The sequence below is a fragment of the Equus przewalskii genome, chromosome 9 (genome assembly GCF_037783145.1).
Source record: "Equus przewalskii isolate Varuska chromosome 9, EquPr2, whole genome shotgun sequence".
Classification (NCBI taxonomy): Eukaryota; Metazoa; Chordata; class Mammalia; order Perissodactyla; family Equidae; genus Equus; species Equus przewalskii.
This window is the reverse complement of record NC_091839.1, coordinates 41795600-42372315: the sequence shown is the minus strand read 5'-3', so window position 1 is coordinate 42372315 and position 576716 is coordinate 41795600. Positions and strand designations below refer to the sequence as shown.

Genomic DNA, 576716 nt, shown 5'->3' with positions numbered 1-576716 from the left:
GAAACAGTTGGCAGTTTTTTAAACAGCTAAACATAAACTTATCATATGATCCAGTAATTCTGCTCCTACGTATGTACCCAAGAGAAATGAAAACACATGTCCACATGAAGACTTGTACATGAATGTTCTTGGCAGCATTATTCATAGTTGCCCTAAACTGGAAACAATGCGAATGTCCATCTACTGATGAATGGATAACAAAACGTGACGTGTCTATACAATGAACTATTACTCAATATTAAAAAAAGAGAACGAGCTACTGACACGTAGTACAACATGACGAACCTCAGAAACATTATGCGAAATGAAATAAGCTGTATGCAAGAGACTACACATCGTGCAATTCCATTTAGATAAAATTTCTAGAAAAGGCAAATCTATAGAGAGAGAGAAGAGATCAGTAGTTGCCTGGGGCCGGGAGCAGGATTGACTATGAACAGGAAAAAGAGAACTTTTTGGCAAGATGGAAATGTTCTAAAATTGGATTGGAGAAATGACTATAGAACTCTGTAAAGTGACTAAAAAAATCATTAAACTACATACTTACAATGGGATGAATTTTAAGGTATATAAATTATACTTTAAAAAAAACACATTTAAACAAATAGGCTCTCAGAATTGGCAATTGAATGGTACATGAGTGAATGAACCAATCAGTTAAACATTTCAAAGTATTTAGGAGATGGTGTTCAAAGAAACATGTGTCTACCTATGATTAAGTGCCTTCTGCACTCCAGCCTCATGTCAGCCTCATTAGTAGGTGGCGTTTCTCTTTTCATCTCGCTCTGAGTCACAGTTTCAGCCCCAGCCTTCAGCAACTTATCCCCAACTTTAGCTGCTCTCAGCTTTTCTCAGCCTTAACCGCCACTAGACTCTGTCCCGTTGAGCTAACTAAATAGGCTGTTCAGGCCTTTAGCTTTCTTAACAGGCAGAAAGGACCATCCACCATTTCCTCTGACTCATCTGCTTCCTTTTCCATGTGGCAGGAAAAGAAAAAAAGAGTTTTCAGTCCCATCGTATGTCTCTGTGTCAGCAATTCAATTGTTCCCTTAGCAACCATCGCTTTTACTGCTGGCTTTCCGATACACACTGCCTTCTCAAAGAGCTTAGAGTCACAAAATATCTTGGCTCATGCCAGGAGCAGTTTTCTAAAAAGGCCAGTATCTCTTCTAGAGCAAAGTATTTTTAAAACAATATTCAAACAAAGCATACCGTTTTTAGACAAAGGTGATAATGGGGACAGCGTTGAGGAGATGATGCCTCTTAGGGTCACTTGTCTGACACTGGGATAAGGAGTGTGTGCAGCCACACACTCACTCCTCCGCTCCCGGCCAGCAGACGTCATGGGTCACAGGGAAATCAAAAGTGGAGAGGAGGATGGGAGCAATCTGGTGACTTTCCTTTCCCGATGGAAAGACGGAGGCATTATTTTTGCATTTGAGGCGTTCCAGATTTACCATTTTTCCAACTGACTCCTAATGGGAGCATACTCCCCTCAATGTATTTCTACATCCAGGTGAAAACTAAGACTAAAGGATAGGTCGACAGTGTGGCTTCCTTTATTATTCCATTCATTATTTATTTTCCAAGAGGATCTGTCAGTTTTTTTCCTTAAAAAAAAGACACATTTCCTATGTCAGCCACTGTGCGAGAAGCAAGAGTGTCTCAGACAATGGAGATCATGTGAATATTCTCTCAAGAACATTTCCCCACCACCCTGAGAAGGATTTGGAGTTTGCGATAATTTCTATTCCACAGGTCAACCTACAGGAATAAAATCACTCCGTGACAACTTGAGTTTCTTCTTTAATTAAGAGTGAAGAGGCATTTCATCGCTATTTGAGAACACAGTGGCGTTTCTGAACACCTGTACTTCAAACAGCTGATACCAAATATCTTGAATGAGCCTCTGCTGAATATCATGTGTATGAGGGGCTGGCTATGTTACTGACAAGATTTTGGGACCTACCTTATTTTAATATATGTACATATTTGGGGTTTGGTTTTTTTAAACTTCTCTCTTTCAACGTTTCCTTTAAATAAGTTCTGTTCCTAATTCAGGGAGGTTTTCCTTGATATTAGCCCAAATTAAAGAGACTTTCCTGTATATAAATAATTTTAAAAAAAACTGTTAACACAGAAACTGTTGACCCAGTGGGCTTGTAAAAAAGGAGGAAATCCTCTGGCGTATTTTACAACCTCTGAGGAGAGAGACTCGTGTCTATAAACATGTGCTCCTGCTGCGGCGGCTGCTGGAAATCTCAGCTGGGTGGCACGGATGTCCCTAAACCGGTCCTTCAAGGTGTTTTGAGAGCTTGTGTTAAAAGCCAGTTCACTCCCTTAGAATTTCCCAAAACAACACTAAATCACCAAGAATGAAGAACTCGAACCAAAAGTGAAGGTTCTGAGTCCACTCGGATAAAATTCGCAGGCAATTTATCACAAGTAGCCTCAGGGTAACCACCACTGACCTCTCCCCACGCACGGAAAGATCCAGATCCATTCCCTTCAGTTCAGAAAGGGTAAAGGGAGTCATAGTAATTTGAGCTTTCCTTGGAGGAACCAATAACATTTTGTTTTATGATGACAAAAGAAGAATAGAGGTCTGCTTACCTCCTCTATTCTTAGAACCATCACTTCGAGACTTACGCAGGCACATGTGTTTGGGTCTGATTAGTTGTCACTGAGCTGCTGCAGAACAGGGTTTTTCTCTTTGACGGCTCAGTTTCCTCACCTGCTAAGAGAGGGGGGCAGGATAAATGGCCTCTGGCCCCTCCATGGCTATAGTCTATGTTTATATCTACTTTCTTCCGGTAGCAGACTGTATAATTCCATGATTTTCAGTGTGTCTGCTCTAGCTGCCCAGACCTTCTCCTGGGCCCTTTTTCTCTGGGTAACGAGCAGCTCTCATGTTCACTGTTCATACACTCCAGTTCACACGAGCCGTTCTTCTCATCACCATCAAAGTCCATGCCAGAGGGCTTAAAGGGAAGAAGGAAAAAGTATACACAGACACATGCATGTAAGTATATGCATATATAAAAATATATGTTCTAGGAAAGAGTCAAAGGATCCAAGTAGCACAGAGCTTAGTACTCTGGGTATCACAAGGTGATTCTCCTCGGCAGGAAGTGACCCTGTCAACATCCTGCTCAGTCTCATGGGGCCCATCATACATCCTGTTCCTGGCTGGTGAGGTTTGTCTGCCACAGACTTGCCTTCTAGGCTGGATGACCAATTGGGGATCTCTTAAGTGCAACTTCTATAACAAGTTACAGGGCAGTTTACCTAGGAATAAGCATGCTCCTGTCCTAACACTGCACATGCAGCCTCCCTAGTCCTTTCCCAAGAACTACGTGTTAACAACCTGTATGTCCAGTGGGAATTTTCCCCGAGTGAAAGTCTGATGGGAGAGTCTAAACTACCCTGCTGTCGAAGCTGGCTAATCATTTTACAACAATCCTGTTAGTCTAAGGTTTTTAATACTCATTCAGGAAACAAACAGAAATCTCCCCATGCTCTTGTCTCTGGTTTTGTCACCCACCCCTTTCCCTAGAGTATCAAAAACAGGTCAGAGCCACTATGATTGCCATGGTAGGTGGAGGCTTCAAGACTGTTTCTTGCAGCCTTTTTTTTTTTTTTTGAGGAAGATTAGCCCTGAGTTAACATCTGCCACCAATCCTCCTCTTTTTGCTGAGGAAGACTGGCCCTGAGCTAACATCCGTGCCCACCTTCCTCTACTTTATACATGGGACGCCTGCCACAGCATGGCTTGATAAGCAGTGCGCAGGTCCACGCCTGGGATCCAAACTGGCAAACCCTGGGCTGTGGAAGCAGAACATCCCAACTTAACTGCTGCACCACTGGGCCGGCCCTTGAAGTCATTTTTTTAAATGAATGAATGGATGATGTTCATTGTAGAAAACAGGTTTCTGGGCCACGGGAAGGGATTTGCCAAGACACAGAGGGTGGCAGAGAGAAAAGGCAGAGGAGGGGGCAATCAAAATAGGAAAAGAGGGTGCTGGCCCCATGGCCAGAGTGGTTGGGTTTACGTGCTCCACATCAGCAGCCTGGTGTTTGCAGGTTCGGATCCTGGACACAGACCTATGCACCGCTTATCAAGCCGTGCTGTGGTGGCGTCCCACATAGAAGAACCAGAGAGACTTACAACTAGGATTTACAACTATGTACTGGGGCTTTGAGGAGAAAAGGAAGAAAAGGAAAAAAAAAGGAAGATTGGAAACAGATGTTAGCTCAGGGCCAATCTTCCTCACCAAAAAGCATTAAAAAAAGGCAAAAATATATAAAGACCACACTTATGAATGTACACAAATTTATGTATATATACATGTATTAAATTATATTAAAAGATTTGGAAAATGTAGAATAGTTCCAGGAAAAAAATAAAACCTACAATGTTACTCCCCAGCAAGAACGCTTCTAACACCCTGGTATATTTCACTCTTTGTGCGTTACATAAATGGAATCTAAGCTTCAGTTTGGGAACCTGTTTTCTTTCCAGTTAGTAACGTATCACAGACCATTTTCTAGTAGCTGAGAGCTAAGGCAGGGCTGAGCTCCTTACTTCCCTCCGGTAACCACTGGACTGATTCATCACTAATTTTATGACTTATGATGGAGAATTTGGTTTTGACCTGGGTTCAGTGATGGACTCACTCGTTCCTCAGATCCGCAGAATTACAGTCTGTTAGAGCTAGAAGGGACCATGAGTGATCCTGGAAGTCAAACCCCTCATTTCACAGATGAGAAAACTGAGGTCTGAGTCAGAGCCAAACACAGGACGACATCTGCATCTCCGGCTCCTGGTCTGTTTCTCCCACGCCACATCCACAAGCGGGAAAAAGCTCCTCTTTTGGCAAACAGCCCACAAGTGGCCTTGAGGTCGGAAAAGTGTGCAGCCTCACCAGGATTTTATTTGGTGGATATGGCTCAGGCTCACCCAGTAGAGGCCATGGCTGGGGGTGCATGAAGGGGGTGCTGGGGGCTTGGCAGGATAGTGGATCAACAGCCCAGCCGCTCTCACACAGCCTAGAGGAGAGCCCCTACTGTTCCAGGAAATAATGGGGCCTCGGGTGCTGGAGGCGCAGCTCTGCCTTCTATGTGCAGAACTGGGCCACTTCTCACCACCTCCTCCACCACCACCCCCTGCAGAGGCGCCTTCTCTCTCCTGCGTTATCGCAGTCGCTCCTTACTAGGATTCCTGCTTCCACCCTCCCCACCACTGCCCCCACACAGATCCCCTACAACAGCCAGTGGGGTCCTTTCAAAATTTAAACCTCTACTCAAAACCTGCAGTGGCTTTCCATCTTACTCTGGGTAAAGGCCAAACTTCTTACAATGTCCACAGGGCCCCTCCCGACCCATCTGCCTCTCTGTCCTACTCTCCTCTCCACTTACCAGACTGCTCCCTCTTCCTAAACTTGTCTCAGAGCCATTGCACTTTCTGTTCCCTCTGCCTGGAATGCTCTTCTTCACATACAGTCCTGGTTTGCATCGTCATCTGCTTTGGGTTTTGGCTCAAATAAGACATTCTTGGGGGTGCATTTCTCGAAAATTTTAAGTTGGGAGTTCTACTTAGAATTTTAAATGCTTTCCTTCTAGAAATCCATGCTCCCTCTTTCCTGATTCAGTTTTCTCTAGTCCTTATCACTATGTGACATAACCATATAGTCCACTTATTTTTCATTGTCAGTCTCCCTCCATTAGAATGCAAGCTCTAGGAAGCCTGGGCTTTTTGTCTGTTCGTGTAATTATCAAGGTCCTTCTGTTGAGAGACATAGAAACCAACTGTAGCTTAAGAGGCAAGGGAGGCAATTGTTTCCAAAGACTCATGAACCCCAACGGGAGGGAATCCTAGACTCAAGAAGGCATTGAGGCCCACAGAGAAAGCTCTAGCTCACCTGTTTACCTCTCCCTGTAAGTCTGCTTCTTTCTTCTCTCTATGCATACTGACTTCTCCTGCTTCTCTAGACCATAGAACAGAATATGACCACTCCACAGCTCCCATTCATTTAATCAACTATTATTTGTTAAATATAGTATGTGCCAGGCACTGGGCCAGGTGCTCAGCTGCATCAGTGAACAAGGCAGAGCCCTGCCTTCAGGGAGTTGACATTCTACTGCAAGAGAGAGACTGCAGACATAATCAATGAGCATATACAATAGCACATTAGATGAGCAAAATGCGGAAAAAGAAAAGCAGAGCAGAGTAAGGAGGTGGGGGGATTAGGAGCAGGATGGGTGGGCAGGCAGGATGCAGTTTTAAATATGGATCAGAGTGGACCCCACTGAAAAAGTAAGATTTGAGGAAAGATTTCCAATTACCACAGAGAGTGGCTCAGAAATATACTTCTAAATCCACAGAAAAGAAGTCTAACTGATCCAGATTAGCCCAGCCATCCACCCTGTTCAAATCAATTATTACTCCTAGGAGAGGCAGCGTCAAAAAAACAAAGCACGGTTTCTGGAGGCCCATTCCTGTGGACAAGATGGGAAGGTGAAGGGCATTCCCAGAGAAAGGAGAAATATCTTGAGCTGAAAAGACGTCTCCAAATGTATCTGCCCCTAAAGGTCTTCAGGGACCTTCTGTTCCTGCCACTGGAGTGCGTATGTTGACTTTATAGTTAAAAAAAAAAAAGTCCCAACCCAATTACGTTGTTCAGATGACCACACCTGTTGGAGGTCTGTGGTAAACCAGTGCCCCCATCCTGCCACATTCATGGGAAGGCGTCATACTGCTAATTTCCTGCTGAATTGCCTTAGACAAGAGGAGAAAGATGGTGATATCACCAAGAAACTTGCTGAATACGAACTGACTCAGAAAGTAAGACACCACATCCCCAACCGTCAGGCTTGTTTCTGCCTCCTGGGGAAGGGCAACCCATTTTTAGGACAAGCAGGTCCATTTCTCATCTCTACTCTAAGGATCTTCTCAAAAGAGCAAAAAGTCAGGAAGAATTAAGAGAGCAAGGGGGAATAAGACATGGACATACTGGATGAAATGATGGCAGAAGCCATGAGATTCAGGTTATTTCCTTCAGAGGGAGACAAAAATAGAAATGGAAAACTTGATAAACCCCAAGTCCTCTGCTGCTTTGCAAGAGAAGCCAAAGAGGATTTCGAGCCTGGAGGATTGGCTCAGAGGACCTCAGATCTTTACAGCCTTATCTGAATTGTTAGCCTTTGAAAAGGAGACAAGTAAGATTTATACATTTTTGAATTTAGAGACCTCAGGGCCCCATTATTAGAACCAAGTGATGTGGGACTCTTTTAGAGTCTAAAAGCAGAATGTGGCTCATCTCCAGCTGTGAAGTCAGGGCAGAACTCCAGACCGACCTTTGCGTGTAGAGATTCTACCAGCACACACCCCACTCTGCCAGCTTTTGTAGGTGGGACTCCTTGCCAGGGAATGAACACGCCACAGGTAAGGTAGAGAAATGGCAGAACCAAAGAATTTTCTTTGTTGGCCACGGCCAAGAGAAGAATATGTGTGCATTTGTGGTCCTTAGTCCCTGAGGGCCTGTTACGGGGGCTGACAGCCTAAGCCATCCAAGCCTCATGAATACGCACCTGGGTTACCTGAAAGAAAGTCCTGATCTGGCTTGCACCAATCCAAAGGAGCCAGGGGCTACTGGGAGCTCCTTAGTTGACAGAAGAGGCATTGTCCCTGGGTCACCTTTGATCATCCGCCTCCTCAGAGTAAGCAATGATTGCACGGTCACAAGCAACACTTACTATTTGCAAGAGTCAAAATCAGGAAAATGTTTCTGAGCTGCCCTGGAGTCTTAAGAGAATTCTAAGCACCGACTAGCCTGCAGATACAGGCTCTTATACTTAGCGGGGCTGCCACGGTTTGAAATAGATCTCTCCCAAAATCCATGCCCCCCACCTCCCCTCTGACTATTCAAGGGACCGCACTGCAAGGACCTCAAGGACCTCAAGGCCATGAGAGGCTGGTCTTTGAAGCTTGAGAATCTTGGCTTTATAAACCCAGTAGAGAATGTCCCCAGGGCTTTTGTGCAGCAGAAGGAAAACCTCGCAAGTCCCGCTGGCTCTTCTTTTTACAGCAAGTTCCATCTAGGAAGCTGCTGGAGGTCGGTTTCTCTGCTGCACCTTGGCACATCCTCTGTGAATCAGACTTGAACAAGAAGGGCCCAGTCTGCCTGAGGGGGGTCCCCTCCCGGAGCCAGCCTCCCATAGGCTTGGATCCGAGGGTTTCCAAATGGCCAGGCGGAGCTCCCTGCTCATTTTCACAGAGCACCATTGCCCAGTCATGGTCTCCCCAGAAATCAAGCCGTGACCTTGTCACTATAAAATCTATTTCTATGCGAGAAGTAATATGACCATAGTGCTTTCTCTCCTGACCCCGCCATCCTCCCTCCCGTATTTCCCGGTGACCTTGCCGAATTCTTGGAAAGATGGCAACAGGAAGCTGCCAAGCAGGGCATCCCACTGAAGGAGCAGGAGACCACAGAGAGAGTGTGCATGCGGGGCCAGGAGGGTCCCAGGACCATCTGCCCACCCCGGCTCAGTTACCGACGTCACTCCGGAGAAGTCTTCAACATGAGGGTGACTTTTTTTTTTTCTTAAATAACTTCAAGGGGTTGTAAGGGGCAGCAAGTGGCTAATAGATGGAGCCTGCTATAAAAATAATGTGTAGTGATTATGAAAAATCTATATTCCTTCATGTGTGTGCCTCACTTAAGTCTGTTTTTGATCCTGGTATAGAGGCAGCGTCTGTGTTGGGATGAGCATAAGCTTTAGAGCCGTTTAGACAAGTTCAAATGCTGACTCCATCACTTCCTAGTATGTGGCCTTGGGCAAACCATTTGCCCTCTTCGAGCCTCAGAAAGGCTGGCTGTTTCCTCTTCTGTGAAATAGGGACAATGATTTTCCCCTTGCAGCGAGGATTATTGTAACTGGATTGGAGGCAAGGTAGAAAAATCAGCGAGCACATGCCTGGCACACAGTAAGTAGTCAATAAATGGTAGTTGCAGCTGCTGTCGCCGTTTTTAATGAAAATAAGGACAGTAAAGGTAATAAGAAAAATCTAATGATTCGGAGAGGTGTGTTAAGACACTTTCCCTGATTCTGGGGAAGTTAATCATTTAGGCATATGGATAATCAAAATATGGCAGTTGGCATTGGCTGGCCATTCCTACCTAACCTTCTTTCCTCCTTGTTCCTTCACTATGAAGGCAAGAAAAGCAATAGTCACTTTTCCAGTCTCCCAGGCAGCAAAAGATTGCCATAAGACACAGTCCTGGCCAAAGAGATGTGAGCAATGATCTTCTTTCCTGATAAAGACATGGCTGGCACCCCTCTTTCTTTCTTTCCTCCCGTCTTGAATGTGGACATGATGCCTGCAGCGGAGGCAGCCATAACGTAGTCATGAAGCAATAAGCTACATGGTTAGAATGTCAGAAGAGAACAAGAAAAAGTCTTAGGGTCTTGTTAACATCATTAAACTGCTGCACCAGCCCTGGGCTATCTACTTTCAGACATCTTAGTTTTGTAAGATAAATACCTTTCCTTTTGTTTAAGTGACTCAGATGGCTTTTCTGCTGCTTACTGCTGAAAACATTCTTATCTGATAAAGAGCTTTTCGATAAGCTTCTGAAATACCTTGCTGACCTAGCAGAAAAATCTACAGACACTTTGACTTCCTAATCAAACTCTCAGGAGCATCAGCTTTGTAGGCATTAAATAATCCCAAATATTTTCATGAAAATGCATATATATCTACGAAGGTATGATACACACACATATGGTAGTTTATGAAACCTGGGAAGTTTGCTGTGGATGCAGTCCTTGACCTTTGGAGTGCGCAAGTACAGCATAATTACAGTGGAACTCAAAACACGCCGATGCCTGGGCTCCGACCCTAAAGATGCTGACTCCATGCGCCTCGGATGGGGGCAGGACATCACTAAGTTTTAAAGCTGCACAGGTACCTGTGAGGCTCAGGGCCGAGGGAGACTACACCAGAAGCTTCCGTAGCTTAGGTCCTAAGCTCAGCAAACCCTGTCCCCTAGGTCCTAATGCCTCCAGGAGTCAGACTGGAAGGGTAAAATAGTCTTACGGGCAGCGTAGCACAGCTCTGCTACTTTAATTCAATAGAATTATTGCGCACAATTACAGAAAAAGTTGTCAGGCTCCATAAAACGCAGGATTCATATGTAATCCTCTACTGTAAGTTATGCAGGCTGCTGCTTTAATTTTGCATAACACTGGGTCTGGATAAACCACCATTCAGCCTGCATAGGGACCAGGAATACCAGAACTGCTGCATTATGACCTTGTTTCAATAACTTGGAGGACCATGATAGAAACTCAATAAGATAGCATGGGGCTCGTCAGCTAAGCCCAGCATATTCACTCTGGACAGACTACAGCTCTTCTGATGAGAAGGCAGCCAGCAAACTCCTTGTGTTTTGAACTGTTGCCATAATGTGATATAAAGTGCTCCCATGGTAAGATCAGAATCACTCACATTGCTGACCCAACGTGTTTACTTTAGATTTGTAGTTTTTCATATTATCTGTAGTTTCTCTGTCAGAGCTACATATTTGCTTATATTTCCTGTATAGATTTTTAAATGAGATTTATATGCATAAATAAATATGCATAAGGTCTCAAAGGTGTTTTTTTTTTAAGCCAGTAGCAAAATGTTTGTTTTATGGGCCAAATTTATTGTCTTGCCAATTAAGCTTCTATTCTCATGTACTTGGTGGCAGTAATGCCAAATAATCTTAGGTTTATCCTTAGAGTACTGTGTTAATTCCTTTATCAGCCCACCTCTGCGAAATAATCGCTGGGGTTCACATTGTCATATCTGTTGATACAGTTTACAGCACCTCATCCTCACAGTGCATTTAGTAATAACAACGGTATGGCGTTAATGAGCGCTAATTGCGTAGGAGATACTCTGCTATACTCTGTATATGAATTATTTTATTTAACCCTTGCTACAACCCAATAAAGGAGGGGACTATTATGACCATCTTACGGATGGGTAAACTGAGTTTGGGAAGTTAAATTACTGGTCTGAAATCACAAAGCCTGTAGCTGGTAGAGCTTTGAACATAGGTAATTTTTATTCCAAAGTCCACCCTCTTAACCACCATGCTATGTCAGCACCGTTTATCATCCACTCTTACCAACCGTATTTTTCTTTGGGGCACATTGTAAGAATCTTTTAACAGTCGGTCTATCACAAATCACCAGTCAACAAACCCTCCAGCCATATTCTGCTACAGCATCGCCTTTATAATCTTTTCACAGCAGATATGGCCACGGGTCTGAGTTATGCTTTGTTTCTGTGATCGCATTTGTGTTGAGTCACTACCATAGATGCTGGTGTGATAGAATGAGCACGGGTTTGGGAGTCAGATGGTTTGCTCGTGGTGGACATTTAATCTCTTGAAGCTACAGTTTGCACAGCTATAAAGGGCAGGTATTCATCTACCTTCTCATGCCCCGGGATTATGTTGATGGCTAAACAAGTCAGTGCATATGAGAAGTGCTTTGAGAACAATGAGGGGATACACACATAGTTTGTAACTTTCTTTTCAGTACGACTTTCTTAACTAGTTTTACTCTAATTCATGGCCACAAATCTCCAACTGGCCCCCAGCACTGCCTGGTCACCCTACCACACTCTCCACGCCTGTTATCTTTTCCATTCTTTAAAGTGACTATTTCATATCTTCTCTCTTCCCATCATCCCACTGTATCTGATGGCCTTGCCTCACACTTCCTCAAGAAAACTGAAATGACCAGAAATGCCTTCCTCATTCCCTCACCACCATGACTACCACCATATGTCCTCAGTGGCTTCCTTCCTATCACCAAGGATCAGGGTTCCCACTCTCCAGAGACCAACCGCCCTCCAGCTTCCACCTCCCCTTGTCCTTCCTGCTCCAACATGCATTCCCCGCCCTCGTCATACTCAGCCTCTCAGCAGAAGGCCGCAGAGTTCACCGCTCCCTCCTTTTACAACTTTCTTCTCCTGACTATTAATATTCTCCCGGTTCTGCTTCCCACTTGCTGGTTGCCTCTTGTCCAGCTCTTTCTCCAAATTTGCTTCATTTTCTGACCTCCAAGTGTCAGAGTGGCCTAGGGTTGGTGCTGTGGCCTAAGGTTGGTTCTATGACCCCTTCTCTTCCACGTCCTCACCCATTCTGTAAGAAGTCTCACCCAGTATATGGCTTTAAATAGCATCTGTAGACCAGTCAATCCCTCTCCCTTGCACCAGCTATTTGGACTATTTGGCATTGCCACATGGATGTTAAGCAAGCATCTCAAACTCACGGCCAATCACTATTCTTGATTTTCCCACTCAAAGTTTCTCCACCAGTCTTCTCTTTCTCAATAAATGGTACCATAATGGTACCACCAATTTGTGCCATTAAATGGTACCACTTGCTCATGATGAAAATCTGGAAATTACCCTTGATAATTTTCTTTGCGTAGCCCCACATCCGAACCATCAGCAAAACCTCTCAAGTTCACCTCTAAAGCATAGCCTGAATTGATCCATTTCTCCCCCATTCCTCTGCTGACACACCTTGGTACAAGCCGTGCTCACCCCTGTGTGGACTAGTGCAACAGCCTCCTAACTGGTCTCCTTGCCTTGCTCTTGCCCCCTACATTCTCTTTTTTAGCACAATAAATGAGAAAAAGGAAAGCTCTTCCCTGCAGTTGAATTCAAAATAATAAATGTAGAAGGAGTGATGGGTTTAGAAATTCATCAATGGAAGCTAAAACTGGTTAAAGTAAATGTTTGATGAGCAAAGAGATATGTACATAGTCTCAAAGAAATGCCCCACAAATTAGTTATTAATTACAAAACGAGAAAGAGTGACTTTACACAGGAGAGGTCTGGGGAACATCACCTTAACCAAGTGATCAAAGTTAACGTCACTAGTTTTGGCACAAACCAGATCATATGCTTCTGGAGATCATGCACTAAGATGGACATAGCAATGCGTCTGTGACATTCCTGCCAAAACACACCAACCTGAATCTAATCATGAGGAAAAATCAGACAAGCCTAAATTAAGGGACATTGTACAAAATAACTGGCCTGTGTTCTTTAAAAATATCAAGACCAAGACAGACAAAGAAATGCTGAGGGCTGTTCCAGACTGAAGGAGACTAGAGACACATGTCAGAGTGCGTACAAAACTGGATCCTGGATTGGCTACGGGACCTGGAAGAAAGTAGCTATGAAGGACATCATTCGGACAGCTGGGAAATTTCAGTATGGACTATAGATTAGAATAATAATAGTGGATAAATGCTAAATTTCTGAATTTTTGATGAGTACTGCAGTTATATAAAAGAATATTTTTGTTATTTAGAAAATATATTTTTGAAGTATTTAGTGTTAAAGGAGTATGATGCCTCTTTATTTTCACTCCACTTTATTTTCACGTGGTTTGGGGAAATATGCATATATACTTGGAAGAATATACATAGATAATGATAAACAAGTGGTACAAAAATGTAAGCAACTGGTAAATCTGGGTGCCAGTTTATAGGAGTTCTTTGTACTATTTTTGCAAGTTTTCTGTAAGTTTGAAATCATATCAAAATAAAAAGTTTTCAAAACACTCTACTCATCGGATCATGTCACTTTCCTGCTTAATGCCCCTCCAGTAGCTTCCCAACATCTTTGTAATAAAATTCAAATCCTTTCTATGGCTCATCTAGCCCTAGCGATCTGGCCCCACCTGTCTCTCAGATCTCACGCCCCGCCAGTCTTTCTCACTCACCCTGCTCCAACCAGGCCAGGCATCTTTCTATCCCTGAAATGCACCAAGCTCACTGTCATCTTAGAGCCTGGAAGCGAGTTCTCTACCTGAGATGCTCTTCCCCTCAACTTTGTATACTTGGCTCTCCCTTGACATTCAGATATTGGCTTCAAGGTCACCTCCTCAAGGAGGCCTTCCCTGACCACCCCCAATCTCCACCCCCACTCATCCCACCCAGTCACTCTCTGCAGAGCTTTTTTCTTATGGTTTTCTTGTTTGTTTATTATCTTATGCCCCCACAGAACTGTAAGCCCATGAGAACAGGTATTTTGTCATATTCACAGCTCTATCCTTCATGCCTGGTATAATACCTGGTCAATAAATATTTGTTGAATGAAGCTGGATGCTTGTTCTGTATTCAATAAGGCTGTATATTGCTTCCATATTGAAATAAGTCTCTTAGTAATAGAATCTCCCTCTCACCAGTCGTGAGTACTCTGTCATATAATTCTAGGATTTTCTGTCCTGGGGATCGTTCTGCTTATATTCGAGACAATAGATATTTTGTTTCAGTTCCTTTTTTCTAGCAGCTCATTAAGCTCCTTCCCCATTAGGACCCTTGGGGACCAGGGCAATTACTAAGAAGACAATGGGCCTTATGCGCTCTATACTTCCCAGAAATGATGCCTGCATCTCATAACCGGCAGGGCCCCAGTATGCAGTGATTATTTTGATCCTCATTGTTTTGACACCACTGATGACTATCTTCGTATGTCAATTCCTAGGAGCCGTACAACAGTAATAGTTGTCATCAGTTGGGGACCAGGAGAGGAGTCTGATCCTGCTATTTTCTGCCAACTCCAAGCGGGGTCTGAGATTGGCCATTTGAGTTCTCCATGGCAGCTCCTTCCCTTTGAATTTAAAGAGTGGCTCTTTCAACTTTGTGAATGAAGCGTGGGGCCTGCAGTCAGAAACCAGGCCTCCTCCTGCCAGTAACCGATCTTCACAGTTTCCTGTATTAGTCACATTTGTGAGCAGCAGTGACATTCTAAGGACAATGTGTTGTAAATGAGACACTTGATCTGATCCATAAAATTCATACCTGCTGTCATCTTTCATCCACGCCAGGAGGCCTGTCAATGGGACTGCCCTTCAAAATTGTCCCCAAATGCTCAGGAATATTGTATCTCCCTGATATCCCACACAAAGGGAGATAGCTAGCCAGGGAGAAGGGGAGAAATGTGTGCTGACATAAAAACAAGTCCCCCAGCGCCCGCGATCCCTTAGAGGTCGGTGTTGCTTGCTGCAGATTCGCAGGAACAGATGTGCGTGGTGAGGGGATGCTGCTCCGAGGCACCGCTGGGCAGATGGGTTCATTACACCACCTAATGAAAGGCAGGGATTCGCTGTGGCCTGAGGGGAGGAAGGTTAGAGCCATAAGGAAGATACCGGCACTTAGACACCTGTGCACGCAGAGATGTGCAGATGGGGAAAATGACAGGATGGTCCAGGTGAGAAGATGCTCGTGCTTCTCTCATGGCTACCAAGAGAGCTCCATCTGCATCGGATTCACATCCACACCCACGGCTGCGTGAGAGCCTGGGTGACAAGCAGCCTCAAGGTACCAGGACCAGCAGTAATCATTGCAAATTAAATAAACCCAAGTGGAAACGATGGAGAGAAATAGGCTGAAGTGGATTTAGAAGGGTATAGTGTGGTGGTATCTTGCTTCCTATTCATTGCCAGATGGTGACTTTGGGCATTTTAATTAACCTCCTTAGCCTCAACTTACTCACCTATAAAATGGAGGTGATACTAGTACCATCTCATATGGTTAATGTGAGGGTTAAATGTTATAATATATAAAACCCCTTAGCAGCATGCCTGGCATAGGCTAAGCCTTCAGTAAATGTTTGGTATCATTGCTATTTTCATGTAATCATTAGGCACCTAAATAATCTCAATTGCATCCCTGCTACTTTAATAAAATTCAGATTTTTTGTGTGGCATTCATAGTCCTGCATGGACTGGCCCCTACCTGTTTCAGATCTCACCCCATATCATCCTTTCTTACCCACCTGACTTGGACCATGCCAGAAATCTTTTTGTCCCTGAAACATACCACACTCACTCTCATCTTAGGGTCTTTCTGTAGATTAGAAAACAGACTCATATGCCATTTTTATTTGCTCAGCAAGGAGTGCGATAGTCGATATAACAAAGCCTGAATTACAAGTACAGGACCCATTGATGAAAGGAAATAAACACACTGAGTGTAACCCAGCTTGGACGTTGGTGCCTGTAAGTGGAAAATCTGCTCTATAAAGTTGATAGACCAAGCATGATGCTTAGGATCTCTTGGACACAAAGAGAACTACATCTGGATGACCAGCTGGTTAGCCCTATTTTGCCAAGGAGGGAACTGAGTTTTAGAGAGAATGACCTTGCCAGAAACAGCTCGTAACTAGCGGAGCTGGGTCTTAAACCCAGATCTGACTTCAAGAGCTCTTCTCTTTATTAACTATTACCCTCTACTGGCACAAGAATTTTCAACATGGGTTCTCTCATTAGTTTTAGGGGGTATTAAATCCTATTTCACCCGATGAAAGAGCTTTCTAACCAGGGGGCCATCAGAAAGATGACATCAAATGGCTGCACTTATCCTGCACACATTGATCTAATACAACTTGCCTGCCCAGAATAATGTCTTAGAAGACCAGCCTGGCCCACTTCTGCCTTTGGCTCGCCTGCCACTGGGTCTGCTTTCCAAAAACCCAACTCCCCTGACCTTCAGCAGCTCGGGGCTGAGGCTCCAAGTTTCCTTCCAGAGTCCCTTCCCCTGTCTTTTCTCTCCACACACCTTGGCACACACTCGCTCTTCCCTTACCAAAGGTAAAGCTCCTATTAGCCACTGTAGCCCTTGCTACTTAAAGTAGAGTTCTTGGCATCACCAGGGAGCTTGTTAGAAATGCAGAATCTCAAGTCCTCTACCTCTGAATCTGAATGTGAATTTTTATAAGATCCTCAGATGATCCATAGCCCATTAAGGCTTGAGAAACACTGATCTTGCCCACTTCTGGACAAAGCCTCTACCAGGTCCAAAGGTAATAAATTAACCCCGTTGTATCTGTCACTCTGATTTCCCAGCCCCTGCAGGATACAAACATCTGCTTCTAAAGGCCCAAATCAGCATTTTCAGCAGTTCCACCCTGCCTCTGCTGTTTTCTCCATAAGCCCAATCTTTCAACCCAGAGGCAATTAATTGGATTTTATGAACAAGAACAAAATGGGAGATGAGAGACCATCCCTTATAACACTGAGGAGTGCTGTCCACATGTCAGTTGCTGTAAGTCTCAGTCACAGCCTGTCATGGTTATTGTTGAGTAATATGTCATCGATAGATGTGAACTCAGTACACTGTCCTAGGAGTGGGGAGAATGGTGAGTTCCATTTAGGAAATAGACACAGCAAGCAGGAGTCAGATCATAAGGTTCTCCCGCCTAGTTCTGATGTTTTCTTGCTAATGATACTTAATTCTGTCCAGCCCTTGAAGTTCAATGGCTGGTAGAATAATATATTTTAAAATAAAGTTAAAATGACTTGTATTTGTTGCATAAAGACAAGTAGTACGAGTAGTAATAATAATAGCAATTATAAGGATTAAAGTCACAATTTCTTTACAAATATTATTGCCAGATATTAAGAGTCAGGGATTATTTTCATTTTTACCTTCCAGAAAACTACGGTCCAGCCAACAATATGGCTGTCGTGAGTGAACTTCAGTAACAGCTCAACGAGTCAAACCACTATCTCCCACACCCAACACACATGCATACAATGATAGTAAATTTGAGTTCGCTACTAATTGGGCTAAAAATAAGAATTACTTCAGTCAAATGCAACCACTTCAGAGAGTTCACACTGAAAAAGTCACTTTCAGAAAAGGAATGTGCGAAAAGGTCAGATGGAAATTTCCCCTTTCCCACCCCCAGTCGCTCAGCGTGAGTAAATACACACCTCTGCTACTGGGGAGGCGCTCTTCAAGAAGGTGCTTGTGGGCAAGAGTGATCACTCCTCTTCTCTGATCTATACAAACTGTTTTAAAAAGAAACATGAAAATAAGTGCAAGGATTTAGGGAGGTGGGAGTTAGGTGATTTTCCACCATCTGAGGTCAAGTGTAGAGGACACAATTTATTTCCTATATAAACCTCAAGTCAACTTTCTAAAATAGGAAAAAACCAAAAAGTTTGCTTGAACTGACTCTCTGGGCTTACATGATTTTTCTGTTCTCTTTATTTGTGTTATCTTTCCAAGTGATCGTCTCATCACTCAGAAAAAGTGATGAGAAAAATTTGACAATATCTTCTCTAACACAGTCACTAATAATCAGAAAGTTGCCATTTTTCTAATGCTTGTTCACTTTTCCTTGGTAATTGGGACTCTGTTAATAAAACTTAGGCAATAAAATTGTACTTTGAGGTAAATACTAAAGTAGATCAGCCTACCAGTGGGCAGCCATTCCTTTCCAAGAAATGAAGTGAATCATTAGAAAAATGGAGAAACATTTTCAATAGCCCTTGCTTCCTGCTTTCCCTTCCTTTTTTCTGTTTAATTTCCTCACACAAACTAATTTTTATGATGCTAGTTCTTAATAGGAAGGCTTATCTCTTGCCCTGAAATAATTGACCAGGTGAAGGGAGTTCTCTGTTTATGCTGCCTCTTGAAACGTTGCTTTTGTCTCTCTCCCTTTTTCTATTCTCTCTTTCAAAGGAGTTGACTGAACATCTCAAATTCATTATGTTAATATACAGCAATAAGAATATGTCTTCAAATTGTTTCATTCTGCCATCTTGAATGAAACCCCTTTCCAATAAATGTTTTCAAATGCCTATTATCTGTAATTTAACATTAAAAGCTTTAAATATAAGATTTACTCAAATGAGTTCTATGAGGAAAAAAGCAGCTTATTCAGAGGAGTTATTCTATTTCTTATTCCAGCTGAACATTCCTTACCTTGCCCAACTTCCCCTTCAATTTTTCCGTCTCCACAGGATGGATATTAACTCTGAATGTTTGAGGAAACAGACTTAGGCATTTTATTTTTGTAACTTTACACTAACCCAACAATGCAATTTATAGCATTTACAAGAAGCCCTCCATGTTCTAATCAATTGGAGCTCTTCCGCTCTGAGTACCAGCACCAGACGTTATATTTCCCATGAGCCTTTGATTAACACAGCAGCAAGGCCCCAAACAGAAACTGAAAAAGCAGCAAAGACATAATGCTTACTTTTTGTTCAGCACTGCCTTCATGCTAGTCCAGCAGTAAAGAACAGATAGAAATTGTGCGGAGAAGTTGGCTATCAACACATGGCTGGTTCTTTGAGACTGATCTGAGTTTTCCACTTGAGGGCTTTTAAGCACTCAGAATGTAATGCAGGACCTCAAAGCATTCTATGCAGTGGCCTGTGTTCTTTAAGAAGACTGGCCTGGACAAGCTTTACCTTCTGAAATAAAGCTGGAGTTCCGTGAGGGTCCATGGCTGTGCTCTGAAAGAAGCTTGTCTGAGGTGTGTCAGGAAAGAAACCTGAAATCGCCTAGAGAACAGCAAGAATCCCTCTTGCTATTTCAGAATAAGGAATTGTTAGAAACCCCGGTGTCACATGATTTGGAGCCTAAGAAGTCCTGACTGTAGACACCAACACATTTACAAAATAATCTGGCCATTCAAACAAGTTTTTGGTGAATTCAGACTTGAACACTGCTTTTTCCATAATTCATCCTGGAATTATTTTTCATTTGATCCCACTTTCCAAAGAAGAAGAGTCTAAGATTTAAAAAATTTACCCTTCAAACTTTACATTAAAACAAAGCCACGTGTTTTACCAAAATACATATAATCGAGACTATTCAAAGCTCAAGGCTCGTACCCAGGTTATGATCTGCTTTTGCTTGTCCTCCTGCTTCTGGCCCAGGCCCCTAGTGGAGCACAGGTGGAGAACGAGTGTGCTTGCCTGTGTCCAGGGAGGGCAGGGACCACAGCCCAAGGCCAGGGAACCATAAGACGTGAAGAAGAGGAAAATCGAGAAAGACAAATGCGCAGTCCTAAAGCACATGGTCATACTCAGGGTATGGCCCTTATTTTTATCACAGGGCTTTAAAATAATAGTTAAACCTTATTCCTGCAGGTCGCTAACAACAACCCCTCTGTCTATGCTAAATCAGATCCGTTGTCTTCATGAACTCCTCACCACTGATTGCTGCTTTTCTCTATCACATGCTCTCCCATCTCCCTCCAAGTCTTTCCACTTCTTCCTTTGCTTCACCCTTTTTTCCTATTCCAAGGCCAACACTATTATTATACCAAACTTGAACTGTTGTGCTATTTCTCTAGTTGGTCTGGCTGCCTCTAGTCTTTTTTCCTTATCCAATCCGTCCTACATCCCAACATTGAGCTATTTTCCTAAAACTCCATTTTTCATCATGTTAATTCCATAGATCAGAACAGCAATGGCTTCCTATTGTTCATTCTCTTCAGTCTAGTGTTCAAGAGCCCTCTTGCTCTGCCCTCACTCCTACAGCATCACCCCCCCGCACACACACACACTCCCACTGAGGGAACAGTCTCCCTCCTGTATCCCATAAGGACTTTCTTCTATTGTAAGTCTGTCATGTTAAGATTCTGAGTGGCCACCTCTGGTGGGAGGGAGGAGAAGAGGACACCCAAATCACCTGAAAGAGGCCGAGCTGGTACCTGGAGCTGGGAAGGAAAAGCCATTCCTTGGACTTAAGACTCATCAGATGTCTTTGCTCTGCAAAGAAGATCAAGAGTAGAGATACCCACCTCTCAGACTGGAGACAGGAATTCCTTGGGGTGTTCTGTGTGGGCAGAGCTTGCAAACTGAGCCTTCTGTTGTCTAGGGCAGGGACTAGGCTTGAGGCACATGGCTCCATGGCCCACGGGCTCCAGGGAAGTCAAGTCTGATGTTAGCTCAGCTGCCAACCCAGAATCATGGGGACAGAAGCTGAGCATCACCATCTTAAACTGTGATTGAATATACTTCGAGTAAACTTCTTCAGAGGCAGTATGGGCGCCATGACCTCTGGGAAGCCCTCTCTGACCTATGTCCTGTCTGTATGACCTCCCTGAGCTCCCTAAGCATCCCACAGGGATCTAAATCACACCTCTTAGCTCATGTAAGGCAGTTTTCTGTCTTCTTGCCTGTCTCCTCCGTGGGAGAGCTCTGTGAGAGCTCATCACACAATGCCTGGTATGTGGAGCAGCTCCACAAATGGAACCAAACAGTTCTGAAAGGAAAAGGCAGGTGAAGAGTGAGGTGGACTGGCAGTGTTCTCGTGAGCAGGTCTTTATCTTACACATCTCTCCCCCATGGAGCCCAACTCTGGACTGCACTTGAAGGGGGCACTTGCAGAGTGAGTCAGTGACTGGTAAACTAATGCCCCTTTTCATATTCTAGTGCCCCTTTCATTTCTTCCTCAGATTAAATGTGAAAGCCCATCACTGTTGCTACTATAACTTTAAGAACTTTATTTTCAAAACTAATGATTAAAATTATGCCAATCAAATTTTCACAGGCGCAGCTTTAGTACGACTATCCTAGTGTGCAGATAGATATATCTTAGCATTCGATATCATGGTGCCCATGACTTTGGAGCGTTTGCAAGGTTGTCTGTGACTTGATTTCCAGGTGGGGTACAGCGATACCACGGCAGCTCCCCTAATTGGATGTATTGCTAGCGAGAATGAGGGGGTTGCTGTTGTCTCCTTTGTGTACACAGTTTCTCTGTGAGGACACATCCGCCAATTTAGGGCACAGCTTAGACTGCTGATTGGGGAGATCTGGCCTGCAGGGTCTGACTTCAAAATGGAGAAAAAGAAAACTCCCAATTCTGGTTTCCACTTTGGCCTTAACTAGCTCCTATTGTGCACCATATGGCAGGACATATGTTTCTCGCTGCACAAATTTAAAACATCTGAAAATAATATTTTCCTGATTGAGCAGCCATTAGGAATGAGGGAGCATTTTCTGAGCAAAAGCTTGAGTCAGCGGTGAACCTAAGAGGCAGCGTCGCAAGGACAACGGCCACCACTCTCAATGGCAAATCTCTCGAAAATCTGAGAACAAACTACACGTCTGTAAGGTGGGAAGCAGAGCCTCGTGAGCTCTCACCCCCAGCCCTCCCTGAAGGCCCCCAGACACATCTACCTGCCTGGAGCATGAGCTTCAAAATGAAAAAGAACAAAGCACACATGTTAGGCAAAAAGCAGTATTGAAATATACATGTTTTAATAGATTATTTTTTTTTTTTGAGGAAGATTAGCCCTGAGCTAACATCTGCCACCAATCCTCCTCTTTTTGCTGAGGAAGACTGACACTGAGCTAACATCCGTGCCCATCTTCCTCTCCTTTATATGTAGGATGCCTGCCACAGCATGGCTTGCCGAGCGATGCCATGTCCGCACCCAGGATCTGAACCGGTGAAGCCCGGGCCACCAAAGCAGAACGTACGAACTTAACCACTGCGCCACCAGGCTGGCCCCTTAATAGATTAATTTTTGTGATCTTATCTGTGTTTTTCTTAAGGTGGTTTTTAGGCCCCGGAGAGTCTCATGCACATTGTGGGGAAAGGCAGAAGACCATGAGGCCCCGCTAGAGCCGGAGGAAACAGCTCAGATGAGGAAATGCTGCCGTTTTGCTGATGGCGTGGTCGTGTAATGCCTTGAGATTCAGGAAGGGGAATTGGTTGGCAAGGAGACTGAAGGCCTCAAGTAGGAGATGTTTGGAGACTTTAGGGTTGTAAAAGGGTAAAATGCAGAGAGAAGGCTGTTAAAGCCCAAGATAGCCAGATTAATAATGGACGCTGAGCCCGCAGCTGAACACAGCATCCCACGACAGGCCTGGTGAGGGGAGCCTTCTCATGGAATTCCTAATTCCGGGAACTCTGCAGAGTCAGCATGCAGCTGCCCTTGAAAAGCAGTTTCAAGTAAGCCAGGAGAGCTGCCCAGGATCCAACCTGGAGGAAAGAAGGAGAGAAGAAAAGAAGGGAGGGAGGGGGGAGGCGGGTGATACCCAGGAAGGCCGGAAGGGAGGTCAACATCCAAACCTGTTCAAGTAGCATAAAAAGGACACTGTGTCTTCTGTCATCTAAAGTGTCACCTGACACCTCAGATCCTCCTCCTCTACTTTAGTTTTCCTACACATCATCTATTTTTCTTACTTCTCTTGTTTTCTTCTTCCCCGACCAGAACATTAACCCCATGAAGATAGGGAATAGTATTTATTTTGTGCAGTGCTCTATGCCCTCTAAAATGAAGTGTCAGAAAAATTGCTCTCAGTCCAGGCTGACTCTCATGCCCTTGAGCTGATGACGAAGATACAGTCAGTCAGCTGCGGGAGAAGTGGCAAAAGAGGAGAGCAAGAAACCCCTGAGACCTCGGACTCCCCCCAGGAGGCCGTGACTACAGCTCCTATAACTGTTCCCCACAGGGCACTCTCGGCCAAGCCCCCACTAAACTGCACCCACACGTGTCATTCAATTCTCACGGCACCTCTATGAGGCAAGCACTGTTTTTAACTCTATATTTTACATAAGATAATTGAGCACAGAGGTAAAGCGTTAGGTGGAGCCATATGAAATGGTCATTTTTATATCTAAAAATTATGAAATATCCATAATATCATATGGTCTAACCTAACTGTATGCCCAAGGTAATACATTTCTTAAGTGGCAGAATGCAGATGCAAATGCACATCATTCTATCTGACTCCAGAGCCCAAGTTCAAGGGCAAAGCCATTCCTGGTGGAAGGACACCATGGGGAAACCATGTCATTAGATCTCATTAGAATATTCATACAATGAGGCCTAGGAGAGAGAAGAGAGGATTGGAAATAATCGCCTGTGTGAGCTATAGCCATATGGTCTTCCCAAAATACCTCAATTTTAAAACGAAGTCTCCTTATTCAGCCTTGAAAAGGAATGAAATTCTGACACATGCTGCAACAGGATGAACCTTGAAGATATTATGCAAAGTGAAACAAGCCAGTCGCAAAAGGACAAACAGTGTGTATGAGTCCACTTAGATGAGTCACCTAGAGTAGTCAACTTCGTACAGACAGAAAGTGGAATGGTGGTTGCCAGGGGCTGGGGGGAGGGGCGGGAGGATGGCAAGTTATTGTTTAGTGGGGACGGAATTTCAGTTTGGGAAGATAAAAATGTTCAGGAGATGGATGGTGGGGATGGTTGCACAACAGCGTGAATGTACTTGACACCAATGAATTGTGCCCTTAAAAATGGTTAAAATGTAAATTTTAGGTTGTGTATATTTCACCACAATGGAAAAAAAGAAAGAAGAAAGCAACTCTTGTTTCAGTTGGGACCTGTCCAGTTACAAGCATGGTGGATACTTTAATGCTAAAAGACAAAGACTATTCTTTCAAGTCTATGCCTTTATGACATGAAGCGTACATTTGGTATATATTTGTGTGAATTACATGGAAATACTCTACTACTAGTAAAGAGAGCTAATGTTTATTGAGTACGCACCTCATGCCAGACTCTGCTTAAATGTGGTACATGTATTATCGCATTCAAAGTTCACAAGAGCCCTGCCAAACAGAGACTGTGGCCATCTCCCTTTGGTTTCCCGCGCACTCCTCTATAACACGCATACACGGTACAGGACGGTCACCTTTTTTCCTCCTATGTGGGGATTTCCTGGAGAGCGCCAAGAACAAAAGACTCTAATGAACACTGATTAGAAGCAGAGGCTTGGAACAACCCCTGATTCAGGTCCTCAATAAATTTTTATTAAGCGAATAAGCACATGACCCAAAAGAGTTGCTCAGGTCTCCTGATTAGATGTCTTAATGTTTGTGTCACCAGGGCTTTCAATAAGGGGAAGTGAAAGAAAAAAGAATCACGGTGAAAATTTCTGCCCAAATACAGTGTGATATTTTTACTAAGTAGAAACGTGACTAAATATAGCCTACAAAAGCTGGCTATATTTAGAAATGGCCTTTTTTTTGCTTGTTTCACCCAAAGTGTAGTATCACACAGAGGTCTCAGCCTTTTCAGCTGAAGGAAATTTCATGCAATGGTTTTGTGTCATCTCGCCGTTGTTTCTGTGGGTAATATTCCCTCCCCCAAGCTCCTCTCGGCCCAGGCTCGGCCCAGGCTCGTTAGAAGCAGGACTCTCTCTAGTTTGACCACGGGGTATTTTTAGTTCCTTCGACACAATTGGAACTGGGTGTAGGGGAGTCAGCTAACAGTTCTTTTTAATTGTCGTGCTACGGCATAGAAACCGGGGGAAATGATTGAAACTCCGGTCACAATCCTCCTGGAAGAGGTGTGATGTCTGTCAGGTCTTCAAGAGTTAAGCAGCATATCTTGCACTTTCAAAGCCTGTTGTTTTGCAAGAAGTCTTAGGTGAAAACAATGAGACAAAAGCATGCTTTGTGAAAGACAATGACATCCATTCAAATGCCTCTCATTATACTCTCCTATTTTGCAGAGCCTTGTATCCAGAATTATCCTGTTCTATTAACTACTAGTCTGGTATAGTCTCAAAAAAAAAAAAAAAAAACATTTTTTTCCTTAAACGTGGAGTTGGGGGTGGAGAAAAAGTTAAAGTGGAAAGGCATCTCTTTCAATTCATTCAGTCCCAGGGTCTGCTGGTTGTGAGATTGTTTCTAGTCACAGTTCCTCTCAGCTCTTTATGGGAAGAGCTCAAAGCTTCCCAGAAGCACAGATTCGCAAGTGCGTGCTTGAGGTTCACAATAACTCACTCCTCTACGATGAAGCAGCCCCCACGAGAGGAGACAAAGGGAATGTCCTTGTTTCTTTTCTTTTTTTTCTTTCATTTTTTTTTTCTTCACTTGTTGCACATGATTTGTTGTAAATATCTTGGAGATTGAGGAGGAAAACAGTTCATTGGGTCTCTCGTCCACTCTGTTTCCATCTCCTTCAACACATTCCTCAGAGATTAATTCCATGAGATCTTAAATATGGAGAAAGAAGTCATGCCCACCACTTCCCAAGGAGCCAAGCCCGCAATTTATGAGATTTTGTGGTAAGGACATTTAGATTTTTGGTCTGTGGTTCAAGCTTATTGTAATTCAAGTTCACAGGGCGCAGAGTGTAAGGGAAATGGATGGCAGGAAGGGGATCTCTTGGCAAAGCTGATGGTGAGAGGAGGGGACGGTGGAGGGGTGGCAAATCACTGAGCTAGGGGCCCTGGGTCAGGGAGAGGGGAATGATGCTCCAAGGCCTCTAGATCATCAAGTGGGAGGTCAAGGCCCTGGCTGCAGCCTTGGGGATGCATCTGCCAGTAGGTGGCCCATCAGACTGAGGAATTCTGAACACAGGCCCTTTACAAACTGCACTGGCGGGAGCAAACACAACCAACCAACCACAAGGAAATAGAATCATATACCACCCAGCTCCACGTGAAAAAGTCCACAGGAATGAACAGACTCTGCTCCTGTCATGTCCTGGGCGATAATTTCCTTCTGTAGTTGCATCATCTTTTCATTTATACAGTTAAAAGCCTGTATTTGGTTATATAATCACTGGGCCCCTGGCTTGACCAACTTGCGAAAACAAGAGAGGTCGTATTTGCAATTAGGCCTAAATTACAAGGACTTCAAATCCGCATTGCTTCTAACAAGAATTCCAGTCTTTTCCAGAGTACCTCTTTCCAAATATTTCAGAACTTCCCCAGAGCTGCTTTCATGTATCTATGAACTAGTCTTCATTATCATTTCCTTGGAGTGGCCCCAGAAATCCAAGCAGAGCCCCGTGCGCCCGACTGCCCCATCACAGGTCCACTCTGGCCGCCCGCTCTGCCAGCATTCCATGGACAGGAGCTCACTGAGCTCCAGGCTGAGCACCCAGCAGTCCAGCCATAGGCTATGTCCAAGCCACTTGTCCACTGACCCTCATGCCTTGCTGTCACTACTGTCACCAACCCTGCTAGCACAGAGCCATTGACCGTCACCAACCTCAGGGCAGACCTTTGCTAATTCTCCTGGACCACTGTAATTCCTGGTGGTAAGAGTGTAGATGCTCCTTCCTGTTATTCTCTCCAGGGATGACCCACAGCAACATTACTGGGCCCCAGATACCACAGCATTTCACCTGCATATCACAGCTCTTTCAATTGCCTTGTTTGTAGCCATTTCCCCCCAAAGCTCTTCCCTGGCAACAGGTAGCTGTCTCCCGTGCTAGTATCTTTCCTCAAATCAGCACTTCCCAGCCAAGATGCAGACCCCGGTACCGAGCCCAGCTCACCTCTTCAGATTCACCCTCCCTACGATGAGCTTCTTACCAGAGGTCCTATTGTCTTCTCCCTCAAACTTTGATCTTGGATCCTACAGGCCATCAGTCATAGTTTTATGTCTTTATTTTTCCTTTTGGGGGCCAGGGGATAGGTCCCTCCATCCCCATGTAAATCTATGAAGGGACAGGGCTACAAAAAGCCTCAAAAACAAATGGCTATGTTGGGGGAGAGAAAATGCTTTCAGCATCTGAGCCCTAGACACTGAGTTAGGCCACATTATCCTGGTGTGAAAACAAACTGAATCAGATTCTCTTTGTGCCCACTCAGACTATAGTTATCAAATGTCTATAACCATTCATTCATCCACTTATTTATCCAACATTTATTGAACACCTGCTATGTGCCTGGCACTGTGCTAGGCTTTGGAAACACAAAGATGAATAAAACAGGGTCCCTTAACTCAAAGTACAGTCTATGGAAAAAGACAGATACATAAGTTACTTACAAAATAATACTGTAATCTTGTCTGTAATAAGGCTATTCCATGCTATGGAGAGCAGAAAAGCAGAAGATTCCTTCTGTTTGGCAGAGTCAGGGATCTCAGAGTCAACTTCTCAGAGTAGAAGATATTTAGGCTGGGTTGAAGGGTGACTAGGAGGTCCTTAGGAAGGGAAGTGTAAGGAACTCCAGAGAGACAGAGTTGATAATGAGCAATGGCATGGAAGTTCATGGTTTACTTAGGGAAGCGTGGCATTAGGTGTGGTTGGTCCCACGGGCAAGGGAGAGACATGAATCTGGTCAGATACATTGGAGCCGCTCACAAAGAGCTTAGTATGCCCTTCTGGGCACCTGTGATTTTGTCCAACTCAGAAAACATTTCTGAAGTACCTACTAGATATCTGGCATTCTGTTGGTCACTGAGAATGGAAAGATGACAAAAGCATGGCCCCTATCCTTTAGGAGGTTCAATCGCTCGGGGAGACAAACTTACAGAGACAACTTCAATATGATGCTAGGACAGAGATAAATACAGGATGCTCTGAGGCACACAGCTGGAGGGAGGAGGGGAGGGGGTGAGTCAGGGCTCAGCTCCCTGGAAGTGTTGCTGCTGAAGTTTAGTCTTGAAGGATGAGTGCATATAATCCAGCAAGGAGAAGGGAGGAAAACCTTTCCAGCCAGATGGAAGAAACACAGTGAGCCAAACCTAGGGACACCAAACAGCATCATTTATCATTTTTATTTATTTTGGAGGAGGAAATGATAAGAAGCAGCTCGGTATTGCTGAAATATGAAGTGAGAGGCTGGGAGGTAGGAGGTAAGGATGTGGAGGTGGGTAAGAGCTAGGATATTGAGGGCCTCATATGCCAGGCTAAGGCCTTTGACTTTGTCCTGGAGGAAATAGGGAGCTACAAAAAAGTCTCGAGCAGGAAAGTGATGTGATCAATTCAGCGTTTCAGCTAGATCAGTCTGGTGGCACCATGGGGCAGGATAAATCTGCAGGCAAGGAGATGAGGCTATTGCAATATCCAGGCAAGAAGTGCTGAAGCCCCGAAAGAAGGGGATGAAAGGGGGATGACTCAATTGTTTATGTGATACCTGCTATTGAGCTAATTTCTAGGAGAAGGAAATTCAGTTTTCCTCCCTTCTCCTAAGGAAATTCTGACACACGCTACAACATGGATGAACCTTGAAGACAGTACGCTAAGTGAAACAAGCCAGACACAAAAGGACAAACAGTGTATGATTCCACTTATATGAGGTACCTAGAGTAATCAAATTTATACAGACAGAAAGAATGGTGGCTGCCAGGGGCTGGGAGGACGGGGGAGAATGGGAGGTCAGTTTTTAATGGGTATGGAGTTTCAGACGAGGAAGATGAAAACGTTCTGAAGATGGATGGAGGAGAAGGTTGCACAACAATGTGAATGTACTTAATGCCTCTGAACTGTACACTTTAAAACGGTTAAAATGGTAAATTTTATATTAGGTGTATTTTACCGTAATTTACAAAAACAATGAAGAAAGATAATGCTGTGTAATATTTACAGTAGGTATTGATGTTTTTCAAAGAAGAGTTAATCGGTAGATCTGTAGGAACTGGTTTCACAGAAATGCAGACGTGTAAGAGATTGAATGTGTGATTGGGTAATCTAGTCCAGTCATCCATGGCAAAACCTTTTCAAAACCAAGAATGATCTCTTTAATAAACCTTGAATTGTGAGATTTTCTAACTCTAAATTATAATCTTCCACCAATTCTTGAAGAAATAAAAAAGAAGAATGAGTCTAAACCAGCTCACCACCTGTTTTTGTAAAGTTTTATTGGGACCCCATCACACCCGCTTGTGTTATTTGTTGTCTGTAGCCGCTTCGGCTCTCACACAGCAGAGTTGAGCAGTTGCCATAGAGACTATCAGACCAGCAATTCCTAAAATATTTACTTTCTGGCCCTCCACGGAAAAAGTTTGCGAACCCTGTTCTACACATTGCATATGGACTGTGCATTAGTTAATAACATTGTATCAATGTTAAACTTGTGGTTATTGGTGAGAATGCTCTTGTTCTGGGGAAAGGAGTGCTGAATTTTTATAGGGGAACAAGCAAATGGTAGATGATAGATAGCTACACAGACAGACAGATAGATACAGATTGATAAAATGTGGTAAAATGGTAACACTTAGTGAATCTTGCTGCAAGGCAGACGGTATTATTCTTGCAACTTTTGTCAAGTTTAAAGTTTGTCAAAATAGGAGGAAAAAAAGAATAAATCTACCTTTAGATCTCAGTTCCTTCTGTCTTCTCTTCAGCTTCTTGGACCCCACTGATTTTATAACTTTGTATGATTGCAGATTAGAATAAAGTGTTCAAATCAGGGATATGCTCACGCCCTCTGCCCTGGAAAGAGTGTCACAACCCATGCCTTCCTGGATTCTTTTTGGTTTTAATTTCTTTTTCTTTTGGGTAATTTTTGGTTTTAATTTCTTTTTCTTTTGGATAATTGTGTTTTGGACTCTCCACATGCTCAATAAGTAATGCCAGCAAGTCCTCTTGTGGATGGCTACAAAAATAGAAATAAGCAGCACAATTTCCCTGCTTGTATTTCTATAGTCACACAGAAACGGAATGATTCTTTTTGTGTTCCACTTGCCGCTTTGAGTCTCTACTTATCCTGGTGTTGGACCTGATCTCTCTTTTGTTATTTTTTGTTTTTAGATCTAAGAGTTGACCCCGTCTAATTATGCTCACAAGCTAATTACAGATATACAACACGGAGCCAGAAAGAGATACTTGAGAACAATTATCAAGGAACATCCAGTTTCATACTCTGTCTCAATGATTCCACACCTTGAAATATACCTTAAAGATATACTCAACAAAAGCTATAAATGACATGTGTAAGGATTTTTTTTGCCGTTGGGGGAAAGGGGAGGGATCAAAGGTCATCTGGGAATCAGTGGGGTAGGGAATAGGTCAAATGTGGTAAATGCCCGCCCTGGAGTGCTTTGCATCCTTAAGAAGCACAGAGCAGAGACGTGCATAACAAAAACCAGTGCTTGATGAAATAAATGTGAGAAACAGAGTGGTAGATCCTGAGACAATAGCATTTATGGGAATTAGAAGTACATGCACACAAGTCACTGTGCACATTTTGTCAGAACACATATACTTAAGTGATACGCATTAAATACTTTACAACGATTGCTAGTGGAAAAAGGACTGGGATAGAAGGGAATGTGATTAAATTAAACCTTTATAAATTCTTAAAAAGCAAGAAGGGCCTTGTAGCACCAATGATGATGTTCAAGGAAAAGAAAAAATAACATATAAGAAGAGCCAAGTAGCAACACAGAATGTATATATGACGAGCGCATGAAGCCAAGAAGCAATCAGAGGGGGTGGTTTATTGGGAAAATCTTCCTGGAAAAGGTGGTTTTTAGGCACATTGCTTCATCCTTCACCCAAAACCATCCCCCACTAACACTTCTATTAATCTTACAAATTCCACCATCACATAAGCTAATAACACTTAATGATAACATATTTTAAACATTCATTCAGTGCCAAAACACAATCCTAAATAATTTACATGCATTATTTAATTTAACCTTCACAAAATTCTTACAAGATAAGGATTATTATCATCCTGTTTCACAGATGAGAAGACTGAGGCTTAGAGAGATTAATTAATTTTGGGGAGGTGACCTAGCTAGAACATGGCAAAACAAGACTGATACCCAGTGCTGTTTGACTCTAAAGACTGTGCTCTTAACATCTTTCCTGGTGATGACACATGGCAGACACACCCCAAAAAATGCTCACTTAATGCCAAACCAAGGAGGGCCATATTGATTTTGGGGGGGGGGGGGCGCAATGGCAATATTGCTTTTTGAGCTTCCTTCCAAAATTTGAAGCTATACAAGTGGCAGCCAATACAAATTCCTGTTAACTAACATGCTTGTTATAACAGGTAGCCCCAGCCTGGATCTGTCTAGGTTTACTCACTCATTGAACAAACTTTGATTTGTTCGAGAATCTACAATGTGTCAGACACTGTTCGACGTGATGAGGATACAGCAATGAACAATTCAGGCCAGGTTCCTGCTTTCGTGGAGTTACATTGTAGCGGAGGGGGACTGAAAATTGACAGAAAAGTGAACAGGAAAAGTTTCTGGAAACTGCTCAGAAATGAACAGTTGGTGATAAAGTCCTACAAAGAGAAGGAAACGACGATGTGATGGAATGTGTCTTGGGGCTGCTTAAATTGGCTGGTCAGGCAGAAATTCTCTGAGGAGGCGATATTTATGCTGAGATTTGAATGACAATAGAGAATCAACCACGAGACAGTGAGGAAAAATAGTATATTGGCTGAGCGATTAGCTGATGCAGAGTCCTAAGGCAGGAACCAACCTGGCATATTCAAAGAACGGAGAAGGCTGATGAGGCTGAGGGGTGATGAGAAGGGGAGTGACAAAGATAAGAATGGAGAGAGAGGCAGAGCTCAGGTCATGGTGGACTCTGAAGGCTAGAGTGAGGAGCTTAGATTTCATTCCAATTGTGGTCAGAGGCTATCAGAGTTTTGCCGAGGGAGAGTTATCATCTGACTCTAATTTTGATAAGACCATCTGGTTCTGGGTGGAGAATAGATTGTAGGGAGAAGGGTGGGAGCAGAAGACCAGTTGGAGGGCTTGTGAAGAAGCCCACCCAGGCTTCTAGTTCTGGCTCTGAAACAGTAGCTGGTATTGTACTTCTCCTCCTACCATAAATGACTATGAACCCCAAACAAATATATGAACAACTCGTTTCAGGTATTGGACAGCAACCAGTGCAGAGAGACACATGAGGTGGGTCTGACATTCACCAGGGCTTTCTCCCTAAGAGCATTTTCCAAATGGGCACATGTTGATAGAGGCCAAGTAGCACACAGAGGTAGAGGAAACAAAGGTGGAAATTTGAGGCTGCTGAAATGTCTGGAATTTTAGGGGTGGGGTACTGGAAAGGACAGGACCTCTCACACAGAAAAAGAGCCTTCAAAATTTGGATAATGATCCCTCATGTTCTTGGTTACCTTTTGTGATGGTTAATTTTATGTGTCAGTTTGGCTAAGATGAGACACACTGGTGTTTAGACTTTGAATAAAGCAGATTACCCTCCACAATGTGGGTGGGCCTCATCCAATCAGTGGAAGGCCTTAAGAGAAAACAGACTGAGGTCCTCTGAGGGAGAGGGCATTCTGCCTCCAGATGACCGTCAGAGATGAGCTGCAGCATCGGCTCTTCCCTGGGTCTCCGGCCTGCTGGCCTTCTCTGTAGATGTTGGACTTGCCAGCCCCTACAATGGCATGAGCCAATCCTTAAAAACCCCTCCCCCCAGCATACACACACACGCCCATCCTATTGTTTCAGTTTCTCTGGAAAACCCCTCTAATCCTATTGTTTCAGTTTCCGTCTAAAACCCCCCTTAAGTCATCCATGCACATATATATACACGCACATGATAGATATGTAATACGTCTAGAGAACAACTGGTCCAGTCAGAGCAGAAAGATAGATAGAACTAGTAAGGATTTTTCAGATAAGGAATGGAAATAAAAGATTATTCAGGGGCCGGCCTGGTGGCGCAGTGGTTAAGCGCGCACGTTCAGCTTCAGTGGCCCAGGGTTCACTGCTTTGGATTCCGGGTGTGGACATGGCACCACTTGGCAAGCCATGCTGTGGTAGGCGTCCCACATATAAAGTGGAAGAAGATGGACACAGATGTTAGCTCAGGGCTAATCTTCCTCAAAAAAAAAAAAAAAGAAAAGATTATTCAAATGGTTGAACCATATGGAAGCTGTAGGGAAACTAATCCATAAAGTTCAAAGAAAAGGAAGCAAATGAAAAATTGAGGCAGTTATTATCTCTAAATAAAAGAATATAACTTTCTGACTCAGCAGGGAACAACAGTCGCATAGTCATAAAATTAAAACACTAAGTATGGATTTAACTAACAACTGTAATTCAAATACCTGGGGGAGAGGTGGGAGGGTAAAGAGGCTAACAGAAAACTAAAATTGTCGTCTACCATAGTAAGTCAGGAGATAATGAAAAGCATCAAGAGTCAACTATACTTCAATTAAAAAAAAAAGAAATATGATCAAATGCATTGTGAACATTTTATATATGTGTGTGTATAATACACATATACATATATACATGTGTGTAAATCATATGTATGTATAAATGTATGTAAAACATATGCCTGTGTATATATATAATAGGCACAAAGCATTCAATCATATTTCTGAAGAATACTACCCACTTTACATATGAAGAAAATTACAAATGTATTGTCAAATGACAAAAATAAAGCAATTTTAGTAACGAAAAAAAAGTAAAAGTATCAAGAGATAGCAAAATACATGTGTTAGTTAAAGGAAATATACACTTAAGTATTAAAAGAAAGAGCTAAAAGTATTTAATATAGTTGCCTCTGTAGAGTTGGATGGGTCTGTGTTGTGTATGTGGCAGTATTTTGTTATAACCTTTCAGTATTATTCGACTTTTTAAATTACACACATGCATTACTTTGTTAAAACAAAACAAAACATACAACAAAGCTACCGTTCACCAAACCAGGAGGACCTTGAAATGTGGAGGAAGACAGGACAAATTAATCACGCCTTCTCAATTTGTTCACAGCCTTGAAGCCATCACAGAAACCTCCCCTTCCTCCAAATTTTATATCCCAAAATTTCAGAGGATTTATTGTTCATTCAATATGTAATAAGAGGGTTGGAGGCCAACAGTCCTAATTTTAGGAGAAGTTGGGAAAATGTGTAAAGTCATAAAACACATTTGCTTGCTATTTGGATATTTACCAAAAAAGAAAGTAGTGTGTTCACAAGAACCCATCCTTAAAGAATTCTTAATTAGTTCAAATCACTAACGACCAGCACAGTTAAATTCAACAATGACAGATAAAGATTAGCAAATGTAGATAAGAAGTCTAAATGATAATGATATACAGAACTGACTGTATATTAAGAACGACTGGTAAAGATCTTGGATTACTCTAAAAATAAAAGACTAAAATCAAAATTCAACTTAACCTTTTCAAAAGAAGCTTGTACAAAGAACATAACATGATGGAGGAAATTGCCCGTGGTTTATGCGACAATTACGTGAAGCCAGATAGGCCTGGTATGTATCAGATTCTGACACTGACGTGTCACCTGCCTAAACCGTTGTTTTAGCCAATACCAGGGGAATAACTATAAATGTCCCTATTTTTATTGCTAGTACTTACTACTATTTTCCTAATTCTTCTGTGTCCAACCTCACTGCCATTACTTTCTACAGTAATATTCAATTACAGCACTTGGATTTAGGGAGAGTCTAGAAAATTTGAAGAAAGATTCCCAGATACTGACAGTCTGGTAAATAATTCCTAAGAGAAGAACTGAAAGAGCTTGATCTATTAAGTCCAAAGATAAGAAAACATAAAGATTATTTCTTCAATTTTCATCCAGACCAACAAAAGAACATAGACACATGATCAGCAACATGAAACTACAGGTCACTAATTTCTAACTAGTTAACTTTTGCTATTTTGTCCACCTACTAATTTCCCAGACTAGGTTCCCAATGGCTTCCTAATAAATTACCCTGGATGAAATCGAACAAATTCTAAAAGGAACCAGTGTTCTCTCTCCTAGGATTACCTCTAGGTCTCTCAAGACAGTCAACAGAGTAATATAATAAGGTTGCTTCCAAGATTGATCTGTAGCAATCAGCTCAAATGCTATTAGTTTCCAACTATACATTTCCCTGCACAAATAGTGTGTACCTTCTTGCCAGTGACCTGGCACTAAACTCCACCTTAGTCACAGGGCAGGCATGACTTTGAACTAGACAGGGGATTCCCAGATTTTCTCCATCTTAATTTTTATAAAATTCCTCGAGTTTCTTCAGAAGTACTTACAAAATCCAGGTTCTGCCTCGAAGAAACGAAAGAGCAGAGTATTTTAGTTTCATAGAAATTTGTATTTAAATTTTCACGTGTTATAGGCATCATTCATAAAACCGTATGTGAAATTTTAGAACTTAAATTAAAATTGATCAAGGAAGGAGGAGGAAAGGGAGGAGCAGGAAGAAGAAACAAATACAGTTAGAGATGCGGTGGCTTGACTTAGGATCTCAGTGGTAAAAATGAAAATTGAAAGCATTCGGTACCTGTTTTGGAACTAGATGAATAATAATGGGGCGGGTAGGCGATGATGGCAAGAGAAGAGGGAAGAATGAGTGCTGTTTTTAGCTCAAGTGACTGGGGAGATGAGGTGTCATTTACTGGGATGTGTAGACCAGGGCACAGGTGTGAGGATGGGGCCATTTTAATTTTCTGAACATTTTAATTGTGAGATGCTGAGTAGACTCCCTAAGAAGATGTCAGGTAAGATGTTGGATACATGACTTGGAAGTTTCTGGGTGAGCTCAGGGCAACAGGGGCAGATCTGGGAATCACAGGCGCATAGACAGAATTTATAGCCACGGGCCCCAGTGGAGTCACCCAGGGACAGAGTGTAAATATAAGAGAACCGGGGCTGAGGACCTAACCCTCAGATATGTCACAGTTTAGAGGTTTTGCAAAGAAGAGGCAGCAAATGAAACTAAAAAGGCGTGAATAGAGGGGAGGAACACCCAGAGTATGAATGATGTCACAGAAACCGAGAAAAGAAACTAACACACTTTGCTCAAAGATGGGGTAAAACGAGAAAAGAAAACGACCTCTTGCTTTGGCTACATGAAAGTCAGCAGGCTGCTGGTGACCCTGACAAGAACCTTGACATAGGTCCATGGAGTGGTGGGGACAAAAACCTGAATGGAAGGTGAAGAGTGAAAATCGTGTCTATAGTCAAATCTTTCAAGTTTTGCTGGGAAAGGAAACCCAGAAATGAAATGGTGGTGAGAGGGGACTATTAGGCCGGGAGGTTTGCTTGGTTATGGATGTTATTTTACTTTTCACTGTGGAAACTTTCATACTTCACATGTACAAAACCAGAGAATAATATTACATACCTTCATGAACTCATTGCTCAACTTCAACGATTATCTTTTTTTTGCTTGTTTCACCTATTGTCCATTTTTAATTTTTTTAAATTAAGATAGAACTTACAGATAGTAAAATTCACTCTTTTTGCTATAAAATCCTGTGTGTATAGATGCGTATAGCCATATAACCACCACCAAAATCAAGATGTAGAACAGTTCTCCCACAGTTCCCAAATTGTGCCTCATGCCCCTTTGTAGTCATCATCTTCTTTTACCCACAGCCCCTGGCAAACACTGGTCTGTTTCCTGTCTCTATAGTTTTGCCTTTCCAGAACGTCATATAAATGGAATTATACAGTATGCAAGCTGTCTGGCTTCTTTCACTAAGCATAATGCATATAAAATTCATCCAAGTTGTTACATGTATTAGCAGATTGTTCTTTTTTTCTGGCTGAATAGTATTCCACTATATAGATATACCACAGTTTGTTTATCCACTCAACCATTGAAGGACATTTGGTTTGTTGCCAGCTTTTGGCCATTATGAACAAACCTTCTGTAAATGTTCATATACAGGTTTTGGTGTGACCATAAGTTTTCATTTCTCTTGGTTAATGTGTAGAAGTAGGTTTTCTCAGTCTTATGGTAGGTATATGTTTAAACATATAAGAACCCATCCAACTACTTTCCAAAGTGGCTTACCATTCTGTAATCCTACCAGCAATGTATGATAGTTCTGGTGCTTGGCAGTCTCACCAGGTGTTGGTAATGTCATTTTTTTTTAACAAAAATTACCCATTTTTACACATGTGCTTGCAGTGGTATCACATTGTGATTTAATTTGCATTTCTCTAATAACTAATGATGCTGAGTATCTTTTGAAGTGCTTCTTTTTTGCCATCGAAGTATCTTCTTTGGTGAAGTATCTGTTCAAATCTTTTATTCACCATTTATTTGGTTGATTGTTTTCTTATTCTCAAGTTCTGAGAGGTTTTTTTCTTTTTCACTATATTCTGGATATAAATCCTTTGACACATATGTGTTTGGCAAATAATTTTTCCTGAAATGTGACTTATCTGTTCATTCTCTTAACAATGTCTTTCGTAGAGAAGTCTTCAATTTTGACAAAATCTAATTTATCAATATTTTCCTTTACAGATCATGCTTTTGGTGTCATATCAAAAAGTAGTTACCCAGCCCAGGATCACAAAGATTTGTTTCTATATTTCTAAACCTATAGTATTAGGTCTTACGTTTAGATCTATGACCCATTTTCAGTTAATTTTTGCATAAGGTGTGCAGTATGGGTCAAGAGTATTATTTTTATTGTTTTTGCATATGACGTTCAATTGTTCCAGCACCATTTGTTGAAAAGACTATCCTTTTTCTATTAAATTGCCTTTGCATCTTTATAAAAAAATCAATTGACCATGTATGTGTGCATCTATTTCTGGTCTTCCTATACTGTTCCATTGATCTATGTATCTATCCTTCCTCCAATTTAACACTCTCTTAATTGCTGCAGCTTTACTGAGTTTTGAAATAAGGAATTATGGATCTTCTTTGTTCTTTTTTTAAAATTTGTTTTAGCAACTCTAGTTCCTTGATCTTTCCATATGGATTTTAGAATCAGCTTGTCAATTAAAAAAAAAAAAAGCCTGCAGGTTTCGATGGAGATTGAACTGAATCTCTAGCAGCCCTATAACCTATACGTGAGAATTTTCCTGAGTGATAAGGCTGGTAATCCAATGAGCCAGAGCTTTTCTGTGACTCTTTGGAGATAGAATCACGTCCTGCACGCTGCCAGGTCACTGGAAGCATAGAGGACTTGGGTTTTTGGTAGCCAAGTTCACATGCAGAAGGCAATGCTCCTGGTGGAAAATTGTACTAAAGCTGCCTTTGTCCTGCCATCTACTGTTACCCTGGATCACCATTTGGAAAATAGAACTATTTAAATCAGTCCTGGATGGAAGCACAATGCTTACTGGGAGGAAACAAAGTAGATGAATTGCCCCAAAAGGAGAGGAAAGAACGAAGCCATGGGGAAACTAGAAATCCAGGAATGTAGTAAATAGAAGTACATAGAACTCAACTAGGAAAAACAACGAATGAGAGAAAATAGACCAAACCACTTTGACCAGAGAAAGTACAGTAAAGAAAGTAGGAAAAGAAAAAAATACAGACAATGTGCTGTCTGGTTTTTATTGCTCTGCTTTATATGAAGATTTCTTGCCAAAACATTAAACACATGCAATTGTGAATTACGTGCTGTATATAAAGCTAAATAAAATATACACAGCCTTCAAATAAATAGTCATTGTATTTTACTTATAATCAATAACGCTCCATGATAGAGGCATTTGGAGTATCATATTTAAAGACTTTTTGAAAGCAAGAAACAACAAATGCTTTTTGCCATATGCAGCGCAGATATTAGTGTGTTATTCATATAAGCATATGACTTTAACTCTCCCTTTTATTTTATTTTTGGGGTTTTTTCAAGTACTGTCCTTAATGTACCTCTTACATGATGGTAGGGAAATACAATCTGTTTGAGAATTAATTATAAGAAATTAAAGGGAGTGGGTTATATGGAGCGGTGCCTATTTTTAGCTTCTCAACCCTAAAACTACACATCTGATATTTAAAAATGAGAATCAAATACAATTCTCTTGGATGCCTGCCTCAGCTCCTGCCTCACATGTGAGCATTTTGGCCACAGCTCTGCTCTCAGCATGTCTGTACATGACAGTTTTTTCCTCCTGTTTTCAAGCATCACCTACTTCCCCAGTATCTCTGGACCCCTCCAGGCATATTGTGGTCCAGCCCTTACCTCATGGCCCTATAATTATGTGGTGTGCGGGAAGCAGGATGGAAAGGATGGCAACTGTAGACATATCTGCCAGCAGATGAGTGAAAATCTGCCTTCACTTGCCTTCTGCACTGGGAATATCTCTGACGGGAAAGACAAAAGTATATACACATATATATGTGACCTCTGTCATGCTGTCAAGGCAGCCAAACCCATTGTGATCTGCTACATAGGTGTCAGCTCCCCCACCTCCTAGTGCCTGGAGGCAGATTTAAGCTCAGTACTTCAATGCAACCAGAAGTCATCTCTCTGAAATCTAAGTGAAGTGCACCTCTTTTCCTGCTTTCTCCATTTATCAAGATTATCTGGAAATTTTCAGTAGTTTCTATGTATACATCCTCATTCTGTATTTTATCATTTTGAAATTTCCCCTAATCACCAGGCAACAGCTCAACAATAACATTGCTGTAGCTTGCACAGTCACTTCCAGCAAGATGATGTAGTCACGTTAATGATCCTGTGACCTTTAGGAATAAGGAATATATAAACACCAACTGTTTCCATCAGAAACAGTGTTTCCTTCCACCATAAAGAAAAATATAATGTTCGCATATTGAGTGAAAGTAATGGAAACCTCATTCTAAGCTTCAAGATAAACTGCCCTGCATTTAGGGTTATAATGTCTGAAGTTATCCATTGAATTTATCCATAAAATTCTGGACTAACCAGCATGCTTTCTGAAAATAAATTGGTATAATTTCCAGGACATATGGTAGATTTAGCTGACAAGTTCAGACCACCTTCCTGCTGAAAACACCTAAAAGTGCTGGATGAAATAAAGAAAAACGATTTCTTTAATGCATAGCTGAGTTCAAATCAAAGAAAGGAGAATTTCCAGGGGCTGAGAGAGAAGCAGGCCTCAAAACCTACAGAAGCAGGATTTGAAGTGCAGGGGACCACAGAGCCGAGAGACCCAGGCACGGGCCTTAGCGGTTCGAAGCTAACGTTTTAACGCCTTTATAGGAACAGCGGAGTCAAGGCCTTAGACTACTGAGAGGCAAGGTGGGGGAAAGGAGCACCATGTTCTATAAGTCACCTGTCAAGTAGGACGCTGGCCAGTTCCACCCACAAACTGAAGAAGCATCTCCTAGGTGCCAGGTGAACAGAACCACCTGTGAATAATCAGAAACCTAAGCCACTGGCTGTAGTATCCGAATCTGTAATACCAGCGCGGTATGGGAATTGACAAAACTGATCTGGAACAGACAAGAATCCTGGCGTCTCTGCAGAGGAAGACACAAAGACCACCGGCTTAAATGAGACTTCCACAGAAAACAACCTGACAGCAGCTTAGTTCACACTAAAATATTACACTCACAGAAGAAAACAAAGTGTCATAGGGAGAGCCAGGGCATGCAGAAGCAGGAATGTAAGGCAATAAGAGTAATGTGAAAAGGCCTATAGAATAAATGTGATTAAAATATGTAAGCAGAGTTTGAGGGTGATAGAGACAGCAATCAGCTAAGACTTTCACCTGTGATGAACTAAGATGGGATGGATATAGATGGAAAGGAGGCACTAACTGGTGCAATGTCCCAGGCATTTCAGAGATATGGAGGACATAGTAATTATAAGGACTTTGGAATTAGGTGGCTGTTGCTAAGTGCCATTGACTCATTGAAGAGAAAAACTGACATGCTCAGATTTGTTAATCAGTAACTTAAAGTGAAGTGTGAGAGTTAGGGGGACTCTTTGCAGCCTTTAAAGAGACTCTCATCTCATTCAGCCAAAGGGCACATGCAACAAAAAGCCAGGCATGGGATTTAATCATAAGAGTGACAGAACTTTGGAGAAGGCTGAATTCTCAGCATGGGCCAGTCCCCTATGCCAAAGACGGATCCCTAATGGGGACTGAGAGGGACCCTGAGAGCGGGGATGAGATATCCTCATAGATTCAGTTGACAACCTTGAATCTCCAAATTCTCCTGAAATCTCTGGAACCATAGAAGGATAGATGCCCCTCTCCTGCTTTCTTAAAAACTTTGCAGAGGCCTCAAATGAAGCAGGAACATTACAAGACAATGCTGGTTCTCCAAGATCTGCTCCCACCTCTTCTCTTGGCCACTGGATCCACAGATAGGGTCAAATCTCAGCACAACCAAACTGAGGAGGAGGGCCTGCCAAGGGAAGAGAGAGATGATAAGCCAAAGCTGCTGCAGGTCCTGGCTAAAAAGAATGGCAGGAATTGGGGGAGTATGCAAGGAGAGGATCCTCAGGGCGCAGGATCAAGGCCGACGAAACATACGTATAAGGGAGAGTTTATTGATATGGGGACACTCTGCCATGATGCATAAGTTAACACTCTGCTGAGGGCCCCAGGTGACAGTTTTAGTACTCTGCTTAGATGCCTCTTAAAATCTTAGAAAAAGTGATGACACACCTTCAGTAAAGTGGAGATGTTAGTACTGCAATGGTAAACTGTGGAGAAAGGGATTAAAAGGCTGTGACAAGTAGGCATGGGAGAACAGGTCTAACCCCACCAGCTGACCATGGTGTGGTCAGTCCTACCTGGGGAACAGTCCATTTACTAAGGTGAAAAAGAACACACTGGTGAGGGGACACCAGCATCACTGAGAAACTAAGATGACTGTCCTCTGTAGGCAGAATGGACCATAGCAGATGCCATTTCACATCTTGGCGCCCTGGTAGCAATGGAAATAACAGGAGCCCAGAATAGCAGAGGCCAAATGGCAACATCTAACCGTCAAAAGCAAGATGAGTATAATTTCCGTAACAGGCAGCAAGGATGGAACGGCAGCCAGGGGAGCCTGATATATGGGGATCTATGAAGATGGCTCCTAGAACATGGTGTTCCCAGGGGCAATATAGAAGGACAACCAATAAGGGCATATTCAAAAGAGATGAACAGAAGGCTAGGGTCAGCCAGCCCAGGGGAGAAACACGATCCTCTGCTGAGTGCCAAGACCACAACCAGTTCTATGAGCCAGAGCCCACTGACGACAGGAGAGCTGGGTCTCTGTAAGGAAGGACCCTGCACCACCATGGCAAGTATATCTTGTAATGATTCCCACGATCCTCCCCCAAAATACCTATGTTTACCTGAGAGGGTAAACATGTATTAGAGAAGGAGGAATACTCAGGGCCCTCCCATCAGAGTAGCGGCAGATGGGAGTCAGGTAACCAATGGAGTCCCAGCCCAGTGCCATCTTGCAGCAGGCTTGACAGGTGCACGAACACATCTAGTACTCATTTCCTTGGCTCCCAATTGTACATTTAGAATGGACCTACTTAGGAGTTGGCAGAAACCTCACATTTGATTTTTGACCTATAGAATAAGAGCTATTGGAGTAGGAGAAGCCCAGTAGAAGCCTTTGAAACTTTCTGCTGGCCGAGATAGTAAATCAAGACAACTCAGCACTGGAGGGGATGGCAGACACTACTGTCACCCTCAAAGACTTAGAGGATTCAAGGATGGTGATCATTGTTATATATCCCCATCTAATTCACCAGTCTGGCCCTGCAAAAACTGGATGGTTGAAAGCACCTGATGGTCAACTACTACAACTTAAACAAGCTTGCAGCTTCTGTACCAAATGTGATATCCTTACTATAGCAGATGGGCACAGCCTCAGGTACATGGTATGAGGTCATTGGTTTGGAATGAAGGAGGATCAGAAGCAGTTTGCACTTACATGGGACAGACAACAGTTTAGCCTATGCGAACTCTCCTGATCTCTGTTATAATATAGTTTGAAGGTACCAAGTTAGGTGATGGGAAGGCTGACAGCTTTGAGAGCAAGAAAGGGCTCTGCAACAGGTCCAGGCTGCAGTACAAGCAGCCTTGTGACCTAAAAGATTGCTGATTACTTAGAGGTATCAGAATGGTAGTGGCAGAGGAAGACAACGTGTGGAGCCTCTGGCAAGTGCTAACAGGACACACTTAGAGTCCTGAAGCAAGACCATGTAGTCCACAGCAGAGAACCACAGACCATTTAAAAGATCTGACATCCTTCTGGGCCCTGGTGGAAACTGGTGTCTGATCATGCAGTGGAAACTGGGTAATATCAGACTCAAAAAGGCCTAACAATCTATTTTTAAGCAGAAGTGGTGTATCTGGGATGGAATTTATGAGAGTCCGAAGGGCACAAGTACATTGCATGAGTAGGTGACCCAGTCCCCTATGACACCTTCCTCTGCCACAGTCCTGCGTCTCCCCTCATTCACATCTGTGGCATCCTTTGGGGGAGGGGTCCCCTATGAGCTGTTTATAGAGAAGAAATACCCTGAGCTTGGTTCATAGTGGATTGGTTGGCATGTTGGTACCAGTTGAAAATGGAATGCTTCTGCACTACAATCCTACTTGGGGTGTCTCAGGACAGTGGTGAGGGGGAATCCCTCTGATGAAGAGATTCAAACGATGCACTTCACCATGCACTTTGTATGGAAAGAGAAGTAACCTAAGATAAAGGTATACATGGATTCCCGGGCAGTGACAGATGGCTGAGCTGACTTGTCAGGGTCCTGGAAGGAGTAAGATTAAAATATTGACCTAAGGAAGACTGAGGAAGAGACATATGGATGGACCTATTTGAATTATGTGAGTAGGTACAAAGTGTGAGATCATCCACTTTTGCGCAAAAAAGGACATCAAAAACAAGAATCAATCAACAAGCTGGAGGAGACATTTGCAAGTGAGTATGCCAAAAACCCTTGGAAAGCCCTGCCTTGTATGTCAAGTCTGTCAGACATTTGTCATCTTACAATTCTCCCTTCCTCTGGGAGGACATAAGACATTGGCACTAGCATTTCTAGAAGCACCACACACAAAGCCCTCACCATTTCATCCCAGGAGACAATCCATACAAAATGCAAGCAGAGAAAGCCTAGGGGCATGTCCTTCTCTCATCTCACTCTTTATTCAGAAAAACAGTGTATGATTGTTTCTTTATAACGTTTCTATTAAGAAAAGCCCAGTTCTCAGAGCCTCTAATAAGAAAAGAACAGTTGCAATTGGATTTCATCCCTGTCAATCATTCTAACTTATAAAAAGGGCATCTGGACTTCTTCCCTGACTAGGAAACAGCTGCAAGCTCATGGCCACAGAATGCCAGCCTTCCCCTTAGTCCATCTCTTTTAAGGTGGGGTGAGGTGGAGGGGCTGGCTCTCAACTATGCAGACTTGAAATACAAGAAGGAACTTTAGCAGCAGAAGCTGAGAAAATAGTGTAGTTAATAGCTATTATGATCTCATATTACCTTGGGTAGAAAACAAAAGAGATTTGCTTGAAAACCTCTGGGTTGACTTTTGTCCCCAAAATTACATTAATTTATATCTTGCTGCTTTATAAAAGAACCCACTAACTAATCTATATCTGATACAGAGAAGGACATCATCCCTGCTCTTGCCAATGAATCCTAAAATATCCACATAACCAACAAAGTGTCAGCGCCCAGAGGACTTGCAGACCCCTTACAAATAAACAGGAAAAGAAAACCCAGAAGAGAAAATGGGAAGACAATTCACAGAAGAGGCAAACTGTTAGTCATACATTACTGAGTATTGGCAAGGATGTGGAAGATGAGAACTCTCATACAGTTCTGATAGGTGTGTAACCACTTTGGAGAGCAATTTACTAATAGCCGGAAAGTTGAAGCTTTGCATACCATACATAAGCCAGAAATACTATGACATAAATACACAAGAAGACGTACACAATAATATTTTTAGTCATATTGTCCATATTGTTGTCATAGAAAAGAAATTGGAGGCAACCTAAATGTCCATCAGTTGGGGAATAGAGACATAATTATAATACATTCCTAGGTGGAAAACCATATAGTGATTTAAAATATGAATAAACTAGTTCTACAATCATCAAAATAGGTAAATCTTCAAAACACAATGCTGAGCGGAAACAGCACAAGACTATTTCTGTAAACATTTTAAATACCCCCAACAACACTATAAGCTGTGCCATTTGTGAATTCATACATATGCCATGGATAGGATAGCAGGGACAAGAAAGAAGAACCAACTTTAAGAGAGCAGTTAGCTCTGAGGAGGGAGAAAGAGATTTTACTTCTATCTGTAACTTTTTTATATCTTTAAAAAAAAAAAAAAAGATCTGAAGCCAATAGAGCAAGATACTGACTGCCGTTAAGGCTGGGTGATGGATACTTTTATGATTGTTTGAAATGTTTTCTCATTTAAAAAATAAAAAGAATTCAGTCGATTAATCAGGTTAAAATATAAGTTGGAATAAAGCAGAGGAGACTCCAGGCAGCAGGGGGACTGTGTAGTTCTGGGCTCGAGGAGGGGAGGGAGCTCAGGAGAGCCAGCAGCCCCCCTGCTCAGTATGGGTTGAAGGGCAGCAGCTGTGGACACAAGACAGCCACAGAGAGCAGGCGCACTGGTGAGGAGTAAGGCACTCGGCCTGGTTAGACAGGATTCGGATGGAGAGGAAGGAGCTGGGCTCCCGTTTTGGGCTCCCTGGGTCCAGCTGAGTCAGGGCTGGTGAAAAGAATGCCATCTGGGGGCCAGCCCGGTGGCACAGTGGTTAAGTGCTCATGTTCCGCTTCAGCAGCCCGGGGTTCGCCAGTTCGGATCCCGGGTGCGGACATGGCACTGCTTGGCAAGCCATGCTGTGGTAGATGTCCCACATATAAAGTAGAGGAAGATGGGCACGGATGTTAGCTCAGGGCCAGTCTTCCTCAGAAAAAGAAGAAGATTGGCAGAAGTTAGCTCAGGGCTAATCTTCCTGGGGCAGGGGAGTGGGGGGGGGTGCGGGAAGAATGGCATCTGGGCTGAGCGTCAAAACTCTGCCAGGGGAAAGTGTTGGGCTGACTCAGGGGGCCCTTCCCTTCCCTTCCCCCCTCTCCTCTCCTGCGTCCCTCTCCTGCCTCCTTGCCTTCAGGTCCCCCTTCCTCTCCCAGGAATCCTCCTTGCCTTTCTCCAGCTCTCTCCATCGTGGGCACCTCTACCGTCTACGTTACGGTATTGATGTCTATATTAATTTATTTGTCTATCTATGGAGTAAGAGGCTGAGGTTCCTCACAGTAACTTAAAATAAAAGTAGTTTATTCTTATATTACTAGAAATTAAAATAGTTTTTAAAAATATTGTGGCTTCCAGTACAAATTCCCTCACTAGCCCTGTTCAACAGCCTTAAGGAGAAAAAACGGCTTCCCTTTTGATAGATACTGTATTTCAACTCTTTTCTAATAATTGCAATCCATTAAATATCTACTGTGTGCCAACCATCGTGTGGACTCAGGGCTTTACGTGAATCATTTCATTTCATTCTTGTCCCAAAATACCCCCATACAATCCTATGAGGTAGCTTATCCCCAGGTTACAGGTTATTCCCATCTCATAAATGTGAAAACTCAGGTTTAAAGGGTTTAAGTAACTTAGGTAAATTTTAGAAAATGGCCCAGGAGAAATTCTTTCGACTCCAGTCAGCTTCTAGAGCTCAGGCTATGAGGGAAGGATTGTCCCTGACAAGAATTTTGGGCAGGACTCTTGAGCACATTATTTCAGTCAGTACAGTATTATGAGTTTCAGGAATTCCTGTTTTCTGGTAAATTTAAGACTTTGTGCCTTCTCAGTATAAGTGCTCAGATGATTAAATTTTCAGCAACAAAACAGAATTTTATTTTGAAAGTGTCACATCACCCTCAAATATGGAAAGCTGTGTTATGAAATAAACATCAAACATCTAATAAAAACCCATTTCCTCCTCTCTCTCTCTCTCTCTCTCACGCGCGCGCGCACACACACTCACAGAGGCACCCACACTTCCGGATTTACTAACCTAAATCCGCAGGCTAAAGGGTTTCTCAGAGACTCCCCTCAGCATTAAGGATGCTAATTGCTACTCTAGCAGTTACTGGAAGATCAAAGAACCGCCCACAGAGCAGAGCAGCGTTTCATCTTCCACAGACCAAACACTAATACTGCCCATCCCCCATCCATCGCCCCCTCTCAAGCTGCCACATTGGACCAATTCCCTTTCCTCTTCCCCACATGCTCTCCCCCGCCCCTAAAATAGCTCTGTGCCAAAAATAAACGCTCAGAAAAATGCCTGTGGAATGAATGGAGGAAGGTAACTTCACTATCATTATGTTTCCCTTCTAATTACCACAGTTTGTCTAAGGATGAGCTTGTTTGTCGCAGCGATTCAGACACCCATCACAGAGCAAACCCTAGTCTGTCTCCCAGGAATCCTATGGCTTTGTCACCCCACCACCCCTACTGGCAACAACGGCCCTGGGCACAAACCACTGGTCACCACCCCATTACCCTGTCCCCAATCCTTGTGCACTGCATGAAGTCAGTGGGCTTCCACTGGGGGGAGTTCCGCGTTTTGCTGGAGGGCAGGGCTATGAAAAATGATCCCCCTTTCCTGGGGTAAGACACCGTCCTTCTGGGCTGGCACAGTAACAAAAGGGCCTCAGTCAAGCATTGCAAAGTGGAGTCGGCAGGACCAGAGGGATTGGATCCCCTCATGGTGTAAAATGTCTGAGCTCCAGTGGATGCATGAGTGAGGCTCACTCCACACTCTATGGGGCTCCAGCGAAGCTGTCCTAAGTTCCAGAAAGGGAAAAATCAGATGAGACGAGACTAAGTGGCAGACCAAGGAGGCCCCTCAGAGTGGAAGAAAGAGATGGGGAATCTCAGAGGAGAGGCTCCCTGGAGAGCACAGGTCCAGGTGACCGTGAATGAGGCATCTCTAGAGCATCAGGGCCCCCCTACCAAAGAGGGACGCCCCTGCACTGCACTAGGCAGCCTGAGTCCTTCAGTAAGACAGCGTGCAAACCAAACTGGGTCCTACTCTCAGGCAGGGGTCTGCTTCCTCCCTGCCCCGTGGATGAGGAACTTTTTTCCACTGCCATCTCAGGCATCAGCCATAGCCCTTCCAGCCCAGTCACAAATGGGGAGCAGGGGTCTGGCCCCACATTCACACTTGGATCCCTGCCCCAGGCTCCTGGAGTCAGCTGAGCCCTGTTCTCAGCCTAGCCGCCCCCACCGCCTCCACCCCACCCCCCACCCCCACCAGTGAGGGTTCTCCATGTCCTCGGGCCACATGCTTTAAGGCCCTGCTCACTATGCTGAGTCTCCTCACTCCATCCTGGCCAACAGAGATTTCAATACTATTCCTTCTTTCTTTCTAAAGTGTGGTTTTCCCCCAAAGAAGTGTTCCTCACATCCCCACCTTTTCACATCTGCCTCGATGCCTCTGGTTCAGGGTTTGTCTCCTCGGACCCATCAGTCCCCTAACAGTTCATGTCTCCCACCTCTGCTTTCTCAAATCTACCTGGAAACCACTGTCAAGGGCCATCTTTTCCAAGGATGCTCTGTGCGTCACACTTCCCTGCTCAGATGAGCTCGGTGACCCCCATTAAAGAGTTTATTATTTATGCTATGTCAAGGATCCCAGAGTGCAAGTATCTAAGGGAAATATCAACCCTGACTTCTAATTTGTGTTGTCTTCCTGTCTGGGCAAGTGGACTTGGCCCACCGGGTCCAAGTTGCAGAAAGGTCCTAAGAGCCTGGGACCAAGATACAGACTACATGAACAGGTGCTGGCTTTTGGCCACCAAGACCGAGACTCCTGAGCTGTTAGCAAACAATAACCATTTCTAGGTGGGGTGCTGAGCGGGAGAAGAACGTACCCTCCGGAGCTAGAGATTCAGGATGCACAAGCTTGTTCTGAGAGCAACGGTTCAAGGATATTTGAACATATACAGAGCAGAGTCACCTAAATTGTCGTCCATCCAGAATTTCTCATCTCTACCCTCTGTTCTGGTAGCTTCCTGGGATAAAAAGTGAAAGGACGATGAGATAAGAGGTGAGCCAAGTGAAAGATGAGGAACACCTGAGCAGCTGTCGCAGAGCCCATCATCCGACCCAGGGCATCCTCTATTACAGCCAGCAAGAAGGCTGAGCCGCCACGTCCTCACCACGGAGGTGGCAATCTGAGTGGCAGAGGCAGCCACGAACGGTGACAACAGCACTGCAAGCCCAGGCCACTCAGAGAGTCCTAGGAAAGACCAAGGCTCAAAGGGAAAGGAGAGGAAAGAGATTGCTGTTGAGTTCACATGGGGGCCGCCACAGGGACCCCTGAGAAGGAAAGGTGAGGTTATTGGAGGCGCTTTTCCGGGTGGGGTTGGAGTCAGTTCCATGTAGTGACATATTCAGGCCAAGAACCTGAGGGAATGCTGGTTATAGCTGAATAACTTGTAAATGGAACAAAGAGAGTTCCTTTTCCTTAGCTAGCATTCACTTTTGGCCCCTAGCCCAAGACCAAATATAAACTGTTCACCTCTCAGCGAACACAGCCCGAATGTCACTGCCATCGTGCTCTTGCTCATGCTGTGTTTGGCTGGGGTGCCCTTCCTTCCTCCACTTCTCTGGCTTTAGTTTCTAACATACGACCCAACCTTCAGGGCCCAACTGAAATGCCACTTCTTACATGAAACCTTCCTTGACTGCCTCAGTTCTAAGTGATTTTCCCCTCCCGAGTTCACATGGCCATTTCTACTTGCATTGTGATTCCTACCACATCTTACTTTGTTTTGTTTTGTTTATTGAGGAAGATTAGCCCGGAGCTAACTACTGCCAGTCCTCCTCTTTTTGCTGAGGAAGCCTGGCCCTGAGCTAACATCGTGCCCGTCTTCCTCTACTTTATATGTGGGGCGCCTACCACAGCCATGTCCGCACCCGGGATCCGAACCAGCGAACCCCGGGCCGCCAAGAAGCGGAACGTGCGAACTTAACTGCTGCACCACCAGGCCAGCCCCCTACGTCTTACTTTGTGATGGAGCTATTTGTGTGGTCTCTTGTCACAGTGACCTCCAGGTGGCTAAATCCCATGGGCATTTTTAGTTGTCATCTTACTTGATCTGTTAATAGTATTTAATGCTCTTGAATATACTCTCCCTCTTGGAATAGTCATCCCTTTGGCATCTGTATAGACATCTGGGTTTTGCCCACCTGGCTTCTTCTCTGCCTTCTTCGGGTAACAGTACCCTGATTTTCTTTTGAGGAACTGTCTGTCCATGAGGTGTGGGTAGAACTGATGCCAACCCCCAACTCAGAGACAAACATATAACCCACGCCACGCCAACAATAGCGATACCTGGTATTCTTGCTGGAACCCATAGAAGAGAGATATTTCCTTTACCTTGGGTAGGACGTAAACCAAAGCTTCTGCTGGTGACATGAGCAGGGCACCATGTGGAATGACCCACTTAGCCAAGAAGCTCACTCAGAAGAAGGCAGAACTAAGAGATGGAGAGAGAGGCAGGTTCCCAAGGACGTGTTTGAGCACCGGATCCAGGCACGTCTGAGTAGGCATGAGTTTAGGTAATAAGAGCCAAGAAATTAGTCTTTTTTTAGCTGAAATCAATTGAAGATGGATTTCAGTAACACGCATTTGAAAGCATCCCGGTTCAGCCTCTAGAACACTACACTCGCCTGGCTTTCCTCCTAGCTGTTCTTCCTTCTCAATCTCCCTTACTGACTAATCCACTCTGCTCAGACTTTACGTGTCCTAATCCATCAAAGGCTGGTCCTAGTTCCCCTTCTCGCTCTCTCTTTCTGTCTCCCTTGGCAATCTCAGCCGCACCCGGGGCTGATCCAGTCACTGTCTCAGATTTACAGCTTTAGCCCAGGCCTCTCTTAGAAACCCAAATATCTCTATATCTTCATCTGCCTCCTCGGTGTGTCTACTTGAATCCTCAGAGCCATCTGAGACTGGTCACATCCATCCTCCCCAATAGCTCCTCCCAAATAGCTCTCCTTCTCTGTTCCTAGCGCAGCAAACAGCGCCAGACAAAAACCGAGGGTCATTTAACCCATTCTCCACACTTGAGCCAAAGTGACCTTTTTAACACAAATTAGATCATGTCTCTTCTGCCTAAAACGCTTCCAAATCCCTCCCATTGCTCACAGGATATGTCCAGAATCAGGAACACGGGCCCCACGGCCCTGCCCAGTGTGGTTCCTGCCCCCTTCACCTCTCAGTGCTCTCCTCCTTGCTCCCTGAGCCCCCCTCTCTGCCTCGAAAGTGGATGCTCCCTCTCACCTCAGGGTCTTGACATTCGCTCGTCCCTTTGCCTGGAGCCCCTCCCCACACACTCACCTCGTTCATTGAGAATGTTCCTCAGATCTCAGCTAGAAGGCCCCAGGAGCCCTGCTTTACTCTTCCAGACTGCAACAGGCCACCCCAAGACACTCTCACAGCACCAGTAACTTTCCTTCAGCATGCTCACGATATCAGTTCCGTTCTTTGATTAATATCCACATCCCCTACGAGCCGAAGCTTCAAGGGGCAAAGACCATGTTTGTCCTTCTCACTCACGTTTCCTTCGCCCTTAGGTCTGCTGTCTCACGGGCAGTGGGCATCCATCAGTATCTGTAGGCTAAAGCGATGAGTGCTTGATGCCTCCTACTAAGTGAATAAGCTCTTGCAGACGGGCGGAAGCAGGTGCGCGTGCGGGAAGGCAACATCAGAGCAGGGGGACTGCCAGTAATGAGGAAAGAGGATGGAACGGGGAACTTCCAAGGGAAATAGCACCCCAATGTGTAGAGAGAAGCTTGGAGAGCAGCAGGGTGACACCAGGACTATATGAAAGTCACACTGATAAGGGGAAGTCGGATGAGGCGCGATCACAGGGCATGAGTTTGTAGATAGCTATTTGCTTAGCTGGGCTGTTTGGTTGAGAATGGACTGGAAAGTCCCGGGTGATATTTTCTAATACAGGTGAATTTCGAGGATAAGCCTTTAGAACCTAATCAAAGAGCTTCTAACCTGTGTGTGATGTGTATCACGTATAAAATTAATGAGTAAGATGTGGTGTGGGCTTGTTGTGGATAATTCTGTTATGTTATCTTGAGATACGTAAAGTTCATGCTATCATTGTCTGCTAACACTTAAGAGGGAAATGGGACCTAGCACTGTTGGAAAGTTACTAAGGCAGAGGCAGAGAAGCATCGCTTTCTGTAAACTGTGCCAGGAGATTTTTATGTGTTACCGAATAGTACGCACTGCCTGGACAGGGAAGTCAGGAAGGAAAAAATCAAGTTTATTTTTTTTCCATTTAATAAATATTTACTGAGCACTTAATTTATCACTGCTGCCACTTCCTGATTCTATGATCTCATTTAACTTCTTCGTGTCTCGGTAAAATTGTGATAATAAAGTTGGTTAGAAGATTAAATGAGATGATAGTACACTGAGTGTTTAAAAACGGTGCCTGATCCAATATAAACAATCAAAAAGTCATCTGTTATTATTTTTTAGTATTTTATAATGACTACATCCTGGGCCCTTTCTCAGAGTTGAGGTGACAGTTGTGAAGCAGACAGACAAGATAGGGCCCTCAGGAAGCTCCTCTTCCAGTTAAGAGGGAGACAAGTTAGTAAGTAAACTAGTAAACAAGATCATTTCAGAGGGATAGATGCAAAGAAGGGTGAAGGCTGGGGTGTTGCTGGGGGCAGAGGCCACTTCCAAACGGACAGTCAGAAAAGGCCTCTCTGAAGAGAGCTGAGACCTGAGTGATGGGAGCCACATAAAAAATCCTAGCAAGGGGGGCTGGCCCCATGGCCGAGTGGTTAAGTTCGCACGCTCCGCTGCAGGTGGCCCAGTGTTTCGTTGGTTCAAATCCTGGGCGCGGACATGGCACTGCTCATCAAAACCACGCTGAGGCAGTGTCCCACATGCCACAACTAGAAGGACCCACAATGAAGAATATACAACTATGTACTGGGGGGCTTTGGGGAGAATAAGGAAAAAAATAAAATCTTAAAAAAAAAAAAAATCCTAGGAAGAACATTCCAGACCTGACGTACAGCAAGTGCAAAGCCCCTGCGGCAGAATGGAGTTGAAGTGTTAGAAGCAGGAAAATGCAGTGTGGTTGGAGTGTGGTGAGAGAAGAAGAAAGTTCTATGAGATGAGATCCGATGTGATGAGATGGAGAAAACCATCAGCACCAGGCTGGGTTGACCACAGGGCAAACAGTCAGAATCCTGATGGGACGTTCCTGCTAGCAGGAGACTACAATTCAGCAGAGTGTGACCCTGAGGTAACCAGGGATCAGGGCCCTAAACTTTAAGAAAAGAACAAAAGTGCCAAGGCAGAGCGTTACCATGGGGCCTGGGCTCAGAAGAACCATGGCCTCTAGAAGGCAGGACCTCTCTGTAGGCCGTCTCTCTCTCCCTATGCCCTATGGCAAACACCACTAGTTGCCCAACCAATGCCCATTCCCTCTTTCTTCCTTGTTAGCAGAAGCTTCATTTTGTTCATGGCAGCAATAGGCTGTCCCCAAAGGAAACAGGGTTAGTCTGACCCAATCAAATGCAGCCAGCAACTTGAAGCCTGTGGTAAAAGAGGTGCTAGGCCCCCAGCCCCCGAGAAGCTTCTCTCTGAGGTATGAGAACCAAGAGCATCTACCCCACACCCAGCCTGGACACCGAAAACTGAAACCACGCCTTAACCCTCCACGCACGACTTTGCAATCTGTGCCCCCGCCCGCCCCGTCTTCATCAGTGTGAGTGTACTTTTCCAGGACTGTCCCACCTGAACTTCACAAAAGACTCGTCAGCTCTTCAATGGAAAGCATCAACAGACAGTTTTCACCCCAAGATTGTTTGCATCCCTCCTCTCAGAATCCCTACCTTGCTGTTTCCTCCCATCTTACCTTGACCCAACTTCCGATTCTCAATAGATTCTGACGTCACCTTCCCTGCCCTGAGACACTCCCAAGCTCCATGCAGGTGGCGTTCTCCCCAACCTCGGGGAGCAGCCACTCTGCTTTGTCTTGTCGAAAGGCACTGTGGGTAACGTTTAGGGAGCCAGCCTTTGACAGATCTGTCTGTTGATGGAAGCTTTGCCTAATGTTACCTATAAGCAAGCACATGCAAGTTAAATATATTTCCAAAGCTAAAGATTTTGAAGGGGATAAAGGAGCCTTGATTTAAAGGAGTACAGAAAAATATGCATCAACTTTTGGATAGTCCTCCGAAATTTGTTCAAAGGCCTTTTACCAGAGAAATCAGGTTATAAATCTAGTGCACTTTCCAGAAGTTCTCAGTTAGACACTAGACGCCACAAGTCCTTTTTAAAAACTCTTTGTCTTAAAGTTTAAAATCATCAATAATGTAGGCTCCTCTCTTTTCCAAATCAGGACAAAGAACAACTACTAACAGATAAAGGATACTACAAAATTAATTGATCTTTATTATTTTTTACGCTATTAGAATCAGTAAAACATTAAAAATCTAACATTTTAAAATTATTTCTACATTTGGAGTTCTGGACAATGGTGTATTATTATTATTACTTATACATAATTATTCTTTGGTTGATAACTAATTTATCAAATCAGTTGATTTTGTCAATAGACAGGCTTCCACATTCTTGTGGGTTTTTCTTTGTGAAATGAAGCAAATGCCACCTAACATCACGTGAAAACAAAAAAACTCAAGAAAGAAGTCTTGACAACTGCTTTTATAATGTGCAACCAACTCACATGGCTGAGTGTCTTACTCTGTGAGGCAGACTCGGGAATGAGGGCCTGGGTGGGGAGAAAGCATGGGACACGGGACCAAGGGGTAGCCTGGGTCTGCTGCTGACCAGCCACCAGGGCCCAGGCATGGGGATAAGTACTTTATGAGGATTTTTTATCATCCACACCTCGGGAACTAGATACTACTGAATGTGCATTTTACTGAAGAAAAATTCAGGCACAGAGAAGTTAAATAATACACTGAAGATCACACAGCTATTAAGTGCTGGAATCAGAATTCAAGCCAAGGCCATCTGTCGTAGCCTCTACGAAGTCACACCTGTTAGGGGTAGTGACCTGGCAGTGGCAGAGGAAAATGAAAGAAAGCCAAGTGGGCAAGGTCGAGGTGGCCTCTGGGGAGCCGGTGGATAGGCTGGGAGGCTCATGTTCCACATTGCATCGAACTCGAGGCCAAATCAGAGGAGCAGAGATAAGATCCTCCCTTGTTTCCAGCTGTGAGACGTGGGCCGGACCCAGACACTGCCGCTCTCTCCTGCAGCGGTCTCATCTGGAACATCCAATGTCAAGGAGCTTTTGTTAATAATGCAGGCTGGTAACACAAGCAGCACGTCAGTTTTGAAGAGACACCTACCACCACCCCGCTCCCCTGGCTGAACGCAGGCAGAGGGAGAACAACAGCAAGATATCCAGGATGCTAGGTGAGCTGAAGGCGGCTGCTGCCAAGAGAGTGGGCATCCGATAGGAGGCAGTGAGTGAGGTCCGAGGAGCTGTGAAGCTGAGAACACGAGAACGTGGCAGGAGCCAAGAGGCTGTGGGGAAATGTCAGTCAGAAGTGGGCCACCTACTGAAATGAACCAAAAGAAAAAGGCAGAATGGTAAGGAGCAGTAGGTGAGTACTACGGAAGGGCCATGAAGGAGCAGTGTGAAAACAGCAGAGCAGGGTCACAAGAGGTGATTCCCTGCAAGGGGAAAAATCACCTGGAGATGGAGAGTCATTAGGACGGGGGGCTGCTTGTGTGTGACATGATGTATTCACCTGATTTTTGGGGACCACTCCTTAGCCCATCCCGGAAATGTGATTGGGTGCCTCAGCTCCCAACACATTCTCGTATCTGCGAGAATGTAAGCTACACGATGGTCAAGACCATGATGGTTTCACCCACCACTGTATCTCCAGGACCCAGCACAATGCCTGGGATGTGGCACATGCTCAATTAATATTTCTTAAATTAAGAAAGGAAGGAAGGGAAGGAAGGAGGGAAGCTTTGAACCAGGGACAGCAAGCCCTGACTCGTTAGCCAAATTGACCATCTTTAGGAAGGCTACATAACACATGGCCTCCTACCTCTTCTTGCCTCTCCACCTTCTCTCCCAATAGCCCCACAGCAATCCCACGTCACCTGCTCAAACACGAAAGAGGACCAAACAACCCAGGGTGTGCATAGCACAGCACTAAGGAAGCTTTGGGGAGCCTGTACCCCCACTCCCAGCACCTCCTGACCCCCAGCAGTGCACTAGGTCAGGGTCTGCAGTCTCTATGGCTGCCCTGGAGTTGACCTCTGGTCCTTGGGTGTCTTCAAAGTCCAACCCAACCAGTGAGCTGGTTTAACACACACTCAAGTTCTCCATAGCTCAGGGAACCCAGGCCACCCCAGGAGCCTGATGGGGCCTCCCTCTCTTCAGACACTTACTGTCCCTGCCCCCCACATTGGGACACCCCTGGTATTAGAGTTGAGGGGAAGACGATGATGGGGAGAGGGTTGTACCTTCTGTTTCAGTCAGGATAGGCTACTTTATGCTGCAGTAACAACCCCAAAAGCTCAGTCACTGAAAAACAAGGTATATTTCTCACTTACACTACCTATCCATCACCAAGTGGCTGAGGGCTCGAGGCTACATTGTCCTTCCTCTGGGATCCAGGCTAACAGAGCAACCACATGTACCTAGGTTAGAGAGACAGACAACAGTGGCGGTTCTTACACTGGCATTTAAATACGCCAATCAGGAAGTCACATACATCACTTTCATGTATAGTCATTGGTTAGCACAGTCAGTTGGCCCCACACAGCCACAGGGGGTCTCGGAACACAATCCTATCACAGGTCGGGAAGACAGAGAGCTGGAAATAGTGACCCAAGTCTGGAACTGAGCCTTAGAGGTATGACTCAATTAATCCTAAACCTCTGCTCCTTAGCAAAGTGCTAAAGACTGGACGCCCTCCATTGGGGAAGTGTCCAGTGACCTTCCTCACTGGAGTGAAGGTGATTTCTAGGCAAGTCTGATGTTCATGGGATCCCGGGTCCGTACTTTCATATCCAGGACATTTTACCTGTCCTGCAGGTTCAGCTCTCCTGATACAGGGACAGCCCTAAGGAGGACAGTGTCAAGGCAGTCCTGCTGTCCTCCCAAGACCCCAGCCAGGGGAGGATGGTCTTCACAGCGGACTTTCATGAAAGGTCCAGTGCGGGTAGCACTGAAGTAAACAACTACAACAAAATGGCTGGTTTGAGATTTATTTTCTTTTTAAAAAAAATAAGACAGAGGGGCCGGCCATGTGGCATAGCGGTCAAGTTTGTGTGCTCCACTTTGCTGGCCCAGGGTTTGCTGGTTCGGATCCCAGGTGCAGACCTACACACTGCTCATCAAGCCATGCTGTGGCAGCATCCCACATACAAAATGGAGGAAGACTGGCACAGATGTTAGCTCAGGGCCAATCTTCCTCACCAAAAAATAATAGTAATAATAATAATAATAATATAGAAGTTTTCCCTTACTTCACTTTAGGAATCAAGCAACATTGTACAGAACTAAACAGTCCACATGTCAAAATTGACATTTGTATTACTTGCTAAGACGGGTTCAAGAGGAAGCAGGATGAACAGGGGAAGGGGAGGCCGAAAGGAAGGGGAGGTGTTGAGGAGAGAAAGACAGTCAGCCGAGGAAAAGGCTGTGGAGAGCAGACAGGCTCAGCCGTGGAGAGCACGCGATAGGGGGAAGGAGAGGGTGCGATGAAGAGAGACAATCTGAGGGGAGGAGGTCAGAGATAAACTGCTGTCAGCACATCTTTTTTCAAAGTCATCCCAGCTCTTTGAAAGGCTAATTTGCTATTTAACAACTGTTAAGAAACATGTTTGGTTTTCTTTTTAAATTCTGTCCTGTTTTATGAAAAGCTGTGCGTGCCTACCTCCACAGGTCCTGGAACCTTCTGGAACCTGCATAACCAATATGGGCCGCTAAGGTGAGCCGAGAAAGCAGAAATCTTAAAATATCTTAAAAACAAAACAAAAACAAAAACACCATCGCTTTCACTTGTCTTCACTGCCCACACAAAAGCCGGTGCTCGCCGCCGCTGCTCCCCCCGCTGACGAGCTGCCCGCTCGCTAATGAGGCCACATCTTGCCTGACTTACGCTGAGCTCTAGGCCCAGTGATAGCAATCAGAAATAATCGGGCTCCATCAAGCCCCATGCTGCTCTGGAAAAGGGTAATATTTCCGCTGGGGGCCTCCCCAGTGGCTTTCCCTCTCTGAGCAGGGGGGACATGGAGCAGCTGTTGAAACACCAAGGGAGGCACAGGAAAGATGCTCGACTCTCCGGAGAGGACGCCGGCGGGTGGTTAGCCAGGAAGGGGACGATAGCTCAGCGCGGCTGCAAGGCTGAGGCCTCGGCGGGGTGGCAGGGGAATGCCCGGCTGGCGGGCTGAGAAATCTTCCGTGCCCGTGGAAATCTTGATAAGGTGGCGAGCGCGCCCTGCAGCGGCGTCTCGAGGGCTGCCCGCCCGCCCACGCGCACACGTGGGCAGGTGAGTCGCACGAAGTCACCGCCCGAGTCTGCAGGCGTCGCGTACACTTAATTACCGGGGAAACAGAATCAGATCACACTTTCTATGCCTACTCCTGATTTCGTTTGTGTTGTCACTTTTTTTTCTCCTTTTTCATAACTCAGTTGAAGGGACGTGAAAGATGCTCAGAACTGGGTTTTCACCCGCAGGGCTCCAAAACCGATACAGAGAGGAGGAATTTCATTCATTCATCCTTTCATGGACTGAACAAATATTTATTGAATGCCTACTGTATGCCTGGCATTATGCTTGGTGGTAGGGGGATTCTCCCATTTGTTTTCCAAGGTGCAGCATACTTTTCCGTATTCATCACAGGCGGGAAGCTGGCATATTTGGACGTCACGATGGGGCTAACCCAGAGGTGGTTCCTGCCCAGAGCTGCCTGCCTGGCTCCTGGCAGCTGAAGGGATTAGTTCACAGGTGGGACCCCACCTGACAGCTGGGCTCGGCCTTATTTCTACTAATGGGATATAAAGTGGTGGTTCCAGTCTGGGCCTGGCCATCTCCTCAAGCGCCCTCAGGGAAATCTTCCCTCCCGTGACCGTTGCTCTTTCTCTTTTGTTTTGAGCGCTGTCAGAAGGGAGTTCGTCCAAAGTGCTGGCCCTTGGGTTAACCACCTCCTGAAGGTGAATGATTTAGGATAATCTTCTCTGCAATTGGGAATCACAAGTCGAGTCTGGAGGAGTCCTTTAAAGAATAGAGACTCGGACTCAAGTTTCTCATGGTGATTAATACAGGATTCTTTAGAAAACTGGCTGGAACGAATGTTCCCAAACTCTTGGTCTTCCTGGCCAGAAAAGTCTCCCTCTCCTCTGACTGGTACGACTGGGAAAGCAGCTCTCTGCGAGGGTTTGCACATCCTAAATTCCCACAGCGAGAGAGGTTTTCCAGTTGGGGTCCCTGAGACATGCCCCAGGGGCTGCTGAGAATGGGCACCTCTGACCCCTCTCCAGCTTCACTCAACCAGAGAAGCCCATATTCTTTATATGTATTCGTTTTCCGTTTTCTTTTTCCTGAGGAAGATCAGCCCTGAGCTAACATCTGCTGCCAATCCTCCTCTTTTTGCTGAGGAAGACTGGCCCTGAGCTAGCATCCGTGCCCATCTCCCTCTACTTTACATGTGGGACTCCTGCCACAGCATGGCATGCCAAGCGGTGTGAGGGCCCGCACCTGGCATCCAAACCAGCAAACCCCGAGCCACCAAAGCAGAGCATGCGAGCTTAACCTCTGCACCACTAGGCTGACCCCTAGTTTTCCTTTCTTAAGAGATCTCATTTGAAGAAAGTTTCCTATATTAAGAAAAAGAAAGAGAGAGAAGGAGAGGAAGGAAGGAACGAATGAATGAAGGACCAAGGGAGAAGGGAGAGAAGGAAAGAAGGAGGGAGGAAATAAAGAAACAAATCCAGAAGGGAAGGAAAGAAAGAGAAGAGAGAGAGAAAGTCCAAACCACATACTCACCAGAGGAGGAGACCAAGGCCCAAGAAGGCCACAAGCCTGGCCAGGCTCACACAGCGTCACAGAGCTAGCGCTGGAGTGCAGGTGGACTTCCCATTGCACAGTGAAGTTAGCTTCTGTGTTTGGCCAAAGATGCCAAGGCCTTTGATTTGCTCGCATGTTTTTAGGGGGCACGTAACAAAGTGATTTTTGCTGACCTTTTGGACCTCTACTGCTTTTTCTTTATTTAACAGAGAGAAAGCTCTAGCTAAATATTTCTAGCTGGCTGAACATAAAGATTTTTTTTTTTTTTGAGGAAGATTAGCCCTGAGCTAACATCTGCTGCCAATCCTCCTCTTTTTGCTGAGGAAGACTGGCCCTGAGCTAACATCCGTGCCCATCTTCCTCTACTTTATATGTGGGATGCCTACCACAGCATGGCTTGCCAAGCAGTGCCATGTCCGCACCCGGGATCCGAACCGGCAAACCCAGGGCCACCGAAGCAGAACATGCGCATTTAACCACTGTACCACCGGGCCAGCCCCCATAAGGACAATTTTATGTTCAGACAATTTTATGTGATGAACCCCATTTGTCATAGCCCTGTTGTCTCCCTGGGGTCGGGGGGAGGGAGGCAGCTTGTATGGATGCAACTCCCACCCGTCTCCACAATATATTAGAAGAAGATAACCTTTGTGGGTGGGGAGACGGGGCACATGCTTGGGCTAAACCAACATGTATCATGACAATGTCTCATCAAAACAAATTATTTCCTTTTCCACATCACCTTAGTAGTCAACTTTTCCACTAGTGCCCAGCTTTATCTTTCTATCATCATAAAAAATACCATCATGAGGTAAAATGTGCATGACATCCACATAAATGCATACCGTCAGGAGGTTTCACTGCCATAAACTTGCCTTCACATTCTCCCCATTTCCTCCTGTTTGGGGGTTAGATTCCGGGGCTTGGCAACCCTGTGCATGATGCGGTAGCGTTCACGGGGCAGGCAAGAGGTGATAGCTCCGGGGGAATCCCCCAGCAAAGGGCAGATCTGCCAGGGACTGTTATCTGATGAGGTGGAGGGGTGTGAGGTGACTCAGACACTCTGAAAAGGCATTGTTCGTTTATAACCGTACTTCCCTTTATCAGCAAGCCTGCCCTTGAAATGCTGTGTGTAAACAAACTCTGCAAATCAAGTCCTGTGTTAAAATGGTTGGAGAAGCTGGCTGTTCAAACAGTTCCTCTAAAGCATCCTTTCTATCAAAGACTTCATTCATTCATTCATGCAACAAATATATATTTATTCAGGACTTTGAGAGGGCACCGGGTCAGGCACTGGGGAGATGGGTAGAAATAAGACATTTTCCTGTGGTTATGAGCTTCAGATCATTACACAACCGCTACAGGAGAAATATAGGGGTGCTGACTGATCATTTGCAAAACTGGGTTTCCAGCGATAAGTGCTTACAGCAGACTAGTGACTAAACAGAATTAGGTTCCGCAGGCAGCTGCCCCTCCTTGCTGACCCACACCCCTGCCATCCATGCCAGTCTGTTCTCCCAGGGCAGGATCTCTCACGTCTTCCCCCCAAAATTTTAGTTTTGTTTGGTCCACATTTTTGCTTGTAGTCTATTTGAAGTAAAACGTGATCCATTCATCTAGGATCCCAAGCATATCTGGGAAAATTACCCTTTGAAGAGAGAGCAGGAGATGAGAGCACATAGTTTGTGGAAAAGGATCATTAGAGACATCTCATGAACACGTTTGTCTCGGCCTGTTTAGGGTCAGGTACCTGAAAGAGTGAAGAGAGAGCAAGCAGCAGAAGGTTGAAGGGTCAAGCCCCGAGGTTGGTCTAGCTCCTGCTGCTTCAGTGTCTGATCTGTCGGCCGCAGAAACCAACAGTGAGGACCTGAAATGATACCGTCCCTTGAGGAGATCAAGTTGATTATTTCAGATCCCTTTTCTGTTGGGGTAGGGGTAGGGCAGTAAATTCTCCTTCCTGAGATAACAAGCATTCTAGGTCCTGGTATACCTTCCCTGCCCACAATGCCTTGGCCAGCGCCATCATCTGAGAGTTGCCAGAGTGATTTGTTGACATGAGATCACACATCACATTGCTCCAGCTTAGGGACTACCTTTATGGCAAGGGAGGTGCCATGATGGCCTATGACCTCAGGGTCCATTATACTTTTCATCCAGTGCACAATCTGGAGGCTGTCAGCTTGGGAGTGTCAGAAAGGCCTCTGAAGGGTCTAGCTAAGGCGCTAGGTTTGGGGTAAAGTCATCATTCAAGATGCACAGTATACTTTGGATACTTTGAATACAAGGCTGCAGTGGCCCCTCTTATCACTTAGCTAAGAGATCTAAGTCGCTTAACTAAGTGACCCGATTAGGCAATTTGTGCTTCCTATCCCTTAAAGGCACAGACATCAGAAGCAATCAGAGCCTCACAAAAGCATGGTAACCAGAGGCTCAGGTCCTTAGGCCGGAATTTCAGGGTCACCCCACTGGGCAAGCAACTTGGACCAGCAAAACTGCAACCCCATAAGATGAATATGAGTCATGCCTCAGGGCAGCATCAGGGACTGCGCGTGTCCAGCCAACCCTCCTGGTGTGAATCTTTTTTTTTTAAGGAATTGAGAGGAAAACTGAGTCTGGGGTGAACCACCACCTTGAAGACTCAAGGACAGGCCAGAGTGAATTTAATATGGAGCATGAGTGGATTTGAGCAATGTAAGAGGTGGACTGTAGCAGAGGCCATCAGTGCCTGGTCCATAGGCCCTCAGCACCCACTTCCCCAGGCACACCCATCCCCTCTTATTGTAGGCACCTGCTGCTGAGAGCTTTGTCTGGACTTAGGGAGTGCTTGACCTGTGCACAGGGCAGGCCAGAGGTGTTAGGGAATGGATGCACCTGGGGACAGGCCTCAATAAAGTGTAGCAAGTGGTATGACTGGCAAAGGGGCTTGGAGAACCTATAACAGAGAAACTGAAGCTTGCCTACTGACCAGGAAACGCCTCTCTGGGACCTGAAGGAGGCATCGGAGTCAGCCAGACACATAGGTGGAAGAGGGTGTTGATAGGCACATAGTTAAGAGGAAAGCCATGGTACATACAAGGAGATGGCAGGAGCACAGAATGGGAGACAGAGAGCAGCAAGAGCAGCAGGCAGCGGTCATACCATGAAGGTCCTGGGAGCCTTGTTTTGGAATCTCCATAATTTCCTAAGAGCAATGGAAATCCACTGAAGGATTTTTTGCAGAAGATGACATGATCCAGCTTACGTGTTGGGAGATCACTCTGGCTATAGGATGGGGAACGGTTTCTAGGGAACTAGTCTAGAGACAAGGAGACAGGATGTTCATTTGGCATTTGGATATACGAGGCTGGTGTGCAGGCGTATGATGCGATCGGTGATACAGTGATTAAAGCCCACGGTGGAAGGAATGAGATGTTCCAAAGGGAATGTGAAAAATGAGAAGAGTGGACAGTCCAGGCCTGAGCCCCACGGACACAGACATCGAAGGAATAGGGAGAGGCAGAGGAGACTACAAAGAGCAAGGAAAGTAGATGAAGACCTGGAACAGGAGGGCACCGGGGGAAGAGAGTATTACTCCACAGTCGAATGCTGTTAAGAGGGTAGGTAAGAGCAGTCCCAGCCCCTGCTCCTGGCAGAATAAAATAATTCAAACCTTTAGGAAAATAACTGTGATGACATTATTTATATTGGTAAAAAAAATAGTAAAAAATCTTTAATGCCTCTGAGAATTGACAGTAAATCATAAGACATAAACTTAATGAAATATTTTGCAACCATTAAATATTATAATTATGACTGCCAAGAAGCAACCTTAAAACCTGTGTAAAATAACATCAAATGAAAAAGCAAAATGCAAGATTCTATATAAAAAGTAAATATGCATATGGATAAAGATCGGAGGAGCATGGAAAATGTAAATACCTCAGATGTTAAAGAATGGGATTGTGAATTTTTTTACTATTCCCAGTATTACTGTTATACTCTTTACAGACAATAAACTGCAATCGGAAGAAAAAAACATACTATGTAGTAACTTTATAATAGGTAGGAAAACCTACTACAATGCCAGACAGCTTGCTGTCCGAGTGAGGATGAGAGAACAAAACATAAATTTTGCCACCTATAACAGGCTTTTGTGGAGGTATTTGTTGCTTCTGGACCAAAGAGGGCCAGACAACTCAATATATATTCAATATTCATCTAAAGAGAGTAAATGTCCAAACTGTCCTTAGCATGAAAACTCTTACCCTTGGAAGCTAAGAAAATAAAAGGAAATTAGGTTAAATACAGCATAATATTCACAATAGATTCTGCATCCTCTCCCACTTCTGGGGAAAAGAGAGAGGGAATTAACATTTTTTGAGTGTCAACGTGTGCTTGCTAATCACTCACACGCAATAGCTCATGCCAGTCTGGGAGGTGTGAAGACCCTTGCATCATCAATTACATTCTCCAGTCAACAAACATCAGATTCCACAGACTCTGCTTCTGCTTTGTTCTCCCCTTCTTAGCCCCCAGTCAGGGAATTAAGCGAATGTCAGGGACCATCTGCACAACTGGACAAGGCTGCCTAACCTAATGGAGACATGGCTTCGTTTCCCCAACTTACCTAATTTTCAAAGTCAGGTTTGTATTGCCACCTCTTCCCTTTGTATTAAACTCCTCCTTTCTCTCATCTTAGTGCTGCCATCATAGTTCTGAAATTCATTCATTTGTGAGCCTACAGCTGTATCTCTGTTGTGTAATGTTCCTTTAGTCTAGTCCTTAATCTTCTTTTCATCTCCCCCACAAGCAGCATTTGAGCTCCATGCCTGCTACAACGTTGTGGAACATCAGGGCTCTCCCTTCTGGTTGACTACAAAGGAGGATTTCATTTCATCCCTTGATAATCACTTCCTCGGTTTATTCACTCTTCTGATAACTCTGTTAGAATGTTTATAAGATGACGTGCTTTTAATTGTTTCCCTCACCCCAAAGATGCAGAGAGTAAGTTTCTCTAATGGGCTTTGTAACTTCCATCTTTTATTTTTACTGCTAATGGACTCTCCAGTGATATAAAATGACTGATGAGTGCAGTCAGAGCAAAGCAGAAAAATCAATACCTGTCCAGACTCCATATTAGTTAAAAGCAGGTGAGGAGCTGAGGCTGGCAGACAATAGAATCTCCTCTGGCTCCCAAATATCTGAGAGGAGGGAAAATTGCCTCGGATGGGCTGTGAAGCTCTCTACAAAGGAGATTTTTCTTTATAAACACAGGGCGTCGGGACAAGAGATTACTGCAAGAGTGTGGGTATTTCTTAGAAATCTGGGAGAACTGTCTCCAGTAGAGGGCAGTGGTACTCACACACACTGACCCCAGGCACTACCAAACTCTGTCGCCTCTCCAGGGCTTCTCTCCGCACCTTCCAATAGACTACGTACGCTGCAGTGACTGGCAAAATCCAAAGCATGTCCTTCGTCAGACGTGGCCATTGTTAGCAGACTCACAGCTGCTACAGGTTCACATTTGCTAAGCTAGGTTCTCATAGCAGACATCCTAGCATCGTGCATGTGTCGTCTCTTTCAGACTTCAGAACACCCTAGGATATGGGCACTATTATTATCATCATCATCTGCATTGACAGTCAAGGAAAATGAGGGTAGCTGGCCCAAGGGCATCCAGCCAGTGATTAGAACTGATGCTGGATTGTTTCTACTCTACAACTCAAGAGTTTAGCCACCAGGCTATCAGTGGCAGGCCTCACTACCTGTTTCCTTCACGTGTGCCATTCATTATCTTACCCTAGGAAATCTCTTGACGGCAGGAACCGTAAGTTACCCATCCTTCCGTCCATCCACAGCAGCAGAGGGCTTTGCGTATGCTGGATGCTCAGTAAATAAATTTGACTGATTTGTTGTTCAAAAGTGTTTTAGTGTGTCTTTTTATGGTATTGTGATTTCTGAGGTGGGTTCAACATACTCCCTAGTTTGTCTTCATTTATAATCTAGACGAGCAAACAGCATTGACACAGATCAACCTGTTGAAGACATGGACACGTGAGAAATAAACCTGAATTAAAGCCTAACTGGCTGCAGTATTTAGGTTCTATATATAAGCCTAAGGCAAAAGATTAAGATGATTTTCTCTGCCTGCTTCCTTTACCTTCCCACTCTGCTACTCCCAGATTTCTTGAAACTTTTCATTCAAGTCCAGATAAGTTACAGCTTCTGACTGTTGTCTCCTGAATTTTCTGCCAGCTGCCACCCAGGGCAGGAGAGGTTGGGGTGGGTTTCTGCAGCCAGCCTTCCCTTTCAAGAGTTCAGCCAACCACCCCCTCCTAGTATCTCTCAGTTTAATGCCCCTCACTCACCCTCATTAGCATTCCTGTCAAAGACAATAGACTGAATCCATGCCTATCTGTAATTTCTCTTAAGACTATATAGATCTGTACATTTTAACGTGTCTACGTGTCATCTCTTTTATCATCTCTATTACTAGCAGGGCTTTTATACCAACTAACTAATACAGTGCTATAGCCTTAAAAAATACCTGATGGTTAACCAAGGGAATGATGTATAGAATCAAGACGTATTTTTATACTTTAAAGAATTAAAGAACATTTTATTGTAACGATGTCTTGAAACTGCAAAGAGTTTAAGAGTGGAGAATTAAATGATTGTTTCTCAAACTGGAGCTCACAGAGGATTTCTCAGAGGTCCTAGAGTTCTCTAGGAGAAACTTTAATTTTGTATTTTTATTACATTTCATGAAAAATTACTATAAGTATATTCTGGATTATGGTTGCCTCTAAGAGACTACAGAGCATAGTGGTTAAGAGCCTGGTTTTGGAACAGACTGCTTGTGTTTACGTCCTGGTTTTGTTTCTCAGTAGCTGTGTAACCTTGGAAATTCTCAGTACCTCAGTTTCCTCACCTGTACAATGGGGCCAGTTTATAGGATGATAGTGAGGGCTATCATGGATTAAAACACGTAAAGGACTTAGAGCAGTGTCTGGCCCACAGTAAGCACTTTATAAATGTTAGTCGTTATTTTAATTATTACCAAGAAATACCATATGATTTCAAGGTTTGTGTTTGCTTCTATATTTATAATCACATAGTCATCAAGTAATACTACTTGAACTTCAGAGCTGAGAGAGAAAAGAAAGTCCTGGATACATAAATGATGTGTTCACACTAAATAAAGTCCAAATGTTATCACAATATGCTCTATCTATATGATGGATTTTTAGGAGTTTGAATAGAGAAAAGGAGTGGGAGAATTGAGTCACTCCCCAAAGAAAACTGAACTCAAAAGAATGTGTATCATAGTGGACACCACCATTTTCCTGTGGCAAGAAATTATTCTCAACAAAACCTCCTCTGTCAATATGAAATTAACACTGTTGATTAAATTTTCTTTATCTTTAGTTCTGTTTGTATTTAAGTTGTAAATTTCTTTTTGGAATTGTATAAGAGCTTTAAGCATGAGGAGTTTATATCTCATTTTTGTTTTACATACTTAAGCAACATTGGTTTAGATTAATACTGGCACTCCAAAAAAGTTTTTTCCTTGAAAAGCTTTCTTTGAAAGGATCCCTAAATCACTCAAGTTTAAAAGCACTGCACTAATTGTTACAGCCCTGCCCGTTGGTTGGGTTGATAGACCGTCAACGAACCACGTTTATTTAGGTCCAAGTTTTGCTCTGCCTGTAATGTTACCCCCCCCCCCCCCGGCCTGTTCATGTGAAACTTGAAGGATGCATATTTCCACTAATATACCATGACCGCTCCCTTATTGTCACTATTTACTTATTTAACTTCAAAGTCAATTAACTTGTAATATTTGAAAATGTTCTCATTGCTTAGATTAGCTTGTGTCACACACCATACATTCCTTCAAATGTGCAAATTTACACAAACAAAACGTCAAACAGCAGCATTGTAGAGCATGGTCCTGAAGAAGTAAAAAATGTTCTATACACCCAGCAGCCCCTCTGCTTTTCATGAGGAGAATTCAGCTAGGAAGGCCCCTGAACAAACTTGACCTCCAGCTCCAAGGGATTCCAGAGTTTGGCTGAGGTAGCAAGTCCAACGTCATGGCCCATCTGGGTCCTTCCTCGTGCCTCACAATTAGGCTCCACTTGGAAGGCCCTGAAAATATAAAGGAATGGGGCCAACTCTGTTTTTTAGTCTACTTTTGTGCTTTTACTAATTCTCGTACCATGCACGCACACCAAGTGTTCTGGTGTTGCAGACAAAGAATTGTATTTACAGAGGCCTTGAAGTTTTAATTAACTGGTCTAAACTGTTGAATAAATGCCTGTGTCCCTAGGGATCAAACCCCAGTTGAACAAGAGGAAAGAAGCTGAGCTCATCGACTGAGACAAATTCCTAGGAGTAAAGTCTAATTAGTGGCTCTTTCTTCGCCCAAGTAGCAAAGGCCTACAGATGTCACCATAAAATTTAGAGGTTTTTCACGAAATAGTGAGGAAAGTAACTGTGTGATCAGTCATTTTCTACATGAAGAATGCAAGCCAGGGGTGATACTCAAATTAGTTAACAACCAAGAGGAAAAGGGGTCCAACAGTCAAGCGATTTCCCTGAAGGCCCAGCTATGCCAGGTGTTAACCCTTCAGTTGCTACCTCATGGCGGTTGACCAGGGGGTCCCAAAGGAGGGTGAGCGAGAGGTACCCAAGGGGCTCGGAGCACAGTTATTTACCAGCCAATGGGAAAATATTATATTTTACAATAGCTATGACTATACTAGTGTGCGCCAGCTAATTATCGGCCTCAGTTTACCACTCCTTGTGCCTCAAGCTGTGACTTGGTGAAACAAAAAGGCTGGTAGTAGACTTTGGCTCAGGTCAGGAGTTTGGAAATTTGCTAATTTTCCATTAGGACATGAGGACAGGAGCATCTTTCAACACTAGGCAGTTTTAACTAATTGACCAAGAGTTAAAGAAGAAGGCAACCTCAACACAAGGGGGTGGTCGGAATCTACCTCACTTTGAGGACAAGATCTTAGATTTCTGCTGAAGTGTCATCACTCCTGGGCCGATGGTGGGTGTTAAACCACATTTGAAAGGTAGAGCTACTCTTTCAGTGAAGGGTCCTCTCATATACGAATCAAATTCCAAAGCATTTGCTTTGTGGATTTTTTTATGCATGCTTGCTAGCCGATATCAAGCCAGTCACAAAAACAAATGCTCATTGACCAACAGAGGATGAAAACCAGTGTTCTTCTGGGGTAGTTTGAATTTGCTGTGGGCCTAGAAACACGCTGTTCTTTTAGCTCTCTGGCCTGCAGCAGCCATTTTAGGAAGGGGTGTCAAGGGAGAAGTAAGTATGCCTGTGAAATCGAGAAGCCAAGGTGAGCGTCTGTGTGAAAGAGAAGTCGGTGCTTTTATGAATGGGAAGGTAGGTGTTCCAAAGATAATTACTTTTTCATCTGAATGATTGAAGGAAATGACTTTTCTAAATCAGCCTTGCAAATAATTAAATCAGTCAGGGCACAGTTCCTTTCACATGCCACGGTTCACCCCAGCTCCCACCCCCAGCTCCCACCCTCAGCTCCCACCCTTCCCGCATGAACTCCGCATCCCGCACAAAGCAGCCGGTGCCCCCTCCATAGCAGTATCAAATAACAACAAAGGAGAACAAAGGCGCTCTCACCAGATCTGAAGTCATAGACTAAAGTGATCATTGTTCCAAATCCCTTGTCACCTGAAGAGTTTTCAGGCCAAGCAAAGTTTTCGTGCTTTTTTCAAAGTTCTTCAAGTCGTGTTTTTGAAGCCATCCTCCAAGCCTGTCATTTCACAGAAACTGTGTGTAGGAAATTGCCAACATGGAGATCTTCGAATCAAGCAGCCTTTAACCACAGGAAGGGAAGCGAAGCACGTTGTCCACATCTCCAACTTGTGAGATCTTTGGGAGAGGGTTTATTAAAAATCCTTCCCCCACCCTCCCAGGGGATGAGGGGATGGGGAATAATGGCTTTGGTCTGGAAAATCGCCCCCCCCAATCAAATTCGCAGTTTGTGAGAGCTACATATCACACACCGCTACCCTACTCCCACTCCACAGAAAGAGGGAGCGGGAAGAACACAGCTTAAAAAGAGCGCTTTAACCCAGGTCTAAGCATAGCCTGGACCAGATATTCCTGGTGCCTGTAAGTGTTGATGTTTACGATCCCAGAAACAAGTTTAATTGTCTTCTGGAAAATGGGTGGTCTTGTGTTGAAAAACAGGACAAAATTATGGCTGTCTCAAGCTTTTATCTGGGCTTAGCTTTGCCAAACAGTGTGTGTGCACTAATTAGCAGGTCCTCACAACCCCCTCGGTGAAGGTGAGTGAGGAGGCCCACCGGAATGGCCCTGGGAGGTGGGAGTGAAAAGCTGGTGCTATCGCTGCCTCCACCCCTCCCTTCCTGGCAGCCAAGGTGCTCCCCTGAGCACGAAGCCCCAGCAGAGGAATTGTGTGTTTTGACATCCTCTGCTAATGACCCCAGGCAGCATGCCAGTAAAAAATCCCTGTAGGTTTTTCCTCTGATGGCGGTTTTGAAAGGAGAGAAAGAGGAATGGATGTTGAGTGAATGCCTTTTTTATACCAGGCAGTGGTTTATTTAATCTTCCCCAAAGCTGTTATATTATTTTCCAGATGAGGAAACTGAGGCTCACAGAGAAATATGATCAATTGGGAAAAATGACTAAGGATATAGAGGAGAAAAGAAAGCACGTTCTCCCCCCAGAAAAGCAAACGCAAAAACAAAAAACCAAGTCTGAGGTCCAGGCAACTCACACCAGACCAAAAGTACTGTGTTTTCCTAGGAGCACCAACCAAGTGTGACGGCTGCAAGCAGAAGCCCATGGCAGCATCCCAAGATCTCCACCTTGTCCTTTCTGATCCTAAACAGAAGCTGTGACTGTCAGAGTCACCAATCTTGCTTCTTCCTTTCACCTCTCCAGGTGATCTCTGTCTTGTCTTTTTTCCCTTCTTAATCACAGGGTCCCTTATCCAGTGAAATCTAATCTCCAGGAGGCTTCCTTGCCCAGCGTACAACTTTTAAGGACTCTGCACGGCAGTCTATAAAGCCAGGACAGTCACCCTGACCTCATACCTGGAGAATTTGCATGTTAACTTGTTAATGGTTTGACAGACATTAACCCCTCCATAAAGGCTGAGGTAAAACTCTTCCCTCTCTCTCTCTTTTAAACTCAAGCAAAAACGTTCCTGCCTTCTAGAAAGCTGATATTTTCTTTCCAATGACTAAAAAAATTAACAACTTGGAGAAAAAAATTAAACCACTTATGTCCCTGCCTCTCTTGGGACATGGACGCCTGCTCTGTATCAGCGATCGCCATATAGAGTTTGGCATCCCTCATCTGTCACACCGCCCTCTATGCATTTACAGGGCTTTGAATAATCAGATTTCGGGGGCTGTATACGTTCTTGTTGTCCAAGTTCATTTCACAACACATTGGTTAAAACGGATTTTTAATATGTCATCCAGCTTGATGTGAGTGAGTGAGTCTGAGGGCCTAATGAAGGTGTTTTCGCCGACGGAAGGCTGGCAAAGTCAGTGCCATGTTCCCCTGGGGCTCTCTCCCTGAGCAATTCTACCCCAACCTTACAAACACACTTTTCCATCCAAACCTCCTGTGAGTCAAGGCTGTCAGTCATCCCCAACCCAGCAGTGGTTTTATCAAATGCACAATGGGTAATTACAGAAAGCCCCCCACGAATTTTCCTATGTAATTTTACCCTAGGACTGGAGCCCACTTCAACTGTTTCCTGCGAACCTTAAATCCGGCAAACACAATAGAACAAGGCTGCTTGGAGGGAGAGAAGGAAGCAGGCAGCGGAGGTGGAAAAGGGGAAGTTCAGAGGAGTAGAGCCCCGATCTTAAAGATTATTATAAATCCTTTAGCACTGTTGAAACAATTAGATCACTTGATTGGCCTTAACATTCCAAATCCCATAAATTAGCATGGTGGGTGCCTCATACCGTTAAAGCAATGCGTTATATTGTTCCAACACCAACATCTGGCTAAGGAGAACAGACCAATTTTAATTTTATGTCCAAGAAAATATACCTGGTCCAGTCCTTGTGACAACCCCTATAATGGATATGTAGTGATGTGGATTTTTGTCACTAACATTTTATTTTTAAAAATCACTTTTGCTTTAGGGATAACATGAATAACATCTTTAAATTGTGCTCAGTTTCAAAAGTGGTTTTCTTCCTCAAAATTTGGAAGTAGATATTTTCAAATGGTAAATTTCATTCAAAATAGTTTTTTTCAAACACCATCTTTTACAAGTTGCAAATCCTAATTCTTCTGAGATGCAAATATTCACACAGCATGAAGCACTGTGCTATCTACCACAATCACACTAGAACAAATAGAACATATGGTCCCTGATTCTTTGTAATTCTCTTGAATTATAAAACCAAATAGACAAATAAGCACATATATCAATCATTGAACCCATAAAACTAAAAAGAAGTATGTCAAGTTCATCATGAATTCTCACCTATGTCCCGAGAGAGATGCTTGAGACAGACGAAGAGACAGATTTACAGAAGAGAGGAGAGGAGAGGGAGGAAGGGAAGGCAAGGAGGGAGAAAAAAGAAAGTACAGAGTCAGTCACTGGGGTGCCAGAGTGGAGCCACCACTGGGGAAAGCCAGTCCTCACCAAGGAGGGGGCACCTGCCTCCATCAGGTCCCCAGGTGAGCAGAGGCAGCTATGGACTCTCACAAGACGGGACCAAAGATGGTTGATTATGTAATAATAATCAACCCTAAAATAATGTTCACTATGTGCCAGGCACTCTAAATGTATTAACTGCTTTAATCCTCATAACCACTTTATGAGGTTTAAACTCATTTTCAGAGGAAGAAATTGAGATACAAAGAAATTAACTAACTTGCCCCAGGTTGTACAGGCAGTAAATGGCAGAGCCAGGGTTAGAGCTCGGCAGACAGGCTCCAAGAATCCGGGCACTTAGCAGCCTGCTGTGGTCCACCGCAGACACATGAGAACTTACCCAGCCAAGTCAGTGTCCCTCCATTAAACCAGGGGCCCGAGAGGCCCTGCTTTTATCCTCAGCCTTTGAGCCACCCCCATACCTGTGGTACAGGTCCGCCCTCACACCTGTGCCACCTTCCTTTGACTCTTCGGTGGTGGGAAATTTTTAACTTCTTGAGAGTGGATTTGAATTTTTGGAACTGCCAAAAATCAGAGCCATGCCTGGTGAACAGGTGAACTCTGGAAAATAATTTTTTGGATGAAAAACGACAGATGCTGGTGCAGTAACGCAGCTAGTTTCCTTGTGTGGCCCAGGAACTGCTTTGGTAGCACCTAAAAAGGAGCTCCCTGTGTCATAACTCACAATTGCACATTCCTAAAATTTGTGTGCGAGGACCATTTGGATTTTCTGAGAAATGTGCTTGTTTCAGTCACCATCCAGTGAATTCCAAACTCTGCCACTTCTCACCATGTCTGAGGAGCCTTTCCACATGACCGTAATGTTTCTCTTCAGCATAGTCTTTTGTAACCTCGGCTTTCCCACAAAGGCATCTAGAGCATTCTTGTCTTTCCTCATAATCAGAAAAAGTAATAGGTAAAATGACTTTGGTAGGGCTGAAATAGGAATCCCAATCTTTTAAACTCTGATGTTTAATGAGAGATACACCAGAAAGAGGTAAAATGACCTTGGTGACCAGACTCCACAGGCTGTAGAGCTCTGAGAATTCCCAAAATCCAGGGGGAGTATTGTTGGCTCCATGACTTGAACTTATTGGTTCATGCAGAATTAATTAATCCGGATGAGGAGAACTGACTCACACCGACTGTACACATTAGAGCCTGATGCATAAACCAGAGTGGACATTTATTTATATGCCATGGGGCAGTTGTCTTTCCCATAACTATACAACCTGTTCTGACCAAAGCCAGTGTAGTTTTCCAGCGTGTTAAAACTGATTTCTCTCTTTCTGGATTTCAAGAAGGCCCTTCAGCATTTGTCACCATACCATCACTTCAGACAGTGCACATTACAATAAATTAGGTTACTAATCCTATCTTAGGTTTGCATTTTCCATTTCTTTGCATTGTCTTCTATGTTTGGTCATCTTAAATGGACTGGCTTTCCCAGCTTCTCTACAACTCACGTCTTGTTTTGGGCAACCAGGTAGAGTTTCTTAGTTGAGGATCTATGTTTCTTACTTGATGTATTAGAATTTAATTATATAATGTAGATGGTCTCCAACTTGCAATGGCTTGACTTTATGATGGTGTGAAAGTGATACACATTCAGTAGAAACCATACTTCGAATTTTGAATTTTGGTCTTTTCCCGGGCCAGCGGTATTCAGTAGGCTCCTCTCTCGTGATGCTGGGCAGGGTAGAGAGCCCCAGCTCCCGGTCAGCTACACCAGCATGAGGATAAACAACTGAGACACTTTCACCCATTCTGTGCCCAGACAACCATTCTGTTTTTCACTTTCAGTACAATATTCAATTTTTTAAAAGTGAGATATTCAACACTTTATTATAAAACAGGCTGTTTTTGTTCGATGACTTTGCCCATCTTAGGCTAATGTAAGTGTTCCGAGCATGTTTAAGGTCGAGTGGGCTGAGCCGTGGTGTTCGGTAGGTTAGGCGCACTAAATGCATTTTCCACTTAAGATATTTTCCGCTTACGATGGGTTTATCAGGACGTGACCCCATTGTAAGTTGAGGAAGATCTGCACTAGGTTTAAGTTAAATAAAAGCAAAATGTTTAACTCTTTCCTCCTAATAACAATAGGAATAATGGCTGACATGTGTGAGTTCCTCCCATTCCCCAGGCTCTGTTGTAAGCACTTTGCAGGTATTAACTCATTTAACCTGACAACCACCCTGGGAGGGAGCGTCCATTATTGTCCACATCTCACAGATGAGGAAACTGACCTGAGAAATAAGTTTCTCAGGGTCAAAGGGTTAGCAAGAGGCAGAGCTAAGACGCAAACGCAGCTTGATGCCCACACTCTTAACCACAACACTAAATTACCCTCTTACCTCTTTGCTACTTGGGTGTTATGACTATTAAAAATGAAAAAAAAAAAAGGAAGCAGCTGTTTTTCTCACTTGCTCTGACTCTAGCTAACTGTTCTTGACTTTTTTGCATTTTGTCCATGCAGAACAAAGCTATATTTGTAATTAAACTCCAGATAAATAAGTACCTGTTTTTAGCAGGGTCAAAAATTTGAGGTTGGGTTGGTAAAATATTCAAACCCAATGATGTCCTGAACGGAATGTAAAGATCCTTTCCTGTGTTATCAAATCCTAAGGATCTCCATAGGGTCATTCCATTCTGCACGTTCCTGGTTGTTTCCTTACTGAGCCCACCCTCTCTCAAGCCCCCACCCCACCCCGCCCCACCCAGTGTCTGGGGCCAGCTGGGGACAGCTACACCTGCATCAGAACAGGGAGCATGATGGCTGCGGGCAGGACAGGCAGCTAGATGAGAAAAAAGATAGCGGAAATGTTGGGCAGCTGCAATTATTGACCACTTCTGACTAAGAAATCTTAGGCAGCTCATTGAATTGTTCTGCCTCTGTTTTTCTCTCTTTGAAATAGCAAACAGAATTTGTCTCTGTCCACCTTACGAGGGGGGTTTTGAGACTAAAGAGGCAATGTTTAGAAAAATACTTTGCCCTCTTCAGAATGTATAATCCTAATGGAATCCAAATGCATTGGCTGTTTTCTGTCGCTGTACACCTGCATGAGACTATATTTAAGCTGGCTTCTTTTAGCCTACTTACAGCAGCAGATAGATTTGGACTGTTTCACCTTTGCACAGCCTTTAAAAATATTATTAAACAAAGAAATGTCCTGAGTTGGTGATAGCTGAGGTGTCGTGGAAAGGACTCAAGGGTGAAGTCAGGACGCTTGGGTTTGAGTCTTGAGTTCACACCCTGCCATCTGATTGGGTGAAACTGAGGAAGTCACTTACCTTCTCTGGATCTGAGTTTCTTTGTCTGTGGAAGAGGAGCTCCATTTTGGAGTTGTCGTGGTTCCACAAGGGAATGAATACGAAAGGGGTGTCATGGCTGCAAAAATCCAACTCCTAGTCTACTTTCCCTTGGTTTAGAGTTGGAAGAGACCTCAAATGTCATCTGGTCCAACCCTTCCATTTTCCAGGTGAGAAAACTAAGGCTTAGGGAGGTCGGACCCCTTCTCCAGGGTCTTGTCTCCTGACTCCTGTTCTCACACCCTCTCTACTTTCCCCAGTCTGAGTGGCTTCTTACAACAGAGGGTGCAGGCCACCTCTGTGGACAAGCAGGTCCTCAAAAGATAGAGGGAGAGCGGGCACCACTTCAGGACGCTAGCCAGCTTGCCCCTCAGGCGTGGTCTCTGTGTAAAGGAGAAAAGTCTATGCTCAGACGTCAGCCAGAACTTGGGAGAAATAGATTCAGCCATTAAAGTAATCCATGCACACCTCAGTGAGTAAATACAGTCATCCATATAGGAACCAGGTAGGAACAGAACAACAGGTCCTTTGAAAGGATTACAAAATGTATTTGTACCAGCGCCGTGCAAAAGCCATTTCCAAGCCAACAGGAAGGGCATTTATTATTTTCATTTAATATGTATTAAATAAAGAGTGTTGCAGAGCAGGCTCTCATAATCTGAGCCCCTTTTGGCTGTGTGCATAAGCTTTTCAGATACCTGCAATTTCTTCCTCTTACCTACAAAGATGCTTATTGAGCTACAAGAGGTAAGTAAACGTCAGGAGAAATCTCGGAGGAAAACTGTTGAATGGTTCAAGGCTCTCCCGGTAGAAGAGATCAGGCACCTGACCTTGGGTGCATCCCAAAATATTCCAGCAGAAGGAATTAAACTCTTAAATGTTCATTCTTACAGGTAAGCAGAGAGAATCAGAAAAGCTTCAAGGTTGAAAGAATCATTATGATATGATCTAGATGCCTGGGGATCTTGTTAAAATGCACATTCTGGTTCAGTCAGGGCTGCAGGTGGATAGAGGATTTTTTATTTATAACAAGCTCCCACGTAAGGCTAATGCTGGTCTGGGGCCACACTTTGAGTAGCAAATGCATTCTCTGTGCACCCATCCTTAGTTATTATTGGATAAAACAAATAAAGCTTTGCAAAGCTTTTTTGGCGGGGGCTAACATTAAGCCAAAAATTTAAGTTGATAAAGGTTGTCCCTCAATAGATGCATAACAAGTGCTACCTCTATCATCAAAAGGAGATATCTGAAAATCCCAATTAACATTAAAGAAGTTGCAGTTGAATATGTTACTTTCTTCATAAGGGCTGCCGGGAAAAGAGAATGCTTACCATAATATTCCTCTAATGGTGCCATTTCAGGCAGAAGGGCTGGTTGGAGGGAGACCTATCTGGGGAGCTGCGCCTCTTCTAGATCCCGCAGTCACTTTTAAATATTCTGACGTCAGAATATATGTCTTTTGAGTCCTATATGTGAACTAGCCAAAACCCAATATTTATATGTAATTTTTTTATAGGCATTTCAGCCAATTTCCAAGAGTAGAATTTTAACTAAATAGGACTGTGATCATCATAGCTTAACTTTGCATTTTCCATAGTACTTAATACAATGTATTGCTCAAAGTAAACACTGAATAAATATATTTTGACTGAAGGAGAGGGTAAGTAGATATTTATTCATATCTCTGAAGAGCATGCTGATTGGCAAAACTATCATTTTTATTAGTTCTCATAGGCAAAATTACAAAATAAACTGGACAATTCATTATTTTGCCCTCAAACATTCAATTGGTTTTTTTGTAATTAAAGTCAGCCTTAAACTTTACCCAGTAGGTCTTCAGACTCAGCCTCTGTTCTACATGGAGAATTTCTGCTGTTAGGGGGCTCATATGGCAATCAATGTGTCACCTGGGACCATACAAATTCCAATACTCTAAATAAGGTCTTCACAGGATAGTTGACCCAGTGTGACAGGAGATCAACAAATATGAAGAGGTATTGACCCTTAGAGGACTGTACAATCACTGAATAAATGATATGGAGTTATTTTGATTATGAATACATTTATTTCACGTTTCCTTTTTCACCAAATATTTGTTACGCATTAAATTCAAAACACCATTCTTTTTCCAACTGGAGAAATAATTTCAATTTTAAGATGACAGATAAAAACGTTTTAAACCACAAACGTTTTCATTAAACATTGGGTGAAACGAGTTAGGTTGAACTTCAGAGAAGCTAACCCTAGAGTTTTAAAAATGTGATTGTCTCAGATACAGTTCAGTCACAAAGATCTGTACGTATTTGTTTTCTAATCAGCTTTACTGAGTTGTGACTTAAAATGTGCAGCTTGATGAGTTTTCACAGACGTACGAGTTTCAACCAACATGATTGCCACTACAACCAAGACTTAGAACATTTGTGTCATTCGCAAAAGTTTCCACATTCCCTTTTTTGGTCAATGCCCACCCAACTCCCAAGCCCACCCCCCTGACAAGTAGAGATCTGCTTTATGTCACCAGGGGTTTGCCTTTTTAGATTTTTGTATAAATGGGAACGTAGTACATAATCCAGTTTCTTGTCCAGTTTCCTTCACTCAGTGTGTTGCTTTTGAGATCCATCCATGTTGTTGTTTCTATCAGTGGTTCATTCCTTTTTATTGCTAAGTAATATTCCATTGTACGGATATATCACAATTAGTTCATCCATTTAGCAGCTGATGGACATCTGAGTTCTTTCTAGTTTAGGACTATTGTGGACAAAACTTCTATGAACACCCATGTACAGGTCTTCACGTTGGACAGAGCTTTCATTTCTCATAGGTAAATACCTAGAAGTAGGACTGGTAAATCATGTAGTAAGTATATATTTAACTTTATAAGAAGTTGCCAAACTGTTTTTCTGAAAGTGGCTGTGTCATTTTGTGTTTCCACCAGCAGTTTATGAGAGTTCCAGTTGCTTTACATTTTCACCAACACTTGGTATCTTTTCATTTTTCATTTTTGCAATTCGTGTGTGTGTGTGTGTGTGTGTGTGTGTGTGTAGGTGGTCTAGTGGTGAAGATTCAGTGCTGTCACCGCCACAATCCAGGTTCCTTTCACAGTCAGGGACCCACACCATCTGTCTGTTGGCTGTCATATTGTGGCAATTGTGTGTTGCTGTGATGCTGAAAGTTGTGCTGCCAGTATTTCAAATACCAGCAGGGTCCCCCATGGTGGACAGGTTTGAGCACACTTCCAGACTAAGACAGACTAAAAAAGAGGGGCCTGACCACCCAATTCCAAAAAAATTGGCCATGAAACCCCTATGAACAGCAGCAGAGCATTGTTTGATAAGGCGCCAGGAGGTGAGAGGATGTTGCAGGAAGACAGGGCAGGGGGCCGGCCCCGTGGCCGAGTGGTTAAAGGTCCGTACGCTCCACTTTGGCAGCAAGGGTACACTGGTTTGGATCCCAGGTGCAGACCTACTCCACTCATCCGCCATGCTGTGGAGGCATCCCACATACAAAGTAGAGGAAAGATTGGCACAGATATTAGCTCAGGGCTAATCTTCCTGAAGCCAAAAAAAAAAAACGAAAAAAGAGGAAGATTGGCAACGGATGTTAGCTCAGGGTGAATGTTCCTCACCAAAACAAAAGAAAAAGAAGACAGGGCAGGGTTCCACTCTGCTGTCCACAGGGTCGCAAGGAGTCAAAATCAACTCAGCAGCACTAACAAAGTTTGTGAGTAGCAGTATCTCTTTATTTTAATTTGTATTTCCCTAATGACTAATGATGTTGAACATTGGCTGTTCGTATGTCTTCTTTAATTCGCAATTGTTTACAATGGTTTTAGAGTAAAGGTGGCCCCACTTTAAAGATTGATGAACTAAGGCCAACAAAAGAAAATGTAAATGCCCACATTTATGGCACAGAGCCCCAGAGACAGCGTCCTCAAGGGAGAAATGACAGATTTTATTAAACAGAGTTAGGAAAACTGGTGCGTGTGAATTTCCACAAGTTTTTATATTTGATAGTCTAACTAGATAGAGAGATTTTTTAACATAGTAGGATAATTTTCAAATGAGAAGGGAAAATTAAATCCTAAATTAAATGAGGGGAAAGATAATCCCTTAAAGTGCTAATTCATAATAAAATAAAAATCCCAGCTTTGGGTCAGACTTTTGACATAAAGTGAATGGAGGTGTAGAGTGTTGGCTCAAAAGTCAGACAGTCTGGATTCAAATCCTGGCTCTGCCACGTATGTGCTAGTAAGCCAGGTTATCGAGCTCTCTGGGTCTAATGTCTTTATGTATAAAATAGAAATAATAATAGCTACCACAAAAATTTGTTGAGAAAGTATATGCAAAGCATTTAGAATGGTATCTGACATGTATTAAATGCTTAATAAATATTAGTGATTGTTAATATTATATAGACACTTGAAAGCATGAGATTGCAATACATACACATAAAAGCCTCTGAGATTTAAAAAACATGCAATTTGCTCTATAAATAGGCCCTTTACAAGATTAACACTTGGGATCAATCCAGGTCACCACTGGTTGGAACGAGGTCTATCTTTCACCTCAAAACACATTAAATGAGGACTTGTTTCTGCAAAATCATGTAATATGCTTGGTGAATTGTCCTTCTTTCTAAAAGGAAGACTTCACTCCTTCCAGCACCAAGAAGGAAGGGTTGAGGGTATGGTTTCCCAGGAACAAACCCATAACTTGATCCTCTTCAACCCAAATAATTGGGCAGTGGTTCCTAAGGAGTTTCTTTGTAAGACATTCTGGATATGGGGCCAATCACTTGCTAGAACAGCAGCTTCTAAGCTGTAGCTATAAGGTCAAAATTAATTAATTAATTAATTAATTAATCATGATTTTTTTAAAGCACTAACAATCTGATATTGTATTTAAATTAATATTTTAGTAGTCATTTTCAGTATCTACCTACTTGTGAAAAATAGTACACATATATGTAGGACAGTTATTCATTAAATCAACTAAAAATGCTTGGTGAGGACCCTTGCAATCACTGCAGATTTTCTCAAACTTGGCTCTGCAGGGTAGATTGTCCCCTGCTGTGTTCAATGACATCCTCTTGCACTAAGATCATAACAATTTCCCCAAGTTACATTTATCCTATAGAATGTGTGTAACAACCCAGACACCAGTGTAAAGCACCCCAAGCCCAGGAGAGACTGTCCAATTTCTTCAAATACATAAATGTCATCTGTGTTCCTGACGGTGGTTTTGGCATCTTCCTTCTGATTCTATCAGGATCCCGTCTGTAACTGGTGCTGCTTTCCACTGGATCAAACTGGAGACACAGTTCCCCCTTACTCAGTGAAGGCACTCCAAGTCCTGGGCTTTTTTCCTCTGCATGACAAAAATGAGCCTTCTTTTCTGCAGAGATCACAGGTGCATCTGTATAGATTTGAGTCCCTTCGGAACCCCTAGGAGCAGCTATGACCCGTGGGATGAGGTCCCACCGTTCCTCTACTCTTTACACAACAGTGGAAAGCCAATAACATGGACACAGGCAGAGAGGTGAGTCAGCAATGAATTATTCTTAAGTGGCAAAGACCAACTGGTGGTTTGCCTTTTTAGTGAATTCCATAAACCTGGAGTCATTTGAGTCCAAAGGGGAAACTTGTGAGAGTCGGGGGTGGGGAGGTAGTGAGAAAATAGAAGTAACAAAAATATGCCTTCAGTGTTCTCACTGCTCATTAGACCAGCACTGAGCCAGGACTCAGAGGCCTGAATAACTGCTGCTTTTTATAAGTAACTGAAGAGCTATAAAAAGCTTAACATTTAAGAAAACAACAAACAGCTGTGGCAAATAAGCAAGAAAAACCTAAAGAAAGAGCCTGTCTGGGTGGCAGGAGGTCACGCTGCTTCATGAGGAAGTGCTAAAACATCACTGACATTTGCTACATCACAGTGTTTTCCTGGCTGGTCATACTTCTCTTCCTTTCACCTCAGCCCCACTCCCCTACTAAAATAGAAGAACAAATGCATGTCACGAGAATGCTCAGCAATATTTCCTGAAAACAGCATTTCTCTTCAAAGCATCTAACCATGTGTTAGGCAGTGGTACACATGAGGGGTTCCTGGTCAACAGAGTGAACAAACACCCTATGCGTTCAGGCTGAGCCTCACTGCCCTGGGACCCCAGGGTTTAGTCCACGTGTGCCTTGAGGTGCCCCACAGCTGCCCTTCCCTTTAACGGAAAATGCCATCTGTAGGTACCACAGCCAGCAAAAGGCAGCAATAGCCCCTCCCCTTACTTCCTCTGGTAATTGTCCGTAAACTCAATAATGAGGCAATTATCAGTGGGAGGCGATACAGTGAAGTGATGAGATATATGGGCTTAGGGCTCTGAATTCTGATATCCTAATTCCACACCTACTCGTGAGTGACCTTGAGCAAGTTAACTATCCTCTCTGCACCCTAGTTTCCTTAAAAGTAAACAGCAGGTCAAACAAAGTTATCTTCCTCTGGTCTGCAGCTGAGCCTTAGGTGGGCTTGTTAGACAATAGTCTAGGATGACTTTGAGAGGGCACACAGCCATCTTCCCTAATTTCCAAGCTTTAGGTAACCTTTCTTAATGGTACATAATAATGTTAGTGGAGACAAACAGAAAGTTAATAGGAAAATGATAGACCTAGATCCAACCATATCAACAATTACATTAAGTGTAAATGAATTAAATGCTTTTAATTAAAAGGCAGAGGAGGTCAGAATGGATAAAAGTAAAACTCAAGTATATATTGCCTATGAGAGAAACATTTTCAGTACAAAGATTCAGATGGGTTGAAATGAATTGGATGGGAAAAGGTATGTCATACAAATAGTAAGCATAAGAAGACCAAAGTGGCTATAATAATATCAGACAAAGCAGATTTCATTACAAAGAGTTTTCCAGAGGAAAAGAGGGATTTTACATTAGTCAACAAAAAGACATAATAATCATAAAGGTATACGCACCTAGTAACAGAGCTTAAAATACATGAAATAAAATAGACAATTCCATAATCATAGTTGGAGATTTCAAACCCTTCCATAGCAACTGATAGAATAACTAGACAAAAAAAAAAAAAAAACATAAAAATGTAGAGGATTTCAACAATACTATTAATAAATATCAGCCATCATTTTCTCTTCCTTTGATTCACATTTTCATACACTTGCAAAGCCGCCAGTTCTGGCCCCCCACTCCTAGCAATGAAGTTACTCAGGCCATTGACCCTTCAGGAGGCACAGACATGTGGATGGTATCATACTGGAGGAATGTTTCAAAGCTTAGTCTATGGAGAAGCTTCTGAATGCTGAAACATGGCTACATATATTTTTTCCCCGTTAGCCTACTTTATATGAACCAACTCTAGAATTACCAGTCTGTTCCCACAGCCATCTTGCCATCTGCTAGGCTTGCTAGCCACTGTCGAGCTCTCAGAATCCTTCCCTAAGATATCTGGAGTGTTGCCACAACAGATGTTTAACCATCACATTTCATACGTGCTGCCTAGGGCAGACCTCCACATGAGGAACGTGCTGGAGGTCACGTAGAATATTAAAATCCTTTGAAAGTGTCCATAGCAAAAGAATTTATACTTTGGCTCTGCCCCTAAACAAATACAGTCCTTATTTATCTTCATATCTCTTAGCAATTGCTCAGGTACAATTGAAGATTGTATTTGAAGGAAAAAGTAAATGACAAAAAAAATTGCCCTTTTGAAAAATGTGAAAGATCAGGTTGCCCCTTAGAAACATTTTCTGCCCAAGGCTGTGTAGCTACATTGCAGCATTCCATTCCATGGAGTGTCTGCAGAATGAGAGATGTGTGATGCAAGGACCTTCTTATCCTACATGAATTGGGCAAAGGCTTCCCCAAATAAGCAACTTCTTTTCCATTCACCTGAGGACGTGGACCTCAAGTAGTTTCAGTTTAAAACTCTTCATGCAGAAAATTAGACATTTCCAAGGTCTGTGGATTCCATATATTAGCATCTCTTACCACCATAAATCTCCTTACCAGTATTCCATTTATCCCACAGCCCTTGCCATGCCAAAGCCATGATGGAGGGCAGACAAAGTCTAGGGGGTATGGATGTGGGACAGGAGGGGACCTTTGCAAAGGTTTTCTTTAAGATCCATGATTTAAATGGTCCATTCGGGCATAGGCTAGGGCAACAAAAGATCATGGCATTAATGGAGGCAGAGAAGCCATTTCTGAACAGCGAGGGTTTCTCATTTCAGGATGCCCTCCCAACACAGTGGCAGCTCTCAGAGGAAAGAGTCTACTACTTTTCAAGCCCCTCTACCCTTAATCCCATTGGCAGCTTCGATGTTCTATCCTTAAAGAACATTCCTAGCACTTCGCCTCCCAAATGGCAGTACCGCAGCCCAGTCAGCCGCAGAAGACTTGGCCATTGATAACAAGATCTTTTCCCCCTTCAGGATCTCGTTCGCTTGGACTCCTCTGCCATGATATGCCCTGTTAAAAAAGGAACAAAAAAATAAACTTCCACCTTCTTCAACAGAATATTATTCTTTGCTAACCAGAAAGAGAATCTGGTTCATCCCATGATTAATCTTTTCAATGCTCTGGAAGGGCAAATAGGTGACAGGCACGAGGGGAAAGCACTTCCATGAACACATTTTTTACTGGAACTTGTCCCGTTGCAAAGCTCTTCTGCCAGATTCCATTAGGAAATTGCAAACAGATTCATATATCCAAGTGCTCCTCTCTCTCCTACTCATAAATATATAGACATCACATGGTAGGGCGGGGGAAGAGGCTGCCTCTCTCGCATGGCATACCCTTGCACAGCAGACGTGGAGGCAAATGCAAATACTGAACACGGTAGGTCGTGCATATGTGCCTATGAATATATATCATGTTATTACTCCTCAGCAATGAGATTCCAAGTAGCTATCAGAGAGGGGAGGGAAAAGTCATAATCAATACAGCTGCACTTCAGAATGTCAACTGAAGGCAGACAATGATAAGAAGATGGGCAGGCTGTCCCTAGCAGCATGAAAATAAGAGGCAGGACCACCTAAGGATTGATTAGGGACTGGGCCAAATTCCAGCCCTAAACTCATCACAAATTGTGCTTAGAGCTCCTGAGGGAAGGCTCCAACCGGCATTTTTGAGCCTCACATCCCATTCTTTCGATACAGACATCAAGATTGCCTGGGAACCGCTTGGAGAATAAAAAGCCCAAGCAAAAAAATGAATTCGGGAAGGGCTGCTCTCCCATCCAAATGCTTTCAACTTTCCTGAGAAATCCTTCAGCCTCTTTAAAACAAGCCAATACCCATTATTCCACTTTGCCACTCAGGTCCCTAAGGAAGGGCAAAGCAAGTGTGCAGAAAACTAGAGAATAGATGAAAATGTCCATGGACAGGTAGGAAGGCTGCAGCACGGCAGAGCCTCCCAGATGGAATTGGGGAAGAAAACCGAAAAAATCTATTTTTAATGGAATCCTCTAAGATTTTGTTTTCTGATTCTTCCAGAAACATTTAGGTCTTGTCTTTTTGAAGATAGAGACATACACTTAATCACAAGCATATTGTATGAAAGAAAAATGTATAGACCTCTAGACCCCAAAATATATAGCAACGGTTCCAATTTTCATTACCAGAAATAACTAGAGGAAATGAGAAGCAGGTGGGGGAAGGCTTTCCTGAGCGATGCCAGGGCTTCGTTTTAATTCAGTCATGTATGGCCTGCCGCTGCCTCCTGGCCTTGCCGCTCACACACTCAGAATTCAGGCTGTTAAAATCAGCCAAATACACTCAAATTAATTTCTTATAGACCCCAGCCCTATGTTGCTTGCCAACAGAACTCTTCACCAACTCCTGGCAGAAGCAGCACTAAATCTCATCAGTAAAAAATATAGTTTCTTCTAGATGACCCGAAATGTTTGGAGCACAAGCTTTGGGGATCTCAGAATTAATCAGAGAACTGCTCATATACAAAACACGAAACTACCTTTGGGTGTGTGGTGGAAACCTAAAATAAGTTCCATATTTCTTCTATTAGCAAGCTAAGTCTTAGTGGAGTATGAAATCCATGGCTTGTTGATATTGGGAACTGTTCATATTATGTAAATATCTGATAACGTCCTTTGAGGACTTCCCCTGGAGAAAAGGAAGGGCGAGGTAGATCTGAAGGTAAATAACCCACATTTGCTTCTTTTTTGGCCTTTAGGCAGCCCTTTTATTAACTCTTTGAAAATTTAGAAAATTAGAAAATGAAAAAAGGTCATTAGTATCCGCTTTGAATATATCTACCAGAGACCAATGCCCACAGAGAAAGAATAACAAATAGCTAATTCATTGGACAGGGTTCTATTTGAAGTGCCTGATGTACGATCGTTCTTTGTTGGTTTGCAACCCACCTCTGGGACTGTCATATACAGTCGTGTCAGTAGAGAAAGGAGGGTCAGGAAATGAGCTGGAGCCCTGGTTCTGCCACTTCCTGGTTGCTGACCTTTGACAAGTCACTTAACCTCTATAGAACTTAATTTCCTTGTCTGCAAAATGAGGGGTTGAACTAGATGATTTCCAAGGTCACCTTCTGCTATAAAATTTTATGATTCTAAGTCTCTAGCCCTCTTGCAAAAAGCATATCTGGCTGTGCTTGTATGAATTTGTTATGCTTAGCACTATAATGAGCTAAAAAGACCTTACAGTGACAAACTATTATAACTGACAATAAGAGGATAGCCATGATCCTAATGAATTTGCTCGTAATTCATCTCCATGTCAGGAATGGAGACACAGTATCCATCTGTAGCTATGGTAGACTGTTTGGGACCAGGCCCCAGCAAAAGAAGCTCTCACAAAGAAAGGTCAGAGCACCAACTTTCGTGCTTGAACCCACTTCCCCAGTGATTTCACCCACGGATGTCCCAAGAATGCCTACTCTCCCTCACTAAGCCTCTAATCCAACCAGGAGACAGGCTGTGACTTCACATATAGATGTGCAGAGTTCCTGGATGGAGAAATGAGTCCCTACTGAAAGGATGGGTTATCGCATTGGCTAGTCAGGTACTTTCAAGGCCAATAGGCTCTTCTTTTGTGCTTGGAGTTAGAGATAAAGGGCCTCACTCTGAAAGCCTGACACCTTCCTAGGACCTAGAATTCACTCAGAACTCCATTTATTCTTGGGTTTATGTTTTTTCTTATCTTGCTCTTTAGCTATGGTGACCTAAGTGTCCCTCTCTCTCCACTGCCTACGTCCACCCTGATGTACATGATGGATTTTTAAGTGTTGGAAACAACATTGGCATAAATATGCACACTGCCTTCACAGGGCTGTGAGTGTACATGGATGTGCTCACATAGGCACACACTTCCTTTTCAAGGATTGTTGTTAAAAAAAATAAGCTCCTCAGGCAACCTCAAAGCTAACGTCTTGAAGTCTTGACGTTTTAGGTACTAAATTTGTCTTCTATTACAACAATTCTGTTAAATTAAAATTTCATGTTTGGCACTGTTGTTTATGGGGGGATGTTTGTCTGATATTTGCATTTACAAATACAAATGTATTTACAGGGCATTGTACTCAGATGATTAAAAAAGATGGTTGTTGGGCCAACCCTGTGGAGTAGTGGTTAAGTTTGCGTGCTCTGCTTTGGTGGCTTGGGGTTCGTGAGTTCAGATGCCGGTGTGGACCTACACACTGCTCATCAAGCCATGCTGTGGCAGCGGCCCACATACAAAATAGAGGAAGATTGGCACAGATGTTAGCTCAGGGCCAATCTTCCTCACACACAAAAAGGATAGTTGTTTAGTTGAATTACTCTGTTTGGGGTTAGAGAATCTCTCTCATTTTTAAATAATTACTCTTTATATATGAGAAACACATTCAAACGTTTTTAAAACTCTGAACATTTCCTCTGGACTTAATAGAGACTAACGTTGACTACCACAAAATTTTAAATGAATCCATTACTTTCATAATAGATGATCTCTGGCTGACAGATAGGCAACTGTTATGGGTTGAATTTTGTCCCTTACCCCCAAATTCATCTGTTGCAGTCCTAACCCCAGCACCTCAGAATGTGATCCTATTTGGAGATAAGGTCATTGCAGATGTAATCAGTTGAGATGAGGTCACACTGGAGCAGGGTGGGTCCCTAATCCAATATGACCGGTGTCCTTATAAAAAAGGGTAATTTGGACACAGAGACACGCAACGAGAACACCAGGTGAAGGTGGAGGCAGGGATCAGGGGGATGCCTCTATGAGCCAAGGAACACGACAGTTTGCCAGCAAACCACCGGAAGCCGGAGAGAGGAATGAAACAGATTCTCCTTCGCAGCCCTCGGAAGGAACCAACTCTGCCAACACCTCGATCTTGGACTTCTAGACTCCAGAACTGTGACACAATAAATTGCCTGCTGTTTAAGCCACTTCATTTGTAGGACTTTGTTCTGTCAGCCCTACAAAACTAAGACAACTAAATTTGGAAATTTTCTCCTCTAAGCTTTTCTTTAAATTATCAAGACCAAATGCCTGTAACAATTTGTATAAGTCTGACTTGCTCTTTCTACTAACTACAAATGCGCACGCGCGCGCACGCACACACACACACACACACACACACACACACATAGACACACACACACACAAACACACACACACACGCACACAGAGTTACGTAACCACGCCCAAACACGGAGCTGTGTGTCTGGACTCGGCCCCACAGAGAGCGGTTGCTGGGAATGCCCCAGAGACCACGCTGTAACAGTAGACGTCAACAGGCATGGTGTTTTCTTACTCTCGGTCTTGAATCAGTAAAAGACGAAGAAAAAAAGCACACTTGCGTATTCACTGGTTTAGGCCCAGTCATGATTCCTTTAAAGAAGCTGCCAATAGATTTTAGTCATTCTCTGGCAAAGGTTTCTCCTCAACCGCAAACACTACATAGTTGCTGAATGAGTCACCACCTTGAGTAATCTAATTCCTTGACCAGTACACGCCTGCTGCCTACAGCACAGTGTCTTCGTTGTGTATTTCGTTTTGCTCTATTCTCTGGGGCTTCTTTAATACCGTCTGAAGGGTAAGGTTAAGGACTCACCAGGAATCCTTAGAGAGGACGAATCTTGCTTACTCAGCAGCATGTGAACTGGCTGGTCATCAAGAACCAAAACGTTGTTTTACCAAGCTTTCTCATACCTTGAGCTACGCTGGATGTGGCATTATTATTGCAAAAAAGTAATAAAATTGGGCTAAAAGTCTCTTTTTTTCACAAGCTGGGAGCCTTTTGCTAAAGAATGGGGGAAAACAAAAGGAAAGACGCAGAATGATGCTCCAGGAAGGAGGAGAGTGGAACAGAGTGCACCCCATGTCCCCAGCCAGGCTCCCCCAGAGACTCCACTTGCATTGTCAGACATTTTGAATGTCTTCAGGAAGAATATAATAAAACTACCACCAAAGAGTCATTTCTATCAATAAAGTTTAAAGTAAATAAACCTCTGAGCTTATTTTTTCATGACTTTTTAGGTAGTATGCCTTAAAGATACTTTTCCTCTCAACATATTAAAACCACGAAATGTTTTGTTCTTTAACCAGGAGATGTTTTTCCTCCAAGGCTGGTAGATTGAAACATGTTGAATATTTGTAACATTTCCTTCTACGGACAATTTTTTCTCTTAGTATCTGGCCAGCTCTTCTTGAGTTCCTTTCCCTCTTCTGTCTTTAATCACTTACCTAATTTTTATTCTTCCAGAAGTGGGTACCAATATTATGGAAGTAGAAATTAGAGAAAGGAAATCATCAACAAAATGAAAAGGCATCTTACCGAATGGGAGAAAATATTTACAAATCATATATCTATAAGTGGTTAATATCCAAAAATTCATAATAAATAAATACTCATAATAAAGAACTCATACAACTCAATAGCAAAAAAAAAAAGAAATCCAATTTTAAAATGGGCAAAGGATCTGAGTGGACTTTTTTCTAAAGAAGACATACAGATGGCCAACAGGTACATGAAAAAATGCTCAGCACCACAAATCATCAAGAAAATGCAAATCAAAACTACAGTGAGATATCACCTCACACCTATTAGAATGGCTATTATCAAAAAGACAAGAAATAACAAGTGTTGGTGAGGATGTGGAGAAAAGGGAACCCTGGTGCGCTGTTGGTAGGAATGTAAATTAGTGCAGCCTCTACGGAAAACAGTATGGAGATTCCTCAAAAAATTAAAAGTGGAACTATAATATGATCCAGCAATTCCACTTCTAGGTATTTATCCAAAGAAAACAAAAACACTAACTCAAAAAGATATATGCACCCCCATGTTCATTGCAGCGTTATTTACAATAGCTAAGATACGGACACAAATGGATAGAGAAAATGTGATATATTTATATATCTCCACACATAAAGGAATATTATTTTGCCACAAAAAAGATAAAATCCTGCCATCTGTGACAACATGGATGGATCTTGAGGGCATTATGCTAAGTGAAATGTCAGACAGAAAAAGACAAATACGATCTCACTTATATGTGGAATCCAAAAAAAACCCCCAAGCTCCTGGATACAGAGAACAATTCGTGTTTGCCAGAGGAGTTTGGGGGTGGACAAAATGGGCGAAGGGAGTCAAACGATACAAACTTCCAGTTATAAAATAAATAAGTCATGGATGTAATGTACAGCATGGTGACTGTAGTTAATACTGTATTGCATATTTGAAAGTTGCTAATAGAGTGGATCTTAAAAGTTCTTATCACAAGAAAAAAAATTCTGTAATTATGTATGATGACAATGTTAACCAGATTTATTGTATTAATAATTTCACAATATATACAAATGTCAAATCATTATGTTGTACACCTGAAACTAATATAATGTTGTATATTAATTATACCTCAATTAAAAAAAAAAACAAATTGGAGGGGCCAGCCCACTGGTGTGTTGGTTAAATTTGCACGCTCCACTTCGGTGGCCCAGGGTTTGCTGGTTTGGATCCTGGGCTTATCAAGCCATGCTGTGGCAGGTGTCCCACATATAAAGTAGAGGAAGATGGTCACGGATGTCAGCTCAGGAACAATCTTTCTCAGCAAAAAGAGGAGGATTGGCAGCAGATGTTAGCAGAGGGCTAATCTTCATCAAAAAAAAAAGAAAAGAAAAGAAAGAGAAAGAAATTGGAGAAATGGAAGAAAAATCCTTTAAACTCATTTCAACTATGCTGCCCTATTCCATAACCTTAGCAACCGCAGGAGCAAGAAAGACATATCTGAAGTTTATGCCCTAAATGGGGATGCTTTCAGAACAAGCTAAGGAGTGGCAGTTTAATAGTATTGTTCATAACTTCAATCGCATGGTAATACACAACTCTCACAAAACTCGCTTTGCCCTCAAAACAACCCTGAGAACCAGATGTATTACCACGGAGGAAACAGAAGCCCTCTGGTTACACGGAAGGTGATGGAACCAGGGACACTTGGCTGCTCAGACAACTTGCTCTGGACAGGAGGCTCAGCCATCTGCCACAGTGAATCTCTAGTTAACTTACCCTCAGACTCCTTTCTGCCTAGGGACAGCAAAGTGAGCCACAAAACTTCTCTGAGCTTCTATTTTCTCATCTGCAAAATGAGGATAATGCCACCAATCCCCACAGGATAAGGTAAGAGTAAAATTAAATGATGCCAGCGAAAGAAGGGTAATAAATCATAAAGTGTCATACACGTGTTATACAAATCCCTTCTTCAGGAACTGTATTGCAGAGTGTAAGAACACTTATTTGTGGTGCCAGCCTGGTGACAGTGGTTACGTTTGCACACTCCACTTCAGTGACCTCGGGTTCGGGGCTTCAGATCCTGGGTGCAGACCTACACACCTCTCATCAAGCCATGCTGTGGTGGTGTCCCACATATAACATAGAGGAAGATTAGCACTGATGTTAGCCCTGTGACTATCTTCCTCAAGCAAAAAGAGGAAAATTAGCAACAGATGTTAGGTCAGGGTCAATCTCCCTCACCAAAAAAAAGAAGGATCACTTGTTTGTTGTTTGACTTTAGACAAGTTTCTTAATATTTCTTAGGCTCAGCTTCCTTGTCGGTAAAATGAGAATACTACTAGCACCTTGCCCATAAGACTATTGTTGAAGAGTAAAGGACGTCATCTATGCCAAGCACCTAGCGCTGGTCAGTGCATAGACACAGCGGGTCCTCCATAAATGTTGGCTATTGTTAGTAAAGCCACTCACATTGGATCCCAGCTCTTTACGAGCACAAGAATAAGCAGATGAGCAAAGTCCAAGGACTCCATATTATAATCCTGTCTGTGCAGGCTCTTTGCTCCCATGGCAGTTTCAACTCTATACTCTCAAAAGACATTTTGGAAGAGCTCCATTTACCATTGATTTTGCTCAATTAACATCCCTGGTCCCCAGCAAACATTCAGCCATTGGACATGGTTTGCCCTCCTTTTACTTCCACTGCTCTAGAGTGCAGTATTTGGTTGGAGAATATTTATGCCCATCCTGATCTCCAAAAGAGGGGCAGCGTGACAACACCACTTCAAAAGATATTTGGCAGTTATGGAACCTATAAATCATTTTATGTACTAACTAGGAAAAGTCAACCCTAGTTGTCAGTGAGTAAAGGAATGTAAAACCCAGCAAAGTGGCCAACATACGACTGGCACTTAAGACAGGCTGGGGTAGAAGAGAAAAGTAACAAGGTATGTTTCAGATTGGATTGGTGTCTGATCATAGCTTGGAAGAATGTTACAACAGGAAAAGAATAAACACTAGCACAAACTAATCTTAAAATCTCATCAGTCTCTGGTTATGAATACTAGTTCTTAATTTAATCAGGTAACTACATTTTTCTGTAACTTAGATCATCTGAATATATGTATCTTTACGTATTGCCTGAGGGTCATATCAATTACACAAACCAACACTCACAAGAGTGGAAGTTGTTTAGCTGTGTTTGGGTGCCCTTGTGGCATCTGGGCCAGTTCCTCAGACTTATTTTCAGGGAACACTGGAACCCTGAGAAGTCTCAGTGACCTTCAGAGGACAGCAACTTAAAGTCGGGAAGGTGGATGCAGATGGAGCATCCTGAAGTGCTCAGCCGTGTCTTGTTCCTTAACATTTCAGAAGTAAATTTGTTCATGCTTCACAAACATTTGATTTTCCTCTTAATTCTTTCCCTGGGAGGTCTTATAGGGTCCATGATTCAGATCTTAGACTTCCTATCCTGTTTGCTTTGTTTTTTCAGAACTTAAACATTGAACGTGTTACTTGCTATTGTACGGGAAGCTTACTCAATCAGAGAACGTTTAAGAAGCGCCTGCTACCTAAAAGGCATTACAAAGGGCAGTGTGGTTGATTCTGTAAACCCTAGTGACCTGCAGGCAAGACGGAGGCCCAACTCTACACCAGGAGCTGAAGATGTAAATTTGAATGAAGGACAGCTCGTGTGCTCTAATTTATAGACAAACGAAGGACGCAGGCATATGAAGAATCACAACACAACATGAAAAGTGCAGGACAACCAGCAGATCTGTGTGTTTCCCCCCTTTTCTGACCCCTCCTGCTGAAATGTGTGAAGGAACGTAGTGGCGGTATCTCAGCACCTCTGGAGAAGCTGAACACAGGACTGGATTGAAAGACAACCCAACAGCTAGGTACTCCCGTCTGCTCGTACTCCCACGGAGCCCTTTTTTTTTTTTCTTTCTCATAAGAGCCGTAGAATTTTCCTGTGACTCTGGAAAAAAAGCCTTTCACTGGGGCCTCTCACTCTTGCCCCAGTTCTCTCTCTAGTGTTGTTTTTCTTTCTTTCCCTGCTCCCTTCCCATGTCTGCTGGTGTCTTTGACTTCCTTCCCCTTCCATTGTTCCAGTGTTGTCATCCCCTCATCATGCTGGGCGAGCCCAAATGACACCTCGTAAACGACCACCTCCCTGGAATAGACAAGAGTATTTCTTGTGCCATGTGGGTAACTCTGCTGTATTTTTTTTTTTTAAGATTTTTTATTTTTTCCTTTTTCTCCCCAAAGTCCCCCGGTACATAGTTGTGTATTCTTCGTTGTGGGTTCTTCTAGTTGTGGCATGTGGGACGCTGCCTCAGCGTGGTCTGATGAGCAGTGCCATGTCCGCGCCCAGGATTCGAACTAACGAAACACTGGGCCACCTGCAGCGGAGTGCGCGAACTTAACCACTCGGCCACGGGGCCAGCCCACTCTGCTGTATTTTATAACATTTAAAGAGTTTGACACTATCGCATTTACAGTCTGTATTTTTAACTTTTTAATTTGAAGAAAACCCGTAAAAACCTTTACCTTTTTACGCCTATGAACCTGACCCAAATGAAAGCACGAGGAAAAGAAAATTATATAATTATGAGAACTTCCTCCCTGTTTCAGGATGTACACATTTCTGGAAGAATCAAGAAACACAGAGTTATGTTGGAGCTGAGCTAAGCCAGGGGTATGCATTGCTTTTTGTGGCATCCCCCTCGGGGGCTGTGGCTTCGGGTGCTTTTTGTCTAACTGGGTGGGACAAGAATGTCATTGTTGCTGTCTTCACCACAGTTCTGGGAATGAAGAATAGCAACGTTCTTTATTTTTACATCCCAGTGTAATCTCTTTATTCAAGGCCTACACTTCAGAAGGTCTCAATTTGAAATGTGGATCTTGGAAAACCCAGTCTAGTGATCAGGAAGAAAGCTGGGGGAGCATAGGAGACTGACACATGCTCCCCAGCTGTGTCGCTCTGACCTGCGGGTGCACTGACCTGTGGCACGAGGCTGGCCAGTTGGAGGTCCTCCTCTGCTTGAGGCCAGCTAGGAGGCGGTGCTGTGGCTCCAGGGTGGTGAGGATGAGCACAGACTCTAGCACCTCACTAACGGCAGGCGGACCCCGGCTCCATCACTTACTAATGTGACTTTCAGCCAGTGACTTAACATCTCTGTGCCTCAGTTGCCTGCCTGTGAAATGAGGAAAGAAATAGAACCTACCTCAGGGGGTCCTCGTGGGGGTTAAGTGACTTAGTATTTATAGCGATCTTAGAGCTGTGTGTTGGGCATGTTGTAAGTACTATGTGCATGTTTAGTATTAGGATTCCCAAAATTCCCAGGGAAATCCAGTTAATGGCATAACAGTCTCCTTTATCTGGACATAAACCACGAAATACCAGCATTCGATATACTTAAGTTTCAAATCACATAATCCCGGATCCTGAAGACGAATTTTTAAAAAGGCACAATTCCTGGTAATATTGTAACCAACAAACAAAAAAGAGGTAACAACACAGGATTCCACTGAGCCATTTCAAGGCCAAAAGGGAATTGACCCAACAGGCTTAGAGTTGTGCCATGGCCCTCGCACGCACAAGCCTTTCAGGACTCAGGTGTGTATGTGCTTCAAAACACAACTCTGTTGAGATGGACAGACTTTCTCCCCAGATCCCTGGGTTCGGAGAAACCCACAGTTCACCACGGCATTTTGCTCAGCTCTAATTAGGAATCTGATTGCTGGTTGGCCTTGCACAAAGGACTTTTTTAATTAGAGCTGAGAACGCTTAGAAAAATCCACTTGGCAAGTCAACTCCCTCCCTCTATCTCTTTTTTAACATCTTGCCAAGATCATAAGGAAAGGGGGAGCTTAATTACAGTTGGTGTATATATCTTTAAGAAAAAAAATACATTAAGTGCTTTAAAATAGGCTCTCTTGGCTCTGTGATCACAAGGATTTTACTCACTTCTTATCCATGATTGGTCTCATTCTCAGTTACAGATGAATCAGACACATTTTGAGCAGCTTTAAGATTTGCTTTTCATCCAAAGCCAAGTAGGCAAATGGCAGTGAATTCACAAGCTTTTCCAAATGATCTCATAGGTTCCTCTGGCTCCACTGTGGGGGCCGTTTGCACTGTGCAATGCTGTTATCTTAAACACCCTGGGCCTGCTATGTCCAAGGAGAGGCCAGAGCGTAGGGCCGGCAAGGCACTCCACTTTCCAGAAGGCAAGTTTGAGCCCCTTAATATGTGCATGTGGCAGCCGTGAATTGAAAAAGGAGAATAAAATAAGCACAGGAAAGATCCTGAGCCAGAAAGATGGGCTTGGAAGAGGGTGGGGTAGACACAGAGACTTAGCGATGGATACTGTCCTTAAACCCTTCACGAGAGCATCGTCATCTCTCAACGCATCAGCAGAGCCACCCTCTCATTACATCTCCCAGCTTGAAAACAGGTGCCTCACTGTCCCCTTCAATCCATTTGAACCTGGCTCTGGTAGCCAGTGACTTTTTGATGATTTATATGAAATATCTGACAGTACACGGAGTAGCTGAACCCAGGGTAATATATGCTCAGGGCGACTCTGTGAAGCTCAAATCAGCCACTCGGATGCACGAGATTTTCCAACTGAAGTTTGCTTTTTATGGCTCCTTTAGTCTCTGCCTTTTTTTTCAAGTCTTTGTGCCCCAGTGCTAAGGGTCCCTTTCATCTAATCTCAGGAACCTGAAGCTCTGCAATGGAATTACATTTCTTCACTTACTATTTATGCTTGATGCAAAAATAAGAAACCGGGTAGAAGCAGAAGATGCTGTCACCTACTGTCTGAAAGGGATATGTCGATCATTCTTGAGCCCCATCCAGCTCTTTCACACTTTTTCAATGTGATGCTTCTGTGCAGACTCTTGAGTTTGGCTCTGCGGAATTATCTTAACATTCAGGCACATCCCTCTCTTTTGAGCCTGTGCGGTTCGTGGTCAATAGGGATTTCAAAGTCTTCTGCCTTTTGACTTAGACAATTGGTGAGGGGTAGAGGAGCCCAGCGGTTCTGAAATTGTTCCCATCACCTGGGAAAATAAGATGGCTACCCCACTGCTTTCCGACGCAAGCATCTTTCTACGGTCACTCGGGTTACTAGTAGCAGCCACAACAAATACATTCAACGATTTGATGGTGAAATGTTATTGGACTAAAAAATTCTTAATATCAGAGAAAACGTTGGAGAGAGAACAGCTTTCTAATTCAAGCCAGGTGAATTTCCAAGATATTCTGCTGATTTATCACACCATATGTATGCCTCTCCTTTACATTATTTTTACCTCATCTTAAGAAAGATCAGACATCTATTTATCACCGTTATGTTCTTCATACTATTAAAAATAATCAGGTTTTTGCGTTACTTTCTTCCCCAACCGCCAAGAAGGCTCTCCATAACTCAGCATCAGTTCTTCTACTGAGCTGGAGAGGGAAACATCATTATCCTTGTTTTACAGATGGAGAAATCTGAAGGGCGGGGAGGCTGTTTTGCCTAAGGTGAAAGCGTTGTTTTAATCCTCGACTTTTATTTTTATCTCTTCGGATGTCTTCCTGAGGGTGGTAATGAGCTTGGAGGATTCGTCAGGACTGAACCTTGTCTGAAGACTTGTTTATAAAATTATTTCAATAAAATTCGCAATCAGATTGGCTGGGGCGGGTCTTCAAACCCAGTGGCTTCCCTAATGAGCGCGCTCATCAGGGCGGCACAGTCTCGTTACCGGCGGCTTCTCCCACACTTTGTCAAGGCGGGTGATGAGGGCTGATGGAAGTTTATTAGTAATAAAGACCAAAGCCCCAGGAGCTTTTATACGAGAACCTGGTTTCTTTTTCATTTGTTTAATTATTTAAAAAGTTAGGTTGGAAAATGTTTGTGGAGCAGCTAATAACGTGACTTCAGAGGGATGGCTTGGCACATCCCACTCATTAGCTCCGAGGCTGCTTCGCGTTGGACTTTCCTCAGTTAGTTGCTGTCTGCTTATTTCCCTTCCTTGCGGTTGTGCTATTTGCCGCTCTGATTCCTATCTGCCTCCCTGACGCAACTCACACGTTCAAGTTATTTACGCAAACGACTGAATTCTCAAAGTAAAAAGGGATCCAGAAGGAGGATTTTTACGTTTCAGAGCCCAGGGGGTCTATGTACTCATGGGCCTGGGGGCCACCAGGGATGGCTGTTGGGTGGTGGAGTTCGTCTTCCACGTATGTAGCGTTTTGAAACATAGGTCCTTTGGTTATTTACAACAGAACAGCACCGCTGAAGACAGGAGGCCAAACTGCAGCCATTGCGGGGCCAGGTTGTCAAAAGACCCCTCACTCAAAAATGGAAAGTGCTTCTCAGTCCTAAAGATCCACCATTGCTCGAAATAGCTCCCCTCAACACACACCAAGTTGACTCAATTGTCCCTAAGCCTCCCTCGAAACGGGAAAAAGGCAAAGTAGGGGCGGGTTCACCATTGCCTCCTCGCTTAACGGAAGCTCCACTGGTGAGGACTGCACATGGGCCTTCGTCTTCCCGTCTGAAAGCTGCATTTGGAGCGGGTAGAGAGAGAGAGGTCATTTCCATTCTATTCATTTTTATTGTTTCTTTTTGAGGAAGAGTAGCCCTGAGCTAACTGCTTCCAATCCTCCTCTTTTCGCTGAGGAAGACTGGCCCTGAGCTAACATCCGTGCCCATCTTCCTCTACTTTATATGTGGGATGCCTACCACAGCATGGCGTGCCAAGCGGTGCCATGTCTGCACCCGGGATCCGAACTGGCAAACCCCGGGCCACAGAAGCTGAACGCGCGCACTTAACCACTGGGCCACGGGGCCGGCCCCCATTTTTGTTGGTTTTTAATAACATTTACAGTTTGCCAATACAATTTCTTATTTGCAAATGACAAAGCAATACATGCTCATTGTCAAGAATTTAGATAAAACAAAAAGTATTGGGAAGAAAATAACATTATCCTTGATTACATCACCCAAAGAATAAATGTTAACCCTTGGCCTAGGCCCTAGCAATCATAAACAGACACTTAGTTTTTCATTTAGGATTAGTGTGTATACAGAGTTTAGATCCTCCTTTTCTTTTCCATGTGATGCTAGTTCTTGAGTATTCCGTTATGTTCTTAAGTAGTCTTTGAAAATATGACTTTTGTCAACCACATAAATTGCATTATTTGATATACTATGACTTACGTACCCATCTCTCTAATGTTGGACACTTAGACTGTTCTAATTTGTAGTTTGCCAGCCCTGGCGGTTAAGATTCAGTGCTCTCACCGCTGTGGCCCAGGGTTCCTTTCCCAGTCAGGGACCACACCACTTATCTATCTGTTGTCATACTGTGGGGGCTGCATGTTGCTGTGATGCTGAAAGCTCTGCCACCCGTATTTCAAAGACCAGCAGGGTCACCCATGGTGGACAGGTTCCAGCAGAGCCTCCAGACTAAGACAGACTAGGAAGAAGGGCCTGGCCACCCAATTCCAAAAAAATTAGGCATGAAAACCCCATCAACAACAGCGGAGCATTGTCTGATGTAGCGTCAGAAGGTGAGAGGATGGCACAAAAAAAGATCGGGGTGGGGTGTTTCGCTCTGCTGTGCACAGAGTAACTAGGAGGTGGAATCAACTCAACGGCACTAACAAAAAGATTTGTAGTTATCATAAATTCTGTAACGCACATCCCTTTACAGCACACCTCGTTATTTCTGGAGGGATAGATTTCTCAAACGAAACTAATGAGTCAAAGTCTATTAACATTTTGAAAATTCTCAGCCTCTGTTTTCAATAAGCATTGTACCAATTTATATCCCAATTGCTGTATGTGATGGTGTCCTTCAAATTGAATCTTTACCACACTAATTTTTTTTTAAATCTTACCAATTAGATAGATGCCTCCATCTGTTAATGGCATCTTATTGATATTAATTTGTATTTGTTTAATAACTAGCTATTTTTAGTAGCTTTATGGAGGTATAATTCACATACCATAAAATCTCATTGCAAGTGTACAATGCCGAGACTTTTAGTAAATTTATAGAGTTTTGTAACTATGACCAATTTTAAGACAATTTTAAGACATTCCAATTTTAGACAGTTGCCATAACCCCTTAAAATTCCCTGGAGCCCATTTGTAGGCAATCCCCACTCCCACTCCTGTCCTCAGGCAGCTATTGATATGCTTTCTGTCTCTATAAATGAGTCTTTTCTGGACAGTTCATAGAAATGGAATTACATGTAATGTTTTGTGCCCGACTCCGAGTAATGTTTTTGAGGTTTATCCATGTTGTAATAGCATATATTTAATTCATTTTTAATTCAATATCTAATTCCTTTCTGATGAATTCTTTAGTGTGGACGTATCATATTTTGTTTATCTCTCCAACAGTTGATGGACATTTGGGTTGTTTCCACTTTGGGGCTATTAGCAATAATGCTGCTATGAACATTTGCATATAAGTCTTTAGGTGGATACGTTTCATTTCTCTTGGTAGATTCTAGGAGTGAAATTGCTGGGTCCACTAGTTTTTTAATGACCATCAACTGGTGAACAGATAAACAAAACTTGGTAGATTTCAAACTTTACTTATGTTCCTGAGTGGTTTGCATAACATAGAAATCATACATTTTCTGAAACCTTGAAAGAATTCTTTGGTAAGCCATCTGGACTAGGAGAGTTTGGGGAAGGAACTTTTTTTTATAACTTTGTCAATTCCTTTTCAAAGTTATTGGTTTTTCATATGGATAATTTACTTAATCAATTTTAGCAATTTCCCTCAGAAAATCATCCCTTTATCAATATTTTCACATGCATTAACATACAATATTATCTTATTCCATTTGAATCTCCTCTGCAATATGTTCATATCCCTTTTCCATTTCTAATATTATTTGTTTGTATTTCCTCTTTCCCTGGATTTGAATGGTGACAAATATTTTCATTTGTTAGCCTTTAAAAATATTGAAAACACTTGGATTAATCAATTATACTTTATTTTCTAATTCATAAATTGTGTTTATCTTTCTTATCTATTTCTGCTTATTTGAATTTGTTTTATTCTTCTATAGCTAATTTTTTTTAGTCATATGCTTAGTTTGTTTATTTTCATTATTTCCAGTTTAATAATGAGAGTGTTTGAGGCCCTCAACATACTCCTTTGTACTGATCTGGCCACATTCCGTGAATGCTTATATATAATATTCTGATTTTCATTACTTTCTAAATAGCTTGCAATTATTGTTTGAATTTCTTTTTTTATGAAATCCTTATAAAGAATTTTTTAAATTTCTAAGTAGTTGAGAGTTTAGACGTTTTTATTCTTATTTAAACTTGTGTAATTTTCTTCTGGTTTTGTCGCATTCTGCATAAAAGTTTTCAGATGGAAACTAGACTTTTGGTGGTGAACAGGATGCAGTCCATACAGAAGCCAAAATATAATGATGTACGCTGAAATTTACACAATGTTATAAACCAATGTGATCTCAATAAAAACATTTAAAAGAATGTTTTCTTTGTGGCCTTATACACTTTGGTTTTGCTCAGGGTTTCAAATAATACTTTTTAAAAAGGCTTATTCTTTGCTGTTAGAAAATAAAATTCAATATTTGCCTGTAAATCAACTTTAATAACTATAGTATTTCGAACTTTGCTGTCCTTTTTTTCTCTTTTTGTTGTCAAAGTCTGGGGTATAGGTCTCCTACTGACAATTTGTTTTTCTGTCAATTTCTCCTTCCGTCAAATTTTGTTTATATTTAATGCCGTGCTTTCATCACATGACTTTTATCACTGTAATGTTTTCACTCTGCATTGTACCTTTTATCAACATAAAATGCCAAAACGGATCCTTTATCCTAAGGATTGCTTTATTATGAATTCTACTTTGTCTAATTATGACTGCCACTCATGTTTTCTTTTTATTTGTATCTGCTTGATAAAGATTTGGCCATCATTTTATTTTTTAACCACTTAGAATTAATTTTAACATTTATTGATTTTTTTCTGATTTCCAAATGAATTCACGTTTATTGCAGAAATTCTGTCAACTATAGAAAAGCACACACACACAAAATCATCCATTACCCGGTATCCAGAGTTTTTTCTTCCTCTTCTTTTTAAGTTTTCTGTGATATGTTCGAAGAAAGCCAGAAATGCTTGCGTCCATGCCTACAGGTCACAGGCCAATTAAACCAGAAACCGGATCATTCCACAGTCCAGAACGTGGAGAGACAAAGGTATCAAGGAACCAGCTCTAGTTTCTGTTTCACTTCTTGACATTCGAAAACAGTTAATCACATTCCTCTCTTGTCTACTGTGGGAGCGAAGAAATAAAGCGATTAGATTGCCAGGTATTCAAAGCAAGAATGACGTGAATCTGCAAGAGTCAGGAGGAAGCCAAGGCAGCTCCCTTGCGTCAGTTCAGAGAAGGTGATTCCAGTGGCTGCTACTGAGAAGCAAAACCTTGCCTTCAGCACAGGCCTGGGGTGTGTGTATTGGCAGTGATGTGTGTATATTGTTTGCGGTGTGTGTGTGTTTTGTGTGCATGCTGTTGGTGTGGGTGTGTTTTTTGTGTGTTGTCTCCTTGAGAGTGTATGTTGTGTGTGCGTTGTTGGTGTGGGTGTGTGTTGTTTTTTTGTGTATGCTGTTGGGGTGGGCATGTGTTTTTCTGTGTGTTTCTTCTTGTTTGTGTGTGTTGTCATTGGAGGTATGTGTTGTTGTGTGTTTTTATGTGTGTTGCTTGTGGGTAGTGATGGTGGCATTGTGTGTGTATATGTGGGAGGTCACAGCAGTAGAGAGGGTTTGGCAGCACCCAGAGGTCCCACTGGGGGAAAGCAGATAGTCAACACAGCTGAGTCTGTTTTCTTCTAGAGGTCAGGGAAACTGGATCCAAGAGCTGCCTCAAGTCATATTCTGGCTGAAAAGCAAGGTCCAGAGCTTAGGCAAAAATGTGTCCTGTGTCAAAGGATCAGAAAACAGGCTCTCTAAGGAAAGGTTAAAGCGATTGAGCCCTTTAACATAAAAGTAGAAAAGATTAAGTGGCTACTTAATTACTACCATCAAATCCATGAAGATCTTCTTGCAGATAGTGCTCAGTGACTTTCCACTTTCTATAGAAGACAGAAGGGGTGGAACGCAATCCACTTAAACAATGGAAAGATCAAGGAGTTTCTTAACCTCAGATTTACACAACATGGAACAGTCTGCAGGGAAAGATTATAGAATTTCCATCCCCAGTGATCTTCGAAGAGAGATAAATAGCTGTCCAGAATGCAGGGGCCATGAACGACTGGAGAAGAGCACAGGCTTTTGGGTGAGGCAGACCTGGGCTGGAATTCTAGCTCTGCACAACCCCGGAAAGATCACTTAACCTCTTCACTCTTAGTTTCCTCATCTTTAAAATGGGCATAATGACAATTGTATCACAGATTTGTGTTGGATTAAATCAAATGACAACTTACATGAATCTCCTTGCCCAGTACCTGGTACCTGGTCAATGCTCAACAAATGTTACATAGAGGAGAGCAGAGCTGAGTTTAGAAACAGGGAAAAGCCCTGGACTTCTCAATTATGTGACCCAATAAATTCCACTTTTTGTCTAAGCCATTGAGTTGGGTTTTATGTTGCCAAATGAATACAAACTGCTATAGGCTGTGTAGGACATACAAAAAAAGAACAAGACCGAAAAGCTTCTAAATTGTAAATGAGATGTTTACAAAAATAATAATAGTACGGGGCAAAGTATTTGTTATAAACTGTTTATCTAGGGCTTACTATGTGCTAGGCACTGTGCTAAACCATTTGCATACCTTGTTTTATTTAATCCTTGCAACAGCTATTTTTATGGAACTAGCAGCATTTGACCTCGAGCTTCAGAGATGGGTAGAAATTGGAAGATTTGAGAGGAGAGTAAAGAAGGTAAGTGGAAAAAGGAAAAAACGAGACAGAAAAAAGCAGGACAGTTTCAGAAGTAGCTGCAAGTCCTATTAATCAGGGCCTGGAGGGCACAAGGGATGGTAGTGGGGAATAGGAATGGAAAGGCAGATTGAGATCAACCCATTGGGAATGTGGGGGAATGCAGAATGCTAAGGAAAGGAATTTGTGTTATTAACAATGAGATTTTTTAAGCAAAGAAGTAAGAGACTCCTAAATCTCCTCTCATGTAGCTTAGATTTTTATCTGGGGATAATATTCTTACAATGCAGGAAAGTGAAGATCGTTTCCAAGGTGAGTATAGAAGAGGGGGAAATCATTAATGTATGAGTATTCGCATTTTTCCCCTCTCCCTAACTTTATAGAGAGTGACTCTTCTTTCTGGGTCAACAGTGAGATGCTGTCAATTGTGCAGGGTCCAGGTAATGAGGAAAACACGGCAAAAAGTTAAAACCTGAGAGGGTAAATTGGTCTGTAGAAAGAAGGGTGTATGTGGTGGGCAAGGGAGAAGGACAGAAGCCTGAGTGTTGGAGCTTGAGGGGTTGGAGTTTGAGGAGGAAAGAGGGAGAGACTCTTAGGGAGCCATTGCCATCCAGGTGAAGGAAACTGAGAGTGACAGGTAAAGAGGGTTTTTAGAATGTGGTGGTGTGTGCTTTCTTGAGAGAAAAAGCAAAGACTTAATGCTTGTCTTATAATTACTTTTTCCCTTGTAGATTGCAGATGCTGGGACTTCTTATCATTAGGAGGAAGAGCTTGAGTTAATACTTATTGAGGAGCATGACCACCTGACGGTAGTGAAGAGGAGAAGCATTTTGCGTTCTTTGAGTGAAGTCACAGGATGCATCTGCCCAGGGAATGTGCTGGGAACCAGCCTACCTTGAGAAGAGGTGCCAAAAGGAAAAATGAGAATAAAAGGTGTGGGCATGTCAAGACCATGTGATGGGTTTCTCCAAAAGGTAAACATAGAATTGCCATATGATCCAGCAATTCCAGTTCTGGGTATAGACTCCAAAGAATTGAAGGCAGAGACTCAAACACATCCCTGCGCACCAGTGTTCCTAGCAGCATTATTCACTAAAGGCAAAAAGTGGAAACAACTCAAATGTCCATAAAGGGAAGAGTGCATAAACAAAATGTGGTTATACATACAGTGGAATACTATCCAGCCTTAACAAAGAAGGAAATTCGGATATATGCTACAACATGGATGGAGCTTAAAAACATTATGCTAAGTGAAATAAACCAGACACAAAAGAAAAATAGTGTATGATTCCACTTATATGAGGTACCTAGAATAGGCGAATTCGTAGAGGCAGAAAGTAGAATAGAGGTTAGCAGGGCCTGGGGGAGGGGAAGATGAAGAGTTATGGTTTGATGGGTAGGGAATTTCTGTTTGGGAAGATGAAAAAATTCTGAAAATGGATAGTGGTGATGGTTGTACAATATTGTGAATATACTTAATGCCACTGAGTCGTACACTTAAAAATTGTTGAAATGGTAAATTTTGCGTTATGTATGTTTTACCACAATTTTGTAAAAGTTACATGTGATGGAGGGTTATTGATGCTAGACTAGGGAGTCGGGGTTTGCCTACTATCCCAAGACACAAGTCCTGATGAGAAGGGAGGGCCATCAAAATGCTGTTCCAAGAAGACTGATCAATAGCAATGAAGTAGAGAAGCTTGGACCAATGCCAAGCACCGCCCCAGGGTGTGAACTTCAAACCAGTGAGGATGTGGAAATTCTAAGAGCCAGACAAAGGAAGAATTCAGGGAAACTGTGATTATTGGAGGGAGAGAGAGAGAGGCATTGGGAGAGCCAGACAATTTTCGTGATTTCAGCTTTTTTGCTCCTTACAAAATATTTGCTACAGTGGTTGATTTCTATTTTTTAACAAGCCAAGTATTTCCTTCCTAATATTGCCTAAATTTACCTTTCCAATTGCTGCCATAAATAGAGCTCATCAACCACAAAGTCTTCAGAAAATCGTCAACCTCAGCCAACAAATAGTACTCAACCCTATGGAAAAAAGTGGGCAGTCATGACTCAGGCAAAGCGACTCTGTTTTTCTGAATGGAAAAAACATTCCACGTTTTGATCTTGACCAAGAACATTACTGAATGCAACTCTGAGGTCTGTAAATAAACTTCTTTTTTTTTTTTTTGGTGCTGCAATGTTTCCTATTACATAACCACATGCTTTGACAAAGAGACAAATGTCAAACTTTCAGCTGACCAACGTGAAAGCCATTTCACAACCTGTTTTTCAGGATCTCCTAAGTTTCACTTTTTAGGTTTCCATAACCCTGCTATTCCAATAGTATTTTTTAATTCCAATTTATTTAATCCTTACACAAAATTCATAACAAAGTACACACTTATGTAAACACCTGAATTTGTACAGGTTCAAAAAGGGTTTGTTGCTCCTATTTATATCCCTTAGATACAGCTTGGTTTTATTATCACAGGGGTCCTGGTACCTTTTAACCACAAACAAAGTTAAAGCAGTTAATCTGTTTACCCACTGACTACCCATCAGCACCCAGCAGCAGAGCAGAGTCTTCAGAGGCTGGGCAAAGAGGGAAGTACGTGTTGATAATGAGGAGAAAGTTCTGCTGCTGGACTGGGTCAGTGCTGAAGCCATCAGCTTGACCGGGTGCTGCAGCAAGAGGCTCTGAGCAGCTTGTAGAAGCCGAAAGACAGAGAGAAGAGAGGATGAGGGTGGTTGGAGCTAATATGAGGAATGAAGTTTATTTTAAAACCACCTTTTACAGGGGCTGGCCCCGTGGCCGAGTGGTTAAGTTCCCGCGCTCCGCTGCAGGTGGCCCAGTGTTTCGTTGGTTCGAATCCTGGGCGTGGACATGGCACTGCTCGTCAAACCACGCTGAGGCAGCATCCCACATACCACAACTAGAAGGACCCACAACGAAGAATATACAACCATGTACGGGGGGGCTTTGGGGAGAAAAAGGAAAAAAAAATAAAATCTTTAAAAAAAAAAAAACCACCTTTTACATCTTGGTGGAGGAGATCACAATAAATAGAATAATAAATAAACAAGATAATTAATGACTGTGGTAACTACAATGAAGGGAAAGAACAAGAGTGAGGAAGTCAATAGAAACTGCAGAAGGCCACTTCAGATAGGGTGTTCAAGGATGTCCTTAGAAAGGGGTAACATCTGAGCCTAATCGTCCAGGATGAGAAAGAGCCAACCAGCTTTCCCTTGGGGTGAGGGGGAGCATCCTGGAGGAATTCAAGTGCAAGGCCTGGGAGCACGTGTTCAAGATAGAGAACAGAAGCTGGAGTGGCTGAAGTGGTGACTATGATATTGGATAGGTTTGCAGAGGCTGGCTCCATGGCCTAGTGGTTAAGTTTGGTGTACTCCATTTCTGCAACCCAGGTTCAAGGGTTTAGATTCCAGGTGCAGACCTACACCACTCGTCAGCCTTGCTGTGGTGGTGACCCACATATAAAGTAGAGTAAGACTGGCACAGATGTTAGCTCAGGGCTAATCTTCCTCAAGCCAAAAAAAGAGGAAGATTGGCAACAGATGTTAGCTCAGGGCTAATCTTCCTCACACATACAAAAAAAGTTTGCAGAGCTGGCAGAAGCTATATCTTGCAGGACCTTGTAGACCATGTAGAGGTGGTCAGAAGCCATTGAAGAGTTTTAAGCAGGAGAATATGATTTTATTTACATTTTTGAACAATCACTCTGGCTGCTGTGAGGAGAATGGAGGTAGAAGTGGAAGCAGATTAGTGAGGAAGCTGCAATGATAATCCAGATAAGTGATGACGGGCAGTTTAGACCAAGGAAGTGGTTCTCAAAGTGGGGGTGCTGAGCCAGCAGCAGCAGCATCACCTGGCACCTTTTCAGAAATGCAAATTCTCAGGCCCTATCCCAGCGCCACTGAATCAGAAACTGCGGGTGGGACCAGCAATACGTGTATTAACAACTCCTCAAGGTGATTCTAATGCACCCTGAAACCTGAGAACCTCTAGATTAGGGGTATGGAAATAGAGAAGGTGTTATGGACCAAGTATTTGTGTCTTCCCAAAATTCCTATATTGAAGGCCTAAGCCCCAGTGTAGACTGTATTTGGAGATGCAGCCTCCAAGGAAGTAATTAAGGTTATGTAAGGTTATAAGGGTGGGGCCCTGATCCGATAGGATTAATGGCATTATAAGAAGAGACCTTTCTTTTTCTCTCTTTCTCCATGCATGCACGAAGAAGAGGTGATGAGAGCACAGAGAGAGATGGCAGCTGCCTACAAGCACAGAGAAGACACTTCAGAATGAAACCTATTTTGCTTGCAACTTGATCTTAGAGTTCTCAGCTCTAGAACAGTGAGAAAATAAATTTCTTGTTGTCTAAGCCACCCAGGCTGTGGTATGTTCTTATGGCAGCCAGAGCAGACTAATACAAAAGGTAAGAAGTGAACTGCAGTGGGAATAAATTTTGAAGGCAGAATTTGGTAATGCATTGAATATAAAGGGTGAGCTCCCAGGGTCACCATGAAAGCCACAGAGGGGGCCTCCTTCTTAACCAGCTATGAGAGGAAGGAGATAACTCAGAGTAACAATGAGTACCCTCCCATCTTGGGACTCTTTGAAATATGAGGAAGAAGCATGATTTGGCAGCCCAGCATCTGAACCTCCTTCCCAATTCAGAGTATCACCTAGTACGTGGGTCTTAGTGGGAGACATAGCCCCATATCCCTCTGCAGAAGTTAAAGGGGAACTGGTGTCCCTCTTATAACTCATAGTAATCCAGGGCTTGAGATCGTGACCTAGGTTCAGACAATCACATGCCCTCCAGGGACTTGCCTGGGGAAGGAGTTTATTCATGGCCTTGGCAGTGGAGTCAAGGGTTCATTGGGAAGGGTGATGAGGCTCCAATGGCAGCATCCCAATGCATGAACTGACCTTGGCTGAATTATTTTCCCAACCTTCCCATCCATTTATGAGCAACAAGACATGCTTCCAATAAACTCCTCTTCTGCCTAAGTTAACTAGAGTTTTCATCCAAGCTTCCTGACTGATCAAGAGAGGAACTCTATAAGGACTGGACTTCCTATGTGTACAGGGGGCTCAGAGCTCTTAATATCCGGGTAGTAATTTTAATGTGGTGGCATCTGTACTCACAGGCTACAGCCAGGAGCATTTGGGCTGCAGGTAGCTAAAGGCAACAGCTTCAGCCAGTTGCATCCCTGAGCTTGCATCTCTTCATATAAGTGCACTATAAACAGGCAACTGAGATTTTAAATAACAGAGCTTCCATTTTCTTTCTAATATCTTTGACTCCATCTCCTTATCTTCAAGCCTACTGCCCCATCTTACTGGCAACGTCGTAAGGGCCTCTCGACCATCTCTGGCCTCTGGCATACTTCACTTCAGTGGGTTGTCCTAGAGCACTGCCCTGACCATGCCAAGCCCTGCTCAAACCTCATTAATAAAATGTTCAAAATCAAATCCAAAATATTTAGTTTGGTATTCAAGGTCATACACAATTTTGTTTCTCCCTTCTTTTCCTGTCTTAGCTTCTAGTACTTTTCAACACACATCTTGCGCCCAGAACACGTTGGCCTATTCATTGTGCCCTGAACATGCATCATGCATTCCCACTCTCCCCTCCTCCACTCCAATCTAGAAAGCCTCTCCTCTCCCCTTTCTCTCCGAATCCTTCCCATCCCTCAAGACCCACTTCTGTCCCCACCTCTCTTGGGAAATCCTCCTTGAACTTTCTTACCCACAATGATCTCTCCCTTCTCTAACTCTTTAAAAACCCCTAGTGTCTGTGCTAGTCATCTGATGCTCATCAGGCACTGCCTGGTATGACTCGTTTCCTTTTCTTGGGCTGTGTCTTATCTCATCAACCAGATTATAAACCCATTTAGAGCAGACACCACACTCTACACAGTGATTCACTGCTATGATTACCCGCCCTCTTGTGTATCCTAGACTAGATCATAGAGCATGATACAGATTGTGATGGAAACATAGATAAGCGAGGATATAATAAATAGGTCTCATTGTCTGCCCCATCCATGGCCCCTTCTAAAGGATCTATTCTGCACTCCTCTATACCCCATGACCCTTCTCCAACCCAAAGCTGCTGCTCCATTGTGAGAAAAGCATGATATGGTCTGAAAAGTCTCTTCCATGTGAGAGTTTGCCAGAAGAGATATGGAGACTGTTGTCAGTTGGTGGCAGTTACTGGAGCTTGGAGATCATGATGTAGAGCTGGACTGGCACTGTGCTAGGTGAAGTAAGCAAGATGACTAAGCAGAGGAAGTTGGCTTCGATGAGAGGTCAACAGAGGAGATTTTCAGAGACAGAGATCACACAGCTCCTGGAAATAGAGAGAGAGGCTTAGCTCCTGGTGGCCTTCTGGTTCTCAGGTCCACTCTTTCACGAAGCAGGGTCTGGTTGTGTTTCCTGTCCATGAGATCCCCCTTTAACATTTCAGTAAATTGGAGCTAGCTTGAATGGCTTTCTGGTTTTTTCCTTCAAAGGAACTTTGACTAGAAAAGAGGCACACAGACTAATAACAATTCTCACTCTCCATTCTTTATACTACTTCCAGGCAGGCCTCTTACAGGGTCTTGCCCCCTCCCTGCTCCTAGGGCTGTCACAGCAAAGCGTGACTACTGAATTCCTAGCATGGAAAACCAAGAATCAATTGCTCAAATACTGTCAAAAAGTGACATTCAAATTTGAGTGACAATGATGTCTTTGGTCCTGTCCCCATCCACTTTTCTATTTTTAGTTCTGCTCCTGCTCTCTGCAATTACAATGCTTAGTGCTTAAGCTGTTGCCAGGAGTTATTTAACAGTACCTCACCTTCTTTGAAGATGATACTTTGATCCTGCGCTTACATCCTTCTCTCAGTGACAGAGACTTCGGAATACGCCATTTCACAGAACACCTAGTCTCTTCCGGTGTTTTCTTTGAATGATGGGCTTGAGCCTATTGATTGATCGTAGAAATTGGAGCTTATCAGAAAGAAATTTCCCAAAACTCCAGTGTCTTCAGCAAGTTACTCTCCATCTATAAAATGGGGCTAACACGGTTAAGCTTTCTCAAGGATGCTGGAAAATAAATCAGTATAATGGACAGAAAGTGTCCTGTAAATAAATTCCAAATAGTATTATTATTCTGTGTCAATGCCCATTCATCTTCAGATATATTATTCAAAGTGTAAATGTCATGTACAAAAAAGAGCTACCCAACACTCAGAGCTGAGCAGGGAAGCAGGGGGCTACTTTGGGTCTTCTACCAAATAGTGGCTAACTATCCAGTGGGCATGCTGTAGTGGCCCCTCATGCATGTATACCTATTTCTCTAATATTTGGATTTTTTACATCAAACACAAATTATATCTCTATCAGAAAACCCTGTGTGTGAATTAGGGATCAGTCAAAGGTAGGAAATTTGGGAAAGGAAGGGATAGAGAAAGAGTTTAAGCAAATGAGAAAAATGTCACTCTTATCCAAAGAGTTTATGAAAGTTTGTATGAATCTTGCTCCCAAGTGGATCTCCATCCTTCCACACCCAGAGCATATTGCCAGGACTTGCAGATCAGTTCTCCCAGAAACAGATTGGGGTGCAGGAAGTTTACTGGGGAGTACTTTTGAGAACCACTCCTTTTGGGCAGGAGAAGTTAGACTGTGTTCTGTCACAACAAAAGCCTCCACTGATCTCACAAGGGCCCTTTTAGGCTGGATGAGCCTGCAGAGTTGTCTAAGCGAAGCCAAGATGCAGGGCCTTGTATCCCCACCTCAGTCATCGGGTGCAGGCTGCCCGCATGAAGGGGTAAAATAGCTCTCTTCAACAGAGGGCAATTTCTGGGAGGGGTTACTTAGCCACAAGCTGTCAACCACCACTCCCAGCAGCTAGGGGAAGGCACGCCTCAGTCCTGAAGCAGAGCCTGCTAAGATCTGGGCACAAGGCTGCAGAGCTACCATGGTGTTTTTTCATGTCAGCGAAATAAGTGACTAATAGGGAACTCCATGAAGAAAAGTGGTCTTCACAACAGTATTTTCTTATTCCAGTGCACACTATAGGGGCAGAAACATATCCCAAAGTAACTGACATCTAACAGCACTAACAGGAGAATCTGTGGCCAGGCGCAGAAAAGCTCCATACACCACCCTCCACCTGTACCCCAAGCCCAACAACACAGGGCACCATCGGCTCCTTCAGCCGCAGATGTGCATCCTTTGTCACAGTTACTTAACTTCGAGAGGGAGGCATGGGCCTCAGCCCAGCGGAAAGGATTATTTCTGTTTTTCAAGCTTGGCATCTCCTTTAGCACATACATCTGAGAGCTGACAGTATTATTATTTCAAAAAGGCTTATGGTTATTAAAGTGAAATTAAAAGGTATTATCAGAAACAACTTGGAGAATTAAAAGATCAAAAGTAACATCTGGAATACTTGTAATTCCCCCGCTAAATGGTAGGACATGCTAAAATTCGTCTACATACAATTTTGCAGGATAAAATCCTTCCAGGTTTTGTTGAAACTTTTATAGATATTCACTCCTTGTAACATTTTTATAAAACTTACTGAAATACATTGCAAAAAACCTTGATTTTAATCAAAACTATATTTTCCTTCTAAGTTCTAAGGAAAGGCATTCTCTCTCAACTAATGAAATTCTAAAGTGGCAGCTCTAATGGTTTCTTTGTCCCATCTTTCTGATTACCTTAGCCCAGAGATTTATCAGTTCAAGAAGATGTATTAACTTCCTGGTTAATTCAAAGATCGCATCCTATGATTTTAGTTCACCTATAATGGACAATGCGTCCTGGTTATTATCTCCTAAGAGGATCACCATCTCAGCTTTTCCTGGATGCTCAATTCTTCTTTGTCCATTTGTTAAGATTTTTATCTTCGACCGGGAAAAAAATGTACATCGTCCTACATTAATGGTTTGGCATATTATAAACAACCATTGTTTCCTTCTCTTTTTGATGTTCTTCAGAGTTTTTAAAAATGATTTTAACAAGTACTTTGGGTGTCCCTGGTCCTTTCCAACTTACCACTGTCATAGTGTTGATGTACCTAATTGATAGACGAATAACCATTTATTTTATGCCTGAGTAAGAAACCATGCCCTATCTGACCTCGTTGGGATGAACAGATTCTTACCAGAGTGTGAGGTTACAAATTACTGGCTAATAGCATGGATTCTTGAACCAGATTGCCTGCCTTCAAATCCCATCTCTGCCGCTAAGCTCTGGAAAAATCACAACTTCTCTCTGTGCCTCAGCTTCCCCATTTATAAAATGAGAATATCTACTCATAGGGTTACCATTAGAATTAATTCAGTTAAAAGCAGTGCCTAATGCATAAGTAATATATCTATGCTAGTACTATTATTGCTGTCCCATTTTTACAAAAAAACCTAACAACACAAATTTAAAATTGGTACCACTTACACAGCTAAATTAGGGCATTTTAAAATAACAGCACAGAATTCATTGTGGCTTAATCATTCTCTTCTGTTATAAATGAGATCATGTTCTATATCACACTCATAGGCACCAAAAAGATGATATCCAAGCTAATTAAAATATCCCTCATTTACTCCATAAACCTCTGAGCGCCCACCCTGACAGGGCCCTGGGCTGGGTGCCAGTGCTCCAGGTATGACTAGCACACAGGTCCTGTACTCAGAGCATCATTCCTCCCAAAGGAAGGTCCACAAAACTAGCCCTTCAAGGAGGTGGAGAGTGGACCGCCTGGCACATTTTCTTATCTCATATTTATTCTCAAGCAATCATTCTTAGCAAATGCCTTTATACCCTGGGCATGAAGCTTCCTTTCGGGTAATTGAAAGCTTAAGAGAGATACACATATTGCACATTAGAGAGTGAGAGGAGGTTCCAAAGAAAGGATTTAGCAGATGCACTGGTATTTTTCTACAAAATCTTTGTGATAGCCTTACGAATATCTATTTCCAGGCAAGTGCTATATTAACACACCACTTTCTACACATCTGCGACTAAAGAGAACTGATCGAGCTAGTCTTTCCCTTTCTCTGTCATTCCTTGGATAACATGGTTTGCTTTGCAAAATTACTTTTCAGTCTGCTGGCTCACTAGCATCATCAATAGTCTTTATTGGGTATATCGCTAATGAAGCCATGTGCGCTAATTGCATGATAAACAACATACTATACAACAAATCAAAAATATCAAGAAAGGTATTAACCAAATTTTAAAGTTAAAAAGCAATATAATAGTCATCAGAACATGTTGGAATTAATCAGGGAAAGCTTTAGGGAGGTGAATTTTAAGCCAGAAAAAAATACATATATGCATTGATGATGGCACAAACGGAGATTCTGGTACCCAACAAGGTACAGCAGAAGGAATTAGAAAATCTGTGCAGTGGGCCTTCCTGTGGTAACACTACACACACACATACACACACACACATCTCTGTCCTTCCCAAACTCGTGCTCGTATGAGGGCAAAGACAACCAGCCAATGAACTTGATAGATGTTTGTGGAGTGTCTGCCACGTGGCTGAACAGGAACTGCCAATTCTGTGATCCCAGCTGAGGTTCCCTAGGTGACTGGGGTTGGACATCACAGGGATCCCTGTGAACCCCAGGGGAGCTCTCATCCATCAGAGGAGAGCATCGGGTCCCGAAAGTCATCTGTCATTGGCCACTGAGTGGTAAATGGTAATTCCCTAAATTTCTGTTGCCTGGGGACTGTTTCCTAACACGATACTGAAAGTATTTCAGGGCTGCCCGATCCAGAAATCTGATCCAAAGAGCTCCTAAGGGGCATTAAAACTGCCCTCCTCTGGCCATAGCATGGGAAAGAATAAAGATGCCAGAGAAACCACACACTAAGAGAGCTCAGGTTAGGGATTCAGGGAGCCAAAGCACCCTGTTCCAGTGCTCACCATTAGCAACTGAGACCAAGAACTCTCTGGCAGTAATGAGGGGGCGAAGAAGCAAATGTCCACAAAAACATGCAGACAGGCCTGGGACAAGAACAACATGGACACATCTGAGTATGGAGAGGATCAACGAGGCTTCTAGCAATCCCTTCGTGAGGAGAGACTGTGGCCTGAACTCAAAATCCACCCGTTGTACAATCTTAGGACAGAGAGCAATTCAAGATTTTCCAACAAATTCTTTGGTCTTCATAAAATTTTACTTTAAACACCCCTTCGAGGAATCGTTATCTACACATACCTGGACCCAGTGGTTACTACCTTTAGAGTTAAGTTTCCAGGGCCTGGAGCAAAGCAAACATACCCATCTCCCTACTCCCTCAACCCTTAAGGAATTGCCGTAAGAGAATTATCTGTGTGTTGGTGTGCTAGGCCGCACAGAGGCACATACCTGGAGATGAATCATGTCCCTACATCAGGCGGGTCAGGGCCAGCCTTTCACGGACATTCCGAGCATCTGAACCTTCTGTATTCCTGAACTGCAACTCCAGGGCTGCCCCAGTCCATCTAGTATGAGAAGAAGGAGAAATCCACTCACCCTGGGATTTCTCCAGCTTTCTTAACTTGAGTTTGTTCCTTGTTGTTGTTAGTGCCTTGAGTTGATTTCAACTCCTAGTGACCCTGTGTACAGCAGAGTGGAACCTGGCCCCACCTTTTGCACCCACCTCTCTCCTGGTGCTGTATCAGACAATGCTCTGCTGCTATTCACAGGGTTTTTGTGGCCAATTTTTTCACAAGTGGGTGGCCAGGTCCTTCTTCCTAGTCTGTCTTAATCTGGAAGCTCCGTTGAAAGCTGTCCACCATGGGTGACCCTGCTGGTATTTGAAATACTGGTGACATAGCTTTGAGCATCATAGCAATGTCACACAGCCGCCACAGTGTGACAACTAATAGACAGGTGGTTGTGGTTCCCTGACTGGGAAACAAACCTGGGCCCTAGCAGTGAGAGCACCGAATCTTAACCACTAGACCACTAGGGCTGGCTCGAACTTGTTCCACATTTATTTATTTATATTCATTTATATAACAGCTTCATATATAACACTCACTATGGGCTGAGCACTCTGCTCTAAGCACTTTATGGATTAACCCATTTAATCCCCACTGTACCCTATCAACTGTGTGGCTTCTGCACCACACACACACACAACATCCCTTGCCTCTCATGTGTGTCCACTTCTTTATTTGTCTATGCCTGTTATGTAGTCATGTGTTATGTCCTTATTTACATGTTTGTGTCACCCCAAGATGGCTTATTGGCTCTTAAGAGTCAAGAACTCTATGCTAACACTTATCCAAATGCTATGACTTGCAGGGACTTTGACATTTGTTCCTACCCTGGCAAACTGTTGAAGAGGGTGTCACTTGCTGCTGTAGCTTCCTCTCAGCAGCATACCCTTCAGGCTTCCTGAGAATAAAATAGCTTGCTCCCCCTTCCCTTTTTCTGGGGGTGTGTGTCTACACCATCACCACCGCTGCGTGTACCGCTGCTTCCATGCCTCAGCCCCACACAGGTATCTCAGCACCGCCAGGGATACCTGGAAAGACATCATTTTTTTGTGTGTCAAATTGCAGGACTCTGTGGACAAGACCTATGGCCATAGCAATTCCCTCCTACGCTCAGGCCTGGCTCTGTCACACTTGGCCCTACTGTGGCAGTGAAACTCCATGGAATGCTTCCTGTAGCACTCTGGCAATTAGGCGCTTGATAAATGCTGTTTCATGACGCTGAGGCTGAGGCTCAGAGGAACAAAATATTCCTTGGGACAAAGGGGCACAATGTGAGTGAATTCAGCTTCTATTATGGGCTATCTGGCCACCAGATCCCTCTGTGCAACACCACGAACGTGAACACAGGACTGGGCACACAGAGCCTGGGGCTACAGCACCCAGCTCTTCAGCACCAAAATGTCTCTGCTGCACAAACAGGGAGACAATAAGATCCTAAATTTAATAAGCAAGTTGGAGAAATACCACCTGACACAGAGGACTAGCAACTCACAAACTGGCATGAGCAAAAACCCCCACAGATTCCGACCTCGATAGCAAGTGTTTATTCAAAAACACTAATTAGCAGGCAAAATGCAGGTTCATGAACAGAGCTCTTAAGAAAGTGAAGAAGGATGGAGAGGGTAGTGGGGAGAAAGCCAGATGATTTCCCTGGTGAGAATGATGAGAGAACTGCTTGCTCAAGGGCAAATCTTATGGAAAATCATGATCCAGTGCTAACAGAGGGAGAAACCTTTCCGAAGAGTTAATGGAGCAGTTAGAGAAATTCAGGTTCAGTAAATCATGAGGACTGGGAGTATTGATCTGAACATTCTGGTGGGTGAAAATATGGAGCTGAGCTGCTGACCAAACTATATAACAGAACAGCTCTTCAAAAGTGGCTGGGGATTTTAGTTGCTGAGTTGATGCTGGAGCCTTGCCCACCGAGCTTCCCCTCCCAAGCTGGTTCTCTCAAGAAATTCTGCCCACTGTGTCCTGAAGGTTAGTCGACTCTCCCACTCATATAACTGCACCTCTCATCTCTGATGATTCCCAGTCCATAACCTCCCGCCTATCTGCTCATCTGATCCCCACGGGTATATTTCCAAGTCTCTACAGACATTTGTACTCGACAACTCACTATTAGCTAATTACATGCCATCCCCTATGCCCTTACCACCATAACCAACGAGAAAACATAACAAAGCAAGCAAACAAGCCACAAAACCATCCAAATTGTGCTCCCTCTCTTCCAGCCTTGAAAACATGGAGATACCTTCCATTCCTGCCACTTCCATCCCTCCCCTCAATTTGCCAATAATATCATCACTGAACATTGGCCAGTTATTCAACCTTTCTCTAAGTCTGTTTTCTCATCTGGAGAATGTGAATAATAAAGAATTGATGTGTAAAGTACTCAGAACGATACCTGGCACATACCTACAGACACGAGCCATCAATTTGTACCAGCACTGGCATTACATTAAAATATTCCTTCTCTTCTTGCCTCTATAGACTCCACCGGCATTGCATCAAGGCCTTCATCACTTCAGCCCTATATTAGAGTCTCAAACCCTTAGAGCTAGGAGACTGTTTAGAGGAATGAAGACCAGTCCTTGCTGCATGCCAAAATTTGCTGGGAGCTTTTGAAAAATACAGATCCCCAAATCCCTCCCCCAGACTTCCTAAATCTGAAACTTGGGGGAAGGTGAGCCTAGAAGTAAATGTGTCTTCTGATGCAAAGTCAGGTTTGGGAACCACTGTCTCCGATAGTCCTATTGAATGTCCACATTTTATAGATGAAGAAAGAGATTAAGAGACTGGATCAAGGACATAGAGCTGGGAAATGGCAGAGTCAGGACGAGAACCCAGATCCCGTGATTCCCAGGCTAGAGTGCTCTCACTTCACCTCATTGGGTCCTCTCAGCCTTGCAATTGCTGTATCTCTCTCCCTGCTCTTCTCCACCTCCAGCGGCTCCCCTTCTAAATAGTTGGTCTATATCAGCCTCTGTTCAGTGATTCCCCAGGGCAGGGTGATCCCTGGGGGCGGGGGGGGGGGGGGGGTGTGAGCTCTAGGCAAATGTGTTTTGCAGGGCCATGTACGTATACATGATTTTATTTGAAAATGGACCCATGTGAGGTATAGTGATTTACTGAAGAAGATTTAGAATAATGGGTATTTATCTATTGCCCAATGTGAAAACTCTTGTCTTCTTCATCCCTCGTGAATGAATTATCCTAGATCAGCACGTCAGCACCATGCTAGAGGTCCAATGTTGTGCAGTCTTACAAAAGAAATAACTTGCTGGGGGCTGGCCCCGTGGCCAAGCGGTTGGGTTTGCGTCCTCCACTTTGGTGGCCCAGGGTTTCATTGGTTTGGATCCTGGGTGCAGACATGGCACTGCTCGTCAGACTATGTTGAGGTGACGTCCCACATAGCACAACCAGAGGCACTCACAACTAGAGTATACAACTATGTACTGGGGGGCTTTGGGGAAGAGAAGAAGGAAAACAAAAACGATTGGCAACAGTTGTTAGCTCAGGTGCCAATCTTTAAAAAAAGAGAAAGAAAGAAAGAACTTGCTGGTCATTGTTGATGGGAATATATGCTGACCAGGCTGCTCTCCTGGCTTAAAGCCCAACCTTGGCTGTAGAACCATCCTCCAATTATGAGTGCTGGAGCTTCTCTGGATATCTGGTCAACCCTACAGGCTGAAAGGGAGAGATGGGATCTGATTTGGACACCCTACCCAAATAGCATTGCAGGCTGGGGACTTCCTTCAAAGAAAGCCATACAAATCATGGGGACCCCTGAGGTAAGGGGAGCCAAGGCAGTGGTCCCACCCACGGCTAAGAGCAGTACTGTCTCATCAGCTGGTTAATAGATTGGAGTGCTATGGAACAGTACTTTAGAGCCACTTTTCATAGCTTTATGAAGATGTCTGGCCAATTGCATTATAAGTTAAATAAGTAGGAACTTGGATGCATTAAAAATTAAAGGAAAATTGTATGCATAATGAATCTGTGGCAGTGTATAAAATGATCGTACATTACCTCCAGGTTAGACAATGACTCCTTGAAATGGTATAAGCTATATGACCTTACAGTCTTTTCACTGGTGGCCTGAGGAGAAAAGAAACAAAGGAGAAAGTAAATAAAATCTGAGGTGGGTGAAGAACATTCAGGCGCCTAAGTTACTTATGCTTATAAAGCAAATTAGCTAAGGGTCGACCCCCACACCTTCCTTCTTGGAGACATGTCATACAGCCCTGAGCCCCTGAGGCTAAGCTACAGATGATGAGATTGATCCCAGCCTCCTAGGATTGAGAGACCCCTTAGGATAGAAGTGAAGTAGGTTCTGTCAGCGATCTTGGAGCCATACCGGCCAGGGATGTGGCTGCAGGCATTGCATTGATCCGGTCTGGCCCCCAGAGGGTCAGGCAGCAAGAGAGCCAAAATAAGGCAGCGTTTACCACTCCATCCTCACCAAGCCTGCTTTAGGACTTCCAAAGAAAAATACTGTAATCCACGTCCATCTCCAGCCTCATGGGGTCATTTTCCAAAGGTTTCGTAGTTTCCCATGTTTTCTTCTCATCCCACCAATATCCAATTACTTGGTTATCTCACACACACACACACACACAGTACTGGCACATTTTGGCTTGCAGAATCTTAGATAATATGTTGGCTCAACAAAAGAAACAAAACAAAACAACAAACCCAAAATGAGCATTTCCTGGCCAATTAAAGACAGGCAGAGCCTGGTAACACAGGTGATGGGGCGAACAGTTACAAAGTCTGCCTCTCCACGCTGCTTCTTTGATGCAATTCTTTTTTGCCCTAAAGGAATTTCATGGTAATGAAATCTGTACTCAAAAATCAAGGCTTCCTAACTAGAGATACCTTGGGACTGTTTGTTCTCGGCAGCGTAGCTGTGTGTGGCATGACCCTGTTTCTGAGTGTGCCTGTGAGAGCGTGTGTGTTGGGGGGGAGGGGGATGTTGCTATCAATGTATAATCTGGGTCTGCTTTGAAAGCTGAGCCCAAGGGGTAAAATGAGATATGGATCTAATTTGATGAGACATTACAATCTTCTGACCTGTCTTATCTAACAGAATTCTGGTGCTTCTTTTTCATTATAAAGAGCTGGGGTAATAACTTTATTTAGGGCTTGCATTTTCCCCCCTGGATTTCTAGTGGAAAGTCAAAGACACTGATTTACAAACAGAGGTTTCTTAAGTACTATTTTTAGAACAATGCTGTACCAGCTTTATAAGGGGGTTGGGGGGGGGGGAGAAACTACAGTCACTTTTGAGCAAAGTAGCATTTCACTGCATAATAATGAAGTACTAATTGCTCTTTGTCATCACTTTTTATGCAAATTGCCCTGGAGCATTTGCCCAATATGCATTTTACATTTTAACAAAGAAAGTGGAGTCTTTGACAAACAAGAATCGTATACCCAAGCAGAAATAAAAATATCAGCTACAAAATGAAACTGCTTAAGGTGCATTCTCTAAGGATGTAAATGTTTCTATTATATCATTTCCATTATTAGATCTATTTGACCAATGAGATTCCTTTGAATCTAAAATAATGATTTATGTGTCAGGCAAAAAATAAATTTGTGTGCAAAACCTGCAGATTTTACTCATCTTACAATTTACAATGGAAGTTTGATGTGAAAATTATGTTCCCAGCAGAATTTAAATAGACCAGGTCAAAATCTAGATTGTCAAAGGAATCAAGTTGTGTCAAAGCATTTATCACAGGCACAAATCTCACTATTTCAGAGGTTTCAGTTATTCTAATGGATTCCCATTTTCATAGACACAGTCATCAGCATTATCAAAAAAGAAACATGATTTGCATATCATAAATAGATACAGAGTTTGAAACATACCTCAAGGATGTGCATGTTCAAATTCTGGTCTAGAGATCATTACTGGTCACTCTTGTACTGAAACCAAGCAATAGGGAAAAAAAAAGAGAGAAATATGATTTATAAGTCTTCTGGGACCTTCAGAGAAATCTAAAATTCAAACCTGGACTTCCAGGTCATTGTGAAGATATATTTGTCAAGGTAAGAGGATAGAACATACTTTATTTAACAGTCTGTTAGCTTGATCTATACCATTTAAATATTTAAACATACAGTATGTGGGCCTCCATTTGTACTCCTGCTCCAGGCCCCACAAATATTAGAGGAAAGTCTGCTTCTTAGAACCACTCCCCTACTTCCAACTCACAAGCTTTGATCAAATCTGTATGTGCTTATTCTAAACATGGAATGCAATTGGCTTTAAAAGCAGCTGACTTCGAGGGCCATCGTCTACGCTGTTCAGTAAATCCATACTTTGCAAATAGAAAAATACAGTATATGACAAAGTGCTGTTTATGAAGCGGTAGAGGATTTCTTCCCAAACGCACAGAAATGAACTATTGCTTTATTAAATGACCACTGCAGAGTGATATTTCCAAAGTAGGATAATTCCCGGAATAATAATAATTATACTGTTGAAGCCTGTTTAATTCCAGACTTCAAAGCCGTTTACAGTCCTAAAGTAATTAGTCTGCTGTCCCTTCTTCTGAACTGGATCCATAATGTGTGATCCATTCACTTTTACAAGCAGCCAACCCCAGACGCAGAAGAGTACTGTCTAAGGTCACTGAGTGAGTCAGGGGGCTAGTGGAGGGCAGAATCCTCATCATGGTCCGGGACTCCGTCCACGAGACAACCTGACTATGAGATGAAGTGCTGGTAACCATGAGCTCTGTACCCAGGAAATGCACTGTGAAGGGCATAATGAATTACTTATGCTGTGTAGTGTATGTATAAATCATATTAAAGCATGCTGAATAGTACATTATCATGCTTCTATTTTGCATTACAAAAGTAACTAATGTAAGCTGCAAAGTGTACTTTTAATCCATTATTCATTTTTAAAAGTAGTCAGACCACTATTCAAGAGCCATAAAAGGCTACCAGTATAAGCAAACCTGCTTTTCAATTTATGAAGATGAAACAGCAAGATTTTTAAATCACTTTTAAATTAGTCAAGTTGTATTTATCAAAATTTATGTCAAATATATGCACTCCTAGTTCAGACAGAGGAATTACGACAAGCCATAATTTTTCCCCCCAAAGAGATCATATTTCTCAAGTCTAAAACCAATATAATTACTTTCATTACCTGTGATGCTCTGATATTATTTGGTTTACCTCACTTTTCATGTTTACATTGGGTCAAAACCTATTTTAGTTTACTTTCTCGTGTGGGTGCAGCTCTGCACATTCTGGTTTTCCACAGGGGCTACCTCAAGGAGTCAGCACCTCTTCCACAAATGTTTCCCCAGCACACAAGCAAGCAGTTGGGGTGTCCCTATCAACCCTGAGCGCCCCAGCTAAAGCACCCCTCAAAGGCCTTCCTAGTCAGGGTTCAAAATCCAGAAGCCATAAGAGAAAAGATTGCTACAAAAGCAACATGAGCACAAATACAACTGACAAACTAAGAAAACATTTGCAACCTAAATCACAAAGAGCCAAGCCCCTTAGTGTAGAAATTGAGAAAAGTCGAACAATTCAATAGAAACTGAATAAAGAACATGCACAGAAAATTCACAGAGAAAGAAAGAAAATGGTCCTTGAAAGTATGAGAGGATGTGCAACCTCTCTCATGCAAAGAGCAATTCAAATTAAAGCTACAGGAGGACACCATTCGAACTGGCAAAAAATTCCCAAAGTTTGAAAATGTAATTGTTGATGGGGCCGTGGGGAAACAATCACTTACATGTACTGGGGGGACTGCAAATTAGAATAAACCTCGTGGACAGCAATACAGCAATCCCTGTCAACGTGACGTGCTTTGACCCAGTAATCCCACTTCTGGGAATTTATCCTACAGACAGATACACCTGCACCCTTATGAAATGATATATGTAGAAGGCTACTCATTGCAGTGCTATTGTAATAGCAGAAATTTGGAAACAACCCAAATGCCCATTAATGGATGCGATGACTAATTTTATGCATCACAGGGTGCCCAGATATTTGCTCAAACGTTATCCTGGGTGTTCTCGTGAGGGTGTTTTTGGATGAGATTAACATTTAAATTGGTAGACTGAGTAAAGCAGATTGCCTTCCCTAATGTGGGTGAGCCTTGTCTAGTAAATTGAAGGCCTGAATAGAATAAAAGAGCTGACTCTCCCATCCCTTCCTCCTCTGCACAGTAAGAGAGAAGCAGCTCTTTCCTGCCTTCGGATTGAAATATCTGCTCTTCCTGGGTCTCAAGGCTGCCAGACTTCAGATTAGAACTACACTATCAGTCTCTGGGTCTCCAGCTTGCCAGCTCACTCTGCAAATCTTGGGACATGTCAGCCTCCATAATTACGTGATCCAGTTCCTTATAATAAATTTGTTCCTGTATGTACATACACACATCCTATCTATACATATATACATCCTTTTGGCTTTGTTTCTCCAGAGAACCCTGACTAATACAATAGGAAATTGATCAAATAAACTATCATATACATATTAGGAATAATACTCAGCTATAGAAAAATAAATGGGGATGATCTCCAGGACATATCGAGTCCGGAAAAGACCTCCAGGACGTGTCAAGTGAATAACAGTAAGGTGCAGAACAAGACACATTGTATGCTAACCTTTGCATAAAACGGAGGCGGATAAGGATATATATTTGTAATTGCTTGTATTTGCATTAAGAAACACTAAAAAGAAACAGAAAAGTAGTAAATAAAATTATTCTATCGGGGGTCAAAGTGAACCAGGACATATACTTGTAAACGAATACATTTTCAATCCTTTTGGGTTTTGAACCATGTGAATATATTACTTATACAAAAAAACCTAATTTAAACTTTAAAATAAACAATAATGGTTTTTTTATCATATCACTCTAATTTATCCCTTCTATGGCGCTATCACTATGTAAGTTTCCTGGTTTAGTTATTGATTTCCTTGTTTCATGCCCTTTTTAAGAGGCGTCAGCAAATTATAGCCCATGGGCCAAACCCCACTCACCTCTTATTTTGTAGATAAAGTTTCAGTGATAAACAGCATGCCCACCTGTTTATATATTTCTAAGGCTGTTTTACGCTACAGTGTCAGAGCTGAGTGGTGGTGACTGACATCACATGGCCCACAAAGCCTAAAATATTTACTGTCTGGCCCTTCACAGAAAAAGTTTGCTGACCCTTGCTCTAAAATGTGAATTCCTTCCTAATAAAATGTAAGGCAGAAAGCTTATTTGATCTCCACTGTATCCCTCACTCCTTAGAAGAGTGTCTAGCACATAGTAGGTCATTATCGGTACTGTCACCGGTTGGGTCCCAGGGAAACAAGCTCTGAGATGGGGATTAGTGTGCATGAGGTTTCTTAGGGAGTCCTCCTGGGATCTCGGTGCAGTCTCAGTGGAATGCCTCATGGGACCAGGGGGGCGGGGTCTGAAGATGGGATGACCCTTCAGAGCTCTCCAAATGAGTTGAGAGGACTGGGTTTTTATAGTCCCACTTAGATCTGTGGTTGGAGGGGGGTCACCCTGAGAAGGAGGTGTGACCTTGAAGGAAGCAGCTGTCTTCAGCCAAAGCTAATTCTAAAGCTGTGCCATCAGCGAGGGCTGTCTGCCAGATGTCTACCCCAAAAGCTGGGATAATGAGTCTTTAATTAGCGGGGGGCGGTGGGCAGGGAGGGTACAACATAGCATCCATACCAAGTATGAAATGAACAACTATGTGAGTGTGTTTGTATGCATCTGCTCCCGTGATGATACCAACTCTTTTGGAAGTACCATTCAGTAGATGTCATTCTCATACTCTTTCTTTGGGCTTTTCATTACCTGTCTCAGTTTGTATACTCTCAGAAGCAGACTCTGAGACAACGATTCGAGTTCAAGTAGTTTCTTGTGAGACACAAGGAACACCAGTAGAGGAATGGAGAACTCTGATGGGGAAGGTAAGGCAGTCAATCCACTACCTGTGATAATACAGACGAGTGTGGCCCAAAGAGGGGTTCAGGGAATAGTGCCTATCCAGGAACTGTTTGTCACTGAGTTTACAACCGACAATTGTTATCAATTCCACTTCATTCTGATCTTGGTTTCTGAGCAGAATTGGGTAGAATTTTTTTTTCACTCACTCAAAATCATTAACTTAAAGAAAAGAGCCACTGCCTGGTTGGAAAATTTGTGCTGGCACCTAAATGCTGCAGAGCAGCATGGTATAAAGATCCCTCCCCTTTGTTCCCTTCCCTAATAAGGGAACCTAACCACCAACTTAGATATTATCAAGTGAAAGGTGCGGGTTGGCCTTTCCTAACTTCTCTGCTCCAGGAGTGGCCAACCAAGAGTTAGTTTCATTTCCCTCACTCTCCTCTCAGGATCACCACGCATCACCATCAACACCAGGGAAGCTGAAAGAGAAATCCAACAGCTGCCTGGAACATTCTCACCCATTCGGGAGGTTGCAACCACATGACCATGCTTTTTAATCAGCGGAGAGTAGTTTTCACACTTTCCCAAGAAAGGTAAAATACTTCCCATCCCAAACTTGAGTTTGTACCCTTTGAATCTAGAGATTCTATATTTTAAAACAACAGTTCCTATGGGAACAAAGTATGTTTCTCTTAGCAATGACAGCAGCTTTTATAACATTGACAAACTCGGTTTCAGCATGAAACTACTTTCACTAAGAGATTATTGTTACTGTAAAACCAAGCTTATCACAGTATAACCAAAAAAAAAAAAAAACTCTAAGCAGGATACAAAATTACATATAAATTGTGATAAGTATGTACAAAATAACATGCACAAAACACAAAAAGACTTCAAAGAAATAAACCAAAATATTAACTCTTTCTTTGTGTCGATATTTTCTAAATTTTTGTTTGGTGCACAAAATAATTATAATGCAAAAAAAAAAGATAACTCAAAACACAATATAATTAGATTTTAAACTGAGATGGAAGATGGAAGTATTATATAAACTCCAAGCTTGGTGTAAGAGCCCTCTCTTCTCGCTCTGGCTTCATGACCATATCACCAGATGGCAGGGCCCAAAGCATTTAACCACCGGCCTGCAGACCTTTCCCATGAAACGTGATGTCTAAGTTTCTTTTGAACCCTAAAATTCAATGATTTTACAACTTTACTTCCCCACAATAATAACATATGCTGACCCAATATTGGAGAAGTTTGCAGACTTTGGAGAGCATGAAATCACCAGGAGAATAAGAAATAACAAGTGTTGACGAGGATGTGGAGAAAAGGAAACCCTTGTGCACTGTTGATGGGAATGTAAATTGGTGCAGCCACAATGGAAAACAACGTGGAGGTTCCTCAAAAACTTAAAAATAGAACTACCATATAATCCAGCAATTATACTACTGGGTATATATCTGAAGGAAACACAATCCCTATCTGGAGGAGATATTTGCAGCCCCATGTTCATTGCAGCATTATTTACAATAGCCAAGCTATGGAAACAACCTAAGTGTCCACGCAACTTAAGTGTCAAATGATAGACACAACCTATGTGTCTATTGACAAAGGAATGGATAAAGAATGGATGAAGAAGATGGAATACCATTCAGCCAGAAAAAAGAAGGAAATCCTGCCATTTGCAACAACATGGACGGACCTTGAGGGTATTATGTTAAGTGAAATAAGTCAGACAGAGAAAGACAAACACATATGATCTCACTGATATGTGGAATCTAAGAAAACTGAACTCATAGAAAGAACAGATTGGTGGTTGCCAGAGGTGGGAGGTAGGGGGTAGGCAAAATGAATAAAGGTGGTTAAAAGGTACAAACTTTCAGTTACAAGATAAATTCTGGGGATGTAATGTACAGCATGGTGACTATAGTTAACAATATTGTATATTTGAATTGTATATTTGAAAGTTGCTCAGAGAGGAGATCTTATTAAAATTTAGAAGTCAATAGAGAAAATTCACAGCAAAGAAGATACAGTCAAAGATAGAATTTGTGAATTGAAAGTTACAGAAGATGCAACAGAGATAGCAGAAAAAAGTTCTCATCACAAGAAAAAAATTGTAATTACGTGAGGTGACATTGTAGTAACCATTTCTCAATACATACACATTTCATATTATTATGTTTTACACTTTGGACTAATACAATTTATATGTCAATTATATCTCAATAAAATTGGAAAAATAATAAAATAAAATTTTAAAAAATTAGGGGGGTTGGCCTGGTAGCATAGTGGTTAAGTTTGTGCATTCCACTTCGGCAGCCCAGGGTTTGCTGGTTCAGATCCCAGGAGCAGACCTACACATTGCGCATCAAGCCATGCTGTGGCAGCATCCCACATACAAAACAGAGGAAGACTGGCAACAGATGTTAGCTCAGGGCCAATCATCCTCACCAAAAAAATAAATAAAATTAGGTTCTGCTCAGTGGTGTAGTAGTTAAGTTTGTGTGCTCCATTTCAGCAGCCTGGGGTTTGTGGGTTCAGATCCCAAGCACAGACTTACACACAGCTCATCAAGCCATACGGTGGTGTTATCCCACATACAAAATAGAGGAAGATTAGCACAGATGTTAGCTCAGTGACAATCTTCCTCAAGAAAAAAAAATTAAATTAAAATTAAAAAAAAGAAAATCACCAGCAGAGCTTCTTAAAAACAGATATCTGGGCCGCAACCTTATAGATTCTCCATCAGTAGGTTAGATTGGGGTCCAGGCATCTGCCTTTTTTTTTTTTCCTTGAGGAAGATTAGCCCTGAGCTAACTGCTGCCAATCCTCCTCTTTTCACTGAGGAAGCCTGGCCCTGAGCTAACATCCATGCCCATCTTCCTCCACTTTATATGTGGGGTGCCTACCACAGCATGGCATGCTAAGTGGTGCCATGTCCGCACCCGGGATCTGAACCAGTGAACCCCGGGCCGCCAAAGTGGAACATGGGAACTTAAGCGCTGCGCCACTGGGCTGGCCCCAGCATCTGCATTTTTATTATGGCTTCTAAGAGATTCTAAAATAGACCATACTTGGGAGCTACTGCAATGCCATATTTTTTTTTTTATATAAGTCTTGAAAATTGTCTATTATAAGAAAACATTTGGTACAAGACAATGAGTCCTCTTCGAGACCATCCAACACTTACTGGTACAATCAGAACTTAGGGTAGTTTTTGTCCTAAAATATTTAATATTTTTGCCCTTAAATATTTATCAGCCTCATCCATTCATCCCCACCTTGCTATATTAATCTTTGATCTTGGCTCCATCAGTGTTTTTTGACATCTTGAAGCATCATTCTGCACGATCTGTAACATCCTATGCGACTCATCACTGAAACCTAACAGACTCCCTTCACATGTGGGGCCTGGCACTTGGACCTGGCACGCTCTTCCATCGGCAAGCAGGTCTGCCTCAAATTCTCTGATAGAAACCACACTTGCTTTGTAGATGCAACAGCAGCGGATCTGTCACAGGTGATATGAAACCTAAGAATAAAGGACAGGGATGGAAGTAGAACAGTCTGTGTGTTATGTTCAATACTTCATGTTTAGAAGCTGTGGACAAATCAGAGCATAAGACCATCAGGCTTTGACTGGAAGCTTCTCCGTGAATAGGAAACTAGGACCCACTGGTAAGCAAGAATGAAAAGTCCTCATAGAGAAGTTGTTTCTTGACGATAAGCAAATTTTAAAAATTCAAAACAGAAATGTCCTTACCAGATGTTTTTTTAAAAAGATAGTTTTTAATTTAATAACCAGGAGGAAGCAGTCCAAGTTTTGTATGATGCTGAGTTTTGGTGTGGGGTTGGGATGGGAGAGGCGTTCAAATCTCAGTGCTTATGTTGTTCAGAGCGGGTTCTCGTTAAAGGCATCATGGGTTTAAGAAAACACAAGGTATGAAAATCAGAATGTATAAAACATAAAGTAAGGCATAATGAAGCACATTTCAAATGCATTCTTACCTTTACAAAAAGATTATTTACATAAACTTTGAAATAAGAATATTCCCTTCAACATTTAAAATATCATTAATTTGACTGGTAATATTCTATTTCTTGATCTGGGTGCTGGTTATATGGGTGTGTCCACTTTGTGAAAATTCATTGAGGTGTAAACTTATGCTTTGTGCCCTTTACAATAAGTATGCTGTATTTTAGTAAAAAGTTTACCTAAAAATTCAGATTTATAATCCAAAGTGCATATAACTTTCCATGGATGTAAGTCAGCTGTACCTTTTGTAGACAGCATGATAGAAAACTCAATGAGGGAGGGAAAACGGAGCAGGAGAGAACAAGTTTCTATGAGTTCAAATGAGGCCTCAGGAGGTAAGAAGGAGGACCCAAGTCAAGATAAAGTGTAACCCAAAGTCAACGAGATGGCAGAGCCATCTAATATGGCCATTTTTAGGGTAAAGTAAAATGTCAGAGCTGGCCATTTTTATTAGTCTCCCTTTTTAAAGAAAACTAATAGATAAAGATAACAGATTTGGGCCATGAAGGTAAAAATACAAGCAATGTGACTTCTTTTCCCACATGACTGGAACTCTATTCCAAGAGCTGTAGTGTGAAATCATCAAAGTCTGGCTTTGAATACGATGTTGGGCATATTTAACCCCTCGGAGCCTTAGTTTATTCATCTGAAAAAGGGAGGTAATAAAACCTACTTTGCGGAGTTGTTGTGAACATTAAGGGACTAATACATACAAAGTACTGGTCCAGTGTTTACCTCAGATGACAGTAATTATTTATTGTTCCTGTCCCAAGATGTGAAAGTTTTAAGAAAAAATTGTGTTTTCACTTGGAATTACTTAAATTTGTTTAAAGGTAAAATGGAAAGTTTTGGTCAAAAACCATTTTATTTTCCCCTGGTAGCACTAAAAACATTTTCAGGACCAATATATGATTTCCACATGCTGAAAGAGTGTGATTTGGCGTTTTCCCTTCTAGTTTTTGAGAATGATGTGGAAGGCTTCTAAGTGGGTACTGACTGTTGGTGCTTAAGCTCTTAGCGGTTAATATAAACCCGAGTTTACACGGCCTTCAATTTCCTTTACAACATCGCCTGAGGAGGGTTTATCATCCTTGTCCTGGTGTACTCAGGAGGGCAGACAAGGTGAAAAGAACAATCGAGCTGGTTAAACTGTCTTAATGTGAAAATGCTTCTGAGCAAGCACTAGCTTTAATTTTTCCATCCAAGTCAAAATACGACGACACTGTGTTTAGAAGAGATTTGGTTCTAGATCTCAATTTTACTTGTGTTTACTTCTATAAATAAATACCGCAGGATTCAGGCTTTTGTTTTTTTCCTATAAATTGCCTCTATGGTAATCATGCTGTTTGGTTAGCATCAGTAGATCTATATCTACATAAAGCTTTGTTAACATAAGCAGAAATCTGTGAGCATAAAAACCCTTTAAAATAACGTTGGAGCCCAGATTAAACCCACAAATGCAAGGAGGTTCGGGGGTTGAGTGACACTGCCTCCTTCACTGGCCCGGCCGCTGTGTTGGTTGAGATTTGGTGAACCGGAACGAAATTGACAAGGGGCAAGCTTGCCATTTCAAGTCTCCCAGATTAAATTGAAGTCTTGTTTTTAATTTCATTTCCTTTTTTATTTAAAAAAAGAACTTGTTATTCACATTTTGAAATTATTCTAAAGTGTAAGTTAACTGTCCCAGTGCGGCTGCTCTGCCTGGTTGCTCTCTGGATAAAACACAAATATACTGTTAAAAATAGCCTCAGTGCAGGCAGCCCAACACAACCAGAAGTGTTGGCTGAGGAGGGCTCTAAGGAACGAAATAACCAATATCTGGGAATCTCCTACCCAGAGCTATACTAAAATCACCAAGATTTTTATACACAAGTCTACTGAAGGTATTGGAAAACAATGGCAGGAGTTTAGTCTATATTTTAAGAGGAAATTATTGAAGAAATGGAATTAGCCTTTGATTTGAGCAAAGATTCAATGCTAACAGTTCTCTGGTTGCTAACCTTGACTCTATTATTGAATCTGTCATTCTCAGCAAGCCTTTCTGACTCAATTTCACCATCTACGACACAGGAGCGATATGAGTGGGCTTTATCTCTGGCAGCTGCTGTACCCTTGAAAACTTGTGTGAAACTGTGTGAGTGGTGGGAAATAAAATTACGAGGTTTGAATATACTAGAAAAAAATCAATATTTTAAGAGATCTCAAGATGAATCCTTTTGTCAAGTCTTTTATACCCCTTTTTTAAAAAACAAATTCAATTTTCAGAATTAATATTCTTTAAAACCAGAACACATTCAAAAAGAGAAAGTATGGTGATTTTCACAGGCATTATGTAATGGGTCGGGCCCAAGGGTCCCCTCCCCCTTGGCCTCTAGGGAGGTTTCTGAATATCCGTCTTGTTCCTGCTCAGCTCCTACTGCAGTGCTGGGGTTGGAGAATGGGAGTGGCCACGGAGGGTCTGTTATTGCAAGATGATTCTATAGGCAATAAAAAACTCTGTGTTCTTGGGAAGATTAAGGGAATGAGAAGCAGAAATGGGAGGTAAGGAGAAGAGGTAGGGCTGCGGCTGGCGAAGGAGTCTAGAGCAGAATTGGTAGAGAGCTTGACATGTTTGAGAAACTAAAAGAGGAGGGCGAGTGAAGGGTGGTTACTGAAAGGGAGAATGACATAAAGTTAGAGAGAGGGGCAAGGGCTCGGTTATGCAAGGCTTTATAGACCATGATCTGATGCTTGAATTTTATTCTAACCCCAATGGGAAGTCAATAAGAGCTTTTGAACAGACGGGTGACAAGACACAATTCACATTTCAAGAAAATCCTTTCCCCGTCATGTGAGGATAGATTGGAGGTAGGCACGAGCGGAAGGGAGGAGGCTGTTTGCGAGCCGCTGGACTTGCAGTGGTCCAGGCAGGAGAGTTCATAACCTGGACTAAGGTGAAGAGAGTGGAAACGGATAGAAGTGGACAGATCAAAATAAATTTTGAAGATAGAATTATCAGGTGTGACTAAAAGATTGGATATAGAGAAGTGAGGGGGAGGGAGGAATCAGGGATGACTCCGCAGTTTCTGGAATGAGTGACTGAATGTCATTTGCTGTCCCCTTCTTTCTCCACATTCTTTTGGATATAATTTCGTTATTCTTATCGCTTCAGCCATAACTGTAGTCATGATTCTATCTCCAGCTCTAACCTCTCTCCTGAATTCCAGATCCCTACTTCCACCTGCATGCTGTACATCAAATGCAAATCTCCTTGCTCTTCTTCCTCAATTCCAAAATTTGAGAACTTAAGTTGTTTTTAAAATGACTTCCCTCTCTGTTACTCCCCAACATCAAATCAGTTTCCAAGAACCGAGAGACTTTGCCTCCAAAACAGCCATCAGTTCTATCCTCTCCTCCTTTCCCTCCGCCCCTTCTTCGTTCAGGCCCCTCCCCTCCCGCCTGGATGACTGTTAGTCTCCCCCTTCCTACCTCGCCACCTGTCTGCTCTCTCAACCCTCCTTCAGGCTGCTTCCAGATTGACTTCCCCAAAGCGAAAAACCCAGTCATCTCATCCCCATGCTCAAAAAGTATCAATGTTTCCCTAGTGATGAAGACGTTAAGTGCAAACATCTATTTCCAGCAGTCAAGACCCTCTGCCACATAAACACCAGTACATTTTAAGAGTACTGTCCGCAGAGGTGGCATGACTTTGTGAACACTGGGAAAGAACAAGCAAGAACGTTATCTCAGCGTGTCTGTGAGGATGTTTCTGGACAAGGTTAGCACTGGAGCCAGTAAACTGAGTAAAGAAGATCCACCCTCACCAAGGTGGGTGGGCACCATCCAATCGGTTGAATAGAACAAAAAGGGGGAATTTTCTCTTCTTGAGCTGGGACACTCATCTTCTCCTGCCCTCAGAGATCAGAGCTCCTGGTTCTTTCGTCTTCAGACTCCAAGTGAATTATACCACCAGCTTTCGTGGTTTTCCAGCTTGCAGACGGCAGATTGTGGGACTTCTCGGCTTCTATAACCACGTGAGCCAATTCCTATAAAAAATATCCTCTTATATGTATCTATATATATATCCTGTTGGTTCTGTTTCTCTGGAAAACTCTGACTAATACAGAAGCTAAATGAGCCACCTCCCCACACACACCCTGAGAAGGGGCAGAATTGAGGTTTTGCCAATTGGCAAGTGGTGACAATTAATACAATGGATCCAGGGGCAAATTACTCATGGAGACTTATCCAGGTACTCTGGCTGGTGGGGTGGACGAGACATAAGGATTCCCTGCATTAGCCAAGAAAGCTGGTCAGTAGGGAGGAGAATGGAGCAGAGACTCTCAGAGAAAAGGCAAAGACCTTGAGAGACTGACCCTAAAACTACTGACAGCTTTGAAATTCCAGTCTCAAATTGATTCCACATGCTTTTTACAATGACTTTCCCCACCCTTTTCTTGAAGTGCCTTCAATAGGTCTCTACTTCTTGCAATTGAAAAAATCTAATTAAACAACAAAATTAAAAGATCCAAGATAGAAATAGCTCCACGATTTCTTTGACCTCTAGCAAATCACCAAGTTGTTGGCGTTTGCACCTGTGACTGGCACTCTTGTCTTTTTCCTGTCCTGCGTCTTCTCCCTCCCTCATTTTGAGCCTGTCACACTCTTCTCCAGCTGGCATATGCCAGGCTGCTCACCACTGGTCTGAATCAAGTTCCAGATGGCTCCCAGAGCTGAGGAAAGTATATATAATTAAGCACCTAAGATGCTAAAGACACTTTGCTGGTTGCTGTCACACTTGTCGTCTCCTTGAATCTTTTATGACTATCCACGTGGAGTTATAATAGCAGTTTTATCAATGAGGAAACTGAGTTCATCCAAGTTAAATGACATATACAAGAAGTCGCAGAGCAGAGATGAGAACACAGGTCTTTATGATGCCACCACATGTGCTGGCTGTACCAGGCCACCCCCAACTTCAGGAGCGAAGCGATCTAAGTTGATCATTGAGTACTTATCCCTACTTGCCGTGGATTTTGAGTTACACTACCAAGGCAGGGCTCCTGGGAGTGGGAGAGAGGAGGAGAAAAAGAGGAGAAAACGCACTCGAGAAGAACTGCACAGGAAATGGAAGAAAAGAAGGAAAAGCAAAGAAGCAAGAGAAGACTAGCAGATAAGGTGGCAGCCGACTGGGCCAAGTTCATAGGGATGACAGCGGAAGTCGAGGATACGGGAGCCCCTCAAAGAGAACCAGAATCTCACCTTGCACCTCTCCACCTTAAAGCTACCCATCAACAATGCCACTCAGGTCCCTATTTTCCACTTTCATCAAAATAAAAGTCAAAAGAAAAATTAGAATAAAGCGAGGCACCCAATGGAGGGGCCAGTTGAGCCTAGAAAGCAATCTTTGGCATTTTGTCAGCAATAAAGTATGAGCTTCCATTTTTAATTTTGGGAGATTTCATATTGCACAATTTACTATTTCCCCCCTATCACCAGCTTTATTTGTCATCCATTCGGTATCTGAACAAAACCCAAGCAATTTCTGGCAGAGGCTGCTTTTACTGGTTTGGGCAGCATTGCACATTGGTTAGGAGAACAGGCCTGGAGCCTGACTTCATGAGTTCAAATCCTGCCTCTGATACTTGATGGGGGTGCAAATTTAGGAAAGCACGCCACTCCTCTGTGCCAAGATTTCTACTTCCCAAGGTGGTCGTGGATATAAAACAGAGTGACCACCCTTCCTGGTTTGCCCGGGACTGAAGGTCTACCTGAGATGCTGGACTGTCAGTGCTAAAACTGGGAAAGTCTTGGGAGAATGGGGATATGTTGGTCACCCAAGGATAAAATAGGATATTGCAGGTAAAGCACTAAGAACAGTGAATGCTCAACAAACGTTAGCCATTGATATTATGTGAACCCACTGTGAATGTGACTATTGTGATGGTCGTTGTTTCCCCTGAACTTGGAGGTCTGGCTCTAGGGTCCTGGTCTTTTCTGAAGGGCAAGACCACTGCCATTTCTCCAAAGCCCTGGCCTCACTGGAAACAGGGCAAAGATGAGGTGCGGTGCCGTGCTGATGGTGCCCTGAAGTCTGTGCATATAGGGAGGCGGAGCCAGCCTCCAGCCTCTGCTTCTGGCCTAGAATAATGCAAGTCCGCCTCGCTCTCCTCTAATGCCCTCCCCTCTCTGTGCTGGGTCACCTGACCATGCCAGCTGTCTAACGAGTCTGTCATGGAGATCTATAGACAGAGCTTGATCTACTGAGTGAAGGCTTCTAGTCTTTGGTGTCAGATTTCCCCTCGGGACGCCCTGAGATTCCCCCAGAGTTTCAAGTGAATTTCTGAAGAGTGAAAGAGTCATCTCTGCGCACTCTGATCTGGCATCCTGGGGGGTTCCATTTCTTGCAAACTCTTCAAACATTTTATCCTCGAGCGGCTTGTGAGTTTCCTCACTGCATGGTCTCAGATATAGGGGAGAATGGTATACACAGGAGGCACTTCGGTGCAGGCTTAAGTACTTAGGGATTCTGGACTGCCTAGGTGTGATCATGGGCCACTTATCCTCTTTAAACCTCGGCTCCCACATTTGCAAAATTGAGATAATAATTGCCAGGATTTACTAAGCACTTACTATGTGCTAAGCAATTGACCTACAATATCTTCATCCATCCTCAGGACAAACCAAAGGAGTATGCATTATAGGAACCCCATGTTATAGGAATCTGAGGCAAAGAGAGGAGAAGTAACTTGTCTGAGGTCACACAGCTTGCAAGTGTGAACCAGATTCAAACTCAGCAAGTCTGGCCCCAGAACTCAAACTGTCAACAAAGTATATACTGATTCTATGCCCAGCTCACTGGGTTGTTGTGAGAAATAGAGTAATTCATCCAAAGACACTTAGCATATAGTAAGCACTAAATAAATATTAGGTGTTATTTTTTTAAAGGAGGAAGGCTGAAAAGATAGTCAAGGTAAATGGTTCAGCATCAGTCTAATCTTTGTTCACACACAAGAATGGAAAGCGAGTCTACTAAACCAGCCTGACCTTATTAGAAAAATTTAGCAAGTATTTACTGAGCAGGTATTCAGTGGCTACCACTACACAAAGAACTTGGGGTGTAGCTGTGAGCAAAACTAGACACTGTTTCTACACTCCTGAGCCTTAGAGCCCAGAGAAAGAGATAAAAATTGAACAAACTAGTCCACTCAAAAATGGAGAAATAACTAAACAATCTAAAAAGGAAATTAAGAAAATAATTCCATTTACAACAGCATAAAAAGAATAAAATATTTAGGAATAAACTTAACCAAGGAGGCAAAGACTTATACACTTGAAAACTACAAAATATTGCCGAAAGAAATTAAAGAAGACACAAATAAATGAAAAGGCACCCTGTGTTCATGGATAGGAAGACTTAATATTGTTAAGACGTCAAGACTACCCAAAGAGATGTACAGATTTAATGCAGTCCCTATCAAAATCACAATGGCATTTTTGGCACAAATAGAAAAATCCATCCTAAAGTTGATATGGAATCTCAAGGGACCTTGAAGAGCCAAACAATCTTGAAAAAGAAGAACAAAGTTGGAGGTCTCACACTTCCTGATTTCAAAACATTACAAAGCTACAGTGATCAAAACAATGTTGTACTGTCTTTAAGACAGACATATAGACCAACGGAATAAAATAGCCCAGAAATAAACCCTTGCATGTATGATCAAATTATTTTTGACAAGGGGACCAATACAATTCAATGGGGAAAAGACAGTCTTTTTAATAGTGTTGAGAAAACTGGATATTCACACGTAAAAGAATGAAGTTGAATCCTTATCTTACACCATATACCAAAATTAATTCAAAATGGATCAAAGACCTAAAGGTTAGAGTCAAAACTACAAAACTCTTAGAAGAAAACACAGGGGGAAAGTTCTTGATATTGGATTTGGCAATGATTTCTTGGATATGACATCAAAAGCATAGACAACAAAAATAAAAATGGATAAATTGGACTACATCAAAATTAAAAGCTTCTGTTCATCAAAGGACACAATCAACAGAGAGAAAAAGTAACTTATAGAATTGGAGAAAATATTTGCAAATCATATTTCTGATAAGGGGTTCATATTCAGAATATATAAAGAACACCTACAACTCAACAACTGAAAAACAAATAACATGATCAAAAAATGGGCAAGGAACTGGAATAGATATTTCTCCACAGAAGATATACAAATGGCCAACAAGCACATGAAAAAGTACTCAACGTCACTAATCATGAGGGAAATGCAAATTGAAACCACAGTGAGATACCACCTCACACTCATCAGGATGGCTACTATCAAAAAACAAAAATAACAAGTGTTGACGAGGATGTAGAAAAACTGCTACGGGGAGTAGTCAAATTCATAGAGAAGGAAAACAGAAGAGTAGTTGCCAGGGGCTGAGAGGCGGGCAGAAAGGGGAGCTGCTGTTTAATGGGTATAGTTTCCATTTTGCAAGATGAAAGGAGTTCTGGAGATGGATGGTGGTGACAGTCGCACAACAATGTGAACACTTAACATCACTAAACTGCATACTTAAACATGGTTAAGATGGTAAACTTTAGGGTATGTGTATTTTACCACAGTTTAAAGAATAAATTTTAAAAGGAGAGTGGGATATGCTTGTAATGAAAGCTGCAAAGGATTTAGGTCCAAGGCACATATAAAGCAGATCTGACCTGGGGAGGGGTGAGGGAAGCTTTGCTAAGGAGAGAGCAGGATGAGGTGGCGTTTGCTGGGGAGGAAAAGAGGCAAATAGAACAGAATATGGAAAGTTCTTGTGAGGCCAGGGATCTTCATTCACTTGGGATGCTTTACTAAGAATCAAGTAAGTCCAAAAACTTGTTTTAACCTAGTTATTTCTGCCTTTTTGTTTTTATTGAGACATAACTTACAAAGATTGTACGAATCGTAAATGAACAGCTCAACAAATTTAGTACCAACACTTTGACTCAAGCAACAATCAAAAGAGGTATTATCATTCTCCCTTTCTCCCTTCCTTCCCCTTCCCCTGGAGGCAGCAGCAGGCGGGCTGAGGAGCTGGTCCAGACGGAAGGAGACGAAAGAGATATGACAACTGAATGTAACCCACGATCCTGAGTTGGATCTTGGACCAGAAAGGAAAAAGAGATATTGGGACAGTTGGTGAAATTTGAATAGGGTTTCTGGATTGGATGGCAGTGTTATATCCATGCTAACTTCCTGATTTGGATGTTGCATTGTGATTATGTAGGACAGCGTCATTCCTTTTGAAAATACGCTCTGATGTATTTAGAGGTTGATGGGCATCATGTTGAAAACTTGCTTTCAAATATTCAGAAAAAGAATGATAATAACGTTTGTGTTTGTGGATATATGTACAGAGAGAGAGAGAAAGAGAGAGGGAAAGAAGGAGAGAGAGCGAATGGGAGGGTGGGAAAGAGAGAGAGGACACAAATGTGTTAAAATATTAACAATTGGGATATCTGGGAGAAGATGACATGGGAGTTCTGTGTATTACTCTTGCAACTTTTCCAAAAGTTTGAAATTATTTCAAGATAAATCATTTTTCAAAGATATTGTCTATGATTGAAATGAACCCACAGGTGAGCCAGTAGGTAATAGACGGTAGAACAGAAATGATGATAACCATTTTGTTTATCACTGAATTTGAAAAAGGAAAGTTTGAGAGAAAAGAATTTTTAGTGTTCATTTAGCTCTCTCCGGAGTGAAATAGGTTATCCTACAAATAACCTACTTGTGCTCATAAAATTAATAAATAAGCATTCTGATTCAGCATCTGCTTTGGTTAGCATGGACTGGTCATCAGATCTGGGGAATACAGGTCCCTCCTCTGGATCATGGGCCAGCACCAATCCTGAGATACATCAGACACCAAGCCACCTCCCTGACACCGACCTCTCCAGCTTCAGAAAATTAAGGATGGAGAAAACCTACCAACAGGATCTTGCCTGCCATGATGACAAACCTGGGCAAAGCTGTAAATCCAGAGGGTGCGGAAGAGAAACCGGAACAAACACAGCGCGTCTCCATGTTTACACCCATCTGCCAAATCAGCAAAGGCCTCATTCAAGTCTGGGCCTGAGTCACTGGGTTTCCACACACCTACCACTTGCAAAGCAGTGAGGTGAGCTCCTCAGCCTGTGGCACTGTGAGAGATCAACGTAGGAAGCATCCTGGGAGACGGAGAGGCAGATGAGGCCGGAATCTCTGTCATTCACACAGGCACTGTGCCTGATGCACACACGTGGGGACAGGACAGCTGTGCTGACCAACACATGGCTGTTACCCACGTTCAGGTTGGATGCCCTCCTGTAATTATATCACATAAACAGGTTTGTTGTTGTTTTTTTTTAATAGGTTAGAAACTGTAAGTAAAGTCTTACACATTCTTTGGGGAAACTGCTATAGGATTAGTGAACTCAAGTGTATGCCCCTCAAAAAGTCATAAGCAGGGTTGAGGAAAATAGTTCAATTTCAAGTACATGTTTACTAAGATAAAATCATCAAGACTTCCTTTTCACAATAATTTGAAAATTGTCATATTACTTCTTTTGACAGCCATATTTTTTAAAGTTTCTTTGAGCAAAGATGTAATGATAGCTGAAAATAATCAATTTACTGACCAAAAACATCTTTTTGAGGTGGGTAGAATGAAGAGACAGACATTTAAATTTTATTTATTTATTTATGAAAAAGCTAGGCGTCACAACAAGTTCTGAGGGGAAAAAAGGGAAATGTTAGAGCTATTTTTTTAAAAAAAGAAAAAAGGAAAGCAATATTATTATTGTTATGATAATAATATTACTACGATTTTGCTTGCTTGAGCTTTGAACTCATCACCTCCTTCCCCATTTCCCAGGGGAGAAAAAAAAAATCCAGCTCTCAAACCCAAATTCCTTACCTCTTATCCTGAAGCTTCAAAATCTTAGTATGATCCTTTCTTTGATTTTCCTATAATCCGGTCAGTTTTCAAGTCCCACTTCTCAGAGTAAAGATCTGGATGATCCTCCCGTCTCCCCCAGGTTGTTTAACTCTCAAATCTGAGCACAAAATACCTGCCTTTCTCCCACTCAATCATGGCTCAACCCCCTGCCCCCCAGAGTTCTGGATCCCCCCACCCCGGCCCCCCTCCAGGGCTCCTGTGTTGTCTGCTCCGTTCCCTCATCTCCAGCCTCTTCCTCCGATTGGGTTCCTACCTCACTGCCTCTCTCAGTCCCTCCAGGGCTCCACTTCTCTCATTCATTCCCCTCCCCCTGCAGTGGGCCTGGAACATCCCTGCTGATCCCAGACCTTTCCCTGTCGTGGATGGTACTCCCAGGTTCTTTACTGAAAAGCCCTCTTCCTTGCTTTTGCTTGACTTGCCAGTCTCCGGGCCTTCTCCCCTCCTGATTGCTCCATTCCCATCTTCTTCATGAACGCCTCTTCCTTTGCCCATACTCACCCCCGAGACAGCTGTTCCTCAGAGTTCCAGCCCTGGCCCTCCTTCCTTTTCACTCCACCCCCTTTCAGAGCAATTTTACCCTCCTCTTACGTCCCAGGATCTGTTCCTCCCTCCAATCGTTCCTCTCTCTCCCTCACCTCCCACATGCAAAAGACCCCTACACCTTGAACCTCTCTCAATCCACCCTCCTCCTCTCCATCCCAGCCCTTCTCACTGCCTTGGTTTAGGCTCCCATCACCTTTCCCTGGATTTCTGCTTTTGTCTCCAGCCTCTCCAAACTCCTTCACACCACCAATGCTGTTTTCTTTCTAAAACCAAATCTGATTATGCCTCTTTGACAACTGGAAATCGGTCATTGAAAGCCAGCCAGCCAGGCTTTCCAGTATCTCTGGGGAACTCTAAAGACACAACATAAACTTAGAGCATTTTCCTGCAGTGCATCAATTTCAATCAAAGTTTTCGAATGTGGGAGAGGAATTTTTAGCCCTAATGGTCACAAATTGTTTAAAAAGATTTTATAACAACATCAACCCATATACATCATAGAGGACAACAGAAGTTCAGTTGAATTTTTAACATTTAACAGGAAACTTCAAAGACATTTTGCACTTAGAGAAGGCCATTTGGGGCCATGTTCCGGGATCCCTAGTTGGTTAGAATTCTATCTCCTCTGTCATTATGAGTACTCCCCTGGAAGAGCTGAAAGGGCATTACATTATGCTCCTATGGATAAAATTCAACCTTCATGCTTCTGCTCCATATCTACCTTTCTAGCCCCATATTCTCTACCGGCTGTTACTTCTAACCATCTACAATTCCTGCACATTCACTATTCCAATTTTCCTTCCTGGAATGACCTTCCAACCTCTACTTTTGACAAGATCTCCTCATCCTTCAGAATCCAGCTCAGCTGTCATCTCCTCTGGGAAGCCATCCAAACTCTCCTGGGCTGACTAGTTGCCGGACGCCCTTTGTCCTTCTACTTGGACCGCGAGCATGGTGTGCGTGATGACTTGTTCACCTGTCCATCTTCCACACTTGGCTCCTGGAGTGCGGAGGCCCAGACTTATGCATTGTTGTATCGCCAGAGGTTTGAAGAGTGCTTGTACATAGTCTGCGTGTGCCCAAGGAATGTCTGAAAAAAGTGAAGACAGGCAGGTAAGTGATTGCTTTCTAACAGGCACAAGGTCTTGGCCAATAAGAAGGGAAAGGCGGGAAAAAACCTATATCTTGAAAAAATGAGTCACTATGACAATGGCCCTTCCATACTGAAGTACTTCAGTGCTCCTTGCTAGCCATCACGGCAGGCAGCGTCTCCCATACCTTCGACTTCTGACCTACCCTTCTTGACGTAGTAACATTTTACTTTTTCCCAACACTCCAGCACTTGGATGCTTTGGTCAGAATAAAGTCCAGCCTCTGGAGATCCTTTTGCGTTGAATGTCCAGGAACCTCTCCTCCTCTCTGAATCCTGCCCAGTCTTGAAGTTCAACTCAAATTCCACCTTCTCAGTGAAACCTTTCCTGGCTGTTCCAGTCCTCATAAATTTTTTTTCCCCTCTTAACACCTACAACACTTAAATTCTTATTAGAATTTAATTACACATGTCTTGAATTTTATAACTTTTATTGGCTTTCTTTATTACAGAAGTAACATATTTATATTAGAGAAAAAATTTTAAAACCAGTTAATCAAAAAGAAAAACCACTCATAAGCTCTTCATCTTGGGAGAACCACTTTAAGACTGTGTATATATCCTTCCAGACGTTTTCCTATGCATGCCTAGACAATTTTTCCACTTTTGGGATCATACTGTTGGGCAAATTGTTTTTTAAAATGTACTAATAAAACATTAAAATGCCAATCTACATACTTCTTCAACATCATTTTTGATGAATCCATGCTATTCAGTTTTACATACGAACCACAATTTATTTAGGAAAGCCTCTGCTGTAAGTCATTTAGATTTTCCATTTTCTTTTTGTTATTACAAAAAAATCTTTCTGTATCTTCTTAATTTTTCACTAAATTTCTTAATTTTCATTCACAATTTTTTCATTTCCTAATTTTTCATAAATTCCAATAAACACAATTTCTATGTAAATAATTTTAAATATTATTAATTATGAATAGATTAAATAATTAATAAAAAGTAATTAGATATAAAATCACTGTATTTGTCAATTGTTTCATTTATATCAGTTTTGACTACCCACCTAGATTTTTTTAAGTTCCTTGGGAATAGGTTCCACTGTTTTCTAAGTTTTCATCTCTCATCAACACAATAGATATTCAATTGTGCATGTTGAAGAATTAGTTTATTTCACTTAAATTTTAGATAATAGTGGCATCAATTCTTTACTGTAGAAGCAGATCTTGGGCTATGTCACTATAGATAGCGATGTAAGAACATCGTTTCCTTTTAAGGACTGTTTCCAAAGTCCTTCTTAGGAACTGTGGTGATCTCTGGAGGAGATAAAAATGGGACAAATAGGAGGCATGGGTAGTTAAAAGAAAAAAAGACTGCCAGTCAAATTTAAAAATAGCCCGAAGTAAAATTTTTGCACAATCCTAGTTACTCTGGAAAATTACAATGCTCTCTAGTTTGGAATATGCTGATTATTTTTTAAAACTTGTGAGTGAGATTCTGTACAATGAGAAATAACTCTTCTTGGCAGTGGGCTGCCCATAGACTCTAGTAATGACCCCAGAATTTCCTCTGTGCTGCCCAGCAGTCCTGCTACACCGCCCTGCACTAGTCCACACCTTTTCCCCCTTTCCCAACTCCTACACCCTTTCCTCCTCCACCATCAGCTGATGATCTCAATTCTGAGTCCCATAAGAAAACAGAATCATTCAGGCAAGGACTCCTTGTATTTCCCACCACCAAGTCCAGCCTCCTTGCACATCTCCACCTGAGCTGACTTTCTTCCTATGGTTAGGAATGAACTGGCCCTACCTCACTCAAGAATTTCACTCCAGAAGTTATCCCTTCTCTCTTTGCATCAACAGCTTCCCCTCTTGACGGGATTATTTCCACCAACAGCTCTAATTTCCCCCATCGCCCTGTATCCATTTTCCCATTTTCTCTTCCACGGCACAGCTCCTCTAAAGACTGGTCTACATCCATTTCCTCTACTGCCTCTCCTTCCACTCTCTCTCAAATCCACTCCAGCCAGGGTTAGTCCCTACTACTCCTCTTTGTCAAAGACACCAATGCCCTTCAGGTCACCAAATTTAAGAGTCAATGATCTGTTCTCATCTTATTCGACCCATCAGTGGCATTGACACAGCTGATTACTCTCTGCTTCTCAAAACATTCTCCTTCACTTGGCTTCCAGCATGTTACACTCCCTCTCCCCTTCTCTCTCACTGGCTGCTGTTTCTCAGCCGCCTTGGCCAGATCTTCTTCATTTTCTGCATCTTCTGACCTCTAAATGTTGGAGTGCCCCAGGTTTCAATCCTCAGACCTCTTCTCATCTCCTCTCCAACCATGTCCCCAGACTCTCTATGCTGATGACACACAGATTTCTATCTCTAGTCTGGACCTCTCTCCTGAAGTCTAGATTCTCATGTCTAATTGGCTACTCAACTTTTCCACTTAGATGTTGAATAGGCATCCAAAATTTACTATATTCAACCCCAGACACTTGAGATTTCCTCCCATACCTGCTTCACCTCTAGCCTTCCCCCTTTCACTAAATGCAGTCTCCATTAATCAGCTGTTTAGGCTAAAATCAAGAACTGCCTTTGACTCCTCTTTCTCTCACATCCCATGATTGAATCAATAGGTCCTATCTGGTTTACCTTGAATATAAATCTAGATATGTCTAGATTTTTTTTTTAAGATTTTATTTTTCCTTTTTCTCCCCAAAGCCCCCCCGGTACATAGTTGTGTATTTTTAGTTGTGGGTCCTTCCAGCTGTGGCATGTGGGATGCCGCCCCAGCATGGCCTGACGAGCAGTGCCATGTCCGCACTCAGGATTCGAACCAGCGAAACCCTGGGCCACCGAAGCAGAGCGTGCAAACTTAACCACTTGGCCATGGGGCAGGCCCCTAGATATATCTAGATTTATAGCTATCGTTGTAGTCCAAATTACTATGACATTTCTCTTACCCTATCTCAATAGCCTCCTACATAGTCTCTGTGCTTCCGCTCTTGTCCTCTCCTCCACTTAGCAAACAGAATGATCTTTTAGGAGTCGAGGCCAGGTCATGTCCTTTCTCTGCAGAAACCCCTATAAACGTCTCCCCATTTCACCTAAATTGTCAGTCTGCTGGCTATCCCTCTGTCATAATCTCTTGCTACTCTCCTTCATGCCCTTCTGCAGCAGGCACAGTGGCCTCTTTGCTGTCTCTGGAGCATACTATGTCCACTCTACCTCAGGACCTTTGCACTTGCTCTTTTCCATATCTGAAAATGTTTTCCCCCCAAGATAACTGCAGAGCGTGCCCCCTCACTTCATTTATATATCTGCTCAAATGCCCCACCATCAGGGACACTATCCCCGACCCAACTACTCTAAGAATGGCCCCACCCTATCACTCCTGAACTCCTATACCTACTTTATTTGCTTTCATAGCACTCTTTACCTTCAGATATCATAACATACAACTTGACATTTTATATATATAAAGGCTCATTATTTGTCTCCCTGCCCATCCCAGTCTCATCACCAGAATGAGAATTCTGCATCTCAGCTTGCAGAACAGTGCCTGCCACATAACAGGTGGCTCGACAATTGTTGTATACTCAAAGCTAGTCAAATTTCATCAGTTCTCCTAAGTGTCACCTGTGCAGTCCTGAGCTGAGGTTTTATAGTTTAGATACACTTCAAAACATCTGGTTTTGAAATAATAAACCCTAGTCATAATTCTCAAGAATTTGCCCAATGAGTAGAACTCAGTTCCTTAACAGAATCTCCTTCAGCACTGGCTTTGACGTTCTCCCTCTAAGTGTCTCACTTCGTTCTCTCTCATTGGATGTTAACTTTGCCCTGCTATGTTTTATTTCAAGGTACCACATTGAAAATTCTGCCTACTGATGCCTAAGAAAAACGATTATATCTTCTCAGCATCATCCGATCCTATAAGATTCTGGGTGCTGGAGAGTTAGAACATCGGAGACTTGAGAACTGCTCACTTCTTTCTTCTGCCTTCCATTGCTCATCTCTTTGTTTCCCAGATATTTTAATTTTCTTATTTTATTTTATAAAATCAAAGAGATTTATAGAAATAAACTGTACTGACTTCAGTGCTATGGTACAATTATTGTCCGTGGAAATCATATCCTGCTTAAAAATGTCTCCCAGATGAAGCCCATATTCTGGATCAGTGCACATGTAATTATGTAGGGAAAAAAAAAGTCTATCAGAAAAGGTTGAACGGTGCAGGCATGGGAAATAAATTGACCTCTACTCAAGTTACTGCCACGAATATACAGAGGGAAGGACCTGCATCTGTTTCATATCGTCACTGCCTGAAGTGCCCAGAGCAGCACCACAAACCCAGGGAATGGGCAGCAAACACTCACGACTAGCGTGCTGAGGCCGTCCACAGCCTCGCCTCTGCGGTAGTACTGTTAAAAGACTGTCCAGTACCTGACTTGTCGTGCTAATGCACATAATTCTGAACATGTTTCACAGGCTTTAATTCAAAAACTCACTTCTAACTATTGAAAATGAAATAACTAACTGCCTCTTAGACTTTAAGCTCCTTGAAGGCAAAGATTTGGTTTTATTCACAGCCATAAAGGCACATGATTGCATAGACGTGACCTTAGAGGGCCACTCATTCTAATTCAACCTCCTTGAACAACTAGATAATATAACTGATCACAGCTGCATTAGTTTTTTTTTCATCTTTAATTGCTGTTCCACCTCATACTTGAGAATTTCAAACTAAAAAAGCTCCAGTCGGAGTCTTTGAAATGACCTACCAGCCTTCGTCACATCCATCTGCGACCAGAAGTAAGGTGGCGAGATCAGCTTGCAGCAGCACCTTCCTCTTCCCCCTCTTTGCTGTGCCCAACGCCATCTGCGCTGGGCGGCCATGGCCGGCTTGAAAAGAAATGAATTAACATCACCCCCACAGGGATCTCCTCAAGCCTGGCTCTTGTGAGAAAAACATTTATTGGTGCTATTAAAACACATAAAGTCATCGCGTTGACACTCACATACTTCCAAGACTGAGGAATGCAGACACGTGGCCATCCATAAGGCTATAGAAATGGCCCTGCCAGAGCAGACTAGGGATCAGTATTCCCCTTCCTTGCCAGGGGGTGAGGCAGGGACCTCAGAAGCAGGGTGTTTTGTCCAAAGGGGCACCAGACCCAAAGTCAGGAGAGCGAGGACTGCTCCCAACTTTGAGACTTCTCTGAAAATGAGGGCGGGCAGCAGAGAAAAACTCCCAGTGCCGTTCTAGACCTACACACAGAGGCTCTGCAATGCTGTTAGAAAAATTAACTTGGCCCCTTCAGCTTCCTTTCGGCCATCTCTCAGCTTTCCACGCAGATATTCAAAATGCGGCCTTTTAAAACTCTGCCCTCAAACGAAGGTGGTTCAGAGCAACACTTTGGCTGATATTATAAGACTCCCACGGTAGCGCTTCGCTGCTTCCTCAGCATATGCCAGTGCCCATTTTACTGGGGGGGATTTATGATCCTTCTCTCAGTAGAGTGAGCCAAAGTTTTATAATATTCATTAAAAATCAGCACCACATGTAATAATATGGAATACTGCCTGTACACAAGGGGGCCAAGTTATAGGTGTTTAGGGAGACGTGGCAGAATTTCCTGGCCTTGGCAGGGGTAAAGTTGCAGGCACCAGCACTACACGAACACAACCTTCTTTTATTGCAAATGTTCGTTCAGTCTAAGTCCTAATTACTTTCTCTAAACTCCTAACCACCATCGAGCTCTCTTCTGACAGGGCAGCCACACGACGGCTTTAAAGCGCAGCAGCAACACCCTGGCAGCCTCCAGAGGGAGAGGCAGGGGAGAGGCTGGAACCCAGTAGGAGCGGGGCTGAAGATGGTAGGCAGGCTTTTCATTTACGTTTCCCAATTGCTCGCGCCCCTTCTAAAACGCTGGCGTGAGGGCTCAAAGGCTCGCTCAGTGGGACAGGCAGAGGGCCCTCCTGGAAAGGATTCAAACATCAACATCGCTGTTGGGTCGGGAGCTACTCTTCCTCGCCCCACCCCCACCCAAGAGAGGGCTGGGTCAGGTAGGGGGCCCCAAGGAGCATCTTTTCCTGCCCCTCCGGGGAAACGCCAGACAACTCAGGAATCCCAGGCTTCGAGGTCCTGCTTTCTTTTCTGGGTGTAGCGCCCCGGACTCTGCCCCCTTGCCCACGTGCCAGCAGCCCTCGCCACTCCTCCCGCCCCACTCGCCCCCAGCCCTTGTCCTTCAAGGCCCCTGCGAGACCCGGACACGGCCCGACCGAGGCAGCCTGTGAGCCCGGCCCGGAGCAGGAGGCTCTCCCGGCCGCGCGGCCGCACAAAGCAGGGAGAGCGGCGGCGGCGGCGGCGGCGTGAGGCGCGCCCCCTCCCGCGAGCCGGCGGAGCGCGCGCCCGCCCCCCGCCCCAGCCCCCGGAGCGCCATTCGCGGAGCGGCTTACGCCAGTCGCCGGGCGTACGGCGCCCCAGCGGCCGGGGAGGTGCGCTGCCCGGCTCCCGTAAAGTTATTGTGAATGGGGAGTGGGTGACGTCAGCGCCGAATGTCAACAATGTAGCGATTGAGAGTGTGGGCGTTCCGGGGAGAGCGCGAGCCGCGCGGCGAGGAGCAAACAGCGCCGAGCCGCCGCCGCCTCAGCAGCAGCAGCAGCAGCAGCAGCGACCGTGCGCGCCCGGGCTGCGGCCGCAGCAGCGCTAACGTGAGCGCCCGCCGCCGCCCTCACCACCCCGCCTGCCTACTCCCGCTGCCGCCGGGCCCTCGCTTTCTCCCCGGCCTCCCCTCGACCCTTCCCCTCCCCCTCCTCGGCACACTCGGGGGGCTGGGAACGAGCTGCCATGTGATGCGCGTCCTCTCCGCGAGCTTTCGGTGACCCCCGAACCGCCCACCGCGCCGGCTGCCGGGAGGGGGCTGCGGGCTGGGAGGACGCGGGGAAGAGGAGGCGGAAAAGGACGCAAAGTTCTCTGGCGAGGTGAGTCCCCAGCCCCGGGCCCGGCACTGGGCGGGGCGGCGGGGCAAGTTTGCGGGGGGCGCGGGGCAGGCGGGGAGGCGTGGGGAAGCGGCGCCGGCGGGGAGCCGCGGCTGCGGGGCGCGCAGCCGTCCGCCGAGCGCCCTGGCTGCTTTTATGGCATTTTCTAGGAACGGGAAGCGGGTGGGAGCCGAGCCGGCGGACGCGCCGCGGCGAATGTGCGCTCCCTCGCCTGGCTGTTTACGGCGGGCGAGGCGGTATTGTATTTTGCTCGCGTCGACGGGTGTTTTGGAACAGCAGGAGGAGGAGGAGCAGAGGGTAATAAGTCAGGCGTGGGGAGGGCGGGCTGGAGGGAGGCGCGTGTCCGCGCGAACCGGAGCAGCTGTCAGACCCACGGCCCTGCTCCCGGACCCGTCGGACCCGCCAGACCCGGGCGCCCGGAGCCCCCAGCACGCGATCCCCGCGCCAGGCCAGGCGGCCTCCTCCCTGCCCGCGGCGTCCGCACCCGGGGCTGCTCCTCTCGGACCGCGGCCGCCGGCCGCCGCGCCTTTGCACTCAGCTGTCAGTCGCCGCCGGGTAGCAGGGACCGCCGTTACTGGCGGGGCATCCGAGCCCAAGTTTAGGGTCCCGGGAAGAGGCAGGGTGGGGGCCTCGCAGCGCGGACGTCGTGCTGCGCGCTGGGTGGAATCCCCACTAGTCAATGACCGGATTATCGGAATGCGTCCCTGAGAGCTGAAACCGAGGGGCTCGTGCATTCAGAGAGGGAAACCTTGCACTTTTCTCCTCCCAGGATTCTGCATGAAATCAAAGTGCAGCATGCACACCCTCTTCCCCCTCCCCACACTTCAGTCTCCAAGCCCCAGAAGCTCCACCTCGGAGAGGAGTTTATCCAGGGGACACCTCTCCACCTCCCCATGCCGAGGCGCCCTGTGAGCCTCCCAATTCTTCTCTTCCCGGGTGGGTGCTCGTGAGCCGAGCGCCGATAGAGAGGGCGGCGGGCGGCGCTCATGGACTACCCCAGCTGCCCGCGAGAGGGGACTCGAGTGAGCATCTCGGCGACCTCCGTCTGGCCGAGGATTCGCAGGAACTCGGACCGTGGGGGGAATGGGCACGGCCGGGTGTATGTGTGTGAAAGGAACCGCGCACCCCTAGCTTCGGGGGTCGTGGGCGCGGAGGTATCCCCGGCACCCTCTCGAGTGTAGGCGAGTTTGACAACTTGGGGGAAGTTCCGGCGCAGCCGCTGTCCTGATGGTTTTGTCTGTGGCCGGAGAAGGCGCGTCTCACAGCTCGCCCGCCGGGTCACCACGGTCGCCGCGATCCGTGGCCCCTGGGAAACGAGAGGGATGAGGAGGCCCCACCCCCGCCTGAGCCGCAGACTCCCGGCGCGGGTAGCGAGACGCGGCGTTCCTCGGTTTTCACCTTCGCTGCAGTCTCTCACTCTGTGTAAATTTCATCTGTTGAGTGTGTTTAACTAAAAAGGGTAATTACTTTAGATAAAAATCCTTTCCTGCCTAGTGGGAACCTTGGCGGAGATGATGCCTAATGAGATATTTTGCTTTTGTCTGTTTAGAGTAAAATTAGAGATGTTAACTCTGATAACGGTTTTCTCAGATCATTAAAATGTAACATGCAGGAAAGGCATGTCGAGCTGCGAAGGCTCTGGCTGACATGAAAGAAGCTGAGCGTGAAAGGCTGCCACTCCTTCGGTGGAGAGGGCTATTTTGGTAAGGCAGCAGGCGTCTTGCTTAAAATGTGCGATTGCCCCACCCTGGTTCTCCGGCAGCTCTCGAGTAAATGGCATTTTTCATTCTTGCAGGTAATAATAAACGTGAGTCAAAATGACATCTTGTTAGAATTAGTCTTTAGTCTGTAAGAGAGATTGCAAAATTACAATGTTGTATTCAAACTGCTCCAGTGAAAGGTCTGTCAGCATTTCCATTATAAAATCAGTTTTTCAGGAGTTTATAATTTCACCACAAAACTTCAAGTGGCTGAAATGTTTTTCCCTTCTAGTGTTGTGGTTGAGAAAACTTCACTGATTGCCCACTTCCATCCTGTTTGCTGTTCCTGAAACTTGAACATCATTCAAATGGGGAACCCAGAAATGGATACACAGCCATGGAATAAAGTACTTTTGTTAGAACATACTTTATTTGTGCAGAGCAATATTTTCATTTTGGATTTTGAAAGGCTTTAGGTTTGCCATTTGGTAATCATAAATGTGTTGAATTAATTCTTGTGGGATATGTCGATTCTGCAGGTGGATTGAAATGTCAGTTCGTATTGTGTATGCCAGGATTATATGTATGGAAAAACATTCTTCTCATATAAAGTGTATGTCTGAACTGTAGCTAACTTATGAACACTCATGTTAGTTACTTGTCCGTTCTTTGTGTGTTGCATTTGAGGAGCTGCCATAGAGAAGAAGGAATAAGGCAGAAAGAGAAGGAGGGAATCAGGACCCCCCTAATTCACTTTTCAGTATTACTAGTGCCTAGGAGGAAGCCGTTTATTCTCTTTCTATTGAATTATGCCTTCGACTCAGTGTCTTGAGGCAAGTCCCTTCCAGTCACTCACCTTTGGCTGCTGTGCGAGGGGCTTAATTATTTGCAAACTGCCTTGAAATCCCTGGATGAAAGGCACTGCATAAGTGCAAAGTATTGTTATTCAGATATGGAATTTAATGATCCATTACAGTTCATCAGGAAAATGCACTTTGCAGTGATGGTAGGAAACGTTTCCACCTGATAGAGGGTAATAATAACTGCTTAAAAGTAGGTTCAGATTACAGATGAGACAATTAACTCTAGCCATGTGCTCTTCAATTTGTTGCAATTCATTTTGTGATCAAAGTGAGTCGCAGAGAGCCAGATGGTCAGGTTCATGTTCAGCTCTCTCCTAGGCCAGCCCTTCACTTCTGGGCCCACTGTCTGCACAGCCGATGGGACTTATTCATTAGCGCTTGTGAGCTGTTACTCAGAATTGTGATCCAGGCTCCTGCCATGCCAACAAAAGGGCTCAGGCCAATCTGTATTGTTGGGAGCAGTTTAATTTTACTCGGATTAACTCACGCTTAGTGTCTCTGGTATGGATCCAGCCTTAACAAGGGAGGAGAGAAATCCTGGTGGCTCTCCGCTCAACTGTGCCGGGCTCCACTGCCCTGGTTTTCATACCTCCGATTTCAGAGGGTATGGTGTCTGGCTTGTTGTGAATGCTGGCTTGACTGCTGAATGAATAGCGGAATAGTTAGATAAATAAATATCCTTCCTGTTTGCCTGAGGGGGTAGAGAGCAGGACCAGCCTCATGGGCATGTGACCTGCACCATTGCACAGGGTCCCCCTCCCCTGCTCAGAAGGACCTCACACTTGGTTTAATGTTTTGCTGTTGTCTTCTTAAAATCCGTAATAATGCTTGAACACAGGGCCCTTCGTGCTCATTTTTCACTGGTTCTGGTGAGGAGGGTCCTGGCCGGGGAGTGGCAGGCGACCACTACTTTGTCTCAGCTCCTTGTTGTCAACTGTTGCCAGGCAGGAATGGGTGGGAATATTGGCTTTGTGTTGCCATATCGTCTGATTTTTCCAAGGGAAGCTGGCTGTCTGGGTTTTTATGTGGAATCCCCTAATTTTTAAACATTAGCTCAACATTTTTTAAAATATTGGATGAGAACATATGTAAGAACTAGAGCTGGCCTGCAGGCTACCTGTCTTCCACCGCTGAATGGGCTAAACCCTCTTATTGTTTAATATTTCTGGACTCGGCAATTTTCTAAAGGCCTGGCACATAGTAAGCAATTTGTGAGTCCCCACCAAATGAGTGGTCACTTGGGAAAATTGAAAGATGCAAGAAAAACAAAATTCGAAATCAACACTGAGTCCCACTTGGGGATTGATCACTTTCTTTTTAACAGAGAGTACAACAAGAAATTACCTATTTCAGTGACTCCTCAGAGCCACCCTGTGAAGTAGGCATTGTGCCCATTTTGCAGAAAAGAAAGGTTCTCATTTTATGTTGGAAAGAATTTCATCTGAATGCGCTGTGTATTTTCTTGACTGTCTAAAGGTTATTTCCCCATCCTATACACACAGTCCAGCCCTGAGTCAGTGACTGGGTATGGGATAGGGACCCTAGCATACAGAGAACACAGTCCCTACCTTCACATCCAAGAACAGTGAACAAAGTATTTCTCAAAATCTGCGATTCAGACAGCAGACACTGCATATGCCTCCCTGTTCCTCTCCTTTCCCTATCTGGATGTTGAAGAAGCTTCAGTGACATATGACCCTATCAGAGGTGCTGGCAGTTCAGAAGTCAGGGCTGGTTGCAAAACTTGGCATTTCTTTGGGAAAGAAGATAAGAAGCTTTCGGCAGAGCTGGAGCCACGTTAGAAAAAGCAGCTCCAAGACCTCAGGAATGACAGAAAGGCACTCCTGTATTGTCAGCAACAGTGTATAACCTATTCCTGTCCCATCTTTAGATTTTAGGTAAATGTTTACAAATTTTAAGTCCAAACTGAAACCTGCTAGGAACTAAACATTTTGTAAACTTGGTAAGATTGCCCAGAATATTACTCGTTTCTTTTTGTCTAGGACATTTAGTAGAAAAGCAGTTTTTTTTCCTTGTCAATTCCAGGTTTTACCTTTTCCTTTTATTCCCTTTTCTTTTTTGTTGATTTTGAATGTCATCCTGGCTAGAACTGAATCTTAATCTTACTATCAGCATTCTACTCAGCTTCCCTGGAGCTGGAAGTGTCCTCAGAATCACCACTATGTCCTTTGCAAGGTCCATTTCTTTTCTAAAGAATATGGAAATTGAACTTTGTCCTACTAGTGGCACTACTGCAAAAATCAGGCGGGAATTTTGCCTTTGTTTTTCCTTGAGCTGTTTTTGCCAAAATAATAAATCTCCCCAATCTGAAAGCATTTCACGTACTGTTTCGTTCTAGTCATTGGAATTACAGCCAAAATGTCTCTTAGTCTTCCCCAGTGACTTCATAATCACCATTTCTCCAGCATATTCCTGCGGTTAACTTTTCTTTTGTTCTTTAGCCTGATGATAAATCGTCCTTTGGTTCTGAGATGTGTCACTTTCCTCCTTGACCTTTTTTGTTTCTCTCCCGAAGGCTGTAGGATGCCCTGCTGATGCCCCTGAGACCTGGCGCTCGGCTGCCAGCTCTCTCCCATCCTTGTGTCCTCGTGTCCACTCTCATCTTCTCCTTTCCCAAGCATTTACATTTTCCACTTTCCAGTCCTCTCCTACTCCTTGTAATTGTCTTCAGTTGTTCCTGAGCCTCCAGCTGGCTTGTGGACAGACTCCAGGTTAGTTTCAGAAGAAAGCTTTTTGAGTTTCCAGGTCCTCCATCAGCTCCAGTCTTGCGCCATCCTTCTCTTCTCTCTCCCCTGTCACATTCTGCAGATGCTTCAGGAGTTTCCTTGGGACTCTCCACGAGCCTACACCATAGAAGCCTTAGACGTTCCCTCTGGAGATTCAGGTTGGGAGAACCCAGTGTGATTATTCCCATTCTTAAGTAGGAACACAAAGTGAAGGCTCATACTCGGCAAGTTTCCTTAGGATCCATAGATCCTAAGGCAATGTTTCTTTTCTTCCCATCCTGTATTCTCAGCAGCAGAAGCTCAGGGATGCTGCAGAATGGGCCAAGTGTCCAGAAATGCCATTCTTTAGAGACAACGTGCCTCACTCATTTACTAGACAAACATTGAGTATCTCTTAGGTGTCAGGCATGGTGTTAGGAGATGATGGGGCTAGTGGGGAGCAAACCCAGTCCTGGTCTCGTCCCTCGTGAAGCAAACGATCTAGTAGGAGGGGTGATGTTAATCAGATAATAACAGATAACCCATTGCCAGTTCTGTGAAGGAAAGATAGTCTCTGCACCAGAGGGTGTAATGGGGGGCCCTTGATCAGGCTGGGAGGTTGGGGCAGCCCTCCCTGAGGAAATGTGGAGTGAGCTGCCATCAGGGCCTGTCTGAAACTTGGGGCCAGCTCTTTCCCCCTGGCCTCCTAATTCTATGAATTCAGTACTGTCTTTGGCCCTTTAGAGTATTGCATAAACCATGATATAACCCCTGGGCCATTTTGGCAAATAATGGTTCCTGTATACAGAGTCCAGAATTGATTTATTTACCTGTGTCTTTAGAACCTGATAAAAAACAGAATTAATTGCCAAGAATACTGTTCATTTCCGTCCTTGGAAAAAATGCAAGTTAGCATTCTTATTTGAAACATAATTAGGGTCATTTGAACAACATTTGAATGACTAGAGCTACACAGATATTCCCTCCTGGGTGGCTGACGTGTATGGCATCTAGGCAAGGATCTTTAGGGAAAATGTGAGTCTAGCTTCTGTCTGAAGCCGCCGCCTACTCAGAACAAGAGAGTCTCCAGCCTCTGCAGACCAATGATGATTATTTAGACCGTTCTTAGCATAATTTAGGAGTGTTGACAGTGTCTGTTGACTTTACTGTATGCTAAAACCCCTGTATTTTCTTTTTCTTTGATAATAGCTAACCTGTGTTGGAACTTCCTATGTGTTACTTATATTGGCTCATTTAATCCTCATGACAACCCAGAGCTAGGTGTGATTGTTAGAAGCTGAGACACAGATGTCACCCAGCTAAAGAGTGGTGGAGATGGGATTGGAAACTAGGTGTCTGACGCGAGGGCCTGTTTTCTTAACCACCATGCTATTCCACCTCCCCCCCCCCCGCCTTCCTTTTCTTCTTCATTTGAGGTCAGAACACTCTCTAGCAGTTCTCGGAAGTGGAAATATAGGCCAACTCACTCCGAAATATTGAGTATTTTGTTGACATCTCTCTGAGAGAGAAAATTGAAAAGTAATTTGTCAGTGAACCTGAGTGGCTATATCTCTTGTCTTTCACATGACTCACTTTCTAATAATTGCATTCTCCAGGTCCGAGGGTCCATTGGGAGTTCAGAGAGTGGGACGGATGACACAGAAAGGCAACTGAAGAATTAGGCATAGAATGTGAATCTCATGGCTCTGTCCCCATGGTTTTCCTGTAGCTCAGGCTCCTATACTCTTGTAATGGGAAAAATTTGTTTCTTGTTTTTTTTTATTGGATGAGGTAGGAAAAGGTGAAAGAAAACATTGCTAGAATAGGTAGGTTATTCTACTGAAGAGGAAGAATTTCATTCAAAACCAATTCCATCAGAGCTCCTAATTAGAAATATTAGCTACGAGTAACAGATAAAAGCAGGTAACCTTTGCTCTCGTTCTGGTTAATTTCAGGAAGAGATTATCTTGCCAGATTAGCGTGTTGCAACTCTCCACCGGAGATCTGAATAGTTTGAAAGGACTCGGCTAGGCAGTTGGCTTGGCAGTGACCTGGCTTGCCTCGGGTTTCGGGGTCACTGTTTAGAATGCTGACTCAGCTCTGCCCAGGGCCGGACACCCAGACTGTCTTCTTTAGTCAAGAGGCATTGTTCTTGGGAGCTGCTGGAACGTGAAGCATACGTTTGAAGCTCAATTTGGAAAATGATCAAGTGTATGAATGCACTGTGCTTATTTTTCAGCATTTAGTTCAAATTTTGGAGGTGGCTAAATGGGGAGACGCTTAGTGTGTCACTGTTGGAGGTTTTAAGTGATTAAAAAAATCAAGCAGATGAGTGCATAAAGATTTCTATGCAAACAATGATGAGCTTAAATTAAAGCTGCTGATTTAGTATGAGAATTACTTGCATTGATTTGTAGAATATCTATATGGGTTCAAGATTCCATATTATGCAAATGAATGAGCCCTGAAGAGTCAAACTGTGAAAAAAAAATGAAATTAACTATAAAAGATATTATTACCCATTCAGCAAGAGGAAAGTGTAGACATGCTTGGAGTTAACCCTTCCTTTTCCTGTATCTCCTTGGGAAGATCAGTATCCGGGATGATTATCTGTGCTGCAGTTGTAAAGAAGCTAGGCAGGGTCTGCTGTCGCTTCTCCCAGCGTCCTCTTTCTGTCCTTCACTCCGCGCTCTGCTGCCTTTGGGCCACCCAGTGCCCTTAACTAGTCCCCTCCTTCCTTTCAAAACCAATCTCAGAAAAGAATTTCATGAGCACAGTTTACTAAGGTATAAATAACTGAGTATACCTAGCATATTGCTTCTTTCTGAGGCATCAGCACATTCATAGGAGACAAAAGCAAAGAAGTAAAACCCTGAAGATGGGAATAGTGGAATTTCACACACTGGTAACCTGGGGATGGGAAGAAATTTCTGCGTGAAGAGAGGGCTGTTTATAAACCCAACCGTGGACGAAAAATATAGACAAGCAGATTAGAGGGTGTAAACCACTGTAATATTGAAAATATAAAGGGCAGATGATTTTTAATGTGATACCACATTTGTCAGTGACACACCGGATCTGAACACGTAAACCTGTTGCAGCAAGATGGCACGTTACTTGACATTTGAACTGTGCTTCAGGGGAAAGCCACTTGGTCTATAATTAGGAATTTTTGTCAGTCAGTAGCAGTGAATTCTGAAATACTCTACTATCCTTAAATGTTGAATTTTAAAAGAGAAAAAAAAGCAGTGGATCCCACTCATCTGCCTCCTCACCCCCACAGTTTTATTAATAAAAATTGAGTTGATCAGTTTACTTCAGAATTGGTATGCCCCATACTGTTAGCATCATGGTGACCTCTGGAGTTTGGAGAGGTTGATTGATTAATGAAGCTGTGCATATTTGAGATGGAGGTGTTGCGTGCTGAAATTCACCCCGTTGTGAAGTGTCTGAAGTGCCTTCTGTACGACCCCTGCCCCGCCGCGAACTCCTACAGCAACCATGCGATGTTGAGTTGATGGCGCCATCTAGTGCCAGTCTGTGGAACTGTCCTGCTGGACTCCCTGTCTCCTTCTGCCTTTGCCGTGGGTCAGCTCACTTAGCGGGGTGTGGACAAGAGTCCCCCCGGTCTGGGAGTGCACTGTCTGTTGGGGGACCGCTCTCTAATTCCTCCTTTCCTCTTTCATAATTTAGTTATGCCTCCGTGGCTTCCTTTCTCCCTGACTCCATTTCTTTCTGTTTCTCTCTTTCTAGTATCTCCTCTTTGTAGCCTTTCTTCCTTCCTATTTTCTCTTTCAAATCTTGGTCGATTTTTTTTTTCAGCAAAAAACTCCCACAAAACCCATACTCACAACTGATAAATATAAAGATTTTTCTAATGATACGTTGTGTCAAAGTAAGAGACCAAACACCATGCCTTGTAAAGTGAAATTAACCATTTAAACCGTGCTAAAGAACCAGAGTGAAACTAAAAAGTCCAGAAGTCTCATTTAGGAAACTGTCCCCATCTTCCTCTATTTAGACGTTTCCTCAAACACAATCGAGGGTGTTTTCTTTAGTTTTTAATTGGTTTTTGAACTTCGTGTTGTTAGAGTATTATTTTCTCTTTTTAAATTGCAAATTTAATCTCTCATTCATATTTTAAATTTGAGACACTGTCATGGAATATCCTGGAATGCCATCTCCCTGGGATGGCATTGTTTCTGTGGGAAAATGTGTTCTGAGTTCCAGACAACCTCTCTTGTCGATTTCTGGCTCTTGTGTTAAATGAGAGAACAGAGATGAAAGACACGGAGGACACAGCCTGAGATGTGATTATTCCATAACGTTTGTGGGATCTGAATTAGTGTACAGGTTTAAGTGTCCCACATCAAACAGTAAATTTTAAATTTCCACTTGTGTTAAGCATCTCGATATTGTGGGTTTGAAAGTCAGTCCCCTCTGAAAAACAGGAACTGTGCTTGCCTGTTACCAGTTCTTGTGGTCGATATGGCAACTATTTTGATTTTTCAGAAAAGCAGTTAAATCCAGTTAAAATTAAAACCAGTTAAAATTAACTGGCTCATGAGATTTGAATGCAGCTGTTCCACACGTCACAACACTGAGAGCGAGTTGTTTATTTATGACCACTGTTAATTATTATTAGTTGTTACTACTGCTTTTTGAGCAGTGGCATAGATTATTTATATTTTTTATCTAACCTTGGAAAATAGGAACTGCAAGAGTCGAGAGGTTCCTGTTTGCTAATTTGCATGTACCTTGTTTTTGTTTTTGCTGGGTAGGTGTGTGCACCTTATGTATGCAAGAGTAATTTAGCATGTCAGCAGTTTCCTACCAGAAGCGCTTGCTGACTCATGCAGCTGTTGCAGCCTCAGCTGGCCTCACTGTAAACTGCCCACAGTACCCGCGTCGCCGGTGGAGAGCCCTGGGGCCGCTTAGCTCCTGCTCCTCGCAGGCTTTTTTCAGGTCTGTGGTCGCTGCTGAGCTGGGTCCCTTTCTCCTTCCAGCAGCCAAACACAGCCTTTTGGTTACGAGGTAGAAAATTGGGCATATTTCTGCCTTTGTAGAGACTGCCTGAGAATCACAGCAGTTCTGAGAATCCCTCAGGAAAACTGATTTTTGCTTCATTTTCATTTTCTGGGAATCTAAGGGGAGAAGGGGGGGAGGGGATGATCATAAATTAAAGGGAACGTGCAGTCATTTCTTCCTTAGCACCAGAAGGAACTCGCATGAACCTTCAACTTAGGCTTTCTTGGTGTGACTGAAACCTGACCTGCTTCTCCCTGCATGACCCGTGTGCCCGGAGGAGGGAGGCAGGGGGCAGGGTGCTGAGCCGCCAGCCCCACATTGTTTTGTGGGGCTCAAGTCCTTAAGTAACGACAGATTTTGTTTATATCCGTTGCACGTTATTAAGTTAAAAAAAAAAAAACAGCCTGACCTCAGGTCACTATAAAGCTGGCATGTGTTTTCAGAGATAGTTTCACTGTTTGTTTTTGGAGTTTAGTTCTGCTTATTTTCATCTGAAAGTGCGAAATGTTACTTTTCTTGAGGTTTCTAAGTAAACTTCCTTTTGTAGATACAAGTTGATCAAACCATCTTAAAGTGTCTTGAGAAGGATGATTAAAGTGAGATCAGCTGGGGAAAAGGAAAGCTTTGCACACCCTTGAGGATTTCTCCTCCTTTTTTTTTCTTTTTTTAGCTTCAATAAGCGTTCTGAAGCAGCTTTGACCAGTAATAAAGAAAACGCCAAGCCACAGTGACTGTGTGACATGGTGTTGATGGAAGTGCTGGGTTTCCGCCGATACAAATGACTCATCAGTATCAATAGAATTGTGACTTCTAATAATAACACAGTGCAAGACCTTCAAAACATGTGGTTTTTAGCCCTAGCTGTTAGTGAAAGGTTGGAAAATATTAGTTTGAGCTTTTTTTTTTCTGATCTCTTGATTTCACCCAAGTATAAAGTTGTTTTTTGTAGGTGTGCTGATCGTACTGTTGTTTTTTCATCTTACTGTTTTTAGTTTTGTTATGACCAAGTAGCCAGACCATTTCATCGTTTAGAAATCTGTGCAGTAAGCAGCTCCTGTCAGGGCTGTGTTTTGAGGGAAATGTGGCTGAAAAGCAAATCCTCCCTGAACAGAGAAAGGAAAAAACTGGTACAGATGACAGTCCACCGAGCTGCCTGCCTCCTACACAGCGTCTATTGTGGAGGGCTGCGGTATTGCTGACTAGCCCTATTGCCATGTGAGTCATTGTCAAAGGATTCCAAGAGGAAGGTTAACAGAAAATGCGAGTCAGAGGAAACAGCAGAGTGGAGAAGGAGCCGTTGTCACAGGAAGAAGGGTGCTGCCCGGCTTCCACGGCCGAGGGGCTGCCTCGGACCCCGAGCGTCAAGGGAGTTTTGGTGTGTGGTCAGACTCTGCAGCCTGTTTACTTGTGTCTATATATGGGAGCACTCTTGTTTTTTGTTTAGTTTTGGTTTGTCTTTCCTGCACCTTGGCAGACCATCAGAGATCACTAATCTTAGCTCTGTACCACAGCGGTCTTCAAGAGCCTTTCCTTTTTTGCAGTTAGTAGTGAAAGCAACCGAATTTCTAGAATCTAAGAGCACTGTCTCCATTTACATTCATATAGTTTTTTCTTTCTAAACACTTCGTATTAGAAACGATGTCCCTCGTTTGTTTCCTAGCTACTAGAGCCAGAGGCCTTTGCGCCTTGCTGGCTACATGAGCCTTGATCTGGGAAATAAATGCTTTCAAGGGGAGGCACAAAATTAGAATTTTGTTAGTTGAAATTTTGTGTCAGTCTTGCCTCTTTCACATTTTGTTTTAGATGGTTTTTTTTTTGGGGGGGTCTCCTACCATTGTCTCTGCATTTGGGGTTTTTAATCCAGTACCTCCCTGGTACTCTTCTTACCCTTGTGTCTTGCTCCTTTTGGGCCTCATTTTCTTTCCCTCTCTTGGCTAGTGTTTGCGTTTCCTTCGCCATGTGAGCACTCACCGCTCCTCGTTGGTTCTGCTACGTTCTGTTCTCTCGGCCCGCGTGCCCTCCCTCCCTTTTCACGCTGGTCTTGGACAGACCTGATCATGTGCACACGCATGCACACACTGTACGTGCATACACATACACCCACGGGCACACATGTGCACCTCCACGACGCCCTCCCTGACCCTTGTCCTACTCAGGGAGACCCTCACGGTGGCCTCAGGTGCTGCTGTTGCCATCCCTGCCGGCAGTGGGTTTCTGGGAGGGGTCGTGCGGGTGGGAAGGAGGTGGGAAGGGGGGCCAGAGCTGGCTTCCCGCATGTGGCGGGGCAGTGCGTCCTGGGCTGGGGGCTGGGTTCTGAGGAACCAGAAGGCCGGAAGGAGGCCCCGCTTCAAAAGCCAGGGAGGGGATGGGGCTGGGCTCGGGGAGATGGGTAAAGGAAGACAAGACCTTGCGATGGCTCTGCCACCCAGCCTTGAGTTAGAGAATCCACCTGGGGTCAGAAATGCATCTGCGTGGGGGACGGTGGCTGAGGAGAATTAATGGGGGAGCAGGCCTGGAACCCAGGGTGTGAAGGAGGGCCAGGGTCTTCCAGTTCCCTTCTGGCTGTGAAAATGTTCACACAGCCTGGTCAGTCCATGAGAATGGGCCGGGGGACACACGGTGAGGAGTAGTGACCTAGGCTCTCTCCTGCCTCCTCAGGGAGGCCTTCCCTGACTGCCCTGTGGCTTCAGGGACGGCCCCCCTTCCTGGGCACCCCAACCCCCTTCCACTCCTTCCTTTTCTGCTCAGCTCTTATCACCCTCAGACGTCCTGTGTGTGTTGCTTGCGTGTTTATTCTCATCCCCCTCAGTATGACATAAGCTCCAGGAGCTCAGGGGTCCTGCCTCCCTGTGGTTGTCCTGGTGCCTGGACAAGTGTCTGCCACTAAGGGGGTACTCAGTAAATATGTATTTGTTGAGTGAACGAATGAATGGACTCATTGACTCTTCCCCCTTAAAATTCACCTGTGGCTTCTTGCTGTCAGCAGAAAAAGCCCAGATTCCTCAGCAGAGCCTTTAAAGTTCCTTAGAACCTATTCCCACCCTCCTGTTTCAGGTACATTTTTCACTAACGTTTTCTTCTTGTTGAACTTTAGTTAAATATCTCTTGAACTAATTTATGTTTTATTTTCTGCCGTTTCCTAATGTATGAGTTCTATGTATTGACTCTGAAGTTCTTTTAATTTCTCCTAAATTCCTTCTTGGAGAAATCAATAATTACTTATTGAAGGCTTGGTATTCTTTGCAGAGAACTCTCTTAGGCACAGGATACAGTGTGTGGAATATAATTCCAGTATAAAGTATGTGATCAAGGGCCAGGATGAATAGTAGAGGTAAGTGTGGTAGGAGTTGGGAGAAAAGAGAGTCAGCAAAGATTGGAGGACTGAGAAGCCTTAAAAAGAGGAGTTGGATCTGTATATGTCCTCAGAATATTGTAAGATTTGCAGAAATGGTCCTTAATTCCCTGGTTGATGCCCTTCATGATTTTATAGATGTCAGGTTCATCAGCTTTATTGTTCCATATCGATCATTTTTAGCATAATGTCCCTTTGACAATTCATAAATTAGACTTTCTTAAGATGTAATGAGTGGAGGGATGAAGCATTCTTAAGTGCAGACCTATGAAATTCTTATATAATATTACAAAAAGTTTAAAATGTATGAGGAGTCCACTTTTATTCTTTGGAAAAATGTGAATAGAACTTCTGTTCACTAAAATATGAAGAGTGAGAAAATAAGCTCAAATTAGAGATATTTGTGGCACATCTATAGGACTGATCCAGCACATGTAAAGAACACATATGAATCAAAAGAAAAAGCTAGACAATGCAATAGAGAAATGACACTGTGCATTCATGTACTTAAACAAGCACTTCACAAAAGAAACCCAAATGGCCAGTTTAATAATCAAACACATGCAAGTTAAATCGTAACAACATACCAGACACACTCTCTCGAATGGCAGAAATTTAAAAGTCTGACAATACCATATGTTTATGAGGATGTGGATGAATGAGAGTTCTTGTATCTAACTGGTGGGAGTATAACTTGATACAATTACATTGGAAAACAGTTTGTTATTACCTAACCAAGTTCAATCTGCTAATAATTTACAATCCAGAAATCTTATCCTAGATATGCATCTAGAAAAAACTCTTACTCACGTGCTTTAAGAAACACAGACAAGGGCTGGCCCCGTGGCCGAGTGGTCAAGTTCACATGCTCCGCTTCGGCGGTGCAGGGTTTCACTGGTTTGGATCCCGGGTGTGGACATGGCACTGTTCATCAGGCCATGCTGAGGTAGCATCCCACATAGCACAACCAGGAGGACCCACAACTAAAACAAATACAACTATGTACTGGGGGATTTTTGGGAGAAAAAGAAGGAAAGAAAAAAGATTGGCAACAGTTGTTAGTTCAGTTGCCACTCTTTAAAAAAAAAAAAAAGAAACAGACAAGAATGTTCAAAGAAGCCTTGTTTATAAGAGCAAAAACTGGAAACAACCCAAATACCCATCAGTGTTGTATCAAATCAGCACATTTTGCTCTGCTGATGTCCGGGGGTACTATTTGGTAGTGAAAAATGAGCTAATAACACCACATGGAGGAGGGTGTGTCGGGGTATCATGCTTGGTGGTTAAGAGCAAGGATCTGCCTGGGTTCAAACTCCGGTTCTGCCACTTATTTTGTGATCTTGGGCAAGTTTCTTAATCTCATTATACCTCAGTTTTCTCATCTGTACTTTGGGGAAAATGATAGTGTCTACCTGATAAAGTTGTTAGGAGAATTACATGAGTTAATATTTGTGATATACTTAGGAGAGTGACTGGCATGTAGTAACTCCTATGTGTTAGTTAAACAAATAAAAATGTATGCATCGATATGGATGAGTCTTACAAACATAATGTTGAATGAAGCAAGACAGAAGGATAGGTGCAGTATGATTCCATTTATGTAAAGTTCAAAAGCATGCAAAACTCAATATATTGTTTAGGGATGCATATATAGATGGTGAAACTATAAAGAAAATTAAGGGGATGATTGTCACAAAAAAATCAGTGTGGTGGTTACCTCTGGAGGTGATGGAGCGGGATGTGAGGGAGAAGGGACTCGTTGGGGGCTCCGAAGTCCTGGCAGTGTTTTATTTTCCAACCTGAATGGTGATCTCAAGGATGCTCTTTTTTATAATTAGTTTTTAAAATGTATGTGTTTTTTTGCCTATATGGATATATATGACATAGTAGATAATAAATTTTTCAAAGGATTTGTGAGTTATTTTCTGAAACTATTTCTGATTTGATCTGTTATTTTAAAATTACCTCAGAGAATGCCAAGCCGAAAGCAGCAAGATGACATTTAACAGGCATAAATGCAAATTCCTACATTTGGGTTAAAAAAAAATAACTTGTTCAAGTGCAGAATTCGTACACCTGCTTGGGACCAGTTCCTCCACGAGATTGCGAGCCGCCAGTGCAGCGTGGTTCTTGCAGAAGGTGACACCTCCTTAGAGCCGCATTAAGAGAGCTGTCCCGTTTAGATGGGGCACTGCAGCAGCCTCGCTCAGCTGTTCTCAGGCCTGGATGTCCCATGTCTGGAATCCTGTGCCCCATCCCAAGGGAGTATTTTTTAAATTTTTGTTTAGTTATTTTTAAAGATTGGCACCTGAACTAACAACTATGGCCAGTCTTCTTCATTTTTTCTTCTTCTTCTTCTCCCCAAATCCCCCTGGTACATAGTTGTGTATTCTAGCTGTAGGTTCCTCTGGTTGTGCTATGTGGAATGCCACCCCAGCATGGCCTGATGAGCGGTGCCATGTCCATGCCAAGGATCCAAACCAGCAAAACCCTGCGCCGCCGAAGCAGAGTGCATGAACTTAACCACTCGGCCATGGGGCCAGCCCCCTACGGGAGCATTTTAAGGAAGATCCTGACCACCGAGGGAGTGTCCTCTGTGATCAAGATGTTTAGGAATCTAGAAATTGGCCAGTTCTAAGGGCAGCCAAGGAAGTGGGTATATTTAACATGGAGAAGAGGAAATGTAGGGGGAGAAAGGGAGTTTTCCATCATTAGAAGAGGAAGCTGACTTTGTTATCCCACAAGTCAGATCCCTGCCATGTGGCGGAGGCAGGTTTGAGCTCCTGGTTGCTGGAGATGCCCAAGCAGAGGCTGTGGGAGCTCCCTCAGGCTTGACTATAGCCTGGCTCCCTGACCCATGGTCCTTGGACCAGCAGCATCAGCATCACCTGGAGCTTGTTAGAATGCAGAGTCCCAGGCCCATCCCACACCTACTGAATCACAATCATCATTTTGTCAGGATTCCTCTTGGGGGACACAGTAAAGTTTGAGAGGCACTGGGCTAAATGTTTCTAGGATCCCTCTTCATAATTCTTAAGATTCAAGGATTTTGTTTAGTAAACCACATACTCAACTGAAAATTGTCAGTTCATATGTGACATTATCAATTTAAAACGCCTGATTATAGTTAACAATACTGTATTGTACATTTGAAAGTTGCTAAGAGAGTAGATCTTAAAAGTTCTCATCATGAGAAAAAATAAATTTGTAACTCTGTGGTGATGGACATTAACTAGACTTATTGTGGCGATCATTTCACAATATATTCAAATATCAACTCACTATGTTGTGTACCTGGAACTAATATAATGTTGTATGTCAATTATATCTCAATTAAAAATAATTTTTAAAAAATCTGTTATATGCACATAAAGCCAAACACATATTTGTTGCTGAATTAGTTTGAAATCGATTTGTCTATTTTCCCTCTAAAGTAAAAGTTAGGTTGCTTATGTATTCAGGCAGCTTACAGCAATTACAATATAAGATATCAGTGTTTTTTCTTTTTAATATATAGGACGAGATTCTTGCTTAAAATTCTGTTAATTTCTTTGAATTTTTTCTTCTATATTCTTTAAAATTTCCAGAGTAGATTAAAGTTCTGAATACCTGTTAAGAATACTTAAAAGAAACATTTAAATAATAAAATACCTCATAATACACTGATTTTATGTTTAGCCTGTTTGTTTGCTTGTGCATATAACACATTTTGACCTTATGGGAACCTTTGAAAGCTGGATATTTTGTAGTAATTCTCCATGGTGCTTCTTATCTTTCAGATTCTAGATCTGAGATCAGGCAAGTAAAAGTTTTACCTTTTTCCCCTCAAAAGACCATGACTAACTTAAAGCTTATCTCTTTTTTTCCTTAAATATTTTGCTGCTTACCCTTTTAACTGAGGAAGTTCAGGCGGAATCCGTGATTCATTTCATCTTCTCCTCTTCATGTAATTAGTCATTTAGTCTTTGATGTCCATAGTCTAAGTAATACTTAACATGATAGTCATAAAATTCCAAAATAAAGAAGTTCTGAAATGACTTACAATGAGCTATAAAATATGCTTCACTGTGCGGCAAAACTGAATGGGGAAAACTTCTCATGAATAAAAGATTTTCTTTAAGGCCATGTAACCATGAGTTATTTGGTTTTTAGCACATATTTCCAGATCTATTTTCTTTTGGCATATGGGAGAAAGAAACTATACTCTGACAGTTGGCTTGGATCATATTTGGTGTGTGTATGTCATCTAGATGAGATCATGGATGACAAATGGCTTTATAAAATGGTAAAGGACTATAAACATTTTAATAATTTTTGTGCATTATAGTTATGTTTTAATTTTAATTTAGCAGGGTCTCCCCTCCTTTTATAGGACTGACTTAAAAAAAAATCAAATTCTGCCTTAGTGAGATTCTTTATCTTTTAATTTCTTAGTCCATAAATGATTGTGAACAAGTGTCACCACACTCTCTTATGTTAGTAACTGGCTGTGAGGTGAAAGGCTAGACTTTTTCTACCTGCTTGCTCACCAATGCTTATTTTGTTCATTCGTTTCTTTATTCATCCACTGTGAGTATATGCTGAGCACGAGCTGTATGCAGAGCTCTGGGCTGGCTGCTCTGGGAAGGACATAGAGTGAACGACAATGCCAGCATCCAAAGCATTTGATAATTTATAAGTTTACTTTAATCATCATAGCACCTGACCAAATTTTAGATTACTAGATCACCATTTTAAATATTCAGTAGATATGAGAGTGATGTTGAACTTAATAGCTGTTAAAAATACAATTTCTTGAAGCATATTCTTTAATTTTTAAGAGCAAGGTTTGGGAAGATTGTTAGGTATCCCTAAAGGGTTTACCTGATCTTAGGTTTTCTCAGAATGGCTTGAAGCACATATTCCAGTCTAGATTCTAGTCTGTGCTGTGGAGTATGGGAGCCACTAGCTACACGTGAGTTTTGAACACTTGAAATGTGGCTAGTCCAAATTGAGATGTGCTGTGAGTGTAAAGTATACATTGGGCTTCAAAGATTTGGTATACAAAAACGAAAAAATAGCTTTTTAGTAGTTTTTTATTTGGTTGCATGTTGGAATAATATTTTACATATATAAGGTTAAGTAAAAAATATTTTACCTCTTCTTTTTACTTTTTTTTTCAATGTGGCTCCTAGAAAATTTGAAATTCCAGGTATGGCTCCCATATTTCTATTTGAAAGTGGTGATCTAGAGTTCAGAGTGATTGAGGGCTCTCAGGGAAAAGAAGATCAGAGCTTAACAGAGAGTTTTAGAGATGAGACACCCCCGACAGAAGGCGCTTGCTCAGAGAAGAAACCCCGTCTGCACCTTTGCCCTGCTTTCAGAGATGCCTGCTTTCCTGGACCCACGAAAAGAGCATTGGTGTAGCAAGTATTTATTTAATGTCTACAATGTACAGAGCATTGAAGGGGATTAAAATAAATATCACACAGGTCCCTGCCTTTAGGAAAAAATCACCTGCTTGTTAAATCATGGTATGAGAGAGAAATAGCTATTCAGCACTGTCATCCAAGAACTGTGGCACACATGGTGGAGGCAATCCATGGAAAAGGAAAAAGAGGTCACCATGGCCTGCAGGGGTGTCCCACAGCGGGAGAGGCCAGGCGAGGAGTGAGTAGGATTCCAATGGGCAGAGGGAAAGGAGCATTGGCCGGTCAGGAAGGGGTGTGGAGTGGGAACAAGAGACAAGAGATGGGAAAGCGCAAGACAGTGAGAGGCCAGTGAGAAGAGAGAAATCATTTCGTGGATGTAGGAGTGTCAGGTGTAAGTAGAATAAATCTTGCATATCTTTAGTTGTTAGGAAGTTCTTTAAATAGCAGAATTGGTAATACCGTATTGTCAGTTACATTTATACTTACATTTTATATAAGCTTGTAACTTAAGAATTCTTGGAGAAGTACGATATCATTTAATATTTCAGGCAACAGTGATAAGCATTTGTATATCCTTTTTGCTTAAAATGTGCTGTGTTATGTCATTTGATCTTTGCTGTTTGTTCCATTTTAGAGAAATGGAAGCCAGAGAAGCCGAGATTGCATAATTACTGGTAAAATCTTGAATTTGAATCCAGCTCTTTAGCTCCATTTTACTATGTTGAGCCAGTCTGATTTTCACACCCGTAAATCTGTTTCTTGAGAGAAGAAGCTAATTTTATTATATTTAACTTTTTAATTCAGTTACATTGTACATTGAGGAAAGTACACATATCACATATTCATCATACTGATGAATTTTCACAAAATGAACAGTGATAGAACCAGCTCCCGGATTAAGACAGAACATTACCAGTAGTGCCCTAGAAATCTCTCATGCTCCCTGCCAGTAGCTACCCCGCCCATGCTGACCATTATTTTGACTTTTAACAGCATAGACTTGCTCTTTATATAAAGAACTTTATATAAATGGAATCAGATAGCATATGATATAGTACTATTTTGAGTCTGGCTTCTCTCGTTCAATAATATGTTCATGAAATTCATCATATTGTTAGATGTAGTGGTCGATTTTTGATTCTCAATGCTATACAGTCCCTTGTATGACTATACCACTATTTATTCATTTGTGTAGTTTTCAGTTTTGGGGCCCTTATGGAAGAGCATTGCTGTTGAAGTTTCCAGAACATATCCTTGGGTGAACACACATACGCATTTCTCTTGGGCATAGATGTAGGAGTAGAATTACAAAGGCAGCTTAATTATTGAATTGTTTTGTGGATGAGGCTGAAATTTGGCTTTGTGATACTCCTTGGAAGAAAAGAAAGAAAAGCTTCAAACTTTTGATGCCTCAGATAATGTATCAAAATAATATTAAGGCAACCATTACAAGAGGATCCAAGCTCAAGGAATTTCACTGCCTTATCACATTTTTGGAGGGGAGAATGAAGAGGAAAGAGCAGCCTTTCATCTAGGTAGAGTTTGAAAGGGTTAAGATATCGAAATACAGAATTCGTCTCTCTCAGGTTTCTCTTAACGGTTGTACTTTTTTTTCTCCAAGAGAAATTCTGGCAGATGATAGTGGAAAATTGAGGTTGTTACCAGAATGACTATTATACCAGGATGTAATAAGCAGTGAGTAACTGGGGTTGTATGTACTGGGGGCTGAGGAAATAGAGCTGGGGGTAAGTGATAGGAAATTATATGAGAAAATCTATGATGAAAGCTACAGTTCTCAAAATTTTAGTGAACTTTCCTCCATTCCTCCCTCTTTTGTTGAGGATAATTTGCAGGCAGTTGAATTTGCATTCTTGCAAAGAAAGCAATTACAGATTCCCTATCCCGTTTTTAGAAAAAAATGTTAAGGCACACATTTATCCAGAGGCATCCTGGCTGAAGGAGTGCAGTTCTAGGATTTGCCAACACAGAAGACTTCAGTGGCTCCCTTTGCAGCTTTTTAGCATTAATGATGATCATTTAAAGATGTGTATTTTATGTTTAGACTTCCAAGAGTTGTCGAACTTCAGCAGACTGGGCAGAGGAAGAAATCCTCCCTTTTTTCTGTGCTCTGACTCAGAATGGCCCTGGGCAGGTTACGTGGGAAATGGAAACCTGGATAAATACTCTGATAGTTTCTTTGGCCTCCATGGACAAAGAACGTTGTTGCTCTTTCTTATTAATGGTAAATGAAAATTCTTTTAGAGTGGACACTCTGATATTAACTTAGGACAAAGCTCTTATAGACTAAAAGTTTTTATATGCATTGCTGTGGTAGACATCCCGTGTATTCGTAGGAAGCCCCTGCTTGTTACTGTCATGTCAGTGAAGTGTGATTACTCCAACCTCTAAATACTGGGTGCATTTTGGATTCTGAGTATGTGTTTAAGTCACATTTTTCTTTAATGCCCATCGATGATTTCTTGAGGATTGTAAGCTGTGGGTCAGAATTTGAACTTATTCAATTTTTCTTCTCGTTTTCCATATTAAGTATAAAATGAGAGCATGGGGGATCAAATTATTTTCAAGTTTATTTGGAGAGCAGGTGTGTTCTTTCATGGTTTACAGTGCAGGTGCATTTTAATTTAAAATGCTTAAATTGGCGATTAGAAAATTATTCAAGTGGAACAGAGTTTTAAAAATGGCTTGTAAACAGTTGCTCTTATTTTTTTCCTGTTTTCTCTCCACTTGACTTAAATAATGTGAATTTCTGAAGCAGCCCTCCTCAAAGAACACTGCTCCAGACGTGTGAGTTACATTCATTCAGTAAGATTCAGGCTTTTCATTGTAGGACAATGTGGGGTCATGGGGGCCGTGGGTCTTTTCTTTGTCCAGCCTGATTCTAAGGCAGGGAACAGTTGTCCCTGCTTTTGGACCCTGTGACATATTTCCATTTGTCATTGAACACTAGGGGGAGGAGAATCACAGCCCCCAGAGTGCCCCCACTGGGCCCCCACCCTCTACCAGAGGATTTGCTGCTTCAGCCTTGGAGTGCCCCACATAGTAGATGTTAAGATCGTGCACTTCTGTAGCCACTTATCAGGGTTGTGTGGGTGTGTTTAGAGGGGTCTCCCCTCGGCTTAGCCTCAGGTCTGGGTGACAGAATCTAAATAACACAGGTTACTCATCACGAGTTGAAGATTTTCCCCTTTGCACATTGATGCTTCTGATATAATTTTATACGTTGGCTGATGATGTGTGCGTACTTTGTGGCTGCCAAGATGCAGCTGGAAAGTGTGTGGGGGCTGTCTGCTTCCTCTGAGGCTGCTCCAGGTGGTCAGGTGGGGGCGGCTGCGATGGAGGTACAGCGCCCACTTCCGTCAGCTTGTCTTGTGAGGGCTGTAACCCACTGCCTACCTTGAACTGTACTTCAGCCGCATGCTCTCCTTGGTACTTTATCTTTTGCTGCTTCTGATTTGCTTGTTGGAAGTTTATGACTAAAGTTGTAGAATTAAAAATTCCCTTTTTAGCTATGAAAAATCTTTCAAATGACTTTGTGTTGTAATTTCTTTTGCCGTGGACTTTCTGGATTTTGTAAAAATGAGTCCTAAAAAAAAATCTTAATATCGTGTAAGAGTTAGATAAAGTTTAGGAGGATAATATATCCCCCCGTTAGAGCAAAAATAAAATCAGTTCTGTTCTTGGCAGATTGAATACGTTAAAATGCATTTGATGATAGAAGCACTGCCAGTTATTTAGAACAGACATGGAAAGGCCCATTTCAGAATATTGTCATAGAATCGTTAGACTTGGAAGGGGTTCATTTATTCGGCCCGACATTTGCCTCCATGTCTTTTTAATTTCTGCATAGTACTGTCCTTGGAGCTGGGAGAAATGTGAGCTGCCCTTGGGGGGTTTACGGTCTCACTGGAAGGAAACCAACATTTATTAATATGCCTGATGAAGTGATAGGAGCTTTACATGATCTTATTCAATCTTTAAGAAAATCTTATAAATGAAATAATGGTATAACTTTCCTGGAGAAGGAAGCTGAAGTTCAGTGACATTAAGCACTCACTTAGGGGAACCCACAGTAAAGAGGCCGGGCTCCGGCTCCAACAGCAATCCTCTCTCCAGTGTGTGGGCTGCTTCTCGTGCTTGGTGATTTAAAGAACAACTTGATTGCGGGACATCCAGTAAGGACTATAGAAGTTTGGAGACAGGGGTAATGGGGTGCAGCTGGAGTAATCAGAGAAGACCCACTGGCTGGGGGGAATTAGACCTGAGCCTTGACACTGGGTAGAATTTGTACAGGAGCAGCCAGGAGGAGAAAGAGTCTTCCGCACAGTATAAGCTGAATAAGGGCAGGTATGATAAGAAGGGAGAATGGACACACACCATAGGCCAGTCTACCTGGGAGCCATCGAAATTCGACACTAAATGAGTCTTTTGTGCTAAGCACTAGTCCAAGTTCTTACATCTTTGAAGTAATCCTGTCATCACAGCAACCCTCTGAGGGAGATAGTATTATCATCTCTTATTTTAGGGAGAGACTGAGGTGAACAGCCAATAAGCGGTGGCCCTGGGATTCAGAGCCTTCGGGCTCCACAGCCTGAGCTCTTGGCCACTCTGCTCTCCTTCCCCCTCGTTACTAGGACATGCAGGTGGCTTTACGGGGTGGTAGTTGGCACAGTGATGGAAAGATCAAGATGGAAGGGGTGGTGATTGAAAGATCAAAATGGCAGCAGTAAGTTGGCCAATTTGGAAAAAGGAAACATTAGGAAAGAAGAGAAGCAGTTACTCTGAGCTAAACAGGCTCTGGTCAGGGCGAGTGGGTAGCAAGAGACAGAGGCAAGATTTAAACAATCAACAGGCCTTGAATGATAGGAATTGAAGTTAAAGGCGGCAGCTCTAAGATTTGGTGGCTGGAAGGACAATTCTGCTATTAAAGAAATGAATGAGGTCAAGGGAGAAGCTCTTTGTACAGGGCAATAAGTAGTACAGGGGTGAGAAATGCAGGCTTTGAGTGGGTTAAATATGCAGTAGAGGCACCACATACTAGAAAAATGGTTCATTGGGGAGTTGAAAATAAGGGAGAGAGTCCAAGGGAGCGGGTAGGGATGATTTGGAGTTCTCTGCAAGGAGAGAGTTGATACCTTAGGAATGGATGATTTCTCAGAGAGAGACAGAAACCCAGAGCCTGGGGAAGTGCTCTTGGTCAAGCAGAGGAAGGAGAAAGAGGAGCAGGGAACCATGAAGGAAACAGGAGAGGCAGCTAACCGGAGGAGAGAAGATAATTAAAAGAGAAAATAAAAAGCTGCTGAACAGTGTCAGATGCTGCAAAGAGGGGCAGGGGAACAAAGAGCAAGAAGGGGCATAAGATCTGGCAAAGAAGGCCACTGCAGCCTGCACGGTAGGCTCGGTGGAATGGGGAGGTAAAAGTCCAGTGGGATGGAGGATTTTGGTGTTGCTGAGTTCTTCCTCAGTGGACCTTTTATAAATGCTAGATTTATAGGTAGTTCAGTGTCAAGCAGGATAGGAGCTTAGTAAATACCACTTGGGTGGGTGCCTGACAGTGCATTTTGTTATACTGATCTGTCTCATCTAACACGTTTGTCTTTGAGTGCATTCATTCATGTAGCGCCCAGTATCTGACTGTTGAGGTGTTTGATTGATGAGTACCTACTGAAGACATCATTTTGAGGCCATGTTGTTGAGCCCTTGAAGCAGAGCAGATGAGGCAGATGACCAGCTTGGAACGATGCTTTAGAAGTTCACATAGCTGCCTACTGCATGCCCCACCCCCCAGGGCCATCCCCTCATTTATTTCTAAGCCTCTTTTGAACACACTGATTGTTACGAGGAATCCAAACGTTGTTATAGCACCGCCATACACAGAGTTCCTTTTCCTTTTAGGGCTCCTTTGTCATGTAAAGTCCAACTGATATGAAAATAACCTAAATTTTGTTTCTAACTTCTCAGAAATCCTCAAAATACCAAAATGTGTCCTAGATTTTCCAATGCCTGCTTTACCCTTTGGTGAGAATCCAGGGTTTCCTTATTTTGGGACCACAGCTGTGAATTGTAAAGCATTTCATCCACCACAGTGGCATTCACAGTTATTTTTATTTAAGCTGCCAGATTTGGAAATGCACCTCACTTTAGCATTAGTTTAAAAATTTTAGGGAGGAGAGAATAAATTTGCATTTACAAATGATCGTATTTTTTATTTTAGCTTTTGACTAGAATCTATTTGGTTCTTTATTCTTACAGCCAGTTTTTCTTGGTAGCTATAACTTGGTGCATTCTGATTTTGGAAAATATGCATCCATCTAGAAAACTTAGAAGACAGGAGAATGTAAGCTCCTCCCTGCCCCCTAGTATAGAATACTGGTAAGTAAAACTTAAAACAGAGTCAACTCAGGAAAGTTAGACCCCACTTCCCACCCCATTAGGCCCCTGGCTTCTCTTTCTTACTGCCTCTCATTATTAGCATCTTGACTCAGAAGTATGAAGGGGGAAAAAAATGAAAGTGAAGTTAACTTTGTTTCTCTTCTATAGTTTTGGCAAAGTTAACCTGTCTTTGGTTGAACTCTCGGTACCCGATTTTGGAGTTGTTTGGGGTTTCATTTATTCTCTGGTTCTCTTTGTCTTTACTTGTAGATATGATCCAGAGTTCATTGTTCTAACAAGAGAACCAGCTTAATGATTTACTTAGCGTAGTTAGAAATCTGATTACCAGAAAGTTTTCTTTTCTTTCTTTGGTCCTGGTATCTTTTTATAAGAGTTTGATTATGTTAACATAGTCCAAATATGTTTAATGAAATTTAATCTTTCATTGTTAAAGTTCCTAAATATCTTATATTACTATGTTTTATCATTATGACCATTGACTGTCATTGTTTAAAATTGGACTTCTCTGTTTTGTTAGAGACACGGACTGGTAATTTTATGAAATACAATACAAATGAATTACTAAGCAAATGAAATTAAAAAGACATAAAAACATAAGCCTGATTAAAATTTTTTAAGATTGCTATATTCAGTAGACGTAAAATTACTCTGGCGAGCTGCTACAGAAGTCTCTAAACATCTGCTCCCAGTTTCTGGACGGGGAGCGGGGCTGGACTGCGGGTCCCACTTGAGTGGCGCTGTCTGGATAGAGTGTAACGTTTTATGAGGCTGAAGATGAATCTCTGCTGACTTCAGGCCATTCCCTCAAAGTAGGTTTTTGGAGGACTGTCACCTTCATATTTCTCGCATTTGTGTTTATCACTCAAAAAACTCAAGTGCAGAAAAAATCCTGCCTATTTAAACTTTTTCTACTTAAAAAAAATCACAGGACAGTGTATGATTGTTATAATGTTTCAAACAACATGAAGGTAAATATAGAAAAAATTCATTGTCTTTTTCCCCACTTTTCAGATTGTTTCTTTTCCTTTCTCCATATACAGTATATACACAAACATATGTATACATATATATTAATTTTTTTCTCCTATAAAAATGGAATCATAAACGGTACTCTGCAATTTATTTTTTTAGTTAATATTTTGTCACATTTTTCCTTATCAACAAATATAAATCTAGTGCTTCTTTTTAATATAAATCTAATGCTTCTTTTTAATATAAATCTAATGCCTCTTATGGTTACAGTTATACCATAGTTTATTTACTTATTCCTCAGTTGATGGGCATGCAAGAGCATTCTAGGTTTTCACCTTTCCTGACCACACTGCAGTTAAAAATCTTGTACACATATTCTTACATATCTACTGTGATATTTGAAAGATAGAGTCCTAAAAGCTGAGTCAAAGATAATGCCAGATGACATTCCAAAAAAGTTGCGTTGATGGAGAGTCCCACCAGCAAAATACGAAATACCTGGGTGTTAGGAATCTTAAAATTTTCCCACTCTGATTGATGAAATGTGATCCCTAGTTGTTTTCGTTTGGATATCCCTGATTGCTAGCGAGATTGTGCCTCTTTTCGTATGTTTAAGGGTCTGTTGGATCTTTCTGTTTGATTCTAGGGTAACAAACCACAGCAGATTTCATTTTGTTAGGTCTTTTAAGTACCAGTTTTTCTGTATGTAGGGTAATCACTCGGTGAAGGGGTTTGTGTTTGTTTTTTTAGTGGGATGGAGGCGATTGGACAATGACAAAGATATAGGGTTGAGTTTTGTTTTGTTTGAGATGGCTTAGTTCTCATTTTCTTTCTCTAACATTTTTTTCTTCAAGATCAGCTTACTTACAGGAAATCCGCCTCTATTTGCGTGTAATGTAAAAAGAGCCCAGGGTGGGGCACCTTTATAGCTTGGCAATACTGTATATCATTATTCAAGACTGCCGAAGGAGTGTGCATTCACACGTGTATGTTTTTTTGTTGAAATAAATTCACATAACATAAAATTAACCCTCTTAAAGTATACATTTAGTGTGTAACCATCACCTTGGTCTAGTTCCAGAACATCATCACCCGAAAGAAACCCCGTACCATTAAGCAGTCACTCCCATTTCTCCTCATTTTTCATCCCCTGGAAACCACTAATCTGCTTTCTGCTTCTATGGATTTACCTTTTCTGGATAATTCACATAAATGGAATCATATAATATGTGGCTTTTGTGTCTGGCTTCTTTCGTATAGCATTAAGGTTTTTCGAGGTTCATCCACCCCGTAGCCTGTGTCAGTACTTCAGTCCTTCTTATGACTGGATAACATTCCACTGTGTGCCACAGACATACCACAATTTGTTTATCCAGTCATCAGTTCATAGACGTTTGGGTAGTTTCCACCTTTTGGCTATTGGGAAGAATCACGCGTGTAAACTTAGACCCCAGTTAGTCACACAGAGGGAGGCACAAGGGACCAAAGGAGGGCAGCTGAGGAGAGTCTTCCAGTGGGTCTTCCAGAGCTTTCCTCTCATGGAGGTTGGTCATTTATAGGATCTTTAGAAGGCTCAGTCAGTCTTGGTGTCAGATTGGGGACTTGTGTTCATTTGGCTTTAAGATTTGGGTTAAACAGGAACACACAGCCTCCCAATTGATTAAGTCTTTTGGATTTAAAAAAGAACTTACTTTTCACCCCAGGGCATGCCTGCTTATATGCCCCCTTGGGGCTCTGGGTCCCTCTAGCCTAAGTGGGTGCCGTGGCCAGGAGGCAGTATTCACGGCTCTTCTCTTGATAGTGGTTACCTGCTTCTCCAGCATCTGGCTTGGAGCTTGTGGAATGTGGTGACCAGAGGGAGGAGTCGTGCCCATGTGGTACTTGGCATAAGTGAGTTCAATTCCCAGCTTGGCAATCTTGGTCCAGTTGTGTACCTCCCAGTTTTCTCCTCTGTAAAATGGGTTACTGATACCTGCGTCTTAGAGTTGTAGAGTTAGTGGGATGACGTATGGAGAGCACTGTTAGAGTGCCACATGGTGGTGCTTGATAAACATTCATTTCCCCTTCTCAGAGCTTCCTTGTCCTCTCCTGTCCAAAATCTATAAGATTACGTACCTCACAGTGTTGTAGTAAGAATAAAATGAGCTAATGTGCATGTCATGGTTCCTAGTACCGTGCCTGCCACATGAATAAACAGTCAGTATGGATAGATAGAAAGATACCTTGCAACTGGTATTTCTCATCTAGTTGATTACAAGCCATCTAAACTGCTTTAGGTGGTAAAGACTTCAGCTGGGTATATTGAGTTGTTCTGTGTCTTTCTGTTTATTACTGTAGACACATCGGGCTAATTAAAAGACAGCCATGTTCAGGATAGATAGGCTGTACCGTAGACCCTTCTTATCCGCGGTTTCACTTTCCGTGCTTTCAGTTACCGGTGGTCAACTGTGGTCCGAATATATGAAATGGAAAATTCCAGAAATAGACAATTTATAAGTTTTAAATTCTGTGCCATTCTGAGTATCATGATGAAATCTCTTGCCATCCTGCTGTGTCCTGCCCAGGATGTGAATCATCCCTTTGTCCAGTGTATACAAGCTGTATTTACTACCCGCTCGTTAGTCACTTCGTAGGCATCTCAGTTGTCAGATCAACTGTCGTGGTATGGCATACTTGTGTTCAGGTAACCCTTGTTTTAATTAGTAATGGCCCCAAAGCCAAAAAACAGTGATGCTGGCAATTCAGATATGCCAAAGAAAAGCCATAAAATGCTTTGTTTAAGTGAAAAGGTCAAAGTTGACTTAATAAGGGAAAAAAATTGTATGCTGAGATTGCTAAGATCGACAGTAACTTTTATTACAATATATTATTATAATTGTTCTATTTTTAGTTATTGTTAATTTCTTACTGTACCTAATTTATACATTAAACTTTATCATAGGTCTGTATGTACAGGAAAAACATAGTATATGCAGGGTTCATTACGATCCATGATTTCAAGCATCAAAGCCCCAAGTCCCTCCAGTTTTCGACATGTGATGCTCAAGAAATGCAGTCGTAGTTTGAAAAGCTGGTATTCATTAGGTAAAGTCATTCTTGTAAACTTTTTTTATTTTTCTTTTGAAAAATTCAAACCTGGAAGGAAGTTGAAAGAATAATATTAGGAACGCTTCTATACCCTAAGTTTACATTCACCAATTATTAACGTTTGTTATTTTCTCTCTATAGATAGTTTTGTATATGTGTGTTGGGGAAAGGGGTCCACTTTTTTTTAGAACCGTTTGAAAGTAGTTGCAGACCTCATGACATCTTACCCTTAAATGCTTTAGCTTCATCTCGGGAGAATCAGGACATTTTCCTACATAACCACAATATTATTATAAAGTAACTCTTAATTGAGAACTTCAGACAAAGGGCAAAGAATAAAAAGGGCAGAGATTGAACAATGATGAGATTGATCTTGAAAAATGTAACGAGGAGAAATATAGGGAGATAATCAAAATTATTTGATTTGTTAAAGGGTGAATTTTGTACATACCGCTGAACTACCCAATCAATGCAGATTTTCCCCAAATATTTATTTAGTTCAGGGAATTTCTCCTGGTGCTCCAATGCCGTTTAGTGTTTTGGCCAGGGTTGTAAGCTTTTCTGCTTACAAATGCATTTCTTTAGCAGCATCAGACTAAAACCTGAGAGGCCACATCTGCTTAGACTTGTGGTTATGAGCAAATTTTCAAGGGAGTTTGCTGGTGCCCTGGCAGTGAGAGCACGAGACCTTCAGTTATTACAGTCAAAAATGTTTATTAATGGGTAGTTGGAGTAAACATGGAAGTCCTTTCCTGACATTTCGTTTAGGTTTGAGTAAAAGCTGATGTATTAGCACACTATTTTGAGAAATAATTTTACCAGCCTGGCAAAATGTTAAGCTTGCTGTCATCGCGGACTTTTTGCAGATTTAGGCCTCAGGAGTCAGCTCCAGGAAAAATGCTACTCTTATAAAGCTAACAGCAAGGACTAAGTCAAGTGGATGGCGTATATATAAGCATCACTGATTCGTATATTTCAAAACAAAGATATACATTTTCTTGATACCATTAGCTCCTAGAACATTAAATTAAAAGCTCTCTTTGGATGGTTTCCCTTAAAAATCCATGTTTGGCAGGATTTAATATTTTACAAGAACTATATTTGGGGATTGATTTTTCAAATTTTAAAAAAACTATTTTCACCAAGCTTTGAGATGGGAACCATATTAAGCTGTCTCTCTGAATAAGTATGTCATGCATCATCGTGTCAAGAATGAGAAAAAGTGTGTTTCCTTTAACAGCTGTATATGTCATAGACATGTCTGACCCATGATTTTTCATGAAAAGGTCCATCCTCCGTAAACTCTTGTGCTTAGCCAGTGCAGTGGATGTGATAACTGGCCTCCCACGGAGGGAGATGCATCCCAGAGAGTTTGAAACTGTGTATTTTATCTTTCATTTCCTTTTTCTTGTTACGCTTTTAGTATTCAGCGACCATGGAGATTTCTAACTTTAAATTCCTATTTACATATCAAATTTACAAGCTATGACTTTTAGAATAATTTTTGTACTGCATTCTGTGAGCAAATTACAACAGCCTTTAATGTAAAATGCATGTGTAGTTTCTTGTGTAGCAAAGCCATGCTTTTCCCTTCTCCTAGCTTAACCATATCCTGTTTCCAATTTGTGTTAGAAAGTTCTGTGTGAAATGTGAACTCTGGTTTATACAATTACTAAGAATGAATGCGTGTCCCTTGGGATCTTAGCCCTAGAGCTGTCTTTTCGGCAATCTTATGTAGAATATTTGAATCTTTCTCCTCTAATGCCAGGTGCTCACTTTTTGCATGTAAATTGGAAGACGTCACTACCTGAACTTGGCCACCAGTGCAAGCATGTAATGTTGATCAACATCATAATGGTTTTTGGCCACTCAGTAATTTGTTTTTAAGAGGCAGATTTTATCAGGCCATACTCAAGATGGAAGATTTAATTTGTTCATCATTCATTCTTTCAGTCAGTGAGCATTCATTAAAATGTGCCTACTTTGTATCAATGCTGTTCAAAAAGGTACAGGATAAAGCTACTCTCCTGGAATCATGTAGCAGGTGCCATGAACAGGTATTAACCATACAGGAGCCACTTGAGTGGTCTGGATCGGGGTACGGGGTCGGGCAGGGGCCCCACAGAAAGGTAAGTTAGTCAGTAGAGACGTCACTGAACCACTGAGTCCCACACTGAATACTGAAAGAATGTTTGGTAGACTCTCCCAGTAGGACAAGTGTAGAGGAAGGAGTGGCCAAGGTAAAAGGTGTGCTCAAGGTACAGAGCCATAGAACTTCAAAACACTTATCACATTGTGTGAATTTCAGATAGTTCAGTATGACTAGAGGTTGGGGACGTGGAGAATGTAGTAGACGAAGATCAGGCTAAAACATGGATGGGAGCCTGATTATGAGGGACCTTCCATACCGTTCTAAGGAGATTGCCGTTTATCCTCTAGGCAGTGGGGAGCCACTTCTGGAATATTCATGAAGTTTCGCAATCAAATTTGTGCTTTAGAAATAGTGTCTACAGCTATGTAGAGATGTGACTAAAGGGGAATGAAATTAGAGGTCAGGATTGGTGACTCTGCTCCCACAGCAGTCCATGAGAAAAGTGATGGGGCAGTGGCAATAGGGATAGACATTAGGAGAGGATGGTGATGAGAGCCAGTCAAGAAGTAGAATCCTCTGAACTTAGTGACTGATCGGATATAGATGTTGAAAGAGAGGAAACAACTGAGGACAACTCCCAGGTTTCATGTTTGGATGGCTACATCAGTGATGTCATCAGGGTGTGGGTGCTCAATTAAGTTATGATACTGAGGGGTGAGATTAATTTGGGAGACAGAGAACAGAGAGAACCAATGGTAGAAGCCCTAGGAAATGGGCGTTTAAGGAGGAGGCAAATAAAAACAAGCCTTAGGAGGAATGATCTGCAGAGAGGAGGAAAACCTAAGGATAGGGTATCCCAAGACCCAAAGCAGGAGTTTCCAGAAGGAAGGAGTGGTCAAGAATGTAAAACACTTTAAAGAGGTCACAGAGGATTCCAGGATATGTCAACTTGTAGGTTCATGTAATCCTAGTGAGAGCATTGGTGAGCAATGAAAAATAAGATGTGACACAGTCCATTTATACCGCTCTTCCAAGAAACTTAGAGGTGATGGGAAGGAGAGCAAGAGGGTCAAGGAACATTTTTTTGTCTTAGTTTTTTAGGTTGAAAATCTTGAGCATGTTTACATACTAGAGTGTAGACAGAATCCAGAAGAGAGGAAAAGGAAGGAGATAATTAATGGAATAATGTCTCTCAGAAGATCTGAGGACATATTGACTGGAACACATGGAGAGATTAGCTTGGACTAAAGAAAGAACAACTCTTCCTAACAGACAGGAGCAGAGGAGGAAAGGCTAGGTGTGGATATGGATAAATAGAAGGAGGAAAAGGAATGTAGGGCTTGAAAGTTGAATTTGAGGAGTATGGTGTCCATGAATATGAGCTGCTCAGATCTGCAACTGGGAGCATAGTTGACTGATGGCTCAGCTGCTGCCCCTCTGGAGCCACCTCTGCCTCAGTACCAAGGCCACCCTTAGCCCTCAGGCTCCTCCCATTCAATGACTGAACACAACAGGAGCTCCTATTGCAACTGCATTCCGGTGAGATGCAGGATTTTTCTAGTGGGCCACGTTGGTTTGAGAACTCCCACTGGCTTGACCAGACCTTTCTTGGAACTGTGTTGCCGTCTGAGACTTTGCTTCCATTCCTCCTTCCTTCCCTCTCTCTGTCCAAAGGTATGTTCTGAAGGACCTCCTACCTTGTCTTGCTCCCTCTGCCAATAAATCTTCTGTTATTTCTAATCCTATCTTGGTGCCTACTTCTTGGTAGACCCAAATTAACAGAAAGAACATGGTCAGGATTTGTGTATTATTAAGGTAATGCTAGCTGCTGTAAAGATAACCCCTCAAATCTCACTGATTTAAAACAAGAGAAGTTGTTTTTCTATTTGCATGAAGTCCAATATGGTTGTTAATGAACAATACGTGGCATTTCTCCCAGTGGTCCTTCAGGAATCCAGATTACTTGCATTTGGTACTCTCCTCTGTTTTCAACGCGTGGCTTCCCCAGTTACTGTGCTTGTTTGCATCACACCAAGAGAGGAGGAAAGAATGTGGCAGATCGCACATGGAAGGTTTTTATGGACCAGGCCTGGAAATCAGCATAATCACTTTTGCTCACATTTCATTGGTAGAACTCAGTCACATTTCCCCAACTGCAAGGGAGGGTGGGAAATGTGCCATGACCTGGCTGTGTGCCAGGAAGACTAGGATATGAGTTTGGTAAAATAGCCCCTGTAGGAAAGGAGAGGACCAGCTGAGTAGGGAGACCTAATGCTGTGAGGCCTAAGATGTACCAAATCCTGCGTTATGTAATTTTTTTTTTCCCTTGCAGATGCAACATTCAGTGACCTGTGAAGGAGCAGAGAGAGCAGGTGGTTGGGTTAATTCAGAGTGTTGAGGTTCTGCTGTTAGTTCAAAACCAAACAGTTCTAAAAAGAAGGATCGAGCAAGTTTCCATTGGTAAATGTCTTTTCAAAGTTTCTGTGCATTTTGGATTGACGTGAGAAAGGCCTAGTCACGACATATGTCACTTTGTGGGTTGCTGGTTTTAGGTCCTGCACCTGGACAGCCGGCCAGGAGTTTGCCTCTTCCTTCTTCCTCCGTTTGGACCCTTCTGAAACTAAGCACTCAGTCAGAGAGTATGACTTACAGAGAGGAAGGTTATTTTTTAGATCAGGTGAAACCACCAATCCTTCAGATGAACCGTTTATCTCGTACCTTTCTCCAACGTGAATGAATGAACCCTGCTTCTAGCTGGTAACCTTACTTACCTGCTCTTCTGGTAGTATGTAGTACTCAGTGCAGTTTTTGCTTTTACAGATTTTGCTCATTGTGTTTCATCTGCTTAAAGTTGGCTTTCTTCTCCATCCCTCTTTTCTTCCCTTTAATCTTTGCCAATCAAAATCTTAGACACCCTGTCCTCTCAGGCCCAATTCAGATGACACCTCCTCCATTATTTCTCTCCATTGACCACAGCTAAGCGCCCCTTCTCTCCTTGGTTCCTCTTAGGTCTTGGTTTTGCCATTCAGGTGCTGCTTGGATGCCTTGTAGGCATGATACTTGTGTGCGATTTAAAGCTAGATTTCACCCACTAGATTTAAAACTCATTGGTGATGGGACTGTGGATTCCTAGTACCACCTGCCCCTAGCCCAGTGTCTTGCGCAGAGTAAAATTTTAATACAGAATTGTTGAATGAAAATGTGTAGATCTTGCTAATTGTGGAGAGGAAGTAGTAGACAGATTATGAGATTCAGTTTGGAAAATCAGTCTTGTGTGGCCACAGATCACATGAGGAATATAAAAGTTTTGTTTTTTTTTTTAAAGAAAAAAATCCTCAGATAATGTGTCAGAAGGGAGGGAATGGTCTGTAGTTATTTCTTGCATCTCTAATGGTCATAGGGATATAGTTTGTATTGTTTATGGGAGCTAGACAAGGGGTATATTAGGGCTCTGAAGACTGTGGCGGCTATACCCACCCATCTGATATTGAAAAAGTCAATCACTTGGAAACCCACTATAAATTTTTACAATCTTGGCTTATTTTGGAGTGTTAATGGAGGCAAATTGAGATTTTGGTTGACTGTAGAGAGTATGTGGTATATTAACACTCAGGAGAATAGTTTTGAATTTGAAACATTACAATACCTCCTTCAGGCCTTTTAAATGCATGTAAAATACTTCTAAGTGCAAGATAATGAATTGACAGGAGACCTCTTTATACAGCTAGAATATATCAAGTTGTTACTCTTCTATAAATCCTCTAATAGATTGGTTTTTGTTGGTGCTATTTTTTATTCTTTTTGCTATTGTAGTTTATTGTAGGATGAAAGTCCAAGAGGAAATAGTTCTTAAATATAAGGTATATACTCTAAATATAGAAACACACACTCAGTATAAGATAATACCCTTTTTCTGCTTTAGGTCCTTTTATTTTCTTAAAACCAAACGTCTTGTCAGTTCACAGAGGTACAGAGCAATTAATTAAAAACTGGCCTGATATCACCCTGCAAATTAAGTTTGCAGAGTGTTACCCCATGAGGTGGTCCAGGGCTTACACACAGCAGATTATTTTGTCACTGCTTCGTTAGAGCAACAGGTCAATCTGTTTCACTTTATTAGCCTGATTTGTTTTTGTTTGTTTTTTTGGTGAGGATGATTGGCCCTGAGCTAACATCTATTGCCAATCTTCCTCATTTTGCTTGAGAAAGATTGTCCCTGAGCTAACATCTGTGCCAGTCTTCCTCTATTTTGTATGTGGGATGCTGCCACAGCATGGCTTGATGAGGACACGGTGTGTATGTCCACACCACAAACCCTGGACTACAGAAGTGGAGAGTGCAAACTTAACCACTATGCCACCGGGCTGGCCCCTGTTAGCATGTTTTAATGCATCAGTTTTCTTTATGTTCAGTGAGTATTTTCAGGTAGTTTTGAAAACATCTAGGGAGACTCGTACACTGTTACTTTTTCATGAATGAATTATGCTCTATATATAATTGAGTCTATCTGTAGGGAGCGTTTATTTCTCTTCCCCAGCTGTTTGCTGAGCTCTGTGCTAGATACTGCAATTGTGGTCTATTGATTTGTTTCTCTGTTCTTCTAATATGTCTTATATTTTTGTTTTATTTCTGGCCCTGGAGTTCTTTTACATAAGCTCCTTTAGCTGGTTGTGATTTGTTGCTAAATTACCTGCATTTAAATTTTTATAAATGGATGTAGATATTTTGAAAACTGTTTTTTTTTTAGGATGCTAAACAGTAAGACAAAAATAAAGATACATTGCATGACTGTGTACAAAAGGTCTTTTGGAGTAAGAATTCTTTTTATATTAAAAGCAACTCGTGCAATGATAGCTTTAAAAAATGGTCTGGCAGTGATGTTATTTATTTATTTCTATGTACATATTGTGTTTGACCACAGAGAAGTCCTTTCTGATGACTAGGGCTTCTGCATGGCCAATTTCAGGTAAAATATGAAATATATGCTGTAGCTGCTGCTGTGTTTTCTCTTTCCAACACATGTGGACTCATCCATGAGATGTATTAAAAATGCTTTGACATCTGTATTTCAGCTTGAGTTGTTCTTTCTTTTATTAGCTTGGCTAGAAAAGAACTCTTCAATACATGAAGAAAACCTGTTGTTGCAGCCCCGGGCCAGTTCTTAGCGTTAGATTTCATGAAGAGTGTGGCACTTTCCTACATGTAATTACAGATTGTTAGAGTGGGCAGGAGCTTAAACATCTTCAAGTTCAACACCATCAAATGCAGACACCTCCTCTCAGGGCTCCTAATTTCTGTATAGCAAACAAGTCCAATTATCAATTCACACAACAAAGATTCAGTTATTTAAATAAAGCAAGCCCCGTGACTTGTGTAAGTCTTTTTTTTCCAAGCTGGTTATACTCAGTTCCAGTCAGTATTGTTCTTTCATGCTTCTGGTCTCCCTCCTTTTCACACTCTCCAGTTTATGAGAAGGTGCCTTAAAATGTAGTGGGCAAAATTTAAAGCTATTCTCTGTGAGTAGTTGGAGCCGAGTATGGTGGGACTTCAGCTTCTCTGGCCTTGACAACAGTGCCATTATTAACGCAACCCGAGAGGTCCCTTTGGCAGCCCTTTCGCACTCCCTATATTGAGTCAGAAAGCCTCTGGGCCCCACTATGTACTCAGTGTGCAGAACCTTCCCACTGAAATCTAATAAACTTGACCGTTTTCATTTTGGCCCAATTCTAACCTTGCAAGAACTTTTGGAATCCTGTTTCTGGCATCCCTGGAATTGCGTTTTCATACCAGTATGTCGTCTGGATCTTTGTTTCTGTCATTCATGAAAATGAGCCAACTACAGACCTCAGTCCAGGATGATATCCACTTACGTTTGCTTTGAGAGAGTCCTACTGCTGATCATCTGTGCCTGGGGAAGTTGAATGATAAAGCCAGAAGAAGGCATGCTTTCTGATCATTCCAAATTTTACTCTTAAGGAAAGAGATTTTTAAAAATTAAGCTAAGTAGGAAATTTAGATTTTACTAGCATTGTCTCATACATCTTAGGAGACCTAAAACTGACAAAGGAAACAAAATAGTTTCCCCTGGAACCTGGTTATACCCTTTCCTTTGGGGGCTCATTGCTGTGGGATGTGGATGACAGATGGGGACTGTGAGTCTTGGTTGGCCCAGGACTGTCCAGTTTACTCCTCTGTCCTGGATTGATTGATGACATCCACGTTCGCTCATGGAAGTGTCCCACTTAGACAGTACGGTGTATTCACCCCACAGCTCTGCTTAGCTGCGTCTTTTTAACACGTGATGTTTTCTACTTCTCCTTGGTTTGGATCAGAGACCTCCTCATGTTCCAGGGAATTTCGGTTATGGCAGGTGATGTTATAAAGTTGTCTTCAAATTTGGCTGGAGGGAAAAAGCTGTCTGGCACCAAGTTGTGTTAATCTTTTTATTGTTAAATAAGGATACCTGGGCGGTCTTAAAACCAGTGCTTCTCGGTATTTGGACTTTAAATACTGTCGTGTTTATGTTTGTCCAGGCTGGCTGCTTCCGTTTCGTGACTGCACAGTGCTGCTCACACCATAGACGAAAATTTGATACAAAGCACAAAGTATTTGAACGTAGTAGATTCTAAACAAATTATTTTCTTTCTTCCCTCCTTCCCCCTTTCTTCCCTCTTTCTGTCCTTCTGAAATCTATGGATTGTCCTTTCCCACCCCTGGTAAAACAGCTCAGAGGGTGTGTCCTCTCTCACCACTGTCACCTTCCTATATCAGTACACATTTATACCATGTGTCCTCATATCAACCTGAATAACTTCTATAAACTGTAGAACAAAATGAACTTTCTGTTAAAATCCTAACCATTGTTCTAAGGGCTCCCATCTGGGGAGGTTTTTCTCACATGCAAGGGGTAGGTGTGTGATGCTGAGGGGAAAGTTGCATCCTCACCAGTTACCCGTGACTTAGGCCAGGTGTCACCTTCTAAATTAGGAGAGAGAGGGCAACCTTGTACAGAATGCCCTGGGGATTCATTTGGTTTTTAAGGGAGAAAAATTCTGAAACCAAAAAGGTTTTCTTTTTTTGTATGACTAGCAAAATAGTGTTGATTAAGGCGAATCAAGCAGGTGCTGGGTATGTGCTCAGCTATTTAATGGTTTTCAGAGTACCGAAGGGCTATTTTTAAATGTTTCTATACTATTCTCAGCCAACCTGCTGGATGAAAAGTACAAAGGGCTAAAAATATTTACAGTTTCAGTAATGTCTGTTTTAAAAGAAACCATCCTGTGTGATATTTTTTTTCCACTTGTAGGAAAAGAATATCATGGCTTAGAGAGATGTGGTCAAAAGCAATTTGTTCAGTTCTTAGGGTTTTAGGAAAAATAACCATCAAAAGGACAGTAAGTTGGGCTACAAATCATCAAGATTTTAAAAAACAAATTGAAGAATGAAAACTGAGGTGATTACAATTACTTTTTATTGTTCTTTTTATGCTATTAACTATAGTTCCTATTGAAAATAGTATTGATTTTCAGAACTTTTTGTATGGATTTAGGAGACAGGATGCTAGTGTCACATTACTTAGGCTTGTATCTCAGCTCCATACCTTAGATATATGATCTTTGAAAAGTTTCTTAACCTCTGTGTGCCTCAGTGTACCCATCTGTAAAATAATGATTATAATAGTGCCTGCCTCCTAAGGTTGTCATGAGGAATGAATGAGATGGTTCTCTTCTTGGAGTAGAACCTAGTACATGAGAAGTACTCGGTTAATATTGGCTGTGTTTATTTTTGACATTTTTAGAATGTATTTTATTTTAGTTTTTTAATTGTGGTAAAAAAAAAAAACCACAATGTAAAACTTACCCTCTTAACCATTTTTAACTGTACGATTCAGTGGTGTTAACAATATTTACATTGTTTTGTAACAGGTCTCTGGAACTTTTTCATCTTGAAAAACTGAAATGTTTATTATTTTTTAAAAGCTCATTTTCCTTCACAGTCGGTTCCACAGCTCAGTGGGAATAACATGAGAATGCAGGCTCCATCAGGGTAGGGAGTTTCCAAGGTCCTGTTCACTGCTGTATGGCGAGGGCCGAGAGCAGTGCCTGGCTTACAGCAGGACTCAGTCAATGTCTGTTGAATAAATGAATGGATGGATGGATGGATGAGTGAATGGATGGATGAGTGAATGGATGGATGAATGGATGGATGGATGGAGAGCAATGAGGCTTATTTGACATAGTAGATGTATTTTTGAAAAAATGTTTCTGAAACAGTAAATCCATTTTTATAAGTGATCTCAAATATACGTGGAAAACTGACTCTTTTCATAAGGTGAAGTGATTTTTAAAACAAGTAACTATTTCTTATTTATTTTTAAATTCTGATTTTGGTAGGTCAATTTTTCTTAAACTGGTAAAAAATGGTACACTTAGTGTAGAGATAACGAAAGGAGAGAGGATATGTTAAATGAGTTGTCTAAAATTTGGACAGGATTTGCTTTAAATTCAGTTCTTTCAGATTGGCCTCCAGACCTACTTTTTCCTTAGGCATATGTGAATCATCTTGTTCTTTCTTTCAGAAATCAAAAGTTCAGGTCTAAATCAGTATTTACCAAGATTGGTGGAACACTACCTTTCCACTGAGAGTGTGCATCACCTCTTTTTGGGTCTTTTGAAAGAATGTCCTCTGAACATCATCTAGAAATGGCCCAAATTCTGTAGGTGGGGAGAAAGGGAGGAAGAACACTTCTCTCACTTAAAAACCTATGACCTGTGAAATAAATTTTAGTCTTGTTCTGTGGAGTTTTCATTTAAATTGTCTGTTCTTTGGAAAAATGTAAATTTTGATAGGGTTTATTTGCTTCTGGATAAAACACTTGGTGTTACTTTTTATCGCTCAACCTTAGATTTTCTTTCTGTGACATACTAAAATGTTCCAATGAACATTTTATTTTGTATTTAAGTATTACTGTTAGGTAGTAGGCACAAAATGTGGCTTACACAGAGGTTCACTTCCTTCTCCCAGGGAACGGGGCCCCTACATTGCCATGGACTTCACAGTCCTGGGAGGAAGTGGTAGGAACCCATGTTGCCCACCCACATTTTTGTTGGTTCTTATCCCAACTCAGCCTGGCTGTAACCAAGAGCAAGAGTGCATCTCTCCTTTCAGCTGATATTTGGCAAACCCTCACTCTGTTCCCATGGTAGAGATGGTTGCCCATCTCCCAAAAGGTCTTGAGTCATTTCCATTATGATTCTGAGCTGTCTTCTGAAAAGTGATAAAGGAAAATGATCTTACCTAGTCACTCTTTCCCGTGCCACAAGACAGAGTTTGCCTGTGGATCAGAGACCGTAAATCTTCTGATAGGTCTCTGTTGTTTCTCTGAGTTATTAGTGTTATGTATTTGAATTCTCTGATAGCAGGAAAGTGTGTAAAATCTTCCCAATTTTTTCAGCTCCCTTTGATTTCATACCTAAAGAGGAACAGAAACCAAATAAAAGGCAGTTCCATGGTCTGGACCCTGAGGACAGGATAATAGTGAAGCCATCAGCTCATCCTACTCCTCATCAACCTCCTCATCAACCCCCCCATGGCTTCCTGCTCTACAAAGAATCCAGCCTCCTCCTTGGAGCCAACAAAATTCTGTTGACCTGGCCCCAGCCAAGCTCTCCAGTCTCATCAGGCCGTTTTCCCATCATGACCTCGCACTGGCCACTCTGACTGGGGCTAGGCTCTTCCTGGAGGCTGCTCCTTCTACCTGAAATGCCCACCCCATCCCCACTTTTCATTTTTCTAACTCTTGTTCATCCTTCAGTTTCATCTTAAATCACTTCCTTTGAGAAGCCTTCCTTGATCCTTTCCCTTAATGAGCACTCCCTAGTTGCTCATACTTTCCCTTCTTCTATCTTTCTTAGCCCTTATTAGAATTTTAGTACATATTTACCTCTAGGGTTGTTTATTTAATGATTTTCTGTCCCTTTTGACAATAGGCCCCATCAGGGATCGTGGCTATTCTGTCTGTTCTCTGTAATCCCCAGTTAGCCCCCTCTGACTGAAGCAGAAGGTAGGTGATGGTGGGTAGGAAGATATTGAACAGAAAAAGTAGGTAGAGTTGATAGTTTAGAGGAATGAAAAAGTTCCTCCAAGTTCAGAAAAGGACGATTTTAATTACCTTAAATAATACAGTAATGAGGGGCTGGCCCGGCGGCGCAGCAGTTAAGTTCACACGTTGTGCTTCAGCAGCCCCAGGATTCACCGGTTCGGATCCCGGGTGCAGACATGGCACTGCTTGGCACGCCATGCTGCGGCAGGCATCCCACATATAAAGTAGAGGAAGATGGGCACGGATGTTAGCTCAGGGCCAGTCTTCCTCAGCAAAAAGAGGAGGATTGGAGATGGATGTTAGCTCAGGGCTAATCTTCCTCCAGGAAAAAGAAAACCTTAAAAAAACACAATAATGATATTAATATTGCTGTCCCATAGCCCTTAATAAATTAGCACTTGCCTAAATACATTGCAAGCCTGATGTGCTGTAAGAGTCCTCTCCAAATGAGAATACAAAGTCTCTTCCTTTTAAACTGTGCCCTGTTATAATTCCTGTTATAGTAGTCATTTGCAGGTCGATAGTTTATTCAAGGTCTTTATCAAAAAGGAAAAACAGTAAAAACATTTTTATATTAACCTGACATTTGAAGCCATTGTAATATTGAAAACTTGATTCTTAGTGGGTATCTTAAATTGACAAGTACGCTTTTTATGTGTATTTAAAGGAAACTTTTATAGGGACTTTAATCTTAGGTTTCTTTTACATACTTCCACATGCCATACCTAACAATTTCAGTGTAAATTTTCATTTTCCTGATCAAATTATTTTTATTTTATTTTTTTCTTTTCATTTATTTGTTTATTTTTGGATGTACATCATTCCTGATCAAATTCTATTTCACTGCCACATGGGCGTTCAAGCAGAGGTACCTTGCTTTATGGAGTATGTGTGTTCCTAGAATGTTTTGATGAAATACGGTTTTGTAAATCAGATTGTATTAGAATATACTGGATCATCTTTTACCTAAAATAATCCTTCAGTAAATCCATTTATATCATCTAGTTTATCTTTTGTAACTCTGAATTTTAATAAGTACCCATTTTTCTTCAAGTCGGGGTAACCTTGAAAACTGTAAAGTAAGTGAATGATTTTTTTTCAATCTATATTTTTTCAGAGGATGTGTTTCATTTCAGGTGAACACGTTAGTTAACACACTGTGCTGTATCAGACAGCTGCTAGGGAGGGACTCGGGGAGGCAGAGGGAGCCTGGACACCAACATGACTGATTTCTTCTGTATGGAAACTTGTTGAAACCAGTCTTAAAGAATTCTGAGCAGAAATTGAAGGAGGAACCTGGGGTTTTCAGGTGAGTTGGAGGAAATTGTTTTCAGTGGGTGACAGTAATAATAAAAGTGGGACAGTTATAATTAAAGTAGGTATTTTATTATTACTTTTAGAAATTGATCATCTTCATTGTATATATTACACTTATAAAAGTACAGTAGCCTACTCTGCTTGATACCTATTGTGTGCTAATTATTTAAAGGGCCAGGGAGTATTGTGGAGGCACAGAAAAACAGAATAAAATTAGAACCCTAGGGTTTATATACATTTACGATTGATTTTAACTTAATGGTTCCTGGCTCTCTCCATTCTGGGTTGAGTAAAGGACCCTCTGTTCATTCTGTTCCATTAATAATCACTCAGACTCAGCCTATCAATTTATTGCTCCAATTTAACTTCTGTCACTTCCTTCCCACTTCTCTTCCCTTGATAGCTTCTTTAGCTGTCATGCATCCCCCCTTTTAGTGCCTTGTTATTCTGTCGCTGCCAGCCTGCTGTCATGGAATGAGGATCTAGGCCTGGAGACCTTTGAAGCAGATTCCTGGAGAGCAAGCCTTCATAGATTTTTGTCAACTCTCTTTCCACCTCCTTTAAAAAAATTTTTAATCTAAATACTGAAGATTTTTAAAATTCAGACTTCTCATTTCAAATTCAAATTATTTCTAGTCAACTCATAGCTAGGTCTGAAGTTCACCTGTGCAGGAATGGCGCTAACTAAGCTAGTGAATCATGTAAGTGAGTGTATAAAAGATACGTCTCCCTACTTAAGAGAAAAACTTACTTTCAGCCAGTTTAGAAATGTCCACTTATTTTAAAAAATGAGTTTTAAGGAGGAATTCCCAATGATTAAACAACCATTTTTAGCAGTTTATTAAAAAAATCACTAAAATCTATTTTTAAAGCAAAACTTATATTCGGCATAGTTTATCCTTCATGGTTCTTGCTGGATTAATTTGAGTAGGTTAAGGAAGATTACCTGGAGTTAGAAGGACCTGTGAGAGTAGATGGGGGCTCAGGGGAGATGGGACCAGCTTCTCTAGAGGAGTCAAGTGAACCCAGCAGATGAACATGGGATGTGCCAAATATGGTACCAGACAGTGGTCCCTGTAGCAGAGGCAGCGTCTGTGAGGCACAGCCCAGAGCACACACATGGGCATGTTTATGCATATGCACATGCATGTGTGAAGGAGGATGGGGTCCTGACAGGTGGGCAGTATACACACTTGGAGACCCCAGAATCCATGAATGCTGACCTATCCAAGTAGGCAGCCATGTCTGTCCATGAGAATTTTGGACCCAGCCGTTGTCCAGGGCCTCTGGGTCAGGGCTTCAGTTCCTGAGAGAGAGGTTGGAGAGATCACAGCAGAGCCCCAGGGGCTTGACTTGCCTGAGCTTCAGTTTCCTGATTCTGTAAAATGGAAGCAATAATAGTAATTACCTTGTGGCGTTATTCTGAAGGCTAATTGAAAGAATATATTGGAAGACCTTAGAATAGCATCTGGTGCATAGTAAGTATTTAGCAAATGTTAACTATTACTATATTTACATGAAAGTCATAAAACAGTATTTCTTTTTAAATGTCCTAGAACTGAGTTTTATTATTCCTCAATACAGTTATTTCAATCGATGAAATTTTGCTACATTGTAGGCAGATGACTTTTAGAGGTGTGTTTTTAGTAGGGGAGCTGTTTCAGTAGTAAGTCTGTTCATGACAAAACTGTTTAAATGCTGAGAAAAGAAATTTACTGTTTTTTGGACCAATCCTTATTTTTGCAAAATTTGTAGAATTCTTCCCCAGTGGTGCCAAACTCTAAAGTTCATGAGAAAGAAGATGCAATGATTACTCTGTAATGTTAGGGTAGGTGTAGAAATAGTGATAAACATTATGTAAAGACCATCATCTTAGTCAGAAAATGTCTCCAGTGAAAAGATAATGTTTTCTTCTGTTAGCAGAAGAAAACTTTTATATGTTTTATATTCTAAAACCAAACAGTAACAAAAACAACAGCTCAACAGTCCAAGTGGTTTTTACTCTCCTGATCATTAAACATTTTCTCCAAAGTCTGAACTACAGTTCAGGAGTTCACTGAAAACGATACCAAAACAAATTAGTTTAAAAGTGAAATGGAATTATTGACATCAGAAAAATCGTAATTGTCTTCCTAAGAATTGCATAAAATTTAATAACTATAAGGGATTTAAAAAATGATCTTCACGACTAGTTACATTTTTTGAGTCAGGTAATTTGCCCAAAGTCACCAGCTAGGACTCCTAAATGTTTCAGTCAAGTTGTCTTATAAGTGTGGTCATATCCTGAGAGTTAACTTTCCTTCTCTTAGATCACAGATAATGTACTAGGAGTGTTTTCTGGCCACATTGTATAGAGAGAATAAGATGCGCTTTGGTTAATGGAATTTTAAATATCACAGAAGATAGATTGGTACCGCCATTTTGAAAGACAATTTGACAGTTTCTTAACAAAGCTTAGCATAGGCTTACCATACAATTCAGCAGTTGCGATTCTTGGTTTTTACCCAAATGAGTGGAAAACTTAGGTCTACACAAAAACCTGCATGTGAATGTTTATAGCAACTTTATTCATATTGCCAAAAACTAGAAGCAATCAAAGTGTCCTTCAGTAGATGAATGGACAAACTGTGGTACATGCATATAATGGAATATTTTTCAGTATTAAAAAGAAATGAGCTATCAAGACATGGAAGGACCTTACATGCATGTTGTTAATGAAAGAAGCCAGTATGAAAAGGTTACGTGCTATATGGTTCCAAGGACAGCAAAGGCAAAACTATGGCGACAGTAAAAAGAGCAGTGGCAACTAGAGTCTTGGGAGGAGTAGAGGCAGGTCAGATAGGTGCCGCACGGTGGATTTTTAGGGCAGTGACGCTATTCTGTATGATATTGAGGTGGTGGATGGATGGCATTATGCATTTGTGAAACCTGTACAACTATATAATACAAAGAGTGAACCCACATTTAAAGTATGAATTTTAGTAATAATGTATCAATAGTGACTCGTTAGTTGGAACAAGTGTACCATACTAATGCAAGATGCTAATAACAGGAGAAACTGGGAGAAGGGGGACCTTTCTGCTCAGTTTTGATGTAAGCCTAAAACTGCTCTAAAAGATAAAGTCTAAAAGTAAATTTACCTTAAAAGTAAATTTAAAGAACAGATTGTAGTCAGCTACAACAGAATAATATCCCAAAACAAAAGAACCCTGGGTATAACTTCTATTGTATAATCTGTCCCTACCTTGTATCTCTAGTTGTTTTTTAATTTTTTCTTTTTCATTTATCTTACATTTTCTCTCATCAACCTTTAGCTAGTAATGGGTGGTTAAAAAAAAGAAAAGCAAGTTTGGCAATTCTCTGTGGCAAACAGTTCATGTTGTGAGGGGCAGGTGGGGAGCAGGAGAGCTGCCCACTATGTGACCGACAGGTTCCCTTCTTCCTGCCCACATCCCACCCCTCTCACCCCGGCGTTAGCGGGGTCCCACCTGGCTTTTGACGGCAGACAGGAACTGAGGGTGAAAATGCGGCTGGTAGTATTGTGCTTTTAGCTAAATGTTTCATTTTTATATATCTTAAACGTCACAGCACGTTCCGTCTTGTAGATGAGGAAATGAGACCACTGGAGGAGAGAAGAGTCATACCCACACAGTCCAACTGCACTTGACACTAGGGGAACATGACTGTGTATGACTCTCCGTCCCAGCCTGCCCCCCAGCCGCCTGTGGGAGTAGGTGAGAAGTGTTTGAAGAAGTTGGTTCCAGCCCACATGCCATTTAAAGTGATCAGATAGCAGGACTTGGTTGATTTTAGCTGTGATAGATAAACCACCCCTAGGCCAGCAGCTGCCGTTGAGAAGTGTCATCCCAGCACTTTTAATGCATTGTTAAATGATACAGTATAATCACTTACACATGTATAGTATTATATTATATATTGTATGGAAACCATATATACATTTAGTCAACTCAGTCCTGTACAGAAGAATGATAGAGTTCAAATGTGATGATCTATTTGGCTTTAGAGATAGCATCATATTATTTTAGTGGGAGTTAGCAGATGTTGCTTCTTAATTATGTTTGGCTGGAGGCAACATTAGCATTTGGTTGTCTTCTGTAGCCTACAGATGTTTGCCATGCGGGAGATGGGGACTGGGTGGCTGGCAGAGTGAAGCTAATGTGGTCCTCAGTGTTCACGCCGGCTGATCCACCAGGCAGGTGATCCACATGCCGAGGATTAACAGTTGATTTTATGTAGACTATGGTTTTGAAAGTCAGTTTGCTTCTTTATTTTGTTAATCAATATTTAAGAGTTTTGAACTGTATGTCCTCTTACTTAATTTGTGATTCTTGTAAGTTTCCCTTGTAGTGGAGGATGAGGAACAATTACTTTTCCTTATGTTCTTTGTCTTAAGATAAGAATTTTATAAAGCAGAGAGTAGCAGAGTATTTAAGAAATCTTGACTAAATATTATGGATTTAATCCTAGACCAAAGTAAGGTATTTTCAAAATGTTTCAAAAATTCGTTGGTCACATAAATTATTATATTTAATAATGCACATCATTTAAGTTAAAATTTTTGAATGCAGTTAGTTTACCTCCTGGAAGTATAAAACATTCGTCATTGATTTTATTTTATTTCATCTTTTTATTATTATTATTTTTTGAGGAAGATTAGCCCTGAGCTAACATCTGCCGCCAATCCTCCTCTTTTTTGCTGAGGAAGACTAGCTCTGAGCTAACATCTGTGCTCATCTTCCTCTACTTTATATGTGGGACACCTGCCACAGCATGACTTGACAAGTGGTGCGTAGGTCCACACCCAGGGTCCGAACCAGCGAACCCCATGCCACCGAAGTGAAACATGTGAACTTAACTGCTGCACCCCCGGGCCAGCCCCCCTCATTGATTTTAAATTACTTTACAACCACTTTACATTTTTTATAAGGCAAAATAAAGTTTCAAAAGGATTGGCATGTGTTAAACTTTTTAATATTTAATAAAAATTATAGTATTGAAAAAAATATTTTTCGTTTCCTCCAAAATGTTTTGAAATAAACTTGGTTTTGACCTAGTACATAACTAGTACAGATAGAACATTTTAAAGTTAGGACATACCTGTGACCTATAAGATTAATTTTTATGTCTTTATTTTATTTAGTGAGTCTGAAATAGTGTAGCACTTTGCTCGAGGGGTGATTCACATATTTGTTTTTTTAGTCATCCCACTACTTCACTAATCTTTATATGGTGTTTTTCAAAAAATTTTTTAAAATAGTCAGAATATCTATATATGTATACATATATGTAGATACATACAGATATGTGTGTACTTGTATGTATGTATTTATATATTTATAATAGAAAAACAAACATGACCTTTGATTTCACCGAAGATAACCATCCTGTCTTAGTCATATAAAGTCCATCTCTTAGTCATATAGGTAAGATTGATAACTTAGTCATTTATAACTATAGATATAAATATGTGCTTATTGCCAGAGATTATCGCATTATGTACATCCTTACGTATATGGTTTTTAAAGCACAAAGAGAATCCTAATACTTTGTAGAGTGGCCATGTTCCTTTAATGTCTCGTTGAGACCTTGCAGTAATTCTAGAGCCAGGACCTGGCTCAGGTTCACCCATGACATTTTCAGTTGATCTTTCTCTTGTTTTCTTTCCTGGTTGACCTTCAAACAGAAAGTTCATAGCCTCTTCTCAGCTGTTAATGTGATTTACTTCTTAGGTCTGGAAATCAGGATTGTTGTTGAATTCATTGTTTTAAGGGGATTGAGGTGCTTGGTTTAATGCAGGATGTTCCCTGCTAACAGAAAACTAAGTCCACCAACCTCAGTTTCAAAGATCACCAGGTGAATGGCTCATGGACATCTCAGACCCCAGGTCAAGCAATTGTTAGGCTGTTCCCGGTACACCCTGTGCATAGTGGGTTGTGTATTGATTGTGATCCAAGTATCTTTATAGCATTGATCAGCAAGCACCCCAGTGGCTTTCAGTCAGAAAATTTTGGTGCAGCAACTAAGCTACTGTTCCTTGTGCTTTAAAGACAGTAACTGAGTTAGTGGTTGTTTAACTTTACAATCCTGATCCTCTATTGAAATGTATAATTTTTCTTAATTTTCAAAATAGGAAGTCCAGTGTGTACCTTTTAGGGTTCTAAGGCTCACAGCAAGTGTATTATTAAATATAAATGAAAAGGAGACGCCCAGTGAGCTCCGTATATGGCAATGTTACAACTGTTACTCTCTCAAGGAGGAAATATGTCATCATTTCTTACATTGTAAGAAAGAACCATCTTGTCATAGAAAAATGAAATGTATTAGTTTAATTAAAAGCAATTTACCAGAGTTGTCCACGTAGTTGGCTTGGAGAACATTAGCACCAGTGGTTTGAAAGCCATTATGAGCCTCTCTCAAGCGAGACCAAGCTGGTTCCTTAGATTCCTGTCTTTGTGCCGTTCCTACCCTCACTTCAGCTTCTTCCCAGTATGAAACAGTGGGAAGGCAGAGAAAGACCTGTAAAAATCAGCTTATGAGAATGAACTTTTTCTTTATAGATATAATAACCTAAAAGTAGAACAAGTTTAAATAATTTTTTAAACATATAATTTCAGGTGGACATAGGCGATTGTGCTGTTGTCTGTGTATGCAGATACTTTAAGAAATTTAATATTTTATCAAAAGGCACAACTCCAAAAATGAAATCTAGCAACTTGTTTCTATAGTAACCACCATTGAAATGTGTCCAGCCAGTGTGTGTCTTCCCAGAATTTTTCTCTGAGAGTTTCAGGGAGTTCGTTAAATTTACTTTCCTGACAGATAGATAGATAGATAGATAAATAGATAGATGGAGTTATGTATATCTTTTTCAGTGGGGATGTGAGATGTAAAATTTCCTTAGATTCTTGTAGAATATGACTTTTTTCTTCTGCATGAATATATTTGGCTAAGGGACAAGTCCACTGTTTTATAAATTTAGTTTAAACTAATAATGGAACCAGGTTAAGTACTGATACGTAAGGAAGAGATTGATCTTGCTTCCTAAATGTTTCCTAGTGTTTGTATAGAGAACTGTGGGATTCAGTACATGGTGATTTCTAGAATGACCAGAGTCCCTTTAAAATTACAATTCATTTGGCTGTCTCTCTAGGACCTGCATGAGAGCTTCGATGTTCTCCTTAATCCCTGTTCCGCCATTGTCTTTGTTATCCACCAGGCCATGAGTCTCCATCGTGAAGGAGTTCTGATCTGGATTTACTTAACCCTCCAGTGGCCCTTCTTCCTGGTCAGAGGTTGTATGTGGTGGGAAATAGAATGGAAGTCACACCGTATCTATTTAGAGATCTCGGTATTTCCTAACAGGTTCATTCAGAAAAACTGACTGTGGTGTAATTAATGTTACAGAAGGGATTCCATTGCATTTTATATTTAAGATAAAATAAATTATTGGTTTGTTGTGAGAATTTTCCCACCTCTCTCAAGGCCTAAATGTCACAAAACAAACAGATGTGATCAGATGTTCTTGTGATAGAAGATACATGCTCAGTGAGAGTTAACAATAAGGCAGGGCTCGTGGCATTTATCTAGCTAAATTCAAAGGGAAAACATTTTGGAAGGTAAAGTGGCAGGAAGTAGATACTGAGGAAATAAAGCTACACTGGGAATTTCATTTAGCCCTCAAGGATAACGGAGAAGCCAGGATGTCTCTAAGCCTGTTAGACATGGTTGGTCATAATAACCTTTAATTGCTTGCTGAGGAGGAATGAATATTTAACCTACGAGTGCTTTCTCTGTATTTTCAAGTTCCTCCTAGGCTCCTAAAATAAGGGTGTTGGCATTTCTGGGTCATGGAGAATGGCTTTGCACAGTCTCACAAATCCCGTTGACGTCATGTAAGCACGTGCAGTCTTCAACTTTAATCTCTAGCCTCAGCTCCTTCAGGAAGTAGTTGAATAGTGACAGATCTACTGTTCTGTCCAGTGAGCTGAGGTAGGATAGCTTCATGGAATCCAGGTCCTCCCATTTTCTGGAATCCCAGAGTTTCCCGTTTTTGCTCCCTCCTTTATTCCCCCTATATTCAGGCTTTACCATTTCTCTTCCTGGTAAGCACAATAACCTCTTTACTGGCCTCCCAGTTTCCACATGAGCCCTTGTTCATCTTCCGTACTGCCAACCAGAATGATCTTTTTAAACGCAAAACTGGGTTTTATCGTGGTTTTGCTTAAAATCTTTCAAAGACTTCTCTTCCTTGGCAGAACACATTCCTTTACAAGGCACCTAATATCCCAGAGTATCTCGGACCTATGTATCTTTCTAGTCTTTGCCCCTCTTTCCTCCTCCACTCCGCCTGTGCTCTAGATAAGCTTTTGATTTCCCACATACTTTGTGCTGAACGTATGCATTTTTTCTGGGTCCCACCCTGCAGGCCTAGCTCTTCCTGTGCCTCAGGTACATCTCTGACTCTGTATTCTGTTTTCTAGTGTTAGTTGACTTACCTTGCTCGCTAGACTAAGCATCTTGAGGACTATTTCTTGCATGTGTTTATCCAGCCCCTGACACATAGTGAGTGCTCAGTACATGTTTATTATGTGAGTGGATGAACGAGTTAGTTGTTATATTGCACACAAAGCAGAAGTGAAGGAGAAGCTGCATTTGATCAGTGCATAAAATAGGCTTGAGTAGCAGTTAATTTAGATTTCAACAAGAGTGAGGCTGGCTGGTTGTTCAGGGTTGTCCTCATGGGGACATAGCCCTGGGGGATAGCCATTGGAACAAAAAAAGTTTTATTCATTTTTCTTGAGAGACGTGACTTGCAAGATTTGACTTATAATTAAATTTATGACCAATTAATTAATAAGTGAAATGCTCTTGTATTCCTTGACAATGAGAAGGAGGGAGAGCAGGGAGCACAACTGATGTGGGTCATTTGCTCAGACCACATCTTCTTGATCAGTAAGTTCCCTCAGGAGGCCAAATAGTAGCGTTCGCTAAGTTCTAATATGAGTAATTGAATTCTTTCTAATTGTCCTTAAGGGATTTTCCATCAAGCTGGGTTATCTAGAAGAACGATTCTTTTTCTTATTGAAGCGTGTTTCTTTCTAGATCAGTGACTTTCACACAGTTTTTAATAGCATTCAGAACAGCTCTCCCTTCGCAATCATAATAGCTAACATTTATTGAATGTTTACTGTATGTCAGGCACTTTTCTAAATGCTTTCCTACATTGACTCAATCCTCACAACCCTATGATGTAGTTACTATTATTAGCGCCATTTTTACGGACTAGGAAACTGAGAACAAAGCTGTTACGCAATTTACCTAGAAGTACCTTGTGGGGGGAGCTGGGATTTGAACCTGTGTAGTCAGACTCCAGCACCTACGCTGACCTACCTTTCTAGGAACACAATCAGCATTTTTTGTGTTTGCTTTACATTGCTTCATTTAATTTTCATAGCAACTCTTGCAAATGAGTTGTCTGCTGTAACTGAGCTGTCTTGGTGTTGTGTGACTGGCTGTGATGATGGGCGCCCCAGTGGTTGGAGAGGGGCAGCTCTTCACATAGGAAGGGGAGCCAGTGATGGACAAACAAAAATTACAGGAGGAAGCGGAAGTTTAGAGAAGTTAAGTAACTTGCCCAGGGTCACTGAGCTAGTGAAAGGCAAAGGTGGAATTGGGAACTAGGCTGTCTGCCTCCAAAACCATTCCTTGTCCGCTCTGATTTGTAAGAACCCTGTGTGGACGGCACATCCTTTTTCTACCACTCCTTCAGCAGGTTATGGTATCGTTGACCAAGATATCTTTTTCTTTGCTTCGTTGTGGTTCTAAGGACACCCTGTGGTAACCTTCCATGAACCTGGCCGTATCCCAGATGTAGCGTGCATGACTTTATTTAATCCTAAACTATCTTTCAGGATAGTTATGTAGACAGTTAAGTTCATCTAATAATTTTACTACTTTCCACTTGAGAGGGTAAACTTTTTCTGCCCAGGCCCCAAATTCTAGAGAAATCTTTACTGAAGCCCTGTGACCCGACCAGAGCTTTTTCAGGCTAAGGTTTATGCAAAACATTGGCCTTCATGGAAAATTTGGTTCTCGCTCACTTGGGTCTCAGTTCATGGAAATGTTCGTCAACTCAAGCAGCAAGTCACAGACATACGTACCGGCAGAGAAGGTGAGCTTGTGCTCTCCCTGTCACCACACAACCCTACTGTATAGATTCTGAGTGGGGAGAATGCCCTTTGGAAGATGGCCTATACTTTGCACTTCTGAATCTGTTTATGAGGAAATGACAGTATTTTTCAGCATTTGCACCACCACTGACTGAAGCTCTGATCCTTGATGTGTTTACTTTTTACGTGTGCTCATCTCTACATCAAAAACAGAGGAAGCCACAGGAAATTGCTGCCTGTATTTCCAGGAAACGTAACTACCTCACCGGCTCCCCAGTCCGCACAGCCTAGAAGACGCTGGTGTGGGCTTGGCATCGATGATGCAGGTGGTGATAAGGAGCCAGGGAGTGTTCTCATCCTGCCACTCTGCCAGCAAAAGCCCGAAGAAGACGGGCTCTTCAGACTAACAGGAAAACGAAATCTGAGTCTTTAAACACTGCGTCTCTGAACATGTCAATGCTATGCGTGAAGTGGGGTATGTATAATTCCAAACCGAAGAGCTGGCTGGCCTCACGCTTTCTGCTCAGGTGAGGCGCCTCTGCCTGGTCCATAGGGCTGTGACTGACATTCTCTCTGATCACACAGAAATGAGATGATCCTGGGAGAGTTCTCACATTAGCCTGTTGATGGCCTTGGGAGATATAAACACCATGAGGTTACACTGACCACCGACTATTCTTTAGAGAATGATTATAATAATGATAATGATAATAATAAATATTTATTGAGTGTTGACAGTAATGCCAGACATTTTGCTTAGGATCCTATGTTTATTATTTGATTTAATCACTGCATAAACCCCAAGAGAGACTTTATTATCCCAATTTTGATAAGGCACCTGAGACTCAGAGAAGGTTTAATATCTTGTCCAGGGTCACACAGTCAGTAAAGGATGCAAAATTCAAACCCACATCTATGTAATACCAAGCCACCACTATAAGTAGCCAAGTGAATTTTACTCCAGGTAGAGCAGGGCTGGCAGCCTGTGTGCACAGGCAGATGGAAGCAGACAAGATCCATCCAAACAGGCTGAAGACTTGTACCTGGGGCAGGCTTGGTGTAGCTCTGTTGTAGCAACACTCACATGGAAGAAAGGATTGGGTGGTAGTACAATAAATACTTTGCCACAGGGAATCTGTGTGTCTTCTGGGTGCTGGCCGACATCATGAATGCAAGCCTCCAAACGCTCAAGGGTGGCTTCTCTCTTCATCATGGTCCCAGCTTCCTAGCATAGCTCTCTTCTCTCTTTCAGCTTATAATTCAAATTATGATTAAAACAGGTATGAGAAATTGATGTTGTTTTAGCTTGTCCATGAACTAAAACCGATTTTCATCTAAGCATGAAATCTCCCATCTCACGGATCAAAGAGATGCTCTGGAAGAGAAGCACCCATAAATATTTGAGGCTTTCGGAAGGCTATCTTTTTAATGATACCCCACATTGTTGCGAAAGGATATAATTTGTCTCCAAAGAGACACCCTATTAAAGCCGATAACAAAAGGTAAGAAAATGAGGCTAGGAATTAATAAAAGATACCAGGAAGACCATCTATGGACTTGCTGGAGTCAAACCATAAATGTGGTTTTGAACTTTGTGGCAGCTATTGTAAAGATAGAAAGAGAGTTTAGTGGAAATTAATTTTCAAAACCCAAAAGGAGAATAGTTCTCTTAGAATTTTAGCAGAAAAATAGTTTGCAGCTCTGTACAGGTATTGGTTAGTGTTGCTTTAAAGCCGTGGGCTTACAGCCCTGCTGTTGTGTACCTCTCTACAGTCTGCTTATTTTTAGGATTAAAAAAACCCACATAGTGTGATTTATCATATGGCTACTTCTGGATTATTTCAGGACTGATAATCTGATTTGTGTATTATCCATGTCTTCATTTCTTTTTCCTTCTGGGCCTGTTGTTCGTCTCCTGGACATTTCTTTTCTCTTTAGCATTTCTGCTAAATGATAAGCAGGGAGAATAAAAATAAACACACAACTTTGCCATCAATTTTACTATTTATAGAGGTGATTTTAGTGCTTTTTTAGCTAATGGGAATTTCAAGAGCGTTCTCTTGGCGTCAACCAACTCATAGAGCTCCTGACTGTCTTAGAGTTCAGCCTGGCTCTGTGTGTGCTTAGTGAAGCCACCTGGGCCACAGGCGAAGGCAGGCAGGGAGAGAGACCTGCAGAGGTAAGTTTGGCCCCATTATACCCAAGAAAAAGGCCACTTCTGGTGAACTGACACAGAGTGTGAAAAGGGCAGAAACTTGTATTCGTTAGCTGGAGCTGCCATAGCAAAATAGCATAGATAGGGTGTCTTAAACAACAGAAATGTACTGTATCACAGTTCTGGAGGCTGGAAGTCAAGATCAAGATTTCAACATGGTTGGTTTCTTCTGCGTTCTCTCTTTTTGTCTCGTAGATTTCCAGAGTTCACGTGATCTTCCCTCTGTGTCTGTGTCCTGATCTCTTATAAGAACACCCATCATACTGGGTTAGGGCCCACACTAGTGACCTCCTTTAACCGTTACCTCTTTGTTTTTTTGGTTTTTGTTTTAACCTGTACCTCTTTAAAGGCTCTGTCTCCAAATTCAGTCAGGTGCTGGGGGTTAGAATTTTAACACATGAATTTTGGGGGACAAATTCAGCCCATAACAAAACTGATTAAAACAAGATGTTTGGATTACCTGGAATTCAATAATACATATTTCTCTCTTCTCCAGTTATAAAGAATTGAAAGTCTTGCAAGGCACCCTTGTTGTATATTTATGCCCTCAAAAGGCTTGGATCACAGTCAGGGTGTGTGTCTGTGTGTATTTTCTCTTTTGGATCAAATATACTGTGTCTATTGAAAGTTTGAAGATCAGTGCATTTCCTCCTGTTGAGAAAATAATAATGCCTAGCTTTCACTAGAGTTCTTTTCATCTCCAAGGCTCTCTTAAATATTGACTAATTAAAAATGGAGGAAGTCTGGCTAAATAGCCTCTCTTTGAGGACCAGCCCAATGGACTTAGAATACACAGTGATTTGCTGTGTCTTTGAAAACAGAAGCAACTAGAAATCTTTTATGATTTGCTATAATAGCGAGTGGCATCTTTTATTATGTTTGGCAGCTGACATATCAAATTGCATTTTAGTTGGTTGTTATACATGAAATAGTAAGATATGAGTAGGCTAAAAATGAGAATTTACAGCCCTGGGACATGGGATATCTGACATCTAGTGGTTGCCATGACAACTCATCAGGCTGTTGCTTTGTAATCTTTTGGATTAGGTTCTAGCCCAGGGTCACTGTCTTGGAATTGGAGGGGGATTGGTAACAGGATGTGAATGTTGTACCTTTACTAAATGGTGTTTGAATTTGCAGTTTGGTCATTTTGCTAAAGTCAAGTACAAATGACATTGAGGGAATATTTAAATTTTTCAGAACCTGGACAAGGTCTCATTTGTCAGAGAGAATATTCAGATAGCATGGGCTGAGACTCAGCAGCTGAAAGACAGGATTTCCTGTCTTCGGTCAGTGGATTAAAAAATATGCAAGTATCCTTTAATATATGTACATCCCTGAACATTTAAGTGAAAATTTGGGAAATTAAACCCTTTTTATAATTGTTTTAGGTTATAAAATTGGAATTGAACATTCCCAAGTAAACAGTTTGGCTGCAAAGCAAACCACAGCTGCTTTCTAGTGTTCTGTATCCTCCATCTCAGATGGAAATGGCCTGTGTGGGGTGTGGAATTTGGACCAGGGAAGGGAATTGGTCAGAGTGAGGAAGGAAGTGGTTGGAAACAGGGTCCCACATTCCTCACCTCACGTTAGCCTTGGCCCCAAGTACCATGTCTTCCATAGGATACTGTGCCTCTCAGAAGTGTTCCTCACTGGGGATGACCAATAGAAGCAACCTAGAAACTAAAGAGCTCTGTTCTGAAGTCTGATGCCAGTTCTGCCACTAACAGTGTGATCTTGGGAGAAAACATTTCAGCTCTGGGTTCCCCTGGGAAATGAGGGGGTTGGGTTTCCTCTAGCTGTCAGGTTCTGCTGTTTATCGTCATGTGGGGCAGGGCCGGGTCCACATGTGTCTTCTTTGCCATTAATCCCACATTTCCATGGTTACTTTGCAGTAGAACTACCCCTCCATGGTCAGTGGGACCGGGTCGCCTAATAACTAGGAGAGAGCAAAAGAATTCCTCCCCATCCCCATAATTTTTAGGTCTTATGATTATGGTTTTCTGAAACAAAGGCTGCTGGGCAATGAAATTCCAGACAGAAGACAGCCAGTTCCAGTAAGTTTTCCTACTACCACTGTCATCAGTATCAGCTTAACTAATATCTACTGAGCATTTCTATATGGAGACAGTGCTAAGCACTTTATATACGTCATGCCCTTTAATCCTTACAACAGATACACACACATATATGAATGTATGTGATAGGTATAAAATTGAGCATTTGCTGTGTATCAGGTGTTAGGCCGAATCCTCACTGTAATCCAATAAGGTAGATAACTGGATTGTCAGTTAAGCCTCCCAACAAAGGAGGTGTTATCCATTAGCTCCATTTTTACAAATAAGGAAACTGAGCCATAGCTAGTAACTAGTGGAACAGGGATTGGAACCCAAGTGGTATGGCCTCAAAGCCCTTTCTCAGAATCTCTCTGCTGGTGGTTCTCCACACTTATATGGCGTAACAGTCACCTGGTGAGCTTTTAAAATATATGAATCCCAGGGCCGCATTGCAGACTAGTCAGAATCTCTGGGGTTGCAGCCTGCACCTGAGTGTGCCAATAAGTAGCCAGTGTTGGGAACCACTGTTCCAGATGGAACACTAGGATTATGTGGTTCGGTCATTGCCTGTGGCCCCTAGCCAGCAGATGACCGACCTGGGCCTTGTATCCAGGCTGCTTCCTGTAAAGCTGAGTAACTTGACAGTACAATGGGTTACATTCCAGTTATTATTGTTGTTATCAGGGCTTGTACCTACCATCGTGCCTAGTTTCCCTTTCCTAATCTAAATCCCAAAACCACAAGTTCATTTAGAGCCTTTTAAAGACTGTGCAACAGATCACATTATGATGATCAAAGGAGAGACTTTTTATTCCCACTTCAGAGTGTCACAGTTAACTTTGACTCATCACTGTTACCATCTTTAATATAAGTTATTGTGCTCTTTCCTCATTGAGCGAAAACTTCCACCAGCAGAGTCTAAGACAGTGGTTCCAAAACCTTGATGCACATTGGAATCACCTGGGGATCTTTAGAAACTATGGATGCCTGACTTGGAATTCTACCTCAGTGTCAAATGATGATTTCTCCCCAAAGGTTGTTCTTAGGCTTAGGCTCTTGGTGATGCTGGAGTGATACTATACGGCCTCTTTGGACTCTCCTATTTTCACTATGTGATGTATTTCTTTTTAAATTGTTTTACCTTTTAAAACATTTTTATGATTTTAATACATTGCTTTTTTATTCCAAGGGCAAAATAAACCTCTTCCGCGTAATGCTTTCTAATAGTAAACCACTTAGAGTTCTTTTCCCAGAATGGTTGACCGTCAGGTTCACTATTGGGAGACAACAGCTGACGTGCCTGTAGTGCTTAACAGTTGATAAGATCTTACAGATAGCAATATGATGGAAAGTTGGAGATCACATAGGGAAGAACTGACTCTGGCTTTATCCTCAGGGAGTTACGAAAAGTTAGATTAACTTAACTGGAAAACGTAGTTGGATTATAAAAGCATATTAAAGCAGAAGGATAAATTTGTTGGCGTTTTGCAAATAAATGTACTTGATTAATCTAGAAATTCATTGTACAGCAGGTACTAGGTCTTAAACTGAGGTTTTTAAGGCAAAAGAGATGTTGTTTGGTAGGTAGGACGAGGCAGGTAATTTGCAAGTGGAACAGCTTTTGGCAGAGGCTGGGAGATAGAGAATGGAGGGTTGCAGGCTGCTAGGCCAGCTAGCTAGGCTCATGTGAAAGGTATAAACTGGGATGGCAGGTAATGAGGAAGGATTGTGGAGGTGGAGTTAGTTGTGTGAAATTTAATAGCAAGAATACTTTGAAAGAACTAAAAAAATATGGTATATTAGAAGGAGTTTCTGTTTTGCTTTTTGCGGTTGTTAAAGTCCAGTTGGTCTGTAATTGTGTTGGTATTAGGGATCACTGAACAAGCCTGGTAGTTTGAGTTGGTTATTAGGTTTTTCTTGAAGGAAAAGCTTTTGAAATTAACTCTGCTCCTTTAGGTTTAAAAATGTCTCATTCTGATGTCTTGTCTAGGTCTTGCTGCTGTTAATCCTCAAGAAAAGAAAAGGGGCTTAGGATGCCTCTCTTTTGAAATGGAAGGGTCAGAGCAGGCAGGGGGCTGGCCCGGTGGTTTCTCTTTGTTCAAGAATTAGAACATGCGAGCCAGTGGTTCCACCCCTCATTTTGTGAGCTGTTTTCCTCTGATATTTCCTAATTTTTCCCATGACGTTTCAGCTTGTTTCTTCACAAGATCGTGAGGCCTGAAAGACCCCATTGTTTTACAGGAGTGCGAGCTGGTGCACACTTGCTGATCCGGCCGGCTGGGGTCTGAGTGTGGGTGGGACACGGCTGAGGGATAGTGCAGACTGGAGAATGTGTGGCGTGTATTCCTGACAGTAGCAAACACTTCCTGTTTATCAGGAGTTTATAGAGTGTCTTTTTCTTCATAGAAGGTGCTGTGTTTAAAAAATATTTTTCACACACTACAGTCTGCCCTGATTGACAGAAATAGGGTCATTCCGTGAGGCTAAGGAAAGTTTCTTAATGGCAAATCAAATGGATGCAGGCTTTATCCAGACGTCACTTCATCTTCAGATAAATGCAAACTTTTGTTCTTGTAACACACACACACTCACACACTCCTTGATGCCCTGCCCAGGATTCATGTGAGCTCTTGGAGTGGCAGCCCAGCATAGTCTGCATGGCAAATCCTAATTAGTGCTGAGTGTCCAAGATATTAATTCTAGTTGGAGGAAAAATGCAATAGCAAAGGAACCCCAGCAAAAAGCTAAATAGATTTTTTGACTAAAGGAAATTGAAGTTTAATGCTCATGAGGTTTTCTTTAAATGAAGTTAATATATTGTCTCTACGTTAACTTCTAAGGAATTGGGATCTGTATGTGATTAACAGTAATATGGCAGGAGAATGCACTACGTTTATATAGACTTCTGAAATAACATTAACATTTTCAGTCAGATTTACAAAATTTCCTGTCATTTTTAAATGTCCTCAATGGTATGAGTGACATTGGGACCAGAAGTCAGTGTTGTGCGTGGATTGCACACATCTCTTCACAACTCCGTGTTCAGTGAGTCACGTTGGCAGCTTGAAATCAGCCAGGGTGGGAGTATTTACACCATGGAAATTGGCAAATGCTACAAATCTGATCTCTTCACTGTCAGAGCCAGCTTTTCAAGATTTAGCAGCACACCACCGCCCAAAGTGGAATTTAGAAGTTAAGGACTCTTCTCCTGAGGCAGATAATGTAGTGCTTCCACTCAGTACAACAGCCAGCTTGAACTTTTAAAATATAAGTCAGGCCATGTGGCACCTCTGCCCAAAACCCTTCTGTGGCTTCCCATTTCACTTGGAGTAGGTCTCAGTGTGAAGCTGTGCATGCTCTGGGTGCCCTTGGCCCTTCTTTCCTTATCCTCACCACTCTCCTCATGGTTTCACCCCTATTTCTCGCCTCCGAGCCCAGTTTCACCCCTGTTTCTGTAGAACATTCTAGCCTGCTCTGACTCTAGGGCCTTTCCTCCAGGGCAGTGGTTCTCAAATTTTAGTGTGCGTCAGAATCACCTGGCGGCCTTGTTAAAACAGAATAATGGGGCCCCCTCTAGTGTTTCTAAGCCAGTAACAAGTTTCCAGGTGATGCTGAGGCCCTGGGACCCCACTTTGAGACCCCCTGCTCTAATTCATCTCCTCTTGGTTTACCTCTCACCTCCTTTAAGTCATTGATCCACTTTGAGCTTCTCACCCATGCTGACCATCCTGTTTAAAATTGCAGCCTTCCTTCTCTACCCCATTTCCAATTCCTCTGATGCCAGTCAGTTTTTTTCAGCGCACCTATCACCTTATAACAACCATAACTTTATGTTTCTTATTTTTTTATTGTCTGTTTCCCCCACTAGACTGTAAATTCCGCAAACGTTGGGGATTTTATCTGTTTTCTTCACTGATGTATCCCAAATCTTAAGAGGACAGTGCCCAGCACTTAGCAGGTGATCAGTAAATATTGTTGAGTGAGTTAGTGAGTGAACAACATTGATAAATGAATAATCTGTCTCAGGTTTGGGTCCTAACCTCTTTAATTCTAATTTACTAGAGAATCTTAAAACGCCTTCTGCAGTTTTGTTTCTCAGCTTCACTTCTTTAGGATAATGAGGGATGGTATCTGTCCTTAGGCTAAAGTTTGGGAATGACTTAATGATCCTTAAATAGTGGGTGCACCAAAGTATTGCTCTTAGATTTACATTTTAACCTCAAAGGCCCTAAGCCAGTGGTCTTCAAACTGGTCTGCAGAAGTTCCCTGGAGATGCTTGAGGGGCTCTGCAAATGTTTAGCTTGCGTTTCATTTTTAATATATTTTAAGCAATGTTTATAACCATGGTAAAAAAAAAAATGCATGCTTAAAAGTGTTATGTACCAAATTTTAACACATTGGGACCACCAGTGTGTTGAATTGGACTGTCAAGTTAACCTTGAAATTGAGGGTTTTCCAATGTTTTGGCTTATGTATTTGATTTTCTTATAAATGAGCCGTTGGTCAGGAAGTTCTATACCAGTGTTTCTCAGATTCCACCCTGATGGTAAATTGAAGAAGAGAATTCCTCCTTTTATTCAGCACACTTGATTACGTGCCAGGGAGGGATTGGGAGCCTCCAACGAGTGTGGGCTTCTGCGTGGATTAATGGCCAGTTGTACAATACGTGAACACAACACACATCGCTTAGTGACCTCTATTCTGTTATAAGGTCCTGTGTACCCACTCTACTTTTGGATGCTCTTTGACTGGGTTTTAAAGACATCAAGTAGTTGGCAGATTATCATTAGTGATTAAAATTTTAAATTAAAAAAATATTAACTACTGCATTTTTACCAAAATTTTTGGTTAGTTTGAGGCATAGCATAACATTACTAAAGAACTGTTATCAGTAACTATCCCTTGCCGTTCCAATCCACTCATTTCCAGAATTTGGATATGGAAATTTCCCACACTGAGTTCCAAAAGCAAAGGATAGTGTTAGTCATGTCAGTCTCGTTTCTGAGTTTCAGATAGTAAGTAATAAGAGCAGCAGTTAACAAGAGATTCATCTGAAAACTTGTCTCAGTCAGTTTGGTGCCTGAGTTGGAGAGCAGCGATTCGGATAGCAAGTGGTGTCTGTGTACCTGTGAAATATCAGCATGTTTTCTCAATACACAGCAACCAAATACAAACACAGCATAAATTGTATGCTGGATCACTTTTAAAAGTCAGTTAATAAGCCTACTTCTATCTGAAAGCCCCGCACCCTGCTATCTCAAAAGTGCCACTGAATATATTATAGGAAATAGAAGTTATACTTTATGGAACATTTTGTATACCTTGCAGTCCTTCTGTTAATGCACTTAACGCTTTGTTTCAATTTGTTGTTCTGGCTCCCACACCATGTTTGAGCCCCTTGAAAGGAAGGATTGTGTCTCATTCAGCTTTGCTTCCCCGATGCCTGGCGTTGCCTAGCATATGGTGGGTCCTCAGCGCGTGTTTATTAAACATTGCCTTGCGCAGCGGAGGGAAGCAAGCTTGAAGAAAACTATGCAACCTTGGATTAAACACACAGTAACTTTTCACAGTAAGCACAAATTTTAGCATTAAAAAACCTTATTTTGGAACCAGTGGCCTAGTGGTTAAGTTCAGCGTGCTCCACGTCAGCAATCCCAGTTCATGGGTTCGGATCCCAGGTGTGGACCTACACTACTTGTCAGCCGTTTTATGGTGGTGACGCACATAAAATAGAGGAAGATTGGCACAGATGTTAGCTCAGGGCTACTCTTCCTCAAGCAAAAAAAGAGGAAGGTTGGCAACAGATGTCTGCTCAGGGCAAATCTTCCTCAGCAGAAAAAAACAAATTATAAAAAAAACACCAAAACTTATTTGATGGTTCCATGATTCCTTCTCCTTCATCCCTCATGTACAGTCATTTAAAGTTTCCTGAATTCTTTGACTCCGACTCTTCCATGCCATCCTACTGCCATACCAGGCCTGCCGCTCTGGTTTCAAACCTCATCCTTCTCTTCATCCCTGGCCTAAATTCTGGAAACAGCCTCATAAGCCTGTCCCAGACTCAGTCCTCCCTCTGCGACTCTGCGTTGTTGCTGTATTTGTCTCCTTGTAAAACAAAGCCCAGCGACTCCTTTGGCCTACCTTGCATCAGGATAATGTGTAAATCTGGGCTATCCAATACAGTCTCACTAGGCACACGTGGCTATTGAGTTCTTGAAATGTGGCTAGTCCATATTAGGATGTGTTGTAGGTGTAAAATCCACACCCTCTATCAAAGACTTAGGGAAAAAATGTAAAATAGCTCATTGGTAATTTTTATATTGATTACATGTTGAAATTACAGTATTTTAGATAGATTGAGTTAAATAACATATCGTAAAAGTTCATTTCTCCTATTTCTTTTTACTTTTTTAGGATAGCTACTAGAAAATTGAAATTACAGGTATGGTTCACCTTATGTTTCTGTTGGTTAGTGCTGGTCTAAGCTGTATCATGACATTTAAAGTTTCTTGTAGCCTGGCCTCAGCTGCCTCTTTAGCCTCGAATCCCAGCCCTTCCTGCCCACCTGTAAATTTCTCATAATCCCCCAAACTCACCAGGCTTATTTATATTATGGGGTTTTATTTTATTTTTTATATTCTGTTTCTTCTTTCTGAAATGTCCTCCCCTTTCTTTCTTAGCCATAAAAGTCCTACTCAGACTTTTAGGACCTAACTGAATTGTCCCATGCTGGTGAGGTTATGCCCTGTTTCCACAGACAGAATTAGCATCTCCTCCCTGGGTGGCAAGTTCTTGGTGCCTCCATTATCGTGCTTGTCTTGCTCTTCTGCCATTAGCTGTCCTCTTAACTAGGCTTCTCAAGGGAAAAGGCTGCAACTTATTCCTCTCGTGACCCCTGAGGGCAGTACCTGGTGCGAACTGGACATTTAATTGACATTTATTAAATTAATGTGTGCATTAATTTCATTGTTCTGCACACACTGCTATTTTTACCTGCATCCGGCCTTGATTATCTGAACCCATTGGCCGTGGAGAAAATTGGATGCTGAGGTGGACAGCACTGGACCTTTCAGCCAGAACTCCAGTTTCACATTTTTCTGTTTAGTAAAATGACCACTTTGTTCTCCCTGGTCAACTTATACTGATTAAAAATTCTGTATTTGGATTTATGAAATCCATGGATGTCATACAGACCAAAAGTGTAAAATGGTGGTATAAATTATTGTTTTTACTCTTTTGTTTACAGGGATTCCAAATAAGATTTTGTTTGATTGAAGATTCCACTTCTAAACAAGTTTGGAAGCCACTGTTTTAATCCTAAATTTCATTTACGTTTCCATTCCAAAGGTTTCATTTTGGTTTTGATGAGGAGGTTTCTAGTATCATTCGAGTTCACATAGAACAAGACTTCTCAAGTCTGGCTTCGCAATAGCTACCTCTGGGAAGCTTTCAAAATTACTGATGGCCAGGCCCACCCCCAGGGATCTTGGTATTATAGAGCTCGACGAGGAGGGCCTGGACACCAGTATTTATGAAAAGCATAAATACCTTATAATAAATTGATTCCGCTTAAGGAACTAGGTAGTTAACTATGAAAATGTTGAGGTTTTGAATTGATGATTTTTCTTTCCTTTTATTAATGATATTGTGAGTAAAGGCAATGTAGTCTTAAGTTTGTACTATGATTTTGGGATCAAAAACAGCATTTAATTGAACTCATTTTCTGAGGACAATTTCCTAAGTCTTGGGAAATTAAAAGTTACATTTTCTGTCATTCTCTAAAACCTACATGCAGCAGAATTTTAATGTCTCTTATTGGTGGAAATAGCTAACAAAAGACCTATTTCAGATCATGGAAATGAGGACTGACAAGGGCAGGGGGTAGAAGTCCGCGCAGGTAGTGGCCTCCTTGGCATCCTTGTTAGCTTGAATAAACAGTAGTCCCCCGACAGGGCCTCCATAGCTCCGCCAGGATAAAAGCTGACATTCTGCTTAATCACTTTGTAATGATATTCTTCCTTTTGTTCTTGGTATGTGAGAAACCAATTTTTCTTTTAAAGGTTTGGGAAAGAATTAACTTTAATTTCCTAATGCGGTACGATGGGTGGGTAATGCATACGTTATTCTTGTGGGGACTCCTGGGGGGGGTTTGGGAATGACCTCGTTTCTGTTTATCAAATATCTCATCATAAATCTTTAAAAACTTATAAAGTATCTTAAATCCTGTAAAGGAAAAAATCTGGGATAAATCCTTTGGCCACGTTGTAAGAAAATCCTATGAATTCTGATAGCATGTTCCATGTCATTATACTATTAAAATGCAGATGTAAATAAAACTGGCAAATTATCAATTTGTTGAAAGTGATTGTATGCTCTTAATTCTTCTGAAGTGTCCTCTCTTTCAGTTTGGGCTCTTTTGGAAAAAAAGAAGGAAAAATACACACTTGGGATGGAATCCTTTAGGGCAGAAAAAGCAATAGAATCCGTTAGTTAACTTGGTTATTTGTAGTCGGTATGTCATCTGTGAGAGACTGATGTCATGCAGATTGAATGCGGAGGCAAACTTAGGGGGCGTGTGTGTGTGTGTGTGTGTGTGTGTGTGTGCGTGCGCGTGTGCGCGTGTGTGTTTTAAAGCCCCACTCCCAGAATATGAAGTGAGTGTGAAGGGCACCACAACAACCCCTGGATCTGTCAAGAATGTACCTATTTTTAACATACTGGATCAAGTGTCAGCACTCACTAGGAGATGAGGAAGCGGGTAGAGACCGTGCTGTATGGATTCGGCGGATGGTAAACGGCTCTCTGGCGTGTTTACTGTACAGCTGTGCATGCTTAATGGCTCTGCCGCTGCCATGTCAGGTAAAGTTTTCTTTGCACGTGATGAATGGCAGAAAATTCTTTAGCAGAGGAAACCCAAGGAGGTGGGAGGAGGAAAGGGGAAGGGAAGAGCGGAGAAGAGAGAAAAAGAAACACGCTGCTCCAGAGGGAGACAGTCTGTGCTTTGCAGTTGCTTGTGTGGATAGAAACCAGATGGTACGCTGGAACACCCGCTTGGCTATCCGAGGAGCCAAACATATGGTTAATGGTCGGAGAAAGAGCTTTCAGAGCCAGGGCTTTGCTGACTGCTTCATATTACAGATTGTTACAGTGTGTCATTACATTGCCAACCTAAGTGCTTAATACCCACTGCGGGCGCTGGGCATACACTTACAAGAAGGACTTTTAGCTCTTTGCTGGCTCTGAATGCAGAAGTGACATCATCGGGAGGCTTAAAATGTCTGGTGTTGGGAGGTAGGGAGAAGGGTAATTTTGTAGTGGAAACAACATTTTTTTTCTTTTTTTACAAGCCAAGCCTTCACTCCACTGAACTCTACTGTTTTTCTGAGAACCTTTTTATACAAGAGCCTCCGTCTCTCTCTCTCTCTCTCTCTCTCTCTCTCTCTCTCTCTCTCTCTCTCTCTCTTTCTCATACACACACACACACACACACACACACCCACAAAGTTCTGAAACAGAAATCTAAACCACAGGCCATGTTCCCCGCCTCCCGCGACTTGACAGCCCCCTTTCACCTGGAAGCCACCTCCGGCACTCACAGGCCCGCATTTGAAGTTTCTGTTTGGGGAGCTTTGGGCAACAGCAGGCCTGTGTTATCTAAGGAACTGCTGAGCCCATTCATCTGCTTTTCACGGCCCGCTTCCTTTTATTTTTAGCCAAATCCGTCAGGCCTGACAGGCGGGTAATTCGAGCCAGAGAAAGGGCAGAGCTCCAGGTCCTTTCCACAAAGCAATTCTTTTCCTCCCTCCTGGGAGGGCTCCAGACTTGGCCTGCTTCAGGCAGATGGATTTGTTGAGTCATGTGAGATCATTTACACAAAAACACAGTGAGGCAGTGGAAATTAAAAAAAAGGAGGGTGGGGGAAGAGGAGGGGCAGCCAGGGGGAGTGTGTGCTGCTGTGGCTGCTGGGGAGCGTAGGAATTTGCAGCGAGGCAGCTAGACTGAGGAATGCCGTAGATTCATTTGTGTATAAGGTAATGTCTAGTTTACACAGCAGGGTGGAGCCAGGCTGGAAGGGCGCCGCACACTGCTGCCTGTCTTTAAAAGAGGAACGGGGTGTGGGGAAACTTTAAAAAAATTCTTTTTAAACAACACCCACCACACAAAGACCACACTGTTGACAGTGTTGAGTTCCAGTAGCGGTAAACTACCAACAGGACGGTTTCTAGAAAATGAGTTTGCTCTGTGATGTAAGACAAGTTTGCTTTGTCCTGACTCCAGCATGACTGAGGCAGCAGGGGAGGGCGGAGAGGAAAATTGAAACAGGACTCTTGGTTAATGGTTTCCAGAGATTATTGAGCAGGACTTGAGTGGAAGGAGGAAAGTGGGATATTGTGGAGAATTACTTCGAGGTGTACCATAATTGCGGTAGGTAAAATAAAGTCATTACTATGGCTTCCTCGCTCGAGGGGAATTGAGCAATGATTTTGAAATGCCAAGGAAGGTATCATTTTCCCTACCACAGTATTCATTTTCCTCTAGTTTTTGGAACATTAAAAAAAGCCTAACTGTTACATCATGGTAAACAGTATTAACATTTAGTGAATCAGTTTTGTTTACTGTTTATACCACAAGCCTTTAAAACATTCCATTAAAAAGTTGACTCCTGCTCATTCATGAAATTCATTTTCTTCTCCTCCTTCAAACTTACTTACATGCACTAACTGTACTTGGAGGGGATTTTTCCTTCTTTTGCTAGAATAAGAGAGTTCATGAGAGAGTAATGACTGGGTTATCTAAGTGTATATTCTTACATCAGATGTAATGAAAGTATGCTATGTAGAGAAAAGGGAGTATTTTGAAACAGGTACAGAAAATTAGAAATGGGAGAATTTCAAAATATGCACCATCATTATTTTCATTATGATACACTTCTGCAGTTGTGCATTTGTTTAGGGCCCTACTGTGCAGCTATTTTTTCTTTTTTAGCTTCCCTAGAATGTAGGTCAACGCCACCAACGGTTCTTCATATTTTGTTGGTATTTTAAAAGTTGAAATATTTTGCCATTTTTTTCCAGACCTGGATATACTCAGGTTACATGTACGGTTTTAGTAATCAGGGAACTTATAAATTCCTTCTGTTGGTACTTACCACTGAATTATGATATGATAGTAAGCACCAGATCACACCTTGACCTGGAATAAACAGCGCTCAGAGTGCTGCTGATAATAGAGTCTAATATTGAAGCTGCTCCACTGTTGTCCAGGCCAATCTAATGATCTTCCTCTGTGTAGTTAAAAGGCAGTTTTCATTTATTTTAGTTGAAGAGAGAACTGGTAAATTTTTGTGGTGGTTAATTGTGAATATTTTGACTGCATGATATCAACATTATTGTAATGTGATTAAGAGTTGTCATTATTAAAAACCTACTCACAGCCTTGAGTGTTCCCTCTGCATCAGAGTTCCTTAATCTCAGCACTGCTGACACTTTAGACCACGTAATTCTATTACAGGAGCTGTGATGGGCGTGGTAGGATGTTTAGCAGCATCCCTGGCCTCTACACACTAGATGCCAGTAGCACCCTCCCCGAGTCTTGACAGCAGTTGTGTCTCCATGCATTGCAGATGTCCCCCGGGGGGCAAAATCGCCAGCTCAGAACCACTGCTCTGTTCTTATTTTGGATTGGAAGTCCACTCTCTGCTTCATGAGCTGGGGCCTTAGTTACTTCTGAGATTGAATTAAAGGGTATAAAATAACGTTTTCCCTCTTGCCACTTACGCTGAAAGTGGGAACCCCAAGTTAAGTAAAGTTTTCCAGGGCTCAAGCCAAGGGTCTTTTAGGGGAAAGTTTTTCCCACCAGAAGACCTAAAGTTTTGTTACACAGAGCCGTCTCTTTCTTGGAATTCTGGCCTTAGCAGGTGGAACCCTTCAATGCTGCGTTGTAGTGACTTTCCCAGAGCTGTTCAAGAGGAAATGGCCCCACTGACTGAGTTTAGGGATGTTGACATAAGAAGAAAGGGAACTTCTCTTCAGGGACCAGAGCGGAGAGCCCAGGCCACAAGGTCAGTGGCTCTCTCCAGGTCACTGCCCTTGTATCAGCCCCAGAAAGAGGGCAAGGCAGTGACGACAGTTCTTTCTTTGGAGCAAAGTAGACATCCTCCCCATCCCGGTGGCTGTGGTCTCAGAAGCTGGAACTCTCGTTAAACAAGGAATGTGGAGTTCTCCACAGGCATAAATTTCCTCTGTTTGTTTTGTGAGGACTAGTGTCGACTGCTGTAATGAGATCAGAGGATACCCCAGGGACAAGGCCTCCAGGTCGGCTGCTGGAGCTGTTTTCTGTGGCTGTTCTCTTGGCTGCTGTTAGAGAACTCAGTGACTCTCCTGACCACAGTTGTGATGTGGTGAGGTGGTTGTGCCCTTGTTTTATTTCTTGCCATCTTTGCCTCTCTGATGCTGCCAGAACATCAGCGTGCACTCATCCAGTTCTAAATCATGGAAAAGTTCACATAAGGCAGATTCTTTTCCCCAGAATTGGGGACAAACTTAGTTGTTTGCAGAAAGTGCAGCCTTGGGCAGGAAGGTGACTGTTTCCTTGGGGTAACTGCGTGCTTTGCTGATGCTGGCTGAGGGCACGTTTCTCAATGCCTCCATTACCCTTCCGCTCTTCCTCACTCAGTGTCTCTCTGTTTGAGACAGTGTTAGGGTATGAGTTACAACATTATTGCATATACTGCAAAGAATGTATTTCTGGCTCTAGCCTGAATTATAGCTAAAGGGCCACACAGGGGACCCTAAATATGGCAGAATTGAGTTTAGGGAACCAAAAACTAGACGTTTCTGGCAGAACAGTATACTGAGCTGGTGCATTCTGACCCTCTACACCCACTTCATCACCCAGAAAAATCGTTAGGTGTGTGGGATGAAATAGGAAGTAGTTAAGTGCATAGTGAGCTTGAAAGCAGGAAAGGAAAATTCCCAGGTACCAGAAGACATTGACGCCACTAGGCCATGGGTGGTTCAGACCTGGCACTAGGCTCTAGGCGCTGTGGTATTTATAGTCACACAAGAACTGTTTGCCAAAAGGGGACAAGAAGAATTCTCCCCAGAGTCTGTGTGGGGCTTTGAGTGTGTGTGTTTGGGGCACGGGGGTGGGGAGATGGAAATCCAAGGTGACGTTGATAGAATAGCTGTGGGGTCCGTAGTTATGCTACCTGCGTGGTATGCAGACTCCAGTTATTTTGACGTAGAACTAAAATGGTGCAAGAGCATTAAAAGCCTAGGGCTCTGGAGGAAGCAAACACTAGATCCCTTTGGGGAGGTTAACAACTCAGGGTGTGGCACACCCGCACAAAGAACAAGCCACACTAAAGAGAAGCTTGTATTGGAAAGCACAGAATTTGAGCCTCGGAAAGCAGAGATTAACAGAGAATCCCTGAGACTGCTTTTGACAAGGGCCCATCATGTCAAATTGAGCTTTCTTCTGAGGATTAATGAAAGTTTCTTCCCAGAGGAACAAGGCATTACATCCACTCTGGCTTACTAAGCAGAGGAGTTGCTGTTGTAAGCTCTAGCCCCCAGGAAGGCGATTGCCCCTCATTACAGCTTACTTATCCTCAAGGTATTCTTGAGAATACTTAAGTCCCTTAATTGGAAACCTTTTATTGGAGAGATAGGTGGTCCCCTTGAGCTTCTGTAAAGAGATATCTTCTTATTGATTTCCCTTGTCATTGCTTCCTTTTCAGGGTATTGTTCTGAAGTATCCCACCAACTAGGCCTTCTCTTGAGTTATTTTAGCTTCTCACCAAATCACAGGAAATGTGTTTGCCTGAATTGTTCAGCAAACCCCCCAAGGGAGAGGGAAGCTGAGATTGTTTGAAGGTATCTGGGATTCTTTCAGCATAAAATCAAAGAAACCGGGTGAGTCAGGCTTGGGGGGTAAATCTTTGTCCTAGATGAATACAACTCAGCTTTCTCAATCCAGAGTGGACAAATGGATTGGGGATTGCCTGGAATTCTGGACAGCCACCAAGTACACCTCATGCAATGACATGCAGTTGGCAAACATGAGTTGAGGATGCTAAAATTAAATTAGGATTAAAATTAAAGTATGATTCTTTATTAATAGGGTGATGAAATCTCTTATGTTTAATTTTTTTCTTCTGAGGTATGCAGAGTACCCAAAGAGTACCCCATTGACCTAAAAGTGATGTCATACTTCTCAAGAGAAAATTCTTCAGTATTTTATTCTTAATTTGGACCTGTTTTTTTTCATTTAGTCTCAAAATATTCTAGCCAAATAAGGAATAGATATAGATCTTGGTATTAAAGCATTAGAAGAGGATAGACTAAGGGGAAATAGGCTCAGTTGGTTCTAGATTTAAGGAAGACCTTCCTAAACGTTTGTCTCAATCACTCCAGGCTACTATAACAGAATGACATAGACTGGGCGGCTTAAATGATAGTTTATTTCTCACAGTTCTGGGGGCTGGGAAGTCCAAGATCAAGGTGCTGGTTCCTTTGGTTCCTAGTGAGAGCTGTCTTGCAGACAGCTGACTTCCCCACATGGAGGGTGTTGGGGGAGGCGGCAGAGGGAACACATGTGCAAGCTCTCTGGTATCTCTTCTGTAAGGGGGCTAATCCCATCATGGGGGCTCCACCCTCATGACCTCATCTAAACCTAATTACCTGCTAAAGGCCCTGCCTCCAAATACCATCACATTGGGGATTAGGCAACATATAAATTTGCGGGGGGGACATAGACATTCAGTCCGTAGCAACATTATAATTAAATTTTGTATATGTTGAGTGCCTCCTCTGTGTAAGGCAGTGGGATAGGTGCTGGCTATTTGGGCATAAAACAGACAAGATCTCTTCCCTTGAAATACTTAGAATCCACTAGAGTGATTGAGAGGTAACACCTACATGCCATTACAAGCAGAATAAGGTGGTGCTGAATGGTGATGGGAGAACAGGAAGAGAAGGGCTTTATCTTTTTTTTTAATACCATACATCAAGTACTTTCTTCATGTTACTCCATTTAATCCTCAAAACAATCTTAGGAGGTACGAAGAATTTTCCCCAATTTTATGGATGAAGGAATAGAGACTCAGAGAGGGTTTGTAACTTGCCAAAATCACATACAGAGAGGCAGAGTTGATATTCAGACTGTCTGACGTGACTCTGAGCCCTGCTTGCCCACTCTTGCTGCTGGGCTTGCTACAATGGTACAACCCTAGAAGGATCAGGAGACAGGTTCGGAGCCTCCGGTCCTGGAGATTTAAAGGAACAAAGAATCCCCTGACAGACAGGAAAAGTGCACAGCAGAAGATGCAAACTGGCTGACCAAATCCAACCCCATGGGATTTCCGAAGTATTCATATAAATTGCCAGCATTAAAAAAATCACGTGATTTTACATAGTTGCCCAATTTCCTGGCCTTCTTGAATGTCAGAAGTTCTGGGAACATGTGCCTTGTTCCTACTTTCCTGGATCTACAGTTGAGTGGCAGACTCTCCAGCACGTCTCCCCCACATTGTCTTTGCTGGCCTGACCATTCCGTCATCTCATTCTTTCTTGACCCCTGTAGTCATCTGAATTTGCATCCTCTGGTTTAGGTAGTCACCCAGGCAAGAGAAGAGGGCTGAGCCAGGTAACCTCTTGGGAAGGGTTCTGTATTATACCTTTAATGAAGGTATTAGTAAATCACTGGGAGACTGAAATTGACCTTTTATAGAGTGATAGCCCTGATTCTGAACATTAGCTATCCTCACTTAGGATTCGCCTAAGCATGGGAGCCCCGCAGCACGTATGCCAGTAGTCATGTGAAAGCAGTGGACGCTCTCCCACTTGGCACTCTGCTACTCCCCATCTGGCTCTCAGGGCAATTTTTTTGTGTTACCAACAGTGTCTCTCTCCTTTATAATTTATAATCCTCTCATTTCCCCTTCCTTATCATAATTTCATATTGAACCATAGCTCACATACTAGTTAAAATTTCAGAATATTAGTTTTCAAATTGCCTAACCTGTCCTTGGGGAAGAAGGCATCTGATGATGCTTGATGTGTGTTTTCCATGGCATGCTACGAAGTGGGGGCACAGGGAACAAGGCAGAAGGGCAGACACTGTCCAGTCTCTTGGGGCAGAACCACGTCGTGGTATGCTTGCTGCCTTAATGTGGGGCTAGCAAGGACATGCAGGTCCTGAAGAACCAGAGCCACATGCCTGCTGTAACTTTGAAGATGGAGCAAGACCTGCAAGAAGCTCCTCAGGGAGCTTTGCTCTGGTCCCTCTGCCTCTTTGTTCAGAAGAAGGGAAGGAGCCAGTCACTTGGGAGGTGTGCGTGCATTTGGGGGAGGAGCAGCCATCTGTTGGTTGCTTTACCTTTGGATCTTTTAATCCCAGCACCACACTCCTTATTGTGGAAGGGAGGGATTGGACTGTCTGTAATAAAATGGTCTTACATTTATCCAGTCTTGCACGAGGATTCCAGCTGAAGGTTGTCAGGAGACATCTGCTTCAGAGACATGTGGATTACTCAAACCCATCAAAACAGGGTGGAGGATCTTAGGGATATTTCTCTCATCTCTTCATCTGATTTCCCAACCTCTTAAGTCCTAGATTTAGAGAATTTCCTCTAGACTCTTGTCATCTTGCCTTCTCTCTCTTTCTCACCAAAGCCTGTTCGTCTTCTTATTACTTCCCAGAAGCTCTTTTGTCCTCATGCCCTGGCTCTCTACTTAGGCTGCTGGATTCAGTGGCACGGAGGGGAGGGACAAGAGACCATGCCACAGACTTACCTCAGAGTGTGTTATATCTAAAAGCCAGTGAGACTCTTAACACTGTGAGGAGTGGCCTGCTTGTTCCTGTGGGCCTGTTTCCCAGAGGAGTGCCTGAGCTACCCAGCTTTGAGTTATGTTACAAAAGCCTTCTAGAATGAACGTCTAGGAAGGGGGTGGGGAAGTTGGAGTGAGGAGATGAGCCCGACTCATCATATCCCATTCTACATTGGCAATAAATATTAGTTGCATTTTCAAGGGCCAAGAAATAGCCCAGTACACAAAAACCCAGCCCTTTGACACATTTAAGCTTTTCTATAGAGTGAGGAGAAGAGAATAAAGTCAACTTAGGCTGTTGTCACCAACCCTGTATACTGTAGTCTCAGTCATCCAGGTAAAATAGATTCTTCTCTGTGGTAGGTGGAGCTTGATGGGAAATAAATAGTGGTGAAACAGGGAGGCCCGGTCTTCCCTTTACTCCAGCTCCCACTTGCTGACACCCGGCTCTACACGTGAGAGTGTGTAATCCTCCAGAAGCATAGGATGTGGCCTTGTCACCAGGAGCCCGAATCTCTCAGTCCCTTCCGTAGTGAGGACTTGGCTGGTGAGGGGCATTGGGCCACATCACTGAACCTGTGTCTAGCTGTCTGTCTGTCCCTCTGCCCTTTGAGTTTTCTCCTCTCTTCGCAGCCTTCACCTTTTCTCTTCCTTCTCTTTGATCTCTTCTTCTTACACTTACCCTGTCTCCACCTTCCTGCTTGCATACGCTTCTCCTATCCACCTGGGAAGATGAAGGGTATTCCATTACCCTTTTAGAAGCCTAGGGTTGACCACAGGCTTCGCTGCCCATTGAACCACCTCTATTAGGATCAACTGAGTAGATGTCACACATTAGCTTCTGGGATCAACTTAAAGGCAGCTGTACTTTCCTTTTGTTAAGTATCAGAAGAATCCCACTTCTTGAACAATTAAAAAGAAACATTGAAGAATAGAATAAAAAGGAAACTCCCTTAATTCCACCATGGTGACTCAGGTATCTTTTTCCCTAATGCTTTATACTTAAGAGGCAGTCCCTCCTGTTTTAAGCTATAGATTTCTCTAACCTTCTTCATAAACTGAATTGGCTACAAAACAACAGGTACACTCTATTTCAAAGGAGATTGAAAGTACTTCATATAACGAGGCCACTCTCTTTGGTTGCTGTCCAGAAGCGAGCTGACCCAGTTTCTAAAACTGTCTGTGTTCATTGAGGTGTTTTCTGTTAATGGTGGTCTTTGTGTGTGTGTGTGTGTGTGTGTGTGTGTATTTTATTAGAGGAGGTTTTTCATTTGTGGTCTTTGTACATATTTTAATTCAGTGAAGTCACTTCTAGCCCAGGGTCCTCTGCCTATTACAGCATGACTAAGAAGAATTCTTTTTCCTCTCTGCCTTTGGTTTCCTAATTAGGAAAACTACCACTCCGTATTGTTATCAGTACTAATTGAGAGTATTAATATAAAAGTGCATTGTACAGTTTTGAGCACTATCAAGCTGTAAAATATTCTTAAGGATATTTTTTAAAAGATTTACAATCCTGGACATGAAAAGATTTTCCTTTTTAAAAAATCCAGAAGGCAACCTGCAACAATTATCAACATTGTTTTTAAGATCCTATGTTAATAGTCTACATCATCCTAGGTTCTGCAAATGAAAGCAAAAAGAAAAGTCTATTCATAATATTTATTAAGAACTTTCTGTGTGACTAGTATTTCCTTTGAAGAGTTTTTATTCTGACTTTGTTGTAAAACCAACGTGCATGGCATGGGGGGGCCACAAGGGAGGATCTGTAATTAGTTTATTGCAGACTCTGTACCCAAGTTCTGAGGCAATGGGGATCGTGGCATGGTTGGAGCTGGGTGGAATTTCCTTGGGGAAATTATGTTCAAGAATCCTTGTCTGTTTATTATTATCTTCTTGTGCCCGCCTTTCCTGTGTTGATACCAATGTGTACATTGAATGGAATTGTGACCGCGGATATCTACAAGGCATTTGGACAAACATCCCAGTTAAGTGCTGGGCTGTAGTTTTTACATGGATCGAATACATATGTTAAAAAGGCAACAATGTATATAGAGTTCTACTTTAAAACTCAGAAATTCATTAGCATCTGCTTCTGGAAATTCAAAGAGTAGAAGTTGTAAGCCTAATTTTCTTTCAATCACTTTAAGGTTGGTTAGAATTAGATACTGAATTTTCCTGATTTTGAAGCAGTGGTTACCCTGGCGTCCTGTATATATGGGGGTGTTTGGATATATTTAGGCTCCAGAGTTGGAGGATCCAGGGTCTCTCCATGTTGTACATCATTGTTAAAATATGTTATTGCTGTGACTGAATGTGATATTTTCTTTGGAATCTCTCTCAAATAACCAGGGAGTGATCTGCAATTTCCTCTTCCTATCTTCTGATTTATAAAAGAAATTTAATAATATTATGTTCACAGAATAGTAATGTGTGTGGAGTAGGAGTTAATCTTTTTAAAATATAAATTGCAAAATCATTTTCTTAATAGTGAAAGACGTTATTAATATGAGGAATACAGCCTTGGACTTGTCTGTGTTCTCACTCAGTTAGCAGACGTGCCAGGGTTTTGTGTCATTTTCCAGTAGACAAAAGCTAATTGCTAGGAACTAAAGGTGATTGTGGTAGGCTAGTGGGATTATGAGTACTTTTTCCTTTTCCTATTGAACGTTTTCATTATTGTTGTTATTATTATAATTAAAAAAAATATTTTAAGGCACTGTAGTTCCATTTAAACCTCCAGTTCTAATCTTTATGGAAAGGTTCAGATATATAAATTCTTCCTAGATGCAACCTGAAAAAATAACGCAGAAATAAGATGGTTACAAAGATCCTTACAATGTTTTCTTCTCCTCTCAAGTCCACCCATAAACATCTTTCAAACAAAAAGGCTACAGATTTTAATTAAGTGGTCAAAGATATTTTCTTTGTTTTTCCTTAATATTTCCTCAAAATAAAGGACCCTGGAACTGTACAATAACTGTTTTACTCTAAAATGTGTTCAAGGGAATAAAAAACCGACCTAAAGAACCAATAACATCGATAAAAACATGGACTCTTATTTTATCTGAGGAGGTGTTGGATCGTGTGGTTCATTTGGCCCATGGGGGACTGACCTCCTGGTTTCCCTCTGGGATACCACCTCCCAGGGAGCTCTGGAAGGTTTTAGCATTAAGCCCTGGCAATGGTATAGTCAGGCTCCAGCAAATGCCTGTCTATTCTTTGTGGGCCGCGGGGAAGGCACTGAGGTCTGGCGCACAATAGGTGCTCACATGCTAGATCCTTTCCCTTCCTAAGGAGGCCAAAGCCTGATCTAGAAAGTCTTCAGTCACTGACCTCTCTGGCTTATTGATCACTGTGTCCTCAGTACCCAGCACCTAGTAAGTACTCAAAAAATAGTTATTGAATGAATGGGTATTCTTGTCCCCATGTATCTGTAGTCACTCTGAGCATATAATATCCAGATATTCCTCGGGCACTGCATGCCCAGTGTCTGTGGCCTCAAGACTCTTGGTTTGACCCTCTAGATCTGCAGTGTCCAGTACGGTAGCCACTAACCACACGTGGCTGTCTACATTTATATTTTAATTAAAATTACATAAAATTTAGCCCTCAGTTACATTAGCCACATTTCAAGTGCTCGGTCACCACACGTGGCTGGTGGTTACCATACTGGATGGCACAGACATGGAGCATTGCCATCATGGGAGAAAGTTCCAATGGACACAGGATTGCTCTGTGCCTTCCCGAGCACCAGCTAATGGATTTCCTCTTCGTGTTTGCAGTGCAGCTGTCTGCTTTGGGAAGTGAGGTGTACAGGAACGAGGAGAATCTTCAAGAGCTGCCTCGCGTTGTGACATGTCTGATCCCTCGCTCCAGTCCCTGCAGCATGAACAAGGTAAGAGGTACTTTAGGGAATCAGCCTTTTCGTCTTCTTTATGGTAATATGATTTTTCGTCGGTACGTAGTATCTTTCCATGGTGTGAGGAGGTTCCTTGTCCTGTCAGAAGCGTTCCAGAGGTTGGAGAGTTGTGTGACTGCAGTGAGCAGTGTTTACAGGCACGTTCACAGGAGCTGATGGCTACTCTACGGTTGTATAGTCTTCCAGAGATGTCACTTGTGTTTGTCAGAGGCCTCTGAGCAGCTGACATACTGGTTGTTAGTATAACTGCGTTGGCACGAATGTTAGATGATTGAGGCTCTGGAGCCAGACTGCCTGGGTTTAAATATCAGCTCTTCCATATGCTTGCTTTGATGGCCTTGGGCAAGTGGCTTAACTTTTCTGTAAGATGCTGGTTATAATGGTACCTCGACACTTCATAGGGTTGTTGTAAGGATAAGTGAGTTGATATGTGCACCAGTACTTAACATAGTGCCTGTCCACATTATAAGCATTTGTTAATATTTGCTATTTTTGTTTTTGATGTTGGGGACACAGTTGTCCCTTAGACATTGTTGCAAGAGAGTCTTAGGTGCGTCTGCAACATTTCTGTTTGTTCCCTCATTGATTTAGCAGGCAGCAGTTGGCTACAAGATGGACGCTCTGGAGCCTTCATGTACATCTGGAGATGTACAATGAATGAGGCTTGGGTCTTGCCTTCAGCAGGTAACAGACAATTCTGGGGCCACATGGCTAGTGTTCTAACAAAGTGTGCTAAGTTTGGCACACTCTGCTTTGGCAGACCAGGTTTGGTTCCTGGGCGCTGACCTACACCACTTGTCAGTAGCCATGCTATGGTGGCAGCTCACATACAAAAAAAAGACGAAGCTTGGCAACAGATATTAGCTCAGGGAGAATCTTCCTCAACAAAATGAGGAAGATTGGCAACAGATGTTAGCTCAGGGCAAATCTTCCTCAGCAAAAAAAAAAAGGGGGGGGGAAGAAGGAGGAGGAGAAGGAACATCCAATTCTAGGGGATCTGGAAACAACAATATAGAGGAGGCAACATTTTGAGTTGTATCCTGGATGATAAATGGTAATTTCTTGGATGCAGAAGTAGGGCAAGGCATTCCAGGTAAAGGACACAGCCTATGTTTAGACACAAAAGCATGTGAGAAAGTCTGGCATGTTTAGAGAACAACAAAGAGTTTGATACGGCTGGAGCAAGATTTCTCAACCTCGACACTATTGGTGTTTGGATTGGTAATTCTTTGTAGTGAGAGACTGTCTTCTATGTTGCATCCCCCTTCTATCACTTCATTAGTGACAACCAAACCCCTTCCCTGTGGCATTTTTTCTCATGGCCGTTCGTTGGGCCTTCTCAGGGGTGGCTGCTTTCTCTCATCAGAAGAGACCAGGAAAAAATAAGCAGTTGTTTTTTGAGAGATTTTCATTTGGCTGAGCCAGGCTCAAGAAAAGGAAATCTTGTGCTGACTTCTTTTTCCCCCTCTGGCTTAAACACTTAGCTTCAGGCAGTCTTTGAGAAGTGAGCTTTTGGAATATGGGAAGGTGGGCAGGTATTCTGCCCCAAAATCATGATTGGAGGGTGGGGAGCAGGGAGGAGAGCCATCATTGTGGTCATTGGAAAGCTTGGCTTCTATTATTTAGAGTTTGGAGTCCTGAAAAGCTAAGACAGCTCTTGGGAAATCTGATTGGCAAGCATGGTTTACTATGACAGCCCTGCCCTGAGCTTCTCCAGGGCGGTTCCAGACCTGATGTCATGGATTGACTCTTGATACCCAGCTGGGAACCAGACTCTTTAGAAATTTCAAGTGTCTCAGTAGGTGTGTCTGTTTCTTGGGAAGTTATGTTCTGCCTGAGTGACTCAATGAATGCTTTATTTTATATTATTTTAATTTAAAGTAGTGATTAAGCATGATGTGTAATGCTCATAGGTCAGCATTTTTCTTACGGTTTTCTTGGTGTAAGACAAAGAATAGGTCACTCTCTGGGAAACAGCTCTTCTCTGCACAAATAGAACCGGCGAATCGTCTTGCTGATTAGGATATGTGAGTTAGAATGCTGGAAATACTTTTGTGGGTGTGATTGATTTTTTAAGTGGATTTGTTCCTAGTAAATTGAAGGATTATGCATTTGAATTGATGCTCTCCTCTACCTTGGATATACATGAAATATTCTCCTTCCTTCCCAAGCCCCAGCTAATTAATGGGACACTTTTATGAGGGAAGTGTCAGGATAGAGGATGGCCACAGCATTCTTGGGTCCAGTGTTACTCCTGCGAAGCACCAGGACGATTCTGATCACAGTTAGGCCTTGACAGCTCTCTTTTGGGTCAATTAGAGACCATACCTCTAGAAAATACAGGAATGGCCCCCATGGCAAAAGTGATTGGCAGTTTGTCTGAGTAATTTAACACGGCTAATCTGGTGATCAGTGAACTGCCATCCACCTGGTAGCGACTTTATTCTTCACATTCTTGAACTTCTATCTGTGTCAGAGACTGAGGGAGCACCAGGAAGGGGTGCAGTTCTGGCCCTCAGATAGTTAGCATGCTGGTGTATTAGTGCTGGCAGAAGACAAAAAGAGGGCTTTCCCAAGCACAATGCTTGTCATGAACCTGGTGCCATTTCCTGAGTCTAGTGTTCATGGAATATGTCAGTTTGATATCCACCTCACAAAGTTTATACAGAATAGATACCCTCATGTTTATTCACGTTTTTGATATATTATAAACAGGCTTTACTGGTTGTACATTCTAGGCTTTATGTTCCCAGCCTTACGTGTTGAAGAAATTGTGGGTGCACAGATTTCCCCTGGGTACTCCTTCTCCCTGGCCTTTATGCAGACTTGAAGACCTCCTTTCCAGCTTTCATATTCTCCTTAGATCTCTCTGCAAGAGCTGACTTTCTGATCTTTATATCGATCAAAAACTTTATAATTAGAATTTAACTTTTAAATTTTGTCAAAAGTCTTCATCCTTTCTACTTTTTTGGTCATTCTCTTGTTAATATGTATAAATATATGTATATAATACACAGTCATGTGCCCCATAACAACATTTTGGTCAACAATGGACCACGTATACAATGGTAGTCCCATAAGATTAGTACCATGTAGTCTAGGTGTGTAGTAGGCCGTACCATCTAGGTTTGTGTAAGAACACTCTGTGATGTTCACACAACAGTGAAATCAATCCATGAAGCATTTCTCAGAACATATCCCCGCCGATAAGGGTTGCAAGACTGTGTTAGAAATTTTTGCTAGTAAGAAGGATTAATGTTATGAGTTTTTCTGTGTTGTCTCTGTGTTATCTGTGTAAAGAGAGGATTTTAGTGTGTTACTTAAAAAAAAAACAACCAGCCAAATGGGAGGCAGGTTGGACAGGATGGGTTTTGTAGAGGCAAATTGGGCAGAGTGATGTTTGTTCAGTAAATACCACTATTTAAATTCACGAAAACTACACTCACAGACAGTTTCTGTTCTGAAAGGACCTCTCCTTCCTAGCAGCAACCTTTGGGTTATGATCCTAAACTCTTTCCCTCATGGTCATTGTTTTCATGGAGGCATATTCCATGCTGTTCTCTGTCTTGAATTTATGAGGACACTCCATCTGATTGAAAAATAATTGATTTTTCCATTATTACACAGAATGCTCCCCTCCTTCCCCCCTACAGTGAAAAAGAATCTCCTTGAGAACTGTTTCTCCCTTGTTATGTTCAGCCAGATCTGACTGTTATTGCTTTGGACAAATGCCATAGTATCGAATGAAGTAGTGTCTCTTATCTCTCTTGGTGGGTGGACGCCACTGTTTTGCTTAATATGTGCCCAATAGAACTCCTTCTGTGAATATTTTCCAGTATTCAGCACTGTATCCTACTGTGCCAGGTTTGAGGCAGTTTCACCTTCACACTCACGTTAATATCTCTACAGTTAACTGAAAAGTAAAACTAAAATTTAGTTTCTGCCTTCATTGAGAGTTTTTACTTTCTCCTCCTTAATACGGAGCAGTGAAGTCCAGAGTTACCCCCGGCTCTCCCACCCAACACCTGGCATACACATTACTTCATTAGACATCGGCTCCTCCAACATGTGTCTATCAAGGGCATACTGTCTGCCGTGCACTGTGCATGCAGTACATCAGTGAGCAAAACGATGGTATGTGCCGTGAGAAGCTTTTGTTCTGACCAAGTTGAAGAGAGTCATCACATCCCAGAGGTTTAAACATAAACCTAATGTTAAAACTTTTTCCATTTTAAACTTCTTTCACTCGAAGAGCAAGTTAACAGAGCTACTGGATGCAGTATAAGGAATTGGTGAACAGTGAACATATGCGGTCTCTCTCTTCCCCTTTCTAGGACACTCTTGGTGGTTTCACCAGATGACCAGTCTGTATTTAATGAGTTTCCACTGTTGTTTTTGTGAAAGCAGTGACCAACTTCCCCCTCATGGCAGACTTTGAAGAAATACTGCATACTTCAAAAACTAGTGACGTGCAAGAAAATACAAATAAAAATTAAATGATCTTGGAGTAAGGAAGGCCTTATTAATTTCTAGCAGCAGAAATTGCAAAGGAAGAGAATGTATTTGATATGTAAAATCTCAAAATTTCTTTCCATCAAAAGACATTCTGAACTACCCTAAAACACAAAAGACAAGCCAGGATAATATTTACAACATGTAGCACAGAGACTTAACTTAGCTAATTTATTAAGAGCTGTTACAAATTAATCAGATAAGGATGATTGCTCTAATAGAAAATGGGCAAAGAACAGAAATATCAAACCAATAAAGGAAGAAGTATGATCAATAAATAACATAGAAGAAAATGTTTAACCTCCACAGTTATCAAAGAAATGCAAATTAAAATAATGAGATGGCATTTTCCACCTATGCTGTTGATGAAGATTTATAAACTTTACTCAGCGAAGGTAGGATTGGTACTGTCAGGCTCTCATACACAGTTAGTGAAAGAACACATTTCTCAAGGGGACTTAAACAATGTATATCAAAACCTCAAAAGTATGTATGTCTTTTTTTTTTTTGAGGAAGATTAGCCCTGAGCTGACATTTGCCTCCAATCTTCCTCTTTTTTGCTGAGGAAGACTGGCCCTGAGCTAACATCCATGCCTATCTTCCTCTACTTTATATGTGGGACGCCTGCCACAGTGTGGCTTGATAAGTAGTGCGTAGGTCTGCACCCGGGATCTGAAATAGTGAACCCTGGGCCGCTGAAGCGGAACGTGCGAACTTAACCGCTGCGCCACCAGGCCAGCCCCAGTACATATATCTTTTGACTCAAAAGTTTCATTTCTAGAACAGTTACTCAAAGAAAATTGCCATGAATGTATATAAAAATTTAGCAAAGACGATTATCACATATTATTACAACAGTAATTTTTTACAGATGGTAACCATGGTACAGCCATACAATAAAAGTACCAAGGAGGAATGGAAGAATATTTAATGACATAAAAAGATGTTCTAAATAAATTGTGAAGAAGGTGAATTACATAACAATATGTGCAGTTTGATCATTATTTCATTTTTTGAATAAAAGGTACAAGTCTGCTGACAGGAAAAAAGATTGCAGATGCACATCAAAATATTAAGAGCACTATCTTTGGGGCTGGCCCTGTGGCCTAGTGGTTAAGTTTGGCGGCCTGGGTTCACAGGTTTGGATCCCAGGCATGGACCTACACCACTCATCAGCCATGCTGTGGCTGCGTCCCACATATAAAGTGGAGGAAGATTGGCACAGATGTTAGCTCAGGGCTAATCTTCATCAAGTGAAAAAAGAGGAAGATTGGCAACAGGTGTTAGCTCAGGGAGAATCTTCCTCAGCAAGAAAGGAGAGAAAAAAAAGAAAATATTAAGAGCACTATCTTTTTGCATCTATGTTCTAAATTTTCTTTAGCAATGTGCATTCTTCCATACTAAAAATCATATTTTAAAATAAGGTATGAACTTCACTGTATTTTTTAAATATGCATGATAAAAAGACTGGAAGGATACTGCCCAGAATGTTGGCAATGGTTTTCTCAGAGGGTGGGTACATGGTATGCATTTGTTTCTTATTTTAAAACATATTTTTCAGTATTTTCAACTTTCCTACAATAAGTATTTGTGTATATGATTAACAATCAGAGAAAAGCAAGCATTTTAAAATAAATACTATTTTAGCTGTTTTGCATTTGAGGTACAACTGGTTGAAGCTATTTAGCGCGCAGATAGAAAAAAGAGAGAGAGCCATTGGTCAAAACAGAGGCTGGGACCTGGGAGTCGTTCTATTTGACATGTTACCAGGAAGGGGTATTTTAATGTACTAATGGTTTTGGGGCGGTAGTAAGTAGAGAAATGTTCTAGAAAGAGATACTGCCCTTTGATTCAGTGGCTCAAGTTTTTTTTTTTTTAAAGAGCGGGTTAATTTTATTTATTTTTTCTTCTTCTCCCCAAAGCCCCCCAGTACACAGTTGTATATTCTAGTTCTGCTAATTCAACATGGCCTGATGAGCGGTGCCATGTCTGCGCCCAGGATCCTAACGGGCGAAACCCTGGGCCGCTGAAGCGGAGCGCATGAACTTAACCACTCGGGCACGGGGCCAGCCCCTCAAAAAATTTTAAATGGACACTACATCCTCTTGCTCTCAGGTTGTGTCATTTCTTCATTCAGCTGTTCAGACGTTGCTGATGTGTGCAAGTTTAGACTTGTGGTTCTCGTAATAATACTAAGATATTTTTTGCCTTTTCCACTGTCTCTCTTTGTGTCCCCAGAATGTCTCAGTTTTCTCTTTTAATATGGTAAACCTTGATAGAAATAACTGACATAAACAAAAACTGCTTAAAGTCTGCAGTGCTTTTGAAGCACGTCCTGTGACAGGAGTTTGAGGAGCGCTGAGCTAGACCGTGCCTGCGTCCTAGACTTGGCAGTCCTTACTCGAAGAAGCAGCTGGGCCCTGGGCCCTGAGCAGTGAGTGCTCTGGACATTGTAGCACATCTCTTCTCACCTTCTACATCTCGAGGGCAAAACCGCCCTTAGTTTATTTTAAAAACTTCATTTTTATGGGGTTTGTGACGCTAAATGGGACGTTGTTAGCACAAACCCAGTGTAGCACCTGTGTTACCGTGTAAGTCAAATTCTGCTGATTGTGGGATGTATGGAAATGGCAAAGTTAGACCTCCAGTCTCTTCCATATGCATCGCACTGGGAAATTTAGTGAATTTTTAGGAAGGAAACAGGAAGATAATTCCCTTGTGAAAGCTATGGGAGAGCAAATTTAAAGTACAGTAAATGTAATCCAGTAGATGGTCACTTTGGCATGAAGTAGGAGGAAGACAAATTTAAAAGAATTAACTGAATTTGTTTATGCTTGTTCATCTTTAAAATGTGTCCATGTATATAACTTGTGTGCATAACTATATACAAAACGTATACACGCTATTTGAGAATTGCTCCCTAAGTTATGTAGAATTATCTCTTTATATAGTCATTTCTACCATGGAAGCAACAGCAGTGCTTGTTTCAGTCCCAAGGCTTCTCCTCATTTCTGCTTAACCAGAAACAGGTGAAGTAGGTTAAGTCAAGCAGGGCATAAGTTGAAACTCAGAACCTTTCTGTACAGAGAACTTGAGCGTCAGATGAATAATTCTGCTGGTGCCCCTGGAAGCCAGCTCCAGCCTGAGAAGGTGTGCACGCCCTGCAGTGTTCATGTGGACATGGCGATGCCTGGACTTCAGGGTGAAGGTGTCAGTGGCCCGACTTGACTTCAATCACGTCGGAAAAGATGAAGGACGGTCCGAACAGGTAGAAAGGCTGGACTTTAGGGTTAAGACCATAACGGCCGCAGAGCAGGAGAAGGGATATGTTTGGACATGACTGTAATATAATTTCAAGTGTGAGAGGCCTGGTTGTGAATCATGATAAGCTCTTTGACCACAGCTACTGGCCATAAAACAGGTTTCACTTGAAGGAAGGAGGATTCTCGGTCCCACTTTGTTCTTTTTAGGGGCACTTCACGCATTGCGATTGTTGGATTTGGAATCTTGTTCATCCTTATTTCTTGAGGATTTAAAGAGGAGTGCCTAGGATTTTCTTGATTAAAATAAGTATTGCTTTTTTTTTTTCATTGACGGACTGCTCCGTGCCAGCCTTCATGTGGAGCTTTAATTGAATGTTGACTGAACTGGTGGGTTCTCCTTCTATATCACCTTATTGAGCTCAGCCCACACGAGCCCGCAGCATAATTAGACAGGCCCTTTGGATGCGTGATGTGTGCTGCAACCTCTTTCTTTGATGCTGGTGGTGGCCGGGTCCCTGTAACAAAGAGACCAGTGGATTCTGGCCTTTGTGCGTCATGTGGAGGAATGCCTCTGTCTTCCAAGCCCTCAGGTCTTTCTCTCAATTAGTAGACCTTAATGGGTACAATTAAGTGACATCCTAGTTAGTTAATTGGTGATTGGAAACGTGACTATTTAGTTAGTTAATCTGTGACTTGCCCTTCTTTAGAATATTAACAATCAACTCGATTTGCCTGATTTTGTGATCATCTCAAACAGTGGGGTTGCTGTTTAAAGGGGAAATATGTAACTAAGAGATTATTTCCAACCCAGCTTATTAATTGGAGTACCTAATACTTTTAAGTTGCCTTTTTCCCCTTCGTTTTTGTGATATAGAGGCCATGTATCGTGTAGCTGTTTGCCGGTATTCTTTCCAGCTTCCTGTTATCTTTTGTCTCTGTAAAATAAGTCTAACATTATTGTTCTCCATAGGATGTTTGTGGAGAACATTGTGCTTTGGATGAATGCACATTATTGGCTTCATTTTTAAAAACCTCATACTGTGTCGTAAAATTAATAAATACTAGTTAGAGAAGGAGAGTTGCCTATTTAGAATATTAAAAGTACATAATTTGCAGAAATTCCTCAGTTAATGTTCAGAAGACATTTCTAGTCTCAAATGACAGTGTTTAGGTTTAAATGAAAACATTTAGATTTGATTAATCACAGCTTATATGTACTTCTGGTTTGTTTGTTTATTTTTTTTTGGAATAGTTTTATAACTTCTTACCACCCTCAGACTTTAATAAAGTGGCATTATTTTGAGACACTAGTCTCAGTGAGATATAAATCTAAGTGATTAATTAAGATAACCAACCCTAGCCAGAGAGGTAAAGTGTCATCACATGTCATAGTGATCAAGGAGCACCTGTTAATTAGAACAGAAGGAAAACTATAATGAGTTATGGGGAAAAATAAAACCATTGGGTGAAATTAGCAATATCTGCATCTCTTGTTCTTTCTTAAATCCAACCCATAAACAATTTGTTGTGACAGCTCTAGGCTGGGTTTATGGCATTTCGGATGAGATCTGACTGTAGCTAAAAATAGACACATGTATTGAAGATCAGAAGAGGAATATTAAACAATTGAAATTTTGTGAAAGACTGATGCTGTTTCATTGTAATAATTTCCCCAAAGGCACATTAGTAATGCTGCTAAATACAGACTTTAATAGACTTTAATAATGTGTACTTTAGAGGCCTGATACACAAAGGAATAATGTATAAAACATTCATTATGGAAAATTGCTACCTTTTTTATTTAATAAGAATCTGTTGAAACAAAACCATTGCGCTGCCTATGGCATTATATTCCTGGGTGTTAGCGGGCTGAAGAATAATTGCCACCTTCCCTTACATTTTTTTCACCTATTCTAGTCAAGTTACAGTCATATTTACTTATTTGTTCCACGAATGAAAATGGGGACTAAAAAAAGTACTTGCGTTGGTTGGACCCTTGTTCAGATTGTGGCCCAGCCTCTCATTACCTGCAAGTACCTTAACTTCAAACTTCCTTTCTTCATTTGCTGGCTGGGGATTGTTCTGCATACCCGGAAAAGTCGTGGTAGAAGGTAAATGTTGACACCATGGAGGCGCCCCAAAATAGGCACTCAATACACACTTGCTATTGCGATTACTTTCTGCATCCGTTTCTCTTTATATTGCTTGTCTCTATGGAGGACTGTTGGGGGGGAGCAGCAAGGGGGTTGAGAGTAGGAAAAAGCAATTAAAAAGAAGTGTCGGTAAGCAGCTCTGTGGCCAAGCCTTGCATTGGATTTCAATTTGATTTTAATGTGCTGCTGCTGAGAGCCATGCTGTTGAAAAAGAGCGAAGAGTAAGAAGCAGATGCTCTTGGAAGAACAGTGGGGCATTTATCTCTTTTAATGAGATAACATCATTAGAGTGACAAAGTGGCGAATCGATACTCGAAATGGACTGGTGCTCTCTTCCCCAAGTGCGCCGACTGTTACACTTCACAGCCTGAGAATCTGCGGAGTCACGGATTCTGTCTTATCTGTTATTGGAGCCACTGACTTTGATCTCGCAGAATAGATCTGCACCTTAGGGATCTCCACAGGAGTAGGAAAACGGACTAATTGGATAAATGAGAAAAATCTGGGGTGATTGATACGTTGCCCTGTAATCAAGGAACCTCAGAGAAAGGAGGCTGGGCTTCTTTTTTTTCCTTTGACTTCTTTAAATGGCTGTGCGTCCTGACTCCCGGCCCCTCCACCGGCTCTCCCTGCGCTCTGTGTGCTTCTTGGTGTAATGTCAGAAACACTAATCATGTCAGACTGTGACACGGACAGCCCTGACATTCACAACAAAGAGACAAGAAGGAGCGGGAGGAAGAGAGACTGCGGAGAAGGAAGGTGAGGAAAAACAGCAGAGGAAGTATTTCTTCTTGCACATAAAATTCATAGCTGCAAAATCACCAACCTTCTGGATATATCACATTCAAAGAAAATTAAGGAAGGAGCAGGGTGAATTCTGATGGAGATAAAACTGGGCTGGGAAGATTTTGTGCTACTTTTCCCCTCTTGTAGATTTCAGCGTGTAACCTATATTATAGTTGAGGTGGCTGTGATTTCTTCTCGCCAAGATAAAAAGTGTCATTAGAAATTGTTTCCCCTTCCATTACTCCAGTTTTTCTCTTTGAAACAAAGCAAAGTTAAGCATGGATCTTAGCAGGAAGCGTGTGCTCTCTAAGGTTTTCCATTTCCCAGATTCCCATAGTTTAATCTGAACAATAGCTGCTTCAGGAAAGAAGTCGTTGGTGAGGGATGTTTGCTGACCGTGACAAAGCTGCCTAAGGGGCCGTTCAGTGTCATCCTCCGGCTGCTTTCCCCTTGGCCTCTGCAGCACCTGCCAGCTGCCGGAAATGCTGATGTTACTGGCCCTTTGGAAAGGGCTGACTGTGGCCTGGTCTTCCAAACACCTTTGAGGTTTCCCTCTCCCTCAGGCACTTTCTCCATTTGGAATCGTTCTGGGGAGTGGTCTCTGGTCTCCGTCTTGGATCAGTGTGACCTGGAAACCTGCTGCCACATCTCACATGTGTTTTGAATCCAGCTGCTCTGATCTAAATTGAGCTCTGAGCTCAGGCTGAATCATCCTAGCTTTTCTATAAACACGAGAGCCCAGCTGCCAACTCAGCTTTTGAGGTACTTTGAGTTACAACTCTATGTCTTAGCTAGGATATCTGTCCTTCCACTTTTTCATCAAGCACCAAAAAGAAAAAAAAAGAAAATCAGAAAATGGAAAATGGTGTATTGATTCCATGTTAGTTACCCTATCATAAAGGAAGTGTATATTTTGTCTGTATTTGAGAGCAGAAGGTGTTACATAGTGACTTCTCTACAGATTGATTAAAAATAATATTGAGAATTTTAGGAAAAGCTGAGACCTCATTTTACAGTATTGTTGTCCTTGGTACCAAAGTAAAAATTTACACACTTGGGCCACTTGGGGGAAATGCTTCTCTGAATTTTCAAAAAAATATGTAAGTGAATTATAGCATAACTTAAACCATGTATAGCAACCTTGACATTGTGGCTTATTTAAAATTCTTGAGGAAATTCTATTTCTACTGGCAGAGGGGAGTAAATTTGTACCCTGGGGAGGATTTGGGGGAATTACCCCCAAATATCTTCCTCTAAACTCAAATTTTCTTTCAAGTTCCTTTTTATCCTAAAAATTTACATGGATGTTACATCGTTCTCTGTGACGTGTCTGTGGTTTTTTATGTAAGATAACTTTAAAATGTACTTGCCAGTTAAATTACTTAATCAAATCTTATATTCAGTAATTTAGCTGTTAGAACAAATAAGCCCTCAAAATTCAGTGGTTTGACACAATGAAAGTTTCCTTTCTTGCTAAAGTCTCAATCCAGTGTAAATCTTTCTGCTCAGTTAAGTGCTTTTATTCAGCAGTTGTTCAAGAATCCTGAACTCAGCCCCCTTCCATCTTCTGGCCTTACCATCTGTATTAGATTCTAGACTGCTGTAACAGAGGACCACAGACTGGTACCTTAAATAACAGAAATTTGTTGTCTCAAAGTTCTGGAGGCTAGAAATGCAAGATCAAAGTTGGGCAGGCTTGGTTCCTTCTGAGAGCTGTGAGGGAAGGATCTCATCCAGCCCATTCTCCTTGGCCTGCAGGTGGCCATCTTCTCCCTGTGTCTCTTCACATCATCTTCCCTCTATTCTTGTCTCTGTCCAGATTTCGCCTTTTTATAAGGACACCAGTCATATTGGAATAGGGCTCATCCTGTTCCAGTATGACCTCATCGTAACTAATTACATCTGTAATAATCCTGTTTCTAAATAAGGTCACTTTCTGAGGTACTGAGAGTGAGGACTTCAACATATGAATTTGGGAGGGGGGTACAGTTCCACCTTATACCATCTTTTGAGGGTTGTGATTGTCCACATCTGGCTGGTGAAAGGGAAAGAGAGCATGAAGAAGGAATACTCACTCCTTAACCACCATAGCCCTGATTCGACCTCTTTGCTCTCTGTATTCCATTGGTGAGAACGAGTCACATGGCTCCACCTGAATGCAGGGAGCCTGGGAAATGTAGTCCCTGGCTGAGTAGTGACTGTGCTAGATGGCTCTAGACACATGAGCCATCCCATCTTTCTAGGAAAAGATGTCATGTGTAGCCCGTAACTTACAGTGCTCCTGAGCGTGTCCGTCATAGTGTGCTAAGAGAAGTTTTCAGAGTATCCGAATTTGAAAATCCCATTCTAGCTGGGCTTGGAATGCTTTTCAATTAACACTCCAAGTATTTGTATGTAAATGAGTGCCTAAGGCTTACTGTTTCGTTTTCTTTAGAATCAATTATCTTCTCAAGGGTATTTTATTTACAGTATTAATGGGCGTTTTTTCTCCTTATGAAATGAGTGAAATCCAAATTAATGAGGTTTTACTCTCAGGTAAAAATTTAGTTTGTGGTTAGAATGGTTTCCTACAATACAGTAAGTTTTCTTGTTACATGTTCTATTATTAACTGAAAAATGATATGCATCCAAGAGGGGGAAAAGGGTATTTTGAGTGCAGGGGACAATTATATAACCTGCTGTGCTTATCTCAAATGGCTAGACTTTGGTATTTAATTATAAAAGTCTTGTCTCTCCTATCAGGTTAGTCATTATTTCAAAAGTTGAACGTGGGTTTTTATAAGTGACTAAGTAATTGCTTTGTATGCTCCTTTTCAATTGCAGTAAGAAGTTGTGAATTCTCTACATTTAGAACTACTAAAAATTATTTAGATTTGCCTGTTGAATAGGTTTATTCTAAAAAAGGACTTGGGAAGAAATTTCCACTGTAAATTTTTGGCTTCTCAAAGTAATTTGTAAATTTCCCATGAAAAAGATAGTGATAGCAATTTGAAAAGAATAAGTAGGTACAGTCTGAAAACTGGGTAGGTAGTGTGAAAACACATTAATACTGAACCATAGTATTTAATTTAAGTTTTTAGTCATGAAGTTCCATGTGAAGAAACCATTCTCTTGCTGTTTTATTGTTCTGTTACTTTAAAGCAGTGTTATCTAATGACTTCAAACCATCAATGGTACTATAGATTTCCTTTTGGTCAAAAAACCTGACTGTAGTACTTTAGTAAAGATGGTCATTTGAACAGGGGCCTTTTAATTTTTAGTGGTTATAGTTTTTAATACGTCAGAATAAATTAAAGCAAGAATTTGAGTCACTTTAAGAATGACTTAAATTCTCACTCATTTACATGTTATGAATTCAGGTTTTGGAGAAGGATCTCAGATGAAGTTTATCCTTATAGATATTTCATAAATAATCATTATTTTAACTGTTACCATTTTATTGAGTGCCTACATTTACCAGTATTGCACTAGCTTGTTTTATGAAAGACTATATTACTGCTAATTTTCACAGCCAACTTGCAGAGTAGGTAGTATTATTCCCACTTTACAGGACTCAGAGATGCTGAACCTCACGGGGAGGAACTCAGAGATGCTTAAGTAATGAGCCGAATATCACGTCTAGATATAGAAGATCCAGTATTTGAATTCTGATCTTACTGACTCCAAAACGCATGCACATTTTCATTCCATCACATTGTCTTGTAGGAGAGTATTTGTTGAACTGAATTTGAAATACAGTAAATGAATTTGCTAAGCTAAAAGTAAATGCTACATGCCAGGATGAATGTTTTAGTTCTTGAAAGAACAAGCCATTTGCAAATGAACAAATTAATGTAGTAGTTGGAAATTAGTTCTATCTAATCATTAAAGCAGCTCTCTAGAACTTGCTCACACTTTAGTAGACAACTACTTCCTAAATAAATGAGCAGTCCCTAATTCAGAATACTTCTTAAACATCCATTATGTGGCTAACTTAGAGTTCTTTAGAACTCCAGTAAGGTTCCTGAAAACTGATTTCTAACTCATACTCTCACATTTGGCCCCGTTCTGCATGTGCTCAGGTTGTGTGGGTTTTATTGATTCGCAGAGGCAAACACAGAAAAAGGCAAGCTTGAACCGTGGGTGGGCCTGGCCTGAGCGCAAGATAAAGAGGACCTGCCTGTTTTCCAGTGAGAAGCTCAGCTAGAACCCTAAGATAAAAGGAAGGTATCTTCCTCTCAAAACATTTCACCTTTTCACCTTTCCTGGCAACATGATAAGCCTGACTTCTGATGAAAAGGATGATTTGGAGTTTTGAGGGGCATCTACGTCATTTTCAGTTTCATCCCATTTACTCTGTTGATGGTTTCTGCCCTATGACTGTGGCCACGTCACGTCACCTGTTGGAAACTTGGTGTCTCCATATGTGTGATGAAGCAGTGGCAGTAGCTTGGAAGTTGTGAGCCTGGTGTCTTTGCCTAGGTTGGCTTCAGGGGGTATCTGTAAAATGCTAGGAGTTGAGTCTGATATTTGATGCACATATGCATTTTTCTGGAGAAAATGGTCCATAGCGTATTACGTCAGATTCTCCAGGGCTTCAGCACACAAAGAATAATCTGGCCTATTGATGATCTCTGAAGTTTGTAGGGACTCTAGCATTCTAGTTTTCTATAAATTTTATTATGCACAGGGTATCCTGGGCAGGATAGATGAGAAGATGAAAGGATTCTGCCTCCTTTCTGCAGGATGACATGTCAGGGAAACTCGGAGTGTTTTTATTGGAGACAACTTCTGTTCTCTTCCGTAAGACGAGTGTTCTGTGTATAGTAAATGTTCAATAAATGTTTGTGGATGATGACAAAATTCTGTTACTAGCAGCAGAGCAGAAATAGTCAATTAATTAGAAGTGAGTCAATTTTGGTGATGAATGAACATTTTTTTCAGGCCTGAACATTTCTTGTAGTTCTCTACAATGATAGTTTAAAGAATCATTTAAAATAGCACTTTCTTATGCGAAATCTCAAACACTTGGACTATTAGTCCCTAAAGGATGTTCAGAGTTAACAGATAGAGTCCCACGGTGGGGAAGCAGAGGCCCAGAGGTAAGGAGATGTACAGAGTTGCTCTGCTCAATTCTTTTGCTGTCCTACCTTCTGTGTGGGAAGCATATTGTCCTGCCAGAGAGCCTTCTCGTATGTGTCATGGCTCAGCAGATTAACCAGCTTGAAGCAAGAGTCCTGTTGCTCAGCAAATAAACGGATGGGAGAATAAGACAAGCACCCTAGCACCTCCTCCTGATAGGGAAGAAAGGAATTAAGTAGCATCCTGTGTCCAGCTGTTCAGTTTGAATCTAATGGAAGTCCACTCTTGAATGTGACTCGTGCATTGAACCATCCACTACTCTCCAGAAAATCCCAGTTCAATTAAAACAAACAGAAACACTATTTCTTGGATGCTTAGATATGCCTTTCAAAAAATAAGTGATGCTTACCTACGTTATTACTTCTCTCCAAAAATTATAGTTCTTTTTTTCTGTTGGTGGGTTTTAAAAATTTGCTTTTGACTCAATATAAATGTCTATGTGTGTGTGTTGCAACTATTTACTCTCTCAGCTTCAGTTAAAATTTAAGCATCTTGGCTCTGCTTTCTTTGGAAACTTTGTAAAAGGAGAGTAATCGTGGTAGGGCACAATAATATTTTAATTTGCCTTCAAAGTTGCTATGAACAATCACTGTTAAGATTTATTCTCTAAGCCAAGCCAGCAATTCAAGGTCAAGAGCAGGTAAAATGTTCAGAGCTAGCCTTTGGAAATTGATTTTATTTTGTTTATTTGTTAATTAATGCTAAAAACATAGAGAGCCTCCTTTTGTTGTATTTTTCTTTTTTTCATTTTAGGACTACCAGTCCTTATGGCACTTTGATGATTATAAATTACTTTTTAGAACTGTCTGGGCTGGATTGGTCGTATGAATTAATTATATCAAATTTTTCAGTATGAACACACAAAAAAGTATAAAATATTATTAACTATATTCTTTGACTTAGTTTCCTAGGATAGTTTTACAAATTAATGTCTCTTAGTCATGAATGAGTATACAGAATAGCACATGGTTTTCCACTATATGTAGTTATGTATATATTTTTAATAGATATAAATAAAGTAGTACCCATGTACCATAATGAACACCCTCAAAATTTGAATTTCAAGGAACAGTGGCAGAAAATATCACTTGAAACCGAAACTCTCAGACAACAACATAAAAATGGCTGAGATTATCTATGTGTAAAATTCCCAGAGGGTAATCCACACTTAGACAGATCCGTGGTTTGTCTACCCACTTTTTGATATCCTATCAACAAAAATCAAAATAAATGTGGATAATGCTAACTAAACTTAACGTTTCAGAAATTACAGTGTGTTAATATCGGAAGCAAACAGCTGGCTACTGGTCTGTGTGGCAGCCACCAGAAGTAGTTGAGCAGCCTGAAACCTGTAGAGATGGTCCTGATTATTGCAGACCAGTTGCCAGCTATATGTTGCCAATACATTGTAAGTCTGTAGGTTTAATGACACCAACCTGGGATTACTTACTCCCTTGCCAGCAGTTCTGAACTTAACATTTTCCCAATAGTGAGACCCCTGGCCCCAGCAGTGGGGATGGGGTTCCGTCAGAAGCTCTACTTCTCTTGACTGTGTAACCTCAGCCAGGTCCCTCAGCATCCCCAGGCGGCAGGTTCCTCAGCTCTAACATGTACACAAAAGGTACTTACTTCGAAGGTTTGTTGTGTGAGTTACGTGAAATCACTAATGTGAAAGTGCCTAGGACAGATCCTGACTCATGGTAGGCTCTCAGTAAATGTTTTAATTAAAAAATAATAATAATCTGCCCCCAGTGGTATGCTCTTCCGGGAAATTATATTTTTTAGCGTAGATTCATAAGTAAGCATTCCAAGTTATCTGTCCAGTCTGGCTTTTATGAAAGACTTTGGGTGGAATGAACTCTGTGTGACCAGATACACACGATCTCTCTTTCGTGCAAAGCTGCGTCCTCAGTGGGCCTGGCCTCCTAGTGACCCGTGAGTTGGCAGGAGTGAACCCCTTAGAAGAGACTCTGAAGTACTCAGCTGGCCTCCTCGGCTTCGTTCCTACAAAATGGGTGTTAGTCCCTGTCAGAGTTTTGTAGATTGGGTTTTAAGTGTTTCTTTCTTTTGTTTTTAAGAGGACCAAAAAATTAACTATATGCATGTACCATAGCAATTGAGAGAAATACGAATCCCAGTCGCAATGTATTTTTCAGATGCTGTTAACTGGGTTTATTTTTACTTTGACAGATACTTCCGTTTAGGGGGTGCTTTCCACAGACAGATTCTATTGTGCAATAGAAAATTCGGTAAATTTTGCCTCTAGGTTTCCTCCAGATCTCTCAGGTGACCACACCCAAGCCTCTGTATTGCTGTGTTCTCAATAAGAGACTTGAGTTACTTTAATCAATGATCTTAGTTTCCCTCAGGAGGTTTTTGTTGGCAGAATTTGTAATCTGTTTTAATAGGACATCATGCTTAATATAGGGGAGGACCAACTAGGAATGTGCAACAGACTCAAATTAAAAGTGGCATAAATGTGTTTATCCATTGCTTTTGATTTCACCCTTCATTAGCCTCCCTGAAGTCAACATGTGTCTTAATGGTTAAGAGTTTGCACCTTGGACATCATCAGACCTGGGTTCAAATCCCAGCTCTGCCACAGAGGAGCCCTGAGACCTTGGACAAGCTCCCTGACCTCTTGCTAAGCCTATCATCTCTAAAATACTGTTGGAAACACTCACCTCCCAGGGCTCCTTGGAGGATTAAGTTAGATCATGCCCATATACTCTTAACAGCATCTGGTAAACACTTAGTAAATGTTAGCCATTGTGATGGGGTGGGGGAGGGCTGATGACAGAGTTCTCAAAAGTGACTTCTCTGTTTCAATTTAATAAGCACCTCGGATTTCACATTTGCCTGCCTGCCTATTTCATGATAACTTTGAAAGGAACTGACTCATTTGGGCCAAATTTGATACTTGTATTTTAAATTTCTATTAAGAATATCAACTACTTGGGGCTGGCCCCGAGACCGAATGGTTAAGTTCACGTGCTCCGCTTCAGCGGTCCAGGGTTTCACTGGTTCGGATCCTGGGCGCGGACATGGCACCACTCATCAGGCCATGCTGAGGCGGCATCCCACATGCCACAACTAGAAGGACCCACAACTAAAATACACAACTATGTACCAGGGAGCTTTGGGGAGAAAAAGAAAGAAAAAAAATCTAAGAAAATAAAGAATATTAACTCCAAATACTGACAACCATTTGTATCTTCTGGTAGTAAAAAAAATTAAAAGCTACTTTAATCTTGAGAGTGACTTCAAATGTTATAGTAACCTTGCTTATGAAGCACTCGGAGGGGTCTAGAAAATACTGTAAATGGAAGCTGCTCCATTGGTTATGCCTCCAATGTTATATGAGTGGTTTGACTTAGGGCTGTTTGTTTATTAAGTAGAAAAACTCTTTTGTGTCTCTCTATTAATTCCAGAGGCTGAGTCAGTGGTGATTCCAGTCGTTGAATTAATGTGGAAATCAAACTCTAAACTAATCCTATGCACATCCATTATGTACCACTGAAGTGGGCTAGAACAGAGAAAATTACAGTACTGTTTCTCTCTCCACTTTAAATATGGTAGAGGGCCAGTCTTCTCTATGAATGTGCGTGCTATGTAAAAAGTAATTTTTAAAAGGGGAGAAAGGATACATGTTCTTAGTCTGTGTCCCTATCCAGGCATCAGTGACACTAAGGGATTTTCCAAGCTAACTACTAGAGTGAACAAGAACCAGGTGCATTTGCATAATCATCATAAAAATTATGTTCTCCCTGCGTTTTTAATGGAACCAAACATTGCACAGAATTAGACACAACGTTTGCTCTCTGGGAGTTTAAGTGTAAGACAGAAGATACTAATGTATGTAGACGTGAAGACACATTCATGTTAACATTTTAGAAGCATTATGGATGGTCCTATTTTGTGTCTTTGCAGCCCTGCTCAATCCAGGTAACCCATCCGGGGGTTCTCCATGTCAATTCATCCATGGGATAATTTCTTTTTAATTAAATAACATGTTTTTCTTGACTATGAAACTAATACAAGTTCATTTTAGAAAAACTGGAAAGTAAAGTATACAGAAAAAACAAAAATCACATATAATTCCATTACCCAGAGAAAACTAATCCAGTGTTATATTTTAGTGGCATTTTTAATGTTTCTGTATATTTTAAATAATTGAGATCTATTTATACAGTTGTTTTGTGCTATTTTCACTTCACATATCTGCGTGTTTTCATATTAAATATTTTTTAAAACCTAATTTTAGTAGTGTTATGATATTAGGATAATTTGAAAGTTGAGAATCCAGCTTCTGGTCCCCTGAAACAGTCATTTAGTGTGTAAAATGTCAAGTGATCATTCTAACTGTTAACCAGCCCATCCAGACCTGTTTCCGAAACAGAACTATTGTTCACCTAAAGTGGAAACTCACCCAGCTCTGCATATTTCCTCATGCTGGGTTGCTGTTCTGTGTCTATCTTTCCTCATTGACTTATCAGGCTCCATGCACACATGCACATTTGTTTATGGCAGTCTTCCTGATATGCAGCCACGGCATGGGTTTTGGAAAACTGCCCAGCTACATACCATACATACCGGCTGACATTCAGCTTCTGGTAGCTAATTGGGTACTCTTAACTCCTTCCATCTCTGAAGAGCCCACCCTATAGTGCCACCGAGCACACAGCTAACACACTCACTGATTCTCTGGGTGTTTATAGTCATGCACACAAATGAAAAGAGGTGTATTGGGCCAAGCATTGTAAAAGGTTTGGGGTCACTTGTAAAAATCACCAGCTGTCTGTTTGCCACCTACTTACCCATACCATAAACAAGTGCTTGAGTTCGTACTCCTTCAAGCTTAAGATGATGTTTCTTGAAGCATCTTGGAAGCAAGTGGAGTCTGAAGGGATTTCCAAGGAGCGACAGAGACTGGTCGGTAGATGATCCCCCTGGGCTGGAGCTCACCCCTTATGTTAGAAAGAGTCACCTCATCATCCCTGAAGACATCCCTTTTCAGAAAACTTCTTCTGGTCCTCCCACTTTCCCCCAGGAGCCTGGCTCTTGCTCATACCTGTTATGTTTCTGGTGGCCAGTGAGCATCAGGATGGAAAGTCCAGTCTGGCTAAGTGGTAGGGAAGGAATGCAAAGGGGCAGATGGAGGGAGGTTATGCAGAGTAGTAAGATTGCATATGAATATTGGATGAGATTCAGAATCTTTCCATTATCTCTACGAACACTTACATTTTTTCTCCAAAAAAGATGCTTACTCCCTTACATCAAACCTTTTGTATATGCAGGAATCCAAAGAAGAAATATTCACAATAACAGCATACCAGGAAAAGGGAGCCTAGATAAACAAGAGATGTTAAAGGGACATTCATTCTATTTACAAATATCTCCAGTGAGCATGTGTCAGTGATTAATCAGAGCTTTCTTGCCTGGCACTTTCTAAAATGATATCATTATCTTGCTTGCTATTTCAGGAGTTCCAGGAATACCTTGCCTGTGGGTCAGGGTCCTTGGTTTCATATAAACAACTCAGAAGAGCCCTTTATAATTTCAGAAAAAGAGGCAAAAAGAGAAGAAATTGCTATACAAGTTACGTGGACAAAAAATAAATTGGCAACATTCCTCTCCTAACACACAGACACTGGGAGAAGTCGAAGTCATCCTCTGCCACCTCTCGTGGTTAAATGTTGTTTATTTGTTTCCCCTCAAACCACACTGAATTGAATCTCTTAGTAGACTAAGGCACCTTGGAGACTCCTGTGGGAGACCGGAGTACATGCTTAATTGCTTCATGGATGATGTGAAGTCTTGGAATGAAATCTAGCCATCGCTCATTAAGGAGCTTGGCTTATTAAACCTTGACAGCTAACAGAACTCAGCCAAACATCTCTGATTACAGGCAGCTCCCAGAGCCCCAGGAGTTGGTCAGGATGAACTGGAAAGTAGAACGAGTTACTACAGTACATCAGTTTCATCTGTTTGAACTTTTCCTAAAATCTAAGAATGACAGAAGAGGGATTTGCCAAATGCTTTTCCCACTTTCCTTCATTGATGGCATTAGGAACAAATAAATGACCACTTTCTTAATCGGGATGCTGTTCACTTTTATTGGCAAGAATTATGAGTTTTTAAAAAAACTTTTTGGCTTGCTTCAGTCTATTTATGCTAGATAATAAGCAATATGCATGTTATTAGGTATGTTCAAATTTCACAGATCTTGCTTCTCACAGCAGGGACCTGCAGTCAGCATTTTCAGGTATGAACATGTAATCAAGACACAAACTCCACAAATCAGCATCTACTTCAAAACTGGTGTCGACATAAACATATGTCAGGTTGATTGATTTGCTGTTTGCTCCATTCCACAGATCAGATAATGTCTCTGAAAGTGAGTACATTCAAAGTGTTATATAAACATCAGCCATTATTATTTCTGTAAATAATCTCACACTTAGGAGGTAAAGGTTGGTCTGAATTAGAGAAGAGGCATTCCGTATGTGTATGCACACAATGCATACACACACTTCACACTCTAGGTGTGCTTTGACGCCTAAAGCCAACATTTGAAAGGGTTTTCAGAACTTCAGAAATTTGTCCTGCTGTTGCTGAGTTGGGAAAGGGCAAGAATGAAGATAGACCTGTATGAGTCGTATCATCTTTCCTGGTAGAGAGTTAGTTAGATGTTATTTAAAGGCAAGGGAGTCTTGGCCCTGGGCATGGAAGATTGCATGTTGATTGGCCTGCGTGTTGAGCCTATTACTTACTCACCTCGTGAATTAAGAAGCTCTCAATCTCACAGTACTGTGGAACCCATATTTTATTGAAGGCCTGTGATGTGCCAAGCACCACACTAGCCACTGGGGCAAGGTGAGGGTGAGAAATGGTGTAGAGATAAAATAAAAAGACACCGCGCTCCTGGGTTTCCAGTGGGAAGATAGCACCTAAACCTATAATCAAAGCCAAGATAAGAACTACGGAGCGATGCCCATCCTAACTGGCATGGGCATGCAGAGGGTGAAGCAGTTCTGCCTGGGAGAGGAAGGAAAACCTTGATGGAGAAGGAGGCATTTGAGCTCATCTTGAAGAATGTGGAGGATTTCCGAGGCAGAGAAGAAGAGGAAGGGCATTCCAGATAGAGGGAACAGTGTGTGACGAGCCTGGAGGAAGGAAGCACATTGCTTGTTTAGAGATTGTCAAGATGTTTCCACTTTTAATTTACTTTAGAGAGGAAAAAAGGTGTCTTTGATTCAGAGATGAACAGAGCAATAACAATTTCATAGCAGTGGTGATTGAAATTATATGTCTATGGAGCAGCAGCAACCAAAAGGCTCGTGACTAAGCTGTGTCTACAGCATCATCCATGCTGTCCTGTGCCAGCCTGAAATTGAGAGGTTTGAAGGACAATTAATAGGTTCTTTTGAAAAGAGCCTCAGAGGTCCACGAGTCATGGTGTGGAGCCCCAGCTTGAAGCTGCCAGTTGCAGGGCGGGTGGTCTTGCCAACATGACCCACAGCCACGACAGATCAGAGTGTAATTGCCCTGCTAACTGAGCGGGTCACAGAATGGTTCAAAGCCCAGGCGTTATGAGCGGAGAGACTTACCTGCAAGTTTTGGCACTTCTGCTGATTCCTTACTGTAGGACCTGGGGCAAGTTTCTTTCCTGTCTTTAAAAAAAATTAAATATGTAATTTTATTTATCTCTAGAAGTGGTTTTCCATAAGTGCGTAAATGTGATAGTAGCATACACACTTTTTAGTTCCTTTTTGTTTTTTTTAACTTTTCCTTTTTTGCCTGGATCGATCTCCTCCTTTTATCCCGCTTCTCCCATTTTAACTGCCCAGGTATCCTTCCATATTTTCCCCATTTTATATAATCAGTTATATAAATGTACAGTCGTAGAATCACACACACACCCCAGCACACAGAATGAGAGCACGAGGGGATTATCATTTTGTTTTACAAAAATGAAAACATGGTGTATGGGGTATCCTCAAAGCATCAGTATAGTTTTAAGTTAATAACTTCAGAAGTATAATTGCTATCCACTGACAAAAGAAACATTTGAACATTTAGTTGTTTATATTTATTTTATACTTATTTAGTTTTGTAAGTTTGGAATAATACGTTTTACTCAATTTTTTGTGTATAACGGTTTCTGTTATGTTGAGTTTTAATAAGAAACGTCAGTATTTAAGATGTTAAATGATTAACCTTTTACATGTTTTTGTAAGCATGTAGCTTTTATTAAAGTTCAGAAGGCCACTGACTTTCGGGACTCCCTGTTACATTTCTTTTTATATCTGCTTTTCTCCAAAAACCATGTTGAAATTTCTTCATTCAACTGATAAAGTTCTAGTTCATTCTTTTTAGTGGCTGCATAATATTCTATAGTGTAATTATTATAATTTATTCTACAATTTATTGATGAATGTTTACCTTAGTCCCATTTTTTGTTGTTGCCATTATCAGCACTGTAGTCATAACTGTCTTTGTATGAGTCCTTGCAAACAAGTACTGGTATTTCTGTGGGATTGGTTCCCAGGGACTGTAGGATTTTTAATTTTAACAGATGTTGCTGTAAATGGCTTTAGTTAATAATAACAATGCCATAGGTTTTAGAGTATTTGAAAAGATCGTTCACATGCATTATCTTATTTGACGCTCACAATGACCTTCGAGGTAGGTAGAGTACATATTATTATTCCCATTTTACTGATAAGAAAATGGAGACAAGAGAAGCTGAATGGTTCCTCATAGTTAGCCAGGTAGAAGGTACTTGACTCCTGTCTAGAAGTACGTCTCATCCTGAAGAAGCCCTTTACAGTCTTTCTTTACCTACCTTTTCGGTTTTGATAGATCACTTAGATAAAAATCTAAACTGATTGAATTAATAAAAGGGCCACCTTCCTTTGGTTATGCTACCAGGAGAGGGCAGTAGTTGAAATACATTTATTTCCCTAAATATTTGCACCCCCAGCCTCTTTTAAGGGCCGTACTTTTATTTTTTTGACCTTCGTAATGTCTTAATTTTAGTTTGGGGTTACTTCTTTGATCACTGAAATCTGTATTAAGATTTGATGGTTACATTTCATCAATGATCAATTTCTTCTCAAAAAAAAAAACCCCAAAACAAATAATAGAATGTATTCTGGGGACCGGCCCCGTGGCCGAGTGGTTAAGTTCACGGGCTCCGCTTCGGCGGCCCAGGGTTTCGTTGGTTCGGATCCTGGGCGCCGACATGGCACCGCTCGTCAGGCCACGTTGAGGCGGCGTCCCATGTCCCACAACTAGAAGGACCCACAACTAAAATATATACAGCTATGCACTGACAGGATTTGGGGAGAAAAAAGAAAAAGCAGAAGGAAAAAAAAATAAGATTGGCAACAGTTGTTAGCTCAGGTGCCAATCTTAAAAAAAAAAAAAAAAAAGAATGTATTCCAAGGGTTGTTACATATTCTGAGTCTGATTGTTCAAATTCCAGTTTTGCAAACTTGTTGACTTTGTGATTTGGGGCAGTTCACATAGCATTCAGTTTCCTTCTCTGTAAAATGAAGGAGAATATGCCTACCTCCTAAGGCTATTTTAGGGGGTCATACATGTCAACCATTTAGTACAGCATGTAGCTCACAGCAAGGGCTGGGTGCCTGCGTGTGCATGTGTGGTCCGGCCCCCCCATGGAGCCCGGCTGACCTCGCTGATAGAAAGGTGTTTGAGTGTAGCAGTGTCTCCCAGGAACACAAGAGTGGGATTTTTGTTTTAATAGTTTTCCTCTATACCATTGTCAAAGTGCCATTCAGCTGCTCCACGTTTTGCGCCCAAAGTGAGTATTGATACAGGACAGCCCCTTAAGTAGAAGTGAAATTATAGGAAGGCTCATGGCATGTCTAGGTACCATTTTTGAGTCACAAGTGTGTAAACCACAGTGAAAACTTTTGTTCCTTGCAGGGGTTTGATTGGGAGGAACAGCAGAGAGAATTTTAGTTTCTGTTCCTCCAAGTAAACATTGTTTTCTTAGCTGTCTTTTTTGGGAGATGGGAAGGAGTGGTTACTTAAAACCAATAGTGTGTGTAAACAGGAGCGGCAAGTATAGTTAGCATTTACTCACTAAAGCTAATAGACAAGCCCCGTAAACGGGGCTCGGGAGACATCTGTGAACAAACAGGTTTTTTCCCTTCAAAAATGTTAAGAATCGTTTTGTTTCTAGCAGGAACAGCTGTAGAATTCAGCTGTTTGTTTGTACCGTGATGTCTGAGTGAGGGATGATGTTTAGCTGTAGTATGTGGATATCCAAAATGTCATTTTAGATAATAGTAAGGTGGTGAGGTAAGTGGAATGAAGCCAGGAAATTTCAGTTACAGCTGACATTTCATCCTCTCCGAGGTTGGTGAAAAGGCCACAGCTAACTTTGCATTTCCCCAGGAAGGAGGGTGGAGGTTCAGTTATTATCACACCCTGCACATTATTTAAACACAAGGTTGGGCATTTTCTCTTCTGTGAAGAGTAGTTCCAGAAAGCGTGTCTGTGCCCGCCTTCTTGCTGGTGTGCTGCTATTCTGGTCCACGGCCCTTGGGGAAAGGCTGCGGGGGGCGGGGGGGGTCCAGGTGCCTGCTCTGGGCCGAGAACAAAAGTGGACATTTTCCTGACCCTTCCCCGAAATGGCTTCTGGCATCCTTTCTTCAGTAACAAGTTTTTCAATAAAGAAAAAGAGATTTCAAGGCCAATAACTAGAAAGAGAACCTAGATTTATGATCCCCAGGACTTTCTTAGCAGCTTTAGAGTGTCAAAGGAATGTGTCTGTGACGTGGAATCTGTTAGTTAAGGAATCCTCCCTAGTGAGGAGAGTTAGGCCCAGAGAAAGCTCAGGACAGTCCTCAGGCACAATCAGTGGCAGAACCGGAGCGCCCAGGGGTCCTACTCTATATAAACCTCACAGCCTTCAGCCCAGGGCATAAGTTGGTGAGATTTCATATGACCTGTTTCACATTTTGTGTGTTACACTTCACCAGAGATGCAAGACGTTAACATAAGTAGTAGAATCCAAGACCCCCGATTCTCATCAGAATTCCACCACTTACTCTCTGGAGGCTCCTGGGGCGTTAACCTCTGTATCTCACTTTCCTTGTTTGTAAAAAGGGAAGAGAGTAGATCGTTCATTGAGTTGTTGTGGGAATTCAATGTGATAACGTGAAAAGCTTGGGACAAGGCCCAGTATACAGTGGGTGCTCAATAGAGGATAGCTTTTTGTGGGCCAGGTACCGCGCTGCACACTGGAGATATCACGAAAGGTCAGGTATCATCCCTGCACTCAGGTAGTTTGCAGTGTGGTTGGAAGACAGACATACAGATAAATGAAGCATCAGCTGTTTAGTGTGATGAGAGCAGCGAGGTACGTGAGTGCGGACTGGAGTGGTGTGGGAAGCCTTCAGGATGGAGATGTTTCACAGACTTGTGAAGATGAATACTGTAATGATCTTGAGACAGGCAAGGGTTTTTCAAGAAGAGAAAAGAGCATATAGTATGCTAATGTATGTACCCATGAAATAATATTTTAATATTAACATATTAATGTTAGCACAGAGCTGCAAATGGTTTACAGTGCTGTAATCCAGAGTATACACATAGAGAAGCCAAAAAAGGACAGTACAAAGGGGGCCGTATTCTAATTGGCGTGGAGGCTGTTCTGTGTTCTGTGGGTCAATACTGAAAGACTCGTAAGCTGGGAAGTAATGTGGTAATATTCGTGTTCTGTAAAGATTGCTCTGTGGCCAGGTGGAGGGAGGAATTGCAGGAGGGGAAGCATGAGAGCTGGTGGGAGATAATGAGGTGATTGAGTCTGGCTTGGCTGACTGGACCCTGTCACCCAAGACTGATCTGGAAGGGTAGGCGATGTGTGCCATTTGGGATATTTTGTGTGGCGTATCCAGATGGCTGGATCATCAGTAACATTTTAATTATATTAACGATTTAAAAACATTTTATGAGAAGGGAAAATATTTTCAACTCTTTCTGATGTTGATCAGCTCATTATTTTTGCCTGAGAAAAATTTCTCTTTACAAGAATTATCCTTTAAAATAAGGATTAGGTCTTTTCCACTGAGAAATTGTTTTTAATACAACTCAAGTGTGAACTCAAGGTGGCCAACCCTAGGGTGTAGTGGTTAAGTTCTGCACACTCCACATCGGTAGCCCGGGTTCATGGGTTTGGATCCCAGGCTTGGCCCTACACCACTTGTCAGCCATGCTGTGGCGGTGACCCACATACAAAGTAGAGGAATATTGGCACAAATGTTAGTTCAGGGCTAATTTTAAGCAAAAAAAGAGGAATATTGGCAACAGGTGTTAGCTCAGCGTGAATCTTACTTAGCAAAAAAAAAAAAAAAAAATTCAAACCTTTTTGGCATTTCTTCTTAGTGAATGTTCTTTCCTTATCATTTTATTCATTTACTGTCTTTCTTATGTCCTTTGCAGGCAGTTATGAAAACACAGTGATTTTGCTATATACCTTTAAAACTTATCAAGAGAGTGGTCAACATTTCCAAATATAAACAAATATCAAATCATTATGTTAAACACCTGAAGCTAGTATAATGTTGTATGTCAGTTATACCTCAATAAAAAATTAAAATAAAATAGCCAATCCAAAAAAAAAAGAACCTTATCAAGAGTTTCTTATGATTTCAGTGTATTAGGGAAATCATTGTTTGAATGAAGACTCTCAACTTTCCTATAACAAGTGAGAAAAAGTAATAAATACTAATTCTAAGACTTAGATATAGAAAAATAACTCTCGAAATGCCTTTGTTTTCTAGCTTGAAATAATATTACAAAACTTTAAAATGCACATCTGACAAAGTTCACTCAGGTTCATTTACGTCTTTAAAAATTAGGAAGTATACCATACGTATTTTAGAAGGGATATCTAGCATACTGGTACATTTTAAAGAATACAATAAAGGAGACATCCACATTTCTACCACTCATCTCAAGAACATTATCACTAGTATCAAAATCCGCATGTACCTCTCTCCTATCACATTCTCCTCTCCCCAACTACTTTCTAGGATTTTGAGTTAATCACTCTGTTGCTTTTCTTTGGTTTTACCACATATGGATATATCCTAAACAATATACTATATGATTTTAACCTTTATATAAATGGAATCATACTGATTATTTTGTGACTTGCTCCTTCCAAAACGTTATGTTCTGAGATTCATCTGTATTGTCGTAACTTTAGTTACCTCATTTTTCATTGCTGTATCATATTTTATTTATTATACTATAATTTAGCCATTTCACTGTTGATGGGCCCTACATTTGATCACGTATATGATAACCTTATTAGCCTCCTTATTAATACAAATAATTTGTAGGTTCTTTAGGGTTTTCTGTTTAGATTATTATATCATCTGTAAGAAATGATAGCTTTGGTTTTTTCCTTTCCAGTTTATATAATGTTAATTCTCTTTTCTTGTTTTATTGAGTTGGCTAGAATCTCCAAGTGGTGAATAGCAGTGGTGTAATAGCAAACTTTATCTTTTCACTGACTTCATAGGCAATGGCTTAAAATTTCAGCCATGAATATGATGTTTGTTATAGGATTGTTTTGTGATACCCTTTACCCAGTTGAGGAAGTTTCCTTCTATTCCTTGTTTACTAAGAGTTTTAACCATAAATGGTTGTTATATTTTATTGAATGCTTTTCCAGCATCCTTTGAGATGATCGTATGTTTTCTTCTTTAATCTGCTAATATGATGAATAACGTTGATATTGAAGCAACCTTGTACTCTGGGGAATAACTCAAACTTAGGCATGTTGTTTTTCTTTATAAGTTACTAGATTTGAATTGCTAATATTTTGTTCAAGATTTTTGCATTTATGTTCACAAATAAGATTGTCCTATGGTCGGTTTCTCTTTGAGGTTCTGTGAATTTTGGTTTCATATGTTTTGAAGATGTTAAGCATATAGTATTATATCTTATTGGTGAATTAAATGTTTTTATTGTGTCATGACCCTTTTAATCTCTTTGGCTAAAATTAATTTTGTATGGGTTTGATTTAGCTAAATCAGATTTCTGGGTTAGTATTTGCCTGCAAATATTTTTCTCCAACTTCCTTTTTTTTAAAAAACAAAAGGTTTTGGATTTATCTTTGGTGAATTGCATAACTGGATTTTGTCTTTCTTATTAGCTTTATTAAGGTATAATTTATAAACAGTAAAGCTCACACATTTTAAGTGTACAGTTTGATGAATTTTGATGTGTGTACAGTCATGTAACCACCACCACAGTAAGATATAGATCATTTCCATCACACTAGAAAGTTCCTGATGCCCTTTTACAGTCAGTTTCTTTCCCTCACCTCTGGCCCCCAGAAACCACTGATCTGCTTTTCATCACTATAGTGTTGTCTTGTCTAGAATGTCAGATAAATGGGATCATACAGTATGTAGTCTTTGGTGCCTGACTTTTGTTTAGCATAATGTTCTTGAGATTCGTTCATGTTGTAATATGTATCAATATTTCATCCCTTTTTATTTTTGAGTGTCATTCTATTGGATGGATATACCACAAAATGTTTAGCCATTCGCCAGTTGATGGACATTTGGATTGTTTCCAGTTTTTGGCTATTATGAATAAAGTTGCTATGAACAGTCACATTCAAGTGTTTGTGTGGACGTGTTTTCTACTTTTTAATTCAATCTGACAGTCTTTGTCTTTTAACCAGAAAATGTAGTCAATTTCTATTGTTTAGTAGGTTGCATTGATTACATTTGCATTTTCAGTCAAACGAAAAATAATAATGCATTTGCATTCATTTTGACCATCTTAGTTTTTGCTTTCTGTTTGTCCTACTTCTTCTGTGTTTTATTTTTTTTTTAATTGCCTTCATTTGGGTTGAATGAGTTTTGCTTTGTTTTTGTTTTTATAATTCCATGTTTTTTCTTCTACTAGTTTGGCAGTTGTACACACTGTTCTCTTTCTATGTTTACCCTAGAGATGTTAGCATCTGATGTAACTTAATGAGGTCTTTACACAGTGTATTCTCTCTTCTCCCAAACAGTTCAGGAAATTTAGAATTCTTTAATTTGATTATTCTTTTTCAACATAATGTGCCATTGTTACCAAGTTTTCAATTTTATCTTCTTTTTTATGTAAGACTATTATAATTTGCATATGATCAGCATTTGTTTTATACAGTCCATTTTATTTAAATTTAGTCATACATTTACTATTTTCTTTGCTCACCATTCTCTTTTTCATCTCAAATCACTTCTTTTCTGAAGTATGTCCTTTAGAAGTTCCTTTAATGAATGTTTTTGGAAATAAACTTTCTTATTTTTTGTCTGACTGAAAATGCCTTTATTTGCCCTTGTTTGTGAAAGGTAATTTTGCTGAGTATACAGTTCCATGTTTAGTGTTATTTTCTCTCAGTGTTTTAAATACATCTTCCCCAAATTGCTCTTCTTCTATAGAGAGATCAACTGTCAATCTAGTTATCACTCACTTGTCGGTACTCTACTTTTTTCCTCTGGCTATCCTGAAGGTCTTTTTTGATGACAGTGTTCTACAGTTTTACCAGGCTTTATCTGGGTGAGGATTTCTTTTTATTTAGCATCCTTGGGATTCATTTGGCTTTCTGAATTTTATGATTGATAGTTCTGGAAAATCTCAAATATAATGACTTCTAATGTTGCTTTTCCCTCATTTTCTATATTTTCCTTTATAGTCCACCCTCGATAACTTTTAATCTGTCTTTCATATTTTCATCTTTTTTCCATCTTTGTACCAGATTATGTGTAATTTCTTTGTAGCTATTTACCAAATCACTAATTCCCTTTTCAGCTGTATCTGATTTGGTATTGGGCTCATCCATTGAATCTCTAATTATAATTATTTTATTTTCATTTGTAGAAGTTATTTTTGGTTCTTTCTCAAATCTTCCTAGTCATTTTTGATACCTTATTCTTTTTACATATTTTAAGATCCTGTTTCTTTTTTTAAACACATTATTAAACGTATCTGTTTTATATTCTGTATCTGATACTTCCAGTATCTGCAGCCTTTGAGGGTTTGATTCTGCAGTTTGTTTTTTCTTCTTCTTGTTCGTGGCAGCTTGCTTCTTTGTGTGTTTTGTGATTTCTGATTGTGAACTCAATTACTTGGAACTCTATGTATGAAAATCCTTTGAAACTTGGATTTAAAGTCTTTGTTCAAGAGAGGCTTTGCATTTGCTTCTGCCATGCATTTGGGGGGCGCTGCCACCACAGAGGTTTTTTCCCCAAATGTTTGTGTTTGGGGGAGAATATATCATTTCTGATCCCAAAATAGTGCAAGAGTTGTATTGGAATTTTCTGAGGAAACTTTTTTCTCCTCTTCCATTGCTAAGGCTTATCCTTTCTTTCTTCTATTCCTGGGGAGATATTTTTTAAATCTGTACACTGAGGATTTCGCCTTTCAGGGGTATTGGCTTCAAGTCTCACATGCTGTGTGGGCATTACGCATGTCTCTTGTCCTGTAGACTCCTTGTCTCTTAAAACTCCACCAGGGATTGCTTATGTCTCCAGGGTGCATACCAGCCTCAGGGGTTCCTTGCTTACCTCCCTGGCTCGTAGTCTTCTTGTCATTTCCAACCTTTAATAATTGTTGTTATTTTCTTGCACTTTAGCCATATTTTTAAAAATGAATGCTCACCTCAGCATTGTTAGATGTTCCACATGGCTTTTCCACACTTTGACAATCAGAAGTCCTCTTTACTTGAAAGTTGAAATGTTTCCCAGAAGGGGAACAATAATAAATTAGTTAGATCCTTGTAATTTGTGGATTTTACTGAAATCAAAGGTTGACCTTGATACTCACCTACAAAAAAGTAATGGTTGGTTTACATAAACAGTAATGTTTAAAAATTTAAAGAGATTTTCTCTTCGTTGAGCCTCTAAAATGGGATTCTAAAAGGTCTTTAAGAATCAGTTACTCGTTCACTTACTTTTCAGCAAGGACTTGAGCCCCTACATTTTGCCAGGCTGTTCTGGGTTCTGAGGACATATTAGTGATTAAAATAGACAGAAAGTCCTGCCTCTATTGAGCTTTATTTCCAACGTTTATTTTAGTCGGAGGAGATAGACGATTAAGAAGGTAAATAGGTAGAGTATGTAGTCTGTTAAAAGGTGAGGCGTGGCATAGGGAACAGTTAAGCAGAGAAAGGAGGATTGGGAGAGCTGATTATTCTTCCTTTTTTTGAGAATATATTTAAGACTGTTAGGGGCCATTCCAGTTAAAGCTCATACAAAAAGTTACTTTAAACATGCTGCTGTTCCAGCATCGTTAACTCGAACTTAAATTTGTAAAGGTTAAGTTGAGATTGCCGTATACATTTGTTGACATTCCTGGATTGGAAAAATAAGTTGTTCCTTAGGCACTTCTTTAGTAAGAAAGTAAATGATTAGAAAATATTGACCACAATAAAACTTCAAGCCCTACATTTTAAAAATCATCAGGTTTTAAAAATAGCTTTAAACTGGAAAATGCTCCATTCTACCCATCAGCCCCCACCAGGGATAAAACAAAATACTCACCAACAACCAAATGCCAAAGGGGTCGAAATATCTGTTATACTTAACTCCCTCGGTTGGTTCTGAAAGTCCCAATTGGTGAAGTGATAAAAGGGCCATTCATTTCTTTAGTGCGAAAACTGACAAACAGGGCAGAAGTAACCAGAAGGGAACAAAGAGAGCCGTGGAGACCTTTAAAGATAGCGGCAGTGGACACCAGGGTGAAAAGCAGCAGGCACTGTTTTAAAAGGAGCGCCGTGAATCCAGAGACTGAAGCTCTGCAGACCAAGAGTAAAGGGCCATTTGCAGCTCAGTTCCCGCAAGGGCATGACCATGCTCTGTTACAAGCACATCAGCTGAGGGACAGAGAGTCTATTGTTAAACAATTGTAGTGGCTACCCGCAGGAAGTAGGGAGAATGTCTGGGTTAGTGTCCTGACACTGGTGACTTCATCGATCCTGTCTGTACAAGTATCAGGGAAGAGTTCAGAACAGTGAGAGTTACTGCAGGAGGTTATTCAGTAGTGACTTTGCTATCATTAAAGCATCATCTGGGACTTTCAATTTTTAATGTTGTTTATGCTTAGACTTTTCTAAAGGTGAAACATTGAGGAGAGCAGAATGTCCATCTTCTTTTAAGGACAAAAAAAACTTTTCACAGCAACAAGATAGCCATCTGTGAACCAGGAAGGGGTCCTTACCAGATACCTAATTGGCTGGGGCCTTGATCTTGGACTTCTTAGCCTCCAGAACAGTGAGAAATAAATGTTTGTTGTTTAAGTAAGCTAAAGAAAAACAAAAACTTTTGAAAATATATAAGTCAATTGAATGTTTTTTCCTCATTGTAAAAAGTAACAGATGTTTATTGGGAAAAAGGTTCAGAAAGTCTCTTTTTAAAAATGTCATCCACAGAGCCAGCCCTGATGGCCTAGCAGTTAAAGTTCGACGTGCTGTGCTCCAACGGCCCAGGTTCAGTTCCTGGGCGCAGAACGACACCACTTGTCTGTCAGTAGCCATGCTGTGGCAGCGGCTCACATGGAAGAACTAGGACTTAGAACCAAAATATACAACCATGGACTGGGGCTTTGGGGAGGGAAAAAAAATAATAAAAGGAAGTTTGGCAACAGATGTTAGCTTAAGGTGAATCTTTCCCAGCAAAAAAAAAAATCACCCATAACCTGAGAGCATGCAGCTGTTAATGTTGTTGTGTATCTGCAGTTCCTATGCTGTGTGCCATGGTGCTCTGGGTCACCCCAGCAAAAGGTCGCCTCAGGATATTTTTTATCCTTAAAGGGAACACATCTATCCAATGCCATGTTGGAGGTAGTTCACAGTTTCAACATTGGATCATACTACATTCCTTTTGATGACTTTATGTCTTTGCAAAAGTAGGTTTTCAGTGATTGCTGAGCTTTTAGTGGTAAAAAGTGAGTACCATGTAAAAACCAATGTGCAACAGGAAATGAGGGTAATGGTGTCCAGTGTGATTCCAAGATCTGAAGTTATGCATTGCCCAACAGGTGGACACATTCTATTACTAAGTTATTAGGAGGTTATTTAAGAAGGATAAAATGATGCTTTTATTTGTTCTTATTTTCAAATAGGCACTAAGTCATTAGGACATAAATACTTGGTGTTTGGACCTAACTACTTAACAAACAGCACTGTTAGATATTTGTTTTGGCCTGGAGGCACTGTCAGCAAATTACTGAGACTCTAAGAACTTCCAGAATCATTTGGGACCCTCTGATATATATCCTTCCAGACATTTTCCTATGTATGTGACACATATTTTTGAAATCTTTTTTTCACTTAACAATATATAGTGGAAATCTTTGTGTTTCAATTAATATAGAACTACATCATTTTAAAATTTTAGCAGCAGAATAGTTTTCCATTGTTTGCCTCCGTTATTTTATTAATCAATCCCCAAATGTTAGAAGTTTAGCAACATTTTACCTTTATAATCAGTGGTGTGGTCAGCCTCTTTGCACATCCTCTTTGTTTGCATATCCAATAATTTCCTTAGGCTAGATTCCTAGAAAGCAAGTTGCTGGATCAAAGAATATGTACTTTCTTATGCTTTGATATCCATAGAGAGAGAGAGCACCAAATTGCCCTTTCAAAGAGATTGTGCCAATTTATTTCCATCAGCAGTTTGTAAGAATACCTCAGCGAAAAGAAGTGAAGCAATAGAGAACTCCCAACCTGTGGAACTCAGATTTGTGCACTGGTCGAGGGTGGTTCTCTTCCCCCACCGTTGAATAAACTTAGTGCTGGTAAGAACGCTGGGTAAGTGCATACTGGCCCGGAGCTCTTGGAAGCTTCCACAGGCTGAAGCTCCAGCTGAAGTCAGAGGGAACTGCTGGCAACATCCAAGCAGATACTACTTAGAGAACAGAGAAACTGCTTTCCAGGAAACTTCTTTAGCCTTTGTTTCACTAACTGGTTTTTCAAAATGACATTGTACTCCACGGAAAGTCATACTACCCTTCTTAGCTTTCACCCTGCCTCCATGAGGAAGGGGTAAATGACCAGAAGAGAAGTTGACCTTAGAAGCTTTTCTTGAGAGGACAGATTTCAGAGTATCGTGAGGCTCAAATGGGATCCTTCCTGTCCCATGGTCCACAGCACCTATATTTTCATCTAAGACCAAAAGTGTTTTACATTTTGAACTACATTCAACTTATATATATGAGCTAGTGTTTTCAATTATATATTATCAAGGAAAAAAGTAGATTATGATCATGGAGGCACAAAGATCTGTGGTACGTTTTGGAAATATTTCTATTTTTAGAAAACTCTGGAGCCCTTCACCTTTCTGGGAAACTAAGCTGTATAGGAAGACTCATTCCAAAAGTATCATGAAGGCTAAGATTTTTTGTAATTTCATATCATGGTAATGCATATTACTGTTTTAAAGATGAAGACATTATTTGATCTTGATTTATAACATTTTTAAACAATTCGATTTCATAATTTTATAAACAATCCTATTAAAATAGCACCCTAGATGAAAGCTATTTGAAAAGTTAATGCTTAGATAGCTGATTCTGAAAAGATGAATGGAGTCTTTTAGGCATTCGCATTTACTCTTTTCAAATTGAAGTAAAAATTAGCGGGAGAAGATGTTAAGCAGGATGATCCTGCTTAAAGCAGAATACCTCCTCAGAAATTTTGGTGTAGAAAAATTAAATCTGTATATTTCATTTGCCTCTACCTGATGCCTTGAATACATAGCACGAAGAAGCTATTTTCACTTATTATCAGAAGAGAAGTAAACAGTGGCCGCATGGAGGACCTTTCCCTCTTTGAGTAGATGGAGAATATCTGAGCTGTTGGAAGTCTCCATGTGACTCTCCGCCACCAAGAGATAGTTCCTTTTAAATCCCCACTAGAGAATTCTCCCAGAGTCTGCTGTGTGTGTATGAGTCCTCTTTAGAGAAGTCGATTGTATGAAGAGAGATGTGAGTTTCTGCCTGTATGTGTGACTGGTAGGCTTAGGAAAAATAAGCTTTTCAGGAATTTAGGAGAATTTGAAGGCCATATCAGTTATTTTTATTTGACCAACATGGTTCTTTTTTGTTATTTTTTAAAAACAACTATAGATCTGCTTTCAGAGCACTGGACGTGTTTACAGATTTAAGAAACACACAGAGTGTCCTGTAGCCCTCATCTGTCATGCCCAGAGCAGTGTTCCTTCCAGATAAAAGAATGTGCAGCATCAGTGATGTGTGGATAATTCCTTAACCCTCCAGGTTTTAAGTGCAGAATATCATGATCATTCTTTGCTCTCTTATCCTTCAGAAATGAAAATCCAAATTAATAGATAGATCTCCGGTCTTTGAATTTCTTGAGATAACCAGGAACATTATTTCTTTTAACGCACTCTATTTTTATCAGGTATTCACCAAATTAATAAATTATATGATAGATAAGAGCATTAGTAGCTTAAATAAATCCAGTTCTTATACCCATTCGTTCATCCAGCAAACATTTTATTGAGCTCCACCAATTCTGGGCTCCAGAGATGAGCAAGACACATATGGTCGCTACCCTTATGAGGTCTGTGATTGAATCAGGAAGGTTTTGAGAAAGCCAGTGTCTGAAAATCAATGAAGAAGTGCTTTAGTGGGGATTCAGGAAGTCTTTTGGAGCAGAGTCCCTGAGCTCAGGCTTGGGCTCAGAGAGACTTCCCTAAGGAGCTCCTGGTTGGTCTGAATCTTAAAGGGTGAGTAGGTCAGAGTACTCCTACCATGAAATCCAGGTAGAGTAAATTCATCTGGCCAGATGCCCCACGTCTTCCAGTACACGTTTTCAAATCTCTAATTACCACCCAGGTGCTAGTTGGGAGCGTTGCCTAGTTGCCAATGCCTTCCAGTGGTTCCAGAGTGATCCATCATGTCTGTGGTTGGCATGTGGTCCTTAACCACTGTTGGATTTTCATCTGTTACATTTGGCAATGGAAAGGTGAGATTTTAAGCATTCCGATGATTTTTTTTTTTTTTAGAATAATGCCAATTGGTGATACTAGTAGGCACATGTTACCTAGATTTGACTTGATTGGTTTTTGAGTCAGCCCTTGAATGACTTTTTCATCAGTTGCATGACTATGCCTAGTCACAATACTTCGTATATTCACATATACAAATAAGCACATGTATACTTTATTGTTTATGTTTACTTAAATTCAGAAGTTAGTCATCTGGGATTTGGGGCAAATCATGAGTGGTGGTATCAGTCTTGCCATTTGTGAGATTTGGTTAACAGTAGCTGTAATTTACCTAACAGGGATTATATATTTAATGTTTATGAAATGTTTGTGTTTCATTAGAGAAAATATTTTGTGGTCGTTAGTATGATTTGCAAATCATTATTACTGATCAGATAAATACAACTGTAGAAAAGATCACATTTTCCTACAAGTCATGACGTAGATGGCTTTAGCTTTTTTCTCTTCTTCTCCCCAAAGCCCCGCAGTACATAGTTGTATGTCCTAGTTGTAGGTTCTTCTAGTTCCTCTGTGTGGCACACCGCCTCAGCATGGCTTGAGGTCTGTGCCCAGGATCCGAACCGGTGAAGCCCTGGACCGCCAAAGTGGGGGTGCAGACTTAACTACTTGGCCACGGGGCTGGCCCCAGCCTTAACTTTTTTGAATCCCAGACTTGCCCTGCAGGGTTTTTGGGGAGCAGAGTCCCTCAGAAATACCTATTGTGTTTCCTCCCAGTTAGGACCATCCCATTGTCAAAGAGCTGTGTGATAATTTGGCCTCTTCTGGGGAAAGCCCAAGAACGGAAATCCTTCCCTAAGGACCAGATAAGTGGTTTGATTCGAGACTCCACCTTAGATATTATCTTCATGGGGTTCCTTTGTCTCAAGAGAGACCAAGTCCGAAGAACTGTAGTCTGGCTGAAAATTAGGTGGGCTTTTTGGGATGCTGCACAGAAGTTTCTAATAAAAAGGTGGTGTTCATCATAGGTATACTGAAAGTATGGTTTTCAAAGTCTGCAGTACAAAATTCCTATTTTAGTTTATTTTTAGCTTCCATCTACCGTGCTAGTAAAAATCTGTTTTTGTAAGTGCTGCTTCTAGTACTTACATCCACATTTTGAAAGAATTCACAGAAAACAGTCCATAGTGATAACTGGGTGCCATGCCCAGATTGTTGCAGAATTGTGTTTTAAATAAATCTTTTTATGATGGCTGCATTTCAGCTGTACCACAGGGTTCACTCACATGATTCGTCCCCTACCCCCCCACACACGTACACAAAGGAGCTCATCTCCCCTTACTTAAAGCACTTGACTGATCTAATTTGTGTGTTTGTCCAGTGTGTGTGCTGACTGTCCTCTATGCGTTGTCTCTGGTCTCACACTCACACACAGACACTGAATAAATATCTGTGATGACGGGTCCCCTTAAGAGACGATGGATTGCTCTTTTAGAGAGTTGTGTGTTTCCATGGCAACTCCCTTTCTAAAACTTTGAATTTTATCCACATATATTTTTCAGATACAAAAACAAGCTTATGTTTAATTTAGAGAAGCTTCGAGTTTTAGAGAAGAGGAAACTGTCGCTCATCAGCAGATGTCAAGAGCGCGCACACTTTGTTTGAAAGCTCGTTGAAAAAAAATGATGATTCTTTTTGTGCTTGACACTTAACCAAAGACCAGCCTTCCATTTGGATAATCTTTTACTGTCAATTTTTCCTGTTTCTTAGAGTAAAAGTCACAAATATATATGCAATTTGATAAAACTAAAAAGGAACAAAGTAGGCACCATGTGTGTTTTTTTGGCCTGTCTCTGCCTGTCTCCCCTTCCCCGTTTTATCCGTTACAAAGTCACTAGCTCATTGAATTAAATTTGCTTTCATCATCCGTTTCCTTTTCTCCGTGTTTCTACAATATCTATGGGCTCTCCGTTACCAGCTACATCTGATCTAGAGAAAATAGAGAAAATAGGTTATATCCCTATTTTGAAAGGATTGTCTCCATGGCTCAGTGCTTTGTGTGTGGTCGGGCTTCCGGAAGAGACGGGGGCTCTATTCCTGAGTGATAAAATACGTGTATGAGGACCATTTCCTAATTTTGTAGGGTAATTCAGACAAAGGAATTTGTGGCGTCTATGAAGTCTGTGTAGATGAGTTTTACTTTGTTTTAGCTGTCTTTTCTTTTAGGGCTTTTTGTTTCTTATACTTTTGTGTATTTTCACTCTTTTTCTGAAATACAGATTCACTTTTCTTAAAATCAAATCAGCTGTGCATCTGGTGCTGGTTGGCTTTTTCCACGTGTTAATTGTTGTGTGGCTTGTTGTGTTTACTGCTTTCGCAGACCTGATTGGCCACAGTCCACACCCTTCATTCTGCGCCACCACGTAGTTGATTTCCCAGTGGGGAAAAGACTGGCTTTGCACTGGGTAATTAGTTATCTCATTTCAAAAGGGCCAAGTTTCTCTGGGATGACTTTGTCACACTTTAAATGTCTGCTTTGGGGGATCAGAGCCCATTCAGTTACGTGCTCATCCGTGTGGTAGAAGAAATGCATGGTTAAGTCACCATGGAAATTCATAACTATTTGAAGGGCAGAAGATGGTTAATTAGACCATTTATTCTCAGCTATCGAGAGATTATGAGTTAGTTTATAGTGATAAGAAACCAGAGTAAGAGAGAATATTTTTCAGCCGCATGAGGAAGTGGTGGTGGTGTTTATTCCTAAAGCATATTTTCATTTGCTGAGAGAGGACTCTGCGGCATTTTAACTCGAATAATTTTTGCGTAATCTCTTGATAAGTAAGCGGGCACACCCCAAAAAGCACAGAGGGAGACTGAGTTCTGCAGTCTCACTGTTGTTGCCTCCCCAGAATACAGGAAGAGAGTAAATGCTAGACGGTTCCATGAAGGTGTGGGGTGGAAGTAAGAGGGTCCCTCCATTAACTGTGCTTCTGGGTCTTCCCCCATCCTCCAGCTCAACCTCCCGTATCTGTTACTACACACCGTGAACACCCTCTCCAGGCCCCTGATCCCATTCGGCTCCATCTCAAAGCCACGGTCTTCATCTACATCCTTTTCCTGTCTTGGCCTCTTTAGTTATTGCTTTCCTTTCCCAATCAGTTACAACTGTGTGGCTTCATCTTTCAACCCAGGCTCCAGGTCTGCCCATGCCTTGCCTCCTCACCCCCGACCCCGGCCTTTCTTCCTGTGAGTACTCTAACTGAAGCAACTAGAAGTATTCACTTTGAGAGGACAGGGAATGGCTATTTAATATTCTCAGAGCATCTATGCACCAAGACATTTTAGAGCCCTCCTTTTTGTCAAACTCTATGTGAACAAAAGGTCTCAGATTTTAAAAGTTTAAAAAAAGGGATTTGTTACTATTTTCTTCCATTGTATACAACTCATATGGTCTGGCTCCTGTGTACCTCTTCAGCTTCATCTTGTTCCAAACTCAACCTCTCTGTCTGTTCTCTATCTGGGGACAGTTTTTGAACGGGCCATACTCCATCTTTCCACTTGGCCGCTCCATATGCTCCCTCAGTCTGAAATGTTTCTCCATTCCCTGTCACAATAGCTCCCGTGCCTCTTCCTCAGGAGGCCTCTCCTCCCGCTCATCCAACCTAGGGCCCCCTGTTATACTCTCACGGCACCACGTACCTTTTCAACATAGCACTTATTACAGTTGCACTTTTATCTTTATTTGCGTGCTTATGTCATTAACATCTGTCTCCCCCATTAATATCTCTAAGCTCCTCTGGTCAGGCAGTTCCTTGTCTCCGTGTTTCCAGTGAGCAGCACAGGAATGGGCACACAGCAGGTGCTCAGTGACCATTATTGAGTGACCATCTACAGATATCTCTGGGGCCCACCCAATGGCCATTAGCCCCTTGCTTGCTAGCACAACCCTGATCTGTTTGAAGTATTAACTCCGTTCCAGCTGCTCTAGGGCAGCTGGCCCCGGCCCCAGCCCCAATCCCTGATCCAGGGGATGAATTTTTGGTTAGTCTCAGCAAGTCAAAATAGACAGAAAGATGGAAAGAACCTGGATTCTTAATGATGTTGAGCTGCTAAATAAACCAGCCCTGGGACAGCACTACCTCCACGCAACTCTGTTGTGTGAGATAATAAATCCTCTCGTTTGTTTAGGTCAATTCAGAGTTTTCTGTTTCTGAAAATATCCTGATACAGAATGTCCTAAGTAAATGAACACATGAATAAATGAACAACTTAATCTCACGTCTTCACAAGTCCCTTTGTAGTTCAGTTTTCTCTCTCTCCATTTCTATGAAGTGTTGGGCTGTTCGCAAAGATGTTGACCAGTATTGAGCCCAGTGCTGAAAATCCCAAATAACTTCTGTATGTTTTGAAAATTGTTTCCTTCCATTAAATGCCCCATACCCTGAACTTGAACTCATATTCTTCTTCACCTCTCACCCTTTGGCTCTGCACTTTGTTCATAACTTTTTGGGGCAAACTCTTCTCTAAGGAGGTTGAGAGTCAGGTTAAGTCATACCCAGCAATTTCCTGTTTGTGAGCCTTGAAGCGCTTGAAGAGTGCGGGCAGGTTTGACAGAACCTGTAGGTGTTTTCAGACGCTGAGCTGATTCATCCCCTTTGATTGTTCGTCTCCTCAGCTACCATACCTTCTCTTCTCTCTGGATCCTGCACAATTTCTCTTTGTGTGAGGATGAGATTCTCAAGACCTGCCCACTCCGTGCATCCCATGTCTTTTCTGGGTTTTGGTGAGTTGCATTTTAGGCCCCTCCTTCTCCATTGTTATGGGACAGTTTCTACACAGGAGAGGAGTTTTGTTTGTTTCTTAGCATTTTTTGGTTCAGGCAGAGCTTTGAATGAGCCCTGTAACTCTAGGCCGCACCTCTGCTGCCTGTCTTTTTTCACAGACCTCCACTACAACCTAAGAAATGCAGTCTTAAATAGGTACCACCTGAAATGCCTGCTTGTTTGGGAGTTCTCGCATTCCTTAATTGATCTCCCAGCACCTTGGTGACAAAGAGTGGGCAATCACCCATTCTTGTAAAATGCTCCCCTGGTAATAAACCACAGGAGCTGAGCAGCTAGCTAACTGATCTTTTAAAGCATTACTCTTGGCCTACCATGTGAAAAAAGTACTGGATTTGTACTTGCTTCCTTAAACCAGGATAGGAATGATCCCCTTTGGCCCACCACCCTGGGCAAGTAACACGCTTGCCAAGATTCAGAAAATAATCCTAACTGCCTCATAGAGTAAGATGCTGTGAAAGCGGATAAGTGCTATACAAAAGTACTCATATTATAAGGCTGCAAAGACAAACCCTTGCAAAGTATCTTTTCACACTGCTCAGTACATGCCTCAGTTTCCCTCTCTACCCTCAGAGATACACAGAAGCAGGTCATCCCCTTGGCCCCACATACACTGGGGTCCCATCCCTTGAAACCTTTAGAATGAGTCACCTGCTTCTTCTGATGGCAGAACTCCCCCACTGACCTCTGAATTCAGTTTTTCTTTTTAAGTTTGGTGATTTCTATTGAAAGAAAAGTATTCCCTGTAGTTAGTGATGAGACAAGTTCATTGTTATCTGACAAGGGCTTTATACAGTATTGACAGCTCATCCATGTCTTTTGATTTGGTCAGCCAGCCTTTTTGCACACCCGCTGTGTGCCAGGCATTGTTCTAGGTGCACAGGATAAAAAAAAAAAAAAAAATTCTGTGAAAAAAAGACAAAATTCCTGCCCTCTTGGAGCTTATATTCTATTGGGGGAACCAGAAAATAAGCAATAAACAAATAAGCAAATTTAGTATCTTATAAGATGATAATTGCTATGAAAAAAAGAAAAGAGTAGAGCAGGGTAAGAGGTGTGTCAGTTTGGGGATGGGGAAAGGTTGCAGTTTTAAATTAGGTGGCCAAAGTAGGCCTGCTGTATTTCCAGTCTTTTGTTGTCGTTGGTTTTACAGAGTGTTGTAATGATTTAATACTGCATGTGAATCGTCCACATAAATTAAATATTGCCTGAGATGACAGCAGTTCAGCCGAAGGCTACATCTGATTGCTAAATGCTCGAGAAAGCATGAGAAGGTGCACCAACCCTTGTCTGGCACTCTCAGGTTATCTAGTCTTAGTTTAGTTTCCTTTTCCAAAAATAGTATTTACTTTATATAGTCTTTGTATGGAGCATATCTCTGACACCTACTGCCATGTGTTTATAGTTAAATATAACTAGCCCTCTTTCTTATTAGACCAGGAGGTTCATCCAAAATGTTTCCCTTTAAAAGTTTCAAGAAGGTTCCCCTGGTTGGCTTTCCAGCCCTTAACAGTGATGGATTTTGCAACCGTCCTGGTCCAGCCATGTGGAAAAATCTAATGTTGTGGGTAATTCTCCCCTTTAAACACGTGTTTTGTGTTTTAGTGGTAGTGGTTTGGGGCTGTTGTGTCTTAGGCATGGAGCTTATTAGATCCGTATGAATTATAGATCACAGACAACCTGCCCGAGTAGCCTTGGGTGTATGACCTCCTTCTCCCTGTGTCTGCGGTGGGATCTGAAGTGTAGATGAGCCTTCTTCAAGGTCTGGAGTTTTGTGTATATGTACCCTCTCCCTGACCGGCTTGCCCGCCCTCCCCTTTTCTGCATGCTGCCTTTATTTTCTCCGTGAAGGAGCTGAGCCTTGGGAGGGGCCGGCGTGTGGCTCCTCCCATTGTCTGAGCCTGTAGACAAGAGGCTCTCAGCGGATCTCTCTCCATGGGCAGGACCGTGTCAAGATAACACTTGTTTTGCCTCCTATCCAGAACTGACTAGTACAGTGCTATTCAAAAGGTAGACTGGAGCTAGGGCCCTCAGAATGAATACGTTTTGAGCATTGGCAGATGTCCGTCTGTTCCTCACCTAGAGTGCCTGTCACACACCATCAGATGGTGTGGTGATTCATGGGAACAAAGCTGGAGCAGTTCTAGAGAAGGTCCTCCAGAGGGAGTGGACAGCCACCCTGGCTCATTCAAGGTCTTCAGGCTCTGGACCTGCCACTCATTATTCTGAATTGTGCAGTGCACTTCTGTCACCTCCTAGGATAGAGTAACCTTGACAAAGTCACATCCTCTCTCTAGTCCTGATTCCTCATCTGTAACAGGAGAAGATTGGTCTCCGATGACCTTTAAGATTGCTTCCACTTCTGATGTTCTTAAGACGCTATACATCTCCTGAAAGTTGACCTTTTGATATGGTTGGGCTCTTCCACTTCTGTACCCTTGATTCTTATCTCGTTCTCCCCATGAGTTCATTTTATTCATCGCATTGTCACTCTTCCTCTGTGTGCTTTGTAACCCACATTCTCCTGAATTCTGGCACGTTTCTGCCACTGGGACCTGTGACTCTACTCTGCAAATAGCTCTGGTTGTTTCTTCCTGCACTCCCGCCCAAAATACTGCTTCCGTATTGGTATCTCTGAGTAAGGACTTGGGCTGTTGAGAAAAACATGTTGTAGTCCAAAGTCTCTATTTTAAAAGAGACAGAGAATGGAATCATATGTTCTTTTTAAGCTCTGCAGGCTCCGATGACCACAATCAAAATAGATCCGTATCCATGCAGTGAAAGGTAATATATGTGAGTTTTCTCATAATGTGAGTCCTGACACAAAAGCAGTTACTACACTTTAAATGTAAATCGCATAGGCTGCACCATGATTTTTTCAAAATTTGTCATAAGAACCTTGAGGAAGAAAACATACTCCAGTGGTTAAGAAAGTAGTATTTTCTCTAAATTCCATGGTATAGAGAGAGTGTGTTTCATTTTCTCAATGCCTGTGCCTGGGAATTTTGAAATGATAGATTCAGCTGTGGTATAATAATGAAGTTCCAAAGTAAGAATATCAACATGGGGAGAGATTGCTATAAATACATTAAATGCCTGGATTTTAGAGATAAGTCATGTGTCAGATTGCTATTCACTTAATTGCCGTAGTCTAAAATTTATATGTTAGTATTTGTTTTCTAATTGTTACCAGTGTGATAAACACTCATATATGTATATGTGTGTGTGTATGTGTATAGTATAATTTACTTCAGGACAATAAATAAGGATGTAGTATTGAAACAACATTAAATTATGGGAATCAGATATTCCTACTGCTTATTTATTCAGAATATAACTTACCCAACAAGATCTTGTATAATTTATTTTGAAGAGTAGGTACTTAGAAATAGGATTATTCCTACTTAATTGGAAAATAATCTTTATTTTAAAGGTAAAATGGCTTGCCCGAAGTCACATAACAAATGAGAAACTAGAACTAGAAGTCACTTCTTTGGTATATGATTCATGTCCTTGATTATGAATTGATACTAATGTTTCTGTGAAATGCCCATACTCCAGAAAATTATATTATTTAGATATAACTTTAATAAATATACCTGTCTTTCAAAGAATATTAGGACCAATTCCTTCATCTTTATATGGGGGCATACTTAATAATGTATGTATTGAAGAGATTCCATCTTATTTTTAAAGACTTCTGAGAAGATTTCTTAACTTCCCTCATTAATCCACTCTAGTGTTTAATTAGATTTGATGTCAGAACACTCTTGTCTACCTTCAATCTCTCATGCTGTAGCTTAAGTCTATTTTCTCTCACTCTGCCTAGGATATTAAAAGCAACTAATCACCCTTACCGTAATAGTATTCATAAAGTCCTCCATATTTTTGAAATGTTAGCACTATAACTGACAGTTAGCATAACTCCCAAATATCATTAAATTTAGAATAGAGAACAAGGACCAGGTTGTAATAAATGTAGATGACATAGTAATATTTAGTTTTGATGAATGAATAATACTGTTAACTAATGTGACTTAGGCAGACTAAATGAAAAGCATTCATCTATTAACTCATCCACTTAAATATTTATTAGGCACCTTTTGTGATATTGTACTATGTTCAGAAGTACAAAAATGGATAAATCATAGAGTCGAGACAATTTCAATGCAAGGGATTAAAATAAAAAGTAGAAGTTATTAGGTATATTTCTCAGAAGTATGAAGCATAGAATTCTATGTCCTATTTAATGACCCTGTGGTATTTACAACCATATCTGTAGGTGGGGCTAAAAAAATTGTCTAATTATGAGAACATTTCTGTTTATTTTTACAGCTGCCCCATTACTAAAATTTGTAATAGGCATCAAAGCTCTACTATATGTGGACCCTGAGCCCTTTAGCTGGAAGCCCCTTCATTTCAGCCTTAATGTTGAAGAGGCACTTGTGTCTTCCTCTGTGTATTTGGGCATGTGTGAGCATCAGTCAGTGCTGGACTACAAGAGGTTTATCATTGGAAATAAATTACAGAGCCGTGCAGCATGAAAATGATGTACGCAGGAATGCAGAACACAGGGTTGCTGTCTGCCTCCTTTCTTTATCATAGATAGCAGAGGCAGAAAGGAGAAAAAGATTTGTTCTGAATCCATTTGACACTGACCAAGTAATTTATAATAGCTGAAATACTGATTTCTTGCTGCAAAGAAAATAATGGGTGTTCTTGCTAAAATGCCATTAATGGCTTTATTGTTTAAAGTGCAGATTATATTCAGCAGTTTGTTAGTCCCTTTTTGAGGCAAAGCTGAAGTAATTCAGTGTAGGCTTCCAGCAGAAAAAGGACAAAGTAATTAGCAAATCGTAAAAGAATTCATTCACCAAGGTTGGCTGATATTTGGATTCTCTGTCTGAACTGTAAAGACATAGAAAAAAATTGCATTTAAGAAGTACAAGATAACACAAGTACTTGTTTAAAACAGAAAAGCAGTAAGAAAGTTGACGTTAGAGCACTCTGTAGGTTAAGAGTACGCCTTCTGTTGGTGTTACTGCACGTGCAAGGCGTTGTGCTAGTCATCAAAGAGAAAACAAACCTGAAAAAAACATCGTCCCTGCCCTTGGGGATCTTACTGTCTGATGGCAGGAAGAAGATAATTCAAAGTTAATTAAAATATGTAACTGGAATAGAATCAGAATTTCAAGAAAGATACACATGAAGTGGTCCAAGGAGGAAAAGATGACATTCAGAAGGTGACATTTGAGGTCAGTTTTAAAGGATGCCTAAGATTTCTGTAAGCCACAGTTTGATTATTAAGCAGTTCCAGACTGAAAGAGTGCCAAAAAGTGGAAAGATCTGGGGGCTGGCCCCGTGGCCGAGTGGTTAAGTTTGCGCACTCTGCTGCAGGCGGCCCAGTGTTTCGTTAGTTCGAATCCTGGGCGCGGACATGGCACTGCTCATCAGACCACGCTGAGGCGGCGTCCCACATGCCACAGCTAGAAGGACCCACAACGAAGAAGATACAACTATGTACCGGGGGGCTTTGGGGAGAAAAAGGAAAAAATAAAATCTTTAAAAAAAAAAAAAAAGTGGAAAGATCTGTGCTGATGCACATTCGATGCTTACGTTGTTATAGGGTGACCATAAATTCCAGTTTGCCTAGGGTGGTCCCTGGTTCCACCTGTTGTCCTAGTGTAATTCTTTTTTTTTTTTTTTTTTTAGTATTGGCACTTGAGCTAACTTCTTTTGCCAATTCTTTTTTTCTTCTCCTCCCCCTCCCCCGCTCCTCCTCCCCTTTTCCTCCTCCTCCTCTTCCTCGTCCTCCCCCTCCTCCTGCCCCCCTCCCCCTCCTCTTCTTCTTCTTCTTTTTTCCCCCAAAGCCCCCCAGTACATAGCTGTATATTCTGGTTGTGGGTCCTTCTAGTTGTGGCATGTGGGACGCCAGCTCAGCATGGCCTGATGAGCGGTGCCATGTCTGCGCCCAGGATCCGAACCAGCAAAACTCTGGGCCATGGAGGCCAAGTACTCGAACCCAACCACTCAGCCACGGGGCTGGCCCCCCCAGTGTAATTCTTAATAGCACCCACTTCTACTCCTAAAAGAGTCCCAGTTAAATGGTAAATTATACAGTGACTGTGGTGGCCACGAAAATGCAGCACGCAGTTCTCTTGCTTTAGGAAGCACAGTGTTCTGGCTCCTCTGGACCCCATGCTTTGGCACCGTGGCCATGCTTCCCATGGGCTACTTCCAGTCAGTGATTGTGCTCAGTGGGAGTGCTAGGCCATGCCCATTCCAGCAAGATAGGGGGTCCTCCACCGAGCAACTTTGCCCCAAGGACACCCCATTGGCCTGGCTAAACCTTTCTTGGATCTGCGCTGCGCTCTAAGACACTCCCACCGTATTCCCCGTCCCTCCTCCTTCACAGGGCCAGACCTACATCTTGGTCTGCAGGCTTCCCTGCCTGTTCCTGCTGCCTTCCCAGGAAGCCTCTGGTGTGTTTAATCCCATGTTAGTGTCTGCTGCTCAGCAGACCTGAACGAATGCAGTGGCCCTAGGTATTAATGTGTTAGATATTAGGTGAGGATAAGACCAGAAAGAAAAATTGGGACCATATTATAGGCAACTTTGAAACCTGCTTTGAAGAATTTCACCTTAATTCAGTAGACGATGAGGCTTCATCGAGGGTTTATCTGTTATAAAATAATTGTTAATTATTTGGTCCTGCTGATGATAGAGAATGATAGTTGAAACAAGGAGACCAGTTAGAGGGTACAGCAATTGTCTGATAAAAGTCTAAATGGGAAGTAGGTGCTCAAACACTCGCATGGGTGTGAGAGACATTGCAGAGGGAAGGTCTGTGAGTTTGGATGTGATGAGAGAGAGAGGAATCAGATGAGACAGGAGCAGTAACAAGCCCTACGTCACTCATGGAGTCACAGCGAGGATTAAGTGAGTTAATACTCACTCAATTCAAAAAGTTTAGCACAGTGCCTGGCACATAAGAACTCAGTAAGTGTTTCTGAATATATTTGCCCTTTGCTTGGTGACAGCATTGTCCAGTAAAACTTTCTGCACTTGTGGAAATGTTTTGTATCCGCGCTGTCCAGTACAATAGCCACCAACCACATGTGGCCACTGAGCACTGAAATGTGGCTAGTTTGACTGAGGAACTGAATTTTTAACTTAATTCAACTTAAATTTGAGTAGTCACCTGTGGCTAGCAGCTACTGTTTAAAAGTAGCACCTAAATCTGAAAGTACTAAGTAACTAATATGAAGGGGATTGCAAAATTGTAGTCTATTCTTTTATTTTAAAAAGCCTTTTGTAGTTAGTCACTAATATGACTTCCTTTTAAGCCCATAGGCTTGGTTGCTAATCACTATAGTCAGGGATAACCACAGAGGAGGCTGTGGTCCTGATCAGACTGCTCTGAGATAATCAGCAATAAGTAAGGGACAAGGAGAAGACCTAATGTTTTCACTAACCCTGCAATGAGAAAAATGCTTTAGGGCTTGAAGGAGAGTGATCACGTCTTGGTTTCTGCAAATAGCTAATAGGTGGTTCAGACCTCCCGTTTAATGGGATCTGGACTGTCTGCTGTCCGTTTCCCAGGCCAAAAGAGAGGGGGTGTTGCATTGTCTGCTGTAATGCTCCCCGCCAAGTAATAGCCAGGAGAGCGCTGCTATTAGGCAAGGTCACTGCTAATGCTGCAGCTGAGGGATCCTGGTAGTTCAAGGATACCACTAATTGGAACGCTGAGGGATGTAGTAGGAGGAAAGGAGAACGTGTTTCTTCATATCTGTAAGGGCAGGATAAAAAGACTTTCATGTGCCTATATATCCAGAAATAGGGTCTTTGAAATACCACTGTTTCCCTTCTCTCCATCCCCTTGTCATGCTCAGGGGGAGCTGGCCTTTCCAGGTCCATGAGTATATCACTTTGAATGGTTAGTTTATACTGGGTTTTACTGTGGGCATCCCCCATATTATTGACTCACCAAGTGAGATTTTTGATGCAATTGAAACCCCAGATGCCTCAGTTGCTAAGTAACCTATAGAATTGAGGGATTTCTCACAGGGGATGAAAGAAAGGAGACAACATGCAGCATGGTAGAAAGAGGAAGGGCTTTGGAGCCCGTCCTGAGAGCCAGTCGTAGCTCTGTTACTTGCTAGATCTGTGACCAGTGCTAGTTATTTTAACTTCGGGGTCCTTATCTGTAAAATGGGAGTGCTCGTATTTTCTGAATTAGAGGATTGCGTGAGTTGACAGGAGCCTTTTACATAGAGGTGCTGGAAAAATGTTAGTTCCCTGCCCCCTACCGTATCTCTAGTCTCTTAATTTTCTTAAGTTCCTGCTCATTATTGTTCCAAAACCTAACATCACCAGGGACTCTCAACTCTGTTGAACCCCACTCCCACATCATACATGCTCCTCGCTTCCATCGTGTTTACCTCCTCAGTCTGCTGGAGCGACCCGTAGCAGCCCTTACCCTCTCTTGCCGTGACTGCCACAGTTCCTTTCCTGAGCCTTTCTGAGGTCAGAACCTTCCTGTTCTGTAAGCATTAGGTTCCTCTTCTGTCAAATGAGGGAGGTGACTTAGGGAGCTCAAGGCCCTTCCAGCCCTGGCGTTAGATAGGTTTCTACACACAGGACCGCCACCTGATTTTGTTTCTTTTTAAAAACTTTTATTGGTTTTTCTCTTTTTCAAAAGCACTACATTTTTGTTAAAGATATTTTCAAAAAGAAGCAGGTAAAGCACTCATAACATTACCATCCCTAGAAACTCTTGTGTGCGTCCTGAATGTATCTTACAATCTTTAGGAGTGAGTATGTGTGTAAAGCAAAAACTTAATCATTACATTCCCACTTCTTGATAACATCCTTTTTTTTTTTTTTGAGGAAGATTAGCCCTAAGCTAACATCTGCTGCCAATCCTAAACCCCCCCCCCTTTTTTTTTTTGCTGAGGAAGACTGGCCCTGAGCTAATCTCCATGCCCGTATTCCTCTATTTTATGTGTGGGATGCCTGCCACAGCATGGCTTGCCAAGCAGTGCCTAAGTCCACACCTGGGATCTGAACCCTCGAACCTCAGGTTACCAAAGCGGAATGTGTGAATTTAACCACTGCATGACTGGGCTGGCCCCATGTAACATCCTTCTCAAATGTTGTAATTTCTTGAATATTTTTTCATGTCACTAGATATTCCTCTACAGCATCATTTCAAATGTCTATTGAGAATGCCATATATGAATGTATTCTGGTTTCTTCTTGGACATCGAGGTGGTTTCTGCTTTTTTCCCACTATTATAGAGAGGGAAGAACTTTATAAAAATATGAGCAGCAGACAGTATCCTCATGCATACATCTTTTCACACATCCTTGAAGTGAAATTGCCAGATCAAAAGGCATGCACATTTTTAAGGTTTTTGGTACCATATTGTGAAATTATCCTGTTGAAAGGATGGATCTGTTTAACTACTCCCCTCAGGGCACATGAGTCTTCGACCACCTGGTTCCTGATGGGACCAGTAGTCTTACTTGGAAAAAAAAAAGAGAGAGGGAGAGAGAGAGAGAAAATTTCGCTTTTCCCTACTCATGTGGATCTGGTTCTGAGTCTGCTATGTTTTTAATCTCTCCTTGAATAGGGTGTCTCCCTGGCTCATGCGAGATTCTTTTTATTTATCGGCATCTAGCTTCCTCTGCTTCCCTGAATTGCGCCTTTAAATCAATGCGCTGTTCCTTTGAAGCGTGACCCTCTGGGAAGAGCCTTTCTGCCCCTCTGTCTCAGCAAACTGGAGAATCTCATCTGTGTGTCTTTCTTTAATCTCATCTCATTTTGCACAATATTTTCTCTTTTCTCTCTTATTGGCCTTTTGATTTAATGCTTTAATTTGGCACATAGGTTCTTTGTATCATTGTTCTAGATAATTCATGCCATTCCAGATTGAATATTCTGTAAAAATCTTTTAAATGGTTAACCCAAAGGATTAACCATTATGTTTGTTTTTCAGAAATGAAAAGATAAAAAACAGAGCACTTGTGGTAATGACACAACTTGAATCTTTTAATTCCGAGTGCTCAGGAGAAAATTGCCTATTCTCTTATCCAACAGGATGAAGACACACACAATTTTATTTTTTCTAATCAACTATCTGGGATATAGGTTCTTGCTTCACTAGGTTGATCATACCACATTTCATAATTCTTTAAGGACGTGAAAACATACGCATTAGAAGAAGAGCGTTATGGGTTGACTTTGCAGGTATGCGCATGCTCCCTTCAGACAAGGACGCAGCAGTTAGAGACCCCATCTGCCTTGCTGCCTGGTCTGGGATCGGGGCATCAGTGAGCAGCTGAAAGGGGAAACACATGGCTTTCCTAGTGTACTGTTTCAGCAGCTTGTGGGAAGGCTTATGGTGTAGTGATGTGACAAGCCGTGAACAAGCAGATCAGAGAAAAACGTGAGATAATTTAATTGAGGAGCTTGGTAAGAGGACAGCAGAAGAGTAGAGAGCAAGGACGTGGCAGAAAAAGGGCATCTGAGGAAGGGATAAATTATGAAATAGCATTCTGAGGACAGTGTGAGAAGCGTGCTTCCTCATTTCTCTGGCAGTTTAGGTCAATTTCCTACCGTCACATGCTTTGCAAAAAGGGAAATAATTTATTTTTATTACTGCCCCATTCTTGTTATGGCAATTTTTAATATCACATATAGCAAGTCACTCATTTCTATGTAAGGGACTAACTTCCTCTTTTCTCTGGGTTTGGTATTTACTATTTCTACCATATTCTGCTCTTTCGGGAAAAATTCTTTTTTTTTAAGTATCAGTAGAAACGTAAGACTGGGAACAAGCTGTGGCGTGTTCTCTTTGACTTATCTCATATTTTTTGGAGGCTGTTGTAGATCTTTTTATTTCTTCTACTCTCATTGGCCCTGAATTTGGAAATGAATAGTTTTTTAATCTTCATCCCAAATCTCTTTTTTGAGTTAGTTTTATACATTACTCCTTATTGTTCACTCTCAGATTATCTTTATAAGACAATCAGTGAATTTAACACTATTCCGTCTTTTAGTAAATCTCAACCCTAATATCCATCCTGGGCCCTTGAAAAACAATAAACAGAACTCAAAAATGATTTGCCTGGAAATATTAAGGTATTTGATTAGTCAAATTGAAATAGTTCATCTACTAATTTTTCAGTTTTCCGTTTCTTTATGTGTTGAGAACAGTTTTCTCTTTAAGTATGTGTGGCCGTCTAGTTGAGAGCAAGGTCTTGAAAGTGTTGACCATTAGCTTTGGATTAGGGGTAATTAGGACCATTTTGGACCCTTCTGTCTTTATATTTTATTCTGGAAAATTGTGTCAGTGACAAAATCAGTGCCTCTGTATAAAGCGATCAGCTTTAGTCCTTGATACCACTGGAAAACAAGGATCATCACACACACGCACAGTCGCTCACATACACAGTCATGACCTGGATTAGTACACTATGACTTAAGTTGAACAGCAGTATCAATTCTATATTTTTGTGGGTCTTCTTTGGTCATACATGATGATAGGAGAACATTGATTTCAGCATAATAAAATTTAGCCTCAAATTCACTGTCCTTAAATTTAATCTTTTAAGAAAATCCTATATCTTTCAACTCTTTGGAATTATCCTTCTATGCTCACAAGTCTATACATAGAATTTAATGTAAAAATTTTAAAGCAAAAGTTCTAACTTCAAACTCTTATTCCAGTTTAATTTGTTCCTGATTCCATGTTTGAGATTCCGCAGTTGAAAATTTGTTGGAAGTCAAAGAGAAAAGGTCACAAAATGGCTTAGCTAGTCATTCAAGGACGTTGTCATTTTCCACGAATTTCTCCCTGACTGCCTTCCACACCCCTTCTTTTCTTCTTGCTTAAACCCAGGTGTTTTCCCTCTCTATGCAAATCCATTCATGTCCTTTTGGAAGGTGACATCCTTCTTTCTTGGGGTTACCATTCCTTATAGCTGAGTGAGTCAAAAGGTCCAGATTAGTCAGAGGGAGTCATAATGATGAATTCGTATATTTTAATACGAATGACTTGTTTTAAAGGCCTGGCACATCAGTCATATTTAGGAGAATGTCACTCCCTGCAGTTTTTAAAGGATAGACCTGCAGAAAAAGATCCACTAGGGACCTCCAGGGAATCTCGTCAAGCATTTTTCCGTCATTTTGAAGGAGCTTGGATCATGTTTTAAGTGTTTTGCTCTTAAAAAGCTTTTTGTATGAACTAGTTCTGGAAAAAGCTGACTGCATGCTGGTTTTGTAAACACATTTTCTCCCCACTCCCCACATCTTCCTAAATTTATCTCCAAATACTTTGTATCGCCCAAGCTCTTAAACAAGATTGCAGACATTTTCATCTAAGCTAGTAGCAGTTAATTACCTATCTTTGTCTGTGTTTCAGCACTTAATACTATTTTGACAGGGGTTGCATACTCTCTGTCTTTCTGGAATTTTTTAAGTGCTCTTATGAGTAATTTGAGAAATTCCAAGTATAGATGAGATGAGTTGTTTTTTCCTTTGGTGCCTTTTCTTATTTTATTTTAAAAACACTAGGAGGACCCACTGTGTGTCAGGCGACATGCTCTCGTCACTCCCACATACATTGTCTAATTTAATCTCCTCTTCCCCTGAACCTGCACCTTGAACCACCATAATCTCAGCGTGTGTGTTGGGGGTGCTGGGGCCATTGCAGGAGTGGGGTAGAGAGGTCATGATCTCTGGGTGGTACATCCATTGTTTTTGGTGATTCAGTCTATAAGGGCACTGTTACTTCCATCTTTATTTGTCTGGTTGGTTCTTGGCAGAAGTGCTTTACGATCAGGAATGTTCACTCTCTGGGAAGTTTCAACATGAGTTTGTTTCTGTGTCTTTTCAAAAACCTGTGTTTGCTCACCTGCATCGTAGGTGAATAGGAGACTCAACTCACCAAATGGAGTGTGTCGGGAAGAATTACTGATTTATTTATGCTTGCTTCTAGAGTATTTGTAAGAAATTGGTTTTATTCCTTTTCTCAATGAGCTTACTCACCCAGTCAGTGTTTAAATATCTCAGGCCTATCATTTGGGAATAGTGGTGTTCTCAGAGATGCTTTCCCTAACTTGAGGAGCAATAGCTGCCCCAGTTGCAGCAGGCCCATCCAGGATCTCCCTTTCCTGGCCCGACACCACTTTCTTACTTTGGGGCCAGACCCACGTTTGCCCGCAGCTACCGGTGCCTCACTTACCTCAGGATAATGGCCTTTACGTCCAGCTCTTCTCTTGGCACCCAAACTTTCATTTTTCTCTCCTTCCTTCCTTTCTTCCTCTCTTCGTTCCTTGTTTTCTTCCTTCCCTCCTTCCTTGTTCCTTCCACTGCTTCAGCAAACATTTATTGAGTGCCTGTTGGATACTCAGCACTGTGTGAAGAGTCCCAGGGACCCAGAGCTGAATAAATAGACCTTTCTTGGTGTTGTACACAAGTGATAAAAGGAGTTTTTCCAAAAGGCAAGCCATAAGTATGAATTTTTTTAAATGAAGGGGAAAATATTATCTTTAATATTTCTAGGTAGGGTTGCCCACAAAACAGTTTTAGGTATTTTCTAGCGTGAAGATTTTTCAGGACAACACTCATCCATCAAATATTTATTAAGTGGTTAGTGTGCCAAGCTCTGCACCAGACACAAAATGTACAAAGCTAGTAAGACATGGTCAGTTTCTGCAAAGACTCACATTGTGGCAGAGGGAAGAGGTCTGTAAAGTCTGTTAATGCCGTAGCAGATCGCCAGGGGCGCGCTGAGGAGTAAGAGATTGATGAGCACTCAGCAGGGTGGGGACAAGGTTTATTCACTGCTGTTTGCAGAGTGCTTCAGACAGTGTCTGACACATAGTAGGCTCTTAGTATTTCTTGACCAGCCAATGGTGTTGGCCCTCAGTCAGGGCCTGTTCAAGGGAGTGACATTTCAGCTGTTCCATAGAGGATCGAGAAAACCTTGTCCAGGAGGAGAAACACATTCTAGACAGAGTGCGAGCAAAGGTGGAGGACATGGAGGTGCCTGAGGGGCTTGTGGGAACAGGGTGAGGATATCTCTGGCAGAGACAGGATTCCAGAAAGGGCGAGTGGGGTCAGGCTGTGAAAGGTTTGAAGGCTTTGGCTTTTTTCCTGTTGGTCAACAGGGCCGGGAGCCTTCAGTCATCTTTGAGCAGAACTGGGTTTAGAATGGCCCTCTGGCCGCCCTGCCCTGTATAAGCTGTTCTCTGGAGTAGGGAGAAACCAGGGAGAAGAAGCTGCGGGGAGGGCGGAGGAGGGGGGAGAGGAAACTGGGGGAGGGCTGAGGAGGGGCCCAGCCACAGAGTCAGTGTGGGAAGGAGGGAAGCAAAATGAAGATGAATCAGAAGCATCTTCCATGTCAAAGGTGAGGCCAGGAGGAGGCAAGGTTGACTGCAAGTTTTAAAGGGCTCACCCTCCCCCATTTACTAGCTGTGCAGACGTCTGCAAGTTGCTTTGTCTCCCAGTGCCTCAGTTTCTGTATTTGTGAAACAGGTACCGTTGTACTTACCTGGTAGAATTGTTGTGAGAATTAACTGCGATAACAGTTGTCTAAGCACTTAGTGTGGTCCCTGACATGTAGGAACCAGCATTTATTGAGCTTGTACAGTGACTAGCTGCTTCATGTGTACTTACTTACCTAGACCTCACAGTAACCTCATGAAATAGAAATGGTTATCATCCTTAGCCCACAGAGGAGGAAACTGAGGCACAGAGAGGGTAAAGAGAGGGTCACTTCCCCAAGGTAGCACAGCTGATATCAGGCAGAGGTGGGATTTGAACCAGGCAGCTAGGCCCCAGAGGCTGCATGATTCATGGGGGCTACGCTGCCACTAGTTGTTACTGGTTATTAGCATCCTTTCTCGTACCGTCTCAGTCCTGTTCCCTGGCTGCCAAGACTTTGTGGGGAGTAGGAGAGAAGGCGTGTCCTTTCTGGTCATCTTTCTTCACGTACAACTGACCTGTCCCTGTCACTCACTCATTCCCTCAGGACTGTCCAGGCACAGAAACAAATGTGACAAATGGGTCTGCTGTGAATGCTGGGGCGGGGGGGGTGGTGGGGTTGGGAGTAGGGGGTTAGCAGATGACTGAGTTACCCTTCTAGGAAACACATCTACGTTTTAACTAACTTGCAACTAGCCATCACCTGAAGGAGTGACAAATTTCAGGCCGACGGAGATTTATTTTTGAGCCAGAATACCTGAAATCATGCCCCATGGCTGGCTCATTCCCCGTGTATTATTTATAGAATGTCTTTTTCCTTTGCTTCTTTTTTATTCTTAATACTGGTTTTCTAATTATGACAGTCATTCTTGTTCATTGAAGAAACTTGGGAAAATAAAGAGAAGCAATGAGAAGAAAATTTAAATCTCTCAGAATAATCTCCCTACCTAACAAAAACCACCATAGACTTTATAGAGTTTGTCATTCTGGTCTTTTTTCTCTGTGTATACATGAAATACATCTGGGGCCGGCCCAGTGGCATAGCGGTTAAGTTTGCATGTTCTGCTTCCTTGGCCCGGGGTTCACAGATTCAGATCCTGGGTGCGGACATGGCATTGCTTGGCACGCCATGCTGTGGCAGGTGTCCCACATATAAAAAAGTAGAGGAAGATGGGCACGGATGTGAGCTCAGGGCCAGTCTTCCTCAGCAAAAAGAGGAGGATTGGCAGCAGTTAGCTCAGGGCTAATCTTCCTCAAAAAAAAAAAATTTAAAAAAACAAAGAAAAAGAAATACATCTGAATATAAGGCAAGAAGTGAGTTTGTTTGGCCAAACATTATCCTTCATAAAATGGGTGTCATCTTCTGATCAGGTCCATACAAAGCCTCTCAGATGATGAGCATCCTCTCTATTATTTTATTTTGAACCACAAAGTACTATTTGGGCAAAGACTCATCCTGAAATCACCTCAGTCAGTGCAAGTTTTAGGTGTTTGTAGAGGTCACCTGATGGGACTGTTCTGAAAGTGGGTGATGAAATTCAACAGCAATGTAGCCATTCCACCTGAAAACATGACCTCACAACCTGGCTTGAATGGCGTCATGAACAAGTCTTGTTAAAGAGTATTTTTAAGAGCAATACCATAAGTGGTTACATAATGGAGATCACATACAGATCAAATGATAACACCAGGTTTCTGAATATGATGCAAATAGGTATTTCTCACTTGGGATCAAATTTCCAGTGACAGCATCACACACTAAGTCAAAGATTCTATCTCTGACAGTAAGAGGTGTTAGATGACTCAAAAGGGATTCTAATGATGATGAAGACATTGAAGATGAGTGTGAAACATTTGAATAAAATTTTTTCACAAAATCTGATTCCAAAAAAATTTACGAATCACTCTATTTTGCATAAATGTAATTTGAAGTATGAATATGAATTAAATATCATAAAAAGATAATTATTTCATCACAGTCCTAAAAGTTCATAAACTCAAGTTGGAAAAACTGTTTTGTTTTTTGTTTTTGTATTCTCATTGGCAAAGTGGGAGATCTTTTATTTGAGGCTATCTTATATTTAGGTGTGTATGGTAACTTATGTACTTTGGTTTATTAAACAAAAACCAGGATTACACTCTATGTTTTGTTTTGTAACCTGTTTTTTATGTTTTTTTTCCTTCTCCCTAAAGGACCCCCGGGACATAGTTGTATGTTTTTAGTTGTGGGTCCTTCGAGTTGTGGCATGTGGGATGTGCCTCAGCATGGCCTGATGAGCAGTGCTGTGTCTGCGCCCAGGATCCGAACCGGCGAAACCCTGGGCCGCTGAAGCGAAGCGTGTGAGCTTAACCATTCGGCCACAGGGCTGGCTCCCGTAACCTATTTTTTATATTGTGTATAATTATGACTATTTTCCATGACTTAATTTTCTTAAGCAATCATTTGTAATGGCTGCATTAGAGTAGATGGAGCAGCATTTATTTCACCAGTCCTCTCTTGTTAGATGTTGAAGGGTTCTTTTTCTGCTTATTTAGGGTTATAAATAACCTTGATGAATATCTGCCTAGATAAGTCTCGAAATATAGCCATGGCTATTTTTCTTCAGTTAAATTTCTAGAAATAGAATTGCTGGGTCAGGGCCTTGCAGAATTTTAAGGTATTTAATATAAATTGCCAGGTTGCACCCACCGGTAATACTTTCATTACATCTTAGGGAATTATTCAATTATTGTCCCCTTGTGACAGAGTCTTAATTAATTCTGAGTAACTCTTTAGCAAGATCATTTTATTGCTGTCCAAGGTGTTTGTTCTGTCTCCCTCCTGCCTCATGCCACTAGATTCACGTTAAATACAGGTTAGACAATTTCATGTCTGTTTCATTGCCTAAGCCTATTGGTAGACAATATTTGCTGCTGCTGGGCTCAGTGACATGTCTCTGCAGCACCTTGTGATGTATTACCCCTTTCCTGTGAATGGCATTAAATCATTAAAAACATCCATGAGTCCTATGAGTTAGAGAAGCCATATGATTTTTCTTAAATTCCATAGAATACTATTACAATGTTATAATAGTGCTCTTTTTGTTTCTATTTGTTGCGTGTGTTGCTAGTCTTCATCTTACACAGGCTCAGAAAATAAGGAAACTTTTGCAAAGCCTTCCTTCTGTCAGAGGCTGCTAGTTGGCCACCAAAGAGCCTTTTCCCCTTTGCCCACCAGTTAACAGAATCCCTTTTATAGCTGAGCTGTTGCCAGGAAGCCACATTGCTGCTAGCTAAAAGGCATGTTTCCCAGCCCCCCTGACCATGTGTCTAGGTTATAGCCAATGAGATATAAGGAGTAATGTGTGTGTGTGTGTATGTGTGTGAGTTCTAGGAAGTCTTAAAAGGATGGGCCACCCTGTTCTTCACCCCTTCCTCCATCTTGTTCCTTGGAACATAAGTGTGATAGCTGGAGCACCAGCACCGTTTTGGACTTAAAGGAGGAAGACCACATCGTAGGACTGGTGGAAAAGAAAGCTGGAAAAAGCTTGTCTCCTGATGAATGAGGAACCTCCATACAATCCTGGACTGCCTACTCCTGACTTCTTTTATATGAGAGAGAAGTAAACTTCTTTGTTATTTAAGCCCCTATTTGGGGATCTCTGTTACTTGCAGTCTAGCTTAATCCCTGTCCAAAACAATGGTCTTACCAATTTTATGGCCTTCTATCTTCCTATTCTCTTTCTTACATTCTTTTGTCTTTGCTTATCTAATTAACTAAAAGAGATTATTTAGCAGACTTAGAAGATCCTACCGGTGTGGGAGTAAAATGGGTGATGTTTATACGGAAGACAGGACATCATCTGAACACTGCTTACACAATCACATGTCCCATGTTCATTTACAAATACTATTTGAGGCCTGTTGGTTTTTTGAACATCCGCTCCCTATCCTTCTTCCCAGAAAAAGAAGGGAAGGAGGTTTATATGCACAACTGACAAACAAATTCTGCTCTCTCAGAAATCAGGTCGGGCAGTGGCCTCCTGGAGTACGAGGCAGCCGCTCGCCTGTAACTGACAGCTCCACGGGCCCTGTCACTTGAGGACGTGGAGACAATGCAGGCTGCCCTGCTCCACCTTCTCCCTTGCTTTTCTAACTAGGGTTAGTTGTGCATATTTGTTAGGTTTACTTAGCTTTTTCACCAAACAACTCAAGGCACACAGCATTTTACGTGGAACATTAAATATTATAAAACTGAATCATGAGAAACATGGCAAAGAATGAAAAAAGAGGATAGAGAGAAAGAAGAGAAAGATTGGAGAAAGGAGAGAAGATCAGAAAATTCCAGGTTTCAGCCATAGACATACAGAATCACTGTAAACGGGCTTTTTTTAATCTGGTGACGTAGTGATAAAAGCCTTTGATGCCTCTTTTTCAGTAAAGTCACCTTGAGAGCAAACAAGGAAGTGGAGTAGGCATATCCTGTTTATTCATCTTGTTTAAGTGTGTGTGTCGGGGGGAAGCTGATGGAGCGGAAAGGGTATTCCTTCAAAAACGTGAACCCGGCTCCCATTCTGGCTCGTCCTCCCTGAAGTCAGCAGGATTCACTTCACCCGCCCATTCTTCCCACCCTTGCTTTCTCATTACTAAAACGCATGTGTGAATTAATACAGACACTGAAGTGGGTCACGGGTCTTGTGTTTACTACGTCCTACTTCGGTGTGTGTGTCTCATTTCCTGAGGGAGCTGTTGAGGGTTATTATTTAGTGGCCAGGAGCTGGTGGAGCTGGAAGGGTGAGCCTAGAAAATGCTTCCTCAATTTCATATGTTCTAGTTCTTACGAAGTGTCCTCTAGCGTAGTTAATGAATTCCCCTCAATTATTCATATTGGCACGTAGTCTCCAAGCTACGATAGTGATTTTTTAAGAAAGAGACTTAAGTAGATCCTTTTACTCTGCCCATTATTATATTTGTCTGTATGTCCCTGCTGATTTAAACTGACTCTCACTGCCCAGTTCATGTCTGTGTTTCTCCTACTTGTCTCTGTTTAAATCTCAAAGACCTTTGGTTATGAGAAAGCATATCCTGGGTCTCATTGCATAAGTGTATGTGCAGTATGAGTAGAAGTCATAGCATCATTTAGTATTAGAACTAGGAGAATCTAAGAAGGCAGCATCAACTCTTACACTTTCTAGTCACCTCCCAGAGAGGCGAAATCATTTGCCCTGGTCATGCAGAGTAGATTGAAGCCTAGCCCCACTCGCCCTTCCCACTGTCCCACACTGCCTGGCTTTTGCAAGACAGCAGCCGAAGGTGATTAGAAGTCTGGGCATCATGTCCTTCCTGGTTTACAATTGTCTTGGAGTAAATCATCCTGATTGGGAAGAGCACCAGAGAATTATAGAATCCCACAGGCTTCTCAAAGATAATTCACTTTAAACTGTTCTCAGTAAAAGCCACATAAAAATGTCCAACAAATCATAGAAAAATGAGCTCATGGAGGAGTATGTAACCACAAACTTGAATAGGAATCTGTTTGTCCAGAGATAGAACTCTGTAGAAGATATTTTCAAGTGTGGCAAGTAGTAAAAATTGGGAGAAGAAAGAGACTGGAGCCTGGTTTGGTTCCCATTGTTTTTCTGGGAAGGAGCAGAGAAATGGTTTACATCCCGTTCTCCTTGCCCCACCCTAATTTTCAGTTTTCTCAGAATTTGTTTCTTTGAAGTTCAAGCTAATAGATTTATGGCATCTTTAAACAGTTGAAAACCATCACATTTCACTCAAACACACATGCTTTCCCTCATCCAGCAGAAACATCTGAACGTTCCGCTTGGGATTTTGCAAGGAGCTAGTTTACCTCGCAGACAGCGTGTAGTGTGGAGAGAACTGTGCTTGTGTAATTTACTTCCCTGGCCTTGCAGTGGGAGAGGAGTTGAATAATATGTCAGTGCAAGTATTCCTTAGGTGATATTGTGTCTGGGGTTTAAAAACAGCAAGTGGAGGCCAGATAAACCTGGTCCCCTTTCTGTCTGCGGCACATTGTTCTCTTCGTGGCTTCATCCAAGTGGACGTTTTGTGTGTGTGCACAGTGCTGGGGTCAGGGATGACTTGGCATACGAGAGCTGCCTCACTTTCTGGATGGGGCCAGTCAGTCTACAAGTTCCTTTTTAAAATGGGAATCTGGTCTAGGTTTTTCATATTTTTCAGCTCCACGCAGAAGGCCAAGACTTTCTCACACACTAAGTTTCCTTATGTCCTGTTTCTTTATAGGACACTTTAAAAAAATAATAATAACATGGCTTAGTACTCATTTTGTTGTAGGGTTTGCCTGTTGGATTCACATTTGGCAACCTCTGTCTTCTGCTTTTTGCTGCTCCTTTTTTTTTTTTTAACATTTTAATCTCTTGGTTTTTATAATAGACCAAACCTGGTGATATTAAGGGTCATTTGCAGTTAATCTGTTAATTATTATCAACTTTGCTTAATTTTGCCAGCAATGTCCCCTCTCCCTCCTCTCCGTTTACTGTTGTGATCTTCTGTATATCTGCATGGGGGGAAGGTAAGAGTGGATGAGGAAAGGGACAGTTTTAGATGCCCTCTATGTGTAATGCATTTTATATATTGACTCCTTATCAAAGCAAACATTTGAGGTAAGAATTGCTATCCCATTTTGCAGGTGTGGAAATTGAGGCAGAGAAAGTTAAATGACTTCTCAAAGGTACTTATTGCCATGGATCAGGATTTGAAACCAGGTCTCTGAGTCCAAAGCTAGGCTCTTTCCACATTCACGTAACAGTTGCCTACTTCAACAGTTCTATTTATCTATAATAAAAAAATAAGTTAAAAAAAAATAAGAAAGTAGGGGACAGCCCAGTGGCGCAGCAGTTAAGTTCACACATTTCACTTTGGCAGCCCGGGGTTCGCCGGTTCGAATCCCGGGTGCAGGCCTACAAACTGCTTGTCAAGCCATGCTGTGGCAGGCATCCCACATAAACTAGAGGAAGATGGGCATGGATGTCAGCTCAGGGCCAGTCTTCCTTAGCAGAAAGAAGAGGATTGGTGGCAGATATTAGCTCAGGGCTAATCTTCCTCAAAAAAAGAAAAAAATAATAAGAAACTGGGATAGGTGAAGAAACACAGGCTTAGCAATAGTAACAGCAAAAAGCAGGTGTAGAGTTACAGCCTGGGATCAATGCTTGCAGGACTGACTGATCACAGGAAAGGAGGGCCCCTGTTGATGGATGATATCTGTAGAAGGGCAACTAGCCTTGGAGAAATTCAGGAAGCTTGGGCGAAGTGATGAGACGGAGGAGAGAAGGGGCAGAGCCATGGAAAGCAAAGAGCAGCCAAGAAGCAAAGTAGGGATGAACTGCTGGCAGTAGCAAAGATGAGAAGGCCCGGGGGAGGGGGCTGCAGACCCAGTGGCAGTGGGAAGTGTGGGAGCCCGTCATGGAGACTGTGCATCGTCAACACTCCACCTGCCGTGAGACCTGAGTCAGTACGTAGATGCTTGGGGAGTGAGGGAATAAATGAGAGGAGGGTTAATCTGAAAGAATACCGGGCTTCTAATAATCTTGATCATAGCATTTAATCCTCTATCTTAAAGGTTGTTTGTGACCAGAATTCTGATCAACACCAAACATTGTAAAACTTGAGAGGAGCTTGTAGCCTGGGGTCGTTGCTGCTGGAGCAATCATCATTTTCTGAACTGCTGGTGCAGATTCTCAGGATCTGATGTGTGAGACAGAGAGGGGTGGGTGGAGGTGACAGGAGGGAGCAGGGCCTCACTGTCTTTATGATGAAGAAGCCAGAGATACTGTTTTAGTTGGCGACGTTGGGTTGGAGGACAATGACGGCAACAGTAAAGCAAATTTTTGTGGGATGAGAAAACTACTTTGAAGGAAGGCGGGGCTGCTTTGGCAGCCTTCATGCCTTAATTTCATTCGCATTTTTGCAAAAAAGTGGCCACAGCATGCTGCCTGAGAGATGAGTGTTGCAAGGGCATTGCTCCATGTGGGAAGAAGGGGAGACAAATGGTTCAAAAGTAAGGGTGCTGTAGAAATGATTCTAGAAGTATAAATTTCAGGACCACTGCTAAGGTCTGGATCCCTTTAGTCCATATTTCATACCGTCTGCTCTGCGTCTGCATCTACCGTGTATCCCAATAACTGATTCTTGGAAACCCTGGGCCCCAGATCTCCACATGGCCCTCCTAACTAAGTTGATGGGAAGGGATTGGCTCAGCCCTCTCAGACCTTCTTCCTCAAAGCTCTTGACCAAAGCAAATATCAGTTCTTTGCTCAAGGCTTCAATGCAACTAGAGCGTACAACTCTCAATTTAGATATAAACACCAACTCATTTAGCAAATCACACCCCCCCCCCCCCCCCGCAGTCAAGAAGAGCTGGGCACAGAGCTGGTACAGTAATGTAAAAAAACCTCACTCTGGAGGCCACTCTCTGGAGATGGTTGCCGTTCAGATTATTCTCGTGTGCACTGCCTATCCTGCTGCATTATTCTTGCTATCCCAGTGAAACATCACCTCGGAGCTCTGACCACCTGAACTGTATATCCTGTGGCCCCAGCCCCACTAGTTGTTCATTTTGCTCCTGTCTCATTGAACTCCCATGGGCCAGGAAAGACTCCTATCCATCCGTCCTTTTATAAAGCAACTGCCCTCAGCTCTCTCTGTGCCCAGATGGCTACTAACCCCGAGCAGGACAGTGATGTGCATCAGCAGAAAAAAATTTTGTATAATATGAAATATTTATAAGTAAAAATTGTTTCAAAAGTGAAGGCATGTGTTTAAAGCATTTGGGAGAAAATGCGTTTCCACAGAGAAATCATTTTATTTCCTCCTCTCTCTCCCTTACATACTGAATTATATCTCAACCCTGGAGTCATTATCAGCTTTCACCTAGGTGAGGGTGCTTGACAGTGTTGCAGATTTGCTGACAGCAGATGTATTTAATTCTGGGTTTATTCAGTTCTGTTGTATCTTCTACCCAGAGGGGGCCAGTTACATCTCTGCTAAGTTTACTCTTGCATTTCATTTAGGTTCCCTTCCTCATTTCTCCTCAGGACATGGAGAGAAAGAAGCTGTACTTTATTGCAGGTGCTACATGGGTTGTGGAGAAAGACAAAGGAAGGGGTGGGCAGAGATGATACAAAGAAATAGAAAATATAGTCTTCTGGGAGCTGTCATAAGTCTAGCTGAAGAGATAAGAAATTAACTGATTTACATATGAATAGCAGTAAATAGTATAAAGAGGTCATAAGGAGATATGTTGCTTATCACCAAGTGAGTGATCTGGATCAGGGCTGCATATTCTCCTGGAGTGGCCAGAGCTGTCTTCCTGGAGAAAACGTGCCTTACCTGGACCTTGGCGAGTAACCAGATAGAAGGAAGAAGGCGGCATTTCGGGTGGGAAAAGGTTATGTGCCAAGGCATGGATGTGGGTGAGGGAGAGAGGTAGTATGGGTAGTACAGGGCAGAAGTGGAAAATAGGACTGAAGAGGCAGGTTGGTATCAAGTGGTTGAGGGTCATGAATACAAGCTGAGTTTGAGTTACGCCCATAAGCCTTGGAAGGCGATTACAGTGACTTGGTGGTGGTGTCTCTGACAGATTGGTGGGGGCAGAAACCAAAGGCGTAAGACCTATCAGGAAATTCTTATGATGGTGTAGCTCACTGGTGGAGGGGTTGGGGGAAGACCCTGAACAAAAATGGTGACGGTAGGAGTAGAGAGATGGAGATAAATCTGGGCACATATCAAAGGAGTAATCAGTGGACCTTTGGTGAATACTGAACATGAGTATTGATGGAGTCAGGAAGGAACAACAGAGAGCTAAATCGAGAAGCCCAAGGGGCTTGAAGTCTGGACACCTGAAAGAATGATTGGTGAACATCAGAAGGTGGAAACTGTGGCTGGTATATAATCTGGGCTTGTTGTAGTACTTCCATTAGACTTGCTAAAAGCTGTGTAGGGGCTGTGACCAGCTTTATTGCATGCGGGGAGAATAATGTTCTGCCTTAGGAAAAAGTAGACAAAGACCAAGTCAGATTGACCTGTGTAACAGTGTACATGGCTATTCATCCATTGCTTGCAATTGGAAGTCATAGCCACTTGGCAGAAGAGTATTGTTTACCCTCTTTGACTAGGTGAGCTGTCTAAGATTTAGATAACTTCTCTTCTTACCAGCTACCACTCTGTTGCATCCATTCTTGCTGCTAAGTCACAGTAGCCTATTTTCATTTACTTTGCATTAGCAGCAGTGTGCCCAGATGTCATCTAAATGAAACAAGCCTGGATGTGGTCATGTCCATCATCAGCAGGCGGAACGGCCCTCTTGACCTTCTGGCGTGAATGGGTAATGCCGAGGAGAAGCAGTCGCTGAAGCTCTGTTTCCATTTAATTTAGGAAAGCAGTCACTTTCGTTGGCTTCCATAACAATAATGAGCTTAATTTTTTAGTTGTGAGCGGAGGCAGCTTGCTCTTTGTACGTGGACTTGGCACTCTCTTTTGTGTGGCAGCTGGCCCACTGACCTCATCATTTGGGTTCCCATTCTTGTAGTGGAACCAACACCACAAAAGTGAAATGCTGTATTTTCCACAGAGTCACGCTACATGTGATTGTTTGTTTACAATGACATAATGCTTTAAACTTTAGTTCAACCCTCCCAAAAATGGCCACAAATGTGGTGGTGTGAAGGGTGAGCTCATGTGCAGAAAAAGGATTGAGACTCTCCATAATACAGGGTTAGATTAATAACCACAGGCTGTCCTTCTGGACCTCACCTCTCTATTTGCAAGTATTCGCTGAGATTCCAGCCGTTAGAAGCGGGAAGTTTAGTACCCTGATGGCTGCCCCTGGGTCTCAGCAGGTTGGTGTCTTTGAACTGCTTTGGGAGAAGCTCCTGCATTTTGGAATTGTTGCAAAATGAGGAGTCAACTGCACAAAGGTGACCCTTTGTTTTGAACCCAGTCTGCAGTGTACAAAGACATAAATGTGATCACCAACAAGAAAATGATGCCTCCGACTCTAGTGCAGCAGCTGACACACAGGTCTCGAAGCAGGCTGTGAGTGTGCAAAGGATCACCTGCTCTGAATTCATTGAAGGTTAACGTTTGTCATCCACCTGTTACAGAATCCATCTTCATGTGCTGTATTTTAGGCTTAAACTTCGTTATTACTGGGAAATGCCTCTAATAACCTGCTTCTACTCTCTTTTCCCCTGTGGTCATCTTGAGAACCCGCGCCTGGGTTTTCCAGGTCAGGCTAGTCGGTACTCACATGAAGGTCAGTCTTCTGCTCTCAGGAAGCGCTCTTCCCATTAAAAGACCATATTCACAGTTGACATCTGACAGTTATGTGTCCAAAAATATTTTTCATGCGTATCACCTTATTCAATACTTACAAACAACTCTGTGAACCAGGGAGTATCAGATTAATCTTATAGATGAGAAAACGAAAGTTCAGAAATTTCCCCAGGTCATAAAGCTGGCACACGTCAGGGCCAGGATTCTAACCAGATCTGAGCGCGTTCCAATTCTGTGTTCTCCTTACTCTGCTGCAGGCACTTGAGAAAAGCCCTTGGCATCTGCAGCATGGTGTGTATTTCTCTTCGCATTCCACGTGGTAAATGGGGAGGCTGGTCTGCACTGGCTGTTCACAGTAGACGCTTTATATTGGGGGGAAACCGCTGGAGGCAGATTGAGGAGCACTGGTTCCAGACTCAGTTGGCTTTCAACTCCAGTTCTGCCATTTTTGTTAGCTGTTGTCGCCTTAAACAAGTTCCCTAACCTCTTTAAGCCTCAGTTTCCACCCTGGCAAATGGGAATGACACAAGTATCGCTCTCAGGGTTGCTGAGTATTGGATGAGACCACATGGTACGGTGCCCGGCACAGAGGAAATGCTCCAGCAGTGTTGGTGCTGTGTCTGTTGGCGTCACCATCACTGGTAGGACCAGTGCTTGCTGACACATGGCTTTTGGTCAGGCTGACTCTCCCCCTGGCTGCAGATTAACACCTGATTACTGGGCTGGGCTCTACAGGTAAAGCAGACCTCCTTTATCCTAGACTTAAAGGCACCCACAGTCCCTCTTTCCACAGTGTTATGACTTCTCAGGGTATCTCCGCACATGAGCAGGACGTCCACCAACTCAAGGTGCGCTCTAAGAAGCACCTGAAGCCTTGTGGAGATGACTATCGTGTACCACCAGTCCTTCCTATCTTGATATGAATTCTTTCCTCTGCTTCTTCAAATGAAAGGGGAGTTTGGTGACTGAAGAAGGAGAGGGAGGGAGAAGTATGGGCCAGGGACGGGGTGAGGAGCAAAGCCAGGAAAGCTCTTTGGGTGCCTGTGGACTGAGGCTAGGGGGAGCAGAGATGGGAGCTGGTGTGAAGAAGTTCGTGAGAAGTTGGTGAATTTGCCTGATCCGCAGTTGTCCTCCAGGTCAGCTCTAAGCAAACTTTGTTTTCCATGGTTAAATATAGCCTACCTAAAGAAAGCTCCAGCACTGCCCAGTTTTGATATGAATGGCAACTTCTGATCCTGGGAAGCACAGTTACAGTGTTAAACAGAGATCTTCATTTTCCAAGGCGTTGGCTCCCCCCGGAGAGGACACACTGCTCGACAGGAAATCTTCAAACACAACACCTTCTCTACGCAGCACAGGGCTGAGCTGAGCCAGAGCCTGAAAAACATCTTCGAGAGAAAGCCAAATATTTGATATCCCACCTGGCTTCTTTTTTCACTCTAATTATCTCAAGTGACTTGAGATAATTAAATAACACAGCATTCTTTCTGATGTTTTAATGTAAATCATCTCTGAGTAAGCCAGCCATGTCTTCCCAGCTTCCCCAAAGCGTGTAGGGAAAGGAGTAGGGAGAGGAATGGTTTGTGTCTCGTGAACGCTGCTCTACTGGAAGCCCTTTTGCCGCTGAGGAGGTAAACAAACAGGCTACCCTACTTCCCACGCTGGGGCCTGAAGCTTGCGCTAGAGGGAAGTCCTCTTGAAGGGAAAACCACCTCTGTGACGGGCTGTAACTGAGGCTGGCTGAGAGGCTCACCACCTTGCTTGCCCTCAAAACCGTGGTCCACATTCTTCTCACGCCCAAAGCCCTCGACCCCAGAGTGATGATGGCATTCACATTTCAGACACCTTTCAAGCTCTCTCTTCGGAGCAACTTTGGTGTGTACGGGCTGGAAAAGAGGGAAAGTGTGTTGCTTTTTTTATCTAACAACTTATAACTGTGTCAACACATGAGACAGTCTGTCAAAGCTTTTTGCTGGTGTTGCTGCTGTGAATTAATTTTGAGTGTCACTTGTGAGCAGTAAACACTTTTGCAGTGTGAACAACTCTTTGTACAGTAGGAGTTGTCAACCGCTTGCTGTCCTCTCTGTAAGGGAACAGGATGGAAGATGCCTCCTCCCCAACAAGTCAAGTTGGCTGGGGTATGAGGAGCAGAAATTTGCTGCCACACCCGTTTTTGTGGTTTTTGTCTATTCTTTTGACCACTCAGCTGTTAGATTTTCAGATTGGAGGATAGCCTTAATGGGAGAATTGAGAATCTGCCTAAACCACCAGGCATTTGGCCACTTCTTACTATTTTATAAGTGGTTCTAGAATTTATGGTCCACGTCACTTTTGTCCTTAAATTGTTAAAGAAGATACCATTAAGAGCAAGACACGAAGACACGCAACACATGTGCCAAACACACTGACTTGAGAGAGACGCTTCTCAGATTTCCACATTTTATGACTGTGATATTAGATATTCAGTTGAACTTTATTCACACAGTTGCAACAGTCACTCACTTCACTCAGGTTGACACACACATATATTCATTTTAACTCTTTTGTTTCTTTTTGTTTAAGGGTCTCCATTCTTTCTCCTGTCTGCATCCCCTATCCAAATACTAAAGTCAACAACTCTCCAGACCGAAGGCCACCCCCTCTGCTGCTCTGTGTCTGACAGTAGGCCTGAGGAGTGCCTTACGACACCATGGCAACGAGCCTCCTTGGCTCTGGTGTGGCAGAGTTCCCCATCCCTTTAAAACCTGTAAGAATCTGTTGTGTGTAAAATTCCCATTCCAGCAGCTTCTGAAATCTGTTTTAGCCTGCACTGTTCCCGAGGTTTGTGTGCTTCCTATGTTTACAGAGGACATGCTGTATAAGGTCATGCTTGTCTTTTTATCCTGAAATTCCTTTCTTCAGGCTTTTTAATGAGACCTGCTTGTTCTAACATCCGGAAATATGTTGAATAAGACCTTTCCAGCCCATCCACATCCCGCTGATTGCAAAGTGGAGCCAGGAGACTTTCTCTCCCCCTTGTCTCCTCCATTCCTCGGCAGCCCCCCCTCCTCAGCACCTGGCTCAGTATTCTTGCTCTATGCAGAAACTGTTCGGTTAATGAAGGTGACTGATTCATGTCCCTTCACAGATAAAGCTGTAACCAGCAGAGGATGGCAGGAGTGGAGGAGGTGGGTTTTGCCCATTTGGCATCATCTTCGGGTTGAAAGAGATTTCCAGGAGCCCTGTGAGAAGACCTCTGCCACTTATTAGGTAGAGCGGGTCTGTGTGTAAGATGTGGAGCCTGTGGAGGGTCCCTCTGTGACAGAGCAGGGCTGAGGTCATCCAGGACTGTAAGGGCAGTGCGTGGCCTGCGGAATGAGGCATGGTCTGTATGTACCACTGATGTCCAGCCAGTACACGGCGTCTGACCCCCATTTCCTTCAATTGGTTCTGAGCAGGGAACCAGTTTTACATTCAGTGAAATGGATACAGCTGTTCGCTTTCCTAAAAAGTGAACGTTTTGCGAGGGTTGTTCTTTTTCAGAGGCAAGCGTCCTGTTTCTCCCGGAGAGAGATTAGCTCTCCCCTTCCCGACTATAAAAGAGAGACTTGAAAGGAATCCATACCATGCCAGCCTCCAAAGAGTTAACTAGTGATGTTTTTAAAATGGGAATCATCATGAGATGTATGTAACATGAAAGGCAAATGCAAACTACTTAAATGACAGGTGGCATCATTTGAAAAGGATGTGGGGGCTGATCCCAGAGCCACGATCATACACAGCTGCATTAATTTGCCTAATCACTGGATTGCTGTAACCAGTGTCTATAAATAAACACACAAACTAATCTTTTGATTATCCTTTTTTATGGCACGTTTTCTTCTCCCTGCCTTCTTTTTTTCTTCTTCCTGTCTTTTCATTGTGATTAAACCATATTTCTAATGTCTGTAATTCTGTAGATTCTTCTGTAACTGTTGTTTTAAACGACCACAATTACTCTGGACAGTTCACAAAGGGAGAAATACAGATGGCCAATAAATGTATGAAAAGATATTCAGCTTTTTGATCATTTTTAGAAAGTGCAGGGAAAAAATATCAATGAACTGTCATATTTAAGTATCAGATAGGCCAAGGTTAAAATTATTGGGACATTCCTGTGTTGGCAAGGCTATGAGGAAGCCAGCGTTGGTGTGCAAAGTCCGTGAGCACATGTGCTAGGGCCCTATTTTGGGAAGGCCTCCTGGCATTATGTCTCAAAATTGTAAGTATGCCTGTCATTCAACTTATCGAATGCGCTTCTAGAGATTAACCTGAAAATAAAAATGACAAAACGGAAAGATGTGTCCTCAAGGATTCTTATGTCAGTGTTGTTTGCAATAGTAAAAAAAAAAGTGGGAAAATAGAAAAGATCATTAAAAGAGCACTGATTAAATAAGTTCTGGTACATAAAGGAAAATACCATGTATCCATTAAGAAAGATCACATAGGTCTATATTTATTGTCAAGTACAGATATTAATAATACCGTGATGTGTGAAAAAAGCAAGTTACAGAACAAGGAGCGTAGTATGTTTTCAGTTATATTAAACCAATGCTTCTCAAATGCTTTTGTGCAAATGTGGATTCCTACTGAGAAAGACGAGATGGGACCTAAGATTCTGAGCTGTTAACACTTTCCTTGGTGTCACCAGTGCTGCTGGTCTGTGGACCACACTTTGAGTCACAAGGTTAGACTATACACACACATCTACATGTGAACAATTATGCTTCGAATAAACACGTGGCAGCTTCCACAAGATGGTGAATCCAAGTGATTTTTACTTTTGTCTCTGTTCTTTTCTGTGTTGTTTAATACTTTATAATGCGTCTCTGTCAGCTTTACATAAACAATAGAACTGGTTTTTAAATAATAACTAGCCTGTTAAAAACATGTCTTTTTAAAAGAAGTTGACTTCAGATTTACTTCTCAAACATTTAAGGGAGGGGCAGACCACCCAGGCCAGTCGTTTTTAAGGAGGATGGATCCTCAGAACCATAGGGGAAACCTCTGAAAAACACAAATTCTTGAGCCTAACTCCTGGAAATTCTGATTCAACCATCCTCCAGTGGAGAAATTAGCATTTTTTAAAGCTACCCACGTGATTCGGACACAGACTGGGTTTGGCCACCGATCTAGCCTTCAGATTCTTAGACATCAGATTTGGGGCCCAAGCATGCCTTTAGAGGGGTTTTCTACCCTCTGCCCTGCTGCCTTCTCCGTTCAGAATCATTGTGCTTTGGGGGCTAGGAGGATGATACTGGTATCCACACATAAGACTTCTATTTCCAGTAGATGTTTCTGGAAGTTTTTCCACCAGTCTCCTGATAACGCTATCCTACCTAGCCGGTGTTAGTTTCCGAGGGCACTGTAACAAATTACCACAAACTGAGTGGCTTACAACAACAGAAATTTATTGTCTCCAGTTTTGGAGGCCAGAAGTTCGAAATCAAGATGTCCCACTTTCTCCTAAGGCTTTTGGGGAGATTCCTTCCTTGCCTCTTCCAGCTTCTAGGGAGGCTCCAGGGGTTGCATGGCATGTGGCCACATACCTCCAATATCCACCTCCATGTTCACGTGGCTTTCTCCTCTGTGTCTTCTCTTTTGTCTTGTAAGGACACTTGTTATTGGATTTAGGACCCACTCGATTAATCCAGGATGATTTCTTCTGAAGATACTCAATTTAATTATATCTGCAAAGACCTTTTTTTCCAAATAAGGTCGCATTTACACATTCCAGGAGTTGGGATTTAGACCTAACTTCTTGGGGGGGGGCGGCCACAGATCAACCCACTATACCTTCTAAGCAATTCAACAACAGTTTTGAAATTAAGCAAAACATTCTATATTTGCCATTTAATCTCTGAGGTTGAGTTTTTAGCTTTATTTCCCTTTTTAAGGTATAGCTATAGGAAGTTCTTCCATGAAAAAAAACTGAACGGTTGCTATGGGCAGTCACTGTCTACATTAGCAATGCAGCTGCCCTATGGAGCTCAGGGTTCCCTCCTGGGGGGTCCCCTTTCTATCCAGCCATCTTCCAGCCCTCAGAGGGCCTGGGGGAGCCAGGCACACCCAACAGTCTCTGATCGCACCCACACTTCTTGTCTGCACTCTGATGTGATCTAACATCCATTCTTCGCCCAGGCTCTCCCAGGATGCGTAAATTAGAGACATGTTAAGTCAGGAATAAAACTAATGTCTCAATAGAAATTTTAGATAAACATCACCATACATCTGTTAGCTGTGTTTAAGTGGACTTTGAACAGCTTCAGGGCCAGTTTTCCCCACTCCAGCCCACAGGGAGAATGACCAAAGTAAAGGCTAAAATGAGTGTAGCCGTGGACCCCTTACTGCTCTCAAGCAGACCTTTCCTGTAAACCTTTTTTTGGTTGTAGCTATTGTTCTGGTAAGGGAGGACAAACTGTGTTTGATACTGAGACTGACACGAAACCTGTCTCTTTTGGTGTTTTACTGACTTGATTCTTGTTTGGTACATGCTACAGGTTTCTCACAGTGGGTTTTTCATTTGAGGAGGAGGTTTCTCAAAAATGCTTTGCTGGTGTCTGGTCATGCACAACCCCTGGGTATCCCCAGTGAAGTGGTTTGAGTCACAGTCCCTTAAAGGCCCCGGCAGAGAGTGCATTTGGCCCATAATGTGCTTCATTTCCCAAAATATGCAGAAGGAGAACCAGATTAGTAAAAGAAAACCTTGTTCACACATGGTAGGGTTCTGCTGCCCCAGAATCAACCTTTTCAATGAAATGTCCAGCTTTTGTGAGCTGGGAGGTTCGTGTTCCTTGAACCCCAATTAAACTAATCTTACAAATAAGCAGGTATCCTCACACCAGAAATAGAGGTGCAAAAGGCAAAACTACTAACTATGTAAGCAACCCGTGAGCGGAAATATTTGGGCTGCTTTTCTGTTTGCTCCAGGATCCCTGAAATTTGTATACATATTTTTTAAATTAAATATAATGTTTTTAATTAAATAAGCAATTAACGACCATTGGGAAAAGTTAGACAATAAGAAAACAAAAAGAGCAAAAAGAAGAAACTCCGTATTCCTAGGGATTCTCAGGGTTCGTGCCTGGTTTTACAGTCACAACCCTCTTAGCTAACCTGACTAGGACCAGATGTTTTCTGGTTAGTTGAAAAATCAGCTAAAGGGTGAATCATTAAAAAAAATAATACTACATAGCCTAAATAATGTATTTAACTTAAAGATGCAAATGAACAGTTATTTGCCAGTCTTTTGATGTGAGCTCAAGGCCTTTGGAGTTTGGGTCTGTTGGTTGGAATTCTGTGTCATCTTTCATTCACATTATTGCATGATTTCCATTTTCAGTCTCGTTAAAGTGGAAGCATTTTTTAAGACACTTGCAACAAAATCTGAATGTAAAACCATTTTAATTTTTTATTATTTCCCCAATCCTTCTCAGTTATCTTATTCCTATCTAATTCAATAGCAAATTTCCTTCAGCAGACGTGCTTCTTTCGTGTCTTTTATTTTACTAAATTTTCAGAAAAATAACTTTATTTTTACACTCGTATTTCCTTGGCCAAAGTGATATTTAATTAAATTCTTTAATTACAATGACAACTAAAGCTAGCATTAATAGTTTAAGCATGCAGTTCCCCACTCAGTGCTCCAGAGGACCAGAGAGCAGCCTCCAGCATTCCCTGACCACAGGGCTGGTCCGTATGTCTAACAGAGGAGATGGAAAAGGCTGATTAATCCATCCAGGTGTTTAAGGTCCATGAGTTAAGAGACTTTCTACTGGATATATTCTAACCCCTCCAAAAAACTCATTGGTAAAAACCAGTTGTAAAAGCAAGTAGTCTTACAATGGTTTGAAAGCTTCTGACAAATGTAGGGACCCACTTAGGGATATTAAGATCTGCACCAAGATTTAAGATATTTGAAGGAAGTTTGTAGTTATGCAAATATTTGGCTCCTTCTGAAGGGCCAAGAAATACATCACTGAAGATATTGTGAAATAGGCAAGCCTTGCTCTGAGAACCTTGAACTTAAGAGAATTGTTTTTTTTCTAATAGTTTATTCTGATAAGGTAGTGTTTTTTTCTTTTAATTTCAGATTTGTACAACATAAGGAGTGCTCATAGAGTTTGATGCTTACTGAGGTAGAGAAAGCAGGTGTTTCTATTCCTCTTCTATGGATAAAGAAACAGACCCAAAGACTGTCTGCTCCCTGAGAATGGTGACCATCATGGACTTGCTATTGTGATGTTTGGTTTAAATTCTTTGCCATCTTTGTGGCCCTCCCCACACTTTTAGAGTGCTCATAAGGCCTTATGGAGTGAGCTCTGTGAGGGGCATGTCTGTCTTGTTCATTGATATCCCTGATACCTGAAACAGATGAATGAATGAATGAGAGAGACAGGCCACACAGCTAGCAAAAGGTAGAGTAGTGATTAGAGTCAGGTCTTCTGACTCTTCATCCTGTGTCTTTCTATTACATCAGGATCTCCTAGTGTTTTGCTGGTTCTTCTGGGTTCTTAATGTTCCCCAGAACTGAGCAACACCCATTTTTCTAGTCACAGACAGATTGGGACAAATAATATAAACCAAGATGTCCCTGGTTTTGACAGAGTAGTGTTTCAATAATAGGCAAATAATATTTGTTTTCACACATGTGTCTGGGAGTTTTTAACTTGGGCTTCAAATGTATCTGGAAATATCCAAGTTAGTAGTTTTCTTTTCAAGGTGAATGAACATTACATTTTAAGAGATTGTTTTTGCCAATAACTAAGAACTACTAAATATTTGTTTTATTTAAAACATTTTTACCAACTATGAGTCTTCAGTAAATGTTAATTATATCTTTCTAGGAAATTTTGCTGTTATTGGGTAATACCAAAGTCTGAATATTTTCAATAAATAATTGCTTTTCCAGCTGCTAGATAATATTATATATTTTTAGAAGGTTGTTTCTGCAGCTGCTCATCTATTCTGTTTATTCAAATTTCAGGCTCTTTAGGTTAAATTGATGACTCAGTAAACCTACATCACAAATCAAGTGGTAGCTTGAACTGTCATTAAGCATTTCTCTGTAATATGTACTTATATTTTAAATAATGCATTTTGGACATTAATATGTTTAAGTTGAGTTTTGGTACTTGTGAATTATTCTTATTTATGTTCTTCATTAAATCTTCACATTTTAGTTATTGATTGAAACTAAGATAATTTAGTAAAGGCAGTAAGGGCTGGGCCCACAGGAGACCCTGGAAGGATCGTGACTTAACCACCATCATTAGATTTAGCAACATGTGCATGACAGATACAAATTCAAATAGTTCCTACAGCATGTGGATAAAAGTTCCCAAATGTCTTATGCATGTGCAAGCTTACAAGTGTCACATAAAATCTTACATGTCTATAAAGTTTTACATTATATGTGATGTCATGTCACATGTTTATACAAAAGAGGATGAAAGATAAAAAGTAATATTGAACTTAGGTAACATGTTCTCAACATTTGTTGTATACCTGGGTCTGGGCTCAAATTTTACCTTATATGTATTATCTTCTTTAATCGTCACAAAAACCTTATGTGGTAGGTACTGTTATCAATATTTTATAATACTGATTTTATAATACTGAATTTAGAGGAGTTAAGACACCTTTTTCTAGATATGTCACAGGCAGTAGATGACAGAGCTTGAAACCAAACCTGGGTCTGGATATGCCCGAGAGCCCACACTCAGTGACTATGCTACGCTGCTGCCTGTTTGGATCCCTGCAAAGAAGAACAAATGATCTTTTTTTTTTTAAAGATTGGCACCTGAGCTAACAACTGTTTCCAATCTTCTTTTTTTTTTCCTGCTTTTTCTCCCCAAATCCCCCCAGTACATAGTTGTGTATTTTAGTTGTGGGTCCTTCTAGTTGTGGCATGTGGGAGGCCGCCTCAGTGTGGCTTGATGAGCAGTGCCATGTCCACGCCCAGGATCCGAACCCTGGGCCACCAAAGCGGAGTGCACGAACTTAACCACTCGGCCACAGGGCCAGCCCCACAAATGATCTTTTGTTTGTTCCACTTTTACTGTAGGTACTCATAGTGACCCTGTTGGCTTCATGTTGTCAGCTTTTCTTAAGAGTGCCTATTGGTCTTTTCCATTCATCAAATGCGTATCTCTTGAATTAATGAGAAGTTATGAACATTAACAGGTTAATTATAGCTCATGTACTGGGTATTGATATGCTTGTATTAAGAGTAGGTAAATACAGATACAATGAAATTATTCATCAAAACTCTTACAAGCTGTGGGGCTAGATCTTTCAAAAGAAGAAACTCCCCCATTTGGATGCAGTAACATGGGCTTCTAGAAGCTGTTTTAATCACTAGAGAGTAATTTTTCATCACTTGCAATCTAGTTGCTTAAAAGAGTTATTTACTCATGGAATATCATGGTCCTTTCATGTTGTCTGTATTATCCACAGAGCAGAAAAAGCTAGTCAGTAGCAAAGAAGAGTCAGCTATGTGAAGCCACTGTCCCTATTTCCTTAGTATAAATAATAGATGGTTCTCCTTCAGGTTTCTTGGTTAGCATTACACTCCTGGAATATGTCCATAGGAGATGGCTTTGCTTGAAAGCTTATTAGCTTGAATTTTAATTGCTCTAAGGAACTTTACATTGTCTATTAGACTTAACTGTCCTTAAACATAGCCTTATAGTAAAGGAAGCTATAATGATTCATAAAATAAAATTATTATAGACAATAATAAACACTGCAGAGTCCACTAATTTGTAACTTTAGATGCTTGTAAACATGTGATGGAGTAGAAGAAAGTGAAGGTGAAAAAGACTTAGAAAAATTAAGAACAATTGTTTATTCTTGCTTGATGTGAAAAACACAAAATAACAGAGAGATATATGTTGATCCAAAATACAGGTAGAGACTAGAAAGCTAAATCAAGAATGCTGAAAATAAAGTTCAGGAATTAGGATCAAAGACATTAAAGAAAAGAGAAAAATCAAAGCTAGCCACATATACACCTTCTAGAATTATCTCTTTTGTCTTTGATGGGATTCATGCATTAGTTCATTTGTTCGTTAATTCCATAATTGTCATCAAGCACCTGTGGTGTCTTGGGTGGCATGTTAGGTACCAGGGCACAGTGATGGACAGAAGTGCATAGTCCTTGCCCTCAGGGATCTTACAGGTGAGTTGAGGAGATAGATAAATGAGTAATCATCACAGAAATGACAAAGGCTGTGACTGCTGAAATGTAGCATGCTGTAGCCTTACAAAAGAAGTAAACCTAACCGACACAGGGAGGGTCAGAAGAGGTTCCCAGAGGAAGTGCTGTCTAATCATACACCAGAAGGATGAGTTAGCCAGGTGAAGGGACAGAAAGAGGAGGGAATGACTGCGTGAATCCTGAGGTGACAGTGCCTGGTACTTTCAAAGAATGGGTTCAGCCGTTCTGAAGTTCAGGATGGCTGGGGCACAGACCAGGATGGGAGGAGTGGCGAAAGATGAGGCTGGAGAGGGAGCAGCGTCCTGATCCGTGAACAGCCTTGGAAACCATATTCAGTCTTCTTCTTACAATTAGTGGGAAGCAGGGAAGTGATATGATCGGGTTTCTGCACTGAAAGGTTACCTGCATTGTAGAGGATGGCCTGGAGAAGAAAAAGACTGACAGCAGGGAGACCAGTTTGGGGACTGGTAAGAGACGATGAGAACTTGGACTGTTACCTTATTTCATCTGCAGAAATGGAATCAAGATGGCAAACATTCATAGAGTGATAACGTCATCAATGACTTGTTTGAGAAGTCAGAGTATGTACTAGTTGTAGCATGTTCTTTCTGTTATGTGTATATGATATTTTGCAACACACAGAGGGCTTCCTGGCATAGTATACCAGCTATTGTTACTCATGCATGCTTGCATCCATTCAGCAAATATTAATTAATCACCTGCTATATTCCAAGTACTGTCTTAGATGGTAGGAAAATAGTGTAGCCCAGGAAACAAGATTTCTGCTCTTGTGCAAATTCACGTTCTGTTTCAGGAATACAGACTATGAACCAGCAATCATGTTAATAAACAAGATAATTTCAGAGAGTGAGGAATGCTATGAAAGTAATAAAATGGAGCAATGTGGTTAGGAGGAGGGTGAGTTATAGGGAGGCCTTAAGGGTCAGGTAATTCCTGACATGGAGCTAAGACCTGAAAGGAGAAAGGACCTTAGCCATGCTAAGATCTGAGAGAAGAGCCTTCCAGTCTGGGGCAAAAGAGAATGCAAAAGCACCGAAGCAGACGAGATGTGGACTGAGGAATGGCCCACAGGCTAAAGTGCCTGGAGAAGAGGGAAGAAAAGGAGGATGGGTACAGATGAGGAGAGGGGGCTTGGCCAGGGCCTCACAAGCCTGAGTAAAGACCTCGTATTCTATGCTAAGAGCAGTGTGAAGTCTAAAGGAAAGGTTTCAAGCAAGAGAGTGATGGTGGGGAGGGGGTACCAAGCATTCTATTTCAGCCATGTTATATTTGAGACACGTGTTGGATATACAGTTCAGATGCTGGGTGGATAACTGGATATGGAAAGCAGGGAAGAGGTGAGGACAAGATAAAATAAATTTGGGAACCCACAGAATACAGGCAACAAAAGCCATAGGCCTGGGAATGAGTATGGTTATAGAAGAGAAAAGGTCCAAGGTTGGAGCCCTGGAACACACTGACATTCAGAGGGGGAGCCGGCCAAGGAGACTGGGAAGGAGTCACAGGTGAGGCAGATGAGAAGCCAGGACAGTGAAGCCACTGAAGCCGCGGGAAGATGTTTCATGGAGGGAAGCAAACAGCTTGAGTCAATGATGCCAAGAACTCATGTAAGATGAGAAGGGAGAATTGAGCATGGAATTGGGAAAATTGAATCATTGGTGACCTTGATAAAAGCAATTTCTCTGAAATAACGTGAAACCTATTTACAACAGGTTAAGGAGAGGGTGAGAAATATGAAAATAGTGGCAGCAAGTCTAGACAATCCTTTTCAGGGTCTTCCTTCGTAACAGGGCACAGAAAGAGGGTGGTACCTGGAGAAGTTATGGTTGGGATTTTAAGCTGGGAGATAGTAACGTGCTTGTATGCCAGTGGTCCTGGGGGGAGAGAGAAATTGATGTCACAAGAAGAGTGAGGATAAATGCAGGAACAAATTCCTTAAGTGAGGGAGAGGGGATAGAACCCAGAGCTCAAGAATACTGATTGATTCCTGATAGGAAGAGGAAGAGCAAACAGGAAGCCCAAGAATGGGGAAGATCATCCCTATGTGCTCATTAAAAAAGTTGACAGTAGAAAACAGCCAAAACTGAAGACATTTCTTTGGGGGTTCTGAGACAAGAAGGGTCTAGGTTACATTTGCATTTTTGATTTTTTTTTTCATTTGTTTGGCTTTTGTTCTGTTTTGTCTCCTACTTATCTGGAGAGATGGCAGATGCTCTCCACTGCCCCAGCCTTCAGTTCTCTTCCTCCAGGCTGCGGGAAGGAGAGAGCCCACCTGATAACCAGCTAGTATATTGGATTGGCTTCCTACCTCCAATCTCCAGTAGTCAGGCTGTCTCCCAAAACCGGGGGGCAGGGGGCATTGGACAAAGAGTACTTTGTGATTTCTTGGTTGTTCACTTTTAGTAATAAGCCATGGAAGTGTAGCTCAGCGTCCATTCATCTGACTGGACACTTCTTGACTTTTCCTTCTTATGTCACTTATAACAGAAAATGGCTGTGGAGTTGAAATGTCTCCTTTCTCGTTTTGAGAATGTAGGGAGCAGTAGCTGGAGCAGGTAAGCTTAAATCAAGGCTATATTCCATCCCAAGCAAATGCTGTCCATCTTCCCAGAAGGATGTTTTAAATATTATTGTTGTTAATGAGTACCAACTATTCCTTTCAGTATCTCAGGTTAGTAATACATGACTAACTCTGTGTCATCTCAAGACATCCCCCAGGTGAGGGGGTGGTTTCAGAAAAAAAGGAAGTGAATTGTGTCTGGTTTCATTATGAGGCTGGGAGTTGTATTAGTCCTCACGCCCCATGGGCAGGACACTGCGCAGAGCAGAAATTCTGAAATCTGTTTCATCATTAAACATCCTCTTCTCTTAGATAGTTCTCATTAAGAGAAATAAATAAATATGGTAAATATTTATCTGAAGTTTCCTCTCGTAATTGACTGAGCAGAGTTCAACACAGTGTACACACTGAGCCAATGCCTAAAGGGTATTGTTTAGTAAGTTTGTTTCACACTGACTGCCTACTGCTTTGTAAGCCAAGCACAATTTCATGATAAAAAAATCTCTTTTAAAAAAAGCACTTTAACACAGTTTTCTTTCATGTGTTCCTTTGCCACAGAGTGGATAGACAGAAGAAAGAAGAAAAATACAAGGCACTTGACCTGAGAGAGTTGACGTTTAATAATAGAAATAAGGGTCAAGACCTACAGTTGTATTAAAAAAAGAATCAACTTCACAAATAGAGAATGTGGGAAATAAAAGACAATAGCAATATATGAAAAGTTCTTTTAGGGCTTAATTCCGACAAGTCCAGTCCTGGCCAGTGATGTGAGAGAGCTACACCAAACGTTAATGGAATTGTGCTGTGCGTTGTAGGACTAAAAAGGTGACAGTTCTGTCTGCTCCTCACTGTTAAAATTATGCTGTATTTGAGATCACATTTGATGGATGTATTGGCAAGTGTATTGTTGCCTATTGTGTGGTATTAAATTTAAATGGTTATTCTTCAATTTAGATCTTAATTTTTCTAAGAACAATTGCCCAAGACAATGATAGTGAGAGAAGTTGAAACCATGCCCCAAGTGACATTTGAAGGAACTGGATACAGTTACCCAGAGGAAAGACTTGGGGTAAAAAGAGATGGAGCTATGATTGCTCCCAACACACGTGTGGGTGTTATCTTTGCTCTGGTTGTCCTGGAGGGCAGACCGGTGTTTGTAGGCTATAGAGAGCCAGATTTGCCTCGGAGAGAATTCTCTAATGAAACATTGCAATGATATTGTGTACACAGTTCTCCAGAATGGGCTTAACTGCTTAGAAGGTAGTACCTTTCTTCTCATTGGAGATGTTTAATCAGAATCAGCCACTCAGTGGTCAAGCCTTTGATGTGGGTTGTACTAGCCAACCACAAAAATGCCGCTCACCTTACTATGGTATTTATTTCGTGGAGAGTATAGGTTTGCTTTCCATTAACCATCTACTTGATTACAATAATGAGCTAAAAGGCCAAATGAGAAGAAATGACCACTTCTCCAGAGCTGCTGTTGGTATAATTTTATGGACTAGATACCTTTGAAATATTCTAGTGTTTCTGAAACTTCGGCTTCAAAAGATGAAAAGGTTTTTTTCTGGACAGGCTTTATCTCAAGGAACAAAAGGGAAATATACTAACTACAAACCAAGGCCAGTGAGCCTCTGCCCTGTTTTCTTCTCCCTCTCCTGAAGGTCAGATGCCTTAGTAGGGAGCTTTGAAAGAAAGAGGAAGCCCAAAGCTGATGCAAGAAGTTCATTAACTCCAAGAGAAAATGGTGGTGCAATCTATGGTTATAAAGCGGGATAAATCTTAATTACCTTGAAGCTTAGAGCCCCCAGTTTTGGAATTTAAAATCTAAAAATAAAGCCTTTCAAAGCAGATTTTGATGACTAAAACCAGGAAATTTGCCCCATCCATCACTTTTCTTCTTGTTCAGTTGGTAACAGTAGAATTGCCTCCCCCATCAACAGATGAAAGGACTGAAAAACAGGAAGCAACATCAAATGGCTTTAAATTACTTTGGGAAACTCCTAAAAGTGGGTGTAATATGTGTGGGCCTTTAAAAATGAATCATATTTATGCATTTGATGTACTTCTCCTTAATTATTTCTTAGAGTTCAGCCTAACGTTCATTGGTGTTTTTCTTTTCCTGGCAACATTTGGTCCTTCCTTGATGTGTCTAACTGCTATTGGTTTGGTTCCCACTGGTACCATCAGGTTGTTAAACTAGCTACTGATAAGTGTGTTACAAAGTATGTATGGAAAAAAGAAGCCACAAGAGATGAAAGACTTAGGTGATATATATATATATATATATACACACACACACACACACACACACACACATACGTCTATATACGTATACACACACACACACACACACACACACGATTTGCTTAGCCCATAGCAAGACCCTGATGTATTGGGCTGCACAGCAGCTAGATGGAAAGGATCTGGCTAACAACCTCTTTCAGCATAGTCTCCCCAAAACAACAGTGAAGGAAACCTTTGTTGTGTAAGCACTTTGATATTCTGAAAGCCCCTTGCAGTCAACTCCTCTTCCTCACCCAGAGGGTCAGGATCTGCAACAGTGGGGTATGTGATCCATGTGTGCCCATCTGCAGTCTGCAGGCTGTACAGCCCTGATCTCAATGGCCCCTAGGAAGGCCTGGCCCTAACGTTTGTGTGGCTTGGAGCAAGGGCTCAAGTACAGCTCATGTGCCATCTGTTTAAATATTACAGTGCTATAAATTAGGCTAACAAACTGGTGACATGAACTGTGTTCTCTCCTTCTCCTTTGACATGACACCTTTGAGAAGGCCAGCTTTGAATTTAGAATTCGCAGGCTCCTTGGAGTTCCGGGCTGGAACATAATGGCAGAGAGAGCTGGTGTGGGCCCTACCCCTGCTTTCCTGTCCCTTCTCCTCCCATTCCCCCACTCCATCCCACACTACAGGGGCCTTGATGCATGCATGTGGACACCCCGGCCCTACATGGCCAAGGACAGCCACATCTCCTTAAACATCTGCCCTTTGGCTATTTGGGCAATCTTTAGGTGGTATAGCCCACCCAAAGGAGGAAGGACCCAGGGAAAAATCCTCCACTGACCCTGGAAGCTCACTTGGGTACAAAATTCTGAGGCATTGACGGGGGGTGGGTCATGAGTTCGAGGCAGGTTCGGGGACAAGGATTTCTTGGCCTGGTTAATAGGGCTGTGCTGCCTGTGGGGCAGCTCTGTGGAATCTGCTGCATCTCTTGTTCCCCCATGATGGCAGTTTTTCCCTCCACACAGGGACAGCTCCTGCCTAGACTCTAAGAGCCAGAGCGAGTTGCTGTGCTCTCTCAGAGGAGCATCCTGCTTCTGGGCATGGCAGGCGCAGGTGCAGGCTCAGGACTGAGGGTTCAGTAGAGCATTTTGCCTGATTTTACCTGAAGTCTTCTTGTTCATTCAGCCTCTCCTTCAAGCTTTGTTCCTGTTCCCTCCTGCATGCCCCTTGCTCTCCACACACACCTGGGTCTCTAACTCAGGACCCGGATTTAAAAACTGCTGTTTTTTAGAGTCCACCACTTAGCCCCTCCTTTTGCCCTTTCCAGAATAAGTGACCTTGTTAATAAAATAGCAAGGAATTGTAACACATTTTGGAAATAAAATCACAGGACCCTTATACCTGAAGATGGTAAATCAAAAGACCTGTGGGGTGTGTGGTCCCTTCTTTTGTCACTTTCTCAATCACTGACCAAGCCACTTAACCCCTCCATACCTTGTTGTCCTCATCTACAAAAATGGAGAGTAATTTGTGAGGGTTTCTAACTATTTCAAGTGGATGTTTCCGGGACAGATTTTTAAGTCCGTCTACAAAGAGCAATGCAAATATCCCAGCAGGTCCCCTCCCAGTAGAACTTCATTTAACTCTCCAAGAGCTTTTTTATATTACCAAGAAATATGATTCAGATTTCCCTAAGTTGACAGAGAAGCGTGAAATCTGTTTCTAACAGATGTTCCCCATGCTCCCCCAAATGTAAACATGTTTGCAAGACGGTAGTGAGACAACCTGTTTACACAAGGAAGTACTTAAAAAAGCAAACAAGAAAGCATCACCCAGAGCAGTCATTGTGATCAAAGTGCCGTCAATTATTAGGGTGTAAAGGGAACTGATGACTCAACTTAGCACCACCGCGGTCTCCAGATTTCAGTTTCGTAACAGAGTTTCTTTTCAGGAATATTCTTCATGTACACACAAATCCGATTTTCTTTCTAAAATGTTTCTCGATTTTTGTCAAACCGAAATACCAGGATCCCTTCAAAAGATGACTCTGATACCCAGATTATGCTCAGTCGAGTGTCATGCGGCCAGGCTTTGCCATGGAGAGCTGGGGTTTCTGCTCCCTGGGATCTTGGTACCTGAGAGCAGGGACGAGGTCTTCCCCACAGTGACTCCTGGCTCCCTGTCCCTCCACCTCCCCAGTTAGTCAGATGCAGCATAGAAACTCTCAGACTGCGCCGTGGTAGAAAATGACTTTCTGAATCAATCAAAGTGTGATATTTTGATCCTTTCACATGCTTGGGTATTCTGGGCAAATGCATGCTTAAATCAGTGACTCATGGATCAAGATGCAAAGTAGGTCTCTGAATGCCGGCTGGCTGGAAATCAGTTTTTAAACCTGAAGCAAAATATAGTCTAGTAAAAAAAAATTACAATTTGCATGAAGTTTAGTTTTTGTGAAAATAACCACTACTGGTCCTCAGAGTAATGTACATTGGGAGTCTGTCCCGAAGTGGAAAGATTTAGGTAAGAAGAAGTGTATATGAAAACCCGTAAGAAGTCTCTGTTGATAGGAAGGTTCTTTTGTAAATGTTCATTCACAATTCCTTTCAGATGTGGTTTCCCATTGAAAGGAAATTTTAGATTCTGTTCCTTTGAGAATGGTGAGGCCAGACCCTGAGGGATCCTTACCTAATGATGCCCACTTAAATAGACCTGAGTAGGGATACTGGCATGTCCTTAGGATACCACTTCTGTGGAAAATAGATTCGTGTTTCAAAGTGTACCCTGCAGCCCCAGGAACTTCTCTCTCCAAACCGTTGTATGGGCTGTCAGTGAGAGTGGGAAAGCCTCTAAGACTATGGCCCAGGAGCATCCCGCAGTGCCGAGGGAGGAAGGACTAGTAATGTGGACTCTTGGTGTTTGCAGTGCAATTTAAGTGCTGGGTTAAGGTGCTGGAATCTGCCTGTGCTTCAGAATACTTAAAAATGCTTAAGATTCCAATCCACAAACAAAAATAAAAAATATTGGAACTAACAAAAAAGTTCAGGAAGGTTGAAGGATCAATATACAAAAGGTCAATATACAAAAATCAATTTTATTTTTATATACTAGCTATGAAACACTGAAAATGAAATTAGGAAAACAACTCCATTTACAGTAGCATCAAAAAGAATGAAATACTCAGGAATAAATTTAACAGAAGTGTAAGAGTTATACATTGAAAACTATAGAACACTATGGAAAGAAATTAAGAAGACCAAAATAAATGGAAGGATTCAGTGTTAATAGATCAGAAGACTTAATATGATTAAGATGGCCATGCTACCCAAATTGATCAACATTCATATGCTTCACAATCTCTATCAAAATCCCAGCTAGCTTTTTTGCAGAATTGGAGAGGCTAATTTTAAAATTCATATGGAACTACAAGAGATCCAGAATAGCTACAACAATCTTGAAAAAGAACAAAGTTGAAGAACTTACACTTTCTGATTTCAAAACATACTACAAAGCTACAGTAATCAAGACAGTGTAGTCCTAGGATAGATAGTGGAATAGAACTGAGAGTCCAGAAATAAACCCTTATGTTTGTCATCTAAGTTTTTTGACAAGGGTGCCACAACTATTTGATGGGGAAAGAATAGTCTCTTCAACAAATGGTGCTGAGACAACTGGATATTCACATGGGAAAAATGAAATTGGACTCGATTTACACCATATACAAAAATTTACTCAAAATCAATCATAAAATAAATGTAAGAGCTAAAGCTATAAAACTTTTAGAAGGAAACAGGAATAAATCTTTGTGACCTTGGATTAGGCAGTGGTTTCTTAGATATGACAACAAAAGCACAAGAGAAAAGAAAAAATAGATCAGTGGAACTTCATAAAATTAAAACCTGCTGTGCTTCCAAGGAAACCATTAAGAAAGAAAAAAACCGACAGAGTGGGAGAAGATATTTGCAAATCATGTATCGGAATCAAGGATTTGTATGCAGAATATATAAAGAATTCTGACAATTCAGCAGGCAAAAGACAACCCAATTAATGCAGAAAAGATTAAAATAGGCATTTCTCAAAAAAAGACATACAAATGGCCAATAAGTCATGAAAAGTGCTCAATATCATTAGTCATTAGGAAAATGCAAATCAAAACCACAATGAGATACCACTTTACCCCTGCTAGGATGGCTAAAGACAGAAAGATAGCAATAAGTGTTGGTGAGAATGTGGAGAAATCGGAACCCTTATGCATTGCTGTGGGATTGTAACAGGGCACAGCCATTTTAGAAAAGAGTTTGGCGATTCCTCAAAATGTTAAATATAGAGTTACAACATGACCCAGTGTATTCGTTCAGGGTTCTCCAGAGAAACAGAACCAACAGGATGTAATGTATGCAAAAAGAGAGATCTGTTTTAAGGAATTGTCTCTCACAGTTGTGGAGACTGGCAAGTCCAAGATCTGCAGGGTGGGCCAGCAGGCTGAAGACCCAAGGAAGAACTGATGCTGCTGTTCCCATCCAAAGGCAGTCAGCTGTCAGAATTTCCTCTTGCTTGGGAGAAGTCAGTCTTTTCCTCAAGGCCTTCGACTAATTGGATGAGGCCCACTCATGTTATGGACAGTAATCTGCTTTACTCAAATCTGCTGATGTAAATGTTAATCTTGGGGCTGGCCCCGAGGCCGAGTGGTTAAGTTCGCGAGTTCCGCTGCGGCAGCCCAGGGTTTCACCGGTTTGGATCCTGGGCGCGGACATGGCACCGCTCGTCAAACCATGCTGAGACAGCATCCCACATGCCACAACTAGCAGGACCCACAACTAAAAATACACAACTATGTACCGGGGGGCTTTGGGGAGAAAAAGGAAAGCAATAAAATCTTTAAAAAAAATGTTAATCTCATCTAAAAGATACCTCCTTAGCAGCCCTCAGACACATTTGACCAAATATCTGGATACCATGGCCTAGCCAAGTTGATACATAAAATTGGTCATCACATCCAGAAATTCCACTTCCAGGTATATATCCAAGAGGATTGAAAACATATGTCCACATATATCCAACTGTGCTTAAGCGCTCATAGCAGCATTATTCATAATAACCAAAAAGTGGAAACAACCCAAATGTCCATCAACTGATAAACAGAATGTGATATATACATACAATAGGTTATTATTCAGCCATGAAAAGGAATAAAGAATTGATACACAGTACAACATGGATGAAACTTGAAAACATTATGCTAAGTGAAAGAAGCCAGATAGAAAAGGCCACATAGTGAATGATTCCATTTATATGAAGTGTGCAGAATAGGCAAATTCATGGAGACAGAAAGTAGATAAGTGGTTGCCAAGGACTACAGGCAGGGGGAAATGAAAAATAACTGCTAATGGGTATGGGATTTCTTTTGGGGGTGATGAAAATGTTCTGAAATTAGATAGTGGTGATGGTTGCACATCTCTGTGAGTATACTAAAAACCATTGAAGTGTACACTTTAAAAGTATGAGTTTTATGGGAGGTAAATTATATCTCAATAAACCTGTTGAGAAAGATACTTAAGACTCCAAACATAAGTGGTCCTGGCTCCCTAATAGACAGCAGCAGGGGTTGCTTCTAAAATGCAGAATATATGCTGAATTGCATAAGTGAAGAGTGAGAGGAGGGGAAAATGGGAACCACCATTTGCTAGGCTCCTTCCGTGTCTCAGGGACTGTGTGTATATCAGCTCATTCAATCATCTGTTAAAAACAAAAACAAAAAAACTTGAAGTTTGGTATTATCCCTATTTTTTCGTATTAGGAAACTGAGCCTTCATTTGAATTAGTTGGCCTAAATCAGTCAGCTGGTTAGTTGGGATTGGACCCGGGTCTGTCTGACTTCAGGCTTATTCTCTTCCCACGGCTGCACACTGCTCCTACAGAAGAAACCCTGTCCCTGGCTGGACAGAGACCACAGGGCCTGCTGCTCAGAGTGGTGGCAGATTGTTCCCAAGGGCCAAAGGTATGAAAGGTTGAAGGGTGCTTTTGGAGAAAAAGCAAAGGAATTAAATACCAAGTAGAGATTGTTACTTTTATGGTAAAGAAAAAAAAATCAAGTGTAATTTTTTAAATTCTAAGAGTGCCATAAAGGGCCAAAAAGGAGGGTGACGGGAGAGAGAGGGGACAGCAGGAGCTATGACAGCAAATTAAAGAGCAGAACCCAAGAATGTCGGAATAGGGCAAGCATATTATACACTGGCAAGAGAAGGGAGTGCTCCCAGAGGGGCTGGCTGACTTGGTGAGAGGCACAGCGTGTTGACAGTGAGTCTGACCAAGTGAGAATGTTCCTGAAGCCAAAACAAAAAAAGTCATGTCTCATCCATGTCACCCTGGGATGCTCCAGGGACTAGGATCCAGTACAGGGGCCCGTGGACAAACCCTTATTGAAGTTCACTTACAGCAGGGGATTTTAACCTGGGGTCTGTGGATTCTTAGAGGATCCCTGGATAAGCTTCTAAGGGTCCTTGAACCCCTCCCACTATGTAGAAAGGTTTTATGCATACGTATCTTTTTCTGGGGAGAGAGTCATCAGGTTGTTAAAAGACCTATGACAGGAGAAAGGTTTAAAAAAAATTAGTTCAGATATTTCTCTTAAAGCGCCAGGCTAATTTTCTGGCTCTGTGATAGATTGTGTTAAATGGTCTGGCACTCCTAATTTTTGGAATAGAAATGAATTCTTAGCGAATGATCTCACTGCCTGCAGTGCTGTCTGATTCTGTCCTGGCATTTGATAGAACTTGTTAGGGGATTAGGTAAGACAGGATGTTGGTACATTTGAGGTCATTAAACCAAGAAGGGAAGGGAAAAAAAAGAAATCTTGCTAAATATATTGTGGAGTTGAACTAAGTGCTGAATAGCTAAGGGACATTCTTTGTGCTCTGTGCCAACACTTTTAAACCCTGCTTAGAAACAGACCGGAGTTTTGGGGACAGCTCCATCTAGATGCAGTGCATTGATTGGTAAATGCCTGTCTTTCCAAGAAATACTGTTTCACTTGTCCTTTTATGGAGCAGGCGTGGAAGGTTGTGATGTCCTGGGTTGCATAACATTTTTGTAAGCGGATGCAACTAATATAAATGCTGGAGACACATTAAAGGCTGCCTTTTCACCTGGTGACCAGCATTCTCACAGTTCTGGTTTCAAGAGTAAGAGAATAATGGAGAATATGTTAGAGAGAACCCAATGTGCAGGGAAGATTTTGTTAGACAAAATGTAACCCTAAAAGTTTATTTTCTACCTGTCTTTTCTTTTGATCTCTCTCTCTTTTTTTGGCATCCTTCAATCTTATTTTGAATTTACTATTCAGAAGATACTCACCTAAATAGATATTGGATGGGTAGTCGTGATGGTTATGGAACAGAGTGAATGTACTTAATTCCACTAACTGTCCACTTAAAGATGGTTAAAATGGTAAATTTTATGTATTGCATATTTTACCACAATGAAGAAATGTATTGGCTAATACAGAGGGAAGAATCATTTGCCTTTTGAGACGAGAATTACAAATATCTTTATATGTTCAAAGTCAAGTCCTTTCATACGTGTGATAGGACTATGTAAGTAATAGGCAAAAGCTTGTGTGGGACGAAAATGCTCATTTAAGCACTGGGTAGTCCCAACTCTGCCGCTCGCTGGCTGTGGGACCTGGAACATGTATCCGAAGCAGATACTAAGCCCTCAGTAAATGCTGCTTTCTCCTTTCCATCCTCTGCTCACACCTTGTTTCCTCATCAGTAAAATGAAGAGGTTGGACTCAGTGGTCTCCAAGGTCCTTTTCAGCTCTGCTTATCTGTGGTTTATACAAAAAAAAAAAGGTCTGCAGAACGGTTTTAAAATCCATGTGGACAAACGCAGTCCCCCTGTGTACACAGCAGCTCCTGCCGCTTCTGACTTTCACTCTCCTCTGCTCCCTGTCTTTTCTCTTCCTCAACCTGCCAAAAATCAGCCGTGAGCTTGAAAGTGGGAAGGGGAAAGAGAAAGGATTGAGGTGGCCTGAGACAGAGAGCTGGGACAAGGACCCTGGCCGTGGATGTCAGGCTGGGAGGGACTGTTGCAAGACTGGAGTTGGCCCTGATAGTGCCACGTGGTTATGGGTACAGCAGGATTCAGGGCCACGGCCCCAGATTCTCCGAAGGGTATGTGACAACAGCAAGATTAAGCACGACTGACTTTTATACGAGGCAGATGGTGGCAGGAACATGGAGACTGTAAATCCAGAGAGAGAAGCTGAGTTTGTCATGTGGGGAAGAAGCAGCAGGAAGCAGAGCCGGTGTGGGGGAAGAAGAGGCTTACGGGGGTGGCAGCTAGAGGGGAGCGTGAGGGTAGGTGTGTGGCTGGAGTCTCTATTCAGGGTTCAAGCTGGGAACGGATGAGATCTGGCTGTTATAAACCATCGATGTGAGTACAAATAAACGCTGAGTCCTCCTGGAGAATCACCCAACCTGGGTGGTCTTGGGGACCCTCAATGCCAAGAGAGAATTGAAAACAGAGAGGCCAGTTACCGTGATGGCAGCAGTGGGCCAGGAGAGAAACGATGGTGATGGCAGTCGGGATGGAGAGGAGTGGACAGATTTGAGATGTAAGTTGAAGGTTAGAATCAACAGCACTTGCGGGTGGATTAGATGTTAGACATGACGGGGAGAGAGGAAAATCAAAGATAACTCGTGGCTTTTTGGCTGGAACAATTGGGTCAATGGTAATGCCTTTTCCTGAAATGATGCATCACACTGCCCTTGGACACCATGTGCCTCAGCTGTCTTCAAGGTCCATGGTCAGACTTGTTGCAGCCCTCACCTCTGCTACAGCAATCTGTTCTCTGCGGACCCTGCCAGCCTCCGGTGGAGACAGCCCCCGGCACCTTGCCTTGGTGAGCCCCACTTGGCAGCTACACCTGTGCAGCCTGAATGTCAAGGGGCACCTGTCCTTGGCAGATGAGGCTGGCAAGGATGTGCAGCTCCCCAGAACGGGGAAGGACTTTGCAGGGTTTTCTGTCTGACAGGTGGAGCACAGGCAGAGGCGAAGTTCTCAGATAGAGGGAAGGAGGCAGACAGCCCTCAAGAGCCCAGACCAAGTGTTGAACCTGGGAGAGGTCAGGGTGCTATTGATGCCTGTCCAAGTTCTCTAGAAACTGCCCTTCACTACGTTGACAGTCCCAACATGCACACCCATCTGTACTCTTTCAGGTGGACTTGGTCCCTGCCTGCCTGATTTCATGATGAGCTTTGAAGTTTGGATGGAAAATACGGTACTTGAGCCCTAAATGCCATGTCAGTACCTGCTTTTGTCATTTATCTGCTTGGGCATTACCAGGGGTGGTGATGCTCTCCAGAGACTGGGACCCAGAATGAGATTTCTAATAGTGTTCTCACTGCTATGTCCCATGACTGCGGACAGGCATCCTATGCTTATAATTCACCTTTAGAGAATGATCTGAGTTATTTTTTAATAAGATACCTGGTAGTACTTTTTTTTTAAAGAAACTGCAATAGAAAGTAATTTTTTAAATTCTTTATACGTCATGAAATATAACCATTTTAATACCAAAAACTAATCAACTCTTTTTATACAAATAATTAAGTTGCTGTAGGACCTACAACTTTGTCACTTTACTTTGACATTTTCCTGGTAGCATGTGGAAAAGCGGTCATGTTTTTCGGGGGGAGAGGGATGTAGTCTCCGCAAATGGTAGTGGATGGCAGTGCGACATAGGAAGGAGGAGCCTTTAGAGTCAGGCGGGCATGGATTCAGACTACATGGCATCCCTGTCTCCCTGTGTGACCTTACGCAAGTCTCTGCCTCTCTGAGCCATGGTTCTCTCATCCACCAGATGAGCTAGAAATACCAGTAAAATTCCTAGCATCGTTCCTGGTACATAGACGTTTTCGGTAAGTGGAAATTATTATTATTATTATTGTGATGATGATGATGATGATGATGCATAAGTACAGGGCAGTATTCCATTTTTTATAATATAAAGTCTACAGAAACCCTAAAAATATTTCAGATCATGTGTTTCAACACTTGTTTCTTTCTAGATTTTTCTTTTCTCAGTTGTCAATGGCTGGTAGTTCTGATGACACTATCTTCTTATGATAGAGATGAAAATCTGAACAAGCTCTCTGTTATATTTTAGGAACTTAATCACCTTGAATATCAAAGAAGTGAATTTTCTCCCTGTGGTTCCTCAGCTAGAATAACTTGGTCCCAATACCTGAAATGTGTAAGTGGAAACTTTCAGAGATGTTTTATCTTAATTAATTTTCCCCATCCTGTCTGAAAGGGTTGCATCTCCTCCCCAGTTCTTTCACTGTTGCAGCCAAAAAAAAAGCCCCTTTCCTTGCATCACCTTCCCATGCCTATAGAACAAAACGCAAAAGCCACAAGATCTATGATTCAAAGGTCTTCTGTCTTATACAAGTGACTGTTTAAATGTAGATTTTTTTAAAAATTCATCTCTGTAGTTTCCAAAAAATTTACATCAGTTGACCCCTTTCTTTTTAAAGCCCTTCTGGCCATAAAATGGTGTGCAACTCTTCCATTTAGTGTTTCTGACTATAAATAAGGACTCCAGGGCCATGCACAGTTAGTATGTTTATTGCTAAAGCTGCCGCCAAATTTTCAGTAATATTTTTATGCAGCATGGGACCAGCAGAACATTTGAGATTTGACCTTTTCTAGCAGATGAAAGTCTCTAAATGCAATTTGTATTTTTGGAACTGAGTTTTGAACTCTCGTTTTCTGACCACTGTAATTTATCTTTATTCTCAATCCAGAGAGAAAAAGTGATGGTGTGCATGTGTGCGTGTGTGTGTAGATGTGAAAGACTTATTTATTAGTTGTAAAAATCAATAGTCCAAGTTTGGGCAGGGAGACTAGACTGATGTTTTAAAGCTGGGATGTCAGATTGGCCCAATGGTGTCATCCATGTACGCTCCTTTGGGATGCGGAGCAAAACCAGGTTGTTTTGCTTGGTGAATCTTTCACTTCATGTGATGATATAAAAACAGGGGAGAGAATTAGCTTAAAAATGCCGCACCCCAGAGCATGCTGTCCCTGTCCTTTTAAATTTAGGCAAACCTGGATTCAGGTTCAAACAAGAGCATAAACCAGTTCTGAATATTTTGTTTTGTTTTCTTAGGATCACTCTAAATCCGCAGGAAGGTAGGAAGAGGTGATTAGGATAGGAGAGAATTGATAGGAGGACACAGGAAGCAATATTGGAAATCAAAAAAAGCATTAAACCAAACCACTTTTATGTTTCTTAGATATTATGTTGTTGGTATTAGATTTGTGATGTAGATTAAAAAAAAATCCACCTGTAGTTTCCTGGGGAAAAGCAAATAGGGCTTTGCTCTTCAAATCCCATTAAAGCCACTAAGAAAATCTTAGCTTAAGAGTTGAGTTGTAGGGATAAAGAATGTAATCAGCCTTACTTACACAAGAAGTGCCTTCTAGAAAACCTGATCATTTCACTGCTAATTGGTATAAACGTTCCCTTGCCCACTTGCTTGCAGCTGGAGACCCACTTGTACTTTTTATGACTGTTGATGTAATTAAATACCATTTACTCTTTCTTAGTTTAAGAATGCAGGTCCCACTGAGTTTTTAAGTAAATTTAAGTTTCTGCAAGAAGGAATTACTTACAGATAATTTCCCATATCTGGGATACGTTGCTTTACTTGTAAGTGAATGAATAGTGACCATTCAGAGACCTCTTTCGTAAACTTTCCCCCGGCTTTTCTAACAGTAAATATGAAGAAATGAAAAAGCATGCTTTCACGCTTAGTGTAGCATTACCATATCTCCTCGCCCACCTTTTCCTAAGAGCAGTCTCATGAACCACTTCAAGGTTTTGTGAGGTCTTTGGAAATCAGCCTCGCTGAGAAACACCGTGAGGGCAGGAAGTGCCGATGGCCATCTTATTCACCATTGTTTTGAGACATCTAAATGGTGCCCAGCACCCAGGAGGAGGTCAGTAAATGCTAGTTGAAGGAATGATTGGGTATTGTCCTCTGAGCTTCTGGGATCTGAAGTACATCCAAGAAAACTAATATGTGAGACAGCCTAGAGCTGTACTGTCCAATAAGGTAACCACTAACCATAGTGGCTATTTAAATTTAAATTGATAAAAATTAAAAGTTCAGTTCCTCAGTCTCACTAGGCACATTTGAAGTGCTCCATAGCCACGTGTGCCTGGTGGCTTCCATGTTGGACAGAACAGATATTGAACGTTTCCCTCATCACAGAAAGTGGTATTAGACAGCGCTGGTAGAATACCATCAGTACGAGGTTAGTGGCCCCAGTCTTTTTGAAGTAAAATTCCCATGTGATCATGATATGTGCTCATACTACAAAAAGTATCCCTTTTACATCTGTCCCCCGCACTGTAGCAACTCAGTCAAGAAAGGTGGGTGGCCCACAGATATGGCTATCTCTTTGATAGCCAAACGGCAGTGGGACTTTTAGCCAGGACTGACGTTCTGATGTTCTACACTTAGTTGGCAACACCAGTCGTTAGAGTTATGGAATATCTGTACCAGTTAATAAAGAGCTGCTGTTTCAGGCTCCTCTCATACCTCCTTCCACTGCCCGAGCAACCCTGACCGTTTGCCTGGGATGCTCCCAACATCGCACTTATCCATCAATATGAGTTAGCTAATGACTGTCCCACTGTCAGGGGTTGGAGGCTGCTCCAGGCCCCTGTCCCCCCTCAGATTGGTAGGTGCTAGGAGGGGCTGCTTCCTAAGAGTCTTTTTTAAGGCTGCCTCATTGCTACCATGGCCAAGTCCCAGTTCATAGAGCCGTGGGCCTCAAGAAGACCTTAAAATCATCACCAACCCCGGATTTTACTGAAGAAATCAAGTCACTCAGCTAGTTTGTGGCCAAGAGAAAACTCAGATCTCCTAACTCGGTACTTTTTTTGCTACATCTTCCTGTGGTCAGTTTCCTTAACTGTGAAATGGAGATTAATATCTGTATGCCTTACAAAGTTGTTGGTAAAAAGAATAATGATACCCAACATTTTATGTGTATTTTACAGTTCAGAAAAACTCTCTTGTACGCATGCTCATTTAATCCTCACAAGAACCTGTGAAAGGTGTCAGGCTCAGAGGCAGTGATAGCAAAGCTACCATGAGTGGCAGAGGTCTCAATCTATTAGGGCTTGGAAACTATAAACCCTTTTGTAAATGTAAGATAACATAACCACATGGCATTACTAGTTTTTAGCTTGTGGTATTTTTGCAGTTCAAGATTTAGTGACATTGAAAGTGGTAACTTTGAGTGACGCCTTTTTTTTTTCTTTTACTTTGATAATGTGCCAATTGCACAGACTTTGGTTCAGCATTAAAACAGAAGTGGGCTGCTTCGAAGTATATTTTTAAATGAGAGAATCCAAATTTGTAATTAGCTTTAGAAATGTTAGTTGCGCAGTATGAGGATCTAAAGAACTTCTGGTAATCATTTTCTGTTATTAGTGGTAGTTTATTTTTTTGTATTTTCCCCCCAAGTAATTAGGCCCTTTGGAAAAAAACAAAGTACGTTCTTTGAGGGGTCATTTCCCCTATTGCACGCTGTATTTTTCACATCCTATTGTCCTGGTGTACTTAGGAAATTAACCATAGATCTGATTGTGGCAAAGAAAAATCATTTATAGACATTCTACCAACTTGACACATAATTATCAGCAGAATGCTATTTAAATGATAAAGAGAAGCCATAATGAAGGAAATGGGTCCCTTCTTGATACATCTTTTGTCTTTTGGTCTTGATAATTTTGATGGAATCATCCCTTACTTTTAGATAAGATTGTTGGGAAGATCAATTTAACTCACTCTCAAAATAAAATTGAATTTTTTTCTCACCTCTCTCTCTGAACTGCAGCCATTTTATGGTATATACTATACCTTGCAGAGATTGAGTTTATAGATAAGGCAAAGAGTGAGGTTATTTCATTCCATATAACAAAGAAATCTCTCTTCTATTTTCTTTTATTAGTGTATTAAAATTGTGGCATTCTCTACACCAATTATCCTGTAAGGTTAAATACATATTAAGGGAAAAGAGAAAGAAAAATTATTAGAAAAAGCTATCAACGGAAAGAAACTTGAGGTTGTGAGCCCTGATTTAGTATTACTAATTTGGAGTCACATTTGGGAAGAATGTGTTTGTATGTTTGGTTGTTTTAAAGCATATGTTATGTGTGTGTCCATGTCCTCTCTGTGTACACCCTGTTTCGTGTTATATGACAGACTCTCAACTCTCTATTGCCCTCTGAGAGATCGAGCCTCCCTCCTCTCAATATAGGACCTTCAAAGTGTTTACCGTCATCTAGAGTTTTCTTGTATTTTCTCTATACCATTTTCCCTGCTTCATATTGATGCTATAGAGGGCGCTGACAAAAAGCAGAAAGGTAAAGTTTGTGATTTATAGCCAGACTTGGAGTCATCATTGATGTGGATTAAGGCTGCCCCAGCTAGAGAAGCCCAAGGTGACCTGGCCTACATGCCAAACCATACGACCCAGTGGACTTTTTTTATGGTATGAATTAGGACCGCCCCAGGGAGAGAAGCCCAGGGCATCCTCACCTGCATGCCGATCTATATGGCCAGATTCGTATCTAAAGTTATATGACCGCACAATAACCAGACCCCATCTGCACTGAAATCATTTAATGACTTTTTACATCATCTTTTCTTTTCTCCAGTAAAAATAAGTCACATACCCATGCTTTATAAAATTAGCCCTAACCCTCAACTCGGGGCAGCAGCAGGAGCTCTGACTGCCCGTGGGTCCTGTCCCCACGCACCAGTTCTGCCTGCCCATGGGTCCTGTCCCCATGCCAGCGGGGGCAGCAGCAGCTGCTCTGCCTGCCCATGGGCCCTGTCCCCATGCCAGCGGCGGCAGCAGAAGCAGCGGCAGCAGAAGCTTTGACTGCCCATGGGTCCTTCCTGTCCCCATGCTATTCCACACTATTCTCTAAATAAAAGAGCACTACTGCCAGATCTGGAGAGTCTAAGAAATCTTTCTTTTGACTCCTCGGCTCACCGACCCCGCATCAATCATGGTATAAGATCCTAGGCTTGAATAGATCTTTGAAATTCCAAACCTCTAGCTCCTCCAGACTTCTTAGGGTGGAAGGGGAATTGATGAGCGAGCACACTTTCAAACTTCGCAGCTACCAGTTTTCATACCAGTGTTAAATGAGATAATGCATGCAAGGCACCTGGCACCAGAGTTGACACATCATAAGCACTCAGGAGGCTTAGTCATTATTACCTTGTCTGATTTGATTTTTGCCTTCATATCTTTCTGCTCCCTGATGGCCATGCTAAGGAGCTGCAAAATGTCCAAGAAATAAGAAAACAACAAAAGGAAGGGAAACACAAGCCCTCAGTAGTCCAGAAGCAGAATTATCAGCCCACAAATAATCAGCAGCCAATTGTTTTTCTTCTCATGGTGATGTGAATTATTTCTGGAATCCTCAGTACCCTTTTCCAAGTAAAGATCCCAAGGACAAGTGGCAGCTCCTCCATTGCCCAGATCTGACTCACTCTGCTCTAATGAGGTTTAATTTGATGGTAAACTTAGGTTAATCTCATTTCTCTCTTGTTATGGGTAAAACCCAGTGAACTGTTCACTGTCTTCTGCATAAGAAAAACAAAAATAAAATCTCCTAAATAGAGTTGTCACTGATTAGAACTTTGTTAAGATGTATGAGGTGCAAGTGTGTTTTTTCTGTGCTTATGATAAAGTGGGTAATTGAACAAATTAACCAAACGCTCATGGTGTGGCAGGAGTGTAAATTCATATAGCTTTTCTGGAAAATCTTCAAGACCCTTAAAGTTCACACCGTTTGACCTAATAATTCCTTTTTTAGGAATATACCTAAGAAAATATTCAGAAATTCAGACAATCTGATATTCAGACATGTCCCTCAAAGTGTTATTTGCAATAACAAAAAAAAGCAATATGTAATTCCAAAAATGAGAAAAATAGTTTAATAAATAAAGCCCTTTTCTATGGGGTGTAATATTACGTAGACATTGAAAAGCGTGTTTTTAAAGAATTGTTAATAACTTGGGAAATGCTCACGTTCGTATAACATTGAATAACAAAGTAGAAACAAAACTCCAACTATTTTTGTGTATCTGAAAAGAGCACTGGTCTACGATCTCTTATCCCTAATTCTGAATCCCAAAGCATTAAAAGTCAAAAGGGTTTTTGGTAACTTGTGTGGTCAAAAAGCCTGGCCTGAACTAGTATGAGACTTTTTTGTCCAACTTAATGTGCATCTATTTTCCTGCAGAAATATTTAAGATGTTTGATTATGGTGTGCTGTTCCAGCCTCTGATGGAGTGCTATCTGATAAATGTTGGTCATATTGTAATACTCTCTAAAATCCAAGCAATTCTCAATTCTGAAACTTATTCGGAAGCCCAGGAGTTTCCATTAAGGGGTTGTGGACCTATGCAACAAAATAGCGTCAGTGATTTATCAGTGTCAAGGTTACAGTTGATCTTTATTTTTTCTTTATGCTTTTCTATATTTTAAAAATGTTTGACAATAAGCATGTATTAATTTGTCATCAGAAAAAATAAGCATTATTAATTTAAAAATAAACATATTTAAAGCATCAGAGAATCATCTCATTTCAGTCAGAATTCTCAAATTTATCATTTGCTTCCTGTATCGTCTTGTTACTACAGCCACGTCTTTTAAATCAAAGTCTTCTGATTTATTGAAAGCAAATATTCATGAGATAGAATAGAGAGAGAACGGATTAGACGTTGACCTATCTCCCAGCTGCTTTTGGGGTTCAGGAGAGCACCCAGTGAGGGATGCTCACCTAAAGGAAATATCTCATGGAATAGAGCTTCCAGCTATTTTCTGATGGTCTCTGCATGTGGACCAGTCACTAGGCACACAGCCAGGGACAGAGTAAGTTAGTTTGGAGGTGATAAAAGCAGGGGGTGGGGTGTAGCAGGATAGCAGGAGGGAGGGGAAATGTTAACATGGCAGGTTTACTCTGTTAATGGACAATTCTTCCTCCCCAATCAGGTGGACACTCACTGACCTGTCATAAGGTTGCCCCACAAAGCTTTGGGGTCCATGTCTGAATGGATTGCTGTAGCCTTCTCATCTCTCCCTTCGCCCAGTTCCCTGCATCCTAAGACTCGAAGCCAGCACAGGACCTGGAAAAATTACATGTAAGTTTTGACTAAGGTTTCTTTCCTCAAACCAAATAATGGTAAGAATTTTCTTAAATGATAATAACAAATAGCCTAAACGCACGAGTTACTTTTCTTTTAACAAAGTACCTTGAGAATTATAACTGAGGACGAAAACTGGAGTTAAGATCTACATATTGGTGGTTCTTTAACTTAGTGGCTCTTAAACTTTAGCTTGCATCAGAATCACCTAGGAACTTGTTAAAGTACAGTTTGCTGGGTCTCATGCCCAGAATTTCTTTCTTTTTTAATTTAATTTAATTTTTTATTGAGGTCACATTGGTTTATAACATTATATAAATTTCGGATGTACATCATTATATCTTCAACTTCTGTATAAAACGTATCATGTTCACTACCAAAAGTCTAGTTGCCATCCATCACTATACAAATGTGCCCCTTTACCCCCTTTGCCCTCCACCTGCCCCATTCCCTTCTGGTGACCACCAATCTGGTCTCTATATCTATGTGTTTGTTTATCTTCCATATATGAGTGAAATCATACGGTATTTGGCTTTCTCTGATTCATCTCACTTAGCATAATACAGTCAGGGTCCATCCATGTTGTTGCAAATGGCAAGATTTCATCCTTTTTTATAGGTGAGTAGTATTTCATTGTGTGTGTGTGTGTGTGTGTGTGTGTGTGTGTATACACACACACCACATCTTCTTTATCCATTCATCTATCGATGGGCACTTAGGTTGTCTCCAAATCTTAGCTATTGTGAATAATGCTGCGATGAACACAGGGGCACTTATGTCTTTTATAACTAGTGTCTTCATGTTCTTTGGATAAATACCCAGAAGTAGAACAGCTGGATCATATGGTATTTCTATTTTTAACTTTTTGAGGCATTGCCATACTGTTTTCCATAGTCTCTGCACCAGTTTACATTCCCACCAGCAGTGTATGAGGGTTCCCTTTTCTCCACATCCTCTCCAACTCTTGTTATTTCTTGTCTTTTTAATGATAGCCATTCTGACTGGTGTGAGGTGATATCTCATTGTAGTTTTGATTTACATTTCCCTAAGAATTAGTGATGTTGAACATCTTTTTATGTGCCTGTTGGCCATCTGTATATCTTCTTTGGAAAGAAGTCTGTTCAGATCCTCTGCCCAGTTTTTAATTGGGTGGTTTGTTTTTTTGTGTTTAGTTGTATGAGTTCTTTATATATTTTGGATATTAATTCCTCATCAGATATGTGATTTGCAAATATTTTCTCCCAGTTGGTAGGTTGCCTTTTGTTGATGGTCTCCTTTGCCGTGCAGAAGCTTCCTAGTCAGAATTTCTGATTAAGTAGATCTGGGATGGGCTGGGAATCTGATTTTCTAACAAGTTTCCAGGTGACGTTGGTGCAGCTGGTCCAGGGACTCCACTTTGAGAATCACTGCTTTAACCTCAAGTATGACTGAAAGGATGAGTGATAAAGGCAGAAAAGTGTATTAAAGATTCAGTATTAAATATCACTAGATTAAGATATTTACTGCTTTACCTAATACATTGACTCATCTCTCAGAAAAGAGAATTTTAAGGTCCTCGGGGCACCATCACATTTGAAAGTCCAGCCTAGTAGATGTCATTCTTCTGTGCCAGCTTTACCCCAGAGTCAACAGTACCTGTCATTCTTTGTCCTTGGTTTTCAGCAGGGGTGACTAACGTGCCCTTATTAGGCTGAAATGACAGCTACAGTCCTTGCACAGATGTGCTCGTCAAGCTTTTAGATACACTCAAAAGGGAAAATCTTTTTTCCCTCCTGGGTTGGGAAATATACTATTCCCTTTCAAAGTGATCATCATAGTATTATCCCTCCCCTCATACACTTACATGTGACTTGATTTCCAAAACACATGTGGGAAGGGAGGCGCACCTCTAATAAATAGTCCAAGACAGCAAGTCCAGGGTTTTGTAGGGTTTTAAGTTCTCAGGACTGAAATATTTTGACATGTTATTGTGTTAGCTTTGGAACAAGCCAATCTCCTTTCTGCTGAGGACAAGAACAATTTATTCCATGTTCATAGAAAAAAGTAGAAGAGTTTGGCTCAAGGGATGCACACTTGGATATATGTGAGCATACATGCAAATGTACATATGTGTTGGTGAATATATATGTGTTTTGTATACTTCTAAGCTTTCATTGTAGAAATTTTAAACAACATTTTTCCTTTTGTTTCACTGAGTTGATGCGAGTTTAAAGATAGTATGAGTGAGGCTGTCCAGGAAATGTTTGAGAAATTTCTAGGCATTTTAAGTCTGTGGATAAGCGTTGTGATTTTACCATTTCACTTGTATATGGTGAATGTTATCATTCAAAGTAACACTTAGGACTTACAGTTCTTTTATTATAACTCTGGAATTGAGAGTAAATGCTGTTAGTGAAGCAATTCCCAGATATGTAATGAAGGTGCATTTCTATTGCTTAGACATTAACAGAGCCAGAAATCCTGGCAATAAATTTAAGTGCACGTGCTTAAAATAAAACCCACAAAATCAGAAAAATAAGACAAAAAAGTGATAGGTGATGAAAGAGTTCTATAAGGAATTAATCCAGAACTGTCTTCTGCCCAAAGGGTAACAGGGCTGGTATTAGAGCTGACAGAGTTGTGAGTGATGTAATTATCTAGTATTCCTCCACCCTCACAGACTGTAACATCTCTGTCAAGCACTAATTGGTTATTCTGCACAGCATTCTCAGAAGGAAGCTTTCCAATTTATGAAGCATCCTCACCGTGAAGTGAAAGAAGTGCATTGGATCAAATGCTCTTTATGTCCCTCCTGCTTTGGCATCTGTGAGTGTCCACATTTACACATCAGGTTTTCCTGTAGGGATGACCTTTGATGTCAGTCAGTGTCATAACTTCAAGCCTGGGAGGGAAGAAGGCTACTGTGACACCTCAGGTGACTCAGGGCTGGGACCTGGCATGGCCTGTCTCTATCACTCCCTGTGGCCTTGGTGGAAGCACTCAAGTCACTGAGTGCCTGCAGTGTCTCTGTAGAATTACCGTGCCTGTGTGGGGATGAGGGGGATAGGGGAACCCTCTGTGATTTCCCATCACTTTTGCTATGAACCTAAAACAGCACTGAAACATAAAGGTTATTACTTTTTTAAAAACTTAATGCCAAACAGTATGACGATTCCTCAAATATTAAGCATAGAACTACCATATGATCCAGCAGTTCGACTCGTGGGTATACACCTAAAAGAAGTGAAAGCAGGGGTTTGAACAGATATTTGTACACCCATGTTCATAGCAGCATTATTCACAATAGCCAGAAGGTGGAAGCAACCCAGATGTCTATCAGCAGATGAATGGGTAAAGAAAACATGCCATAGACATACAATGGATTATTATTCAGCCTTAAAAATATGAAATTCTCACACGTGCTACAACATGGATGAACCTAGAAGATACTGTGCGAAATAAGCCAGACACAAAAGGACAAATTTTGTGTGATCCCATTTGTAGGAGGTACCTAGAATAGTCAAATTCCTAGTCAGAAAGCAGAATGGTGGTTGCCAGGGGCTGGGAATGGAAGGGAAGGGGAAGGTAATGTTTAATGGGTCCAGAGTTTCGCTTTGGGAAGATGAAAAAGTTCTGGAGATGGATGGTGGTGATGGTTGCACAACAATGTGAATATGCTTAATGCCACTGTACTCTTAAAAATGATTAAAATGGTAAATGTTATCTTATACATATTTTACCACAATTAAAAAAATGAATACCAGAGTTCACTTTCCTTCCAAGAATACTGGGCATGATAACTAAGTAACTAAGTAACTAAGTAGTGCTTGACAGGGATGTTACAGTTTGTGAGAGTGGAGTAAGAATAGACAGCCGCGTCCCTCACAGCCCTCTCAGCCCTGGTACTGCCCCTAGCAGCTTTTGGGCAAGGGTGAAGGATCTGCGGAACGTTATACTTCAGTCTTAGGCATGGGTTTCCTATCAGGGCAAGGACACGTTTGTCAGAAACTACCAGGGAAATTTGCCATCTCTACTAAAATGCCATTTACACATGTGGGAAAGCTGCTTCACTGTGATGGAGGGAACGTGGACCCACCTGTACTCCTGTAGGGACGCTGCTGCACTTCCTCTGAGCTGTGTGTTCACAGAGGAGTCCGTGTACAGTGCACTGGGATGCATGGGGTTACGGAGCCGTGTGCACAGCTGTGGCGTGTCACAGGTCTTGATCAGTGGAGGTGGATGTTGAGGCAAGAACTAGGGAACATAAGCTTGCCACAGATTGAAGCCTAGGAGAAAAAAAGGAAAGCTTTGAAAGAAAAGTAATAGCAAAGAGTTCTCCTGCAACAGGGCCTCAAATTATTATAATGCCTGTTTTACATACTGCAAATGAAGTATAATTTATCCCCTCATCACCAAATCCCTGTAGTATTGGGTGTTACTGTACCCATAAATCACAGAACCATTTAGTGAGTGACCTGCAGTCTTGTAGGAATATACAGGATTGAACCCACTAAGTTAGTACATTTGGGCCCTATTTTTTGGGGTTTTGCTTTTTATTCTGTGTTTCTAGAAAGCTGACCTTGGAGAGCGATCAGCGAATTCTCTAGAATGGTCTAGAAGCCATGTTTTCTTCAAGTCTCCTTCACTACCTTCAGGCCCTGTCCCTGGGTCTGACCAGTGGCTGTAATTCCTGAAGGACAGGGCATAAGGATCCATAGTTTCAAAGAGCTCAGAAACCTCTGTCCTAAATTATCCCACTTCCTCCTTAAGACGTCAAGATGGTTTATGTATGTGTGTGTGTATGTTGTAGACATATGTATGTATGCATATATGTATTTGGCTTAGGGGAAAGGTATAACCAAAAAGATAAAATAAAGTCACCAAAATTAAAGTACAATATATGTAAATCAGTCCCCTCATTCGCACCCCAGACTTTCCAAACCTGCTTAGAAAGAAACTCTCCGTGCTTTTCATTTAGGTGACAGAGAACAGGGCAAAGCAACCAAGGTTTCTGAGTCAGTTGCCATAGGGAGCTGCTAAGATGTCAAAAAAAAACTAGAATAAAAGGTTTTTAATCTAGAAAAGAAAATCCAAATCAGCAAGTCTAAGAGAAAAGCGTTTATTCGTCCCTGACATCCACGTGTAGCTACCGGCACCCTAAGCTTGAGTTGAAACAACGTGGACGTAGAATCTAATAAAAATAAATTCAGCCCCATGAGTTCAGAGACCATAATTTTTGAATGGACACACTGACACAGGTTTTCCCCAGACAAGACCAACAAACCAAGAGGTACCCAGACAGAATGATCTAATTCCAACCAAGACAGACCCTTAGGGGCTCTCCTTGTCGGCGCTCATGTTTCCTAGGAATCAAGTTTGCCTGGTTCCGGACACTGAATTCATGTTTAGTGATGGCTTAGCTCCCTGGAACCCAACTACCCAGAACCCTGAATTAACTAACCTTCATACTTCCCCACGCCCACCCCCACCCCACCCCCTCCCACACCCCACCCTACCGCACATATCCCACTTCCCTTTTTCAAAAATAAAGGTTCAGAAAACAAGATAGCTTTGGTTTAGTAAAGGTAGAAAATATACCCTGGAGGATATTTGTAGCTGACGACATTGACCTGCTGAATCATTGAGAATGGTTAAATGTTTTATAATTAGGAAAAGAAACTGCTTTGGAAAGATCTTCAACAAAAAGCATTTTCTGGCTCTCTGTCAATTAACTAGAAAATTGAAACAAAAAAACTTCTTGTCTTCAAATAATATAGTTAACTGAGGTTTTATTGTACCTATTTTCATGCCTAAATAATCATCTAAAATTATTGACTTAGGATAGAAAAATATACCATTCATTTTTATTCTTCTTGAGAAACTGCAAGTTTTGACTTTTACCACTTTTCCAATGCCAGAGTTTAAAGTTTCAGATATTCCTTTTAGATTTATTCTGTTTGGAAGCATGCTAAAAGTTGTAATATTAGTGATATTAAGAGTAATATATAATTTCATGAACATATATATTTAACTCCTATAGTCATTGGGGAACCATTGGCATAGTTTTGAAGCCAATTCTGATGTGTGTTTTTTTTAAGAATGTAGGATATGATTATTTATGTCATATTCAGTTTCACAGTTATATCTGCTCAAGGCATCATCAAGGTTAATTTTCATGCTCTGTGTATGCATTAATGGTAGATATAGAGGTGATGCCACCAGCATGGTAATATACATTAATATATAAATCAAAATCTTCAGATCATGTTCCCTGTGAGTCTCCACAGAAACTCAGCCATGCATATCATAAAGCGGTTTATTTACCAAGTGAGATGGGTTGTAGCACAAAGAGTTTATCAACTTATTCTAATAATTTTCAGTTGGTTGCTGTTTAGAAATTATTTGTGTGCTCTTTTTTGGATGCACCTGTCACTAGCAAAATGACACTTTTCTCTGAGCTGTGATTTAAGCCAGCGGATGGCACACGCCCTTCCGAGGACACCCCCATTAAAGTGGTGGTTTTGGGGGCCCTGGCGCCTGGAGCCTTATTTATTGCAGCTGGAGAGTACACAGACTGTGGGTCAGGATCAGGAAGAGGGTTTCTGCTCTTCTGACCCAAATAGTGTTTGCAGAGCTCTCCAGTATTGCAGGATTTTTAAAGTCCTTGTAGTGTTTAACTAGAAGCTATAATCTATTGTTGCTAGCAGATTTTTCCAGTATTTTGTGTCTGATTTGTCACCAGGCCAGATTATTATTCTGAGTCCCATGCATTAAGTGTTCTTAGTTGTCAGAGAGAGCAGAATCAGAGAATAATTAATTATTTTTATCAAAACAGAAATACGTTTATTTTCCTGATTGTAAAATACGTGTTTATTGCACATAATTTATAAAATAACAGAATAGACTAAAGAAGAAAATAAGTTACCTATAATCCAGCAGCGCAGGTACAACCTACCTGTTAACTCATATGTTTGTGTATTTTTCCAGGCTTTTTTCAGTTAATCAACTAATTCCAAATTTACAAGCAATACTCTGAACTGAATACACCCCACAAACTGGTGGAGCTTAGGAATGATGACTTTACATATCATTTTCTAGGACAGTGATCACATTGCCTATTTTTCTCCCTTCAGATTACATTGATCAGGGGTAAAAGGGCACATGTGTACGGTGATGGATGGCAAATAGACTTTGGATGGTAAACATGATGTAGTCTACACAGAAATCAAAATATAATGATGTACACCTGAAATGTACATAATGTTGTAAACCAATGTTGCCTCAATAAAAAAATAGATATTAATCAACTCTTGTAAGAACAGATACCTGTTAGATTTACCAGTATCTTTATCAAATGGAAATCGCTATTAACTGGTTTTTTTCATTTCTATATTCTGTCAATAGAAGTAATTATTGAATGGTTCTGCAAGATCCTGGTGAGCCCCTGGAATCATAAAAGAAAGATTCAATTATATACGAGATAGTTTTAGTGGTAGGTCAACTGGTTGTGTTATAGTTATTTAAAATTTTGCAGTCAATTTACCATAAGGCAATTTTTCAGAAATGGGGAAGGTTGATTAATCAGATCTCCACATTCTCCATTTATAACCCGAACAGTATGGACTCTGGTAAAATTCTAATTTTATACCTGATGGTAACAAAATGTGATTCAAAAATATCCCTTCTTGTTCTATGAACCAAAGAGTTTTCCTTCAACTTTGCATCCTTTATCCCCCTTCACAGAAGCTTCTCTTCAAAGTCTTCTGGTGGTGGTGTGGCTCCTGGGATTGTGCTCGTAGCTCTCTGCTTCTCCTTGGAGAGTGCTAGGACTTTGGATCTGGGTGAATCCTAACACATAGCCAAAGTCAGGAAGGGTTTTGAGCACTGATAGAAAACTCAGAGAAAAGTTAAGGGGATTGCTAAAGGGTTCATCTGAGAAGTGTTGCAGGAACGTTATCTACAAACCTTCTGTCAGTAGAGTAGGAAGTATACAGTAAGCAGCTGCTGACAAGATTTTGTTTTCTAAAATGATCTGTATTAGGCATCGAGTATGACTAGGTCTTACTTATCATCCCCTGTGTAAGACTTAGGTTCTTTGAAAGCAGGTTCTTCTCTCTGCCTCCCTTCACATCCTTTGTGTCCTTGTGTATAACAGGGAATCAGTACGTGTTGACTTGAATTAATATTTCTGTGACTCGAGTGACAGATGAGTGAACGTGCTCACTTCAGGTACTACACTTTGCCTTCTTCCTACAGCAGTCGAAGGCTGCTTTGATAAATATCTGTGACTGTGTTGAATGCCTGGCTTGGGTACAGGTGTGGGGAAGTGGTCTACAGTACTTTGATCCTCCCTTGGACAAGGAGATGCTAGTGTGGATAAAGAACTTGGTTCTTCGTCTTAGTTTCGGTTTGACCGCCTTGCCTCACTGAGTGACGGTGTTCAGTCTTCGGCGATGGGCATGTCGTTTAAGCCTGAGACTGTCCCTCGGACTGTTTATGACATTGTATCTGAATTTCCCATTACATTAACAGCCAGCGTTTATCACAAAATTTCAAGAACGTGCTAAAAGTTAGATGGTTTGCAGTTGACGTTGAGATTAACTTTCTCTAACCTAAACCAGTGAAAACTAAAATGCTCCGGGAACCACATAAAAGTTTTGCTTTCGCTGTGTTCAGACCCCTCCCACCTTGTCACAGCACAGTCATTTGGAGTTGGTTTGGGGGTGGTGTGGTTGTATCTCAGTGGTGTATGACCCACTTTTTCGTAACACTTAATTACCCGTGTTTTTACAACACTAGTCAGAAGTTCTGACGATAGTGGACTCTACCCCAAAAACGATTTTCTGATACATCTCATCAGCACGGCTCTAGTACTTTGCGTTATCGGAAGAAGCCTTAGCTCTGCAGGGTGTGTTTTAACTACCAGAGGATGACAGAACATTTCCTCTAGTTTCTGGATAATGAGCAAGCACACAGGTAAAGACGCCTTTCTTAGAGTTGACTCCTTTCGTGCCTTAATTATTTTGTTGAACTGACTTTTAAATATTAATCACTGCCTGCTTATGTTTGCTGTTGTGGTTTGCGGAGGGTTCAGAGGAACAAGCATTTTCATTGGTACCCTGGGACCTTAATAACTTAACTTTTCATTAAAAATCTGAAGAGATAGTGATCAAAAATAGACTCTCTTACCTCTCCTCTCTATGCCCCTAGAAGACATCCTCTTCATCAGTTTTTTTTTCTCCTTTGCTCTCAAGGTGGTTGTCTCTCGATAACAGCTATGTCACTTGGCAGTGATGGTTATGTGTGAGTTAATGCTTGGTGAGCTGCAGGCTGTGGCGTGGTGACTGGAAAAGAGCAGACGAGAGAAAAATTCACAGAAGGGAAGGGAGATGGCAAGGGGATACTGCGCCTTGGTGAGCATTGCACAGTGAACTAACAGCAGATTTAGGTCAAGCGATCTCGACCTGACTTTGGCAAAATCATTCTTGACAGCCTGCTCTGTTTTTGAAATGTTTATGTTTCTGATACGACTTTTGTTCATTTGAAGAATTTTTAAAACACAGTCATTGTCTCAAAACAAAATGTTGTGGGTATCATCTTCCTGACTTTACAGAAACGTTTTGGGTGCATTTCTTTGCTGAAAGTTGGTTGACGTGCATCTCACGGCAGGGTGGTGCCAGCGCCTCGCGGATTGTGCTTGCCTGTGCGCCGCATGACATACCAACGTGGAGTCTTTGAAAATGCCCATACATAAATCAATGTTGTTTTCCCTGAAAGTCCTGATATAGAAAAAGAATGAAAGTACAAACAGTAACTGGAAAAAATGTCACACATTTTAGCCACTTTGCATCCCTTGTTAGGACGAAGCCTGGGTTGGGTTTTTTATATTTGTGAAGTTGTGCGGTAGGTGGAGCAGTGTGGGTGGCCCAGAAAAAGTAGCGGTTAGAATAAGATTTTCCATTTATTGCCCTTTGTGCATGGTTAAAAATAAGATTCATACAAATCAGAATATGTAGTGCAAGCACAATCACTCTGTTAATTCTGATGACTGGCTTGCCCACATCTTTGCATCTGTCTGGTAAGTGGTGCGTTGGGAAATAAATGTGCCTCTGTTTGAGTAGCAAAAGGCAGCCAGGTTTTTGCGCTGTTTGTCTACATGTGATAGTTTATCAGCATTTTCCCATTTTGAAGGAAGAAAGACACAACTCATATATAAACAAATTGTGTCTATGGGAGGTTGAAAGAAGAAGTGATAAAAATCCTTGAATCTTTTTTTGAAAAAGTAATTGTCTTGTTTGAAATGCTGTTTTTACAACATCCATCTTCTTGGCTCATTGTTAGAAAGTTGTTTCTTATAGATTCATAGAACAGCAAGGAAAGGATTTCTTAGTGGTGTTTCTGAAAGATAGAAAACTCTTGTTTGTGTGCCGACCAGGTGGTAAGGAAGGGGAGACAGGGCTGAGCACATGTGTGTCCTGGAATACCCTCCACGGACCCAGATGCTGGAGGGGCAGTTACCCAAGTAAAAACTCCCCTTCATTTCATTGCTGAGTCTACTGCAACCACAGTCAGTGATAATGTCTCGGTTTGTGGCTAGAAGAAACACCAAAGAGAGGTGGCGTCAGCGTTCACAGGGAAATTTGTACCTTCGTGATCCTGGTGATGGTGCTGTCCCCGTTCCTCTGGCTAAGTGGCTGTGGCATTTCCAAAGAATGAGGATGTCTACAAGTGTTCAGAGCTTTTCAGTTTGATGTAATTTGTGAAATAAGTTGAGTCAAGAGGACAGTCATTCCAGAAGCCTCTGGAAATTGAAGACTGCAAATCACGTTCCTATTTGACGTCTCCAGCTGCATCAAGGCATGGTGGTTAAAGTGAGACGAGAGCTTTGGAAGAAAGAGGACTCAGCATCAACTCTTAGCTTAGCTACCTGTTGACCTTAATCTGTTTATTTAACCTTTCCTGGGCTTGCATGTCTTTATTTGAAGACTGGAACAGGCATAGTACCTATCTCATAGTGTGGTTGTAAGGATTAAATGAGATAACATATATGAAGCTCAAAGCCAGCCCTCAGTAAAATGATGGTGTTGTTTTTCTTATTCGTGCCATTGCATCATAAGAATGTGTTGGAGAATTTCAGGGCATTTTGGGGCTTCCCCTCTATAATTGGAGTACAAATTTTGGAACTACATGGACACAAGATCAGCCTCTTGTTCTGTGTCTCAATCTGAAGGCCACAGGTGATTTACAGAGTAGTTTGTGTCTTCATAGGTTACTGATGCCATCTGGGAGATCATTTTTTTTAATTTTGCAATTAAATTAGCACAAGGTAAGCCTCTCTTTCCTATTAAGATTAGCACTGTGTTGAGCATATTCAGTTGTTTTTGCCTTCTCACTATCTTTTTTATTTAAACATGAATATTTCAGTTCTAACATCTGTGCATGTTAATTGTAGTACCTGCTGATGTGCATTATGAAAGAGAGCACTAATGTTGCATCAAGTAAGGTTTTAAATGTTTCAGGTGGGAATGCACAGAACTTTAGGAGCAGTTAGCTTCCGTGGTGGCATAATTCCCTACAGAAAATATTTCATCTGTTATCATTCTGGTTACTGATCAGTCCTATAGATGACCAGGTGCTGGTAGGCAGAAAACAATTGTCGTTGCTTCTTTTACATTTTATTATATTTTGCAAATTATTTTCTGTTTAATGTAATGGATACCTGCCTATCTAGGAGTCTTTTTCTGCCCACCGAAGTTCTCCATTAAAAAAAAAAAATGTATGTTTCATAATAAGGTCATATTTGTAGGCATCACTTAACTTTTTTGGTTAACCTTTAGAATTAGATGCCAAGAGTTCACTTCAGACTCTTCCTTCAGCCTCCTCCATGACCTCCCTGGGATGCAGTTTCTTCATTTATCAAATTAAAAAAGAAATTATGCCTGCACCGTAACTTTGCCTCACCTGGGACCTGACAAGAAGTGATAGATGAGACCAGTAAGCTGGGGAATTAAAACATGGTGCAGGTATAAAACAGTGATGGCTTGGTTTTATCCATTGATGTATTTTGCTAGTTTTTAAAACTCTCTCCAAATTTTCCTTTGCATGGTCTGTCCTACTGTCTCAGTCACAGATACAACTTCTGACTTGTCATTTGTACGTTAACATCAGCAGCAGCTTTTTTGGGTTTTTAGTGTTAGGACCCATCACTCTGGGGTGGAGACGTGTCTCACATCAGCTCTGCCAGTAAGCTCTGTCTTTTATTAGAAGGGTACCCAGGTTCTTTCAGTGTATCCAGACAGTGCTGCTTTTTCCATTTTTTTCTGTTGAGCAAAATGGAAGAATGCTTTTCAGGCAGAGCAAATCCTTGGAGCTGACTAACAAAGTTCCTGGCATTGCAGATGCAGCTTCAGTGCCCCCCCATGAAAACAGACACTCCCTATTATCTTTGCCTGCCTTATTGCGCTTTGCCGCAAACCCAAGTCTCTGTAACAGTCATAGGCAAAAGAAGGTGATAAATTAGGTCTAGCTGTGACTCCCTCCCACACCTTCATCAGTTATGACAGAGATTCTGAAATCCATCCCGTTGAAATACCATGTGCTTCTTCCTACATAACAGCCAGTTTTAACCTATCCTTCATGTGCAATTTGAGGGTACTGGCTGGGCTGTCTCATTAGTCCTTTGGTTGAATGATATAAAGCATTTGCAATGGAGATTTACTCTAATGATGTATTTTAAGTGCACATCCGCATTGCTGGTTTAATGCACTCAGTCATAGAATGCTTTAGAGTTTATTGCTAATGGATGAATCCTCAGGAAAATCGGAATTTTCGATACGATTGACATTTGGAGTGAGCAATATAAATCTAATGAGAGCATTTCAAGCAAGGTTTGTAATTAGGACTGAATGGAGTAAATTTGTACACGCACACCACAGAAGGGCAGAGCGGAAGGTGAAATTGCACGCTCTGCTCTGAATGAGGGATGAAGGCCGATGTATCAGTGTCAGGCCACGACACTGTGGAGTATAAATGATACTGTCACCAAGTGCTGCACAGGGTACCGAGGGAATTCCACTCCAGTAAATTACATTACTTAGACAGACCCGAAGGCATTGTGTCGGAATGAGAGGAGGGAAGAGAATGCTGTCAGCACCAAGCAGAAGATATTACAGTACAACTGGCTGCAGGGATGGAAGGCACTGGTTTCCATTATACCTGGCTATTTTGTATTCTCCTTTGTTAATTAGTTTACAGAAGTTACAAATGTGTACATGTTGAGAGCACATTGTGTCTGCTTGGGGTATAGGTTACAATTGACCACAAAGGAATAAATGTAAGTTGATTTGTATAAACTAGTTATTGTTGGATTCTCTTTCTTGTTATTTGTAGCTGGGTGATATTAGATGTTCAATATAAGCTTGCCTTTATTTTATTATCATTTTGTGAGGATCCAACATAATTATTAGGATGTAATCATCATTCTCTCAGTAACATTGTTTCTCTTCAAACCCACCTTAATAAGAACATAGGTTTCTTTAATCCTCTCCTAATACTTGTTTCCTCTCATCACCTTCCATCCCGAAGGGAAACAAATTGTACTGGTGCAAAGCATTTCATTCTGTGAAAGAACTCAGCATGAAGAATGGTTGATTCCTAGAGTGCAAGTTGTAGAGAAAACTATTTTTTCACTTGCAGTGAAGGGAGGCCACCCATTTTTGGTTGATCTCTCATTCCATCTCTGGGAAGGTATTAGGAGAAGAAAATAAGAGCATCCATTGTGCTGCCTTGTCCAGTTTGACTTACAGTGTCCTCTCCTGAATGGACAGAGATTTGAAACAACATCCATTCTGACTTTCTTAAATATGTGTTGTACTCTGTCCTTAGTGAAATAAACCTCATCAGCATCTCTGATCATCTGTTAACACGTGCTTAGAACACATAGTATTCTGTGGAATGTCTCCATAAGGCTTCCTAATGGCAGATCTTAAGCAACCTTTCTGAAACAGAGGACACAAATAGATGGCAGTGAGAATAATATCTTGGATTTGATTTGTATTCTTTCCAAGATAATGCTGTATCCACATAGTCTTTATTTTGTAGCCATAGTTACAGTCTTTTTTTTTTTTAAAGATTGGCACCTGAGCTAACAACTGTTGCCAATCTTCTTCTTTTGTTTTTTTCTGCTTTATCTCCCCAAATCCCCCCCCCCCCCGCCCCCGTACATAGTTGTATATCTTAGTTGCAGGTCCTACCAGTTGTGGCATGTGGGACGCTGCCTCACTGTGGCCTGATGAGCGGCGCCGTGTCCTCACCCAGGATCCGAACCAGTGAAACCATGAGCTGCCGCAGCTGAGTGCGAGAACTTAACCACTCGGCCACGGGGCCGGCCCTACAGTCTTATTTTATTCATCAAACATGAACCTTAATAAAATCAAGATACTTGGAAAACTAGTTTTGAGGGTGGATGGGAGAAACCTTGGTTAACAATAAGATGGTTGATATTTTTGTTTTATATAAGGTACCATCACCTTAAAAGTGTTAGTTGATGATTCTAAAATAATAACTAAGTGTAAAAGTCATGATTGTAAAACGTCTTAGTGTCACGTGCCGTCCTCAGCATACTGAGGCTGTGCTTATACTTTGCTTTATTTACTAAAACTGTACAAAAAGTCAGGGATTCTTAGCTGTATGGGAAATGAGAGTCTCTCCTTAAATAAACTCACTGAAGTTGTTTCCTTTCTCATTATGTTCATTTTGATGGTAGTATGTATCTTATATCTTTTTTTTTTTTTTTTGAGGAAGATCAGCCCTGAGCTAACTGCTGCCAATCCTCCTCCTTTTGCTGAGGAAGCCTGGCCCTGAGCTAAGATCTGTGCCCATCTTCCTCTACTTTACATGTGGGGTGGCTACCACAGCATGGCGTGTCAAGCAGTGCCATGTAACCACTGCGCCACTGGGCCAGCCCCTGTGCCTTATATCTGATATTTTCTTTCCATCTATGACATCGATTAGGAAATCAAACGTGCTTTGTTGTTTGCCACAATGGTACACATGTGACACATTTCCTTGTCTTGGCCTTTCGATGCATCATGCTATCAGTTTTTGTGAATTGAATCCTGATGGAAGGAATTTAACAGCACCTTAAATGGAGCTGGTTTAGATTCTCTATTCTGTAGAGGTTCCTTTGTTCCTGCCTACCTCCCCATGTCTGACTATAATCTCTTCTTTTTCTTACATTAAAATTGGAAAGGGAGAAAGGGGGAGCTCCTTTGGAGAAATAGGTCTGTGGAGAATTGTGAGTACTCATTCAGAAGCTATTCTTAGTTCTGAGAAATATAATGAACTTGAGCTTTGAGTCCTGCTGAATCTCCCATTAATGATCCCGCCATCACCATCACCTCTCCACCTGATTATGTTTTCCCCAAAGACTACTGGTATTTTTCCCCCTAATATTCTGAATGGAGCATCGTCAAAGTAAAAAACATCCTGGAAGGAATTGGGTCCTGCTGCCCATGAGGTCCCCCTCTTTAATAGTTTACTGGATGAGTCTTAATTGTCCCATTAAGCGCTCTATTCTACATTAGCTTAAAGTCTGCTGTGTAGAAGAAACTTTGCTATAGACCTTGATTTACTTGTCAGAAGTCAACCCATTAATATTAGCACTTCACTTACATTATCATTATGGTGTTTCCAACTGACAACTGCTGCCACACACTGCCATGTTCCCCTGAGTCCCAGTGCTGCAGAAAAAGAGACTTTTGTTCTGACTTGATGAAGGAAAAAATGCAAATAACAACACCAGCTCTACCACCAGAGATCCTATAAAAGACATGTTCAAATGAACAATAAGGTCGTTTGTTCACATATGACATAAGGATATAAGAATTTAAACAATAAGGCCTCTTGTGAAATGTGGCAAAATAAGCACCACAAACGTTGTGAAGTTCTCTGTCTCATGGAAGGCAGTTTTTACATGGGCTTCAAAAAGCCCATTAACATAGAAACCACCCTTTAAAAAAAAAGAAAAGAAAATCACTTGTCTTGCTATAACATTAAAGCAATTTCTGTCTAAAGAAAGCTAAAATGCATTCATTTATACATGCACTATAATTTACAAAAAATACAGGACTCTATTAGAAAATGCAGTACCTCTTCCCTCCTTTGCCTGAAAAGGGAAATCCATCATTTTCTCAAGACCCTTCTTCCTTTGAATAATATTTATTTCTTTAAAATGAAAAAAAAAATCCTTTAAATCACTTAGATTCAAGATGAGATTTTAAGGTTCGATAATCATTCTCTAAATCCTCTGACATTGGTGAAGCATAGGGAAGGAATAATCCTGCTTTAAAGGAAAATTTTAATTGAATTTACTTTTATTTGAACCTTACCCTTTTTTGCTTTGAGCCTTTAAGGAAGGTGTGGTATATTTGCAAACCCCAGCAGGGCTATGGCAGAAAAATGCAGAAATTTCCTTGTCAGCTTGGATCAGGATCTCTGACACTGCCCCCAAGTTCTTCCTATTTTGGTGATTCTAATGTTTAAAATGTGACCTTCTGGGAAAAGTAAGGGGACAAACAGGATTTAACTGGCCAAAGGTGCTCCAATTGAGCTGACTTAGTATTAAACTCTAAAGATTTCCAAGTATTTGCAAATGGATATATATACAGCATCCTCGCAGGATCCTCTTAATTGAAGAAATGTTTCATCTTTATCTCTGTTGACAGAAAAGATTGCCTACTGATAATTGCTTTGCTTAAGTGTCTGATAATATGCCAGGAATGAGAGCATTCTGTGTTAGGTCATCTTTAATTATGCATGTACCACCTGTCAGCTCTAAATCAAGACCAGATTAGATCCTCGTGGAGTCAGTTTGGGGAGGGTTGAAGGGACGCTGAGGTGATCTCTTTTAGAAACAAAAATAGATAGTACTAAACATGCCTTATAACCTGCCGCTTTTTTAAGAAGCCTCATCTTCATTGTTCTTGAGCAGGAACAAGCTCTTGGTACATCTGAAAAATGTTTGAAATTTGGCCCAAGCCCCCTCAAGTGAAGATAAATTACCGCGATAGAGGATGCTACTCCCATCTGTTGCATTTCCTTTTTGCTCCTTCTCGTCATTGTAAATGAGCCAGGGAAAAGCTAAGAAACATTTTTTATAAGCTATGTGAGGACAGGAAATATGTTAACGATGTTAGATTTCATACATTTCAGGGGTTTTTTCAGTAGTTGGTTGGCTTTTTTTAGAAGGACAAATGTGGGTTGGAAATATGCTTGTTACCCTCTGTCAGCTTTTGGTAGTTTTATTCTCACTTTTCAGGGTTGTTTGGGACTTTCTGGTGGGATGTTTAGGGTTCTTTACTGAAGGTTCTGTTCTCTCTTCTATCCTTTGATAGCAGGAGTCTTGAAAGGGGTTTCTCTGGGCTCACCTGTCAAGAGATTGAAGGGAGGCCTTGAGTCATTACACCTCTTAGAGGAGGGGGTGGGCTGACCGAGAGGCTGAAGGCAGAGGAGGACCAGTGAAAGTAAGTAACAGGTGTGTGAGCCACCACGTGGTGAGTCCCGCTGACTCCCCTGCACAGGTGAGGCTCCCTGAGAGCCTGTCTGCTCTCCAGCTGAGGAAACAGCCTCAGTAAGAGTTTGTGAATAATAACCTGAGAAACAAGAATTTGCAGATCCTGAAATGCCTAATTTCAAACACTACTGGCTAGAGGCATTGGAAGAAACACAGGTCAGTTGATAAAGGGGTGAAGACCTCTGACCCTACTGCAGTTCTGCCCAAGCACCGTGGTCCAGCTCCTGGCTCTGAAGGACCCTTGACTGCCTTCTTATACTTGGGGTGCCATTTGCTTTTCTACCTTAATCAAACAGTCCGCTGAGGTGGAGGTACGGTCTCTGAAAAGAAGAGTGGGCTCAAATACTTAGAACAGGAGCACTGCTGGTGCTTTGGCTATTTAATACTCAGTACTTGCAGGAAACAGATGTTCTGTGAAGAACTTTCAACTCCATACAATGGATACTTCTTAAAACAGGAGAACGTTGGGTGGTGAACATGATGTAATCTACACAGAATTTGAAATATATTACAATGTACATTTGAAAGCTATATGTTATAATACAATGTTACTGCAATAAAAACAAAAAAGGAGAACATAGTATATCCCAGGCCTTGACAGAAAAGGACATCAGAAAGGGGAGCAAAGCCAGAGAAAAACTGAAGAAAGGAATTGAAGAGGAAAAATGGGCGGGGGCACGGACAGGGTGCTGCCTTCTTCTCTCACACCAGCTCCTCTTTGCCATCTGCCTGGAAAGCTCTTCCACTCTCTCCACTTGATTAACTCTTACGTTGAGTTGTTCAAGCATCATCTCTTCCAAGAAGCTTTCTTTGCTGCTTTCAGGCTGAATTGGCTGCCCCTCCTCTGTGATCCCATAGCACAGTGCTCTCCTCCTCCATAGCCCTTATCATGCTGGCCTGCAAGAGCTGGTGGATCTCTCTTCCTCCGCCACAAAGTAGTTGCTGAAAAACTACGTTATCCTAATTGTGACAATAGAGGTCTCATGCCCAGAGAGAGTAGTAGTGATTTCATTGGACTCCTCACTACTTAGCACATTAAGAGTAGTATAATCATGTTTTGACAGTGCATTTGACAATAGGAATAGACAAACTTGAGTCCTTCATGAACAGAGATCAGGAATGGAGATCAAAGCGTGCATCTTATACCCAGTTGTTGGAGGAACTGAGGAAGGTTAACCTGGAGAAGAGAAAAAGAAGGGGAGGTACAATAGAGGTATTTAGATTTATCGAAGTCTTTGATATTCTAGAAAAAGCAGAACCAAAATGTACAAGTTATAGACAAAGAGATTTGGGCTCAGAACAAAGATTTTCTTACAGCTGGAGCTAGCCCACAGTGGAACCAGTGGCCCCATTTGGTAACAAGCAACCCCCCATTACTAGAGTGATTATCTTTTAGGGCCATCTTTGGGAGTTGTTATAGACAAGATCGCCACATTGTGTGGGAGCACAAACCAGATAACCCTACCATTGTTTTTAAGGCTCAGAGTCCCCATTCAGTGCAGAGTCACAGTCAAGATGACCATGGGACATCAGCCCCAACCTCTGTGCCGTACCTGGTTGGTCTGGTACTCAGCCCTCATCTGCCCACAAGTTATAGGCTGACATTGGGGGGAAGGGAGCTGGCTACTTCCTTAAGGAGTCTGTACAGTGAACAGAAAGAGCCCTGGAGCGTGTCCCGGTTCACATCCATTCTAGCCTCTTGGTAGCTGTGTGACTGTGAGTGGCTCCCTTGAAGTCTTGAAGCCTACATTTCTTGCCATACAAAACGGAAGTAAGATTATTCACTTCAGAGAGTTGCCTTGAGGCTTACGCAAGGTAAAGGAGTTTTTTTATGGACAGCAATGCGCTGCCCGTAAGTGGGTACTTGTCCAGAGCCCCAGTTCTACCACTGTTGACCTCTGAACTCACTGTTGTCACCAGGACAATGGACATAATTGCCTTCCTTGCAAGGTTGCTATGAGCTTGATAACTAACTAAAGTATCACATGTAAAAACACCCAGCACAGTGCCTGCCCCAGAGTATGTGTTCGTGATTGACAGCTTCATTTCACCCTCTAGGGCTGGGGAGACACATAGAAGGGCATCCTCTCTCACCTGCCTCTGCTGGTCAGGTGCTTGAAAGGCCCTCTTTTACCTGCCCCCAGACATGACCTCATACTCATGCCCCTCTTTTGTCTCCCTGTCGTCTCAGCAGGGTACCGCCTTCCCTGCCTTTTCTTTTTTCTTCTTCCTTCCTCTTCCTTCCTCCTGTGCTTCCTTCTCTTCTTAATACTCTTTTCTTCTTTTTCACCAGCTTATTTCCCTCTTCCACCTTCTTTTCTGCATTCTGGATAGAATTGTACTCATGAGCACAAAGTTTAAAATATTATTTTCAGTAATTTTTTTGCTCAAAACGAGGTTTTATGTAGCTTTTGGGGAGGAGGCCTTTTTTTATTTCTTGTGAATCTGCTTCAAGTTCTTTTTCTTTTAATATTCACGTTTTCCCTTTCTCCCATCCCTTGGGCTTGTAGTCATTAATTTGCCAGACACACAGCAGCTGAGTGTCTTTATGACGTTGCTGGAGTTTGGAGAGTGTCGTTCACAGGGAACCTAACCCATATATTAACTCAGACAGAGCAAATTGCTAAATAAAGAGCCCCAGAATGCCAGTTTTATCCTCTTGCTCCCATCCTCTCCCAGGAAAAGGGGGTTGCTGAAACAGAACGGCAATGGGCAGGGGAGGAGATGTTTCAGCCATTTTCCTGAGTCAGAAATTGGAACACTGCCATCCAGATTTATACATCTCATCCACCTGTCCATCCATCCATCCATCCATCCACTAAATATTCAGGAACAAGTACTTGTCTAAGACCCAGTGTAAGGCTCTGGGCAGACACTAGGTGTGTGATAGGATCCCTGCCCTCAGCCTTTCTCCTGTCTGCTCTGCTATTTGAGCAGCTGGAACAGTGGCTCGTTTCATCTGTATTTCTGTATTCCCCGCAGTCCTCACAGAGTCTAATTCAGTAAATGCAGGAGTGGCAGTAAAAGCTGCGAGACAGAAGGAGGGAGAGAAGGAAGGAAGAAAAATAGTAAAAGAAGAAAGGAAATTGTATTCCATATAGTGCCAAAGGTGTAAATTGGTCCATGCCCTCAATGCAATGTAATGATTGCAATGAGAATCCAGGGAAGCATCGCTACATATGGAAATTTAAATAGTTTACAGGGAAGTGATGCTAATTATCCTCGTCTGTGTTGAAGTCACATGGAGGCCACACATTCTTCGGGTGCATCTCCTAGAATACACATTTCTCCTGATTTTCCTCCCACAAAGATGTGTTGCTTTTCATTTAGCAGAAGAATGCAACTTTACCCCTCAAGTCATTTCTGATTTTTAAGTCAGAAGACTAAATTCTTTCCCTTCCAAGGAAAGTAAGAGAACAATCTATTTCTCCCTGTCTCTTGCTGATCATTGTGTTTCTTTGGGGCCGTTGACCTAGTGGGAAGAGCATTGCTCTCAATTGTTGGGTCAGCCTGTGACTCAGCAGCAGCCAATTGATTCACTCGTCTCCCTGGACCTCAGGTCTTCATGGCACTGGTGGGAGGAGAAGTGCCTGCCTTGTGTATGCACCCCTGGGTCATCCTGACAATCCAGTGAGAAGAGATTTATACAAAAGCACTTTGGAAACGAAGGTGCTAAGTATGTGAGGAATTTTATTATGAAATATAAAGATGTCAGCTTCATTTTTCACAGTACATTTATGTGTTTCTAAAATCTTAGCATAACACTTGAGGTCATTTGCTGTCTGTGATTTAGTCAACTGCTAAGTTCCATTTAAAAGAAACTTGCAACCTCCTAAAAGAGAAATAATCTCCTTTTTTCTGGAAAATTCTCTGGACCTTTGTCTTGTTCACAGATATACATGTGATATTTTTTCATAAGCCAATGCAAAGATATTTGAGCTTTAAACTGCCACTCCTGTGGGTTTCCACTTCACTTTGTGCCCACCACCCTGCCCGTGTGGGGTTATGTAAAGCTCAGGCCCCTCCTTCAGAGTTCGCAGCCTAGCAGAGGTTGTAAGACATACACAAATAGCCAACTTAGGTAGGAAGTGACAGGTGCCAACTTATGTGATAGGTAGAGCTGGGAGTGAGGGCATATCTGGTGGAAGTAACTAACCTTTTAAGTAAGGTAAGGAGAAAAGACAAAGCAAGACACCCTTGAGAATCCTAGTATCATCTTACCATATATCTTATATTGTTTTTATCCCTTTTATCATATCACAGGATCCTTGAGGACAAGGACCTTCTGGTTAACACTACTATATTTGGTGATGCCTGACGTGAGCTTACAAATAGTAGCTCTTAGTGAATGGTTGCTTGAGTGAGTATGTTCTATACCATGTCATGCTCAATTTCAGTCTCAAAATTAATACCCTCATTTTTTTAAAACTCATCAACCTGATTCTATACATAAATGGTATTTGGGACTCTTTCAGACTAAGTATTTTTTTTTTTAACTCTGGGGAAGAAAACAAATAAGTGCTGACTTCAGGAAGAGTTCTAGAACATAGAATAAGGAAAGTGATTTTCTTTACGCTTGAAGTACAAACCGAATGCAGGGAGATTTCAAGAAACTCTCCCTGCACCAGGAAAAGTGGCTGGAGTGCCCATGTCTGTGTGTAGCTGGGTTCCCTTTTGTCGGGCTTAATTAGGTGACAGAACCCCTTTTACCCAGGAACCTATTTGGTACAGTGATTTAGCCACTAACATTATACTTACTGCGAGATTTGCTAGATTCCCACCTTCTTTAATAGAATTTATAATCTCCATTAGCTCCAGAAATCTTGTTAAATTCTCTGTTGTATCCCGAGGGCCTAAAGATATTCTTGCCATGTAGTAGGTGCTTAATAAATACTTGTTGAATGAATGAAAGTATTGAGTCCTATTGTGGATTCTGGGGTCTAGAATGATGAGTACAGGATAGTCTTTGCCCCAGCAACCCCATAGTCTAATGAGAAAGACAAACGCATGAAGCCGACAATTATTATAGAGTGTGGAAAAGCAATGATAAAGATGTGCAACGAATTTTTCTTTTATTTAAGCGTTCTTATCACCTTGAATCAAGAAGTGTCAATGAACAATCAGTTTTTGTCACTTTGTCCTATCCTTTTGTTTTACTAACCTTCATCCCAACTTGCCAGGTTTCCTGGGTGATAGAGGCTCATGATAAACTCCAAGATACAATCCATGCTAATGGTTGCATAGAGGAGAAAAGTACGCATCGTGTTTCCAGGTCAAAGCCAGTTGCCACGTAAGGTCAGATATTGCCGGCCTGAGATTGTTTCTTCCTGGTTGCGTTCTTCCTGGTCCACTTCTTTTGCAGTTCGTCTTCCTCTCTCTTCCCTCTTAAAGGTTGGTGTTCCATGGCTACCTGGATTTCAGCTACCACATAAGTGCTGAGGACTTGACTGTATTCTACCTCCAGGCCCGAATTCTTGCCAGTGATTTATACCAAACTGCCTACTGGATGTTCCTTGGGGATTTCATATTCAGTCTATCCAGATTGGAACTCATGATTTCACCCTCCCCTCCCCTCTCTCGAGAATAATCCCTCCATATCCACCCATCAGAGAAGCCCATGAGTCATCCTTCCCGTGACATGCTCTACATCCAAGGAGTCTTCAGACCTGTCAGTGCTACTTTAAACCTCTCTGGTCCACGTTCCTCTGCAGTCCGCTGCTTCAGTCCTGCACCAGCTGACCATCTTGTCTCCAGCGTTTTCCTCCGCCTTCATCTATTGTCCACAAAGAGGCCACAGTGATCTTTCTAAAACATAAATATCAACCGATACATTCTAAACTCTTTAACTCAGCCTATAACCTCTTATAACCTCCACGTGTCTGGGCCCTGCATTTCTCTAGTTTCATCTCCTGCCACTCCATCTTCAGGTCTACGTTCCCTGGGCTTAGCACATTGCTGGGTTCAGTGCATGTTTACTGAATGAACAAATAAAACCAGAGCTGAGAGGAAGAAGGGCCTTCACATGGAGAACCTAATAAGTGAAGGCAGAGGTGGGAACCTGTGTCATGTGTTCGAGAGAGGAGACCAGTGGTTCTGAGAGATTTATGCTGGGGAGGAGGAGACATGGCCAGACACACACACACACGACACACACACGCACACGCACATACATACACCCCCTGCCCTTTGGCCACACCAAACTGTTTGAGGTTTCTTTATGTGCCCTGTGGTTTCACAGCTTCGTGCTCTTGCTGCTCTCTGGGACCCTCTCCATCTCATCCACCTGGCACACCTGGCTGGCCACCTCCCCTTTGAGGTCGCCCCTGACCTAACCTCCCTCCAGACACTCTTTCAAGCCTGAAACTATAGTGATTTAACCACTAACCTTATAGTTATCTAGGTTTGGCAGGTCTCTTCAATCTTCACTGGAATGTGGAAGCTCCATTAATGCAGAAATATTTGTGTTCTTCTCTGATGAAGCCCCCATGTGCCAGCACTGTGCCCATACCTCCTGCACACCTCCTGTCATGCTCCATTGGAATGATTGGTGTATGTCTGTTGCCCCCACTGCCCTTGGACTCTAGAGAAGGGGCCATGCATCTGTGCACACCCACCATTTGAAGTGGGGTCTGGCACACAGCAAACAACGCGCAGAGGAGGTTCGCCTCAGTGAACGAGCGAGTCACCCTCTCAGGCCACATCCAAGTTTCGTGGTGAACCTCAGCCCTGCCTTCTCCCTGCCTACCACACTCCTTACCAGAGGGTCAGTTCTTCCTCTGCAGCCTCTCACACACGCACCCCCTCACCATGGCTCTTGTCCCCCCTGGCACGGGCATGCATTACCTCCTGCCTGCCTTCGCATTTATCTCTTTTGCTTCCACGCCACCCTGCGTGCCGCCTTTGGTTTAATCTGTCCAAAGTCACATCATTTGTCTTCTCAGGATCCTTCAGCCAGCACCTCATTACTCACTGAATGACGTCCAAGCTCCTCACCCTGCCATTCAGGCCCCTCCACCGTCCACACACCTCTAAGCAGCCAAGCTACATTCCTTCGCATCTGCGGATGGGCTTCGCCTGCATCTCTGTTCCTTCCACATGTCACTCTTTTCCTGGAGCAACATCCCCCTCCCCTTACTTGTCACAATCATACTCTTTTTTTTTTTTTTTTTTTTTTACGAAAATGCTCTTCTCACTCTCAAATCCCAAGTGACTGTCCCAACCAAGAGGGATTTTCCTTTCTCTGCACTATTACAGCACTCGGTTTATACCACTCACGTGCTCCCGATTACTTGTTGCTTTTATTGTGCTTGTGGATCATACGAGTGCCCATTCCATGCAGACCGTGGTGCTATCCACGACACTGCCTTTCCTATAATTCTTACCCCAGCCTGCAAGGTAAATATCATTATCCGCAATGTTCGTGATTCATCCAAGGTCACACAGCTAGTAAGCTGGAGCCAGGCTGATAGTCTCAGTCTGTGTCACTGCAAAGCCTGGGCACCACCCATTCCGGCAGCCAACTCGCTCATAATTCCTGGTTGCCTTATGCCTCCCTCAAGTAGGGTGTGGTCCCAGGCCTAGCGTAGATTGCTTCCAGTGTAACACAGATCTGTGGATTATCCCCACGTGCTCATGATACATAACTTAATACCTTGTACACAGTAAATATGGCCTGAGATGTCCCCTTTTTCTTTTGCTGTTTATGCTGAGGCACATACTCCCTTCAGCAGATATTCATCAGCCTTAGTGTTACACAGCCTTATTGTTCCCACTGGCTCCTTCCCCAGTTGTTTTCTCACTCCCGGATTAGCGAATTGTCCTAACTATCCTCCTTGCCTGGAATCCGCCCTCCCTCTGCCACCGCACTAATCTTCATAAATGTCAATATAGTCACTTTGCTCCGGTAACATTTGGTTTAAACTCCCCCTGCCTGACTTTCAGGTTTCTTCACTTTGCCTTGTCACCTCCGCCCCATATCCAGCATCATGTATCCGGCTGTGTCTTCTGCTTCTCCCCAGTCTCGATCCTCTGGCCGAGTCACTGGTTGCCTCTCTTGAACAGAGCATGCAGAATCCTCTCTCTCCCTTTAGTTGTGAGGTTTGCTTTTTCCACATAAATGCCTTCCTACTCTCTGGCTCTGGGTTTATTGGTTTGTTCAGTAAGTGCACACTGGGCCTGGCTGTGAACCAAACACTGCACTAGGCTCTGGGAACATAGAAAATGGAAGATAAGGCATGCTCTGCCCTCAGGGGGCTCTCAGTCTGTTTAGTGTATAGACACAGAAACAAACAGCACAAAAAATCCAGTGAAAGAGAAACAGAATTGTCTGGGTAGCTGTCACTTTCCACCCATCCATTAAGATCTGCCCAAGTCCATTTTTTGTCCAAATTAATTTTTCTCTTTGTAATATGAATTACCCTGTACCATGCACTTTGACATTTAGTCACATACTGCCTTCTATTGTTAGTTAAGTGTGTCGTGCACGTGTCCTACTTTCACAGGTGGATTTTAAGTGCCTTGAAACGAGGCCTGTGCCTTATATGTTTTATACCAGCTTTATCAGTTTGCACTTGCTGTGTAACAAAATACTCCCCAAACATAGTGGCTTATCAGACATTTATTATTTCTCACAATTTTGTGAGTCAGCTGAGCAGTTCTGGTTTGGACTGGCTTGATTGGGGCTGAAAGATCCAGGTTAGAGGTAGGCAAACTACAGCCCACATGCCTGCCACCTGTTTTTAAAAATAAGGTTTTAGGGGACAGCATGGTGATATAGTGGTTAAGTTCGTGCACTCTGGTTTGGCAGTTTGGGGTTCACAGGTTTGGATCTGGGGTATGGACCTAGCACTGCTCGTCAAGCCATGCTGTGGCAGTGTCCCACATAAATTAGAAGAAGATTGGCACAGATGTTAGCTCAGGGCCAATCTTCCTCACCAAAAAAAAAAAAAAAAGAATTAGAAATAAAAATAAGGTTTTATTCGAACACAGCCACACCCATTGTGTTTATGGCTGCTTTCACACTACAGTGGCGGAGTTGAGTAGTTGTGACAGAGATCGTATGATCCACGAGCCTAAAATATTTACTTTTCGGTCCTTTGAGAAAGTTTGCTGACCCCAGCTCTCGGGTGACCTCACATGTGTATCCAGCAGTTGGTAAGCTGGTTTGTCTGGAGAGGACTCACCTGGGATGACTCATCTCTCTTCCCTGTGGTCACTCGTTTTCCAGGAGGTTAGCCTGGAATTCTTTGTATGGTGGCATCAGGAGTCCAAAAAGGGACAAGAGAGGTCAAGCCCCAATATGCAAGCGTTTTTCAAGTCTCTGCTTGCATCACGTTTTTCTGTTGTCCCTTTGGTGAAAGTAAGTCCCACGGCCATGCCCAGAGTCTATTGCGGGGACTCCCCTAGAGCCTATATTAAAGAAGAGGATTACTGCAGCCCATTTGGAAAGCAGTCCACACCAGCCCTTTCTTCCCCAACCGCCATTCCCCTCACTCTGTCTCCAGAGCTCAGCATTGAGCACGTGGTTGGGTACTCAATACATGCTTGCGAATTGAATTAACAGCATAAATTGAATCTTTGGAGGAAGGGAGTACAGCAAATAGTTATTGTGTAATGATGGTGTGCCAGGCACTGCCATAGGCCCTGGGGTACAACGATGAACAGAACATGCAGTTCATGTCCTCAGGGAACATGCAGGGAAACATCAATTCTCTGTCCTTCCTGTCCTGTTGTGAAATGGACTTTTCTCTCTAGGATTCCTATTAAGAATCTTGAGTATTTAACTATGACTCTTCTATTAGTTTATCATCTCCATCCTACCCCTACTTCCCACTTCTCAAGCCTGCATCTGGCCTGCTTTAGGATGCCCCTGCTCCCAGCCTCTCCCTCCCCCTTCCCTCTGAACACCACCAAGCAGCTGATCCTCCTAATGCCTCGATTTCATCAGTCTGCTCCTTACTCGAAAGGCTTATCTAGCCACCAAATAGAACTCAGACTCTTTAATAACCTAAGCAAGTACCTCAACACAGTCCCTAAACTGATCCTTTTCTAGAGTCCTTCCTATTCTCTGAATATACACTGTGCATCCTTATGTCCATTCCCAAATGTGCCTTTTGACATACTACCCATCCGTCAAGGCCAGACCTAGGGGCCAACCCCTGCTCCCTGCCTCCCTGATTGTCCCTACTGAAAGTTATTTCCTGTTCTGCACTCACAGGGTGCTGAGCTTGGAATGCAACTCAAATGGCACATAGCATATACTGTTGGGCATTTGAATTCTGCTGACTCATCCACATCATGCATTGTATCCTCCTTGAGATTAGGGATTGGGTCTCATTTATTTTCATTTCCTTCTGAATGCCTTGTAGAAGGGAGACTTAAGCTTCTTTTATGCATAAATGAATAACTGACGTTTGCATAGCATTTTTACCATTTCCAAACACTTTTATCTACCATGTATTTCTAAGAGGCCATTGATTTAAATGTAGTATTTTATGTACCACTAAGAAAGAAAAAGAACACCAATCAAACATAAAAAGCTATTAATTTTAAGATATGTTTTAATTTCAGAAATGCTATTAGGTGGCAAAATGTACATCCTAGAATCAGTGAAATACAGAATATTAAATCTAATGCAGTTAGATACAGGTACCCAATTAGATATTTATAAAACATCTAAATGTGCCAGGCATTAGAATCTTACGCCAGCTGTTGTAAGAGAGGTTTGGTGGGTCGTAGTAGTCCCATTTTACAGAGGAAAAAAGTTCAAGTTCTAAGAGGCTGCAGTACTTATTCAGAGTGAAACAAATATAAAGAAGAGAGCCAAATCTCATGGTTGAGACGTAGCTGCCTTCCAAAAACCACCTGTGGATATTAAAACCCTTAAGTCAGCTCTAGGTATAATTATCAACATGTACCTTTTTCTTTCTTTTCAGATTATATGCACGTCAGTTGCCCTTTCAATTTGTTTTTCCCAACTGTATTGTTTTGTCATGTTACCCCAGGAAAAGCCTGTTCCTTGACATAACATAATATAATGTGATGTGATATTTCATGCTGCTTAGCAAAATTTAGAATGATTTTGGATGCTTAAATTTTCTTGGGTAGTAATTAGTAGGCAGAATCTCTCTCACACACACCCATAGGAGTTTCTCAACCATCCATTAGCCTCAAAATAGTAGAAGGCTTTCCAAACCCAATACTTCACGTAATTAATTACTTCATCTGAATGCTTCCTGCTGGATTTTAAGAAGCCCTCTCTGGACTATACAGTTGAGACAGAGCTTTTTTCATTAGTAAGTTTAGATGTTTGTTACACTTTGGAAGGAACTGATATGTGCAGATTTTGACTTATGTAGATATCAAGCTGATTTTCAAGAACAGGTACACTGAAAATTCTTTCCTATATGTGTCTGGTTGTATTTTCATTTTATTCAGATTGCTAGGAAAAAGAAGAAAAACACAAGCGGAAGAGTCCCCGTAGATCAGCAGGAACTGGAATGTGTTCAAGTCTTGGCAGAGTCAGTTCAGCTTTTCTCTGTCCAAGGGAGATGTGTTGAAATCCCCCCACTGTTCTCAGGATTACTCAGACTTTATTTGAGTAGCTGTCGATTTCTTGTCACTGCGCTTTAGAAAAAGCAGTTGGAGAGAGGGAAAAAAGTCGGGAAGGCTAGCCAAATGATACAAAATAAGATCTGTGGAGGAAAATTAAGAGAAAGAGGTTGTTTAGCCTGGAGAAGAAAAAGTGAAGTTAATTTCTGTCTTTAAACGCATAAGGAAAGGCTTTTGAGGAAGAAAATAACAGTTCAGCTGTACTCTGTGACCACTAAGCACAAAACAAGAGGAAATTGACTTCTCTTTGTGTTGACATGTTACATGGTGACAGAGTTCTAGAAGTGGTTCCCAGGGGATACCACAGGGAGGTGTCCATTCTAAGACATTTAGGATTTGCTTGCCTAAAGTGGATGGGAGACCAAATTAGAAGATCTCTAAGGCCTCTTTAGTGGAATGATCCAGGTCGTCTCCTGCTTTGATAACTATCCCAAACATTTTTGGATCATGATTATCAGATACGTCCTATAACTTCTACCACTGACTGCTGTGACATGGGTAAATTTGAAGCTAGGATGCAGTAATACCCCTCATGAAACTTAAGATTACACAGTCCGCAAGTCCTTATAGAATATGTATAAGGACTAGCCTGCTATACTGTAGGTGTGTGTATGTCTCATACCACACACATGTTCCATGTCACCTCTTAAAAGACTTTTGAGTACTTGGCTCTTTCAAGATTGTTGCTCCTGAAAATATCCCCTCTCTCTGGCATATGATTAATTTCTCTCGTTGTACTCAGGCTTTCCCATTGGCTTATAATTTCTCTCATTGTACTCAGGCTTTCCCATTGGCTTATAAAATCTTTAATATCACCCAATGAAAAAACTTTCTCATGCCACGCCATCCTCTAGCTTCTACCCCACTTTACAGCTTTCTCTCACACAAAATGTCTTGAACCTCTTGTCTATAGGTGTTATTTCTGCTTCTTCATCTGAGCCTTACTATGCCACAAAAACTGTCCGTATCAAAGCCACCAATGACCCCATTGTTACCTCAGCTTCTCATCAGCGTCCAACACAGTCAGCCACTCCCTTCTTCCTAAAACCCACTATTCTCTAGGCCTGCAGGACAGCACCTTCCCCCAGATTTTGGTCCTTCTCAGTCACCATGGCTGTTGTCTCCTCTGCTCAGTGTCTGAATTGGTGTGCCCTGGGACACCTGAACCTCATCTTTCCTCTCTCTGCACTTTCGCTTGGTTTCTCATCTGCTCCCAAAGCTTCATGGTACTAATTCGCCAATTTACGTCCCCAGCACTGATCTCCCACCTAAATATCAGGCTCACATGTCCAGTGGTATACTGGACAGATCCACTTGGATGTTTGGTAATCATTTCACACTTAACATATCCCAAACAGAACTCAGGCCTCCAGTTTTTTTCACATATTAAGATCGTATGCTCTCCCAAACAAGGAAACAAACCACCATGAGCGAAAATCATTGATTACTCCTTTCCCACAAAGGACTTTAGATGTTTGAATTATCAGATTTTAAAAAAAGGCTACCTCTCTATATAAAAAATTTTAAGTTAAAGATAGAATACGAAAATTAGCCAGCAACAGTGAGCTATCAAAATCGCCAGACACTTCTGAAAAACAACCAAAGATAACTTTTAGAAATGAAAAACACTAACTGCCTAACAAAAAAATTAGTGGATATGCTCAGTTGCAATGCTCAGTTGTCATGGATAAATTCATGAGTTGGAAAATAGAACTGAAGTCATCTTATACAATAGAGCACAAATAGACCATGAGATTAAATATAAGGAAGAGAGGTTGATAATATGGAGGGCAGAATAAGAAGGCCTAAAATAAGCCAATTCAGAGTCACAAAGGGAAAGAATATGCAGGATGGGGACCAGACAATGAGGAATTTATGGCTGAGAATCTCCCCAGTAAGATGAGAAATGAATCCACAGATACAGTAAGCAGTGTATACTAAGCAGACAAATAAAAAAGGCGTACATAGCCTTTTCTAGCGTGACAAGGCTGCGGACCACTGAAGATGAAGTTCTCTTAAAAGAAGCCATAGAGAAAATGCAGTTCATTCCTGCTGAGGAACAGTAATTAGAGTGACAGCTGACTTCTCAACAGCAACAACTGAAGCCAGGAAACAGTGATCGAATATTTTGAAGGTTCCAAGAGAAAATAATTTTCAACCTAAAATTGTGTACTTGGGAAAAATAGCTTTAAAAAATGAGAGTGAAATATTATTTTTATAAGAGGAAAACCTAAGAGAGTTTACCACCAGCAGACTTAGACCCAAGGAACTCCAAAGGATATACTTCAGAAAGAAGGACAGGGATAGCAAAAGAAAGGTCTGCGATACAGGAAGAAATAAGCAAAGAAAGTGATAAACATGTAGGTAAATCTAATCAGATATTGTTGGTTTAAAATGATGTCTAATACTTTCTTGTTGTTAGTGCCATCAAGTCAATTCTGACTCCTGGTGACAGTGTGTACAGCAGAGCAGAACCCTGCCTGGTCTTTTTGTACCATCCTCTCTCTTCCGGCACTGTATCAGACAGTGCTCTGCTATTCATAGCGTTTTCATGGCCAGTTTTTTTAGAAGTGGGTGACCACGTCCTTCTTCCCAGTGTGCCTAGTCTGGAAGCTCCACTGAAAGCTGTCCACCATGGGTGACCCTGCTGGTATTTGAAATATTGGTGGCATAGCTCTCAGCATCACAGCAACACACAGATGCCACAGTAAAACAACCGAAAGATGGATAGTGTCTCGGTGCCCTGACCAGGAAACAAACCTGGGCTGCAGTGGTGAGAGCTCCAAATCCCAGTCATTAGACCACCAACATCTAGTATAGAGTAAAAGATAAACTAAAATGCTGAGTAAAGCTCCATGTATGCAAGGAAGGGGATATTAGTCCTTCTCTTGTTCTGAAGGAGATTACAATGCAAACTTTAGATTTCAAAGTTAACTACTAAAAGAATAGAAATAGTATGTAACTTCCAAGCCAGTTTTTTGAAAGTCGAGCAAGGATAAAGACAAAAATAAAGCATAGCAAAAGCAGGACAAATAGAAACCAAAAGTAGGATTATAGAAACAAATGCAAATATATTAGGAGTCACAATATATGTAAACTTTCCAGCTAAAAGACAGGTGTGGTAAGATTAAGATATTTTAAAATAATAATTCAGCTATACAGTGTTAGAAAAGGCACCCCTAACCTGGATGGACAAATTAAAGAGATAGAAAAATATATTCCAGCAAATGCTAATCAAAAGGAAGCTAGAGTAGTTTATCGATATCCATCAAAATAGACTTTAAGACAAAAAAACATAATTAAGGGTAGAGAGAGCACTACATATTGATAAAAGTTTTAATTCATTGGAAAGGTATAACATTTCTAAAATAGCCTCAAAATATGAAAGACAAAATTTGATAAATCTATAGGGGAATTTCACATTTATCCAAGTTATCGCTTGGTCTAGCAGACAATAAATAATTAGTAAAGATATATAAAATTTAGGCAGCACAATTAAATAGCTTGATTCATGGACATAAGGCAACTTGTACCAAACAATTAGAATACGTGAATTCTTCACAAAGAAGAGTTATAAAAATTTACCTCTACTCAGCCACAAAACAAGTCTCACCAGATTTCCAAGAATCTCTATAATAATGACCACATTCTCTGATCATAATACAATTAAATTATCAGTCAGTAACTGAAAACTAAACCCCCCAAAATTCCCCATATATTTGGAAATTTAAAAACAATTCTAAATAACTCATTAATCAAAGATATCATAATGGAAATTTTAAAATACTTAGAATTGAATGATAATGAAAATATAACATATCACAACTTGTGGGATTCAATGAAGGTTGTACTCATAGGAAAATTTATAGCCTCAAGTGCTTTTACCAGAAATGAAAAAGGTGAAAATTAATAAGCTAACATTAAGAAGGTAGAAAAAGACAAAGGAAGGAGAAAGGGAGGGAGGATGAATAAAGATGGGAAGAGAAAGTAATTAAATTGAAAATAAAAATAACATATAGGAAATCAACAGAGCCAAACTTGGTTCTTTGAATGGAGTTCATAATACAGTTTTGTAAAAAGGCAGATAGTAAATATTTTGGGCTCTGGGGGCGGTACAGCCTGTCACTCAGCTCTGCCATTGTAGTGTGAAAGCAGCTATAGACAATATATAAATGAGTAGGTGTGGCTCTGTTCCAATAAAATTTTATTTACAAGAACTAATGGCACAGTTTTGGCCCATGGATCATGATTTGCTGACCACTGGAACAAAGGTAAGATGCATGTACAAATAATGAGAAAGTTTAGCAGAGTGGCTGGATATAAGATCAATATACAAAGCGTGGTTGCCTTTTTATATATCAGTAACACAGAAGAGTAACTTTTTAAAAGTTTATCATTTATAGTAACAAAAAAAATTCTAAGTACCTAAGAATAAATCTAATAAAATTTGTACAAGGCCTAAAGAAACTAAAAATTTATTGTTTAATCTGCTTCATTTTCAAACCAATGGCTTTTAAAATTTTGGTCTCAGGACCCTTTTATAATCTAAAAATTACTGAGAACCCCAAAGAGCTTTTGTTTATTTGGTTTTATCTATCTGTATTTACCTTATTAAAAATTAAAACTGAACATTTAAAGTATTTATTAATTAGTTTTAAAATAACGATAATAAATCAGATACTTGTTAACATAAAATATCTTTTTGAGAAAACTACATCTTTCAAGACAAAAAAATTAGTGGGAAGCTGGCATTGTTTTATATTTTTCCAAATCTCTTTATTGTCTGGCATAATAGAAGACACTTGGATTCTAATAGCTGTTTCAGGATTCAGTCTGTTGTGATACGTTCTTTTGGTTAAATTAGATGAAGAAAATTCAGCCTCACAGAGATATGTAGTTGGGAAAGGATAGAGTATTTTAAAAGCCTTTTCAAATAATTATGGATACTCTTCTTTGATACTACAACAAAATTTGACAAATGGTAACTTTCTAAAAGTTAGTTGCAATGCAATCTAAATCTGTGTCAGTGAACTTTTCATACTCTATTACATTAAAATTCGTTGGTCTGCCTTGCATTGAATGGATCTATTACCAAAGCATGATTTTTTAAAGCCATGATTGGTATTTGGAAGCTGTTGGTTTACTGAGTTATACACATCTTCAGAATGGTGGCACATTTCATTTTACAATGTCCCAAAAAATCAGTGTTAATATTACCACCAATCTCATTGGAAAAGTTTTAAGTTTTGGGAAGCTATCAAGCTCATAGTAGCAGATACACATTTTCAAAAAAACTCATTTTTAGAAGCTTGAATTTTATCATTGGCAACAAACTCTGCCAGTTGTTTTCCTTGAAGTGACAGCTTACCTTTTTCATTTTCAAGAAAATATTTGCCAGATTCCTAAATCTGAATAACCATAATTTGTCAGGCATTCTTTCAAGTAAAAATGGTGCTCTATGAAAATGGCTTGTTCAACTTGTAACTCAGACAGTCCCACAAATGTTTTTCCTTGAGACAACAATCATACCTTAGTATGCAACAAAAGTGCTTTACGCATATTTGTCACACAGAATGTTAAAATGATGTTATACTCAAATGTTGAGATTTACTATAAATTTAATACAAATAATAGTTCTTACTGCTTGATAAAGTATATTTTCAAGGGCAACTAGCATTTTGTTTTACTGTGAGTGTGTGGTAGTGAAGAACCAGTACAGTTGGTGCCACTGCCTTGTTTCATGCTGAGGCATCAGCAGTTTTACCCACCATTATACCTGCACCATCAACACAAATGTCAACCTTTAAAAAAGATAAATAACAGTATTATTATGAAAGTAGTATTGACTTCATTGACTTTCTGAAAGGGTCTTGGGATCCCCAGGGGTTCCACAGACCACACTGAGCTCGGTTGCTATAGGCCTTCATGTCATTCAGATTTCAGTTTAAATGTCGCGACCTCAGAGAGAACTATCTTACGTAGCCCCCGGTGACTCCCTAATGTTATCACTCTATTTGGATTTTATCATAGCACTTATCACTACTTAATAATTTATGGTTTATATATTTATGTGTTTATTATCTATCTCCCTCAACTGGAATATAAGACGTGAAAACGTAGGGACCTTGTTGGTCATGTTCAATACAATAACTGTGTCTCCAGAACCTAAACTAGTACTTGACACCTAAGCACTCAATAAATGTTTGAGGAATGATTGAATCAGGTTGAAGTGGTGCACAAGGAGTTGGGATTCTCATCATTTCTCAGTTAGATGGCCTCATAGCCATAAATAGCTATTTGCGTTCACTCTAGATTCTGTGGATAATACCAGAAGGAACTTTTGGGTTCTGCGTTTTCCATGTATTAACTCACTCCTCAGAAGAACCCTGAAAGCTAAGCATTATTTACCCCTTTTTACAGAAAAAGCGTCTGAAGGTCAAGAAGAACTATTCCAAATTTAAAGATCTGATAAATATTAGAGCCAAAATTGAATTCATAGCAGTAACTCAATGGATACACTTTAAGACATACTCATAAGTATTGCTCAGAGTGCCTAGGTTTCAAGAATTGGCTGCCAAATGATGAGACAGTAGTCATTCAGAAAGTGTGTTTGCTGGAGGGAATTTTTTAAATAATTAAAATTGAAACTCTGAAGTTATAACAAATGAGCAGCAGATTTTCAAAATTAACTTCTTGCACATTTTAGAAATGTTTACCTCAACCTTCAATTCCCAAGAAACCGTTGTATTTCTTCAGTCTTTGCCCCAAGGTTCTTAGGATCTTTCATAGGAACTGTAGCAATGGCAAATGAGCATCAAGTTCTCGTGTTGCATTCACCCCAAAGACCTCTCCTTGGCCCTGGTTCCTGGCTGGAACAAGTGTACGATAACATGTGATAACATGCATGTCAGCATGAAGACTCAGACCTGGACCTAGTCTCAGCTATTGTATCTTTATTTCATAGATTATGCCACAGAGAAGCTATGACTGAATTTCTAGGGGTCACACAGAAGTCAGCAATAGAACATGGAATTTGAATCAAGCCTCTTTTTGTCTAGACAGATGTCTGTTTGCTTCAGGTTTTATGTGAAATCTTTAATACCAGAAAGATTTACCAGGAGACTTTCAAGGGAGCTCGTAGACTAGCCCATTTGACACCAAGAGATACGGGACTTTTGACGATCAATTTTCTAGGATTGTGTTTGCTAGTCCTGAGATCTGTAACTTTTAAAAAATAAAATGGAGTGCCAGAGTTCTATCCAAGTTCTGTTTTTTTTTAAAGCATGCTAGTGAGAACTCAGGGCCACCTTACCTGTGGGGGTCAGAGGTATGACTACAGTAGGCCCTGACAGAGGGCTTGTCTACCCATCCAAAAGTCCACAATTATCTTTTGCTTCACCCTCAATTAGAATATAAATACTCCTAGGAATATCAAGAAAGTTATAAGTCAGTCACAACTTTCTGAAAAGTGATTTGAACTCTAAACACACACAGGTGCTCAGCTTCATGGAAGAAACTGTATGTTGAGAAGAATAGGGGGAAGGGAGAAGTGATTTTGGAAATTGGGGTGAAAAGTAGGGAGTTCTGACATCCAGGAGACAGAGGGAGGGAAGGGGATGTCTGTGGAAAAGGCGTTAGCGGCCTCAGTCTTTCCTAGGTTAAACCATGGATGTGCCAATGTAGTTTTAGCGGACGCTGGATTCCCAGCAGCCAAGGGAAAGGAGCCTGCCTGTACAGCACAAAACGGCTACACTGCAGGCCCTTCCCACTGCGCTGACCCCAGTAACTGCCTCACAACACCTAGAGGATAATGATTAGTAGAAACAACGTGGCCACTTGGTCTAGGCCTGGGCTTGGCCTCTGCTAATGACGTGCCTGGTCTTCAGGATATGGTTTAGCCTCACCCTTCCCGTCATTCTTGTAATTATGGTGTAAAAACCAGTCACATAATCACCCTTTAAGCACAATAGATGAAATATTCACAAAGTATACAAAGCGATATTCTAATACATTGTCTTCTTGAGTTTTTTTTAACCTGTATTCCCTAGAGGGCTTTCTCTCTCACTCTTCTTGTGCACTTCTCCACCACCAACACAAAGTCTGTAGTTTGTGGTATAAAATTAACAGGTGTGTCAGGAAACCTTTCTCAGGATACATCTGTCTCTCACTCCCATCGCACGCCCACCATGGAGAGTCGCTGCTCTAGGGCTTATCCTATAAATGCCTTCTCTCCACAATATCATAGTATCTACTTCTCTTGGGAGTTTGTTTGATCCATTGTAGAGTTCTTGTTATTCCTTTTTTTTTTTTTTTAATCTTTAATATCTGTTGAGATACCTGCCAGGGTTTAAGGAGTCTCTAGCTTCTGAAGGGGAAGCACCAAGTCATAAAATGCGAGGCTGTCCCCAGCCTGGCAGCGTACAGCTGATGGCACACACCGTCTTTGCCTGGAGATGCTAATGGTCAGGGTCATATTTTCATGTTCATATTAAAAGGCTTAGTTACCTGATACCCAAATTGTCTTGATCTCCATTAATAATCAGGCCTAAGCTAAATTGTAGACCTAATTGGGAAGATTCTAATACCTCTAGTCAGTCCATTTCTGAATGCACATAAAGTTGATCTTTTTAACAAAGGCATATTTGTAGATCAGTGGAGAAAACATCCAAAAGAGCCTGTTGAATCTACTCTCCAGCATCCACAGTACTTTCTCTGTTGATATCACCAGAAAAGTCTGATGCTTTTTCTACATAACTCTTTAGAAATTTGAAAATAGCTACTATGTCTTCTTCTTGGGAGGAGGTGTACCATATTCATCTTGGTATACCTAGCTCCAAGCTTAGGAGGGAAAATATAGTTAGGGATCCACGAATATTAGTTGACTCTTCCTTTAACTCCCACTTTGTCATTTAGAACTCAGCTCAGGCATTGTCATTGCTGGGAAGGGTCCTATCTGTGCTTGATGGCATGCTGAAATAGCCCTGCAGCAACCCTTATGGCATGGTACTATTTGCCTGGTCAGCTACTACATTCTATGCTCCTGAGGCTTATGTGTGTTTGTGACTCAGCACCTAGCGAACTCGCTGACATGTGGTAAATACTCACTAACCGTTTCCTGGATGCATAAATGACTGAATCTTTCCAGAGTTCCATACAACTTTGCTTTTCTTTGAGTATTTTAATTTGCCTATTTCAAGGCACCCAGAAATCAACACAGTGATTTATGTAGTTTGAGCAGCTAAGAGTAGAGCACATTAGTTCTCGCTGGCAGTTAACAGTCATTCTAGAACAAAGCTTTATATCCTTGGGATGTGTGCATAGGACACTTGAGAAGGCAAAGATAGTGAAAAATTACTTGGGGTCTTTATTTTCTCTTTGAGGATTGCAAAGAGATGAGAGAAATATCTGTGATCACAGTGGAGCAGATATGAGCAAAGTGCTGAAGATTTTTAAGTGAGAAAAGCCTGAAACACATGGGAATAAATGGAGATGAAAAAGTCAAAAGAAGCTGGAGGCTTTAAATGCCAATTTTTAATGCCTTATGATTAAAAAGAAAAAAAAAACCCAAAAGAGAGAGAAAACTCTGTGTACTTGGAAAGAAATATTAATTTTAGAAGGTATGCAAAAGACAATTTTCACAGTAGATATCTCTTACATCATTCTTGTAGTGTTTCTTAATGTGCTTATATTCCTATGGGCCTGAGAAGCTATTGGTATTGGGTTATATAATATTTGAAGTAACCAAAAGAACTTGGTGGACCCATTGACCTGCTTTTGACTCCTGAGAAGTACAGCTTAACTATCTCAAATTCTACCAAACTTGTCCTGGGCTTATGGCAAATATTATTTTATCTTAGTCGTGAAAGGTCGCCTGCCTGTTACTTCGGTAGAGACAACCTGTTGCCTATAAAGGGTGTCTACCCTTTGGATTTGTTGGATTTGTGATCTTTTCTCCCTCTTTCTAATTTGAAACATATCGTGTACCTCTATTAATCACTTTTCTTTCCAGAAAAACTCACACTCATGGATTCCAGCCTGCTCCACATGCTGTGATAGGGAATTCTCCCAGAGAGGTGCTTAGTTCCCAAGCAACACCTTGTCCACATGCTGAGCAATGGAAACTTGCTCCAGAGAGTCCTATGGTCCTCTTTGTCCCCAAATAATTTGGGATACAGGCTCTCCTGAGAGTCCAAGGAAAAAAATCCAAATTGGCTGCCTAGATAGAAGGAAAAATTCATTCTGTGTACTCTCGTCCCTCTGTGTATTATTTCTCTGTCTAATCTAGAATAGTCAGATTATATGAACCTGTTAACATCTTCCTTCCTGCACATGAACTTGCTTATTCATTCTTTCAGCCCACGTGAGCTTACTCCCTGGGTGATCTCATTTAGTTCTGTGCCTTTTAAGTACCATTTCCACACTAATGACTCCCAAATTTTTGTCTCTAGAATCAACCCCACCCTGCATCTCAAGTTATGTGTTCAGCTACTTATATAATACCTCCATGGGGCTGTCTAATAGGCTTCTCAAACTTAGCACATCCAAAAGCAACCTTGTTCTCCCTTCACCCCCAGACTCATCCTCCCCTGGGATCCCCATTTCAGTAAATGGCACCCCCTATTCATCTGATCACTTAAACTGAAGGCCTTGAAACCATCCTTAATTCACTCTCTCATATCCCATGTCCAATCCATTAGCAAATCCCATTAGCTCTACCTTCCAAGTATTTGCCAAATCCAGCCACTGGTCATCACTTCTACTCCTACCATGGTCTAATCCATCATCCTTGTTCATCAAGACTGCCACGAGAGCCTCGCAACCTGCTTCTGGTCTGACCCCACAACAACCCATTTCCCACAAGCCAAAGTAATCTTTTAAAAATATGAATCAGATCCTATCACTTACCTGCTATGGCTTCCCATAGCATTTTGAATAAAACGGACCCCTGCCCTGAATGCATGCCCTTCACTGTCCAGCTGTCTCTGCCACCTTCTCTGGCCCTCTAGGCTCTGGCTTTTTGGCCAGCTAAACTCTGCTGGGAAGGCTCTTCTCCCAGATGTCTGCATAGTTTACTCCCTCACTTTGTCTAGAATCTGGGTAAGTGAGACTTTCTGTGCCACACTGTCTAAACCAGAACCTCTTCTCAGTTCTCATCCTTTGGGTCTCTTGCCCTGCCTTGTTTTTTCCTCTACAGCACATTTGATTATAGAACTGTTTGCTTGTATATTGCCATCTCCCCCAATAGAACGTAAGCTCCTTGACAGCACGACTTTGCTGTGTTCATTGCTGTATCCTGAGGCACCCAGAACAGTGCATGACATCACGTACTGTACATAGTAGACAGTCAATATTGATTGAGCGAATGAAAACAGTCATTGAGTAGCCGTTTTTGTTTCAGGCATTATGCTTCAGGGGAAAAAATAGCGTGGTTTCTTTCCTTGGGGGACTTTCCCTGGGTGGCAGAGACAGACACATAAGCAATTTTATGATAGTGTTACGGCTGGGATGCTGGGGATACTCCAGTGAGAATCTTCCAACTGTGAATGCAGGAGTCGGGAAGGTAACCAGAGGAACTGACACTTGAGATTATTCTTGAAGGATGAGCCAGCATCTGCCAGACAGAGAAGTGTGGGAAGGGCATTTCAGGTGTGGAAACAGCACATACAACAGCTTGGAGCTCTGCTAGGACAAAGATCTTGAATATGAGCAACTTATGAGAGAATTGTATGAGATGGGTTTAGATAGATGAGCTGCCAGGAAGCAATAATTTATTTCAATCCTAGCCCCCAAACGTTATCCTCCTCTGGAGCTTTCCCTTTCAGTATATTATACCTCCATTCATGTAATTGCTCACAATGAAATTCTCAAAGTCATCCTTAACTCTTTTCATTCTCTCACATCCAATATCCAATCCAGTAGCAAATCTTGTCAGCTCCACCTTCCAAATATATGCCAGATCCACCTTCTGGTCACCACTTCTTCTGCTCCCTCCCTCCTCCCAGCCATGATCGTTGCTCACCTGGACTCCTGCTCCTAACAAGCCTTCCTGCTTCTCTTCTGACCCCATATGGCCCATGTTCCACACAAAAACGAACATTCTCATAGCGAACTGCTTTTAAATTAAAACAGGAAGAGCAACTTAGGTCAGTATCAACTAAATGGATGCCTATTAAAGATTATCAATATGTATACATTTTGAGTGGAAGGAAGGAAATATTTTTATGTCACAATTTGTATCCTCTTTATACTTGTATGCCTTGTCCTTATGGTTCTGTGGTATTATGGTATGTGATTTTGTGTTCATGTGTGGGGTTTTTCCCTTAACAATGGAAAGACAGAGACCATTTCTGTTCGTCTTTGTTCTCACAGTATTCAGCACTGTGCCTGGCACATGGTCAATACATCGTGAATGTCTAGAAAAGAATTATTCTTCACATTACAACAGACTCACTCCTGAGTTCCTTTAATGATCTTCCCTACCACCTTTTAAAGTGATCAGTTTCCTAAAGTTTATTTTATATTCAATGGTTAGGTAAACATCTGTTGCCTAAAACCAACTAGATCTGTCTAAGTGTCTTCTTACCAGTATCCAGGACATGCAGCTAAAGCAGCAGTCAGAAAAAAAAAGTCATGGGCTGAAATACTTATTGTGGTAAAAGAGAAATAAAAGAATTTCTAAGTGAATTTCTAATAAACATCTAACTCAAAAAGATAGAAAAAGAACGATAAAATAAAACTGAGAAAAACAGCAGGAAGGAAATAATAAATTTAAAGCAGAAAACCATGAATTCAAAAACTGAAAAATTGATTAACAAATGCAAAAAGCAATTTTTTTAATTTTTATTTTTTAATGAGTTCAAAATAGTTTACATCAATGAGAGATTTCAGTTGTACATTATTTCTTGACTGTCACCACACAAGTGCTCCCCTTCACCCCCTGTGCCCACCCTCCCACCCCCCTTCCCCTGGTAACCACTAAACTGAAAAAGCAATTATTTGAAAACAACAAAATAAAGAAACTTTAGCTAACTTGATCAATAAAACTAGGGGAAATAATAAAAATAAAGTAAACATAAGGTATGTTAAAAAGAAATCATGAAGTGATGTGAGCAACATGGTGAAGTGAGCTTCCCTGTATCAATCCCCTTTTGAACTACGACTAAATGGACGTTCATTAGCCAATGGAGGATACCCACACAGCCCAACAGGACACCTAAGAGACCCATGCAGCTATACGTCTGAAGGTGGATGGCCTCACTCCCTGGGAAGTGGTGGAGATAGGTGAGCACTTCCCTCCCTTCCCCAGCAACCCTGTGTGCGTGCCTGAACACTTTCCCGGCCAGTGCGAGTGCCCATAGTACTGCTGCAGCCTGAAAGTGGGAAAGTGCAACTGTGGGAAGGGGCAGCAGCAGCCCAGGGCCCAGATGCAAATGCTTTCCCAGCTGGTGGGAGAGTCCATTCTGCCTCTGTGGTCCCAACCAGTGACCTAGGGTCAGACCCCACGAAGAAGCCCTGCCCACCAAGCACAATGGCCAGTGCAACTGTAAGAAGAAGTCATGGCAGATATATGCACACACAAATGCTTTCTTGGCCAGCGCAAGCGCCCATAGTACCACTGCAGCCCTGCAAGTGGGAATGCACCTCAGTGTGGTGGCAGTCCTGAACCCACATGAGAATGCTTTCCCAGCCAGTGGGACTCTCCACCATACCCATGTAACTTCCAGCAGACAGGGTGGGGTCAGAAACAGTGTGTGCTTCCCCCCAGCAGTTGTAGGTAGAATCTGTGAGCTGATACTAACACAAATGTGCCACCAAAAGATTAGTTCATCAAACACCATGAGAAACTACAGCATCAATTCAGAGCACAATGAGAATGACAGATCTCCAGAAACCAATCATGAAGTCACAGAAATTTACAATCTAAATGACAGAGAATTTAAAAAGCTGTCATAAAGAAACTCAACGAGTTACGAGAAGACTCAGGAAGACAGTTCAATGAGCTCAGGAATAAAATCAATGAGAATAAGGAATACTTCACCAAAGTTATTGAAACTAAAAAAAACAAGCAGAAATTCTGGATACGAAGGACACAATGAGATAAAAAATAATCTAGAATCCTTAAATAATAGAGCATTATGGAGGAAAGAATTAGTGAGTTAGAGGATAGAGATATAGAAATGCTTCAGGTGGACGAGGAGAGAGACCTAAGATTTTTAAAAATGAAAGAATCTTTGGAAAAATATCAAACTCAATTAGGAAAAGCAGCCATAAGGATTATTGGTATTCCAGAGGGAGAAAGGAGCAGAAAGCTGCTTCAGAAAAATGATAGCTGAAAACTTCCCAAACCTGGGGAAAGAACTGGACTTACAAATACATGAAGCCAAATAGCACTCCTAATTCCATCAATGCCAAAGACCTTCTCCAAGGCATATGACAGTAAAACTGCCAAAAGTAAATGACAGAGAAAAAATATTAAGGGCAGCAAGGCAGAAGAAGATAGCCTACAAAGGAAGGTTTTCAGCAGATTTCTCGACAGAAACCTTACAGTCTAGGAGAGAATGGAATGATATATTCAAAATACTGAAAGACAGAAGCTTTCAGCAAGAATACTTTATCTGCCAAAACTATCTTTCAGAAATCATGGAGAAATAAAAGCTTTCCTGGATAAGCAAAAGCTGAGAGTTCATCAACACTAGACCTCCCCTACAAGAAATGATTAAGGATGTCCTCATACCTGAAAAAAAACCACAAAGGTCTACAAAGCTTTGAGCAAGGAGATAAATAAACAGACAAAAAAAGAAAACTGCAGCTCTCTTTCAGAACCAGGTAGCAAATACTTATATAACCTAAAAGATAAAGGGAAGGAAAAGCATCAAAAGTAACTATAAACACTTCAACTTAGTCACAAACTCACAACACAAAACAAAATAATTTGTGACAACAACAACTCAGAAGGGGAAGAGAAAAGGGATGGAATCTGCTTAGGCTACTGGAGATAAAAAGCTGTCAGAAAATGGACCATCTCATCTACAAGATCTCTTATACAAATCTCATGGTAACCACTGAACAAAAAAATCAGAGCAGAGCCACATTGATAAAAATAGAGAAAACCTCCGCAGAAAACCACCAAAATGAAATGTCAGTCAGAAAACAAAGGAAGAGAAACAATGGAAATATAGAACGACTGGGAAACGAGATAAAATGGTGGTATTAACTCCTCATATATCAATAATCGCTCTAAATGTAAGGATTGAATTCTCCAATCAAAAGAGAGTGGCTGGATGGGTTAAAAAACAAGACCCAGCAATATTCTGCCTCCAGGAAACATATCTCAGCTCTAAAAACAAACATAGGCTCAGAGGGAAGGGATGAAAGACAATACTCCAAGCAAATGGAAAATGAAAGAAAGCAGCTGTTGCCAAACTTATACAAAGCAGACTTTAAGATAAAAAAGACAACAAGAGGCAAAGAGGGACAGTATATAATGATAAAAAGGGAATTTCCACAAAGAGGACATAACACTTAGATACACACCTAACATAGAAGCACCAAAGTATATAAAGCAACTATTAACAGACCTAAAGGGAGAAATTAATAGCAACGCAATAATAGTAGGGGACCTCAACACCCCACTTACATCAATGGATAGATCATCCAGACAGAAAGTCAACAAGGAAATAATGGACTTAAATGAAACACTTGATCAGATTGACTTAACAGATATGTAGAGACCATTCCATCCAAAAACAGCAAAATACACATTCTTCTCAAGTGCACATGGAACATTCTCAAAAATAGACCTTGGGAAACAAGGCAACCCTCAATAAACTTAAGAAGATTGAAATCATATCTAGCATCTTTTCTGACCTCAATGCTATGAAACTAGTAATCAACTACAAGAAAAAAGCTGGGAAAGTCACAAATATGTGGAGACTAAACAACATGCTACTGAAGAACCATTGGATCGATGAAGAAACCAAAAAATACCTGGAGACAAATGAAAATGAAAAGACAAGATACTAACTCTTATGGGATGCAGGAAAAGTGGTCCTAAGAGGGAAATTCATAGCAATACAAGCCTAGCTCAACAAACAAGAAAAATGTCAAATAAGTAATCTTAAAATATACCTAGCAGATCTGGAAAAAGAAGAACAAATGAAGCCCAAAGTCAGCAGAAAGAAGGAAATAATGCAAATTAGAGCAGACATAAATGGAACTGAAACAAAAAAGAAACAATGGAAAGGATTAATGTAACTAAGAGCTGGTTCTTTGAGAAAATAAACAAAATTGACAAACCCTTAGCCAGACTCACTAAGAAAAAAAGAAGGCTTAAATAAATAAAATTAGAAAGAAAAGAAAAGAAATTACAATGGATACTGCAGAAATACAAAGGATTATAAGAGAATACTATGAAAAACTATATGCCAACAAATTGGATAATCTAGGAGAAATGGATAAATTCTTAGACTCATACAACCTCCCAAAACCTCCCAAAACTGAATGAAGAAGAAATAGAGAATCTGAATAGACCAATAATAAGTAAAGAGATTGAAACAGCAATCAAAAACCTCCCAAGAAACAAAAGTCCAGGAGTTGACAGCTTCTCTGGAGAATTCTACCAAACATTCAAAGAAAATTTAATACCTATCCTTCTCCAACTATTCAAAAAAATTGAAGAAGGCAGAATACTTCCTAACTCATTCTATGAGGCCAGCATTACCCTGATTCCAAAACCAGACTAGGATAGCACAAAGAAGGAAAATTATACGCCAGTATCGCTGATGAACGTAGATGCAAAATCCTCAACAAAATATTAGCAAATTGAATACAGCAATACATTAAAAGAATCATACATCATGATCAAGTGGGATTTATACCAGGGATGCAGGGACGGTTCAACATCTGCAAATCAATCTATGTGATACACCACATTAACAAAATGAGGAATAAAGATCACATGATCATCTCAATAGGTGCAGAGAAAGCATTTAACAGTATCCAATATCCATTTATGATAAAAACTCTCAATAAAATAGGCATAGAAGGAAAATACCTCAACATAATATAGGCCATATATGACAAGCCCACAGCCAACGTTATGCTTGATGGGGAAAAACTAAAAGCCATCCCTCTGAGAACAGGAACTAGACAACTAGGGTGCCTACACTTCTATTCAACATAGTACTGGAGGTTTTAGCCAGAGCAGTTAGGCAAGAAAAAGAAATAAAAGGAATCTAAATTGGAAAGGAAGAAATGAAACTCCTGCTGTTTGCAGATGACATGATTCTATATACAGAAAACCCTAAAGAATCCATCAGAAAAATATTAGAAATGATCGACAACTACAACAAAGTTGCAGGGTACAAAATCAACTTACAAAAATCGGTTGCATTTCTGTACACTAATGACGACCTAGCAGAAAGAGAATTCAAGAATACAATCTCATTTACAATCACAACAAAAAGAATAAAATATCTAGGAATAAATTTAACCAAAGATGTGAAACTATACAATGAAAACTATAAGACATTATTGAAAGAAATCAAAGAAGATTTAAAGAAATGGAAAGACATTCCATGCTCATGGACTGGAAGAATTAACATAGTTAAAATGTCCATAATACCTAGAACAGTCTACAGATTCAGTGCAATCCCAATCAGAACTCCAATGACATTCTTCACAGAAATAGATCAAAGAATCCTAAAATTCATATGGGACAACAAAAGACCCAAGATATCTAAGGCAACCCTGAGAAAAAAGAACAAAGCTGGAGGCATCACAGTCCCTGACTTCAAAATATACTGCAAAGCTCTAGTAACCAAAACAGCATGGTACTGGTACAAAAACAGACACACAGATCAATAGAACAGAATTGAAAACCTAGAAATAAAACCACATATGTATGGTCAGTTTATCTTTGACAAAGGAACCAAGAACATACAATGGAGAAAGAAAAGTCTCTTCAATAAATGGTGTTGGGAAAACTGGACAGCTTCACACAAAGAATGAAAGTAGACCATTATCTTGCACCACACACAAAAATTAACTCAAAATGGATTAAAGAGTTAAATGTAAGACCTGAAACCATAAAACTCCTAGAAGAAAATATAGGCATTACATTGTTTGACATTGTTCTTAGCAGCATCTTTCACATACCATGTCTTCTCAGGTAAGGGAAACAAAAGAAAAAATAAACAAATGGCCCTACATCAGACTAAAAAGCTTCTGCAAGGCAAAGGAAACCACGAACAAAACAAAAAGACAACCCACCAACTGGGAGAAAATATTTGCAAATCATATATCCGACCAGGAGTTAATCTCCAAAATATATAAAGAACTCACACAACTGAACAATGAAAAAACAAACAGAGGATATTAACAGACATTTCTCCAAGGCAGATATCACAGATGGCCAACAGACACATGAAAAGATGTTAAGTATCACTAATTATTAGGGAAAGACAAATCAAAACTACAATGAGATATCACCTTAAACCTGTCAGAATGGCTATAATTACCAAAATGAAAAATAACAAATGTTGGAGAGAATGTGGAGAAAAGGGAACCCTCATGTACTGTTGTGGGAACGCATTGGTACAGCCACTATGGAAAACAGTATGGCGATTTCTCAAAAAATTAAAAATAGAAATACCATACGATCCAGCAATCCCACTACTGGGTGTTTATCCAAAGATCTTGAAATCAACAATCCAAAGAGATTTATGCACCCCCATGTTCATTGCAGCATTATTGACAATAACCAAGACATGGAAACAACCCAAGTGCCTTGCTACAGATTAATGGATAAAGAAGGTGTGGTATATATATACAATGGAATACTACCTAGCCACAAAAAAGACAAAACTGTCCCATTGCAACAACATGGATGGACCTTGAGGGTATTATGTTAAGCAAAATAAGTGAGACAGAGAAAGACAAACATCATGTAAGTTCACTCATATGTGGAAGACAAACACATACATGGATAAAAAGAAGAAATTAGTGATTACCAGAAGAGAAGGGGGTGGGAGGGTGGGTGAAAGGGTAAAGGGGCATATACCTATGGTGATGGATAAAAACTAGACTACTGGTAGTGAGCACAATGAAGTCTGCACAGAAACTGATAAATAATAGCGTACACCCAAAATTACACAATATTATAAACCTTTATGATTTCAGTAAAATATTTGGGGAAAAAAATCATGAAGTCTATTTTACTCAGCCTTTTACAAATAAATTTGAAAACCCAGATGAAATGTATAATTGTCTAAGAAAATATAGTTTGCCTGCTCTGACTTCCAGAGAGAAAGAAAATCTATCAGAACAGCTGCCATAGAAAAACACTGATTTTCCATTCTAAATAAAATAAATCCTAAATAAAATATTAGCAGAGTCTAGTGGCAATTTGAAAGAACAATATATCCTGACCAAATGAGGTTCATTCCAGGGGTGTGAGGATGATACAATATTGTTGAATCTGTTAATGTAGTTTACCATATTAGTAGATCTTTATAGAAAACTTACTTGATCATCTTTATAGATGCTGCAAAGGTATTGCTGTAATTCAACATCCATTTTTTATTGAAAACACTTTATAAAATAGGAAGTGATGGATACCTCCTTAACATGTTAAAATAGATTATATCTCACCCAAAATTGAATGTCATGCTTGATAGGGAAACACTGAAGGCATGTTATGTCAGAAAGAATGAAGACAAGGGTGCCCATTGTTGTAACTGTTCTTTAGCATCCTTCTGAACGTACTAGCCAATGCAATTCTTGTTATTTAGTGCTTAGTGCTGTCAAGTTGATTCCGACTCAGGCAGAGCCGAACCCTGCCTGGTCTTTTTGTGCCATCCTCTCATCTTCTGGCTCTATATCAGACAATGCTTGGCTGCTATTCTTTCATGGCCAATTTTTTGGAAGTGGGTGGCCAGGTCCTTCTTCCTAGTCTGTCTTAATCTGGAAGCTCCACTGAAACCTGTCCACCTTGGTTAACCCTGCTGGTATTTAAAATATTGATAGTGTAGCTTTCAGCATCACAGCAGCATGCAGCCACCACAATATGACAACTGAAAGATGGGTGGTGTGGTTCCCTGACTGAAAAGAAACCCAGGCCACAGTGGTGAAAGCGCCGAATCTTCACCACTCCACTACCAGGGCTGGCTAATGTGGTGCTAGAGAAAGAAATTGGGGGTAAAAAATGTCAAAAGGAAGAGGTTGGACTAATGTTTGTAATTTGCTGGGTGTATACTTGTATGATTGTATACTTGGATATGAATCAACTAGAATATTGTTATAAACAATAACAAAGTCAGTAAGGTGGCTGAGTACCAATTTATTATGTAAAAATGAACGTTCTTGACATATACTATCAACAGCTAGGTAGAAGATATAATGGAAGAAAAGATCCTATTTACAACAGCAAAAAATATATAAATATATATGTAAATACGTTATGTATATAAACATAGGTATTGACTTAACAAAATCTGTAAGATATAAATATTCATATAAATGAATGAAACTTTTTAAATTCCCTTGTGATACAGAGGAAAAAAAAGAAAACAATGTGAATAAATGGAAAGGCAGTTCATATTCTTGGCTAGAAAATCTCAACATCACAAGTTTAACATGATCCCGGTAAAAATAACAACAGAATTGTTTGTAACCAAACAAGCTGATGCTGAAGTTCATGTGAAAAAAATTTTTTATCAAGAATTAAAAAAACAGTAAAAGAAAATTGCTCTTTGGATACTAAAATACTTTACAAATATATTTATGTTTGAATTAGGACATTAATTGGACAGGTCAATGGCATAGTATGGAGTCTAGGAATAATCTCAAATACATTTGGAAATTTAGTTTACGTTAAAGAAGCCTTCTCAGGTATGTGCATTAAAACTGGATTGTTCCGTAAATGGTGCTGGGATGACTAACAGCTGTCAAGACACTAAGAAAAAAGACCAACAATGCAATAGGAAAAAACAGGTTATTAACAGAGAATTTACAAAAGAGGAAATATAAATAGCTGCTCCTAAACATATGAAATATATCCAGCTTCATTTATAAAAAATGAATGCAAATTAAAACTATAATGAGATGCTCTTTTCTCCTACCAAACAGGCAGATTTTTTTTAAGTTTGATAACACAGTGTATTAGCAAGACTGTCGATAAAGAGGTACTCTTGTCCATGCTGGTAGTTTAAACTGTACAGTCTAAATGGACAACAATTTAGCAATATCAAAAATATGAAAGTTTATATCCTTTGATGGAGCGATTCCACTTTGGGGAAAACGTGTGGATATGCTAAATTCCCTGTGCTTATTTACAAGGTTACACACTGCAGCCTTGTTTATAACAACACAAGATTGACAACCCAAATGCCTATGAATAGAGAATTGGTTATATACATTATGCTGTGTTCTCCTAGTTGAATACTGTGTAACCGTAAAACAAGGATCAGGAAGCTTTTGTGTTTTGCTATGGGATGATACCCGAGATATATTTTTAAGTAAAAGAGCAAGGGCATAATAGTGGTATAGTATGTTAAGTTTTGTGTAAAACAAAAGAGAAAGATTTATCTATAAATGTATGTATCTTTGCTTAAATAGTCATAAAATCCCTCTAGATGCACAAGAAATGTTAGTTGCCTCTAGGAAATGGAACTGTGTGACTGGGAAGTGGGGGTGGGGAGATTTTTGGAGACTTCACTATATACTATTTGAGCCTTTTGAAATTTGAACTAACCAAAACAAATGAAAAAAATCCAGTGCTATTTTTAAAATCATCTTCAGAAGAAATCACTGTTACACACAACACAGGTGACTCTCTCAAACCTAACAAGCAAAAGAAGTCAGACACACCTAAAAAATATATAGTATGTTTTTCCATATATTTAATAAAAGTTCAAAAGCAGACAGAACTAATCTATGGTGAAGGGAGTTAGAATGACAGTTATCTTGGTGGGGATAATGCCTAGGACAGGGCAGGAAGGAGTCTTCTGGATTGCTGGCAATAGCTTGATCTGGGTGGTGGTTACGTGTGTGTGTTCACTTAGAAAAATTCACTGGTCTGTACCTTTATGGTGATAGAATTTGCTGCAGGTAAATTATGTTTCAGTTTTTAAAAAGTTATCAAAAAGGAAAAAAAAAAGGTCTTCTTTAGGGTTGTATTAGTTTCCGAGGGCTACTGTAACCACAAAAACTAGGTGGGTGAAAACAACAAAAATTTGTCATCTCACAGTTCCAGTTGCCAGAAGTCCAAAATCAAGGTATCTGTGGGGCCATGCTCCCTCTGAAACCCGTAGGGAGGAATCCTTCCTTGCCTCTTCCTGCCTTCTGGTGGTGGCCATCAATCCTTGGCATTCCTTAGCTTGTAGATGCATCAGTCTTTTCTCTGCCTCCATCATCACACAGCATCTCTTCTGTCTTCCAAGGAGTTCCTTTTATAAAAACACCAGTCATGTTGGATTAGGAGCCCACCCTACTCCGGTATGACCTCATCTTCACTGGTTATATCTGCAGCAACCCTATTGCCAAATAAGGTCACATTCTGAGGTACTGGTGGTTAGGGCTTCAACATATCTTTTCTGCGGGGGACACAATCAATCCGTGACAAGGGTTAATGGAGAATTTTTAAAGAGTACTGGAGTTGCTATAGAAGAACGTTGTAATCCCATTTTAATGCCCGATTTGTGAAATGTGCCACTGTTGAGCTCATACAGAGAGAAGTAACCCAATGCTGTGTCCACCAAGGGTGTCATCTCCTTGGCAGTCATTTAGTGCTGGAAAATAAGGGCCTGTTTCACTGACTACCCTTAGTTAGATTAGTTGGCTTTTGGGGGAGCCTCCTTCATGATTTTACAGTTCTTTAAAACAAGGCGCTGTGTTTTTACAGAACATGGCTTGGCATACTGTGACCATTCTCTTCATCATAGAGCAATAATGTTGGTCTAAAGATGGGAGTTTTAAAAAGCCTCTTCATTTTTCAGATTTCCTCCATGGATCCTGCAAATCCCTCATCTTTCACTGGGCATGGGTATGAGCTTTGTTTTTCAGTCAAGGAGTCAGAAAGTTTCCAAATGAGTAACAGACGCAGGGTGTGGTGTGTGGCTTCCCTTTTGGTATATCCAGATCGCCCTTGAGGTGTAATTAATCCCACAGTTCTCACCACCATTGAAGTGATTTTCCTAATTTAATGAAACAATTATTTTGTTGTCACTGGCTTCCAGTGTGTGTGACTTGTTGTCGGTGCTCAGTAAGTGTTTGTTGACTGAAGGAAGAAAAACAGAACACCTTTTAGCCCTGAACTATGAAATGAGGCCTTTAATAGTTTCAGAATTCAAACGTTCTAGGCCAGGCCAATGAGTCTGTTAGAAAAACCGTAGAGCAATCCCTCTGACAGAAGGGCTTATCGCTTCTCGGCCTTTTGGCTAAGATCAAGTGTAGGAGGGCTTGACTGGGATGGAGAATCTTCCTGGGATGATGGTTATATTCTAGAGCTTGATAAGGTTCAGATTACACAGGTATATACATTTATCAAAACTCAGTGAGTGTGCACTTAAGATTTTTACATTTTATTGTATGTCAATTTTTCCTCAAGAGAAAAAAACTGTAAAACAAATCTTGAACTCTAGCAAATGATAGGCTTGTGAAAGTGTTTAGGGGGAAGTGTGCTGATGTATGCAATTTACCTTGGTATGCACTGAAAAAAATGAGAAAGGGATGGATAGAGATGGATAGATGTGTAATGCAATAAGCATAGTAAAGTGTTAATTATAGAATTAGATGTGGGTATATAGGTGTTCATTGTAAAATTCTTTAAACTTTTCTGTAAGTTTGAAATTTTTCATTATAAAATGTTAGAAAAATTCAAAGTACAAAACCATTCTGGGCCTTGCAAATGTGGGACCAAAGTCTACCTGCTATTTGTATTCCCGGTCACAAGCTTAAATGTCCACTCCTTAAAACAGGGAAGAGCATTGCCTGCCAGGGGTCTCCTGATGAAGCCAATGACAGATTTATAGGATTATACAGGGTGCCTGTTTTATTGCCCTCCTAGGAGTAAGGCTTAGAAAAGGAAGTCGTTTAAAAAGGGTGAGGAACATTTACATTTCATTGTGGCGTCATGCAATGCGATCTTATGCCAGCCGCCTACATGTGGCTCGGGAAGAAAGCTGATTAGGCCCCATTAAAAACAATGCCTTGTTTTATAATTGTGCTCATGATGCAAGGGAAACCCATTTTATTTTTACTTGAAGAAAGACATGAAGAGCTACAATTCTATGATGTTCTCTTAGAGTTACTCTTCCTCTCCCCACCCCCAATCTTATACTTATCACCCTTGTGGAAAGTAAATTAAAATAAAAGGGCTTAATTTTGGAACAAAAACTATCTCCATACACTTACCTATGCCCCTCCTTCTCCTGTATTTTCTCTAATATAATATAGTAGAAACCTAGGGGGTCATAAACATTTGAGTTCTCCTGTTTCTGTTACTAAATGGTTCTGTGATGTTGAGTAAATTGCTTAATCTCTTTAGGTCTAAATTTCCACAGTTGTAAAAGGAGCAGATTCCATCAGATGACCTACAGGTCCCTTCTAGTGCTGGAATGAAACCTCGCCTTTTTTACCATCTTCCTATATCATCTTTTGGGGGGTTAGCTATAATGAAATCTTGAATCCAGACCCTGGCATACTCTAGAAGGAGAACCCGTGGTCCCAACAAGACACACGAAAGACTCTGCTAGACGTTCATTTAAATAATGCTTAGGGCTCAGTGACTTTTCCATCTGTTTCTCCATATTAGTTGGACATGAAGTTAGTTAGTCGAATATTTTAGGCATTCAAGAGAGGAAAGCCATGATGTCTTACAGAGCGTGTCTTCCAAAAATATCAAGAAAAGCAGAGAAGAAAGTGATTTTTCTGTTTGTGGAACTGTACGTTCCACAACTGTACGTTTTGTTTACTTGGGCCTATCCCCAGATGAAAATTTCATTTAAATACTGATTATGGGAAGAGGCTATCAATTGCTAGCCAGGTATTTTTCCCAAGGAATGAAAGCAGAACAGAGTAAGTATTCCTAGTAGGATGAGTCTGTTTTCATTCTCAGGATGTAAGAGAACTCAAAGGCAAGAGTATATTTTGTATATAAACAACTCAGAGAGGGTAATTGGGTAAACTTTGTGTTTGTTCATGTGCTGTTTACTCAACTGTATTGCCAAAGACACAGACTCAACTTCCATTATGTGGGTCCCTTGGCAGGTCTAATTACCTGAGAGGTGATTATACAGATTTATATATATGTGTGTGTGTGTGTGTATTCATAGTCATGCTAGATATGTTATATACCAAATGTAGTTGTATCCATGTTGTATCTTTTCTACAGATGATGTTTCTATGTTATGTTCCTGTGTTTGCATATTTTAGCATGGATATCTACATATTTTCTCCCTTCGATGGGTTGTAAACCCACTGTGAGTAGTGGGGCTACTTAAATAATGAAAGAGGCTAATTATCAAGGGCTTGACTTTACTAATGTACTCAAGTTAGAGATGTTTGAGGTGAGGAGAGCATGGGCAAGCCATCTGATGTGGTCCATTATTATATTTTCATTTACCTTTGGTGCTCAGAGAGAGACACTAATATAGCTGAGGATGACATAGCAAATTACCACAACTCTCTAACCTTTTAAATTGCTAACACTGTTGTAATCTGTAATTATAGAAATCAGTGTGAGAATTGTGGCACTGCATAATTATCTTTCCTGATACTTTATTGCTGAATGAATTATTAATCAGAATCAGTCTTGTATAGTATTTGCAACAACTCAGAAAAATAATGTATAATTAAATTTCGTTATTCCTATTTTTGTGCTAATGTTTTATGATGTTGTAATTGATAATTAATTGGCCAAAAACTCACACAATACTTGGGAGTTTCAGGTGGCTGGAAAATGTTCAGTGTGCTGAGTTCATTAACTGAGTAATGATCATTCTGTAAAGACCATGGAGTCTGGTCCAATCTGTATGAGAAAGCTTTTGAAATTGGTATATTAATCATTAAACCTTTCGTGTTTTCTTAAAAGAAAGCAATAACTGTGAGCACGTATGAATAATTAAGAGATCTTAATAGATTTCAAATCTGGTCAATTTTAAGTAATCAGATGTTGGTTATGAATATCAGGCTAATACACTAAACAGAGCTTATGTGGTTCTGTGTGTATCAATTTCCATCCTAATTAAACAATCGGCAGTCACCATATAACCACAATTTCAAAGTTAGGATAACAGTCTGTAGCCTGAAAAGACATTTCTCTCTGCCTTTGATGAGTGTAACCCATGGTGGAGCACATCTTTATAGACAGAGTTTCGTCTAATCTTCTTTTCCAATTGTCCAAAATACTAAATGGTTTTCCTCCTCACAGACACACAGAATTTAAAATCTGAAAGGATTATGAACTTTTCCTTGACTGGCATTCTAACTAAAAATTCCTGGTGTGAGTCTCTTTTGGTATCCTTTGCAACCTAGGTAACCAGCCAAAGCTCAGAATCCAAGAATGTCTTTCACTCAGCCTGAGTTCTATTGAAAAGAAACATTGTCGAGCATTTTATGTGAACTTCTGCTGTGCCACTTATGTGATTTTTTTAAAAGAAGGTGATGCTTTTTTCTGATTTTCAAGTGTCTCCTTTAGAAACATACAAGATTTTTTTTTTAAAACAGGTGAACATCTTTTTTCTTTCTAAAGAATTTTGAAGGCATTGTGACAGGAAGCTTTACAATGCATATGCTGTTTTTTAATCAGTCCTTTTCTAAGCTGATCAGAAAACCATCCGCAGGGTTTTGTTCCTGAGGAATGCCATGCAAACGCACCTCCACTTTCCCAGGAAGATCATGAGTGGTTTAATTTACATTGGTTGTGTTGTCTCCAATGTCTTACAATTCCAAATTATAAATTATTAAAGAGGAATTTGTTATCAGCCCACTATGAGTAGAGCCGAAGCACATTCCTGTCGCATCTGAGGAGAGTTTTTCAGTGGCCTTGGTGCTTGTTTGATGTTGGAATGTACATCAGAAAACAACTTCTTACCATCTTCTCTCCGTCCCACGCCCTCCAGAGCTGTGTGGCCCAGGCAATGGTCCCACGAAGCTCAGTCACACTCCGAAACCCTAGTCCTGAGGATGCAGTTGAGGGTCCTGTGTGCTCATCATCTCCTGAGGGCTGGGAGGCCGAGGTGCTGCTGAAAGGGAAGGAGGCCATAACTTAGGGGGAGGGAATCAGAGCCATCTCTCAGAAGTGGGAGCAAGGAGGCTAAATTATACTCTGTAAGGACCCCACACTGTACAGAACCAGTGGATAAAGAATATGTTTCACTGTTCTGAATAGTTGGGCTCAGAAAGCTTTGGAAATAAAGCGCACTTAAGACCCTTCTGCTGAGAAACTCTACAAATGTTAGCTTTCCCTTCGCTGTGTCAGTCTACGCTTTTCTTATAGCTTTTGCACCTTCCCATTCTCTTGGATGCGTATCTTGGAGGTTATATCATTAGCTTCCTCTAACGTTCGCGGTGCTCAGAATGGACTGAGTAGGAAGGCAAGGCGACCCGAAGCTCAGAAAAGACAGGCTGCTGCAGAGAGCACAGGCAGATGTGTGAAGAAGCAGGTTTGAAGGAGACCCCAGCAGAGACAAAAGTGACTTAAGGCGGGGAGGGAGTACAGGGAGTGCAGACAGGAGGCTGGGGTTGGGGTTTACATAGGGTGGTCAAGGAGGCCTTCCTGAGAAGGTGACATCTGCACCGAGACCCAAAGGGGGTCAGGGAGTGCGCTATCACATTTAAATCTCGAAAAAATCTCCTAGGAGGCAGGTTTTCCCTTCCTGTCATGTAGAAGGAGACAGAGAATTTGAGTAAGCTGCCCATGTCCTCTAGCTCTAGAACTGGCAGGGCAGACTTGCCTGGTTTCCTGGTGGCTGCTTGGGATCAGCTGCCGTGGGGGTAACGTGCAGATTCCCAGCCCCACTCCAGTTGCCCTGTCTCCGTGCGATTTGGGAACTGTTGTAACTCTAGGAGATGAGAAGGTGGCTGGGAGAGCCTGAGTTATGTAGGCAGGGCTGAAAGCAGAGACGCTGATGTGAAAAAAGGACAGGCCACTGTCAGCCTGGGAATGAGACGTGAATGGAAACAGTTGGCATGGTGGAGAAAGAAGAGCTAATTTTATTGAACACTTAACTACATGTTGAATGAGTGAGTTAATGAATTCGTGGACAAACAAACATGGAGCGTTTTAATCCTCACAACCGTACAAGATGCTCTTTATCATACCCTTTTTGTACAAATCAGGAAACTGAGGCACAGAAAAGTTAAGTGTCTTGCTGGAGGTTTTGTCAGAGGTAAGTGGCAGAGTCAGGATTGAGAGCTGGGCAGCCTGGCCTCGGAGCCTGCCTTCTCACTGTTACGCTAAACTCTGCACGCTCTGTAGACCACAATGCACACAGTGTTCAGTGAGGGCTTACTACACTCCATGAATTGTTCTGAGTGCTGTGCGTGTTTGTACTTTAAGTCACTTACTTCTCATGACACCTGGATTACAGATGAGTAATCCTAACAGAGAGTCCATGCGGTTTGTCTGAGGGTGTATAGCGGTCAGTGTTCAAATGCCGTTAGGCTCCAGAGCCTGGCTTGTCACCACTGCACCATACTGCCTCTCATGATGAAAGAGGATTTTGATTTGTATGAAACATACGGTAGTCCCCCCTTAGTCAACGGGGGATATGTTCCAAGACCCCCAGTGGATGCCTGAAACCGTGGATAGTACTGGGCCCTATATCACTATGTTTTTTTACTATACATACATACCTATGATGAAGTTTAATTTATAAATTATACCCGGGAAGAGAGTAATGGCACTTTGGGGCCATTATTAAGTAAAATAAGGGTTACTTGAACACAAGCACTGTGATACCACGACAGTCGATCTGATAACTAAGACGGCTACTAAGTGACTAATGGGTGCGTAGTGTATAGAGCGTGGATACACTGGACAAAGGGATGATTCATGCCTTGGGTGGGATGGAGTGGGACAGAGTGAGATTTCATCACGCTACTCAGAACAGCACGCAATTTAAAACTTGTGAATGTTTATTTCTGGAATTTTCCATTTAGTATTTTTAGACCACAGTTGACCATGGGTAACTTAAACTACAGAAAGTGAAACTGTGGATAAGGGGGGACTTCTGTATGCACAAGGTAACAGAGAGAGAAAACAGGGAAAGTCTGTAATAGAAAGGTGGACTACTCAAAGCGTGCACTTCTAGCGAGTGTAACGGGAAAGAATCTTTTAGAAATGTTATTAGATGAGAATGAGTGCAAGTCCTCCATCTGCCAGGTGCCTTCTCTTGGCATGAAAGAGAACTATATGAGGGTTAAGTGCCCAGAAGAGCAGACATTCTTGATATAATTATGTGTAGAATTAGTCAGATGGTGGTGAGGATCATTCCTGATGCAAGCAGAGTACTTGATACTTCTCAGAGAGCTCTCAGATCTATCTCCTTATTTGACCGTCACCGTCGTTGTGGGATGTTACAGAGGGAAAGCTGCAGTGGTGTGATGGCTGAAGTTGCCAGAAAGCATCAGATCCCACACATTGTCCCATCATCTTTTCACAGGCCATGGGTGGAAATCAAACACATTGGCCTTTTCTCAAGTTTAAGTAGAAGAATCAGGCAAATGAAGACATGCATCATTCTTCATGTGGTCCAAGTTTGCCTCAAAGTTAGAAACTCAATCTGTGCAGAATTACAAATTTATGTAATGTACCAAGAAATTAATTTTCCTCTCATAATAATATCTTTTATTCGTGGAGTATTTACTGTAAAACAAAGACCATCCTAACTACCTTATTGCTTCATCTCATTTAATCTTCACATGGCCGTTTTGCAGATGGAAAAACCAAGGGTTACAGAGTCTAGTTAGTGGACCTAAAGCCCTACAGCTAGGAAGTGGGAGAGCAGGGACTCAAACGAGGCCCCTCTATCTAGGGACAGAAGGAGAAGTGGGAAGCAAGGGACATCACAGAATCAAGAAAATGCTGACAAATCTCTTCGTGGCTGGTGCTTCTGGGTGCCTCTCTGTGCTTCTCCAGCACCACCTGGCCAAAGGGCTGGCCCCTTCCTGACTATCTGGAGAGAGGGTGTTTTTTTCCCTGTGGTGGAGCAGTTTTGATTTTTTATAACGAGTGAGTTAGAAAATAATCTCTTCTTCAAAATACTTTGCTTTATCTGAAGCATATCCTTTGGGATACAAATGGTGTGTGTGAGTGGTGGTGGCATAGGCATATAATAGGATTTCTGTTTTAAACAGCATACTCAGGGTCGTGAAGCATTTGTGTCCCTGCCTTTTGGGAACAATAATCATCACTCTGAGAAGCTGCCAAGGACAGGACAGGGACTTGGAAGGCTCCAAGCACATCCTTTCCCCCAGTCTCTCTTCACTGACCTCCTGCCTTTTCCCCATACTCCCAGGAGAGCATTTACCTGTGTGTTAATATTCCAGCTCCATTCGATCTCCTTGTGGTGACAGATGGTCCAAGTGCTTTTATTACCTGATGCGGGATTTAACAAACTGCCGACCAATGGTCTTAACCTCATGGTTTTAATCATTTTAAAATGGAAGAACGGGAGTGAGTGTGCCCAGTCTTCAGTGGACATCCACAAACCTTTCCCAAAGCACTTTCCAAGATGACCCTTGAGCCAGATGACTGCTCTCTCCGATTAAATGCTGCCTGCCTTAGATGCTGAATTTCGACAGTTTTAGTTACCGGGTAAACCATCTTGCAGTCTAGACTTCACGCGTCCCAGCTCGCATCCCTGTAGCGAAGACAATATTTCAGAACAGAATCGTGTTGTCCAAAAGACCCCAATGCGTGAAAGAAGCAAGCTTCCTATTATTAAGAACCTTTTCTGTGAAGGCTATATTTCTGCCAAGCCTCAGAAACTCACTTCTGTTTTCTTTCCCACCTGTAGGCAGCATGCCCTCTCGTGCCCTCTCAGGAAGTGGGACAGGCATTGAGACAGATCAGAAGGATGAACAGCCTCATGGCTATAGATACTCTTTATGTACAGGCGGACCTTTCTGTCAAAAGTGTGTCTGGAGGTGACCCCACTGAGAAGGAGTTAGGTTTGATAATCCAATCTCTAGCATAGTAATTCCTGGTCAGATAAATCAACCTTTGGCAAGTTACACATATTAGCACCCACAAGCATTAACTAGCCCAGAAAACATGCTAGGAACAATGGCATTGCTAATATGGTTTCCTGACTTCACATGGATGCCCAAGCCCAGCATTTTCACTGACCTGGCAGGTAAACTTCTGACAGCAATTACATGGTATCTTTTGAAGCTAATTCAAGGAGCAAATTTTTTTAATTATAACGTTCAGTTGTTCTCTTCTTTCTTCTCTCTCTCTCCTCCCTCCTTTCTATCCTCCTTCCTTCTTTCTCTCCTTCTTCCCCCACCCCAATCAGATTTGAAGTCCACTAATTACTGAGTTCAGTTTTTGACCGTGTCAGGTTTAACAGTAATGCTAAAGTTGGAATTAGACAGACTCGCAGTCTCCCCTTTTTTCCGCATTTGACTATCTGTTGTCTTTTCTTAGTCTTTGATTCTCTGTTGTGAGTTTTGACTTGGTTCTTTTGTAAGACAGAATAGTTTCTGTCGGGTTCTGGGAACTCCCCTCCCACCCGATGGCAAAGTTTTGGGAGGGGCTGTGCGCCCTGTGCTGAACTGTGCACTGGGTACAAATCGGCAGTGCCTTCTATTAACATGTAAAACGATCCGTTGAGTCATCCTCCCTCTGGTTTGACTCAGATGCTTTATGGCGCACTTTGCATGTCATTTCTCTGTAATGATTTCCCCATGGAGAAGGGTGTCTGATAGAATCCAGGCAGACTGAAGATTGCTCTGAGTCAAATGGCTTTTATTCTTTTAGTGTTAACCCTTATCTCTCAGTTTCCCGTCCTTGCGTTTTCCCTGAAGGAAGCTTAATGAAGTAAATAGGTTCCACCACCCTCATTTGGCCTTCTAATCACGGTGCATAATTTCTTCTCACATTAGTAGCACGAAGCTCTAGGGTAATATTTCTCTGGCTAGAAGAGGAGGGAAGGGGACACGGGAGAGAATATTTCACACAGATGCCCTGATAAAGAAAAATGTAGGAAAGAAATGACTTCTCTCTGTCCTCTAACTCCTAATAGCCGAGAAGCAAATGCTAATAGGAAGCAGAGATGGATGTATGAGAAATGAATATAAATGGAGAACATAGACACGAAGAAGTAGGACCGGAGACAAACTGGAAGTGACAAGACAGAAAAGAAAACTCGCCAAGGGTAGAAAAGGACCTGCCACAGCAGAATAAATGGGAGCCTTGGCTGCATCCTCACCTGGGGGCTTACCACAAAAGGAGCAAAAGCACGCATCAAATACAGGAAAGAAGGGCAGGGTAGATGATCGCAGAGCTGCATATCCAAATCTGCCAATAATCCCTAATGCCACACTCTCTCTGTTCCCACCCTCCTCCCTTGCCCGCACCCACACCTGTACCCTCACCCAACCTCCGCTAACAATAATCGTGCATTTTGGACAGCCTGGTGTGGAGTCCCTTTCACCCACTGATTTCAAAGCATGTAATTCTTTCATCTGCTTTTTGAGATGACAGTGTGTGCACTATGTCATTCTTAAACCCAAGCCATACCCTTTCTCCAAGCCCCTAAACAGTGTTGTCTCACATGACATCACCAGGTGGAGACTCAGACAGGAGGAAATGATGGACACTTGCTTGATTCCATAGCCACACAGGTAAGACAGCGTCTGAGAACCTGTCCTGCACTGCAGAGCACTGTTATTTTTGAGGGGGTGGAAAGAGACCAGAGTCTTGAACTGTTGGGTCAGTACTGATGGGTACTGTGTTCCATTAATATGAGGATATCGGCCCTTGATTCATCCTTCCTTTGGGTTGACTTGTTTATTGGGGAGAAAAGTTCAAGCTGTTATTGGGCAAATCTTCCTCCCAAAAGTTGTGTGATGGCATTTCTCCTTTCCAGCCAGTTGTATTATTGTGAGCATCTCTAACTTCCAAAAAAAAGCCTCAGGAACTATAATTAGAGAAGCTCGTGTTTCAAGATTTTCCTAAAGTTTCTATGCTGTCATAGAACCATAGAAATTAGAACTAGAAATACCTTGCAGGTCACCTCGTCCATTTCCTCATTTTATAGATAAGGAAGTGGAAGTGCAGTGAAGTGATTTGGTTTTCACAAGAGAGAAGATGAAACATGAGATCTCTGAAAAGAGTTTCCTTAGAAGCAAAAGCCTAGGCTCAGATTTCTCACCACCTCCCGAAAGGCCTCATGCCCGTATTCTGCCCATTTTTGCAGATTCTTATTTAAAATGTACCACTTGGAATTGGTTAGATTTGATTACCTTGAAGGACCCTTTTGACCTTAAATTGCAGGCTATAAGATGTGGGTGTGTATTTTCATTTGAAACCCGAAGTCCACCCTAGGACCTTCATGATTAAGTCATTGAACCTGAGGCAAGTAACTTGACTAGTTAACCCTTTCCTACAATCTTTAATTTGGGAGGAGCTGGGTTTTTTTTTAATTTATGAAAAAGATAACATAGATATAGAAAAAAAGTACATAAGACAAATGTGTAATTTAACATAAAGTGAACACACATCTACTTATCACTGATGTCAAGAAATGGAACACTGTGGGACCAGCCCGGTGGCGTAGTGGTTAATTTCTCATGCTCTACTTCAACAGCCCGGGGTTTGTGGGTTCAGATCCCGGGAGCAGACCTAGCACCGCTCACCAAGCCATGCTGTGGCAGCATCCCACGTTAAATAGAGGAAGATTGGCACAGATGTTAGTTCAGTGACAGTCTTCCTCAAGCAAAAAAGAGGAAGCTTGGCAACAGATGTTAGCTCGGGGCCAATCTTCCTCACACACACAAAAAATAAATAGAACATTGTGATAGCACCCCTGAGACATGCCCCCCCATGACACTTTCCAATTACAACTCTCCCCACAAGCAGAACCTCCGTTCTGAGTCTTTTCTTTACAGTTTTACCACTATGTATGTATCCCTAGATATTTAAGTTTTGCCCATTTTTGAACTTGATATAAAAGGAATTCAGTTGTATGTTATTTTTTTTGCATTTTGCTTCTCCAGCTCAGTATTCAACATTAGGTTTGTGAGATTCATCCATGTTGTTGCATGTGGCTCTAACTTGCTTTGTGTTCTTCTATTATATGAATATGGAATATACCTCAGCATGTTTATACATTCTGCTACTGACGGACTTCATGATGTTTCCGGTAGGAGTTACACTAACAGTGCTGTTATGAACACTCTTGTACAGAGTTCCCATTACAGACATGCAGGAGCATCTCTTCGGTGTAACCTAGGAATGGAGTCATTGGGTCATAGGCTGTGCATATCTTCAACTTTACTAGATGAAACTGCCAAGCTGTTTCCTAAGAGAGTGAACCAGCCATCAGTATATATGAGAGTCTCTCTCGCTTTACCTCTTCACAAACACTTGATACTGTCAAGCTCTCCACTTCGTTCCAGTTTGGTGGAAGTGTAATATATCTTTAATTCTTTATTCCCTTTAGATCAATTCATATAGTCTGCGACCAACATCTAATTTTTCTTCTGGCTCAGCCTCTGTATCGTACCCTGCCTCTCCGGAGAGTTTACATTTAAAGATAGAACTAGTGCTAGTAGTTATTACTGGGTATTTTTTATTTGGGTCTGTTTAAAAGAATAAGCAAAACAATAACATCAAAAACAAAAATTACCCAAAAAATTGGGGCTTCTTATGATGGCACTAAATTTATTTTTTCATATTTTTCAACTGTATGGAAAAACCATTGTCACAAAGTCTGTCAGTAAATTGAACTTCCTCCTGAAAGGTCAAGGAAAATAGAAGTTTATATTGAAGTACAAGAACCATTCAGAGCTATTAAGGATTTGATGATACAATTGCAAGTGCTTCCTCCTAACAGCAGCCTTAAATTTCAGTTCCCCTGGCACTAACTAGTACGCACACAGATGGAATGTTTGAGTAAATGAAGAACACCCAACGTTTTAGCTGTTCCATGTCAGGCCCTTGCTTTTAGCTACCTAAGGCATTAGAGACATTAAATGACAGCACTGTAGTTTTCCATTAGAAAATACTGAAATTGGATTGCTTTCCACTTTAAGTAAGAAGTTTGAGTTTTGATGCGATTGAAAAGTGTTTCCAACCCAAAAGTAATAACTTAGTATTTTTAATGGCACTGTGCACTCTAAAATTTCTATAGACTAGATAACTTTCTTTTATAAAAACTAAGCCTCACAGTTTCATGGTAAATAACTTTTTTTAAAAAAGGCGTTAAGAGCAGAAATTTACTCAGCAATTACTAAATAATTTAGTCTTTGATTCACAGAAGTATTTACTTAATGCTCTGTTTCTAGGGGAAATGTGGTTGGAATTTCAAGTGAAATGGTTTATAATTTAGTCTTTTTCATTACCTGCAAGGCGTATTCATTTCTTTTCATCTGAAACATTCTAGACATGACAGGTTGTCTGAAAAACTTAACATTCTACTTTTTTGTGAATTGCAGCTTTTCAGATTTCACACTGTAGATTTTTTTTGGTTTTTTGATTTAGACTTTTACCTTCAGAACTAAGTGTTAGACATTTTAATTTCTGAATGTGACCCAATGATGAATGAAGAGTGAATGAGTTAGTTCATAAGGGAGTCTGTTTTCATGAATACTGTATCTGTGACTGATAAGAGTTGTGGTCTATGTAGCTTTTTGAGAGGATGAGCACACTATGATAAAATAATAGTAATTAACTTTTACTCCTGAACCATATGATAAGATGATTGGGGTATATGTGTATGTACATGTGCAGCTGGGTTTTTTGGCCTACAAAAAGAAGAATGAGATCCAGCCAAAACCCAAATCAGAACCTTTGGAAAGCTTCCTTACGATCTGATTTCAGCTAATGTTTACACACTTTAACACATTGTCTAATGCTCAGTGTAGAGACTGGCTGTCAAACTCCTACATGCTATTCTGGGCTCTGTACTCACTACAAAGTATTTCATTCTTAGATCCCATGGGTCCTGCTACAGATTTCTGGATTTACCACATTAGGGGGTAAAATGTTTTTAAGTTAACATTAGTAAGGCAAGTGGAAAAAAAAAGAAAACTTAATGGGACATAATGCAGGGATAGGAGAAACAGAATTCAGGTTGGCATTGATCAGACAGATTAGAGGGAGCTCCCAGAAGAGCACTTATGTTGCTTGGAGGATGGGGAGGGCTGATGATTTCTAAAAGAAGAAGAAATAGAATGTTCCATTATGCTTGAAGAGGGGCCAACAGGGAGGAGTGTGATAAGAGCCAATAGGAATGAAAGGGCTAAGAAGAAGAGAGTGGTGCTGGCATAGCATGAGGAAGGATTATCCGGGAATAAGGTAATAAAGTCAGGAAAATCCTTAGACAGGTGAAAGTCTAAGAACAGATTCCTGGGAATGATAGATTTTAGAGAATACCATTTGATGAACAGATAATATGTTTTAAATGTCTTCTAAAACTTTCTGGAAGGTTTAGCCCGAAAAGCAGACGTCGATGTTCTTATGACTGTCATAGCCAGGTTCATCAACTCAGGGTGCATGTGTTGCCACATCTCCTTTGTTTTCCCAAACCTGCCCTATTAGCAAGATATGGAGTCTTTCCTTGAGGGCCCCCAGACATCTTAGAGCCAGAAAGAGACCATCTTCCTGTGAGCTGGACTCTGAGCCTGTCCACTCCTTGGCTTCCGTGCTGTTGATGACTGCTCCTTCCTCATGGGGTAGACCCTGGTCCAGTGCTGCTGTATAGCAGTCAGGCCCCGACTCGGACCTCAGTGGACTCCATACAGGATTCCCAGGTGACGTAGTCTTTTAGTTTATACTCCCTTGCTCAGCCTCTGGACAAAGATATCCAGGACTGGAGGAGTTAATAGTATCAGCTCCACATATTGTGCCAGAATGGCCTCCTAGTTTTGGATTTCCCATTTCCTAAAAGTAATTTCACGTCAAGAGACCTGTTCCCCTCCATTTTCTCAGGGTTACCATGGTCTATCCAGACAGATCTTCTTCACTTGGAACCTACAGGAGCAGGGGTTGGGGTCCTAGTTCCTTCTTTCCCAGAAGGCTTTGGTTTCTTCCTATATATTGTCCACCCCATTCCCTGTAACCAGCTCTGCAGAGACAGTTTTATTAAGCCATGCAACATCAACAACATTAAAAGAGGGTACGTAAATGCTCTTTCAAGGGGCAAAGAAAGCTAGCATCCCTCAGCTAAAATGACAGTATCCCGCTCCCTGTGATAAGTTAGGTATTTCTGTTAGAACAGAACAGAAATGACTCTTCTGTGACTCTTAGACTCAAAGAATTGTAGATCTGTAAGAACTTTGCTGGTCTTCTAGTCCAGACTTTTCATTTTATAAACTTGGAAGCACGTCCAGGCAAAGTTAGATGATTTATCCAAAATTCAAAAAGCTGGTCAGTGCCAGGGCTAGACCAAAAGCCCTAGACCCCTGGTCCACTCCTCTTTCCACTGCACCTCACTTTTGTTTCTTTTTTGATTTTCTTTCAATTAATGTTTCACTGAAGACCTTACAGCTTTGTAACCTTTATAGCAAGCTTCTCTGTTCTTGGTGTAGGTGCATTAATATGAATTACCTATAAATGGATTGGAAAAATGAGATGTCTCTTGTCAATCTCCTGCTTCTTATGAATTAAGCACACCATTTACATCCTAGAACATTATTCCACCCAGTTTGAGTGCTTCCTGCTACATGCAAGCTATTGTGATCTGTAAAAAATAAATAATACGTAAATTTCTACAGACTAATTGAGAAAACTGAATGTGATAGGAGAGAGTAATAATTTGAGAACTAAGAATGGAGAAAATAAACAGACTTGAGACCCTGTATGAGAGATAAGAAATTTTGAAAATACTCTATGGAAAAGAAGCCAGAATAGGAAGTATTTGTCTTCTTACTAGATGATAAAGAATTTAGTGGCACTTAACTAGTCACAGACAGAAGCCGTGTAAACTCAATATTACCCCACGGGTTATGGTCACTATAACTGAATGGTGTCATTTAGAATGCTATTCTTACTGCATAAAAAAGTGATTCCAGGTAGTAAAGCTCACAGATACTTTATCTTTTATTGGAATACCAAAGAACTAAAAGTTCTTCTTTGCAGAAACATTTTTGTAATTATGTATTACAAACCATCATTCATGTAGAGCAAAGTTTATACTATATGGTTAGCAATGTGCTAAATTATTGTTTGTAAAGTGTTTAGGGTGACTATAATATAAAGAATAAATCCAGGATTTTTGCTTTAAACCAAGATGGACTAACAGGTACTAGATTTATCTTCCCACCTGAAACAATTATAAAAACAGATAAAACATATGAAACAATGGTTTTCAAGACACCAAGCAACAAAGGACATTGATCCCCAAGAGAAAGAAAACAAGTTGAGCCCAGCTTACTGTTTTGAGAGAGTTTCCAGGTCATGGAACAGGAAGGAGGAACCAAAGAAGAGCCTGGCTGACTCCTGAGTTGAGGAGATGGAGCTAATAGTCTGAAGAGACTATGGTGGCTAGAATTAGAAAGCAGAGTAGCAGAGAAGAGAGAGCTGCACAGAGAGAAAACGCCAGAGATTTGCAGAGGGTTCCCTCAAGTATTTTGCAGAGTACTCATTAGCACATGCATATGGAGAAACTACAGAAAAATGGGGAAAGAACCACTCAAAACAATTAGAAGCAACAGTACTCAGAGCTCACAGAGGACCAGGAATAACACCTGTTCCTACCAGCCAGACTAGAAAACTCATAATTCAAGGAGCATTGGATAAAGTGCTCAGAAGCATCTTGAATCAGTAGTGGGGAATAAGGAGGCCTAGATTAAATGCTGTTGTTCCCACCTAACAGATCTCAGAAGTAAAACCTATAGGATCAGACTGTTTCCATGTAACTCAACTGAGTCCTAGAACAAAGCTTAAGAATATTCATAGGAACACAAAAATACCAAGCATTCAACAAGGTAAAAGTCACAATGTCTGGCATCCAATCAAAAATTCCCAGGCATGCACCGAAGCAGGAAAGTATGTCTCATAATGAAGAGAAATATCAATCAATTGAAACTGAACCAGAACTGACACAGATGTTAGAATTAACAGACAGAAATAGTTATTATAACTGTATTCCAAATGTTCAAGAAGTTGGAGGAATGATTGAAAGTCTTAAGTAGAGTCATGGAAGATATAAAAAAAAGACTCAAATTGAACTTTTAGGAATGAGAACCACAATTTCTGAGGTGAAAATTACTGTGAAATGAATTAATGGGAGGTTGGATATTGCAGAAGAGGTTAGTGAACTTAAAGGCCAAGCTATAGAACTTGTCCAAAATGAAACAGAGAGAAAAAAAGACTACCAGAAAAAAAGTGTGCAGAGCATCTGTGAGCTGTGGGACAGTTTCAAGTAGTCTAATATACATGTAACTGAGCTTCCCTAAAGAGAAGAGGAGAGGTGACAGAAAAAATAGTTGGCAAAAATATTTGAAGAAATGATGGCTGAAATATTTCCAAATGTTATGAAAATTATAAACTCACCCATCCAAGAAGATCAAGAACCATGAAAAGAACTATAGCATGGCACATCATAATCAAATTGCTCAAAACAAATTCTTAAAAAGAAAATCTTGAAAGTAACTAGAAGGAAAAAAAGATATGACATATAGAGGAACAAAGATAAGGATGAAGGCAGATTTTTCATTAGAAAGCATGCAAGTGAAAAGAAGGGCGATGATATCTTTCAAAGTACTGAAAGGAAAAAAACTGTCAAACTAGAATCTATATCACACAAAAATAACTTTGATAAATGAAGGCAACAGACTTCTTAAGAGAAAACAAGCACCGAAAGAATCCATTGCCAGCTGTTATGGGCTGAATGTTTATGGCCCCCCAAAGGTCATACGTTGAAACCGTAACTCCCAATGTGATGGTATTTGGAGGAGGGCCTTTGAGAGGTAATTAGGTTTAGAGGAAGTTATGAAGATGGAGCCCCTGCAAGGGGATTAGTGTCCTCGTAAGAAGAGGAAGAGAGACCAGAGACCATGTGTTCCCCATGCAAGGACTCAGTGAGAAGATAACCATCTGCAAGCCAGAAAAAGAGCCCTCACCAGGGAACCAAATTAGCTGGCACCTTGATCTTGGACTTCTCAGCCTCCAAAACTGTGAGAAATAAATTCGTTTGTTTAAGCCACCCCAGACTCTAGTATTTTGTTATGGCAGCCCAAGCGACTAAGACACCAGCATATCCACACTGCAAGTCATGTTAAAGGAAGTCCTTCCGGCAGAAGGGAAATGTATATGTGTGTGCGTGTGTATATATATAACTTTTTCTCTTGTTATTTAAATCTCTTTAAAGATAATTGACTGTTTAAACAAAAATAATAATAGTATAGTGTGGGAGTAAAGAAGTAAAGTGCACGACAACAATAGTGCAAAGGCCAGGAAGGGAGAAATGGAAACATACTATTGTAAGGTTCTTATACTCTACATGGAGTGGTGTAATATCACTTGAAGGTAGATTGTGATAACTTGAAGCTTATTATAAACCCTAAGGTAACCCATAAAATAACAAAACAACATTCCAATAAAGGACATAAGATTGAATTATAAAAAATACTCAGTTAATGCGAAAGGAGTCAGAGAATGAGGGGAAAGGGATCAAAGAACAGATGGGACAAATAGGAAACAAGTAGCAAAATGGCATATTTATACCCAGCCAAATCATTAATCACATTAAATGTGAAGTGGATAAGTACCAGAATTAACAGTCAAAGATTATCAGATTGGAGTAAAAAAAAAAAAACTTGATTATGAGCTGTGTACGAGGAAGACCACTTTAAATATAAAGACACAAATAGGTTAAAAGGATAAGAAGGAAAAAAGGTACACTATGCTAACACTAATCAAAAAAAACTGGAGTGGCTATATTAATATCAGACAAAATAGACTTTAAAGCAAAGAATTATTTCCAGGAATTAAAAGTTCATTTCATAATGAGAGAAGAATAAAACATCAAGAGAAATAAAAATTCTAACCATGTATGCATCTAATAACAGGATTTCAAGTTGCATGAAGCAAAGACTGGTAGACAAATCTACAATTATAGTCAAAGGTTCCAGTGCCCCTTCTCGATACTGGTTAGAACCTGTAGACAGAAAATTCGTAAAGATATAGAAGATTTGAACAACATTTATCATACAACTTAACTGACATTTACAGAACACTTCAGCCAACAGAAACACCTTCCTTTCAAGTGGGTATGGAATATTTACCAAAATAGACCGTATTCTGAGATATAAGACAAGTCTTCATAAATTAAAAGCATTGAAGTCGTAGAAAATTTGTTATCTGACCCTAATGGAATTAAATCAGAAAACAATAACAGCTATCTGGAAGCTCATTCAAATATTTGGAAACTAAATAACATATTTCCAAATAATTTATGTATCAAGGAAGAAGTCAAAAGGGAAATTAGAGGTGGCGCAGCAGTTAAGTATACATGTTCTGCTTTGGCGGCCCGGGGTTCACCAGTTCAGATCCCAGGTGCAGACATGTCACCGCTTGGCAAGCCATGCTGTGGTAGGCATCCCACATATAAAGTGGAGGAAGATGGGCACGGATGTTAGCTCAGAGCCAGTCTTCCTCAGCAAAAAGAGGAGGATTGGCAGTGGATGTTAGCTCAGGGCTGGTATTCCTCAAAAAAAAAGGAGGGGGGGATTACAAAGTGTTTTGAACTGAATGAAAATAAAACTCAACATTTCAAAGCGTGTGAGATGCTGCTAAAGCAGTACTTAGAGTGAAATGTATAGCTTTAAAGCCTTTATCAGAAAAGGTGAAAGAGCTTAGATCAATGAACTCAACTTCTACCTTAGGAAACTGGAAAAAAGAAGAACAAATTAAACCCTAAGTAAGCAGAAGAAAGAACAAAGAGAGCAGAAATCAGTGTAATAGAAAGCAGAACAATAAAGAAAATCAATTTAATCAAAAGGGAGCTTTTTGAGAGTATGAACAAAACTGATAAACCTCTATCCAAACTGATCAGGAAAGAAAGAAAGATGACACAAATTCCCTATATCAGAAATGTGACAGGTGACATCTGTACAGATTCTACTTATATTAAAAAGAAAATAGGGAAATATCGTGCACAACTTTATGCCGGTAACTTTTATAATTTTTAAATTGAATGTGTTAAAACTCCAGGCCCAGAAGATTTCACAGGTAAATTCTATCACATATTTACAGAAGAATGATACCAATTCTAGACAAACTCTTCTAGAAAATTGAAGAGGAAGAAATGCTTCCCAACTTACTTTGTGAGACCAGCATTACGCTGATACTAAAGCTAGATTTTAAAATATGTAGGAAAAGAAAACTACAGACTAATATCCTTCATGAACATAAATGTAGAAATTCTTAACAAAATGTTAGCAAATTGAATCCAGTAATGTATTACAAGACAAATACATCACGATCAAGTGGAGTTGATCCTAGAAAGGCAAGGTTCGTTTAACATTCAAAAATCAACGTTATTTTCATACTAAAAAAGAAAAACTGTGTTATTCTCTTGATAGAGGAAGAGGAAGCATTCAGCTAAATCCAGCATCCATTCTTGATTTAAAAAAAAAAAATCCCAGGAAGCTAGGAATAGAAAGAAACTTCCTCAACTCGATAGGAGCATCTGTGAAACACCTATCAACCATTATAAATAACAGTGCAAGGCTGAACGCGTGCCCCCAACATCAGGAACCAGGCAAGGTTGGTTGTTTTTACCACTTCTGTTTAAAATTGTATGGAGGTTCTACCCAACGAAGTAAGGCAAAAAAAAATACATCGAAGTCATTCAGATTGGAAAGGAAGTAAAATGTCTTCATTTACAGACAACATAGTCTTCTATGTAGAAAATCTATAGAATCTACCCCAAAAAAAGGGCTGTGAGGGGGCCAGCCCTGCGGCCGAGTGGTTAAGTTCGTGCACTCTGCTTTGGCGGTGCAGCGTTTCACCAGTTCAAATCCTGGTCGTGGACATGGCACTGCTCGTTGGGCAATGCTGAGGCGGCATCCCACATGCCACAACTAGAAGGACCCACAACTGAAAATACATAACTATGTACCTGGGGGGCTTTGGGAGAAAAAGGAAAAATAAAGTCTTAAAAAAAAAAAAATGCTGTGAGAACTAACAAGCAAGTTAGGCAAAGCTTCAGAATACAAGATCAAAACACAAAAATCGTTTCTATTTCTATATGCTAGCAATGAAAAATCAGAACTTTAAATAAAAAAACAAAACCATTTATAATTGCATTAAAAATATTAGTATCTAGGTATAAATCTGACAAAAGATGTGACCTTGGTTTAGGCAAAGATTTTTTAAACCCCAAAAGCATGATCCATAAAGGAAAAAATTACTCAGTTGGACTTCATCAAATGAAGACTTTCTGCTCTTTGAAAAACACCAAAAGAATTAAAGACAAGCTAGAGACTTGGAGACAATATTTGCAAATTACACATCTGATAAAAAACTTTTATTCAGAATATGTGAAGAATTCAGAATATATGAAGAACTCTCAAAACTCAATAATAAGGAAACAACCCAATAAAAAATGGGCAAAGAATCTGAATAGACATTTCTCCAAAGAAGATAAATAGATGACAAATAAGCACATAAAATGCTCAACTTCTTTAGTCATTAGAGAAAAGCAAATTAAACCACAAAGAGATAGCACAGCATACCTATTAGAATGGCCAAAATTAGAAAGACTGACTATACCAAGTGGTGGCAAGGATGTGAAAGAACTGGAACTCTCATACAGTGCTGTTGAAAATGTGATATGATACAACCACTTTCACAAACGGGCAGTTTCTTAAAAAATTAGACTTACACATCCATCTGTGTGATCCATCCAATTGATGCATCCATTCTACCCCTAGGTATTTACACAAGAGAAACGAAAGCATATGTTCATACAAAGATTTATACACTAATCTATACCAGCTTTATTTGTAATAGCCAAATATTGGAAACACCCAAATATCCATCAGTAGATGAATGGATAAAAAATTGTGCTGTATCCGTACATTAGACTACTACTCAGCAATAACGGAAGAAACATTTGATGCATGCAACAACATGGATGAATTGCAAAATAATTGTGGTAAGTAAAAGAAGCCAGACATAAAAGAATAAAATTTGTATGATTTCATTTATATAAAAAATAGAATATGCAAACAAATATGTAGTGTCAGAAAGCAGACCCCTGGTTTCATGGGCTGGGGCACAGAGAGGTGCAAAGAAGGGACTATTAAGGGGCATAAAGAGACGTTTGGTGGCAAAGGATATGTTCACTGTATTGATTGTGGTGATGGTTTCACAGTAGCATACATCTGCCAAAACATATCAAATTGCACACTATAAATATATGCAGTGTGTTGTACGTTAAAGCTGTTAAAAAATTAATAAGAGTAAACCCAAAAAGAAAGTAAGACTCACTATTGGAGTTCAAACTAGTAGCAAACAGTACTGAAAAACTGTGTTATGTAAATTAATTGCAGATTTTTTAAAAAATGCATCAGTGGACACTTTTTAAAGCAAAGAACCCTTTTGTAAAAGTAACCCTTGCTGTTGAATGCGTCTTTTTTATGACTGCTAATGTGATATATTGTGTTTCCGTAGAGAGAATGCCCATCAAGTCTACTGGGATAATGGTAGCACAATTCCACTCCTTTTTGAGAGCTTTTCAAGAGCAACAGTAGCATGTGTTGGTTGTGTTTGGCAGTTATGTGAGGGCAGTTGTAGTAGCTGAGCTGCATTTACTCTTTAGAACACGTAACAGTGTAGTTCACTTGTTAAATTATGTGTTGTGGTATTTACTCTGCTTGGCATCTTAGCCACATTTCAACCTAGAAACTTACATGTACTTCATCAAGAGAGCCTTACAAATTCTTCAAAATGATTCATTTCCTCTTAACACAAAGCCCAATGAATACTTGAATTGGGACTACATATACGTGAAAGTTCCTTTTCAGTCGGCTAACAAAATCAAAACTACCGAGTTTTAAAGTACCTATGTGTTTTAAATGTCGTGGGTGCTTCATTCATTCATAACCTTTGTTTCCATGGGGGGAAAGGACCCCGAAAGTGGAAAGGATCAAAGTCAGCCATAGAACACGACTTTCCACATAGGTTTTCTGAGCTCATTGTGCTAACTGGGCGTGAATGTGCTAATGGGCGATTCTGCTGCTTTCTGCCTGCTCACGGCAGTGGGACACAGGAACTGTGTCGTTCTTTCTCACCTTCTCTCTGACTCAGATAGCTGTGGTGACCCAGCCTTTCTTTCTTTCAGGGTGTGAACGGCATGTCTGTGGATGAGAAGCCTGACTCCCCCATGTATGTGTATGAGTCCACAGTCCACTGCACCAACATCCTCCTGGGCCTCAATGACCAGCGGAAAAAGGATCTTCTCTGTGATGTGACTCTGATCGTGGAGAGGAAGGAGTTCCGGGCCCACCGGGCTGTGCTGGCGGCGTGCAGTGAATACTTCTGGCAGGCGCTGGTCGGACAGACAAAAAATGACTTGGTCGTCAGCTTGCCTGAGGAGGTACAGTAGTTTGATTTGTTTGTGTGGTTGCTACGGGAGGCCTATTGACTTGTAGGCAGTTGGCTGAGTAGGAACTAGAAGGTGGACCCTGTGCCACATCCCCCCTCTGAGGCTGATGTTCAGGTCACCCACGCGTTAGGTTTGTGCGTAGCCAGTTTCTATTTGAAGCACTCGAAGACTTCTACTTGAAGTCTCGAAGGTGTGATTCTGAACAGAGCATCTTTCTTTAAGGGAACTGAAGCTCACCTGCGGCTGGCAGTCACTCGTAGTTTCTAGTTCACGTACTCTTCCGGTTTTGAGTAGTTCACCCAAAGTTTGGTGCGGTCCTAGATGTGGGATCTGAATCACTGGGACAGTTGCTGTGATTTTCTCTTTCAAATGGCTGAAGGGGCGCTTGATTTCCCTTGAGAGTAAAAGAATGAAAGTGTTCACAGGACCCTCCTTGCTCAGGGGAAAAGTAAAAGCAAGCAGTAATTTTCACAGCTAATAGAGTAAGATTCTAAGAAGTGTAAACTTGATTTTCTCACCATTGTTGAAATTCCCTTCTTGAGTTTCTTAATTATTTCAGTAAATCCAGTCATTTCTGTACTTTGAGGACACTGGTAGCTGGACCTGTTCTGTCCAGAGATGACATTCAATCGGATAGTTTGAGCTGCAGGAACTCAAAGGATGGGCTTCACAATGACAAACCATTAAATTGGCCACCCTCTGATCTGTGTTTGTAGTTCCTCTTCTTCCGTCTGCCTGGAACTAGGGGTAATACTGAGCAGCCTTAGGCTTTGTGTTCAGGGCCAGGATCATTCCCTGTACACAAGCACGGTGTGCATTGCCAGGGCCACCACCAAGAGTTGTGTAGGGTGTGCGCTGCACAACTCTCAGGAGTACAACTCACACCCACAGTCTATGTGATAGAGCCCCAGAGTTGTGCAGTGATCCTCACAGCAACCCTCGGAGAAACCAAAGACCCCGTGACCCTGAAGTGAGGCGTTAGTGAGTCCAGCTAGCATTAAATCCCAGGGGTCACAAACCGGAATGCCTCCAGAGGCCTGGCAGATAGTATAAATGAGTAAAGCAGGTTGTGCATAAGACAGTAGGAAATGGAGGGGCGAGCACCTGCTCCATGGAAAGGCATCCGACTTCAACATAAAAAACAAATAGGCAGGCAAACGAGACATGGGGGTCGGAAGAGGTCACCAGAACCAGTCCCTTTTTAAGCATCGTCTGCTGTCACCCCTGCAGAGCAGGAGAGTGACCAGCTGATAAAGTGAGAGCTGCATAAGCACTCAGCGTTTTCACATTAATATTCTTTGTTAGTACCCACATAAAAGGCTCCATTACCACTCCCCCCACCACCAGCAAGTAGATAAGTAGAAAGATCCTAATGCCGGAAGCAAAAGGACAAATCAGTTGGAGATAATGTAATTGGGGCTGGGGTAGGGAGGGAAGCTTATGTACCAAGTAATGTGGGAAGGCCAAGGAATGGCACCTGTGGTGTGACCCAGTGATCCTGGGCTGGATTTCCTCATCTGCGTTAGTAGGTGAGTACTTAACCCGTCATTAGGTGAGAAGATAAATATGAAAGTTTTTGGAGATGGGCAGCAAAAATGCCTTTTGAGTTTACTCCAACTCTAGAATTCCCTGGAAATATTTGGAAAACTTCCAGTCATCCAGAATGGTCTTGGGAGGGTGTGAGGCTTACAGTTAATTTATTATTTGTATCTGTTTGAGAATCACCTTATTTTTGTCTTTTTACTGATTTTCAAAAAAATTAGATTATATTAAAATAAACATACAAATGAAAGCCATATTTGATGTAATTTCATCTCTCTTCAGTGACTGTTGGCTCCTTCTTGAGACACCCTGGACCGTATGTCCTAAGCCCTGGCCTGCTCCTACTGACCTCTGGGACCCAGATCTAGTCAGTTAACCTCTCTGAGCCCCAGTTCTTACCTGTAAAAACCCCTAAAATTCTGAAGTCCTTGAAATATTTATCATAATACAATAATCCCAAGGCAGTAAAATTTAAAGGAAATTGGGATATTGATGTATATGGCATAACCTAAAAGTTTCTTTTTGACCAAATCCCTGATAATCTCTTATTTCCTTGGCCCTGGGCACTCTATAAAGTAAGAGGCACACTGTACAATATCACACACAAATCTGTTCTGTGACCTTTTTGATCTTTTGTGTTCCACTTGAGGGAGAATTTGCTGTGTGTTGAATTTCTTTCTGCCTAGCCATGTAGAATGATTGTTGCCCCATGTCATCTGCATTTTCCAAACCATCAGGTACATGGTTGCCATATACTGGAAACTTTCAGATATAACTAGATACCTTTTTGTATTCCTATGAAACATGAAATCATGTTGTCAATAACCCAGCTCTAAGTACCTTGCCGATGGGACATGCATGCCAGCCCCAGTGGCATCTTCCTTTGTGGGTCTGTCATTGTTTCTGAGGCTTTCTTCTAAGAGTCCTCTCTGTCTGCTCGGAGCACCTGCCTGTCTCCTAAGCGCTGGGCATTGTTTTCCTCTCCTTGCTATGTGCACATGGAAATGCCCTTGCAGGCCCCATGGTCATTGTCCCACTTAGCTCAGTGAATGACTTCATAGAATTTGAATGAAGTGGTGAATAAGCAAACATCCCGAACACTACCTTGGAAGTAGCTGCCTGGAACTAACTGGCATTGGATTCATATGATGTAAGAAAAAGCATTTGATTAACTCCTTGGAAATCCTTAAACCTCATAATTCTATCACCAAATTCAAATCCACTTCTGGCCCCGTCCCAGCCCTGTTCATACTGCGCCCCTCCCCCCCACCCGCCATCGTGCTCCCTGGCCAGCCACCGCAGTGGTTCCCAGGGGGCCAGCTTGGTGAGTCTTAGAGCGCCTCCTTGGACTATGAAACTTCCAGATACAAACTGCGGCCCCACCCGCTCCCCTGCTCCATTACTTTAAGCCAAACCCGTCTCTGGGCTCCAGCTGCTGTCCACTTGTGCAGTTCTACCCCCAAAATCCTGACTCCTGGCAAGGTAATCACTAGCAAATTAGAGCCACTCCCGGTGCCCACTGCAGCCTCTGAACTGAAAGAGGGGGAGACAAAAATAGAGGCCTGCTTCTGGAAGTCAAGGAGTAATTGAATTGTCTTGCCTTTTTAATTTTTATAAAATGGAATGCAGTCCCTAGAATTTATATGACTTGATTGTTGGCTCCCCATTGAAAAACACACCCAGGAATGTGTGTCAGCAAATAGTAGAAGATAAGGCATTGTACTTAGTACTTTCGTTAAATAATGAAACAGATCATTTAATTTATACTTAGTAAGTGTATTTTGTGCTGAGGGATGAAGAGAAAGTAGTTTATGTGCCAGGCATTGCAAGGCTGTTCTACTGCTCGTTAGGATTAAAGTTGGCACAACAAACTCCTCCCTAGCTGTAGTCATGGAGACCATTTCAGACGAGACGCTAACCATACCGGAAGTAGCATCACAAGCGTGAGGTTCAGTCTTACGGTGTGTCAAATACAGAGGGCAGGAACGGGATATGCTTCCTTATGGATATGATAGGGATAAGATATGGAGCCCACAATGCATTTGCACATCAGCTCCATTCTTATGGGGCTGCTTGGGTCCCTCCCAGAATGCTAGGGGAAGAGCAGCTGTTAAGAGGTTATTGCCAAGGTCTGTTATCAAAAGTCAAGATATAACAAGTGTTGGCAAGGATGTGGACAAAAGGGAACCCTTGTGCACTATTGGTGGGAATGTAAATTGGTACAGCCATTGTGGAAAACAGTATGGCGTTTCCTCAAAAAAAGTTAAAAATAGAACCACGATGTAATCCAGCAATCCCACTTCTGGGTATATATCTGAAAAGAAGAGAATCAGTATCTCAAAGAGCTGTCTGCGCTCCCATGTTTATTGCAGCATTTTTCACAACAGCCAAGATAGGAAAACAACTTGAGTGTCTATTGACAGATGATTGGATAAAGATGATTGGCTTAGGAGCCAAGGGTAGTTAGGGCAAAAGGGGAGCTATTGATCCAAGGATACAAACTTTCAGTTATAAGATGAATAAGTTCTAGAAACCTAATGTACAGCATGGTAACTGTAGTTAATAATAATGTATTATGTACTTGAAATTTGCTAAGGGAGTAGATCTCAATTGTTCCCACGACACACACACACACAAAAAGATAACTATGGGAGGGGATTGATATGTTAATTAGTTTGTGGTAATTATTTCACACTGTATACATATATCAAAATATCATGTTGTATACCTTACATATATACAATTTTTGTCAAAAATAAATATTTAAAACAAGAGGGGAAAAAACAGGTTATTGCCAAGGCTCCACAACCTTTCTTTGGGCTTGTTTCCCATGTCCCTTCACCCTTGGGAGAAGGGGCAGGGTTCATGCGGGGAATAGCTGTGGGGCAGAGGTAAGCATGGCCCCTTCGGGTGGACCTTGTGCTTTCTTAGGTGGAAATGTATTTCAGACTTGTGCTCACTCTCTCTCTCTCTGTCTTTTGCTTTCTTTCACTCTCTTTCTCTCTCTCCCTCTCAACATTTTAAGGTAGATCTCATTTTTTCAGTGCTAAACAAAAAGGAAAACTGACCCAGAAGGATTCTGAAGGAGAGGCATTTGTTGTTAAGTCTTGACCACAGGGTGCAATAAAGAAAGTTGCTGCAGTAGGACTGCCAAACACAGAGACCAACAAGGAAATTATGGAATCTTGTCTGAAAGTTTTTAAAGCATATGAAAGGGGTTAATGTTTCTGCGATGGCTTAGGTCCAGTCTTTTAAAGAAGTAATAAGACAGTCATGATTATCTTTGGACAGTCTTTTCAGTATGTCATACAATAGAAAGTACTACAGCACAGGATGCCAACAGCATTCTGAGCCTGAGTGTAACTAGAGGGGGAGGTGAGGTTTAGTGGGAAACAGCAGGGTGAGGTCTTTGGGAAGTGTTACGACCAGGATAAACAGAATAAAACCCTCACCCACCTCAGAGCATGCAGCCAGCCGTTTGGCCTCACCCCATTCACCACCACGACAAAACTCGGAAGAAGAGTAATAAGCAAATTTTAAGATCCAGAGAGCATCAGCCACAAGGGGCTGGGAAAACCACAATCTGGACCTTCTCAGTAACTGTATGTAAGGTCTTAACCAAGTCAGTCAACCTCTTTGGGCTTCTGTTTCCTCATTTATTCATTCATTCAATAAATATTTATCATGGTCCCACTATATACCAGGAAGCACTGTTCTCAGTGCTAGGTGAGCCTACTAAACAAAACAGAGCTTATATTCCAGTCGGGGGGAAGGAGGAGAGACAGAAAATAAATATAATATGTACGTGGTTAGATGCCATTGAGGAGAATAACACAGGAGGGGGTTAAGGAACCTCAGGGTACGAGTATTGCAATCTTAAATAGAGTGGTCAAGAAATACCTATTTGAGGGGATGACTTTTGAGTAGAGCCTTGAAGGAGGTGAGGGAACCAGCCATGCTGACACCGGGGGGAAGAGTGATCTAGGCAGAAGGAATAGCAAAGAAAAGCCCCTGAAGCCAGAGTGGGCTTGGCATGTTTGACACACAGTAACAGAACACACAAGGGGTGGTGTGGGAGGAGGCGTGTCAGAGATGTAACAGAGCCAGGCTGTGCACTTTTTGGACACATTGCCTTTTCGTGGAATGAGCTGGGAGGCCTTTGGAGGATTTCACAGGAGAAGATCCTTTCGACTGCTATATGAAAAATAGGCTGAAACAGGACAAAGACAGAAGCAGGGAAAACACTTAAGATGCTAAGGCAACAACCTAGGCGTGATGTGATGGGCTAGAGCAGGGTGATAGCAGTGAAGTGGTGATCAGTGTCAGATTCTGGTGATATTCTGAAGGTGATGCTTACGGGATTTTTCTTATGGATTGGATGTAGGATGGAAGAGAAAGAGAGGAGTTAAGGATAACTCCAAGGTTGGCAGCCTGAGCTGTTGGGAGAATGGAGTTGCCATTGGTGAAGACGGAGAGAAATAAGTTTCAGGTGGTGAGGGTGGGATTAGAAGTTCTATTTTGTGTGTATAACATTTGAGATGTCTGTTAACATCTAAGTAGAGATGTCTAGTACACAGTAGGATATTTATGGCTGGAATTCATAAGACAAGTCCACCCTGGAGATAGAAGTTTCAATACCAGAGTACTGTGGATACTGAAAGCCACAAAACAGAATACAGTCACTAAGGGAATGAGTGTACATAGGGGGGAAAAACAAAAAGAGGTCCTGGGATTGAGCCTTGGGGCTTTCCAGAATTAAGAAGTCAGGGAGATAAAGAGGAGCCAGCAGGGTAGACCAAGAAGGAGCAACCATTGAGGTAGAAGGAAAAGCAGAAACGTACAGTGTTCTGGAAGCCAGGTAAAGGAAGAATTTCAAGGAGGAGAGAGGAATCGACTATGTCAAATGATGCCAGCAGTCAGCTAAGATGAAGACTGAAAGTTGACCATCCAGCAGTTTGGAAGCCATTTGTGCTTTCACTGAGCACTTTTGGGGGAGCAGTAGGAACAAAAACCAATTCAATTATGTTCTAGAGAGAATGAGAAGAGAGAAATTTGAAAAAAGCTAATGTAGGCTACATTTTTTTAGGCCTTTCAAGTTAAAGGGAGCAGATAAATTGGTCAGTAGCTGGAGGGAAATGGTTTCAAAAGAGGTTTCTTTTGTTTTGTTTTAAGTAGGAAGAAATTCCAGGATGTTTGCACTCTATGGTAAAGATGAACAATATTCACCTATATCCAGCTTTCCTCTCTTTCATGTACGCAAGGAAGACCAAATTTACAATCAGGTGTGCTATGTGACTGTCCAGTCCAGCCAATGGAATGTGACTAGAATGTGTCACTTCTGATCTGAGACAGTTAAAAGTAGGTATGAGTTCTTCATCTTCTTTCCCGTTCATTAAACTGGAGCAAAGAACATCAAGATGATGGAACTGAAGCCCAGATGCCTGAGTCACTGTTGGAGGAGAGCCATCTGACTCAAATCAGACTCTGACATGAACGCGAAGTAAACTTTCATGTTAAGCCATTAAGATTTGGTGTCTATTTGTTTCCATGGCAGAGCCTAGCCCGTCCTGACTAATACTTGGGCTGATGGTAAAAATCCAAAAGAGAAAGAAAACTTGATACAGGAGACAGAAGACCAATTGCTAAAGAAATGCCCTTGAGTATTTGACAGAGGATGGATCTCCTGACCAAGTGGGCAGATTCAACTTAGCAAGGCACATCCTTATCTGAAAATGATGGAGTTGGATTGGATGATCTCTGCAGTCCTTTCTTATGCTAGAGATTTACGGTCCTTGAACTTTTCTAGGTTCCTGACAGAGGGAGAAAAGAAATCCTGCTGATCAGAAAGCGAGGAGAGATGTTTGGATTGAGAGATAGGAAAGGCTGTGGAGATGGGAGGCAAACTGGTCAGGAAAGGAGAGAATTTTAGGATTTCAGAAGAGGCGTGAGCTCACTTCTGTTACTTATCTTTGTGCATACTTCCTGACTTTTTAGAAACGATCTTACAAGAGTTCACAGGAGATGACAGTTAAAGAGCTGTAAAACCACTGGGCTATTTGATAACCTAGAACATGGGCATATTGTAGGAAATTCAAAACATTGCTCTCTAACCATTTCAGAAGTTTTTAGGATTTTGAAAAAATTATTTACATTTAATGACCTCAATTTCAGTATGAGTGTGTAGGGAATAGTAATACTGGTTACCAGCTTGACGTGCAGGGCTGCTGTTCAGATTAATGAAATGTGATATGTTAAACTTCTTGGAAAGATGGTGCTATATAAACAGTAGGTGTTATTATTCCCGTAAAAGGAAAGCACAGTCGTCTCTGATGAAATGGTTCTTACCTCAGAACCCTCATTAAAAGCTGTGGTGCAATTTTCCAAGTTGCGTTAGTGAGACTTGGCAGCAGATGAAAAAAAGCAAATAAATAATAAGTCAAAATACTCCAGGTAATACTTGCTGGCAAGTAAGAAGTTTTCAAGTCCTAGAATCGTGCTGATAATTTTGAAATGCCTAATGGCAGAACTTATTTATAGTCACGCAAAGGTGACTTCCAGCCCTGAAATCTGGGCCTCAGTCTCCAATGTGGGTGTGACAAAGCAAAGCTGTGAAAGGGGAGCTAACACTATTGTGATTCCATCTCCGAAGGCTGCTCAGTGGTGCTGAGACAGAGGGAGGGAAATCTGGTGTGAAAATAGCCACAGCAATAGCTAATTTTAAAACTGAAATGCATAAGCTGCTTCCAAACCTCTTACATTTTTTAAATCCTGAGGCCAAGTAAGTCCTATTTAAAGAAACTTATGCAGAAATGCATTCCTCTTTTGGCACAGAAGGAGTTGAGTAGACAAAAACTAAGACATATCTAAAAATTATTTTTAAGTGACCTGATTTCAAAGCCAGTTTTAAGGATTCCTTTTGCTGTACCTATTTATCCCCATATAACACAAGATGACCACAATAGTCAACATTTTAAATGGATTCATAACAAAACCTTTGGCAAAGTTGTTTGCACTAAATTTTCTTTCCCCTGTTATGGAGTCTCTTAGCTGTTTCAATTAAAATTAATAATAGCTTTCAAGACAAAATTCAGAGCTGCAAAGTTCCTCACTTGATCAGTAATCGTAACTATTATTTTGTCATATTTAATCATAGAACCCAGGCCTTTAACAGGGCCCTTAATTAAACGTTTAATTCATGATAAGAAGTTAAATAGTGCTTGGGAGGGTTTTTAAAAATTATTTTCACTTTCCATCCAGATTAACCAAAAAAAGAAAAAAAAGGTGTGATAGACATAATGGCTGTCAGCCAAGGATATTGTAGGTCATGCCAACATGAGCTGGCAGCAAGCCATTGTCCAATTAGCATGGCTTCATCATTGCAGAGAAATCACTCTTGAGTAGATGGTTGAGTCACTCGTGATGTAGTGGTACTTCACTTGAGCCAGCACTTCTTAGAATAGGTTTCTTGTTCGCTATTATTACCTGCCCTACTTTGCCAATAAAAGCGCAGGACCATTTAGGCTGAAAGCTGAACGGAAGAGAAACATCGATTATGTATCTCATTTCTCTTTGCTTCCGGAAAACTGAGATTGCAATTAAACAGTGAAAGCATGATGTGTTTTTAAATGAGTTACAAGAAAATACAGTTTCCACACCAAAGTACTCACAGTTGGAATCCAAGAGTCAGTTTTTTTCTGTCTTTTCTTTGGCAGCTTTAACATTGGCACAAATTTGAGGATATCGGTAAAGTTACCTAATAATCTTAATAGATTCACATTCCATTCAAAAACTTGGAATGTCCCCAAATTGCTTCAGGTTTCAGCTCTATTGTTGGGGTGTCCATGACATTTCTGGTGGGGGTGCAGTTATACAAGCAGACGGCTTTTGAAAGAGACCCTTCTTATGGTGAGAACACCTGGAATCTTGGTTGGACAAGCTGTAAACCAGGAAATTGATTCAGGAATTTCTTAATAAAATGGATCATATCCAGGCATTGGAGTGGTATGTGGTTGTCAGTAAAAAACGCTGTTCTCAGAAGCACAAAGAAAGTAAAATAAAATTGTTGGCACTAATTGGTTAGTACCTTTATGTTAATATTCTTGTTTGTTTTGGTTCTTAACCAAATCACAGGCTAGATAAAGGGTTGGGTTGTTTTTGCTTTTGGGAGTGGAGCAATTAAATAATGGCACTTTTGGTTTCCTGATATTTCAGAAGTATTCTTTTTCCTTATTAACTTGGTGCGCATAGTAAAATTTATCACTTTGCCATAGACTCCTAAAATATGTTGACAGTCCCTCTAACTGACATTGGCACCAACTGCAAGCTAGCTGGTGATGCAGTGAGCTTTCCTGTCTGAGATGGACTTCTATGTGCAGGCTGGCAGAGGCTGTGTGTGAAAAAGTTAATGCATTCAGCACCCCGGGTGGGATGCAGCCAGGCCTCCAACGTGAGCACATTTTTTGACTGACTGGCAGCAAAGAGAAATACTGGCAGCTGTTCCCAAGCAGCAAAAAAGTTAGCCCTGGGGGTGAAAAAAAAAAATGCTGGGATTTAGCCAACAAGAGATTCCTGCATTTAGAAGAAAATCAAAAGGATACAGAAGGTCACAATTACAGTTGAAGTAACAACTATTTCACTTTATCTTCTGCTTTGTAGAGGATAGTATTGAATGTCATTGCTGCTCATTTTTTCTGATTCTATATTTCTGAGTCTTCATTTTTGTTCTGTTGATTTCTCTATTTTTTTAATTCTTTATATGTAAAACCAAGTGACATGTTATTCTTCCTAAAAATGGTATATAGATGATATCATTTGTGGAGGCGCTATCAGCAACCAGAACTGAGTGGAGCAGAGCAGGGCTCTGAGAGCAGTGGCCACACACACTGTGTGTGCTGATCCATGTTGAATAACGTGGGTTGGAACAGAATTGCGTATGCAAATCACTTCAAAGATCTGTCCAGAGAGGCCTTCTGACGCCTCACAACTTATCTATTATTCTTGTTTTATTAGTTATAAAAAGACAAGAGTGGAGAAAACAGGAAAATTACTAAAAGGCCAGGAAAATATCTGCTAAAAGACAGGACTCTCAAAGGTCTTACCATGTGAAGATGAACACTCTAGCACCAAGAGAAAGGTTTTTGTCTTCGCCCTGTCATTCTTCCCTCCCAATGAACACCTTAGACTCTGTGGGAATATTCTTTTTGCCACGTGAAGCTGTAATAACCCAGCAGTTGAATTGTGCCCTACAAATAGGAAGGTAGACGGATTAAAAATGTGGAACACCAAGATTCAGGGTAAGAACTTCACAGTTTGGGGAAATCAGGATACTGAAAGATACTTGAAGCACACCTTTTGTAACTCTGGGGATTTTTCTGAGTGACTTTAATCCATCAGCTTTACAAGATGTTCATGGAGAGAAATGCGATGACCTTTCAAAGTTCTGTTTCACTGAGTATTACCATGGCTGCTAGTTGACGCTGTTACAGTACATGTTGACCAGATGTTCTCACTCACAGAACAGAAGAAATAATCTCCCTGCTATGTGAGGGATTTTAGCTATATTAAAGGAGAATTTTATAACAATGCGAGATGCTAGACACTGAAGTAAAGTACAAAAACATACAGAATTACACTCAGAGGAGTTGGGTTGTGTGTGCGTGTGCGTGTGTGCGTGTGTCTGTATTGAAAGCAGATACTCAAAAGGACCAGGTGGCTCAAGTACCGCACTTCAGAGAAGTAGAGGAAGGCAACACGTGACTCTTTTGTTGGCCACTTCTTTGGGGAATTAACTTAGAAATATAAAGCAAGGCCATTTCCTTCAGAGAGCTTACAATATAGTTGAAGAATCAAGACAACAGCATAGAAACCAAAGATGAACAGTTCAGGAGCTTTCCTGTGGATGCCAGGCTGCATTGGCATTGTTTGTGCTGCAGAGGTCCAGACGGAGGAGGACAGGATTTTCCTTCCATCTCCTCCATGAGGTTTAAACCACCTAAAACCAGCTCTCACCGACTGATAGGATTTTTTTAGGGAATGAGTGAGGAGAGATCCTCCAGGAGGAGAGGGCACTAGCACGGCAAAGGCCCAGAAGGAAGCATTCACAGGGCATTGAGGAGCCAGCTTTGACTGGCACAATAGATTTGGGGAAATACATCAAACTATGGTCAGATGACATGAAGCCTTACTATGAAAGAATAAAATTTAAACAAAAGAATTTAGTCTTGATTGGGTAAGCAGTAGGAATTCACTGAAATGTTGTAGCCAAGAAGTGACATGATGAAAAAAGTTTAAGGAAAATCTGTCTAGCAATGGAATGCTTGATGGATGGAACAACAAACTGCTCCAGGCAGAGGGCATAGCCGGGAGACTCATCCTGATCCTAGCGTGAGCTGAGAATGGTCTGTGCCAGGGTGAGGAATGGGAGAAGGACGGTGCCCCCAGAGATCCCAGGAAATTGGATGTGGGAACACGGAAGTGGGGAAAGAGGCCATGGAGGCTTGGTAGATATCTGTAGTGCTTTTTTATGTACCCAAGGCACTGGGAGTGCAGAACTGAAGGGACGAGAGATAAGGACCACTGGCATGGAGGTGATGGCTGAAACCACTAGGAATTGCCGATCCCTCTGAGAAAAGAGAAGGGAAAAAAGGAACAGGGAGGGGCTGCAACTGGGCTCTAGCACTGACTCCCACTGCTGGTTCCCCTACTAAGAGCAAAGTTCACTCTGGATCGCTGGTTTTAACTTTATCTTCGTGTATTTCGGAAATATTTAAGCCCCAACAGTTTAAGAGACTGAGTATACATAGAGAGGCGCTCCCTAACTTACCTTTTAAGGAGTATGCCTCCCAAGTGATGTGAGCATGAATCCTTACCTAGCACAGCTGGATACAAGGACCTGAAAAGAGATAGTAAATTTCTAGAGGACAAAGCCCTTGCCGCAAGGTTATTTGTAATCCAATGTCACGTACTTTAAAATGTCGGGAACAGATTCAGGCAAAGATGATCCCTTAGAGTTAAAACCATTATGATGAATGTTTGGTGGACATTCGTATAGTACCAAAGCAACACACCCAGACACAAAGTAACACCACACACAGTCATCACACTAACCCAGGCAGGGGTCAATCTGAGTATCGCTGCTGGTGGTCAACTAGGTGTTAGATGCCTTCTAATACAAATATTCGTGAACTACACACCATCCCCAGTGATGTATTCAGTGTCCAACTTGACCTCATAAAGCCTTTAGATATAACTTCCAGTTAGAGGAAAATCAAGGATTAGAGAAATGAGCTTAACAACACCATGAGGAAGCAACAGAACAAATCCAGAGGGTAGGGCATTCTGTAGGACAAATGGCCTGATTTCTTCAATAAGTCAATGTTGTAAAAATGGGACTATGCTAAATTAAACAAGATTTAAGGGATTTAAAATCCCTTGCAATGTCTGGAGTGGTTACTGGTTTGGACAAACCAGTTATAAAGGACTTTTGAGGGGAAATTGGAGAAATTCAAATGCAGTCTGGGTATGAGATGAAATTTTCTTGAAATGGAATGGCGGTGGTAATTGGAAAAGGCAGACTAGGGAATAATATGCGTGGTGTGATCTCAGTTTGGTTAAAAAATACAAATGTAAGTGTGTGTGTGTAAAGAAAGAGCCATAAGGACATATGCTAAAGTGTTAACAGTGGTAACCTGTGAATGGTAGGAATGTAGTGGATTTTGTTTTGCTTGTCTACATTTTCTACTTTCCTATGGTATATATTGTTACATTTCTATAGTAATAAAGGGGTTGTTTGAACAGTTCAGTGGATAGAAGGGAGGGGGGGAAGGAAGATCAGGTGAAGTATGGAGCACAATATTGGAAAAATAAAACTCCACAGTATGGCTGTAGGTGTGATTTCAAAGGTTCTCGTCGGTTCTCTGTCTAAAAACCCTAGTGCTGCCCCCGTGCTTTCTGGTCCCTTCCATCCAGCTCAGGGCACTCCAGTCTCCTCACTAAGAAACTGAAGTTCTTAACTTGGGCTGAACAAACTTGCACTCACAGTCTCATTGGTTAAATGAAAATCAACCCAAAAAGCAATAATGGGAATAGATTTCTTCCAGTTCCTTCTTATTAAAAGTTTAAGACCTTTTTTCATATTTAAATTTACCTTGATCATTGAAACCTACAGATGCTCTTGCCTTCCCATGTGTTTTCTAGAGTTTTATCTCTAGAAATTACTCGTGTTATTTTCAGTGGAAATAGCTCAGATGTTTTCCATGTCTCTGACCCTCTGCATCCCCAGATAGAGAAGGAAATTCTCACCATCTGGCAAATCTTGTGCAACCATGAAGGAAGTAGAGGGTATGGAATGTCTCATCCTTCCTGTCAGCCTTGTATACAAGTACCGAAATTGAAGAAAAGGAGAGTCCTTTCATGGGTGTTTTCACACATATATAAATATCTATAAAAGTGTGCTTTGGGAAGTCACTCGATAAGCTTAGTATTTACTTCAGGCTCTAGTTGTATACAGATTATCTCCAAGTAGCTGCTTCTTCAAGGATCTGTCAGAATGGTCAGTAATAAGGACATGTGTTTATATTAATCAGATGGATGATGCCATTTTAAAAAACTAACAGCTGGAGCCAGCCCTGTGGCTTAGTGGTTAAGTTTGGCATGCTCTACTTCAGGAGCCTGGGTTCACGGGTTTGGATACTGGGCACGGACCTACACCACCCATCAGCCATGGTGTGACTGCAACCCATATACAAAATAGAGGAAGATTGGCAACAGATGTTAGCTCAGGGTGAATCTTCCTCAGGAAAAAAAAAATAAACAGTAAAAAGACTGCTCCCATCCTCAACTGGGCTGTGTTAAAAGAGGACACCATAACGTCACCCCCAGATCCTGGAAAGCCTAGCCCCATGGCGGTCCCTAGAACTTAGACTGCTTTCTTTCCTGTCCACATTTCCCCTGCATCAGAGGGTCTATTCACTGGGGGCCCTGCAGTAATGAGGTGGTCTCCCTTTATCATGCCCAAAGTCTGGGATAAGATAACTGACACGTGTGTGTTGAGGTTTCAGAAGAATAAGTCAAAAGAGAAAGTGATGTCCAGTGGATCTGCACCTGTAAGGCTTACACTGGTGTTTAAAACAACTTATTGCAAACCGTTTCCTACTCTGGTCAACAGAATGCTGGTTCTTCCCTACTTCCTCCTCAGGAGCCTCCAGAAATGTCTTTTTTTTTTTAAGTTTTTTTAAAGTGGTTTTCTCTTAAATCAATCTTTAGCTTATTTTCATGGGAAGTCTATAGTATTTAAGACTTCTAATACCCGTGCGTTAGTCTGCTCAGGCTGCCGTCACAGAATACCACAGACTGGGGCGCTTAAACAACAGAAATTTATTTTCTCACAGTTCTGGAGGCTCGAAGTCCAAGGTAAAGGTGCCGTCAAAGTTGGTTTCTAATGAGAGCTCTCTTCCCGGCTCGTGGCGGCTACCTGCTCACTGTAACCTCCCGTGTGCACAGGGAGTAAGCAAGCGAGCACTGGTGTCTCTTCCTCTTCTTGTAAGGACACCGGTTCTGTCGGATCAAGGTCTCACCCTACAACATCATTTAACCTTAATTACCTCCTTAAAGGCCCGGTCTCCAAATACAGTCACATTGGGCATTAGGGCTTCAACACATGAATTTGGGGGGCCACAATTCAGTCTATAATAACCCACTAAAAAATAATGGATTTGTACAAATACAAAACAACATACGTGCAAGATTATCCACATATGTAACAACCACACAACCACATCCTGTGCAGCCATAAGAAAGAAAAAAAGATTTCCATGAACTGATGTAGAGTAATTTCCAGGATATATTTTAGAAGGCAAAAATAAGATGTATATACTATACATGGTATGCTTCCTTTTGTACAAGAAACAAGGGAAAATAAGAATAACTGTTTATAACATATAAATGTATAACGTAAGTATACACACACATTTGCATAGTTTGTATGAAGAAACACGTGATAAACAAAAAATTATAAAAAAGGTCACCTATAGAAAGCGAGTGAAAACAGAGTGAAAGGGTTTGGGATGGGACTGACTCTCTGAATGTGACTTTTTATTTGATATTGACTTTTGAACCCTTTAAATGTTTTACATAGTCAAGAAATTAAAATTTAATCAAAAAAAGATGAAAAGCAAGAAATCTTAAAATTTAAAACAATAGAATAAAATGAACTCACTGTGTATTAAATTGGTTAATTAACCACACAGAATAAAAGAATAAATTAGATTAACTTTTGAATGCAGTACTATGGCTAGATGTCCTCTGTAGGACATTCTTCAAAACAGCTGAACTGAACTTTTCAAAAATGTCACGATCATGAAAGACAAAATGATGAGGGACTGTCCTAAATTAAAGGAAACTAAATGAGACCAAATGCAATACACGATCCTTGATTGGCTTCCAGATTGAAAAAAAATCTGTAGAGGACATCCTTGGAGCAATTTAGAGAATCTGAATGTAGACTGTATATTAGTTTATAATATTGTGTAAACATTACTTTTCTTGGGTAGGAAAATGGTATTTTGGTTACGTAGAATGTTCTTGTTCTCAAGAGATACATGCTGAAGTATTTAGGGGTGAAATGTCATGATTTACTTTCAAATGGTTCTGGAAAGAAATGCATACATGTGTGTATGTGTGTGTGTGTCTGTGTACTTGTGTGTAGACAGAAAGATGTAGAGAAGAGAGCACACAAATTTAGCAACTTCAACAGATGGTGAATCCACATTAAAGGTATATGGATGCACATTTCTTTCATCTTTTCTATGGGTTGAAATTTTCAATATAAAAATGTTGGGAAAAACAAGTAATGGATTTGGATTGATTTTATCATCAAAATACTCCATTCGTTCAAGAACCATTTACTGAGCACCTGCCCTGTGCCCAGCCCTGTTCTAAGTTCTGAGGACATAGCAGTGGGTAGGACAGAGTAAGTTGGAGTTCTCATGGGCCTACGTTTTAGTACGGAGGACAAATAAGAAAACAAGATGACTTCAGGTTGTGATAAGTGCTAGAAGCAAAATAAAACAGAATTATATGACAGACAGTCATGGAGGAAGAAGCAGTCTTAGCTAGGGTGGCCAGGGAAGGCTTCCCCAAGGAGGAGACCTCTGAGCTGAGACCTGAATGAGGAGAAGGAGCCGTTCATTCATTCAGCAGGCTTGCGTTGAGCACTGACCCTGTGCAGGTAAACCGTCTGCCTTCACAGAGCTTAGACTCCTGTTAAGATTCACATACAGTAAACAAGAATATGTAAGTTGGTGATCAATGTTACAGGGGAAAATAAAGCAGGGAGGGGAGTAGTTAGTGAGGACGGGAGTTGAAACTTTAGGTATGGTAGTTCAGAAAGGGCTCCCCAAGCAGGTGACGTACAGAGACCGGAGGTGGAGTGTTGGGAGGAGACAGATCATGTAGGGCCTGATGCCGTTGTAGTGACTTTGGCTTTTAGTGAAATGGGAATCGTTTGGAGGGTTCTGGATAGAACAATGACATGATGCAACTTATGTTTCTAAAGGATGGCTCTGGACGCTGGGTTGAGAACAGGCTGCGAAGGGGCAGGAGCAGAAGCAGGGATACCAGTAAAGCGTCTCCTGCAATAATCCAAACGAGAGGTAGTTTGTACAAGGGTGGTAGCAGGGAAAGAATGTGAAGGTTTGGATTCTGGCTCTATTTTGAAGGCAAAGCTGCCAGGATTTTCCACTAACTGATTGGAAGTGGCATATGAGAGGAGAGAATCCAAGATGACTCAAGTTTTTGGCCTAAAGAACCAGAAGGATGGGAGTTGCCATGAGCTGAGGTGGGAAAGAAAGACTGCCCGAGGAGCAGGTTTGAGAGAGGAAACTAGGGGTTGGGTTGGTGGATAGCAAGATCATGGGGTGATCAGCACTCAGGTGGAGGAAAAAGGCAAAAGCTGAAAAGATCTACTGAGAATTTCATGGCAGCCTTGTGCAAGTATAATTAGGATTGTCTTGTCTAAATCTTTTCATTCACAAATTCACCTGTTGGTGAGTTGAGCTCTGTCAGCTCAGATGAAAAGCTTGTTCCCAGTTTGTACTGTCTTCTGCCTCTAAGAATCTAGTTCCCACGTGGAGCTGCTATAGGAGGCCTTCCTTGTTCTGGGTGCTGGATGGAAAAGGGGGAATTTGTGCTGAAGATGTGGCCCTATTCACAGTGACATATGAGGCGGTGTTGGGGGGAGTGGCCCTGCAAAGTTCAGCTGGAGTGTAACAGTGGTTCCCAGACATTTTTTGCCAATGATCCCTTTGATATGTGACTAAATTTCATAGACTGCCTTTCAGTTTTGAACCCAGATTTCCCTTCCTTCTATGCCCCACGCCTGAGTCCTTGAGGGACACACATTCTAAGCATATTTTGTTCCTCAAGAGCAGGCTCTGGCAGCTTTGAGACTATTCATTCGCATTCCATTGCCTCTTCAGCTCTCCCTCCAAGATTCCTACAGAGGCTGCTCTTAAAATAATGAGGCCTTATTTATTCAGATTCTTCCTCCCCCAGGAAGATACTGAGAGCTTTCCATGAGAATTCTTCAAGAATTGCTGAGGTTCTGTGGACTTCAGAGAGTGTACTTGAAATGGGAACTCCAACAACGAGGGCCCTCAGTAGACACTTATTGATGGAGATGATGGGCCCTGAACCCACTCTGCCTGGAGGACCTTCTCTCTGCAGCTGTCATACATCCTGCCAACTGTGGTCCAGCCCAAGAGAACACTCCAGGAGACCTCCCTTTCTGGCCGACACCAGAAACAGAAAGGGTGTGCATTGGCCCTCTCTCTCTCATTCTTCATATATAGCCTCTCTTGCCACCTCCCTGGGTTTATTTTAAAAGCCGTATTAATGAAATAAGCCAGTCACAAAAAGACAAATACTATATGAGCTATCTAAAGTAGTCAGATTCGTAGAAACAAATAGAATGGTGGTTACCAGGGGCTGGGGAAAAGGGAGAAGGAAGAGTTGTTTAATGGTTATAAAGTTTCAGATTTTCAAGATGAAAAAGTTCTGGAGATCTGTTTCACAATGATGTGAATATACTTAACACTGCTGAACTGTACCCTAAAAAATGGCTGAGATGGTAAATTTTATGTTTTTTACCACATTATTTTTAAAGCTACATTAACAGCATTACCTCCATGAAAGGAAAAATACATATTTTAAATACACACTTAAAATACATTCTAAAATGTGGAATGCCTTAGGACATAGTAAACAAGCAGAGTCCATGGGTAAGGTTTTCATGTTGTAACTGTAGATCTTTCTCTTACCTATCTCCCCATGATTTTGCAGGATACACATATGAATGGTGTATATGTGTGTGTATGTGTGTGTGTGTGAGAGAGAGAGAGAGAGAGCACCCCATCGTTTTGTAGACATTTATTAGTTATTGTGAGGGGCTTATATACACAAAGGACCTGATACTGTTTTGTCTTTTGAAGAAACACGAAGAAGCAGTATGAAATACTCAGGGTCACATGCCAAATTACTGGAAAATCCAGGATGCCTAGGTCTAATCCCGGAATCTTCTTTCTCTTTGTCTCAGTCAGCCCTTTCTCTCTGGCCAGAAGTTCTTATTAAAGAGCATGGATTTCTCTAAGCAGGAGGTAGCAAGATGGGTTGAGAGAGCGGCTTCTTGAAAGCAACAGTTATAGTTCTAATCCCAGCCCCCACACCAACTGGCTTACCCCTGGGCAAGTCCCTCAACCACTTAACCCCACCTCCTGGAGATCGTATTAGTGCTCTGCAGGATTGGAGTGGGTACCTGGCACGTGGAACATGGGTCTTCCCTTTGTGGTTGTTATCATCATTCATGACAGGAGAAAGGCTTCACAATCACCCTTGAGTCACCCGGTGGGCCCGCTGGGCAGAGCTCTGCTAGGTTGGATATCAAGCACTGTCTAGGTCGGCTCTACTTGGTGCAGTTTTCTATTCCAGCTCCTCTGTTATTTACTTAAAATGCAATTGCCTTTTGGTCCAAAAGTTCCTGAAATTCAGCCTCTTTTGTGCTGGGGCTTTTTTCTAACCAGTTACTGAATTGTATAATTCCCTGGGTCCTATGGAGTCTGGCCGCCGTGGGTTCCTCAGTCTGTATTAGAAGGTTATTTTTGGATCTTAGGATTCACTTCAATCCTTTTTGGAAATAAAATATATGTTATTATTTGAAATCGTAACTTGCTTTGAGTTAAAGAAGGTTTCTGAAAGAGCGTGATCATCTTACCATTCAAGGCTTTCTTCCTCTTCCGTCTTACAGAACTGGAGGGGCAGCCTCTGCACCACATGGCCATCTGTGATCAAAGTCTAGTGTCAAGAGAAGGTCCCTCCACTGCCGACTCCACAACATGAGGCCCTGGTTCGATTGTTCACTTCAATTTTCTGTCTAAAGTTTGAGTTAGAATCGCTAATTAGATAACATGGCCACAGCCCAGGGAGAAGTACAAAAAATTCCAACCCAGAGTCAGATCCTCACCATTGGCACAGGAAACACATGGCTCGACAGGGACTGGAACACGTGACCTTCAGGAATCTAAGTGGTCCCATCATTGCATGAGCATCTCTTTTGCCTCTGCCTCAGGTTGCTGGTGCAGAACTATATTTTCTCAAAAGTTCTGACCGTTCTTGATAAATTATAGATATTACCATTAGCGTCACTTAACAACCCGGATACTTTCTAAGAAATGCGTCGTTACGCAATTTCGTCACTTTGCGAACATCATAGGGTGTACTTACACAAACCTAGATGATAGAGCCTACTACACCCCTAGACTATATGGCACTAATCTTATGGGACCACCATTGTGTATGCAGTCCAAAACATCGTTATATGGCACATGACTGTAATTAAATAACCATGAGTAAATCACAGCACTTGTTGTTCTGTTTCAGAGTATATCCTTTACCCTCATCTCGCTTATTTCCTTGCCTTGTGTCTTCCATCTCCTACTTGTAGTCATATCTTCTCATTTCTTTTCCACTCATTAGCAAAGATTTCAAGATTACCTGGTTCAGTCCTAAAACCTGTCCAAGAGATTATGAAGGAGGAAAGGCTTTGGGCTATTTTCTCCTGACATTTTAGGGTGGATAGAATGGCAGGGTGTGTATAACTTTTATGGTATTTTTAAATGACTGTTATTATGTCAAGCCCAGGAAAATACAAGATGGGGCATGCTGCTATCCATTCAAGCAAAACTGTGGGTCCATGTGACTGACTACACTTGCACCTCTGACAGGTCTAAATAGAAAAGGCTTACTTGTTTCACCGAGGGAAAATCATGCCTGGAAATAATGCCTGGATCAGTGTCTTGAAACTCAGACTGCTAAGTCTGTGTTTGTTTAATTTCAAGGTTCTGCAATCAAACAGTTGAATTTTTGTTGAATAGGTATGATAGCCTTCGAAAATTTACATACTTAGGAAATCACTGACTTCTTTATTTTTTTAATACTGCCTTCCATTACATTCCGTCAAGGCTCCCTGTGTTCCCTGCAAATTGTTTATGATCTCAGCAGACTGGTTGGACTAGGCCAGCATTCCAAACTAAAGTAGCTTAAAGGATGTGTCATTCATAGACTTATAGGAGACTTGAGGAAGTTCGAGAAAGCTGTTTGTTTTGCCAACTCACAAGTCCATATATTTTGCCAGTGTTATCCAAAGTAAATGAAAGTACTGTCAACCTTGTCTTTCTGCCTTGTCAATTTTTGTATAAAGTGTTTAAGGAATACTAAAAACCGTAATTCCTCTCGATTACTATGGGAGGAAGTGAGGAGTGTCAAGGATTGAGGTTAAAAAATAAGGCATGTTAGAAGTCATCTAGTCCAATCTCTCACCCAATTTGGAATCTTTTTATGATAATGACACAGGTAGCTCTGTAGCCTCTGCTGGAATACTTTTTTTTTTTTTTGAGGAAGGTTAATCCTGAGCTCACTGCTGCCAATCCTCCTCTTTTTCCTGAGAAAGCCTGGCCCTGAGCTAACATCTGTGCCCATGTTCCTCTACTTTATATGTGGGACGCCTACCACAGCATGGCATGCCAAGCGGTGCCATGTCCACACCCGGGATCCGAACCGGCGAACCCCAGACCGCCGAACTGCTGGAACACTTTTAGCAGTGGGGAAGCTAACCACCCCTCAAGAGCCCCTTCCATTTTGTACATCTGTGATTACTATAAAATTCTTCCTCATTTTTCGCAGAACTCTACCTCCGTTAAATTTTCCTTTGCGATCTTGTTTATGCCCTCTGGAATGGGAGAGAGCAAATCTCATCCCATGTTTTTGTGACAGTCCATTTGCTCTCTGAAGAGAACTCTCGTATGGGCCGGGTTAACTCTCCCTTTGTCAGGGTTTAACAACCTCGGTTCCACACGTCACCTGGAATGTGAATTCGGTGCTCATCACGATCCCTGCTGGTTAGGCCTGCTGTTAATGTACAGCACTGGAATGAAATACAAGAGTCTCGATGTGATCTGATCAGCGAAGAGCAGAATGAAGCTGTGACCCTGTCTCTGCATTGTATGTCTCTCGATGTAGCCCAGGATTGTGTTAAATTTCCTGGCCACTGCATCACCGTACTGACCCCCCTTGTTAAGCCTGCACTTTCCCATCCTGTCCTTTCAAAGTTGACCTTTTTAATCCCAGTACAGGGTTTGATGTCTGTTTTTTGTTAAATTGAATCTTTATACATTTACCTCATAATATCAGCCTGTGGCTGTTGTTTGGGATCTTGATTCTGTCTCCTAAAGTCTTACCAGCTTGGCACCCCGATCTTTTCCAAGTCAGAGATAAAACTTAAGCATGACAGAGTAGATGACAAAAGGCTGGGTCACATCACCAAACACCTTCCCTCAGGTTGACGTTGACGTTGATTCATCACCCAGCTACTGGTCACTTAATTTTACTACCTTCTAGACCCCATTTTTTCATACTATTCAAAGAGTGACCTGTGAGATGTCGGCTGCCTTGCTGAAATCCTGGGATGCTATTTCTCCTGCATTCTCTGAGCAGTAATCCCATCAAAACCAGAAATGAAGTTATTTTTGCATGACTTGTTCTTAATGAAGCTTGAATCATCTGCCACTTTCCTGTCTAGGTTCTGAGTGGGTGATCGTTTGTTTGCCAAACCCAGAAATATCAAGTATACAATTCAGATGGAAGTACTGTTCAAAGACTTAGTTTTACTCACTAAGAGCATCAAGACTTTCAGAGAGTGGGTGAAAGATTTAAAAGTGTCACATGCACAGCTGGATTGAGTGACAGGGAAAAGAATCCTCCGTTATGTGTATACATTTTAAAAATGAAAAAAACAAACAAAAAAATAAGTTACTACAATTCTTGGGAAAATGGCTGATAAGATTGGAATATGATTAAAAAACAGAAATGGAGGTGGAATGTTAGGAAAAAACAAAAACGAAAACTCTGAGTCCCCGAAGCCCACAGTGCTACAGATCTCCATCAGAGAGAAAGCCAGTTGAGCAGAAGGACAGTAGGAGGCAACCTCATCCAGGCGAGGTTAGGAGTCGAGAAAGTCTGAGGAGAAATAGGCCTAAAGTGGTTCCTTGACCATGGAATGAGTTTGTAAATCCCATAGAATGAAATACAGATTAAAAACACACACCACGGGGGCTGGCCTGGTGGTGCAGCGGTTAAGTGCACATGTTCCACTTCAGTGACCAGGGGTTCACCGGTTCGGATCCCGGGTGTGGACATGGCCCCGCTTGGCAAGCCATGCTGTGGTAGGCGTCCCACGTATAAAATAGAGAAAGATGGGCATGGATGTTAGCTCAGGGCCAGTCTTCCTCAGCAAAAAGAGGAAGATTGGCAGCAGATGTTAGCTCAGGGCTAATCTTCCTCAAAAAATAAAATAAATAAAAACACACACCAAAAAGAGCCATCCTTACAAAGCTTCCCCAGTGTACAGCCCGGGCACGGCCAGCCCGTCCCTCTACACGCAGGGGGCTGAGTTCAGCTCAGCTCCAACATCAATCTCCCTTACCTTGTCTTTCCATTTTCCTGTTTTAGTCTGTCTGAGATACCAGGTTTCTGAGAAAGGCCTTACAAGTCCTGCTGTAACAGGGCAGGGGCCATGCGGACGGCAGCCCATGACCCTCATCCCTCCAGCCTCTCCACTGTTCTCATAGAGCAGTCCTTCGGTTTCTCCAGCTTCTTCTTTCCAGCATCAGAAATGATTGAATCCTGAAAGATGCTGCTGTGCAGTTATTTTTGGCTCCCTTCCTTCCAGCCCTGATGTCTGCCTGCTCATCGACAACCATTAACAGCTGCTAGAAGGGGCTTTCAATTGCCTGGCTTCTTGCTGAAGTGCCTTAACACCGGTTTTCTAAGAGCTCAGCTACACTGAAGAGGTGAGAGAAAAATGGCAGAAGAGTTACATAAAATCCCCTTCATTTGGGGAGTCAGGTTTTTCTCCCCTTTTCAGAAAAACTAAGCCTTGGAAGGAAGCTGTAGAAGCATTGTCCAGCTCAGTCACTGTAGAGGCTGACTAATTCAGATGATCTCCCGTGGCAGCCCCAGAGGTGGCCCTGTGTCATTTCCAGGGACACAATCAAGGAGTCCTGGACCCCCGTGCATCCTTGACGTGAGAATTTTAGCATCCCACCCTCACTGAGTTGCTGCCACCTCGCCACAGCATCTGGGGCTCTGGACTAGACAGAGAGGAGAAGGCCTGTCACCACAGAGAGCCCCAGAAGCCGACCATCAGCCTCTCCAGGAGCCCATTGCTGCCAAGCAGGCTCCCAGGTAGCCTCCTTAGTTGTTTACCTCCCTACAAAGGACTGAGAACTGCAGTAGACATTCAGAAAGTTCTCTGCTCCTTGTAAACGTTAATTCATCAGTTCTCACTGGCCCCAGAAAGGATAATGACGTTCTTGCGGATCAGCGATTAATGCTTCATGTATAGCAGCGCGTTGCCACCTTTTACCACTTCACTCTCTCGAGCACCCACCTCCCACCACAGGGCAGTAACACCCAGACGCGCCCCCAAGTTTCAGACTGGAAAATCTGAGAGGCCGCGTCCAAGTGTCTTCTCTTACCTCAGCCCTTAGCCAGAATAATTGTTCAGGCTCCCAATCCCAGTATTTCCCAAAATATGAATATGCGTGTCACAACTTGGAAGTGAAGTGATTTCAGCTGGTATTATGAAGATCGTTTTTTTTTTCAAAATCATTGTGTTTAACATCTATTAGAAAAAGTGTAACTCATGTTAAATGTGAAATTTCACAAATAGCGTTGCTTAGGACAAGTTTCTTTTTAAGCTAAATTTATTTTAAAAAGAAAGTGAGTTGCATTAGAGAAAATTTTTTAAATTGTAACGAGTCGTGTCTATAGTTAAGGAAACACTCCATAATTCAGTACTTTTCCTGTCCACTAGCCCTGTTTGTCTTGTACAATCTCTACCCAAAGAAAGCCACAAAGACATCTTATTAGGAACACAGAGGCATGCTTATTTTCATGTCTTGTATGAAATACAGGACCAAGCCTTTCACATTAAGTACATTTAGATGAAAACACTTCTTGTGTGTGTTTCTTTCCATCAACCATTCTTGATTATCTGATTTGTGTATTTCTTACAAAATAGCCCAGCTCTCCTGCCTGAGTCCCTAAGCATCTCCACTGCCTCCTCACTTGTTTCTGTAGCCCTCCTTATGCTGGGGATGGAGAATGACGCTGTATGTGACTGCTGCTTTGTGTTGCTGCCGTTCTTCAGGACTAGAGTAGATGATTTACACTTGTCCTGTCTCAGTTCTCTGTTCCCACACCTCTGCCTCCCTCCTCTTCTCATGTTTCAACTCAGTGAAGTTCCAAAGAAGGCCTATTTATTTGGTTCTTGTGGACATCCGTGTAATTTAGATGGAGGGTAATGGGTTTAATCTCAGTAACAGCATTTTCTGTTGCTAAAGGGTAGTGCCAAGGAGACATGGCAGGAGATAGGCAGGACAAGCCAGTTTAGCTTAGTTGTAGTCTTGAATGCCATGCGGAGAGGGGCTTGGGTTTTATTCTGCAGGAAGCAGGGAGATAAAATGATTGTCATTAGGAGGACTAATCAGGCAGCAGTACACAGGAAGGATCGGGAAGAAAGAGACAGTAGCCAGGTTGTTGCAGAGGTCTGAACAGGAAATAATAAGGCCATGAAATAAGATATGTTTGGAAAAGAAAGAGATAGATGACCTTTAAAGACTGAAGAAAAACAGAAAAGACCTAAAATTGTATCATAATTTTCAATCGTACCTTCATTGACTTATTTGTTATCTATTTCTTCCTCTGGATCAGTGTTATCCAATAGTGTTTTCTATGATGATGGAAATGTTCTCTGCATTGTCCAACATGGTAGCCACTAGCCACTAGCCACATGTGACTATTGAGCACTTGAAATGTGGCTAGAGTGACTAACTGAATTTTTTGTTTTATTTAATTTTAATTAATTTAAGTTTGAATACTTACATGTAGCTAGTGGCCACCATATTGGACAGGGCAGGACTAGAATACAAGTTCCAAGCATCATACCTGTCTTGTTCTCATTCTGTCCCTAGAGCCCAGCACTGTCTGGTACTTAGGCCAGTGCTCAATAAATATTTGTTGAACAATGAATAAAAAGAAACCGTATAAAATATATTTCTATAGGGTCGTGTCCTATTCAAACCAATGTAGTTCTTTATGGAGAATTTTGGCCCCCACTTAAAGAAGAAGGGGGAGAAGGAAGATTTCCCATAAACATTTAGGATATTTCCCAAATGTTTAAACTGGAGCTGTCAGCATGTGCAGGTGGAACAAAATCAAGTCAAAGGGGATGGATGAACGTCAGCCATGTGGAAAATCCAAGGCCAGGGTCTGTTCTGTGGTCCCTGCCTTCTCGGTCTTCATTTCTGACTCTTACGATGCGCAACACCCACGCTTTTTCGTGAAATATGTAAGGGTAATAATCAAAATGGAAAAACATATTTTCGGAGGAATGAGGAAAAGAAAATGTGTTAGAATTGCTTTGCTAGGATGGCTGTAGAGATATGGGGGAGATGACACGTGATCTGGAGTGAGGGGCCCAGGACTCAAGCCCTGTGACCTTGGGCAAGTTGCTTAAGCTCTCCGCACCACAGTTTCATAGAAAATGAGAATAAGAATCATAACACTTCACTTAGCAAGTTCTTGGGAGGAAGAAATGACATAGTAATAGGAAAATTCATGTTTTATAATCCATAAAGTTCCATTCAGATGTTTATCATAATTCACACCCACTAGAGTTATATCTGAAAGTATGTCTGAAAGGCACAGTGATATTAAAATACAATTCTGATGTGTGCCTTTCAGAAAAAGAAAAATGATGTCATCAAATTCTAGAAACCTACATCCAAAACAGAACCTAAACGTCCAAAAAAGACTTCTCTCTTCTTTTTTCTTTTCCTGAGGAAGAGTCACCCTGAGCTAACATTTGTTGTCAATCTTCCTCTTTATTTTATTTATTTATTTTTTTTTGAGGAAGATTAGCCCTGAGCTAACATCCATGCCCATCTTCCTCTATTTTATATGTGGGACTCCTGCCACAACATGGCTTGATAACCAGTGCATAGGTCTGCACCTGGGATCCAAACCAGCCAACCCTGGGCCACGGAAGGAGAGAGCATGAACTTAACCACTGTGCCACTGGGCCAGCCCCCCAAGCTTCCTCTTTTTGCTTGAGGAAGATTTGCCCTGAGCTAACATCTGTGCCAATCTTCCTCTATTTTATATGTGGGTCGCCACCACAGCATAGCCACTAACAAGTGGTGTAGGCCCAGGACCAGCCCTCTCTCTCTTAATATTTAAAAAAAACAAAAAAAAAAACTCTGGGAAAGCCAATACCACAACCTCCTTCTAGTAGTTTGTTATGATTCAGTAGTGCTTGCTTCCAGGAAGTTCTTTCCATCTTTGCATCCTCTCTCTGAACTTTTAGATTCAGTGGCTGCCTCCCTCTCCCATTTGCCCAGGACCACCTCCCACTTGCCATCAGCTCTTCATACCCTCCCCTCATCTTCCTGCTCTGTACTTTCATCACCTGCCTCTGGCTCTTGTCTTAGCAATAAATTTAGACTCTTTTCTCCATGAACTGACCTCCCCAAACTCACAACTTCTGCAGTCCCTTGCAGCCTTCTGTTAAGAAACATCTCCAGCAAGCTGATCCCACAGAACTACCACCTTGCCTCCTACCCCCGTCCCCCATTTGCCTTTCTTCACTCTCCGTGACTCTAGCAAAGAGCTGGTTATCAGTCCACGTGTACTAACCATCCAGAGACTTAGAGCTCTGTATAACCCTGTCAAATAATGTCACATCGACTTAGGTGTATCAAATCACACGCTTCCTGTAGGTAACAACTTCTTACAGGAAAGGTTCAAAATGTGGCCCTGGTGTCAGGTTCTCCTGCTGTGCCCCAGATCCAGGATTTTTAAAGGATTCCTGCTAAAAATAGTTATTAAGTTGCCACTAGAATTATTTTCTCATAGTAGGTAACTCCATTTATTCAGGACTTTTGTAAATATGACCTCTTCTGATCTTTTTGTCATTTTATTTCTCAGAGTTTAATATAATTGTTAAAGAAGGGGCCATAACTATAACAATTCAAATAAATGCTCATCGATTCAGGGAACCTGAACATTGATTTTCAGGTTTCACTATCATATTCCCCAACATTCTCCCTCACTGAGAACATGTTTTCTTTATAACCGTATTTAAAGAGAAGGAATCACTGTAAAACTTATTAGGTTTCATCATATATAAGCTTAAGTAATTGTTTTCTATCTTGCATTTGGGTTGTATCTTTTTTTCTTCCCCAAATATTAACATCTAATAAAGCCTAATCAGAATTTATACCATTTTTCATCTTCAAACTTTAATTCCAATTCACACATCTCTTTATGACTAATACATAAAGAATAAGGCCCCTCTAACTCCAGTCATTGGTACAAATACTGAAAATTAATGAGCCTACAGCCAGTCAATAGTATGATATCAGATTTTATTGGTGACAAAAGGGTAAAATGGTAATTCTGCTAAAATTATACAAAAGATAAACAGCATGCAAGTAATATATTTTAAAATCCTATGATATTAAGAAATAAATGTCATACAGACTTTACAAAAAACAAAATCAGCAGTAGCAGTCCAGGACTCAGCACCTTCCAGTGGAGGCCAGTAGGGTTCTGCAGATGCACTGGCTGGGGATTAACACACCCAAGGTCTGGGTTCCCAGGTGAGTGTCCTCAGCACTGAAAAGCAGGAAAGAAAAACCACCCCTGGCCCTTCTCCTCTCTCTGGAGGGTGGCCACTCAATCTTGGTACCTGGTGGTAAGGGTAGCCCCAGTGGTCTAGCCGTGTTCCTGGATCTGCCACTGTAAACAGTTTAACCTGATGATTATAATCATAATAGTAGATCAACCCAGGGTGCTTATAAAGCACTTTTATATACAGTATGGCATGTGGTCAAACATAGTCCAGTGTTCATATGTAAAATCAAGTGTGCTTTTCATTTTTCATTTTACCAACACTGCTGGGGTGGGAGTCCGCCCCTAAAACAGATATTCTTTAATATGCAAGTTACGTGACTGTAAAAAGACTCTTCACTTCACATTTGCACTACCTGAAACGTTTCCATCATTTCATGCGTTGGTCCATGGAAATGCATGTTATATTTTTGATGACCCAGTGTCTAAGGCGCAAAGGCTAGGAGAGGCAGTTTGGAGAAATTGCATTCCAAAAGTTTGTGAAGAGATTAATTGTTTGAACCTACAGTGTATTTTTTCCGGAAACAGGTTATGAATAGTGGTTAGTTTCCTAAATCAGCTCCCAAATCTCATATCTGTATCACCTTTTTTTTTTTTTTCTTTTTGCTGAGGAAGATTCACCCTAAGCTAACATCTGTTGCCAACCTTCCTCTATTTTGTATGTGAGCCGCTGTCACAGCGTGGCCACTGATAGACAAGTGGTTTAGGTCTGCGCTCAGGAACCAAACCCGGGCCACTGAAGTGGAGAGTGCTAAACTCAACCACCAGGCCACTGGGGCTGGCCTTCACCTTTCATTTTTTAAAATTTATTCAGTGAACAGATATTTATCATCATGGAAAGAGAGAAGAAAATTAATTCTGTAGTCTAGGAAGAAGTGAAGGCCTCTGAAAGTACAAAGAAGGAGTAGATAATTCTAATGAGAGAGTGAGCAAAGCCCTCATGAAGGAGAGGAGGTGTGGGTAGGACTTCTGTACATTGGAAAAGCCCATCTTGAGCTGTGTCCCTCCATTATATGTGTGCAACACCTTCTCTATATTTCTGTCATAGAAGCTTTGTATTGTACTGTAATTGAAGTATTGCTTGCCTGTCTCTTCTGGACGGTAAGGTCCTTGTGCAAGGTTTCTGAGTGGTGGTGGTGGCAATGTTGTTTTCAATCTGCAAATCAACCATCTAGACCAATGTGAACATAGTAGCCATTTGGTTAACGTTTGTCAAATAAATGAAGGGCATCCTTTGGAAAAGTTGTAGAGGCAGGAAAACATGTAGTATATGTTAGATGAAAATGAGAAGGAAGGATTGGAACCAAATCATTGAGGGCCAGAGACCTGAATGCCAGCAAAGATGATATCGTTGGATTCTAGTTATGATGCACTTTTTTCAGCCACACCTAACTTCAATTCATATTATATGTTTTGTGGGAAAATATCTTTGGAGTTCTAGATCAGGAGCCCATCTTCTCCCTGTATCAACGATGCACAAGCTTCCTCCGGGGAGGCAGAGAGATCTTAGACCAGAAGTCATTTATCTTTATAGATTGGTGTAAATGAGCCGGTGGCCCTGTCTCCACCACCCGCCCCAGGTGTTCACAACTGGAGAAGAAAGAGCAGTTGCTCCCATGAGCCTTCAGGAGGACTTTCCTGCCATTCACTTTTAAGTCCAGCTTATTCATAAAGTGAGAGCTGTTTATAAGTCAGGAACAGCATGTGTTTTATAAAAATACCTTCAGTGTCAGATTCTCTTTCTTGCCACCACTTGCACAAACACACATGAAAGTTTTTGCCTATTTTTTCTTTGCATTATCAATTTATTTCTCTCCCTCCCCCCTCCCTTATAATGTCTTAAGTTAACGTTTTTATGTTTATTTTGCAGTTTAAGTTAACACGACCTGGCCGGTAAATTTAGGTTAGAGTGGCACTCTCCCCAGCTGGTAGCAAACAGCCTTGAATGAGGGCCTGGGCAGCCTCTCTGGCTGGCTGCAGAGTTCGCGCTCTAGGCTTCAGTGTCGCCACCATAATTATGAGCAAGACGCCTATAGTTAATTACGATGCATGAATGGGAGATATTCCTGGACTTATTTGCATTCATTACTTGCTGGTAGTCTCTCTGTTGAGGTCTCCATCCTTGTTTCTACAGAGCTTTTGGCAGTGTTTCTGCAGTTGGTGTGTGAATTTTTATGATCTGTTGCATGTTATTCATGCAATTTCCTGCTCTGTAATGGTATCAGTTTTCCAGACACAGAGGAATACAGACGAAAACCCAGGAGCCTGCATTAGCATAAAATGTCCCAGTTCTGTCAGTTTGATTAATTTGTCTCTTTGTCTCCACTCTATATGATAAGTGCTATTAATGGTTGCAACACTTCATATGTCAAAGTCTTTCTTCCTAATGACTTGAAAATGCGGTTTATTTCCCCCCTTTTTGTATTATTTTTCTCATTTAGCATTCCACTCAAGTATAGATTTATGCCATGCTCTTTCATTATCTTACTGGTTGCAGCACTGGAGTGATTACATATGGTGTAGAGTATGCGTAAAGATGTGATCCCAGGGGCAGCAGCTGCTGATGCAAGCTGAAAATAGATCCAGCGTACGCTCAGCACTTTTCCCAGAGGCCTTTTATTTATTAGTAACAGTCTTGGTACAGGACAGCTTGGATCCTCATTTAGCAAGATGACTTTTTGCCTTTCTGAACACTGCAATGACTTTGCTCTATTTACTGACACTGCTGTGTAATTTTTTTTCAACTGCCTGGTATCTCAGCAATGACTTAACCTAACATAAATTATAATATAATCTCGATATATAATGAACTCAAGAAGCGACAGACTCTATTTGAAGTAATGGAGCTTGACAGATCTAAGGTTTAAATTAAATAATCCTATTTGTAAGACAGCATTTGTACATGGTACACTGCTTTAAAATGAATTTCTTTTCTTCTCTAGTGCTTATTACACCGTTTTTAGTATTCTCCCTTTCAAAAGGACTTTTTCCCAGAAAGAAATGCATTGCAAAGCCAAATAAAATGAAATTTTTTTTACCCTTTTCAATCACTGAACTGGAACCAGCATCATTAATGATTCAAGATGGGTAGTTATTAATCCAAGCTGGCAAATCCAAATAGCTCAGACTTTTCTATCAGCACAGAACATCTGTGATGTAAATATAATAGCGGAATTTAGGATTAAGAGAATGGCTAACCTTCTGCACATGTTTTAGGTTCAAATAGGTATTTTTTTCATAAATTTGTCCTAATAATGAATGTATGTATTTATTTTCTGAGTAAACCCAAGAAGGGCCCTTATTTTGTAATGTCATTCTTCTCTTTGAGAGGTGTCCTTTCAACAGGATAAGGAGGAAGTTCACTGTACATATTAGCAGAGGCATCAAGGTAGTAATTCCGCACTGCATAGTAAAATTTTCCAAATTGCAAAAATGAAAAAATAGTAACATTAAAAGTTTATAGACAAATGACAACTTGAGAAAATTTCTTATTGGCAGGACCTAGTCATACGATGTGGAATCCTTGAAGAAAAAGGCATTTACAAATAGAGAACAGACCTCTTTCTAGTGAAGTAGTAAATAAGGGAGGCAAGGCAGTAAATTTGCTTTTTGCCCTTTCGTCTGTGACTTTACCTGCTCCAGAACCAAGCAGGCGTAAGAAGAGGGAGGTGATTCCCTCCTTAAATTTGTGAAAGTCACATGGGATTAAAGACATGACTTCCTACTGGATTAGGTTAAACATGAAAACAGTGATTCATGAGAAAGAAAGAAAGTGTGATTGTTTCATTTCAGTGGGTATATGATCCAAAACGCTGTTGATTGAGCAGTAATTAAAACCATCCCTAAAATAAGCAAACCAGGGGGTGCTTCAGCTGAGCAGAAGAGAAGCCCCCTTGTCCTGCCCACGTGTACAACTGCGTGAGAACGTGTAAGACCATAGCATCTGATCAGCTGTGATCTTTGTGATCTTTGATTCTTTCAAGTTTGTTGAGGAGTCGAGACTGCTAACAGCCTAGGCTACTGGAAGGAGAGCAGCAGCCGGTGCCCTCCTTAAAGACGCCCTCGGTAGGCATGGGATGGGAGGCAGGCAGGAGCTTGCCTGCGGCTGCTGTGCCTGCATTCTTACTCTTTTTAGTTTGTCTTCCTTTCTTTCCCTCCTGTCCTGCTTCCCACTCTCACACACAAAGAGCCCCCAAGCTTGTTCTCCGGGCTTTCGCTAATTCCCTCCGTTGTGACACAGTAATGTTATAGCCAATTTCATCCTCCGTCTAGTGGCCTCAGAACAGTGGGTGATCTTGCTTGCTGTAGGAGAAGTGATACTCAGGCATGACAGGATGAATTAAGGATGAGATTTAAGTATTAACTCTTAATTTCCTAGCTCTTGTGGGTCTAAATTAGATTCAGCCTTGTTATCACTGGGAGAGTGTGAGCATTGATGTGTATATATGTCTGTGGTTGAAACTGTGTTTGATCCGTTGAATTGACCTTGTTTCGTTCGTGAAACACATCGACCATATTATGAAACAAGCAGCCGAAATCAAGAAAAGCATTTCACCAATCTTGTCAAACATTTCACTGGGACCTCTGAAAGCCGATATTTCCCTTCTGCCACGAGATCTGAAATGAGAACAAAAGCACTTCATTTTTGATAAGTGGGACTTTGTTTTTCTCTGAAACTTTTTCATTTCCAAAATATCTTACTAGAGCGATCTCAGTTTGGGCTGTGCTTCCCAATAAATGAAGCAGAGTCTGGAGATGGCTCTCAGAGCCAATTATTTAGCAAGTGATTTGTCAACCAAAGACTAAAGGAAGAAATGCATTACCAGATAGGGGCCAAGCAGAGAAAGAAGGAAGAAGTCCACTTTATTGAGCACCTATTGTGTGCTAGGTGAATATGAAAATAATTTGAGCAAAATAACAAAGATTTTAGTATTGGAGGAACAAAAGAAGATGGATGGACTTAGAGAGTTGGGTTTTTTTAATGGAATATTGTGTTTTATAGAGGTGTTTGAACAGAAGAGAAAAAAGGGGGAAGAATGAAGTTGCTGAAGTCTATGTAAAGAGGTAAAAATAAGGTGGAAGAATTTCAGCCAACAGGACAGAACGAAATCAGTCAAGTTTAATACCAAGATAGTTGCTAGCAAGTAGAAATGTAACATTCATTTTTGTTCCTATAGTCTATTAGCAATTTCTTCCTCTTCAGGCTCTTTTGAAAGTAGAGAAATCTGCATCTGAAGCTTTGCTTGGCTGTCAGTCTAGGGTCTACCTCACCCAGAAAACATCATCAGGAAGACCAAAATCAATGGAATTTTTTTCAATGGATAACACAGGCCGATTTTGAGTCTGATTTAAAATTCACTGTATGAACTCCTCCTGGCTCGCGACAGCTGGGAGTGTACTCTATTTCCTCTTGCTGACTCTTTCAGTAAAACATACATCCACTCCACTTTGCACACTCCAGATTTCAAGTGGAAAAGAGCTATTTGAAGGCCTACTCTCAAAACTGACTTGTTGGACCTTGTAGAAACTGCTTTAAAAGCTCCCACGAGTACAGAAGTATATGTGCTTACTTTTTGAAAATGCTCTTTGATCCAGGAAGATTATAGCATCTGTATTTATGGGCATGCAGTTATGCGGTGAGCCTTCTTCAGGTGCTGTTGTCAACAAGCTGGAGCCCACAAGCCTCTAGTTTGGGTTGTTCCCGTTCTACTAAAAAGATACATATGCTTCATTAAGCTAAGATTGATTAGCAGGGCCAGCAGGTGATAATGGGACAGTAATTTTTACATATCAGCTTTGACTTAGTGCCCTTAATTGGCAGCAAGGAGAAATATTATAAGATCTTGCTAACGCAGCACGATGCATGGGAAGGGAGAATATCAGGGGAGTTTTTTCTTCTGTGATATATTGGAAATCATAAAACCTTGGGCTTAAAAATCATCTGACCCAGCACTAAGGAAAAGGGCTATATTTTATCTTTTGTATAGCCCTTGTGTCTCATACAGTGATGATGAGGATAAAAAATAAGCTGTATTGAGCATTCACTGTGTGCCAGGCAGTGCTGCAAGCGCTTTACATGTTTAACTGATTGATGCTATCGGATTGCTACTCTTCTCATTTCCATAGGCCAAATGAGGAAACTGAGGCAGAAGGGGTTAATCAACTTGCCCAAAGGTCAGCTCCTAATTAGAGGAGCCAGGATCTAAGTCCGGGCAGCCTGACTCCAGAGCCCATGTTCTTCGCCCCTTGCTTCAGAGATGACAATAGTGACACTCATTAAAGATGCACATGTCTGTGTTTTAACAGATGGGAAAATGAGGCCCAGGGTCACAAACCAGTCAGCTGTAGATTTGGAGACAGCAAACATCTCCAGCTCTTGTTCAAAGTCATGAACAAAGACAGAAGTCACATAAACCCAGCACTAGAAATTTGCCTTTACACAAGAAATAATGAAAAAGAGGCTGAAGAAATTGAAATGTAAAATGATTGCAAAGAGAAAATACCTGAAATCTTAAAATAAATTTTCATCCTTTTTTTTCACTTCACCCATTGATGACTTCTCAATTCATGCCACTTGATCACATAAAGGCCTTAATATCTAGGTCAGCTTGACTTACATAAGGACTTGCCTTTGTCTGGAACCTTAATTTTGAGGCACTGAAGGTATAGGACGTGTCTAAGAAGCCAGCTGTTTAGATTTTATAATAACCCAGTGTGGTAGGCAGAATAATGGGCCCCCAAAGCTGTCCACATCCTCATCCCCCAAAACCTGTGAATATGTGACCCTACATGGCACAAGGGACTTTGCAGATGTGATTAAGTAAGGATCTTGAGATGGGGAGATTATCCTGGATTATCCAGTTGGGTCTGGTGTAATCATAAGAGTTTTTATAAGAGGGAGGCAGAGGGGCCTGGGAGGTGGGCGAAAGGGATAAAGGGGCACATATATATGGTGACGGATAAAAATTAGACTATTGGTGATGAGCACAATGCAGTCTATACAGAAACTGATAAATAATAATGTATACCTGAAATTACACAGTTATAAACCATTATGACTTCAATAAAATAATTGAAAAAAATTATATGAAAAAAAAAAGGGGCCAGCCCGGTGGCGCAACAGTTAAGTTCGCACCTTCTGCTTTGGTGACCCAGGGTTCACCAGTTCAGATTCCAGGTGCGGACATGGCACTGCTTGGCAAGCCATGCTGTGGTAGGCGCCCCACATATAAAGTAGAGGAAGATGGGCACGGATGTTAGCTCAGGGCCAGGCTTCCTCAGCAAAAAGAGGAGGAATGGCAGGAGTTAGCTCAGGGCTAATCTTCCTCAAAAAAAAAGAAAGAGGGGCCAGCCCCGTGGTCAAGTCGTTAAGTTCGCACGCTCCGCTGCAGGCGGCCCAGTATTTCGTCAGTTCGAATCCTGGGCGCGGACATGGCACTGCTCATCAAGCCACACTGAAGCAGCATCCCATGTGCCACAACTAGAAGGACCCACAACGAAGAATATACAACTATGTACCGGCGGTCTTTGGGGAGAAAAAGGAAAAAAATAAAATCTAAAAAAAAAAGAAAGAAAGAAGAGGCCCGAGCTCTTTAGAAGGGCTTACTAGGCCCTTTACAATCTATCCTCCAACTGACGTGTCCAGGCCCTGTGTTTCCTGGACAAGGCCTGAACTGCTGCTGTGTCACCAAGCCTTCAAGTCTGTGCTTAAGTTTCTTCAGCCTGGAAAATGCCCTTCTCCATCTGAGCAGCCCCATGTGTCAGGACCATGGCCTCTATATCTCTATATTCCTGGGACATGGTAGGAGTGAGAGATTATTTCATGAATGAAATGGCAAATCCAAGACTGCACAGCAAATGAGAGGCAAGGTTGGAACAACCACCTAGACTCATGACTCTCCCCTCAGTGCTCTCTGCACCCGGGGGCTGGCTCACGTGAGCACAGCGCCAGGATCTCTACCTCCTGCACCTTCATTCTCTACAAGTCCACGTCTGAGCATGGTGCCCCCAGCACACAGGGCCTTAAGCCAGCCTTGGAGTTGGGACCTGGAGCTCATGGAGTCCTTCCTGACGATAAAGCCAATGAATCCCTCCAAAAAAAAGAGGGAGGCAGGAGAGTCACAGTCAGAAAGTCCATTTTGAAGTTTAAAGTCCACTCAAGTAGTGATGGAAGAAACTTCTAGAGGCCTAAGTAGAGACCCTGGCCACAGAACTGGTCAGTTGCTCCACAATTATCATCAAAATCCAAGAACAGGGCCTGGGCGGAAGGTTGTCTTTCCCCTGTCTTTTCCCCATGTCTGTCCATAGCTATTTTCAACAAGTCATCTCATATTATACTAGTTTATCTTTATTCCATTCATCTTTACTTAAAAAAAAAGAAAAAAAGAACTCCTCACATTCTGTAAGGACTTTCACCTCTTTCTCACTGCCAGACCAGAATGACTTATTGGTCAAATTTACTGTATTTAAAAATCCTACATCATGCAGTAGCTAAAACAACGGACTACTGTCAATGGTTGTCTTCCCTGAAAGAAAGCTCTAGGCTACAGAATTCTGAGCCATATCCTCCTCAGTAATTTATGACTGAATTCTAAACTACCCTGGTTACTCCTGTGCACCTTTCCATGATTCCTATTGTAACAATCACGGGCTAAAGTGTCTCACATGGCTTCCAATTGGAATCTTATTTTCCCCAATGTGGTATCCGAGTGATGGCTTTGATTAGTTAGTTAGGAACAGCATGACGCTTTTTAAATTGTTCTCGGTCTTGAATTGACCTGTGCTCTCACTCATCACCAGCTCTTCCTCCTAACAGTCTATCTAATCTGTCTTCATCTCCCTTCCACTGCCACTGCCTGCATTCAGGCCACAGTTGGCGCTTGCCTGGACTTCTGTGACCAGCGTGCCCCCTGCCCAGGGTGTTCCCCGAATGTGGCTAGAGCAATCTCCCCGGTACTCTCCTGCCTGACAGACTCCAGTGGCTCTCCATTGCCGGCCAGCCTCCTCAGTGTGACATAGAACACTGCCTGCCCCCCTGCTCACCTCTCTAGTGTCCCCTGAGGCCACCCAATGCCCCACCACAGCTCTACTCCTGCCACCCCACACTGCTTGGTTCTCTCATGTGTCTTTGCACACATTCCTTTACTCAGTTCCCACCCAGTGCCTGGCAAATCCTCACTCAGGCTTCAGCTTATCTGTCGCTTCCTCATTGTTAGATGCCCTTCTGCCAGCACTGTACTGCTCCCACTACAGTGCTCACCATGCTGTGTTGTAATTACGTGTTGACTTGTCTCTGTCCCATCTGCCTAGAACCTCTCAGACCAGGCACCTTTTCTTCCTTATGCATTGTTTTATCCCCTCAGCACCTAAGACTCTATGGAACCATGGGAGGTGGTCAGTATGCATTTGTAAGGAATAGAGTGATCTGTACCCTATGTTGCAAAGGTGGTCACCAGCAACATCCCATATAGTGAATCCCTATGGGGGAGAAGGCCTGGTCTCATGGCCTCGTACTGGGTGACACTGACTCCTCAGCCTACAGACCTAACCCAGCTAAGTACTGTATTGTAAGTCAGATCCACTGGTCTCTACGTGAGGCTGCACAGTTGCCATTTTGACGTAAATGCTCCCGTATCACTGTGTGACAAAGGGGAACTGAAATGACTAAGGGAGGATGATTAGCTATCAAGGGCTAGTAATCACTAGCAGATTTAGCAGTTTGTAAAGTAACGTGATCATCCAGGACAAACTAGTAACAAATAAAATAGCCTTTTAGGTCTGCATTCAATATAATCAGCTAAAAATTTCTTCAATCTGATAAACAAACAATAGGTTCCAAATTGCCTTTTTTCCTCCTAAAAAGCACACCATTCAGATTCCATGTGTATTTTCTGAGGCGGTTTGCTTCTCCTTGCCTTGCTCTCTTTCTGTGACTTGCCCTGCAACCCAAATACAGAAGTATCTTGTGTTCTTGTGCTCCCTCTCCTGGTCTTCTCTGGCCTTCAGCGAGACCGTGGTCTAAGAATTGTGTGCCCCCAGGTAGGGGCCTGGCGTGGAACAAAGAAGCCAGCCAGCACTACAGGGCTGGTTGGGAGATCCCGGGGGACCAGAAACAGGCTCTCCTTCATTGTTTACAGTCCAGCTTGACTGAGCGGCAAAGGGCCATACTGGCGCAGAAAAGAAACGTGCCTGGCATCCTTTGGCAGAAATGAAATGCTCTCCAGAAAAAACTTTATAATAAAAAGCAATGATAGTACTTTTTTGAAAATATGCCTCCCTGGAGATGTACAGATGCACATAGGATGTGCCCTATCTGTTAACAGTTCTAATTACCTAGTTATCTGGTCAGGTGCAATAAAAACCCCTCTGACATTCTCTGCCTTCCATATGCCAGATAGAGTGTTCTGGTATCTTGCTCTGTGGCTGTGGTGAGGAGCACACCATGTTCTCTTCCCACCAAGAGTAAGGATGTAGAATGGTCTTCGCAGATGGCTGGGGTGGTGCTTCGCTTCAGGGGCGCAAGGCTGGGAACAGGGCAGTGCACAGCCCCCCACAGGGCTGGCAGGACGACACTCCCTCAAGAGGGAGATGGGACTTCTCATGGCCTCCTTGGCTCCCAGCGTCCCCTGGAGCTGTCTTTGGTCCTGCACACTTTCTTTCTCTGGTTGTAGTTGCTTCTTGGATATTTCATGATTTTACATGTTTACCTTATATTCTTTTTTTCCCATATGACTTTCTGAAATATCTTCCCTGCTAAGTATGTCATTTTTTCCTACTTTAGTGTAAAAGAGGATTTCTTTTTGGCTGGGAAAGATTCACTGTGAGCTAACATCTGTTGCCAATCTTTGTCTTTTTTTCCTTCCCCAAAGCCCCACTATATAGTTGTATATGCTAATTTAAGTCCTTCTAGTTCTTCTGTGTGAGCCGCTGCCACAGCATGGCTACTGACAGACGAGTGGTGTGATTCTGTGCCCAGGAAGTGAATCTGGGCCCCCAAAGCAGAGCACACCAAACTTTAACTGCTAGGCCATCAGGGCTGGCTCAAGAGGATTTGGATTTTGCTTTTTCTCAAGCTGATCTAGAAGAGCCCCCCACACCCCGGATCTAAAACTCTGTTATTCTCCCTTAGCAGGCTAACAAGGAACCAGTTTTGCTCACCCACTGAGCTCCACCAGCCTTCAGTTTCAAACCAGCTTACAGTCTTGTCTCAGTGCTGCAGCTCCTGCAGCAATGGCGTCTGTGTCCTCCCCTGAAGCCCCATCTGTTTGGCTCTATGGCTTGCTTTCCCTGCACTGTCAGCCTCTTCCCAATGAGTTGTTTCTTTTTCTATCATAGTGTTCCCTTTTATGAGGTACATTTGACATTTCATTTAGGTGGGCAGAGGGTACTGGTTTCTCTCAGGTAGAGAAGGGTGTTAAATTCTAGGTGGGTGCTTATGGAAGATCCTTTCCTACAAAGCCATGAGGCTGTTTTGGACAGGATCACATATTTGGAGGGCAAAGGTTGACTTGCATGGGTTTTGTGCTCTCCTGTCTTCCAGTGCCTCCCGTTCAAGCTTGGTGCTGTTAGACAGCCCACGCTCATCCCTCATTGCTCATCTTACGTGGCACCAGGAGTCTCAATGATGTATAGTTTACATGTAATTACTCTCCAACAGTGGATAATACGTTGTGAGTTCCTCCAGGGTAAAGCTCTATTTTCTGTTTCTTTCAAGTTCACCTCAGCACCCAACACAGAAAATTCTCAAGTAAATATTTTTGGATTGGATTCTGTTATTTCGTAGCATCTTGTTCATGCAAGATACCTAGGACGTACACACAAATACTCATGGCCCCAGTACTCCTCTATGACCTAATAAGTTCCTATCATTTAACCTTTTTTGAATACTATATCATCTGGTTGACATGAAAATGTGACCTTTTGTTAATTCTTTTTAAATGTATCACGTTATCACCTTCTCAAAGCAAAAACAAATTCCTCTTCACAATGCAGGTGTTTAGCAAATTTTATTAGAATATAAGTAGATGACACATGAAAAGGGTAAGACTTGGTCCCTGACTTTCAGGAATTTCTGATCAAGACAGGCACAATGGAACACTCATATAACAATGCAGAACAGCACTCCCATGATTAAATGTCAGGACTGGTTGTTTATAAGCAGCAGCTATTGTCCAGGCTAGGGGTGTGGTCCAGTTTAATTGCCACCTCTTTTGCAAGAGTTTCCCCTGGCCCTTGCCTTCCATATTGATGGACAGCCCATCCCCTGTCTCCACAGCTGTCACAGGTACAGCTGGAATTGGTGAAGCAAAGTGAAGAATGTATCCAGGCAGTGAGCACAGCTTGAACAAGTGCTGGAAGACAAGGGAAAGGCTGGAAGTCTGGCTCAAGAGGGTAACTGGAGATGAGACTGAGAAGGGAGTTGATCTGGGGGAAATCTGGAAGGTCAGACAGAAGAGAATTCAGTTTGTTCTCTAAAGCTCCTTGAAATATAGTCCATGTCAGGATCATTCCCCCAGAGACTCTCCAGCCTCCCGCCCTGTGATCAACGATCTGGAGAGATCATGCAGGTTCAGGGAGTGGAGAGATGGGATCAACAGAGAGGAGAGGTCACGAGCAGAGAAGTGGGGTGTAAAAGTAGTATTAGTTTTCTCTTTTGCTTTGAATCTCAGTATTTTTACACGACGATGACTCTACCTAGAGATTCGCAAGCCCTGGCCTCCAACACTTGTTAAAGAAAGAGATGATGATGATGTCCAGACACCTGCTAGTTTAGTTGAGGTTTTCAAAGCTACGCTCTGGGAAGCTGCTGGTAATCTGCTGTGGATGGGCTCTACAGACTTTCCCTCCCATGAGCCAGATATTTCCTGCTAGGATAGTGCATGGAAACTGGAGGGCTTGTTTTCCATTATGGTTTGTTAGGTTTCTGATTTCCAGCTTCAGTGACTAAAATTCCACCAAAGTACTGGAACACCCCTGGGTATTGTAGATGCCTTAACTTTCATCCTTAAAGGTATGCTCAGAAATAGTTTGATTCAGCCAGAACAAGAACACCTGGTGTTCTTGAGATGTGGTATTTGTCAAAAACCAAAAGTTCTTTTCGGGATGTTTGGATATCTTTCTTTATAGTAGAAAGGTGTTTTCCTCATTAGGAGCTGTAAGTAAAGAGGTCTTTCGTAACAGTTCCAAGCCTCATTCAAAATAGATGGCCCCAAACAGCCCCCAAGGTACATTCTGCATGCATCTGTGACTTATTTCCTTTTCTCACCATCCCCTGAGTTAGCATGAAAAGTGTGTTTCAGCCCACCAGAAACTGGACACAGCAACCAGCCATTGTTGGAAATTTCTGCCTCACCTGCTTCAGCAGCAATGCTGCCAGAGGTGACACCACTGTCAAAAACAGGACCCTGCTTCCATGCCCCAGCAGTCTAAAGTCCTGGACACACTGCTCTTCTCAGCAAAGGCTTTCTCCCAGTCCCTGTTGATGTCATTTGCAAGCCTGGAGCCCTGGTGTCCCAGGAAAGGCTGTGGAAGACTGCTGGGCAAGAGCCCAACAGATCCAGGCCAAAATGGCAGCCGTGGCCATGCTGATGGATGGCTCAGCTCCCTCTTCATTGCCTCCCTTGATGACAGGAATCACATATAGAAAAGATTCTAACTTGGGGGAGGGGAGGGAAAGTGGCTGAGTGACAAACCTGACTTGACGCTCCAGTCCAGGAGCATGGGTATTGTGTCGTAATGATTTCTGCAGCCCTGATTGCTACAGAGCTGTACATTCTGTCTGCTAGTCCTGTGGCTCCAAGGCAGCCATTGCCCAATTCACATATGTGGGTTTTGTGCTGATGGCCACCGTTTAAATCATCACAGAGCACAGATGGTGCCTGCATTGCATCAGCATTAACTCTTCCCCATTGGCAGAGCCCATTGTGGAAACAGGAGAAATCAGAAGTGTACAATCCCTTTGGCAAAAATCTGGTTTCCATATATGCATTTATCCCAACTTACTGTACAGCCTTGGGTAACCAGTCAGCATGTCTCGGCTTCGGTTATATAGTGGTTAGTAAAGGACTTAGATGAAGGAAACTAAAGACTGTAGAAATACTATTATTACTCTTGTATAAACCATGCCCAGAAGGCAAAATCTGTAGCCTTGTTCCTTCTGTAAGCCACAGTAACACCCACTTCCATCGCAAAGGAAAGGGCTCTGCTTGAGAAGACGTTGCACATCTTTTTAGAATTTTTAGTGTTTGTGTTTCAAAAGCCCTTGAAGTGTATTATCTATTTCTTTAGCATGTCCCTATTTATTCCAGTTTTGCTACTAAAAGGAAAAATGGCAGCAGAGTTGCTCAAGTTGTCAGGGTCAGATTACCTCCCTTGGTGGCACTGGGTCGTCACGGTTACTGCAGTATTAGTGAAGTGTAAACCCACTTGCTTCCAGAGGTCAAGAAGAAAACAACATTTTTCATAAGAGACGTGTGATCTGTCAGTTCTTCAGTTTTGATTTCAGATGGAAAATATGACTTCAGTTCTTGTAGAAAAAAAATTCCCTAACTGGGTGCGACAGGTGTCTTTAGATATGTGATTGATTGTCATGTGAAACAATTCAAATTGTCTGCTTGCCTTGGCGGGCATTACTAGGGTTAGCTCGATTCACTTCAACTAATAGTGATTGAGAACCTACAGTCCACAAAGCTCATACTTTAAGCTGAAAGTGGTAGGACCAGGAGGGAGATAAATATCCTGCTAAACTCATGATACCAATTATTGCAGAAGCAAGGAGGTTTGACGCTGACATGAAAGTGTAAAGTATGTGGTGAATTGTTGGATAAACCAAAGAGAAGGGGAAGACGGAAGCAATACTTAGAGTCTTCAATGGCGATCCATCAATGACTGAAGCAGGAATAATTGAAAAATTGAATTGGAGATTATTGCCAGGGTGATAAATAGAATTTCTTAGGTAACTCAAGTAATCTAATGAGCAAAAGGACATCATATTGAAATATGACTATAAAAAAGAATTCTGCATTCAAATAAAAAATGTAACCACTGGGAAGAAAAGTGAGCAGCACAATTTATCCAGAAGTTCTGTAAGCAAGTGCAGAAGTATGAGGGCAGGGGTCCTCTGAAGAGTACTAGGAGGAGTTTAGGAGAGAGAAGAACTAAAGTGACATTGTTGTAGAAGCTCATTATGGGTTATATAGTCGGCCTGTTCCTATTCTCATTTACGCAATTAGAGTAAAGGAGAGGCATGATGCAGAACTTGACTTGTATGAATAGCTACCAGAATTCTCTTCAACTAAGAGAGGAATACCTGAGCGGTTATTGATTTGCCTTATTGGCAGTTTCACCTTCAAGAGGATAAACAGTTCGAGAGAATTGCTATTTTGGTTCTGATACTGATTAATTAAAGGGATTTGATAAGACTACGCATGAGAGAATCCTTAGAAGAAAGAGATACCGTCTTAGAGAACATGATAGTCAAAGAGGAGATTTTTCACAGTCTGAAATATTTCATGACCTTTTTTATTGTGATGAAAAAAAAACCAACGTGAAAAAGTGTACTATACTAATGTCCATCAAACATTCATCTTACTTTTAAAATATTCACATTGTTATGAAACAGATCTCCATCTTCCAAATCTGAAACTCTATATCCATTGAATAAAACTCTCCTTTTACCCCTGCCCCCAAACCCTGGAAACCAACATTCTACTTTCTGTATCTATGAATTTGGCTACTTTAAATACTTCATCTAAGTGGAATCATACAGTATTTGTCTTTTTTGTGACTGGCTTATTTCACTTAGCATAATGACCTCGAGGTTTGTCCATATTGTAGCACGTGACAAGATTTCTGTCCTTTTTAGGGCTTCACAGTATTCCATTGTATGTATATATCATATTTTGTTTATCCATTCATCCATCGATGGACACCTGGGTTGCTTCTACCTCTTGGCTATTGTGAATAGTGCTGCTATGAACATGGTGTGCAAATATCTCTTCCAGATCTTGCTTTGATTCTTTCAAATCTATACCCAGAAGTGGGATTGCTGGATCATATGGTAGTTCTATTTTTAATTTTTGAGGAATGTGCATACTCTTTTTCCATAACAGTTACCCCATTTTACAATCACACCAACAGTGCATAAGGCTTCCAATTTTTCCACATGCTTGTCAACATATGTTATTTTCTGGGTGTTTTGATAGTAGCCATCCTAGTGGGTTTGAGGTGATTTCTCATTGTGGTTTTGCTTTGCATTTCTCTGATGGTTAGTGATGTTGAGCATCTTTTCATGTGCTTGTTGGTTATTGTATATCTCCTTCGGAGAAATATCTATTCAAGCCCTTTTCCTATTTTTTAATTGGGTTATTTGACTTTTTTTATTATTGAGTTGTAGGAGTTCTTTATATATTCTGGATGTTAACCCCTTATCAGATACATGATTTGCAAATATTTTCTCTCATTCCATAAGTTACCTTTTCACTCTGTTGTGTCCTTTGATACTCAAAAGTTTTTAAGTTTGATGCTGTCCCGTTTGTCTATTTTTGCTTTTGTTGCCACATCCAAGAAATCATTGCCAAGTCTGGTATTGTGGAGCTTTTCTCCTGTTTTCTTCTAGGAGTTTTATAGTTTGGGGTTCAAGACCTATTGAAAGTAGTTTTGGGGGCTTTTGATAAGAAAAAGATCGAAATTATGCATATGCAGGGACAGGTGGCTCAGGAGAGCTAGGAATGGCCAAAACAAAGTTTAGATAAGGACTTTTTTCAACAAAGGAGGATATTTGTGCCAGCAAGTCGCTGTTTAGTTCAGGTTTTCTTTTTTTTTTTTTTTTAGTGGTAGAAAAACATGAATAACCATGAAAAGGTGTATGGAACTGCAAAAACTGTATTAAGAAAACTCAAGCCCAAAATGAGTGGAAAGCATTCAAAGAGGGCACAGGCAAGGAAAACAAATTTATGGTTCCATTTAGAGCAAGAAGATGAAGAAATTGACAGCTGCTCCTTGGGGCTGACCATTTAGTGTTGAGGATGGCGCATAGCCTAGTTACCTTCATACTGTGTAAAGGAGAATGTCCGTTAGATGGAAAAGTGAGAAAAACTTGGAGAAGGGAATGGAAACCCCATATAGAAGCCCACAAACTACAGGAAAAAAATTAGCCATGATATGCTACAACTCTTTACGGTCAAAATCGTTGAGGAATTGTGCAGCCCAGGAAAACATCAGAAGTCATCAGAATGCCATCAGATGCCATCAGAAAATGGCAACATAGTTTTCAAAAAAAAAGGAAGAAAGTGGATCTTAAACGATTTGACTGAAGAGCGGTTTGTATAATAGGAGCGATTTCTGAATATCTATACAAGTATCTACTCTTGGGTCAAAAAATCAATTCTAGAAGATTAAGATGGACACATGGCTTTTCAGGAGCACATGCTGAAAAAAGTCTCAGAGATATTCATTGACAGCACCATAAGTAATAAGTGACAATGAAATAAATCTTAATCAACATTCCTAGAAAATAGGACCTAAACTGAGGGAAGTGGTAGTTCTGTCCTCCATACCAATGACTGGAACGTTTACTCAGGGGATGTAGTCAAACTCAGGATGCTTCACGGGAGGGCACTGAGGAGGGTAGAGAGCTCGTAGCTGGTTAGGTTTCAGAGATGAGAATTTTGGCTTGATATGAAGAACCAAGGGCTGTGATGAGAGACTGAACTTCTCATCACTGGAAGCCTTAAAAACTGTTTTGTGTTTTCTACTTGAAGATCAAGTGGTTGGTGGTTGGTTTGAAATGACTGGAGGGGCTGAGGACGTAAAACCAAACCTTGACTCAAGAAAATTCTGGTCTAGGAAGATCATTGGTTTCCTGAATGGGGAGAGGGTCATTTAAAATGGAAATTAGGTAATTTTTTTAAAATCTTCTCTTTAAAAATAATTTTCTGTTGGAGGTGGTTTTTCAAATGAAACTATAAACCTAGATGCAGATTTTACTACTTCATTACCCATGAGTGGGATGCTTTTCACTTTCATTTTACACTGAAAAATGTAAAAAGTTACTACTATTTTATAGCTATTTTAGGATCTACACTTATACTGAAATTGGATTTTTAAAAAATATCCCAAGAACTTCATTATATAATCTTTCAGAAGGGAGATTTTCTGTTTTCATTGTATGCTTTTAGAGTAAATATGAATACAGTACCTTATTTTAGTGTCATATATAACTTTTGCCTGTCACTCACCTGGGAAATGAAGTGGGTGAGATGAGAGGGTAAAACCACCTCATTGAAATCAAGGTTCCACAGGAGCAAGGTGTTGCCGTTTCCCAGAAAAGACGATAGTGAATGTTCTCTTCTCTTCTCTCTTCTCATCAACCCTGAGACAACCAGAGAAATGTCTAAGAGACCATGTTAGTTGTTTAGCCCCTTGATAATTCTGAACCAATTGACACAGACGGGGGACACATTCCCTCTAAACATCAACTTTATCAGGCTACCTTTCTAATTTGGAACAAAGCTTTGGTGCCACAGGGCTCCCCACAAGAAAGGCATTTCTGCTTTGATGTCTTCCAGATTCTAAGGATTGATGCTGAGCTGAGCCTGCTAATTTATCAAATTCCTATGTGATAAAAGGGCTTCCTAGGATTTACCAAGTTTTACTGGGCAAGAGAGGGACTTAGCAATTATCTTCATTCTTCAAGAGAAACCTAGGCACTGAATCTGAATAATGTAAATAACGATCGAACCAGCTGCGAGATTCACCCTTCATCCACAGTGAAGTACCACCTCCAGTTGGCCAGACTCCTTTGGATAGAGCTATATAAAACTGAATATTTTAGAAAGTGTGGTAAAACTTAACAATAATTTGTTTCCATATGAAATGCCATTTTTCTTCTGGTTCACTCCAGAGAGACAGCAACAGGTAGGAAAGGAGCATGAGAGTTGAACTCTGCAGTCAGACGATTTGAATGAAGCCCTGGCTGACCAGCCATGTGGCTTTGGGAAAATCCCTTCACCTTTGTGGGCTTCACCTTTTTGACTTCCTTGTCTGTAAAATGGATGAGGATTGAGTCAGGGAAACAGAAACCATGCCAGGTGTTTCAAACAGAGGGAATAGAAAACAGGGAGTTGGTTACACAGGTGTTGGAAAACTGGAGGAACAGAAAGGGGAAGAATTAACCCAGTGATTAATGACTTCAGGAGGCTGCTACCACTCCTAGGACTGGAGGGGATTAAAGGGACCTGTGAGCATGGAGGAGGGGCTGAGGCCTCAGGAGCTGCACCTGTGGAGGAGATTGCCCCTTACAGACCCGTACTTGGTTTAATATTCTGTTGTCATTGTCTGGAAATTCTTCATCTCTGAACAAGAGGCCCACGTTGTCACTTTGCACTGAGCTCTGCAAATCATGTAGCCAGTGCTGGTGTTGAGGCGGAGGAGGGCAGTTGTGAACAGAGGCCCAGGAAAGGCCTCACTGAGAATCTTGGGCTGGGCCTTGGAGGAAAAGCCTGAAGGACCTCAGGAGCCCTGTGTGCTCGCCCCATTCACATCCCTCTCCCTCATCCCTAGAGGCAATCGCCATCCTGAATTTTGTAATTGTCACCTTTTTGTAGTTTTTGTCATCTATGTATGTATTCCTAAGTGACATAATTGTTCATAGATGCCTGTTTATAGCCTTTATATAAATGGAAATAGACTGTAAAAAAAAAAAAAAAAAAAGCCTGAAGGAGCTGAGGGAGCAAGCCATGCCCTTCTTTGACTTATTCTGATGAACTTCAGCTCCGCCTTCAACACGCAAGGCAAAGGTCCCCTCCTCTAGGAACGCTTACCCTGATGCCCTTAGCAGTTACTGCCCCCAGCTTGGTCTTCCCTTAGTACCCTGCAAATTAATACCTGTTACATGCTTAGATTACGTTGTCGATATTTGTGTTGAACATCTGTCTCACTGGTCACCCACTTAGCTCCTTGGAGAAGGAGACTATATATTATTCATTTTTGTAATAAGAGGAATACTAATAGTTGTTACTCAATGCCAGACCCTGTTCCAAAGGTTTTACTACAAGGCAAGCACTGGCGGTATCCCTGTCTTACAGCTGGAGAAACTGAAGCATGGAAAGATTAAATAACAGCCCAGTTCCCCAGTTGGCACATAGGAGAGCTGGGACTTGAATCCAAGAGAGGTGGTACCCAGATCTCTCCCAGTGCACAGTGATTGCCAGTACATGGTTGGTGAATGAATGAATGAATGATTAAATGAAAAATCCTAAGTGACTAAAGGACCAGATAGAGAATCTTTAGGGCAGATTTACAAATAGGAGAGGGACTTTATTTTGTGGCTGCAGACCCCAATTCAAGCCTGCCCAGGTGAGAAAAGACAACTTTGTGCTTTTAAGCCACATTCACTAGCACAGATACGATTTTGTTTAGCAAAAAAAAAACCCCACCATATGAAATTACATACTTACATGTATAAACCAGTTGAATCTTGATTTAGTTTTTGTACTGCTACTTTAGGAATAGAAACAAGATTGGTTTCTCTGGCTCTGTCTTTAACTAAAATTAATACTAAAATGACCAGAAGCTTTGTTGAAACAGTGAAGTTAATTAATTAGCAAACACATCCTGAATGTAGTTTGTTTGTTTGGCATGCTGCTTTGGAGAGAAAAGTGTGATACAGTGGATATTAACTATAGAAATGAAGATGAGAAGTGATGCCTCATAGGTAAATCAGCCTTCATTCTCCGGAATGGGACACAGTGCCACTTGGGCGTGGGAAGACAAGCGAGTTGTCACCATTGCTGTTTTCTTTATTTGACAAGTGCCTTGCTGTGCAGATACCACCCAGAGGGAGGTTCAGTGGCCTCAGTGTTTTAAAAAGCCCATCAGCATAGCTGTGTTACCTTCATCTTCCCAGCTCCAGCAGTGGATAAGAGACCCAGCTTCATCAGGGACGCATGCAGGGTATTGCTGAAGGTAAAAGGTTCCATGTTTGGTAAGGCCATCATTAAGGGACCTTAAAGAAGTCTGCCACCCCTCTCCTGGGGAGTAGTCACCATATCTCCCAATTCATCTAATCAGCCTTCTACAGAAGTGCCCAGTGCTCCAGCTTTGTGCGTATGCTGCCAGGACCAACTGAGGAGGCCTTAATCACGTGGCTTAAGTAGAGAATGCTGCTCCACGTCTCAGAACATTCCCAAACCCTGAAGGCCAGCTGCCTGATCCCTGTAACAGTCCAGAGTAGTGAAACTGTTAGAACTTTCCTACCAAAAGCTCTGTCCAGCAGCAAACTGTGCATGTCCCAAGAGAGTAAGCTCCCAGCTCTGCGAACAGCACGCAAACATGCCCTCTGCACATTGAGTTTTCATCAGTTCATCTTCCCTTCGTCAACAGCATGGAGATAATACATCAGAACGCAAGGGAACAAAGGGTTAAGGGTCACAGTTTCAGTAGGTCAAATTTTCAACACGTTATTAGCATGTGGACTTACACCATGGCACACGAGTTTGGTAGTCTGACCTGATTTCTTGTAGACGTGAAACCTAAAGGTCAGGGCCACTTTTCTTGTGTGTATCAATGGCTGAATGAGGTCATTGCCTCCTTTGGAGCAACCAGAGAGCAAGAGGGAGTACTTTTGACCTCTCCCAGGTCTTAGCCCCACTGGCACCCTCCATTCTGCCCCCAGTGTGTGATCGAGTCTCATCAATAGCACAGTGTGTGTTGCACTTTATGGAACCAGGTCATTACATATGTAAGCATGATGAAACAGTGCTCTTCAGAATGATCCATCCCAAATATTTCATTCAAAATGCAAGACTGTTATCCCAGGCGTCCCCAATGTTATATTTTGCATTTGTTTGTCATACCTTTAGGCCATTCTTGACCAGTGGGTTTTAGCCTACATATGTCTGCTTCCCTTAGAGCAGTGAAACGCAGCTCCATGAACATCAGAGAGCTGGGACTGGTTTGCTATTTCTAGTCACTTCATTCCGCTTTAACTTTATGATCATTACCTTTTTAAATAACATTTTTATGGGTCATTAGTTTTGTGGGAGATTCTCCACCTCCCATCCCCTCTTATTTTTTCCCATTATCAGAGCGTTACTTGTTAAAAACAAAAAGTAAATAACGGTGCAGACTTTGGTCACAGTTTCGTAAACATACAGCTTCATGTTAGTACCTAGATATTTGCTTTCTGAGCATAATGAGTAAGTTTAAATGACTCCTAAAAATGGAAAGACAGTGCAAGCTACTCCAGATAGGGGCTAAACCAGTATTTAGGAAGCGTCTGCCTGTTTGAACACTGGCCTGCGGTGTCATGGGCACTTGCTTCCTGTTTGGTGTATTTGGGGCTATTAGAACACGCCTGAAGTGCACCAGAGATGGGGTCCTGGGAGGGACACCTGCAGCAGCTCAGGAGGTAGCCACTGTACAGAGCAACCTTTGACCCAGAGCAGACCTAGACAGGGGAATTCATTGCACTCCAGGTGCTTCCAAGTGTTCAAGGGGTCCCCACAGACCCCAGCAGTCTCCTCTCCTGAACTTGCCTGGAGTTCTCAGTTGACACTAACCATGCACTCTTGTAACAGCTCTTCCGTCATTGACCTGCACTGTCGCTTAATAATTACCTTTTCATTGTTTATACCTCTTCTACAAGGTTAAATTGTAGGTTTCTTGAGGACAGAGCTGTCTTGTACTTATCCATTCTTCACAGCCCTTGGATTGGAATCCCAGCTCTATGACCTTAGACGAATTTCTTCACTTCCCTGCTTCTCAGTTTCCTTGTCTCCCAGTAGAGGCAGTCGTGCCTGCCTTGCAGGGCATTATGAGAGCCAGCTAGCACAGTGCTGGGCACTAGGAGGTGCTTGGTGAGTGGTAATAACTCTGACTCACTAGACAAAGCCCTGCACACAGAAGCTGAGGAAATGAGCAGAGTTGAATATGCCAAAGCAGGGTTTAAACACATGTGGAGGAAGAGCTAGTTATGGACTCGTGAAAGTTCATGATGAGGACGCCGTTTCCTCTGACCTTGGGCTTGAATGACAATTTACAACCCTATTTTTATTTACGACTCTTTCATGACCATTTGACAGTCATTTCAAGTTCATCATGTCTCCTAAGCCCAAAAGGATGGGTGATCTGATTTGGGATGTGGAGACTTTGTTGGTATCCTCAGTGCAACTCTTACATTTACACGTCAGCTCCTGCCTGAGTGGGGACGCTTTTTCCAGCTGCTTCCAGCCATGTGGCAAGTGGCAACACCCAGGACTGATTTAATGGGTAATCTAATGACTGATCCCTGGAGGTTTCTGGCTTCCTTAGGAATTTTCTTTAAAAGCAGCCATAGCAGAGCCAGCCCTGATGGCCTAGTGGTTAAAGTTTGGTGCGCTCCCCTTTGGCAGCCCAGGTTTGGTTCCAGAGCACAGAACCACACCACTCATCTGTCAGTAGCCATGCTGTGGTGGTGGCTCACATAGAAGAACTGGAAGGACCTACAACTGGAATATACAACTATGTACTGAGGCTTTGGGGAGGAAACAAAAAAAGAGAGAGGAAGATTGGCAACAGATGTTAGCTCAGGAAGAATGTTTTCTAGCAAAAAAAAAAAAAAAAACAAGCAGCCAGAATAGGGAGTGATTGAGACCAACAGCATCAAAATTAAAAAGAAATGGTGATAAGGATGAGGAAGAATGTATAAAAGACATAAATAACATTGCGTGAGTTTCCCCCATTTCCCGTATGGTGAGCACATCTGCCAAAATTCAAGATGTGTATCATCCACTCAGCAACTGGCAGATTGCCTAGGAGCGGAGTGGAAGATGCTTACTTATGGAGGGGTCGGGTCTGCCTTGATTCTGCCATTTCTCTCTTTGTAATGGAGCCATGTTACAATGAAGAAGTGGGTTGTGTGACATTCTCATCACCTTCTTTGGTTTCTTATAAATACACACTTCCTTGCCTTACACTCCCTTTTAAAGGTTCCTGGGAGGAAAGTACATAAAACAAATATAGTAGATACTGCCTTTGCTGCATCTATTACCGTCTCAGCTTAGTAGAACACAAAAGTGTAGGTCAGATGAGCTCCTTTTCAGTACTGGTACTAGGGGACAGGACAAATAAGGACTCTTGCCTACCTTTGATTGGTTGATTGATTTGGTTTGTTGGCTTACACAATGCCTTGCTCCAAAAATAATCTGAGACAACACTCACCAAACAGACTGTGTTGTCACCTTCTGTACACTGTAGTTGTATGTTAGAGGCACAGTTAGATTTATGATAATATACAAGCTTTTATCAGGTGTTAGAGACACTAAGTTAGATGCAGGGTTACAAAGAGAAATGAAGCCATCCCTGATCTGAAGGAGCTTGCTATCTTATGGTGGAAACAGACATAATGAAGTATAATAAAAGTGAAATGGCAATGATTGCCCTTCTAGAACTGTAAAGTGGGTCTAACAGTCACGTTTTTTGTTGTGGGTGGGTTTTTTTTAACTGAATATCTCGAGACTCATTATCTGACAGGGAATTTTTTTTCGTTTGGAATTTTATTTAAAGTACTTCAAAAATTTTAACAATAAAAATCCCATTCAGTGGGCCGACCAAGTGGAACAGCGGTTAAGTGCGCACGTTCCGCTCCGGTGGCCCAGGGTTCGCAGGTTCAGATCCCAGGTACGGACATGGCACCACTTGTCAAGCCATGCTGTGGTAGGTGTCCCACATATAAAGTGGAGGAAGATGGGCACGGATGTTAGCTCAGGGCCAGTCTTCCTCAGCAAAAAGAGGAGGATTGGCAGCGGATGTTAGCTCAAGGCTAATCTTCCTCAAAAAAGAAATAATAATCCCATTCAGTTATGTATCTAAGAAATTTCCCTTCATGGAAAGAATGCAGCAATATAAAATGAGTGCTGCCCTGGATAATCCAGGACATTTCCTCACTGTGGCTATGGGGGCTGAGAGGATGGTGTCACTCATCTCTCTAAGAGGTTTGCAGAGGGCTCCCAGAGGAGTTGATGTCCAAGTTGAATCTTGAACAACGGATATAAGTCCTCATGAGAGTTCTGGCTCTGTGAGCTGCAGTGAGTGTAAAACATGTGGAAGTCAGCTACAAAGCTTGCCGTGTTGTCTTGCTCTGTGCTTTCTCCTCTAGCAGATATTTTTTTTTTATCACTGCTACTATAGCTTCCAGCAAGGACCCCAGGATTGAGGCTTTCATTTGATTTGTATCCATGATTCATAGACCCGCCTCCCCTTCCTATGGGGTCAACAGTGCTTGCAAGAACCTAGAGGATGAGTGATTTTGCGTATAAGATAAGGAAGCCTGCCCTGAACACCAGCAAGTTTAACCCAGTTCCATCTAAAAAAAACAATTGGCCTTGGGCAACTTATTTCTAATTGTCTAAGTCATTCTGTGTGTGTGCATGTGTGTGCATGCGCATGTACACACAAGCTGTGCATAAATAGCACATTTCCAGTCTGTGTAAAATGTAATGATGAGCAGCACATGACAGTAGGCTTAGCCGCCTGAAGATTACCCAGGAAAGAAGGCAGTTACCTCGCAGAGCTGCTGCTAATAATTAGGGAAGAAAGAGCCCATGTCCTGTGCCACTCAGCAGCCTCAACCATTTAAATGACAGCTGGTTTGTTTAGCTCTGTAGAACCCCCATTCTTCATGGGCCGGGAGTTAATTTCTGGTCAAGAGCACTGCTTTGGATTGTCATCGTCTCTGTTAGCACTGTAAGATCAGGTATGACATGATGACTGAAAAGTCCCAACTAGAAACCATGATGAATGAGCAAAACAGGAATTGCCTTTAATGTCTCTTTTTTAATTTGTAAGTGAAGAAAAACTATTTTTGAAACCCTGTGGACTTTCAGTTTTTAACAGGGCCACATTGCCAGTTTTTCGGTTGACAAGAAAACCATAATGCTTTCTTTGGCTCGAGTGAGCGATGAGAAGTGTCACAGCACTCCTTATGTAAGAATGGCTCTCAACAGGACTGATTGTGAGGAAAATTAATAGGCTTCCCATTGTTACTGTGCTTTTTTGCCAGGATATTTCATTAGTGTAAACACTGAACCCGTTGTCATCTTGTTTAGCCACTTGACCCTGGTGATTTTCAATTCTGTGTACCGTGATGAGGTACAGCAGTGGCATGCAGGAGACAGGCACTAATTATGGGAAGCGGGATCATTGCTGACCCAGGACAAGATTAACTGCTCCTTTGCAGTCTTTATTCTGGGACATTAGCACTGTCTGGTTATCTTGCTTCAGTTGAGGGATTCAGGACAATAGCGGCGCTGATGGTAACGTCGGCAATTTCCCTGTTTGTTTTGCAGGTCACAGCCAGGGGCTTTGGGCCGCTGTTACAGTTTGCCTACACCGCCAAGCTGTTACTCAGCAGAGAAAACATCCGCGAGGTCATCCGCTGTGCCGAGTTCCTGCGCATGCACAACCTGGAGGACTCCTGCTTCAGCTTCCTGCAGACCCAGCTCCTGAACAGCGAGGATGGCCTGTTTGTGTGCCGCAAGGACACTGCGTGCCAGCGCCCACACGAGGACCATGAGAACTCCGCGGGAGAGGAAGAGGAGGAAGAGGAGGAGAGGATGGATTCAGAGACTGCCAAGATGGCTTGCCCCAGGGACCAGATGCTTCCAGACCCCATCAGCTTTGAGGCTGCTGCCATCCCAGTAGCGGAAAAGGAAGAAGTTTTGCTGCCCGAGTCCGACGTGCCGACGGACACCAAGGAGAGCTCCGAAAAGAACGCGTTAACGCAGTACCCCAGATACAAGAAATACCAGCTTGCATGTACCAAGAATGTCTACAATGCATCATCACACAGTACCTCAGGTTTTGCAAGCACATTCAGTGAAGATAACTCTGGCAGCAGCCTCAAGCCGGGGCTTGCCATGGGGCAGATTAAAAGTGAGCCACCCAGTGAAGAGAACGAGGAAGAGAGCATCACGCTCTGCCTGTCCGGAGATGAGCCTGACGTCAAGGACAGACCGGGGGATGTCGAAATGGACCGGAAACAGCCCAGCCCCGCCCCTGACCCCGCCCCGCCTGCCGGGCCCGCCTGCCTGGAGAGAGCCCGGAGCGTGTCCTCTCCCTCCTGTCTAAGGTCTCTGTTCAGCATAACAAAAAGTGTGGAGTTGTCTGGCCTGCCCGGTACATCTCAGCAGCACTTTGCCAGGAGTTCAGCGTGCCCTTTTGACAAGGGCATCACTCAGGGTGACCTTAAAAGTGACTACGCCCCTTTTCCGGGGAATTATGGACAGCCCCACATGGGCCAGAAGGACTCGTCCAACTTCACCATGGGGTCGCCCCTCAAGGGGCCTGGGTTGGAGGCTCTCTGTAAACAGGAAGGAGAGCTGGACCGGAGAAGTGTGATCTTCTCCTCGAGTACTTGTGACCAAGTGAGCACTTCAGTGCATTCGTATTCTGGGGTAAGCAGTTTGGACAAAGACCTCTCTGAGCCGGTGCCAAAGGGTCTGTGGGTGGGGGCTGGCCAGACCCTCCCCAGCTCACAGGCCTACCCCCACGGTGGGCTGATGGCTGACCACTTGCCAGGAAGGATGCGGCCCAACACTAGCTGCCCGGTGCCAATCAAAGTCTGCCCTCGCTCGCCCCCCTTGGAGACCAGGACCAGGACTTCCAGCTCCTGCTCCTCCTATTCTTACGCAGAGGACGGCAGCGGGGGCTCGCCCTGCAGCCTCCCTCTCTGTGAGTTCTCCTCCTCGCCCTGCTCCCAGGGAGCCAGATTCCTTGCCACAGAACATCAGGAACCAGGCCTGATGGCAGATGGAATGTACAACCAAGTTCGACCCCAAATTAAATGTGAGCAGTCTTACGGAACCAACTCCAGCGACGAATCCGGATCGTTCTCGGAAGCAGACAGTGAGTCGTGTCCTGTGCAGGACAGGGGCCAGGAGGTAGGGAACCCACATAAATTCAAGCATGTGACCCACTCTCTCAGTCCTTTATCTGGACTCTCCCTTCCCCCCACCACTCCTAATCTGTTCTCATTTGCCAAGATTAAAGGTTACAGGAACAGACTGCCTCCCCCAGCCATGGAGGCAGGATGCTTCAAGGTGATTCCAAATTAACCACTTTCGTCCTAGAAGGCACATGATATTTGATCTAGATTTCGATGCTCAACAAGCAGAGGGAAGCTGCTTAGTGAAAAAAGTAAGTCTAATGCATGAAATGCTCAGGTACCTCAGATCCGCCCCCAACCCCGTCCTCTTTCTCCTCCATCCGCTTTGAAAGGAGTCATCACCCTCATCCTTGCTCCTCGCCCCTTCAGCGTGAAGGAAAATGTAGAATCAATTCAAAATTGATTGATTGACAGTAGATAGCCCCAGACTAAACAGGTGCTCTCCCAGCACCCTCTAAGTTTTCCTTGTCAACAGGAGACCCTGGGGCCATCCCTTGTCCAGTGCGATGCAGATGATGGACAGCTCACCATCCATCCTGGTCCCAGGGTCACTGCAGAGGCACCTTAGTCAGTCACACGTAACTGCATGATGTATCATTTCCCAAGCTCCCCACAAACAGTGCAAATTCATTTTGAGGAGTAGTGGGTTTGCATAGCGGTTTCTGTCCACCCTGACAGTAAAGTGCTTTATAGATAAAAATTCCCAAAGGCTCCATCCGTGTCTTACCAATGCTGGGAGAGGGGGCAGGAGCAACACCAGCCACATTGTGAGCAAGACTCACATGGCTAAGGAGAGAAAAGAATGGATGCCCCGTGTGTTCCACCCTCCCCCTGTGACATGAGAGGCACCTGGAAAGGTCTGAGGGAGTCTGTGTCGTGATCTGGCACCGTCTTGCTGATTGATGAGGAACCAACTTGAGACTGTCACCTGTGTCTCAGACCTGCGTCAGGAGCAGGAGTGAGCAAACCCATGGTGAGGTCCCTCCTCAGAGGTGCTTACCCAAAAAACACAGGAGGAACTGAAGCGTGGTCTGCATTAAGCCAGTCCCTCAGTGCATCTGAGCTCCCTGAATGTTAGCCTCCAGTAAAGCAGGGATGTTAACCCAACCAGACAGCAGAAATGCCACGTGGGGTGAGGTGGCTTTGCACAGAGCCACGTGCGGTTTATTCATCCTCTGCAAGACTGGCAAGAAGCACATGAGGTTTTAGTTTGGGCATGTTTTGAAAATAGATTCCAAAGCTCCCTGTGCCAGCTGCAGAAATGCCCCATGGTCACTTCCTCCTCCTTGCTAGCTAGCTCTTCTGTACTGCCTGGCAAAAATGGAGAAATACAGAAACATACTGAAAGGATTTAATTTAGCCAAAAGACATTATAAAGGAAATTTGAATGGGAACTATTGAATACACCATATCCCCTCTGGTTTGGGGTGGAGGGTTGTGCCCAATGCCACAAGCCAGAGTCACATCTGTGTCCCTGCCCTGAGAGGATTGAGGTTTTGTGAAAACAGTAAAAGGTTGTGCTCTCTCCTTCCTTACTCTTTTCTTTCGCTCTGATCACAACTATTGTGAGGTTTTCTTTTTTTGCCTGAACGTGTTCATGAGCATCCCTGATGGAGAAGCCTAGTCACTGGTCCAGTTCATCTGCATAATGGTGTGTCTTGCCAAGGATTGGTGTCTCAAGAAAAGGACAAATGTCTCCGAGTCTTTGTTTTTCTGTCTCTCCCTTAAGAGGAGCCCCACAATTTCGCTAAAGGGGTTGTGTTTTTATGACATTTGCGTATGTTCAAGGAACATACGTTCAAGGAACTGTCAGTTTCAGATAATTCTCCTTTTGTTTCTCTAACATCCCAAAAGAGAGCTTAAAGTCACTTCTTGGAACTAAATGCCACCAACAAGAGCGCATGTGTTTTTCCTGCGTTCAGGCTATGTCACTTGTCTACCTTAGAACTTTTTCTAAGTGAAACAGTTAAAAGGAGGACTCATTCAACCCGTAAAATAGTCATGAACAGAACTCATTCCCCTCAAAAAATACCACTGCTTTAAAAAATATTTTTATTTTTACTTTTCAAAAAGAAAAGTCTTCTTTTCATTTCTAAAAAGTGAAAGAAGAGACATTTAGCAAAGCTCTCCACCTTTTCAGGAATCACACTTAGCCCCTCTTGGTAGTACATTTTGGGCAAGATTGTTGTAATAAACCTAAGGTTGTTCCCAATTTGACATTTTAGTGTTCCTAGTAGAAGAGATTAGGTTTTCCAAGAATTGTCTCAGGGGCTGGCGCCATGGCCTAGTGGTTAAGTTTGGCGTGCTCCACTTCAGTGGCCTGGGTTCCACTCCTGGGTGCAGACCTACACCACTTGTCAGTGGCCATGTTGTGGTGACGACCCACATACAAAATAGAGGAAGACTGGCACAGATGTTAGCTCAGGGCTAATCATCCTCAGCAAAACAATAAATAAATAAAATTTTTAAAAAGAACTGTCTCAGGGACTCGACCTGACTGCTCCTCTTTGAGTTAATAACTTGCTTTCAAGAGTTACTTTGACCCTGGTGGAAGGGTTGTCCTCAGTTATAACCTTGAAGGCAAATCCTTCACAAGATGAATCATAACTTGTTTTCCTGAACTGATCCAGAAGAAGCAACATCTATGGGGCTCATTCTGCCCCAGTCTGCTCTGGTATAAGGTCCAGGTGACTTCTCTTCCAAGCAAACCCCAAGGAGACACCAGAGTCAGAAACCAAAGAAAGAGTTCTCACCCCTGGCAAGCCACCAGCCCATCACTTCCGACTGACGAGCCCACGCTCCTTCCCACTGCGTCTTCCTCCACCTCTGTAGGGAGCCAAAATGTTAGGTCAGGAGCAAAGTGTTAGTGTATAAGATGTTCTAGTTATCTGTAAGATGTTCTCGTTATACCCCGTTAACTCTCCCATCTCAACATTGACTTCTCTCATCCTTTTTAACTATTCCCCAGCTTTGAAGAAAGCTTCAAGGAGCACAGTATTGTCCTTTATCAACCATCAGCTTTCTAAAATTACTTTCTTTTTTTAAGTAATCAAACACAGCATACCTATCCCCTGACATACCAAATGTAACAGGCTTTCTCTGTGCCTACAACAGTATGCAAACATCTATTCACATCTCTGGGGGTTTGGGTTTTATTGTGAAGGCATTTACTGTATAATTACTCAGCAACTAGCTTTTTTCCCCGTAGCTATCTGCTGTGCCCATGCCTCTAAGTCAATCACGTAGGGCTCACGGCTGCTTCTTTAATATCCACGGGTCCCGTGTCACAGTTTGTTCAGCTATCAACTATCAACAGCCATTCCAGTTGCTTCCATTTCTTCCTGCTAATAAACATGGCTGCAGTAATCATTCTTGGGAACACATTTAGCAGTGGTGCTTTTATTTTTGTGGGCCAGAGCCCCCTAAATGGGTTCAAGATTATGCTAACGTGTTAAATAACTGCCTTACTACTTTCAAAAAGGTTGTAGCAATTCACATATCCTCAACAATTTATGAGAGTCCATTTCCCCCTGTTCCTACTAGTTAGTACCAGTTGTTCCCAGTCCTTTTGATTTTTGCCCATCTGATGGGCCAAAAATGATGACTACTAATGAGGTTGACATCTTTTCTTCTGTATATTTGCCATTTATATTTCCTTTCCTGTAACTAGCCAGTTTACATCTTTGCCCATTTTTCTTTTGTGTTGTTTGACTTTAATCAATTTATAGGAAACTTAATCTTAAATATAGGACTGTTAACCCTTTCTTGTAAACATTGACCATATTTTCTCCTAGTCTGTTTTTTTATTTATAGTATCTCTTTCCGTATAGAAAAATTTAAGTTTTATGTAATCAAGTTATCAGTCTTTTTCATTATGACTTCTGGGTTTGCTGTGTTACTTAAAAAGTCAACTTGGGGAATTTCTTCTTACCTCCAATGATGAAAAAATGAACGTGTCCTATTAAGTGAAAAAAGTAACAAAAACAGTATGCATAACAAAGTCCTAGTTTACTTCATAAATAAAGATATTATAAATAATAAAGCCAGTAAAGAAAATGAGATAAAAATAGGAGGCAAAGTTAGAGAGAGAGAATATTGAGAAAGTTTCATTTCTATGTATTTTTGTAATGTTTTAATTTTATATATGAGTGTCTTACACAGGTTCTTTTTTTAATTGAGATATAATTCACATACCATAAAACTCACCCTGTTAAAGTGAACAATCTAGTGGTTTTTAATGCTTCACAAAGTTGTATGACCATCACCACTGTCTAATTCCAGAACATTTTCATCACCTCAAGAAGAAACCCCATATCCATTGGCAGTCACTCCTCATTGCCCCATCTCCTTAACCCCAGGCAACCACTAATCTACCTTCTGTCTCTATAGATTTGCCTGTTCTGGATAATTCATTTTAATGGAATCTTACAATATGTGGCCTTTTGTGTCTGGCTCCTGTCACTGAGCATAATGTTTTCAAGGTTTATCCTTGCCATCGATGTACCCACTGGGTACATTATCATGTATCAGTTCTCCACTCCTTTTTATTGCTGAATAATATTCCGCTGTGTGGATATACCACATTTTGTTGATCCATTCATCAGTTGAGGGACATTTGGGTTATTTCCACTTTTAGCTGTTATCAATAATGCTGCTGTGAGCATTTGTGTACAAGTTCTTCATAGACATATGGTTTCAATTCTCTTCATTATCTACCTGGGAGTGGAATTGCTGAATCATATGACAACTCTATGTTTAACCTTTTAAGGTGCTACCAAACTGTTTTTTAGGGTAACTGCACCATTTTATTTTCCCACCAGCAGTGTATAAGGGATTCAGTTTCTCCACATCCTCACCAAGACTGGTTACTGTACATTTTTTTTTTACCATAGCCATTCTAGTGGGTGTGAAGTGCTATCTCATTGTGGTTTACAGGTTCGGTTTTAAAATTTGAAAACTATAGAAAAGTCACAAGCATTTTCCAAGTAGTAAGCTTCTTAGTGAGAAGGTTTTGTACCACAACATTTCTAATTAATTGTGGGTTTTAGAAAAGAAGCACTAGAAAGACATATATTTGCACAGCTAAAAGTATTGATTAGTTGGACTTGGTTAATTAACATGTTTCATGTCGACATGGATATAAGTGTGAAAGCAAATATGTGTATACATGTGTGTTGTGTGGGGCGGGGGGAGCAGAGAGAAATGAGGTCCAGAACAAACACTGAAATGTTAGAGAGGAGCCGTGTCTGACTCTAACGCTTCCAACCAAATGCTGGCTTCCAGACATATGTAGAATTTTTACAATCATTTTTGTGGTTTGTTAAATCAGGCGTCTTTTTAAAAGTGTCTGTAATTTGATCTGGTTAATAAAAGGAAAACCTTGCTGGGCAGCATAGAAGTCAGCCGTATTTCTAATTAAAACAATGTGTCATGTTGTCTAGAAAGATGTTAGCATCTGGAATTCAAAGCGTACTGTATGTCTAGAAGGAGAAACCATGTGATAAAGAAAGATCAGGCTGATAAACAGAAATGATAGCTAACACTTCACATCCATAAGGCAATTCAGACTTCCAAAAGGCTTTCTCCATCTATTATCCAATTTTATTCTTCATGGCGACCCTATATGCCAAGTAGGGTGGGCATTATCTCCCTCTGACCCACACATCCTTGAACAACTTCAGGACGGAGAAACAACAGACCTGCCTGAGATCACACAGCTAATTAATTGCAGTATCACAGCTAAATCCCAGGTGTCCTGTGTTTGTTCCAGAAACTGGACCATGAGCATAGAAAATAGAAGGACAATTGTACAGGAAACACTTCGTAGACCGGGAGGCAAGATTTTGTCATTGGCATCTATCTGCCTAGCACTGAGCTGGCTATCCCCGTTCCAGCAGCACTGGAATCATCAGCCCAGTGACATCTTGCTTTCTCCCCTGCCCGCTTACAGAGATCTGAGTGTCTTGTAAGAGCATAGGTGTTAAAGGCTTTGGAGAGTTGACTGCACTACCACAGCTCAGGGTACTGAGTTATGATCCAATTCTTCCAGCCTCTGTTCAACATCTGGTAGTAAAACCAAGAAAGAAGATAGGAAGGAAGGTTCACAGACCTGCTTCCACTGGGATTTCTAGAGGAAATAGATGCTTTTTTTCTGCAACATTTACGTCCCTGTCTTGCTTCTGCAGTAACCCCATCCAGCAAATCAGCAACACCAGGCATGTGAGGTGGGCTCAGAGGCCTGGTGAGGGGAGGTGGCTGTAGTCCATCTGGTTACCACCCTGTAAACACATGCAGAGAAAACACAGATCTCAGGGAAGCCCACCAGAGCAAGAGAGTCATTGTTTGTGGGGGAATACTTTTCCCCTCTTTTGCCTCATATTTGAATTTTCTGCAAGGAGTTATATTTCTCATATAATTTTTTAAGGGCTATTTTTGTTTAACTAGTAGAGAGGGGATGTGGTTTTGGCCACAGAACCGGGGTGGTGGTTGGCAGGGGAGAGAAGTGGAACAGCTGATTTATGCCTGGTGAGAAGGAAGGGCTGGCACCCCAGGGGCCGGCCAGTGGCATCCCCTGGTCAGGCCCTCGAGGAGGAATATTGAAGTTTCATTGACCCTTCAGGTGTCACAGCTTCCTCCCACCTTTTGCCAGCTCCTGGGGCCTGAGGTCCCTCGGCCCACTGCAGGGACCACTCATTTCACTGACTGCTCAAGAGCCAGAGCCCCCGATGGTCTGGCCCCCTTTGGTCACTGCTCAGGAGGCCAGCGCAGGTCCTGCTCCTCCTCTTGTGCTCCAGAGGGAAGAGAAGAGTGAGCACTGTGGCACTGGGTAGAGTCAGCAGGAACGGATTATGCGAGCTGTAATGCCCACACAGGGGCCCCGTTTGGCCCTGGCCTTGCTAACTCAGCAGCTGCCCCTGACTCTCCGAGTCTCTGCTGAGAACCAAAGAGAGGGCAGCCCCTGTGTGGCCACCCCGAGCCTAAGGAGAAATCAGTGCCCTCCATCCCAGGCCCTTCCCCTTCTCCGCAGCCTGCTTAGCCTACATGCCTTCCATGCTTAGCCTTATCTGTGTGTGGTCAGCTGAATATAGCTGCCAGCCGGCTGGCACTTAAGCCAGGTGATGGTGGCAGTTGGCAGGACTCCTCATCTTATCAAGTTGGGTGTTCTGCACTATTTATGAGGGTCTGGTGAATGAAAACCAGACCGCTGCTGAGAAGCAAAATCCTGGAAGAATAGGTGTGTGCAGGGACAGTAAATAAGATGGTAAGCCCTATTGGGCCTATTTGGGTTGTAAGAATTCACCAGAAGAAAGGGAGAGGGCATTAACCTTCTCATTGTGTCTCAGCTTTCCAAGGCCAAGTCTCATTAGCTGACTTCTTTTTTTTTTTTTTTTTTTGAGGAAGATTCGCCCTGAGCTAACATCTGTGCCAGTCTTCCTCTGTTTTTTAGTGTGTGGGCCACCAGCACAGCATGGGCACTAACAGAGTGCTGTAGGTCCATGCCAGAGAACCAAACCCAGGCTGCCAAAGCAGAGCGTGCTGAACTTAAACACTAGGCCACTGGGGCTTGCCCCTCATTAGCTGACTTTTGAGCCCCATTTGGGGAGTGTTTGGGTGCCTCCAAGCCTGAGAATGGAATATTCTCCCAGCCCCAGGAGGGGGGTCTGTGGCTGCTGTTTATCTCCAGGGAAGATGCCCGTTGGCTTGGAACTTACTACTCTGAAAATAGCAAACAGCTGTGGTGAAGTTACCGCCGTGACTTTCCAAGAACACTCCTAGGACTGCCCTCTTGGTCGTCCATGCCACTTCTCCCTGGCTAGAGGGCAAACAGAGCCTTTTCAAAAGAAACAAGAGTGGTTGGGTTTTGTTTTTTTTCACATGGAAGAAAATCTGTAGCTGACTATTTTCTTTTCCTTTGACCTCCTTAAAAAGCAGCTGGAGTTGCAACAGCTCTGCTGAAATTTTCTATGGCCTTTTGCTTCAAGGACTTTGAAACTAGCGTTGCTGATTTTTCCTCTTTCCTGTCAACCTCTGTCCTGTTTCCCTGGTCTCTCATATTCACTGTCTGGATGATTTTAAGTACAATAGCTCTTGGTGTAGAAGGCCTTTTGACTTTCCCTGTGGCCTGAACTCTAGGTATATATTCTTTCTGGAAATAAGCACAAGTTAGAGCAGAAGCGAACTGCTTTGTTGTCAGCAGAGGGGGAGATCCACAAGGCCCAGAAGAGCTGCAGACAAGGCTTCTGCCCGGAGTGGAGACATCCGTGTCCCCAGCAGACAGACCTCTGTGTCATTTAGGTTCCGTCCAGGATCTGAGTGTCTGTTTGTTATCCAAAGGGTATAAAAGGGAAATCAAACATTCTTTCATATCATCATAAGCCCTGTACAAACACGGCTCTGTGGACTAAGCCCTCTCCCGGCCCATAACAAGGAGCTGTTTGTGCTGGCGGCCCATCTTCCGCAGTCGGAGCAGGGCTGAGCGGAGAGTGGGGTCATGTGCACTGCTGCAGTTTTGCTATCTTGGGCCTAGATTTTGCAGGTGTCATGGGACAGAGTTCACCATATGGAAGCTGAATCAGAGCACCCATTGGGAGCCTGCAGCAAATGCCCCAACCAGCAGGCTCTGAGCTCTGAAGCAATCTGACAGAGCAATTGCACCCACCCACAGAAAATCAAATGATCACTTAGCATGATTGCCTTTGTGCCTGGGGATTAACTAGCCACAAATGCTGGGATCTGGACTCACGTCTGCCGACCTCTGATGCCACCAAAGAAAAAGCCTGAGGTCAGGAGAAAATACCTTCGTCTCCCTGCCCTGAACCACACAGACAGAACACTGCAGCTTCTGAATATTAACAAGGGGTTGGTTTCTTTACCCAAAAGTATTTTGATGAAACCAGACCCGCCCATCGTTTTTCTGATTACTCAAGTTCACTTGAGTCTGTTTATTCAGTCTTCTTGAGCTGTGCTGTCCAATACAGTCACCACACGCCACATGTGGCTGTTGAGCCCTGTAAATGTGGCTGGTCTCAATTGTGATGTGCTGGAAGTGTAAAATATGCCTGAGATTTTGAAAATTGAGTGCCCCCCAAAAAGTAAAACATCGCAGTGATTTTTGTATCAATTACATGTTGAAAATATTTTGGATCTATTGCATTAAACTAAATATATTATTAAAATTAATTTCACCTGTTTCTTTTCACTTCTTTTAACGTGGCTACTAGAAAATGTAAAAGCACGTACACAGCTCGCGTTGTTTGCATTGGACAGCGCTGGGCGGGCGCTGGAAGGAAGTTTGGGGTTACAGTGCCATCTGCTGGGCCATCGAAAGTAGACACTACTGTAAGCACGATTGAAGCGATCTGAGCTAGGAGACACTGCATCCCTTGGCCAAGCAACACACAACCTTCCTCCTCCAGGAGCTCCTGAAACAGAACCAGAACTGAGCCCTGAAATCCCTGCGTCATCACTGAGAGTCTTGGAGGGGGTGGTGGCCAACTGCTGGAAGGTGCAGGCCTGTGTTCTCGTCATTCTGTCACCTCATGGGTGCTGAGGAGGCTCTAGACGGTTGCAGTTCTTTTCTTAAGAAATATTTCAAACCACCACGGGGTTGTAAGCAAGCATTTAGCAGAATATGAGGACAGAGATCCATCCCATCAGAGGCCAGTGTCCTCTCTTTGGATAAAGCTTTATGCCTTGATTTGTCAAGAGTTTGAAAGTAGGAATCTTGCTGATAATGTTATTATGCATCAGTTATCTATGGCTACATAACAGATCACCCCAAAACTTCATGGCTTAAAACAACAGTAATCATTTAGCATCTCTCCCCGTTTCTGTGGCTCGGGAATTCAGGAGTGGCCCATCTGAGCACTTCCGGTTAGGGATATCTCGTGAGGTTCAAGTTGGATGTTGGCTGGGGCTTCAGTCATCTGAAGGTCTGACTGGGCCCAGCAAATCCACCTCCAGGGTGGCTCCTTCACATGACTGGCAAGGTGATGCTGCTTGTTGGCTGGAGACCTCAGTTCTTCTCTGCCTCTGACAGGGCTGCCTGAGTGTCCGTGAGGCATGGGAGCTGGGGAGAGAGCAGTCTCAGAGGAAGCTGCAACACCTTTTATGACCTGGCCTCAGAGGTTACACACCATCACTCCGGCTGCATTGTATTGGTCAAGAGGCTGGAACATGCATCCCACCTCTTGATAGAGGAAGGTCAACACGATGTTGTAAAAGAAAATGTGAGATGGGATGACCATGGTGTTTTTAGGAAAATACAGTCTGCCAAAGTGCCTAAAACTTGTCTAGCGCCGTGCAGCTAAAAAGCACGCTCCGTTTTGCAGATGAGGAAATTGAGGCTCAGAGAAGTGAAGTAACTGGCCTGAGGTCTCAGGTCTGGTAGGAAGGACCGCAGCTTGGTTCTGACTCCTGGTCCACACTGGTGTAGCCTATCCAGGTTATCTCCCTGTATCTCCCTTGATGCTGTTGTCACCAAGAATCATGCTGATTGCTTCATCTTTCCAGCATCTTCCAGGTGTGCCATGCTCTCTTCATTCGAGTGTTTTAGATAATTCCTTAGATGCTATCTGTCTGTAAATTGTCATTTTATTGAGTTGAGGCTGTTTGTCTTATGGAAGTAGGTTTCAACTAACTACAAAACCCTCTTCAAAGGTGCTATAGCAATGAAAAATTATACATTTTCTGATATTTTCCATGCCTTTTGCTTCAAAAATCTCAGGAATGATAATGACATTATAATTTGTGTGTTCATGTTCTCTTTGATTATCTGAATATTACATCTTATTTGTATCTGAAACAGGAAAGAATTAATCACTTCTTGCTTTCAGTAATTTCCATATTACTTGATCATCTTTAAAAGGAGGTTTTACCATTTTTTGGTGTTCTATCTGCCAGAATTAAACTAAAATCCAGCTGCCATAATCATATTCTGTTATTCTTGGTTTCAGGTCAAACTTCCCTTTCCTGTAGATCAAATCACAGACCTCCCAAGGAACGATTTCCAGATGATGATTAAGATGCACAAGCTAACCTCAGAACAGTTAGAGTTCATTCACGACGTCCGGCGGCGCAGCAAGAACCGCATCGCGGCCCAGCGCTGCCGCAAGAGGAAGCTGGACTGTATTCAGAATTTAGAATGTGAAATCCGCAAACTGGTGAGTTGACCTGTCCGTTGCGTTCAGTACCCAGGACTGATGCAAAGTTACAGTAGTGAAGGCTGGAGAAGCAGAGAGAAGGGTCACCATTCAGGGAAGTTGGGTTTTGTTTTGTTTTGTTTCTTAAAGATTGGCACCTGAGCTAACAACTGTTGCCAATCTTTTTTTTTTTTTCCTGCTTTTTCTCCCCAAATCCCCCCAGCACATAGTTGTATATTTTAGTTGTGGGTCCTTCTAGTTGTGGCACATGGGATGCCTCCTCGACATAGCCTGACGAGCAGTGCCATGTCCGCACCCAGGATCTAAACCAGCGAAACCCTGGGCCACCACAGTGGAGTACATGAACTTAACCACTCGGCCACAGGGCTGGCCTTAGGGTTTATTTTTAAACAAGTTTCTCAACAGAAATAATAGCTTTCTATCTGCAGTATGTGTGTCTGTGTGGGTGTATAATAGTGTGTGAACATTTTATATCCTTCAGCCGTACGTATAGAGTTCTTTTTTCTTTTCCATTCAACATGTACTAAGAGCTAACATTTATTGCACGCATCTATGGACCAGGTGTTATGCTAAACTGTTTTTGCAATGAGCACATTTAATGCTTACATCAAACGCTATGACTTCAGCTCCACTTTATCTCCATTTATGGAGGAGGAAAGCAGAAGGCAGGGAGCGTAAGTAACTCCTCAGGTCGTGGCAGAGCTTGAGTGCAAACCCGGTTGTCTGGCTCCAGATCTTGTGTTTTCACCACTGCTTTTCCTGACCCCCCACAGAACAGTGTAGTTAGAGAGACACCCCTGCCCACTGCCCCATGATCTCGTGAAGCCCTTTGCAGCCCCTGGGTCCTTGATTTTGCAGTTCTGCCTCCAAGTGGCTGTCACCTCTTCCCTGTGCCTGAGAGTGTTTTGTCTCAGGGAGGAAGCTCTCGTCTCGCTAGGCCCCCCCCTCAGACGTCCGTGCCCCCTTCTCCTTGCTAAGCAACTTTAAGCGACAAGAAGTAAATCCAGGTGGCATCTGGCTCCTGATGGTGGCTCTGAAGGCAGCCAGCACACCCTCATTCACCTCCACCTTTCTGCTGGCCCAGTAGCAGCAGCTCATCTCAGGTGCCGTGTCTGGGTCAGGCTGAAGAGGAGGGAAGCCCCCTAATGCGGTCATGATCTAACTGTGGGTCCTCAGACTGCACGTGGCAATCCTTAGCCTCATGGTAAGCCGCGGTCCTAATGAGAACCTAAGAGCAAGAGAAGATGTTTGAAAAGTGTGAGTAAATGTTACGTGTTGTCAAGATAGTCCTGGACCTCAGGGTCTTTCTTTTTTTAATTTAGTTAATACCCACCAAGCAGGGAAAATCTGCTCATGGTCAGTGGCCCCCATCACCTACAAAATAAAGCCCAAGCTCCTTGGCAAGGCACAGCGTGCTGTCTGCGATTCAGTCTGTAGCTGCCCCCCCTTCCTGGGACTGGCCCCCTTCTGAAATCCCACCAACTGCACTTTCCCCGCATCTCCTACGGTTTATACCTCTGGGCTCGTGCCTCTGCCGTTTCGCCTCTACCCTGGACATTCCTTGACTGTTTTCTTCTCTAACTGCATCCTTTGTTCTTTAAGAGACAGGTTACTGTCACTTCTCCAGGAAGCCCCTTTCCAGAGTCCCCCGTGAGGCTGGGCACCTGCCCCTGGAGCCCTCATCTGACGTCTGGCTTCATGTTTATCACGTTCATCTTGTGTTATCTGTGTATGTGTGTGTCTGCCCAGCCCCTGGCACTAGATGGTAGGTTCCTCAGAACGAGGACAGTGTCTTGATCATCTCTGAATCTCCAGTGCAGGCCAATTGAAGCCTCTCAAGAAATATCTGTTGCCCTGAAATTTATTGGAAATTGTGACTGGGTCATGAGATTATGAATCCCTCCTTTCTTTCAAATTTTTATTTCATGTTGTTTGAACAACAATAGCAATTTTTGATTTAAGCCATATAAGGAATCAAGACATTGCTGCTGCTGAGTGTGGGTCCTCTGGAAGCCTCTGGGCTTAGATAGGGAACCAGGAAGGCTGCGCCCACTGGGTGCGAGTCATCAAGGCCTTAAGCACGTGTCTGTGATGATTCCAGCCCCGTGCTCCTCTTCAGGTACTAGAATAACACTAATCGCCGTACTTGAGAACTGCCTGATTTTTGTAGGTAGCATCTTTCTCCATGTAGTTCTGTAATACTGAACAAGTAAGAAAGTCTAAGCCACACGCCAGGCAGGTATCTAAAACACTTGGCTAATATTGCTCAGCTGAAAAACCAAGAGAACACCTCCTAGTTGTCCCCCCACTTTTTTGGAAACCCCTTAAATAATGTGCCGCGTTTCACTGCTGAGGGAGAGTTTCACGTATTCATCAAGGTACATCTGTGACTTGGAGCTTCATGCTTTTAACTAAGGCCCTGATTTATGCTGCCTTTCCTGCAGAGAGCCAAGACACTGTCACCCACTGCCCTTCAGTTTCTTCCCCCCTAGGAAGTGGCCCGGAACGTTTTGAAGATCAGTTCTGGGGGTCAGGGGGGAGTGGCTTGGCCAAGATGATGTGGTGAAATTGAGACTGAGATTCCCGTCCTGGGAATGGCTGGTGTTCCTCTCACTTTGCAGACTTCCAGGTCATGGGGAAGGAGGTCCAGGTTGTGTAAGACTTTTTTTTTTCCCCAAGGAGACCTCCCAGATGTGTTTTGTTTCTTACCCGTCACCCTCTGGCTGGGGTGCTGTGCTCACTCGCCTGGTCCCAGTGGCAGGGATGGCGCTGGCGGGCCGATGCCACCCTGCGAGTCCGTAGCACACACACACTCACTCCCCACTCCCACGCTGTCTCCCGCACCCCGCTCAGCTTTTGCAGACTTGCATAATGTATTTCTCTCGAGTTGCACTTGTACATCTGTTTATTTTTCATGTTTAAAACATGTTTTCTTGATAAATTTATAAATATTTTAGCAGGTGCCCTTTCCCCGTGTAAATCTCTGTCTCCGACACACACGCCCACACCGCCTGCCAGATTGCATTCACATTCATGCATGCGGCTCCCGTGTAGGGGGCCCCGTGTCAGATGTTTGCTTCCCCCTGCCCACTTTATGTTCTCTCCCGTCCTCTCCTCCCCTTCCTGCTCACCCTTGCAAAGGGGTGGTGTGGACTCACTTCACGCTGCTTCAGATGTCCGGTTTCTTCATCCATGTCATTCTGTGTGCCTCATGGAGCCGCCACCTCCCCTCTCCTCACACAAGTAGTTATGTAAAACCGTAGTCAGTCTCCCCTCTGGTGGCGAAATTCATCTCTCTGATGGGGTGATGAATTTCAGTAACACAAGAGCTTATGTGGGATTTTCTTGACGGAAAACATCTCAGAACCTTGGACTAGTACGCTAGGCTCGGTCTCCACACCTCTCTGTCTGCCCTCTCTGTGGCCAGGGAGAGTCAGTGTTTGAGACTCATGCACAGTCTCCAGTTGTCCTAAAGAGGATCGTTGTGTTCAGTCTGTCTGCTGCAAAGGCCACAGAGCCTGCAGACATTGGGTTGAACCATGTGAAATTGCCAATGATCAATTTGTTTTTTGTAATTTTCATTGGGTTTTTTTTAAACAGGCTCTTTTTTAGAGAAGTTTTAGGTTCACAGCAAAATTGACTGGAAAATACAGAGTTCCCATATACCCCCTGCCCCCACACGTGCACAGCCTCCCGCATTATCAGCATCCCCAACCAGAGTGGTACATTTGGTACAGTTGGTGAACCTGCATGAACATATCGCTATCACCCAAAGCCCATAATTTACATGGGGCTCACTGTTGGTGGTGTGCATTCTATGGGTTTGGACTAGCGTATAATAACATATATTCACCATTATAGTGTCACGCAGAGTACTGTCACTGCCCTGAAAATCCTCTGTGCTTCACCTGGTCATCCCGCCTGCCCCTTGATCCCTGGCAACCACTGATCGTTTTACTGTCTCCATAGCTTTGCTTTTTTCCAGAATGTCATATGGTTGAAATTGGTTGATTTTTTTTCCTGATTTTTCTCCCCCAAACCCCCCCAGTACACAGTTGTATGTTTTTAGTTGTGGGTCCTTCTAGTTGTGGCATGTGGGACACCGCCTCTGCATGGCCTGATGAGCAGTGCCATGTCCGCACCCAGGATCCGAACTGGCGAAACACTGGGCTGCCGGAGCAAAGCATGCGAACTTAACCACTTGGCCACGGGGCTGGCCCCTGGTTGATTATTCTTGACCTTCAAAAATGGCAACCTAATACACTTGGGGAAGATTTTCAACTACGGGCTTTGGGACTGAGAGTTTTCCAACTGATTCTCTGCAAACCCCCAAATTCCAGGGAACTGAACCCTGGACTCCCTGTAGTTTTCTGGTTGGTGGTGATTTTGCTGGTCGCGTGGCCAGGCCCAGAGAGAGAGGAATGAAGAGATGCCACAGGGAAGGTGTCGGAGTCAGTGGCACATCTGCCTCCGGATGGGATACTTGGCACAAGTTTGTGTCCAGGCTCCCTAGATGTATATTTTTTAAGTTTGTAGATCCTGACCTACTCATTCAGGAGTTACACTGTAATGTAGGATACAAAAACAAAGGTTGGAAAACCCCCAGAAACGAGGTCTTATGTCCTCCGATTCGGGCTTCACTGGGCCTTCTCTATTTTCTGTTGTCCAGGTGTGTGAGAAAGAGAAGCTGTTGTCAGAGAGGAATCAGCTGAAAGCGTGCATGGGGGAGCTGTTGGACAACTTCTCCTGCCTCTCCCAGGAAGTCTGCCGAGACATCCAGAGCCCCGAGCAGATCCAGGCCCTGCATCGGTACTGCCCTGTCCTCAGACCCATGGGTCTCCCCACAGCCTCCAGTATTAACCCTGCGCCCTTGGGTGTCGAGCAGAACCTTGCTGCCTCCCAGTGTGCGGTGGGGGACAGTGTGCCCTGCTGCTTGGAGCAGGGCGCAGCTCCCCCTGGCCCGCCCTGGGCACCCAGCAACGCCTCAGAGAATTGTACTTCTGGGAGGAGGCTGGAAGGCCCTGACCCTGGAACCTTCTCAGAGAGAGGACCTCCCCTTGAACCCAGGAGCCAGACAGTGACTGTGGACTTCTGCCAGGAAATGACTGATAAGTGTACAACTGACGAACAGCCCAGGAAAGATTATACTTAGTGACTCAGCCTGCCTCCCGGTTCTCACACCTCCCCCACCCGGGTGTTCTGTGGTCAGCCCGTGGCGCTGTTCATCTGTTGTCTGAAGAACCAAGAAGGAATTTGGTGCACACTACAGAGGTCTTAGCAGCAATACTGTTTCTAAGTATTCCCTCCTCTCTTCAAGCAGGAGTGATAAATAGTTACCTTCACAATGGTGCTACCCCTTGCTCAGGCAAGGAAAGACAACAGTGATGACACTGTCTGTCTGTGGGTTAATTTCAATCTTAACAGGGATAGACTAAACACCTCTAGGACCCAACCACGGATTTTTTTTCTCAGTGGCCCATGTCACAAACCCTATCTCAGGAATTTCTTCTGAATGTTCAATTTTTTTCATTGAAGACAGCTTCTATACACATCAAAGTTTTATAGCTAGACTGTACATATTATATATAATATATATATAAAATATATATATCTCTCCATATGCAAAAGTCCTGCATGCCTCAATTTTCTCATTCTAAAACTGGAAACTTCATTTCTCATTGATAAACAGGTTTCAACATTCCTCTTCTTTTGTCTCTGAGGCTAGAACTAGTTTCGTAACTGTCATGGTCATTTTTCTTGCTTCACAGTTCAATTTCACTTTGTACTTATTTATGAATAGAAGTCAATGTTGGAAGCTTTTTTTGAGGTTTTACTTCAGGCCTTTTTTTTTGTTTGGTTTGGTTTTGGCACCATCCGCTGGTGCCATGTGAGTATTGTGGGTTTGTGTTTTTCTCGCAGATACTGTACAGTCATGGTCAACTCTGCCACTTGCACTGAGTTTTGGGTCAAACCTATTTTCTTAAATGAAGTTGTAACTTCAGTATAGCTCAAATATACTGTATATTCTTTGCTTTTAGTTGAAAAGTAAAACATTTTAGCTAATTAAAAAGCACTCAGGTGATAATTATGTAGGAAAAACAATCTTGCCAAATAATGAATTCATCCTAGGATGTATAGACAATAAACTGCTTGAATATTTTTATATTTCACCTCCTCCCCACCCTTCCCTAAGCAAAGTTGAAATGCAGTTCGTGAGTTCAAAGTTGATGCCGGATGTTCAGATTCCCGAGTGGGGAGAGAGTTTGGACGTCTCACTCAAAAGTGCATCCAAACAGCAGGAATTCCTGATTTTACACCAGAGCTCAGCAGGCATCGGCTCCTAGAAATCGAGTTAGAACCGTGTGCTCACGCAGGGAGTAAGTCCCATTCATTTCAGCACTTCCTGGAGCCTCTGCTTGCTCCTGGAAGTGTCGTGCTGTAGGACCTTCTCCTTTGAAGGACTTGGCTGACCGGCCACCCAGCTTCCCTGCCCAGGACCAGCCTCCCAGGACATCTCGCCTGAGGGCATTTGAGAGGCAGCCCTGGGAGTCCTGCCTCTAAGGGGATCAGTGCAGCTCGCCCAGAGTAGGAGAGAGCAGGGCAGATGTGAGCCTGAGGTCTGTTCCTGATGCACGCGGAAACATTTCTTTCTCCTTTCCTTCTCCAGATGCTTTGAGTTGAATTCTGAGGTTTTTCCACCGGTCTTTTGTCCAAAGGCAAATTTCATTCCAGGCTTTGGACAAGATATGGCCAGGAGGCCTCCCTGCCCCCACTACACACACCTACCCTCACCTGATGATAATTTTCTTCTCTTGCTGCAAAACTTGTTGGCTTGCAACCCACAGAGCAGCTTCCGTTGGCTCTGGGGGCATGTTGGCCCCTGGCACGTTTACAGGAAGGTGTGCCCAAATCCCGCAGCCACAAAGGAGGAGGAACCAGCTCCCTCCCTCCCGTGGGCCCTCCAGCCTGGCTTGGGGAGAGTCCCAGATGAATGGTTTGATGTGGGGATGGGGTGGTGGGCAGTGGGGACTAGATGGTTGACTTTGTTTCTTTATTTGTGCCATTGTTTGGACAATATTAAAGCTGCATGTAAAAGGGGAAATTAGTATATGATGTAGGCGAAAAGTGAAATCATAGTAACATATGTTTTAGTATTATTAACTTTTTTCTGTACAAATATTAGCGCTAAATGTTTAAATATGTATGGATGCCAGAAATTTGTTGGATCATGCAGTAGGATTTTTTTTTTTCTTAAAGGCTTTTCTTTTAAAATAGCTCCACTTTTAAAACCTGCCTCTGGGTTTTTGTTCTTTCTCATGTGTGTATGTACGTGTGTGTGCCTGTCTGAGACAGATTTTGATAAAGCTCTGTGTGAGAGCCACCGTTTTTGTTACGGTTGTTGGAATTTCTTGGCCCAGGAGAAGGGTTCTGTGCTGCACCGTGAGGTTTGCCTCCGTGGGAAACTGGTGACAGCTCGAATTCAGACTCAATGTGAATCACCTGATACATCACAGGTATGTGTTACGGTGGAGAGTCAGCCAACAGTATTTTGTTTTTAACTCTCTTGTTGCCTTTTTTAAGTGACCTCCTCTTCTTTTAAAAAAAAAAACGAATGTTTTCTGCTCATATCATAACCAGGTCCAAACCAGCTTGTTGGCGTGATTTACCCTGGTGACAACTCATGTGCAACTGGTAGTCTTGACCACATTCCGTCCGCTCCCCTTTCTGTTGTTGGGTCCTTGCACACCTGCCCGGCAGCCGTTTCCGGGTGGGGAGGGGTCTCTTTATTTCTCTCCACCCTAACCCAGCCCACATCCTCCTCCCACCAACCCCCACCTCGCTTTTCTTCCTCTTCCCCCACCAAACCCCTGCGGTGGGAACTGGTTAAAAACACTGCTCAAAAGACTCTTTCGATTTCTGAGAGATTTTTTAACAAGTTGTTGTTATTTTGTTCACTATCTACCAAGAACAGCGACTGGCTTTGTGCAATTGTTTATGTGACGCGTCTTTGTGTTTACTACTCTGAACCATGTGTTTGTCAAAGTTATTTCTGGGTTGATTCAAGGGGAGGACTAGCTGGGGGCCAGAATCCGAATGGCCTCAAGTGGAGCCCGTCTCCTTTCTCTGGGATCCCTTGGCGAAGCCCATGTCTTTTATGATAAAGAAAAGCAGTAAACAGCAAGGGATAGTGTTTGCACAGCATGTTGACATTTAGTTGTGTTTTTAAGAGTCCTTCCTTACAAAAATAAAGGACCCTCCAGCCATGGACTGTTTAGGAATCTCCAGGTGGCCAGGGCAGCATGCTTTATAGGGACACGGGGACAGTGGAGGTGGCTGTGGGGCTAATTAACATCCGCCTGAATCTAGTCCTCCCCTTGATCTGCCTTTGCTCTGCTTCTGTCTCCAGACAACCTCCCTTGTTCAGGTTGCTCAGGCTGCGGGCAGGTGAGTGTTTTGCTGTATGTGTCTGTTTCTCTGCGTTATCTGGGGGTGCCTTGAATAAAATCAAACTTCAAGACATACTGATTCTGGAACAAAACAGTTGCAAAAACAAACAAAAGAGCTGGCAAAGTTCCTGGGCCAACCTGCCACTTCTCCTCCGGTTTCCCGAATAATGACTCAGGCGTCAGAGGTGATGCTGCAGTAGAAACGTTATTTTGTGTATTGTACAAGTAATTTATTAACTGTCTTTCTAAAGGTATGCTGCTTTTAAGATGCACTATGATTTGGGATTTAATCCTTGTGTTGCTTTCCCAAGGAAGTAAAAAAAGGCTAGTGATTGCTATGCCAACTGCCCCTTCTCCTTAAAAAGGAGGGCAGGGACCAGCTCCAGGACTTGCAGCGAGGACTGCTGAAGTCAGGGGCGCAGTGTGACGGCCAGTGCGGTCAAGAGGTCTAAACCTACACTTTCTCTTTTAATACTTTATGATTGCCATTAAAGAAAAAGAAACAAAATTATAAACCTATCAAGAAACCGCCTGGTCCTGCCCCTACGAGCTGCTCCACGTGCTATGGAGGAGCATAATCCACTCAAAATGAGGACAAGCCTACAAGGCTCTTTCAAACCCCGATCTGGCTGCCTGTCTCTATACATTACACCCCATTTGAAGTAGGAGCTGCTTAATAAATGACTTCAAACTGCTCCACTCTTGCTTATAGTTTTGGAGGAGTCACAGATCCAGAAGGAGGAAGAATCAAGTTTTGTCCTCAAATCACTGTAAATAGACTAAGGAACTTTTTTTTTTTTTTTTTAAGAATAAAGCTGTTCACTGTGTGATGAGTTAGTGTTTCTTCGCAAAATCGAGGATTTTGTTGTAGGTTCAGTCCCTGCCAAGTCAGTCCACAGCACAACGCCCTGTGTGGGGTCGGTGTTCGTGCAGAACGTCTGTGTGTGTGGAGGCATTCTGTGTTCAAGCTGCGTGTTTTCAGTACTGCCCGAGCCATCTCATGACCCAAGCATCAAAGACTGATGCTGTAGAATAGAATATATCTGTGCACAGATAGTGTGTGCAAGTAGTATTTGTACATAGAAAAGACCTATGGTGGCAGATTGAGGATAAATTATTCAACTGACGGTGCAAAAACATTTCTTGCAAAGAAAAGTAAGTGTATAGTATTTTCCTACACTCCACCCTGGGAGATAATATTTATATCAAATGAATATCAGTGCATTTTGATTGTGATATGAAAATGATGCTGCCGTTTTGTGAAGAATACCCACTTGGTTGCAGAGGCCCACTTTCGTAGATTTGATTTAATGTTGTGACGTGGTGTATGCATTTTACTCTCAAGCAATGGATAAGCGACTCTGGCTTTCATTTTCATTCCACTTTATGACCTCAGATAAAACAGTGGCCCTCCTTAGAAGCAGAAGTGCACCGAGACCATTCATTTCAGGTAGACCCGCGTTCAGTGCCAAATGCTCCCATGGGGATGATGGACGTCTTTATCAGGAAAGAGTGAAGGGACTTCAACAAAGAGGGTTTTTCCTACAGATTGATGCTAAGTCTTCTACCAAAACATGTCTGGAGGCAGAGGAGTGACCCCTTGAGTCCTAACAATGCATTTTGCATGTGTCAATGCTGGGGTGCCCATTCACACTCTGTCATAAAAGACCTGCCACTAGCAGTGAGTGACCAGGAAGATTCCAGGTGCATCCGGGAGCTTTGGGTGCTGGTTACACACAGTGAGCCATGCGAGGCAAGCACCACCTTTGCTTGTGAGGCCAAAAGGGCCTGTGAGAATTTGTTCCAGAACCAGTCTGATGCAAGTGCACCTCTAATAAATGCCTTACAAACTCCAGAGGCCATATTCAAAACAGGGTCTTCTCAGTGTATGCAAGGGGCTCCAGCCCCGCCTCTCTTCCTCCCCAGGTCGAACAATACGGACAGTTCCACACATATCTACCTGTATAACCCTCTGTACCTCTCATAACTGGTCAACGACTGTAACAGGTTACATCAGGTGTTTTTCTACATACTTTTTACACAGATTCTATGCGATTAATGTAACTTAATTCAGTGCATCATTTTATTGTACTAGTTCTTAGGCTTGTCTTTTTTTTCTAAGTGATTGTGGTTTTTCTTGTGGTTTTTATTGTAAAAATGAAATGGCTGTTGATGCTTATTCTCTGTAACTAAGAATTTTTACCTTTTTGGGAAAAAAGCATTGCTATGAACTAATGAATTGAAACTTCATTTACTCATTGTAAATACACTATTGTGCAAAAAAAAAATTTTCACTCAGTTGAATTGCTAGTGTTAACTGAATTTTGTCTAGACACCATTTCTGTTGATGAAATAAAGACATATCATTATGCATTGTAAACTGATTTTCTCTGCCTCCTATCCCTGTGTTATGGGTCACAGAGCTGGGGGCCCTTAGGAAATCTTTTCTCCCAGAGAAACCGTGTCTCGTCCTCTGGTTTGGACTCTCACCTGCTACCTGATTTATCTGATTAGAAATCTAAAAAATGTGATAATGCCACTGTGATTCCTCAGCTCTGAGTTTTAAAAAATCCCTAGTGCCTATGAAAGTAGATAAAAGGCATTAAACCCCGTTTCCTGGTTCGGATAGTGTGCTGTAGCTGTGAAAATGTCACCGTTGGGGGAAGCTGGGTGAAAGGTATTGTTTCTTACAACAGCGTGTGAATCTACACAATTATCTCAAAGGCTTAATTTAAAACAAAAATCTAAATGAAAGTAAATGCGGGAAGGACATTAAACCAACACCAAGATACAATGAATTGCAGGGCAAGGAGTTTAGGATACAGTTAAATGCAGTTAAACCAGAAAGATGTATTTGGTAATTTGAGTCTTGGATTTTGATGTAAAGGGAAAATGAGATGCTGAATGGTGGGCAGTCCAGATGACCACGAGTGACACTGGTCTCAGGAGCCGGCTGGCTGAGCTGTCAGTGAGGCTGTAAATAGTGAATTCACGTTACCTGGGGAGGGTGCAGCACTGCTGAAATCTGAGCTTCAAGAAGTGCGTGGCCGCACCCTATCTGCCAGTTGGGAAAACTAAAATTAAAAGTTGCTGAATTCTCCTCTAGGCAGGTCTCCACGGGCGGCCTGCTGAATCAAGGAGGGCTGCCAGGGAGCATATCACTGGGTTGGCAAATGGGCACCGTTCTGAAAATGTCATTATCATAACGTTTTAGGTGTGAGAGGTAAAATACAGAAATGAAGTTATTCAGTCCATTCCAGGAAAAAGGGATGAGTCACAGTCCCAAAATTTTCTGTAGGAAACCTGGTCATTTAGAACTGATGGGCACTTGCACCTTCAACCCTGACATTTGTGCTTGTCGCTGGAACGGCAGTCGTGGTTGGCTACAGAATGAAGCTGTTGTGTCCCACGGAAGAGAAGCATTCAAACACTGCCAGCCCCACACGGCAGCAGCCGTTGTCTTTCCTGCTTTGAATGCGCACCTTCAGAGGGATTCGTAGCTCCTTCCAGGGCACAATGAGAATTCTTAGATTAGCTACCCCTACACCAGGCCCTGCCAGCAGTTCTGTTGTCGGTATTTGGAAATAACTGAGCTGTTCTTTGAAATAGTTCTTGAATTTTTCACTCTTCTTCAACCCTCCCCCACCTCCCTGCCCCCTCAATGAGGATGCATTAGCAAGAAAGTACTTGATGTTTAACACCAGCTTGTGGTGGGGCCCAGAGTGGAACGGGTTTCCAATTCTCCCCATTGAGCACCTTTGCCTTCCTGGTATAAATGAACATGATACTTCCTGTAGTCAAAGAATCAAAGCCCAGAGAGATGTAGACAGCTGTCCATCCCACATCCCATTATGCAAGTGTCTTTCCTTTCATTTGACTGAAGAGCATGATGCCTTCTGTCCCCACACCCACCCCTGGCTCCTACACATCCCAACATACTGGCCTTCTGAGTCAACCAGACAGAGGCATGACTGGTTCTCCATGGCTGGCTTTTACTCTTTCCTTTTGACACAAGGGCATGCCTGAGACAGTGACCCTCGTCCTAAAGCAATGGGTAGAAACCTTCAGAGAGACGCCAGCAGTTACTGGAGACGTTACATTTATACTGGGTCCTTTCAATCTTTATCCTCTATGGGGCAGTACAGTTGTTTACCCTGTAAAGGCTTTTGAGGGTGAAGGAAATTTAAATTACAAAAAAATGGGAAAAAAACATGGCCACACAGCTTTCTGAGTGAGTCTCTCATAACAAACCTGTTAACAAGACATGACAGAACACCAGTGAATAAGGAATAAAAACTGGAGAATTGGAAGCAATGGGTAATGTATCATCCTTGGCATCTATACATAACATACATTCATTCAACCAACACTGTCCTACATGCTGGGCATCCTGGATTTAAAATGCACAGGCCTTATCCTTAAAGCTATCACAGGTTAGTCGGGCAGACAGATGTACAAATAAATCCTTGCCTGGAGGCTGCTGATTGTTACGGACAAGAGAGGGAGCAGGGCTTCCTGGGAAGAGCATGGGCCTTGGAGCAGCTAGATCTGGGTTTGAATTCCAGCTGCGCAGCAGGCACATCAGCTCTGTGACCTGTAGCTGTGGGGCAAGTTACTTAATCTCTTTGAGCCTTCTCTGACCTATAAAGTAGGGGCAAACAATAACTTTACACAGTTGTACAAGGTATAGATAATGTGTCTTAAGCACCTGGAATATGGTCTGCCCTTTAAAATGGCACCTGTTTGGGCTTGGTCCCAGTGTCATTTTCACCACTTGGTCTTCACTGGCTCTTCTACCAACCCACTGTGGAACAGATCACACTTCTTCATGTCTCCGCACCTCATTTCCACCTCTGCAAAATGTGAGGAAAGAAGACTCAGGAGCCGTTTGGGCTAGAAGCACAGACCAGCCCCGTCCAACACTGGGCTCCCTTCTGCAACATCCCAGGCGATTATACAGTGTATTAGTCAGGGTTCTCTGGAAAAACGGAACCAATAGGAGCTAGATGATGACAGACAGAAGATAGATGATGATGATGATAGGTAGATACATAGATGATAGATAGATGATAGTAGGTAGATGATGATGACAGATAGATGATAGATATAGATAGATAACAGATGATAGATTGATTGATGAGAGATTTATTATAAGGAATTGGCTCATGCAATTATGGAGGCTGAGAAGTCCCACCATGTACCTTTTGCAAGCTTGAGACCCAGGAAAGCTAGGGGCATAGTTCTGAGAACTATAGAGCCCATGATATAAGTCCCGGTCCAGGAGCAGGAGAAGACTGATGCCCCAGCTCAAAGAGAGAAAGGAAATTCACCCTTCTTTCACTTATTTATTCTCTTCAGACCCACAACATGTTGGATGATGGTCACCCACACTGGGGAGGGCAATCTGCTTTACTCAGTTCCCCAGTTCAAATGCTAACCTCATCTGGAAACACCCTCACAAACACACCCAGAAGTACTGTTTAGCCAAATATCTGGGCACCTAGTGATCCACTTGACACATAAAATTAACAATCACACCCAGCCTCAGAAAGAGGCTGGTTTTTATATATCATTACAGAAGGTGTAATGGGGAGCTCACCTCTGACGGTTAGAAGGTGCTTCCTAGAAATAAGATGCATCTTCTATGTGCCTCTTTTGCAAAAAATAAAAATTATCTATCATCTACAAAAAAAAAAAGGTACCCATCACTATATTTACTATAAGGCTGATACAAAGAAAGTCTTGATGGGTGGAAACAGTTGGCTGAGAAGGAGATGCTGGAACTGTCTTCATCAGAAATAATGAGTCCCCAAAAGGCAGGCACACAGGGGTTGGAGGTTGCTCAGCAGCCCACCGCTGGGTGGGAGGGAGGAGGTGACAGGGAGGAGCAAGAAAGCTGCAAGCAGCTGTGTTAGGGGGCATGATGCAGGGAATGAGGATAAGGCAGGGGCCAGCGCCTGAAGACTGTGTGCCAGGCTAAGGGGTCTGGATTTTAGCTCACAGGACATGGATGATGCAGGGCCAAATTGTGACTTTGGGACAAATTGATTCTCCTAATAACTTGAAGCTTTTATTAGAAGGTAAGTGGTCAGGGCTAGGGGAGTCTGGCCATGGGATGGAGGATGGAGGAGCTAAGTGGCTCCTTCCATGGGAACTGAGCCCACCTTTATGGCTCTTTATGACAGTAACAACAAGCTAACGAGCTTCACTGATTGGATGGTTAGTGCTCGTCACACAGCTGTCCATGTTTCAGTGCTCATTAGAAGTGTTAAGCGCTTTTTGATGCATCTTTCCTGGATAGCTCAGGACCACGGGGAGGGTGAGGAAGAGACGTTGGCTTCAGTTGCTCCCCTGGAAGTCCAGAATGAGATCCTGCCAGTCACCTGTTGGCCCACAGTCATGGCATCACCACTGACAATGCAGGATCCCAGCAGAAGGATAAAGTCATGCAACATGAGTGTTTGCCAGGGCTGTGATCAATATTTTATGTCATGGCATTTATGCACAAAAATCCAGCTGGTTCATCCCCAGGAAATGATGACAGGAAGAGAAGGAAAAGTTCCTCGTCAACCTCTCCTTTACAGACAGGAAGCATGTTTGAGCCCAGGCTGAGGGCAAGCTCCCAGCTTGCTCTGGAACGAGTTCAAGGGCCCAAACTGCTGCTGCAGCTGCCACTGCAGAGCTGGAGGGCTTTCTCGGCAACGTGTCCCACTGGGCTGCTGGGTTGGGGGAGTAGCCATAGCCCAAGCCTCCTCCCCTCGGGGAGGCAGCAGCTCTTGCCCCTAGATTTTCTCTGATGGTGTAGAGCTCCTCCCTGCCTGAGCTCCAGCCCTGCCTCAGGCAGTGTGGCCAAGCGGGGTCAGGGAGGGTCTCCTTGGAGGTGAGCCCAGCTGGGAGCGCCCTGTATACATCATTTCCCCACAGGTGACTCTGGAGGGAAGTGGTTCCTGCAGTTATTCCTACAGTTTGAGGTGACAAAGGCACAGCTTTTCTCCTGCAGATGCCAGCTCTTCCTGGGTCCGTTTTTCTGGCCCCAGGCATGCATTATTTTTTCATAATAGATGAAAGTTCTAGAAGCATGTTCTAAAAGAGATAAGAAACAAAACAAACAGACAAAACAAAATAGACTCAAAGGGCTTGTAAAAGTCAGTCCTGCCCACCCACCTGGGACTCTATATATGTCACAAACACCAGGGATCCCAACAAAACCCACTGTGGTAGACAGTTCTCTCTAAGCTGCCCCAGAGGTGAACACCCACGTGAGAGGTTCTGTCCCCTGACAGCGTCACTGTGAAAGGTCTGAATCCCACCTGCCATCTCTTTCTCCAACTCCAGTTGTTGTTTTGTCCAAAATCCAGGTCTAAGACTAAAAAGGCCAACATTTTCCAAAGCTCCATTTTTGTCCCCTCCACAATTAGCCAGAATTTTGACTTTATTTAATGTGAAAGGGCAAAACTGATCCAAATGTGGAATGTTCCATTTTGCAATAACCTATCCTTGATCTGAAAAATATGCTAAACTTAGGCTGCCTTGCTCAGGGAGAGCAAGAAGCAGTAATGGGGTCTAGAGGAGGCAGCTTGGGTTGAGTCGGACAGGCTTCGGGTAAAATCTTAGCTCATCTACTTGTCCAATAAATATTAATCTACCCCCTGCTACGTTCCAAGGACTGCTTCACCGCATCCTAACTGCCTGACTTTGGACAAGTCATCTACTTCCTTATCCATAAAGTGGGAATTATTTACAGTGAGGAAGCCCATGTCGCAGTGTCTAGACCACAATCAGGCCCTCAATAAAGTAGGTGTCTTCCCTTCTCTAGATTCTTTGGTAAAGGATATAGTATGTAATACGATATATTATATAGAGCTTTTCTGCCAAAATTTTCAATAAATTATAACCATTCACCCTCCAATCACCCATCTAATAACCCTTGTTAATAATGTTGAGTCGAAAAAGTCCTTCCCAAATGAGATAAAGAAACTAGAAGTCATAGAGATTTTAGATTTAATATAATATTAAAATTTTAAAGATGACATAAACAGTGATAAGAGACAAGGAGGCTGGGAGAAAATCTTTATATACATATATATATAATGAGTTAATATAATACCATGTAAGACTGCCTAGAAATCAGAAGAAAAACACATGTCCCAACAGAAAAATAGATAAGGATAATTCCATGATAGAAATACAGATGGCCAATAAACATCCATGAACTACCTTAGCAGTAATCATGGAAACGTAAATTAAAACAAACAGAAACATATTCAGTTCATCAGACTGGGGGAAAAAAGATAATGTCTGCTGTTGGCACAGGCGTGGGAAAAGAGCGCCAAAGTGCTGGTGAGAGGACAAACTGGTATAATCCTTCCTGAGCAAAAACTGGCAGCATCTCTCAACATGTAAAATGTGCATACCTGTTAAAAGCAATAATTCCACTTCTAGGTACCTACCAAAAACATATTTATGAAACATTCACTGTGACATTGCTTGCAGTAGGAAAAGGTTGGAGTGGCAAACTGGCCATCAAGTGCCTTCTGGTTCATCCATACTATCAAAAGCATGAGCTAGGATAAAACTGAGGCGGCTCCACAGGTGCTGACATGGAAGATGTCTGAGACGTGTCGTGAAGGAGCAAAGCAAATTGCAGAGACAGCTCTACAGCCTGACCACATTCATATTAGAAAAAAACAAATAACAAACATGTGGACATATATTTGTCTTCAAAGACAGATTACGAATGTGTTGAAGAAGGTAGGAGAACACACCCCATGCTGTTCGCAGCAGTGGCCTTTGGAGAGGGAAGTGGGAATTGAGTCCAGGTGAGAATAAGAGATGAACCCTCACATGGTCAAGTTCACATTTTACTCTATTTTTTTTTTTTTTAGGAAGATTAGCCCTGAGCTAAAGACTGCCAATCTCCTCTTTTTGCTGAGGAAGACTGGCCCTGAGCTAACATCCATGCCCATCTTCCTCTACTTTATATGTGGGACGCCTACCACAGCATGGCTTACCAAGCAGTGCCATGTCCGTACCCAGGATCTGAACTGGCTAACCCCGGGAGCCAAAGCGGAACATGCGAACTTAACCACTGTGCCACTGGGCCGGTGCCTTACTCTATGTTCTTTTATATTGCTTGAATTTCTTTCAGTGAGCATGTATTACTTTAATTGGAAAAACAATAAATAAGAAAAAGACTGTTCTTCCAAACCATTAACAGTGGTACCCCTGGTCTGTGCTGCTCCTCTCTCACCTGGACCACTGTGCAAGCCTTCTGGCTGGTCTCCCTGATGCACTCTTACTCCTTGTCTTAGTCCGTTCAGGTTTCTATAACAACATGCTGTAGACTGGGTGGACTATAACGAACAGAAATTTCTTTCTCACGGTTCTGGAGGCTGGAAGTCCAGGGAAAGTTGCTGGCTTCACTGTCTGGTGAGACCCTTCTTCCTGGTTCATAGACAGTCGTCTTCTTGCTGTGTCCTCACATGGTGCATGGGATAAGGAACTCTCTGGGCCCCACCCCTTTTTTTTCTTTTTCTGCTGAGGAAGATTTTCCCTGAGCTAACATTTGCACCAATCTTCCTCTACTTTTTATGTGGGATGCCGCCACAGCATGGCCACTGATGAGTGGTGTAGGTTCATGCCGGGGAACCAAATCCAGGTAGCCAAACTGGAGCATACTGAACTCAACCACTAGGCCATGGGGTCAGCCCCTGGCATCCCTTTTATAAGGGCACTAATCCCATTCATGGAGGCTGAACCCTCATGACCTAATCACGTCCGAAAGGCCCCACCTCCAAATAGCATCAGACTGGGGATTAGGTTTCAACACATGAATTTCAGGGGAAAATAAACATTCAGACCATAGCACCCCTACAATAGATTCTCCAGAAACAGTGCTCTTTTTTTTAAAACATATGCATCAGACCACCTCATCCCTGTGCCACCCAACCTAAACGCCTTTCTGTGCCCTAGAAAAACCCTACATATCAGCTCTGGCCCACTCCAACCTCATCCCTACCTCTCTTCTCCATGATCATGGCCACAGGAGTGCTTTCCAATGCCTTGGCACAGCTGGCCCCACCAGTCATGCCAAGGTTCTGGGGTAGGTGGAGCATCCCAGGCAGAGGGACCAGTAAGCGCAAAGGTCCTCAGGTCTTTGGAGCTCAGAAGGAGAGCGCTCTTCTTCATCACGTTAATGTCTCAAAAGATTGGAAGAGTTCAAAGGGCAACTTTCTTCCTAATGCCAAAATCTCCCTCCTCTGCAGCCGTGGTTCTGAACTCTGACTGCACAGTGGAATCACCTGGGAACTTTAAAAAGTATTGATGCCCAGGCTCCATCCACAGAGATTTTTTTTTTTTTTTGGCTTTTTCTCCCCAAATCCCTCCAGTATATAGTTGCATATTTTTTAGCTGTGGGTCCTTCTAGTTGTGGCATGTGGGACACCACCTCAACATGGCCTGACGAGCGGTGCCATGTCCGCACCCAGCATCCAAACCAGCAAAACCCTGGCCGCCGCAGCGGAGCGCGTGAACTTAACCACACTGCCACAGGGCTGGCCCCTCCATCTGCAGAGATTCTTACTGGGCATTTTTCAAAGCTTCTCTGGCGATTTAATGTGGAATTGGGAATGGGATTTACTGCTCCACAGGATCTCTGACAGGTGAAGGCATTCAGCAATGAGGAGAGCACTCCATTACAGAGGGGAGCATGGGTTCCTTAAACTCAACCAACCTTCCTCCCCATGCTCACTTGGCCAGAATAAAAGTCTGCTCCCCATGGCCACTTAAGTCTGTCCTCAAAAAACCAACCTTGACAGAAACTTATTTAGTAGTCAACAAGTTTGGCCTCAAAGAATTTGTGGGGTTTGGGTGATGGCAAGGGAAATGTCTTGAAGTATAAAACCATGGTTCCTCTAGGTGGCTTTTGTGACCTTCTAAAATAGAATAAATTTCTTTCACTGGACAGTTCTCTTTTAGGGGACACATTATAAGTTGTAAAGCAACTATGGTCCTCCCGAAAGTCGTTTCACTCTGAAATGTCAACTGCTGAATCAGAATGCATCTGATTGAGCCCTAAAACTTCTGCCATCTAGGACCAAACACAGTGTAAGAAACCGTTTACAGTCCATCTATTGAAAATGTGTTATCATAATCCTCTGTTTGCTGCACTAATTTCTAAGGAAAGATCCCTCACTTGCAAGAAGCATGATGTGTCAGCCACAGTGCTCTGGAGTTGACAGCTGTGGCCTCAATCCCCAAGTCTTCCCACCATTGGGGAATGAAGTGACCTGCCAACTCTTTAAGAAGCTTGGGGAAAAGTAGCCATAAGTAGCAAAGCTCTGTGGCCAAAGGCATTATTTATAATTCCTAGAAACATAAAAAACAGGTAAGAAAGAGAAAGACGAAAATAGAAAGAGAGCCTGTCACCTTCATAATCTTTTCTCCAGGCTCCTAAGCATGGCTGGCCTGCACTAAAAGATGATCTGAAGGATTAAGAAAATCTGCTTCAACTAAACTCTGCTGTCTCTCCTTCAATTTTCTGCCAATACAAAGGCTCCTCTCAAGAGGAGTTCCAAAAAAGGGAAAATGATGAAAATTGTCTTGCTGACTTCACAAATGCAGAGAAGCAGCAGTAGCCACTGGCAAGGTTATTCTAAAATAGCGGTTCTCAACCCTGGTTGCACATTGCAGTTACCATGAGAGTTTAAAAAATATTGATCCTGCATCCCACCCCCAGAGATTCCACTTTAATTGGAGTTGGATGGGTCCTGGGCATGAAGACTTTTTAAAGCTCCTAGATGACTCTGATTCAGGACTCAGGACCTTGCTGTAGTTTGGCATAGGTTTCCAAGCACCCATACATTGACCCTACACATAGTTTTCTGGGTAGATGTCTGGTCACTAACAACAGTTTGAAAGAAGCATTTTAGGAAAAATCCAGGTAGGATGACTGCTACTCAGAGTATGGCTTTAGTGCAGTAACAAAATATCTCCAAACCGGTTCATAGGAGTTATGAAACCAGGGTAGAGGGCTTCAATCATTATTAACATAAAGAATGAAACAGGAAAAAGCAAATGTGTGAGCTCAACCAAATGAGCTTACCCAGGAGGTTCCCCCACCAAACTTGGACTAGTTTTCTTCTTAATGGAAAAAAAACTGCTAGGAGTAGTGGATAAAGCAAGTGTCACTTTTTCCCCCAAGAATTGAGAAGAATTCACAGTAAATATCCATTATATCTTATAATGGCCAAGAAATGTTTATTCCACAGCGGCTTTTCAGATAACAGAATTAAAATCAATACGATATCGATTTTAGTCTTTGTGAAATATATCACCAAATATTTGTGTATCACTTTTAAATGCCAGAGCTATTAAAACAATGGAGCACACTCTCCTTCTGTAGTGAGACAAGGATAACTCAAGGTTACAAATGATCTCTCCTCTGATCCATTTTCCACACTGTGACAGAAAGAGCTTTCTAAAGTGCAACTCTGACCCAGCTACTCCTCTGCTGCATGTCCTCTGTGGTTCTCCATTGCCTCCCTCCCAGGCCTGGATGCCGGTGTCTCCAGCCTCCCCTCTCCCCACAGCCCTGTTACCCTGTGCTCCAGACACACATGGCTCCCCAGACAGTCCTGCTGTGCCACACCTCTCAGCCTTTGTCTTTGCTGCTCCCTCTACTGGGACGGCCTTCTTCCATGTAGCCTACTCCTCTCAGGTCTGGAGAAACTCATCACATCTGTCAAGACTCAGTTCAAAAGTGACTTCAACTAGGAAGCTTCTCCTGACCCATCCATAAAGAAATGACCACTCCTTCCTTTGCCCACCCACCCTCTCTAACGTGGCATCTCACACTTGATCACATTTACATGTTTACTTGTCTAACTTTTCCATCTAGACTCGCAGACCCTTGTTGGAAGAGATGGTATTTTATCCATTTATACACCCAGGACTTAAAAGACTTATTGAAATAAAGTACATTTTTAATAAATTTATTTTATGAATTGAATTTAACTGAATATATTGAATGAATGAATTTAACTCTCTCTAAATTAACCTCCCTCTCCTCCTCTTTCTCTCTCTCTCAACACACACATATACACATCAGGAAGGATGAAAGGGAGTGCTAGGAAGTAGCCCGAGTGGAACACCTCTTGTGCGAGTTCCGTGTTCAGTCAGGCTGTTTGTCTTTACTTACCATTGATGTTCTGTGCCCAGCAGCTGAAGGCAGAAGTGAGGGGCTGTTTTCCCGGTGCGGAAAGTCCAAGGAAGAGCTATTCCGAGAACTGGAGCTTCCTGAGTCATTGGGCAGCTGTCCCTTTTCAGACAGTAATCTGGACAGAAAGCTGGCCTTGCGACTGCCTGAGCGAGATCTGTCTGTCCAGACCCCACTCTCTCTCACGCTGCCATCGCTGTCTCTGCAGTGACTGTGAAAATCTGTGAGAGGCTCTCCAGAGAGTTTCAGGTCCTGGGACTGCTCCCAGGTTCCTATTGCATAGGATGGACAGTGTCTAGGAGCCGTCGTTGAACCTAAGCAGGACTGGGACGTTGTCTTCTGCAGGGCAAAGGAAGAATGGTCTGGTTGCTGTCCCAGGTGCTGAATTCTAGCATCGTCATCCCAGGGACACGGGCTGTGGACATGGAGCTGTCCGCTGTGCTGATCCTTCTCAGGCCAGTCTTTTTTACTACAAGGGTCTACTTCAAGTTGCCTGGGCTGTTGGATTTGCCACATGGTTTTAGACTTTGGCACATTGACTTGGATGACTTGTTGTTGATTGTTGGCTTGAAGCAGAGAGATTTTTTCAGGCAAGGAAGAGCAAATCATACTCTGCTGGGCTACTGAATATTTTTTCAAACGGACTGGAGGGCCTCTTTCCTCCTCAATGCACTCATTGCTGGACCTCTCATAAAGTGCCCTCATGATTTTCCTGATTCCAAGATGAAATATTTCCAGTACATTGAGAAACAAAGAGATGGCTGCAATGCTGTGCATAAAGAGCATGAAAATGGTCTTCTCTGTAGGCCTAGATACAAAGCAATCTACTGCATTGGGGCATGGAGGTTGAGTGCATTTGTAAAGCGGATGCATTTGAAAACCATAGAGAATATATTGGCCTATTATGAACCCTACTTCCAGCACAGATCTAGTCAAAATGTGTAAGACATAAGTACGCAGCAGACATCCTTTCAGAGGGACTTTATGGATCCTCTTCTGCTCCTCTAACCTCCTCAGTTCCCTATCTATTCTTTGTTGCTCATCAAATTCAAGCTCTGGATTCTCCATCAGAGCTCTAAGGTGTGACTTTTTCCTCTGCCTCTCTTTTTCAAAGGCCCTGAGTCTATAAAGTGCATGGCCCATATACACCAGAGAGGGAGAAGACACAAAGATGATCTGTAAAACCCAGAACCTGATCAAAGAGATAGGGAAAGCATCATCATAACAGATATTGTTGCAACCTGGCTGTTGGGTGTTGCAGGCAAATGCTGACTGTTCGTCATCCCAAACATCTTCAGCAGCCACACCAAGTACCAGCATTCGGAAAATGAAGAGGATAGTCAGCCAGATTTTTCCCACTATGGTTGAGTGGGAGTGAACTTCTTCTAGGATTCCACCCAATAAGTTCCAATCCCCCATGGTAAGAGACTAATGTCTGAAATATACAGAAAACACTGAGGTTAATAGCACCCATGGAGTAACATACAAAGACACTGGCTTATCAATACAGAAGATTCTTTTTTTTATGTCAGTAAAACTACGAAGGATTTTCCAGACCTAATATTTATAGCCCATGCTTGATGAAATGGAATGATTCCAAGGAATATCAGTTTTTGAAAAAACACCAAAGACCCTCCACAATCCGACCCAATTTCCTTCCTATCCTCTTCTCTCCCACACAAGGTCACCTGTCATTCTAGTCTACTCACTGGCCCCCATATTTGTACATTGTTTTCCATTCCACAACTTTGGTCATTTTTCTACCCATCTGAGATTCCCCACTTACTATATATCTTACATGGTCTTAAATAAGTCTCACCTCCTCCAGGAAGTTTTCCCTAACCATCTCAAGTCAAAGTGATTTTTCCTATTCCTGAATTCCCACAACACTGTTGTTACACCACTCATTTGGCACTGTGCCTAAAGTGAATTTTGTAAAAGTTGTGTCTTATGTCCTCCTTTCTGGAAAGGTACACTCTTTGCAGATAGAGACACTTTCCATAGCATTTTGGTCTTTGCACACAGAAGGTATCAATAAATCATAGTAGATTGAATTGCCTTTTCATTTTAAAACTCGGTTCCTTGACCCTAACAGTAGAATAATCACCAATAGAAAAACAAAGTAGATCCTCATTATATATTATCCCACTGCAACACTGAAAGTACAAATAACAAAAACAGACATCAGCCAATAAACCCCCAGGGACTGGTACAGGGTAGCAGTAAAGATTAAGCAGACACAGAAATGGTACCAGCAATAAGAGATATGATTACATCCACAAAGCCACATCTGGAACAGCATGTTTCATGGAAGCTTTGCTAACTCAGAAGAAAAGTGAACATAAACTGCTTCTCTTGCAAGCTTGGGATATGGGAGAGACTTGAAGCATAGTGGACACGAATAGGTTATTTGGTTTACCCTGAAAAAATGAACATTTCTCAAGGTTCAATGAGGTTCAATATTTGGTAGGTTACAGGCTTCTAAGATGTGGAAGACTTCCAGATATGAAAGATATGGAGGGAAAACAGGAAAGTGTTATTAAGTTAAAACAGATAATGAAACAATTTTCTCCTTCCACATTTCATTCATTCAACAAAATTTACTAAAATCTTACTATCATCTAGGCATTGTGCTAGATGCCAGGGAATTCAACAATGAACAAGATATAATTGGTCCAGCGCTCATACTACTTAGTCACTTAGGACTTCCATTAATATATAAAATGGACAAATAGTGAAAAACAATAAATGAATATCAACTCAAAAATACAAGAGAAAAAACATGGAATCATTATATTTTCTCTACTTATCTCCAAACACAAAAATAAATTCTAGATGGAATAAAGTAATAAATGTAAAAAAGTAAACCATAAAAGTATTAAAAATAAAATATAAAAGAACATCTTTTATAATTTTCAAGTACGGGAAGGTTTTTTAAGCATATCAATGCCAGAAATTACAATTGGAAAAAAATTATAGATTTTACCTACAAAATTGAATAGCAAAAGTGGAGATGTCCAGAAGGCATTTGGGTCTGGAGAACAACAACTACAACAACAAAAGGTACAAACTAGAGATCAACTTTTATACAGCTGTGAATAATCATTGACTAGTAGAGGAGATCAAGAAGAAAAAGTGAGCCAACGACAGAACCCTGAGAAACAGCAGTGGAAAAAAAGCTACAAATGAAAATGAGGGAGGGAGGTGTCACTGAAACCAAAGCAGGGCAGAACTTCAAGGAGAGAATAGTTGACAATGCCAAATACACGTACACACAGCACTATTTAAATAAATTAATTTAATTGTGGGATACCATACTCAGGGATTGGGAAACTCAATGTTTGTAAAGACGTCAATTCTCCCCAAATTAATTGATCCATAGATTTAAGGTGAGATTGTATATCACTGAGTAGAATAAAAATCCTATAAATATACATATATATGTATGCATATGCATATGAGATGTTTATGTATGTGACTATATGAGCATGGAGAAAAAAGTACAGAAGGACACACACACCAGGAAGTTTAATATAGGTTGCTAGAAACGTGGATGGACCTCGAGGGTATTATGTTAAGCGAAATAAGCCAGTCAGAGAAAGACGAACTCTATATGACTCCACTCATAGGTGGAAGTTAATATATTGACAAGGAGATCTGATCGGTGGTTACCAGGGAAAAGGGGGGGGTGGGGGGAGGGCACAAAGGGGGAAGTGGTGTGCCCACAACATGACTAACAATAATGTACAACTGAAATCTCACAAGGTTGTAATCTATCATAACATTAATAAAAAAAATATATATATATATATATAGGTTGCTAGAGATCTGTAGGAGATCATGAGGGTAGAGAAGGAGTTTGGAGGAGTAAGGGAGAGGCAAAAAAGAAAAAGGAAAAGGGAAAAAGATTCCTTTTTTTTTTTTACATCCCACTAATTTATTAGATATTTTTACATTCCAAATTAAAATATTTTTCCCATTATGTAAGTAAATATGGAAGCAGATCCCACTGGTTGCCTATTCAACATCCATCTGTCCCCTTCCTACCAGCAGCTCAATTGTGCTTGGACATTCACCTTGTTCCATGAGGCCATGTGATGAGGGGAGGTTGACAGCTCTAAAGCAATTAGGGTTGGTGCGACTTAGAGGATGTCTTTCTGAGTGACTCTTACAAAGCCTAAGGAATAGGTGCCATTCTTTTTCATCTTTCTGTTTGCTTGCTATGGTATAACGCATCAAACAGCTAAGCCTTTGAGACCATGAGGAACTCAGCCCATAGACAAAGCTAAGACTCAAAGACGAGAGAGCAAAATATGGGAATATCATGAGTGTTGGATTATATTTTTGAGCTGCTGAATTCTCTAACCCTGGAGTCATCCTATGTCTGGTTAAAAAGACTCTTCTTCTAAGGAAGCATAACTGATTTTTATCCAATGTATAAATTCATGTAAATTTATACCTGTATGTGCATACATACATATGTATAAATAATTTTTTAATAAAATTTTTAAGTAGTAGATACCTCTTAGAATTTGGAAGTGGTATTAATGAGACTTTTACATTTTACTCTATGTCCTTGCAAATTTTTTGAAGTGCAAAAATTAAGAATGTTGTCATATATAGTACCTGCAAAGAAAAAATTGGATTTTAAAAATTTGGACTTATGCCTCATTAACTGAAGCAATAATTTGCTGGGCTCTATCCTCTCTTAAAGAGTTTAGGTCCTTTTCCATAATAATTCTTTTAAAAATTCCTGGCCATTATTCTTTATTAAAAACAATTCCTTTGGCACTTAAAACAAATCTAGAGCTTCTATTTTATACAAAAGCCCTGAGTTGGGAAAGCTAACTCATTTCATTTACTTATTCTTTATATGGCAATCTTAAACTATTTAATGCTTCTTTTTGCCTCTTTTTAAAACTTGGAAATTATTATTTGTAAATAGCAAGAAAAATTGGGCCTACATGAAACACAGAAATACAACCACATATATTGGCATGCAGGAGCAAGATCCTGTAGACAACTATTCCTATGTTCCCTAAAAATAGCTACTTTTTACCATTAAATGACTACAGCTTCTAGAAATATTCTTGAATTTTTCCTTATTATCAAGTACTAATTTAGCGTCTCCTTTGTAAAAACCTGGTGCTCCTTTCCTGAGTTTTATTTCAGATCTTATCTTTCTATCCTCAAAAGGATTTCCTATATTTCTCATAAACAAGAGAGTCCACACATTTACCACTTACCTTATGGGGGACAAAAAATCACGACTGGGCTCGAAGAACCTTAAAGTTGGAGCGTGTGTAGCTAATTAGTGGGACAACTGCTACCGTTGCAGCTATAAAGGCTCTGTGCAGCTGGCCGTTGGGCCCAATCCAGAACGAACACAGTAATTTTGATCAATGGAGTCTAACCTAGTCATCCCCCGAGGTCAAAATGTCCTTTGGTGCTATGTAGTTCTCTTGTAATATTTTTTTCTAATTGACACCAAGCTGGACACCCTCTTGATATATCACATTTGGAAATGAAAAGTGAAACAAATGAGAATTTTCCTTTTTCGTTTGTGGGTGATTACAGTGATTTGACTTTAGGTGCATTTCTTTCAGTCGATTGATTGCCCTGGGAATCGACGTCACAGATCAATGGGTCATGTCTGATTTCATCAACAGCTGCCTGGGGCGAGTCTGGCCTCATCAAATATGAACAAGGAATAATGGCGAGACAATCAAACCCAAAGTGTTGTTGCAAATTATGCCACGCTGAAAGGAGAAATACCTCAAAAGGAGACTAAGCATTTTATACCACTGAGAGGGGCTCTGCCTGTCTGTGGATTATGTGTTCTGGCAATATTCCATAGGCTGAAACAGGCAGCTCAGGAAATTTTTTTTCTTTTTCAGTAGAGAACCTGACAGCCTTAGAAATGTACGTCAGATTTTTGTAGAGAGAGTATCCGAATTCCAAAGAGGTCGTGTGACTTGCCCGACGCAGATAGAGACCAGATCACCTAACTCCCAGTCTTGTAGCGTCTTACATTAGTCACATCTCAGGTACACAATGTTCCTGCCATATCAGAGGAGTTGAGAGCAAGGGTGTCACTAGAGCTCAATGATGGCTTCAAGTCACAGCTGCCAGCACAGTTCTAAGCCTGCTCTTTTCCATACAAAATAGAGAAAGTACATAAAACTATTGATGGTTCATAAGTATCGTCTGCCTATTCTATTTCCAGATATTTAGTTTTTGTCTTTATTTTATTGAGGTACAACTGACATAACATTATATTAGTTTCAGGTGTACAACATAATGATTCAATATTTGGACAAATTGTGAAATTCAGATATTTAGTTTTTAAAGAAAGGATGATAGTAAAAGGTGAAGAGGTTAAATTTCCGTAAGTGCAAATTGATTGTCAGAACTAACTAGAGGTGATAACATGCAACGTATTAATACGTATATTTGTATAGTATTGGGTATACTGTCCAAGAAATTCCTTAACATTTAATTCTAAAATTCACCTGCAAAGTAATGAATTTAATACCTTTAATGCATTTTACCAGTCAAAACATTAAAATCATACATTTACGCATAGAATAACTCAGAGGGGTACACAAGAAACTCCTAATATTAGTTGCCTCAAGGGAAGGTAACCAGATGGCTGGGGAAGAGGTGGGATGGATACTTTTACACTGAATCCTCTGAACAGTGAATGTATTACCTACTCAGGAAAATAAATGTGTAAACTAGAAAATAAAGTAAAAATAAACCGAACCATAAATCTGATTTTTAAAGAAATCTCCTATGGATGAATCAACCTGATCACTTCACTCTTGAAGACTTTTAGCAAGCGAGTGAACATCTTTAAGACAGAGTGGACAACTCTCCCATACCTCATAGCAGTAATTTGAAATGTCCTGATGAGGTAAGTAATATTGGCAATGCACTGCTGCTGGAACAGAGGAGGAGCTCCACCCACTGCCTCATCCCCCACCAGCACAAAGGCTCAGCAGGAATCAGCTCACTAAAGGATGAGAACCACTCCCACAGAGAACAAGTGTTCTTCAAAGCTCTTACTTTCACTCTCACCAAAAGTTATGCTGAACGTATGGCATCACTGGCAGGCCCAAGACATACTGAGAGAAACAGAAGGGAGCAGAAAGGTTAGTGAGAACAAATGTCTCAGGAGAAAAAGGCAAAAGAGAGAGAAAGATGCACATGGGGTGGAGCTCTAACAACTACCGCCTTTGTGCTGGTCAATGGTCCCAATATTTACCATGTGCCTCATTCACGGCTGGTGATATAAACTCCCTGGTTTTCTGTAGAGCAGCCGTAAAACACCTGGGATTGTGAAAGCTGACATCATACTAAGTGAGGAGAAAGCACGTTTAATAGAGGGTGGCAACAGCAGAAGAGGAGCGCTCATTTGTGTCAAGTCTCTCATCTGCTAGTGAGATTCAGGGGGACCCACAACAAGAAAATAAGGGGTTCCCAGGAGAAAGCATGAGAAATTATAGGAATTGGGTAAACCTATCTGGTCTCTAGCAGAGAATTTGGTGCCCCTCAGATTAAAGGTGGTACCACGCCAAAAAATAACCGCACCGATTATAGAAAAACAGAAATGCAAAATAAAAGGTCAAGATGGGCAATTTCCAAAAAATTTTAGCAGCAGAATCTTTTTTTTTTTTTTTAAAGATTTTATTTTTTCCTTTTTCTCCCCAAAGCCCCCTGGTACATAGTTGTTTATTCTTCGTTGTGGATCCTTCTGGTTGTGGCATGTGGGACGCTGCCTCAGCGTGGTCCAATGAGTAGTGCCATGTCCGTGCCCAGGATTCGAACTAACGAAACACTGGGCCGCCTGCAGCAGAGCGCATGAACTTAACTACTCGGCTATGGGGCCAGCCCCTAGCAGCAGAATCTTAACTCAAACAATTGTGTTAGGATTTCCAACATATAAAACAGATAAAAACAATCACCCTGGGGGCCGGCCCCACGGCCTAGTGGTTAAGTTTGGCATGCTCTGCTTCAGTGGCCCAGGTTTGGTTCCTGGGCACAGACCTACACTGCTCATCGACAGCCATGCTGTGGCAGCTACCCACATACAAAGTAAAGGAAGATTGTCACAGATGTTAACTCAGGGCAAATATTCGTCAAGCAAAAAGAGGAAGATTGACAACAGATGTTAGCTCAGGGCCAAACTTCTTCAGCAAAAAAAAAATTCAGGGGCCAGCCCTGTGGCCAAGTGGTTAAGCTCGCATGCTCTGCTTCAGCAGCCCAGGGTTTCACTGGTTCGGATCCTGGGCGCAGACATGGCCCTGCTCATCAGGCCATGTTGAGGCAGCGTCCCACATGCCACAACTAGTAGGACCCACAACTAAAATATACAACTATGTATTGGGGGGTTTGGGAAGGAAAAAAAAAAAAGGATTGGCAACAGTCGTTAGCTCAGGTGCCAATCTTTAAAAAAAAAAATTCACTCTGGTTGAAACCAGCTGGGTTGGAGGACCCAAGACTTACCCACTGCACTTCCCTACTTCTCCCAATCCAAACACTTGACTGAGGAATCCAGTTTGAAATCTTGTTTTAGAATAATCCCTCCACTTACAAATAAGGAAAAGAAAGTCCAAACGTTGTGAATTTCCCAAAGATACACCAGGAAAACACATAAACTGGCAATTACAGTTTAAGGTTTAATGAGTGACCCATCGATATTTGTCCTTGTTAACAGAGCGGTTTTATGCTTTCCTATCACATACACTTGCTTCAGTGAGGAGGGGAATTTGACAAATGAAGACTTCTCAAAGACCTTTTATACTTTAATCCCATGTGAGTCAAGAAAATATATTTGACTTCATTATCAGAGTATTTCTGGAAAGATGGAGTCACTTATTTCACAAATTGCCTCTTAAAATCTTGCTAGCAAGGATTTTCAAGCTTTTAATAATACTCATCTTTGAGTTCTAGTACCATTACTTTCTAGGTGCTTTCTGAAAGGTAATTCTAAGGACTATGAAATGCACATGTATGAAATGATATGTACAAAGTGACTCATTATACCATTGTTTGCATTTGCAGAAGACAGGAAACACCAGCGTGCCCCCCACCAAGGAAGTGGTTAAATAACTATGATACATTCACACAGTGGTACATTTTCAGCTGTATAAAAGAATAAGAAAATGTACTGATTCAGAACGTTCTCCAGCATGTATTATTAAATAAAAATAGCTAGGTACATAATTCTAAAGGGTACGTTACACTTAGTGTAAGAAAAAGGAAGACACAAGAATACATATTTGTAATTGCATAAAGAAATACTAAAAATGTACAGTCATGTATCGCTTAACAATGAGGATACATTCTGAGAAATGTGTCCTTAGGCAATTTTGCTGTGGTGCAAACATCACAGAGTGTACTCACACAAAACTAGATGCTACAGCCTGCTACACACCTAGGCTATGTGGTACTAATCTCATGGGACCACCGTGATATATGTGGTGCGTCGTTGACCAAAACATCGTTATGCAGTACATGACTGTACATAAGAAATGAATATTCGATCACCCTAATAGGGTAGACAAAGACAGGGATGGGGCAAGACTCACAATGATACCTTTTATATGTTCTTGATTTTTAAACCATGTTATTGTATTACCTGGACAAAAACTTAAATTCAAAAAGTAATTTATCCACAAGAAGCTAAATTTATGCCTTCCTCAAATTCTCTCTGCCTTGGCATCCTTCAAGGATCAGCTCATGTAGCACTTTCCTCTCTGGTGCCCCAACTCTTTTTGCTCATAACACTAGTATATCACTTCTCACAGTTGGTTAAATGTTTGTCTCCCCAGGAAGCTGAACTCCTTCAGAGGAAGAATGAATAATTTTTTTTATCACCGGCTCCTACCACAATGTCGGGACTTAGGCACTTAAACATATATTTTTAAAAATACACCTCAAGTGCATTAAATCAAATTAATCATAATCCTTGGCTCACGGCACACTGCCATTATTCATCCATGCATAGATCTTTTTAAAAATTTATTCTTTAATAATATAATGAACATCCATGGACCCACACCAAACCGAGAAGTAGAACACTGACAGTTAAGTGATATCTTTCTAGATGCTTCTTCCCTATCCCTCCCCTTTGCCTCCCTGAACCTGTGTTTATCATTCATTTGCTTTATTTTATTGATATATATATCATTTGTATGCTCTAACAATATGTTTAGTTTTAGCTGCTTTTAAACTTTATAAAAACGCTATTATTTCAACAAATGGTGCTGGAACAACTGGACAGCCACATGCAAAAAAATGAATCTAGACATAGGCCTTACACTCTTCACAAAAATTAACTCAAAGTGGATCACAGAAACAATACATTTTACCATCTTGTCTGAGGGCTACATCAATTTTCCTCTCTTCTCCCATAACGTGGGCCACAGAGGTCCACATGGTCTTGACATGCCCCAGAACATCATGCTGGGCCACAACATTACGCTGATTGGGTCTGATGAGACAGAGATAGCAAGTACTGTAGATGGTTTAGTAATAAGACATGTAAGCCACAGGGTAGGATATAAACCCCACAAAAATTAAGGGCCCTGCCACCTCAACGAAGTTTCTGGAGGTCCATATCTTCCAAAGAGAAAGATAAGTTGCTGTCCTTTGCACTAAAACCACCACCACCACCAAAAAAAGAAAAGCACAATGTTTGATAAGCCTTTGTGAATTCTAGAGGTCATTTGATGTGCTACCCCAGCACGTAATTAATGATTAACCTTTAAGGCTGTGAGTTTTCACAGGGGAACAGAGACAGAAAAGACTCTGCAGCAAGTTCAGGCTGCAGTGCATGATCCTAGCAAATCAGATGATACTCAAATAAACTATAGCTAAAAAATATGTTCCACAAAGTCTCTGGCAAGCTTCAATAAAAGAATCACAGTGCAGACCTCCAGTGTTTTGGAGCAAAGCTATGCCCTGTTAGAGACTGAATGCCTGACCATAGGACATCAAGTGACCAGGGGACATGAGCTGCCCAGAGTTAACCAAATGTTATCCAAACCACCCAAACACAAAGTTGGGCACACAAAGCAGCAATTCATGAGAAACAGGAAATGTGATGTAAAAAACCAGGCTGAAGCAGGTCTGGAAGATACAAGTTGCATGAGCTGGTGGCTCAGACTCCTTTAATATGTAATATTGGGGTTAGCCTGCTGGCTTAGTCGTTAAGTTCATGCACTCTGCTTCAGTGGCCCGGGGTTTGCGGGTTCAGATCCCAGGTGCGGACCTATGCACTGCTCATCAAGCCATGCTGTGGTGGCATCCCACATACAAAAAATAGAGGATGACTGTCACAGATGTTAGTTCAGTGACAATCTTCCTCAAGCAAAAAAGAGGAAGACTGGCAACAGATGTTAGCTCAGGACCACTCTTTCTCATGGAAAAAAAACAAAAAAACAAAAACGTGATACTGCACCTGCTTCTCCTCTCATTCAATCCATACCTATAGTCTCCTAACAAGTTCCTGTTAATTAAGCAGGAGGAAAAAAGATTTGCACCTCGTTTCCAGGTATTTCTGCATGATATGCTAGCATAAGCCAGAAGCAGACTGCTGCAATATTACAACCCCAATCAGGAGATAATGATGAAGAGAAATTCTCCCCAGGGGGTTGGGGAGGTGGCAGAGTGGGGAGGTAGAACTTTGAAAAATATATATAGTTATTTCCTTCACTTGGAGTGAGAATGGGCCAAAAGTAGAATCTATTCAAGGACAGTGGGTAGAGGTTTGGCTAGATAGACGTGGAAAGAACACAACTGGAAATATGACAAAGTCTAGGGAAGAAGTAATGTGAATGGACTTCTAAAATTGGACACAAAGAGTGAAGATACTTGTGTCTCACATGAATGTTCACCAAAGGTATCTACTTCAGAAGAGGACTTCAGTGATGAGATGGACAAGATAATACATTCTAAAAATGTCAGTCTCTTTCCTTTGCAAACCTAATGCTTGTCCAATGGACCCACGTACAAAATGGCCATGTGGCAAGAAAGAAAACTTTGTATGGGCTCAACAACATGGATTTGCCCTCACTGCAGCTCATCTGGGTATCTCCATTGTGTAAGTCTTAACCTGTCAACCACAAAGTCAAAGTTGAGTTCAAATATGGATTAGCCAACTACTTAGTAGCAGGTTTATCACATCAGACTGACTATCTACAGAGTGGGGGGCAATTTTTTCTTGCTGGGAGTTATGTATTCCCTAAGAAGGGTCTTATGGAATATCTATTCACCATTATGGTGATCCACACATTTTCTATTCAAGAAACTCATTTCACAGCAAAAAAAAGTTTAGCAGTAGGTTTATGTACATGTCTTTCACGATCTCATCATGTAACTCTCACAGAGAACAGAAAAAGGGGGACTCTTTGCAATGCATTTTACGAAGCCAGTATAATAACCGGGTTACCAAAACTTGACAAGATATTATTAAGAAATAAAATTTTGAGGTCAATCTCAAAAAAAAATAGATGCAGAATATCCTAAACAGTAAACCAAATCTAACATTATATAAAGAGGCTATAAGAGATCACATTCAAGTTAGGTTTATTCTGAGACTACAAGGTTTGTTTAACATTAAAAAAAATCAATGTAAAACTCCCAAAAGAAAACATAGGTAATACACTCTTTGACATCAGTCTTAGCAATACTTGCTTAGATATGTCTCCTCAGACAAGGGAAAAAAATCAAAAATAAACAATTGGGAAACCCTTGGTTTAGGGGCTGGTCCCGTGGCCAAGTGGTTAAGATCATGCGCTCTGCTTCAGCGGCCCAGGGTTTCGCCGGTTCGGATCCCAGGCACGGACATGGCACCGCTCATCAAGCCACGCTGAGGCAGCATCCCACATGCCACAACTAGAAGGACACACGACTAAAAATACACAACTATGTACCGGGGGGCTTTGGGGAGAAAAAAGGAAAAATAAAATTTTTTAAAAAATAAAATAAGGGGGCTGGCCCCGTGGCTGAGTGGTTAAGTTCGCGCGCTCCGCTGCAGGCGGCCCAGTGTTTCGTTGGTTCGAATCCTGGGCGCGGACATGGCACTGCTCATCAAACCACACTGAGGCAGCGTCCCACATGCCACAACTAGAAGGACCCACAACAAAGAATATACAACTATGTACTGGGGGGAGAAAAAGAAAAAAAATAAAAAATCTTTAAAAAAAATAAAATAAATAAACAATTGGGACCACATCAAACTAAAAAGCTTTCGCACAGCAAAGGAAATCATCAACAAAATGAACAGGAGATCTACTGAGAGAATATATTTGGGAGAATATATTTGCAAATGATATATCCAATACTGGATTAATATCCAAAATATATAAAGAACTCATACAACTCAAAGAAAATCAGATTAAAAAATGGGCAAAGGACTTTGAAATGGACATTTTCTCAAAGACATACAGATGACCAAGAGGAACATGAAAAGATGCTCAACATCACTAATCATCAGAGAAATGCACATCAAAACCACAATGAGGGGCCGGCCCGGTGGCACAGCAGTTAAGTTCGCACGTTCTGCTTCTCGACTGCCTGGGGTTCACCGATTCGGATCCCGGGTGCAGACATGGCACCGCATGGCAAAAGCCATGCTATGGTAGGCAACCCACGTATAAAGTAGAGGAAGATGGGCACGGATGTTAGCTCAGGGCCAGTCTTCCTCAGCAAAAAGAGGAGGGTAGGCAGCAGATGTTAGGGCTAATCCTCCTCAAAAAACAAAACAAAACAAAAAACCCACAATGAGATATCACCTCATACCTGTTAAAATGGCTATCATCAAAAAAACAAGGGGCTGGCCCCATGGGTTAAGTTCGAGCGCTCGGCTGCAGGCGGCCCAGTGTTTCGTTGGTTCGAATCCTGGGCGCGGACATGGCACTGCTCATCAAACCATGCTGAAGTGGTGTCCCACATGCCACAACTAGAAGGACCCACAATGAAGAATATACAACTATGTACTGGGGGGCTTTGGGGAGAAAAAGGAAAAAATAAAATCTTTAAAAATAAAAACAAGAGGGGCCAGCCCGGTGGCACAGTGGTTAAGCTCCCACGTTCCACTTCGGCAGCCTGGGGTTCACTGGTTCGAATCCCGGGTGCAGACATGACACCGCTTGGCAAGCCATGCTGTGTTAGGCATGCCACATATAAAGTAGAGGAAGATGGGCACGGATGTTAGCTCAGGGCGTCTTCCTCAGCAAAAAGAGGAGGATTGGCAGTAGTTAGCTCAGGGCTAATCTTCTTCAAAAAAACAAAACAAAACAAAAAAACAAAGAAAAAAAGCAAGAGAGAAATGTTGGCACAGATGTGGAAAAAAGGGAACTCTCATGCACTGTTGGTGAGAATGTAAATTGGTGCGACCACTGTGAAAAACAGTATGGAGGTTTCTCAAAATATTAAAAATAGAACTATCATATGATCCAGCAATACCACTTCCAGGTATTTATCCAAAGAAAACAAAAATACTAATTCAAAAAGACATATGCACCCCCTATGTTCACTGCAGCATTATTTACAATAGTCAAGATGCGGAAGCAACCTAAGTGTCCATTGGTAGATGAATGGATAAAGAAGATGTGGTGTATACATACATTGGAATATGAGCCATAAAAAAAGAACGAAATTCTGCCATTTGTGACAACATAGATGGATCTAGAGGGTATTATGCAAAACGAAATAAGCCAGACAGAGAAAGAACAATACCTTATGATTTCACTTATATGTGGAATCTAAAAAAACAAAACAGAAACAGACTCATAATACAAAGAACAAATCAGTGATTGCTACAGTGGAGGGGAATGGGGGATGGGTGGAAGAAGTGAAGGAGATTAAGAGGTACAAATTTCCAGTCATAAAATAAAGATCACGAGGATGTAATGTACAGCATAGGGAATATAGTCAACAATATTGTAATAACTTTGTTTGATGACAGATTATTACTAGTTTTATGAAGGTGATCATTTTGTAGTAAACAAATGTTGAATCACTATGTTGTACACTTGAAACTAATATAATATTGTATGTCAACTATACTCCAATAAATTTAATTCACTACATTTACAAAATAAAGGGAGAAAATTTTAATAAGAATAAACATCCATTAATGATTTTTTTAAAAAAGCTCTTAGAGAACCAGGAATAGAGGAAAGTTGCCTAATCTGATAGAGTATCCATTTAAAAAAATTTACAGGAAAAAGCATGATGATAAAATACTAAAAGCTTTCTCTCTGAGATCAGGAATAAGCCAAGAAAGTTCGCTATTATCAATTCTAATCATTATTATATTGGAGGCCCTAGCCAAGTGCAAAAAATGTAAAAAAAAAAAAAAAGAGTTTAAAGATTACAAAGGAAGAAATAAAACTATGATTTTGTACAGAAAATTCAAAAGAATCTACACATAAATTTTTAGCATATATATGATAGTTCAGCAAGTTTCTAGATATAAAGTCAAGTGTATTTCTGCATGCCAAACAGAAAAAGAAATCATTTACTATAGGATCAAATACTATCAAATATCTAAGATAAATCCAATGAAAAATATGCAAGACTTACACACACACATAAATATTATTTAAATAAATTAACTTAAATAAATGGTGGGATGTACCATGCTCAAGGTTTGGAAAATTCAACATTGTAAAGATGTCAATTTTCCCCAAATTAATTGACCCATAGATTCAATGTGAGCTCAGTCAAAAATCCCAACAGGTTTTCTGCAGACCTTGATAAGCTGATTCTAAAATGTACATGGAAATGTAAAAGCTCAAATATACCCATGAACAGTGGTGAAGAAAGAAAAAGGTGACAGGACTTGCCTACTGTATATCAAGACTTATTTAAAGCTACAATAATCGAGAGTGATAATATGGCTGCAAGAGTAGACAAATAGACTAATAAACAGAATAGAGATTGCAGAAAGAAACTCATGCATATACAGGCACTGAAGAGCAGTGGGGTATGGACAGTCTTTACTATGAAGGGGACTTGGTCACGGAGATGATTTTACAAAATTAAATTACCCTCTACTTTACATCCTACAAAAAAAAAATGAATTCTTAGTGAACTGTAAATGTAAATGTGCGAGGTAAAACAACAAAGCTTCTAGATAACAACATAAGAAAATATTTTCATCCTTTTGGAGTCAGGAAAGATATCTTCAACAGGTACTACCATAAATGGAAAGAATGATAAATTAAATCTTCATTAAAATTAAGAACATCCAGGGGCCGGCCCTGTGGCCGAATGGTTAAGTTTGCGCGCTCTGCTTCAGCGGCCCAGGGTTTCCCTGGTTTGGATCCTGGGCACAGACATGGCACCGCTCACCAGACCATGTAGAGGTGACGTCCCACATGCCACAACTAGAAGGAGCCACAACTACAATATACAACTATGTACTGGGGGGATTTGGGGAGAAAAAGCAGGAAAAAAAAAAGGAATGTCTGATCATCAAAAGATATATGTGACAAAGTAAAAGGCAAACGGCAAAGCGGGAGAACGTATTTCTGCATATAGAATTAAGAAAGGGCTCATATCGATTATATAAATAATTGCTACAAATTAATAAGAAAAATAAGTCAGAGACTTGAACAGGGACTTTACAAAAAGGGGATATTCAAATGGTCAACAAACATTCAACAGATATCAATACACCTCCACCAGAAAGGCTAAGATTAAAGACCGAAAATACTAAGTGTTAGAGAGCGTGTGAAGAAACGCACATAGACTACTGTGGGCGTGCAAATTGATAAAAGCACTTAGGAAAACTGTTTGGCAGTATTTGCTAAAGCTTCACTCCTAGGTATAAATCCAACACAAACGTGTCCACACGTGCAGCAAAAACCATTTCCACAGTGTTCACATCAGCACTATTTAAATAACCCCAAACTGGAAACAACTTAAATGGGTGAATCTCACAAACATAATTCTGAGCAAAAGAAGTCAAATAAGAGTACCTACGATGTATGATTCCATTTGAAAATTGAAAAACAGGCAAAACTAACCTATGGTAACGTCAGCAATAGCGTTAATCTCTAGGAGGAGGGGAGATTCTAACTAGGAATAGGACAGGGGCTCTCTAGGGGCTGGCAAAGTTCTCGTTCTTGGCCTGGATGGTGTTATACAAATGTTCACTTTGTGAAAATTTACTGAGATACTTCTTTTGTGATATACTTCAATTTTAAAAGTTCGACATTTTTATATCCATATCTTCATCCTAACAAAGCAAGAACCGTAACATTCTTACCTCCCCTTGATCTCCATCATGCTGATATTGTCTAAAATTAATTCTGGCTTATTACGGATAGAGTTCCTTTTACACCTTTCTCCCCCTAAGCAAACTTTACCAACATATCTGACCACTCTTACACCCTAGCTCTTGAAATATCTCCTGGACTTGTTTTTGTTGAGTATTTTCTCCAAAATATTTACAATGTGGATCTTTGAGTGGTAAATCTTTTTTTTTTAAGATTGGCACCTAACAACCGTTGCCAATTTTTTTTTCCTGCTTTTTCTCCCCAAATCCCACCAGTACATAGTGTATATTTTAGTTGTGGGTCCTTCTAGTTGTGGCATGTGGGACATCGCCTCAACGTGGCCTGACAAGCGGTGCCATGTCCTCGCCCAGGATCCGAACTAGCAGTACCCTGGGCCAGCGCAGCAGAGCGTGCAAACTTAACCACTGAGCCATGGGGCCGGCCCCTGAGTGGTAAATCTTACTTTTTATTAAGCCCTCATATTTGAATAACAATTTAAATGGATGTAAAATTTTAGGTCCAGTACTTTAAAAATATTGATTTCTTACAGCCAGTATTGCTCTTGAAAACACTGAGGTCAATCTGATTCCATTTCTTCAATGATTTACTGTCTAAAAGCTAGAAAGATTTTTCTCATTATATTTCAGTATGTGTCTAGATATGGGTAATTCCTTCTCTTTCTTGTTTTGCCCTCAATGGCCCTTTCAATCCTCAAATATTTTCTTCTTCTGGACCTCTTTTTGTTACCTGAATGTTGGTACATCTACTTCTATCCCTTATCTCACTTAAATCTGCATTTGTATATTCTATTTATCTCTTTGTTATTGTTTCCTTCTGGGAGTTTCTCAATCTGATTTTCCAACTCACTAATTCATTCTTCAGGTATCCATTCTATTTTTACTCCATTTTATTGTTCTTTATTTTAAATGTTTTTTATATGTCTCCTTGGTTATTTCTTATTCTTGTATCACATTGCTAAAATCTTCCCTTTTTTCTTTCAATGTTTATTGGCTTTATTTAAGATTCGGACGGTCTTATGCAACCCAGTTTGTTGTTTTCTTCTGAACCAGTGGCATCTCTTAGGTATCACTTTACTTTGGCTTGTGAACTCATTTACACGGTAGTATGGGCACTTCTGAGTGAGGATAGAATGTACTGGGGAAGGGCTGAGGGCCAGCCCTCTGGGCTATGTTGGGGTTCAAACAGACAGAAGAAGAAAAGTCCTACGGTGGACAGCCTCAACACTCCAAAAACCATAGTTAATTATTTCAGTTTGTCATCTGCCAAGTAATGCTTCAGATCAGGGCTTCCCCTTCAGACGCCACGGGAGAAACGGCAGTTTCCTAAGGCACTTCCTAGAGTCCAGGGCCTAGATTGTAACCCACCAGTCCTATGAGTCTGGAAGGGGAAGGGTGAACAAATAATGTGAAAGCTAGTCAATCCTTCCCTGTTTTCCCCAAATCTTCACCCGAAAGGGCTTTTGTGCTGCCCTGATTTTATCTGGGAGGACAGCTGTAGCAGACCTCTGGTCCACTGTACTAGTACCTGCTGTGAGAAAGCAGGCAAAGGCAACTGATTTTCTCTAATGAATCTACTCATAGACATTCAGCCAGCCACATCCCCACCAAGAACCACTTCAAAATAGCCCCCCGCATCCCCTGGGAGTTTTATCTTTTTTTTCTTTGAATTATTATCTACACACACTAAAAGAAATATTCTAATCAAAATATAACAGAACTTTACATGGTTTTATTTATACATTACTGGTATTGAAAGCAAATTTTATAAAAAAGTTTTATACAGATAAAAAAATCCTTGGCTACGCAAAGCCATTTATGTGTGTGTATACACACAAACACACATACACAAAGTATTTTACATCATTACAATTATACATATTTACAGATACACTATTTAAATTATTTTACAATTTACCAAATCAGGAGAGGCAATTAGAAAAGCAAATAAAAATGAAAACAAACTAAAAATGCTACAAAACTATCTTTAAAAATCTAGAAAAGAAAGTCATGTCTTTGAAATATCAAAACTAAGGTTTCAATATTATATACTTGTTGCTTTTATCTTAAGAACAAGTTTTAACCTGTCTGAAAATAAAATTCTTGACCAATAACAGGTAAGCAAATCAGACTGATGACTGGAACACTGAACATGCTGACTTGAAATTAAAGAATCAACAAGTAACAACAAATGTAATTACTATCTAGTAATCAAATATGTCATAAAACTGCCCTCTACTTCCCCATTTAAAACATGAGGAATTCCGAGCTTCTGTGTAGTATGCAATATCAATTAAGATCCCAAGGAATTCAGCAACTTATCTGCAATGTAAGAAAATGCTAAAGTTATGATTCTATTTTTCTGATACAACCATTTCATAAAGTGTTGTTCTTTTAAAGCGAGTTCTACTTAGATAGTAAGCAGTTATTTGGTGTTAAAGAACTAGCTTTTTACAGAATCTGTTTGGTAACTTTATTGTTATACTCTGACTTTGACAAGAATTTAATGAGACTATAGTTCTTGGAGGAAAAAACTCAGGAAGCAAGCTAGGAATGAAATAACCCATTATTTGTGCTATCATGCAAGCAAATACAATCTCAAATATCAAATCCATTAAAAAATTTCAGATGTGTAATGAAATTTGGAAATTTCAAACTAATAAGCATCACTTCCAAATACAAGTTAATTCCTTCATGAATGTACATTATCTTCACAAGACAATGGAAGTCATATTTCAAGATAACATCCAGTTAAAACAAAAATTTCAGTTTAATTTCCTCAAGGCAGTGAAAATTTCAAAACACAATGAATCTAAAAAATAATCAGGCCATTTTTGTCTTAAACTATTTTTTTAGAAGTTCTTCAGAATAAGCTTTTTCTTCAAACTCCCCATTATTCAATCTCACATTGTGAATTACATAAATAGAATTTTAACTTCACAGTAAAATACTAAATATCTTCTGAAAATCTCATTAGCAAACTGAAATTAACAGATTATCTACAGACAGTAATTTACATTGGGTCTAGAAACAGATTTATAACTCAAATATTCAGAACTCTTCATACTGAGATCTATGTCCAAACATGATTTGTATTCAGATGTAATTTGAACTTAATTTAAAATTGGCTGTTTAGCATTCAAATAATTATGACCACAAATCAAATGAAAAATAATGACGTGAAACAGCATTACAATTTTCCTTCCGTAAAAGTCCAAAATGTTTAAGCAATTGGTTCAAATCTTACAGGAAAAAACCTGCTGATAAATACTATTGCCTTAATAAACCTGTATAAGAATGGCTTAAAGAAACTGAGGAAACATGTCTGTGAACATTATTAATAATTTAACATGGCAAATCACGTCATCTATTCAGATGACAATGGATTTCACGTTTATGAATGCACATTTTGTATTTTAAAGTATTTTAGCACTCCTAATTAAAAATGTGAATAATATTAAATTACAATCACTGCACAGACTTCACTGCCTATGAAACATACTGCTATTCAAGAATGTTTTATTCTTCTTCATCTACAAAAAATTTCCCATCAACCATCAAATGCATTTCCCCCGACCTTGGACACAGCAGCAATCTGAGAGATGAGGAGAGATGCCCTGCTGATCTGAACGGCAGCAGGCTTCCCTCTGAGCGTGCTCCTGTGGATGAGGTGGCCTGAGAAGCCTGCACGAGCAACATCCTCCAACCTGTGACTGAAGCAGGAACTCAAGTGGATGTCTCTCACCCACTACTGACATCTTCAATGACTAACAGGCCATTAACTGCACGGTTACAGTGTCAACCATTTACTTTACTAGTCTCCTGTAGTGTAACCATTAACTACCTGCATTTTGACTTTTCAAAGAGCTTCATTAGCTGCTGGAATCTTTCTGAGACCTGAAAAATGTTAAATGAGGGTTCGTTATAAATACTTCAATATTATTTTTATCTTTGATGAATATTTTCACAAAACATCTGAAGACAGAGAAAGTTACTCTCAATAACGAGATGAAGTAATGTTTAGAAAAATGAAATATCTTCATACTAAAGGTGACTGCTAGTTTAACTTTTCAACATTAACCTTTCTTAAGCAAATATGATTACAAAATTGCTTGAGATCAATTAAGTAAATGGTAAGGCAACAGAAAAGAAAATTAGGATTGTTATAAACTTCTTCCACAATCATCAAATTTTTAACAGTCTTACATGAAGAATTATAGTTTTAAGAAGTTGGCTAATAATATGTCACATTTTATTTTATTTTTTTTATTTGAGGAAGATTAGCCCTGCTAATTAGCTAATTAGCTAACTGCTGCCAATCCTCCTCTTTTTGCTGAGGAAGCCTGGCCCTGAGCTAACATCCGTGCCCATCTTCCTCTACTTTATATGTGGGACGCCGACCACAGCATGGCTTGATGAGCAGTGCCATGTCCTCACCCGGGATCTGAACTGGTGAACCCCAGGCCACTGAGAAGTGGAATGTGCACACTTAACTGCTGCGCCACCGGGCTGGCCCCAATATGTCACATTTTAAACATGCTAAAAATTAAATCTAAGTATTTAGAGTAGTAACATCTATGAAACTATATAGATATAAAAATTGGGTAGTTACCTGATATGGATTTTTATTCAACTTGGCAGCTAAATAAGAAAATGTTTTCAATGATGGCCCTCTTTTCTGACACTCCAGTAAAATTTCCCGGTCATCATTTCTGAAGGGGGAAAAATAGGATTTAGTTTTTGTAAATTAGAGCAGAAAGATAACAAAAATTCCACTGCCTAAATGTCCACCAATTGGTGACATTTTTATTAAAATCCATAGAAAAAAAAAGTACATACCAAAAATGGACAATAGTTATCTTTGAGAAATAAGATTATGGATGACTTTTAATCTTTGAACTCATATATATTCCCAAATTTTCTAAAACAAACATATTAATTTATTTTTCTAATGACAAAATTAAAGCTTTTAGAATTCTACTTTTAATGTGTGTAGTACTTCAAAAATTAGGACCCAAACATGATCACAGACTTAAGAAGCAGAAGAACCAAAAGTAAAATAGAATCCAGATCTCTGCTTTCTCTACATGTCTGAAACAACGTGTGCTGTTACAATCTCTGATTCTATTCTGCCATCTGCAATTTACCTGAAATGAAGGCAAAGAGGACCGCGATATTAAACAAAACTGATCACCAATTTAAAAAAAATCCAGCTTCCCTCATTACGCTTTCTAGTCAAGTCTGGAGATGATGGCCCTCTAACCCAATGGTTCACAACTGTGGTTACCTTGACATCTGAAATGGGGTCTTTAAATCTGTGTTTCTTAAGAAGTTCACAGAAAGTCAAAAGTATAACCTACTTATGAAACTTTTTTGAAACTTTTAAGGGAAAACTCAAATTACAAATGCTCACACATTTTGGCCTATTTTACCACCTGTCATTCCTTCTTTCAAAAATGTGCTTACACCAGCTCCTTACAAACGAAAGAATTCTTTTTAACTGAAAAAGATGAAGTTAAAACACAATGAAAATTTCTGTCCATGGTGCTAACGCACATCCCTGGTTAGGAGACACTGCTCTAGATGGTTCTACAGTGCAGCAGGACTGTACCTTAGGAAGTATTTTCTACCAACTTTGGCCACTTTTGAAGTCAGTCATCACTTTCCTTATTTTAGGATAGGAAAAACTGATGACACAGCAGAACAGATTTCTGGCCTCTCAAAATTTCCCGGTGATTTAAAGGTCTCACAAGATTCTTACCTTGTCCATGAAACTATAATTTCTCCCTTCTTTTTAATAACATTCTTTGCAGAAAGGCCTGTAGAAGTGGCAGATGCTGCTGATGGCTCCTTAATCCCTGGGCTTGCCTTTAATGAGGAATCTTGAGTCACTGCAGGGGCCTTTTTTTTATTGGCTTTCTTTCGGTGAGCTTCACCATTCTCACCAGAATCTTGGGTAATTTTTTTAGTCTTTTCCCTACTAGTTAAGTCTGTTTCCTTTCTCTGTTTTTTCTGAGAAGAATGATTTAGATCAGAAAGGTTTTTTCTCTTTTTCTGAGCATTATCCAAAGCCCCAGGCACCTCTGAACTATGGGAATTTGGTGCTGGCTCTGACTTTACATCATCCTGTTTTACTTCACATGAACTGGGAGATTCCGAGGTCAAATCAATATAGGCTTCCTCAACACCACATTCCAAAGGTCTGTTTGCCACTTGCACCTTTTCTTCCTTACAGTTATCTTCATCCACACATATCACCTGACACCTCAAGCCTTCAACTGCTAAAGCAGGACAGTTACCTTCATTTTTACTCTCACTTGAAACATCTTGTGTCAAATCAATAAAGGCACCCACAGTATCAGGCTGCATATTGTCTAATATTGGAGCATTTTGATCCAAATTGCCTCCAGAACAGCCCAACTGATCAATATTTAAAACTGTTACTTCTATAAATTCCCCCAAGTTTTTGGTCTCAGTGACCGGATCTTTTGTGAGGTCTATATATGTGTTTGGAAGATGATCCTCAACAGAATGTGGGATTTCTTCCACTGGAGGCAATTCTTCAACACTTTCAGGCACTTTTGGTTCCCATTCATGATGCAACTTGAAACATTCATCAGCCACTTCATTACTATGACCCACTTTACCTGAAGCATCTTTAAGGAATTCGTATATATCAGGAACCTGTGTTTGTATCACACAGTCCTCTTCTTCTTGAGCTGATTTACTGCTATCAACATGTTTGTTGGAATTTTGCAATTCCTCCACAGGTTTAAAAACTCTATTCTGACAGGAAGTATATTCTTTCTCTGCTGCTTCATCAGCTTCCTTTTCCACTCTAGGCAAAGATGCCAATGATTCATCAGCCACCATATTCTGTTTAAGATTAGGGGAGGTAGATGGTGCTGCACGTCGTATTTTCACAATGAAGTGGTCATTGGACTTTTCCATTATGACAGCATGCATGGGTAGATTAGGGTGGTACTGAAAGCCTGGAACAACAGACCGGCTTGTCCATGATGAAGAACAACTTGATTTACTGCTTGAATTATCAGACTCCAGAGCTAAATGAATATCTTGTTCAGATGCATCCTCTTCCTCAAGTAAGGCATCTTCACTGAAATGTGCACTAATAACTTCCTCAGGAGTTGAAGTAGACAATACTTCTGGCTTTAAGAAACTGAGATGACCATCTGATTTCAGAGGTGATGGTACTGTTAAAGAGACTGCTAGATCTTCAAGAAGTATGGAAGAAATGCAGGGCTTGCTCTTTTCTGAACTACATACATTATCTTTACTTAAAGCTATGTTAGTGGACACTTCAAACATGCAACTTTCATCCAGCACATCAGGATGAACTGGCAATGAGAGGCCTGAAGACAGAGATGGAGCTTTCTCAGATGATAATAATGACCAATTATCATCGCTAATCATTTTAGGACATGGAGAAACCACTCCTGAAACTAGCTCTTCCGTTGTACATGCTGGTATAGATTCACACTTAAGACTGTCTAGCAGCTGCTTCTCTGGCGTCTTTAACTCCCACTCACTTTTTTCATTACAGTTAACACTGGTGTCCAAAAGATCAGAACCTTGCAACAAACTTTTAAATATTTCACCCATCTGTGCATCACTGACTAAATTAAAAGTAAGGCTAGATGCTTGCTGTTCAGTAAGAATCTCAAAACTGCGTTCTGGCTTCAAAGCTGCATGCTGGGACGTCTGTGCATCCTCCACGGTGCTTCCTTCTATTTTTCCCGGCTTTGGGGCGCTCAGGCAGTTTAGTTCTAAGGAGTGCTCTTCTGATTGAGAGTTCTTAATATTATCAAAGCAACTGTTAAAACTTTTTTTAATGTCATACTTCACTGTGTTAATATTGGAACAATTTTGGTCTTGATGTTTTTCCTCAGATTTTTTACATCCCACCAAGGACCTATAATAAACAGAACCTTCTGATGTGGGGGATTTCGCTTTCAGTATTTCTTTGCTGGAGCTGTCCACATTCCCCTTCCGACAATTTAAATATTGTGATTTCTCTTTATTTCTCTTTTCAAGTTTTCCTTCGTCACTGTCGCTACCGAAGTTTACAGAATCACAAAACTTTACTAAGATTTTCTTAAGCTTTGCAAACAAATAATCAAGTTGCTCATCGACAAATTTCCACAATTTTTTTTTCATATCTGGTAGTTGCTGTTCAAATAAGCGATCCACTATGCCATTCTTTTTAACTTGCTTAAGTTTGGATTCTATGACATCACAGAGATTCTTCTGCAAAACAGTCACTGACTTAGAGATTTTAGATAAGTCAAGTCGCTTAATCAGTGATGTGAAACTCAAAATTGCTGACTCAACAATTCTATGAAATTGCATTAATGAAAATTTTACCTTGAATTTCATATAATTTTTCCTTACATGTTTTCTTATCATTCGTAACATGTGCATAACTTCTCGTACAGAAAAGGGTGGAGCAATAACTGGAACTATTTTTTCCAGGCTCGCAGTGCTCACTGTCTTATCTTTCCCCTCTGCTTTTGAAGATCTGCTAGACTCACTTTGTCTTTTATTCCATTTGCTTTTGGTCTGATGGACCTTCACAGCAGACGTCTTCCTACTGTCTTTGTCCAAATGCACAGCAGTTTTCCTGCTTCCGGGGCTAGTTTTTGTATGCTGCACGTCAGCAGAGGCTCTAGGTTTGGCACTTTTTTCAAAACTTTTCTGTGGTTTAGATTTTTCACTGTCACTTATAATTTCTCCTTCTTCTAATTCATCTAAAGATGAATTCTTAAGGGAGTCTGCCTCTGTAAATCTGTCAGATTTGCAAATTGGCTTTTGATTTTCCTTACTGAGATCAGACTGACTCTTGGAGGTAGAATGAGCTGAATCTGGTGGAAACACATCTGTGGAAGTGAGAAAGTATATTATAATCATATGATCACTGAGTCTTAGTCATTTGACATTTCTATACAAAATACAATAAAAAATTAAATACTGAGGCAATTCACTATTCTAATAACTTTTTCTTTTTAGCAGAATGTTACTGCCTGATTAATACTTATTCATGTCATTGGTCTTTACTGGCCTTAAAATATACTCAGAAGGTAACTGACAAGAGGGTAGTACAGAGTTTGGTCATTTGGATAACATCAACCCACTGCTCAAGTATCTTTACTTCATGTTAGCAGAACCACCTATTCTATGCCATTTGATGATGGTTTCTGAACAACAAAAATATACCTGAAAGCAAGCAAAGGGTATATGAAACGATTTGTTCTACCACTCCCTTTTTTTACATAAATAAGAATTACCTAAATTTAACAACTCAACGTACATTTCAAGTTAACAACGGGGGTCTGGATAATATGTTAGCCATGTTATTAAAAAAGAAAAAGCACTAATTCATCTTGCTTACGGCATCCACATTCTCACAAAAAGATAAGGCATAGAAGATAATACAAACTATTACCTTTATGACTGTTACTATATAATGGGACTTGAGATGGGCTTTCCATTCTAAGGACTTTTGCTACAGGTCTCACTGGACTATTCAGAGGACTGATGGCCTCTGGAATAGGTCTCAGGTGATTAAGGTCAATGCTCAGAACTGAGTTCTCGTCATCATGATATATTGAGTTTGTTTCACCAATTTCCACTCTGTGGTCCATTAACTCAGTCTGCTGAAGTGAAGATTCTAGAGGCTCTTTAGGTGAGCAAGGCTCCAAATGACAAGACTTACTCTCAACCAGTGGTGTACCTACAAGAGAAGGCTCAAATTGTGGGTTACCATCTTCTGAAAGGACTATTGGCAAAACACCATCTTCTTCGATTGAAGGCTGCAAAATGCTTCCACTGGATTCAGCCACTTGTGTTGAAAAAGCCTCCTTCATTTCTATACCTTCAGAAATACTACCAGAATTTAAACCATCGTTTCTTTTGATATCCAATTCCAAGCCAAAGTTTTGAGAAACATTTGTTTGTAATATGTCCACGACCACAGGAACTGCTGCCCCTGCACCATTAATGGTTTGTTCCATTTCTGTTGATGATGGAAACAAGGATTCTGCTTTTTCCATTTCCACAGGTGCTGAGAAGGAAGTCTCTGTACCACAAAGGGGCACATCACAAGGCACAGTATTCTCAACAGATTTAACTAACAAGCTGTTTTCTTCTTCCATTTTCCTTTCTGGAATTTTAGTCCTGGATTCAGATTCTGCTGCAAGAGCATCATTTGGTTCCAATACCTTTGATTTGGTTTCCTCTGTGATATGTTCACTGACAGAGGGAACACATGTCACTGTTTTAGCCTGCACCAAGGACTCTACGTCACATGTGCCACTGGATTTGGGAGTATTGGTTATTTTATGCTGATTATCCTGAGAAACAGGCTGCTTTTTAGCAGGAGAAAGAGTTAAGTTCAATTTTTCCATAAAACTCAACTTTAAGTCCTTGTTCTTCGTTTCATTTGGACCACTCTCAGCTTTACCTGTAAGCTCTTTATTATCTCCTTCTTTGGAAATATCATTATTAGAGACTTCACCTTTATCATTTTTTGGCTCATGCTGTCTCTTTAAATCAGTAGTGGTTTTCTTAGTTTCTTTGTTGGTCTTCTGCAAATGTTCTGTAGGCGTTCTTTTTTCATTTCTCATATGCCTATTTTCATCTTTGCTTTCTCGTTCTCTTTTCCTCTTATCTTCAGTTCTATGCCTTTCTGCTTTTAAAGGTGTATTTTCCCATTGATGCACAGCATCAACTTCCTTGGAGTCAATGTGTTTGTGAGTTCTACTAGTTGAAAAAGAAGAGGGACATCTTCCTTCTTGGAAACTATGATTACTTACACCCCTGTCTCTTTTACAATCTTCCCTTCCTCTTCTCTCTTCTACATGGTATTTACCTGAATTATGAGAAGACTTTGTTATTTCATTCTTGGAATGAGGAAACGATGCTCGTTCAGATCTTCTCCAATAATCCTGGTCTTTTACTATTGATTTAGGTTTTTGATCAACTTTTCTTTCTTCTTTGTCTTGTGATTTAAATTCTTTTCTATTTATATTTTGTGATCTTTCACTTTGTCTTTCTGGTTTTTTGTCACTTTGAGATTCTGTTCGAGTGTGTGGCCTTTCTCTAGAGGTCTCTTTCTCCCAAGAAGAACTAAGGCGTTCATTTTTATAGTCCAAATCTGTGTTACTTTTAAACTTTGAATGTGTGCTTTCAGCCTTGGGTTCACCTCTACCATATTTCTCAGGGCGTCCTTGCAGCCTTTGACTAGCCTCTGTGTTCCTTGGTTCACCATCACCACAGTTCGTGTTTAAGTCTTTTCGTATCCTGTCAGTTCCTCTGCTATATTGGCTATGTCTAATATCTTTTCTCCCTCTTCTACTATCCTCACTGGAGCTACCCTCACCAACCTGATAATGGGAACGTGACCAAATGCCATTGGTGCAGTGTTTTTCAAGAGATGTAGGCAGATGCAAAGTGCCCTTTTTTCCAGAATGTGATTTCCCTTCTTTTTCGAGGTTTGGCAGTGAAGTGCTATGATGTACATCTTTAGAAACATCACTTTTCACTCTGTGATCAGTCTTTGAACAGTCATCCAAATGAGGAGATCTGGATTTAAGATCTTTTGTTTTAACTATATCTGATGTCCTTGAAGTTTTATGATTATTTCGAAAATGTGGAAACTCGGACAATCTATTGAGAAATAAACAGCAAAAAGAAGTTGATTACTTTTTAATAATCTAAATTTTAATCACGTGATAAACTTTAAAATTCAGGGGCCCACATACTGGCAAAACTAATTTTATTTTGTATAAAGGCGTGAGTGATAGGCATTTACCAGCTTCCTACTAAGTGAGCAAGCCTTCCTCAAACAAAGTCTGGAGGACCTCTCAGCTATATCCCAGCACTTGCCACTTCCTTCACCATGCACATACAACTCCCAAACTAACCACAAATTCCCTTCTTTTAGAACAAGTGATATTACTTTCTTGCTCTCACTCCCTCTAGCCCAACTGAAACAGAAGGAAAAGCGAAATCTTGCTCAACAACTGATACAATCAAAATAGAACTCCATGTAGCTCCCTATCCTAATTTTCTGTTTCACATACAATCCCACAGTAAACCAAAGCATCAACAGCTGTCTTATAGTGGCACATACTGAGCAAAAATAGAAAGGAATATAGAGTTGGGATTCTCTCCTAGGGGAACGATTTTATTGTTTAAAAAAAAAAAGCCTAATAAGGTTTCATTAGTGTTTCAGAAAACTGGCAGCTTTCCTAACAATAAAATGTAAACAGCTCATTTTAGCTTTTTGTAGTAATATAAGTCCCTCTTTGTGAACTTCCATAACTTTCCCAAATTCCCATAAATCTATTCCTAATCAGTACTAAATGTGTAGAGAACACCAAAACTTAAAAGACTCAGAAATAAGGGGAGATTTTCATAAAACAAAAGAGGACACAGGAGACATATAACCTAAGGTAATCTGTAGACTTTATATGGATCTTCTTATGGGTTGAACTATGTCCCCTCAAAGAACTTTGTTGAAGTCCTAACCCCCAGTACCTCAAAATATGACGTTACACGGAGACAGGGTCTTTACAGAGGTAATCAAGTTAAAGTGAGGTCACTAGGGTGGGCCCTAACCCACTATGACAAGTGTGCTTATGAAAAAGGGAAATTTGGACACAGAGACAAGTATAGAGAGAAGACAATATGCAGAGATAAAGGAAGATGTGACCATCTACAAGCCCAGGAGAGAGACCTGGAACAGATCCTTCCATCACACAGCCAACAGAAGGAATCAATCCTGCTGACACCTGGATCTTGGACTTCTAGCCTTCAGAACAGTGAGACAATAAATTTCTGTTATTGAAGCCACCCAGTTTGTAGTACATTCTTATGGCAGCCGTAGGAAAATAACACAGATTCCGACTCAAAAAACCAAACATTAGAAGACAGGCTTGAGACAACTAGGAAAATGTGAACATAAAAAGCACTAACCAAAAGAGAAAAAGATTTGACAAACTGAATTCCACTGAAATTAAGAACATTTATTCCTCACGAGACACAATAAACAGAGTGGTAGACAAGTCAAAGAATGGGAAGATATTTGCAATGAATTTATCCAACAAAGAACTCATATTCAACAAAGGATGTACATGTGTAAGGTGCATCAAACTTATTAAACCATAAGCTCCTAAAAGATAGTTCTAGGGGCCATCCCAGTGGTGTAGTGGTTAAGTTCGCACGCTCTGCTTTGGCAGCCCAGGGTTCATGGGTTCAGATCCCAGATGTGGACCTACACACTGCTCATCAAGCCATGCCATGGTGGCGTCCCACATACAAAAGAGAAGAAGATTGGCACAGGTGTTAGCTCAGCTACAATCTTCCTCAAGCAAAATGAGAAAGACTGACAACAGATGTTAGCTCAGGGCCAATCTTCCTGACCAAAAATAAAAGACAGTTCTAGCCCACAGAGCTCATAACACATATTTAGTACAACTCTGTACTAAATAAAATACTATCAAAAATTTTATTTTATTTTTTTGCTGAGGAAGATTTGCCATGAGCTAACATCTGTCGCCAATATTCTTATTTTCTATGTGGGTCACTGCCACAGGATGGCTGCCTACAAGTGGTGTAGTTCTGCACCCAGGAACCGACCCGGGGATGCCGACGTGGAGGACACCAAGCTTAACCACTAGGCCATGGGGCTGACCCTCAAAAGTTTTATTTTAAAATAAACCTGTATATTAAACACTTTCCATAATTTGCTCTTAAATTTTCACCTTATATTAATATTTGCATTTTTTCCTTTAAACATCAAGTTTCAACCAAATCATAAACATGTATCATTAGAATACTAGGCATAGCTCACAATTAAAAAGTGAAACTATTTCACAGAACATTTCTTAATCTATAATCACATCAAACAATCTAATGACATAACTCTCATCATTTATTCACCTAGTTTCTCTTTTCACCCTGTTCAAACATCATATTCCTCTCCTAAAAGATTCAGATACATATAAAATTTCCCGAACACTTCAGGAACCAATCTTATCCTAGTTGCACTGGTGGGATTTAGGTTGGTAAACATGCACAACCATCTTCATTTTCAAAAGTGCTTTATAATGCCATCTGGTCCACACAAGATTGTCTACATTCACTCTTCAATCATTTACTGAGTATCTACCATGTGTCAGGCACTGTGCTAGGTGCTTCATAACATGGTGAGGGAACAGAGACATGGTCCCTGCTCCCATGAAGCTTACAGTTTAGTGGAACAGAAAGATACTAATCAAGTAATCCCATCCATGATTTAAACAACCACAAGTGTAGAGAAAGCTACTAAAGAGAGATTTGACCTAGTCGCAGAGAATGGACACATATCCTCTGTGAAAAGAATGTTTATGCTGCGACCTGAGGATGAGTAAGTATCTAGCAGGTGGAGGAGAGGAACACTGCAGGCAGTGGAAACAGTCCACACAAAGGCAGAGTTCATGGTACAACCAAGGAACCAAAAGAATGTCAGAGATGTACCAGAGCTATGACACCTAGGGCAAAGGTAAACAAGAAGGCAGGCCTGAGAAGTAGTTTGGGACCATAATGTGAAGAGCCCTGTGGGCCAAGTTAAGACTTAGACCTTTTATCCTAAGAACAATGGAAAGTCACTGATGTATTTTAATCAAGAAAGGGAGTGGGATGGGCTGGTTCTGTGATAGTGAGATATCCAGACTTGTGCTTTAGAAAGTATCCTGGGGCTTTAATATTGAGAAGAGACAAACCAGAGGCTGGAAAGAGCAAGAATGAATGCAGAAATACCAGCACAAAGACTACTGCCAGTTCAGATGACAGTTTAGGGACAGCAATGATGGTAGAAATGTGGAGAAACGAAACATTTGAGAGATTATAAAGACATAAAAATTAACAGGACACAGCAAGGAATTTGGATCTGAGAGATGATAGAGAGCTAAGTGTCAATGACGACTCCTACGCAGGGTGACTGTGTCTCAGTTTGCCAAACAATCTCAGTGTACTTATTAATAGCACTCCCTTCTACTCTCAAAAGTATCCCAGTTTGAGCAATTATATTAAATGGTCATACTACCCCTAGGTCTCTAGCTTCACCGGCAGAATAAATGACGGGGAATCCACTAAGCTAGGACAGAACAGAAGAAGTCTGATCATAAATTCAGTTTTAAATGAGGTAATTTTGAAAATTTTCTACAGACGTGTAATTATCTACATATAAATGGAACTGACCTAACATGATTGATATTACCTCAAAAGAAAATACTGATAGAGAAAGGAAAGGACATAGGTTTGAGCTTTGAAGAATTCCAATGCAGCCAAGTAAAGAAGAGTAAATTTAAAGTTAGGAAGGGAACAAAGAATCATGAAAGCCAAAGGAAGAGACTATTTCAAGAAAGGAGGGTCAACTACGGCAAATAGCATGTGAGGACAAGTTAAAATGAGAAATCAAAATTATCTGATGGGGAAATTGAGGGAGCAAAATTGCAGGGTGAGCTGACCTGGGACTCTCTCCCCTCCAAACTACAACAAAGGACTGGAAAAAAACCCTGAATTTCAGCTAATAAACCTAATGCCAGGACTTAGAGACCTACACTATCAAAAGACGGAGGACGGAGACCCTGCTGCTGGCCTCGGAGGAGCTGGAACAGGGTAGGAGAGAACTTTGCTCCCTCCCCTAGAGTCTGGGATCGCTGCACGCGTCTGGGAAGGAGTGGGGGAGGGGCCACATGACCAGGGGATAGTCTAGGACTCCTGCTGCCAGTACAGTGGAAACCCGCTGACAGGGGAAAGCTTCCGTGCACGGGGACCCCATAAACCCAGGGCCCCGGGAGACCAGAGAACAGAACTGATCTGAATCCAGATCGGCCACAAGAATAGCAGCCCCTCCCTCCCGGAAAAGCCACTGGGCGCAGCCATCTTGCCTGAAGGCGGAGAGCTCAGAACACGCAGCTCTCGACCCCCATCTAGTGGCGACAGGCTCTAACTGCAACTGAATTCTACCACCATGCAAAAAAGTCGCTCCTCTACTATCCAGCAATTTATAAAAGCCCCAGACCAGAAGGAAAACAATAAAAACACAGAATTAAGTCCTGAGGACTTGGAAATAGGTAAACTAAGTGAAAATGAGTTCAGAGCAGCTATAATCAAACAGATCAATGAAGTAGAGAGAAAGATAGAGAAACAAGCCAACGAGTTCTGGAGTTACTTCACAAAAGAGATTGAAATCATAAAGAAGAATCAAACAATTACTAGAGATGAAAAACACAATGGACCAGATAAAACAGAATTCAGATTCCCTGAATGTCCATGTAGACACCACAGAAGAGCAAATTAACATAAGTGAAGACAGACAGGCTGAATGGCTCCAGACAGAGGAAGAAAGAGAACTAAGAATTTAAAAAAACGAGGAAAATCTCCGAGAGATAATGGATTCAATGAGGAGTAAGAACATAAGGATCATAGGGATTCCCGAGAATGTGGAGAAGGAAAATGGAGCAGAAAGTGTGCTTAACGAAATTATTGAAGAGAACTTCCCAAATCTAGGGATTGACGGAGAAATGTGTGTAGAGGAAGGTTTCAGATCTCCTAGATTTGTCAATGTAAAAAGACCTACTGCAAGGCACATAGTAGTAAAATTGGCAAAAAGGAAAGAATACTCAGGGAAGTAAGAAAAAAAAAGAGAATAACCTATAAAGGAGCCCCTATCAGACTGTCGGCGGATTTCTCTACAGAAACCTTACAAGCTAGGAGAGAATGGAGTGACATATTCAAAGCTTTAAAAGATAAAAATATTCAGCCAAGAATACTCTATCCAGCAAGAATTTCCTTCAGATATGAGGGAGAAATTAAATCTTTTCCAGACAAACAAAAGTGAAGGGAATTGGTAACTAAAAGCCCTCCACTACAAGAAATCCGCAAGAAGGCTCTCATACCTGAAAAAAGAAAAAAGGGAGAAAGGGGACACAAACCACAGACTAGGGAGACTGATGGATAGAACCAGAACAGGATAGCAAATATTCAACTATAGCATTAGGGTAAAGGTAAGGAAACTACCAAAGCAAGGACGATCTTATCACTCTAACTACAAATTCATAAGACTAGTTGGAATAAGAAATGAAAATAATTATTTAGGAGGGGAAGAGCAAAGGGTCTAAATCAGTATTGGTCAAGTAAGTAAGAGACCACCAGAGAACAGACTATATTATACACGAGATTCTAAATATAAACTTCAAGGTAGACACTAAAATAAAGTACAGAACAGAGTCACAAATCATAAATAAGGAAAAATCTAAGGAACCCAGCATAAGAAATTGCAGTATTAAATGGGTAGTCTAAAGCACACAGGAAAAGAAACGCAGGAAAACAAGATAATGAGCGACAGATTGACAGCATTAAGTCCACATGCATCAATAATCACTCTCAATGTAAACGGATTGAACTCTCCAATAAAAAGACACAGAGTGGTAAAATGGATTAAAGAACAAGATCCAACAATTTGTTGCCTCCAGGAAACACACCTCAGCCCCAAGGACAAACACAGACTCAGGGTGAAGGGGTGGAGGACAATACTTCAAGCTAATAGAAAGGAAAAAAAGGCAGGTGTTGCAATTCTTATATCAGACCAAGTGGATTTCAAAATAAGACAGGTAAAGAGAGACACAGAGGGACAATATATAATGATCAAAGGGACACTTCATCAAGAAGAAATAATGCTTATAAGTATCTATGCACCCAACACAGGAGCACCCAGATTCATAAAGCAACTATTAACAGACCTAAAGGAAGATGTTAAAAACAACACAATAATAGTAGGGGACCTCAACACCCCACTCACATCAATTGACAGATCATCCAGACAGAAAATCAACAAGGAAATAGTGGAGCTAAATGAAAAACTAAAACAATTAGACTTAATAGAAATATACAGATCACTTCACCCTGAAAGAGCTGAATACACATTCTTCTCAAGTGCACATGGAACATTCTCAAGGATAGACCATATGTTGGGAAACAAGGCAAGCCTCTACAAATTTAAAAAAATTGAAATAATAACAAGCATCTTCTCTGATCATAAGGTGCTATAAGGCTAGAAATTAATTACAAGAAAAAAGCTGAGAAAGGCACAACGATGTGGAGACTAAACAACACACTACTGAAGAAGCAATGGATCACTGAAGAAATTAAAGAAGAAATAAAAAAATACCTGGAAAGAAATGAAAATGATAGCATGCCATACCAACTCATATGGGATACAGCAAAAGCTGTATTAAGAGGAAAATTCATCGCAATACAGGCACATCTTAACAAACAAGAAAAATCCCAAATAAGCAACCTTAAAGTACACCTAACTGAACTAGAGAAGAAAGAACAAATAAAGCCCAAAGTCAGCAGAAGGAGAGAAATAATAAAACTCAGAGCAGAAATAAATACTATTGAAACAAAAAAGGCAATAGAAAGGGTCAATGAAACAAACAGCTGGTTTTTTGAGAAGATAAATGAAATTGACAAACCACTAGCCAGACTCACAAAGAAAAAAAGGGAGAAAGCTCAAATAAACAAAATCAGAAATGAGCGAGGAGAAATAATAACAGATTCTGCAGAAATACAAGGGATTATAAGAGAATACTACAAAAAACTATATGCCAACAGAATGGATAACCTAGAGGAAATGGATAAATTCTTGGACTCCTACAATCTCCCAAAGCTCACTCAAGAAGAGGCAGACAATTTGAACAGACCAATCGCGAGGAAAGAGATTGAAACAGCGATCAAAAACATCCCAAAGAATAAAACCCCAGGACCAGATGGCTTCCCTGGGGAATTCAACCAAACTTTCAGAGAGGATTTAATACCTATCCTTTTCAAGCTATTCCAAAAAATTAGGGAAGACGGAACACTTCCTAACACATTCTATGAGGCCAACATCACGCTGATACCAAAACCAGACAAGGACACCATGAAAAAAGAGAACTACAGGCCAATATCACTGATGAACATAGATGCAAAAATCCTAAACAAAATTTTGGCAACCAGAATTCAGCAATTCATCAAAAGGATCACACATCATGATCAGGTGGGATTCATACCAGGGACACAGGGATGGTTCAACATCCGCAAATCAATCAACGGGATACACCACATCAACAAACTGACGAATAAAAACCACATGATCATCTCATTAGATGCAGAGAAGGCATTTGACAAGCTCCAACAGCCATTTATGATAGAAACTCTGAACAAAATGGGCATAGAAGGAAACTACCTCAACATAATAAAGGCGATATATGACAAACCCATAGCCAACACCATACTCAATGGGCAAAAACTGAACGCCATCCCCCTCAAAACAGGAACGAGACAAGGATGCCCTCTATCACCACTCTTATTTAACATAGTACTGGAGGTCCTGGCCAGAGCAATCAGGCAAGAAAAAGGAATAAAAGGAATCCAAATAGGGAGGGAAGAAGTGAAACTCTCGCTGTTTGCAGACGACATGATCTTATACATAGAAAACCCCAAAGAATCCACTGGAAAACTGTTAGAAGTAATCAACAACTACAGCAAAGTTGCAGGGTATAAAATCAATTTGCATAAATCAGTAGCATTTCTATACTCCAATAATGAACTAACAGAAAAAGAACTCAAGAACACAATACTATTCACAATCGCAACAAAAAGAATAAAATACCTAGGGGTAAATTTAACTAAGGAAGTGAAGGACTTATATAATGAAAATTACAAGGCCTTTCTGAGAGAATTGGATGACGACATAAGAAGGAAAGACATTCCATGTACATGGATTGGAAGAATAAACATAGTTAAAATGTCCGTTCTACCTAAAGCAATCTACAGATTCAACGCTATCCCACTAAGAATCCCAATGACATCCTTTACAGAATTAGAACAAAGAATTCTAAAATTCATATGGGGCAACAAAAGACCCCGAATTTCTAAAGCAATCCTGAGAAAAAAGAACAAAACGGGAGGCATCACACTCCCTGACTTCAAAACTTACTACAAAGCTACAGTAATCAAAACAGCATGGTACTGGTATAAAAACAGGTGCACAGATCAATGGAACAGAATTGAAAGCCCAGAAATAAAACCACACATCTATGGACAGCTTATCTTTGACAAAGGAGCTGAGGGCATACAATGGAGAAAAGACAGTCTTTTCAACAAATGGTGCTGGGAAAACTGGAAAGCCACAGGTAAAAGAATGAAAATTAACCATTCTTTTTCACCATTCACCAAAATAAACTCAAAATGGATCAAAGACCTAAAGGGAGACCTGAAACCATAAGGTTTCTGGAAGAAAACGTAGGCAGTACACTCTTTGACATCAGTAGTAAAAGGATCTTTTCGAACACCATGTCTTCGCAGAGAAGGGAAACAATAGAAAGAATAAACAAATGGGACTTCATCAGGCTAAAGAGCTTCTTTTAGGCAAATGAAAACAGGATTAAACAAAAAAACAATCCACTAACTGGGAAAAAATATTTGCAAGTCATATACCTGACAAAGGCTTAATATCCATAATCTATAAAGAACTCACACAACTCAACAACAAAACATCAAACAACCCAATCAAAAAATGGGCTGCAGGCATGAACAGACATTTCTCCAAAGAAGATATACTGATGGCCAATAGGCACATGAAAAGATGCTCATCATCGCTGATCATCAGGGAAATGCAAATCAAAACTACACTAGGATATCACCTTACACCCATTAGAAGGACAAAAATATCTAAAACTAATAGCAACAAATGTTGGAGAGGTTGTGGAGAAAAAGGAAAACTCATACACTGCTGGTGGGAATGCAAATTGGTGCAGCCACTATGGAAAACAGTATGGAGATTCCTCAAAAAACTAAAAATAGAACTACCATACGATCCAGCCATCCCACTACTGGGTATTTATCCAAAGAGCTTGAAGTCAGAAATCCCAAAAGTCCTATGCACCCCAATGTTCATTGAAGCATTGTTTACAATAGCCAAGACATAGAGGCAACCTAAGTGCCCAGCAACAGACGAATGGATAAAGAAGATGTGGTACATATATACAATGGAATACTACTCAGCTGCAAAACAGAACAAAATCATTCCATGTGCAATAACATGGATGGACCTTGAGGGAATTATGTTAAGAGAAATAAGCCAGCAAGAGAAGGATAATCTGTGTATGACTCTACTCATATGAGGAATTTAAAATTATGGACTAAGAACAGTTTAGTGGATACCAGGGGAAAGGTGGGGTGGGGCGTGGGCACAAAGGGTGAAGTGGTGCACCTACAACATGACTGACAAACATTAATGTACAACTGAAATTTCACAAGATTGTAACCTATCATTAACTCAATAAAAAAAAAAAAAGATGTGGTATATATATACAATGGAATACTACTCAGCTGCAAAACAGAACAAAATCATTCCATTAGCAATAACATGGATGGACCTTGAGGGAATTATTTTAAGTGAAATAAGCCAGTTAGAGAAGGATAATCTCTATATGACTCCACTCATATGAGGAATTTAAAAATGTGGACAAAGAGAACAGATTAGTGGCTACCAGGGGAAAGGCAGGGGTAGGGGGTGGGCACAAAGGGTCAAGTGGGGCACCTACAACACGAATGACAACATTAATGTACAACTGAAATTACACAAGATTCTAACCTATCATTAACTCAATAAAAAAAATTTATTTGATGGATTTAGTGGCAGTCACTATCAACCAAAATGACAGCTGTTTTGGTGGACCAATGGAGGCAGAAGTCAGAGAGAAATGGGTTCAAGAATGAGGAGAAACAGGAAATGCAGACAGCAAGTTTAGATAACTGTTTTGGAGTTTGACTATGAAGGAGAGGAGAAAGGTGAAATTCCAGAGCAGAATATTGCCCCCAACCAAAAAAAAAAAAAACAGAGAGAGAGAGAAGTTAAGTAAAACATTATTTGAAAGGGAAAAGAATATACAGTTGAGAGCTGGGTTAAGGGTTGTATATAAACAAGGAATATGAGCACAGATATCTTCTTGATGTTTCAGTAATCTGGCAGGAGCCTAGAAGAACCCATGAAATACACACCATCATCTTCTCAGGAGAAAACAGTACCACAGCAAGATCCCAGTATATTAGAAAACTGAATATATTAAGACAGGTATGTGGCAATATTCCATTAATAATCATACATATGTCATCATGATAATATACCATTAGAATATTAGTCACAGTGAAACTTTAAATATTTAATAAAATGAATGGCTTTCATATCTTTCCTCTCAAAGTTAAAAATGTTCCACATATCAATACCCACATAATTTATAAACAGACCCACACCCCTCAATCATACCTTTGATGAAGATTATTTATTTCTTCATCCTTGCGGTTTATTTCCACTCTGGCAGTTTTGATAAGTGCTGAAATATTCTTCTTAAGAGATTGGTTTTCATTTTTTAGGCTGAAATTCTAAACATCATAAAATATATTTAATAAAGTATATATCTACAGGATTATTAAACTACTACTTATAGGGGCCAGCCCAGTGGTGCAGAAGTTAAGTTCACACGTTCCGCTTCAGTGGCCCGGGGTTTGCCAGTTCGGATCCTAGGTGCAGACACGGCACCGCGTGGCAAGCCATTCTGTCCAACATGGCATCCCATGGCCATGGCATCCCACATATAAAGTAGAGGAAGACAGGCACAGATGTTAGCTCAGAGTCAGTCTTCCTCAGCAAAAAAAGAGGAGGATCAGCGGCAGATGTTAGCTCAGGGCTAATCTTCCTCAAAAAAAGAAAAAACCCTACTACTTATAATAGCTAGTGACTATTGAACGCCAACTACCTGCCAGGCATCATATATTTCACCTTATGTAATTCTCAAAAAAGTCCTTTGAGAAGTACTATTATGCTTATGGTACAGATGGGGAAGCTGAGATTCAGAGAAGATAACTGGCACCAGAAACATTATTTAAAGCGAACTACTTAAAACAGGTATCAAAATGAAAAAACAATAAATAACAGGAAAAAAGTTCTATGTGAGTCATTATCTTGAAAATCGAAAATAAAAATAAAAATTTTATTATATTTAACAACTTAGCTTTAACTTCCAACAATGTACTAATTTGCAGATGAACAAAGAACAAATCTAGGATTGACTGGTTCTTTTGGGGAATGGGAAAAGGAAGAGAAATAACTTAACCAGAAAATAAAAAATCAGAACAAGATATGACATTCCTGATTTTTGCAGCATGATCACCAAAAAAGTGACTCTGGCAAAAACTGTGAAGGTCTGACCATTTTCCCCCCAACGGCCATTCTAAATCTTTTCTCCTCAAACCATTCTATTTTAAACCACTTGATATCATCTCTGAGAATTTTTTATTATTTAACTGTTAACTAATCTAACGGATTTTTTATGTCAATATCATTTAACACATCAAGCAGTTTTCCTGTATCAATTTCACTGACATAGGAAATAATGCATGTTTTGCCAGATTTCCTATTTCATTTAATACTAAAAAAAAAGTTTCCTTATAAATTGCTAACACTTTAGCATTTTAATTTCTAACAAAAAGTTTTTATTAAATTTTGATTTAAAAATTTAGTAAGGCAAAAATAAAACATTCATAATAATCCTACCTGTGTCTGTATTTCCTTAAACTTTTTCATCAACTCTTTCATTTGCATCTGACATTTTCCATATTCTACTTGCAACTGTATGACATAAAAAGATTAATTTAAGCATCATTCTAAATTCTTTTCTTAGCTTAAATGACATTTCAAAATATTTAAAATTTTGCAAATCAATCCACTAAGAAGGGAAGATTACGTCTATTTCTACTAACAGGCATTTAGTAAGATTACTGGTTTTTAAAGTTGGCCCTACTAATAATATATTTTGTTTCACATTCAATCTCCAAACCTTAAAATTCAAATACAGTGGAAAGAAATTTATCTGATACAAGTGTTGGACATTTTATAACTTAGTAGATATAAAAAGATAAAATGTTATATCACACTGATTGCCTGTTGAGGTTTTATATATTCAGACACTTACAATTAATCAAGCAAAATTCTAACTAAATTTAGATAAGCATTCAGTAAACACTGAAAGCAGATCTCCAGGCAGAAACTGAATTAAATATTATTTTAGTCTAAGAGCTACTTCCTAAACACAGAGCGTCTGTTCAATAGTAAGCTGATGCCTGTACTTCAGGAGCTGTAAAAGAGTAAAATAACTGTCCTTAATAATTCTGGCAACCCATACATCATTATACGTTGCCTCCTTTGCAGTTCCTTCTTCAGTCAGAATTTCTTCATATAAATCCAAACAATTTCTGGATGGTACACAGGATTTGGAGGCATTGTCTAAAACAAACAAACAAAAAACCCTTACGTTAAAATATGTGTTTCCAGATTCAATGCAATCTCTATCAAAATTCCAATGTCATTTTTCACAGAAATAGAAAAAAAAACAATAGAATCACAAAAGGCCACAAAGAGCCAAAGGAATCTTGAGAAAGAAGATCAAAGGTGGAGGCATCACACTTCCTGATTCCAAACTAAAATACAAAGCCACAGTAATCAAAACAGTACAGTACTGGCATAAAAACGGACACATAGACCAATGGAACAAAATACAGTCCAGAAATAAACCCATACATATATGGTCAATTAAAATTTACAACAAAGAAGCCAAGAATACACAAAAGGGAAAAGGACAGTGTTTTCAATAAATGGTCTTGGGAAAGCTGGACAGCCACATAGAAAAGAACAAATCTGGACCACTGTCTTACACCACACACAAAAATCAACTCAAAATGGATTAAAGACTTGAACATAAGACCTGAAACCATGAAACTCCTAGAAAAAGATCTTGGCAATGACTTTCTGGATTTGACAACAAAAGCAAAAACAAACAAGCAGGACTACATCAAATTAAAAAGGTTCTACACAGCAGAAAAAAAAAAACAAAAAACACAATGAAAAGAGAACCTAAAGGATAGGAGAAAATATCTGTAAACTATATATCTGATAAGGAGTTAATATCCAAAATGTATAAGGAACTCATACAACTCAATAGCACGAAAAAAAAATCTGACAAAAAAACAAGCAGAAGAACTGAGCAGACATTTTTCCAAAGGAGACATACAAATGGCCTACAGGTACATGAAAAGGCGCTCGACATCACTAACCATCAGGAAACACAAATCAAAACCACAATGAGATATCACCTCACACCTGTTAGAATGGTTGTCACCAAAAAGACAAGATAACAAGTGTTGGCAAAGATGTGGAGAAAAGAGAACCCTTGTGCACTGTTAGTGGGAATGCAAACTGGTGCACCTACTATGGAAAACAATACGGAAGGTCCCCAAAAAATTAAAAATAGAACTATGATATGATCCAGCAATCCGACTTCTGGGTATATCTCCAAAGGAAATGAAAACAGGACCTCAAAGAAATATCTGCATCCTCATGTTCACTGCAGCATGATTCACAACAGCCCAGATATGGAAACAACTTAAGTGTCTGTCACCAGATGAATGGATAAAGAAGATGAGGTATACAAATACAATGGAATATTAGTCAACCACGAGAAAGGTCATCCTGCCATTTACGAAAACATGGATGGACCTTGAGCACATTATGCTAAATGAAATAAGTCAGACAGAGAAAGACAAATAATGTACCATATCACTTATACGTGGAATTTAAAAGCCAAAAGCAGAAAAACAGAGACTAAAATGGTGGTTACTAAGGCCTGGGGGTGGGGGAAAAGAGGAAATGTTGATCAAGGAGTACAAACTTCCAGCTATAAGAGACTAAGTTCTGGGGATCTAATGTACAGCACAGTGATTACAGTTAATAATACTGTATTATATAACTGAAAGTAGCTAAGAGAGTAGATCTTGTGTTCTCACCACAAAAAAGAGACGGTAATTATGTGATGTGATACAGGTGTTCCCTAATGCTACAGTGGTAATCATTTTGCAATGTATGTGTGGTAATCATTTTGCAATAAATTAAGTGTATCAAATCAACACCTTGAACCTTAAGCTTACTCAATGTTATATGTCAATTATATCTCAATAACGCTGGAAAAAATACATGTTAAGATTTCTGATGTCACATTCCATTTCAACTCAAAGGACTAGACATTTTGCCATCTCCTGCAATTTCATCCAAATCTATACTGATTTCACAGGTAAGAGTTGGAAAACCAATTTATCTAAAACGTTTGTGTCAACAAATCAGGTGTGAGGACCGTATTTGTTCAAAGCTTTCAGAGATATGATTCTGGAAAAGGTTTCTAATTTGGATAGGTCATTAGACTCTGCATATCACACTCTCACTGATTCATTCAAAAATATTTATAACCACCCTTTGCAAAAGTTCTAACGTCATGTAACCTGTGACAGTATGGCCAGTAATATATGTATAGACACCACCACCAGCTGCTTTTCAATGGTACAAAATATTTTTGCACAAGGTCCAATTAAATCTGAGAGCTAAATGAATAACAAACCTGAGTGCTAATTTGTTTCAGTGATCAAGCTTTGGGCAAAAAAATAATCACCTGAGTGTAATCATGTGAAAGAATGGGCCGATTGTTCAGTAGTTTACGCCAAGATTTTGTAACAATAAAATAAACACTTCCAATGGACTGACCAAACAAAATGAAACTATTTTATTATAGAATTTACATACCAGAAACAGCACTGTCCAACCCAGCATATATGTCCAAAGAACCTTCATCATTATTTTTAAGAGGAGAAGCTGCAAGAAAATCAAAGACTAGTTAAAACTGACTTCATGCACTTAGTGAAGTTTTTCCATTCCTACTCTGTGCCAAAAAGGGAAACTGTTTAGACGTTTTTTGGGGGGGTTATTTGTTTTGTTTGTTTGTTTGTTTTTGGTGAGGAAGATTGGCCCTGAGCTAATATCTGTTGCTAATTTTCCTCTATTTTGTATGTGGGATGCCACCACAGCACGGCTTGATGAGCAGTGTGTAGGTCCGCACCCAGGATCTGAACCTGCAAACCCCAGGCCACTGAAGCAGAGTGCTCAAACTTAACCACTCCACCACCGGGCCAGCCCCCTAGAAGTTTTTATACATCCTTATAAACAGGAAGATCTTAGCACACAGATTTATGACTCGATTACCTCAGATTTAGACTTAAAAACTCACCTTCAAATATATACTAGTGAAAAGGCTCCAATTCGAGGAATAGCAGAGTAGTTTCTATTAGATCAATTCTCCTGCAGATAACAACTATAAACTCTAAACAAAATATCAAAAGCTATCTGCAGTCAAACGCTCTATTGTAGTGATCATTTCACAATACATATAAATATCAAATCATTTCAATGTATACCTGAGACTCATATAATGTTATATATAAATTACAAGTCAATTTAAAAAAAAAGCCATCTGAAAATGCAGAGAGCAGCCCACAGCAGGCAAAAACTGGAAGGCAGACAACATCTGAAAGAAGAAAACAGCGCTGCGTGAGTTCCCTAGCCCCCTTTTATAACAATTTTTTTGTGGAAATATAGGCCCTAGTCGGAGCCCTAAAACTGGGCAGTGAAAACTCAGATGGAAACCCCTAGTCCTAATAGCTTGAAGAACCAGAGAAAAAACTTTGGGAATGATAACAGCAAATAGAAAGTAAGAGAAGAAATTCAGAGCGCCACAGAGGGGACTCCCCAAATTGTGCCCCCAAATCTCTGAGTGACCCCCAAACTACACAAGTAAAGGTTACAACTCCAAAAGTCCAGCTAAAGCTAAAGAATCTGAACAGATATTTCAGCTGCTATCCACCATAGGGAAGACAGAAGTTTAAGTTCAGCCAAGTTAAATATCTGCTAAAATTAAAAACACCACCACTCTTTAGAGAAATATAACAGAATCCAATGTCTCTATAACATCACATTTACAATGTACAGAATGCAATCCAAAATTACTACATAGGAAATCTTGGCAGAGAAATAGAAACAAAAGAAACAAAGAAAAATCCCAAAACCAAATAAAAATCCTAAAACTGAAAACTACCATATCTAATGTAAAAAAATTCACTGAATGTGCTTGACAAAAGAGCCAGTGAACTTGAAGATAGATATAAAAATGAACTTACCTGAAGAACAGAGAGGAAAAAATTGAAAAAAAAAAAGTTTTAGTAACCTATAGGATAATCACCAAAAGTCTTCACATGTTATATATCTGGAGTCCCAGAAGAAAAAACAGAGAACAGGGAGGAAAATGATACTAGAGGGATACTAGAAGAATTAGAAATGGTAAATAATTAAGTAAATATAAAAGACTAATTTTTCTTCTTAATTTCCTTAATATATATAGAATGGTTTAAAGTAAAAATTAAAGCATTGTATTGTACAGTTTATGACATCTTTAACATAAACGGACGGATGGAGGTCAGATGTAACCACACATATGAGATTCTACATCTTAGGTGAAAAGGTATGATACTAACAAGGAGACTGCAAAATGTTAAAGATATATATTGCAATCCCTTGAGCAACCACTAAAAAATAATGCAAAGAGGTATAGCCAAAAAGCTAATATACAAATTAGAATGAAATTCTCAAATATATTCAAATAATACTTGAAAGAAGGCAAGAAAATCAGAAAGAAAAAATCTGATGAGACAAACTAAAATGAAATATTAAAATGATAAATCTAAATCCAATCACAATAATAAAGGACACTATTGGGTTAACTGATAAAATTGGAATGAAAATGGCATTTATAAATAAAAGTACTGTGTCAGTGTTAAATTTACTGAAATTGATAACTGCCATTGTTATGTAAGAAAAGCAACTTTTTCTTATGAAATACACACTTAAGTATTTGGGGGTAAAATATGTTATGTATGCCACTTACTCTCTAATAAATCATGAAAGATTGTGGGTGTGTACATGTATTTCAAAAGAGAGGATGTGTATGATGATAAAGCCACTGGTATAAAATATTAACAAGAGGGAGCCAGTACCAGTGGCCTAGTGGTTGAATGTATTCCACTTCAGTGGCCCAGGTTCAGTTCCCAGGAGCGGACTTACACCACTTGTCTGCCAATGGCCATGCCATTACAGTAGCTCACGTACAAAAAGAGGAAGACTGGCAACAGATGTTAGCTCAGGGTGAATCTTCCTCAGAAAAAAAAAATTAACGAGAGGTAAATTGGGAAGAAACTGGGTAAAAGGTTCTTTGTATGTTGTCTTGAAACTTTTAAGTTTCAAATTATTTCCAAACAAATAAAAGACAATTACAAAAATGTTATAGGAAGCAATAAAAATTTTTGCGAAATCCTGTTAAGTGGTAAAAAGTAAAATGCAAAGCAAAACACATGCTGTGGCTGTGATTATCAAAACATGTACGCATATGGACAGGAACTTGAGAGACAATAACATGTAGAAATGAAGACAGCCGTTTCCAGCAAACAAGATTAATGATACAGTTTCGTCCTTCAAAATAATAAGAGCTGCAGATGTAATAAAAGTTAACTGTGAGACTGGGCACGTGTGTGTGGTGATAGATGGTAAGTAGTCACTGGGTGACAAACATGATATAATCTACACAGAAATCAAAATACAATGATGTACACCTGAAATTTATGTTATAAAACATTACCTCAATTAAAAAAAAGTTAACTGTGAATCTAGGTGAAAAGTAAAGGTGTTCATTATATTATACTTTCAACTTTTCTATTGGCTTAGAATTTTTCAAAGAAAAAAAAAGATCATCTTAAGAGAATTACAGGGCCTGGCCCAGTAGCATAATGGTTAAGTTTGCACGCTCCGCTTCAGTGGCCCAGGGTTCACAGGTTTGGATCCCAGGCGAAGACCTACTCACCGCTCATCAAGCCATGCTGTGGCAGCATCCCACATACAAAGTAGAGGAAGATTGGCACAGATATTAACTCAAGGCCAATCTTCCTTACAAAAAAAGAAACAGAGAATTACATAGCAGTGTAACAATTTGAAACTACATCAGCAAAAAACAAGTAACACCAAAAAACAACACTACCCAGAGTGGTTATGATGGCCATATTTCGTGTGAATTCTTCCATATCTATGAATATTACTTTTAAAAAAACATATATTTTAAGCAAAAATGGAATTCTACTAGGCATGTTTTACAACTGCCTTTTTCATTCTATAACAGAGTAATCATAATTCTAGTCAATAAATATACATCTATAATCTCAAAAAATTTAATGAGGTTGCTTGGGATAATATAACAAGACAAAAGAATCAGATAAATATTATGTCAGGATTTGGACATTTATATTCTGCATATTATTGAACTTATCTGTAATCTATGAGCTTATTTTACCACCAGGTCTCAGTTATCTCTCGCAAACTAATCACTCACTGTGACTGTCAATTTTTCCCTGAACAAGAGTAAACAAGCAGGACCGCACCTACGGGAAGCATTAACTTCAAGAGTAACAAACACATTTTTTTGGATATGACAATAAAAGTCATTACCACTTTTATTGGCAAAGCTGCTAATTTTACTACATTTAAGAGGCTCAGATTTACTAAGCACTTCCTATCTGCCAGGCACTTTACTGTACTGACTCATTTACGTGTGGGGAGAAAAAGTTCATAATGACAGTTTTTTTCAATAAGAATTAGTAAATGATTTTGTAATTAAATAAATAAATTTAGAAAGAATTAAAATGAGCTCTTACCAGAAAAGACATCAAATAAACTTGTTCCATCACCATTGTCATCATCTGCTGCCATGATCCTATTTCCTTTTGATAGTCGCCATCTAAAGTATCAAACATAAAGATTTTCCACTATTAAAATCAACCTCACAATTCAGAGAATAAAGCAAGCTTTAAATTAAAAAGCAACTTTCAAATTTGGATATATTGAATAAGTTCCCTCACTACCGTGATTTCAAAAAAAGATTAACACTTTCCAAAAGCCAACTCTCTAAGACAAAAACCTTAAAGTTGCTGGTATGGTTAAGCCGTGTCATGAAGTAAATGACATTAATTTTATAAATTAGACAAAAATAGAAATTAATTTTTATACTAAAATAAGCCATTAAATAAGTACAACTATATGGTAAGTTCTGTGAGTCTTCTTAGCAAATCATCAAACCTGGGGGTGGTCTTAGAGACTCCAGACACACGTTTTCATCAGTAAGATAGTAAGACAGGCAAACAGCAAACAATTTGATACCATACTAGGTTGGTAAAGGTGTGGGAAAAGAAGTACTCTCATACATCACTCAAATGTATACTGAACAAGCTGCATGGAGGCAATTTGGCAATGGCTATCAATACTTTTTAAATACTCTTTGATCCAACAATTTCATATCTAGTAATTTGTTCTACAGATATACAAGCACATGATTACAAAAATATGTGTACAGGAATATTTAATGCAGTGCTGTTTGTAGTGGCAAGATTGGAAGCAACATAAAAATCTAAAACAGTAAAAAAACATCAGAATTATATGACATTCTCCATTCTGCCAGTAAAACCTGAGGAATGCTGCTTATGGTCAATGAACTATGGCCACTGTGGCTACTGGGGGTCGTTAAGGGTACCTGCACCTGCATATTTCTGCTCCCACCAATTGAGATATACACTTACCAACAGCCAGGTGCATTTATTACCAAATCAAACTATGTGTGTTTCCTTATTTTTCTAAATAATAGTATGATGAAAGATCACATTACCAAAGGGTAATTTTCCAGTAAAAACTAGGCCGAGTGCTTTGGAAAGACTCATAAGTAGCAAGACACATACATAACTGCTTGTCAAATCAAGTGAAGGTGAAATAATCCAAAATACTGGAAGAAGAAATCTAGCCTGTACTCAGAAGGATTCACAAGTATCTAAGTTCTTACTCCACTCTAATGAAAAAACTGCTGCAAATCATAATAATGTCTTATGGGTATGATCTATGCACGAAAGAAGTCAGAACTCTAATCACTGGATTCACATTCAAAGAAATGGCCATGGTTCTACCACAAGAGAGAGAATTTATGTCACTCTGTTAAATAAAATTAAGGTATATATCTTTTTTTCTTCATTCCTTCTTCATTCCCCACATTGCCATTCCAACCTTTTCTCCGATAAGCTGATTTGATTAATTAACTGTTATAATATAGACTGTACAATAATAACAAAAGGTACAAATGGCCTGATTATATTTAGCAAATAATGCAACTGACTCTTGGTAAAGCAAAATTCAACCAGTGGGGCAGAAACTCAGGCTTCCTAAGAGTAATCTACTACTAGTTAGAAACTGTCGTGTGGAGTGGGGAGCATCAGTCAACGGCGTTTTTACAGAATGGAAATCAGCTAATCTAATGATCTGGTTAAACACAGATCAAACAGACCAAAAGTTTTCATTGCGTATTGTTTCACAGGTTTAATTTTTATTACTGGCAGGAATTACCTGAAAAAAAAAAAATTCTACTTGGCCTAGTGAGCTAAAACTAAGAAATAAACATAAAAGTCCCGACAAATCCTGGATCTTTTGTCCCTCATCTGTCTTAAGTTTTTCTCCATTTGTTTGTGGGTGGGACCATTGTCTCCACATCTTAATCTCTATGCCCCCCACCAAAGAAGGTATTTTTTTTCAATTACTTATAGGGGCCAGTTCGGTGGCATAGTGGTTGAGTATGCACGCTCTACTTTGGTGGCCCAGGGTTCACAGGTTCAGATCCCAGGCGCAGACCTAGCACCGCTCATCAGGCCATGCTGTGGCAGCATCCCACACAAAACAGAGGAAGATTAGCACAGATGGTAGCTCAGCAACAATCTTCCTCAAGCAAAAAGAGGAGGATTAGCAACAGAAGTTAGCTCAGGGCCAATCTTCCTCACACACAAAAAAATTGCTCATAAATTTAAGAGAAAGTGACTGCTTATTTCTTAGTCATATCACATGTTGCATTAAAAGTTCTTCAATGAGCCAGCCTAGTGGTTAAGTTCAGTGCACTATGCTTCAGCGGCTCAGGTTCAGTGCCTAGGTGCGGACCTACACCACTCATCAGTTGTGGCAGTGACTCACATATAAAATAGAAGACTGGCACATATGTTAGCTTAGGGCAAATCTTCCTCAAGCAAAAAAAGAGGAAGACTGGAAATGGATGTTAGCTCAGGGCAAATCTTCCTCAACAAAAAGAAAAGTTCTTCAAAGTTATTTCTGAGAATAATATATATCGTAATATAAAGAAGTCATCAAAAGAAGTTATATATGTGGTTTCTCACTATGTATACATAAAAAGTTAAAGGAACTGTGGCAATTATCATGCCTCTCAATTCCAAATGCACCCTTCTGTGATAATGGAGACGGGCTTTGTAAATATTTCTCCTTTGCTAACTGGCACGATGTTAAGCTTTGTCATTAGAGACTGCTGGAGGCACACTGCCAAAGAGGTTTCTCTTCCTAGTTTCAGTGAGCCTGGCTAGCCAGGCTCCTGCAGAGCATGCTTTCACCAGCATTCGGTTCCTGCAGCAGACAGTTTCTCCAGCACTAGGCTCCCACAGGGCACAATTTTTCTACATGCTTGCCTCCTATAAATGAGGTTTCCATTACAATAGGCTCCTGCAGGATATACTTTCTCCTGCCAGGCTCATGGAGATGGCAGCTTCTCCAACTCTTGGATCCCCCAGCACTTGACAGCCAGTAGCATCCAGGAGCTTCCCTATGCACCTTCTCTGTCAGATTCAAAGCAGTGTCACCAGCAAGGCACTTAGCAACTTCTCCACCATCCAGGTAGCCCCAGTTCTTTCCAATGAGGGGGAAGACAGCTCTTCTTTGGATGATCTATCTCAACTCTAGAGATGGTGGCTGCTCCCTATATCTGTTATTCCCATGTTCTTTAGAGTTATCTTTAACTCTTATTAACCAATTCTCAGTTACTCCAATCCTCTGTTAATAATTCGTTACACTAAGCTTTCTCTTTTCAAATTACCACGTAGTTTTTGCCTCCTTATTGGATCCTGTCCAATACAGGTAAACAGTCACAATAGAGATTTTTAACACACTTTGCTATGCTGATCAAGCAGTTAAAGAAATTTAGAGACACAGCTCTGAATATGAAATTGGCAGGTTTGATCTGATGATTTTATATCCCTGCATGCAATAATTAAGAGAACTGATGTTACTTTCAAGCACATTTATAAAAACTATCTATCAAGATAGAGCAAGTTTCAACAAATACCACAGAAGTGCTTTTATCAAGACCAATAAAACTCGAAGTTAACAATGCACTTTCAAATTTCCCAGTTCCTTTGAAAATTTACAAACAAAAGAAAAACATTTTCTTTTGTACAGCAAAAGAAAAAAAAAGAAAAAGAACGAAGTAAACCCAAAGAAAGAAACACAGAAAGAACAAAGATTAATACAAAGAAATAAACACTATAAAGACGAATAACAATAAATGCTGGCTCTTTGAAAAGACAAATTAAATAGGCATATGCCTGGCTTAACTAATCAAGTAAAAGCAAGAAGGCAGAAACATTAGGAATAAAAAAGGAGCGACAGCTTCATACATAGCAGAGATTAAATTATTGAAATACTATTGAAAGCTCAATGAAATTGACAGTTTTTCAGAAAAACATAATGGCCAAAACTGACTCAAGAAGAAATAGAAAACAAAGACATATCTAGCATGATTAAATAATTTGATATAGTAGTTAGATCTACTCATAAAGAAATGACTAAACCCAGACAGTTTTACAGGAAAATTCTCTAATACACCTTTAAAGAAGAGAGAAAACATAATAGATTTAAGACAAGAGAATGAGGAAAAAAAGGCTAAGAGACAAATAATTTTATAAAGTTAGTACAGTCTAGACATCAAAACTGGGCAAAGGGGGCCGGACCAGCGATGTAAGGTTAAGTTCTTGCACTCCACTCCAGCAGCCCGGGACCAGATCCTGAGACTGGACCCACACAACGCTCGTCAGACCACGCTGAGGTGGCATCCCACATGCCACAACTAGAGGGACCCACAACTGAAAATACACAACTATGGGGGGCTGGCCCCCTGGCCAAGTGGTTAAGTTCGAGTGCTCTACCGGCATCCCAGGGTTTTGCCAGTTCGAATCCTGGGTGCGGACATGGCACTGCTCATCAAACCACGCTGAGGTGGCGTCCCACATGCCACAACTAGAAGGACCCACAACTAAGAATATACAACTATGTACCGGGGGCTGTGGGGAGAAAAAAGAAAAAAATAAAATCTTTGGGAAAAAAAAAAAAGAAAGAAAGAAAAAGAAAATACACAACTATGTGCCAGGGGGCTTTGGGAGAAAAAGGAAAAATAAAATCTTTAATGAGATTTTTTTTTTTTTTTAAAGACTGGCACCTGAGCTAACAACTGTTGCCAATCTTCTTTTTTTTTTTGCTTTTTCTCCCCAAATTCCCCCCAGTACATAGTTGTATATTTCAGTTGTGGGTCCTTCTAGTTGTGGTATGTGGGACGCTGCCTCAACATGGCCTGATGAGCGGCACCATGTCCACGCCCAGGATCCGAACCGGTGAAACCCTGGGGCAGGCCCCAAAATCTTTTAAAAAAAAAAAAGGCAATAGCTTTTCTATATGCTAGCAAAGAGTTTTAAAACATAACTGATAAAAAGATATTATTTACAACAATAAAACCATAAAGTACATAGTTAATCTAATACAAAATGTCCAAGACCTTTATGGAGAAAATAACAAAAGATCTAAATCAGGGGTCTAGAAACCTTTTCTTCTTAAACAACCGGAAAGTACCTATTTTAGGCTCACAGTCCATCTCGTCTGGCACAACTGTTTAACTTGGCCACTGTAGCTCAAAAGCAACTACAAACAACATGTAAACAAACAGGTGTGACTGTGTTCTAATAAAACTCTGTTTACAAAAGCAGGCAGTCTACCTCTGTCTAAATACAGGACAGAATATATCTCAATCATATATAGGAAAACTCAACATCAAATTTGGCAGTTCTCCCCAACTTTACCTATAAACTCAAAGCAATTCCAGTCAAATTTAATAAGCTGACCATAAAATTCAAATTGAAGTACAAAGGGCCTAGCACAGTCAGGACATCTTTTATTTTGACGGGGAGGGAGTAAACTTTTTATTGAAGTATAACATAAATACAGAAGAAAGCACAAATCATAAGTATACAGTCCTCTGATTTTTCACAAACTGAACACATCCATATAACTACCACTCGGATCAAAAAACAAATCATTACCAGCACCCTAGAAGTACTCCTCACGCCCTCTTCTAGCCACTATCCGCTCCCAAACGTTGGCAAAGGTGTGGAGAATAAAAGCACACACATTGCTGATGACTTGCTTTGTAGAGGAAGGACTCGCCTATCAATAGAGGAGTGAGAGGTATCTGGGGAGATGTGTAGATTCCAAATTAGAACACCATTAACCTTGGAGGAAAGGCATACATGGAGAACTATAAATGAAACAGCCTAGTTGGAACGGACCTCAGATAGAACAGGATTGGGAGATAAGACTGACAAATTTCTGGGGGCCAGCCCAACGGCATAGCAGTTAAGTTCACGTGCTCTGTTTCAGCAGCCCCAGGTTCACGGGTTCAGATTCCGGCGTGGACATGGCACCACTTATCAAAGCCATGCTGTGGCAGGCATCCCACATATAAAGTAGAGGAAGATGGACACGGACGTTAACTCGGGGCCAATCTTTCTCAGCAAAAAGAGGATTGGAGGCAGATGTTAGCTCGGGGGTAATCTTCCTCAAAAAAAAAAAAAACAGAATGACAAATTTCTTTAGAGTCAAACAGAAGATACTAAATGTCAGACCAAGGAGTCTGGTCCTGAATTTTCAGAAGAGAGAAGCACTGAAGGTTTGAGTTAGAAACACTGGTATAAAGAAATGAAATAGCAAGATTAATGTGTGGAATGAACTAGAAAGACAAAAGTATAGGAAAAGAAACTGGGAAGGAGGCTGCTCTAAGAGTCCATGATAAGACTTAACTCAAGATGGAGAGGGTGAGAATGAAAAGAATGTTTATGTAAGGCATAATCATGGAAAAAATCAAACAGCGTAAATGCCTGGATATAGGAAGTATCAACAATCAATCATCTCCTGCCTAAATTCACTCTCAGCTATGAGCTTCTGTTATCTTTGACTCTTTCCTTCTCTCCAAACTCATTCTCAAGCAGTCACAAATTCTTAGTGATTTAATTTTTAAGTCTCTCAAATTTACCTTTTTTTTTTTTTGAGGAAGATTAGCCCTGAGCTAACTACTGCCAATCCTCCTCTTTTTGCCGAGGAAGACTGGCCCTGAGCTAACATCCGTGCCCATCTTCCTCTACTTTATACGTGGGACACCTACCACAGTATGGCTTTTTGCCAAGCAGTGTGGTGCCATGTCTGCACCCGGGATCAGAACCGGCGAACCCTGGGTCACCGAGAAGCGGAACATGCGAACTTAACTGTGTGGAGAAAAGGGACCCTCATACACTGCTGGTGGCAATGTAAACTGATGCAGTCACTATGGAAAACAATATGGAGGTTCCTCAAAAGATTAAGATTAGAACTACCACATGATCCAACTATTCTACTTCTGGGCATTTATCCAAAGAACACGAAAACATGAATGGGAAAAGATATTTGCACCCCTATGTTCATTGCAGTATTATTCACAATAGCCAAGACTTGGAAACAACCTAAGTCCCCATCGACAGATGAATGGATAAAGAAGATGTGGTATATATACACAATGGAATACTACTCAGCCATTAAAAAAAAGATGAAATCTTGCCATTTGCAACAACACGGATGGACCTTGAGGGTATTATGCTAAGCAAACTAAGTAAGCCGAAGAAAGTCAAATACCATACTGTATGATTTCACTCATAACTGGAGGATAAAAACTACAACAAATAAGCACATGGATACAGAGATTAGATTGGTGGTTATCAGAGAGGAAGGGGGGAGGGGTGAGGAGAAAGGGGTAATAGGGCACATGTGTACAGTCACAGATGGTAATTAGTCTTTGAGTGGTGAACATGATGTCTACACAGAAGTCAAAATATAATGGTGTACACCTGAAATTTATATAATATTATAAACTAATGTTACCTCAATGAAAAAAGGCCAAAAAAATTATTATAAAAATCTCACAGCTAGTTTTCATACTACCAGTATCTTTTTCCTCTTACCATTTTCCACACTGAAGCCAAAATTAATCCTGTTTATATCTGGCCTGTGTTTCACTCCCATGTCAGAAATCTTCCTAAAACTACCCAAAACAATATTACTGAGTTAAGCTTTCCTAGCACAGAACCCAAGGCCTTTCCAGAAATAACTATCACTACTTTTCCAACTATCTCACACTACTCCCCTCACCTACCCTAGTTGGCCACACGACAGATTCTGTACCACCATAGCACATGCTGCTACAATGCAAGTTAGCGTACACATTACTGAGAAATAGAGAAATGATGTCAGTATAATGCCAAAATTACGTTGGTTCAGAGTTCTGCCCAGGCTGTTAAAGCTTCGCACCATTAATTAGTAGCAGCTAAATGCAGACAGCCCTGAAGGAATCTAGTCCTGTATATTAAGTCCTTTCCCTAGACGCCCATCATGTCCTCTCCTCGTCTCAGTACAGCAACAGGCTTTGTCTTGCAAGAGTGTAAGCATGGTCTTCCTCAATCTTTGTAGCAGTTTGGGGGACCCAAACATAAGGGAGTGAGCCACAGCCATCCGGTCTGCCTCACAACATTTCACATCAAACTTGCACTGCCCCTACACCTACAACCTCTGAGGTTTATGTCCCTCTGTTCTTGTCTCCACACATCAACAGCCTCAATCCTTCCTTATTTCTCACTCCATCAAGCTATCTTCATCTTTCTTTTTTCTTGAGAAAAAGACCTGTATTTACTGAGACATTTATCTATTAGGAATTTAACATGTCTTCTTAATTATGCCAATCTTTTAAAATTGTTATTGTTCCTATTGGTGTTCTAGTAACATGGGTAGATAGGTTTTGAGTATTCTGCCCCTATTTTTCCCATAAACTCTGTGAGTTGCAGAACCAAAGGTTTTTCAAGAATGCACATAGTATTAGAGCAGAAATGTCTGTACCTACAGCTTCTACACTAGGCCATGTACTTCAATTCCACAATATCTTGCTCATTCTGTTTCTTTACCTGGACTGCTCATCCCCTTCCTAAACCCAGCTACCATAAAAGAGAAGACGCTTTTCTACTGACATAGTTAATCCCCATTCCCTTATTCTACTGACACACTGAATGCATTATTATTACACTGAGCAACCTCTATTGCAATCATTTGCTCTCTGAAGTTGTTCTTAGATTTTAGCATGCTTCAAGAACACCTGGAGAAGCTAAGACACAAGGTTGATGGGCTCCATCCCCAAAGTTTCTGATTCCGTAGATCTGGGTTGAGGCTTCAGAATTTGCATTTCTAAAATGTTCCCAGGCCACGCTGCTGGCCCACGGACCACACTTTGAGAACTATTATTTTAGACCAGTGCTGTCCAGTACAACTTTCTACGATGACAAAAATGTTCTATATCTGAGCTGTCCAATATGGTAACTACTAGCCACATGTGTCTATTAGAGTAAATGAAATATGCATAGCATGACTCAGTGTACTAGTTTCCTACTGCCGCTCTAATTACCACAAATTTAGTGGCTTAAACAAAACAAATTTATCTTACAGTCTCATTTACCACGAAAAGCTCACAGAGAGGATTTCACAGAACTGTGGTTACTACAATTTCAATAACACTTAACTAGCTCTAAATGCTACTGGGCACTTACAAAAATGTAATTGAGGGGCTGGCCCCTTGGCCAAGTGGTTAAGTTTGCACACTTCGCTTGAGCGACCCGGGGTTCACCAGTTTGGATCCTGGACACCAACCTACACACCACTCATCAAGCCATGCTGAGGTGGCATTCCACACAGAAGAACTAGAATGACTACAACTAGGATATACAACTATATACTGGGGCTTCGGGGAGAAAAAAAAATGTAGTTGAATACTTTCCTAAGGTGATGAACTCCTGGACATCAATATCTTCTTTTCTACAACTGCAAAAAAAATTTATCTCTTTGGGTTAAACACTTGATGGGCAAACACAAGCAGGTAGAGGATAAAGAGCAAGTACTGCCACAGTAAGGGTACCAGATCACATTTATAGACTCCTCTGCTGCCCCCTCAGAGTGCTTGAAAATTAGGAGCTATTTGGGGCTGGCCTCGTGGCCAAGTGGTCGAGTTCACGCGCTCTGCTTCAACAGCATGGCATTTCGCCGGTTTGGATCCTCGACACAGACCTAGTACCACTCATTGGGCCATGCTGAAGTGGCATCCCACATAGCACAACCAGAAGGACCTACAACTAAAATATACAAGTATGTACTGGGGGACTTTGGGGAGAAGAAAAAGAAAAGAAAAAAGACTGCCAACAGATCTCAGCTCAGGTGCCAAGCTTTAAAAAAAAAAAGAAAATTAGGAAATGGTTGTACTAAAATACAAACCAATAGTCAGTACTAAGATGTCAAAGTTAATAAACGCTTTGCTGTTATGTCCAAGCTTACCAAGTCCAAAACCAAAAAAGATCATCTTTCCATCAACATCTGTCCCCTCCTGACATCTCTACTTCCTTGAGTAGCACTAGCATTCCCTAATAGACTACTGACGCTACTCTGCAATGTTTCTCCCATTTACACTCATTCTTGCCATCTGAATCTGTGTCCGTCTCTCACTATAGCTATCTAATTATCTCCTCTCTCCACATTACATGCTACACACAACTGCTGAGTTAGTTCTTCTAAAGCAGTCCTGCTCATATCACTTCCTGCTTTCCCTTACTTCCCAATGTCTACTGAATAAGTCCAAACTCCTTACTTTGATATGGACTGGTACCTACCTTTCTAGCCCCATCATTCACTATCCCAAGGTTTCCAAAATGCCAAGGTTCAATGAAACTGAGCTCCTGAATTGCAAACACAATTCTTGACACCGTCTCCCCACATTTATCCATGAGCTCACAAGCAAGTCTGGGTGTGAATACCCACAGATTAGAACCTAAGAAATGAGATTTTAGAAAAGTCAGGTGACGTATTACACAATTAAGATACTTAGACTTCATCCAGCAGGGAATGGGGAAAGCATTGAAGGTTTTTAAAGCAGGGGAATATCATAACGAAATCTGCATTTCAGAAATTTAACTCTAGCAAGAAGAGTATAGAAAACATTAGTGGCAAGGGAGACAGAAAAGACTATTAAAACAGTGCAGGAGACACTGAAGGGTATGACTAAGTTAGCAGAAGTGGAATAAAGACAAGAAGCAGATCTGAGAGATTTCCGTGGCAGAATCAAAAAGATTTAATGGAAAACGTATTCAAATGTCGATTCTTGATCACTTCAAAACCACAGCCTGAGCTGTCTTTCAAAATTGCAAATCTGATAAGGTTCACTCCTCTGTTTAAAACCTTTCAGTGCTTCCTGCTGATTTTAGGTTAAAAAACAAATTTTGTCACAATTCTGCTTACTAAGCCCTGAGTGACCTGGCCTCTGCCCACCCTGCAGTGTTAGTCTGCATCGTTCTGCCCCATTCCTCAGCAGTCTTTCAGCTCCTTGAACATGCTGTTTGTTCCCTCCCACCACAGGGCCTCTGCAAGCAGTGCTCTTTCCTCAAAGCTCTATCTTCACTTAAATCACCTTTGATATTTTGGTTTAAGTAATGTTTGAGCCTTCCCTGGCTATCCTCTGTCTCCACTAGGTTAGGCACTCTGTTATATATTCTTATACCACTGTCTCCTTTCTCTACATGGCCTGTTCTCAGTTTATGATTACATTTTTGTGGGATTCCTGGAGAAATGTCCATCCCAGCCACTGGACTGTAAGCTTCATGAAGACCGGGACTGGCTCTGTGCTGTTCACCGTTGCATCCCCAGCTCTCAGCATAGGGCCTGGCAGGTTGGCAGGTAATAAAAAAAAAATTGTTGGGAATAAATGAAATTCCCAACTTATTAAAGACACTTACTCTAGCTTTGATAGTAAGGTAGTACATGCTTTTAACTGAAATGGAGAACCAAAGAAGATGTGCTGAATTATCTGTAGGACATCCAAACGAAGATATCTATAGACTCCTGGAAACTGGAGTATGTAGGACTGAAGACAAGACATAATTGGCATAGTTGAGATTACTCTCTTGAAATCACAAAGGCCAGTGATTCTCCTGGAAAGGAAGGGAGAAGGGAGCGGAGAAGGATTACGTATCAGAATCTCTTGGGAAGAGGGGCTTTTTCACACTTGCTCTCACCTTCTCCCAGTTGAGGAGCTCGATATATAATGAGAGGTGCTACTGATAGGAGTGTTGCACCTATGAAAAGTGTACAGGCAAAATTTTAACGGTTGAGAACCATGATGATGAAAGAAAAGAGTTGCAAGCTCACTCATAATCTTTTGAGGAACAATTCCAATGGATTCAGACATGAAAGCAAAGCTGGTCTTTTGTGATAGGACAATGTCTTAAAAAGACACTCTAAAGGAAGTTTTCTTTAAAAAAACCAAACTGAGGGAATGAAGTAAGCATTGGTAGAGAAAAACAGGAAAAAGCCAGGGGAGCAGGATAGTGTATTTTTAGGCTCAAATCTAACACTGTAAGATTCCTGAAGAACATATAAGGGGAAATTAACAATAAACACTACATATACTGAACACTATGTGCCAGGCACTGACCTAAAAGCACGAAATATATTATTAACTTATTTAAAACTCTCCCAAAAGTCCCATGAGATGCATACTACTCTTTTTCCCATTTTACAGATGAGGAAACAGATACAGATGATTAACAAACTTGCCCCAAGGTCAAACAGCTATTTCGTGCCAGATCTGAAATGAGATCCCAGCTCTGTCTCTAAAGCCAGGTGAGAAAATCAAGAAGATTCATTAGGGAGAAAAGTACAATTTTTTTGAAAGAAGGCCATCTCTTGTAAAATGGCAAGAAACGCTAGAAGATGACTGGGGTGAGAGTGGGGAGATTCTTGCCCTGAGAGTTTCTGTCCCCCTCCAATCAAGGAGACAATGACTGAGATGGGGCAGGGGCCTTGAGGACAGGCGAAAAGTTTGGAGCTGGAGCTGTGGAGAATGGGAAAGACCAGGGAAGAATCCGAGTCAATGCCAACTTGATCCCTGACGCACAAATCCTAGATTCTGTGAATTCTATATTAGCAACTGCGTTAGGGCCTACTGTGTGTCAGGTACGGTTCTAGGCGCTGTGGAGATCAAGACAACTTCTCAGGGCACAGCAGTCTCCGAAACAACCAACGTCAATGACCACCGGAAACAACGAACCTCAAGGACCACCTGACACTTCGGAAAAACCCATTCCTCCAGAGAATCCCATCCGAAAGCCTTTAAGACTACATTCCAAGATGAAATTGGGTTTTGCGGGGGAGGGGCGAGAGCAGCGGTCGAAAGGGCAATTCCGACGTGCGCTCGCTCCCAGCCCCCGCCTGGACCCTCCCGAGGGACCACAGAGGAACTTGAGTGAGAGCCCAAGAGCTGCACCGCGGGCAGCGAGAACGCGGATACCTGCGGGCCCTGGACATCAGGCAACCCCCCCACACACACACCCGACTCCGCCGCTCCCTGCGACTCCTTGGCTTCCCAGACGCCGCCGGCCTTCGCTCGGGGCACTACCGCGCCTTGCAACCTCTTCTCCGTCAGCCCGGCACGGACCAGACCCCCACAACAACTTACCCGCCCTGCCCGGCCCAAGGTAGCCCGGGCTCCTTTCTGGACACCGAGGTCTCCCTGGCATGCCCACCAATGCCAGGCCGCAATCTGAACGCGGAGGCGGGATTGAGCGCCCATAGCCAATCAGATCAGACGCAAAGCACGCCGCGACGCACATAACTAGTTCCCGCCTTTGGGAGGGGGGAAAAAAACACGGTTGGCGCCAAACTCCCGTAGTCTTCGACCGGGTTTAAGGGAAAGGGGCGGGGCCTGAACTGGCGGGGACGGAGACGGGGCGGGGCTTTACTACGGAAGGGGCGGGACCTTGGCGGAGGTAGGGATTGGGTCCGAGTTCTTTAACGAAAGGGAAAGTAAGCTCTGAGAAGGCCCTGTCGTTTATTTAGTCGTTTATTCTATAAATTCTGTTGAGTATCAGCCGAATGCTGGGCGCTGGCTCGATAACAATGAATAAGCGCTGTTCTTTGCCCTCACTTTCCTGGATGATAGGAAGACAACTTAGCCCAAGGTGTTGGGAGCTTTGAGGAGAGGATACCAATCCAGCGAAGTGGGAGGGAAAGCTTTTTAGAGGGTAGAATACCTGAATTGTCTTACAGAACCTGCAGGAACCAGAAAAGCCAGTAGGGTCTAGTCTCCAGACACAGAGCCTGCGCCGTTGAATGGTGGGGAAGTAAAGCAAAGCTGGCTTCCTCTGCTGCCTCATCTGAAGATCTTGATCTTGATCTTGATCTCGATCCCTTGCCGTTTCCTCCTGTTTGTCCGTTTTAACAACTTGCAACTGTCGTATCAACTTAATATTTTTAAATTTTTTGAAAAGGCTCCCATTGGAAAGAATATGTTCTGGGTGAACACTGGCTTCCTACATTCTCCCCCAATCAGCTTCGCTTCTGAGAAGTTAGTCAGGTAGGCATTCCAGGTAGTAGAGACTGGGGAAATAGAGGGTGTGCAACACACAAGGTGTTCACTGTTGCTGGAGTGTAAAGTGAGAGGTGAGGCTGGAGAGGGAGGCAGGGGTCAGAACTTGAAAAGCTACATGTATGTCAAAGAGCTTGGAATTTACCTTTAAATGATGAGGTATGAGGGACCACTGAAATATTTTAAGCTTGGGGTGGTTATGATCTGATTTGCATTATTAAGATCCATTGGCCTTGAGAAAGAGGATTTGAGATGCTCTTACAGTGATCCAGGCTATAGAAAACGAGAATCAGAAGGAGATGGTAGGTAAGGGAAGGGATAGATTTTAGAATATTCAGGAGATAAAATCGACAAAACTTAGCAATTGATTGAATATTGGTTTTCAGCATGGGTGCATAATGATGGCATTCATCAAAAAATATTTACTGAGTACATAGCATGTAGACTTCAAAAACAACTAAGTTTCCCCCCAAATTATCATCCAGAAAAGAGTGGTCTTATTATTGAACTCCTTACACAGCCTCTCATTTTACTGTTACTCTCTTAAATACTTTACACTGAAAAGAAATTAGTGATTGGTTTAAAGATCTTCACTTGGCTAGATCTCAGTGAATGCCAGTTTGGCATACTTATAGAAGTCAACTGAAGGAATCAGTATTTTTTTCTGTTTATCAGAAACAAGGAGATGTAACACAGTTACATGTTTTGTGGAGCCTGAAATCGCAACTGCAAATGTTGCTTAAAAAAAAAAGAAGCAATAGAGAAGACGTCTATGCACTTCTATGGAGTAATCTAGGAAGTGTAGTGTTAAGGGGAAAACAAGTACAGTGCGGTGTATGTGATATGCCAGCTTTTGTGTAAGAAACAATGGGGAAAAGAATGTACATCCATTTGCTTGTTGTTGCATAAGAAGCACTTGAAGGGTAAATTAGAACCTAATGAAAAGGCTAACTTATGGGAGAAGACTGGCTCAGGGAATAGAGACGGGAGGGAGACTTCTTTGAGTACGGCTTTTTTCCTTAAACCTCTATTTCAATATTTTTATAGGCAAATATGCATGGCTTTTCTTCCTTTTTTTAGCAACAGCTTTGTTGAGATATAATTCACATAGCATATATTTCACCTATTTAAAGTGTTGTTTTCCTTTTTATAAACTTTTACTTTTGAACCATGTGTTTCATACATTCAAAGATTGAATTAAATCAGAAAGAAAAAAATGCTAAAATTGAAAGTAAATTGAAATAAAGGAACCTAACTGTGTAAACAAGAGAAATATAACCACTCAGACAAAAATAATTGTTTCAACTGACATTTGAACACAGTGCTCTGACTGTACATTATTAGTGGGATATATTCTAAGGACAAAAAGAACTGCAAAGAAATCGTATACTTCGTGGAGTAGTTTTGTTAGAATTAATATTGTAATTTGAAACTATTTTATGGCAGTCAGCCATCATATCCACAGGTTCTGCATCTGTGGATTTAACCAACCATGGATTGAAAGGCCTACAACTATTGCATCTGTACTAAGCATGTACAGACTTTTTTCTTGTCAGTATTACCTAAACGATACAGTATAACAACTGTTTATGTAGTATTTACATTGTAATAGGCATTATAAGTAATCTAGAGATAATTTAAAGTATGCAAGAGAGGGGCCAGACTGGTGGCACAGCAGTTAAGTTCAAACATTCCACGTCAGCAACCAGGGGTTTTCCGGTTCAGATCCTGGGTGTGGACCTATGCACCACGTGTCAAGCCATGTTGTGGCAGGCGTCCCACGTATAAAGTAGAGGAAGATGGGCACGGATGTTAGCTCAGGGCCAGTCTTCCTCAGCAAAAAAAAGGAGGATTGGTGACAGATGTTAGCTCAGGGCTAATTGTCCTCAAAAAATAAATAAATAAAATAAAAAATAAAGTATGCAGGAGAATGTGCGTAGGTTATATGTAAATACCATGCCATTTTATATAAGGGACTTGAGCATCCATGGATTTTGGTATTGGGGGAGGGGGTTCTGTAACCAATCTCCTGTGGATACTAAGATTCAACTGTGTATTGTAGGATAAAGAAATATGTAATATGTTAATATTTTTAAGAATCAAGATATTTAGTAAAAGAGAAAAGAGATCCAAACATAAAATAAAAAAAGTTAGGGGGAAAATTCTACACTATTATATGTAAACTGGAAATGTCAACATGAATTTATGATTTTTAAAAATATATATTTCTTATTTCTGTTCCTTAAAGTCTAGAAGCAATAACATCCCAGTAGCAATATATCATTAACATACCAAAGACCCAAATCATGATTTCTTTTTTTTTTTATTGAGTTAATGATAGGTTACAATCTTGTGAAATTTCAGTTGTACATTAATGTTTGTCAGTCATGTTGTAGGTGCACCACTTCACCCTTTGTGCCCACGCCCCACCCCACCTTTCCCCTGGTATCCACTAAACTGTTCTTAGTCCATAATTTTAAATTCCTCATATGAGTAGAGTCATACACAGATTATCCTTCTCTTGCTGGCTTATTTCACTTAACATAATTCCCTCAAGGTCCATCCATGTTATTGCAAATGGAATGATTTTGTTCTGTTTTGCAGCTGAGTAGTATTCCATTGTATATATGTACCACATCTTCTTTATCCATTCGTCTGTTGCTGGGCACTTAGGTTGCCTCTATGTCTTGGCTATTGTAAACAATGCTGCAATGAACATTGGGGTGCATAGGACTTTTGGGATTTCTGACTTCAAGCTCTTTGGATAAATACCCAGTAGTGGGATGGCTGGATCGTATGGTAGTTCTATTTTTAGTTTTTTGAGGAATCTCCATACTGTTTTCCATAGTGGCTGCACCAGTTTGCGTTCCCACCAGCAGTGTATGAGTTTTCCTTTTTCTCCACAACCTCTCCAACATTTGTTGCTATTAGTTTTAGATATTTTTGTCATTCTAACGGGTGTAAGGTGATATCTTAGTGTAGTTTTGATTTGCATTTCCCTGATGATCAGCGATGATGAGCATCTTTTCATGTGCCTATTGGCCATCAGTATATCTTCTTTGGAGAAATGTCTGTTCATGTCTCCAGCCCATTTTTTGATTGGGTTGTTTGAGTTTTTTGTTGTTGAGTTGTGTGAGTTCTTTATAGATTATGGATATTAAGCCTTTGTCAGATATATGACTTGCAAATATTTTTTCCCAGTTAGTGGATTGTTTTTTTGTTTCAATCCTGTTTTCATTTGCCTTGAAGAAGCTCTTTAATCTGATGAAGTCCCATTTGTGTATTCTTTCTATTGTTTCCCTTCTCTGAGAAGGCATGGTGTCCGAAAAGATCCTTTTAATACTGATGTCAAAGAGTGTACTGCCTATGTTTTCTTCCAGAAGCCTTATGGTTTCAGGTCTCCCCTTTAGGTCTTTGATCCATTTTGAGTTTATTTTGGTGAATGGTGAAAAAGAATGGTCAATTTTCATTCTTTTACATGTGGCTTTCCAGTTTTCCCAGCACCATTTGTTGAAAAGACTTTCTTTTCTCCATTGTATGCCCTCAGCTCCTTTGTCAAAGATAAGCTGTCCATAGATGTGTGATTTTATTTCTGGGCTTTCAATTCTGTTCCATTGATCTGTGCACCTGTTTTTTGTACCAGTACCATGCTGTTTTGATTACTGTAGCTTTGTAGTAAGTTTTGAAGTCAGGGAGTGTGATGCCTCCCGTTTTGTTCTTTTTTCTCAGGATTGCTTTAGAAATTCGGGGTCTTTTGTTGCCCCATATGAATTTAGGATTCTTTGTTCTAATTCTGTAAAGAATGTCATTGGGATTCTGATGGGGATGGCGTTGAATCTGTAGATTGCTTTAGGTAGAATGGACATTTTAACTATGTTTATTCTTCCAATCCATGTACATGGAATGTCTGTCCATCTCCTTATGTCGTCATCCAATTCTCTCAGAAAGGCCTTGTAATTTTCATTATATAAGTCCTTCACTTCCTTAGTTAAATTTACCCCTAGGTATTTTATTCTTTTTGTTGCGATTGTGAATAGTATTGTGTTCTTGAGTTCTTTTTCTGTTAGTTCATTATTGGAGTATAGAAATGCTACTGATTTATACAAATTGATTTTATACCCTGCAACTTTGCTGTAGTTGTTGATTACTTCTAACAGTTTTCCAGTGGATTCTTTGGGGTTTTCTATGTATAAGATCATGTCGTCTGCAAACAGCGAGAGTTTCACTTCTTCCCTCCCTATTTGGATTCCTTTTATTCCTTTTTCTTGCCTGATTGCTCTGGCCAGGACCTCCAGTACTATGTTAAATAAGAGTGGTGATAGAGGGCATCCTTGTCTCGTTCCTGTTTTCAGGGGGATGGCGTTCAGTTTTTGCCCATTGAGTATGGTGTTGGCTGTGGGTTTGTCATATACGGCCTTTATTATGTTGAGGTAGTTTCCTTCTATGCCCATTTTGTTCAGAGTTTCTATCATAAATGGCTGTTGGAGCTTGTCAAATGCCTTCTCTGCATCTAATGAGATGATCATGTGGTTTTTATTCCTCAGTTTGTTGATGTGGTGTATCACGTTGATTGATTTGCGGATGTTGAACCATCCCTGTGTCCCTGGTATGAATCCCACCTAATCATGATGTGTGATCCTTTTGATGAATTGCTGAATTCTGGTTGCCAAAATTTTGTTTAGGATTTTTGCATCTATGTTCATCAGTGATATTGGCCTGTAGTTCTCTTTTTTCGTGGTGTCCTTGTCTGGTTTTGGTATCAGCGTGATGTTGGCCTCATAGAATGTGTTAGGAAGTGTTCCATCATCCCTAATTTTTTGGAATAGCTTGAAAAGGATAGGTATTAAATCCTCTCTGAAAGTTTGGTTGAATTCCCCAGGGAAGCCATCTGGTCCTGGGGTTTTATTCTTTGGGATGTTTTTGATTGCTGTTTCAATCTCTTTCCTTGTGATTGGTCTGTTCAAATTGTCTGCCTCTTCTTGAGTGAGCTTTGGGAGATTGTAGGAGTCCAAGAATTTATCCATTTCCTCTAGGTTATCCATTCTGTTGGCATATAGTTTTTTGTAGTATTCTCTTATAATCCGTTGTATTTCTGCAGAGTCTGTTGTTATTTCCCCTGCTCACCAAATCATGATTTCTAAATAGTATTTTCCACTAAAAGGGAGATCTTCTACTGGGACTCCCCATTGTCTGAACAGGTCAGCGCCTAAAGGCAGAAAGCAGAATAAAGATGAGAGGGAGTATATCTAAAGGAGCAAGTGTAAGATATTCAGTACTGTGAATGTGGGTACTAGTGGCTATGGTTAAGATTTCCAGTGATAGCATTATATATAATTTTTTTAATTCTCTTACTCAAATAATTTAGATGAAAGTGATGTTCATCTGGAAAATTCTGTTAGAAATCTCAAAAAGTGGATATAGTTGTGGTAGATAAAGATGACTGCAAATTCTTTGCTACTCCTCCATTGAGAATTAGAGTCTAATTTCCAGCTCCTTGAATCTGGGCTGGCTTTAGTGACTAGCTTGACCATAGAATGCAAGGAGAGTGATGTTCCAGGACTTGCAGCTAATATTTCCTTCTGAGCCCAGCCTTCCTGCCATCCTTGCCAAGATACCAGACATGTTAGTGAAGCCATCTTGAACCCTTCCAGACCAGCCCATCCACTAGCTCAATACCACTGAATGCCCTCTGTCAACACGTCATGGAGAAGAAGAATTTCTAGCTGAGCCCTGCCCAAATTCCTACCCCTCAAGTTGTGAAATATTATAAAATGGATGGTGTTTTAAGTCATTATGTTTTAAAGTAATTTGGACACAGCATTAGATAACTGGAACAGTAGTGGTAATGACAAAATAATGTAGAATTTTATTAAAATTGTTACTTGAAATGCGAAAATGGCAAGCCAGAGGAGGACTTTGATGTTTGATGGACTTAAGTTAATAATCACTCCTATTTACAGAGTATAGTTAATTAAATTCCCTTTAATATTTTAAACTCCATTTATAAATGTAATACATTTGATCTGTTTTTTAAACACTTCAGATACTGGTAGGACAAACATAAAAACCCTGACAAGTAAAACATTCCTAACTAGCTAAACATATAGTGAATCTCAAGTTCTCTTATTCTAGTAATTTTAACAACATTAGTCAACTTCTCTTACCTTTCAACTTAAATCAAAAGACTATGAATACAAACAAAAACCAATGAACTTATCTGCATTTCAAAGTAATACATCCACATAGAAAAGGAAAAAAAAAAGCTAACCCAAGAAACTTTGCAACATAGTACTTTGACTATACATCCTCAGTCTAAAACAAAAACAAGGACAAATTTTAAAAATCAGCAAATAAATCTTTTTTTTTCTTTTTTAAAGATTGGCACCTAAACTAACAATTGTTGCCAATCTTCATTTTTGTTTTTCTGCTTTTTTCTCCCCAAATCCCCCCAATATATAATTGCATATTTTAGTTGTGGGTCCTTCTAGTTGTGGCATGTGGGACACCACCTCAACGTGGCCTGATGAGCGGTGCCATGTCCACGCCCAGGATCCAAACTAGTGAAACCCTGGGCCGCTGAAGCCGAGTGTGTGAATTTAACCACCCGACCGTGGGGCCAGCTCCGTAAAATCAGCAAATAAATCTTAGTCTTCATTTAGTAACTTTGTTGCTTGTAGTGGTATAAATGCAGCAATTCCAAAATTATGTCATGTGGATTGTAAATTTGAGAAATGAAGAAATATACTGATTATTGTGGGAGCCTAAGTTCTCACTATGGGAAAAGGATGATACAAATATGGATTCTGAAAGGCAAAGAAGAATCCTGTGGTTTGGGATTGGATTAGAAGTATCAGTATGAATTGATGATTTAAGTACATATGTCTGTATACACATGTGTATATTATATATATTCATATTTCTTAGCTCTGCTCTCTGAAAGGACCTAAGCAGTGACACCCCAATAACAAGGAGCACTCATAGTGTCCAGATCTCTGTCTCTAAATACTATTCCTCATTAAATGGAACTCTTTAGAGATATAGATGATCCAGAATTGGGGCAAGAGGGAAAAAAGATGATCTTGGAATACCTTGTTGTACCACAAAGCAAGGTATTGTTCAAAATATGATGGAGAGATGCACAAGGGCAAGTGGTTATGGATGAGCCTGGAGAATGGAACCCTCTGAAATTGTTTGCAAAAAATTATGAATTGGTACATTTTTCTGGGGGAAAATTTCCTAGCTTTCAATAGGTTCTCAAAGGGGTTTATAACCTCCCAAAACTGTGAAGACCACTAATCAACTGGCTAGACCAGGGCAAATGTAGGACATGTGTATTAGTTCACAACCTTGGGAGTTCCCTAGATGAACCCTGAAACTGGCCCCCATACACGGAGGGCAAGGCAAGACCCAAGAAAGAGACAGACCCCTGCAGATTACCAGGTGGCAGATTTAATAAGTAAGGGAACTTACATACGAGGCTTGTCTTAGGAGACATGAAGATAAATAGATCTCTACACTCACCTGCCAGAATCTTAAAAGTTTATATGGAGGTCTTACCTCTGTTTAGTCACGTATTCAGTTCAGATGGTCTCAACAACACATTACTCTCTCAAGGCTACGTCCTTGAAACAGGTCCTACTGCGGGAACAGGGGGCAGAATGTACATTCCAAGGACAGGGGAGGCAGTGTGGAGTCTCTGATTCCCAGGATCCAGGTGGAGGGTCAGCCAGAGGTCACATCCTCGGGACGACCTCCTCCAACAACATAGGCCACTATACTCCCATATCCTATTCTGGGATTTGACATAACGGAGGGCCTAATAGAATTATTCTTATTAGATGGTGACCAACTGATCCAATCTTATCCTCTTTCTGTAAGGGAGTTTTAAATATGAAATACACAGAAAAAAGGTAGTCGAAACTGAAAGGAGAGGGAGAGGCAGAAGAGTGAAAAGCAGTAGAGCGGAACTGAGTTTTAAATCTGACAGTTACTAAAATAATGACCAATAGACCCAAGTGCTTTTAAGGCAATGACAAGACTGCTGTCAGTCATTAGTGCTCCTGCTGAGGCATGACTGACAGGGAGCCACTGCTTCTGCTTGCCTCAGCGACCCACTGCCAGAGCTTCCTGGGCTCCCTTTCCATCCTCATGCATCTTTCACTGCACCTCAGCACTTCTCTCTTCCTTGTAACCTGGAAGAGCCAAACTCTTGGATCTTAGAAGTGTGGCACTGTTAAATGTTGATTCTCTTACTTTTTTCAGTGTCTCATTTGTTCAATATTCTTCACTTTAACAAATATTTATTGAAGACACTATTGGCCAGGCAATATGGTAGGTGCTATGGTTGTTTTAAAAAAAAGAAAAAGAATTGGAAAAGTAAAACAGATTCCTGCATTCCCCACGTTCACTATTTCACAGGTGAAGACATGGACGAATGTGAGGAGCTGTCACACAAAGACTCATGCACGCATTTTTTCTCCTATAGGATCCTAGCAGGGTGACCTTGGTTGGACTCTTTGTAGTATCTGTTTATATGAGTGTCTAGAAGACTGTGTCCACAGCTTTGGAAAAATATACACCCTAGGAAGAAGTTGCTATTCTTGGAGAGTGGCATTTATTAATTCTTTCAGAAAGCATTTATTGAGCTCCTTTGGTGTGCTGAGGATACAAAGAGGAAGGCCCAACCCCAGAGAGAGAGGATGACTGAGAGTTCTAAATGGGAGGATATGGAACACTGGGCACCCAAGGGAAGAAGTGGTCAGACTATCCTTCTACTTGGGGCAGAAGAGAGAATTTTCAGGCTAAGTATTGAAAAGTAGATTAGGTTGATGGTAGTGGAAATGGAAGGAGTAGTGTCTATTCCAAGCACAGAGTACAGTATGAACAAATGCATGGGAACAGGAAACAGCATGGTTTGTTAGGAGAATAATGTTCAGCATGGTTGTATTATGATATTCATTAATTTACAAATATTTACTGAGTCTACTGTGTGAGTCAGTTTCCTTGGGATTCTATGGTAACGGTACTTACCTCATAAGGTGTTGTGAGGGTTAAATGGTTGACACATGTAAAACACTTAGAAAGGTCCCTGGCATGGGGTAAGCACTGTATAAATGTTGGCTATTGTTATCTGCTATCACTGTGCCAGGCAATGTAAATACAAAGATGAATCAGACATAGTCTCCGAGTCCAAGAATTTTGACTCTAGTTGGGGGGAAAGACAAAGGAAGTAATTTCATTAAGTACTAGAAGGGACGCCTAAGCCAACCACTGAGGAAGGCTTCTCAGACACAGTAGCCTTTAAACCAAGATCTGAAGGTGGAGGACTGAGCCAAGGGAAACGGGGGATTGGGGGGAATGAGAATGCATTCTGGACAAGGGAATAGTTTAATCAGAGGCTTTGAGGTAAGACAAGGCCAATGAAACTGGTTCTGTAGGGCCACGTAGGAAGCATAGTGCATGTGAGGGAGCATGAAAGGATGAGCCTCTAGAGCATGGGATCACACTTCAGCCCCTGGAGCAAATCCTTCTTATTGTCTGTTTCCGTACGGTCTAGCCCATGACCTGAGAATGGCTTTTATGTTTTGAAATGGTTGGGAAAACAGTCAAAAGAAGGATAATATTTTGTGACAGGCAAAAATTATATGAAATTTTGCCGCTGGCCCCAGTGGCCTAGTGGTTAAGTTCGCATGCGCTGCTTCAGCGGCCCAAGGTTTCGCCTGTTCGGACCCTGGGCGCGGACATGGCACCAGTCATCAAGCCATGCTGAGGTGGCATCCCACATGCCACAAGTAGAAGGACCCACAACTAAAAATATACATCTATGTACCTGGGGGCTTTGGGGAGAAAAAGGAAAAATGAAATCTTTAAAAAAAAATTATATGAAATTTAAATTTCAGTTTCTATAAATAAAACTTTACTGGAACACAGCCAAACTCATTTGTTTCTTTATCATCTGTGGTTGCTTTGCACTACAGTAGCAGAGTTGAATAGTTATAACAGAGACCATATAGCTTGCAACACCTAAAATATTTACTATCTGGCCCTGTACCAAAAACGTTTGCCAACCCCTGCTCTAGAGGAAGCAGAGGCTTGTGTAAACCAAACTTAAGGAGTTTGGGTCTGTCCTGAAGCGCAAAGGGGAGCCAGCGCAGGAATTTTAAGCAAAGAAGGGGAAGGACCAGATTTGTGTTATAGAAACTTATAGGGAAGCAAAATACCCCATGACCCTTGGGGACTTGTATCTATACTGAAGAATTAATTGTTTCGCCTAACATGGTAGACAAAAGAGGGCTCTAGGCAGAGGAATTTGATGTTACCCAAGTTATAGAAAAGGTATAATTTTAGAGCTTCTTTGCTTTCTCTATAAAGTTTTATGGAAGAACTGTCACATGGCAATTTTGTTTTTGGTGAGGAAGATTGGCCCTGAGCTAATATCTGTTGCCAATTTTCCTCTTTTTTTTTCTTCCCAAAGCCCAGTATATAGCTGTATATCCTAGTTGCAAGTCTTCTAGTTCTTTTATGTGGGATACCACCACAACATGATTTGACAAGCGGTGCGTAGGTCTGCGCCCAGGATCTGAACCCACAAACCCCAGGCCACCGGAAGCAGAGCGCGTAAATTTACCACTACACCACCAGCTGGCCCCATGGCTGTTTTATTGGAAGAGAACTGTGAAGCGTGAGGTAGACACTAGAGATAGAGAAAAGGAAATTGAAAGTATTCCACACAGTAATGTGAAGACTACCTTGTTAAACTAGAGTAATTAAGACATTCTTGAAGAAGAACAAAGTTGGAGGACTTACACTACCAGTGAGATGGTTAATTTTATGCGTCAACTTGACTAGGTCACCAGGTGCCCTGATGTTGGGTTACTATTATTTCTGGGTGAGTCTGTGAGGGTGTTCTGTATGAGATTAGCATTGGAATCAGTAGACTGAATAACGCAGATGGCCCTCCCGAATGTAGGTGAGTCTCCTCTAATCCCCTGAGGGTCTAAACAGAACAAACAGATGGAGGAAGGGAGACTTCACTCTCTCTGCCTGACTGTAGAGCTAGGACATGGATTTTCTCCTGCTCTGGTACTGGGACTTACACCATTAGTGCTCCTGGTTCTCAGGCCTCTGCAATAGGACTAGAACTACACCACCAGATTTCCAGGGTCTCCAGCTTGCAAATGGCAGGCCATGGGATTTCCTAGACTCCATAATCAGATGAGTCAATTTCACATATATTTTATATATATGTAATATGTATATATTATATATTATAGGATTTTTTATTTATTTGATTACTTATGCATACATATCTCCCATTGGTTCTGTTTCTCTGGAAAACACTGACTGATACAACCAGATTTCAAGACTAACTATAAAGCTACAGTAATTATGACGATGTGGTATTGGTATAAGCTTAAGCAAATAGCCTAATGGAATAGAACAGAAAGTCTAGGGGTTTTTGTTTTTTGGGTTTTTTTGGTGAGGAAGATTGGCCCAGAGCTAACATCTGTTGCCAGTCTTCCTCTTTTTGCTTGAGGAAGATTGTCTCTGAGCTAATGTCTGTGCCAATCTTCCTCTATTTTGTCTGTGGGACACCGTCACAGCATGGCTTGATGAGTAGTGTATAGGTCCATGCTGGGGATCAGAACCTGTGAACACTGGGTCACCAAAGCAGAGCATGCAAACTTAACCACTACTATGCCACTGGGCCGGCCCCTAGAATGGTAAGTCTAGGAACAGAATCACATATATAGGATTACTTGATTTATGACAAAGATGTCACAGCAATTCAGTGGATAAATGATTGTCTTTTCAATAAATGGTGTAGAGCAACTGGATACCCATAAGGAAAAAACCTGGTACTTCATATCATGCGTTAAAATCAATTTAAGATAGATTATAAACCTAAACGTAAGAGGTAAAACAATAAAGCTTCTAGCAGAAAGCATAGGATTATAATTTAATGACTTTGTGTTACCGAGCCCCACGGGACTGATGACTCATAACCGGGTTCTTTTGCCCAGAGCTGCTCCCACCAATAGAACGAGACCAGGTTTGGAACAGCAGAACAGAAACTTTATTCATTGATCAATGAGTGGAGAAGGCAGAGCTCATGCCCTACACACCTTCTCCCTGAAGAGAAGGTAGGGAGGGTTCTTATGGGATGTGAAAGAGGAGCAGTCTCCACGTCACTGCTCAGGGTGGAAGCATTTGGGGCACATGCAGATCTTCCCTTCTTGCACACTACACCTTTTGCACACATTTCCTTTTGTGAATGGCACTCCATCACCATCTTGGACCTTGCTGTTTTGGACTGGTTCTGCTGTTTGGCCACCCGGTAATGTTCTGCATTGGTTCCTGTAAGCAAGCACAACTTAAAGCAAAGCCTTAGACATGGAAAATGTTTCAGGGGACTTCTCCAGGTGACATTTGGGATAGCCAAAAAAATTTTTTTAAACAGGATAAAAAGGCACTAACCACAAAAGAAAACATTGATGAATTGGACTTTATTAAAATTAAGAACTTCGGTTTGTCGACAAATACCATTAAGAGAGTGAAAAGGAAAGCTACAGTAGAGAATGAAAAACTTTTCCACTACCCTCCTAGGTCCAATAGCTAGGTCTATGAAATAACTGACAACAGGCAGATTAACAGGAGAAAATGCATACAAATGTATTAATTTTTAATATTACATGCACAGGGACATCACAGGGAAAAAAGTGAATACCCAAAAAAAACAGTGAGATTTGAGAGCTTGTATACCATCTCAATAGAGGAAGCGGGAAATGCAGACCTCTGAGGAGAGAGTAAATGATTTTTAGGAAAGACGAATGGGCCCTTAGAAGCCAGATGGGAGGCAGGAAAGTTTGTGACCTTTGTCTGGGTGCAGTGTTGACCTTTAGTCTCCTCTCCTTTGATATGAGTCAATCCTCCCCGGCTGATGAAACTTCCTGGGATGGGATTTTTGACAACTGAGTTCCTTTTGGAGGACCTGTCATTAGGCAGATAAGGGAAGTTCAGAGGAGCCCCTTTTTGCATTTGCTGTTTTTCAAATACTACAGCTCAAAATAATCAATATACCAAGGTGGCGTATTTTGGGGTGGCATGTCCTAAACTCTTTTACTACCAACAGGGGAAGATATTTATAATACATATATCTGACAAAAACTTATATCCCAGGGTCGGCCCCGTCATGGAGTGATTAAGTTCACATGCTCCACTTGGGCTGCCCAGGGTTTCACTGGTTCCAATCCTGGGTGTGGGCATGGCACCACTCATCAAGCCATGCTGAGGAGGTGTCCCACATAGCCCAACCAGAAGGACCTACAACTAGAATATACAACTATGTACTGGCAGGCTTTGGAGAGAAGAAGAAAATAAAAAATAAATAAATAAATAAATAAATAAATAAATAGAAGAGGAGATTGGCAACAGATTTTAGCTAAGGTGCCAATCTTTAAAAAAAAAAAAAAAGTTATATTCAGGGTACCAAAAAAAAAAAAGAACCCAAAAGTAAAAACAAAACAAGCCACATTCACATCCACAGATCAATAACAAAAGAACAATCCAATTTTTTTGACTGGTTTACGATTCCATTTCTAGGAGAGCTGAAACTGTAATTGTTGGGTCTTGGTGTGATGATGTAGGCCTGAGCATAAGCAGCTCTGTTTCAGGCTTGTGGTCTTGTTTTTTAAGAATTATAAGCGGGGGGGTGGCCTGGTGGTGCAGTGGTTAAGTGCACGCGTTCTGCTTCAGTGGCCCAGGGTTCACTGGTTCGGATCCCGGGTGCGGACATGGCACTGCTTGGCAAGCCATGCTGTGGTAGGCCTCCCACATATAAAAAAGAGGAAGATGGGCACGGATGTTAGCTCAGGGCCAGTCTTCCTCAGCAAAAAGGGGAGGATTGGCAGCAGATGTTAGCTCAGGGCTAATCTTTCTCAAAAAAAAAAAAAAAAAAAAAGAAAAGAATTATAAGGGAGGGTATTGGTTAAAGAAGTTAGACTTTGAGAAATGCATGGCTGTTAATATGTCTTGGAAAGTCTCTGCGATATTTTGGAAAGAGAACAGAGCATAGGTGAGACCAAACTCTGTGGGAAAAGGAATGGAGTTTTCCTGAAAGAGACAGCTTCACCTGATGCAGGGGCCTCTCCCAGAGCCAGGCAGAGAGGAGGGGGATTGAGATAGGGGAGTAGGGTTAGCAGCAGAGGTCCCAAGAACAGCTTAGCATATTTTCTTCTTCCCCTGGATACTGGAAAAACGGCATTGTCAACACAGAAAAAAGAAGGACCTGCAAAACAAAAGGAGAGTGTTTATTTGGGGGTCTTAGAAGTGCAACTCAGGGAACAGAGGGTCTGGCAGCAGCCAGAAAAGTGCCCCCCTGAGGAATAAGAGTCAGGGTTTTTATTAGCAAAAAGGAAAGCCCAGAACAAATACCTCCGTTGCTTGTTAGGGAACATAAATTTATGTTAACGTTCATTGGCTTACTCAAGGACATCTTGCTGCTACTAGAAAAAGTATATTATTGCACAGTCCTTCATAAAGTCCTTTCTCAGCAAATAACTCCCTTTTTGGCAAGTCAGCAAGGTCGGCACGGTTTCATATTTTTGTAAAAAGATGGAGTCCAGGGTACAAAATGGAGTACTGTTATCAAGTTGTTTCACAGCATCTAGTGTGTAATTCCTTTGAATTTTCTTTAAAGCTTTGATAAAATCTATTATACTACTTTTGAGCCTGAGCTTACTTCTCACTTTCTCCAAAAGCTTTTCCTGTCTTCTAGGTTGGGTTGGCAGCCTCTCTATTTGTATTCTCCCTGTACCCCGTCCCTAACTCCCTATTTCAGCCTTGTATGGCAATGTCCCTTAGGTGGCTATCTTCACCCTACGATTGAGATTCTGTTAAGGACAGGGGCCCTGTCCATCATGTTTACATTCCCAGGACCTAGCAGTGTGTCTGGCAAAAGTATTAAATGCACATTTATTGATTCATTAAAATGACATTGAGTGTGAGAATTAGGAACAGTTGGAATCAGAAAATCTTGAGAAAGAAAAAGAATTTTGGAGGGCTCTTGTGGGCATTTACTATTCAATGTGAATAACACAAAGATCTATAATGTATTGACTAAACTAACTGCAAATAAGAGGTAGTCAATGTTTAGGGAAGAAACTGGTAATTTAGTAAGGAGTTCATTGCCCATAATAACTATGAGAGTGGCTTAGTTTCTTCTAATTCTCATTGTGCTTTGGTTCTTTTTACTGTTTGTTTTACATATGAAATCACAGTTGTTGGGGGAAATATAATTAAAAACAAAATCTCCTCCCAACCTAGAAAATCTCTCGTCAAAGGTAGAAGAGAAAGAAAACAATTTTATTATTGAATAAGCATTGGATCAGAATGTGACGTGCATCACAGACAATCCCTTAAAGAGACTGCAAAGTCTGAAAGAAATCTCACCCTTTTATATAAACCGAAGCATATTAAAAATTTTCAGAGATTATTTGAGCAAAGATCCATTGGAATTGAGAAGGATCAAACTGGAAGTGGTCAGGAGTGCTCTGCTGACAGGACCCAGGGTATAGAGAAAGGGCAGCAGCAAAGAAAGTAAATTATTTGATTGGCTATAGCTTAAAGCTTAGCTGGCTGTTTGTGATTGATTGTCCTTAGTGTTTTGATTTCCTAACATGCAGGCATTTACAGCTTTAGATATTGTTCTTCTTCTCCCCAAAGTCCCACCCCCCCACATAGTTGTATATTCTAATTGTGGGTCTTTCTGGCTGTGCCCTGTGGGACGCCATCCCAGCATGGCCGGAGAAGCAGCACCATGTCGGTGCCCAGGATCCAAACTGGTGAAACCCTGGGCTGCCAAAGCGGAGAACACGAACTCAACCACTCGGCGACTGGACCAGCCCCTACAGCTTTAGATTTTGATTTACTTAGGATGGACACCAAGGCATTAGAGCCACCTCAGTCTAATGGCCTCCTTGTTTAATTAATTTAACAATAGCCAAATGGATATAATCCATTACATGAGGTAAGTTTTGCAATTTGGAGTCAGGTGACAAGTTAGGCCCATCTCCTCCCCAGAAACTGGGCAACTGGGCATTATTTTCCTTGATGATGATTTCATTCTAAAGTGATGGCTTTCAGGTCCTTGAGGAAAATTCCTGAGTTGTGAAACTGGCAAAGGCTTATTTAAAAAGATTTACAGTCATCCCTCGGTATCCGCGGGGAATTGTTTCCAGGAACTCCATCGGATACCCAAATGGGAGGATGCTCAAGTCCCTTATGTGAGTATAATGAATACAGTGGGCCCTCCATATCTGCGGATTTCACATCCAGGGATTTCAATCCATGGTTGATTGAATCCTAGAATAGGAAACCCAAGGATATGAAGGACCAACTGTACATGTATTTGAAAATGAGAGAGAAAGAAATTTCAAAAGAAAAGGGAGAGGTGAAGAGTGGAGAGGAGGAGTTTCTTCCCTTAGTTTTCAACAAGGAGAATTAAGCCTCTTAATTTGTATTTGCTCTTACATAGTTGATAAGTAATCAGCTAATGCATCAGCTTCTAAACAAATGTATTTCTTTTTAATTTGCACAAGTGATTTAATTAAGTAAATTGCTCCTGGTTTTCTCAGCCATCTAAATACCTATAGAGATTGAATATTTACTAAATGCCTATTGTATGTGAGACACACTATGTTAGTGCTGTGGGAGATATGAAGATGAATAAGGTGCTTCCTGTGTTCCAGGAGTTTTTATCGACCCTGGGAGACACAAAGAGAATCAGAACTTATAGAGAAAAACCAAAGTCTTGGAAGGTCAAGTCACTTAACCTAGGTCCAACAACTAGTTAATGGAAAAAGTGCAACCAATGCCTCAGGTCTTCAGAGGCTGGTTCAGCACTCTCTCAACTTCACATAATACTTTTTTGGTTTTTTTTGGTGAGGAAGATTGGCTCTGAGCTAATATCTGTTGCCAATCTTCCTCTCTTTTTTTGCTTAAGGAAGATTGTTGCTGAGCTGATGTCTGTGCCAATCTTCCTCTATTTTTTATATGGGAGGTCACCACAGCGTGGCTTGATGAGCAGTGTGTAGGTCTGTGCCTGGGATCTGAACCTGTGAACCCGGGGCTGCCAAAGCAGAGGGTGAGAACTTAACCACTACACCACCAGACCAGCCCCTCAACCTCACATAATACTTTTGCTATCCTAATGAGATACCAATAATTTTTTGACAGCAATAACTAGAGGTTAAAGAAGAATGCCTGGGAGAAATAAGAACTCTTACCCTTGATGTGTCCTAAGTCTGAATCCCACGATTTTTTAGTTTTTATTTGCATATTCTGCATTCATTTAAAAAAAACTTTTATATTGTAAAACAAAAAAGTATAGATTAACGAATTATTATTAGGTAAATATCACTGTAACTGCAACCCACGTCATGAAATCAAACTTAGAAGCTTCTCTCTACACCCTGTCCCGTCTCCTCCTCCCACAAAGTAACCACTGTCTGACTTTCAGAGTAAAAACTTCCCTGCATCTTAAGGTTTTATTAACCAAGTGTGCATCCCTAGGCACTATAATTTACTCTTGTCTGTGTTTTAAAAATTTGATAAGTTTCATAAGTCTCGGTCTTAGTTCAGGCTGCTATAACAAAATACAACAGACTGGGTGGCTTATACAACAGACATTTATTTGGTACGGTCCTGGAGTCTGGGAAGTCTAAGATCAAGGTGCCAGCAGATTCAGTGTCTGGTGAGGGCCCTCTTCCTGCTTTGCAGACAGCTGCCTTCTTGCTGCATCCTCTCATGACAGAGAGAGAGGGGGCTCCGGTTTCTTCCTTTTCTTGTAAGGGTACTGATTTCATTATGGAGACTCTGCCCTCATGACTTCACCTATACCTAACTACCTCCCGAAGGCCCCACCCCCAAATACCATTACACTGGGGATTAGGGCTTTGACTTATGAATGATGGGGGATACAAAGACTCAGTCCACAGAAGTCTCTTCTAATATGCAGTTTCCCCTCCCATACTTTTCTTTTCTTTTAAATTTATCTCTTGAAAAACTTTTGCTTTTGACCTGTAGAATCTCCCAACAGTTTAGGTTTTGCTGATTACATATTCATGGTGAAGTTTAACACATTCCTTTGTGCTCTTTCTTTCCTGCAAATTGGCATCTGGATTCAGAGATTTGATCCTTTTGACACAACTATAGGTGGTATATATCATGTTCTTTCATCAGGAGCCACCTAAAGTCTGTTTTTTTGCTCCTTTTGTGATGTAAACAGCCATTGATACTTAATGATTGGATCAATTAATTGGAGGTTGGGAAACGGTGACATGCTAACTCTGTCAATTCTTTTTTACATTAACAAGAATATTTTTATGAAGAGACACTTCTCATCATCTTCTATTTGGTTGCCCGAGTAGTACAATTCATATATGAAAGGCAAGATAAATTTTTGATATCTTCCCTTTATTTACCAGCTTGCAAGATTGATTTTTTGCTCTCCAAACATGACCAATTTTTAAAAGTATTATTACATATTCTTGGACTTAAACATATATAACAGGTTTCAATTCATTGCAATTGTTAGCCTTATTGAAGCTCAAGTTGCACCATCTTTGTCACTGGGAGCTTCTTTAAGTTGGTACTGTAAGGGAGGGAAAGAAATCTTTTCCTCTACCCATTTTGGGTTTTCTTGCTTGGGCCCTGTAAATCAGACTAACAAACGACAGATTAACATGAGGAAAACAGAAGTTTATTAACATATGCACCATGCATACACATGGTAGCACTTAGCAATAAGTAACTCAGACAGGTTGCTAGAATTTGGGCTTATATAGCATCGTAAAAAAAAAAAACCAATAGGGCCAGCCCAGTGGCTTAGTGGTTAAGCTCCAGCACTCCGCTTCAGCAGTCACAGTTGGGGGAGGCTAGGGGCAGCAGGGGGTTTGTGGGTTTGGATCCTGGGTGTTGACCTACACATGGCTCCTCATGCTGTGGCGGTGTCCCTTATATAAAATAGAGGAAGATTGGCACAGATGTTAGCTCAGTGACAATCTTCCTCAAGCAAAAAAAGATCGGAAGATTGGCAACAGATGTTAGTTAGTTCAGGGCCAATCTTCCTCACACACACAAAGAATTTTAGAGAAGTATGTGAAAGATCACATGACTGGAGCCATATTAGAATAGAGCCAGAGCAGCCATTTCAGAGGAATTGCCTTGCATGTCTTGTTTTCCTTATCTTCTAAACTGTACCAAACCTCCAACAATCCAAGAAGTCAGTAAGGACAAGAATATCCTGTTTGTAAGGACTGATGAAACTGAACTTTGCCGATGGCCGAACTGCTAACCAATCGATGGAGTACGAATCTAGTCTTTTGCCTGATGACCGAATCTCAAGCCAATCTATGAAGTACAAACCTAGTCTTACCTCATCTGGCACTGATGAACTCTTTTTAATACAATTTACCTCATTTTCCTCCCTTTTCCCTTAAAAGCCTGAGCCCCTCTCCTGTAAATGGAGCACATTCGAGTTTCTATTCAAATCTGTGTTTTCCAAATTGCAATTCTTGAGACCCCAAATAAACTTTTTACTTCTCTTGCAGTTTATGCCTCTTATTTGTTGACAAGTGACAAGACAAAGGAAAAGAACTTTGAGCTTCTAGGGGTGGCACATTGTGTGAAGGCAACCATATGGGGGAAACTAATGATAGATAAGGGCTAGTTTTAGTGAGGAGGTTTGTTACGTACTTTCCTCTGATGCCATCGCAGGGCTGATAAAGGTCTAGAGTTATCTCCAGTGATTAATGGCTGTCCTCCCTGGTAGAGAGGCGAGGGGGGATACTTTTACAAATTTTTTTTTTTTAAAGATTGGCACCTGGGCTAACAACTGTTGCCAACTTTTTTTTTTCTGCTTTATCTCCCCAACCCCCCCCCTCCCCCCTCCCCCCCGTACACAGTTGTATATCTTAGTTGCACATCCTTCTAGTTGTGGGATGTGGGACACTACCTCAACGTGGCCTGATGAGTGGTGCCATGTCCGCGCCCAGGATCCGAACCCTGGGCCGCCACAGTGGAGCGCTCAAACTTAACCACTCGGCCACGGGGCTGGCCCCAATTTTTACAACTTTATATGGTGCTTTTAGGCAAATAGGAGAAAGGCAGAGAGCCTTTGTATCTGCTTCTTCTCAATTGCCTTCAGCTCAAGAAATATATCTTCCAGACAAAGAAGCAATACTTTTGTGAAGAAATGATAAGACAAAAGGGGTTTGGGCTAGGGGCAGTAAATTGCAGGGAAGAGACTAGGAGATATATGAAGGGGAAACCAGTGCAAGATAAGGGTTCTTTAGTAAGTTTGTTTGTACAGATCCATTTTTGTGTCAATTACCAATCCCTGGAGATAACAATGTTCTTTTATTCCTTGTACATTTCTTATGGGAAATTTTATGGCCTGTCTTTAGGTAGGAAGAGGGGGGGTCAGAGAACCCTTTTTGCATCTGCTGTTTTTAAAGTGCCTTTAGCTCAAAATAATCAATATGCCAAAGTGGCATATTTTGAGGTGGCATGTCCTGAACTCCTTCATGTCTAAGTGGCATATTTTGGGGTAGCAGACCCTTTAGTACTTGAGTCCTTTTGGCATGACCCTAGTAGTATTTTAAAAAATAATATTTTACCTCTTATTTTGTTTTAGTTTTTTGAGGAAGATTAGCCCTGAGCTAACATCTGCTGCCAATCCTCCTCTTCTTTGCCGAGGAAGACTGGCCCTGAGCTAACATCCATGTCCATCTTCCTCTACTTTATATGTGGGACACCTGCCACAGCATGGCTTGACAAGCTGTGTGTAGGTCCACACTCAGGATATGAACCAGTGAACCCCAGGCCGCCAAAGCAGAATGTGCAAACTTGACTGCTGTGCCACCAGTCCGGCCCCTATTTTACCTTTTATTATGGAAAATTTTCAAACATACACAAAAGTCGAAAGAAGAGTACAACTAACTCCCCTTTCCCAGCATTCAGTTTC

At 41.6% G+C, this 576716-nt stretch overlaps 3 protein-coding genes and 1 pseudogene across 8 annotated transcripts; 2 read left to right on the top strand and 2 right to left on the bottom strand.

Annotated features, from left to right (window-relative positions):
* Window positions 1–148521: 148521 nt before the first annotated feature.
* BACH2 (BTB domain and CNC homolog 2) lies at window positions 148522–479167 on the top strand. Of its 6 annotated transcripts, none has more exons than XM_070559166.1 (7): window positions 148522–149064; window positions 227223–227335; window positions 328992–329140; window positions 403826–404080; window positions 459256–460848; window positions 471809–472015; window positions 476685–479167. In XM_070559166.1, exons 4-7 carry the CDS (start codon window positions 403838–403840, stop codon window positions 477165–477167), a joined length of 2526 nt encoding a protein of 841 aa, XP_070415267.1. In that variant the 5' UTR covers window positions 148522–149064; window positions 227223–227335; window positions 328992–329140; window positions 403826–403837; the 3' UTR covers window positions 477168–479167. The 6 variants fall into 6 exon arrangements, with proteins under 6 accessions (XP_070415267.1, XP_070415269.1, XP_070415266.1 ...); XM_070559168.1 differs by having other exon boundaries at window positions 148566–148794; XM_070559167.1 differs by lacking the exon at window positions 148522–149064 and adding an exon at window positions 215135–215464.
* Window positions 381720–381897, top strand: LOC139073776 (U2 spliceosomal RNA; annotated as a pseudogene).
* A 14210-nt stretch (window positions 479168–493377) lies between the features above and the next one.
* Window positions 493378–495097, bottom strand: GJA10 (gap junction protein alpha 10). Its single transcript, XM_008516761.2, is given in 3 exon segments — window positions 493378–493522; window positions 493524–493655; window positions 493658–495097. Coding segments are annotated over 3 exon segments (1635 nt in total). The 3' UTR covers window positions 493378–493459.
* A 17607-nt stretch (window positions 495098–512704) lies between these two features.
* Window positions 512705–554894, bottom strand: CASP8AP2 (caspase 8 associated protein 2). The gene is made up of 10 exons (XM_070556689.1): window positions 554783–554894; window positions 541734–541816; window positions 537730–537798; window positions 535286–535386; window positions 534658–534732; window positions 533371–533486; window positions 520456–522677; window positions 516754–519889; window positions 515605–515704; window positions 512705–514889 (listed from the first exon to the last, which is right to left on the bottom strand). The coding sequence occupies exons 2-10, from the start codon at window positions 541786–541788 to the stop codon at window positions 514833–514835; spliced, it is 5931 nt and encodes a 1976-aa protein (XP_070412790.1). The 5' UTR covers window positions 541789–541816; window positions 554783–554894; the 3' UTR covers window positions 512705–514832.
* Window positions 554895–576716: the final 21822 nt, after the last annotated feature.

Bases quoted from the DNA above. Each gene is read 5' to 3' on its own strand.
- BACH2 (XM_070559164.1), top strand. From the start codon at position 215,380: ATGGATTCGGCGGATGGTAAACGGCTCTCTGGCGTGTTTACTGTACAG. The intron at 227,336-403,825 runs GTAAGAGGTACT...TCTTTCTTTCAG, and splicing joins GTCCCTGCAGCATGAACAAG to GGTGTGAACGGCATGTCTGT. The intron at 460,849-471,808 runs GTAGGGAACCCA...TCTTGGTTTCAG, and splicing joins TGCAGGACAGGGGCCAGGAG to GTCAAACTTCCCTTTCCTGT.
- CASP8AP2 (XM_070556689.1), bottom strand. From the start codon at position 541,788: ATGGCAGCAGATGATGACAATGGTGATGGAACAAGTTTATTTGATGTC. The intron at 537,799-541,733 runs GTAAGAGCTCAT...ATTTTCTTGCAG, and splicing joins TTTATTTGATGTCTTTTCTG to CTTCTCCTCTTAAAAATAAT. The intron at 514,890-515,604 runs GTAACTACCCAA...AACATTTTTCAG, and splicing joins TGAATAAAAATCCATATCAG to GTCTCAGAAAGATTCCAGCA.